General features: G+C 44.0%; 3 protein-coding genes across 3 annotated transcripts; 2 read left to right on the forward strand and 1 right to left on the reverse strand.

Annotated features, from left to right (window-relative positions):
• Positions 1-91388: 91388 nt before the first annotated feature.
• Positions 91389-392039, forward strand: IGF1R (insulin like growth factor 1 receptor; the record flags this gene model as incomplete). The annotated part of the gene is made up of 21 exons (XM_082837019.1): positions 91389-91482; positions 150237-150782; positions 332660-332972; positions 336725-336873; positions 339592-339736; positions 348801-349015; positions 350907-351033; positions 352508-352746; positions 355112-355279; positions 355467-355671; positions 359075-359358; positions 360660-360796; positions 361279-361438; positions 365080-365182; positions 365719-365789; positions 369436-369665; positions 369931-370041; positions 373998-374157; positions 377009-377138; positions 383395-383529; positions 391658-392039. The coding sequence occupies 21 exons, from the start codon at positions 91389-91391 to the stop codon at positions 392037-392039; spliced, it is 4104 nt and encodes a 1367-aa protein (XP_082693145.1).
• Positions 392040-402423: 10384 nt separating this feature from the next.
• Positions 402424-450113, reverse strand: PGPEP1L (pyroglutamyl-peptidase I like). Its single transcript, XM_082837896.1, has 5 exons — positions 450077-450113; positions 442873-442925; positions 414944-415066; positions 413717-413943; positions 402424-402736 (listed from the first exon to the last, which is right to left on the reverse strand). Exons 1-5 carry the CDS (start codon positions 450108-450110, stop codon positions 402496-402498), a joined length of 678 nt encoding a protein of 225 aa, XP_082694022.1. The 5' UTR covers positions 450111-450113; the 3' UTR covers positions 402424-402495.
• Positions 450114-464946: 14833 nt separating this feature from the next.
• On the forward strand, positions 464947-549962 carry LOC309969081 (protein FAM169B-like; the record flags this gene model as incomplete). The annotated part of the gene is made up of 9 exons (XM_082850635.1): positions 464947-464977; positions 485438-485571; positions 488846-488945; positions 509116-509201; positions 514083-514260; positions 539329-539511; positions 543300-543431; positions 547779-547873; positions 549115-549962. 9 exons carry the CDS (start codon positions 464947-464949, stop codon positions 549292-549294), a joined length of 1119 nt encoding a protein of 372 aa, XP_082706761.1. The 3' UTR covers positions 549295-549962.
• Positions 549963-576716: the final 26754 nt, after the last annotated feature.

Below are 576716 nucleotides of genomic sequence, written 5' to 3' on the forward strand. Positions count from 1 at the left end.
TGCATTCTCTCCAAATTCGTATGTTGAGGTCCTGACCCCAGTACCTGTGAATATGACTTTATTTGGAATTAGGGTCATTGCAGATGTAATTAGCTAAAAGGAGATCATAGTGAGTAGGATGGGCTCCTAAAGACTGGTACCCTTATGAAAAGGAGAAATTTGGACACAGACATGCACACAGGGAAAACACCATGTGAACATGAAGGCAGAAATGGGGGTATGTCTACAAGCTGAGGTATGCCAAAGACTGTCAGCAAACTCCCAGGAGCTGGGGGAGAGGCCTAGACAGATTCTCCCTGTTAGCCCTCAGAAGGAACCAACCCTGTTGACATTTTGATCTTGGTCTTCTAGCTTCCAGAACCATGAGACAATAATTGTCTGCTGCTTAAACCCGCCAGTCTTCGGGTACTTGCTATGGTAGCCTGAGGAAACGAATACACCTGCTCTGGCTCCAGCTCACCATCAGGTCTTGAGCCAAGCCTTGTTCCAACCTTCTAGGCGAGGGCTCCTTAGCTGGTCCCAGCCCTCAGCCTTACCCATTCCAGCCCCACCCCACCAACCCCCGATCTGCCCATCTGCTCTCCCGCTGCTGCTCCAGGTCTCTGTCCCTGAAACCCTTCAGGCATTGCTGCCAACACAGCTGGTGTTGATCTCAGTATTCAAGGACCACACATGCACGTTAAGAATCTTCCTCTCACGAAAACTTCTACAGCCAGAGAGTAAACTCTCACCTCCCCTTAGGCTTTATTTGTGCAACAAAATGAAACAGTGTTGAGTATCTTCCAGATAATCTGATTAATACTGACGTCACATTGAATAATTAGGCAGACCATTTTCTTTGTGGGGGCAGGGTGTTTGCCAGAAACAGAGCAAGGAGTGGTTTCTCAGTCTTCCTCTTTAGGATGTGTGGATGTAGCTTTTTGTGCCACCCAGTTAAGCCAGAACTTCCAAGATATCTGGGCCATCAATGTGAGAAGTCTCAATTGCTATTTACAAAGTTATTTCATTTTTTTTTCTATCAAACATTTATTTATTTATTTACTTTTTACATCTTTATTGGAGTATAATTGCTTTAAAATGGTGTGTTAGTTTCTGCTTTATAACAAAGTTAATCAGTTATACATATACATATGTTCCCATATCTCTTCCCTCTTGAGTCTCCCTCCCTCCCACCCTCCCCATCCCACCCCTCTAGTTGGTCACAAAGCATCGAGCTGATCTCCCTGTGCTATGCGGCTGCTTCCCACTAGCTATCTACCTTACGTTTGGTAGTGTATATATGTCCATGCCACTCTCTCGCTTTGTCACAGCTTACCCTTCCCCCTCCCCAATCCTCAAGTCCATTCTCTAGTAGGTCTGTGTCTTTATTCCTGTCTTACCCCTAAGTTCTTCATGACATATTTTTTTCTTAGATTCCATGTATATGTGTTAACATATGGTATTTGTCTTTCTCTTTCTGACTTACTTCACTCTGTATGACAGGCTCTAGGTCTATCCACCTCATTACAAATAGCTCAATTTCGTTTCTTTTTATGGCTGAGTAATATTCCATTGTATGTATATATGTGCCACATCTTCTTTATCCATTCATCTGATGATGGACACTTAGGTTGTTTCCGTCTCCGGGCTATTGTAAGTAGAGCTGCAATGAACATTTTGGTACATGACTCTTTTTGAATTATGGTTTTCTCAGGGTATATGCCCAGTAGTGGGATTGCTGGGTCATATGGTAGTTCTATTTGTAGTTTTTTAAGGAACCTCCATACTGTTCTCCACAGTGGCTGTACCAATTCACATTCCCACCAGCAGTACAAGAGTGTCCCCTTTTCTCCACACCCTCTCCAGCATTTATTGTTTCTAGATTTTTTTATGATGACCATTCTGACTGGTGTAAGATGATATCTCATTGTAGTTTTGATTTGCATTTCTCTAATGATTAATGATGTTCAGCATTCTTTCATGTGTTTGTTGGCAGTCTGTATATGTTCTTTGGAGAAATGTCTATTTAGGTCTTCTGCCCATTTCGGGATTGGGTTGTTTGTTTTTTTGTTATTGAGCTGCATGAGCTGCTTATAAATTTTGGAGATTAATCCTTTGTCAGTTGCTTCATTTGCAAATATTTTCTCCCATTCTGAGGGTTGTCTTTTGGTCTTGTTTATGGTTTCCTTTGTTGAGCAAAAGCTTTGAAGTTTCATTAGGTCCCATTTGGTTAGTTTTGTTTTTATTTCCATTTCTCTAGGAGGTGGGTCAAAAAGGATCTTGCTGTGATTTATGTCATAGAGTGTTCTGCCTATGTTTTCCTCTAAGAGTTTGATAGGTTCTGGCCTTACATTTAGGTCTTTAATCCATTTTGAGCTTATTTTTGTGTATGGTGTTAGGGAGTGATCTAATCTCATACTTTTACATGTGCCTGTCCAGTTTTCCCAGCACCACTTATTGAAGAGGCTGTCCTTTCTCCACTGTACATTCCTGCCTCCTTTATCAAAGATAAGGTGACCATATGTGTGTGGGTAAAGCAGCAGGATACAAAATTAATGCATAGAAACCTCTGGCATTCTTATACACTAATGATGAAAAATCTGAAAGTGAAATCAAGAAAACACTCCCATTTACCATTGCAACAAAAAGAATAAAATATCTAGGAATAAACCTACCTAAGGACACAAAAGACCTGTATGCAGAAAATTATAAGACACTGATGAAAGAAATTAAAGATGATACAAATAGATGGAGAGATATACCATGTTCTTGGATTGGAAGAATCAACATTGTGAAAATGACTCTACTACCCAAAGCAATCTACAGATTCAATGCAATCTCTATCAAACTACCACTGGCATTTTTCACAGAACTAGAACAAAAAATTTCACAATTTGTATGGAAACACAAAAGATCCCGAATAGCCAAAGCAATCTTGAGAACAAAAAACGGAGCTGGAGGAATCAGGCTCCCTGACTTCAGACTATACTACAAAGCTACAGTAATCAAGACTGTATGGTACTGGCACAAAAACAGAAAGATAGATCAATGGAACAGGATAGAAAGCACAAAGTAATTTCTGACAACAGAAATCGGTGAATTTCATGAGGGAGACACTTAGGAAACAAGTGGAATGAAAAGGCACACAATAAGCCTGACCATCTCCAAAAAGGAAGTCCCATCACCGGGAAGCTCCCAGGCCATCCAAGCAGAGGGGCAACTGCCACGTGCCCCAGCGTCCCAGGGCAGCCCTGATTTCAATGATTCACTTCCCTGAACAACCTAAGAATTCTCATACCTATGTGTTTTGATTTGGAGTTCCAAAAATATGGCTGCCATAGAGCCAAGGCTTACCAGAGGGCACAGTGGAAGGTGGGGTCTGAAGGGTGCTGCCAACGTTCTGAGGAAGGGTCACAACCTGACGGCACAGCCAGGCCTGGAGTGGGCGGCCATTCCAAAGGCCCACCCGGGCAAATGCAGTCAAGGGTCTCCTCCCCCAAGCTGTGAGGCAAGTGCCATCTGGTTAAAATGAGCATCTAAGGCAACCTTGAAATGGAAGAGAAGTCCCAAATGGATAACCCAAGAGAGGGCATCCAGAGGACAGCCATCAGTCCCAACTGCCCACTTCCTACACTGCTGAGTGTGGGCGTGGGAGAGAGCATCCCAGGTCTCTATCACTCTCTCAGCATCAAACTCCAGGGAGAGTGGGGGGCACAGGCCGCACAGGAGGACGGTCCAGGAGTTGTAAGCTCACAGTGGAACTCTGGGCACGTCCAGGGCCTTCTTTCTGGCCTCACCCCTGCTTTGGGGAGCCATGAGAGGCTTTCTCCTCTGGCTAATGCCTGCACCTCCCTGGCATGCCCCAGCCTGGGATCTCCATGCCCCCATCCCCTAAGTTCTGCAGGTCCAGGGTTCACGGCAAGATGTGGTCCTGGGTACCTGGGAGGCACGTTTGGCATTCAGGCACTGCCCCCATGAGAGGATAAGAGAGGATATGCTCCCCTTGGCACTGGCCACAGTGAAGAACCAGGACCCCTGCCTCATTTTAAAGGAAGGGTGACAAGGAACAAAGGGCAGGGGGGGATCCAGTCTGTGTTGGATCAAAGTTTTGGTTTTTGTTTTTAATTTTTAGATGAATAATTCAGTGGCTATGCCAAGGTTGAAATATTTTTCTGTTTTCAGTAAAATGTGAGAAAAGGAAATGAATTTTAATGAAATGTTTTGGTTTACTTTATCAGAGGCTTCCAGTATCGTGGGATTCCCACACCCTAAACAGATGTCAACTGTTTTATCCTCTCGCCTGCAAAAGGCAAAAGAGAGCCGTGTGGCTGCCCTGCTCAGCCCTCTTACATCCCCATTTCCTGGACAGGAAGAGCTACCTGCGAACACCAAGCTGGTAGAACTTTGAAACCATGTGAACTTCAGAAAACTAACATTACAAGTGATGATTATGATGTGTTCACTGAAATAGACCAACAGGTCTCCATAGGTGGGAGCCAGGCACCTGTCCCATGTTCCTGGGTCCTGTGCACCGCTGTCCTGTTAGGTGGGGCAGGCTTTGGCAGACGGCCCAAGCCCTCTGAGCCGACTGCTCCCAGGAAGGACTTAAGCATCAGACAATTCTGAAAACAGGATTTAAGGGGAGGAGGAGAGATGGGGCAAGATCTCTATGGAGACGGCAAAGCCATCAGGTGGAGGTGACGTCACAGACGGTGGAGAATATGCCAGAGCATGAGCTAATTTATAGCTGCAGGCTCAGGACATGTCTGTAGCAGAAGTTTCTGAACTAAGTCAGCAACTAACAGACCACATGGACTCTCTTAAATGGGATTACTGATGAGATTCCTCCTAATTCAAGAAAATGCCTGCCTAAAATGAGTTGTCATCTATAGATCAATCAAAGGAAGGACTTGCTAAGCCCTGAGCACTGTGCTAGTTGGGGGGATGGAGAGGTAAGCTAACCAGATCTTGCCTGCAAGGGCTTATGAAAATGTGCTTGTCCAGGCAGTGACTATGCACTGACAAACCAAAGAAAACCCAAAGACAGTCTGTGATCAAGCTCTATCCCTGGGGTGTCACCTTGTCTAGAGACCCAAGTGGGTATCTAAAAAGAGAAAAAGAAGAGTAGCTGTTGAAAGAACACAGCCATAAAAGATTTCTGTCATCAAAAGGATCTCATAATAATTCTCTTTTCACAGACTTCTCCATTTAAGGTTTTCTAATCATGTTCAGTTTGTGTATCAACTTCACTCTGGTAAGGAAAGAGGAAATGTCTTTGTCGTGGTTTTCCTGGTGATTTAGAGGGGGCACTGGAATTCACAATGCCAGCTTCTCAGGAGCATCTGTGCTCTGTTCTCCTGATTCATGGGGCTGGGGGGTGGGGTGCGTCTAGCAGGCAGAAAATGTGAAGCACATGACTTCTAGTGAAAGCCGAGCAGGAGACTCCCTCTTTTTTATTTTCTTTCCCTGGGTCTGATTCCCTAACAGAGGGAAGTTCCCAAGCCTTCCTAGTGGAAGGCTACTGTGTTAACTACTTTCCCCAAAGTGACTGATGGAGGGACAGATGCTGTTGATCAACTTGCTATTTCCTCTCTGCCTTGGGCCTCAAATCCAACATCCTTTGGATGCTGTCTCTATGCTGGGTTGGTCCTTAAAACACACTGCCCAGGCCATTCGCCATCTTCTGTGCTCAGTGTAATCAACCCACACTACAGAGTGGCAAAGCAGAGGCCATCATCCTCTCTCAAAGCTGAGAGGGTGACAAAGGGGATGCTGGGAGCACAGCAAGAACAGTGTCTATGTCCCCAGGCTTTGCAGATACCCGATATCCCTGAATATGGTAAACTGGTGAAGGAAGAAGATGAGGGGGGACCTCGTGTAGACCTGGCTTAAGAAATGGATTTGGTCAGGAAAAAAGGCTCACCAGAGCAGATGGAGAGCCCCAGTGTGCAGAGAGCTGCAACTAAGGGGTGAATGAATCAAGAAAAAACAGTAGAATTTAATAGAAGCCTGAAAAGATAGCTACTTCTTCATCCTGCTATTAGACAAGCTGGTTCTAACATTTATGCGGGAAAAATAACTAGCAAGAATGGATAGGAAAACTGTCAAAAAGAAGTGCAGTGAGAGAACTAGTCCTCCAGATAAAACATATTGCAAAGCCTCAATAATTAATATAGTATGGAAATGGCCAAATAGTCAGACATACCAGCAGAATAATACAAATAGATCCAGAGGGGCTTCCCTGGTGGCGCAGTGGTTGAGAGTCCACCTGCCGATGCAGGGGACACGGGTTCGTGCCCCAGTCCGGGAAGATCCCACGTGCCGCAGAGCGGCTGGGCCCGTGAGCCATGGCCGCTGTGCCTGCGCGTCCGGAGCCTGTGCTCCGCAACGGGAGAGGCCACAACAGTGAGAGGCCCGCGTACGGCAAAAAGAAAAAAAGAAAGAAAGAAATAGATTCAGAGACATACAGGCAGTTCATTTCTGATAATAGGGGTATCTCATTGCAGTGGAGGTAAATGGTACCATTTTAATAAATGGTCTTAGGACAAATGGATAAACATCCAAAAGAGATAGAGCTGGATCCATACTTCAAATTGTACATGAGAATATGCTCCAAATGCATCAAAATTTAAATGTGAAAATGAGATCACAAAAGCATAAGAAGAAAACATGAACAAATTTCTATGGAACCTTGGAGTAGAAAAGGCTTGCTTATGATTTAAAGAACCAAAATCATTAAAAAAATTATTATATAAAACAAAAACTTTTTAGAAAGGAAAAGTAGCATAGCAAAGACAAAAGACAAATGGGAAAAAATATTTGCAACTCATACCTCCCTAATATACAGAGCTCTTAGAAATTGAGAATTATGAAAAAATGAATAATCTAATAGAAAATGGGCAAAGGATTTGAAGAGAGTTCACCAAAACAAACAAAAATGGCTCTTAAATTTATGAAAAATGTTTTATGAAGGAAAGGCAAATTAAAATTACACTGATACCGCTTTTCACCCATTAGCTGGGAAAACCCAAAAGTTTGAGAACACACTTTACTGGTGAGGCTGTGGGCAAACATTGCTGTGGAAATGCAAAATGGTCCAAATCTCCTGGAGGGCAATCTGGTGCTCAAAATCTATCAAAATGACTAATGCACTAATTTTACCCAGCAATCCCACCTCTGGAAATTTCACCACATGTGCAAAATTATGCATGAACAAGATTCATCATGGTAACATCATTTGTAAGGGGGAAAAATTAGAAATATCTCAGGCGTTCATCAATAGGAAAGTGGTTAAATAAACCAGGGACAATCATGCAGCTGTTTAAAAAAAATCAAGGGGCTCTTTATATTCTAAAATGGAAAATTCTCCATAACATAGTAAGTGGAGAAAGCGAGTTTTAGAACAGTATGCTACCTTTCCTGAAAGAACGGGGAGGGGGGATGGGGGGGTAAATAAGATTGCCTATCCGTATTGACATGTATTTGCATAAACAACATTGGAAGATTACCCGGGAAACTAGTAGAAGTGCTTATGGGGGACATGGAGTAGAATAGAGCAGTCAGAGGTGGGAGGACTGAGCCTTTTAGTCTGGGTGTGGCCCCTCAAATGACATGTGTTCAAAACCTTCCCAGGGAAACCAAGTAGATGTATTAAATTTCAAATAAAATCAATTTTTTTTTTTAGGTAATAGGAAGAAATTCTAATGAGAAAGAACTTGCTCTGATCTCCAGCTAGCCCAAATCTTTAGTCTGAGTTCCATCCTCCATTCTGTCAAACGTCAATAAGAAATTCCACCAAGTCTGGAGTTACTGTTTCCTGAGAAGATAAGTTACAGCTGATTTCCAAGTTTAGTTCAGCTATTTGCTTAGTATAAAAGCCCAAACCAGATTTCTACAAACAGTAAGATTACACCATGACTGTGGGAATACACATATATATGTCTCTTGTATGTCTGGCTTTATGTTATAAATACTTAAAATAAAGCAATCCTTTATGATGTTTTAAAAGGGTATGAGAGCCAAATTTACTTGTTTGCTCACTCAACATTTTGGGGGCATGTATTGGATGGAAGGTTCTGTGTCAGACCTGCGGGTCCCTCGGCACTAGGGGAGAAGCCAAGGTCTTCGAGTGGGCTGCATGACCAGCCTGGCACACTCTGGCTCCAGCCACTCACCCTTGTATTCTGTACTCTGACAACACAGGTCCCTCATTAATTCCTTGACTGTGCATTGTCCCTCTGCTGGATGCTGTCCATACTGTTGTCGTCCAGAAATCCTCTTCCCCTAACTGCTCAACAAGTTGGCTTCTACTTATCCATCAGGTCTCAGCTCAAGAGCGGATCACACAAAGCAGATCTGTGACTGCCAGGGGCTGGGGGAGTGGGGGACAGAGGGTGACTGCTTATGGCCACAGGGTTTCTTTTAGGCTTGATGAAATTGTTCTGAAATTAGAGGTGATGGTAACAAAACTCTGTGAAAATACTAAACCACTGAAATGTACACTTTAAAGGGTGAATTTTATGGTATGTGAATTATATTCAATAATTTTTTAAAAAAAAGATCCTTCTTCAAGGAAGTCTTCCTGGTTACATCAGACACCTACTGCCTCAGAGGACCCTCCGATACCTGTTGACAGGTATCACAATTAAAAAGAGTAATTGTGTCACTTGTTATTAAATGCAGTGGTTTACTGAGGGCAAGGTGCTGGGAGGGGTACATCTATAGAGAATTTAAAAGCGATAATAACACCAACTAAAAATTAATCTCTTTACTATGCCATACCCTGGCAGTTCTAAATAATGTCAATGATAAAATACATCCCCCACTCCAAAAAAACAATTTTTTTTGGTCTAAGTGCTAAACAATCAGGGATGACTATTGAGTTTAAGTGATATATGTGTAAGCTTCAAATGAACACATTCTTACTACTTATCCTTTAGTAAACATTGTATTCTATGTGGAAGTTAATTCAGAGAATTGCCAATTACAGCCAGTCCCCCACAGGTGAACCCAGCTGCAGGGCTTCGTTTTGAGATAAATTTTTCACTGTAACAGCTCCAAATGGCTCAGTTGGTGTTTCCAGCCCTGTGCTACTACAAATACCTACCTTTAAACCATAGATTCAAAATAAACACAGATAGCACACTGATTATAAAGACAGGAACAGAACTTGCAGTACTTCAATTCTATTGAAGTTTTTGTGTTTTAAAATTTAAAACAATGAAAGTGAGAAGCAAGGTGTAATATTTTCGTTTGGTGAGTGCAAATTTTAGTTCAGACGTGAAATATTTTACTGAATTTGACACTGAAATGTATTCTTCATTTCTAATTTTTGTTTGTTTTAAACGAAAGAACAAATCAAGAAAATTAAATGGTTACAACAGTGTTACCATATGGTAGTTGCCTAAGTTGTACCTTTTACAGACATTATGGTTTTATTAAAATTCACTTATTAGTTACAGAACAATTATTTACATAAAATAATATTATATGAGACTGTAACCAAAGGATCAAAGTTTAATCTCAAATAGATATAAAAACTAATGGACAATCAGATTCTTCCTTTTTGCAAAATATCTACTTTATTTTTATTCTTTTTTACTGGCAAGATTATGTAAACAAATATTGAATACAAGGAAATTTTCAGTGTCTGCATTTCTTTGCTGGCCATTTTGCTATTCATTTGATTTTGTGATTATTGCTGAAAGTAATTTAGTCATATAGAGGAGGGGATTATTTTCTAATACTCTCCACTCTATTTGATTAAATTAGTAATATTCATGAAGGATATATTAATGGGCTACATATGTTTTTGACTATATTCCTAAATATTTTGAATGTATGTTGAACATATAATAAGGTTATATATTTTTGAAGAATATTCATTTTTATTTAAAATATCCAGGAGAAATATTTTTCAGTGCTGGGCTGTGGTAAATTGCTAAATTTTTGAATCAATTCTTTGGTGAGTTAGCCACTCAGGGAGTTGTCTTCACCCCTATGAGATGGACAGTGTCATCTCCATTTATCTCCTTGGGAAAACTGAGATGTACAGAATGTGAAATAATTTGCCTACAGTCAGAGCACCAGTAAGAGGAGCTGGGATCTGACCCCGAAGCTTCTAATGGGACAGCCCACTCTCTCAGCCGTGATATTATATTCCTTCTTTGCACACTTACTACTAAAACTAAAGTTGTCCAGGAAATGCCATCCAATTGTAATTTCACCAGAAATGCTGCCCCATTGAAGATGAATGGCCAATGGGGATACAGAACCCTGATCTACACGCCTGTGAGTCAAACTCACACTTCACCTCATCACCAAGGATTTGGATCATAAGCAGGCAACACTGCAAATGCCAAGGACCTGCTTCCAGGGCAGTTCATTGGGTTCATCCTCCTCCAGACTTGGTCCTGGACCATGCCATGTTATTCATGCTTCAGGGTCTTTCCCCCCCATCCCCTGCTCTTGATATAACTAACTCTCATGCTATCTCCTCAAAGAAACCCTCTTTAAATATGTAAAGTTACACTTTCCAACCACTAAACAATCACTAACCATTGCCCTGTTTCATTTATTTTACAGCATTGATTTTGCTCATTGTCTGTGTCTGTCTATCTACTTATCTTCTTCCTTCCTTCCCTCCCTTTTCAGATCACTGCCAGGCATATAATAGGTTCCTAAAAACTATTATTAAGTTATGTAAATAATGATAATATGAAAGGATTAGTAATGTTGTGCTAAGAAAGATTCTGAGGTCACATCCAGGCTCCATGGGACTGTACTGTGAGAGATGAGCCATGCCTGCCTGCACAGGATGTGGGGAGGGGCAGCACACCTCTATGTGTGGGCCCTAGACTGCCATGTTATCCGAAACAGGTATGGGCTAGGGCTCTCCCCTCACCAGCACCCGTCAACACACGAGCATAGGCTCATTCTCTGGTGGGGTTCCTCAGCTCTCTCTCTGGAGATGGAGAGCTAGGCCCTCAGAGGTGTACATCAGAGCTATCCCTTGAGGAGGGATGGTGACTGCTGCTCTAGTAGGGTGCTGCTCAGATTCAAGAGGGTGAAGACTTCAGTTTCACTACTATTCTCACCTTCATGTGGGGACAGGGGGTTCAAAGTTCACAAACCAAGACTCTCCCAGCTTCCCACAGCCTGAGTCTGAAAGGAAGGAGTTCATGAAAAGGAGGCAGGAGAGAAAAAAAAAAAACAGTCCCAGCTGTATCTGATTCTCTCCTTCCCCTCCCAAGTCATTAACAAAGGCTGACACTGTAGTCTTTATCAAAAAATCTTGTTCCCTAAGTGGTGATACAGAATAATTATCTCAGCATGCAATCAGCACAGGATCTTCTTCAAAGCGATTTGTGGCAAGGATATGCATTTTTAAAATAGATTAAATTTTCAAGAGCTTGCCTCTTAAAGCTGGTCAGAATGTATTTACAATTCACCTGGTGAGATGATGCATATCTCTAAGCTGGAATTCTCTTTCATTAGACCTTGCTTAATTGAATGAAGCAAAGTTATTTTGGGATTGTCCCAAAAGAAAACCTTTTATCTCAAGGCAAATGTGTCTTAACAACGCCCTACAGGTAAATAAAGCCAGGTTCCCACTCATCCGAACCCTCTGCTCCTCCTTTCCAAAGCCTACCACCCAACTTCGTTTGTTTTTAAGTGAGGAAATTGCTTATGGAGTTAACTGTTGTCAGTGAAAGCAACAAGTTTTTTTTTTTTTTCCTTCTAACTGTTAAAACACCTTGTCTCCTTTCTTCTTTCCTTCCTTCCTTTCTCACAAATAAGTTGTGCATAAGCTGGAGTGTGCTTGCAATCAAGGGCAAGGTCACAGTATAACCAGGAATGCCAGATTCAGTCCTGTTTTCACACTGGGTCGGCTCTAGATTTTAGGTTAGTTTAGTTTTGTTTTGTTTTCCTTTATCAACAGAAGCTGATGGTTTCACAGTCCTGGATAGAATGTAGGCTTTTGATATGTCTCCATTGCATCAACTAAAGGTCAAAGACCGTGACTCTGCATCCCCCGACCCCCAACGCTAAGCGTGTAGGACGCTGCAGTGTTTACCATGCTCTTCACTCAGAGCCAGGACACCTGTGTTCTCCGTATTCACGTGCTCCTCGGGCGCCTACGCTGGATTTTCTTTCAAATGCAGATTCGGGTTCTGGAGGCCTAGGTGAGGGCGAGGCTGGTCCCAGAGCCACACGCTAGACTGCAGAAGCTGCGAGGGATAATCCACGTGATAGTTGTATCCTTTAAACCGGGAGGGGTCCCTCAACCTCTAAAACAAACCCACAAACCTGAAGCGGAGCTTGCGTGGTCTGCTGCCTGCCAGCCACCCTATAAACAGTTTCTCCCGGACTCTCTGCTCCTAGTGCAGAAGAATCTAAGAATCTGTCTAGAAGAGTGACTTGTCTCCCCTGGCATTTTCGCAGTAGGTTTCCTTGACTCAGCATAAACTCCTCCGGTTGCAGCAAAAATCAGAGGCGACCGGAGCAGCATTTACTCCAGTCCATCGCCATCCACGCGGTCATGTCCTAGTATTGAGCTGTTGCTCATATCAAATGTCACTCGGGGATGACTAACGTTGGATGCTGATTAGAAGCCTTCAGCCTTATTACGGTAAATGAGCCCGTGCCGACTCAGAACAAGTCATCTGATGGGTCACGTGGACGGGAGAGGCCGGCCCGCCCCCTCTCCCGTCCTCCGTGACTCAGTGTATCACACGGTCCTCCGCGAAGGGCAGCAGTTACATAAACGCCAGCGAGTTCGCGCCGCGGGGACGCCGCGTGAACCCTGCCACCCAGACACCTCCTCTTTTAGCTCAGGCCCGAGGTGGGGGCAGGCCCCGACCCGGACTCCCCGGCCTCCCCGGATTCACAGGAAGGTCTGCGGGGCATCTGAGGTGTTCCGAACACAAAAGCTGGACCCAGGAAGTTTCTCACGCAGGGAATAGGCCCGAGTTGCCAACCCAGAAAAGACACCCTCCATCCTAGATCAATCCTGTATTTCAGAGCGATTCCTCCCCCATCCCAACGCCGACTGGGGCGGGGAGGGCGGGGCGGAGCCGGGGAGGCGGGAGAGACTTGGTCTCTTATATAAACTCGTGATTGGCTCTGGCTCCTGCGGCTCGGGGCACTGCACTACGTTTCCAACCAGATGGATTGTGAGGCCCGGCAGCTTCCTCCTCCTCTCACCGTCCCCTCGCTGCGCAAGCCCCACCCTCCGCCTTCCCTAGTCTACTCAAATTTCCCTTTCTTTCCAGTCCTCCTCTGCTTAACGGATGGAACCCAGAAAAGCACTATTATTTGAAAATGGTATTTGACTATTAAACTAATGTATGTCCCGCCTGCCTGCCCTGCCTCCAAACCAACATCAAGGAACAGCTCACTAACTCAAGTGGAAATCAGTGATCCAAGACCAGTGGTCCTCAAACTTTTTTGAGTGCGCCTCAGAAGGCCCTCGAGGGGGCGGTGTGTGTGTGTGTGTGTGTGTGTGTGTGTGTGTGTGTGTGTGTTAAACTCAGAGTGCTGAGCCCCACCCCCAGAGTTATACTCAGTAGGTGTGTAGGGGCCCCGGGAATGTGCATTACTACACATTACCAAGTTTTGCCCATGCTGTCAAACCACTGTTATAGACGGGGGTGGGGCTGCAAGTTACATTTTTTCCTCCATTAAAAAACGTTTACCAAACAAATTAATAGTGTGAACAAGATGTCAGGAAGACCAACCTCCTCTCAAGAATGCTCTGGGATTGTAGAAGCACGCATTTACAAACATTCCTGTTCATTAGAAATCATAACATCCATCCTTGTGCATGATGAAACACATGAGCGCCTCAAATTAGTAACCAAAGGTGGCTCACTCCAGGAATTTGGAAATCAAGCATTTTACAGCAGGAGGTGACCACGGAGACAGGCCAAAACCTCACCTAACAGGTGAGAAACGAAGGTCAGCAAGGCAGATAGATTTGTGTGGAGAGCTGGGAAGGCCAGCATTCCTGTAAGCAGGTGTTACTATCTGGATACATCCAAACCCCAGCTCCACCACTGGTTAGCAGTGGAATCTTAAATTTCTCTCAGTTTCCTAATCTGTGAAATGGTACCAATGTCTATTTTGCTGCAGTATCATGAAAACTATACATAATGTATGAAAGCCACATGATTCACATCAGGCTTGCGTATGTGTCATGTTATTGCCATTATTATTAATGGTCAAGGCCACTGTGCTATTTAGCAGGTGAGCTAGTCCTCAAACCCAATACCTCTGACATCTAATGCAAAATAACTTTTTCACCACCCTAGTGTGTAGGAAATGTTGTCGTTGTTTGTTATTTTTTAATATAGGCACTTAAACCTCACGCTTTTCTCTGATTCCGAAGCATTTTCTCCTAATTACTCCAAATAGGTAAAGTGCATTGGACTTCATGGTTGTTTATGAGCCTAATAGTCACAGCCCAAGAACCAGGAGGATTTGAGATGCCGCTTTAGAGCTTTTGTGAAATACATATCCTGAATTGGCTCCCTCAGTCTCTCTCCTGCTTTTTAAAACCGACATTTTCAATTGTTGGGGACAGGGCCAGTGTTAGGTAAGTTACTCCTACCGGGGCTCCCGCCCCCTCTCCATCCAGGGCAGATATCCATAGAACGAATGGATCTTTGAAACTTCAATCTGAGGCTTAACATTGCCCCCTTTGGGCCCCTAAATGGGTGATATTCATGCCTAAAGAGCTTCCCCTGTATTTTCAGCAAACAGGGCTGCAAGTCACACCTTTGCACCTGCTTTTACCAAGCCCTCCTAGAGACTCCCTGCTGCTTGGAGAGCCATAGAAGGGAAAAGGGCCAGGAGTGGGGGGGTGGGAGGAAGCAGTCAAATAATCAGGGTGGATAATTAGAAATATGGAATCCACTGTGGCCCCGAACACCACTGTTGGTACATGAGCACATGGCATTCACATTCCCATATGAAATGAGATGCTAAATTGCTAATAGCCTCCCTGGGGTGCAGTTCCCTGCCGCGATGACTTCCGGGATGTTCAATGGAGTTTAGGTGCATTAAAATATCACAGCGTCAGCTCACACGTGAGGCATGCACTCAGGCTTTTGACATGGATGCTGAAATTCTGTAAGGAAGAAAAACTTCTTTCCCACGAAATCCAACTGCAAGTCAGTATCAAAACAGTCACTTCCAAATGAGATCACTGCTGCTGTGAGCAGCACTGTGACGTCCAAGGCTTCTTAACTGCTGGAGTATACACAGAATGAGTTTTGAGCTGGTGATTTTATTTCTCAGAATTTGTCTTTTTCACAATTTCTTTTTTTCCCGCTCTCCAACCTGACTCTGATTCAGCCTTCAGTTTTATTTCATAGTTGCCCTTATTTTTTAATTCTTTTCCCACCTCCATCTTAGATTCACTTGGCCTTTAAGATCTTTAATTTCCACTTTGGTCCCCAAAGCTAGTTGGATTATGAAACCACAAGTCTGGTTTTAAAATCCAATCAGGAATACTGAGATTTGTGTGCCTAATGTGTCTTCAGGTAGGTGGAATCTTTAACTAGATAGGAATCTATTTTAAATCAATATGGTGTCTGAACATGTATTCTCTGTTTTCTCAAGTTATTGTCAGAGAGCAGTCACATATTTTTTCTTTTCATCTCGGTATTTTCCTTCTGGGTCAGTAACTTTTTTTTAGCATGTCCTTAGGTACTCTGATAGAAAGATTTTGATTTATCTAACCTTTTACAAATTCAAAGGCACAGCTCACGTTTCTTAATATTGGAGGTGAAGTTTTGATTGTTTTTGTGACAATTATTGATGTACATAGTATATCCAGACCTGTCATTTACAGATATGTCCAGAGAGGTGGTGTTGATATAAAACTGAAATAACTGCTCACTTGGCTCCCTTTCAAAGTTGCAGCATGATTGTTCCTTGTGGGTTAATCACTTGGGTGTTAAATATTTTCTCATCCAGCAAGCACACTGAGAACCTACTGTGCCAGACCTAGTGCTCCTTCAGGAATCTGGTGATGAGGGCAAAATGTGAACAGATTTGATCTATAACAGTGCCATGATGGGAAGCAGTGCCAGGGGCTATGGAAGCCTGAGCAGGGGCATCTGACCTGCCTTTGGAAGGTCAGGATGGCTTCCTAGAGTAGGCGGCACCTCTGCTGAGTGTTAGAGGAAAAACAAGAGGTCAATGGACAGAAAAGTGGGTCAGTCAGTTAAGATGGCGCTTGAAAGCATTTTTTATATAAGATCTTATTTGTCTACAAATAACCAAGATCAAAAAAAAATTAGTGGCTGAAACAGGTAGAAGTTAGTTTCTCTCACACATAAACAAAGTCCAAAGGTGATATGGAGGCTCAATGGTGTTCTTAACCCAGGGTCCTTATATTTTGTTGATCTCTTGGCCCAAGATGGCTGCAGGAGCTCCAGCTGTGACAGCTTCATTCCAGGCAGCATAAAGGTAGAAAGAAGGAAGGCCTTCTCATTTTAAGGAGGCCTCTTGATATGCCATACTTTCCTCACTGATCAAAATTTATCACATTGTTCCACATAGCTGCAAGGGAGGCTAGGGAATGAGGTCTTTAACTGTATCTGGCAATATGCCCTGGTAAAGTCAGGTTGTCAGTAAGGAAGAAAAGGAGCTATTGGGAAGCAACCAGCTGTCTCTGCCAGAGCAGTAATTGTGGGTGGAGAGAAGGCTTTGTGACCAAAGGAGGGAAGGAAAGCTTATATTGTTTCAAGGGAATAGATAAAGATAAGTAGGTCAATTTGGTTTAGAGTTTGGTTTGCCAAGAGATCAGGCTGGAGAAATAAACCAATGTAGGTTGTGGGAGGTCTTGTAAACTGTGCCCTGCTGAGGAGCTGGAGTGTTATCCTGAGGACCATGGGGAGCCAATGAAGGAATTTCATCCTTGAGGTAGAGGGGGAAGGAAATGCACTGGGAGGTGAGGGCAGGGCGTCATTAAGAGGTGATGACAGCCTTTCAGGAGAAACTACGACAGGCAGTGGCATCAGGGATGGGGAGAAGTGAACAGATTCAAAAGATTAGAGGGGTAGAACTGGTCAGGTGGAGACGGTAAAAGAGAAGTGGCTAAAGATGGCAAACACCCAGGAACGTGGACGGATGTGACACTATTCCCTGAGATGACAGGAAGTGCTAGAGAAGCTGGGTGACGAAGGCAAGCTTGGTTTGGATGCATTGTCCCAAACATTGTATCTGCACACACAGTCTGGCTTGATCCATTTCTTTAGCAGTGCTGTTCCAGTGTAATTCATATACAATAAAATTCATCCATTTTAAGTGTACAGTTGGATGAGTTTTAGTAAATTTACATAGCTGTGCAACCATTATTTAGTTTGGGAAGACTTCCACTGTACCAGGAAGTTCCCCCATGCCCATTTATAGTCAATTCCCTTCCACCCCTAGCTCTAGGGAATCACGGATTTGCTTTCTGTCAGATCCCCTTTTAAAAATATAAGTTCAATAAAATGATACATGAAGTGATTCCCTGGTGGGGAGTCAAAGGGCAAAGGCGGGGGAGGCCATGATCCCCCCGGAGAGGATACAAGAATTATGAGGCTTTGCAGTCTACACCCCCTCAAGGATTATGCTCCCTTCCTCCTCCAACCCTCCCCCATAAGGGCCACTGTTAGAGTCAGGGATAAGGGCTATTCTTCAAGTATTCTAGGGCAGAAAATGGTAGGAAACCTCTGAGCTTGCTGGGGTTTAATAATCAGCTTAATAGATATTGTATTTTACTATTTTCAACTGGATGTTTTGGCAGTTATCTAGACAGAACTCAGATTTTTGGTTATGTTCCAAATACCAGATAAGATGGTATTGAGAGCATACTTTATAGAACATACCACCTCAGGCCCATCCCCTGGTTTTCTCACAAAGAGTGTCTCAACAGTACTGAGACACTAAACCCAGACACTGCTCCCTGGATAAAGTTTTTCAAGTGCAGTTCAGCAATTTACAAACCCAAGGGGTGCCCTGGCCTCCCTTGATACTATGACCATATTTTTGGCTGTGAATAATTCCACACTTAAAAGCAGACAGATGATTGTTATTTTTAGTGGCAGTGCAACCCTACTGAAATGGTTTGAGGACACATCAGTTTGAATGTCCCCTGGTTTTCCTTGGGAAGACTGTTAATCAGGAACGTTTTTTCTTAGTCCTTGACTTTCAGCTTGATATAGATATCTAAAGTCTCTCAGATACCATTTCACTTTTATCTATCTTGAGTAATGTCAAGATTTCTTAATTAGTTGTTAACACCATCAATGCTTTGAAGCCTAAGACTGCTGATTTAGAAATGAGAATTATGTAGGCACTTTTTGCTCCCTTGATTGTCTCGAAGCATTAAGGATTCAAAGTGGCTTTTGGATGGGACTGTGGCTCTAACATGTTTCCATCCTTTAAAGAGGCTTCTCCACTGTTTTAACCTCCTCCAATCTTTCTGTCACTTGCAAAGATAGGAAAAGTGATATTAAGCACTGCAGAAACCATAAGCTTTAAAAACCATCATATCAAATATTCTTCAAATTCAACGTTCCTTCTAGCAAGCATCACTGGGATTGCAGCTCATTGAAATCAGTGCACAACCTCTCCAGAAATGTGGCCCAAACATGTTACCATGGATTCCTTTATCCCACAAATATTTTTTGAGCACCTACTATGTGCCAGGCCCTGCACTAGGCACAGGAGATTCAGCACTGAACAGGACAGGGAAAGTCTCTACTTTCTGGGGCTGACCTTCTGGATAATTTCAAAGTAGTAAGTGAAGTAAATAAAACAGGGTGATGTGCTGGTGAGTGCCTGGGGAGGGTCTTCTTAGAATGGCATCAGGGAGGCCTTTTAGAGGAGGTGAATTTACACCGAGCTCCAGATGAAGAGAAGGGAGCAGCTGAGGTCAGGAGAATTCCAGAGAGAGGGTGTAAGAGAGGACATAGCTTGTCATGCTGAAGGCACTTCGAGAAGGCTGGGGGTCTGCAGGAGTGTGATCTCGGTGAAGAGTGGTATGTGATGGGGTGACCGCTGGTCAGGATCTGGATTAGCTCACCTGTAGCCCATGGCAAAACATTTGGATTCTATTGTAAGAGCCACAGAAAGTCACTGGGGGGAGGGAGGGCATGAAGCAGGCTAGTAGCAAGATGCCCTTTGCTGTGCAGGAAAGTCACTCTAGCAGGTGAGTGAAGGTGGGACTGGGAGCAGGGCAGACAGGAAGCAGGGAGACAGGTTAGGGAGGTATTGCATAATGAGGCTAGAGACTGTGGTGGCTCTGAATTGGACGGTGGTGAGGCAGGTGGCAGGAAGAAGCGTGACTGGGGACATACTATGGAGTGAGAGCCCCAGAATGCAATGGTGGGTGCAATGTGGAGAGGGTGATGAAAGAGGGGAATCAAACCTGACCCCAAAGTTCTTTACTTGGACAACTGGATAGATGGCTGTGCTGTTTACCAGGGTGGGGAGGAGGGTAGAAGGAGCAGGTGTGGGGAATCAAGAGTTCTATTTTGGGGCTTCCCTGGTGGCTCAGTAGTTAAGAATCCACCTGCCAATGCAGGGGACACGGGTTTGAGCCCTGGTCCACGAAGATCCCACATGTCGTGGAGCAACTAAGCCTGTGTGCCACACCTACAGAGCCTGTGCTCTAGAGCCCGTGTGCCACAACTACTGAGCCCACGTGCTGCAACTACTGAAGTCCGTGCTCCTAGAGCCCATGCTCCGAAACAAGAGAAGCCACCGCAATGAGAAGCCCGCACACCACAACGAAGAGAAGCCCCCGCTCGCTGCAACTAGAGAAAGCCCATGCACAGCAACGAAGACCCAACGCAGCCAAAAATAAATAAACTTATTTTAAAAAAAAAAAGAATTCTATTTTGGACACGTTAAATCTGAGATATCTATTCAGTCCATCAGTCAGTCACTCATTCATTCATTCACTCACTCATCCATTCGACTCTCCTAGAAATTTGTGCCCTCTGTTCTAGACACCAAACATTTTCACTCGGGTCATCAAGATAAATGAGCCAGAGTCCCTGCTTTCTAGGCATTCCTAGTCTAGTAGAGGAGGCAGACATATAGGAAAAGGGTCATGACATGGGTGATCAGTGACATAATAGAGGTGTGTTGATGGACCAGCCATGCCCAACCGAAGGGACAACCACCTCTCTTGAGAGGGGAGGAGTGGTGATGCTTAGGAGAGGGGAGCTCTTTGAGCTGGGTCTCGGGGGGTGACAGCAGCCAATGAGTTTACCAATAAGGGGGATTTTCCTGGGGCACTGGAGACAGTAGCCATGGTGGGTCAGTAATCCAGCCCCGGGAGGGAGAACTGGGAAAGTGTGCGACCCTCAAGAGGAGACATATAACCCCAGTGCCTGGCATCTGTTTTGAACCTGCACCAAACTGAGATAGTGACATGTACTGGATATCACAGAGTTTTAAAAATTATTATATGAACAAATATACCATATTATATTGGCTCCAAATAATAACCTTGTAAAGGAAAATGTATTTTCAGTAGTATTTCTGGTGGTGTCTCTCCATTTGTAGCAGGGACACAGGGAAGTTAAGGAACTTGCCCAGAGGCACTCAAGGGGAAGTGCTCAGCCAGGATTTCATCCCAGGGGGCCTGTTTCCAGAGCCAGGCTGGCCCCCGCCCCAAATGTGCCCTCCTGGAAAGATTAGTGAGTGAAGATGAAGATATTGCAGAACAGTGGGCTCAGCGTGATCATGACTCCACTTATGTTCACAGCGGGGAAAGGCACTTAACCACAAACATATTCACATATACATTCTGTGCATTCAATTTTTCTAGAAGGATTAAAAAAAAACCCAAAACTTCAAGATTACCTTTGGGGAGTTGGAATGAAGTAGGGGAAAAGGAAATTTTCACTTTGAATTTCACAGCCTTCTACTGCTTAGATTTTTAAAAAGTGAGAAGGTATTACTTTACAATTAAAATATTAAAGATAGGTAGTGCAGGCAGGGCTGTGCTAGCATCCATGGTCCACCTCACCACTGCTCATTCCACCTTTGTGGAATTTTTAGGATGCTGGGTCATTTTCCCTCTGGTACCCCAGGGCACATGTGGGTAGCAAGGACCTCAGTTTTGGAAGCTCATTTTTGAAAATTTAGTTCCTGAATCTTCTTGCTTATACCTCACACCAATCTCTGTCACCTCTAGCTTGGGACATGAAGTCCAGAAAGAGGTCATCGAATTCTTTCATTATTGCCCCAGGAGGAACATTCCTGATTGTCCTTGCTCTGAGGGATTGCAGTACAAGCCAGAAGTGTTTTAGGGGTAGAAACCCCAGATACCAGACAATCTTGGATGACTAAGGATGGATAGAGAGTACAGGTAACCCAAGTGGGGCATCTCCATGCAACAATAAAGAGGAAAGGAGTGACTGAAGTTCAAACATTTCTTTTCTATATTATTTGCCTGACACCATCTCAGTGTGATAAATACCCTAACCACAGATGTGGCAAATAGGTTTCACCACGAGTGCCAAATCCATTCAACTGCTATTGCACTAAATTGAGAAAAATTCCAAGACAAAATCTGTTCTCTGCAGAAAGAAAAAAAAGAATTAGTGATTGATTAGTGATGTCTGCCATGAGCAAGGCATAGGTAACTAAGGTATGGATGCCAGCTAGCTCTCATCCCTGCTTGAGTTAAATCCTGCCTTTGGCTTTTTCTTCAAATGAGATGAGTAATTCAGATTCTTTCCGCTGATATTTATCTCATTCTTTCCCCTATACTCATAGCACTTGGTTCATACTTCTGGAACCATACTTGCCACAGCCTGCCCTATGCCTGAACCAGTTCCATGTGCGCCTATCTCTCCTTCTAGCTCACCATTCCCAAGGGCAGTGGCCATATCGTAACCCGGTTTCCATCCCCAGTGCACTCTTGTGGCATGCTGCCCATAATTGGCACACAGAGAATGTTTATGGAATTGAAATACATGGAACTGAATTTTGGTGGGGCCCCTGAGAGAGACGTGAGCAACCTGGCCAGTCCTGAGGAATCATAGCAAGGGAGGGGAGAACCTGCAAGAGGGGGCCAAGTCAGAGCGCCAGCGTGTAATAAATATCAATTCCGCTTATTATCTTTTGTATTAGTTTTCTATGGCTGCTGTAACAAGTCACTATAAACTTAGTGACTTAAAACAATAGCTTCATTCTCCTACAACTCTCTAGGTTAGAAATCCAACTGGATGTCACTGGGCAAAGATTGAAGTGTTGGCAGGGCTGCATTCCTTCTGGAGACTCTAGGAGAGAATACTATCTTTGCCTTCTCCAGCTCCTAGAGGCCACCTGCATTCCTTGGCTTGTGGTTCCCTTCCTTCTTCAGAGCCAGCAATACATAACATCTTCAGATCTTTTTAGGATTCTCTTTTTCTGAAGGCATCTTCCATTTTTAAGGACACTTACGATTACACTGAGCCCGCTGAGATCCTCCAGAATAGACTCCCTATCTCGAGGTCAGATGATCAGCAATTTTAGTTCCATCTGCAACCTTAATTATCTTTTGCCAAGTAAAACAGAATATTCACAGGTTCCAAGGATTAGAATGGGGACATCTTTGGAGGAGTTGTAATTCTGCCAACATCTTTTAATAAACTTAAATACAGTTCTGACCCCCCAGCTGGTGGAATTGAGGGGACATTTCACCCAACTCAGAATTGAAGCTCCCTCCTGTTGCCTCACAAAGATCAGAGAGGCCCACAGGGCCCCAGGGGCATGACGGGAGGCCCACTACACTCCTGTCCATCATAATGATGGCATCACTCAAGCTGTGACATCTCTGCAGGGGGCCTTTCAGTTTCAGTAGCATTGTCCAGTCTGGAAACCTTAGTGGAGGAGATCCAGCTGAGACCCCAAGAGCCTTGCCCTTTCTCCTGCTCCTGCGTAAAGACCTCCAGCAAAACCCGTCCAGTGAGCTGGGAGGGTTTCATGACCAGATCCTCCTACCCCAGACACACATGCTTTGAGCTTTCAGTGGAGCAAAAATCCCTGAGGTAAAGACTTACAAAAGGCCTGACTACTTGCTTGGAAATGAGGTGGAGGAGGGAAAAACACAGAGAAGGAAACATACATTAATACCTCAGAAATGTCTCGGGCCACACCTTTTGCCCAGTTTTGCCTGGGGCCGGCTCCACACCATAAATGCCTCATTACAAGCCTGCCTGGGGCACTCTTCCCATTTGGAGCTGCTCGTCTCTAAGCCCTGGGCAGGAGGCAGCACCCCCCCCAGCCCCCCACCCCCGTCGCTGGCTGCCATGATCTGATCGTAAATGCCCAGGCCGGGCTGGGCACGTCAGAGCGTCCCCCGGGAGCTGGGGAGTGTTTACACGGCTGGCAAGGAGGCTGGCCTCAGCGTGAGAAGAGGCCTGTTTAGAGTAGAACGCCCGGAAGGATTTATGGAGGGCCGGCTGCTGAAATAGAGCAGTCATTAAGGAGAGGTGAGCAGCCGTTGGAAGCGGGAATATTTAGTAATGACATGGGCGCAAACGTTGGTCAGGGAGGGCCTTCCTAGAATGTGCTGTTTTCTATTTGCTTTGTGGGGGAGGAGAGTCTGCTGCCTTTTTTGGAAAATGGGGATGAAAAGATGTGAATTTAATGCTTGTGAGAGGCAGAGGAAAGCTCTGGAAGCAGAAGTCCTTAACTCGGCCCCAGAGGCACAGGTGGGCTTGGCTGTGACCCTGTGGGCCTGCGGTGGGGCCGAGGCACCGGGCAGAAGCCTGTAGGGTGGACCGGCCCTGGAGACTCACCCTCACGCCACCCCCAGAGCCAGTGAGAGACTTCTGATTTTTCCATCTAGTCTGTACCTCATTTCACCTGCAAAGACCAGCAAGACAAGCTTTTACTCTTTCCCTTTTAGGATTTGTTTTAAAATTCCTAACACTCTTGAAATGTCTTTACCTTAGAGTCTAAGTCTTAGACAAATTTTCATATGTGCTCCTTGAGAGTATTTACAAACTCTTCTTGAAGTTTTTGTTACTTTTCTGCATTGACTTTCCCCCAGACACCGGTAGCTGCGTCAGTAATAACTTCCTTAATAAATTCTTGCAATTGGAAGCCCTAAGTGTCGTGGTCATGTTGTGCCGGCCCAGCTCCCCTTTCTTTAGGGAACATCCCTCCCTCATCTATACGGTCCTGCTGTATGTCAATCAAGGGACTCTCATCTCCCTCCAAAATGATGGGCATATGACCCAGAGCAGATATGGTGATTGGTCAGGAGTAGCACGTGACCCAGTCTTGGCCAATCATAGACCACTTCCTCTGGACACAGTGATTGGTCTAGGATCAATACATGACCCAAACAAGGGCAAAGTGAGTGCCATTTGGGAAATGGATGAACATTAATTTGAAAAGAGATGTGCTTTCTCCTGGAGCAATTAAGCTGGGCCATCTTACCTGTCCTTAGAAGGGGGCCTGTCTAGAGTAGGAGAGAATGGACCATGGCATAGGGAAGGAGAATGGGGATGGGGAGGCAGAGGGATCTGAAGTTATCATCTGTGCCCTGGGATGAAGCTAAGAGTCAGTAACACTCTGGGGCTTTGTAGTTGGGTGAAATCCCCTTTTGATGTTTAACCTATTTTGAGTTGGATCTCTGTCACTTACAACCCAACGTTCCTAATACATTTAGCAAATATACTTTGTAAAATGGAAAGACATTTCATATCTCCAAATGAGCATTTAAAATATTGTTTTTCCAGTTTTTTTCCTTTACTCCTAATGGCTCAGTCCTTCATTTGCCATGTGTGTACCTAACTTAGGTGCTACCAAGTCCTCTTCCTCCTCTGTCCTGAAGCTTGGTGAGACCAGACTGTTGACCTGCCTGTACCTGCAGGCCCTTGCCCTGGCTGTCTTGGCCAGCAAAGGCAGCTGCAGCAGCTTGAGGTAACCACCCTGTTGCTGATGATGAAGTGCCGGTTAGAGAAGGGAAGTCTGTGCCACAATGCTGATGGCACAGCATTGGCACAATGCCCTGATGCTCCCAAAGCTGGCCCCAAATGGTACAGAAGAAGGGAAGTCAGTCACCTGGAGGTAGTATGGTGTAGCGGTTGAGGGTATGTTTTGTGGGGCCAGGGTAATTGTGGTCCAATCCCAGATTTAACACTTAGCAACCGTGCAAGGTTGGCCCTGTTCCCTAAGTCCCCTGTGCCTCAACAACCTTATCTATTCAATGGGGCTGATAAGGATATGGAATCCACAGGGCTGGCTGAGGATTCAATGAGTTGTTACTGTTACTAATTGAACCCCAGAGCCCAGAAGCAGGACTGCTTAGGCCAGAGTCTCACAAAATCTTTCATGAAATTCCCTTTCTTATCTGTGTTACTTTGGCGAGTCACTTAATGTCTCTCAGCCCAGTTATCCTACCTAACAACACATTCCTCATAGGAATGTGTGAAGTCTGGATGAAATCGTGCTTGTAAAATGTACATATTAAGCACTCAGGACACATCAGCTATCAGGGTGAGATATAGTTCTTTCCCAACAAATTAAAATTGACCTACCTCAGCTGTCTTGGCAAAGCACAAACCTCTCCCAAGTGCAAGGAGCGGCGAAGGGAGCTTCGCCTGAGATGGGAGTCAGAAGTTCTGCTCTGGGAGAGGGGCACCAACCCTTAGGCGCATGCGCACAGGGATGGGGGTCGGGGCTCCGCCTTGGAGGCGGTTGCTGTGGCAACTGGTTCCAAAATTTTGTGTTTGCTAATTACTTATTTTAATTCAAATGGAATATCCCAATGCTTTGCTGAAAGGGTTTCTTCCTTGTCCTGTATCACACAATACTCTACTTTTCCAGGTCAGGATATACATTTCCTTGAAACTTTACTGTTCTTAAAAAGTTATGTATTTTGAAGGGTTCACTTAACTTATTGTGTAGAAATGAATCAATATAATTTATTCATGAAACTATCTTAAAAGTCATCACGTTTTAACTTTAACCAACTGTGTTTTTGACTGGATAGTTATTTGATAATTTAGACATTGTATAATTTAAAATGTACTATCATTATTCTACGATGACTTGGCTCACGCAGTATATTTTATTCTGTCCCTCAGAGAAATGCCGAAGCTCTGGAAACAAATGATTGCTAAACTTGTATTTTTAAAAGAAAACCAGTAGGCTTTTTGGTAGTTTTAAAATCAAATAAATATTGAGATATTTAAACTTGCTTGTTAACCATTTTTTTCAATGATGAAGTGTGAACAATTGGTAGAAGCAATAGTATTTCTAAACAATCTTAGTTGAGAGGATAGGAATCGCAGACTAAACACAGCCCTGCAGAAGGAGGAATAGAGGCATAGGTGGAATGCACAGAACTGGCTATGGCTTCTCTGGGCACAGAGGGAACCTTTGCAGATCTGCCCTCAGACTTGATGGGCTGGCGAACCCAGGAGTGCATGAAAGTTCCCTTCAAATGGCTCTTTTCATCCTGGAATCAAAAAGGACTGCTCAGAGCCCAGGTCAATGAGCCGTCGTGTAATCACAGTCAGGCAGCCACCTCTGAGATGAAACACAAACCAAAGTTCTTGCCAGAATATTCCACCAAGGGGATGGGCAGCCACTGCACACATTTCCAAGTAGCCATGTGCCATATTCTAATGTTTCCATATCTGTGCCGAATGTTTGGGACCTTTAGTGCTCTGTTTAGCACTTTATTCTATTCTGCCTTGTGTTTGTCTCTGTTTCCCATCTCTCTTGTTTTCTCCCCGAGCCTTGTTGGGAGCCAGGATGGGGCAGTGTAACCAGCCCAGGCTTTAAAACCAAACAGACAGGGCTCGGAATCTCAGCTGAGTGCCTTAATCACCAAGAAGAATTCGATACATCTTTACTATCTATGTGTTTGAAAGTTTTAACTTTAATATCCTTTCCAGCCCTCAGTTTCCTCATCCGTAAAGTAATACTAGCACCTGCCTTACAAGTTTGTTGTGAGGATTAAATGAGATAACCCAGAGAAGGCACCCAGAACACAGGTTGGCACATAGTAAGTTCTTGATATATATTAGCTATCATTGTTTGCATTTTTATCATCATCACTGGAATAAATGAGTAGCCTTCCAAGGTTTTAAATGCCCTCCTTTGAAGAATAGTCACTCAATAACAGTTTGTTGCATGATGTTAAAAAAATAAGCCTCCTTAAAAAAAAAATCCCACATCATTACAATCCCACACCAACTTGCAGAGATGACACTTTCCTTAAGTTTGAACACAATAAGGGTAAGGCAATTAAAAATGTAGCAATAAAATAAACATCAGCCTAGTACTCCTACCCAGCAAAATGAAAAACTGGGGGAAGGGGACATATCAATTAGAGGTTCTATTTAAAATAAATTATAGTCATTCTGATCCCATGTTCTCTCCTGTGTCATATGGGTGGTGGTCAGTTTCAGAAATCCCTCCTGAAGAAAGTTCCTTTTGATTGCTCATTGGAATTGCATCACAGGTGGGTAAGTTTGCCCTGCGTGGTTTTTTTCTCAGGAACGCTTCTTATGCCCAGTGGCTGGCCCCATACCTTCCTGCTCACTCTTAAGCAAGGTTTAAGTTATAGATCAAAAGCATCCATGCCCAGACATAGTCAACATTTTGATTGTCATTCAAAGCTCAGACTTCTCCCCTTCAGGCAGCTGAAGACAGAGTGGTCACATGTCAAGGATTGCCTAGAACAGTCCCAGCTTATGTCTGTTGTCCTGACATCTTGTCCTTGTTAGTATCTCTCCCGGATTTCCCATTTTTAATAAAGAATTATTATTAATATTTGCATGAAAGTAAGTGGCATTGGTAGATCTCTATTGGTCCTTTTTAGTTCTTTTAACATCTCTACAAGAAGCATGCAAGACTCTTGCACAATGAGTAGAGCTCTCACTTCAACATAATGTGAAAACTAAAAGTTTAATGAAACTCTCTTTTCCCAACCCTTCCAGATTCAACATAACTAACACCTCCCTTTCAGGGACAGCATGAAGGGTGGTAGCTAATAGAACAGTGTGCTCACACACAAGCATTTGGGAACAGCCAGCTCCTTCCATTAACTGTTTGAAATGGGAAAATAATCAATGCAGCTGGGCCGACCAGCCACTTGGCCTATCAGCCAGCTCTACCATGGTCTGGGGTAAGTCACAAAGCTGCCAGGCTTCCCTGGCAGAGTCAGCATAATGTGGGAAATCATAGGTTAGGTGTGAGAGAAGAAATATGTGCAGAAAATAGAAGTTGTGATCCTGCTAGAGAGCATTTAAAGAGTAATTTGAAAGTTTTTGCTGTGGTGGTTTTGTTACTTATTATATGGTATAAATCAACAACTATGATTAATTGGTAATGCTTTTTATTTGCAATAAACCATTTTAGCATCAGTGACCCCCAAAACAATGTAAATGTGTGTTTAATGACATGTTAAGTATTGAATTTTCATTCCTTAAGGAATTAGATGAATATATAACTTGCGAAAATATTTGTTGACATTTGCCAATCCACCAGGGGAGCTGCAGCAATATTATCGACCACATGAAAACCAAGAGACACCAATCTGCCAGAAGAGCACGAACATCTATTATGTTTAATGCATGCAGCTGCAGAAAGGGTTTTATAGATCACTCTGTGAAGCATGATTTTTATTTAGATCAAATGTCTTTCTTATAGATTAATTTTGCTTATTTTTGATCCCACATTTTCTTGTGCACATGTGAAAAGTAAAACCATGGCCGTTAATGCATTGGCTCCTTTGGCAGCAGAAGAATTTTTGCAGTCAAGTGATGCCTGATTTATATCAGTGACATCAGATGCTTCAAACAGAAAACCAGTTAACTCTAATTTAATATTTTCATCCAATGCATGGAATCAAAGTCCAGTTTTTTTTTTTATTGGTAAAGATTTTATTGGTAAAATCAAAAAGATTGCTAACACACTGTGGTGGTAATCATGTGAGGAAGAGGCACACTTGAACATTGCTATTTGGCTATGATAGATGTACAATCTCTATTTAAACAATAAATATCACTTAAAATGTAATGTATACATTTTTGGTACAGAAATTACATTGATAAATATTTCCCTTATAGATAGGCTCTATAGGAAATAATACTTTATTAAGTGTTATTCATTGCAAAATTTTTCTATGATTACAAAATTCTAGGACAAAGTTAAATACCCATTAAAATAAACTGGTTTAATAAATTTTGGTACATCCATTTAGCGCGATACTTGCAACCACTTACAAAAAATGAGACAACTCTTTATGTACTGATATGCAACAATCTGCAAGATACTTTTTAAACTAAAATATAAAGAAACAGAACTATTGTTTATAGTTATGCAACATTTGGTTAGCATATCAAAGTCCAGTTTTTGGAGGTTCACTCTGTCAACAATGAAACACTTTTATAGATCTAAATCAGAAGTTCAACATTGAAGATGAAATTATTTCTTTTTTACAGTGATAATAGGATTACGAATTTTGGTGGAGCATAGAACTGTGGTTAAAACACTGTTATCTCTAAATTAGGAATTTTCTGGAGCAGAAATGTATTTGGAATTGATTGTAATGCACAGGTAATTTGTCATCACATCTAAACAAGCTGACACATTTTATTTTCAAAATGGAAGTGTTGGTTATCTATTTATCTAGCTAGCTAGCTATTAGAAGTTGACTACAAAATTTTTGCAACTGAGATGATGTTGAATACAAACACATACGTCAACATGGCAGTACTTATTTAGGCTTTTGCTTTCTTTTGGCAGTTAGTCATGAATAAAATTTCAGACATGCTAAAGCCTTTAAAAATATTTTATAAATCAACAAAAATATTCTGTAATGGAATTAAACTTTCCCAAAGATGAGTCATCTAAATGTTGGTTGCATTTTTGGTTACACTTTTTTCCAAACAAATGATTCTAACAAGTCAGTTGGAAATATTCAACCAAGTATTCCAGGAATGAAGCAACAACAACAACAAAAAAATCAGTTTTTGAAGCTTTTTAGTGAATTGCAATGATTGAAAACAATGCTTAAAGCAGGAAGATATTACACTTTTTCTTCACAAAAGCAAGGGAGGCACAATGAGACGCCACTTCATACCTACTAGGATGGCTATCATAGTAACAAATAATGAGCGTTGGTGAAGATGTGGAGAAATCAGAACCTTTGTACATTGGTGGTAGCAATGTAAAATAGTGCAGCCGCAGTGGAAAACAGTTCGGCAGTTCCTTAAAAAATTAAATATAGAATTACCAGATGACCCCGAAATTCTACTCCTTGGTAAATACACAAAAGAATTGAAAACAGGTGTTCAAACAAACACTTGCACAGAAATGTTCATAGCAACACTATTCACAATAGCTAAAAGGTGTAAATAACCCAAATGTCTATCAACAGCTGAATGGATAAACAAAATGCAGTATACCCATACAATGGAATATTATTCAGCCGTGAGAAGGGAATGAAGTACTGATACATGCTATAAGGTGGATGAACCTTGACGACATTATGCTAAGTGAAAGAACCTAGAAACAACGGTCACATATTGTATGAAATATCCAGAACAGGTAAATCCATAGAGATAGAACGTAGTTAAATGGCTGTGGGGAGCTGGGGAGAGTGGGGTATGGGGAATGACTGCTTAATTGGCAAAAGGTCTCTTTTTGAGGTGATGGAAATGTTTTAGAACTGGATAGAGATGGTGGTTGCACAACATTGTAAATGTAGTAAATATCACTGAATTGTACACTTTAAAACAGTGAATTTTATTTCAATTTTTAAAAAACGAAGAAGAACTGAACATATTAAACTAAATGGTTTATGATTCGGGGAAGGGCTTCTATTTTTAAGTAGATGTTTAATATTATGTTTGATAACAGAAAGGAATATAATTGAAAAGATCTAAAATTTTGCAGCACTTAAGCTTGGTGAGACAGTAAAAGAGAATCATAGAGATAATTTATTTGATTATTTTTGTCTTGTACAAATGGTTATCAAAGAAAGATTCTCTGAATGAATGCAAAATTATAATACCTGTGAAAATATTTTGGCTAAAATATTTGCACATTTCAAATCCTGAAAAACTAGAATACTCCATTTAACACTGTTTGCTCTGTGGTTGCCAGGTACCTTGGCTCCTGTAAAGAGGGTATTTTATCAATAAAATTAATACGATCTATAGAGAAAGCTCAATTGAAGATGTTGCCAATTTCAAATTTATTGTTATAATAAATGCATAATAAAATGCGTCTTTGAGGATGGTTTCAGTCAGTTTTACGGGGAAAAAAGGACCATATTGAAAAAATATGCTATTAGAACAAAGCTGAGAAACTGATAAGATGTTAATATGCACCAAGAGTAGTTATTCTGCTTATTTCTTAAAATTTCAAATAATCAACATAAATGAGTTTTTATATTTTTCTTTAATATATATATGTACATGTATAATTTTGTTTTAGAGTAATAATCATATTTCAAAAATAGTTTTTGAATAGAACTATTTTTATAATATGATACCAATTAAGTATCCCAGTTTGGATGGTCAGTCACAGGGTCACCCAGGGAAGGCCTGGAAGACACATAAAGGAGACGTGGTCCAATTCTGCTCCATCTCTTCCCGTCTTCCCTCCCACATTGTCTAAAGAAGGTGGAGAGAGAAGTAAGGGGACAAGAAAGTCTTTACTTGGCTGGATGTTTTGAGCTAACTTTTTCATGGGCACTTCCCAGGGCTCTTTGAAGATTCCCTACGTTGGGAACCTCCACTGAAGATCCCAATAGGTAGGCAACACATATTCTTTGGCAACCACTGCCCACCTGGCCCCCCCCACCACCATTTTGTCCCTCTCGTTCTAGCTATTGGCATCCTGCTATTCTACCATGTTGTCCTGTCGGATTTAGAGCAGGACTTAAAATGGCTCCAGAAACAACATAAATGTCCACTGATGGGAACTAGTTGAATAACCTGTGGTACACAGGGGATTCTAAGTACTATGCAGTAGTAAAGAAGAATGAGGGAGACCACAATATAGGCATATAGGGTAAACGTTAGGATTTACTGTTAAGTGAAAAAAGCAAGGTGGAGAACAGTGTTTAAGGGTTTAGGGGATATATATATATATACACACACACACACACATATATATAATTGCGTTCGATTTCAAGAAGAAACAATAGGAGGATAAAGTAAAAGCAATTAAAACGGTTTCCTGTGGAAAAAGGGAATGAAGAGGGTCGAAGCATGATTATGAATGTACCTTGGCATATGGTTATGATTTTGGATCATATGTTTACTTTACATAATTCAAAACAAAGTTAAATCAAAATGGTGAAAATCAGCCTCACAAAATTGAAAAACAAGTGGAAATGACTTGTATAACTGTATGTTGTGTGGTGGCATAAGCATCTAAAGACAAAAATTCCATAAGGAGACTTTAAAACACATAGTTTTGACTGTATGGTGGTGATGGTTGCATCACCACTTAATGCCACTGAACTTAAAATAAAATGTTAAAATGGTAAGTTTTATGTTGTATATATTTTACCACCATAAAATACATTTTTTTTTTTAGAATTTTAGAAAGAACAGAAAACTGAAAAAGGAGAAAATAAAGTATCCTTATTCCTACTAGTTAGAGAAAAAAATGTGTTTCTAACTCTGTCCACTGAAAAGGTCTGGAAGCAATGGCAAGCCAGTAGGAAGAGCACCCTTAGTTCTCAAACTGTGGTCTCTAAATAACATTTCTCACTAAAAGGAACCTGGGTTCCTAAGAGAAATAGCTGATTCTAGATCTCTTGCAATACTCAAAGACTAATGCAGTCATGTCAAAAGGACACAAGAGAAGTTTGAATGAGTTCCTGCTGGCCAAATTTAGGACAATTTTGCATGAGAATAATAATGACCATGGTTGATTGTAACATATTGAGTGAACACATACGAGTGAATAATAGAAGTCAATGAGTATGAGAAAAAGGAAGCAGCTCTTCCTTAAACAAAAGTGTCAGCTAGTAAACATAGAGGTGTAAAATTTTTAAATCGCCATTGTGCAAACTCTGGTGTAGCAATTGATTCAGGCAAGGTCTTCAGTGGTGGTAAAACCATTAGAGGAAAAAATTTTAGGGAACTGGATATTTGCATGATGTCAAAGCAACACTCTGCAGGTTACTTACTTATTTCAAAGGAAAAAAGATATCTTCATAGTGAGAGTTCTGGAGGTGACCATCTTAAATGAATGATCAAGCTTAACACTTAGAGGAGAACAAACTGACAATTTTCCCTGCCCTCTGGTATGATGCAGTTTGAAAAAAGGAAATGCTCAAGACATTCTTGCCAAAAAATAACAAAAATAAACAACAAAAAGCTAAGCTGAATATGATCAAACATCTAGACTTAACTTCCAGGTCATAGAAAACACAAGTTCAATGACATTACAAGGAAACAGATAAATTTACAATCTGGAATGTTCTAAAAAAAAAAAAAAGCCTGAATGCTTGAAAAAAAAATCAGTGTTAGTGTCACCCAGCACTCATATATATTTTGGTCTCTAAATACCATTGCCAACTAAAAGGAAACAGAAATCTTTGGAGAATTGGCCAGTCCCAGGTTGGGAGCAGGAAAGACACAGGAAGAACCATACTTGTACCAGGGAGCAGGGAAGCTATCACAGTCCATGAGGGGCACATGAAAAGAACTCAGGAACCATCTTGAAAAGGCTCTCACTGGCCAAAGTTGGGAAATTTTGAGCAATTAGAAGAATAAAGCTGCAATGAAAGGAAACACGCCAAATAAGCTCAAAATCAATGAGTCCATGATAATATTTTTAAAAATAGTTAATCACTATTGGATTTTGCTAGACACCAACTCATGACTCTAAAATATGCTAAATAAAGGCAAAGGATCATGTATTTATACTGTCTTTCTTTTAACTTTTTCTGTCTTTTATAAAATTTATTTCAAAGCTACTAAATAGTCTGTAATGCTAACTTTTTCACAAGTGTATTCTAGCTAATAAATACAGAAGGAACAATGGAACTATCACCACTTTGTATTCCCTAGTGAATTAATGGACCTAGGCAATGAACGGCTACTATATCCACTAGGAGAAATGCTGATGGGGAACTTTGTAATCATGGATTAGCACCTGGCCACACTGATCAATCCTAGTATCAAAAAGAGATAACAGGTTGTAAGGAGCCCCTTGAAGTGATGTGACAGGAAGTACACAGCACAACCTCTTCAATGTTGTTCTTGCCAAAATATTGAGCCCAAATCTAATTAAGCCTTTAGATCTAACCACTAGTTTATGGAAAATACAGGGGACAGGAGAACATACTAAAACAACCTGGATGCAATCAGCAAAATCCAGAATGTGAGAAACTCTACAGACAAATCCCAGTTTCTTCAACAAAAAAGTAGCAATTAAAAACAACAGAGAGAAATGGGACTTACAGATTAAAAGAGTCTAGGAGACATATGCTCCTAACGCAGTGTGTGGACACTGTTTGGATCCTGATTTAAACAAGGGGAAAAAAGAGATAATTGGGCAATGTTAAGGAAGGAGGGAGGGAGGAAGAGAGGGAGGGAGCAGGAGGTTTCGAACACGTTCCTCAAGCATATTCTTCTGTAGAGATGCGCTATACCGAACAGCGCTCCCTGAGCTATTCAAGACACAGTTTGAAACCCTGAGGGGTCTCTGGGAAGGATGTGGCTGGGTGGGCTTGAGGAACACCAGGACCCACCTTAAGCACACGAGCTCCTGCCTCCCCATGCCCCACCCCAACCCAGGCAACAGGAATCATTCCAGTGCCAAACCTCAGCCCCCAAATCATTTCCCTCACAGAATCCAAAGGAGCTACCCCAAAGCCTTAGTTTCAGGAGCTGTCACTTACAGGAGCTCCTTCCAAGACCCTGAGGAAAGGGGGGACCTACAGTGTGGTCCTGTGGTCATGTAGTTTTGTAAAATTTACAAACCAAGAGTTAAACCACACACGGATCAGACCCCCGTCTCTCTCCATTCCAAATCTACCTCCCTCACACTTTCCCTCCTGCTGGCGCTGGAATGAACATGGGGAATCTGAGTGGGGAAAGACTTTTAGTTTGGGTTTAGTGGGACATACATGTATAGTTGGTTATCAGTCATTTCGCCAGGTGTTCTCGTAGAGGAAGGGCTTCCAGGGATATGTCCACCTCCCACTCTGTTGATTTACCTGGCAGGCAGAGACCGGAAGGAGCGTGTCCTACAGCACCTGGCACCAAAAGTCTGTGGGTAGTGCAAGAGCAGCAAGGTCTCAAATGCACAGAAGGTCTGAAATGCACTAGAACCAGTCTGTGGAAAATTCTCCCAGATCTTACAAATTATACATAAAACTTGATGGAGCTTATGGCGCTTTCCCCAAATTTACCTCAATCTTTACAAGGCACGTGACACTACCAAAAATGAGTTGTAAGGCTGAAGGAAACATTTCACAACAATCAAGAATAAAAAATACATTTTCGGGCTTCCCTGGTGGCACAGTGGTTGGGAGTCCGCCTGCCGATGCAGGGGACGCGGGTCCGTGCCCCGGTCTGGGAAGATCCCACATGCCGCGGAGCGGCTGGGCCCGTGAGCCATGGCCGCTGAGCCTGCGCGTCCAGAGCCTGTGCTCCGCAACGGGAGAGGCCGCCGCAGTGAGAGGCCCGCGTACGGGGGGGGGGGGGGGGGGGGACATTTTCATCATCCAACAATTAGAGTAATGACTAAGTAAATTTCTATAGTGTATATAGAAAATATATCACAAAACTGTTACCATATGAAACTGTGATTAAAAAGTATGCAGACAAAAGACGTTACAGAGCTATGTCAGGAAGTTAATAAAAAATATTATGGGTTTTGGGGGGGAAGGGAGATCTTATGTTGTGGTATTTGCAGCTTTAAAAATGTTCACCATTTCTTTTCTCATTCAAAATTAATATTCTCTATTAAACTTAATTTTATATTTATAATTTTGTGCTTTTTTTCATAAAGACAACCCTTTCTTCTACAGTATCAGGACTACAAAATCTGGATCCCTCCTGAACCCCCTAACCAGGTGGGGTTACCCTACTAATGCTCTAAAGACACCTCATACTTTTGTTTAACAGTTCAGACTGTGGTTTGCCATTATACATTCCTTATGGTGAAAATTCGATTGATATATATACCTTCCCCCAGACCTTGAGCTTAAGTTCCACAAGGACAGGGACCACTTCTGGTATTGTTCTCAATTATAGTCCCTGTTTCCCTGTGCTCAGCACAGTGCTTGGCACATAGTAAATCCTCAATAAATATTTGTAGAATGACTTAATGAATGAATATGTAAATATGTCTTCTCTCTTTATCAATATTAAGTAGTGTGTTGGTCCATCAGTCAGAGTCTCTGATGCTTTGTATACCAGTTTCCCAGTTTCAGTGGGTGGCCTAAATTGTGAAGCTGGTAAAGTATTGTCTTGACATGTTTCTAGGTATCAGCTCTTCCCATTTTTCAAAGGACAGTTCATCACAAAATTTAATTTCATATCTGTAATGTGTTACACTGCAAGAAACTTTCCTTATTTTGTTACTTTAAAAGAAACAATACTTCTTTTGGGTCTTCTCAAAAAAATAAGTATTTTCTCCCTCACATACTAAATCTATGATTTTATAACTTTGGTTCTAAATCTTCCTGAAATACCCTAATGTATGAAAATTAGATACATCAGAGGGACTTATTCAGAAACCTAAAGGGCTCTCAGGAGCCTGGGGTGGTCCCAGTAGTGTGTTAATGATGGGACCACTCACTAAAATGGGATGAGGAACACTTCCCCGGGTGGTTGTGAGGATTGATGGGGGGAAGGGAGACATGTCGGTCTGAAAGTGCTTTTAAACCTCTAACATTTTTTTGCAAATAATAGGCATCCATCATCACCACCACCACCACCATCATCACAGTGTTTTGCCAGGGTTTTGCTATTTTAAAATATGTAACTTACACCAACTCAAGATATTGACAGAAAATCTTGGAAAAAAACATAATTCTGTATATTTATACCTTATAACATTTTAATGAAAATCATATTTTTGTTTAAATTAAATTTTTCTTCTCTAGAACAAGGATATGGTAATTTTGCCTGTACTATTGCTCAATTTTTTAAGTTAAAATTGAGAGTTCTTAGGAATAATTTCCCAGAAACAATAATCCTCTTATTTCAATTCATAGAATCCACTGCTAGTTTATTCTTTAGTAATTTTACATGAAGAGAAGGCTTGATTTCTTCCAATACTGTTCCATCTTTTGATGTTTATTAGCAACTTGTGAGCTAGAACATAGAATTATTTTCGGGATGAAAAAGCATCCTTTTGTTGAAAATGCTAACAATGGAATATATATTTCAGTCTTGTCCCGGTGTAAAGCATAGTATGGGTACAATGTATGCATGAATGCGTGAAAACAAGGAAGCCCCTATTAACCTCCTCACCCAATGTCAACCAGAAAGGGTTTTAAAAGCATTCCTTCTGCAAATTAAAAATAAATACAGGGCTTCCCTGGTGGCGCAATGGTTGAGAGTCCGCCTACCGATGCAGGGGACACGGGTTCGTGCCCCGGTCCGGGAAGATCCCACATGCCACGGAGCGGCTGGGCCCGTGAGCCATGGCACTGAGCCTGCGCGTCCAGAGCCTGTGCTCCGCAACGGGAGAGGCCACAACAGTGAGAGGCCCGCGTACCACAAAAAAATAAAAAATAAATAAATAAATAAATACAATAACACAAATTTGACCTGACACTTCTGTTCAGCTCTGAGTTTGCTTACCCATCATTACTCGTAAACTCCAGCCAGGATTGGGGTCATTGACAGACACATCCAACCACACCTAAGCTTCCCATCTCCCTCATTAAAAACTATTGCAGAAACACAAATATTTCACAGTTATTGTATTTTTACCTGACATGAGACAAGTAAATATAAGCTGATGGTTCTTCCTATTTACCACTGATTTCTGTAATATGCCTGCAGGTTTATCACAGTCAGATTGACATCCACAAAGGTAAGTTATATCACTGAAGGAAATTTAGAAAAAACAGAAAAGTACAAATCTTAAAATAAAAAGTACTATAACCCCACCTCTCAGAAATAGCATACTGTGAGTATCTGTGTGGTGGTCCATTCAGTCTATTTCCTAAGCATATATGATGATTATCATGTTCATGACTGTCATCAGTCTGATTTGTAAAATGCTTTTCTCATGTGCATCATAAATGGTATTTAATAACATTAAATATACTCTAAACAAAATTTTAAATATCTACATGGTAGACAATAATAACTGTGCCATAACTTAATTCAGTATTTGCTGACATTTGTATACAACTTTGAGAAATCTTTTCATATACTCAGGATACATCCTAAAAGTGGAATTTCTGGAACAGAAGGTATTCATGTTTTTAAAAGCTTTTAATAAATAGTTTAAAAATGTTTTCTAGAAGGCTTCAAATAATTCAAACCCCTGATAGCCTTACCAGTGTTTGATATGATCACTAAAGCAATACACTTAAAGACAAAACAATTTTTCTGCATTATTTTAACTTGTCTGTTTGATAACTAATGTGTTTGAATTTTTAAATATATGTTCACATCGACAATCTGTGTGTGTGTGTGTGTGTGTGTGTGTGTGTGCACGCACACAGTTTTGGGGAGAGGGGATCACCTCTCCATCTCTACCAGGGCAAAGAGTTGTATTTTCCTTATTGATTTGTATGAATAAGTTTAGTTTTTATAAACAGCAGCAGAAGACAAATTCCCAGAACAAGCTGATTGGATTGGTGATAGATTATTTGTTATACTATATGAATACCATACTAGTCTTTTGGATAAAACACTCACTGAGCACACGCGTGCGTACACACACACACACACACACACACACACAAACACACACACTGTGCAATGGCAGTCTGTAGCCAACATATTATAACCCCACCCTTGACATTTCAATATGGGGGAGGCGGTCCAAGGAGTAGGGGCCAGCCTTCATCTCCACCTGGACAGACCCCTGTCTCATGATGCATCCTGAAAGAGTACTTCCAAGGGCATAGCTCCAGCCCATAACCATATTTCCGTCAGAAACATTTCCTCCTTGTGACCATCTCCTTAAGAGCACAAGGCATCAGGCAGACCCCACCATGTACTAGCTGGATGACTCTGGACAATTTCCCTCTCAGGGCAGCCTCAATGTTCTCGTTTAAGAAATGGGAATGATAGTAGGATCACTTGCATGAATTATCATGACAATAAATGATCATAGAAAGCTAAAAGACTTTGTGTCACACAGAACGCATCTTACATGTTTAACCAGCGTTCCAACTGTATGGAGGCGATTGACGTTTTCTTATCAATTTAGAAGGAAAACTTTATATTTTAGAACCAGCAACCAAAACTAATTTTCCAGGATGACTTAACTAGCTGGTTGGTTGTTGATGATCCAGTTATGGATTCAAATGCAAATAATACCATAATTCTTGGATAAAACACTCACTGAGCACCAAAAGTAGTATTATTTCTATTATTTTTCTATAGGACTGGCAGGTGGGGGAGCCCAAGAGAGAAGAGGAAAGAGGGAAGCGGGCTAAGAGCCGGGCACCACTGAGCACCATTTTGGTACTGTGAGGGTTGGGTAACAGTCCCACCCATCCACCCGCAAACAACCCCAGGCACCTTCTCAGGACAGGAAGATCACCGTCAGTCTGGTCACGAAGCACACACAGATCTCTCTTCCTGAAAAGGTACAATAGATGCATATTCCTTACGCGTGCAAAGCTCTCTGTGCTTCCGGTCCTATCTGATGTTGACCCAACGTGGCAAAGCAGAAGCCACATGGAAAGCATAAATGGAGCCCACATCCCCCGCCAAAATGCTCGCTGCAGACAGACAGCTGGCCAGGATGCTGTTGTTAGTGGAGGATATGCGTGTCACTGAGGATTCCAAGGAATTTGGCTTGTTCTGGGCTCTGCCTCTCCAGCAAAATGATTTCCACTTGTTCCCTGCATTACAGGCTTTCTCGATTATGTGAAGTGGTGGTATCCCTTCCCAGCACAATTGACAACACTAATAAAAATAGATAATGTATTTTTAAAACCTACAGCAGATTGTCATGGCAATAAATAATTGTATCATGTTGCTGTCATAGCAACGAAGTCTGTATAACAGAGACAAATCAAGCCTGTATGGAATTTTTCTAAATTTAGGTGTTTGAAAAGAGTTAAAATAGCCTATAGTCATGGAGAGGTGCATTAAAAAATCCTTTAACCTTCACTGGAAAAAATATTTTTAGCCTTTTAAAAAAAACTGAATTGCTTATTGTTATATTTCTTCATTCTCTTTAAATTATAAATTGACTTCCCTTTTTGTTCATTTTATATATATATATATATATATATATGTATTCTTAAGAGCTTTCATGAGCAGTAGAGGACTAGAGAGAATTCCCTCTCTCTTCTTCAGAAGGAACTTACAGGGTAGCATTTCATAATTCTTGTACTTTTGCCTGGCAGCTAATGACAAAATATTAATGGAATAACAAGTCACATTAGCTAAACCATGCCATACCAAATTAATAGCTAGTTTCCATACTCTTGGCTCCATTTTTCAAAAAAGGCATTTATTACTGCATGATATCTAGTGTGTCATTAAGAACTACAGACACCCAGAGCTAACTATGATTATTCTCTGACACAGTAAACTTTCCCTCCTGACTTCGACTAATTGCTTATTTGTCACTTATGACAAATAAGTGACATTGCCCAAAAAGGGGAGAATGATTTTTTTCACGGATATGTAATTATTGTGCCATTAAGAGAAATCTCCATATCTAAAATAATTACATGAAAAAATCCTGCGGTTTCCCACGTGACAAAACAAGACTTTTGTCATTTTTTGAAATTTTCTTTTATTTCGTTTTAATGAAATAAAAATATTTCCTTTTTTCTTCTGTAAAGATTTCTTCTACCCAAGTCCCCACCAGTGAGGGGCTGTCAAACTATAGAAACAGAGCTCAGTTCCAAGTTCAGCTACCTACACGCTTTGTGAACTTGCAACATCACTAGACAGTACTATTTAACTCTTTATTTAGAAAAAACTAAAAATGAGATCAGAAATTTTTAAGGATAAAATAATTAAATGAGATAGTACAGGCAAAGTATCTAATACATAGTAAATGCTCAGAAATATGTTAGCTGCTATTTTATTTCATATCAAAGATTGAATTACATATTCAACTTTGATAAGAGACAAAAATGATGAGATCCTTAAACATCTATGATGTAGGAAAGAAACTAATATAAGAATCGTAAGTAAAGTATTATAAATCAATGACTCTAATGATACTATTTTTTTTCTTTACCATCTTGCTTTATGATAATTTCCATGATTTATTTCTCTCAAACGAACTTTATTAAAAGGTAAGTGTTGAAGAATGAGCAGACTCTGACTTTACTGGGGGAAAAGGGAGATGGTGTCACGGAAGGACAGCATTCACCCCATTGACAGCCACTGGTTTTGCTGCCTGGCTCCCTGGAGCAAGTGGGACTTCCTGGAAGGCAGGAGACAAACCTTTAGTCTCCGCAGCCCCAGTTCTTCCCCCAAAACCTGATGGCTGACAATAAATGTCTGTGGGAGAAACCTGTGAAGTAACTTGAGAGATTATAACTTGCCCAAGAAACCAGAAGTGAATATATTCGTAAGGATAAAGCGGGCAGCCCAGCATGCCCAGGAAGAAGGTCCTGCCTCCTTCAGAATTCCTCACCAAGAGCTGAGCCCTGCCCATCTCGGCAGAACTGTCCTGTTCTCAGCAGTCGTGTGTCACACACAAGTGCCAGCTCCAAGTGTGTGCAGAGAGAAACCTTATTTGGGGGTGTGGTGGCTTCTACTTTTCTGCTTCTTAGAAGATTTCTTTTTGCCTTAACTCTCTTGGGTTTCGTTTTATTTATTTCATTTTGTTTTGCTTTTAAGAGTACTTAAATGCCACCAAAGGACAGCCCAAATTTTCGATAATATTTTACAAGCAAGTCATGCCTTTTAATGTTACACACCTATGGAAAGTTACTACAAGTGGGAATTATCCTCCACCAAACACATAAAGATGCATAGTTTTGTCATTTTCCTTACTGCAAAACCAAATTTCATAGATTTACCACCCCATGTATTTAGGAAATAAACTTCAATATATACTCTAAAGAAGGGAAAAAAAAGGAAAAAAATTAACAGATGTTATTTCTAAGTGATGGAACTATGGGTCTTTTTTATTTTTCTCTTTTACTTTTTACCTCATTCCTAAAACTAATATTTTTATCTGAAAAAAGAACATTCTGAGGGGAAATCAAATTCATCTGCATGTGTATCAATTGTCCTGGCTGTAATTGAAATTAAATCATAGCTATGGCATTGGGCCAAATGGAGTGTGTGACCCCCTTCAGATCCTGTGGGTTCAATTTCCACAAGTATGCACAACAACTAGGAAGAGGTGGCAAAAATAAAGTGATCCTCTTTTTTACCTTAATTACCTTAATTGTTATATTTATTGTTTGGTACTATCATTATTGTTATCATTGCATTACATATGACATCTTTTAACATTTTCAAATTGTTTTCCCATTTGTTATTTTCTCCTAAGACTACAATATGACTTTATCATTTCACAGAAAAGAAGACTGAATCACCCCATATTCGGTCTTCAGAACCACTTCTTATACTGTGTCTCTCTAGGAAATCCAAAAGCCATTTGGAGTTGACATCGATTTATAAGTGGCATATGATTTTTGTGTGTATGTTAGAGGTGGCAGCAAATTTATCTTCCTAATTACGTTTTGCTTAGCCTAACATAAAAATCAGCTTGCATTTTCTGAGCATTCACCAGCTGGAAAGTAGAGAGTGTTTTACGATGGAGGGAAGCTGCCTTGAGATACAAACTTGGGCATGTTTCAAAATAAACAAATAAAAGGGGGGAAACATTTGTGGCATGTGACCAAGCATGTGTTAATATCTTTATTATATAATGAGCTTAGGCAAATTGATAACAGCAACACCAAAAACCCCCAACAGATAAAATGGGCAATATTTTCTATTTCTATATTTTCTATGACTAGGAAAAGAAATATTTCTAGTTGGAAATATAGAAATGTTTGTTCAAACATTGTATTCTTGCTTGACTCTCTAATAACCAAAGAACTTCAGTTTAAAACAATTGGGGTGAGGTTCGTTTCCAAAACGAGCGTGTAAAAATATGAAATCAGTATATGTAATCTTGAAAATTATCCTTCTTGAAAATCAATCTGTCAATATCTATATGTATTAAGAGCCATCAAAATGTCCTGTCATTCTACAGTTTTAAGGCAAAAATTACCTGTATGAAAAATGCAAGAAGACATTTGTGATATGTAAAAGGACTGTCCAACAATGTGGAAAATACTCCTGATAAAAGGTACACTCGGAAAAGGAATACAAAATTGCATGTACTCTATGATTATAATGATTAAAAATGAAAATGAGAAAACAATGGAAAAGAGACACTCAGATTCCAGTGATTGGAGTGTTTTATACTTTTTATTCTCTTTTTTTCCCAAATAATGATCATGGGGATTTTTTTTTCTCTTTTAATTTTTATCATTTCCATCCCTTTCTCTTCTCCATACTTTAATGAAAAAAAAAACATACAGCTATGCCCCATGCATACCTGGGACAAGGGGCTGCTATGCTAGAAATCTGATGGAAAGCAGACGGCATTTCCCTCTAGGTTTAAAATGTGTAAATGCTACCGTATCAAACAATAGTAACTTGCACTTTTTAAAATATAGAGTAATATCTTTTTGTGTGTGTGTTCTTATCATCAGGATTAGAGTCTCAGAAATGCCTTTATTCAATTACCATTTAGAGGTTTTCCTAGAGGGTGATTCTGAGAATGATCTATTTGAACAGAATATCTCTCTCGTCAAATGATACTTGAAAATGTTGTTCTCTGGGCCATTCACCCTTTCACAAGGATCTATGTGATCAATTCCTGCTTGAGTTTAGTGCTAGGAAAATTTTTTACAGAAGTGGATTAATTTGTAAGCTCTCTTAAAAAAAAAAAACACCACTTTTTAGCCCCACAGCATGGACAAGAACTCTTTTTTTTTTTCTGTTATCCTGGAGTCTCCAGGGAGCTTTGAGCCAAAGTCATTGCCTATTTGACTATAATCAGCACTGAACACTACTTTCTGTTTCCTTCAGGTTATCTGTGTCCTGTAGTTTTAATGCTTTGATGTTTTTTTCTTGAAGTTTTCTCAGAAGTAGATAGGTACAGAAACTGAAAATAAACACGTGAAGAAAAGGATTTTGTTACACAACAGAACATATTAATTTTTTTTTATAAAGATGCAAACGATCTAAATGAGCAGAAAATGAGAAAAATCAAAGTGTTCCTCCACCCAGATCTGTTTCCTAGAAGTAACCTGGTTTGGGCTATAGTTTTTTATATCTATGAATAGACAAACATTTTTTTTTCTTGAAAAGGAAAGACATTTGAAACATTTGTTTTTAACACTGAATTTAATGTAGTCTTCAAATTTTAAACTTTTTAAAAAACTTTATTGTTTTTAAAACAGAGTGTGACACCCTGGCGTGTGTGATTGCTCACAACTCCACACAAGTGGACACAGGAAGGTTCAGGTGTGTTTTCCAAAAGTCAAAGAATTATGTTCTGTGTGGCAGATGAACTGATATTTCACATCTAGATCAAGAAAGTACCCATATTCAAACACTTAATCAAACTCTCTCAAAGACTCTGAGCTGCTTAGATTGGCAAATTCAAATGAAACCCTTGGGGAAACATAAAGGAGAAGCCCTCAATTGTTGTTTCTGTGTTTGATTGCGGTGTGTTTATGTTTTGCTTTGATTTTGTTTTTTCCTCTGGTAGGATGGACCTTGCTTGTATCCTGATAGCTCAGACATGTGACAAAAAGCAGTGCTTTCCAAAGGCTGCTTTGGATAAGTGTTTCTGTTGCCTCTTTTCTCAACAGGAAGCTCTAATTGACTCCTGGAAAAGAGTGGACACAGCCTCTAAAACTTAACTCCCCACACTTTCTGCTTAAAAAAATAAAAAGAGAGGGTTTCCCTGGTGGCACAGTGGTTGAGAGTCCGCCTGCCGATGTGGGGGACACCGGTTCGTGCTCCGGTCCGGGAAGATCCCACATGCCGATGAGCGGCTGGGCCCGTGGGCCATGGCCGCTGAGCCTGCGCGTCCAGAGCCTGCGCATCCGGAGCCTGTGCTCCACAGCGGGAGAGGCCACAACAGTGAGAGGTCCGCGTACCGCAAATAAATAAATAAATAAATAAATAAATAATAAAAAGAGAGAAATCAACGCTTTTTTACTAATGAAGAAGTGGTAGAATTGTTAGTGATTTTAGTTTTAGAAGACATAAAGACAACTTGGATGTATATCACGCTTCACATTATGAAAATTCTTGGAGTCAAGTTTGAAAGCTTAAAAAAAATTAAAATTAACCTCATAAGCATAATAAAGTTACCAAAGTGTTATATAAATATTCGTATATAAAATGACCTGAATTTTAAAAAATTCTTTCCAGAAATAGTAAGGGGAATTTAACATCAGAATTATTTGTTATATTCATGGCTTTCGTTTAGATCTAGTACTTATAGGCAAAGAATATGTTTGCAATTTGCCAAAAATGCATAACAATATTATTTCAAAATAATACAAAAACTCGAGGCTTGAGGTAGGATAATATTATTTAAATGACTATTGATGATTTAAAGTTATTTTCAATGAAAAGAGAGGGTGTTTCCCCTGTTAAAACAAGAAATTATTTGATAGTTCATTTATCCTATCTGCAGTCAATCTGAAAAAGTCTAATTGCTTATAAAAGAGGCGTTCATTTATTTTAAAGTCTACATTCTTTTTAGGATACTTCTTTAACAAAAGAATTTTAAAAAGCCGTTGGAAGCCGGATGGACACACTGCACAGGATGACTAAAAATGGGGTTAGGATATCCTATGTACTAACAGGAAATAAACACCCCAAATCAAGAGTTTTTATAAAATATAAGAAAAGGTAAAAAAAAAATTCATTTTAAGTACTCATGTGAATACTGCACAATTCTCATTTGTCACAATCTCTTTTTCATATGATGTTTGATATTAGTTTCAGGTTATGATCAGGAATAGTACTACTCTGCCATGATTAAGAAAAACTTCCTCCAAACATAAATCTGAGAAAACACACACACACACACACACACACACACACACACACACATACACACACACACACACCTTAAAAGCAATGTTTTCTTTTACATTCAAGTTTTAAAGTTTTGTATAAGAGGAATTTCAAAAATACATTTGACTTTTAAAATTTAGCATATTTCACTCTGAAAAATTGTATCCTTTTAGAGTGAATGGTTAAATCAACTGCAGTGTATCTACAGCATGGACTATCACTCAGAAGTAAAAAGGGAGGAGCTATTGATGCAGGCAATGACTTGGATAGATCTCAAGGGAATTATGCTGCGTGGAAAAGCCAATCCCTAAAGTTTGTATTCTATATGATTCCATTTCTATAATATTTTTGAAATGACAAAATTACAGATATGGAAATTATAGAAACGGAGGACAGATGGGCAGTTGTCAGGGGTTAAGGAGGAGGGAGAGGGAGGGAGAGAAGTGGGTGTGCCTATAACAGGGCAATGGAGGGATCTTTTCAGTGATGGAAAATTCCTGTATCTTGACGGAAGTGGTGGATATTTGAACCTACAAAAGTGATACAATTGTATAAAACAAAAAACACACACAAAAAAAGGAGTTCAAGTAAAACTGGGGAAATCTGAACAAACCTGTGGATTGTATCGAGATCAATATCTTGGTTGTGATGTTGTACTATAATTTTGCAAGATACTACCATGGGGGAAACTGAGAAAAGAGTACATGGAATTTCTCTGTCTTACTTCTTACAACTGCATATGAATCTATAATTATTTCAAAATAGAAGATGTAATTTCTTAAAAAGTTTTGTTGTTTTAGGATTGTGCCTTCTAACCTGAATTAAAACAATGTATTGCCTCTCAGAATAAAAATATTAGTAAGACATATGTGCTGGGAAAATACATAATATTCCCGCATGCCCTGCAACTTTCACTCATCCTAAGGACACAATTGATGGGGTTCCATAGGCCTTTAACTTTTGGAACAAAACAAGTCTGACAGACCTGAACTCCAAAAAGCTTCTAAACACTCAGAAGCCGCAGGTGATGCCACGCTTCTCCTGGTCCCATTAGATGCGCAGACAAACCCTTTCAGATACCCCAGAACAAAGTTCTCATCTTGTTACCGCATATAAAACTATCAAGCTTCAGAAAGCACACATTATCTAAAACATTTTTTCCTTCTATGGACTTTCCTCTCTCCACAGCAGGCATTTTTGTTTATAGATGGGACTGAAAGAAAAGCTCCCCCTCGCACAGCCTGTGTTCTCTGTTCTTGGCGTGTTGCATGTGTAGGAAGCTTGCCTACCAGCTTTGTGCCCTTGTCCATCATGGTCCACAAATAGCTGTACACCTCTATGCCCAACTTAAGTAGCCCTTTTTGTCCCACACTGTGAAAAGTTCCAAGAAAACAATTGTTTGGAAGAGCTCTGAGCTCCCTTAGTTGTAAAGCCCTTAGTTCCTCCTTGCTACGCTTTATAACTATGTTGGGATTCTCCAAACCAGATGGTCTCACAGGGGAAGCTGTTAACAACTTCTCTAGAAAGAAATAACTCTTGCTGTTTCTAAAGTCAAATACTTTGGCCATTAACACACTGAATAGTTCTCCTAATACAACTCTTTCTATGCCAGAACCTGTCCAACTCTTGGCTCTGGATTGGTTTTCACTGTCATTTACTCATGTTCTTTCCTCCTTTCCCCTGCTTTTATCTCCCAGAAGGCATGCCTGCTTCCCTTTATCTTTTCCCCTTCAAGCCTGTTTAGCCCACGCATCTCCATAGCCACTAATTCAACAGGTCTCTCCAGGGAGGATGCCACCTCCTCTTCCTTGTCAGAGATGAAGCCTAGGAAACATGACTGCTTTTTGCTGTTGTCGGAGATGAGCTACTGAAGGAGAGAGTTGCCAAGAGTTGCCAAGATCCTGTGGACAAGTTGATGCAAGAAATGTTAAAGCTCTTATCTGTTTAGAGAAGGCACAGTTCACTCCTTGATAGGGATACTTAGCCCTTTGTCTCCCAATAAAGCCGGGTTGAATTAGGATCCTCAAGCAACTTCATAATTCCAAGGGGACTTTCGAATTATGAAAAATAATTTTGAAGCTTTCCTTTCTTTGTTTTGCCTGCAATAATAGTTTTTTGGAGAAAAACTGTTAAAAAAAAAAAAAACCCTTCTTGACGTCATTTAAAATGAGGTGTGGGGGGGGGCTCATGCTCTACTCTGTTGGTGATTCAGACTCAGCACTCCCTGCAGGTGAGGTTTGAAGATGTTCACTGGTCTCCAGGCTCTGTCACCTCTCTACATATTTGTGGGTCCTGTGGCTCCATCAGAAATTTGGAGGTCAACATACGCACATCCGATTGGGGGGCAGTGTTGGTCACTCATTTTCCCCATTGGTTAAAAAGACTCTCTTCAAGAGCTTCCCTGGTGGCGCGGTGGTTGGGAGTCCGCCTGCCGATGCAGGGGACGCGGGTTCGTGCCCCGGTCCGGGAAGATCCCGCGGAGCGGCTGGGTCCGTGAGCCATGGCCGCTGAGCCTGCGCGTCCGGAGCCTGTGCTCCGCAACGGGAGAGGCCACAGCAGTGAGAGGCCCGCGTACCGCAAAAAAAAAAAAAAAAAAAAGACTCTCTTCTCTCTCCCTTGCTTCCCCATCCACACCTATGGGTGGCAGGTGTGGAGACACCCGGGTCAGACGAAGAGCAGAGGAGCTCACCGTGGGAGCCAGCTGGATGTGGCATGGACCTTCAGTCCAGCACTAGATCCAGGCTGGAAGGCCAGCCCCTGCTCACAGACTGCCTGCTCCAGACTTGGAGTCCTTCTGGCCCCCCTCGTCATCAGCACCCTCCTTAAAAGTGTTCTGACTTGGAGACCCTATTCCTGCCCCTCCCCCACTCTCCCTGCCAGCCTCCCTGGGCTTCATGAGAAAACGCCTGGACAATTGAAATTTGTATTTTATTTCCTAGCTCTGCTTTCCACTCTTAATATCCACAAAATTGTAAAAGAAAAGAAGCGGGGGCGGGGAGGAATTATTTCCAGTAAGATTTTGTGCATTTTAGGGCTAGGCATTTTGGTGACATGGGAAACACAAACATCCATCATCCTGGGCTTCAGACACCTAATTAAAACAGTCAGTCTGTGTGAAACAAAACACTGGCTTCTGCTCATGTCAATTCAGTGGTCTCAGAAAGTCAACCCCCTCATCCCCAAGTCTCAGTTTCTCCTTTTGGAAAATAAGGAAATTGAAACACATGATTTCCAAGGTTACTTTCAGAGCTAACATTCTTAGAAAATATAAATGAATTCTTCCAAAGAAGAGGGTTAAGATGAAGTTCCTGAGAAATGCAATGTCATTTTAAAGGAATTAGCAAATTTGTGTATTAAAAAAAAAACAGATTCAGATACTAAGGGTCCTTCGATCTGAAAATTTCTATCCAAGGACTAACAACTACAAGGTTGCATAGAGAAGTAAAAGTGATCACAGTATGGAAGACTGACTACTGAATATTACAATATTTTTCTTCAATTGAACATCCTTCCAGTTATAAGAGTAAGACCAACTCACATCTATCACATTAATATTGTTTAGGTCAGTCTCTCTCTGATGGTGACAATGCTGAGAATATCTAACAATACAAGGACAAACAAATTGTCTACAAAGTAAGTATGAATTGTCAAAGAAAAAAAGGAAAGGAAGAAAAAGGTCAGCCCTGATTTTTTAAAAAATCACATTAACCTATCATTCTAGAACAATTTTGGCAGAGCTCCTACCACTAAAAATGACAGCTGAGTTATGCTTTGTTCTGAAAATCTGCATGTGATTATTACCTAAACGATTAAGTTTGGTTAAATTGTAGTTTATGTCTTTAGTATTAAGTTCCAATTAAACTTGCTTCTCCCATTATTTGGTAAAATAATTTGGTTTCTGTTTTAAGTGGATTTATTTTAAGCGGTGTTTCCCGGGCCCCCCTCCTCCCGCATCAATCGCAGGGCAATGAGAATTCATTGAACTTACTAAGGAAGAACAATAGAATGTGCCGACTTAGAGTGGCTGATAAGCTCAAAGAAATCTCCAGGCAAAGTGGGTCACCTAAAACTTGCTCTGCAGCATCAATAAGAAAGGGGTTTAGGCCAGCACTCTGGTGGGAAGAGAGCTCCAGGGGACTTGTCTTAAATCCTGTTTCAATAACAACAGGCATTGTTTACTGAGGACTTGTGCTTCAGAGCTTACAAACACCATCTCTTTCAATCCTCAGGATAATCTTATGAGATAGCTACAATTATGGCCCCAGTTTCACAAAGAAGCCAGCATAGAGCTGTCCCGAATTCACACATCCACTAAGAGGCTAAGGGAGATATAACTCAGGCTCCAGAGCCCCTTCTTGTCTGAATCAATGTTTCCTAAACTACACAGAGCTGCTAGAGGGGGGCCAGAGGCTTGGGTCCTTTTGAAAAGCTCCCAGATGATGCTGCCATGCAGCCACAGGAGAGAACCACTGACTCAGAGCATACAAATTTCTGGGGATCTTGTTAAAATGATATTTCTGGTCCAGAGTTCTGTGATTCTGTAGATCTAATAAACTCCCAGGAGAAACTGATGCTACTGGTCCTGGACCTCGCTCTGAGGAGCAATTAGAAGGTCTCTCAATTTGGGGATGGTTTTGAAGGAGCTAATAAAAGTTCTGGGAGGGTAAATCCCGCACCTTATCTTCAAGCCACCCCTTGGTGGCATACCTACAAGGGATCCTTGAAAACCCACCCTCAGCCAATTTTCCACAAGTAGGTGCCTCTCTCCCTTCCTGTGATAGGGGAAATAAAGGAAAAGTTAATCTTTCATATCTTGAGCCATGGAGATGCCAACTTGATATAGGAGGAATGAAAAGGAAAGTCACCTCAAGATGTCCTCCCTCTTCTTTTCCCACGCAGGTGGGGTTCTTATCATCAACCTGAGGGGCTGCCAACCAGGACTCAGCACTAAGGAAGCACTGTCTTTACTGGCACTTCAAGGACAAATCTCTACTTTCCAAAGGGACCCTGAGGGCATTTTATTTTCTTCCTGAACTCCAGGATCAGTACCCCTGGGGAAGAAATAGATAACTGGTGCCTGGAAGAAACCCAAAGCTCGTGGAGGAATATTGCAACCCTCCTCCCTCCAGCTCACCTGCCCTTAAATTAGTCCGGTTTCCCTGAGAAGCACACGTTGCTGTTATTAAATAACTATTATTGTTTAACAGTAACTGAATGCATTGTGTACAGAAAAGATACAGTCAGTACCAGATGGACCTAAAATCAAAATGATACAAACAGGCACCAAACAGACACACTGAGAAAGCCCGTGTGCCAGTGGATTACATAAGGCTAAGGTAGTGGCGGATGGTGAGGACCGCAAGATGTTTATCATCAGGACGATATCTGGGTAAAGAAGGAGTTATGCAGTTGAAGTGGATGTGAAGAGTCATGTATATATTTGAGGGCTGGAGAGACAAAGCTCAAATCCTGGAGAACTCAAAGCATTTGGCTTCTGCCACTTTCAGAGAGATGCGTGTAAGACCGCGCCTGCGCGTGAGAGTCTGTGTGCAGATTTAAAAGGGAGTGTTGAAGAGGGAGCTATTTAAAGGTAATAGGGATAATACCATATTTCCTTTCGTTATGTCGAATTCTATGTGGAACTGGATTACACACCTTCAGCATCTTTGCCATGACGCTTGGGACTGTTTCACTTACCAAGAGCAAGCCCCGAAGTCCCCGTAGAATGCGTCGCAGAGGGACCCAGGGAAAGAATGGCACTGCACATCGCTCTCACTCTGCAAACTCCTCTAGGTCCTAAAAAAAGTACAGTCCTGGGCAGGAAGCTGTCTTCTCTCTCCAGAGGTTAAACTGTAAGTGGTTTATTCTTTGTTTCTTCTGCATTGTTCTGTGTTAGTTGGAAGGTTGCTGAAGCCTTAGCTGCTGGCAAGACATTAGAGGTGGCCCTGCAGTTTGAAGCCTCTGGCACTGCAATCACACAGCTAGTGGCCTCCTGTCCCACATCTTCCCTCTCACCAAACCTACACCCGTCTTCCACACGTGGGACCCTGCCACGGGGATGTCAGACCTGTCCTGAGCCACCTTGCTTTGAGGAAGGGTCCCTCTGCCATACCCAGTTTGATCAGTTCCACCTTCTTAGCATCCCTCACCCCCAAAGAGCATGCTGGAGCAGAATCTATGACTCACATGGACCGAAAGCCACTGTCCTGAGCCCTCTAAGGGCAGATCATGAAGGACAGGTGGAGCACACACGTCCAGAGAAATGCTCCAGGATGCCTTCTAGGAATTTAATGGCATCCAAAGGAAAAGTTAGGCCCTCTGGACTCTGTAATAGCCCTGTAAAAACCAAACCAACATTTTAAAGAATCCTAACATCTTCCACCCACCGCTACATTCTAAACTCTCATTAAGTTGACATCTTGCTCCAGAAAAGATTCCAGTTGGCATTGTGAGATATTTCTTTTTAAAAACTACTTAAATATCTGATGTGTGAAAAACATTGAATTAAATTTGCCATTTGTAATCGGAACTAACATTAAGCAGGGTTTGTCAACAAGGTTGACAATTTCTTGGGTAAAAGAAAAAAGTATGCTTCCAGGTAAATTTTAGATTTTAAAAAACCTGAGACAAAAAAAAAAAAAAAAAAACCTGAGACAAGAGTTGACTTTGTGAAGAAGCAGTTGCCTCTGTTGTGTTGTCCAGAGGAGCCTGCTCTTACTCACCATGGGTCTGATTGTATAATTGGTGTCTTTTCCACCAGACTGTGAGCTCTGCAGTATGAAGAATGGGGGAGTGTGTCTGTTTTGTTCACTGTATTATCCCTGGCACCCAGCTCAGAACTTGGCACCGCAGTAGGGTTCTAATAGCATTTGTTGAACAAACTAATTCTATACCGGACTCCTGGGAAAGTCCACCCATTGCATTAAAGGTGGGGGGCAGGGAGCTCTAATGCTTTCAAATTGATTTATTTAATTCTACTCAGAGAAAAGCATTCCTTTCACTCAGCATTCCAACTCTGGTTGAATATACAGATCTTAGTCATAGCGGCTAATATTAACTGAGGGTTTACCATTGCATAGGTTATATTCTTGGATCCTGATGACACCTTTTTAGGTAGATAGGTGTTTTACAGATGACAACAGTGAGGTCAAATTGTTGCCTGAGATCACAGCACCAGCAAGAAGTAGAGCCAGGATTCAAGCCCAGGCCATATGGCCCCACTTCACTGTCGATGTGATTCTGCAAACCCATTCCTGGGAAAGAATACTTTGGGTTTGGATGATGAAGACAAACCATCTGCTTCCCCTAAATTGTATATTTTTAATTTAAAATCCAAAGCCACCGGGCTCCCAAATCAGGATCTACTGGATTCAAATCCTAGATCAGAACATGTGACTTCAGGCAAATTACTTAACCACTTTGAGGGCTGAAAAAACGCCGATCTTCTAGAGACGATGTGTGGAAAACATGGTAGGCATACAACTAATGCTTACGAAGTACATTTTGTATCACTGTTGTAGTGAAGAGAACACAGGGCAACCTAGTAGGCTTTTCCCTTCTTCCCTTTTCATACACACTGGGAAAAGTACAGAGATTATGTCCATGTCATGGAGATGAAAGATATTTATGGGCAAATAAAGGCATTTACCAACAGGAAACAAAGAGAAGGGCATGGGTCCGTGATCTGCATAAATACAGACAGCGTACATGCTGGCAGATATTTTGTGCCTAGAAGCCGGACTACTGCAAAACGAGCCCTTCTTATTTATAGCCGAGGATGGACATGCTGCAGGCTTTGCAACCGTGTTTTCCTCTTGCTGCTCAGAGGAGTGGGGTTTCAGACCAAGTCCCAAGTTTTTAATGATAATCCACACCAAGTTTTGGATTTAACATTTCAAGGGCCCCTATGTCATGAACTAAATATGTGAAGTTCAAAAAACTGGAATGGAATTTAATTTCCAGAGGGATCAGGACGTTTTGTGAGTAACTGAGTACCTTGGGTGCATACAATGTGCACACATGTGCAGGAGAGAGCTTTAAGTAGGAGGGCAGAGCAGAGGCCTCCTTAAAAAGAAAATGCTAAGTACAATTCTGAGAACAAGCGGTCCCCTATATTCCTTGAGCTGGAAAGAATTGGGCATACAGGTATGTTTACAAAGACGGGGCTCATTGAAGAGATTTTAAAGATTAAAAAAATTTTGAATGGGAAATAATGCCTTCCCCTCCCCCTCCTTCCCCTCCTCTCCCTCCTCTCTCTCTCTCTCTCTGTCTCTATCTTTCTCTGCTCATGCACACATACATGTGTACACACACACACACACACACACACACACACACACGCGCGCGTGCAAATACTGTACCATCAAGGATACCATCCTCAAGGCTGCTGGCTGGCTTCTATGGGTGGTCACTTCCCAAAGAATGTGGTCTTTTGGGTTCCCCTGTAGGAGGCCTCTGGTGCTCTCTCCTGGCCTCTGGTCTGCTTTCTGCTGGTCGCTTTTACTCTCACATTCTCTCCATTGAAGCCCTTTCCTGACTTATACTGACAGCCTGAAATCCTACAAATTCGAAGCTTCCACACTGTTTCTATAGTAAACACATAATGCATTATTTAATTTCTTCTTAAACTACAAAAATATTTCCTTAAAAACAATTGTAACAGGAACTTGGCTACATTTTGCAATGGGAAATAAAGTGGCCAAGGAAAACCTCAATAAAAACTCTGGGAAAGCACACAAATTAGTCCTTTCATTTACATTTTTGTTTCCTTACAAAAACCTTCGCCTTCATAACTTTTGAATTAGAACAGAAAGCCAACAGACAGAAATCATTTTGAAACAGCAAGTGAGTCATACAGAAATTACAGACAGGTCTAGATAATTTCAATTGTTTCTGTCTTACTTTTCCCTTTATTTAAAATACTATGTTGTTAAGAAAGTTAAAAGACAACTAATAGAAGGGGAGAAAATGTTTGGAAATCCTGTTTGATAAGGGACTGGTATCCAGAATACATAAAGAGTTCTTATAACTCAATAACAAAGCGACAATTCCATTTGAAAATGGGCAAAGGATTTGAATAGACATTTCTCCAATGAAGACACACAATGGTCAATAAGTGCATGAAAATATGACCAACATAATTAGCCATCAGGAAAATACAAATGAGATACCACTTCATAGCCTCCTGGATGGCTATAATAAAAAAGACAGACAGTAGTAAGTGTCAGTCAGGCTGTGGAGAAATTGGGATCCTGATACAGTGCTGCTGGGAATGTAAAATTGTGCAGCCACTTTGCAAAATAGTTTGGCAGTTCCTCAAAATGTTAAACATAAAATTACCTTATGACCTAGCAATTCCACTCCTAGGTATCTACCCAAGAGAAATGACATATACACCCACACAAAAGCTTATGCGTGAATGTTCATAGTGGCATTATTCATAAGAGCCAAAAAGTGGAAACAACCCAGGTGTGCATCAACTCTTGAATGGATAAATAAAATGTGGTGTAAATAAAATGTGATTATTATTCGTCCATGAAAAGGAAAGATATATGCTACAACATGGGTAAACCTTGAAAGCATTAGTGAAAGAAATTGTTCACAAAAGAACTCATATATGATATGATTCCATTTATATAAAGTGTTGAGAATAAGCAAATCTATAAAGACAGAAAATAGATTTGCGTTTGCCTAGGGCTGGGGTGGCGAGAGTGCGGAGTGACTGCTAATGGGGTTGATGAAAATGTTCTAAAATTAGATCGTGGGAGATGGTTGCACAACTCTATGAATACGCTAACACCATCAAATCATATACTTCAAATGGGTGAATTTTGCAGTATGTAAATTATATTTCAATAAATGCATTTAAAGTATAATAGTAATACCATGTTAACATTTCATAACTCTGTGCTAAACACCTTAATTTAGCATTTTGTTCATAACATACCTCAGTATACCTGTTAAACTGTTTCTATCCCTAATGGCAGAAACAATTGTATATTTTGACATTAACATTTGAAAGTAATGACAATGGTTAGGAGTTAAACTTTTCCACTTTTCTCAATGTAAATACTAGGAAATGCCATCAGACAAAGAACAGAACTCATTTTCTTTGGACAGCAGCAAAGGATATACTTTCCAAAGTCTTTCCCTCTGAAGAACGTTAAACATTTTTTTAAAAAAGCAATTCTTTTGAAAATTAGAAACACCCCTTAAGTGTTTTCCAAAGTTTTCAAATAAACGCACCCTAACAATTCTTTTACTTTCTCAGGCATCAGCTAAATATTTAAAATGGGGGTTTACTTGTGTTATTTCCCCACCCTACCTCCCAGGGCCTTGCATGCAGGTGGTGCCTTATAAGTGTTTGTTAAGAAAGCCTATGACAAAGTTAAGTGTCACCTGCCATACAGGGTAGTAGAACTGCTGGTTACACTATCTCCACCGGATTCACAGAGAAAATATTGAATGTATTTCATGCATTTGCTCCAAGTGTGAGAGAGACCATGTCTTGTCCTGTTCTTTCTCCAGATTCCAGTTCAATATGTGCTGATCTATGGCACATCTGGAACATGCAAGGGCATGTGGCAGGTGATCTTCAGGGAAAAAATATGAGGAAAGTGGTGCCCATCCTCATGGCACCTTCAGCCTACGTGGGGAAGATGAGCTGGTGCACAGATACAACTGAGAGCAGGACCTGAGTCCACATAGGGTGGGCGTCCTGAGTAGTGTGGAACTGGGAGAAGGCAGCAGAGGGAACGAGGGGTGAAGAGTGTCCTTCCAGACAAGAGGGACATCATGGCTAAAACCTGGAGCTGAAAAGGGAAAGACAAACCTGGGAGAAGAGTCTGGGAAATGATGGAGATATCTCAGGGAAGCAACAATCCCCATTTTCAGTGCAACTGTGTGAGCAGCCTTCTGGAAAGGGGTGCAGAGGGAGTCAAGAGCATCTGTGAAATACAGACTCGGGGTGTATATAGTCACTTTGGCTGCTGATTCCAAGGGATGCCTCTCTTCACACGTGAGCTTAGAGGGGGGATGTGAAAGCACCCGTGTTAGAGGAGAGCCTGATGTCCAGCGGCAGGTGGTTCTGCGTGGCCGGGACTGGAGAGGACCAGTAGCTTAGGTCTAAAGTGCTGTACACATGCTTGCTGCTGTTATACAGGGTCACAATTTATGGAAACATCGCATCATGGTCCAAACAGAAACAGAAAGTTTCTACAGTATTTGGAAGTTTGGGAGAGGCTTGAGAACACAGAAATGGCAATTTATACATGACGTGTAAGGAGCAGCAAAGACTCAGAGGCTGCAGGCAGCAATAATTCCATCTTCTAGGGACCCCAGGCAGGGCAAGAAAGTTAGTGGGCATCCCAGCCTCTGTTTCTCTCACCAGGGCACCTCCCATGTGAGTTTTCAGTAGGTACTTCAACTATTGAGTAGGTGAGTGAGCTTCTTGGGGGTGGGAAAGGACCCCCTTTGAGGTGCAAAGTGTCTCAGGAGGAGAGTCCTTCTTCCTCATTCATTTGTCACTAGAAGAAAGCATTGCCTCCTCCTGCAATTGAGGGAACTGTCTAGAGCTTCTCACACAGTAATGGATGAAGGATTTTCTCATCACCACTGAGAGAAAGTCAAGTGAGGTGGTGGAGATAGTTTGGGAACCATGGGGGGCATATCTCTGATCCCCCACTACAAGGCCCTGTGTAAACCTCTCCTCCTCTAGAGCCTCCCCCACCCCCATCCCTACTACCCCCACCAGGAAGATGACCCATCCTTCTCTCGCTGCCCTCACCAGATTCGCTCCTAATTGCTAGTCTTTCCTTTGACCAGAAGACAGAGGTTGCCCAGCCATCATCTTTGTGTTTCTAGCTTTTAGAACTATGCCAGCAAATGGCAGCCTCCCAATAAATGTTTGCTGAGTGGAAAACCAACTATCTCTTTGATACCTAATGGTAATTCCGCATGGAAAAGTCACCACTGAAATCTTTTGTCCTTGCATTTTATTTTATTTTTGAACATTGTCTTATTTTCTTCTTTGCCTTCACTGGGGTCTACCTGGGCAGAAGAGCCTGGTGCCTAGCTAGGGACCTGCCCCCTTGGCTGTGGCCTTTGAGAGAGTAAAAAATATGTCACGGGACTTCCCTGGCACTCCAGTGGTTAAGACTCTACGCTTCCACTGTAAGGGCCGCGGGTTCGATCACTGGTGGGGGAACTAGATCGCACGGCGCGGCCAAAAAGAAAAAAAAAAGTGTCAGGACATAGGGGGACCCAAAGATCATCTGGTCTAATCTCTTAATTTTGTGGATGAGGAAACACAACTCTCCCAAGTAACCTTGATTTAACCCTCCTCCTGATTCCTGCCCAGGTCTCTTAGTGAGATCTTTTTATATATAGGAGTAGATAAGATATTGGATAGGAATGGATTTCTCCAACTGCCTGGGTGACATAAGCATGATCACCTCTAGAAGCAGGAGGCCTTGGTTTGAGTCCCAGCCCCTCTGCAGCTTTGAACAACTCAGGTAAATTTCCAACTGCAGTCTGTTCATTTAGAAAATGGACAAGAATGATCATTATTATTATAATTATTATAATGTCTTCGTCACAGAACTATTGTGAGACATTTTATCTGAAGTCTCTTTGAAATATGTAAACGTCTTATAAATGTTAGTTATTGTTATTTTTCTTCTTATTCTCAGTTAAGTCCAAGGCTGTCTGAGAAGGGAGAATACATCTTACAGCTTGGCAGTGACTTTTATAAATGTGGGATGGGAACTCAGAGGATGCCTAGGATCATTTGATCTGCAAAGACTTCCTGAGAGTGTGGCTGGATTCACACCCACTTGGAAGTTGCCAGGTGGTGGCTGATCTGGTTGCACAGAAGCCCAAAGCAAGGGGTTCTGGAACTCTGGGGCCACCCGAGTGATACCAAGCATGTCCTTCTGGCCCAGGTCCAGACCTTTTCCTCATCCAGAAGGGAGAGACGTAACCGTTGCCTCAATGCCCACCTGCAAGGATGGACTTGGGTATGTTTATATCCTTAGGGAGCATAGGACACCATCTCCCTAGGTTCTTGAATATTAGCAGAAGCTTTTCAAGGATGAATTCTGCAAATCAGGACTGCATATGTGAATAGAATGAAGAAAGTCAGGTGAATTTAGAGTACCTTGGAAGGCTGCAAAAATGATTCCTTCCAGTAACGCGGGCCCTTGCAGTTCATCTGAAATCCATCTTAGCTCATCCCTCCAGGACAAGAACACTCTGGGTCAAGTGTCTGGGGCCGAGGTCAACTGTGTCTCCCATTCACATTCCCATGGCCAACTTTTTCTACTCTGCTGGACAGCAAGGTCCCCCTCTGTCACTACTGTGGGTGACAACCAGGAGAGAAAACAAGAGTGGTTATGAATGAGGTCATGGCCCCGGGAGGCCAACGAGCCACTCTTACTCCCACCTTCCCCACACTGGGAGAATATACGAACTCATAGGACCCAGGCCCTGCTTCTTGGCACCTGAGTTTTTCTTTTCCGTCGTGAATAATCTGCCCATTTTTCTCAAGCTTGCATCGTTTATAAATTAACAGATTCAGTGGTTGAGATGTACGTTGAGTTTTCTGGGTTTATATCCTATCCTTCAAGTGTTCTTACAGTTTCCTTTCTTTGACTCATATGCTCTTTAATTTTACATCATGGAAAAAATTAGACATGACCCCAGAGAACGAAGACTGCCATCTCATCCCTGGCTTAGCACCTGCTGGCAGAACAAAAAAGGACACTGTTCTCCTTGCATCTATTTTTTATATAACCATTTATAACTGTTTCCCCCCAAATCCAAAAGCCACGCGCGCTCAGTTCACACACTTACTCCTTCACCAACAGATTCAGCTGTTGTCCATTGTGTGCCAAGCCCTGTTCTAGGCACTGGAGGAGAGGCAGTGAGCTTAAAGGGACAAAAATCCCTGCCCTCACTAAGCTTTTATTCTTCAAACGCTACACGGGACAACTAAAATTCAGGGGACGTGAAATTAATGGAAACGTCACCCTTAATTTCAACTGCTAATGGTTTAGAAATATCCTTCAAGTGCCTTTTTTTTAATGTCTTCATTTTAAAACCTTAATTATTAAAAAGGTAATATATTCCATTCTCTCTACTTTTCTGTATATTTGAAACTTTTTAATAATAAAAAAATTTTAAGTAGGTAATACAGGTAGCTGGGTCCTCTCCACCTGTGCCTATTCCCCAGAGGAAGGCAGTTTCCCCTCCCTGCCTCCTTCCTTTCCTTCCAGAGTGAGTCTGCAGATGTGCAAGCATACTTCTGTGCCTGCTTGGTTTCCTACCTGTGAATCCTAAGATGTTGGCCCCCTGGACATGACCTGCCAGCTGAGCCCCACCCCACTGCCCCACTGCAGATGATTTGGGTGAAGGGGACAGGGGGAGCCCTTCCTCAGGGCTGTGCCCCCTCTGCTCCATGAGAACTTGGCCAGTGCCCATGACCTAGCCCAAGGCTGAGAAGACCAGCATGAGCACCTCCCACCACCATCGTGCAGTCTGGGCACAGACCACCACCTCTTTGAGCCCCAGTTTTCTTTTTGGTGATGAGTGCATGGCACTCTGCCTGGTCTCATGAAGATCATTGTGGGGTCAGGTGGGTTGGGACAGAGTTCTACTTGCAGTGCATTTGTGTGGCAGAAAATGGTCCTATACCAGAGGTCGCCCCCCTTGGTGGCATATTACGATCACCTGGGGAGATTATATATTTCATGTACACATACACACACACACACACACACACACCTTGATTCCTCACCTGGACCAATTAAATCGACCTTGCTGGAGCAGGAGCCCAGCATCAGCAGTTATAAAGCTGTCCAGGTGGTTCCAGCAGGCAGCCGGGCTGTGGGCCAGGACTCAGGAGCACGCTGGCCCTTGGCAGTTTGTAGAGGAGTTCGTACAGACAGGGGTGGTGATTAAATAGTAGTGTGTGGGCTATTTTAGCAATTCCAGTTTAGGAAGACATGGTTGTCACAAGGTTTGTGTCTAGGATCATGGGTGTTTAATAAAAGTTTGAACCCAAAGTGTTGAAACTGGCTGGAAGGGGCACCAACTGGGTGCTGGTGACAGCGGGACATTAAACTTGCTGTAAACTGATGATTTGAGCATTTTACCCCAAGTGGGTTGTACTCTGATAGAAGCACTAGAAATTACACAGACACACACACACACACACACACACACACTCACACAGATTGCCACAAAAAGGTTAACAGTAGTCATCTCTTAGGTGGTTAGATTTTGAGCTCTTCGGGTTTTTTCCTTTGTACTTTACATCGTTCGAATATTTTACTGTGAGTAGGTATCCCTTTACAAAAATAATAAATTGTTAAAAAGAAAGTCAATGGAGAAGAAAGATAGGGCACAGAAAGAGAGAGGCAGAGAGGAGAGACATTTTATCATTCGTCAGGATAGCTCTGCTGGTGTCTCACATTCATTACAAAGCAAAAGGATTATTTGCTTCTTATGGAACGGCAGTTCCCTAGCAAGTCTTCCAGCCTGGTCCCTGGTAATAGCCTTCAATCCTCAGCTTGAATGTCCTTCCCAAGTCCTGGGACCCTGACCTCTGCTCCCAGCCTTCCTGAAACAGTGGCTACCAAGACCTTTCCTGAACTTGGCCGAGGCGAAGGCTTCATTCTACGTTAAGCTGGAGCATAGGTGGCTCGCATGGAGCACCAGGCATCTGTCCTGGGCGTTGGGAGAGGGACGGGGGAAGTCCAGGCACACACTCCTGTCTGTTGGAGGGAGGTCTCCACTGGGTGCATGCTTGAATTCCCTAATGCCCCCTTAAAATTGCCCCTGCTAGCCAGAGGCCGGGAAGGAGCAGGTGCTATCAACCCACCATGTAATCTGATAACGTGAAAAAGTAGCAATGATCACCCCACTGTAGAGAAAGTGCCCTGAAATAATTTTATTTGATTATTATTGGTGACTCTTTTGTGATTGATTTGTTGATGGAGGTGAAAGTGCAGTAGCTTTGTTATTATCTGTCAGTATATCCTATAAACTCAAAAAAAAATTTTTTTAAATACACTATTGACCATTGCCCTGTAAACAATGACCAAGGGCTCCATTTCAAGGAGGATTGTCTACAGCTGTGTCAACAGAGGTTGTATGTTCCCTACCCACTAGTGTGACTGCCCAAGACAGCTTGAGAAATATATGTAAAAATCCCTACCCTCCAGTCCGAGAGTGGCTATGGGTTTCTCCTGCCTCCTTCAGAGTCAGAATCAATTCAGGTGGCGATGGTCCGAGCTCCTATTTTACCCACACCTACTCTGAAGTTTGTACAAGGTGGACAGAGCGCAGAGTCTGCAAGATGTGATCCCCGTCTCCTGCCCCAGCAAAGTGAGCATCGAGGAAAGGAATTCTGTGCAGAAGTAGCTTTTTTTTTATGCTGGCATTTGGTTCCTGTGGCTGAGCTTTTTAACCCCACTGGGATCGTACCGGCTCTTTCATTCTGGGTGAGTGCAGTGGGGCAGCACCAAATTAAGAGAGTACAGACTCTGCGTAACCTTGAGCAAGCTTGGGTCTCGAGCCTTTATCTCTGCAATGGGGATAACACATGGGAGGACAGTTTTCTCTTGGGGTCGGTGGGAGGATTCCATGAGCTGGGCCAAGTGGAAGTGCCTTGCAGCTGGCAAATCGCCGCGCAGTCAAAGATGGTTTTGATATAACGACATGCTTACTCCCTGTTCTACCCCGTCTTCTGTTCTCCACACAACCCTGGCTGCCAGTTTTGTGGTACTCCTCCTGACTTAGGGGTGCCCAGGGTAAGGATTTACTGGACTGGAAGAGGAGAGAGAAAGTGCCAGATTATTTGTTTATATGCTTATTATTGGTCTCATCACATTAACATGTCAGGTTCATGAAGGCAGGAGACCACGTGTCCATTGCTGTAACTCAGCAGCTAGGATGGTGCCTAGACCCCCTTACCAACATTACAAATTATCAACATTATATCAATATTATCAGTGACATTTATAATCAATATATTATCAATTATATATCATAGAAAATAATTTCAATGATATAATGATACCAATTACATAATATTATCAATTTTATAAATTATAAGCCCCCCCCCCCCATCAAGGAGGAGTTCCTGGGCCCAGAACTTTACATCAGCTATGCTTGAAGGGTCGCTGCCCTTTGCTACTTGTCACTGGAACGCTCGGATTTCAGATTTTCTTGCTTTACAGCGTCCTAGTGGTGCACAGCCCTGTCAATCACTGGTCTTGCCCTCCCCTCACCATCTGACTGAGCTAGGATGCCACACTTTACTTCTCATGGAAGTCTCCTCGAAGCTTCCATAGCGTCCCCAGGAGCCTTTCCTTCTCTCTTAATAATTTTTTGATGAACACTAGAGAAACTTTCTACTCTACAAGGATTGTCCAAAACCTTATTTTTTAAACCTGTACTGATCTTGATCCCATTTACATCATCAGATGAGCTCTCCTGCTGGCGACACTTGGAGGGGATAGGTGTTCCATAAACTCTTCCTTTAGTTCAAGCTCTGCCCTCAGACCTATCTCAGTGTTTCTTTCTTTCTGTACGAAGGTCTGGGAGCCAGATCCAAGGGACCTGGCATGAAACTGGGAGACACTGTGCCTGCCTGGCATACAGTAAGTGCCTATCACGTTTTAGTTGGATGACTGAACACATAGTAAATGAGATTTGTTCTTTCCAGAGCCTGGAACTCAATAGGAAGGTGATAGAGAGTGTCAGAAACTTGAAATAGGAAAAATGAAGTTGAGGTTTGGCTTGTAGTAAGAGGAGCAAGGAGGCTACCTGCTGGAAATCACAGGAGACAGCAAGGAGCTGCGGCAGAGGCAGGTGTCGACCAACCAAGAGCCAGGGCTGGTGAGCTAGCTCTTTTTGTGTCCCTTGTCTGCGTCCCTTTTGTTTTCTTGTAATTTTTAAGAAAGTTCCTTGTGAAAATGCCTCCATCCTGTGGTCTTTTCTAAGAGAATAGGGGGAAAGGTCTGGGAGCTGTGATGAGCCAGAGGCAAAGGAAAGGTGGGAACCCTGCCCGGGAAGGGCTGTGACCACCCAGCCTTCCGTGTCCAGGGAGTCCTGTCCTCTGTCTTTTCTTCTTATAACAAACCTGCTATGTAGTCAGGGTCAGCTACGGAGAGTTTATTGAACCCAACAGGGAGGAAAACGCTCAAAGGGAACCCACCAGGACAGCTCTCCCCTCCTATGAAAGCAGACAGCCCGTGGACCAACATATTCCACAGTGGGAAAAGACAGCCAGGATTCTCTGGGTGAGGCAGGCATTTCTCAAATAGAGGGTCCAAGATGAAAGCAGAAAAGCAGTTGCTACCACAGGACATCCTAGAGCCATTTCTCCATGTAATAGGCTGAATAATCGTCCCCAAAGATGTACAGTCTTAATCGCTGGAAACTCACACAGTAAAAGAGTTTTGCAGATGTGATTAAATTAAGGATTTTGAGGCAATAGATCATCCAGGTTGGCCCTAAATGCAATCACAAGAGCCCTTAGAAGTGGGAGCTGAAGGAGATTTGACACGGATGGAAGGCACTGTGAGTAGAGAGGCAGAGAGTGGGAGATACAGGCAGGAGACAACGAATGCCAGCAGCAGCAGCAGGAAGAGATAGGAACAGATTCTCCTTTAGAGCCTCCAGAGGGAACATGGCCTCTGGACACCTTGATCGTGACCCAGAGGTACTGATCTCAGGCTTTTGACCTCCAGAACTGCAAGAGAGTACATTTCTGTTGTTTTAGCCACCAAGCTTGTGGTCACAGCAACTATGGGAAAACAGTATGATGTGTTCATTTAAGACCAAATTACAAGTTTCCTGAAGGTTTGGGACTCCGTCTGATTTGTTCCCTGTTTAATGTCTAGTCCCTGAATAATCCTGGGCCTTGGTACACGCTCAATGAATATTTGCGGAATAAATGTTGGATGTTCATGAACCTCCAAGAGGAGGGCAATAATTTGTGGTGCTTCCCAAACTTATTTATTAAAAAAACCCTTTTTCAAAAAACATCTTTTGGTAAAAGCGTTGTTCACTTTGGGAAATACTGATTTCTTTTTTGCTGAGTCTTCAGGAAGGTGTGGAGGGAGGTGTTGAAATGGTACCTTGTACATGCCTGGCTCCTCAGCTGGTAACCATGTTTTCCCCCTGGGAATGGTCAACATTTTACAAAGTGTCCCATAGTCTGTGGGTGATGGGAGCGGCTTGTGGCTGTTTTGAGCTCAGATTGTGAGGAAAAATATTTATGGGCATGAATGGCTCCGATCACACATTTGTATGAACAAAAACGTGATGCTTCGAAATGTTTAAATGCTACACAGGCACTATTTATAGATTCTCCGTTGAAAAGGAGAGGCAGTCAGAAATGTCATGCTTGCTCAGCTTTACAGTAATAACACTATTTACTGCAGGGATACAAATAGGAATGCTAGCAATATTTAGCCGTGGCATCCAGCTTCCTGTTTCCAGTGCAAGCTAAAGCGGTGTTTTGTGTGTCAACTGCAAATTTTCAATTACAGCTCTCCTGAAGGGGCCGGCTTCCTTTCTGTGCACAAGAATGAGAGAAGCCCTTACTCTCTTTGCCATCCCTGGCATGTTTATCCCAGGCTTTTTAAAGAAAAACGCACAAAGATAGTACTCAGATTTGTGGGCACTTTTGTTGTATGGGTGGCGGTGGATGCCGCTCTTTTTCACAATGACACACAGTGGTGGGAACCACTCCTCCCTGGGCATGTGTTGTTTTGATTTACTCACAAGATGAACTCCTGGGAAGGAGATTAAGAAACACAGGGATGAACAAGTGAAAGATCTGGGCAACAGACAGGTGGTAGTGGTGGTGAAAGCACTCCCCGTCTCTGTTTAAGAAAGATTTTGTTGTTGTTGTTATTCAGAGGGCTTGTTTTTCTCGCAAGAAAATATAACTGTATTGACAAATTCTAAGAAGCTCTGTAAGAGAGGGAATTACATACCCAGATGGAAGGAGGTTGCTGAGAAGCAGAATTATATTTAAATGATTAGTAATGAAAGGTCAAACTTCAAGAAATCAAAAGATGTCTAAGAGAGCTTTTTAACTCTGAGCTCACAGGATTCAAAGAATGAAATGTGTTCTCGTTTGTCTCCCTTTCCAACAGTTGAGAACATTTAGTTATGTTCTGTGATCAAGGTCACTTACAGTAATGGACAAGGTAGTTTGCATTTTCCCTGGGTTCCACTGGTGAAGTCAGTCATATGGGAAGAACAATGTTCTGAGTGGATGATGGAGTAGATGATAAAGTGTTCTGTCAGGTAACTCCTTTCTGTTAAGACCATTGAGACACCAATTAAAACATCAGGAATCTAGAAACTCTTAAGTGAGTGTATAAAAGCTTGAGAGAGAAAGAGACGAACCTTCTTAGGAGCTATGTAAAAAGGAAGAGAGTAAACACTTTAAAAGTATGTGAAAACCTTATTCAATAGCAGGAAAACCATTAAAGCCTCTGTCTCTCCAGTAAAGAACGATGACGAGAATCACAGTCAGGATATAGCCAACCTTCATTCTCAGATGAAGAAGGATGGGAGAGAATGACTACTGAATCTGGCTGGGGTTTTAAAAACAGAAAAGTTGTGATTGCTTTCAACAGAATAATCTAGAACAGACTAGGAGCTGAGCAGTGGGGGTGGAGTGGACAGACAGCATTACAGAATATTGAATCGTTAAAACAAAGGATAAGCTGGAAAATAATAAAGATTAAACCCTCCAGGAATATTATGAGTGAAAAAAATGCATGGGACTCGGAGTTGAAGGTATGGTTTTCCAACACTGACAGTGAGGCTGCTCGTGGCAAAAGGTTAGTAAATGTGAGCCATTGCTGATGCTATTACTCCTAAGGAAACAATTTGTGCCCCAGACCATCATTTCAACTGTGAGCGAACAGAATTTCCAGAACTGATTAAACAGCTGAGACTGGAAGCTGAAACAGTGTTGAGTGTACACTTGATTTCATAGGTATTTAAAGTATTCCACATCTCATTCCAAAAAAGAATCTCCGCTGTATGGGGCAGTTACATAATAGACAAGCTATATATAAAGAAAGAATTAGTTCAATCGATGTATAAATAAATGAACGGAGCTCTGGGATAATGGAACCATCACCAGAGGTTGGCCCTTTGACTACCCTCAGCAACTCTTCCAGAGTCTCAGTTTTTAGAAGAGTCTGCAGTCAGTGGCAGAGATGTAGTTTGAATTCTAAAGTCCACGCTTCTCCTAGCAGGAAAGGGCCCACGGAGTCTGACAAGCACAGAAAGGCTACTAACTCTAAACTTCCCAGGACAGAGAATGCAACCATGTTGTCTCAGTGTTAAGTGTGAGATGAACACAAGCCACTATTCTATTCATGTTCTTATTTAAAATGTAATTAAGAGTGGTGATTTTCTGCTTTGAAAAAGTGCTTTAGATTAGGATGAGATCAAATGTAGCAGTTGTAGAGACGGTAACCTTCCCAAAGGCAGTGGAAAACTATCTAGAATGTTCCTAAAAAGAAAAGAAAAAAAAAAAAGGAAATTCTCACAGATTATCTACTAGATTTGATAGCAGAAAACCGTTCATAAACTCCCTAACCATACACCTCATCTTCAAATAGCACTTCCAGCGTCATGGCAATAAACAATCAGTGTCAATGAGAGAAAAGTACAAAAAAATTTAAAAAATGATTTCTGTCAGATATAAGCTATGAGGAATGGAAAAAGGAAAAGAGGAGAGTGAAAAAATTCTAAGTGTCAGATTTTTCTCAACAGTTACTACCATATAAAAATATTTGTTTTCTTTTTAGAATTGAGTGACATAAAAGAAGCTTAAATATGACTGTTTCCGAAGTGAAGAGACAAAAAAAGAAATATAGCCAAATAATAGATAGTAAGAAAAATAAAATATGGTCACAATGGTTTTAAGTATAATGATTATAAGAGGATATGCCAGTGGTTTACATTTCCCTATTTAAAAAAACCTTTAGGGTGTATTTAAGGAAAAAAAAATCCAAGAATATTCTACATAAAAGATAAAGACAAGTAGATGCGGAAAGAGTAAAAATAATTGGTTGAGTCAGAAAATAACAAACATATTATATCAGAGCAGAATACAAAGCAAACAGAATGAAGCAATAAAAGTGAGTTTATTATATTATAAGGCAAAATAATCAATGAGAACAAAAGGTATTAAACTTTATATGAACTAAAACACATTGCAACAAACAACATGAAAGAAACAGAATTACAAGATGAAGTTGAAATAAAAATTGTAGCAGAAATCTTTATCTCGTCATAACAATAGACAAAGTAGGGGGAAAAGGAAATAAGAATTTGCAAAACTACAATTAATAACTGAATAATTGAATGAGCAATTTTATGGTGTGAATTTAAAGGGCAAACACAGAATATGGAAAACTTCCACAGCAAAAAAATTAACAGGAAATTTCAATAAAGGAAAAATACCTAAAATGTTAATATTTTATTTTAAATTTTAAAAAATGACAATACCAATGAAAGAAAGATTTTAACTATCACCTAGTCAGGGAATAAATTTGAAATACAATAACAAATCATTGTAAAATATGGAAAACAAAGGTAGTACCCATCAGATCCTTGAACTGAAAGATAAGATATGTTTAGAGAAAATTCACTTCTTTAAAGGTCTTTATTAATAAGAAAAGCAAAATTTCAAAAACTAGAAATATACTTCTAGAAGAAGAACCAAGCAAATACCTCTAGGGGAAAAATACATGCAGAAGTAAGCAAATGTGATAAGAAATATTCTCTGAAATACTACAGCAGAGATTTCTCACTTTGAAGAGAAAAAAAATTGTTTTAATTCACTAGTAAATTCAACAAGGAAAAAAAGTTAAACCAGAAACATTTAAAAAACAATTAAAAGAGACTAAAAATCATTTGGGAATATGTTGCCCATTTATAATGGTGATGCATTTGGACACTAAAGTAAAATAGATGATTTTACCAAAGTTACAGAATTTTAAATGATACAATAAGAGGCTGAGAATGTGAACAGACCAATTGCTAGCGAAGAAATGAAGACCATTAGCCAAGAAACTGCTTTCCTTGCTACAATGACACAATGAGTTAACTGGAAATTTTTTCAAATTTTCAAATAAAACTAAGAACAACTCATAAAAAAAAAATTAGGTTCAATATTTTTTTAGCTTATTCTAGCAGAAAAAAAAAAAGATCCTGTTCTTAAACCTGGTTAACACTACAAGGGAAATCTCTCTTTAGACGAAGTTCTTACAAATGTGAAAATATCTATAAATAGAATATGACCCTATTTTTAAAGTATTTTTAGCATGAACAGGTAAGGTTTATCATAATAATATGTCCAGTTTTGTACAAATAAAGTTATGAATAAAATACACAATTTAAGTAACTTCAGGAACAAAATTCATATGGCCTTAATAAAAGATTAAAATATTTGATAAAATTCAATGCTCTTTTTGGTAAAATCTTAAGAATAGAAATCAGAAAATACTTCTTTAATAAACCATATTTCTAAAACCTACCAATCTGTAGAAGAGAAATTTTTGAAGCATTCTATTTAAAAACAGGCAAAAACAAAGATGTTTTTTATTAAAATTATTTAGCATATCTTTGGAGATTCTTGTTATCCTAACAATGCTTCAAAAATGCACTAAAGAATCAATATTATAAAATGAAAAACAGAATTTTAAGTTGAACCTGAAGAAACGAAGAATTCCAACTAAAAGTATTAGAATTAAAAAGAGTTCATGAAAGTGTCCCGATAAAGACGAACTCCACAAATCTCCAAAGCATTTCTAGTAAAAACCAGCAACTAACTGGTAATTGGTTTGAGGCAGTCCCATTCACAATACTAGCAAAAATATATAATATTCCAGAATCACCGTCACTCAAGGTGTACAAACAAAACTAGAAAATGCTAATTTTTAAAAGATGTGAAGGAAAAAACCTGCTCTGTTGGTGACTGAATATAAAAAAGAATATATTTTCCTACATGTTAATTTTTAGATCCGATTTACTTTCAATGAAACCTATAAAAATACTTACCAAAATATGACAAAAACTATTCCAATGCTTTGTCTCAAAAATAAATATGCACGATTGATAAATACAATTTTAAAAGATTTGTCCTCATTATAAAATACCAAAAACAAATAAAATAAAATGCATGCTTATTGAAAAATTTTAGAAAGCCCACAATAGTATAAATTAGAAAATAAAAATCATTATGGTTTTGGTTTAAAAACAGAAACAAATTTAAACACAAGAGAGAATGCAGGAGCAGGCTTATATATAAGAACTTGGTAAATTATAAATATTAACAAAACAAATGGAGAGGTAATGATTATTTAATGGTTGCTTTGGGGATAATTAGAAATCAAAATGAAGAAAAAATTAACTTAGACCTAGCCTTCATAATAAATAGTGAATGGAGTAAATGGTAAATTAATAATGATAATAACAACAAGAAAACTAGGAGGAAACAGAATAGAACTATGTATGAAAATAATTGTGATGATTCAAGCAACAGAGAAAGTAGATTGATAGAATTCAATTTCTAAAAATATTCTATAGACAATAAAATATTTGAAATAAATGGTTGGCAAATGCTTATTATCTAAAATAGTTGAAAAATTTATTAGGATAGAACCAAGCACCAGTGCTCAAGAGACAAATGTTAGAAGAAAATGGATGGTTTAAATGAAATAAAATACCAATAGGAAATCAACATCTGATGAACCAACCACTTTTTCTAAAATTTAAAGAAATTCAAATTGAATCAATGTGTCATCATTTCACACCCACTAAATTAAATTAAGTAAAGTGAATGACAAAACTCATTGCTAGCCAGGCTTTGGGGAAACAGAGAACTCTTGTTTGTGGATGACAGTAAAATTTGGTTTGCTCCTTCTGGAAAGAAATCTGACAATGCATATCACAAACAAACAAACAAATGTTCCACTCAGAAAAATTTGCCTCTCAGAATTTATCCAAGTAAAATTATTTTTTTAAAAAGTCATGTACAAAGAAACTTATAATAGCATAGTTTAAATTTTCAAATACTGAAAACAATTTAATTGTATAGGGAAGGGAAATTGTAAATGTTGAAATGAACTATCATGGTGGTTAGTTCTGGACTAAGTGGGTATCCCACTAAAACATACAGGATTTTGTTTGATAAAATAATTATTCTGCTAAAGAAAGTTTGAAAATTACTCCTTTCCAAGAAACAGAAAAATGTTAAGGTGATTGCAGGTACATTGAAAAATGAGTAAAAAACAAAAGCGAAAAAAACAGAGCATAAAAGTGTATAAAAATGTATAAAACTATGGATAAAGGCAGTGTAAAATACATAAACATATGGAAAAAATCAGAAAAAGGCATAAAATAATATAAATAATTGAAGATTTAATCAAATGATGTGGATATTGTTTAAAAATTGTGTTATTAATAAAATTAAAATCTTAAGCTGAAAAATAGAAAAGGTTGTATTCTTAAACCCCGACTCATACAGAAATCATGTGCTTTTTGTTATGCATTTCTCAGATCACACCTTAGCAAGACCACTACTGAAATCAGAAGTGCATTTACCCCATTTGGGGGAACAAAGCAAAAGAAAATTATTTCGGATCAGGGATCTTTTCCACTTCTCTCATTCATTTCCTGGGGAGCTTTTTCCTTTACCAAAAATTGCTCAAAGAAGAATTATGGGTTATTCAAGCAATCTGAAACCAAATCTCTTTTGACTTATCGATGTTTATAATGAGCCAGTGTCTATATTGTTATTTCTGGTATCAATTAGCATGATATTTAGTTAAATACCTTTGTGATATTTTGTTTAAAAAGTAAAGCAAAAATATTTCAATCAAAAACATCACCATTCTTCCACTCTCTTATTAATGTTGTGTTCGTGTTATAAAAATACATTTTAAATATTTTTATATTTTTAATAACAAATTGTTTAGGATAAATGGTATTTTTAATAACAAATACCATTCACACCTTTCATTCTTAGAGCACCTACAACATTGCCATACAGCATCTCTGTGCATTTTAACCCCTTACTTGCAGAAAGGGAAAATGAAGTCCTTTCTTATGTTCTTTTCAGAAGGGTCGTTTGAATGGAAACCCTCTCCGCAGTTAGTTCTTTCTCCACTTTGCCCTTTGCCACGACACTTTCAAATCAGAAAAGTCACAGGTCTGACACAGCAGCCACATTTTTGGAAGAGCAGCTTGGGCTGTCTTGGAGAATGCTCAGGACCTGGGGCCAGAAATCCTTGGTGTGAACTGGTATTTTGTCCAGCTTTCCTGGAACCTCAGAGTCTGCACATATAAAACGGAGTGAAAAGGATGACAATGCATGCACTACCAATTTCACACGTTAGTTCTGAGGCTCAAAACAAACTTTTTTTTTTTTTTTTTTTGCGGTACGCGGGCCTCTCGCTGTTGTGGCCTCTCCCGTTGCGGAGCACAGGCTCCGGACGCGCAGGCTCAGCGGCCATGGCTCACGGACCCAGCCGCTCCGCGGGATCTTCCCGGACCGGGGCACGAACCCGCGTCCCCTGCATCGGCAGGCGGACTCTCAACCACTGCGCCACCAAGGAAGCCCCAAAACAACCTTTTTAAAACTAGATAACATATGTAAAGACTAAGGTGCTACACAAACCCAAGTTACTGCTTTATTAATACCTGAAGACAATATTTCTTGTATTTTAAAATCTGAGTATAGTTCAAGAATTGAGCACTCAGTCTAAAGTTACCATGTTCCAGGCAATAGGGCTGTCTGCCCATCCTGTCCTGCCTCGCAGCCCGCACTCCTAAGAGAGAAGGCACACTCACTGAGAGAAGGCACAAAATGCTAACCAGCAGCCCACTCCCCCTTTACTGCCAGCTCGCCTCCTACCCAGATCCCAGAATCCTCACCACCCCACTCCACCACCGCTTGTTTCAGATGGAATTCTGTGACGTGGGCAATCCTACTTTAGAAGGACCTCACCTCTTCCCGTCCATTTGTGAGTTGCATTTGCACCGTTGGCGTTTCTTCTTCCTCGTGTTCCAGACTGCTCCACCTCTGGCCCTCAGAGGTTGGGTAGAGATGGAGCTCAAAGAATGAATGGGTCTGTACTTGAGGAAATGGGTGAGGAAGAACATTTCACGGCCAAAGGAAAGGCAGGAGCATAGGTAAAGGAGCTGGAAACTGAGTTCCTAGGTGTGGCTGGAGGGGTCTTGGACGGTGGGTAGGCAACACCAGATGTAACTTCCCAGGGAGAGCCCTAAGGGTGTCTCCATCCAGATAAGAGTGGCAGAGAATGGCTAATCATTCTAATGTACCAGATCTCTATTGATTTCTTCCATCCCTTTTTTTAACCTATAAAAGTTACCGTTTTTCTTTTCTGTACCAGTACTATCACTAGCCCAATATTTTTGGAATTCCATCATTTCTATGGAATTTATTCTTATTAATTTTGAAGAGACTTTTATAAAATGAGACACTCACTGTTGGTGAAGATGCAATAAAATCTCACACTCAGCTATGAAAATGTAAATCACAAAACTTCCTGCAAGGCAAATTAATAGTACATGTACATTAGGAGATTTAAAAAAAAAATTCATTCTTTGACCCAGTAATTTTGCTTTGAAGAATTTATCCTAAGGAAATAATGAAATGTTCATAAAAGGTATGACAAGGATGTCCACTACAAAATTATTTAAAATTGAGAAAGTATTGAAAACACTTTACATATCCAACAATAGTTGATTGGTTTAAGTAAGTTAAGGTTCACGGATAGGAATGGATTCTATTGATTGTTACAACATTCAGTGGGAAAAACCTGCTCCTGTACTGGGTGATCCTGGGTATGTATCTGCATACATATACCTATGACCAGAAAAAAACGTGCACAGCCTATTTTCACGTTCATTATCACTGCATGCTGAGATAACAGGTGGTTTTAATTTTATTTTACTTTATAGGTTTTCCAACCTTTCTTTAATAAGTAATTGTTGCTTTATTGGGGGAGGGTCTTGAAGAAATTGCCTTTTAAAACTTTCTTTTATTATGGTAAAATATACATAACATAACTTTTGCCATTTTAACTATTTTTAAATGTACAGTTTAGTGACATTAATTACATCCACATGTTAGTTAATTATCACCACTATTTCCGAAAATTTTTCATCTTCTCCAAACAGAAACTCCTCCTTCTCCTTTCTTCCCAGCCTCTGATAACCTGTAATCTATTTTCTGTCTCTGTGAATTTCCTTTTGTATCTGGTTTATTTCACTTAGCGTAATGTTTTCAAGGTTCATTCATGTTGTATCATGTGTCAGAATTTCCTTCCTTTTGAAGGCTAAATAATATTCTGTTGCAAGGATATACCACATTTTGTTTATCCATTCATCTGTTGATGGACACTTGGATTGTTTCCACTTTCTGGCTATTGTGAATAATGCTGGCGTACAAATATTTGTTCAATCCCCTGCTTTAACAGTGGAGTTGCTGGCTCATATGGTAATTCTGTGATTAATTTTTGAGGAATCTGCTGCTTTTTTATCAGGAAAAAACAACATATTTTAAATCTCAATGTGATTCAGATTTTAGGAATATAGTGCAGGAAGGGACAGTTTGATGTTGATATCTATTGGTTGTAAAATTGAATGCCTCAAAATGTTCTGGGTTTGACATGTGCCCACACCAGCTAGAAACCTATGCCAACTTTAGAAAATGTCAATATAAATTTAATTTATCCAAATATCCCTAAGAGCTCTATGTATGCCAAGTATTTCAAGGCTAGAAGCTAAAAGAAACTTTGTGATCACTAACTCTTTTTGGAATGTTTCAAGTTGCAAAATCACCCCTGAGAAAACCACATCATTTACTTTATTGCAATCTTTTGCCAACACTTAGGTCTTTTCCTCACATTTCCACACACTAAATTTTCAGTTCCAGGCAAACTCCAAGTTTTTTTTTTTTTTTTTTTGGAGTTAGGTACCTAATTTAAAAAAAAGTCAGAATGTCACTTTTTAAATTTAGTCAGAAATGCAATTCTGTTTAAGGAAATTTTTCTTAGGTAACTTGTCAGAAAAGCATGATTGATTGCTTATGGCTTGAATAGTTTAACAATGAGAATCGAGGAATTTAATAAAGTATATTGTTTTCTCACGGGCTTAAGACATCTAGAAAGGATCCAATTCAAATATGACGTTTAACCTTCCTGAATTTTTTCCACAAAAATCTTTTCTAATTAACCTGGCAAATGAAATAAATCTGGTCCACAGTTTTCAGGACAGGGGTTACCTCTTTTTGTCTGCTTTGAAAACTCTTATGTACATAGAGAAGGTTCTAGAAATAGGAGAATGGATAACATATGGAAAGGAGAACAAGAATCTTTACAAACATCTGAGTTTCAAATTTTTCTAGTTGTACAACCTAACTGCATAATCTAAAACCACAGTTACCTAGGATGTACTTCAGAAAAAAAAAATCCAGTGTTTTTATGGTGGAGCAGACATGTAAAAAATAGACTTATACAGAGAGTGGGGACGTTGGGAGGGGAACATGAAAGTAGCAATTTAATAGGCAAAGGATTCATATCTAGAATGCATAAAGAATTCCTATAAGCTAATAAGAAGAAGACAAACAATTCAGCTTAAAAATTGACAAAGTGTTGAGCTGGTAATACCCAGGAGAGGAAAATGGAATGGCCAATAAGCATATAAAAATATGCTTGGCTTCACTAGCAACTGGGGAAATGCAAATTAAAACAACCATAAGAAAGCATTTTATACCCATGATATTGCTAAAAGTAAAGTTTAACAACATCAGGTAACAGCATGGAAGCAGGGAAATCAGGACTCTCCTCTCCTGATAGGAGTGTAAATTGGTGAAGCCACTCTAAAGAGTAATTTGGGAAAAATCTAGAATAGTTGAAAATGTACATCTCCTGTGACCCAGCAATTCCACTGCTAGGTATATACATGTGCTTAAGGAAATAAGTACAAATTCCTCCACTAAAAATAGCAAGTTTTATGAGGAAAACAGGGTTGGGGAAGACAACTCAAAACCTGTGGAATTTGTCATGCAAGAACTAACAAAAACAAAATTTTTAAAAATCATGACAAAAATACAGTACAGTTAATCCACTGCTGACATTCACCCCTGGAGTCCTAGATGTCTGTCCTTCCAGGCTCCTTCCTTTCTGGACAGGTAAGTGTAGATGGCCTGCGCAGAGGACATTTTCATAAAAATTTAAAATATGGCTCTGGGGATAGCCTTCTATTTTTTTTAATACAGGGGGCAATGCTTCTGATTTCTTCATCTGCACTCCTGTCACTGTCTGCTCTGAAGGAAGATATTTCTGTAGATTTTCAGCTCAGGTCTGTATTCATTGTTAAGACTTTCTCTTTTAAGTGCTTTGAAACAGTAACATGTTGGGAAAAATCACATATAAGCCAGCATGACCTCCATGTTCTACCAATACCCTTCCCCTATTTGCCAATGGTGTATTAAGTAATTTGTACAAAATGTAACCTGAGTTGTAATACGGATGTTCATTACAGCATTGTTTGTTAGTGAAGAGCTGGGCAGGGGACCCCTAAATGCCTCTCACTTGGGAATGAATACGGAAAACATGGTGTATACAAATCATGGGATGTCACATAATAACTAAGGCAAATAAACTAGATCTACATGCGCCAACATGAATAGATCTTGAAAACATATATTAAGTTTAAAAAGCAAGTGAAGAATAAGTAAAATGTTTTAAATCATGTAAAATAATACTAAGGATTACATGTAGTAAAAGTGTAAAAGTATAGATCGGAAAGATACATACCAAAGTAATGATCATCGCTTTCTCTGAAGTAGGCAGGAAGAGACTGAAACCAGAAAAAAATATTTGTAAGTTTTATTTATTTTAAGCAAACAAAGATCTCAAACAAAAGTGAGAAAATGTTATCATTTGCTGCAAATCCTGGCTCATGGGTAATGCGTCTCTTCAAAACTCTTCTCCTTATTTTTCTGCATTAAAAATTTCCCCAATTTAAAAAGTAGGAATTTAACACAGTTTAGCAGATAATTTACTGAATTCTTCATATGCGCACATACATCCCTGAGTAACACTGATGAAAGGAGTGACACAAACTCTGCCTGCAAATCCTTTGCAATGTGCGATGGTAAGAAGGGTGTGAGGGTATGGAGGTGAACAGCTGATTTCACCTCTGGGACCCAGGGTGGCTTGTTCCTGAGAGATGTGAGGCTCTGGACTGAGTAGTGCTCAGGGGGAAGTTCTCTCTTTAAGGTATGACCTATTGTAGAAATACAAGTTTTGGGGGGGTTGCTTTGTTTTTGTTTTTTAGCTCCTTTCCAAATGAAAACCCAATCACATGAGACAAAGGAACCCAGTGGTGTAATCAGAAATGGCACAGGAAACCCTAATTCTACTAATTTAAAATGTTATTGTAATGAGGCAGAATTCAAGTCCATCCATGGAAAAATGTTAATTCTCCTTTGCTAAATAAATTCATTTTGTAAGTAGTATATAAAAAAGTGTTCTCTGTGGCTGTTTAAGACAGAACTTCTAACGCTATAATATTACCACTTTGGGAACACCTCTTACCCTCTCCTCGCACTTCAGTTTCCCCATCTGTGAAAGTGGCCATGGTAATGACCACCTCTGTGGGTTAAGGAAAGGGAGATGGTACATCAGGTGCAATGCTGGCCCCGAGTAAGCACTCAACAAAGGTAAGTCCTCTTCCTCCTCTTTTAGAAGAATCTACTTCTATACAAGAAATGTGTATGTTACACTAATTACAAATGGTCATTATCTGTTCATTAATGTAAAATTTATTTCATTGCAATTTCTTACCCAATAAAACTTATTTTTATAATTTTGAAAAGAATAAAAGATACAGTCCATTTAAAGGTGCCTGCATTTCAAATACTTTCCTAATTCTCACAATTTTCTTATATCACAGAGGTAAATGAACTTGCAGTTCAGAGAATGCCCACAGAGGGCCTTAGGGATCCTTGAAGCCCAGAAATTGCAAAATTGTATGCTCAAATAAAGGTAGATTATTGCAGGGAGAATGTCCACAGCTTTTATCACATGACCCCCCTGCCCCAGACACCGCTGTAATTTTATATTGTGTGCCTTCCACTATAACCCAGCTTTTCAATTATATACAAAATGTAAAATTTCCTGCCTACCTTTAAGATAATAAAAATGGCTAAGGACGGGGATAGGAGTGGGTATGGTGATAAAAGAGAATAAATCAGTAAATCAAGAGAAGAGTCTGGTGCAGAACAACAAAAGTGGGATGAACAGCCCCACTGCCTCATCTGTGGCCCATTGAAAAGCAAGAAGCAAGCAGAAGCAGCAGCCCAGTGGCAGTGGATCCATGATCAGCAAGTGAAAGGGATGATATTTATAAGAATATTCAACATATCATTTTTTTTGCTGTTGTTGTTGTATACATTTTTCTGTTGTCATAGTCATGAACCAAGAGGAAATGTCTAATGAAAATTTAATGTCTCTATTGCAAACGTCAAATTTTGGAGAGCAAGGAAACGTCTCTGCACTCCAAGTGCTGCAGATCCAGGAGGGAGAGGAGGGAGTTCTGGTTCCCATGGAAAATGTCCAGACCCCTCTATGTTTCTTCACTCTCACTCCCATAGGCTGGTATACTCAGACCGAAAGAAAGCTCCCTGTGCCCTTCTCCCTTGGTCCCTCAGTGATGACTTTGGTGCCTTTTCTTGGCTGTGGTCTTTGGAGATTCTTCAGAAGTTCTCACCTATTCCCTCCTCCTGAGGTCAGGAGGCTTCTGACTGACAAGGTCATCCAGTCACATCCACACCCCCTTTTCTTCTTGGACATGGTCAATTTTCCCATGGGCAGGGTAGGGCGGCCTTTGAGGGGCCTCAAAAGTTTCCTACTCTGGTAATGGGATTTTACGTAGCAGCAGTATTTACTTCTGAAACGAGGGCCTTGGCTGCTTCGCCTCTAGGGAGCCCTACAGACCCCAGGCTCGGCCTCCGCCTTCATCAACCTGAGGCTCCTCCCTCCCCCGCCCTCACTCTCCGCCTCATTGCCATCCACACGGCACAGTCTCTTCGGGGGTATCTGGTAACAGGCAGTGATTTTCAAACTTTTTCTTTTAAGTAGTGGAATTATTCTTTCCAAATGAACTATTGAGCCAAAATCCAACCTATAAAACAGCTTGAAGCAGAAAACAGAGTTTGGATGAGGAACTGGTCATATATTTACTGACTGAACTCAGCCAGAGAGGGGCTCTACAGCACCCCACAAATCCCAGGAACATCACTGAGAAATACTTGATAGAAGGGAACAGAGCAGTCACTGGTCACTCACCCTGTCATGTTTCTTGATCGCAAACAGCAAAATCCAGTTCTAGGCCCCCTGATCAGTGAAGGAATTCATTGGAAGGCTGCTGCATAGCTGAGAATTATAAGGAAGGCTGGGAGAACCAGGCTCAAAAAAAGAACCAGAAGGGTCTAGATCAGCTGAGATTCTGAGAAGGTCATGCATGAACATACAGTTTATATACCACACAAATCCAGGGTGCCAATCGCTAGACTTGTGCAGTGTACAACCTGCACAGCCATCCATGACAATCCTAAGCAGGGCCCTTAGGATCCATTGGGAGGTGATGTTCATATGGTAGGCAGTCCAGAGCAACAATGTCTTTCCTGCTCCTGTGTGCCAAGTACTTTACCTATTTCAGCTTATTTCATCCTCTCCACAGCCTGCAGACATCATAGAAATCATTGGGGGGCCGTTGTTAAAATGCAGAATTCTAGGCTTTGCCTCCTGGGATTCTATCTGATAATAAAAGTTCTGGGTGGCAGCCTGGAAAGTTCCATTTTACAAGAACTTTAGCTGATCCTGATGGGAGGTGGCACAGAAAACATACTTGGAGAAACACTGGTGGATGTGCCAAATTTTATTCTTGCCATTTTACAGATGGGGAAAGTCTCACCTACCTGAGATCACACCCCTGGCACCTGGCAAAGAGGGGATTTGAACCCAAACCCTTATGGCTTCAAAGCATGTACACTTTTCATTATACTCAAGATATTGTCTCTCTGTACCTGTTTCCAAAACTCTAGTTCCCTATTGTCCCAAATGTCACTTCATATGTTTCTTTAAAATGATTTTATTAAAAATAAAATTTAGGGGCTTCCCTGGTGGCGCAGTGGGTGAGAGTCCGCCTGCCGATGCAGGGGACACGGGTTCGTGCCCCGGTCCGGGAAGATCCCACATGCCGCGGAGCGGCTGGGCCCGTGAGCCATGGCCGCTGAGCCTGCGCGTCCAGAGCCTGTGCTCCGCAACGGGAGAGGCCACAACGGTGAGAGGCCCGCATATCGCAAAAAAAAAATAAATAAAAAATAAAATTTAGATTTATTTTAAAAGAAAAAATGTTTATTTCCATAAATAGAAATCCAATGTCATTTGCTACTTGCTATAAATGGGAGTTTACTATAAAAGTCACAGATCCTGGGCCCACACCTGGAAGGCAGGAGTTTTGCCCATTCTGAAAACAGCCGGGCTAAAACAATGCAGCATCCACACTGAGCCCACCTGCTCACCCCTCCCTACTGACAAACAGGCAAATAAACTTGACATTCATATCATATACATAAGGTTTTCTTAACTTGAGGTGCAAGTATGGGCTCAGAGGTGAGATTTCCCCACCATGGGACAATGTTTTCACGCTGCTTGAGCTATGTAAATGTTTTCCTGGGTTGAGGGTCCTTGGCCCTCACAGGTCTCAAAGGAATCCGTTATTCAAAAGAAGGTAAGAACTGCTTTTGGGAATGAATGTTTCCAATCTTGTTTTTCTCTTTAGCTCCCATCCCATGACTCTCCCTCTTGCCCAATCGTCAAGAATCCCTCCAGGTGTGCTTTGGTGGTCTTCATCCTTTTTGTGTGGGACTCGTTTTGAAAGGACATTTTGTCCGTGTTTCCAAGACTGCCCCCGGAAGGGTACAAGGCACCAAAAGGGAGATCTGTGCTCTGAATGGATATATCTTCTCCTTCAGATGTCTGCTCTGTAATTAATCTGTACCTTTGCTCTGGATGCTGTAATAAGTTGAAGCATTTCCCTACAGCCTTTCTTCTTTAAAAAATTATAAATGGAGCAATAAATAAATGGATGGCAGATGGTGAGAGCCAGGTTTCTCACTATTGGAGTGGCAGCAAGGGGAGGAGGTCAGAATGACCCATGTGCTAATGGATTAGAGTTGGAGACTCAGTATGAGACTCTAATATTATTTCATGTTTAGTTTAATCTAGACACAGATATGTGTAAATACACAAGTCAGTATACACACAACATATTTCCTTATTCTGTCAGCTGAGGGGGCCTGGAAGCAACGACACCTCAGTAGCAGCAAGCACACCCAGTACCCAGATTTTGGTTTCTAATAGAATTCTCCAGAAGGAACCAGATCTCTTGGAGAAACGATTGCTTCCAGGACTAGGGAGGAGATACAGAAGATGACACTGGAGTGTCTTGAAATGCCAGAAAATAAAAAGGAGCTGAAGAAAACCCTCCAAGAACCAACAAAATGCAATGATGGTATGTCAAAGGGACCCGGGAGCCAACCGAAAGAACTCCCAATAGCCAAAGCTGGAAAAAAACTGAGCAAAACAAAATAAAGTTGTATTGGATTATAACCCAAAATATGAAATAAATATACATGCATTCATACTGATACAAATAATGACTAAAGAAAGAAAGAAATGAGGAGAATAGAAGAATCTCCCATGCAGAAGAACTCCAAATAATTTATGAAGAAACTCCACCATGAAGGAGGCGGAGCATAACTTCCCACTCCTTAAGCATAGTGACTTGTTTTCAAAAAGGAGAGTATGGAAAGGGGGGGGGAAGAGTAACAGTGGAGAAAATTGATAAATTCTCCCTCAACCAAGTGATCAAGGTCAACAACAACAGTGATGTTAGGATGACTGTATGCATCCTTGATATGATGTGACAAGAATGTCACTTCATCTTTGTGATCTTCCTCCCCAAAATGCATTATCCCAGTCTGATCATGAGAAAAACACCAAATTCCAGTTGAGGGACAGTCTACGAAATACCTGACCAGTACTTTTCAAAGCTGTCAAGGTCATCAGAAACAAGGAAGGTCTGAGAAGCTCTCACAGCCAAGAGAAGTCCAAGGAGACATAACATCCCTTGTGATGTGGGATCCTAGCTGGGATCCCGGAACAGGAAATAGACATTAGGGGAAAACTGGGGAAACCTAAATAAAGTATGAACTTTAGTTAAAAATGATATATCAGTATTTGTTCATTACTTGTGACAAATGTACAATAATGATACAAGATGTTAATAATAGAAGAAATTGGGTTTGGGGTACACAGGAGACCTCTGTACTCTTTGCAAAAATTCTGTAAATTTAAACTGTTCTAAAATTAAAAGTGTATTTAAGAAAAGGCAAATGAAAATTATAAAATAGTTCAAGTGTAAAGAAAAGTTCAGAAAATAATTGAATAGACACACATGATGTACCTATTATCTTGGCTTAACGGATACTAACATTTTGCCCCGTTTGCCTCAGATCTCTTTTGTCTTTTCAAGAAATATAATTACCAACGTAGTTAAAATTACTCTCTATCCCTTTCCTCTCTCCTCATTCCCAGAGATAATGTCTGAAGTTGTTGTTTATCATTTCCATGCATATTTTATACTTAGGCTACATATGTACATTTCCATTAACGAGATATGCTATTGTTTTTGTGTTAATAGTTACATAAGCAGTAGCATGTGGTTATTTAACTTTTGCAAATTGCTCCTTCACACGATATTGGTTGTTAAATTCATCTATGTTGATCACTTATATCTAGTTCATTTATTTTGACCTCTGTATAGTATCCTATTGTAAGTCTAATGCACCATTTTTCATCCTTCCCCTGAGGGACAATTAGGGAAAGTTTTTTTACTGTTGAAAATAATGTTCCAATGAACACTCTTGTATGTGTCTTCTGGTGCGTATGTCAACAGTTTTTAGGGTATACTCTCTCTGAGTGGCATCGTTGGGTTTTGCGGTAGGTGCCTTATGGATATTGTCAAGTGCTCTCCAAAGTGGATGTACTAGTTCGTCTTCCCAGTAGCAGTGACTAAGAATTCAATTCCGCCATTCATCCCTGTGAACAGCTGGTACAGTCTAATTCTTAATTTTGCCAACCAGGTTGCTGAGTATATTTTCATGCTTATTGGCTGTTCTGGTTTCTTCTGTGAATTGCCTATTTATAGTTATTGCCTTTTTTGTACTGAGTTGCTCATAAATTTCCTACTGAATACATATTTAATTTGTTACAAAGGTAATACAAGGTTCTCAGATAACTTAACCCAATGATGTCCTGAAGCGGGCTCATAGGGTCTCGCAAAAGCCAGTTGTATATCTCTTCAGAACTCTGTGCTTAGTGACCTCACATTGGTTGCTTAAATTAGCCATGGTGAAATATTTACACAAGGAAAATTGGCAAGCTCTACAAGTCAGGGATCCCAGTACCCACCCCATGTAGCCTATTGTTGGACACACAAGCACACCAGTTATCTTAACCTCCACCTGACTCCCACTTGCTTCAACCATCTCCCACAATATGGTTGGTTTGAAAGCAATCCCTGACCTTCTAACTTGACTTTTCAGCCTATTGGAACTGGGCCTTGGACTTCTTTCAGGAGCTATTTCATCAGAGTTTCTATAATATGATACATGCAATATCCTATTAAACTAATACATCTTCAACTTTGAAGCTGTTCACTATTCGTTTAAAGCAAAGGCAGGCTCCTTCAGTGGCCATCACACACAGCTATCCAAGCCCAGAAGTAGACTCCAAATATCCAGTTATCATGGAATTGGAAGGGACCTCAGATGTTACCCTGCCGGCCTCTCAGTCAATCCAGTGCTTCTTTGGATGATTTCCCCAGCAGGTGTGGATCCAGTCTCTGCATGCCTACGATGATGAGCTCTTTCCCACACAAGGCAGTGCTGCAAGCAGAGCCTGAAAGATAATGCTACTTATTTGTTTCTACTGGAAAAGAAGAAACATTCTTAAAAGTAACTGATATCTGCTTTCCTTCCCATTGGGCTAGCTCTGCCCATTGGAATTACCTGGGTCAAGTCTTATAGTCATTTTCCAGGCATATGAAAACAGAAGTTACATAAGACTTCATGTCTGTATGTCTTAATCATTCCCCAAGGGATACAGGAAGCATCCCTTTCCCATTCTTGCCCCTGTGTCAGTATGGAGTTCTCTTGTTGATCAATGGTCCTCCACGGACAAATGTATAAACAACCTGATTCTCCACGTGTGGTCTCCACACTGCAGAGCAGCAGACATCTACATAACTTTAAGATCTCACTTATTTGTAGTGTGTCCATGAGGCCAGCAACAGAGTTTGGCACTCTTAAGGAGCCTGACACATGGATTTTTTTTTTGCTGAAGAAATGTACCAATATATTCTATAGAATAAGGCTCCACTAGAACTTAGTATCCAGAAGAGAACACTTTGCGGGAACATTCTCAGTGATCAATGAGGAGATTATCCCTTTTGTGGGTTACCCGTGGCCACTTGGTGTAGCCCCTGCTGTGGTGATATTTTTGCTTGTCTTTCCATACTTACATTCTTGGAATACATATGGGAATTAAGAACTGCTGGGAAAAAAGTGTTCTGCTCTAAGAAACCCTAATGTGTGAAAAATCTGCATTAATAAAACAAGTTAGGAAACAATTATTCCTTGAGTCTGGCTTCTGTTGCCTGTGCATTGATTTACAGGCTATTAATTACTTGAAAAATAAATTAAAGGTAGGAGCTGTAGTATGGGATACCAAGGTACCACTCTCAATTAAAAACCAAAGAAAGAAATCATGGTATTTTAAGAAGCAGAAAGGTCTACTCCAATATGATCATTTCACAGAGGAGAAAACAGGTAAAGCTACCTTCACAGAGTCACACAGCTTTGCAGAGTGGGGCAGAGCCGCTTGTCACCTTTTGGCATGTTGCTGATAAAACATCTCAGAGCTGGTGGCATTAATCAGAGTGAAGAGAAATTTTGATTTAACCCCACTTTTCAGGTACTTCTAAGATGCATTTCAAAGATGAAGAAGCATCTTTTGTGCTTTCTACCAGCCAAGGATCCTTAAGATTGAAAGTTAACTATGTGGAAGAGTAAAGATGGCACAGCCATCTCAGAGACCCAAGTGAAACAGACAAGTGAAAAAGATGGAGCTAGTACAGCGCTCCTGGTATTGCTTACTTTCCCACAAATTACTGCGAGGAGAGTTGAATATGCCTCACCCTCAGGCTAGTGACAGTTTGTGGAAGGCTGTGCAGCAACAGAAGACTTCCAGCTTCCACCTTGGATCCATGGCGAGCACGAGGGTGCCTGTCACTCCTGGCCCAGGCCTGGGTTTTCCAGGAACTTCCCTTACTGATGTTACACCGGAACATGGTTCTGGAAGTAGTCACAAAAAGATGTCCCACTGTCCCTGTCCAATGTGGAGGTTTCTGAAAACTCCACTTTGCTTTTAAAGTATTAGGGAGGAATGTAGCACTTGCAGCCCCGTGAGCTGGCTATCTGTGCACATCTAAAATAGAAAACTCTTTTCAAGCTGAGTGTAAACAGATCTCAAGGAGACTGGGACTCACCTCGCTGTGGCTGTGCAGAGACTGGAACCATCTAGAGATCCCTTGTCTCTTTCCTGCCCCCGGATTGCTTTGTGGAGACCCCCTTGGTGGCTTCTCCAGCTAAAGCCCTTCGCAGGAGAACTTAGGCAGATGTATCTCTGAAAGTGTATTGATTTGTAGAGACAGCTGTGGGCATGGAGGTTGGAGATGAGCTCTACTAACTCACATAATAGCAAAAATGGAAAGCATTTTGCTAAGCTTTTTTAGAACAGCTGCAAAATTTCTAAATTACATAATGCACTCTTTAAAACTTAAAATTCAGATATGATTACACACAATGAAGTGCATCCATCTTAAATGTACAGTTCAATGTGTTTTTGATGAATACACACACTACCATGCTTTTGAGGCTTATCTATGTTTTTGTATGTATTAATAGTTTGTTCCTTTTTATTGGTAAGCAGTAGTGTGTTCAATGGCTATATCACGATTTGTTTGTCCTTTTCCCTTTTGAGGTACATTTCGGTTGTTTCCAGTTTTTTACTATTATGAATAAAGCAACTATCAACATTCCCATACAGGTCTCTTTGTGGATATATTTTCATTTCTTTTGGTTAAATAGCTAGGGGTAGAATTGCTGGATCATGAGTTAGGCGTATGTTTACTTAACCTTATAGGAAACTGCCAGACAATTTACAGAATGCACTCTTAATGAACCTGATTACCTATGGAGTGAATTCTTTGACATTGTTTGTTTCATGATTTGTTTTTGTCTTGAATTGCATTGATAGGATATGGGTACATATTCCTTGAAATATATCCTTAAGGGTAAGACCTTGATTAACTATACAATTTTAGTGGTTCTTTAATGCTTCTGATTTGTTTATACAAACAGCTTGGAATCTAGAAGAATCATATTGGAAAGCTGGGATGATCTCTTTCATGAATTTCTCCCATATTTTTCTTTCTTATCTACTTTAATATTTTATACATGCAAAAATATGTGTAACATATGTGTTAGTTATAAAGCATAATTATAAAATGGAAATCTGTAAATCTACCACCCCATCTGAGGATGAACATATTTCCAAGAACATTGCATGTGCCTTTGGGGTTCTCCCCACTTCCTCCCTGAAGTAACCAAGATCTGGATTTTGTGCTCTTTATGAATCCTCTTGCTAAGACAAAAACAAAAGCAAAACAAAACAAAACAAAAATATTTTATCATGTATTTGATGGTCTTGCTTTAAAATTTGCCTCATAGTTTTTGTTTTCCCTGCTTTTAAGAGCTTTATCAGAATGGTATTATGTGTATAGTTTTTCGGAACTTACATTTCTTTACTTAACATATTGTTTCAAAGATCTGCTCATGTTGTATGTGGCTGTAGTTTATTCACTCGCTGTTGAATGACATTCCTTTCTGGGAATATATCACAATATATTGTATTACTTGTCAACTGTCATTTGTGCTGTTTCTCATATTTTTCACTTGGTATATATTACATTTGGCGGGGGGGATCTGGTACATTTAGCACAGTAATTTGAGATATAACTCTTTTCAAGTAAACAGTTTTTATAAAGTGAAAATGACCAACCAGTTTCAGTTCCAAAGTAAGGGAAATTTATAAGATACCTGGGGAAAATTGCATAAAACAAAATGTGTGATGCATTGGCAGTGCAGTTGTAAAGCAAATACTCCAATTAATGTTTTACTACCTGATTTTATTTCTAAGGTTGAAAAAATAAGCTTGACTTTGGTATGTAGAATGTAATAATTGAAGAAAATGCAAATCACCTTCTTTGTCTGCGTAATCAAGGTAGAGCTGAAAGGCAACCTAAATTTTGATTTTTTTCTAAATATTAAGCTATATGATAAAAAACATTTAACTTCACTGTCTAAAATAATTTAACCTTATTGACGTCCTAGCACTTTAGGAAAAAAAAACATTTTAAAAAATCACAAATGAAAGCTCATTTTGGTTAAAAAAAACCCCTACAATTTAAATAACCGTATGCATTTCTCTTTATTCCATATACCCCCTTATGTTCTCAGGGACAACTGAATGAATTTACTAATACTAAAATATATATTGTGTAGTATTTAAAGATCTTATATTAGCATCATTCTTTTAAAAAATCAGCTCTAAACTTTTGTCTTAATTTACAAGTATGTATTACAAAATTCTGAATATTAAATATAATGAAAATATAATATTGATATTCTTTTACATTTAATTGCAGAATGGATCTGTAGGCATTGAAACCAACCTCATATAGGGAATTGTCTGAAGAAATATTTAAAAATTAGTAGACCAAATTTTAATTATTCATATGGTAGTGCCTACTTTTAAAATGATACATGCTAAATTTAAATTTCTTTTTAAAGATTCAAATATATTTCTTTCTTTGCTAATGTCCAGGAATATCTAAAACTGGAACATTTTATTTAAAAATTCAGCTGAATTTCAGTTAAACAAAACAATCCCATATGAATGACTTTCTTAAGTAAAAAAAGATTTATTTCCCTTCTATCCAACTGACTTACTGAATTGAGCTAAAAATTTCCAAGGGGAAAAATGATCTAGGGAATAAATATAGGGGGAAAAGGGCTAGGTTTCCATTATAATAGCTTTTGACTTGTTTTCAGCTCTTAATTTAAAAAATTATTTACGAACGATGGGATGCATAATGTAACGCGGAAACCTTTTACAATTAGAGTAAAAAAAAGAAAACTACTTTCCTTTGGAACAGATCCCCTCTTACCAGACAGCCTGATTGTTTATGAGACTAACACTTCTACTCAATCTCGACATTCACAACTCTTTGTTAGCCATCTTCTTTTTACTTATTATTGACAGCAATTAGCCTGAGTCATGAAACCGGACCACATTAAAGGCGACACGTGGTCCAATCACTATTTTTAAAAGTCCACGTATTTCAAACTCCTCTCTCTAGCCATTGCGGGGCTGTTTCCCGCTTTGAGGACCTGGTCTCCGCAGCGTTATTCATTAGATGTCAGTCCTAGGGCAAGTCTCTCTTTGGGGAAACCTCTCCTTGGGCACATTCAAGAAAACCACAGAGGAGACTGGACTGGAAGTTTCTAGTCACTTACAGAGCGAAGGAAGCAAGAGAGACGTGCCCGGGAGGACCCGAGGCAGGTGCGGGTGGGTTTCCGCAGTGACCACTCATTGTGCTTGTGTGAGGCGTGTTCGCCTGTCGCGAACTCAACCGGGAGACCCGTATCGGCCCCGGTCCCCCCACCCCTTCCTCGGGGAACCCCTCGGACACGCCCCCTAGCCTCGGGGCCCCCGGAGCCCCGCACCGTGCACGCGCCCTGGCCGCTCCCCTCAGCCGTCCACGTGGTGGAGCCAGGAGAAGCGCGAATCCGCGAGGATCTCTCTGGACCCGCCGCGGGTCTCGGAGGCCGGGCCAGCGCTACCCAACCCGGCCGGCCCCCAGTCCGGGCCCCCATATTTCCTCTCCCGGAGGGAGGGAGGTGACACTCCGCGGGCCAGCCCTCCCCGGCTCCTGCCGCGCCCCCTGGCGGCCGCCGCGGGGACGCGCGCTGGGCACGCGGGGCAGCCTGTCTGGGCTCCCCTTCCCCGGCTCCGGGCCCCAGCGGGCCGTCTCCCCTTGCTCCCGGGGCCGAGCCACGCGAGCCGCGCCCTTCGCCCTAGCTGCCCGCGAGCCCTGGAACTGTGGGCTCCCCGATGGCGACGCCGTGGCTGCCCCAACCTTGCGCGAATGTGCCCACTTAGTAACCTGGGGGTCTCCTTTCTCCCAGGTATGCCCCTCCCGCCACGTTCGAGCTTTCCAGCAGGCTGCGAAAAAATGCCGCATGCACGCACTTATTTATTTCTTTTGCAACAGCTGCAAGAAACAATGAAGCTTTTCAAGAACTGGGGAAACGCGTTTTCCAGCCTTGCTGTTGTTGTTTTCAATGAACCTCTGGGGCCCCGCACTCCCCGCCCGCCCCCACCCCCCACCCCCGCCCCTCCTCCCCTCCCCTGATAGCTCCTCCGCTGTGCCCGGACAGGCGCCGGGGGCATTGTTTTTGGAGTCTTGCGGGAGGGGAGGGCGCGTGCAGGGTGGCCGGCGCAGTGCGGGTGGGGGCGAGAGCGTGTGGGCGCGCGCGCGTGTGCCCGCGCGGGCAGGGGGCGGGGGCGGTGCTTCGCAGCTTCGCATCCCACGCTCGGGCTCCGCTCCGCACTGCCCTGAGATCCCAGGCTCCGGCTCTTGGCGCGCGCCGGCCTGGGCCGGGCCCTCCGCGCGCCGCGGCTGCGGCTGTGGCCGCTCCAGTGTGCGCGCGGGCGGGTGTGCGCGCGGGCGAGTGTGCGCGGCCCCGAGAGCGCGCGCGCGCGAGCCCCCAGTGTGTGGCAGCGGCGGCGGCAGCGGCGCGGCGAGGCTGAGGCTCTTGTTTACCAGCATTAACTCTGCTGAGCGGAAAAAAAAAAAAAAAAAAAAGGAAAAAAACCCGAGGAGGAGCGAGCGCACCAGGCGAACTCGAGAGGCGAGCGAGAGAGAGGGACGCCGCCAGCGAGCCTGCCCCCGGCGCGCCCGTGCCTGGAGGTTGCAGACCCTCGGCCCCGCTCCCCGGGCCCTCCACGCCCCTCCCGCGCGAGGGGAGCTCCACGGCGCGCCGCGCGCCTCGGCTTTGACCTTCAGCGAGCCGGGGCCCCCGCGCGGAGCCGGCGGCGGCGGCGGGCGGGGGCCGGCGCGGGCCGGGCGGCGGCGGCGCGGAGCCCGGGCGGCGCGGCGGGAGTGCTGAGCGCGGCGCGGTCGGCCCGCCGCTTTGTGTGTGTCCTGGATTTGGGAAGGAGCTCGCGGCGGCGGCGGCGGCGGAGCTGAGGGAGGAGGCGGCGGCGAGCGGAGCCCGGAGGAGGAGGAGGAGGGGGAGCCGCTCATTCATTTTTACTCCGTATTTCTGCCCCCGGTCGGCCTCGCCCGCGACCCGGACTTCGGGGCAATCTTGCGAACTGCGTCGCGCCCTCCCGCCGCGGAGGCTCGGGCGTCGGACAGCCTCCTCCTCTGTCTGGGGCCGGTTTTGTCCTTCCTCGCCGAGACGGATTTGGGCTTTGCCCCCTTTCTTTGCAGTTTTTCCTCCCTCCTGTCTCTTTGGGTTTGAAAATGGAGGCCGACGACGCCGACAGCCCGCCCCGGCGCGCATCGGGTTCCCGACTCCGCCGAGTCCTCGGCCGCGGCTGCCGGCGCTGAGGGGCCGCCCAGCGCCGCCGCCCGCCCCGTCCGCGCAGCCCCGCGGACCCCCGGCCGGCGCCGCCTTTGGAATATTGTTGCCTTCGCCCTTGTTTTTGGAGGGGGGGGCGAAGACTGAGTTTGAGACTTTTTCTTTTCCTTCCCACCCCCCTTTTTTTTTGAGAAAGGGGAATTTCGTCCCAAATAAAAGGAATGAAGTCTGGCTCCGGAGGAGGGTCCCCGACCTCGCTGTGGGGGCTCCTATTTTTCTCCGCCGCGCTCTCGCTCTGGCCGACGAGTGGAGAAAGTGAGTATGTGCCCGCCGCCCGCGGCCACTGCGGGAACTTTTCCTCTGAGGGGCTGCGCCCTGTTTGCGAAACACGAGTTGCCACCGTCGCAGCTGTTGGGCTCCCGGTCTCGGGAGCCGCGGGGCGGGGCGCCGAGGGGCTCGGCCGGAAGGCCGGAGGGGCCCCGGGGCCCAGGCTCGTTAGTTTGGAGCCCCGCGGGCCCCAGCTCAGCGCATCCCCACGTGGGAAGGGCCTCGGTGGCTTTCTCTTTCGCTGTCCCTAGAGCCCTGCCCCGGGGGTCGGCTGTCTCCGCAGCGCTCACTCCCGGGCGGCCCGCGGGCTCCAGCAGGGAAGTTCGCGCCCGGCTTCCCGCACCACGCGCCCCTCCCGGTGCACCGCGCAGGCGGCGGTGACAGCTCGCGCGGCCACCTCGCGGCTGGGGCAAACTCGGTGACCGGTGGCGGGAGCGGGCAGCCTGCTGGCCTTTGGGGGTGCAAGGTGCCCTGGAGGAGGTGCCTGGCGGAGAGGCTTCGCAGCCCCAGGATGGGTTTCCAAACATTCCAGCGCGGCCTTCTGTGGCCCAACGCGCTTTGTCCCTTGGGCTCTTTGGGTTCCTGGCCTTCCATGTCGCTTTCGCCGGACCCGCGGTGGGTCGCTAGTCCCCGGCTTCCCGGGGCTGCTCAGTGCTGCTTGGGGGTGCGTTCCCGCCTAGGCCCCCCACCCCTCCACGAAGCCCCTGGAAAAGTGCGAGGTCGGGGGCCCTGCGTCAGTTGGGCTGTTTCGGGGAGCGCGTCCGGCCCCCCAGTTCAGAGGGTGCTGGGAGCTTCTCCCAGTTTCTACCGGCGGGTGGACGCTCTCCTTCTCCTGGCAGGGCTAGGGGTGGTAGGGCAGCATCCGAGTGTGCGGGAGTGGGTGTGTGGTCGGAGCCGACTTGCATTTCCATACACGTGCTCGCAACGCGGGGCTGTAGCTGCAGCCACACGGCCGCTCCGGGACACCGAGACGCCGGGCCCTGGCGAGAGGTGTCGTGCGTCGTCGTTTAAGGGGCGCCAGGATCTGCGGCGGCGGGGGTGCGGAGGAGGGTGTTTTGTTTTGCTAGCGCGCAACCTTGGGCTGGGTTTCGTGGCCAGAGTTTTGTTGCATTCCCTCCCCCGCTGCCCCGCACTTCCTTTGTACATAGTTAATAAGCAATATCGCTCCACACGCTGTCGCCTGCAATCTGATAGCTTTTGTTTTGGTAGTGTCGGGTAGGGGTAGGGAAGTGCGGGGAGGGAGGGAGTGAGAACTTAGGGCCCCGCGGTGTGTGGAGGGAGGAAAGGAGGGAGTCCTGTTCTTCTCAAAACATTAAAGTGAGGCTTACTGATACATTCGCGATGGCAGGGTAACTTGAACACGATTAAAGTTTAAATGCAGCCACAGAACTGGGGCTAGGAACGACGAGGGCGTGTTGGTGAGTAATGCTTGCCGAGGGTATGCAGGTGGTGCCAATTAACTTTGAAAAATCACGACGGAGCCTCGAAGAGTGAGGGGGGGAATCGGGAGGCAGCGGGGGCTGTCTGTCCCCATCATAGGGGCAGTTCGGAAAGGCTGTTCCTGTAAACAAACCCTTCTTAAACGTTTTGTAAGAAATGAGTCCATGATGGAGTAAGAGCAGATTTTTATAGAATTAGCGTGTTTACTTCATGGAGTAAGGCTCTGATTGAGTCCGGACCTTCTACAAGTCTGAACTCTCCTGTTCTTTGTTTTCTAAACTTTCCTCTGGCTGGATTGGGCGAAGGGCTTTCGGCTCCCTTCTAAGGCTCGCAGATGGTGTTTGGGGGGACAGAGGAGGGTTTCTAGCCTTTAAAAGCTAAATATAGCTTAGGAGACACAGGAGAGTTAATCCATTTTACTACAGCATGTGGTTGAACTGTGTCGTGTTTCTAGTTTTATTGTTTAATGTTAGTAAGTTCTGAAGTTCACAACAGCAGGAATGGCCTTGCTTCTCCCATGCAGGACTCCGGCATTTTAAAATAGGATATCAAAAAAAAAATGTAAAAAAATAGGATATCATGTTTGGAGTTCTTCGCGAAAAATATCTTGGCGAAAGGTGGTTTTTTTCCCTGAGAAAACAGGAGGGGTAGGGGCATTTTAACATACTTTTATAGTTCTAGATGCCAAAGCTTTGCTCAAGGGTCCCTTGAAAATGGTTGGTTTCTGAAAACTTGATGGATGGCCAGAAAGCACCCCAATCCTCATTATGGTTTGTTGAAGTTCAAACTCACTACCTGCCCCTCCCTACCTACAGCTTGGAAGTTTTCAGGAGTAAATGATATGCTCAGTGTCAGCGTGTGTTCAGTCCTTAGTCCAAAAGGTGCTGGAATGCTTACTTCTGATAGAAATAAACGACTGAGTCCTATCAGAGACCAACATTCTTTTGGCTGTCTAGTATAATATAATAAAGACTGGGGTGCTGTTGATTAATATTGTGTTGGCCTGTTTAGGGATTAGTGTTTTCTCTCAGAGTGTGATAGCAGTAGGGATGATTTTTTAAATCTTTAACTTAGAAAATCAAGAAGTTTCGAAGCAGATGAAGTCATACAGAATTTTTTATCAATGTACTGTGAACAGTGCATCTGAAGAAGGGAGGTTTGGGAGTTAGGAGTGATAGCCAAATAATATGATGCTTTTTTATATTAAAAAAGTCAATGTGCACTTTAAATGTATTGTGGCCATCTCATTAAAAAGATGTGTCATCTTTCTGCCCTAGGCACAGTCATATCTTATTGTCAGGGAAATGTAGGTATGTGAAAGGTTGGTGTTAAAAGAAGTTGCTGTTTTATTACCAGGAGAAGAATCCAGAATAAGAAGTTTGGAAAGAACCTAAATAGCAAATTATAGTTTAGCCTCTCTAGAGGGAAATAGCAAGTAAACGGTACTTTTGCGGAGGGGTGGGGCGTGGGTTGGAAGTTTAAAAGGGTATATATTTGATTTGTCAGAAGGATTAGAAAAGTCCAACGTTAAGAAATATGCTAAGGTTGACTGGAAGAACATTAAAAACATGCTAAGTGAAAGAAGTCAGTCACAAAAGACCATGTATTGTATGATTCCATTTATATGAAGTCCAGAATTAACAAATCCATGGAGACAGAAAGTAGATTAGTGGTTGCATAGGGCTGGGGGAGGAGGGGGTGGGGAGTGGCTGCTAATGGATGCAGGGTTTCTTTTTGGGGTGATGAAAATATTCTAAAATTAGTTTGTGGCGATGGTTGCACAACCTTCTGAAAATACTAAAAACCATTGAATTGTACACTTTAAATGAGTGATTTTTATGCTATGTGAATTATATCCCAAATGTAATATGGGATTTTTTTTTAAAGAAATATGCTAAGGTTGAAAAGAATGCGTTGTGTTACTCTGAACATAGAATCTAGATTAAAATTATTAAGTAAATTTGTCCAGCAGGTTGATGTCTCTCTTTTTTTAATTTATGGAGTTTTTCAGATCCATGAACTACAAACTGATCGCTGAAGCTCTAACAGCAGAGATTCAGTGCCATAGGAGAAAAAGACAGACAGGAAAAAAGAATCTTGGTTAGACATAGCTCACATTAAGGATTAAGGGGTTGGGGTAAAAAAACGCAAGTGCTAGTAGTGAAAGTCCGATTTGTGACAGTAAAAAATCCTTAACTGAATCTGAAATGATGTTGGTCTTTCCAAGATGAGAGTTTAGGAGCTGAGTCTGGATGGCATTTTCTATTCCAGTTTTCTTACATATGTTTTCGAACAAGAAAGAATGTAATGTTTAAGGTGATAAAGAATTTCCACTGTCTTTTTTTGATATCCCATATTAACCAACCTGGTAGTAAAAACTGAGGAAGAACTGTTCATTTTAATGCAGTGGGCTTTCTTTTTCTTCTTTGTTGCTTGTTTTATTTCTTAAATAGCTCCAGAATCTGAGCAGGAAAGAGAATCTTTGTAGGATACAGCAGCTTTTTCAGGTATACAGTGATTATTTTATTTTTTAATTAAAATTTCTTATTGAACAAAAGATTAAAAAACATAGCAAAGGCATTTTTGTTTTCAAACTGTTCTGTCTTTATCCAGATTTACCTTGGCCTTTTAATAGGAAAAGACCGTAAATTCAATTGTTGTTTATATTTGTTTTTGGTCTTCATCTGAGGCTCAGTTTACTAATAAAAATGTTTCCTGTTCTTCTTATTGTTGCAAGATCAGGGCAGTAATGAATATCAACTGTATCGTTTTCACTTGTTGCCTTAGAGTTTTGCCAAGGAGAGCCCTCCAGGGACAGTAGCTTCCTTTTAAATCTGGTTTCATTTGTTTTGTAAGAATGAGCTGTAAGAAGCAACTGAATCCAGCCAGCACTTATTGAGCACCTGCTGTATGGAAGCTGGATCCTTTGTTAAGTGATGCCTGAGCCTGCACAGAAAGAGAACTTCACTTTTGTCCTTGGGGCATTTTTGTATAATCGTGCATGAAACAAAGTTTCTGGAAAATTCAGATCTTTTTCAGACTCAGCATAGGGTACACAGTTCTCAAATAACATTTTAAAGGCCCTTTAAAAACATTTCTGTAGACTTAAGACAGGAAGCAAATCACTGTTGTTGATATTCTGAAGGCCTGTGCAGCACCGCTTGCCTTATTAATACGTTCCCTCCTATTGCATTGTTGCTGGCAGGCTGTGGCATCCATGAGACAGTCACCCATCTCGATCAGCTGCACTGCCTTGTTTATAACATTGGTTATGACAATTGTGATTAAAAATGGACAGTGTCGTAGTTACCATTTGCCAAAACTTTAGTAGGAGTTACAGGTGTGTACATGAATGTTTCACAGCACGTTTTGAGTTGTAAGGAAGATGGGACTTACTTGGTTTACATTTTTTGGATTTACACATTGCTTAGTTAGCTTTCTGGAAATCTTTAGAGAACTTTCATAATTGTAAGGCCTTATTTAATTTAAAATACTTGACTGCTTTTAAAAGTGTGAGGGGCTAAGAGATTGAGGAGGCAATTAAATCTTGAAATGTTTTTTAATTGTAAAATGTCCAAGCCATGTTTCTCTCTGGGTTGTGATTTTTTTCGATTTGTTTTCAAAACTCACTTAAAAATCAACCCTAGTTCATAGAAGAGGTATTTGTGCCCACAGGCCAACTTGCTTTGAACTGCTGTTCTTAGCCAACTTATGACAGGTGCTATCTGAGTCCAAGAGATGCATGCCTCTCAATTGTACTAAATATATAATAGTTGCACACGTGCTTGGGATATAGTTTCTTGATTTCTCTGTCTGAGATGTTCCAAAGGAAAATTCTGAACACTTTAAAGACAAGTTGAATTATGAATGAAGCACTCTGACTTCTCCTTGAAAATGGTGTTTGGCATCCGATTATCAAGAGGAACTTTTCCAGTTATCTGTAAAGAAATGATTTGGCTTAAACTAAGGTGGCAGGGGGGTGGGGTGGGTGGGTGGAGTGGGGAACAACAGTCCCAATGTTTTTGCACATTGAGACTTGTTGACATTTGGGGAGGATTTTCAGTATTTGGAAAGATTAAAACTTTGAAATAAGTACCACCCTGATACCAACCCCCAAGGATCTGGAAAGAACTGATTTCTTCTGAGGAAGGGGCATACATTTTGTGTAAAACGGTTGGTAAACAGAAGATCTTTAAAAACAAGTTAGGTTGTTATCTCGATAGATGCACATTCCCTGGGCATGGTGAAGTTCGTTTCTTTTGATAAATTGTTTTGGTTATGTTCGACTCAAAATATTAACAGTGTCTTTGATTTTGAGACTTTTGAAGATTGAAGACTAAATTGTTTTCTATTTTTTTTCCCATTTTTAAATCATCAGTTTTACTCATGTTGTAAAATCCCAAATAATATGTTTAGAAGACTTCTCTCCTTTTTCCACTTATGCCAGCTTCACTTAGGGCTTATGAAATTGATTAATTTCAAAATCTGAAGGGAATATTGATATTTCTTTACTTGAATTAAATGGTTTTTTCTCTTTCCTCTTTTCCTCAATAAATACATGTTGAGTACTTATTGGACTCAATTCTTTAAGTTTAAAAATTTGTTCTGATATCATAAACTATTCTACATATGATTTTAAATATATGAGTCAAAACACAGAAGTTACTTGCTATGTTTGTTTAAAACACTAAAACAAACTAGTAAATGAGGCTTTCATTTTTCTTTCTTTTTTCTGCCCTGGACTAGAAGAATTTTTAAACTTATAGGTTGCTATTCAGATTTTACTGGAACACAGCAGAAAGTTTCTTTTATGATGAGGGATGAATGCCTATGATTGCAATAACTTTTACCGTGTATTGTTGCTACTATTTGTGATGGGGAAAGGTAGGTAGGGATGCAGGGACTGCCTTTATTCTCATATTGGTCCTCTCCTTGGTTAGTACTGGTGATGGCTACTTGGCCAGTTGCTGGGGATGCGTCCATGGAGCTGAGTGTCCCATGTATGATTGCTGATGGTTTCTTATTTGAAATAGATTGGAGGCTAGCCACATAGGGAAAATGCATGCATAAGACAGGTACCACCAAATGCTGCAGAGATAGCTATACCTGCTTTAAATTGTTCACATTGTGATAGTCTGGAAGCCTTAAAAATTTGTTTTTTAATTTAAGCATTTATATTTTAAAGAGGAAGTATTCTATTCTTGAGGAAGTATTCTATTCCTAGTCCAGAAAGTTCTTGGGGGAGGGAGGTTTGAAAGTTTATTTTTTATATCACTCTTTAGCCTCTTAGTTCCCTTAACAAGACAAGCATCTACTTTAGTAATAGTTATATAATAAAAAATGCCACTTGTTCAGAATTGTGTGTGTGTATTTCCATCCATTCATCCGAGTTCTGACAGTTTCAAGTACATTATTGTTGCTGTTTTGTATACTTTTGTATGGCTACTTTTTTTTTTTTTTTTAAACCTATCACGAGCTTTCTTTAAACTGGCTTCGGAATTATTTGTCAGGTTGGTAATTCAGGTGTATGCATACTGCTTTCTAAATTACTCTTGACGTGAGAGAACAAGTATATGTTGACAGTCTTAAAGCATAAATGTTTTATAGAGCAGAACTTTAAAACATCCTTAGATGTTTTGGATGCCTACTTTCAGCTTATCCTCTCATATAAAATACAGTCAGTGGTTTGTCTCTATAAAATTGATTATTGGAAATACATGTTAGACTAAGTACGTGAGACAGTACCAATTTGAGTTAGGCAAATTTTAGTTAATAACACTTTAAGGGAGAAAAGTCTGATGATGATTAGGGAGAGATGAGTTTATAACAATTTTTCTGAAATTGGAAGCATACTAGTGACCTTTAATAACCTCCTGGAGAAAAGTAGTAAGCATAGAAAGAAAGCCCAGGTGAGAGGTCCATGATCTACCTTCCTCTATCAGCTGGCAATAGTTTTAAGTCATCAGCTATTAATTATATTTAGGTTGCAAAACCCTCAGCAGTTGTGCTCAGATTATCAGTGTCATCCTGTGTTTATTCTCCCCACCTAATTTTCTGGGGTCTCACAGTAGTGGGGTAATACCTACCAATAGCTCACAGACTCCGAATTTGAAAGAGGAACACATTGTCATGAAAACAAATGAACAAAGAGACCAGCGACAGAGGAAGATCTGCTGTTCAGCTTCTGTAGTTCTGTTGTCTGATTTCTGTGGATAATGAGTTCATGGCACATGTGAGGTCACAGCATGGTATAGTTTAATCACAGGAAATTCTTTTGTATTGCTGCTTTACTTTGTCGAGCGATATATTTGGGATTTTCTGTCTAACATTACCTCAGTAAGAATTTCAACAACAAATGTTGGATCAGGATGGAATTCCTAGTTAAATTTCAGTTCATCAGCCCTTTTCTGGGGAGACTCATTCATTGAATGTTTCCTTTCTACCTCACTGAGTCACTTGAAATTGTTCAGATTTGTGCATTTCTGGCTCCACCCTGGTCCAGTCCAGACCTGCATGGACTCTTAGAGGAGATGCTTGGTTGGCCTCTGGGCCGGTCACTCTGACTCCTGCGCCCTCCCTCTGCTTTGATGGACTTGCCAGCCCCAGATACTCAGCATGTGCTGCATCATGGTCCAGGAATCAGGTCCAAGGGCCCCCATCTTGGGCTGTAATCCGTCCTACTGAGACTTTGCTGTAGGGATCCCGTGTGAATTCCCAGCACTCTCCAGCAATGGGCTCTAGCTGTGCGGTAAGTAAGCCCATTCCTGTCTCCATGGTTTTGCTCCTGCTGTGTTCATGGCTTGGCATGTTTTTCCTCTTTACTGCTCCCTGTCCCCTCCCCCCTCCAAACTGAATAGTGGAAAGTGCTACTCTAGAGCACAGCAAGGTCACCTGGTTCTAGTTTCTCCTTCGCTGCCAATTAGTTCCCAGGCCCTGAACAAGTTAACTTTTCTGAGTCTCAACAGAAATGTAGAGACTTGAAATAATTGGGGGAGAGTTTTCTCCTTTTCTCATTAAACAACAAAATAAAACCATCTTCTAATATATTTAAAAAATTAAGGTCAGAAAAATTGGGGGAAGAGGAATATTTTTTCATTTAAAAAAACTCTAGGTTTCAGATCTGTGAAATAGGGACAATACTGTAACTGTCTAAAGATGGGACACTAAGTCAGTTAATTCCTGTCCCTCAAATACCTTCCTGTGGTTATAGTACATCTGAGATCCCATCCTTTAATTTCTAACTCAGATTCCTTCTCCTTCCTGAAGCTTTTCTTGATTACCCTCATTTCTATAGACCTGACTTCCCCCTTATTCCTTTTGATGTCATACCCCCTGCTGTGCCGGTAAACAGTGATTTGTTTTGTCTGGTACCTGAGCTGTTGTCATTTTATGAGGCTGTAGAGAGCAGGGCAGCCAAAGGGCTTGGGTTTGAATCTCAGCTGCTCAATAGCTAAGGTCTCAAGCAAATTGTTTAATCTTCCTATGCCTCAGTTCCCTCATCTGCAATACTATAGTTTATTTTTAAATTAATTAATTAATTTATTTTTGGCTGCGTTGGGTCTTGTTGCTGCGTGCGGGCTTCTCACTGTGGTGGCTTCTCTTGTGGCGGAGCACGGGCTCTAGACACATGGGCTTCAGTAGTTGTGGCTCGCACGCTCTAGAGCACAGGCTCAGTAGTTGTGGCACACAAGCCCAGTTGCTCCACGGTATGTAGGATCCTCCCGGACCAGGGATCAAACCCGTGTCCCCTGCACTGGCAGGCAGATTCTCAACCACTGCGCCACCAGGGAAGCTCTGTAATATTATAATTTTAATAGAACCTATTCCAGACATTTATTCATAAAAACGAAGTGAACTGATACATATGTCAAGTGCTTAGAACAGAGGCTGGCATATACTGAGCCCTCAGACTTTAGCTTGCTACTGCTCATGACATGACATCCTTGAACAGAGATGTTATTTGGGTAGTGCTAGAAATATAGGACGCACTTGACATTTGACTGCCATTGTCAGAGCCTGGCACATAGTAGGTGCTCAATAAATGTTCTGTAATAAAGCTTTATTTTGCTAAGGTGCTTATTAACAGGATTGCAATTTGCTTGTTAAACACAGTTGTGTGATTTTACCTTTTTTCAGTAAACAGTGGCCAGTGCCTGCCGTGCAGCATCCATTTCAGAGATCTGTTTATTATGCTTTCTCTCTTAATTCTTTCATTTGTCAATTTTTGCTGGTGCCCAAGAAGTGTCCAGTGTGCACTTTGCCCACCTCACTAATGCATAGGCGCCATCTAGTGGCCAGAAAGGAAATTTAGCCTCTTGGGTCCTGAATTAACAGTGCCCTATGGATGAAGATAGCAATTACCCCACTGCCCTTCTTAGATTTTGCTGTTTGGCTTGGTTCCTGGGAATCCGGTTTGCAGGAAAATGTGGAGACTGCAGGCTTCTGTAGGAACCGTTGGGATATGGTTTTGAATTAAGATTGTTCTACTGCAACAGTGAGCTAGCATGAGAGAATTAGGGTCTTCCTAAGTGATGTAAGCAACTTTGGCAAAGTTGTTATATCTAGTGTGCCTTTTACAATTTGGGATTTAAGATGTTTTTACAGGACTTTAGAAAATGACAACTTCTAAAATACTTCTTTTGAGGTTAGAGATTTAAAAAACCTATTGATTCATTTTTAAAAATAAGGAAGATTTACTTCCCATTGTTCTACTTAAAATATGTGGTAAAACTTTAATTATTATTCTTAAATGTGTGCCCTTGGGCAGTTTTTATGTAGTTCAGGTGTTTACCAGCCAGAAATCCTAATAGAGAATAGTAACAAACACTGTTATTGCTGGCGTTGGGTCTCACATTGGTTGTATTTTGTTAGATATTTTTCTATATTTGGCTTCATACTTCTTGGGTATTTTCAGAATCCACTTTCTCACTTCCTTAGTTGAGGCTACACTAAGTTAGTGTATAGGTAGTTCTTCAGTTTTATATTTTGAAAGTTTTAGACTGGTTTCTCCGTGATTGCTTTTTATTATTCTTAATTTGGAAGTCATTGGTTTGGCTGTCTGATAGAGGACTGCAACCTGCCATCATCTAAGACATTTTGAACAGCAGCTCCGGCTGTTTCTGAAACAGGCTGTACCCATTCAAGTCTCTCTGCCTTGGCAGGTGGGAGCCTCTCTGCTTGGAACAACTATATTACCAATTTGCCCTCTGGCAAACTCTTTTCAGAATTAGCTACAGTTCCCCCTCTCTGGTGGCCTTGATCCTGCATGCTGGTTGGCCTCACAGCTCTCTCCTTATACCCCTATTAGTGCATCACCCCCAAATTGTTTTATCCCACTGGTCGGGGAAGGGAATGGTACCTTGGTCATCCTTGAATTCCCGGGACGCGGCCCAGTGCCTGGCACATAGGAAGACCTCAAGAAACAGAAGACTTCTTAAAAGGACAAACTCCGTCCCTCTCCCCACTCCCCCATTCACTTTGAAGCACTCTTTACAACACTATTTACAACAAATTTATTTTCATTTTGTCATGATCACTCTGCCAGGTGAAACATTTTATCAGGCCAGTCACTACTACATAGAACTTGAAAGCAATCTTTAAAATCATTGTTTCATCAGGCTTTTTGTACACTGAGGTGAATAAAAATCTTAGAACCCCTGGAAAGGTCACTTGTGATTCTAGCCCTGTGTCAAGGCTGCCTCATCCCTCTGGAGGGAAGCCTTGTTCCAGAAGTTCCCTATAGGTAGGGTTTAATGAATCACTCATCAGCACCAATTTTGTCCGTGGCAGGCTTCAAACTATGTGGAGCTGGGCTCCTGATTGGAGGCAAGCAGTCGGGCTGGGCTCTGCTGTGTGGTGTGCCTGGCTTGGCCTGATGCAGGGGAGCAGGGGGGAGCCTCAGGGGGTCCGGTGGGCACTGCCTCCTCCGCAGCTGCTGACCACTCACACTCTTCCCTCTGAATGACAGGGACCCTCTAGGCTGTTTCTTATGGCTTTTCTAGTCCTCAGATCCTGAGACAATGTAGAGAGAGATGGAGTTCTTAGGAAGGTCTAGTTGGAAGCAGCAGCATCACTGTGAGCAGACATTTGCTTCTGTTTCTTGCATTGTTTTCTTGCTGAGGCCAGTAGACTTTTGCAGTGGATCCTGGCAGGACAGTAGCTAATCTTAAAGACCTCTGTCACTTAAGTGCTCCCTCTTCTTTAGGGCTCTGGATAAGGCCTTTGACGGCCTCATCGTAGGGCCATTGGAGGTGAAGCCTGCTCCCTGCACACCACCCCTCCCCCGGAAGTTTACTTGTCTAGGATGGTGTGACAAGGACTCCTGAACATAATTAACACCTAAGAGATTATCGTTAAAAGCGTCATACCCCTGAGGAGACTCGTAAGACGGGATATTTCTTATAGAAAATGTAAACATAATCATTTGAACCTGGCACATTAATTTCAAGCATAGATTGTAAGAGAGTTTTGTAAAACCTCCGTGCGAATGTTGAACAGAGTGGATGTGAACTCACCAGGGCAAGCCAGCACAGTGCCTGCCTTTCATCTGTCCGTGTCATGGGGCTGCCTATGCGCAGCGCTGCCTGCCTTTGAAGCCCCCGTCCCCGCACGTACCCCTCTACCTCCCTTTCTCAGGTGTAGGCAGGTATTGGAGCAGGAGTTCCAGGCCTCAGTGTCCCCATCTGTAGTTTGGGATGATGCGAGGATTAGCAATACTGTATCTCAGGTGCTCAGCAGAACCAGCTTGTAGAAAGCATCCAACAGATGCATGTTTTTGTCTGTCTTTTCTCCACATGCTGTGGTGGCCCTGCCGACCTTTCCCCAGGGCTCCAGGCTCCGGCCTTCCCCACATGCTAACCACTGGAGGATTGACCTCCTTTCCTATATCTACAGTGAAGTTTTGAACTCATGAAGTGTGTGGGCTGCAGGGGTGGGGACGTCGAGCTGCTGAAGAGCACGAGAGGCTGTAGGGGGACGTCTGACTTCAGTGCTCCTTGAATGTATTGGCTCTCAGGGTCCCAGGGGCAAGGCTCCTGGTGGGGCAGGGCCCGTGGAGGTGGGGAGGGCAGGACAGCCAAGCGCTCTGGGAGGGGACTCAGCCTTTTGAGCGTCAGCGTGTTCCCTGGGAGACAGTGTGCAAGGGAGGCCTCTCTGGCCTCTTGATGGGGTCCCTGGCATGAACCGGCGAAGGTGTAGGTGAGGGAGGCCCAGGAGGAGGCGGCTCACACAGCAGAGCCCTTCAGAAACAGCTGCCCCGGACTTTAGAAGTGCACACATACATACACCTCATCTTTGTTGGGGGCATCAGGGGTACCTGGTAAGGGTGAGGACCAAGCTGAAACTGGGGGAGCCAACATGGCCTCCAGACTTACTCCTCTCCTCTAAAAATAAAAGTGAAACCTCTTCAGGTGAGCTTGTGCGTTCATTGCCGTATGCTGCTTTCCAGCTTTCCAAGGGAACGCAGTCGAGTGATGACCCTGGTTCCCCTCCGAGCTAGGTCGTGGGCCCGGCTGGCCGTGGCCTTGGCCTGCTGCGATTGGGGTAGGCAGGGCCTGGCCCCCTGCAGTGCTGGCAGACCTCGCAGGGCCGTTTCCAGGCCTCACCGCACCACCCGGAGCAGTGAGGAATGATTTGTTTGAAAGGGGATGCCAGCTCTGTGTCCAGGTCTGGGCTTTGCTACTGGTGCTTTTTAACGCGTATTGATCTATGCTTTTAACTCGACCAGGCACGTTGTAGTTCTCCTGAGAAGCAGTTGCTGGTCCTTAGCTGGGGGTTGGTGCTGGAAGATTCCTGCTGCCTGTTCTGCAGCTGTTTTCACTGGACAAATAACCTTAAAAACACGCCAGTTTCAGAGGCTTCCTGAAGGGCCTGGGGACTCTGGTGCTACTTTCCTGCTATCAGCATAGTGAATTCTGAATTTTAAATCTCTTTTCACCTGTTGGAGCAAGCAGAGCCTAAGCATCTCAGAGTGTCTGTTTTCCTCAGTTGGAAAGCAGGCCTTCTGCTGTGCCACAGACTGCTTTTCTCCCCGGTCATGTTTGATGGTCCAGATTCCCTTTAGAGATTTGAGTTAGAGCCTGGAGTCTCTCAAAATGAGAAGTCTACTGATGGGCTGTTCCTGGGACACCTTGTTTTCCTTCTCTGCCCCGGTTTTCTCATCTGTAAAATGGGAGTTGATAATGGCACCCATTTCAGAGGACAAGACTAAGTATTTCATGAGCAAATACGCATGCATTCCTTTGAATGTATGACATTCCTGTCATCTGCACTAGGGGTTAGCTCTTCTTATTTTTGCTAAGGATGGAGGAAATACACATGAAAAGTTGTCTATTTCCTTAAAGAATAATTGGTACCCTCCTGGTGTGTATGGATGCTGATGTACTGCTTTTAGCATCATTTGCCTTCTCTGACCTTTACATTAAGACTTGAGCTTCATTTTGCTTAGAGGAGTTTCACGAGTGCTTGGTCCAGCCTTCGTCTTTGGGGATGGAAGACACTTCCCTCCCTTCTGTTCCTCTCTCTTCCTGTTATCCCTTCTGCCTCCGGGGAAGGGTGTGAAACATTCTCCTCCAGGAGAGGCAGTTATTTGAATCCCAAGAAAGCCCAGGTGTCAGCACTACAGGACAGAAATGAGTCATTCCCACAATAGTGTGAAGCGTGTACAGCCCTGCACTCTCTTCCTTCCTCAGGAATAGCTCAGGTAATTAGGGGGTCAGGCAGCCTTCTGGGGAAGAAGCAGATCTGCATGAGAAATGAGGGTGGGAGTCATAGCCCCTGCCCAAATTTAGGACACAGGATCTGAAACACATGAATCTACTTATCCAGAAAAACTAATTAAAATATTTAAAATTGAGAGTGTGGAAAAATTGAGAACCTGTGGCCCTTGTAGGTCAAGGGCTGTTTGCAGGAATGGGAGTCCCAGAGCCTGGGTCCCCGGCTGCCAGAGAAGGTCTCAGCGAGGGGGTGGGAAGCCAGCCACAGAAATGGTGCCTGGTTAGTAAATGCTTTACTGGAGAGCTTCCCCTAGGACAGAGAGAAGGAATTGCCCTCTTACTCTGCTCTCTTGGGTTGAACGGGGTCTCTGCTTATCAGAATGGGGATCCAGGTTTAGTCCTGCTTCAAGAGCTTGTTAGGTGGGGTTGGGTGGTCTCACTAGGGGGCCATAACCTTTGGTGGTGTTTCTAAGAGACATGTGTCTTGAATCCAAACCACTTACTCAACGAACTTGATGAAACAACTCACAGTAAGAGATGGTGCTTTTCTTAGGGGGAGGAGTTAATTCCTTTGGTTTAAAACTTATTTCTTGAGGCCAATAAGCACATGAAAAGATGCTCCACATCACTAGTCATTAGGGAAATGCAGATCAAAATGACGAAGAGATACCAGTTCACACCCATGAGGATGGCAATTATCAAAAAATTGAAAACAACAACTGTTGGCAAGGATGTGAAGAAATTGTAGCCCTTGTGCATCGCTGGTGGGAAAGTAAATTGTGCAGTCACTGTGGAAAAGTGTGGTGGTCCCTTGAAAAATTAAACATAGAATTGCAGTCTGATCCAGCAGTCCTATGTTAGTATATACCCAAAAGAATTGACAGCAGGGAGTCAGAGATATTTTGCACACCTATGTTCATAGCAGCAAATAATTGTTTGCAATAGCCAAAAGGTGGAAGCAACCCAAGTGTCCATCAATGGATGAATGGTTAAACAAAATGTGACCCATACAAGCAATGAAATATTATGCAGCCTTAAAAAGGAAAGAGGTTCTGACACATGCTGCAACAGGGATGAACCTTGAGGACATCATGTTAAGTGAAATAAGCCAGACACAAATAAACAAATACCATATGATTCCACTTATATGAGGTACCTAGAGCTGTCACATTTACAGTGACAGAAAGTAGAATGGTGGGTACCAGGGGCTGGGGGAGGGGGGAGGATGGGGAGTTAGTGTCTGATGGGTTTGGAGGTTCAGTTTCTCAAGATGGAAAGTGTTCTGTGGATGGATGGTGGCGATGGTTGTGCAACAGCGTGAATGTGTTTAATGACACTGAACTGTGCACTTAAATATGGATAAAGTGGTACTTTTTTTTAATTTTATTTTTTATTTTTTGCGGTACATGGGCCTCTCACTGCTGTGGCCTCTCCTGTTGCGGAGCACAGGCTCTGGACTTGCAGGCTCATCGGCCATGGCTCACGGGCCCAGCCGCTCCGCAGCATGTGGGATCCTCCCGGACTGGGGCACGAACCCGTGTCCCCTGCATTGGCAGGCAGACTCTCAACCACTGCGCCATTTTATGTTGTGTTTATTTTACCAAAATTTCAAAAAATCTTATTTCTTGATTGGTTCGACTATGAGTATATGCCATGTGGGAGAGTGGGGGAGACAGACTGAAGAAGGCCAACCCCTGCCCGTGGTGGCCACGGTGGAGAAGGCAAGCCAAGGGTGTCACAGGTGCCATGGGAGCACAGCGGAGGGTGTGTGAGGTCAAGGGAGGCCTCACCAGCAAATGTAGATTTGAGCTGAGTCACCAGGGATGGGTTCGTTTTCCATAATGAGAGAGTGTCACAGATCATGTTTTCCTTTCAGGGAAAGCAAGTCAGGAGTCAGACTCTCATGCCATCGACTCACAAATGAAATTTATTACTAATCAGCCATGTGACGTGTAATTGCTTTTTCATTTTCTTATTTTTCCAGACGAGAGATTTGTTTAGATATTTGGTTTCCTCACTGATTAGACTGGAAGTTTTTCATTTGCTTTGACAACTCAATTTCTTCCTGCACACTGTCTCCCCCACGGCATAGGGAGCCCTGAAGGAAAGGGCTTGACCTCTGCGAGCAAGAATGGGAGCATCTCCGAAGTAGAAAAGAGCCAGTGCCTTCCTGTACAGAAGAGAAAATGGAGGCCCCAAGGGGTGTGTTGCTTGAGGGCACAGGGCATGTGCTGCATGTCCAAGGCCAGGCCCGCCTGCCCACCATTCCAGCAGATGCTCTCTGGGCCTGGTTCTTTGTCCTAAGTTGTCACCCTCTAGTTTAACCAGGAGTCAGGGCTCAGGCCTGGACCTGCTGGATTCCAACAAGACCGGGAGGTAGGCAAGCCTGTTTGGCGGTGAAAGGACTTTTCTCCACCCTGCTCAGTTGAGCAGTCTCTAGGTGTGGGCCCTGTGGGAGGAATCTCACTGCTGGCAGCTTAGCCGGGTTTGGAAGTTGGACTGGTATTTTCCCTGCATCTTGGAAGCAAGCCCGAGGGACCACTCTTGTCTTCCCCTGGGCGGGAGGTATTGTCACGTGACAAGAGGGTGGTGCACCCCTTTCCCAAGTTGGTGATGTGGTCTTATGGAGCTGGAGGGATGTCTGCATTGGCTCAGGCTTTTATGACAAATTACCATAGACTGGGGCGTTAAACAACAGACATTTTATTTCCCACGGTTTTGGAGGCTGGAAGTCCAACATCAAGGTGCTGGCAGATCGAGTGTCTGATGAGGGCCTACTTACTGGTTTGCAGATGGCCGTCTTCACGTGGTATCTTCATGTGGTGGAGAGAGAGGGAGGGAGAGAGCGCATGCTCTGGTTTCTTCTTTTAAGGACACTCATCCCACCAAGGGGCCCCACCCTCATGACCTCGTTAAACCTAATGACCCTCAAGGCCCCACATCCTAATACCATCCCACTGGGGGTTAGGGCTTCAGCATATGAATTTTCAGGGGACACAAACATGCATCCCATAATGATGGAATAATACATATATTACATTATATTATTATAATATAATACATAAATATATTTGTTCTTGGCCAGTTTTGAGAGTTGGTTACAGGTTAGGTTTGAAAAACTAAGTGAAATTCAGTACCTAAAAGTATATACTTTCAAGATGGCACTAAGCACATTTGCCCTCTGATGCTCCGGCCAAATGCTTAAAATGTATAGTTTGTCTTCTGGGCACCTGATTGCTTCTCTTAAAGTGAATGCTTCTTGAGAGGAATACGGTTATTGGGAAATCTCACATGACCCCATTTCTGCCATTTTTGGACAAAGAAGTTGCTGCCTTTAAACTCTGCAGTAGCTCCTGGGGGGAATTGTACTCCAGGACAGCTTAACTTTGAGTTTTTGAAAGCTGGGTTCCTTGGTGAGCACTCATCTTTCAAATGCATGGAATGCAGTTCAGAGGCACTCATCTTAACTTCCTCAGGGTCTATTTTGTAAACCTGACTCCAGCATGGTGGGGAGGGGTTGATGCGGGCTGTGCTGAGGACAGTCCTGCCTCTGGCCCACTTGGGAGTCTGAGCGGTACTTCCTCTCAGCACATCCAGAAGGCTGGATGACTGGGGAGGTGACTGTTAATTGTTTATAAGCATGAACTGTTTACAAGTCATACTTGCTATTTTCAATCTGACATTGCTATTATGTTGTTTTGTTTCTGTTCACAGCTGAGTTTTAAGCTGGGTAGGATTTAAGGATGAGTCACTCCCATGACGGTGAAATCAGTATCGATCAAGCCTTCCCATTACCTTCCCATTAATCCTGTGAGCAGTTTAGAGACGGATGAGACCGTCTTAAGACTTCTGCTAGGAGGATCTCCTGCGTGCAGGTTGCTGCCTGCGGGTTGGGCTTCCTTAGGACTCGGTTAACCCCTTTAATTTGCTGATCTGAAACCTGCAGGAGACGTTTACCATGCTTCTTGGATCCTCCGCTGCCTGAAAATGGGGCGTGCTTAAGTGAAGGGGATAGAAGCCCATGTGAGGTTTTCTCCCCCGTCCCGAACTCCACCCTGACCACCCGTTTGAATGTTCAGTGAGCGTGTGCCAGTTACTTGTGGGGAATTTATGATCCTTTTCTTGCCGCCCTGGGCTCCTACTTGAAGGCCGATTTGCCACCTTTTTCTTGTCTCGATCAGAAAGTTGCCCTGAGGGTCATGTGTGCGTGGCAGCTGTGGATTCTTATGGATGAAAGGACAGAGAAAGGTCCAGGGTTAGATGTATGGGCAGAGGGGTGGGAGCAGGACAGCAGCAGGACCACAGAGATCAGCCTTTTCTCGGCCCTGGGAATTCAGGCCCCGACTCCCACGAGGGCAGTGGCCGAAGAGCTCACACCCACCTTCCCTCCGTCCTCTCAGCAGCCCTGCCAGGTAGGTGTGGAAGCCGAAGGCTGCCTGCGCTGGGCCGTGCAGCTGGCTTGGTGTCCCACCTTCGAGGCCTGAGCCTGGTCCCAGAGGCTGACCAAGCTGCATGGGGCCTGGAGGGTGATCTGGCTCCTGGAGGGGCAGTGGGTCTTTCTCTCTGATGCCAGGCCCACCCCGGGCGCCTGTGAGAGCAGGGGCTGAGGGCATCACTTGGATGTGGCTACAGTGAGCAGCAGAGTGGAAGGGTTTGGAGATGCTTTTACTGCAGAGCTGAGGAGGCGAACAGGTCGATCAGGGGCCTAAGGGATGTTGAGCTGAGCTCGATAGAGAGAATCTGGTTTTGTAGGAGTTGAAGAGAGACAAATTGGAGTGTCTGGATGTTCAGGGACCTGCCAGTGGTAGGAAGGTGTCACAGATGCAGCTCCAGCCTTAAAAAGAGCTTACTGTGCGGCTGAGAAGATCCGGCGTACACAGCTGCTGGGAGAGGCCTGGGCACTGCAATGAATGAGAACAGGGTGAGCAGAGTGGGAAAGGGTGGTGGAAATTGAGGGGGAGATCCTGAGGCTCCCTGGAAGAGGTGCTTGGAGGACCAGGATTTCACTAGGCATGGGGTGAGCTGAGGTTAGGACCTTAACAGCGTGCGGTGGGGCTTGAAGAAAAGGCTGGAGAGGAGGGTTTGTGGAGGTGGTAGTGGAGGATGAGGCTGGAGGCAGATTGGGAATGGTTTTGGGGGTCCTCAGAGGCCAGCCACGTTGAGGGATGTGGGTGAGTCTCGAGGGCAAAAATAGTTCATTAAAGACTGGTTCTCGGGCTTCCCTGGTGGCGCAGTGGTTGAGAATCTGCCTGCCAATGAAGGGGACATGGGTTCGAGCCCTGGTCTGGGAGGATCCCACAAGCCGCGGACCAGCTAGTTCCGTGAGCCACAGCTACTGAGCCTGTGCGTCTGGAGCTTGTGCTCCGCAATGAGAGGCCGCGATAGTGAGAGGCCCGCGCACTGCGATGAAGAGTGGCCCCCGCTTGCCCCAACTAGAGAAAGCCCTTGCACAGAAACGAAGACCCAACACAGCAAAAATAAATAAATTAATTAATGAACTCCTACCCCCAACATCTTCTTTTAAAAAAAATTAAAAAGGGCCTCCCTGGTGGCACAGCGGTTGAGAGTCCGTCTGCTGATGCAGGGGACGTGGGTTTGTGCCCTGGTCCGGGAGGATCCCACATGCTGCGGAGCGGCTGGGCCCGTGAGCCATGGCCACTGAGCCTGTGCGTCCGGAGCCCGTGCTCCGCAACGGGAGAGGCCACAACAGTGAGAGGCCCGCGTACCGCAAAAAAAAAAAAAAAAGACTGGTTCTCTTATTCATGTAAGTTAAAGAAACACACTGGAGGCCACTGGTCTTTGTGAAATAACCCAGACCTTTTTTGGGGAGATGGAGGAGGCCAGTCCCTCCTGTATGCGAGCATGCCATCGCATTGTACATTCCGGTGTATTTGCCTGTATTTGATTATGGCAGATTTATTGTGATGCCAGACAAAGGCCTCCCAAATTATCACATCTGATAGGAATAAGTAGAAATGACTTCATTTCCATTCTTTTTTCCTTTGCTTTCCACCCCAGATCAACATTTTTTTATACATGTCATCGCATACAACCTGCTAGTGGAGGTGGTATGTCTGATACCTATAGAAAATAATTGGGAATATTTTCCAGGCCGTGGTAGCTTTCTGGTGTTTGGACTGTGAGGGCTTTGGAATGGAAAGGCATTTCTGATTGAGCTGTCATTACTTTTGGAAGGAGGATGATGGTGCGCTCTTTGCCCTCGATCAGCATGATAAACTCCTATGCAGACGTCTGTTGGGTGTCTTTGCAGAGGAGCGAGCCCTGCACTGTTGCTCGAGCTCCATTTGAAACAGGTGAGGGAGCGATGTCCCCCTCAAATCGGCGTGGCTGAAAGCGTTCATGCAGTTTTGTTGTGTGGGCCTTTGAATTTTACTTAGATTTAGTAGAATCTATCAGGTAGAGTCTTTCCCGAAAACAAAAGTGAGCATCAATATCCATCAATTGTAGTGTGTTTTGAGATGTGAAATATTTAGGGTCCTGAGTCTATTGCAGGTTCCACACTGGGAGGGAACAAGGAGGCTGAAGCATGGGGCCGGCTCTGTCTATGCCCCCCAGGACCTTTCACCCCCTTCTCTTGAGCAACATCTTAAACAAAACCCCATTTGTAGACAGTAAGTCCCCACTGAACCTTTAATTATGGGGGCAAGGTATGTGTGGTGGTAGGGGCATGAAGCCAGAGGTTAGGGGCTTACTCACTGGTTAATTTTCCCTGGCCTTTCTCTCTCAAGTCTCGACTCTTTTAAGATTCAGAAAATAATGCAAAATGCCTGAGATTTCTGAAATTCCTGACCCTGGAGACTTAAGGACATGAAAGAGCCAGGGTTTTCAGGCTGGCCATTTCAGCATCAACCATTTCCCACTTCCTGATTCATAGCTTCCAGGATTTGTAATGTCTGTAGACATTTTTTTCTCTCTCTCTCGTTTAAAAGCAGCCATTGAAAGAAAAAATAAATAGCAAAATCTCCATCCCAGAAGTTCTACTTCCTGTTGTTGTACTATTGAGCTCTGAAAAATAGCTTCACAAGTTTAGGCTCTTGTTTGGGCTATTTCAAAGGAATTCTTGAGATCTTTTTGTTTGGACAGGCAGTATGAAGGTGATAAGTTAAAAGAACTTCAGTTTAATCAGCACAGAAGTGCACAGGCGAAATTTTAGGTTCTTTCTTAGCTTTATGGTGTATGTGTGAATATAACCCAAGCAATAGTGAGTTCTCTAGGGCACACAGACATTTGCAACAATGCCACTTGTTTCCCTTATAATGTTAATGTTTATTTTTGAAAGACTTGTTCAGGTACAAATTACACTTTGTGAATATAAAAGAAGTGGGAATATTTATAATTCCTGCAACAAGGGAGAAAGATCCAAAGTAATCAACAAAATGATGGAATGTCAGGCTTCACATTTTTTTTCCCACCAACACTTTTCATTAAATAAAAGTGCGGATCAGCAAAAGTGTCTCAAGTTCAAATGCTTCCGTGCTACAAATTTTATTCCTTCTATTTGAACGTTCTGATGTAATTTGTGATAAAAGTCAACATTTTGAGAAACAGAAGAACCTTTTCGGCTTTAAGGGAAGATATCTTAGCCACTGAAGTGGTTCTCATTGTGTTAACTAATTCTGGCCCAGAATCATTTCATCTGTGGTGAATGGTTTCCCCCGGCCACCCCCAAATCCAGGGGCCTAAAAAGTTGAAGCAGATATCTACTGATACTTGATCTGGGCTTTCATGAAGATTAATGAAAATGTTTCTGGGTAGAATTCCTAATGTCCAGCTCCCATTGTGTAGCTCAGTACCTGTTCTGTGCAGATGCTGGGCTGTGTTTTCATCTAGGAGCATGTTAAAGTGCTGTTGCCTGCCTTCTCTGGGGTTATGGTAGCATCTGTTTGGAGGGCAGGTGGTTTTACACAATCTGGTTAATTGATATATTGGTGGAACAGCCCATCTTCTGGGGGACTCTTCCTAGAGGTCATAAACAGGAGAGGTGTCTTTCTGTTTTGTCTTTCTTCAACTGCCCATCCAGTGGGGGAATAACAGCTCTCATCTCTAGTTTTTGGGGGCTCTCTTAACAATAAAAATTGGGGAAAAAAGTACTCAATCCCTGGGTATAACTTTTAGTTTTTAGTGATTTTGTTTTTTTAAAGCACAAAGACCTTTGACTCTCTGTAGCCTTACACATCATCTTTGGAAACACCGCGTTTATAACAAAATAGGTGGTAACTGCTGGATTCTCCCACATGAGGTTACGGTTAGACACACCTGCCTCACCTCTGGCTGATGAATAAATCTTTCCAGGGCTTCCCTGGTGGCGCAGTGATTGAGAGTCCGCCTGCCGATGCAGGGGACGCGGGTTCGTGCCCCGGTCCGGGAAGATCCCACATGCCGCGGAGCGGCTGGTCCCGTGAGCCATGGCCGCTGAGCTTGCACGTCCGGAGCCTGTGCTCCGCAACGGGAGAGGCCACAACAGTGAGAGGCCCGTGTACCGCAAAAAAAAAAAAAAAAAAAAAAAAAAATGGTGGTAGAGAGAGCTCTTGGGAGCAGGGTGCTCTGAATTAGCAGATGAAGCAACTGCTTTTTAAAATTGCTGTTCATTCTGTGAAACAGTTGATGTGCAAATACCTAATAAGCAACCCCTCTGTGTCGGGCTCTGCTAATTAGTTTTGAATTTTGCGTGTTTGAGGCCAGCATGTTCTTCTCTCTGGAAATCTAGAGAGCTCCCTTTTCTCCTCATCCAGTGAACTTCCCATTGTCATTGCAGTTTCTCTAAAAAATATTTGTACAACTGTGGAACCATGTTTCTCTTGTCTAGTGAATGCTGTCTTGGGGGCCATAGACAAGTTTAATTGGCAGAATGAGTTGGTGGTGGTCTCTTAATGGTCAAAACGTTAATGCTATCTATAGCAAACCTGTATATTTAAAAGTAATGATAAATTTTCAGCTTTTGGGGGAGAGTGGATTTTAGTCGTGCTTTAAAATAATTACTACAGAATCTAATTCTTGTATTGAGACAGAATTTGTTATCAAATCATAATTACACATGCCAAAAGGACAAAACAGTGATCATGATTGCTTTAACCTAAAATTTTGGAAAGAGAAACTGAAGGCTCCATGAATGCAAGAATTGTGTTCACTGTTGGGTCCATGGTACTTGGCACGTGGTGGGTTTTATGAAATGCAAAGAAACGGAGACCAGAGAGTTCTAAGATCACAACCAAAGCAAAGCTTCCTGCCCTCTTCCACTTACTGCACTCCCGATAGAGCCCATTGCCTCTTGTAGATGAGTCCTGCAGTCGAGAGGGTTCATAATAGCTGTGAGAATTGATTCAACAATCACATGTGCATATGGCAGTACAACCATTTCACATATTTGACCTGTTTAAAGATAATGTGCCACTGTGATGAACAATGAACCTTTAATTAGGGGCAAATATGCCTGCTACCTATGCTACAATTATTACATTTATTGCTTTTTTCCAATTATAATAGTAATAAATGGTTATTAGGGGAAAATCAGAAACTATCATTGGGAAAAAAGGAAAATAAAAATCATCTGTAGTCAATCAGTGTAGAGGTAAACATTGTTAATAGTTTGTTGTTATTTCCTAAGGTCTTTTATTCCCCCTCAACTTATGTGTGTACCTGTATATTTTAAAAACAAAATGGGTGTTCAGTCTACACAGATTTTTATCCTCATTTTCCCCGCTTATCATCACATTGTGAATTTTTGTCTCTTGCATTATATTTTTATCATCTGGAATATGGTCTTTAGTTAAATAATTAAAATTATAATTGTATAATTGATAAATTTAAGCATTTTACAATTTTTGCCATTAAAAATACTGTGATAAAATCATGTGTACTATTGTTCATGTGCTACTCTTATTAGTTCTTTGGGTTAGACTCCTAAAAGTTGAAAGTATGGAATATTAGGACTTCTTTAAGTGTGCATACTTTCGATCCTAGATAAATACTGCCAGATTGCTTTCCAGAAAACTCCTAATTTAAGCTCCCAGCAACAGTACCTGTCACCCATGTTCTTCACCAGTATTGAATGCTAAATTGAGCCTTGCAGTTTTAGCATTTAAAAAATTTAATCTCACTGTTTTAGTTTGTTTCATCCTTTTCTTTTAGTTCTTTAATGCTTCGAGGATTTATTTTGTATTTCAGTAAATTGAGATACCTCCCCCGTTGATTATTCAGTTTTCTGAACATGGTGATGTTTTCTTTTTACCTTCCCTGGATTATCTAATATATTTTGTATTATAGGATCTATTTAAAAACTATCTTTTCCCTCTGATCTGTGTGCTGTTTGTGGTAAAATCGTACTGTCTCACACATGGTAGCTTCATTATATATATTAATATCTTCTAGGAAGAATCTCTACTCAGTGAAATATTTTTGGAGAAGCATTCTTCCACCTGAAGTTTTGCGTGTGTGTGTGTGTGTGTGTGTGTGTGTGTGTGTGTGTGTGTGTGTGGTTTTGTTTTGCAGGTCATCTTCTCCATCACCCTCCTGTAAAAGAAAAAATCCATTGGATTTTGGTTGTGATTGTTAATAAATCAATTAAGGAGAAGATAACATTACCAGATATTTGGACTTCTCAGTCAAGGACATTTCATGGCTCTCTTTATTCAACTTTTATTTATCTATTAAGAAATCATAGAAAGTCATAGAGGTTTATACTTTTCCCTTTGGGTTATTCCTAGGTAATTAACACTCTTTTGTTGCTATTGTGGAAGGAATCTTTATTCCCCTTTATATCTTTTAACTGATTATTGCTTTTGTGTGAGGAAAGCTATGGAATTTTGTATATTTATCTTGTATTTACCCAATTCATTGATTGCTCTTGTTAGTTATAGTTTCTTTCAGTTGATTCTCCTGATTTTTCTATACAGAGAGTCGCTGATGACCAATAAGGATAACTTTGTCTCCAGTTTTTTCAGTACTTTGTTTCAGGTATGTATCATTTAGGAAGATAAATGGCTGCAAATAACAGGAAATCTGCCTGATAAAGGCTTAAGCAGTCAGGACTGCTTTTTTTCCAGTTTAAGAAGTCTAGAGGGAAGCAGTCTGTGGCCACTGCAGTGTGCTCAAAGAGGGCATGGAGGACCACAGTCCAGGCTTCTGTTTCTCCATCCATCACTGTGTCTTTGGTCCTCACGTCACAAGATGGCCCCTGTGCCTCCAAGCATCACATCTGTGTTTCAGGCAGGCAGGAAGAGGAAGGTATAAAGGCAAAGGGCAAAAGGGCAGAATGACTTGCCAGCAAGTCCTGCGTAGCCAACTGTCGCTTCCTCAATGGCCACCCCTGGCTAGAAGGTGGGAGGTGGTTAGTGGGCCTGCTGTGGGGGTGGGGTGGGGGGTGGGTCAATCAAGCAGCATTCACTGGCTGCAGGGTCTTATTGCATTGGCTGGTTCATCTAAATAGTATTAAATGCTGTTTATGGGGATGTTGGCCCTTTTTGGCTTATATTAATGCTAATGTTCCTGGTATTCCTCAATATGTATGATATCTTTTGGTTTAAGAGAGGTTTTCATCATGTTGAAGAATTACCTGTCTAGTTTTCGTGGGTGACTAATTAGGGATGGGTGTTGACTGTCATCAGATGTTGTTTTGGTATCCATTTAGATAGAGATATTGTTGTTGTTATACCCATTAAGGTGATGTGGGAATAGATTACCTGGTAGTCATTCCTCAAATTCCTGGGATAGACTGTTTTTGGTTGTGGTGGGTGACTGTTTAGATTCATAATTTGGTTTGCTTACATTGCATTAAAATTTTTTCATCTCTATATTTAAGTGAGATAACTCTATGGTTCTCTTTGTATGCTGTCTTTTCCTGGTTTTGCTATCAGGATTATGCTAGCTTTGTAAAGTGAATTACCAATGATTACCTTTTTACCTTCTCTGCAACAGTTGATATAGTGGCAATACAGTGTCCTTTGAAGGCTTGAAAGGGCTCACTTGTTAAACAGTTTGGAGGCTGATGCTTTAAAAAATGGATTGTTCTGTGACAACTTAAAAAAATTCTTCCATGGCTATTGGTTTGTTCCAGATTTCTGGTTTTTTTAAAAATCAATTTTGGTAGGTTAAAGATTTCCAACAAATCAGTCTAATCACATTCAAAAATTACAGCTTAGTTGTCTGTAGAATATTCTTTCTGGTGTTATTTCTTCAGTATGTGTTTTCTCATTTCTATTTTTAGTTACTTTTCTCCTTTATTCTTGGTTAGACCTGCCAGTGCTTTCTTTGTTTTGGGGCTCCTTCCCTCCCCCAAAGAACCAGAATTAATTACTTCCTTTAAGCTTTCTTAGTATTTTGCTTATGTTAGGATTTTGTCTCTTTACACATCTACCTTGCTTATCAGGAGCAAAGATCAGGAGCTGCTTGAGGCCAAGCACTCTGTCTCCTTTCTCTGCACTCTATTTCTTACACACGTCTGTCCACCTGGTACATGACACACATCTGCTTGTTTAATTCTTGCTTTGCATCCACCATCGGCTGTTGCTGTTGTTAGAAGGGAGGTTTTCATTGATTGTAATCTGTGCAGTGGAGTTGCATTGACCTTGCAGGCTTTATGGAGAGGAAGATGCTTGCATATTTGGGTTCATCCCACGGGGTAGCTAGCCCCTGGATAAACCTCCAGGTTGATGTAGCATTGTAATTTGCTGGGTAGTTGGGGAACTCCAGAGGGTGGCTTGGATAACCTCCTGTGGTTTCTGGCTGCAGAGATGGGAGCAGAGTTGGGACACCATCAACCTAGGTGATGTTCTATGTGAGGGATGGCCTGGATCCTCTTGGGCTCATGCTCCAGCCTCGGAGCTATTCTTACAGGTGCTGTGACATGCCCTTCACCTCAGTGGAGAATCTTGTCCTATGTAAGTCTGGCTCAGTTTAATTTGAAAATTCGGCTCGTGTCTCTGATTTAGACCTGTATCAAGCCAAGATCCTTGAATTTAGGATTTCTCTGGTGGCATCTTGATTATTATCTGGTACACGTGACCACAAGGAGATTGTCATTATTCAGCATGGGTGAGGTGAGGGAGGATAAATGCTATGATTTCTGTTGGGTCATGTAAAATCGATCTGGAATTTTGATGGAGCCTTTATACTGTTTCTTTTGAGCTGGGTGATTCTCCATGTAGGGTGGAGAGTGATTAGGAAGGAGTTGGCTGCCCTTGAGGATGCTCTCAGTCACAGGATCATCTGGTGGGGGCAGGATTGATGAATGAACGACAGGGTGGATATGTGAGCAACCTGCACCCTGGAAACATGCAAGCGGCCTGCCATTGCCATCTGGTCACACAGAGTATTCAGTGGTGATCTGGTTTGACATGATTTTGAGTAACTTCCGTCTCCAGTTGATACCAGGGATCTTGCATTTACAAAGGTGATCTGAGTTGTTCTCCAGGAAGGGCTGGGAATATTCTAGGAGAAATGTTTGCTGAAGGTATTCTGCTGGGCGAGCTGGTGTTCCATTTAGGGCCCAAGTGGACCAACCTTAACATTGAAAAAGCATGTCTGTGCTCTTGGATTATTTTTTTGTGGGGAAAAGTGTCAAATATAAGAGGAGTCTTTTTCTTTAAATAGTTGATTCAGAAATGTTAGAGGTTTAATTGAAGAACTTGTCTACATTTTTACATTTTCCTTAGGGACATAGAAACTAATATCTTTCTCTGGGTTGCTTTTAAAATTTATATTTAATGGCTTGTTTTGGGGTCTCAGATGCAGTGGACGGTAATACTGAACTTTTCTTGCTGTGCATTTTGCTCCAAGTGGGCTCTTGGGCAGCCCTTCCCTCCCTAGAGTTGATTAACCTCTTGTGTCAGTGACCTCTTTCCCTGCCAGTGCATCTTGTATGCACTACACGGTACTGGGGTGATTGGTTTATTTTTCTCTCCTGTCATTGTTACAGGGGTTCTTTAAAGCAGGGAAAACGTTCTTTATTTCCATAGGGCCTGACAAAGTGCCTGGCACATAGTAGGTGTTCATTAAGACAGGTGGAATTGGATTGGCATTACTAGGTTTTAGAGGATCTGACTAGTTTGACTTCAAAGGGAGATAAAGTGCCTTTTCAAAGGTACAGCTCAGCGATTCCTCAAGTGATCTGGATGTTTACTTTAGGATTCAAAAAGTAAAGTGTTCCGTTTAGTAGTCTAAGTCTTTCACAATCTGATGTTATCCAGTTCTGTTGAATCTCCTCTGTTGTCCCAGATTTGGGGGCCGTTCCTGCTTACAAGGCAGGGAGGTGGCTGGCAAGTCCCCTGGATTCTGCAAAGGGATGTGTCTTCCCTGGGCACTGACCAGCTGGGTTGCAGCTTGTTTATTGCCGTCGGTTTTTAAAGGATGAGGTAGTCTTAGCTCAGCTTAGTTCCATATACAGTAGTTTTGTTTGTTGAGGAAATTGCTGTCTATTGAAGTTTTTAAGATGTCAGGGATATTATGAATTGCAATCAAGTGGGTGTCCTCTTATGTAAGTGCATGTGACAAGCCAATTTCACAAGCACATCTCATCAGTCACAGTTGGATGGTAAGGTTTATTGTTCAAAGTTTTTTGTTGTGTGTGTGTGTGTTTTAAGTAGGGGAGGGAAGCCTCTATGTAGAAACCAAATGGTTTTAGAGGCCAAGAAATGGCACGAAGACATGGGTGTTTAGAAATCTGGACATAATTCCTCATTCCTCTTACTCTCTTCCTTCTTGATCTCTGGGACACTGAGACACCTGTTACTTCAACTCCTTGTTCAAAATATCAAGATGTAATGAAAGGCAAGTGTTGTGACCACCTGGTGGGTATGGATCCCTAGAAGAGCCCTGGAGGCTGATGAAGCCACTCCGAGCAGCATCTTTACCAACTCAGCCTCTGAGCTGAGCCAAGTGCTTTGTTCGTTTGCAAACGGTGCTGCCCATTCCTTAGCCAGTTGTTAAATCACTTTGGATGTGTTGACAGCCTCAAAAAAGTCACAACTTAAGGGCTTCCCTGGTGGCGCAGTGGTTGAGAGTCCGCCTGCCGATGCAGGGGACATGGGTTTGTGCCCCAGTCCGGGAAGATCCCACATGCCGCGGAGCGGCTGGGCCCGTGAGCCATGGCCGCTGAGCCTGTGTGACCAGAGCCTGTGCTCCGCAACGGGAGAGGTCACAACAGTGAGAGGCCCGTGTACGGCAAAAAAAAAAAAAAAAAGGTCACAACTTAAAAGAAAACAAAAAAAGTTCAGGACTTCCCTGGTGGTGCATTGGTTAAGAATCTGCCTGCCAATGCAGGGGACACGGGTTTGAGCCCTGGTCCGGGAAGATCCCACATGCTGCGGAGCAACAAAGCCTGTGTGCCGCAACTACTGGGCTTATGCTTTAGAGCCTGCGAGCCACAACTACTGAGCCTGTGTGCCACAACTACTGAAGCCCACGCACCTAGAGCCTGCGCTCTGTGACAAGAGAAGCCACCGCAATGAGAAGCCCACCCACCACAGCTAGAGAAAGGCCATGCGCAGCAATGCAGACCCAACACAGCCAAAAATAAATAAATTTATATATTAAAAAAACAAAGAACCAAAGTTTTAAAAAAAAAAGTTCAAATTTGAAAAAAATGTAAGGGAATGATCTCCTAGGGAGACAGCCTCTGCCTAAAAAATGAAAGCTTTAAAGACATAAATTCTATGTTATAAACAACTTGTAATTTTGATCGTTTTCAGTTGTGGCTCCAACAACCTCTGTGATAGATCTTAAATATGTTTATCACAGCTGGAAAAATGTTTTATTGTCATCTTTGTTTATCATAATATGCCACCTATCTGGTTGTGTCTTACTGTAGCTCTGCTCCTTTGTTTTATGTTTTTTAATAGAAGGGGTGCAGATGAATGTAAACGATACCTAAGAATTGAAACAGGAAAAAAAAGAAACACAATGTATTCATCCAAAGCTCTTTCCAGGTTATAGCTAGACGTCAGCTGGCAGCCTCCAAGCTGTGGTTTATTGAATAATACTTAATACTTAGCACAGTCCTCAGTGAAGATCTTTTTATGACCTTTTCTGAATGTTTTTACAAACATAACTAAAGCTTATTCAGATGAGGGCAGGGAGCTTTCTTTATTTTCCTTTTTAATAGGAGCAAGTTTGGCCATTGGGATGCTACCGTTTAGTAAATAGAAGGAGAATTGCAGTTGGAGGAGCCCCTCCGTGTGCTGAGAGCGTGCGTGGGCTTTGGTAAATCTGGGCTTTCATTCCACCATTTAGTGACTTATTTGGGGCAAATTATGTAGTGCCCCCCACCCCCACCCCCCCCCCGAGCTTCTAGATGTTTGGGAAACCCTGTGAAGAGTTAGGTCCCACAGTATGCATTCCACATATACATTTTTTCTTCCTCTTCTTTCCTGCATGATTTTTCACAGCCTTGATTTTAGCCCTGCCACTCTGCAGATAACTGGGTGCCATTTGTTAACATAATTTGAAAATTGCAAATTCATTTTAATAATATCTTAGGTCAAGCGTAAAGAGGAAAGTCAGTTTTATGGCCCCAAATCGTACTAGAAAGCTAAATAGAAACCAGTTTTAGATTATTTTAGTTTATCTGTTTCTTTGCCATTCCACCTGATGTATACTGGAGGATCGAATTTCTCTAGATTGAAAATCTGAAGATTGATTGGCTCCTAGCATTTCAGGATTCCATTTAACTTTTAAGCAGGAACTCTTGGCTTTTAAGAATGATGCTGTGTTTGAATTCATGGTTAACCTCACCATGATTTCCGGGAAGTGAATGGAAACTTGGCTGGCAGGCACGTGAGCCCAGCAATGGTGCATGGTGGTCTTTAGACCACCGGGAATTGGCCCTGTGGGTCCTTGCTGAGGCTGCAACTTAAAAGGTCACAGACCCCCAACTTCCTCCTTGAGCTGATTAGTGCAGGGGGTTAAAGAGAACCCAGACCCTTGCTCCTCTGGGGTTTTCCATGCTTGGCTTCCTGCTGGACTCTCCTTCCAGATACCCTCCTGGGCCTCTCCTCCTCTGACCTGCTCTGTGCCTGCCCTTCGGCATCTTCCCAGTGGCCAGGCACAACCTCTTTCCTGGGCCTCCAGGAGCAGCCTTGTCTGGCTCGAACAGTGTCTGTATTTGCAGACTGTCTGCCCGGAGTCTCTCTAAAAATGCCTTTTGAGAGCTGGGCCCCCAGGTGGTGCCTCCAGAAGACTGGAAGATGGGAGAAGACTGTGCAAGAGACCAGCGTGCTCCTGGTGTGCAAATCTGTTCAGGGCTGGCAGTGGGTCCCAGTGGTCAGCAGCTACCCTCTCTTGCACCCCTTGCAGCCTGATCACCAAACCTTGGGGTTGCAGCCTTTTTGCATGGTGGGGCAGCTAGCTACCAGTGTCTAAAACTATTGGGTTGGCCAAAAAGTGCCTTCGGTTTTTAAGTAAAAATAGAAGACACATTTCTCATTTTCACCAAGAACTTTATTGAACAACGTATTCACCCTTTTGTTCCATTACCTTCTGCCATTTTTCAGGCAATTTCATAATTCCATCTTCCCAAAACTTTTTATCTTTTTGAGCAAAAAACTGTTCTGGGTGCCTTTTACAGTCTTCTAGGGAATTGAAATTTTTTCCATTAAGAGAATTTTAGACCTAAATAAATGGAAATCTGAAGGTGCAATGTCTGGTGAGTATGACGGATGAATCAGAACTTCCTAGCCAAACTGTAGCAGTTTTTGCCTGGTCATCAAAGAAACATGCAGTCTTGCATTATTCTTATGGAAGTTTTTGCATTTTCTGTTGACTAATTCTGGACGCCTTTCATCGAGTGCTGCTTTCAGTTGGCCTAATTGGGGGCAGTACTTGTTGGAATTAATCATTTGGTTTTCCAGAAGGAGCTCACAATGGAGGACTCCCTTCCAATCCCACCATATCCACAACATCTCTTTCTTTGGATGAAGACCGGCCTTTGATGTGGTTGTTGGTGGTTCATTTCGCTTGCTTCGTGATCTCTTCCGTTCCACATTGTTGTACAGTATCCACTTTTCGTCACCTGTCACAATTTGTTTTAAAAACGGAACAATTTCAATTACATTTAAGTAGAGAATCCCATGCGGAAATACGGTTAAGAAGGTTTTTTTTCGCTTATGTGGAACCCAAACATCAAAGCGATTAACATAACCAGGCTGGTGCAAATGATTTTCAATGCTTGATTTGGATATTTTGAATATATTGGCTATCTCCTGCGTGGTGTAATGTTGATGGTTCTCAATTAATGTCTTGATTTGATCGCTATCCACTTCAACTGGTCTACCTGACTGTGGAGCAGTGTCCAGCGAGAAATCTCTGGCATGAAACTTCGCAAACCACTTTTGACACGTTCGATCAGTCACAGCACCTTCTCCATACACTGCACAAGTCTTTTCTTGCATTTTGGTTGAGATTTTACCTTTCTTGAAATAATAAAGCATAATATGCCGAAAATGTTGCTTTTTTCCTTCCATCTTCATTATTAAAACGGCTACACAAAAATTCACCGATTTTGATGTCTTTTTTCAAAATGCACGCTAATATGACAGCTGTCACATACAATCTAACAAAATTGTTTTGAATGAAGTTAAAGACAGCTAAGTGCTACTAGAGCCGTCTTACGAAAAAAACCAAACGAACCTTTTGGCCAACACAATAGTTTGAACTTTACTTAGAGCAGTGTCAGGAGCAATTGACGGCACTTTTTTTTCTAATTTTAATTGTATACAAAACACAAAATTACCTACACATAACATAAAATTTATGATCTTAACCATTTTAAAGCATACATTTCATTGACATTAAATATATTCACATTGTTCTGGAACCATCACCACCATCCATCTCCAGAGCTTTTCATCTTCCCACACTGAAACTCTGTACTCATTGAACACTAACTCCCCATTTCTGCCTCCCCTCAGCCCCTGGTAAATACCATTCTACTTTCTGTCTCTAAGAACATGACTGCTCTCAGGAACCTCATATAAGTAGGATCAAACACTGTCCTTTTGTGGCTGGCTTATTCACTTAGCATAAATGTTTTCAAGGTTGATTCACGTTGTAGCGTGTATCAGAATTTCTAAAGTCAGAAAAATATTCCATTATATGTATATGACATATTTTGTTTATCATCTCAATGGATACTGGGGTTGCTTCTACCTTTGGGCTATTGTGAATAATGCTGCTATGAACATGGGTTTATAAATATCTCTTGGAGACCCTGCTTTCAATTCTTTTGGGTGTACACCCAGAGCTGGAATTGCTGGATCATATGGTAATTCCGTGATTAATTTTTGAGGAACCACAGTACTGCTTCTATAAAGGCTGCATCATTTTATATTCCCACCAGCAGTGCACAAGGGTTCCAGTTTCTCAGCATCCTTGTCAACATTTTTTTTTTTTTTTGCGGTATGCGGGCCTCTCACTGCTGTGGCCTCTCCCGTTGCGGAGCACAGGCTCCGGACGTACAGGCTCAGCGGCCATGGCTCATGGGCCCAGCCGCTCTGCGGCATGTGGGATCTTCCCGGACCAGGGCACGAACCCGTGTCCCCTGCATTGGCAGGCGGATTCTCAACCACTGCGCCACCAGGGAAGCCCAACGTTTGTTATTTTGTTTGCTTACTTGTTTATTGGTTGGTAGTAGCCGTCCTAATGGGTATGAGGTGCTATCTTATTGTGGATTTGATTGAGGACACTTTAAAGTTTTAGCAAAGTTTGGTGAAGTATTTGGACTTTTTATGGACACACACGGACTTAAACATGACGGTTTGGGTAGGAGGAGAGGGGAGAGAGTGTGTGAACCACAGTTAGCAGCTGATTTTGTACTTGTTATTCATTTGCCCCGTGTTTACTGAGACCTGCTCTTCCTTAGACTTGGGCTGGGTGGGCCCTTGTGAAAGACAGAGAATAAATACAGTCTCTGCCGCCCAGGAGCTCATAGTCCAGTAGCAAGTGAGCACCTGAACCCACAGGTTTAGGGAGATGAGTGCTGCCAGTGTCCCACGGCTGAGCAGAGAGGGAAGGGTCAAGTTGGCACCAAGGTGAGTGTCGAAGGCTGGTGTCGAGAAGATGAGTGTTTTGTTAGAAGGAGCTTCTGGGAAACCTGTGTACCTGATGTGCTGGAGTTTGGGAACCCAGGGTGGCTCCATGTATTGTCCTTGGAGGGGGAGTCCAGGAGCTGAGGCTGGAGGTATTGGCATGGTCAGATCACAGCCCTCACAGGCTATTCTAAGGAGGTTGGGTTTTATCTGGAAGGCACAGGGAGCCTTTGAAGGACTTGAAATAGAAGAATGGGCACCATCAGATTTGCGTTTTAGGAAGACCGCTGTGGTAGCAGGATAGGGAGTGCGTTGTAGATGGTTAGGCCGGGGACCCAGCCCCCAGACAGGTGCTGTGTTGTCATCAGGGAAGAGGTGGCAGCAGCAGCAGCCAGGACTTGGCATCGATGCCATTGGGCTCCAAAGCTGTCATTGTGTAATGGTTAAATTCGGACAAAGAAATAAAGCTCTTAACAGTTATAGCTGCAGAACTCTGTCTCATTTTGCCTTCACATTTTGGCTTTGCTCTCTCTGGCTTCATGGGGAAGATGGAAGCTACTCATCTCTCAGCTGGAGTTAAAGTTCCTCATGATCCCTGGCCCTGGTTTGGTGATGCGACTTGAGCGTATGTGGATGTGGACGGCACAATGGGCTCACCTGGAGATGTTTGCTTGTGGAGCCGCAGCAGGTACCATGTGCTCTGTGGTTCCAGCATGAAACAGGGGCTGCTGGACAGGGCGTAGAGTCCCACTGGTTGAGGGCTCTGCGTGCCTGCTTGGTATTTAGAGGAGGACGAGGAGGCTGCCGGCTGGGCTGCCAGTGTGTTCTCTGGTGATCTAAACGTGGATTCTTGTTTCGTGAGCAGAGTGCAGGGTTTGGATTGTGACTCCAGCCCTGGGCTGAGTTCATAGTGAGCAGCTGTGCAGAGCTCTCACTCTGGCTTACTACGCAGATTGTTACCTGGGGGTGTTATGACGCTACTATTTCACGTATGTACCATTGTGTGGAATTGGCACATATGGGGATGACTTTATAATCCTTTTTTTGGGTGGGGGGGCAAGGCTTACCTCTGCTGGGTGTGCTGCATGTTCTCTAGAAACATCTCTGCTTGGCAGCATGCGATGAGGGCTTCATTCTACCCTGCCACCAGCTAGTGGGGGAATTTTGAGAAAGTCATCTAATCTCTCTAGACCTTGGTTTATTCATCTGTGAAGTCGTTTATAGATGCTTAAGGCTCAAGAGTACTTGGTTAGTTATCTGTGACTCAGGAGGCCCGAAGATGAGGTTCAGAGCTCTTTTTGAAATTGCATGCAAGCTCTGTAGTTTTTTGGAGAAAAGGCTCCGGTTTATATCAGACTTTCTGAGACCCAGGTACTAAAAAAGAAACCATGATTAATCTCAGAGGCCCTCGTGCTTCCATGCATCAGCATCTGCATTTGGACGGTTCCTCCATGGCCTGGCCTTTCCTTCCTCCTCCCCTCCTCTGTGTGGTGGGTGTGACTTTGCCTTGCCCAGTTGTCAGTGTCAAGTAAGCAGAACCTCAGCCAGTGTTAGCAAAATTAAATCACTCCAAAAAAAAAATCAATGTTAGTGAAATTAAGCCACTTGATCTTAAAAGCAACTTGGAATAACAATTTTTCATCTTTATTGCATTATTCCCCCCGTCTAGATATCTTACAGTTCTTTCTGTTCGTTTGCTTTTGAGTCCTTTCAAGGAGCAGCAGCTTTGGATAGTTGCAGTAGGTATTTGGATACTCCAGTTGGGGACCCAGTGTTCTGTCCTAGGTTGATTAATCAGAAGGTATTAATCCAAAATATTAGAAATTATTTACTCAGGAGGAGACCTTACATAGTTTAAAGGTGATTCAGAAGGCAGGTTAAGGTCTTGCCATACTTTCCTGCTGTTAACGGGTATCAGTTACCATGTTCTCCTAGCTCTGCCAGGATGCTCCAGGGAGAGCAGTGTCCTTCCTCATGGACCCTGTTGGACAGAGAGATTCTGTTACCAGCGGTCCAGCTTACGGGTGAGTGAGGGCTGAGGGCCACGGCCAGGGTGCTCCTTGATTATGCTCTCCCCCAACACCTCCCACAACCTCTAGGCTGTGGGCAGAGGAGTGGGCGTGTCTGGCCCTAGATCTGAATCACAAAATGTTTGTCGGTTCCTTTGGGTGTGGTTTGGGGCCAAGGAGATGGAGCAAGTACGGAATGAACTGCGAGGATTTATCGTCATTTTGATGATGATGATTATTAAAAAATATGTGCTTCTGGTAAAACACTTAAACAGAAGGTAAGGAGCAAAAACGCCGAGCTCTCCTGTCTCCACTCTTCTCAGGCTCTTCCTTCTTCCACCCTACTTCCCAAAGGTAAGCTTCACAGATACTCACTACATGCAGCGAACACGTCGTGTCCTGGGCGTTTTTAAAACATAAATGTGCAATTTGTGGTTTTTCAAGGTAATGTATCTTGGATAGCTTCCTGTAGCAGAGAGATCTATCTACTTTGTTTTTAAAATGGTTTTGCATGTACATGTAATATATGAATGTGTGCTCCTTGTAAAAATTAAAACAGCCCAGAGTCACAGAGTAGAGGTGATAGCTTTCTCTCTCCTCTCCCTGGTATCTCTGAATCCACTCCCCCTGCCCCTAGAAGTAACCACTGCTAACAACTCCGTATGTCTCTTCCAGGCATTCTCTCCTGTGTGTTTATACACCTGTCGGCAGGTGAGGAGGGAAGCAGCCACAGAGCAATACCGATAGTTTAACAACAACAACAAAAAACGTAAATACGATCCCTATTGTCATGAGTGTCATCCTCCCTCTCTCTGTCACTGTCTGTCTCTTTTTTAAGTGAGCCTGTTCTGTTAGAATAGTTTTAGGTTACACAGAAGTTGCTGTGACAGTACGGAGTCCATATATACCCCTTAACAGCTTCCCCTGTTAACATCCTACGTTGCCATGGTGTGTGTGCCACAACTGGGGAACCAGCATTAGCACATCACTATTCATTAATGAAACTCAACACTTTTTAAAGATTTCACCAGTTTTTGCCCCGTGTGCCTTTTCTGTCCCAGGATCCCAGGCAGGATCCCACGTTCATTCATTTAGTTGTTGTGTGTCTGTCACCTCCTCTGGTCTGTGACAGTTTCTCAGACGTTCCTTGTTCTTGGTGGCTGTGACAGTTTTGAGGAACACTGGTCAGGTTTTATGCAGAGTGTCCCTCAATTTGGGTTCATCTGATGGTTCTCCTGTGGTTAGACTGGGATCCTGGGTTTGGGCGGTGGGGGAGACCCCAGAGGTGAATTGCCCTCTGTCAGTGTATCCAGGGAACACACTATCAACATGACCTACCCCCCAGTGATGTTAATCTTGACTGCTTGGTTGAGGTGGTGTTTCTTGGACTTCTCTACTGTAAAGGGGTTTAAAAAATCAGCAACATATTGATACTCTCTGTTCTTTTTAATTGCTCTGTATTGATCATTCTAAGGAGACCTTGCAGTTTCTTTAAAAGATGGACATTTAGGTTGTTTCCTGGTTTTTGACTCTATAAATAAGATTCCAGGGAATGCTTTCACATTTCTCTCTCTGCCCCACCTTATGTGAGGGGTGGGTCCCCGGAAAAGGAGTTACTGGGTCAACGAGTTGCGGGCATTTGAATGTTTGGCTGGATGTTGCCCTCCAAGATGGCTACATGCTTGCATTCCTACCAAAAGTAGGAGAGCCTCTGTGCCCCTGTTCTCACTCATGCTTGGTGTTAGGAGATTTATACTTTTTGCTATTCTGATAAGATAAAATGTTTTAGTTCTCATTTGTCTAATCATGATGCCCTGGAAGTCTTGCTGTAGATGGATGACCACGAATCCTGGACTGTCGAGGAGCATTTGAGAAACCAAGCTCTGCTAGAAATATAAACAAAATAGAGATCTCTTCTGCAGGAATCAGAGCCTTTATCTGAAATCTTTCCCACAGGCCCCAGCATTTAAAAGTGGAAAGCACTCAAGATGTGTTACACCAAGTTTGTTGTTTTCCATCTGATACATCTGCGAGAGCTGCTGCCTGATGGTGTGTGCGTGTTTTGATGGGAAGAAGTACATCTTGTCTCGAGCACCAGGGGACCCGGGGTGAGGGAGGCCTGGTGGATGCAGGAGTGCTCAAGCAGTGGAAGGACCCTGGATCCTCGGTCTTCAGGGTCATTACATTTTGCCCAGGCTTTGGCCCAGGTTCCTTTGACCTGTGTCTCCTCTCTCAGGGCATTGACCCTGGAGGACGTAGGCGCAGTGGTGTTCCCTAACCCTGGGGCCCGGTGGACCAGCAGGCCTGGTCCCATGCGAACACCCTGTTCTTACTGCCCCCCCTAATTGCTGCCCACCAGCTCCAGCCACAGTGCTGTGACTGGGAGGCATGTTAAGCCTCAGAGGCTGGGTCTGGGCTGAGCAGAATGCAGCGGGCACGGGGGTGGGGATGGCCACGGGCAGATGCTGACCCTGCCTGTGAGTGGTGCCACCCGCACGTGGGGAGACAGGATTTGCCGACTGTGGGGACTTGAGACGTTGGCCTAGCCTTTTTTCTCCCTTGCAGATCAACTTCACTTCAATCCCATACTCGTAGCTTGGTTCTGTGCAGCCCCTGAGCGTGGCTGCTGTCCAGCTGGCTCTCCCTCCAGCCGTGTGACGCGGGGAACACGGCTGCAGAGGACTCCCCCTCCCAGGGGTTTGTTTGTCCCCTGAGAGAGGGTCATCTGTTTTCCATGTTTCCCTGCTGTCCAGGGTAGAATTCTTAAAGGCGGCATAGTACATTATCCTAAAGAGGAGACATGGGAGAAAGTTTGGACTCTCTCAGAGCGCCTAAGGTGGGACCACCCAGCAGCACCTGTCTCGTTTCTGGTTTCCATTTGGAAACATGTCCATTATCCAGTACCAAGGAGCACTCGAAGGAATCCCATTGCACTTAATTGCCATACTTTTATGTCTCCAGGTTTTGTTTTTGTTTTAAAGCGTAATTATTCTTGTCTATACCATGCTGCTGACTTGTAAACAAACTAACAGTACAGGCTGGGTAAGGATGCAGGGAGACTGAATTGGAGGGTTGTTCGAGGGGTTACCCACTGCATCGTCTGTTCACGTCCACCCATTCCATGGTAGGCTCTTTAATCCTCTGTGACAGCCTAGCAAGTGGGCATGCCTGTCACCCCTAAACCAATGAGAAGGAGCCTTGGGAGGCTCCAGGCTCCCAGCTGTGCTGCTGGGTGGCTTTGTGAATATCTGCCACTTTCCTGGAGTGAGGGGTGGTGGCAGCGTGGCGTTCCCCCCTTCCCCTGGGACCTCAGTGTGCAGTGCTCCCCTGTCCCCAGCACCCCTGAGCCCACTCACCTGAAGGGCATGGGTGAGAGGGATGCAGATGCTGTGGCTGCATTTGGCCCCTTGCACCTCACTAAGTAGTTTGCTTTAAAGGCAAGTGTCGCTCAGTTTCTCAGAGTTCTCCAGGAACTTGAGAATTATATTGTTATAAACCTGAACTTGTAAAGAAAAAAAAAAGAGCTTCTCAACTGCTGTGAAAGAGCATATAGATTTTTTGATTGGGTAGTAACTCTCTTAACATTAGGGTTTCTTGGTGTGATCTGAATTTCAGCACCAAATAAAGACTGTGTGCGCTAAGGTTGAGGGGGCCGACTTCTCTGTGACTTGCAGAGGAAAGGTTGACCCGTTTCTGAGTAGAATTGTTTTAAAGAACAACGGATACGTGGAGGGAAATTTGTTTGAGAACTGAGATAAAAGTGGGTATGTGATTTCATGGGAACACAGGGGGTGATGAGTGGCAGTTGTCTGATGGAGTTGAAATCCTGCGTTCCGAATCTGTGAGCTCCGCCTATGTCCTCCAAGGAAAACTTTGCCTGTGCAGGAAGAGTTCTCGGAGTTCGACGAAAGTGTATTTTCTCTCTTTATTTTTTCGCCATGGTTTGTGAACAAAAACGAATTTGACGTTCTGCAGTGGAATTAACTTGTGGCAGCAGTATATGCTTTTCCGTGGGATAAGAGGTCAGAAACGATAGCAGTTTCCCCCCAAGGCAGGGTTTTCATCCCTTTACACGTGGGTTGAGGTATCTGTAAGGCTCTTATGTGAGGGGTCGGGGCTTTGGGGTTGACAGAGGTGTCCACCCTCTGAGCTTGGTCAGATGGCTCTCGAGGTGCACAGGCTGTAGAAGGGCCTCTCTTCTGGTCTCAGGTTCCGGGCAGTAGCATCCTTGCCAGCCTTGCAGTATCACTAAAAAGGAATTTTCTGCTCAGAATCATGTGAGGGAATCCATATGTAAGCCCCAGCTCTGGCCCCTATAGTGACGAACCGATCCCAGGTGGGTCATTTGTTGGTCAGTGTCCTCGGCTGTAAACAGGGCAGATATCACCCCCACAGAGTTACTAGCAGTCGGTGAAATCAAGCTTATAAAATCTCTGAAATGTGCAGGTCCACAGAAATCTTTATCACCTCTTTAGGCAGCCCATTCTGACTTCAGATAAATCGTATTGTGTGTTCTTATATGGAACCCAAAGCCTTTGCCCTGTGTTGATTCTACATTCTGTGTTCCCGTTCCCCATCAGCTTCACATAGAACCCAGCCAGCCCTCCTTCCTGTGGACCTGCGAATGCTCGTTTTCTGCAGCTGTTACCTATGAGATGGATTTCAGGTCCCTCTTCCTCCTGGCTGTCACTTGGATTCTCTCCCATTTTCTCTCTTCTCTTCTAAAGTGTGGAGACAGAAACCTAGTTTTGGGGACCTCTCCTCTCCTCTTACTTTACAAAGCCTCCCCGAGTATAGTCTAAGGCTGGCTGACTTTTTTTTTGGCAGCCAAAACGCCCCATCGTCACATACAGAAATTGTATCCAGTTAAATCTCCTAAGTCTTTTTCACACCTCCTACATTTGTGCATTTCTTTTTTTGCATCCAAGTGTCCAAATAACATTATTTCCTCTATTGCAATTCCAATCTGTTGATCTTTTTATCTCATGACTCTGTCATCCAATGTATTTGCCATCTCTCCAAGAAACTTGTCATCCTTGAATTTGATAAACATTTTATCTGTGCCATCGTTCAAGTAATTGATAAAGATGTGGAAACATACAGAAAGAGCCTCGTGGCCTTCCACTAGAGACCTTCTTTGTGCCATTCATGAGTCAGCACATCGGAGGGTGAATTGTGCATTAACGAAGCTATTCAAATGTAGTTCGTATTGTTTCACCTTGTTGACGAGGGTATGATGAAATTTTAACACGGCACTGTAGATGAAGTCTTGTGCCCCCGAAGTCTACCAATTTAAAAAGTCCTCAGGCCAAGAAGGAAAAATAAATCCAAATTTCCAAGTCATTGTGGTTTATGATGGTTTATGGTTTATGATCCATGGCTTCACTTTGCAGCAGTGTTTTTCTTCTGTTTCTGCCTTTGGTTGATAATACGAGAGTACAGGGAGGGAATGTTACTATGGTGGCTTGGGTGTTGGGCTGTTATCTGGAGCAGAGTGGGGTTGAACTGCTTGGGAGAAAGGCATTTAACTGATCTTTTGGGGAGCCAAGGTCTGGGAGGGCACTGGTTTAGGATGTCCACTCCTGGCAGGATGCAGGGAGTGTCTTCCTGGAGGCTGCTGGCTAGGCAGCCATGGCATGGATAGAGATATTTTGAATGCAGAGCGTACCAGGCCTCGGTAAAGTTGCAGCATCGCTCAGTGAAGGAGTCAAGGATGCGATTGGCCTCCAGTTGCTTGGATAAGCACACAGTGGAAGAAATACCTGTCCCTTGGAGAGGAGGTGAATCTGGAGGTGTTAGAGCAGCATAATAAATGCCGAAGCTGTAGAAAATACAAAGGCCTTGGCAAAAGTGGGAGTGAGGACTTAAGGGCAGGAGCTGCGGCAAGGGGACAGGCTGGAGCGTGACGGAATTTTCTCGTGCTCACCTCACCACATTTTACAAGGCAAGAGCTGCGTGGAGGTACGGCTGTATCTGGCTATAGGAAATGACCTGGGAACAGCAAAAGTTAGAAAATTGATAAACTAGTGTGAGAATTCTGCCCTTGAATCACATCTGACGGAGAGGTCAGCCACAGTCTAGTTGGCAGGGGTGGGGCCTTGCAAGTGGGTTTTTTAGCTTCTTTCCACTTGTATAGAGGTGTCTGCAGGTGCCCACCTGTCTGACCACTTAATACCTGCCTTGTGTGCTCAGAGCCCATTTTCATGGAGAGTCTGTGCAGGACTCTTATGAGGCCCCTGATTTGTGCCCTGAGGTCTCTGGTTGTACTGGGTGCAGCCCCCCCCTGTTATGCCTGGCCTGGCAGCTTATTTCTAAATGCCCCACCCATCTGTGGCAGAGCTGCTTTTCTTCCCACTGGGTTCTCTTTGGTCATGGGTGGTGGATGGGCTGTGTGGCCTGCCTTTAGCTGTTCATTTACACTTGTGTGACCCATGAGGGGCAGAATAAAAACAGTGAAAATTCTCCCCTATGCTTTTAAAAAATTGTGCTTTTAAAAAATTTAATATGTGTACACATATTAAAAAATATGTGTACAAATACACATAGCATAGAATTTACCATCTTAACTGTTTTTAAGTGTACAGTCATGTTAGGGTTGTACAACCAATCTCCAGAACTTTCTTCATCTTGAAAAGCTGAAACTGTACTCATTAAACAATTCTCCGTTCCCCCCTACCCCCACCATTCTATTTTCTGCCTCTTTGAACTTGACTAGTGTATGTGGTAGGATCATACAGTATTTGTTCTTTTGTGATTGGCTAATTTCCACTCGGCATCATGCCCTTAGGGTTCATCCATGTTGTAGCAGGTGTCAGAATTTTCTTTCTTTTTAAGACTGAATGCTGTTTCATTGTATGGACAGACCACATTTTATTTATCCATCCATCTGTTAATGGACACTTGGGTTGCTTCCACCTTTTGGCTGTTGGGAACAGTGCTGCTATGGACATGGGCATATAATCCTCTATACTTTGGTTTGGTTACTGACCACTGCCAGAATGACCATTCCCAAACTCCATATTTTTATGATATGCCCAGACCCCTCAGTGGTTGCACTTTTCCATTGCCTTATGAGTGCTGGGACGCTGGCTCCCGCTGGGGTTTCCCTTGGCTGCTTTAGTGCCTTCTGTTCCAGGCTTCCCTTTGCCCCCCTGCTCTCCCTCAGACCTCTCCCTCCCCTTTCTCCTCTGTTTAGATCTCTGCTGCCCCTGCCCCCCCCCGCCCCCTCCCCGGCCCTGGGCCCAGCTCCATGTGGTCCCTGCTGAAGTCAACAGGTGGACCACACTTCTTTCTTGGAGCCCCTGCTGTGTGTAGCTTGCGGTGAGCGCTTGCTTGCTTTTAATGGGATAACTCCCTCTCTGGGCATCTGAGCTGGGCGTCCTGTTATGTTTTGTGTGATGGTTCTCTGTAGCAGGTATGCGTTGGCTCCTCGGGCATCCACGGGGTGTTAACGTTTGTCTGAGTGTGCATCCAGCCCGCGGTGCTGGCTGTGTGAGGGTCACTGCAGGCGAGCCCTGGGCTCTGCCCTGGGGGGCACGGAGTGTGTGGTTTTAGAGCCCATCAGGACTGGCTGCTCCGTGAAGGCAGGAGTGTGTTGGTTTTGTTCACTGCCGACTTCCCAGAACCTGGAAAGTACACGTTAGCACTTGGGAGGTGTTTTATAAGTATTTGTTGGAAGAATGAATACATCTAGTCCCGTACCCTCATCTGAATCAGGAGGAAACCGAGGCACGGCAGTGAAGGACCAATCTCAGGCCAAGTGGTGGTTGGTTGGAGATGGAACCAAGAGTTATCTGGTCCCTGAAGATCGACCTGGTGCCCCTCCCCTCCATCAAAGGCCCCCAATCATATTCAAAGCCTCAGCCATTCAAGGGCCTGACCTTTAACACCACATCCATGAAGAATCGCCTCAAAGTACAGGGGGGAACAGATACATGGGGTTTCTGCACTGATTATCAGCTTGTTTAGATAATTGGCTAATTGAAAGAGTACAGGTCACTCAAGGGAACTGGAGCATCGTAGAGCCAAGTAAAATACTTTTTAAATGAGTATGTGAATTCTAAGTGCAATGATACGTGTTCTACAAAAGCCAGTGAGATAGAATGGGGGCCACAGGGGTGACTTTTATTTTAGAAGACTTGCCTGTTTCTGAGTAGAAAATCCAAAATCATAAGGAAGAGGGAAGAGAAGGCAGACGAAACACATTTTCCAGGTCAGGCTGCAGCAGGTCTGCTTGCCTCTCTTTGATCCTACTGTATACCTCCCGCAGGGCCTGAGCCCCATAGCGCCATCCACTGGCTGCACGGATTCAGGGTTCGGAGGCTGACGCGCTCTCACACCTGCACTGTGGTGTGCCTGGTTAGCGGTGAGGCTCCCACAGGGCCCGTGGGGGCCTGAGCAGGTGGCTATAACCAAGGGAGTCTAGTCCCCGTGTGCTGCTTCATCAAAAAGGCAAGCAGCCGTCAGAACTGGAAATAAGTAGAAAGGATGGGAGGCTTTCATAAAGGCACTTTTGAAATACAGAGACTTAGAAAGAATATTGGGCTTTCGATATTTTAAGATCAGAAAGGGATTTGGAGTAACCATCAGAGCAGGCAAAGTTGTTTTTAATGAAGACCCAGGAAAACAGTTGGTGTGCCTCCGTTGAAACAAATACAGCTTCCTTCTTTACCAATCTGTCTGGCCCCAGATGCTGTATGTGATGGGGACGCTGGGGCTTGTGTTCCCTACAGCCTTTGAATTAATTCCCGGTAAGTTTCCATTTCTTCATTGGCAGGCAGGATGTAAACATCTCACTTGTCTTTGTAAGTTCTGTGCCACATTGTAGCACTCTGTTTTCAAGTTCAGAGCCTTTAGGACTACATATTATATGTGCATGGGTTTTTAGGTTGTGTATAGTAGACATGGCTCTTATTTGGGGCAGTGAACTTGTTCACTACACATTGAAAATTACACTTGATTTTTAATTTCTGTCCCCACAGTCACCTGTGTAATGCAATCCCTTACATTCTTAAGATGGCCTTTAGTTACTGAATGTGTCAGGTGGCCGGACTGCAGTCTGTGTAAAATATAAATGTACATACACAACGTAAATACATCCTCATTGATACAGAAAGATAAAAAGGCTTAACATGAATTGTGTCTGTTTACATTTACACAGAAAATTCTACTTTAACAAACTTGGGAGTATCAGTAGTGTTTGTTATCACAACATTGTCTTTTTTTCCCCATCTCTGATTTTTTTTTTTTTTTTTTGCGGTACGCGGGCCTCTCACTGTTGTGGCCTCTCCCGTTGCGGAGCACAGGCTCCAGATGTGCAGGCTCAGCGGCCATGGCTCATGGGCCTAGCCGCTCTGCGGCATGTGGGATCTTCCCGGACCGGGGCATGAACCTGTGTCCCCTGCATCGGCAGGCAGACTCTCAACCACTGCGCCACCAGGGAAGCCCCATCTCTGACTTTTTGGTTAGTTGTAGTCTACAGAGGAGAAGCTGGTAGAAAGAAACCCATGCCCTGCCTTCCCTGAGCACAATAGAGGGTGTGCTGAGACCTTTACTCAGGGAAGGGGCCTCAGACTGAACAGCCACGGGTGGACTGGGGGGCACTAGGGACACTCCAACTCCACCACCTTTTCCTTCTGCTTTGCTGTGCTTCCTACATTGTGTCTGTGGGATGCTTGTGGATTTTCTGGTGAAGATCACATTAAGAACTACAGGTGCACAGGCTTTTCCTGCATCACATAGCAAATGCAGTGGGCAGGGAGGGTAGTGACAGGTAAGGGGGGGGTTAAAGTATTATTTTCTGGGGCAGTGGTTCTCAAAGGATGGTACCCAGGCCAGCAGGATCAGCATCACCCAGGCACTTACTAGAAATGCAAGTCCTCAGGCCCCTGCGTTCTGTGTTTTACCAAGCCCTCCAGGTGGTTCTGATGCATGCTCACGATTTTGAAGACTGTCCTTCAACCTGCAAAATGAAATTGACCTACTGAGCACTTGTCTCAGTCTGCTTTCTAGCATCTGCCCTGCTGTTACCCTTGTTCTTTCCCTGTCACACAGGCTGTATCCCTGGGGTTCCCCTGATCTGCCACCAGCCACCTCCAGGTATGTGCCCCCCTTCCCCGTTCCCTGCCTACCTTTCCTGGCAAGACCCTGCTCACCTTTCAGGTCATCCTCAGGGATCCCTTCCTCTGAGAAGGCTTCCTGATCTCCCCAGAGGTGGGGTGTCATGGGCCCCCTTCTTTGCGGTTCCTGAGCCCTGTTCATTGACTATTAAAACTTTTGTTTTACTTTCCACTGGCTTGAGAGGTGGTTGCTATGTCTCCTTGCACAAAACTCAGCTATACATGAATCCTCTCCTAATCTCTTGAATCTGTTTGGCTTTCATAGAGTGATAGCATCTAGAGGGAGTTGTGCAGTACTAAGTGATTGGTTCCAAAGAGTTAATTTTAAGGGAAATAAGGAACGCTTATCCTGGGCCGATGGCCAAGACATCGGTTTTGTTATGTTGGGTTTTACCACCAGAACCAGAGATGACAACTTGTTCACGAATATGTTTTTCTTTCATCATTTGCCTGTAGACCTGCAGGAAAGTGATGCTAATTATGCTTCCCGATGTCTTTTATTTCCAAGTACAGCGAAGACTGTCCCATGTCCCATATTTTTAAAGAAGAGTTGATCAAAGTGGAGAACATTTTAATTAGATAACTACCTCTGCTATTCTTTAATGGAATTGGTGTCAGAAGGCTAACCCACAGTTTTGCTCATTTCGCCCCTTTTTTATATATTAGTAATATTTAGAGGGGGACAACACAATGGATGAATGTTTTTATTAATGTTTAATTTATGTAGTAATATTGCCTCAAGCTTATTACCGTCGATAGGAACACAAAAGCCCTTATCTGATTCTGTGACAGCCTCTGTGTGGTAGGTATGAACAGCCCATTTTGCAGGTGTGGAAAATGAGGCTTAGAGACGGGAGGGATGTGACCCGTTGAGGTCAGGAGCCAGGCAATAGCACTCCAGCGCTTGGACCTGAGTCACCCCATTTTTCTTTTTCTAGGATCCAAGATTGTGTTTAATATTGAGCATATGATAGAGTTGTAATTGAATTTCTTGTATAGCTCTTCCAAATACTTAGATACACAGCTTTTGGGGGGCTTCTCAATAAATGCTTTTCATTAGCCCTTCTTATATTAGCAGTTCTTAGGGATTTATTTTCCAAAGATGTGTAGTTTGTTTATACCATTCACTCAAGTCCCTAGAGCAGAAATTCTGCCTTTTTGATTTTTTAAAAATACCTAGGAATTTGGGGGGAATAGTATTTCTTTCAATGGAAAGACTATTTAAAATGGTCTTTGGGGGGAAGGGCCTTCTACCCCACCCCCTTGCCGGCCCAGGCCCCCATCCTTACCTTCCAGCTGTGCTCTTTCCCTCTGCTTCCTGCTTGCCTTCAATTCCATGAGCTTCGATGATTATTTCTTTACAGGCCAGCCTGCGATCTCACATGCCAGTGCCTTTTCTAAGGTTTGCGAGTTCTTTGGCTCTCTGTTGCTTTGAAAAGGGAGAAGCGGTGTTTTACAATTTCCTTTTAATCACCAATGAGTAGTAGCAAGGGTATGCCTTTCCTTCCTACACTGTGTGGAATACTCACTCCCTCAAAGCTTGTATTATTTCGCGGCATAAATGAAGCATCCTGTATTCTCTTTCCTGTTTGTGGCTTGTGCCTTCCAAGCACTGTGCTATCATTAATAGTCCAACTGGGTTTTCCCTCTTCAGTTCCTATCACAAAACACCCCGAAGACTGACAGTGTCACTGATGGAATCCAAAATGGCTGGCGGTCGGGTCCTGCCTTGCACTTTGTGGCTTGGACTTGTCTTTTCTTCAGGAATAAGTGGGTAGTTTCTTCCTACTTTGCTTCTATAAATGGGGAAAAAGTGTCCAGTGTGGAGGCACCTCTATTGTTTGAAGAAGCTGTTGGTTCTGGCCCTGTAGTGTGGCCTCTGTGAATGGAATGGTCTATACTGGCTATGGAGGGGAGCCAGGAGGCAGAGTAAAAGGGATTCTTCCCTAGTGTCTGTTTTGGTGGCCATAGAAAACTTCAGCAAACTTTAGTTTTGTGTCTTTATGCTCTTTCCCTGGGTACTGAATTTTCTGGTCTATTGGAGAGGATAGCAAACATTTATTGATGCTAACACTTGCTAGTATCATCAATATATGAATATCAATATGAATACAACAATAATAGATTGCATCCAGGTACTCCTCTATAAAAACTTCTGTTTACTATTTAGGAGGAAACTAATATACTTAATTTACAATAGCATGGAAGGAATATGAATGTTTAGACTGGGCATAGGAAGGAATAAATAGTACAAAAGAAAAAAAAAGACTTTCTCATTGAGTCATTGGCCTGAAGCTGGGTCGTATGTCTTGATTTGGAGAGTCCTCTGGGGGCAGATACCTGATGGAGACCTTGTTCTCTCCATTTCACCTCAGGAAAGGGGAGCAGGAGTGGGAAGCAGGATACAAGGCTTCCTTGGCCTCACTCGGGCAGCACATCTTTCCTGCAGCTGCCGTGTGCCCGACGTTAGGCCTGGGAGAAAAAGCAGTAAACAAACAGGGCAGAGCCTGTGCTTTCAGTGGGGGTAATAGACACTGATCGCTCAGCTAAACACATCCGTTCAGGTATTGACATTTTTCAGACATGAAAAGTGCTCTGAAATCGATGAAATGGAGAAATGAGGGAGGGAGAGGCAGTAGGGGAGTGCTGGTGAAGCTAGGGTGTTTGGGCAAAGCTCTGAGGAGGTGACATTTGAATGCAGAGCCTCATGATGGGAATGAGGCAGACATGTGACAGGAGGTGGACCCCAGACAGCAGGGCATGAAGGAAGGCGCTTGGGGGCCTAAGTGCACTGAGTGAGAACATACTAGAGAAGAGGTAGAAGGAGGCCTGGGTGGTGCGGGCTGGATTCTGGGGAGGCTGTCGCTGTTGTCCAGGCTGGAGATGACGGTGGCTCAGGTCAGAGTGAGAGCGGTGGACGGAGACAGGTGGATGTGGAGAAAGGCACTCGCTGTGCGTGTGTGTTAATGATGTGTGGACTGTGCACAGCTGCTGTTTCAGGCACCGGAGATAGAATTGTGAGCTAAATAGAAAATCACTTCCTGTCCCCCTGGAGCTGATGTCGCAGTGGGAGTGGTCAGCGTGAGAAGAAAGGCCAGGGCTTGGTCCTGAGGAGGGTGGACACGCCCTGGGGGGGGAGTGGATGGCGTGGTCGAAGAGCTGTGGTGGGAAGAACATCTGAGATTCCCACAGGCTTGGGAGCTGGGGCCAGGAGGACCGTTTTTCTCAGCTTTACTGAGATGATATTGACATTAAAATATGACATAAACATAAGTTTAAGGTGTATGGTGTGGTGATTAGTTACATGGCAAAATGATCACCAACATAAGGTCAGTTAACACCTCCATCCCCTCACAAAAATACGATTTCTGCACATCTGTGGTTTTAACGCTTAAGATCTACTCTCTTAACAGCTTTCAAGTATATAATTCAGTATTGTTCATTATGGTCACCAAGCTGTGTATTCGCTCCTCCAGTCCTATTGGGGAGTTTATACCCTTGGACCAACATCTCCCCTGGCCCCTGGCAACCACCATTCTAGTCTATTTCTATGGGTTTGGCTTTTTTAGATTCCACATATAAGTGAGAACATAGTGTTTGCCTTTCTCTGTTTGACATTTCAATAAGCATGAGGCCCAGGAGGATGTGTGGCTGCACTGGATACCATGTGGTATGGGGGGGAGAGGAGAATCAGGAATGACTCCTTGGTTTTTGATATGAGCAGTTCAGGGAATGGGAGTGTCAGTGACCAAATATGGAAGCTTGGGAGGCGGACTGGGGTGGGGGTGGGGGACATGAGTTATTAGATTCCTAAGTGGAGCCATGGAGTAGGCAGGTAGATTTTCAACTGCAGAGCTCAGAGCTCCGGAACCATGACACGCCACTGAGAATGAACCAGTGTAGGGGCGGCACACGAAGCCTGTTGCCCACGTGAAATGACAGAGGCCGACATTTAGAGGTCAGGTTGAAGAGGAAGGGTGGACAGTGGGTATGTGGGATCAGAGGGGCCTAGAGAAGGAGGCGAGGCCAGAAGACTCTGAAGAGGTCAAGTAAGATGAGGACTGGAACTGTCCTTGTTTTTCTTTTTTTTTTTTTTAACATCATTATTGGAGTATAATTGCTTTACAATGGTGTGCTAGTTTCTGCTGTACCACAAAGTGAATCAGCTATACATAAACATATATCCCCATATCTCCTCCCTCTTGCGTCTTCCTTCCACCCTCGCTATCCCACCCCTCTAGATGGACACAAAGCACCGAGCAGATCTCCCTGTGCTATGTGGCTGCTTCCTACTAGCTATCTATTTTACATTTGGTAGTGTACATATGTCCATGCCACTATCTCACTTCGTCCCACCTTACCCTTCCCCCTCTCGTGTCCTCAAGTCCATTCTCTACGCCTGCCTCTTTATTCCTGTCCTGCCCATAGGTTCTTCAGAACCATTTTTTTTTTTTTTTTAGATTCCATATATATGTGTTAGCATACGGTATTTGTTTTTCTCTTTCTGACTACTTCACTCTGTATGACAGTCTCTAGGTCCATCCACTTGACTACAAATAATTCAGTTTCGTTTCTTTTTATGGCTGAGTAATATTCCATTGTATATATGTGCCCCATCTTCTTTATCCATTCATCTGTTGATGGACCCTTAGGTTGCTTCCATGTCCTGACTATTGTAAATAGAGCTGCAATGAACATTGTGATACATGATTCTTTTTGAATTACGGTTTTCTCAGGGTATATGCCCAGTAGTGGGATCGCTGGGTCATATGGTAGTTCTATTTTTAGTTTTTAAAGGAACCTCCATACTGTTCTCCATAGTGGCTGTATCAATTTACATTCCCACCAACAGTGCAAGAGGGTTCCTTTTTCTCTGCACCCTTTTAGCATTTATTGTTTGTAGACTTTTTTTTTTTTTTTTTTTTTTTGCAGAATGCGGGCCTCTCACTGTTGTGGCCTCTCCTGCTGCGGAGCACAGGCTCTGGACGCGCAGGCTCAGCGGCCATGGCTCACGGGCCTAGCTGCTCCGCGGCACGTGGGATCTTCCCAGACCAGGGCACGAACCCATGTCCCCTGCATCAGCAGGTGGACTCTCAACCACTGTGCCACCAGGGAAGCCCTGTTTGTAGACTTTTTGATGATGGCCATTCTGACTGGTGTGAGGTGATACCTCATTGTAGATTTGATTTGCATTTCTCTAATGATTAGTGATATTGAGCATCCTTTCATGTGTTTGTTGGCAGTCTGTATACCTTCTTTGGAGAAATGTCTAGATCTTCTGCCCATTTTTGGATTGGGTTGTTTGTTGTTTTGGTATTGTGCTGCATGAGCTGCCTATATATTTTGGAGATTAATCCTTTGTCAGTTGCTTCGTTTGCAAATATTTTCTCCCATTTTAAAGATTGTCTTTTCGTCTTGTTTATGGTTTCCTTTGCTGTGCAAAAACTTTGAAGTTTCATTAAGTCCCATTTGTTTATTTTTGTTTTTATTTCCATTTTTCTAGGAGGTGGGTTAAAAAGGATCTTGCTGTGATGTGTGGCATAGTGTTCTGCCTATGTTTTCCTCTAAGAGTTTTATAGTGTCTGGCCTTACATTTAGGTCTTTAATCCATTTTGAGTTTATTTTTGTGTATGGTGTTAGGAAGTGTTCTAATTTCATTCTTTTACATGTAGCTGTCCAGTTTTCCCAACACCACTTATTGAAGAGGCTGTCTTTTCTCCATTGTATACTCTTGCCTCCTTTATCAAATATAAGGTGACCATATGTGCATAAGTTTATCTCTGGGCTTTCTATCCTGTTCCATTGATCTCTGTTTCTGTTTTTGTGCCAGTACCATACTGTCTTGATTACTGTAGCTTTGTAGTATAGTCTGAAGTCAGGGAGCCTGATTCATCCAGTTCCGTTTTTCGTTCTCAGGATTGCTTTGGCTATTGGGGTCTTCTGTGTTTCCATACAAATTGTGAAATTTTTTGTTCTAGTTCTGTGAAAAATGCCATTGGTAGTTTGATAGGGATTGCATTGAATCTATAGATTGCTTTGGTTAGTATAGTCATTTTCACAGTGTTGATTCTTCCAATCCAAGAACATGGTATATCTCTCCATCTGTTTGTATCATCTTTAATTTCTTTCATCAGTGTCATAATTTTCTGCATACAGGTCTTTTCTCTCCTTAGGTAGGTTAATCCTAGGTATTTTATTCTTTTTGTTGCAATGGTAAATGGGAGTGTTTCCTTAATTTCTCTTTCAGATTTTTCATCATTAGTGTTTAGGAATGCAAGAGATTTCTGTGCATTAATTTTATATCCTGCTACTTTACCAAATTCATTGATTAGCTCTAATTGTTTTCTGGTAGCATCTTTGGGATTCTCTATGTATAGTATCATGCAATCTGCAAACAGTGAGTTTTACTTCTTCTTTTCCATTTGGTTTCCTTTTATTTCTTTTTCTTCTCTGTTTGCTGTAGCTAAAACTTCCAAAACTGTGTTGAATAATAGTGGTGAGAGTGGGCAACCTTGTCTTGTTCCTGATCTTAATGGAAATGGTTTCAGTTTTTCATTGTTGAGAACCATGCTGGCTGTGGGTTTGTCACTTATGGCCTTTATTATGTTGAGGTATGGCCTTTATTATGTTGAGGTAGGTTCCCTCTATGCCTACTTTTCTGGAGAGTTTTTATCATAAATGGGTGTTGAATTTTGTCGAAAGCTTTTTCCGCATCTCTTGAGATGATCATATAGTTTTTCTCCTTCAATTTGTTAATATGGTTTATCACATTGATTGATTTGCATATATTGAAGAATCTTTGCATTCCTGGGATTAACCCCACTTGATCGTGGTGTATGATCCTTTTAATGTGCTGCTGGTTTCTGTTTGCTAGTATTTTGTTTAGGGTTTTTGCATCTGTGCTCATCAGTGATATTGGCCTGTAGTTTTCTTTTTTTGTGACATCTTTGTCTGGTTTTGGTATCAGGGTGATGGTGGCCTCATAGAATGAGTTTGGAGTGTTCCTCCCTCTGCTATATTTTGGAAGAGTTTGAGAAGGATAGGTGGTTAGCTCTTCTCTAAATGTTTCATAGAATTCTCCTGTGAAGCCATCTGGTCCTGGGTTTTGTTTGTTGGAAGATTTTAAATCACAGTTTCAATTTCAGTGCTTGTGATTGGTCTGTGTATATTTTCTATTTTTTCCTGCTTCAGTCTCGGAAGGTTGAGCTTTTGTACGTATTTGTCCATTTCTTCCAGGTTGTCCATTTTATTGGCATAGAGTTGCTTGTAGTAGTCTCTCATGATCCTTTGTATTTGTGCAGTATCAGTTGTTACTTCTCCTTTTTCATTTCTAATTCTATTGATGTGAGTCTTCTCCCTTTTTTTCTTGATGAGTCTGGCTAGTGGTTTATCAATTTTGTTTTATCTTCTCAAAGAACCAGCTTTTAGTTTTGTTGATCTTAGCTACTCTTTCCTTCATTTCTTTTTCAGTTGTTTCTGATCTGATCTTTATGATTTCTTTCCTTCTGCTAACTTTGGGTTTTTTTTTGTTCTTCTTTCTCTAATTGCTTTAGGTATAAGGTTAGGTTGTTTATTTGAGATGTTTCTTGTTTCTTGAGGTAGGATTGTATTGCTATAAACTTCCCTCTTAGAACTACTTTTGCTGCATCCCATAGGTTTTGAGTCATTGTGTTTTCATTGTCATTTGTCGAGGTATTTTTTATTTCCTCTTTGATTTCTTCAGTGATGTCTTGGTTATTTAGTAGTGTATTGTTTAGCCTCCATGTGTTTGTATTTTTTACAGATTTTTTCCTGTTACTGATATGTAGTCTCATAGCATTGTGGTCAGAAAAGATACTTCATACGATTTCAATTTTCTTAAATTTACCAAGGCTTGATTTGTGACCCAAGATATGATCTATTCTGATGAATGTTCCATGAGCACTTGAGAAGACAGTGTATTCTGTTGTTTTTGGATGGAATGTCCTATAAATGTCAGTTAAATCCATCTTGTTTAATGTACCATTTAAAGCTTGTATTTCCTTATTTATTTTCATTTTGGATGATCTGTCCATTGGTGAAAGTGGGGTGTTAAAGTCCCCTACTATGATTGTGTTACTGTCGATTTCCCCTTTTATGGCTGTTAGCATTTGCGTTAAGTATTAAGGTGCTCCTATGTTGGGTGCATAAATATTTACAATTGTTATATCTTCTTCTTGGATTGATCCCATGATCATTATGTAGTGTCCTTCTTTGTCTCTTGTAATAGTCTTTATTTTAAAGTCTATTTTGTCTGATATGAGAATTGCTACTCCAGCTTTCTTTTGATTTCCATTTACATGGAATATCTTTTTCCATCCCCTCACTTTCAGTTTGTATGTGTCCTTAGGTCTGAAGTGGGTGTCTTGTAGACAGCATATATACAGGTCTTGTTTTTGTATCCATTCAGCCAGTCTGTGTCTTTTGGTTGGAGCATTTAATCCATTTACATTTAAGGTAGGTATCGATATGTATGTTCCTGTTACCATATTCTTAATTGTTTTGGATTTGTTATTGTAGGTCTTTTCCTTCTCTTGTGTTTCCTGCCTAGAGAACTCCTTTAGGATGTTCTGTAAAGCTGGTTTGGTGGTGCTGAATTCTCTTAGCTTTTGCTTCTCTGTAAAGGTTTTAATTTCTCTGTCGAATCTGAATGAGATCCTTGCTGGGTAGAGTAATGTTGGTTGTAGGTTTTACCCTTTCATCACTTTAAATATGTCCTGCCACTCCCTTCTGGCTTGCAGAGTTTCTGCTGAAAGTTCAGCTGTTAACCTTATGGTGATTCCCTTGTATGTTATTTGTTGTTTTTCCCTTGCTGCTTTAAATATTTTTTCTTTGTATTTAATTTTTGATAGTTTGATTAATATGTGTCTTGGCGTGTTTCTCCTGGATTTATTCTGTATGGGACTCTCTGTGCTTCCTGGACTTGATTGACTATTTCCTTTCCCATATTAGGGAAGTTTTCAACTATAATCTCTTCAAGTGTTTTCTCAGTCCCTTTCTTTTTCTCTTCTTCTTTGGGACCCCTGTAATTCGAATGTTGGTGCATTTAATGTTGTCCTAGAGGTCTCTGAGACTGTCCTCAGTTCTTTTCATTCTTTTTTCTTTATTCTGTTCTGCAGTAGTTATTTCCACTATTTTAACTTCCAGGTCACGGATCTGTTTTTCTGCATCAGTTATTCTGCTATTGATTCCTTGTAGAGAATTTTTAATTTCATTTATTGTATTGTTCATCATTGTTTGCTCTTTAGTTGTTCTAATCCTTGTTAAACGTTTCTTGTATTTTCTCCATTCTATTTCCAAGATTTTGGATCACCTTTACTATCATTATTCTGAATTCTTTTTCAGGTAGACTGCCGATTTCCTCTTCATTTGTTAGGTCTGGTCGGTTTTTATCTTGCTCCCTCATCTGCTGTGTGTTTTTCTGTCTTCTCATTGTGCTTAACTTACTGTGTTTGGGGTCTCTTTTCTGCAGGCTGCAGGTTCATAGTTCTCGTTGTTTTTGGTGTCTGCTCCCAGTGGGTAAGGTTGGTTCAGTGGGCTGTGTAGGCTTCCTGGTGGAGGAGACTGGTGCCTGTGTTCTGGTGGATGAGGCTGGATCTTGTCTTTCTGGTGGGCAGGACCATGTCCGGTGGTGTGTTTTGGGGTGTCTGTTACCTTATTATGGTTTTAAGCAGCCTCTCTGCTAATGTGTGGGGTTGTGTTCCTGTCTTGCTAGTTGTTTGGCATAGGGTGTCCAGCACTGTAGCTTGCTGGTCATTGAGTGGAGCTGCGTCTTCGCTTCAAGATGGAGATCTGTGAGAGAGCTTTCACCGTTTGTTATTACGTGGGGCTGGGAGGTCTCTGGTGAACTCGGCTCTACCACCTCAGAGGCTCAGGCCTGACAGCCGGCTGGAGCACCAAGACTGTGATTGTGGAGGCTTGGTGAATCCAAAATCTGATGTAGTAGGCCAGCAGGTCGGAGACTCTGGGAAGAGTTGCCGCCCAAACGAAGGCTGCCGGCAGAATCCCTGTCCTTGGTTTTGATAATGTCATTGGAGGCTTTGCTAAGCTATTTGATATCATGACCAGGGCAGAAGGGTAGTTGGAGTGGGTTGGAGGTAACCGGTTGGTGAAGATGCTAAGAGATGGGAGTGTCCAAGAACTATGTGAAGTTTGGCTGTGAAGGGGCTGGTGTGTTGTGTATGTGACCTTATGTGAAGTACTTGACTCCTCAAATCGAATTCCTCACCTTCCAGCTGGTGATGGGATTACATAATGTGAGGTACTGTTGAGAGCATCGCAGGAAATGAAGCACACTGATGCATCCAGAGCTTCCAGCACAACCTCTTGCCTGACTGTGGATGTTCTCAGAGTGCTTGTTTCTCCCGTGCTCTTCTCTGTCTGAGAGGCGTCATTTTCCCATCAGTAAAAGGAGGAAATTAGGCCAAATGAAGTTTCCAGTTCTAGGTTCTCACACGTTGCCTGCTTCTCAGCCCAGGGGCTCCCCACTTCCCCCTCTCCCACTGCCTCTGTCCAGTTTCTGCCTGTGGCTGTAACCCCCACTGGACTCTCTTCCCTTTTCCCACATCTACTCTGCTTTGATTCTGTCTTGCACTCGATCACCAGATTACTTCTCCAAAAAAAACCCACAACACCTTGCTTAGCCTTCTCTCTCACCCAAGAGTCTTGAGAGGGGCCTCATTCCTGAGATGAATGTACCCGTCCCCACCTGTGATCCTTTATGACTTGAGCTCTGCTAGACTCACTTCTGCTCTCCTCTGCACCCCTGGCCATCAGATTGGCTGCCGCTTGAATGTATCTTGTTCTGCCTTTTCTCTGGCCTCTGGAATGTTATACCCAGTTTTAAATCCCACCTGTCCCTCAGGAGCTGGTGCGTGTGCAGTGCCCCTTGGTGCTGTGATACAGAGGACCATCTCTCTGCGGGAAGCTCCAAGGCTACTCCTGTCTGCCTTGCTTAGTTCCACTCACATCTAGAGTGGGCCTGCAATGTGCACACACCAACCACCTCCTGCTTCACCTGACAGTTGTTTATCACAGGTCTCAGCTCCCGCCTCCACCACGAGCCTCCTCTGAGGTTTCTTTGCATCTCCTGCAGTGCCATGCATGTTGGGTGCTTCACAAATTAACAAATTACATCAATCAGAAAACGTCACTTTGAGAAGCTGTAATGGAAGGTTTGGGGATTATTAAGTTTTAAGAGAGGATAGTAGCCAAGGGTTTTTCTTTGTGTGTATGTTTAGAATTAAAAAAAAAGTTTCCAGTATTGCGGCTGTTTTATCAAAAGCCTTTAAAATCTGCAGATGCCTTGGCCCAGCAATTCTACTTCCAGGGATTTATCCTAAGAAAACAGTTTTGAATATCTGCAGAGAATGTCCACTGCAGTGTTGTTTATGATGTGAAAATGTGGAGATAACCTAAATATCCAACAATAGGGGATTGGTTTAAAAAGAAAAGAACTCACGGTGCATATTCATATCCTAGAATTACTGTCTCCTTCTTAAAATAATGATGTAGTAAGGCAATGACTTGGTAAAATGTTCATATGAAATGAAGGAAGTATGTTTGAAAACATAGTATTGTCCGATTTCCTTTACCTTAAATTATAAAGAAAGGATAATTGGCATAGGTAGTGATATGTTTGGATGTTGGGATTACTGATGATTTTTACTATCTTTTTGCTATCTGTTACCTAACCTTTCTGCAGGAAGCATACTTTCTTGATTAAGAAAACACTTTATTAAAGTTGGAATTGGATACCTCTTTTATTCATATAAATCACATATTCTTATCTTGCTGCTAAGTTAGCCTTTCTGTCTACACTCATGCAGTGTTGGGGAGAGCCCAAGCCCACCTGCCCATGTCAAATGGTGGTAGGAAACATGGGAGCGTGCCTCTTGGGGTCCCTACCTTCTAGGTCACAGTGACTGTTCTCCAGTGTATACTGCATGGTGTCCTTGAGGCTGGCTGCAGGAGTGAGTCGTTGTCCCTTGGCTCCTGAGCTCTGTGTTCAGGTGCAGGGCACTGGCGCTCTGCAGCAGGGGTGGGGAATGTGCGGCCTGGCAGCTGTGCAGTCAGGACTGGGTTGCAACCTTGACCCTCCCCTGTGCTCCTGTGCGGCCCTGGGCTTTAAGCTGTGGTTTGCACATCGGTGGGATGGGGATGGCACCTCCCACGACAGTGAGTGTGTTGCACAGCATCTGGCCCAGACTGGGCACTTCCCAAAGGACAGCTGGCTGCTGAGCTCCCCAGATAGCCCACCTGCAGCCACTCCTAAATGGGGTCTTATTTCTTTAATAATAATATAGGTTTCCTGGAAACTGGTCATGTTATGGGTTGGGAAATAGTTTTTAAAAAGTGGTTTCCTTGTAACTGAGACCTGTCCCGCCCTCCCCTCTTGTCTCCCTGCAGTCTGTGGGCCAGGCATCGACATCCGCAACGACTACCAGCAGCTGAAGCGGCTGGAGAACTGCACGGTGATCGAGGGCTACCTCCACATCCTGCTCATTTCCAAGGCTGAGGACTACCGCAGCTACCGCTTCCCCAAGCTCACGGTCATCACTGAGTACCTGCTGCTGTTCCGCGTGGCCGGCCTCGAGAGCCTCGGTGACCTCTTCCCCAACCTCACAGTCATCCGTGGCTGGAAGCTCTTCTACAACTACGCCCTGGTCATCTTCGAGATGACCAACCTCAAGGATATTGGGCTCTACAACCTGCGAAACATTACCCGTGGGGCCATCCGGATCGAGAAGAATGCTGACCTCTGCTACCTCTCCACGGTGGACTGGTCCCTAATCCTGGATGCCGTTTCCAATAACTACATCGTGGGGAATAAGCCTCCAAAGGAGTGTGGGGACCTGTGCCCGGGGACGATGGAGGAGAAGCCGCTGTGCGAGAAGACGACCATCAACAACGAGTACAACTACCGCTGCTGGACCACAAACCGCTGTCAGAAAAGTAAGATGAGGATATGACCGTGGCTCCCCTCCTGCTTCTCTCTACCCCCCTCCCCGCCCTCCCTCCTCTTCTGAATGCATGGTTCCGACGGGTGGGTACGGCTTTATTGCAATTAGGATGTGGGGTCTTGAGGGGCTTCCTTTTGCATCTGGGAACTGGTAGGTGCAGGACTGTGGCCTGGCTGCAGGCCATCCCGGCTTCTGTCAGACCATTCTAGTCACACACTAGAAACCGTCACCACACTCCTGGGCTAGAGGCTTGAGGAACTGCTGCTTTGAATTTCTGATGAGAAGGATGACCTGGTGTGCTTGAAAGTGCCTAAGCCCTGGCAGTCAGAGGCTGCATACGTATCAGCTCTTCCATCCTTTGCGTGAAAGGATGTTTTTTGGTAACGCAGGGCTTCCTTAGCGTGAGTACACCTGGAATATTGTGGAATAAAGGAAAGGTAAAGGCTAATTCACATCCTGTGAAAGTGGTGACCCGCACCCAGTCCTTGGTCCTTAATGATGACGTTACAGTGCTTGGGCATCCTGGTTTATGATGGAGCATCCTTGGAGCACCACCCCAAGGTGGTGGGGGCAGGGGAACCCTGGACCAGTTTCTAGGAGTCCCAGGTTCAGGTCGACCTTGCAGGCTTTGTACACCCCAGGCTTCTGCTTCCTTTCTTTTCTACCTCTTTCTTGAAGAATTGTGCAAATCTTGTGAATCACTTATTGAAAGAACTTTGCAATGTGTTTACTGGTCTTGGGGGTCAGGTGGTGGTATTTGGAAGATTCTCGTTTATTCATCTGCTGTGTGTGCTTATTTTCCTTTGAGTATAACTGAACTCTTGCCTGATTGTGATCGATACCTTGAGCGCCGGGTTGTTGGGTATTGAAATGTGACTCTGGGCCTTTGTCTTCTTGCTTTCAGCAATGTTTAGGTCTGTTGGCCAGGAGGGTTCCCCTCACTGGTTGGAAGGCAGTGTGGTAGCTATAAATAGCTGTTTAATGGTTGGCCCAGTTAGAGACCCAAGGAGCCCATGTACTGTAGCTAGTCACGGAGAGCCAAGAAATCCCAAATTGGTAGGCTTGCCTAAACCGTGATGTGTGTAAAATAAACAGACCAAAGGCCAGAGCCCACAGGTAACATTGTTTCAGTTCCCTGCCAGCCAGGGTGGAAGCAGAGAAAGGATGCTTGCTTTGAAGAGCACACGCTTTCCTGCCCTCTGTCATTGGATCAGCGGGTAGGTGAACGCTGGTTTGGTAAGGGAGGGATCCCACTGGCTGAAACCAGGACCTTGGAGAGCTGAGAACACCATTGGGCCACTTGGAGAATCCCTTTTGGCTAAGGTTGGGGGAAATACTGTGCTAAAGTCATATTTGTGATTGATTAAAATAGTATCCTATCATTAGGTTACCTGCTAGTTCTGAGAAAACAACAAAAAATATTTTCAAGTAGTCTTGACATTTAAAACTTTTATTTTAAAAGAAAAAGCCATCATCAAAGGAGGTGTCATGTGTCGTGGAAAGATGTTGGATGTGGTATAAGAGGCCTGGGTGACCGTGGGCCAGCCAGCCATTCTGGGCTGTAGTTGGACATGTTTAGAATGTTCCATTGGGCAGCCCCATATTATTCCTTAGTGGTGATCACGTGTGTGTGCAAAACTGATTTGAAAACTCGTAAGGTCTGTACAAAAGGGAGGTGTTACATAAAAAGTCATTAGGTGGGCACTTGTTCAGTGATTCAGTCGGTATATTTAGGTCTCACTATGGACTTTGGGCTGTTTCTGGCCAGCTGCTTGTTGAAGAAGCCTGGAGCAGGGGCGAGGCATGAGTTCTGGGCCCAAGTCTAGTAGCCGTGAGCAAGTAATTTAAACTTGGCTTGGCCCTCAGTTTCTTCATCTGCAAAATGGGATAGCCCCTTGCCTTCCCCATAGGGCTGTTGGAAGATTAGAAAGAGAAAGAGGAAGAGCTCCATGAGAAAGGACCAGGAGATGGAAATGGGGCCTTGGTGCTTCTACAACTGATGCTGATGGGCCTGCTGGCCAGACACCCTCTCCTCCAAGGCCACACCCTGCAGCCTTCTCCCAGGCCAGTGTCTCAGGCCTCCTGATGTTTTTCTGTGATTTCACAATGGAGTATTTATTTAAAATTAATAACAGCATTCAGGGAAATTGTCTCCCCTTCAGCTTGTCCTGAAAACTCGAGCGTTGGCAGGTTTCTTGGAGATTTTCTAGTTGAATCAGAACTCTTTCCCTTTGCATAGATTCCCTTCTGACCTGCTCTGTCCTGTGGAGTAGCCACTAGTCCCACGTCTTGTCGAGTACTTGAACTGTGGCCTATCCGAATTGAGATATTTTTAAGTGTAAAATACACACTGGATTTCAAAGTGTGGTATGGGGGAAAGAAAGTAAGATATTTCCTTAATATTTTGTATATTGATTACATATTAAAAATGATGCTTGAGATGAAGTAAAATATATTCCTATAATTTCACCTGTTTCTTTTTACTTTTTAATATGGCTCCTAGAAAATTTGAAATTGCAGATGTAGTTTGCATTCTAATTCTTTTGGAGAATGCTGCTTTAGATCATGCCGTCAAAGGCCCTGGGTTCTTGCCCGCATCATCTCTCTGGCTGAGCACTGCAGTGCTGTGGTGCTCCACAGCTCTCCAGCCAGAGTGCTTAGGGACGATTCAAGGAGCCAGGTGGAGGGCATTGAGTCCAAACAGAATGTCTGCCTTGGGGTCCACATTAGTCTTAAGATGGCCAATTTAAAAGATTTAAGCATAGAAGAATCCCATTCTATTTTTCTTCCCAGGGCTGGCTACAGACGGAGGGGGAGCATCTGGAGAGATATGTCCAGTCAAGGATATGTGTGACATTTTTGACATAACGGAGAAACACTCAGTTATGCAGTGCTGATAGGCAGTTTTCACCTGACGCTCTCCTTTAAACTCCCTCTGTAGATCCTGACTCTGCGGTGGCAGGCAACTTCGTCGACAGCCCCGCTAAGGAAATTACTACTCTGTGGGTTCTCTGCCTGCTTCTGTATTTCTCTGTTGTCTTACAATTTTGAGGGGTGGTTTTATGCAGGCTTGAGTTACTCATTCCTAGAAAGTGATTGACCCTTAGAAAAATGGAGTATGGCTTTTTCCTTTCCATGACAGTGTAACTGGTGCCCCCTGAGATGCGACACCGTTGACTCCTTCATCCCTGCCTGCCAGCGTCACTGATTCTCCTCCTACCTGTGCAGCTGTCTCTTTTCTGGCTCCTCGTCCAGTCTTTAATAGCTGTTTTCCAGAGTAACATCCTGGGCCCTCTCTCCACTGTCCTGTTCCCCCAGAATATCTCACCCACCGCTTCAGCATCCTCCCATCTGCATCTGGCTTCCAAATACCATCTCCAGCTCTGACCTCTGTGTGAGCTCTCGACCCTGTCTGCTGTCATGACTGGACCCCCATGGGTGTTTCAGCATCTGGTGGTCTTCTCTGGCTCCTCATTTATAGCCCAGGGTTTTCCTTGTTTCCACTCCTGTGGGTAGTGTTCTTGTTCTCCAAGCTCCCATGTCAGACACTTGGGTACCATTTGGATGCTTCCTTCTCCAACCAGACACCAAGCCCTTTCCATCTGAAATGTTTCCCTAGTCTGCCTTCCTCTGCTCTCCCCATGTTCGGTGACACGGCCTCTCCCCAGCCTTCTTGGCTCTCTGTCTCGGCCCAGTGACCTTCCCCACACGCATGCTGACCAAGAGGCTCCTGTCCCTAAAATCCTGTAGAGGAGCCTGTGAAACCCCATGAAGCGGGCTGTGCACCTGGCCTTGTGCCTTCAGGTCCTTGACCGCGGTGGTGTTCTCCCCCACTGACCAGCTGGCCGCCCACTGCTGGAGGACTGCAGGGCTTTGTGGACTCCGGTGAGCCCTTCCTGAAGAGGAGAAGCCTGTCTGTGGTGCTGAGTAAATTCTGGGCATATCTTCCAACGCTCGGTCAGCGTGGCTGTCCCCCCAGGGGTGAGCACGCACCTGCTTTGTGAAAGATTGATTGTCAGGAAAATACATTTTCCCCCTTGCGCAGAGAAGGGTGTGGAGTAACAGTCCTCAGCGAGCCAAAAGCCTCGAGGATTATGAAATGCGGATGTTTCCTGTGTAATTTTCATGGTCGTTGCTCCCAGGGAGTCACCCAGACCGTCCCCAGCTCATAACTGGCTGGGAGGGTCAACCATGGGCGGGAGCTCTTCTCTCCCCTGCCCCGGTCAGAATGATTCAAAGCCAAAGATGATGGAGAAGGGTGGGAACCATCTTGAAAGTTGAAGCTTGGCCTGGGGTGCTGTTCATTTATTCGCTGGAGGTCGGCCACGTCCACGGAGGGAATGGGGTGAACCTTCTCTGGGCACCTGTGCTTCTTTCCCCACCCAGTGCGTTGCCTAACTGTGTGTGGTGTTTGCTTGCGTTGGGGCTTTCTGGTACCTGACTTCAGGTATTACACCCCCCTCACCAAAAAAAAAAAAAATCCAAAAACTTACTGCTGAAGTTAGTCTCCAAGTACTTTTTAACCCGTCAGGGTGAACAGCTTGTGGTCCACTCGGATCACTGTGTTGCCTGTGAGCAGGCCTGGTCTTTGCCAGGCAATCCACCAAGCCTGCAAGCCTGGCCGTGTTGGAAGTTGGCTTCGCTGGTGGTGCAGCCTTACTGCAATTAAAAAGGCATTGACTGGGAACAGCTGTCCTGGAGCTTGTTGCATTTCCTACTGCCTTCGAGATGAGAAACCAGAAAAATAGCAGAGCGGAGCCTTCAAGTGACAAGGCAGGAAATGGCTCCCTTTATTGACAAAAGGAACACATTATACTGCCGTCTCACTGATGGGGTCAGGGACTTCAAATGAAGGCAGGTGGTGTAAAAAAGATAATTCTACGTGTTTTCCCCCCAAACATGTTCTTCTGTTTTTGTTTATCGGACACTCCTCGCAAGGGTGGTATTGGTGTGTGGGGCGGAATTGCACCCCTTCCTCACTTGCTTACAGATTGATATGTCAGGCCTGCCAGGTAAAAGTGGGGGGCTTGTTTAAGTTTTTGTAAATCACCTGCTGCATTGAGATGAGGTGGGGAGACAGTTTCTCTGCCCTGAGACCCCATGCATTATTTCATCCTAACACTTCTGGCTAATTCTTCTTCTTTTCTTCTTTTTCTTTTTTTAAGCTTCTTGTGAGGGAGATTTCCCTCTGTGAAATACCGTGTAGTCTCTTGCCACTGTGGACCAGGGTAGGGGCCTGCGTGTCCGCGTGGGGCAGAGGGAGGCCTGAGCATCCGGGAGGAAGGGGCAGACCGTCCAGAGGGCTCCGGCCTGTGTGTAGCTCGGAGCTGGTCTCTCTCCCCCTGGAAGGCCCCTGCTCTGGTTGGCTGCTCCCAGTGTGGGGGTTTCTTTATTTAGAAGGGGGTCACATGCCCCTGGGCCTCACTTCTCTGCCTTCTATAGTCACGCATAAAGGTGGCATTCTCTTCTCCCTGACTGGCGACCCTGTTACCAAGATGGAGAGGCACTTTGTGCCCCTCTGTCCCCTGGACCCTCTTAGCTGACCCCGCCTCTTAGTTCCCGTGCCTTGTCATTGAAAGGCTTCATTCTCGGCTAAGTGTCACCTAATTAAGGTGTCACTCTCCTGCGCTCCCTTCAGAAGTTTGTTTTTTAATAGGGATCTCATCTTAGAGACGAAAAAGCTTTCAGAATAAGTCTCCTAGGGTGATTTTTGCAATTCTAGGTGTTTGGAAAATATTCTGGACTCCCTTCCCATCTCATCAGTTAAGCCTACTTGTAAGACCATTCTGGTTTCTTCCTACTCCTAAAAAGCCTCTTTCTTTTGTTGCGTTAATATTTCTATCTTGCTTTCCTTGTGTTTGTGCCAGCGTGACATTCTCTGCTAGAGTGGGGATGACGTGGAATGTGTGGGCCCGTGGCTAATCCTGTCCTGGACTGCGTTGCTCAACTTGAGTGCATAGGGTGGCTTGGGACTTAGGTTTGGCTCGCAGTGGAGCTGGGAGCCATGACTTGGAAACACGCCTCCTTCTAGCACATGGTGTGACTCCGGGAGTCAGGCAGCATGCGGTGGGGTCTCTGACACCATCCTGGGATGGAGTGCCCCCCTGACTTGGAGGAAGCAAGAGACAGCCAAGGTGTTCCAGGAACGCTGGGGGCAGGAGATGGAATCTCTGTCTGCAACACACAGGATACAGAATAGGCATCTGTTTATCACTGTGCCTAACTTCGGAATCTGGACTTAAGACATGTACAGATCTTTTATGTGGAAGAAGGAACCCCATAAACCCCCTAGCTTTATGGAAATCCAAAAGCTAGACCATTCTGGGTTCTGCCACTGGCTAACACATGTGAGCTGGACGTTGTCATGAGAGCTGGGGTTTTGTCTAGTTCCTGACAGGCCTGTCTTCTCAGTCTCTGGAGGAATAGCTCCCTGCAGAGCCCTCGTATCTGTGTGAGCTGCCCTGCAGGAGGAGGCGAGGGCTGAGCGCTTCTTAGAGCTCGGGGGAGACAGCTGCCATCTCAGGTCAGGGAGTGATGGGGGCTTCTGGGGCCTGTGTAGGCAGGGAAGAGTGTCCAGGGAAGATTGTGCTCCTTCAGGGTCAGCATGGCCACTCTTCTGCAGTGTTCAGGGTGTCTTGTTGCTGGCCAGGACCTCACTCCTGGTTTTCCCAGCGTATGCATCCCTGACAACTCTGTGGAGGCAGCAGCTACCATCACGTGCCTGCCACCTTCTACTTGACTGGTCTTCAGGCATGTTTAGGTGGCCTCACACCTGGAAGGTGTGGGTTTCCCCTGTGGACCATTATGGTATTTAAGATTGAGATTTGCAAGAATATATAATTTTGTACAAAATAGGATTAAAAAAAAAAACCCTACATTCCAGTATGGACAAATGACATCATATGGCAAAGGTTTAAGAACAGTCTGTGAGGCTTCCCTGGTGGCACAGTGGTTGAGAATCTGCCTGCCAACGCAGGGGACACGGGTTTGAGCCCTGGTCTGGGAAGATCCCACATGCCGTGGAGCAACTGGACCCGTGAGCCACAACTACTGAGCCTGCGCGTCTGGAGCTTGTGCTCCACAACGGGAGAGGCCGCGATAGTAAGAGGCCCGCGCACCGCGATGAAGGGTGGCCCCCGCTCGCCGCAACTAGAGAAAGCCCTCGCACAGAAACGAAGACCCAACACAGCCAAAAATAAAATAAATAAATAAAAATTTAAAAAAAAGGAACAGTCTGTGAATTGAGAGGATTCCATACATTAGCCTTCTGTGTTCCCAGGTGCTGGGGTGAGGCTTCCAGGACCCATCTTCCATCTCTGAAACAGGAATGAGCAGGTTTGGAATTTGTAAAGCACTGGACAGAGGGTACAGCACATAGTAGGTTTTTGGAAAATGGTAGCAGCTGCTATTATTTTTAAAAATAAAACTTAATACCTAAGAGCTGCATTCTGAGGTTATTTAAAATTCTGAGCATTAAACTGGATTGACTGTGTATGTTTACTGCCATGTCTTACATGGTCTTTCTCTATTGCTTTTTCTAAATTGCAAAAATTCAATTATCATAAATAGCATGGCATAGTGTAGGAGTGGTTCTTGCTAGGTTAATCCAAATTGTTCAAATTGCTGTGTCTGTCCAGATAAGCCATATCTTTAAAGGACATTCGGTGAGGTACATATGTCTATATGGGGATGCCAGTGGGGCCTCTATAGTTACGTGTAAACTCTATTTATTTGGTTATCAAACCATATGAATTTATTCCGCTTGCAGGCTTGGTGTTGGGAAGAATTAAGAATATCAACAACAAGATTCTTGTTTGATTCTAACATTAAATATTGTCTTTTTAAAATGTGTTTTTCGCAGAGAGCAGCAGAGTGGGCACAATTTGGGGTAAAGATAACAAGGACGTACATTTTTATTTGTGACAACTGCAGGTCTCACAGAGTAAAGGTAGCTAACTGCCTGCTCCCTGCTGAAGCATGTGCCTGTTTATTCTCTTCTTTGGGTAATACTAACTTGGTGTGTGTGCATGCACGTGTGCGCGTGCATACCACTTTATTCTCCCACCCAGCCTCTTCTCCTGCTTTGGCTGTTTTGTTTTATTTCCATCCTCTCACCCCCAGTGCAGGAAACAAACACTGGGTCTCTCTGTCCTCCCTTAGATCTTCCTTCCGTTCAAGGGGATCAGGTGGGTGGGAAAATGCTGTGCAGGAATGTCAGGCCCTCTCCCGGAAGCCCAACTTCTATTTCAGCTCATTATCTGACAGAAATCGCTTTTTGTTTCTCTGCCGTGGTCACAAGCAACCACCGGGTCCTCTTTCCTTTCTTTGTGCCATTTTTCACGGCATCCACGTGGGATGGGAACAGAGGCAGTGTGTTTGGGGACTCTGCATTAAGACGGTGCAGACAGACCCGACCCATGTGTAGCTGCCTCCCATTTGTTTTTGCAAGTCCTAATGAAGGGACTCGGGTGAAGGCTGTGAGGTTACTGGAGCTGGTGCAGGCAGGCAGGCCGCTGAGTGCAGGGACTGAGGCTGGGCAGCCCCTGGGCCCTGATCCGTCTGTGCCCGGGGCCCCTGGGAAGCAGGGCCCAGCTGTGACGTGCCTCCATCTGCCCTTAGCAGCAGATCTATGAACCGAGGCTGCCGTTCTGGGTTTCTGGATAGATGCAAAGTGCTTGGATGGTTTTTAGCAGCTGCCAAGACCGGGGAGTAGGGCTTAGTAGTAAAAAGGGTGAAAAAATAAAAGAAAATTAGGAAGCATAGAGCCTGCAATACAAAAAAAGGCAAGGTGAAGGTTGATATTAGAAACACTTCCTGGGCAGCCGAAGTGTTCGAATTAGGATTTATTTATTTATTTATTTATTTTAACCCCAGAAGGTATTAGTGGTAATATGGAGACAAATGGAAACTAGTCAGATTTCCTAGGTCCAGAAAATGCAAGGTTTATTCCTGTGGTTCCCAGTGTGATGTTTCTGTCCTGATTTCTTGACCTCCGAATGGCCCCTTATGCTTTGCTAAATCGACGATGTTATTAGGGTCTTATTAGACTGTTCCTCAGATAGGTTATAGGATGTATTTTTGTTCCCTTCCTCAGGGACTTGAAATGATTGGATTATTTTGTAATACGTTGATACTTCTTTTAGAAGCATTTGCATAACTGTGTCAAAGAAGCTTTGGAACAGGTTTTTAAGCAGTGTTGCAGGAAATGTCCCTCGTGCTCTCCTCCACTCATGAGGGAAGACAGAGCAGCCCAGATGCAGGATGGGGCATTTCATGCTCCCTCTTTGTAACTTCACTCATGGGCTGGGTGCACCGTCCAGGTGGTACAGTCTAGGTGACATGGTATCATCTTCTGAGACCAGTGGGTTTCCTGCCCCTCTGACCCCAGCCGCCCCCTCTTTGTGGCCATCATTTCACATTCACTGTGGGAGTCAAGGCTCGAAGGATCTTGACACCATCGTTGCTTATGAATAGAATTCTGAGAATGTATCATTTTCTCAGAAGAATGCTTCTTTAGCTCAACAAATATTTCTTGTTTGCTAAGAAAAAAATCCTTGGAAAAGTCATTGGATGCCCAAGATGGGCGACTAGGAGGGGGGGTGAACTTCTGGGTCTGCTTAAATAAAGCAGTATTTTATTGAGAGGCAATTGATAAAACAGCCAAAGCCAACTTAACAGACTGTCATTTTAAGATGAATTTGTTTTGCAGGATTAATTTGATTTTACATTTTAGATACAACAGCTCTCTGGGCCCCACTGTTGCTTCTGCCTGTTACCAGGCAGAGGAAATGGTTAGGCTGCAGTCACAGATCCACTGAATTTCATGCTAACGCTGTGGGGTCGGGGGACTTAAGACCCTCAACTTGACTTGGTCCCATGGGAAGGTTTATACTGTTTTTTTGGGTAACTGCAACTCTGTCTTGTTGGGCACTGTTGTTCTAACATGGAAAGCCTCAGAGCTTAGAGAGGAGCCTCTGAAGATGTGTGAGGAGGGATTAAGTAGTTGTGAGAGGGAAATGGTGATCGGGATGGTGTTCAGACCCCCTTTCCACTAGTAAATAAAAGGTGAGTGGTTTTGGTGACTGGTTTAGCCTGAGCCAGTGTAGATTCTCTTTTCGTAAACAAGCCTGGTGTACATCGTGCAGTTTTAAAAGTGTAAAGTGTGGACTTTCATATGCCAGCTCTTCAACCACCAGTCTCAAACTCTTCCACCATTATCAAAATAAATGCAGACCTCTCGTCAGCATCTTCTCATCTCTGAAGCTAGGATGGAGAGACAGGTGGTGGGTAATCAAAAGGTAAGGAGGAGTAGGGGGCTGCCCTGCCTCACGATCAGATAGAATTTGCATGGAAATTGTGAACACACAAGCATCATTGTTTATTGCATAAAGCACTGACGAGACTCCTCTGCTGCCGGGTAGCTGAGCGGCCCAATGCCAGCCCTTCCCCTCCCTGCTCCTCGGTTTCCTCATCTTTCCCTGTTGCAGAGTAAGGTGTTGGGGACCTGGGATGGAGCCGCTGGCCCTGGCCTTCAGGAAACAGTGCTGGAGAATGAAAACAGGTGTTCTAGACTCGCCGTGGTGTGAAGCAGTTGACCTCTTTTGGGATGGGCCCTACCCTTAGGGACAGGCTCCGAGAGCAGTCCTGGGAGAGTGGGCTGCGAGTAGTGGTCTCTGACAAGCTCACCGAGGGGTAGCAGATAGAGCATAGGCTGGCGAAGCATCTCAGTGAAAGGGTAGAAGGAGAGAAAAGCAGTTAGGGCGTTGAGACTAGGAAGTTCAGTACAATTTATGTTGTCTTGTGTCTTTGAAGTGACTTTTTCTGGTCTGGCTTTTGCTGTTACCAAAGTGAATTATTCACAAGTACTTTGAGAAACACCGATGTAATGCCGTTATGCTGAATGAATTTAAATTCATTTAAATCATTCTTTTCAACTAAAGTAAGCTTTCCCTCATCCAGAACCAGAGCAAGGTGGTAGCCCAGTGAGCGTTTCCTGCTCTCATGGCCAGTGGCTGATGTCTGCCATGCTACTGCCGAGGTGCCTTGTGCTCAGAAGCACTTTTGGAGTGATCAGAGTGGAATTGCAATACTTGCCGAGTAGTTAGGGAGCTGGGTGTGTTTTGCTGTGCACTCTGGTCCTCAGCAGTCTGGCCGTGGTGCGTGTGCATGGCGAGTTTCAGCTGGGCGAACATTGTCTGCTGAGGCCACCCTCTTCATGGTCGCTCCTTAACCATCATCCACTTGTTCTTCATGGCTTGGCTCTGCTCTTCCATGAAACCTCCCTGGATCTCCCTTTTGGAGGGCTCACAAGCCTGCAAGGCTCACGTGCTGGCGATGAGGCTTTGCCCTGTTCTTGGTCAGTGACGATTCCTCTCTGAGCTCTATCGGTGGTTCCAGAAGGCCTTGTTTACTCATCATTTGTCTCCTCCTCCAAATAGATGATGAACCACCGTGGGTTTGGACTTGTGCTCTGTTTATAAATCTTGGTTCTCCAACCTCACAGCCAGAGGGAGAGAGGGTAATGGAGGACATATTCTGTAGAAATCCGTCTCGCCCGTGGGCCTGACCCATGCAGAGCATCTGCATCTGAGTGGGTTGGTTCTTATGAAGACTCTGAAGCTGGGCATGAGGAATGGAGGTGCCTGTGACCGGAAGACTAAGGGGTCCTCACTCTCGGGGTTGTGCAAGGGTCAGAGTGAGCCCCTGTTGGAATTTTGGGTCCTGGGCACCAATCTTGGCTCACTCTAGGCTCGGCCCTGATAGGTACAGGAATTTTATAAAGGGATTTATAAAATGTTTTTGGATGACAAACGTGGTTCTAGTTGGAATGAATAAGCCAACTAAATAGCAATAGAGTTTAAGAGCAACTGAGTGAGTGTCGGGGTGTGAGAGGATGTGGACACACAAGGTTTGGGGGGTTCTTAACCTCTGCTGTTGTAAGTTATTTGGGGTCTCTTTCTCCTCCCTACCATTCTTGTTAACACAAATCCAATCTCATTAACGAGGTGAAAGAGAATATATTATGTGCATCTCATTCCTGTGGTAAGGGAGAATGACAAAGAGGTATGAATTGTAAGTAACATCTAATTTAGGTCTTGATGTGTCTGTGTGGGTTTTGACACTTGTTACCTGGCCAAAATTCCCATTGTTTCCTTTGGTCAGCCTGTTGTGTGCAAGTCCCATGACAGGCAATGAGATGATAGAAACTTAGTATTTTGTTAAGAGAGAAGATAAAAACGTGGCATTGCAGAGAGAGAGACACACACAGCGTATGCCGTGTGATGAGGCACTCCACATTTTTTGCCTAAAGAGAAGGAGAGGCAGCAAGTGCTAAGAGCTCCAAGGGGGGGAGAGTTCTGTATTTGGAGCTTTGCATGGAAAGAGCATTTGCCTCAAGTGAAATGGAAGGCTTTCATGCAGAACGTTCCCACTTGTTCAGTACTGTTTGCCTAGCACTGTATACACGGCCCTCAACTCATGAATGGGTTGCACTTTGCAAGCCGTATGGAATGTGGAGGGTATTATTTCACAAAAACAGAAGTCTGAGTGGTGGTTGAGGTCCCAGCCGGCAGCCCTGCCCCAAGCCTGTTCAGCTGAGATATCATTTGTGTGTAACTCCTGCCGACAGCTTGTAGAAGAGACTTGTTGAGCTTTATCCCAGAAGGTGGTGCCTTTGCTGACTGATGGGTGAGGCAGGGGTGGTGATGGGAAGCTGGTGGTTTCCACTTTATATCTGATTAAAAGAAAAAGAATCCCTCCCTGAGGGCTCAGCCTTTCCCAGATGGTCAGACAGGCCTGGGGGACAAGGCTGGAGTGTGCAGTGGGAACAGGAGCTGGGACTCAGCATTCTGGTGTCCCACTTGGCTGGGTGGGAGGATTCTAAGTTGAATCCAGAACACGTCCACCAGAAGGTGCAGTTTCTGCCCTTGAAGAACTCAAGTTGGTTTCTGTGGTGGTGGACTTTTGGTTCATTACTCATGTCATGATGTTTATGAAGTGTGGATTTGTGACCTATGTCTGGGTTAGATTCCCTGCTCCACCACCAGGGCCACCAAGCAAGTTTTATTACATAAGGTCAGTAAAGTGTCTGACAGTCTCTGGAACCAGAACAGTCTCAGGACATTTTAGTTCCTCCTCTTTTTCCCACTTTGGATCTGATGTGTTTGGGGGGCTGATTTAAGCTTTTTATCACTTTTCTTATTGTGAACTGTTCTTTGTAAATTGTGACAACAAAGGGATCGCAGACAGCCTCCTCCCTCTCTCCTGTCTCTGTCCTCTAGTCAGAGAAAAACTCAGCCTATGATCTTTGGCCTAGAGAAATATTAAATCTATGTTAAGTATGCAGACATGAATGGGCAAAGGAAGGATTTGTGGCAATGAGGATCTGCTGAAACAAATAAGTCATGTAAATAGGCAGAAAGAAATGTGAAATTGATTGCATCTTTCAGCTCCTGGTACTTAATGCAAAGATAAAGTAGTGGGAAAAGGTTGTCACTTGAAGTAATAGAAAGATGAGGGAATTTTGAAGCTGGCTGGGATTTTCCTGCCTGCTAATAGAGTGACTTGGATTACAGACTATAAAAGTGAAGATGTTTGAGGAGGGCAGTTCCATTTAGTACGGATCATGACACTCCCTGCTTTCTGAGCATCCTCTGTTCCAGAGGCGAAGAAGCAGAAATCCCCAGGCCTGGAAGATATTGGATAACAGCTCATTAAACTCTTGTCATAAGCCTTCATTTAGCGTCGTGGGAAGACTCACAATATCTACATTATGAAACCACTTAGATTTTTAAAAAATGCATGTTGTTAACATTTTTTGTTTATTAAGTGGAGCAGTAGATTGGAACTGAATGGATTTGATTCTCTCATCCTGTGTCGTATGCTCAGAAGCCCAAGGTTTCCCAGAATTTTTATTGTGGTAGTGAGAGCACATTTAATTAGTAGGTTTGAAAAGCTTTGGAACAGTTTAGGCCTGTCCACAGTTAATTGACTCAGTGATTAATATTTTGAGAAAATGTGAAGAATTAAACAAATTTACATTTCTTCTAGGATTTTATTTTGTCATTTAAGGTTATACTAAGTGAGTTAATTTTTGAACTAATAGACTAAAGCAAACTATATAGCAGGTAACCACTAACTGTTCACGTTATGCATCACCCTCCAGCACACCCCAGATTATTCCATGCGCATCACCTGTGAACCAAGAACCTATGCGCTTACAAGATTAATTTTTAAGGAGGCTCAACTTTCTGGATTTCCATGGTAAGGAAGTTTTTGGTGTGGGCCCCAGAAATGAGAGCTTCCTGGGAGGTAGAGACCATCTCTCCAGATGGGTCAGTGAAGGACTGTTGTGTGTTGTCTTCTGGGCACTGGCAGTTCTGAAGCAGGGGCTACTAGTGCAGGATGAAAAAGCCGGTTCAGGGAGCTGCTGTATGTCTGTGTGGATCTCACAGTGGAAAGAAAGCTTTAGAGATCATCTAGTCTGACCCCTGACTTGGTTCAGAAATCCCGTCTCCAAGGACCTCAGCATGTGCTCTCACGTGTCTGGCCATTTTCACTCTAAGTTACAGCTGTCATGGTGAACCTCTCCTGGGCCCACAGCTTCATTTTTCCATTAAGCTAAGACCTCTGTAGTAGACGCACCCTTGACATTTTTCCTTGTATCTAAACGTATGCTTGACTGGGGGTGGGCTTTCTAGCTGAGAAGGGGCCTGGGTTAGAGTGAACAGGCTGTGATGGCTCCAGAGCGCTTTGCCCTTCTAGAACATGTTCTGGTTTAGGAAGTGAGAAGAGAGCTTTTCCTTCAGTGGAGAAAGGAGGCAACAGGAGGCTGAGACCCCTGGTCTCACCCCTTGTCCTCACAGCAGGATCCTTCAGCCCTGCCCAGGTATCTATGGATTTGGTTATTCAAGGGTGTGGTGCCATTAGAGCAAAAGAAAAGTCATGGGCCCTGGAATATATAGAAGTTCAATTAGAACTTTGTGTTCCATGTGACTTTGTAGGAACTAGCTTCACATGCCCTGCTTAATCCCCCTGAAAAGTCATGGTGAATTAGAGGGAAACTTCGACTTGAAAAAGGTCTGGAAGATTGAGCCAAGGCCACCCCCACGGCTCTTGAGGGTCAAGCTGTTTTAGAACCTGGAACACTCCCCTGTCCACCGTCTCCAGCTGGGCACACTCCCTCCTTCCCCTGCCATCATCCGCCCTGCTCCCTTTCCCACTCTCAAGGGCTCTGGGCCTGATGAGAGGGTGGGTGAGTGCCCTAGGCCATACCGATAACATTGTGAACAGTGCCAAGAGAAAGGTATTCACCTGATGGTAGAAACATAGCTGCAGTATCTTATTAGGTCTGGATCATTGTCTCCTTGTTCAGTATCTTTACGTGATTCAGTGTTTTCTGTGGGATAGGAAAAAAATCCACATCTAAATCCCAGGCATCTAACAATATTGACAAAAGGGCATTTTTGCTAATCTCTGGTTAAAGCTCTTCAAAACCTGTTAGAAGATCCCCCTACATTTGGAGGTTTTGCAGATTAGAACCCCACCATGCTTCTGCAAATCCCGAAATGAGCTGGCCCTCCAAGGAGTCTGTTGATCTAACCGTGGTGGACCCTGGGGTGTGGACCCTGGGGTCTAGCGGGATCAGCTCAGAGGGGAGTTCTTCTGCGTGAGATCTCTGTACAGGTGAACTGACCCCTGCGCCCCCCGGATCCCTGTGGCAATTAGAAAGGACTGTGTTTATGATCGCAGCCAGCCTTCATGGAGCAATTACTACGTGCCAGGCACCTCTCGAGTGGTCTCCTTCAATCTTTGTCAAAGCCTGTAGGGTGTATGTGGCCATTCCCGTCCCCCCCATTTTTATGGATGAGGAAACTGAGGCACAGAGAATGACATAACAGGTGTAAGTTTTCATGCAGCTAAGCTTCCAACCTGGAATCAGACCTGCTTTTCTTTGATTCCATAGCCTGTGATTCTCCCCATCACACCATGCCACTTTCCAGGGAGCCACCATGTGCTGTCCAGTGAACATACACCCAACAGTGACCGGCTGGCCTGTCTTGCGCTGGAGAAGGCTAGGCCCCACGGTTGACCGATTCTTGATATCCTGCTCTAGCCAAGGGGCTTCGGTGCACAGCCACCTAGTAAAGGTGGTTGAGGGTTCTGTTAGCGCGGCCTCCCCACCTCCTCCCTCTTATTCCTCCCTCTCCCCCCAACCCGCCTTCTTTACATGGTCAGAAAATGTATGACTCTAAAGATAAAGGAAAGATGAAAATGAAAGAGTAACATACGCATAGTCAAATTACAGATGCTTAATTATGAAATGACTTGTTTCTGAATTTTAAATACTTGTGTCTCAGACTTTACTCCCCCCCTCCCCCCGCCTCCACTTAGGGTGGATTTATTTTTACATTGATGGATTATTTTCACATAGGGAGCAAAACTTTGAGCTGATCAGTGATCAGGTACCTTTGTTTGGCTGATTTGTAACTGGGAGACTTTTTTTTTCTTTTTAAAACCCTTCTTTAATCTTGTAAAAATATCTTTAAATGAATGGATGCTTTAGCTCTGGTCAAGGGCAGGTTGTGATAAAGGACTAAAGGGATGTGATTTACAGGAAACTTTTTATTCTTTTATTTAAAAAAAGAAGTAACAGTCATGCAGGGAGTAATATGAAGTGTCAGGAAATGATTTCTTGAAATCAAATCTTGGATTGCCGATTTCACCATGAATTAGACTCCTGAATGATGAGTTGGCCACGTAGCCCTTTTTTTTTTTTTTTTTTTCAGTTTTCTTTTATTTACTGGGTAAACCAAACTTGTTGCCTGTCCGGTGTTTAGTTCTGCTTCCCTCAGGCAACCATCATTTACTCAGAGTTTTACTCAAAGAGATAAAGGTGCACCATGAAACTCTGCTCTACGATCCGTTAGCAAAGTTAGGCCTGAGTCCAGAGCCCAGATGCTCTGCGAGCCCCGTGTATGTGTGTGTGTGTGGGGGGTGGGCAGAGGGCTGTCACCGGAGCTCAGGTGGCCCCACCCTCTGCAGAAGTGACTGTCCTGCCCGTCCTGCGCTGCACCCCGGCTAGAGGGCAGAGCTCAGGTTTTCTCTCTGGGGAAGGGGCCCTGGGCTGCTTCCTCCACCCGCCTGTCCTCCTGTCCTCTGGGTGGGCTGGGCACCGGCGAATTCCTGTGCACTTAGTCACCAGGCGTGCAGCCGCGGGACGATGGTGAGACTGAGACCGCTGCGGCTGCTGTCACCCCAAAGGAATGCCCGCTGCCCAACTGCTGGGCTGGACAAGGTCTCCTGCAGGCAGCCCCGCTGAGGCCAAGGGAAGCCCCCTCCTCTGCTTTCCCATCAAAGGAAAAAGGAGCCAGAGCTAGCACTGTGCTCCCTGGATATGACCCTTCAACTCACTTTTTAAATACGTATTTTTGTTTTGCACATTCCTGGGTCTGTAAACACACCCATGGCTATTCAAGCTAGGCATGTTAGTGAAAAGCAATGTTTCCGGCAAGAATTTCTCCCCATTGGATCACCTGTCCTTTTGTCACTCTGGGAAAGGCTGGCCAGCTTTGGTGGGGGTGGGAATGGTCAGGTTGGCTTCTTCAGCCTGGGTAGTCTCCTCATCCAGGGCTTCCCTCGAGACCCCTGTTCATGGGACAGCAGAACAAGGATGAGGGTTGGCCCCCAGTCTTACCTGTGCCAGCTTGTTGAGCCCATCCTGCCTGTTCCCCCAAAGTCAGCTGCTGGGTGAAACCCCAGGGTATGGCTGGTAGTTCTTTCTCGGAACAGATTTTTAAGTGGCTTCCTTTACTCTAGTGGGGAAGCCAACACCTTTACCCTGTGTCCAGAAAGCTCCTTCTAGAAGGAGATAGTAGAATCAGACAGATCCAGCTGAGAGTCTTGGCTGTGTTAGCTCCTGGCTCCGACACCTTGGTCCAGAGCTTCCCTTTCTGTGGCTCTTCTGTGAGCCGGGTGCTGGCTTCCTTCCCAGGCTGTAGGGGGTAAAGGACAGGGCTCAGCACAGGGCCTGGCACGGGACCCTTCCTCAGTGTAATACCAGCAGACGCCGTCGTGATGCCTTTACTCCCATGGGTGGAAGTGTTACAGAATGAGAGGATTACAAAGTAGGCACAAAAATATTGCATATTGAATGCTTTGGGTTCATACATTTCCAAAGAGTGAGATTCTCACCACACCGCTGTTTTTTTAGAAGTTAGATCTTCATATGCCGATAGAAATTAAGTGTAAAAAGGTGCAGACCATTGTAGGTAGTGTAAGCCTTCAGGTCTGCCTTTAGAAAGAGCATATATGGTGGTAAATGCTTGTACAACCATGAAATAGTTTTCCAAAAGGACTCCCAGACAGTGATAAGCACTTATACTCTGTGGGAAGAGGCTGGAGATGCTGGGTGACCCCCACTGTTCACCTTGTGCTCTTTTAGCACCGTGTGGATTTTCTGACCATGTGCATTTAGTGCTTTTATTCTTTTCGAAGGTCAGCGGGTATTATCTGGACAATAGGATTATGGTCCGTTTTTTAATTTTCTTTGTTATACTTCTTTGCCTTAAAAAAACTGTAATGTGGTTTTTTTTAAGGTAGTTTTTTGTTTTGTTTTATTTCTTTCTTTTTTTCTTTTTTTTTTTTTGCGGTACTCGGGCCTCTCACTGTTGTGGCCTCTCCCACTGCAGAGCACAGGCTCCGGACGCGCAGGCTCAGCGGCCATGGCTCACGGGCCCAGCCGCTTCGCGGCATGTGGGATCTTCCTGGACCGGGGCATGAACCCATGTCCCCTGCATCGGCAGGTGGACTCTCAACCACTGCGCCACCAGGGAAGCCCCCCCCCCTTTTTTTTTTTTGCTGTTTTGTTTTATTTTTCTTCACATCTGATTGTCCTTCTGTGAGAGCAGGCTCTGTGTGAGGACTTAGTGAAATCCTCAGCTCTCTGGAGACAGTAGCTGGGAAGCTCCTTGCTGTTCCTATTGAGAATCGGGCTTTCTCAGGAATAGAAGCCTGGGATTCACCTTCATCCTCTATAAGAGCCCAAACAGTAGGCGCTGGCAGGGACCTTGGTCCGGAATGCCCTTGGGACTGTGTGTGTGTGTGTGTTTCTTTGGTAAATGGCCTTGACAATGCCGTGTGCTTTTGGCAGGCTTGGATAAGGTATTCCCTGCGTAACCCTTGAAAAGAACAATTCTCACTTGTAACACCCTGTTTCTGCAGTTCTATGATTTTGTAATTAAAAATTTATGGGATCCCAGGGGCCCATTTAAAGGGCATCTGGTCTTAACAGACTAGGTAAAAACAGAATTTGTGTCATTGGTTCCTTTAATTTCTCAAATATGGTTATTTGTAAGTGCCTCCTACTGGATGCTTGTGCTCAGTGTTTTATTGATGAAAGAGGCAAGATTACCTAAGGAAACCAGGTGGCCTCACATTCTAATGTCTGAGTGCATCACTGCTTCTCGGGCATTACCTTGGGCAGGTCACCTTGCCTCTCTTGGAAACATGAAAAGGCATTGTACCCCATCAGTGGTTTGCAGGTTTTTTGACCAGACCCACAGTAAGATGTAGATTTACATCCCAGCCCCAGGACAAAATGAGGATATAACTAAGATAAGTGTTTCCAAAACACTTCTTATCTGATACAGTGCTCACTCTTCCTACCCAAGAAATACCATAATATTTTCTTATTCGATTCTAACGCTGGTAAGAGATGTATTCAACTGATTTTGAGAACTGTCACTGGGTGGCAACTTGGGGTTTGAAAAACACATGATTAAGGTCTTTTCTAGCTCTGATTTTGAGATTAAGGTGTTTTCTAGCTCTGATTTTGAGTGTGTTGGCTCCGAGTTGAGAATCCTGAACTTAGTACACATGGAATTGGCCTTTGAGGTCAGCTTTCTGTTTTCTTATGAAAATGAGGAGGGAAGAGCATTACTTGTTTCTTAATGGCTACCCCCAAGGATGGGAGGGTTATAAGAATTTGAGTGTATGTTCCTAGTGGAAGGGTGTATTTTGTTGTCCATCCACAAGCATTTTTGAATATTGTGATCAATTGTATCTTATATACTTTATATCACTTCCTACTTTGTAAAATAACTTAAGTTTGCCATTATTTTTGTTACTTCAATAACTGACTTTTATACCTTCCTGTTTTTCCTCATACTACTTTAATACATACCAAAAAACTAAAGAATTTATCACGTCATTGTAACCACCAGTGTATTATTTTATACTGGAGGCTTTTTATTAGAAGGGAGCTTGATTCAGAGTGGCAGCAGATAATGTACGAGCGCTTATTATGTACTGGGTGCTCCTTCTGTTAACTCACACTTGCAAATAACCCCATTAGCTAAGTTCTAGCCAAGCTTTGTTGGGCATGTGAAATCATTAGACGAATTTTGAAAATAACTTGGTCTGTTCTGAAAGGCTCTATGTGATCCAAACCCTGTGGACCAGTCCCTGGTAACTTTGACGGCCATTTTGAAATGTTACCATAGTGATAATTCTTCTGGAATCTCAAGCCATTAAAAGTGATATGGCTAACTCTGGGCTGTGTGCTATAAAAATAAGTGTCATGGAATGTGTGAATCCTTTTCTCAAGATTATAGTCTATACCAACTGAAGGAATATTTTAGTTGATCCTAGAATACTTATTAGGGGCTCGTTGCTCTGCTACCTCTTTTCTTCGTGATGCAGGTCATCGATCCGCATAATCATTAACCTGTTGGAATGAATGGCGTTTAAAAAACTGTTCAATTTTTCCCTCATCTGATGACTTCAGTTATTTTGTCCCTTGCTTCCTTCTCCCAGTGAATTTTTCAAAAGTTGGGTTATGACAAAAGATTAATGACTATTGATATAGCTTCCATAGATTGGTTTGTTTAACTGTGTCTGGTGCTCCTTGGTCCTGTGGCTGGGACTTTGGCCTCTTACCCCGCCAGTCGTGGCGCCTCTTCGAGGAGGCTTGGGAGTTGGCACCAATTATGTCCTGTTTCCTGGAATGTGCTGTGGGCACCTCAGTGGACAGAGCACCCTTTCAGCTTTGTGCTGCCCCTTTCACTTCTGAACCCCAGGGTAATAATTAAAAGAGTCTATATTAGTCCCTTCTCTCGTTAGAGGAATACAGGTTGGCGACTCGTAAATAGCGATTAACCCAATGGTCTGGGACGTGAGGCAAACCGCTGGAGAATGTGGTCGGCAGGGACAGTTGACAGCATGTTTACACACAGTTGTGCTGTTGGTTCTTTGTGTTGACTGGAGTTACTGTCACTGGGGGCAGGGGTTGGGGGGGGAGACCAGCTTCACGCCGCCAAGTGGGTAGCGTTAGACCGACTGTGTGTATTTCACAGGCATGGTCCTCACCTCCAAGCTCTCAGTACCATGCGTGCAGCACTGAGGTTCAGCACGCATTGGCTGGTTGCTGCCTCTGCCGGGCACTGAGCTCAGCTCTGGGGACGTGAAGATGAGGGCGCATAGCTGCTCTCCTGGAGGAGACTCACCTAGTGGCACAGACTGAGGTGTTAATAAACTACACAGCAGTGTGGCGTGGATTTTATCAGGGCTGTGTGTGAAGTGTCATGGGAGCCTGGGAGGGGGCTGGTTGGCGTGGAGGGGTCAGGGATGGGTCACACATGAGCAGGGCCTCAGCAGATGCAGAGGAGTTTATTAGGTACCAGAGACTGAGGGATGAAGTGAATAAAGGCAGTACAGGAATAAATTGGATAGGCAGATTGCCTCAAAGAATGGGGCGGGGAGGCTGGCAGAAACCAGGTTGTGCTGGGCCAGTTTGTCTGCCTGACTGAGGAGATTGGACCTGACTTTACAGGCAGGTGGTGGCTGAGAAGCAGGAGAATGCTAAGAGCAGGTTTGTGTTCTGTAAAGGTTCTCTGACAGTCATTGGGGGAGGGAGGAAGAGAAGCTGGTAGACTCGGTGGGTGGAGAGCGAGCATAGAAAAGGGTGCCAGAGACCTTTGGAGAAAGATTTAGCAGGACCTGGTGAAGGATGAGGGTGATGGGGACAGCAGAAGAAAAGCAAAGAGCCTAAGCATGACCAGTTGAAGAAACTGAGTGATCGCTGGTGCCATTGACCAGGATAGAGGAAGACAGGACAGAAATTTGGTGGGGAGGGAGGGAGAGTGTTTACAGTTTCAATGTGTTAAGTTTGGGGTGCTTGGTGTGAGCAGGTGGACCAGTCTAGGAGGTTTCTGGAAACACCAACATGGCTGGAGAGAGAGAAAGCAGTGGATGCTGTTCTGGAAATCATCCCAGGACTTTGGAGGGGTGTGTGGAGTGGGAAGAAGAGAGTCCCTGGGCCCACTTTTCAGGATAAATCTTCATCTTTTAAATATTCTATATAAGAAAGAGCAGCTGATACACAGAAGGATATCTGTGCATCATCAAGCACCTGGCATATTCCCTGGAGGAGAGCTCAGTGAGCCCCTGTAGCAGCAGGAACCCCCAGCCCCCAGTGACCTGGGGACTGGGTCCAATGGCAGCTCTGAGTCTCCAAGGGAGGAGGCTGTTTTGAAGGGCCCAGGTTCTTCCTGTCAGGTTTCAAACAAAGATAGAGGAACCACAGAGAAAGTTTAGGTTAAGCCCCATGTGGTCCAGAGGAGGCCACAGTATCTCAGGAAGGGAAATTCATCCAAGGCCTTTGGAGGAGCCAGGCCTCCCCTACTGTTGCCTTTCCCCCAGCACTATCACTTGAGAGAATAACCCTCCAGAAGCCTTAAGCTTATTCTCAGTATAAGTAGTGTGAGCAAAACTACCTGATAAAGGTGAGAAGGGATGGAACCCCCTCCACCCTACCCAGTAAGATCTTAACAAGATGTGGATGTAACGCAGGACTGCTTGTGAGCTACTTCTGCTTCCAAAATCACCATGCTAGGGACCCCTAAACAATGACCAGAAAAGGGTCTTCGGGAGGCAAAGCCTAGGGGTTTATCTGGTTTACCTCTGATCACCTCTTCCTTTCTTACAAGTCTTATGTCCAGATAATTTAGTACATTTGATCTGCTAGCGGGTGGGACCGTAATGGGGCTGATATTACACACCCTGAAAGTCCTTTACAAACATACCATGGTGGTGATACAATAGTTTCCCGAGCAGCAGGTAACATTAGCCTGCCTCATGGGACCCTCGGATGCTGGCCATGCATGTTGCCATTCTTAGATGGAAGCGTGTGCATTCAATTCATGTAAACTATACTGCTGTTTCCATTTGAGGTTTTTGCTGTACTGTAATTTCTTTAGATTTTGTATTTTCCATAATGGTATCACTTAATGTAAAGATCACTCAGGCTTCGTGGCTGGGCATAATAACAGGTATTCATTCTCCTTTAGCAATTTTCCTGTCCTGTTAACCTACAGTCACAGGACATGACGTTTTCATTCAACCTTTTTTTTTTAATGTTTAAAATACTTGGCTATAAATGCATCCTTTTTTATTTCAAAGTAGGTTAGCCTTAATCAAGTCTCAATATTTCTCATCATGCTTTTTTCCTTCAAGTGGAAACACATGGAGAGAAAGTCACGTGTTTCTATCCTCTGGCTCACCTGGTACTGCCCAGAATGGCATACAGAGTTCGCATCCACGGAGGCTTTGTAAAGGTGGCATTAACTTTGCAGTAAAGTAAGTGACCCCAGACCTGTGTCACTTCAGACTTGGTCAAGCGCTAACCAAGCACCTTAAAACTTAAACAGAGGTGTGAGCTTGATAAATCAGTGTGTGTTTTGGACTAATTGGTGACCACCATTCTGAACATTAACTGCCCTTGGATTCCAGGAGGCTGATTGTGTGTAACCATTGAATACCTCCCTGAGTTTGGACAAGAACTAAATTCATATGGTGCCTTTGTATTTTAAAGGACTCTGGGGGGCCACGAATCACTTTCTTCTAAGGGCAATTTTTGCATTGTTTACTTTTTATGGTTGTTGTTCTGAATTTGGCATTTCCCATCTATGCCAAGACAAATTTATAGGTTAGACTTAAAAAAAATCTGTACAACTTAAATGTGAAAACCAGCCTGGGGGAAGGTCTCTATAACTCTACACCCGATTTCCTGCATTTAAAAAAATGCATTGGTAGCAGTATCTTTTCTTCTTGTCTCTGCTTTCTGGTGACATGTGAGACGCTGGCATGTCCTTGTGGCAGTGCTGATTGGACTGTGGCTCTGTTCACTGTGGTTTCCAAGGTTGGGGGAGATGGGGGTGCTGTTTACTGAAGTGCTCTCATGCCAGGGGCTCCTGCAGCGGCCACTTCCCACTTCTTCCAATTCAGGGAGGGCTTCTTGACCTCATGGGAAATGTGTTGTATGGAAATGAAAATGTAGTTTCATTTCCAAGGGGGGATAAACCCATTTCAACTGGTTAATGCAAAAAAAAAAAAAAAAAAGCCATTTTCATCTCAATGGGAAAGTTTGGGAATGGATCAAGCTTCAGGAGAGCCCCTGGGCACTGCCTTCCCCCCCCTGCCGCTCCCCCGACTCGCCTGCTTGCACGTTGTCTCCATTCTTAAGATACATATGGTGGTGAGAGGGTTGTTAGCAGCGTCAACCCTGCATCCGCCCAGCTTTGGGTTTGGTGCTCAAGAGCCAGTGGTCTGTTCTAATGGCACAGACTCATTTCCTTACATCTCTGTTGGCTGAGCTCGGCCCTGGTCCCTGCACTCTACCAGTGTGTTCCAGGGAAATGATGCTTTGATGGGCAAGCCCAGGCCACGTGGTCCCTGAGCCTCAGGGAGGAAGAGGGCAAGGTGATCTCCCTGAGGAAAATGTGGATGTTCTGATCAGAAGAAAGAAAGTCGAGAAACAACACCCACCCACTGTATATAGGCAGCACAAGGTTTACAGGAATACATTTCAGCGTGTGAACAGGTTGGAGGTACTTCCAAGGGCAAACAGGACTTTGGTTTCTTTCTCTTAGTGAGTTTAGAGGGAGATACTCTTTCTTCATGAGATGCTTCTTATTGTGGGGCACAGACGGCCTCTAGCTTCTCCCTCCTAACTCTCCTGCCCACTCTACCCAGAGCTGTCTGCCCTGGAGGAGGAGGGCCTGGTGCCATTGCTCTGTTGTCAAAATTGCATTGAACAGGCACATCAAATTAAAAACTTTTGGGCTCACTCACCAAAATGGTTTCCTGTACAATATTCCCCTGAGGGGGGATTGCAAGTAGTTATTTATCCATTTCATTGATCTATTGTTTTTATTAAAAAGAAAAAAAATCCAACCAACAGAGGAAGTGTAGCCAGCTGCCTAAAGAGTAGAGATGATGGGAGATGATATTTTGATTACATTAATCCATATCCTGTTAGTTCCCTTTGCTTCTGTCGCTGCTACTGGTGAAGTTACTAATGTGAACTAATTACATTTGCTCTGAAAAGCCAGAATTTTTAATGTGTCTCAGCAAGAAAGGTTAATATTATCAATTTAACAGCATGAATGAAACATTGTGTGTATTGAACTTGAACTGTCCTAAAAGCTTGGATAATAAAAACCCAGTGGCTTCTTTTGTAACTCACTGAATAAACAGCTATTGGTGAGAGATGGTTCATACTTTCTTCTTCTCTTTGAGTCTGACTGGGTGCTAGGCAGGCAGTGCTAGATGCTGTCTGTTTACGGGGCAATCTGGCGTGTAACATAGCAGACCACGTGACTAAAGGTGCTCCCTCCTTTTAAAAGTGTGGCGAGGGGGCTGCATGTGTCTTCCTGATCAGTGGGCGTATTTTATTTTATTTTTTAACATCTTTATTGGAGTATAATTGCTTTACAATGTTGTGTTAGTTTCTGCTGTACAACAAAGTGAATCAGCAATATGTATACATATATCCCTGTTAGACCTGCGCGGTCTCCTAGGAGTTTCGACTCGCCCAGGAAACAACAAGAGTCGGAAGTCGATGCAAAACGCAAGAGGTTTATTGAAGGCCGGTGCACCGGGGTTCCTCGGTCCTCACGCAGGAGGTCGAAGAAGGAACCCCTTTTGGGCGCGAATATGTCAGTTTTATAGGTTCCCACTTCCCCGTATGTAAATTATAGATTTGGTTGTGTTTTCCTGCTGATTGGTCCCGGCTTAGGCTCGGACCAGAGAGGGAACTTGTCCCCAGCTTCCTGATTGGTCTTTGACAGATACCTTTTTTACATTTTGTTTATCTCCCTCCTTCTCGGAAGGGGGCCGGACATCCTGGAAATTCACCCATTGTCTAAGAAGCCCCTATTGTCTGGAGAGTTCTTAATCATTAGCTGGAACAATGTCCCTCGAGTCCCACATCCCCATATCCCCTCCCTCTTGTGTCTCCCACCCTCCCTATCCCACCCCTCTAGGTGGTCACAAAGCACCAAGCTTATCTCCCTTTGCTATGTGGCTGCTTCCCACTAGCTAGCTATTTTACATTTGGTAGTGTATATATATCAATGCTACTCTCTCACTTCGTAGTGGGGGTATTTTAAAAGAGAAAAACAAATCACTTCACCCCCCCAGTGCTAACAGACTTCCTGTTTTAAAAGCATCTATGAATTACCAGGACTTAACAGCACAATATATCAATACTTAAAATGTCAGTCGTTTCTCTGGAACCAGCCAGCCCCTAAAAGACAGCATTTTGGAGAGCAAGGTGTTCTGGGAGGGGCACCTCACCTTCAGGGACTTACATGGCCCAGTCTCTTGCCCACACACATGGTCCCTGCAGTGCTCCCTTATGTGTAACTGTTTCCTGCTTTCCTGTGACTGACTCAGTGGTGAACAATGAGAATTGGCAGAGCCCTCGGCTGTTCTACGCTATCTGTGTCTTGGGAACCGTCAGGTGGCTTTCTCTCTGGGGCAGTGTGTTGAAGTTTTTGGCTGGTGACACTTTGGTGACCAGTTGGTTCCTCGGTGTCATTCAGTGTTGAGATTAGGAGCCCAGAGTGGATCTGTTCTGCTGAGAACATGACTGTCTCTCTCTGGCCTGAGAGGGATGGTAAGAGTAAGTTGATGGCTGGAAATCTGGTAAGATCTGAGGATGAGGTCGTTCAGATAAATTCCAAATGGTCCTCGGCTAAGTTTTTCAACTGGAATTTTCCCCAAAAAGTCATTTTTAGAAGAATTTAAAAAATGATCTTGCCTCCTTCCTTCCTCTCCCCTCCTCACCAGTATCCTAAGATGAAGAGGAGCAGGTTTTAGAAATACTTTTTTTCATCATGTATTTTTCAGCATTCTGAGCCTGTTGAGATCCATGTTGATCACCGTTGACCTGAGATCCACTGTGGAGCAGAGGGATGGAGTTAGAAGAGGAGGGGAGGTCTCGGGGGTGTGTGGGTGGGGAGGGGCGGCAGGTTCTGTAACCTCCTCTCTGGCTCTCAAAGAGTCTCAGGCCAGCCCTTCAGGATTTGTGCCATTGGTATGGCGCTGACAGGGAAGGGCCCGCCCAGGCCCTTGATGTCTGTTGTGGGCGCAGAAGTGTTTCCGGGTCCTGATCTGAGCTCCTCCAGTCTTGTTTGTTTGTTTTGTTTTTTGCGGTACGCGGGCCTCTCACTGTTGGGGCCTCTCCCGTTGCGGAGCACAGGCTCCGGACGTGCAGGCTCAGCGGCCATGGCTCACGGGCCCAGCCGCTCTGCAGCATGTGGGATCTTTCCGGACCGGGGCACGAAGCCGTGTCCCCTGAATCGACAGGCGGACTCTCAACCACTGCGCCACCAGGGAAGCCCCTCCAGTCTTGTTGATGAGGGCTGTCATTCCAATTCCTCTGGCTGCCCTTGTCATTCAGGTGTTTCTGTGTGCTGGGTCACGCTCGTGTGTCTGGACTGAAATCCTATGACAGTCCATCCGGTTCATGCCTAAATTTGGTCAGGGAGCCTGACGATAGAAAATGATGACGGAGGCAGCAGTTACCCTCCATCTGAGTAAACCATGGTGTATTCCTCAGTTTGGTACTGTTGTAAGGCCAGGGGAGGGGCCGGCTGTTGAAGAGCTTTAAAATGACCGGTGGGATGGGATATCCTATTCAGACTTAGGCTTGTCCAAGTTGCCGGTGCCCGTGCCCAAGGCCCTTGTCTCAGATGCTGTCTGTCCGTGGTGATGTCCTGCTGGACGTGGCCGAGTGCCCACCCTGGCTGCTGGAGACCATGCCTGGCACATGGCTCAGGCCTGATAAATATCAGAGAGGCTATTTATGAACATGTGTGGTCATTTTCTTTATGTTCCAGGTATTGTATGTGAGCTAGAAAATTGCCCCACAGAACTTTAGTCCTGACTTGTTCATTATTAGGCAGTTGTGCCTTTTTGAGGGCAAGTCACAATCCATCCCCTCTTCCTACCCCCATCCCCCACCTCCCTATTCATAAACCTCAGTTTTATTTTCAGGTGAATTTCTCTATTAAGGTTATAAAAGACCAAAATGACTGGAAATTCGGACTTGTACTTGAATACCTCATGATGTCCAACATTCTCTTGAATCCTGTTTTACAGTTTGCCCAGCATACTCACTTGATCCTCCCAACGGCCATTTAGGTGGGTGTAATTAACTGCAGTTTACATTCTAGATGATTGAATGTTGTGCAGTGTCGTTGCCCAAGCTTCTTAAGTGAACCCTCACACCCTTCCAGTGCCAGGATGTATACTCATATCCTGAAACACAAACAGAACAAAACTAAATAAGAACCAGATCTAGATGACCTTTTGTCCTACTTAAAAATTCAGAGCTTATACTGCTTTAAAAAAATGAGTTATAACTTTGAGTGTGGAAACGACATGCTTGCTGCTTTTATGCTGTAGCTGTACCATCTGGGGGCTGTACTCTGCATTTTAGACAGAACTGACCTTGATTAATGCTTGACTCAGGAACTATGCAGAACATCCAGGAAATGGTGGTGGCTGATCTTGGCCATTCCTGGTTTTGTGAAATAAAGGCTCACGTGCTGTGTTATCTGGGTGACCTGGTGAAGGTCTAGTGTGAGAGAATCTGCTGCTCTTGTGTTTGTCAACAGCCCTGTCAGCAAATCTTATGCACACATATTATTTTTCCATCATTTTCCTCAAAATGGCACTTTGGGACTTTTCCAGAGTCGAAGTGTAACTGGGGGTATTCATCAAAACAAAATTATAAATTGATAAGACATTATGTCTTTTGATACCAAATGGCATTTGCTTGGTGCTTCATCAGACCCTCTGTTAAAAATTTGTCTCTTGAACCTATACTACCGGCATGAGATTATTATGAAAATAGTCTGAAAAAGGGTATCTTTGCTAAAAGAAAATATTAACCTCGTGACTGGAAACTTGATCTGAAGGAGAGGACGGGAGGCTTGTGACTGTATCTGACATTCATCCTGTCCCCTCTGCTATGTACGTTTATGGGGGACGAGGTTTAACAGTTCTGTGAAGAACTCAAGCCTAGAGAACAAACCTGAGAGCATGCTTACATAGTGTCACGTTCTACTTGAAATATTTTGTCTTCATTATGTATTTCAGAGAGTAAAAGCATTATGGCTCAATGTTCTATTAAGCTTTGGGTTAGTTCTCTTGATGTTTGAAAATGTCTTAGCATTCCTGTGTTTGTTGGGCTTGCGATGTAGTTTTGCCCTAATTTACATACCTTGTGCAGGTGATGAATTCACCGTGGGATGTGTGTGGTTTTATGAACTCTTCTTTCCAGTTTTTCCTTTAGAGAATGTCAGGGCGGCAGTTAGGAAGATGATAAATGAGGCCAAGAGTAAATGAAGGCTAAAAAAAGCATTTAACAGGTCAAGAATCTGAAGCTTTTGAGAAGAAAAAAACAATAAACAAGAAACCCAAACAAAGCCAAAACACAGTCCTGAAGCACAACCCATCAAAACCAGGGTTTCAGCATTAACCATAGCCTTGCTGCCAACTCACACTAAGAGCTGAAAAGGCTTTTGTGGTTGGTTATGTGTGACATTAAGAAATCGATGTGTCTGAGAGAAGGAGGGGTTCTCTTTTTGAGGAGAAAAGGACAACAGAGGGAAATGTTTTATTTACAGTAAATACGCGGCTTGCGTCTCTGTAGGGCAGAGCTTGGTTGCTCGAGTTTGGGAGGCAGGAGAGGGGAGGATATTAAAATGTCTGTGCTGCGGAGCTCCCATTAGGGCTGCATGTGTGAAAACATTCTAGAATTCACACAGCTTAGACAAAGTGTTTGATTTAGGAATTACTCCTTCCTGCTCCTTGGCCCCCCCAAGTGCCTCTCCCCCACTTCCCTGTTAGGAATCTGAATTGGCTCTTTAAAGAGATTGAGTAAAATTTAATTATCTAGGGAAACCTCCACTTTGTATTCCACAGGAATAGTCTTTCTGGTGGGCACATCTCAGAATATCTATAGTCCAAAAAAATCCTTCCTGAGTAGAAATATTCAAAGGATGGTATTTAATATTGCTTCAACTTTTGTTTTTAAAAAAGTTTTATATGCTCTGTAGTTCCCAGTCTGACTTCACATTTCTAGACCCCATATTTTAGAATAACCCTGAACTGTTGTGTTGACCTGTCCATTTTGCTTTCCATTAAGCTGCCTCCATTGTAGGACTTTTGGTAGAGCTTCACTGTGGTTTTCCTGAGCATTGGGGGTACCCAGGAATCTGTGCACTCTGAAAAAACTTTTGGCTTCTCTGTTCATATCACTTCCTAAAACTTTTAGACACTACATAGAGAAGTGACTTTCTTCTAGGGTTAGGTAAAAGAAAGAAAGACAAATACAGTATGATATCACTTATATGTGGAATCTAAAAAATGCAACAAACTAGTAAATATAACAAAAAGAAGCAGACTCACAGATACACACAACAAACTAGTGGTTACCAGTGGGAGGGGAAGGACAATATAGGGGCTGGGGAGTGGGAGGTATGAACTATTAGGTGTAATATAGGCTACAAGGTTGTATTGTACAACACAGGGAATATAGCTAATATTTTGTAGTAACTATAAATGGAAAGTAACCTTTAAAAATTGTATAAAATTTTAAAATTAAATTAATAATTTTAAAAAGAATTAGAGTTAAGCTTTTGGAAATAAATCAGTGTGATTGCACAGGTGTAAATAAATAAACAAACAAACAAACAAATAAATAAATCTGTTTTGAGAGCAGGAAAAAAAGACTTCCTTCCTGGATGAGGTTTGCTGTCCAGTCTTTCTGCCTGGTTTGCTCATTTCCTTCTTCAGCAACAGGAGGCTCTATATTGGCCTTTTATCAGGTACCCAGAGTGTCATGCCAGAAAATAGTAGACTCTTAGCAAAAGCATCCCCTCATGGAGAAGAAACTGCCAAGTCCTTTCCAGGCCGCCGAAGGGTTCTTCAGGTGTCACATCACCCTGTGTTGGAAAACAGACACACTTGTGTACCTGCTGGCTGACACCAGTCCATCACTGCATCCTAGTCCTGTATTTCCTCAGTTTCTGTAGAGTAGTTCTTCTTGGACTAGAGGGACTCTCGGAGTTGTTGGATTTTTCCAGGAGATACTGTGAAGGATCGTCCTAAAGAAGCAAAATCAGGTCTTGGTCTAAAGCTTTCAGTAAGTAGGTTTAAAGGCGTAGTCCTGTCATTCTCTTCCTACATGTGGATTTTTATGTGGTTAGTAATACAGTTGTATACATTTATTTATCTAAATTTCTGTTATTTGTTCATGTTCGTGTGGATACATATTAATATATATACACTTGTGTTCAGACAGACTTCCAGCGTGTTTGAAAGGGTTGAGATGCCTAGTTTACAGAAGCCTCTGAGAAGTCAGGTGTGGGGGGCAGAAGGTGAGCCGGTGTGAGGTGGGGAACTTGGTGCTTTAAGAACCGGTCTGTCCTTGGAAAGCTATGGTTGTAAGCATTCTCTCCCAGAGCTGGGTCCTGAAATGGTTCACCCTACTCTCGTCTGGGTGGGAAACATTCTCTTCAAAGATCAGATCTTCTCCCTGAGGAGTGTGTCCAGCTGTCCCGCTTGTGTATCCTGTGAAATATCCATTTAAAATTAGCCCACACCTGGAGTGTGGACAACACGGAGTTAGGTCTAAAACACATCATTTTGTGGATAAATGAGGAATTGAGTAACATTTGAAAATAAACCCGCCAGAACTAGTGCTGGTCATTGTTAAAGCAGGCAGGAGCGGAGGGTAGCTTGGTCTGCCTGAGAGGTGAGATGCTTGAGGGGACGAGTGGGCCCGCGCATGGGGCATCTGTGCGCTCTGATACTGTGGAGGTGTTGTAAACATTTCTGAAGGGATTAAGATAATTTTGTAGCATTACCTCTAGGCTAATGTGGCTTGATCTGAACCAGTCCCAGCCACAACTCCTGTGATATATGATTAGCGTAAGATTTTCTGAAGTTCAAAATTTCAATGTAATTTTATTATTTTTTAAAAAAAGACGTAGTGATCATTGGGATTGTTTCAAATAATATTATTTTCACTTGTTACAAAAATTAAGTTCACCTGTATAATAATTGCCCTCATAATGAATCCCTTAAGGAAACACGTGTTAATTATGATTCATGGTAAATAGGTTATTTTTAGATTTTTTTTTTATTGCCCCTTCTTCCAGGAACTAGCACTTCTGTGTCTGCCTTTTGAAAATAAAAGTACAAATTAGAAGGTTGTAAACCTAAGGGAGGTAAGATGGAAATGCATTTCTGTTTTTATAATTTGCTGCTGATAGGATTTAGAAACAAACAAAACAGTGTTTCCACAACACAGATGTATCATCAAGGTCTTACAGTGTACCTTGAGGTAATTGGGATTTTCATGTCATTTGGAGGAGGGCAGGCCAGTGAGTCATTCATCTCTTCTTTCATTGGTTCATTCATTATGTAAACACGTATTAGATGCTCATTGGGCACGAAGAGTCATTTGCATACATTGGTGCCTGCCCATGTGGACTGACTATTGGGAAGTGCATTAATCACACCAGCCACAAACAAATACACTAGTTCCCCCTTATTTGAGGGGGATACATACGTCCCAAGACCCCCAGTGGATGCCTGAAACTGTGGGTGGTACTGAACCCTATATGTACTATGTTTTTTCCTATACATATATACCTGTGATAAAATTTAATTATAAATTAGGCACAGTAAGAGATCAACAACAAAAATTCATGATAAAGTAGAATAATTATAGCAATATACTGTAATAAAATTTATGTAAATGTGGTCTTTCTCTCTCTCTCAAAATATCTTATGGTACAAATTTAGTGCCTTTTCCATCTTAACTAAGCACTTACCATACACCGTGGCCATAACTTGTGCAGTTTGAGGTGTGACAGCAAAACTAGCACAAATTTCTTTTTTCCTTCTTCACAATTTTATAAAGGGAAGATTCATTCTTACCATAGATCTTAGCAACCTCAGCATATGATTTTTTTTTCCCTTTCTTTTTTAAGTCTAGAGCTTTCAATTTTCACTTAAAGGAAGCACTTTACAGCTTCTCTCTGGCACATCCAAGTTGCCAGCATCACTACTCTTGGGCTTTGGGGCTGTTATTAAGTAAAATAAGGGTCACTTGAACACAAGTCCTGTGATACCATTGATCTGATAACTGAGACGGCTACTAGGTGACTAATGGGCAGATACGCTGGACAAAGGGGGGTACTCACGTCCCGGGCTGGATGGGGCAGAAGGGCCTGCTTTTTCATTGGGCTGCACAGAACAGCATGCAATTTAATACTTATGAATTGTTAATTTCTGGAGTTTTCCATTTAATATTTTCGGACTGTGGTTGACTGAGGGTGACCAAAACTGTGGGCAGTGAAACCGCAGATAAGAGAGGGCTACTGTAGAACATGGCATCTGTGACGAGGGCCACCAAGGCCAGCTGTGGTGCTGTGAAGCTGAGAGGGAGAGGAAAGCCTGTGTCCAGGGCCCATGGTGGGAATGGAGGGGGGCAGGGACGGGGCAGGCCACGGCAGGGTCCCAGAGGCCAGGTCGAGGGCTTTGTGTTCACCATGTCACGAAGGGAAATCAGATGTGGGGTGCGCATGTGTGAGAGAGAGAGGATATAGTATTGAGAATGTCATATAAAGAATCACCCTGGTCCCCGTGTGCAGAGTAGATTAGAGAGCAGGTCTATTAGGAAGCTATTGGAGGAGCCGAGGCAAAGCGTGCAGTGAACTTGGACTAGTGGCAGTGATAAGAAGAGGTGAGCTGTGGAGAGGTTAGGAGGGCAAGTGGCCCAGACTCTGCTGAGCGGGTGGGTGAACAGGACTCAAGGATAGTGTGCAAGGTTCTGGCCTGGACGGCGGCTGTGGCAGTGCCTGTCCCTGAGCCAGGCGATGCCGGAGCAATCAGGCGGCAAGGATCACGAGTGTGAGTTTGACTTTGGAGGCAGTGAGTCTGAGGCACCTCCGAGTCAGACAGGCCTTTGGAATGTGGACTGGTGCTCAGAGCGGGGTCTGGGATGGCAGCTTAGTTGGGAAGTTCCTAGTCCAGCATCCGGGGAGGGGGTTTGGGGTGAAGAGGCTGTGCCAGGGATGGAGCCTGGAGGCACGTCGATGGTCAAGGGCCGGATTGGGGAACAGGAACCTGTCAAGGAGACCGAGTGGTCCAAGCACAGGGAGGAAGGCAAGGGAGTGTGGTGTCAAGGATCCAGGCGAGAGGTTTCTAGGAGGGAGTGGTTGGTCAAAAGTGCCCAAAGCCACCACGGAGGAAGAGAAAGGAAGAGGGCCACTGGGTCTTGCCACAGGGAGGCTTTGAGTATGTCACCTGAGAGCTGATGCAGGGGCGTGGTTGGAGGGGAAGTGGATGGTGGGAGGCGAGGACATAGAGACGAGTGGCCGTGCCTGAGGCAGAAGGGATGGCAGCTGGAGACTTTGAGGATGGAGTTTGTTTTCTTTACTTTTTTTTTTTGGCCATGCCACGTGGCTTGTGGGATCTTAGTTCCTTGACCGGGGGCGGGGGGTCGAACCCGGGCCCCCTGCAGTGGAAGTGTGGAGTCCTAACCACTGGACCGCCAGGGAATTCCCCATGGACTTTGTTTTCTTTAACAGAGCCTGGAGTCCATGGGAGGGACCCTGCTGACAGGGAGGGGGGCGGTCAATGAGAGAAGAGGGGAAAGCCCAGCAAGGATCTGGAGGCTGAGGATGGCTCCAAAGTGCAGATGCAGGGATTCGTTTCAGATAAGAGAGGGGGCAGATGGTCCCTTAGAGGTGACAGTAATGCTGACTTTCCCTGTTTCATGCCATATTATGACATTTACTGTGGACTTTGTGTATGTTTTCTCATTTCATCCTGGCAGAACCCTATGAGTAGAAGCTGCCATTACCGGCTCATAGAGGAGGACGCTGAGTCCTGGAGAGGCTTCAGAACCGTGCCCGTAGTCCCCCAGGAGGGACACAACCTAGTGCAGGACACGACCCCGGCACTTCCTTTCCATGAGCCCGTAGCCTTGGCGAGGAGCTGGGCTGGAGTGGTGGCCTTGTGCTCTGACCCAAAGGCCTGGGGGTAATGGCAACCGTGTCGTGACATTCTTACCCAGTAAAAGTTAGCATGAACTTAATGCTTTCGGGGATGGTTGCATTTATTTTCATGGTTAGTTCTTTTCCTGGTAATATTAACTAGTGTAGGGAGAGGAAAGCTAAGTACTCTTGGAGTAAAACAGCAGTATCTGTGTATTGATTTACTCAACTGAGCTTTCACCTCAATTACTGGCGTTAATTTACACTTTTTTATATTCTTGGTGTTATGAAATGATGGCCATGCATTTATTATAAAATGGTACCAGTTACTCGTTTTTGGAATACATGCATTGGGCCACTGGCTGCATTACGCATTTGCCTACATGACCCCCATTTGATGCTCCTGGCACCCCCATTTGGTTTGTGTGTTGCCACTGACACCTGTTGCAGGTGAGGAAGCTGGGAGGCACAGAGACCTAGAGGCAGTGACCCGTCAGGAGCTCCTCAGTGGCAGAGCTGTCTCTCCCTCCCGGGTTCTTCTCTCTTCTCTCTCCTCTCTCGTTTCCCTTGAAATGAGAGGGGACTTGGAAACTGGCCTGTGTGGGGGCCCTGGTGGGGCAAGAGGGCTGTGCTTCTCTTTGGTCCTGTTATGGTGTCCTGAGGATAAAGGAGAAAAAAAAAAAAGTCTTTGAGGAATTGCAGATGCTGTGTGAGAGATGTCAGGCTGAAAATCCTGGAAGCTGTTCAAATTCCTCTTCGGAGAAACTTCTCTTTTCTCTTCCTTTCCTGTTTGAAGGTTAAAGCTGCTCTAAAATCTAAAAGTCCAACAATCTCTATTGTCAAGACTTTGGAAAAACAACAACACTTAACACATTGCGGTTGTGACAGTTTGGTGGTGGTATCTGTGAAAGTTATGTAAACGCAGGTAACCTTTGAGCCGGAAGTCCTACTTCTGGGAATTTGTCGTATGATACACCTGCACACATAAAAATTGCAGCATTGTTTGTGATTGTAGTAGACTGGGAACAATCCACGTGTCCTTCAACAGGGACTGGTTAATAAACTAAGATATAGGCACAGAATGGAATACTCTGTAGCTTAAAGAAGCACAAAGACACTCTATTCTCTGTGTGAATAGATCTCCAGGATATTAACTGAAAAAAGGCAAGGTTTACTTCTTTTTTGTAAAATTAAGGAGTGGAAAATAAAACTATATCTTTGCATTTGCTGGTGTTTATATAGACTGACACCAGAAGGAAAACCAAGAAAGTGAGTAATGTGAGGACACCTGGGGGCAGGCGGGGAACAAACCAGGTAGGGACAGGGTGGAAGTGACACACCTCAGTGTACATTTTTATATTATTTTCAGTTTTGTCTTGTGCTTATATTATGTATTAAAAGTTAAAAAAAAAATACTGCTGTGCTTTCTCCTGCTCAGGTAGCAGTGTGCTCTGGAACTCCCTCTATGTTGATCTTGGATGGCATTCCCCTCTTGCAGGAAGACCGAGTGAAAGAGGCCAGTCCATGTCCCTTGGATAGATTTCCTTATTCTGTAACTTACACATCATTTGGGTGGTTGCCTCTCGCCACTTCTAAGAAATCACCTTGGCACTCCTTGTTGCATGGGTGTTTCTCCCACAGTCCACACCCTTCTAACATCACCTACACCAGTAGAGGGGAAACTTGTGCATTTTCTTAGTTTGTAGAAAGGGGTATTTCTAGACATGTTTGTCATCTTCTTTTGGCTTCCTTATCCTTCTCATCATTCAGATCACAAGGTCTGCTGATCAAATATACTCCCATTTTTAAAAAGAACTTACTTTCTGATTGTTCTGCTTTTAATAGAGGGTTGAGGCCACTACGTGCATGTGGTAAGGAATTCAAAGGGCCACATGGATGTGTCTCGTTACTTGTTTCTTTTACCCTCTTTGGGCACTTGAATGGTGTTGATTTCTTTACTAATAAGCATTGGTGAAGAAACGCTTTGAACGCTGGTTTGGAGCAGTGTTATTCTACATCTCTTGAGTTGATCCTAAGCTTTCTCTTGCTCTCTCTTCCCCATCCCCCCACCCCCTGCGCACCTCTCGGCCTGTAGGATTTTAGTTCCCCAACTAGGGACTGAACCCTGGGCCCCAGCAGTGACAGTGCTGAGTCCTAACCACCGGACCGCAAGGGAATTCCCTGATCCTAAGTTCTCTTGATGGATGAATATGTAATTCACCAGGTTCATGGATCACTATGATTACTTTTTCAAGCTATCAGCTATTGAGCTGTCTAATGCCAAATGTTCAGGAGATAATATAAATTCGGTGTAATGTAAATTCAAGCTGTTGACTCCAGCAACTTACCCTTTGAATTATAGCTCTATTGGTTCCCATTTATAGCCACCCTTTAACCACTCAGTTTGTAATCAGAGTATGTCACTTTGGGTGCTAAGTTGAATATGGCTTAGTTTGCATCTTAGATTCCCTCTGACAACTCAGTCTCATAAGAAGAGGTGTGTGAGCATGAGAACCGTGTTGTGTGGTCCTGGAGGGCATGTGGGGGCTTGGTAGTGATTAGAAGGGGATTTTGAGATTTAAAAAAAAGCTACTCCAAACTGCGGCCCTTGGACAATGAATCGACTGGTGGGTCGCCACTCTGTGGTTGGGACTTTCAGAGGAGTCCATAAGTTCTGCTGCATCTCTCCAGAGCAAGAGAGAAATGATGCTATGATAAATTTGGGTCAGCTGTGTTGCAGCCCATGGTAGTGGGTATCACTAGTTTGTTGGGAAAATGGCTCCTTACCGACTCTGAAAAATATCACCTATAATACTTGCTTTAGCAGCAGAATGTTTCACTCGTGGTGTGTATGTGTGTGTGGGTGTGTGTGGGTGTTGTAGGGAGGGGATGAGTTAGGCCAAAGATGTTTGGAATATATTTGTAGGAGATAAATGTTTGCCTATTGAATAATTCTAAAACTAAAAATACCCCCCTGCTTAATTTTGATTTGATTTGATTTGCTTATTGCTACCAGGGAATGATTCTTACATGATCAAAGTATGCTTTCACATATATATTTCTGCATGTCCTTTCTTTATCCATTTAGGTGCATTCCTCAGCGATTATATGTAAAATACAAATGTGTATGCAAATCGTCTTTTTCTATTGACTTTCATTGTAAAATCTGAAAACTGTAGGATCTAAAACAAATCCTGTTTATGACTCCTAATATTCACTTACAAGTGATTGCCTTTTTCAGCATTCTGAGTGTTTTGAAACCTTTTGCTATCGCTACAAACATTTACTTAATTGCTTTTATTCTTGAGCCATCCTTGCTGTACTCTAGGACCTGATTTTCGGCAGCTACAGTGGCTACTCCAGGAGTTATTAGAATTAAGAGCCAGAGGGAGATGCTGTTTAAGTTCCATTTAGGCTGGGTGGGTATGCTCACGTCTTCCGTGTGGGGTGTCTAAGGGGCTCTGTGCTGCAGGGTCAGGCTGGGAAGAAGGCCCTTTGGATGCATCTCTTTTCTTTCAATGAGGCCCCAAACGTGCATTAGTGAAGTGCTTCCTGTTGACCCATTATTCAACAAGTATTTGTTGTTCCTGGAGGATAACATTGCCTCTTTTTTTTTTCCAGTTGGTTTAAAAAATTGAGTTTAGGTAGAATTCATGTTGAAGCAGTATAATTTAATAGGTTATTGACCACCTCTCTGAAACTTTTCTTCATCTGTAAGATGGGACTGATACCACCTACCCAACTGGCTCACATCCTATAGGTCAACACCTATAGGTCAACATAAGCAACATTGGGAGCTAACGACCTAGAGGTTGATTTCAGAGATGCTTTAGTTTCAATTTGAGGTTGCTTTGCAACCGGCAAGAGATATTAACACTTCAGTTTGTGATGCTCTCTCCTCCTTGTGACACCCTCCGTGTTATTAATGCTTTAGACACTTACACTAGTACTCACCAGGAACCACAGAATAAGTCCTTTTATTAAATGAATAGCTTCTAATTTACCTATTTTTAAAACTTGGGTTTTTTGTACTCGCCTTATATGTAACCAAGGGGGAATGCTATCTCTTCAAGTGCAGAGGTAACGGTTTAAACTGTCTTAAATATTTATTTGTATTTCTGTTTGTTCTTGGTGACATAAAGTGATTTGAGTCACTCTGACATTTAATCAAGTTAAACAGTGTGGCTTGTAGAAAAAATGTCTAGCAGGTAATCTGAGAGCTTGATAACTAGTAAACAGCTGAGAAATTTTATCAGGATTAATTTATTAATTTCTTAAGCACCTCTTGTCCAGTTTGCCTTTAATTTTCATTTTTTCTAAGTTTCCATTAGCAACTGTGGCCTCACTCATTATTTAATAATGAATGGTTACAAATTGTTTGTGTGTTTTTGTAATTAGAATGTGATAGCAATCATCTATCAGATGAGCTGACACTGTAATGACATAAAGTCAGTAACAATTATGCCTAACAGGAAAATTAATTATGTAATCCTATCATACCCTATTTCACCTAGGAGATTAGATTTGGCTGTGACTAGGCTGGGCTAGGCAGGTGACAGTGTGGTGTAACACTTCTCATTTTTCTGGATAGGCTAGTCCACTGTCATGTTCACCGTATGACCCTGGAAAATCACTTGATTTAGATTTTTAAAAGAAATATTTTCAGGCTTTTGATTTTCTGCTTAAAGGGAGAGAGGGAGAGGGAGAGAGGACCGCTTTTACTTGGGTGGTTTATTCTTCCTGTTTTTTAGTGCATAAGGATATTTGCTGGATTTTCATCCAAGAGGGGCCATCCTTTCTTCTCCTCTTTCCTTACCTATTAGGGACAAGAGCTGTGAGAGTGAATTGTCTGCATACAGGAATACCACTTTGACTCCAGAGAAAGTTCTTACTTTACCTCCGATCTAAGGCACCCCTTCCTCCAGCACATGGAGCAGTTGCAAGTCCAAGGTGCAGGCAGGGACTGGACAGGCCGAGGGGTTCTCAGGTGACTCTGGAGCACCTGACCATGCCTGTACTGGGGTCCCGGGCTGGCCTGTTGTGCAGCCCTCACTGTCCCCTGAGGCTTTGTGGGTCTCAGGCAAGGTGGATGGTCTCTCAGGTCAGGTGCACTTTGCCTGAGAGGAACCCTGATATTATCTAGTCCGGCTTCTCATCTTCCAGGTATAAAAACTGCCGTACTCGGGTATTTAATGATTTGTCTAAGGGTGGAGCTGGGAACACAACCTAAGTCTTCTGAGCCTAGGATGGTATTCTTTCTATCACATCTTGTTCCTACTTTGTTCTGTTTTTTTAAATTGCTTAAAACTACTCAGTATCTAGGGATAAAAGTTTGTCTCTCAGCTGAAGAATTTGGAAAAACTCCAGAAAAGTCAAGCCCCATAAGTTCATCACTGAGAGCAGTTGAGTACATTTTCTTCTAGGTTTTTAAAGCATATTTTACCATAGTCAAGCCTCTTCTAGTAACACGTTTATTTCCTGGAAGTTTAAAGTCTTTCAGTGCCATGAAGTCATTCTAAGCCTTATTTTTTAATGATGATGTAACATTGCATGGGATGAAGGTGTCACAATGTATTTAATCATTCCCCAGTGTTGGCCATTTGTACTGGTTCCAGTTTTTCATAATTTTTCATGATTATAAATAAAACTGCAGTGAACACTGCCATACCTTAATCTTTGTCCTTTACTTCAAATGAACTCCTTAGGATACATCCTCTGAAATAGGGTTTCTGAGGAAAGGTATGAACTTAAGGCTCTTGCCCTGTTGCTTCCCAGACAAGCTATTGCCAGTTTAAACTCTGATTCCTGCTCCTAAATCCCGTGTGTGAGATGGTGACGTTCACTTTGTGAGAAGTACCCCACAAATAAGAAAACCACGAGAAGACAGACTAGCACCACTGTTTGGGTATATGCTGTGGTTCACGTGGGTTCCTCCTACCTCTTTCCCCCTCCAGCCTAAGTCAATCTCATTCTAGAAATCAACATACACAATGTAAACTCTTTACTGTTTATATTATACATTTATTTTTTAAACCCCCCCCCCCCCCACCGTCAGTGTTTGTTTGCATGGGAATCAGAGCATCGGGCTGTGTCCTTCAGGAGGTTTTCCATGCCCAGGTGTGTACAGTCTTAGTTCTTTGGGGACTGAGTTGGGGTGGCCCCAAACCCATTTACACATCTCCCCACACACCTGGCCTCATCGTTGGCTCTTCCACATCTCCCTGCCCCAAATATTAGTCAACGATAAGTCGGAGCTTTGAATTAAACATTCACTAGTGGACTTTTTTGTTTGTTTTTCTTTTTTTATCGAAGTATAGTTGTTGTTTTTTTTTCTTTCGGCATTTGTGGACTTTTGACATTTATGACTATTTTCTGAACCCCAAACCAGGTCATTTTGTATAAATCAGGGCACACAACTGTGAAAACTCAGGGCATGGGGCAGTTTCAGCCAATGGGTCCTGTGGAATTGTCTTGCTTTAAATCCATTTTTAAGGAATGGAGTGTTTATGAATGAAACCATACTTAAATTTTATCCCCTAAATATATTTACATGTGAATAATATAGCTCAACCTAGTGATTTTATATATATAAAATTTACTTTGAGTTATAAATGATACATAACTATATTTTAAGTAAAATGTATTATTTCAATCAATATCAAACCTCCAAAAAGAAAAACCTATGATCATAATAAAGAAAAGTTACTCAGATGAGTTGAGGAATATGTTTGGGACTGGAAAATTAGATAAACTTTGATATAAATTCTTAGAGGAAAGCAGAGTTTCTTTTTCTGAGTATATTTATAAAGTTGATAGGATTTTACATTAACGTAGTTTTTGAATTACTTCATTTAGTTTTTAACTTATCATCTGGAAGGGGACTGTGAGTAATTCCCTGTTAGTGAAACCATGGTTTCTTACAGATGGTTTTATTTCCTTTTTGTGATATTGCTTGGATCATGAAACAAGTATCTTGGAAAATGTGAGATACAAAGATGTGAGTTGAGTGATCTCTCTTGCATGTAAGCTCTTTCTGTAATAGAGAAAGGCTACTTTTAGTTTAAGCTGAGATGTTTCTCGTTTTCACTCTTGGCTGTGACTTTGTTGAGAGGAGCTTCTGTGCCTTTCTCCTTGAGGACAGTGTCTGCTTCTTGACATTATAGTGTTCCCCCTACCCTCTTGGCCAGCTCGTTTCCCAGGGAAGCCCAGTTTTTCTTTTTTGGAAAAATTTAAACGTATTTTAACACCCAATTAAACTCTCTTCCCTGTTGTTACTTTTTCCTTCTCCATATTTTGTTCTTAATGAATACTGTCTTACAGAATGGGACCAGTATCAAGACAGGGAGGGGACCAGGTCTCAACATTGCCCTTTTTCTTTTCTGCTTTTTTTTTTTTTTTTTTTTTTTTTTTGCGGTACGCGGGCCTCTCACTGTTGTGGCCTCTCCCGTTGCGGAGCACAGGCTCCGGACGCGCAGGCTTAGCGGCCATGGCTCACGGGCCCAGCCGCTCCGCGGCATGTGGGATCTTCCCGGACTGGGGCACGAAGCTGTGTCCCCTGCATCGGCAGGCGGACTCTCAACCACTGCGCCACCAGGGAAGCCCTCTTTTCTGCTTTTAATGATCCCTAATTAATCCAGGCAGCTTGGAAGCAGTAGCAGTGACTCTTCCTGATGTTTTCTTTCTACATTTCCATCTGGGATTTGTATATAGAGGGTTCTACCAGTGCTTCCTTTGTCCTTTTCTTATTGTCCAGAGAGTCTTAAGAGATCTCCAGGAAATCCCTAGCTGCTGCCAGCAGTCTGCCTGTGAATATTTGAGAGAAGTGTCTGCTTTTTAAATAGCAGTGAAGAAGTTCAAGGCTGGTGTTGTGGTTGTGACCAACTCCCAATGTGACTGAGGACTGCAAACGTTTTCAGGTCACCTTTGACTCAAACTGGCAGCAGTGGTAACATTGAAAAGAAATCCGAACAGAACCTTGGCTATAGTTGGAAGCAGCAAAGGCTGTGTATTTAGGTACTGCCAGGCAGCCCTTGGAGACCCACAGGGGGAAGTTTAGTTCCTTGTTTCTGTTCGTTTTTGAGAGGAATGAGCTAATAAAAAGACACTAGTAATGACGAGCTTCGTAGGTGAGGTTAGACAGTTAACCCTCTTAACAAGCCAAAGACGGGTGGGAGGAGCTATCCCCATTTTACAGATGAGGAAACAGAGGCTCTGGGAGGCTAAGGAACTTGCTACTATGTGAAGTCAGGATTCAAACAGTTGATCTGAGGCCAGCTGCTGCAAGGTATTCCCTTCCTACCTTCCTTTCTAAATTGTCTGTGCCTGGAAGGTGCTTTGTGCCATCAAAACAGATTTTGGGGGGGGGGAGTGGGGGTCCCTTTAAAATTTTCTTTAACAGAATAAAGATAATTAAAAAATGATGCACATGAAAGATAATATCTATATATATAAAACACATCTCAATGTGTTCTTTCTCTAGGAATATGAAAATATGCACATTTGTACAGTATAATTTTGGGTTTTCATAAAAATAGGATCATCTATTAATATAAAGAGTATTCTATAAATAGTATTCTGTAGCATTTTTGTTGATTTTTCTTAAAATATGGATGTCACTTTAGGTCAATTGCATGTATTAAAATGGTGGCAATTTCCAATATGCATGTACTGTAATTTAATCAGCCATATTATACTGATGGACAACATGTTGCTTCTTGTTTGTTTTTTTTCTGTGTTTTGTTGTGCTACTAAAACAGGATTACAGTAAATTCACTTATATATACATATATATCCTTGTTTGCTGCTACTTTTGTTTCTGTGGGAAAGGGCATTATTACCTTGCTCCTGATTTTAATAAAAATATTTCAGGGCTTCCCTGGTGGCGCAGTGGTTGAGAGTTCGCCTGCCGATGCAGGGGACACAGGTTCGTGCCCCGGTTGGGGAAGATCCCACATGCCATGGAGCGGCTAGGCCCATAAGCCATGGCCGCTGAGCCTGCGCGTCCGGAGCCTGTGCTCCGCACTGGGAGAGGCCACAACAGTGAGAGGCCCGCGTACCACAAAAAAAAAATTCAGTGTTTTAAGCATTGAATATGCCTTCGTTAAGTTTTGGTAAATATAACTGATCATATTTAAGTAGCGTATATCCGTTCATGTTTTAGTTTTTATTGAAAGAAGTTGATGAATTTTATTAAATGCCTTTTTGGCATGATATATCGATAATTGTAAGCTTTTGCCTCTATTTTGTGGTGTAATAAATTACGTTGATTAGATTAACCAATACTGAATCATCTTTGGATTCCTAGAATAACCCTGATTTGTTATGGTGTGGTATTCCTTTCATATGTTGCTAAATTTGATTTGCTAATACTTTATTTAATTTTTATGACTGCAGTCTTGAGATGGGTCTGGAGTTTCTTCCTTATTTGCACTCTGTCAGGTATTGATATTAGGATTATGGGATTTTTTGTTTGTTTGTTTGTTTGTTTGTTTTGTGGTACGCGGGCCTCACCGCTGTGGCCTCTCCCGTTGCGGAGCACAGGCTCTGGACATGCAGGCCCAGCGGCCATGGCTCACGGGCCCAGCTGCTCCGCGGCATGTGGGATCTTCGCGGACCAGGGCATGAACCCGTGTCCCCTGCATCGGCAGGTGGACTCTCAACCACTGCGCCACCAGGGAAGCCCCTAGGATTATGTTTTTAAAATGATTTAAGAAGAATTCATCCTTTTCTAAAGTCTGAAAGCATTTGCATAATACAGGAAATACCTAGTTTTTAAATATTAAGGGGAAATCAGCTGGAAAACCACCTGGGCTTGGTATCTCCCCCAACCCTACCCCAAAATCTTTTAAAACACATTCTTTAATTTTTTAGAATATATTACAGTTGTTCTATTCATCTCTTTACATTTTCTCTGGATCTTGATATTTCCTACTTGCTAGCAAATTAGTTTGCCTAAATTTAAGTTTATTGCACAGAATTGTACATAATATTGTTAAAATTTTTTTGATATTCATGGTAATAACCCCTTCCTTATTACTAATGCATATTTTTGCTTTTGTCCTTTTCCCCCCTTTATCAGGCTTGTTAGAGGTTTATATATTTTATTCTCTTCAAAGAACTAGGTATATTAATTTTATATTCAATATTACTTTTTAATTTAATTTCAGTATGTAATCTTTATTAATTCACTTTTACTATTCCTTTTGACTTAAGTTTAATGCCTGTCTCATTTTACTTTTACTCTTTTAAAATAATGGCATTTAAGGCTATAAATTTTCTTTAACAACAGCTTTAGTTATGTACCTTTGGTTTTAAGATCCGTCTCCTTTTTGTTATTTTCTAGATGGTTTATAATTAAAATATTTACTTGCACTTTGATTCTGAGATTATTTAGGAGCATGTCACTAAATTTTCTTTGGGGTATCTTTTGATGTCTTATTACCATCTATGAATGTGGCTCTGAAATATCTATCTAGGGGATTTATTAAAGTTTACTCGTGTCCAAGTACATGATCAATTTTTAATTGTTCCAGGGACGTAAAAAAAATTATATCCTTGATAAAATACAAAGCTTTCATTTTCTATATTTAGTAAATCAAACTTATTGATTGCATTATATTCAGAGCATCCAAATCTGTGTTTGTTTTTACTGTCAAATTGAGAGGTATGTTAAAGTGTCTTTTATAATTTTTAAGCTGTCTTTTATAATTTTAAGCTTTTTAAGAGCTTTTGCTTAATGTATTCACCTCCCATTTTGTTTGATGCATAAAGATGTATAATTCTTATTTTTGCCTCAGATTACATATTTATCATTATGTAATATCCCATTTTGTTCAGTTTAGTACTTACGGCCTTGAATTCTTCTTTATTTGATTTTAATATTGCCACCCTTGTTTTCTTTGTATTGCTTTGTATACCTTTGTTCAACTCTTCATTTTTAAACTCTTTATCACTTTGTTTTGGGCAGGTTCCATGTTTTGTTTTTGTTTTAAATAGAGCTGGACTTTTAAAATCCAAGGTGACAGTCTTGTCCTTTAACAGGGAAATTCTGCCTTGTCTCTATTGTGATAACTGATAAATTTTGCTTTATTACTTTCATCTTATTCAGTGGTTGTCCCTTATTTTACTTTGTTTTGTTCTTCTCAATTCTTATGGAATTGTTAATTTAAAAGTTGCATTATTTTTTGTTTTGTTTTGTTATTTGTTGTTTTTTTTTGTGGTACGCGGGCCTCTCACTGTTGTGGCCTCTCCCGTTGTGGAGCACAGGCTCCAGACACGCAGGCTTAGCGGCCATGGCTCACGGGCCCAGCCGCTCCGCGGCATGTGGGATCCTCCCGGACCGGGGCATGAGCCCGTGTCCCCTGTATCGGCAGGCGGACTCTCAACCACTGTGCCACCAGGGAAGCCCAAAAGTTGCATTATTTTTAATCCTGCGGGTGCCTAACAGTTGAAAGTAAAACTCTCGTAACATACCAGCATTAAATCTTTTGTCCACCTGGATGTACATTTGCTGAACGCGTGTTGTCCCCATAACTCTGGATCTCATGGGTCGGTCCTCCAAATCTCTTATCCTTTCACTCATGAATTCCAATTCTGTGTTCTTATCCTTTGCTTCTTAATGCCTACATTTCTTCTCCTTAATCCTCCAGAACATTAATTTGATACTCTAGAGCAATAGGTATTTTCTCTTCATTTAATTTAATTTTTTATTTTTAAAATTTTATTTTATTATGGTAAGAACACTTGACATGAGATTTATCCTCTTACATTTTGAAGTGTATCGTACGGTATTGTGACTATAGGTACAATGTTGTACAGCAGGTCTTTAGAATTTAGTCATTTTGTTTAACTGAGACTTTATGCTTTCCTGTTAAGTTTTTCATTGCTTTTTTTTTAATTCAGAAAGTTTTTTTTTTTTTTTTTTTTTTTACTATTTATTTATTTTTGGCTGTGTTGGGTCTTCGTTTCTGTGCGAGGGCTTTCTCCAGATGCGGCAAGTGGGGGCCACCCTTCATCACTGTGCGCAGGCCTCTCACTATCGTGACCTCTCTTGTTGCGGAGCACATGCTCCAGACACACAGGCTCAGTAGTTGTGGCTCATGGGCCTAGTTGCTCCGCGGCATGCGGGATCCTCCCAGACCAGGGCTCGAACCCGTGTCCCCTGCGTTGGCAGGCAGATTCTCAACCACTGCGCCACCAGGGAAGCCCCAATTCAGAAAGTTTTTAAGCTACGATCGCGTCTCCGTATGTGTTCTCATTACTTTTTTGTTAAAATTTTCCTCTGCTTCATTAGTTTTACTTCCGTGAGTGGCACTTGCAGTTCAGCTCGTTCACCCTCCCTCAGCCCCTTGTCCCTTTGCCTGCTTCCAGCTGCCCTCAGCAGCCATGCAGGTCTCAGGTTGTGTTACGCAACTGGTGGCAAAGTAGCAAGTGGTAGATGCTGGAACTGAGGGAACAGATAGCCTACTGCTGCGTTCTCTGTCCCCAGCGTCTCCTGGCCACAAGGCTTGGGAACTGTGCCACCTCCCATTGAAGCCACCTTCCCTGGGGTTTCAGCGGGGTCCAAAGCCTTCTTCCCTTCACGTGGACCCTCAGCTACACTGACTGTGGAGAATCACACCTGCTCTCTCTTCTGGAGCTATTCCCTGCCCTACCCACCCCTTAGAAGTCCCTCAACCCCAGGCAATGCCAGCAAGCTTTATAGATGTCCTTGTTACTTCAGGAAGACCTGGCAGGGAGGCAGGATCAAGTCTGTTTGCTCAGGCCACCATCTTCCCCATAGAGAATGTGTCAGAGTAGAAATTTATTTGCTCTGTGTATTGTGAGATGGAAATAGAAAAAAAATGCATACCTGCATTGGGAAGCAGCTGTTAAGAGTGATGATACATCAGTGGGGCAGGATTGGCTTTAATTTAACTGTTTGAAATTAGGATACTTCTGTGAAGGAGACATGCACAGTATGTTTGTCTTATGGAAAGGACTGTGTTTCTTACCCTCATCCCCAGCACCTTTGCCCCCATATCACTCAGTACAGAGAGTAAGACATCCTACCAATGGAGTAATCAACATCAATTATACACCTATAAGTGTACACACACACATACATCCCCCCCACCCCCCCGAGAGAAAGGTGGAATTTCCTCTCTTCACAGGTGGAAAACTTGAAGCAAGATACCTAACCTGCTCGGCCCAAATTGGGGAGTGTTAGCATCTGCATCTTAGGATAGGTGTTTGTGGCTTATATTAGCAGGCTGGTTATATGAAGTAGCACTGGGGTGTCCCAGAAAGGACTGCAGCATTAGGTTAAGGCCATGTATGCTTCATTTTAATGAGTCTTATCTTTGGAATTAGTGTGTTTTCCTCCTTTCCAGTATCTTAGAATGGAAGTGCCCAAGTACATCCAGGATTCGGTCCAACGTGGGAAAGACCTTCCCTTGCATCACAGAAGGGCCCCTTGTGTGGTCCATTTGATGAACACACGGATTATTGCAGCGAGGTGCTATAGAAATAGCTTCATGTCCTTGCAAAATTGCCAACACAAGTAAGAACCTGGAAATTGTTGCTATGCATGTATATCAGGTTTCTTAACCACTTCCATACTGAATTTTCTAAAAGATTTTTTTAAATTTTCAAGTTTTGTAGGCATCTGGGGCAGTATGTCAGACAAAGTTGACTATTTTCAAGGCATTTTTAGACGCTTAGGTACATATTCTGTTTAAAATATCTCTGTGTATCAGGTCTCAAAGTTAAAGTGCCTGTAACCTGCTAATAAAATAGGTGTCTGCTCTGACCAGCTGAGGTTAAACCACAGTACAAATTGCAGGGTTACTGAATGTTGCTAGCTTTTTATTCCTCAAACGATTTATCTGCCTTCCTGTCCCAAAGCACTTTGAGACTTATTTCTTATCTAAGTTGACCAGTATTTGCAGACAGGGCCAGTGCCTTTGCTGCCACTTTTACTTGTTTTATGCAAGAGAGCACCATCATCTTTCTCTTTTTTAATGAAGCATTAAGGTCCGTTTACATAGTGATAAATAAAGTAATTACTGCAGCGATGGCATTCCGCCTAAGTTACCTTGAAAACTGAATGCAAAATCTTTTTAATAGCTCCGTAAGGGTCTCTTGAAGTGTCACAGATTTTTATAACGATAGCTGTAATACAAGTGCCATTATTTACTGGGAGGCTTGAACACTCTGACCATTTCCATGGGTCCTCGTGCATCTCCAGCTGAGCTGAGGGAACATCACCGCAGACGCGTGTGTGCTGGCTCCTGTGATGGGTGTTTGCCAGGGTAGCCCTCCGCCAGCGGAAGGAGGCTGGCCTACCACCATCTTGTGATGCCTGGGCTGTGGCTAGTCCAGCTCCCTGTTGCCATGGAGGAGGTTTTAGGATATCTTCTTTTCTGGAAGAAGAGAGCTTCTGTTTTGGGAACTCTAAGGCACTGCCTGGTTTGGAGAGTGTTATGTAAGGAGTTATTCTGTTTTCTGATTGCCCATCATTTGATACAGACCAAACAAAGAACACTTCAGTGATGAAAGGGGAAGGGAACTGTTGCTCAGCTCTTTTCTTGCGGGTATCATTTGCTTCTTGATGTCTAAGTTATTTTGACATTTTAAAGGGACATATATTCTGAACAGTCTCTTTGTGCCAAATGCAGAGTGAACTAGAGATGAGTTTAGCACAGAGCTGTATGGACGGTCACCCTCTTGGGAGAGTCTGGGCCTAGGTGCCATGTGGCCACCCTACAGTGGGGATTCTGCAGCTCTGTGTGGAAGGTGCCCCTGGCTCTGAGTTCCAGAGTGTTCTCCTGTGGGAAAGGCTGCAAGGGCGAGGCCTAGCGCTTGGGTTGTTTGTACATCTGTTATTGGCTGTCAGTGGCTTTGATGGCTTGGGGTCTCAGGGAGACATGCCATTGTCACTCCCTGCAGTCTGCCAGCGCACAGCTTTCCAGGTCTTGCTGGGTCCCAAGTGAATTTCACAGAGGCAGAGAGGGAGAAGGAACACAATCCAGAGCCAAACTGGGGACGAGAAAAGGGTCTACAGTCATGGGAGGATGGGGTGGAAGGGGTAGCATTCAGAGCAGGTAGGGAAGTGATGTCATCCCACAGTTCACAGAGAGGGGCCCAGCCAAGGGTGATGCCCTCGTGATTTGACTTCATAGCTGGTCCAGGGCTGGCTACCTGGGTGAGGGGCCAGAGCCAGGGGTACAGGCTAGATGTGCTCCCCGTCCTAGGCTAGGAGAGCCCGCGTGAGCCTCTAGCTCTGCAGGACCCTGCCCTTTCCTGCTGAGGTTTGAGGTGGACCCTCTAATTGCATTCCCACCTGGTAGCCTAGTGGTCTCACCCCTAAGCTTGAGCTCTTGCCCCTGCCAGACAAGCCTTTACTCCTGGGGGTATTCTGTAGGTCCTATTCAGTCCTAACTCCTCTATGATGACTATCATGGATGCATCTTTTCAACAAACATGTATTTGCCACCTGTAACTGCCAGGCACTGTGCTAGGCATGGGGTGGTGGGGTGATGATAGTGATGAACTCGCCTTTGGTCCTGCTTTCAGGGTGCTCATGGTCTAGTGGGAGATACAGAGAAAACTTACATCTTAACTACACAGCCTTTTATTCCTCACCTGTTTTATCAGCCAGTCTTGCCTTCCTATCATTTATTCCCTGTTTAGAGTGTGTCTGAGGCATGTGGCACTTCCATACAGAGACTGCACTGTGGGTTTCCCCACCTTTTGTAATGATCCCACTTACCTGTCTGACGATGACAATAATTCTTGCATGTGTACAGTGACCGTTACATTTGCATAAAGAAATGTTGAAGAATATCCAAGAAACTCAGGAACATTGTTACCTCCTAAATATGTACCTTTTCGTATTATTTTGATATTTGAACCATGTGATTATATCACCTATTACAAAAATGTTTTGAATTTAAAAAATGCACACATTCCAAAAGTTAATTTTTCTGCTATGGAGATCATATTCATTCAAATATGTAAATTAAATTTAAAAGAAAAAGTAGACATTTGAGAGAAAATGAAAACCAACATAATGTGTAGAAATGCAGCTTTGACCATCTCTTGTTATTTAATATTAACATTTTCTGCTGTTCATCTGATATAGTTTAGCTAGGGAAAATCTTTTCATTTTTTTTCTTTCCAACTTTGTTTTTCTCACTGTATTTAAACCTTTCTCCATCCTGTTGTGTTAATTTTCAGTGTTGTGTTTTCGGATGTGAATTAGGGGTCACAAATGATCTTTGAAAGCAAGCAGACATCCTGAGGGCCATAGTTTGTTTGCTTGTTTGTTTTTAGCAACAGTTGACATGGTACAACTGACACGGCTGGGACTTCTGTTTTGTGTTTTTACAACAAAGCACTGTGTCATTGTCATCCTCATGTGGAGCAGGTGCCCCCCCCTCCCACCTTTCCCTTGTCTGTGAGGCCTTGTGACTGTGTTAATGCACAGCGTCCTCCCACCCTGGGAAAGATGCAGGTTCTCTTTGGAAATCCCTGGGTCTTAGTCTCATCCAAGTTATAACCTTAAATTCTGGTGCACACTTGCTTGTTAAAACTGGTCTAAGTGGATTTAACCTCTTTTGTGCCTTCATTTTGAATGCTTGGGCTGGAGAGTCCCTTGGAGACCACCTGCCTGGTCATCCACATGTGCTTGCAAATGGCATACAAGTTTTGGGGATTCTTTTTCTGGTAACAGCTTTACTGAGATACTATTCACATACCATACAGTTCACCCATTTAAAGTGTACAATTCAGTGGCTTTTAGTACCTTCAGAGTTACACAGCCATCACCACAATTAGTTTTTTTTAAGAGTATACAATGTTATGATTTAATATATGTATACATTGTGAAATGATTACTACAACCAATGTAATTAGCACATCTACCACCTCACATAGTTATGTGAGGGTTTTTGTTTGTTTGTTTGTTTTTGGTGGTAAGAACACTTCAGTTCTACTCTCCTAGCAAATTTCAGGTGTTGATAGTATACAATACAGTGTTATTAAGGATAGTCACCGTGCTGTGCATCAGAACCTCAGAACTTATTCATCTTATAATGGAAGGTTTGTACATTTTGACCAGCATCTCCTCATTTGCCCCACCCTACGACCCTTGGCAGATGTGTCTGGTTCTATGGGTTTGAATTTCTAGATTCTACATACAAGTGAGATTGTGCAGTATTTGTGTTTCTCTGTCTGGCTCATTTCACGCAGCGTAATGTCTACCAGGTTCATCCATGTTATCACAAATGACAGGATTTCCTTTATTTTTATGACAATAATATTATATATACGTGTATATATATATATATATATACACGTATATATATATATACACGTATATATATATATACACGTATATATATATATGTATGTACATGCACACACACATGCACACACACGTATATGTATATGTGATATAGAGATATCTCACATTTTCTTTTCCATTCATCTGTCAACGGATATTTAGGTTAGATGTGGATATCTTGACTATTGTGAATAATGCTGCAACGAACATGGGTGCACTTTCAATAATGGCCGTACACTTGTAGCAGTGCTCCCCAGCAGTGATACTGTCCTGCCCAGTGTGACCCTGTTAACATGAGTGGCCTTTAGTGAGAGAGTGTCCTGTTTTTAAAGCATTTTTTCCCCTCGTGGGTCCCTTAGGGAGTGGTCCTTGCTGTGTGCATGTGCCAGGTATGGGTACGTGTTTCAGCTTTTTTATTCTTCTGGAGAACATAATTGTTGCTAATGAGAACGCTTGGCATTGCATCTGATTTGTTTTTGCTGCTGCTGTATTAGTAATAAATAGGTACTCAGTTTGCATATTTAACACCACGTCTTCCTTCAGCCCACACCTCCTCACTACAGGATCAGCTTTTCATTGCTTGGTAGAGCTTTTAATTACATGGGGCTTTTCTGTCTTAACTGAGATATAACTTTTCTCCTTATTAATCAGAAAAAGTCACCAAGAATGTTACAGTGTATAATGGGGAGGAATATTCACAAATAAGCTTTTTTTTTTCTTTTCCTTCCCTTTTTTTTGGTTACACTACTTTTATCACAAGAAAAAAGAGGACTTTTGAAAGTAAAAATAAATTATTCATTTGCTAAAATCATCGACCTTCATGAGTAATACAGTTGGTTTAGTGTTTACAACAAAGGAATTACATACAGGAGAATGCTGGGGACTTACTGAATAAGAGAAATTAGATTTCATTACAAATACAGGCTTTCAACACAGAGAAAGGGTACACTTTATAAATATTGTGAAGAGTTTTTAGAGGTAATAGAATAATAGAGAGTACTAAACCAGTTCAACCAATTTCTAGTGTATTTTTTAACAACACTGTTTCAATGATAATGCTTTACATTGTCTTCGAATCCACAGCTCCACTAAGGTGCCTTGTGTTTTCAGAGCCATTGAGAGTCTGTTTTAAGACTTCCTTTCTGATGTATGTGGTGGGACATTTGCTTTTTTTAAAAAAAGTTTATTATTTTTTTTTATTGAGGTAAAATTCACATTACATAAAATTAGCCTTTGAAAAGTGAACAATTCAGTGACATTTAGTTCATCACAATGTTTTGCAACCCCCGTCTCTAACTATCTAGTCCAGAACATTTTCATCAGTTCAACAGGAAACTCTGTACCCATTGAGCAGTTCTCTCTGTTCCCCCTTCCCACCGGCCCCTCACAACCCCTGATCTGTCGCTATGTATTTACCTACTCTGAACATTTCATATGAGTGGAATCATACACTATGTGACCTTTTGTTTCTGGCTTCTTTCACTTATCATATTTTTAAGGTTCATCCATGTTGTAGCATGTATCAGTCCTTTATTACTTTTTTTTTTTAATTATTTTTGCCTGTGTTGGGTCTTCGTTGCTGCACATGGGCTTTCCCTAGTTGTGGCAAGTGGGGAAGCCCTTAGTTCATTTTTTATTAAGGTATAATCGACATGTAACATTATATTAGTTTCAGTTGTACAGCATACTAATTTGATTATTTGTATATATTTACAAAGTGATCACGCAATAAGTCTGGTTAACACCCATCACCTCACCTAGTTACAGAATTTTTTTCTCATGGTGAGAACTTTGAAGATTTACTCTCTTAGAAACTTTCAAATACGCAGAACAGTGTTGTTAACTGTGGTCGTCGCCATGCTGTGCATTACTTTTTAATGGGTTTTTAATGGGTTTTTGTGGTAGTTGTGGAGGTGATGGTGTGGTTTTCTCTCTCTCATTTTTTTTGGGGGGGGGGTGGTTATTCTTAATATATCTTCATATATCTGAGTAGTTGAGTTGGTGATTGAATAACTCATTTCTTGATTATTTTACTCTCTGTGGGTCTACAGGGACCTGTCTTTATATCCCTGTTTAAGTCCTCTTTTTAAAAATTTCACAATGTTAACCTCTGCCAAAGTGGGTACAGTTACTGTGGGTGGTAGGAAGCAAACCTATTGATTTATTCTTGCAGGCATCAGAAGCAGCACCACTTTAAAATGTTTTGTCATGATCATCTTGTACCCATAGTTCTGTACTAAGTCAGTTACTTTGTTAATTCAAGTTACTCAACAGGAGGTTACTTAAGCAAGTGAGAAATTTATCATTTTATTTGTAGAAAGACTCCATTTCAGCTAGCCAGCCACTTTATTCCAGGGCTGCATGTTGTAAGAGTGGGCTTCCTCCAGGTGTGCCCTTGACCCCTACCCTCCCAGGATGCCTTTTGAGCTATTGGAAAACCCAGATAGGTGTTTTGCATTGGTCAATGGGAATCATTAATTTTCCCATCTATATTTGTTCTGCGTTCTCTGGATTATTAGTTGTAAATAGTTCATTTTTACATGCTTGTATTAGATTCTTTATGTGATCTCTTAATATAAGTGCACTAGGGGAAGAACCATCTCAGTAGTATTATTTTTAGTAGTTCAGAGGAAATATCTTTTCTGAGCATGGATTTTTCTGTTCCATCTTTCTTTTCCAGGTAGGCTGTAATTCTGTGCTGTGGTTTTGTTTGGAAGTGGTGTTTTTTCAAGGTTGCTACCACTGTGAAGTAAGAAAGGGTATGTCAGTGTACAAGGCATAACCGTAATTACCTGGTTGGGCGTGGCTTGTATTTTTTCCTGACTCTTCATGAAATTTTGAAAAATTGAGACCAAAAGCGAGGTTCCTTTTTCCCCTCTAAAAGCTGTTTTAAAATAAAAAATGTAATGAATGTTACATTTGTTAATGTTATGACTGCTTCGAATAACCCAGAAAATATTTTTTATTGTCGGTATTCAATAATTTGCAAGTATAATGATCTCATAGGTAGGTTTTACCTTGATATGTTTTTAGAAATGGTGGTACTTAATATATTAAAATGTGTGGCTCTTAGTTAAAATAGGTTGTCACGGGATGTTGCGCATGAACAGAACTTCATACTTGCACCCAGCTTGTTTCATTCCAGGCAGCCAGCATCCTGGCTGGTGAGGGCCACACTTCCTGCTGGTACTGCTAGGATAGGGAGAGGTGGGGATCACTGTGCCTGTCTTATCTCCCAGCTCAGATCCTTAGCATTGCTTGAATATTTGTGTGTTTGTGTGGGGGTGATGTTTTCCTGAGAATGCTGCTAAATAACAGGAATTCCAAGAGTTCCTCAGCCTGCAGCCCAGTGGTGTGTGTTTCTTCTAGCAATGAGGTAAAATTCATATTTCTGGGGAGACAGCCAGACTTAGAGTTAGAAAACCATCCTCCTGGAGGAGGGGGTGGACTCTTTGGAAATCCACAGGTCCTTTTCCCACACAGGCCACCCTTCAGGACCTTGGATGAGCTCATTTTCCCAGGAAATTGGACTGAGGTCTCCTGATATCTTCAGCTGCACTGAGATTTTTTTTTCCCCCGTAACTTTGATTTCAGTTGATATGTAGTCTCTCCAAAGAAAATATTGATCAGATGCCCTTTCTACACCGTGGCATTGTGCAAGAGGTATCAGGTTTTAAAGTAAAAGTGCACCATTCTGGCCGCTCAGAGCTTACATATTAATACATTTAGCCAATGTGAAATATAAGCCCATTTGATGTTTGTTGCAAAAAAAAAATAGTTTATCTCATCTCTTATTTTAACTCTTTTTGGCACAGAATGTATCAAAAGAGTCAGCAAGAGTTTTAAGTGTGTGAATAAATGTTTTGCTCTGTTTTGTGAAAACTTTTAAACAGAAAGACTTAATATTTTCTTTGTAAGCAAACAGCATCAAAAAATAACATTTCTCTGCCTTTCTAGGCTGCATCTTGTGGCTAATTTGTCCATGAAGGGATATGTTTTGTGTGACATGGTTTAAATCACTTAAACCCTTGAAAACGTTGCCAAACTCACTCATCTTTGCTTTGACAAGTATAAGGCGTCAGAAAATGAATGGAAGTTAACTCATATTCTCCCTTTTCTGCTGGCTCCCTTCTGTTCTTTTTCTGTAAAAACTCCTAGAGCTCCACTCCTAGGCCTACTCCCAGGAGCCTCCTAAGCCCTCAATCTAGCAGCAGAGCTGCCTGCGTGCAGGGAAAGTAGGAAGATGCTCTCCCGTCATCCCTTTCTTTTAAACTTGGTAAGAAATGTGTCCCAGCATATCAGATGCTCTCAGAATCTCAGCGTGTTACACTACTAGTAATTAAAACTGGAGCCCAAATTGAAGGAGAAATTTTTTTTTTTTTTTTGTCGGTACGCGGGCCTCTCACTGCTGTGGCCTCTCCCGGGGGCGGAGCACAGGCTCTGGACGCGCAGGCTCAGCGGCCATGGCTCACGGGCCAAGCCGCTCCGCGGCATGTGGGATCTTCCCGGACCGGGGCACGAACCCGTGTCCCCTGCATCGGCAGGCGTTCTCTCAACCACTGCGCCACCAGGGAAGCCCCGAGAAATAATTTTTTATTGATTGCTGGCGTTTGTAGAAAAGGTTCAATTAGACCAGGATACTAAGGGGGCTTAATGGTGCTTTTATCTGCCAGCACTGACATGGGTATTTTCTGTATCTCGTTTTGCTTGGGAACTTATGAGTCTCTACCACCTTCTGATGAGTGTACCAGCAGCACAGCTTTTACACTTATTAACCATGGCCGTTTTGTTTTGTTTTGTTTTTAAACTTACACATCATGGCACATGCTCAAAGGTTTTCCCAGGCACAGTTCCTCTGAAGCGGGATTTGAAGTACTTGCCCCTTCTGTCCTAGGGCACATTGTCTTAGCCCTTCTGTGGTCTTTCCTGTCCTCTGTGGCTCTCTGGGTGCCAGTGGGCCATTAGCTGTCTCTCAAGTCCCTTCCCCTCCCAGCTGTACCCCAGCTCTGTGTAACTCCTCTCGGATATGGAATTTGGGGTCTCCACCACGTCGGCGGACTTCCTAGTTTGGAGGTGATGGTGAGTCACCATAGACTGACTAAATGTCCTTCTGCTGGAATTAGAAGTTAGGGGAAGAGAGGTTTGGGCAGATTTTTATCCTGAGGACCTTTGAACCAGGGAATGGAGGGGTAGGTTCAGGGTGTGGGAGTCCATGAAACTGTGAAATATTGTGTCAGCAGTTTGTCTATGTGCCTTGTTCTGGGCTGGAGGGACGCCTACAGTCATCAGATTCTCAACTATATTTCTGACCCCTAAACCTTTAGAAACCACCAGTCAATAAGAAGTTTCCAGTTGTGTCTTATTAGTCCCCATGGCAGTCTCTTGGAGAGAGAATGGAGCAAAGTTGGAGAATGGCTCCGTCTGGCTTCATCCCATTGATGAAGCTTTGAGTGGGGGTTGTTGATGAGAGTTGGGCCCCTGTTGTGTAAGGAAGCACAACTCTCCATCTAATGGGGCCCTCAGCGTGCAGCGGGTGGGGGGCGTGGAACGGGACGATGGTGGCCCTGCTGTTTCTGTCGGCTCCATCCATCCGTTGTGTATCCTTCTGTCCAAGTCCCTGACGTGGAGATCAGGAAGGGGCTGATCTATAGACCCTGCTGCTGCTCTGCTTTCCTAACGTGTGGCGGGACAGTTGATATTTAGTCTGGAGAACAAGGCTAAGTAGGATTCGTGAGTATTTTCCCTGCATGCTACCCTCCTATTCTCCACCCCTCTATTCGCCCATGCTTCCCTCTCTTTCTCTGTCCTCACCGCTGTTGCCTGGGGCTCCCAGATTCCCCCAAATGGAGCAGACCCACCTGCAGATGTGTGTGCTTACATGTGCATGTGTATTTGATGAGAAAAAGGGACAAGAAAACGGTGCAGTGGAAGGTGAGGCAGTTGGTCTGGGCCAGAATGTGCCCCCAGAGTGAACTCTGGTGGGGCCCAAATGCATCCTGGAGAGAATAGCTCTCAGGCCAGGGCTTGGGCTGCTCACTGAAGTTCATCTACAAACAAGCAATGACTTATGCAAGAGACGTGTTCAATGATAAAGGGAGAGGAAAAAATTTAAGGGCACAGTTAGGTTTGGATTGTTTGCTTGTTTGTTTGGTTTTTGGCAATTATTGTAAAGCCCAGGGTGTTCTTTGTTTACCAGCAGCGTGCTGATCAGGTTACGGACCGTTCAGGCTGACTTTCCCTCCTGCCCTTCCTCCTTCCTTCTCCTGCTCTGCCTACAATTTTTTTAAGTAGGCAGGAAGTCTTTTAATTTTTTAACAGCATGGGAATCGCTTAAACGTCCTCCCTTCTAGTGGTGTATTCATAGCAGCTTAGGTGTGGAAAGACCAGTTTGCACAGCTGAGTTCTCAAATGAACACGCTGCTCATGTTCTTTACATGCATGCATCGAGTGCTTCTCCACGGAGACCCCCAGACTGTGAATAAACACAGAATTTTAGTTGAACTAAAAGCATGAATTTTTTTCTTTAAGATATAACCCCATGGCAATTGTGGAATAATTTGAAAATTTCTGAAAACATGAAACAGGTGTTTGATGATCAGTTTTCTGACTTATAAATTTGTGAAATAAACCGTATCAAAAATTGCTGTTTTACATGTGTAAATATTTTGTTACAGTTGATTTATTAATACTTTCTAGCCTCTGGAAAAAGAGGAACTTTTTGAAAGTGGCTGGTATTTTTGCTATGCTTTTTCTTTCTCTTTTTTTCTTTTTTTGACTCCTCATGGAGTAGTAGTAGGCTCTGTTCCGTGGAATCACTATTGAACAGGCTATTCTGAACACCAAGGCTTGTGAAGAATTAGAATGGAAGAAGACTTCAAAAGGTCCTTTTTTTGGTAGGGAAGGGGAAGGGGAATGTGGACCAGTAGCAGCAGTCGTGACTTGTTGTTATTCTTTCCATGGCAGGTAAGTAAAGATCATACACAGTGCGTGCTGGTCTCAGGATTGTGAGCGAGGGGGATGTTGAAGGCCGATAGTTAGAATCATTCTCCTTCCCCTTTGGCTAGAGCCATTGCTACTCCTTGATTCAAAGTGCTCCTTACATTATAAATACATGGATTTATGTTCTAAGCTCAGAATTAAAGAATCTTGCCTCACATTTGCGTGCCTCTCTTTCTGAATAAATACTGGTTAGGATCAGGTCAAGTATAGATAAAGTCAGAAAATTGTTTCCAGTAGGGGAACTTTTATCATCATCTCCCCTGGCTACAGTACTCAGATACTTTTGTGTCATTGTTTTTGCCATGCTAGGTAAGTAGCTGGTGTTTCAGAAGATCTCAACCCAACCCCCAATCACACGTTCCCATCCAGAATGTTGGGGGTTGTGCAAAACTTGAGGCTTGAAGTGACTGTCATTTTCTAAAAGATACATGTGGCTGCTCTTGGCCTGGAAGTTCAGCTTTATAAACATACATATAATTAGGGAGGATCAAGGTACCTGTGAACTCTTAACTTGCTCATAAGGGTTGAATCAATTCCCTGAGTGGGGAGAGCGGGAAGCTGTAATGCTAGATAGCTTAATATTCTAATGAAAAAGTTCTTAAGAAGTATGTGAAATATTGACACAAGGGTTCCCATGGAGTGTTGCTTAAGCTGTGAGGTGCCTTGGGGGACATGGACCAGCAACCATTTCCTTTTGCTCACAGCACCCAGGTTTTCCTTTGAGGACCCTATCTGCACTGTGTAGTAGTCACACATTTTGGATGACGTTAATCTCAAACTTGGCATAAGGGGATCAGAGCATCCTCCCATCCCCAAAGGATGGGCTGTCACACAGGCCCACATTATAATCAGGGGGAGGCATTTCCTGGCCACCATTAACAGTACAATTTGGGTTGATTCATTAGAACACTACTCAGGACTTTGGATTGGTGGTTCTGGGAAGCAGTGTGAATAAGCTTGCGCATTGCAGTTGTGCTGGAGCCATCTTGTAACCACAAGGGACGCCAACTTGAAGACGAAGCCAGTGGGGAGATGGGGGCAGGACAGGGAGAATCACTGAAACATGGAGCAGTAGCCCAGAGCAAACTGGGTGGAGTAGAAATCCACCCTGTTTCTGTATGTTTCAGTTTTGAGCAAATCTTCTTTATTGTATAATCCATTTAAATCAATTATTTTTATTCCTTTGGAGTTGATTGTTGGTCAATGGCCAATTTGGAAATAGCTGAAGAATTAGGCTATGGGTTAGATAATAACACTATGACAAAACAGAGAGGATCTTAAAAGAGGAGGGCCATTCACTGAGGTTTTATGAGCCCTCCCTCAGTCCCTTCAAATCAGATTTTAGTTCTTTCCCCTCCAAGTCTTCTGTGCTTAGGAATGTTGTGTCTTAAGTCACGTTGGCCACAGTGCCATCCTGGATCCCTCTTGATTCAGGTTGGATTCATTGGTCCAAATGTGGGGCCAAGATACAAGGCAGAGATTGAAAATTGGAGAATGTCATACACATTTTCCCACAAAGGATTGAAGGATTTGTTTACCACAGATCGCATGAGAACTGTCTGTTGCATGAGAGCAATGTCTGGGTTTTCAGGCATGGAAAATACAGAGCTTGACTATAGAGTATAGTTTTTTTTGACTGATAATTGTTTCTTTAAGAAGAAATGTAGAATATTATTCAGCCTTCAAAAGGAAAATTCCACTACGTGCTACAATATGGATGAACCTTGAGGACATTGTGCTGAGTGAAGTAAGCCAGTCGCAAAAAGAAAAATAGTGTTTGACTCCACTTGTATGAGGTCCCTAGAGTAGTCAAATTCATAGAGACAGAAAGTAGAAGGGTGACTGCCAGGGTCTGTGGGAAGGGGGGAATGGGGAGTTAGTGTTTAATGGGTACAGAGTTTCAGGTTTTTGAGAGGAATAGAGTTCTGCAAATGGATGATGTTGATGATGGTTGCTCAACAATATGAATGTACTTAACAGTACTGAACTGTGCATTTAGAACTGGTTTAAATGGTAACTTTTATATTATATATATTTTACCACAATTAAAATAACTTAATTTTTTTTTTAAAAAGAAGAAATTAATTGAGCAGGTCATTGGATATTAGATCAGAAAGCAGGAGGTGGGGTCTCACTTGCTCATTTTGTAGCTCAGGGAATCCTGGAGCTGAGCTCACATGCCTGCCGGATGGTCCTGGGTGTGAGTTCTGACTTGGGTTGGGGGCCGTGTGATTACTAACATGCCTTAGCCCCAGATCCCTTATAAGGAAAACAGGTAGATAATATCTGAGGCATTTTCATCAAGTCTTTGGCGGTGCCAGGTCCCTGGGAGCCCTCAGCATAGGTGACACCTGACTTGTCCTAGGCTAGACTTCAGGTTTACTGTCCCCCTCATGCCACGGCCCCTCTACAGCCCTGTGTCAGGTATCATGTGCTGCCATGTCTCTATTTTATCAGTCATGGATCAGCAGGAAGCCCTAACTTGTTTGTTCATTGTAATCACTGGGGAGCTTTTTAAATCTAGAGCCAGGCTGCCCTCCCCCGAGACCAGTCGAATTACCACTTGCCGTGGGACAGGGCATCGGTATTTCCCCCCAGTTTTATTGAGGTATAGTTGGCAAATAAAATTATAGATCTTTAAAGTGTACAAGGTGATGATTTGATGTTCCTATACATTGTGAAAGGATTCCCAACATCAAGTTAATTAACATCCATCATCTGACATAGTTACTTTTTTTTTGATAAGAATGCTTATGATCTGCTCGCTTAACACATTTCATTTATACAATATAGTCACCATGTTATGCATTAAATCCTCAGACTTTATTCATCTTAAAACTGAAAGTTTGAAACCCTGTTACCAGCCACTCCCCATTTCCGCCATGCCCTCAGCCCTTGACAACCCTCATTCTACTATCTTGAGAGTGAAAGTTTTTCTTAATTCAACATTATCTTTCAGTTTCCACATGTTAGTGATTCCCTGCAGTATTTGCCTTTCTCTAAGCTTTGTCTAGATTGTTTTACTTGGTGTAATGACCTCTAGGTTTATCCATGTTGTCATAAATGCAGGATTTCCTTCCTTTTTGCTGCTGAAAAATATTCCATTGTGTATATAGACATACCATATTTTCTTTATCCATTCATCTGTAGATAGACATTAGGCTGTTTCTATATCTTGTCTATTGTGAATAATGCTTCCGTGAACACGGGAGTGCAGACACTTCTTTGAGATAATGATTTTGTTTCCTTTGGGTCTATACCCAGAAGTGAGATTCTTGGATCATATGGTAGTTCCACTGTTAATGTTTTCAGGAAGCTCCATACTATTTTCCATGGTGGCTGCACCAATTTACATTCCCACCAATAGTACATAAAGGCTCTCTTTTTTCCACATCCTCGCCAACACTTGTTGTCTCTTGTCTTTTTGATGATAGCCATCCCCGCAGGTGTGAGGTGATATCTCACTGTGGTTCTGCTTTGCATTTCCCTGATGGTCAGCTGTGGTGAGGACATCCCAGGTGAGTACTGTGTGCGAACAAGCTGAGGGATGCTGCCCTGGACAGTGTTCTTCTTATGTCTCAGCCTGGTGTCCCGTCACTGCTACCACCACAGTTATGCCACCTATGGACTGTCCCAAGGTCCCGCTTGTGGGAAAACCCTGGGGAAGGTCCTCTGCCCCCTCTGAGATGTGAGAGTGACGCCCGTAAGCCCCAGCTGAAGCTGGGCAGGGGTGGCCAGGGAAGGACCATCTCCCTGTGTGGTGATTCTGGGAGCAGGACCCCTGGGGGGCTTGTGAAGTTTCACCTGGCTGGGCCCCCCCCGCCCCCACAGGGCTTCGTGACCCAGCACTTCTCTTACAAGTTCTGCGGTGACCCTGCTGCTGCTAGACCTAGAGTGCACTTGGAGAACCACTGGCCTGTTGAACAAATCTTTGCAAATTAGGGAGGTGTGTCATGGGAGGAAGTGTATCTAGAGTTGAAAGAGTATTTGCTTGAATACATTGCTGAGCATTTGCCAAGAACACAGCCTTCTTTCTGGCTTTAATCATACATAGAGTCTCTAAATCACACGTAATTACACATCCTTTAAGCAGCTTTTGACTGACTTTGGGTTTCTCTTTATGGTGATTTTCCTTAAACTCCTGAAGGGAGGGCAGGTAGGGCAAGAGAGATTGTATTTCTTTAAAAACAAAACAAAAGGCATATTAGTTACTAGTAGAGTTGCCTTCTAAGTACTTGACTTTAGAAGCGTTACTTTCAGGAGCCCCTTCAGGCCCCCCGGGTTGAGTTAGGGGCTCTGTGTAGCTGAGGCACATGTGGGGGCCACCCGGCAAGGCACCTAGTCAGGATGCTGATCTGCCCTTGCCTCTCGACTCACCTGAGGCCACGTCAGTGAGCAAGGATGGGGGTCTGTCTTGTCGCAAGAGTGTTTTCAAACTGATTGTTTGGTCTGTGCCTGGCTGTTAGTCCACAGAAAAGCCCGAAAGAACTCACGTCTTAAATGCCCATGACCTTGAATGTCTTTCCCAAGAGGTGGCTGGATATGTGCTCCTGTCACCTCAGGTATGCGTCCAGACTGCTGTTGTTTCGACGCTGGACAAAGGTGCTTAGGAAAATTCCTCACCAAAGGGCTTTCGGGCTTGACAAGCTCTTGCTGTTTCTGTGACCTTGTGCGGTGTCTGGTTTCACAGAAGGCTTTGTTTCTGGGTTCTCGTGGCTGCACTCAGCCTGGCCCTGTAATCACTGGGCGCCTGGAAGGGCTGCGGTCTGCTTCCTGGGGTGCGCTCACATACCGTGTCAGCCCACGTGTGTCGCCGTGGCGGCAGGGGGCCTGGGGGGCAGGGTCGCGAAGCGCACTCAATTCCTGATCATGGCCTTTGTTTGAATTTTGCACTTGCCACAGATGGAGACATTCCTTTGAGCTGCTCAGTGTGGTTTGTTTGAAATGGGCCATCTCTTAATTCACGTGACCCTGGAGCTGGGTAGGGTAGGTCCACATGCTTTTCCACGTTTAAAGTTTAGAAGCTGTTAGCTGTAACCTTTCAAAGAGAGAAGAACTTGCCTTGAATTCAATTTCAGCGTTTGGAAGTTTGAGGAAGGTAGTGAAGGGGGCAAGGGAGGCTCTTAGGAGGTCAAGGGGCCAGCCTTGTGGCCTATGTCGGAAGTCTTTAGTGTCCTATGCAAGAAAGGGATCTCAAGGGTTCAGATGGCTGTGGCATCTCAGGCTGCACATGTCAGTGATGAGAAGAGCACCTAAGGAATGATGTACACTGCAGGGGCCACCCAGAGTCGGGGGATGCTGTGGCGGGCGGGAGGGTGACGCAAGCACACCCTGAAAGCTCATGGAGAGAATGGCATTTTAGCTTAAGGAGGACACAGATGCATCATAGAGTCCACAGACACACACCCTAGACTTGGAGAGGAGCAGCTTGGAGCGGCTGCATTGTTTTTCAGAAAAGTAGGGTAAGTTCCCTGTCAGGATCCCACATGGAGATTGTGACAGTAAGACCCACATAAGGACTGACAGTGGGGAAGGAGAGGAGAACCTGACAGTACAAAGACCCATGCATGCTATTGTGGTTTTGGTGAGCGTGGGGGATATTGTCATTTATTGAGCACCTACTGCATGCCGGGTGGAGTATTTTCCATAGGGATACTGCAGAACTCAGTAAAAGCAGCTCTGGACAAGTCTGTGGGGGAAAAGAGAGCAGAAATGGGCAGTTATACCCCCTGTTCTGAGAACACAAGAGGGGCATCATGACCAGCTCTGCCTGTGGGCTGCTGAAGGCTTCACAGAGCAGGGGCATCTGCTCAAGGGCTCCATCACCCCTGTGGTGCATGACATCTGGTTATCTTAACTAGTGGGGAATGGAGAATTTGTAAGGTCTGTTCAATCTGCCTGTATTGACAGTTTTGTTCTTTGAAAAATTAAGAGTGTCTCGCTCCTTTGGCTCCTTTCTCACAATCCTTGGTGCTAAGGTATAGATAGACTTCGTTTATTGGTTCATAATCCCTCATTTTATTATTCATTATTCATGACCTACATCCCTATTGGAAGTCATCCGGTCCCACCCCTCCACTTCACAGGTGAGAAAACAGAGACCTGGACTGGGGCTGTGATTTACAGTTTGTCACATGGTGCAGAAGCCCAGTGGGCACAGGGGCTCAGCCTCTGACTCTCTCTAGTCCGCAGGCTCCTTGACAATAGGAAGGATGCCTTCCAGGGGAACAGAGTAGGGAGTGGAGATGGCCCTGGGCTGGGTGTGCAAAGGCCGGTCTCTGACTGGCCCAGTGACTGAGCAGGTCCCCTCCCTGACCCCTGAGTCTGTTCCCTTTGATGGAGTAGGAGGTGAGGCTGCTCCCTTCTGACTGACAGCATTCCCTTTCACATCTGTCCTGTCTGGAGCCACAGCCTGGTAGTGGCCTTGCAGTGGAAGCCACTGGAGCCATGTGTCGGATCTCAGACGGTGACCTTTGCTGTGTGATTTCCAGTGACTGATCACTGTGGTGTGTCTGGAAGTTAGCATGTGAGTAGTTCTCTGCCTTTTGAAAACAATGGAAAAACCCATTACCAGCTCCCAAACCAGCTGTCTTTCTGCTGATGAACAGAGAGCAAACCATGAAGAACAGAAGAGTGGTTCCTTGTAAGTGCTCTGGGAGTACATAATACCTTTTAAATAAGATTAAAAATTATGTATTATTCTTCCATCCTGGCATCACTGTCAGATAATTGAGCATGAGAGCATTAGGCACTGTGTGCTAGGTACGAACTAGTAACATCAATTCCATGTTCAGTACAGCCACTTTGTTCAAGAACAATGTATTCAAGGTCAGTGTATTTTGGCTGTGCTGCAGGGTTCTGGAAATTCCCAAGAGAATAACTTTTTTGTCTGTTATATAATCCAACACAAGTGAATGCAGTACCTCATGTTTAGTAATGACTTTAAAAATGCAATTGATTCTAAAATTTAGCTTTTAAAAATTTTGACTTGTTTAAAAAAATTCTCTTAAGGTTTAAGGTAGAATTTTTTTTTTTCCATTTGTTCAAGAAGTAGTTACAGAGCACTGCTCTGTGCTAGGTACCATCACAAGTGCTTTACAAATATCAGTTTATTTAATCTTAACCTCATTAGGTAAGTACTGCTGTGCCCACTTTACAGATAAGGGAACTGAACCACAGAGAGGTTAAAGTAAGTTACTCAAGTGACACGGCTAGTTGGAGGTTTTGATTACTTTTTAAGTTTCAGATAACCACTGTGAAATTTTCTTATCTTGAGCTACACATTTCAGAATCGTTTCTGATGCAGACCAACCATTTAAACAATACTGTCTCTTTCTCTGGAGTCAAACATGGTGATAACATAGTAGCACATGGCTTGGGCTTGTCCCTGGAGGAGGATGCATCCACGGGAGCTGAGGCAAGGGCTGCAGCACCTCTGGGACCACAGCCCTCCAGTAGCTCTGCCAGTCTCAGGATATCCCGGTGGAACAGAGATGAAGATGGCCAGAGGGAACCCAAGCAAAGAAGGGTCAGAGATGCTTTCACTAGCAGTGGAGTTTTCCTACCAGGCCTTGGTTGGGCAAGTCTGAGGGCGGAGCTGGAGTTCCCTGTTCTTTTGTGATCATTAAAACACTCACGGAGTTCTCTGGCTTGGGGATGTTTAGCTGTTGTAGCGACCTGTATGCAGCTTTATGGGGCTGTCATCTAGAGAGCCCTGCACCAGAGGGCAGCCTCCAGACAGCTGGTGCAGCGGGGTCTACTCAAAATACATACCTCATACACTTTAATGCCACCTATTCAAAGTTAGTGGCCAAGAATGGAGCCAGGTGGACATTTTTCTCTAATAACAACAGGCATTCATATTTATTAAAAGTATATCTCTGTGTCAGACACTATTCTAAGTGCTTTGCAATATATTATCTGATTTAATAATTAACTTTAGTAATTTAATAATTCTCAGTATTGTAAATTAATACAGTAAATAAGACTGTAAGGTGAATATGTAGCCTACTTGATAGAACTCTTTTAAGTACCTTGAAGAGTTTTACAATTTTTTATTTACAGGTGAAATTAACATGCGAATTACAAATCATCCTTCACTGTTCACTCAAGCAGGCTGGCTCCTGAAGGATCCCCTTAAGGTTTAGATGGACAACTTAATTGAATTGCTTAATATATTTGAAATTAATAACGTTGCATTTCTTTTTAATGATATAATCCAAATGACAAAGAATAACTCTAATAAGAAATTGCAGGACGTATTTATGAAAAATCTACCCAATCTTACTGAACAATATAGAAAAACAATTTAAATATAGTGAAACGTCATTTTTCCTAGGTGGGAAGCTGGAATATTACCAACGTCACTCCTCTCCAGATTGATTTATAATTTAAAAACAATTCCACTGCTTCTGCACTTTGTTTGGAGCTTAATAAAGTGATTCTAAAGTTTATCTGGAATATTCAGTAGGTGCAACAAATTTAAAATTTTTTGGCAAAAAAAGAGGAATAAATTGGGGTTGGAATGTGGAGGGGACTTGTCTGATCACTTTTTCTAGAATTAAGTGTCCTCTCACCTCAGCTCCTATTTAAGTCCATTATAAGATTTTTACTTTTTAAGGGGAACTACCAAATAACTGGGGAAGACACTGCTTATCATTTGTGGAACCCAATTTCTCAGTTATGTTAGATTTATTTAACTGAACTTCTTGTAAAATAGTAGTTGGCTTTATTTTTACTGTTTATCAAATGATTTTTGAATAGAAATAATGAGTTATCACATTTATTCTGTCTTGGTAAATATGATAGTATAAACAAGATTGTAAGGCAAATATGTAAACTACTTGGAGATTTTATAACTACCTTGCAGATTTTATAACTCCTGTTTGCATATGCACATCACATACTCCTTATATATGATGCCCTGTGCTATCATAGTGCCAGGTGCTGAGGTCATACTGAGTCCATTTCCTGTCTTTGTCTACTTGATGGATAATATAGACAACATTGGGATATTGCAAAGGTGAGGGGGTCAAGTTCACTGTTTCTCAAACTTTGAAATCCACTAAGCATCTTTTCATACACTGGCCAAGTAAATGGCTGATTATCTTATCCCCTCCCTGTTTATGTTTTAAACAGCATTTCTGGGATCTGTGTGAACAAATAACCTTCCTATTAATATGTAGAGTTCCTTGAAAGACATGAGTTTGTGAGTCCCTGTTCTAGTCACTTCTTAAGAAGGAACAAGTCGGTGACAGATTTGGATAAATACCTGAATCTGAGATATGAGATGATATGAAAAGAAGTAACTTAATTTTTTACCAAGTTGAATTAAGTGGAAAACACACATTGTTTTAATCACAGTTGATTGATAGAAATCTAAATTTGCATTCCGATTGACTTTTTTTTTTTATTACGGTGAAGATACATTTTTAAAATGTCTGTAGCATAAAGTCATTCCTCCTTCATCCATCCAAGTCATCATCCCTTTCCCCCGAATCATTACAAATAACTTTGAAAATACTATATCTCATTTATTGACATCTTATTATTATTTATAGGCACATATTCTAATATAGTTTTGAAGACTGAAATGGGATCATTCTTTTGCATTGTTCTGTACCTTTTTTCAGCTTAATAATTTACCGTGATTATCATTTACTGGCAGTACATGTGGATCTACCTTGTTATTTTTAACCATTGCATAATGCTAGAATGATGGACACAATTTGTTTAATCACTCCAAATTAGGCATTTAGGTTGTTTCCAGTTTTTTAGTATTACAAATAACCCTGCAATAAACATGTCTTGGATATGCATTCTTTTAGTTTAAAATAGTCATGTTCCTTCAGAAAGTTGCTCAATAATTGGCTTAGGAATTCTTTTGTGCTAATTATTGTGATTGCTTACTTTTGAATTCTTCCCTTAGTTTATTATTTTTGTAGTATATAATCCTAAACTATTATAACTGAAGTGGTCCTTCTGCTAAGAATGCAGTTTAGCTTAAAGATGGGATTTCTAAATAAAGACCTAAAAATTAACCTCTTTGGAGCTGTGACTTCCTGATGAAGTGGTAACACATGGACAGGATATGTTCTACATCTGGACAGCCTATATTGGGAAATTATGTGATTTGCAAGAAGCCATTTGTCTGCTTAGGCTGCCTCAGGATGGCAAGTGAACGTATTGTTGTTGAAAGATTTTTTTCCATTAAATAAAAAAAAATTTTTGAGATAATTGTAGATTCACATGTAGTTATAAGAAATAATACAGAGCAATCCTATACACTAGTTTCCCCCCATAGTAATATTTTGTAAAACTATATTACAATATCACAGTAGGGATATTGACATTAATATTAACATAGTCAATGTACAGAACATTTTCATCAACACAAGGGTATCTCCTGTTGCCCTTTTATAGCCACACCCACTTGCCCCTACCTCTGTAATCTTTTTAACCCCTGGTTACAACTAATCTATCCTCCATCTCTGAAATGTCATTTTAAGAAGGTTAAGTAGAATCATACAATATGTAACATTTTGGGATTAGTTTTTTTCCCACTTAGCATAATTCTCTATAGAGTCATCCAGGTTTCTGTGTGTCCCGTATTATTGCTGAGCAGTATTCCATGTCAGGGATGTACCACTGTTAATTTAACCATTTACCCTTGAAGGACATCTGGATTTGTTTCCAGTTTGGGGCTATTTTTTTTTAAAAAGCTACTATAAACATTCATATATATGTTTTTGAGTGAATGTGTTTTCATTTCTCTGGGTTAAAAGCCCAGGTGCAATTGTTAGGTTTTGTACGAGAGGCATGTTTAGTTTTTTAAGAAACTGCCAGACTGTTTTCCAGAATGGTTGTGCCATTCTACATAACCACCAGCAAAGTCATATGAATGACCCAGGTCCTTCACATCCTTGCGAGCCTTTGGTGTTGTCATTATTCTTATTTATTTACTTATTTATTTATTTAACATCTTTATTGGAGTATAATTGCTTTACAATGTTGTCTTAGTTACTGCTGTATAACAAAGTGAATCAGCTATATGTACACATATATCCCCATATCCCTTCCCTCTTGCGTCTGCCTCCCACCCTCCCTATCCCACCCCTATAGGTGGTCACAAAGCACCAAGCTGATCTCCCTGTGCTATGCGGCTTCTTACCACTAGCTATCTATTTTACATTTGGTAGTGTATATATGTCACTGCTACTCTCTCACTTCGTCCCAGCTTACCCTTCCCCCTCCCCATGTCCTCAAGTCCATTCTCTATGTCTGCGTCTTTATTCCAGTCCTGCCCCTAGGTTTTTCAGAACCAATTTTTTTTTAGATTGCATATATATGTGTTAGCATGCGGTATTTGTTTTTCTCTTTCTGACTTACTTCACTCTGTATGACAGACTCTAGGTCCATCTACTTCACTACAGATAACTCAATTTTGTTTCTTTTTATGGCTGAGTAATATTCCATTATATATATGTACCACATCTTCTTTATCCATTCATCTGTCGATGGACACTTAGGTTGCTTCCATGTCCTGGCTATTGTAAATAGAGCTGCAATGAACATTGTGGTACATGACTCTTTTTGAATTATGGTTTTCTTAGGGTATATGCCAAGTAGTGGGATCACTGGGTCGTATGGTAGTTCTAGTTTTAGTTTTTTAAGGAACCTCCATACTGTCTCCATAGTGGCTGTATCAATTTACATTCCCACCAACAGTGCATGAGGGTTCCCTTTTCTCCACACCCTCTCCACCATTTATTGTGTGTAGAATTTTTTTTTTTTTTTTTTGCGGTACACGGGCCTCCCACTGTTGTGGCCTCTCCCGTTGTGGAGCACAAGCTCCGAACACACAGGCTCAGCGGCCATGGCTCACGGGCCCAGCTGCTGCGCAGCATGTGGGATCTTCCTGGACCGAGGCACGAACCCATGTCCCCTGCATCGGCAGGCGGACTCTCAACCACTGCACCACCGGGGAAGCCTGTGTGTGTAGACTTTTTGACGGTAGCCATTCAGACTGATGTGAGGTGATACCTCATTGTAGTTTTGATTTGCATTTCTCTAATGATTAGTGATGTCGAGCATCCTTTCATGTGTTTGCTGGCAATCTGTGTATCTTCTTTGGAGAAATGTATGTTTAGGTATTCTGCCCATTTTTGGATTGGGTTGTTTGTTTTTTTGATATTGAGCTGCATGAGCTGCTTGTATACTTTGGAGATTAATCCTTTGTCAGTTGCTTCCTTGGCAAATATTTTCTCCCATTCTGAGGGTTGTCTTTTCCTCTTGTCTATGGTTTTCTTTGCTGTGCAAAAGCTTTTAAGTTTCATTAGGTCCCATTTCTTTATTTTTGTTTTTATTTCCATTTCTCTAGGATGTGGGTCAAAAAGGATCTTGCTGTGACGTATGTCATAGAGTGTTCTGCCTATGTTTTCCTCTAAGAGTTTTATAGTGTCTGGCCTTGCATTTAGGTCTTTGATCCATTTTGAGTTTATTTTTGTGTATGGTGTTGGGAAGGGTTCTAATTTCATTCTTTTACATGTAGCTGCCCGGTTTTCCCAGCACCACTTATTGAAGAGGCTGTCTTTTCTCCATTGTATATTCTTGCCTCCTTTATCAAATATAAGGTGACCATATGTGCATGGTTTTATCTCTGGGCTTTCTGTCCTGTTCCATTGATCTATGTTTCTGTTTTTATGCCAGTACCATACTGTCTTGATTACTGTAGCTTTGTAGTATAGTCTGAAGTCAGGGAGCCTGATTCCCCCAGCTCCGTTTTTCTTTCACAAGATTGCTTTGGGTATTCGGGGTCTCTTGTGTTTCCATACAAATTGTGTGATATTTTGTTCTCGTTCTGTGAAAAATGCCATTGGTAGTTTGATAGGGATTGCATTGAATCTGTAGATTGCTTTGGTTAGTATAGTCATTTTCACAGTGTTGATTCTTCCAATCCAAGAACATGGTATATGTCGTCTGTTTGTATCATCTTTAATTTCTTTCGTCAGTGCCTTACAGTTTTCTGCATACAGGTCTCATTTCTCCTTAGATAGGTTTATTCCTAGATATTTTATTTTTTTTGTTACAGCGGTAAATGGGAGGGTTTCCTTAGTTTCTCTTTCAGATTTTTCATCATTAGTATATAGGAATGCAAGAGATTTCTGTGAATTAATTTTGTATCCTGTTACTTTACCAGATTCACTAATTAGCTCTAGTAGTTTTCTGATAACATCTTTAGGATTCTCTATGTATAGTATCATGTCATCTGCAAACAGTGACAGTTTTACTTCTTCTTTTCCGAGTTGGATTCCTTTTATTTCTTTTTCTTCTCTGATTGCTGTGGCTAAAACTTCCAAAACTCTGTTGAATAACAGTGCTGAGAGTGGGCAGCCTTGTCTCCTTCCTGATCTTAGTGGATATGGTTTCAGTTTTTCACCATTGAGAACCATGTTGGCTGTGGGTTTGTCATATATGGCCTTTATTATGTTGAGGTAGGTTCCCTCTATGCCTACTTTCTGGAAGGTTTTTTATCATAAATGGATGTTGAATTTTGTCAAAAGCTTTTTCTGCATCTGTTGAGATTATTATGTGGTTTTTATCCTTCAGTTTGTTAATATGGTGTTTCACATTGATTGGTTTGTGTATATTGAAGAATCCTTGCATTCCTGGGATAAACCCCACTTGATCATGATGTATGATCCTTTTAATGTGCTGTTGGATTCTGTTTGCTCGTATTTTGTTGAGGATTTTTGCATCTATGTTTATCAGTGATATTGGCCTGTAGTTTTCTTTCTTTGTGACATCTTTGTCTGGTTTTGGTATCAGGGTGATGGTGGACTCGTAGAATAAGTTTGGGAGTGTTGCTCCCTCTGCTATATTTTGGAAGAGTTTGAGAAGGATAAGTGTTATCTCTTCTCTAAATGTTTGATGGAATTCGCCTGTGAAGCCATCTGGTCCTGGGCTTTTGTTTGTTGGAAGATTTTTAATCAGAGTTTCAATTTCAGTGCTTGTGATTGGTCTGTTTATATTTTCTATTTCTTCCTGGTTCAGTCTCAGAGGTTGAGCTTTTCTAAGAATTTGTCCATTTCTTCCAGGTTGTCCATTTTACTGGCATAGAGTTGCTTGTAGTAATCTCTCATGATCCTTTGTATTTCTGCAGTATCATTTGTTTCTTCTTTTTCATTTCTAATTCTGTTGATTTGAGTCTTCTCCCTTTTTTTCTTGATGAGTCTGGCTAATGGTTTATCAATTTTGTTTATTATCTCAAAGGACCAGCTTTTAGTTTTATTGATCTTTGCTATCGTTTCCTTCATTTCTTTTTCATTTATTTCTGATCTAATCTTTATGATTTCTTTCCTTCTGCTAACTTTGAGGGTTTTTTGTTCTTCTTTCTCTAATTGCTTTAGGTGTAAGGTTAGGTTGTTTATTGGAGATTTTTCTTGTACCTTGAGGTAGGATTCTGTTGCTATAAACTTCCCTCCTAGAACTGCTTTGCCTGCCTCCCATAGGTTTTGGGTCGTCATATCTCCATTGTCATTTGTTTCTAGGTATTTTTTGATTTCCTCTTTGATTTCTTCAGTGCTCTCTTGGTTATTTAGTAGTGTATTGTTTAGCCTCCATGTGTTTTTATGTTTTACAGATTTTCTTCCTGTAATTGATATCTAATCTCATAGCATTGTGGTCAGGAAAGATACCTGAGACGATTTCAGTTTTCTTAAATTTACTAAGGCTTGATTTGTGACCCAAGATATGATCTATTCTGGAGAATGTTCCATGAGCACTTGAGAAGAAAGTGTATTCTGTTGTTTTTGGATGGAATGTCCTATAAATGTCAATTAAATCCATCTTGTCTAATGTGTCATTTAAAGCTTGTGTTTCCTTATTTATTTTCATTTTGGATGATCTGTCCATTGGTGAAAGTGGGGTGTTAAAGTCCCCTACTGTGATTCTCTAACTGTCAGTTTCCCGTTTTATGGCTGTTAGCCTTTGCCTTATGTATTGAGGTGCTCCTGTGTTGGGTGCATGAATATTTACAATTGTTATATCTTCTGCTTGGGTTGATCCCTTCATCTTTATGTAGTGTCCTTCTTTGTCTCTTGTAATAGTCTTTATTTTAAAGTCTATTTTGTCTGATACGAGAATTGTTACTCCAGCTTTCCTTTGGTTTCCATTTGCATGGAGTATCTTTTTCCATCCCCTCACTTTCAGTCTGTACGTGTCCTTAGGTCTGAAGTGGGTCTCTTGTAGACAGCATATATACGAGTCTTGTTTTTGTATCCATTCAGCCAGTCTGTGTCTTTTGGTTGGAGCATTTAATCCATTTACATTTAAGGTAATTATCGATACGCATGTCCCTATTACCATTTTCTTAATTGTTTTGTGGGGTTTTTTGTACGTCTTTTCTTTCTCTTTAGTTTCCTGCGTAGAGAAGTTCCTTTAGCATTTGTTGTAAAGCTGGTTTGGTGGTGCTGAATTCTCTTAGCTTTTGCTTCTCTGTAAAGGTTTTAATTTCCCTGTCAAATCTGAATGAGTTCCTTGCTTGGTAGAGTAATCTTGGTTGTAGGTTTTTCCCTTTCATCACTTTAAATATGTCCTGCCACTCCCTTCTGGCTTGCAGAGTTTCTGCTGAAAGATCAGCTGTTAACCTTATGGGGATTCCCTTGTATGTTATTTGTTGCTTTTCCCTTGCTGCTCTTAATATTTTTTCTTTGTATTTAATTTTTGATAGTTTGATTAATATGTGTCTTGGCATGTTTCTTTTTGGATTTATCCTGGGACTCTCTACGCTTCCTGGACTTGATTGACTTTTTCTTTTCCCATGTTAGGGAAGTTTTCAACTATAATGTCTTCAAATATTTTCTCAGGCCCTTTCTTTTTCTCTTCTTCTTCTAGGACCCCTATAATTCTAATTTCGGTGCATTTAATGTTGTCCCAGACGTCTTTGAGACTGTCCTCAATTCTTTTCATTCTTTTCTTTGTTCTGCTCTGCAGTAGTTACTTCCACTAGTTTATCATCCAGGTCACTTATCCGTTCTTCTGCCTCAGTTATTCTGCTATTGATTCCTTTTAGAGAATTTTTGATTTCATTTATTGTGTTGTTTATCACAGTTTGCTTTTTTGTTCCTCTGGGTCCTTGTTTAACGTTTCTTGTATTTTCTCCATTCTGTTTCCAAGATTTTGGATCATCTTTTCTATCATTACTCTTTTTCTAGTAGACTGCCTATTTCCTCTTCATTTGTTTGGTCTGGTGGGTTTTTACCTTGCTCCTTCATCTGCTGCATATTTCTCTGTCTTCTCATTTTGTTTAACTTACTGTGTTTGGGGTCTCCTTTTCACAGGCTTCAGGTTCGTAGTTCACGTTATTTTTGGTGCCTGCCCCCAGTGGGTGAGGTTGGTTCAGTGGCTTGTGTAGGCTTCCTGGTGGAGGAGACTGGTGTCTGTGTTCTGGGGGGTGGAGCTAGATCTTGTGTTTCTGGTAGGGAGGGCCACGTCTGTTGGTGTGTTTTGGGGTGTCTGTGAACTTAGTTTGATTTTAGGCAGCCTTTCTTCTCTTGGGTGTGGTTGTGTTCCTGTCTTACTAGATGTTTGGCATGGGGCATCCAGCACTGGAGCTTGCTGACCATTGGGTGGAGCTCGGTCTTAGCGTTGAGATAGAGATCTCTTGAAGAGCTCTCACTGATTGATATTATGTGGGGCAGGGAGGTCTTTGGTGGTCCAATGTCCTGAACCTGGCTCTCCCACCTCAGAGGCTCAGGCCTGGCACCAGGCCGGAGCACCAAGACCCTGTCAGTCACACAGCCAGGTACTTGGGTATTTTCTTGCCTTTTGGGAAGTCTGAGGTCTTCTGCCAGCGTTTAGTAGGTGTTGTGTAGGAGTTGTTCCACTTGTAGAAGTATTTTTGATCTATTTCTCAGGAGGAAGGTGATCTCCATGTCTTACTCATCTGCCATTTTGAAGGTCCCCCTGTCATTGTGGTTTTAATTTGCATTTTCCTGATGGCTAATGATGTCGAACCACCTTTTCATGCCTTTATTTGCAATCCATATATCCTTTTCGGTTAAACATCTCTTCATGTGTGTTGCAGATTATCTAACTGGATTGTTTTTTAATGTTGAGTTTTCAGGGTTCTTTCTGTACTCCAGAGACTAGTCCTTTGCCGGATTATGGTTTGTAAATATTTTCTTCAAGTCTGTAGCATATCTTTTTATCTACTTGATGGGGTCTTTGCTAAGCAGAAGTTTTAAATTTTGCTGATGTCTAATTTATCAATTTTTTCTTTCATGGTTTGTGATTTTGGTGTCTAAGAACTCTGGCTAGTGCTAGACCCCAAAAGATTCTCTTCTATTTTTTTTCTAAAAGATTTATAGTTTTATATTTTAAATGGTTCATGGCCCATTTTGAGTTAATTTTTGCATAAGGTATGAGACTTAGGTTCAGTTTTTTTTCACCCCAAAAGATATCTAGTTCATCCTCATTTGTAGAAAAAGCTGTCATTCCTCCACTGACTTGCTTTTGCTCCTTTGTCATAAGTCAGTCATGCATATTTGTGTGGGTTTATTTCTGGGTTCCCTGTTCTGTTCCATTGATCTGTGTCTCTTCCTCTGCCAGTATCACACAATTTTGATTGGTGTAGCTCTATAGTAAATTTTGAATCAGGTAAACTGATTCCTTCCACTTCATTGTTCTTTTCCAAAATTGTTTTAGCTATTCTAGTCCTTTGCCTTTGATATAAATTTTGGAATAAGCATGTCTACATTTTAAAATATCTTGCTGGCATTTTGCCAGGAATTGCACTAAACCTGTATATCAATTTGGGGGAGAACTGACATGTGTATGATGTTGAGTCTTTCATTCCTTGAGCACAGTGTGTCTCCCCATGTATTTTAGTTTCTATTTGATTTCCTTCATTAGCAGTTTATAGTTTTCAACATACGATTCCTGTGTATGTTTTTTTAGAGTTGTACCTAAGTATTTTTTTTTTCCATTCCTAGTATATTGAAATACAATTTGCTGAGCTCACATAACAGTTTTAGGAGGTGGTTGGGGTTTTGTTTTGTTTTGTTTGTTTTGCTTCGTTTTAAAATTTCTTGGGATTTTCTACATAGACAGTCATGTCATCTGCTAATAGGAACAGTTTTCTTTCTTTCGTTCCAGTCTGTATGCTTTTTATTTCTTTTTCTTGTCTTATTGCAGTATCTGAATAAGGATGATGAGAGGAGAATTCCTTGCCTTATTTATGATCTTAGAAGGATTTCCATATTTTTTCTTTTAAACCTTCAGCTAAAATAAAATCTTACTTTTCTTAAAGATAGAGTAGAATATTTTTCTATTTCAAAACATGTTCTTGTACTAGATAGTACTAACATCTGCCTTATCACCATACCATGGCTTTTAACTTTAATTTAATCTAGAGGAGTTAGTTTATGCTCAATATATTATTTTTATTAGGAACCACCTCATAAATTTTGTGTAGCATAGTGATGCTATTTCCCAGAAAAAGCACTTTTGTCATAAAGTGAGTTTATATATGTTTAAAACAACTTGTTTTGTAAAATTCCTTCCTTCTTCCTGGAAAAGATTAGAAGTTATTTCGGTACTATGTGCATGCACAGTTTCTGATTGGTCTGTCACATGTGAAATGGCATTTAAGTCCAGTTTTTAAGTATAAGTTTTTGTCCACCTTGGGATTAGTTGATATATGGTGCAGAGAGCTGGCATTCTCCTCCCCATGGCAGTAAACAGAGGAGGCCTAGGGGAATCTTTTCCCATTTGTAAATACAAAATATCTGAGAATCCTTTTTTTTTTTTTCCTTTGCTTTTACTGCTAGAGAGAATAGTGTATGAACCTATTCGTACAGGATGAGGCATGAACCTCGGTGGTTGGGGCTGGCCAAAGCACAGATTATCCTGCTGAGCCCTTTAGGCCAGGCTAACTCATACCTGACAACATGTCCTAGTTTATGGTAATCCTTTACCTGAGTTATTATAATTCTAATCACTTGTCATTTAAAACTGCATGTTTATAACATGCCTAGTTTTTGGACAACTTATTAAACTAGAAAGAATATGAACACGCATACATTGTGTATGTGTGTGTGTACATTTAAAAGGGTGCGAGCAGTTAAACATGGGAACAGTTCCTAGTAGTTCATAATTTTATGGTTACAATTCAGTTTGCAACTGCAATTTGTCTTGATTGGTTAGTGTCTTGTAGTAATTAACCTCCAACTCATCAGCATGACATCTTGTTACAAGGAATTGAATCTAATTTTCTTATATAAAGGATGTTTTCAGAAACAATACAGTGTATATCTTGTTTGTACCAAGAATTGAATGTACCCAGTCAGGTACTTGCAGATTCCTTTTGACATGTGAGTTTCTTCATCCTTCTTTCTCTCAGATGCTACAATTCCCTATTTCACTATAACACGTGAAAGTAGGGTGTGTGTGCTGAATTTGGGAACATCAAGTAATAGCATCCATAGAAAATACTCACTGATTTCTGTGCTAGGTAATCCAGAGTTTAAAACAATGTCCTTATTGGGGAGGAGTAGCAAAATTTACGTTTAAATACTAATTATAAGAGATGGTGTTGATCAGTCCTAGGGGCATGGGCTTTGAGATCCAACAGAATTTGTGGCTTCTAGGGTTTTGTTTTTCTTCCAGTTGTATTGAGATATAATTGATATACAAGCACTGTATAAGTTTAAGGTATACAACATAGTGATCTGACTTACATACATCATGAAATGATTACCACAAGTTAGTGAACATCCATCATCTCATGTAGGTATAATATGAAAGGAAAAAGAAAAAAAATATTTTTCCTGGTCATGAGAACTCTTACGATTTACTCTCAACAATTTTCATATATAACATACAGCAGTGTTAGTTATATTAACCATGTTGTACATTACATCCTTAGTGCTTATTTATCCTCTAACGGGAAGTTGGTACCTTGTGACCACCATCATCCAGTTGCCCCTCTCCCCACCCCCGCCTGTGGGAACCACAAATCTGATCTCTTCTTCTATGAGTTTGTTTGTTTTTCATGTATAATTGACCTACAATACTACGTTAGTTTCTGCCGCACAACACAGTAATTCGATATTTCTATACATTTCAAAATAATCACCACGATAAGTCTAGTTACCATCTGTCACCATACAAAGATATTACATTATTATTGACTATATTCCCCACATTGTACATTTTGTCCTCGTGACTCATTTATTTTGTAACTGAAAGTTTGTACCTCTTAATCTCCCTCACCTATTTCATTCATCCTCCCACCCCCTCCCCTCTGACAGCCACCTGTTTCTTCTCTGACTCTTTCTGTTTTATGTTTGTACGTTTGTTTCATTTTTTTTAAGAGTCCACATATAAGTGAAATCACATGGTATTTGTCTTTCTTTGACTTGTTTCACTTAGCATAATACCCTCTAGGTCTATCCATGTTGTTGCAAATGGCAAGATTTCATTCTTTTCTATGGCTGAGTAATACTGCGTTGTATATATATACACCACATCTTCTTTATCCATCTCTCTATGGGCACTTAGGTTGCTTCCTTGTCTTGGCTATTGTGAATAATGCTGCAGTGAACATAGAGGTGCATGTATCTTTTCAAATTAGTGTTTTTGTTTTCTTTGGAAAAATACCCAGGGATGGAATTGCTGGATTGTGTCATATTTTCTATTTTTAATTTTTTGAGGAAATTTCATACTGTTTTTCATAGTGGCTGTACCAATTTACACTCCCACCAACGGCACCCAAGGGTTCCCTTTTCTTTACATCCTCAGCAACAGTTTTTATTGCTTGTCTTTTTGATAATAGCCATTCTGACAGTCGTGAGCAGGTATCTCCCAGGGGTTTTATGGAGCATGTCTGGAGACCTCATCAGTACATTGGGAATAGACACACCTTTAGAGGTATTTTGAGGATTGAAATAGATAAGTGCATAAAGCAGTGTAGCTTGCTGTTTTTATACTATTAATGTTAATACTCAGTAGCCTGTGTCATTTTCCCCTTGGGGCTCCTTCTGGCACGATTCCCTCCCCAGGCAATAAGGGAAAGAGAGGCAGGAGGTCGGACCATGTGGGATGCCCAATACGGTATCCATATTGTAAATCTGGAATGTGGATATCTTTTGGGTTTCCTTAAGCAAAGCACACCTGCATGGCCACTAGCTGAGGCACAGCACACTAACTGGGCTGATGTGATGAAAGCATGGGTTGCTGGCGGCTGTCTAATCCAATTATGGATGGTTTCTCCATGCCCAGCCTTCTAGTTGTGCCCAGCCCATCTCCCCTGCAGGCCCTGCCCTCTCTCACCCTTCCCTTTCCATGCGTGGTCCGTGGCTGCCCCAGACTGTACTTGTAAGCTTCGCCAAGTACAGTCTCCTTAATCACAGGTGTCGAAAGCAAGTTGCTGAGGTCTATGGTTGAGCGTTAGATTTCCCAGCAAATGACCTCAGTACAGGTCTTGTTCATTCCAGCCATTCAGGGCTGGCACCCTTGTGAGGCCAGGAGACTCAGAACAAGGGGAGGGAAACGTGAAGGTGTAACATGGTTTCCTTGGCTCATCTAATGGAGACTCAGAATAATTATCATTGTTGCAAATGGTCCTTACTTTGTGGTCTAATTGTTAAGCAGGGAGTTAAAACAACAACAATGACGACCAGGAGGAAGACTAACATCTTGACCTTTTTGAACAGATCTCCCACTTGAAAGAAAGCTGCTAGCTGCAGGAGAGGGCCCAGGTCTCACAGTGTGGGGACCTCCAAGCTGCCTCTTTATAGGTTGCATGTTACAGTGAAATCACCCATCCCCTTTTGCCCATGTTGGGAAAAAAAGTCCAGGTTCGTGTATGTATTTTTCACTCATAGGGCTTATTTGGCATGGTTTGGGTACAGCTGGTACAAGATGGTACAAGATGACCCAGCAGGCAGACTGTGAGCTGGGCCGTTCAGAGCTGCCTCTGAAATGTGAACACCCTCCCAGCTTGTTGCCATCCTAACCTTTTCCTCAGTCGTGGAGAACTGATCCTGACGTGGGCATTCCTTACTTCTCTCACCCACTTGAGGATTGTGCAGGACCTGTGTTCGGGATGAAAATGGCACTATTTCTGGTTGTTGATGACATACACGAAGCCTGCAGTGCAGTTTAAATATCCTCAGGAGTGCCCTGGACCCATATGTGCCAGTGAGTCCTTGGTCATGAGACCTGGTGGGAGGGAGTCAGGTAGAGCCTCCTGTCCTGGTTCCTGGGAAGGAGTCACTGCATGGCAGGAGACTCCAGTGTGGTACCCGTTTTCTGTCCTTGCCTGAATCTGTCTGGCCTGTAGAGCAGAAGAAAGTCACCATCTGGGCCACCCCTGGCCAACCAGAGTTTTCTGCATTTGGGGATTGAGTGGAAGGCGCCCCTGTAGCCATCCAAATAAATGCCTTCAGACAAATCCAAACACTGTTACAACACCCACCTCAAAATTGTGACACTGTCAGGTTGACTGAATCCAGGAGACGGTGTAGAGCCTTGAGCACGTAGAAATGGTTAAGGAGACATTGCCTTTCATCATCCAAGTTAAACGTTACCCAGCCCTCTCCCCCACCTTTACTAGAACGCTGAACCTGTAGAAGATGGGCATCGACTGTCCTATTTTTATTGAGCCTGAAAAAGGCAACCTCGCACCCTCAACCCAGCTGTATTTCTAACTAAAATCAGTTCTACGTTGGAAACGCTCTGCAGAAACTTTTAGAATCCTCAACTCAGAAGGAAAAAATTGGCGTTATCAGGTGATAGTTTCTGGAAAGGGTATGTGTCTGCTTCTTGAATGGGTTACAAGTATTTTGCACATGTGCCTGGAGGCCATTTGTGGCATGAGAACCTTTTCTTTGAAGAGGGCAAAGGAGGCAGAAGGGCAACAGGAATGATTCTTGAGGCTGCCTCTTTGTGAGGGACAGTGGGGTCCTCAGTTTGTGTATTTAACCTCTGGAGCCTTGGCTCATGTTCCAGTGATGGCTAGGGATTTTCTTTTCCTTTTGCAGTTTTCTTAGTTTTGGTAGCTGGTTTAGTGACTGCTGTAGGTTGGTGAAGAACTCTGGGGTGACCTGCATGTGCTGATGCTGGACTGAGGGGCTTTGTGCAGGAGCAGATGTTTTATACGCCCTCTGAATGGGTAGATTTTAATCTGAAAGCATCAGATTCTGTGCCACTTCCAAAGTTAGAAAGCAACCTGCATGGAGGCGGCGGTTGCCCTCATCCCAGGGTTCAGGTGAGCCTCTTGGACACGGACAACGTTGGAGGAGGAGATGCAGGCACCTCCCCTGGTGGGCAGGGCAGCCACCATCTCTGAGTCATGAGCTAGGACTAGTGAAAGGTCAAAGGGAAGAGTTGTCCTGCTGTCTTCTACATTACAAACTCTCTTCCTGTGCTCTGAGCCCAGTCACTTATCCAGGGTGCTTTTTAGTCAGAGGTGCCAGTGTCTTTACATAGTATGTGCATCTCTTCTATTAAAGGATTTTAAAGGCATTTATCTAATGCAAGTCTCCCTCTGTCAGGGGATCTTTTTCCTGATTGCATGTAAATAATGATGTCAACTTTGCACTTTGTGTAATTTCTCAAACTGTTTACTGCTTGGCCTTGATCGGGACTCCCTGAGGATGCTTTGCCCATGCAGAGCCCCGACAGCCCCGGGAGGGTGGTGAGGGGTGGTGTTGTCCCCTGGGCACCATCAGGTGATTCCACTCAGTGTGGAGGCTGTGCAGAAGCAACTCTGTTCATCCTTGTGCAAAACACATTTTCTCTGTCCTTTTCCTTTTTCCTCTTTGCCTGACATCTCCCTGGTTTTCAGCAAAGCAGTGGGCTTCATGTTTATTCCTTGTGGTTTCTCAGCAGTTACTTCTAGCATCAATTTCAATCGATTAAAGTGGTTAAAGAATTTTTGTGCTCAGGAGTCAGTTAAATATTATTTTCTCTTTTAACTTAGAAACTAGTTTTACAGTGGCTTTTTTCTTTTTCTTTTCTAACCGCCTCCCCCCCTTTTTTTAAAGTTTCTGAAGGCAGATCCTGCTCATAACAGAAGAGAACACGTGAGCTCATGGCTTACTTTTCCCAGTTGACTTTTCTGGTCATTTACCTTTCTGTAAAATGGAAAGACAAACAAGCAAACCCTTAAATCCAACTCAGATCATGATTGCCAACTTCTTTCTTTGTGTGTAATATTTTCTTTGTGTAGTTATATTATTTCTAGGTTATGCCTTCTTTATCTTTGAAAGAAAAAAGAAAAACCTTTACACTGTTTATAAGAACTCGTTGTTCTAGGCCGTACAATTGCATCTGTGATGCTTTTTCCATTTGGAACCACGGGGGCGATAAAGTTGATATCAGCTGGCTAGCCATTTTTTTTTAAGGCAAAAATCCATAGTCTTAATTTATACTGTAATCATTTTCATTACGTTTGTAGTATGTTTCTCAGAAAAGCAAACGTCGCGGTTTCAGTCTCTGTGGTCGAAGCCTCTGGTTCGTCCTTCCTCTGCCTACCACCTCCCTGCTCCTCGTCTAGTCCTTCTCCTTGGAGGATGGATTGTCTTTCATTTGAAAAGTGAAAATTCCATACCTTACAAAGAAGGCGACATGCCATGTCTTCAATGTAATTAAATGCAACCGTGACTTGAAGTGGACCTTTAAATTTATGCCATTGAACTTTTTCTTTGGGGAAGGGGCTTTTTCATTGAATGGTCTTACAGTTTAATAATGGGGGGGAAAACAACAGACTGTACAGGGATACATTCTTAAATCCTGTGACCAAGACCCATAATGTAACCCAGGGGCTCTTTTGTGGCCTTGGGAGGGTCTTACCACTTTGATGAGGAGGGGAGTCCCGGGGGAAGCACCATTGGAGGGAGAATGGTACGTGGGGGTTTGCTCCTGGAGCTCAGAGAAAAAGGAAAGTCCAGGGCTTCCCTGTTGGCACAGTGGTTGAGAGTCTGCCTGCCTGCCAATGCAGGGGACACGGGTTCGTGCCCCGGTCCGGGAAGATCCCACATGCCACGGAGAAGTTGGGCCCGTGAGCCACAGCTACTGAGCCTGCGCGTCTTGTGCGCCGCAACAAGAGAGGCCACGATAGTGAGAGTCCCGCGCATCGCGATGAAGAGTGGTCCCCGCTTGCCACAACTGGAGAAAGCCCTCGCTCAGAAACGGAGACCCAGCACAGCCAAAAATAAAAAATTAATTAAAATAAAATAAAATAAAAGGAAAGCCCATACTCTGAAAATAGCCCTGAGTTGCTCTGGGTATACTTCATCTGCCAACATTTAGTATCTGTGACTTAGCCAGAGGAAATGCATATTAGCCGCTGAGTTTCCATGGCTTGTGTTCTGGGACTTTGCCCCATGAGGGTACTCTGTGAAGGAACAGGAGGCTCTGTGCCGCTGGGGTTTGAGAAGGGCTGGGCAGGTGACTGGAGGAGGAGTCTTGGCAACACCAGAGGCATCCTGCTCGGTCATCTCAGTGTGCATGTTGGGGTGCGGCGTGTGCTGTGACGCTGCAGGTCAGAGTGCACAGGGGAAGTGGGGTGCAAAGTGAAGGGGGCACCTGAGTGACCCGTATCCTTGCCTAGAAAGATCATCACTTCTTTCGTTTAAACAAAGCATGTGACGGAACCGTCAGGGATCATTTCCCCCCCTTGTTTTTCCAGGTGGCCTGTCCCTCGATAGGGCTGTGACAGACCTGCACAGAAAACCTTAACTTCCACATGGAAGCACATCTGGGGAAGCTTATTTCAAATGCAGTTTGCCCCGTGCACAGGTGCTGTGGTGCAGCGGGTGGAACAGGGAGCCATTGTCCAGGGGCCTGGCAAGAACGCTGGCCTGGGAGCCTGGAGCCCTGGGCCTTGCAGTTTTGATTGGCTCAGCAAAGCCCCTGGCCTCCCTGGTCTCTTCCCTCTGTAGGACCTCTCTTTATGCCCTGAGGGAAAAACAGAGAAGGGGCTGATCAGAGTCTTCCCCTCACAGAGGTAAGAGGAAACAGTATTTAACAACATGAAAACAAAGTATAAAACTTCTGCCATCTTATAAAACCTATTTTTCTTTCACTTCATGTTGAATCATATAGTCAAGCTAATCAAATTATAGAGTTTTTACCACCCTAAGTATGTGTGTTCATTTACCTTGTAATGCTTAAAACAAAAGCAGAAAATAATATGGGTAAACATAAAGAAAAGATCATTTCCTTTTTTATATTCTTGATGCCTCCTAGCCAGGTAATTATAGTCACATACAAAACCATGTGCAAGCCTTCATGAGACTGAAGCTTGTACCAAAATTTCCTTTAAAGTTTTCATAGCTGTTGGTGCCTGCTCAGATGGCTCCATGATGATAGGTTCTTGATTAGAAATTACTTAACAATGCCTAATGAACTACTGACTAATAAATGTTAACATATATTCTTTTAGTGCCTAAATCACATCTTTGTGGTGCCAGGAAAGCCTTATGTGTGTGGTTGCCCTTATTATAGGCCGCTATGCCTTTGGCAAATGCAACACATATTACTCTGGTATCTCAAAAGACTTAAAAAAGCAACAACCAACTTACTTTGTATCTTTTCCTCTAATAATTGACTTTTAACTTATTTGTAACTTATTATTAAACCTAGTAAGCAGTTTTCTTTTTATTAAATTTTACTTGTATAAGAATGAAGCCAAAAAGAGTGGTGATCTGTTCAAACATTAAAGTCCTTATCTATGACCACCTACCATGTAACGTGTGACTTGTGGGCTGTGAAAGAGGACAGTTTTCCCACATAAAGCATTGATATCATAGATTGACAAACTATTTTGCCACCTGATAAAAAGTAAAATGGATGGATGGATCTTGGAGACAATGTCCAAGTGAAAGAAGCCAGTCACAAAAGACCGCCTATTGTCTGATCCCATTTTTAAGCTGTAAGTTGATGAAAGGCTGTGTGACCAATAAATGCTGAGTGTATTTTAGTAAACAGAGTTGTGGTGCTAGAATGAGTTAAAAATGCACAGGCATGCGTGACGTAGTTAATGATGTGCACAGTCAGTATTTTGTTGATGCACAGCAATGATGCACAAATGGAAGGTAGCACATTTAAGGTGCCTGTTATTTTACACAAACACAAATGAAGGGCCTCAGTGGTGTGGTTTGCTGGGGAAGCAGAAGGTGGAAGGAGAGACGTTGGCAAAGTGGAAATCTGCTCGGATAACTTCTGTACATACTCTAGTCATAGCTCCTCACCTGGCAAGGGGTTCGGTGGAAGAGGCTGGGTAGGGTTTATATAATTCTCCCCCTTGGAAGAGAGGCTGGGTAGGGTTTATATAATTCTCCCCCTTGGAACCAGGCAGTTCAGAGAAAAATTTTTTTGTCCTCTCTATTACCTTAAAAATCCCCAAATTCACTTCCTGTAGAATTCTTGAGTCAGATTGTCTTCCTGACTTTCAGGTTTAAGGTATGAAGGGCTGACAGTAAACCCCCCCCCCCACCAATGTTTCTTTGCTGATCCAAATGAGTGTTAATTGGTAGAATATTGTAAATGTAGGGGGGGTGGAATTGGAGACTTCAAATGGTAGCTGCTTAGTCTCAGGAGAAGGGAAAGTGACTGACACCCACACACATACCCACCATTATATGAACTAAGCATTTCTGAGGCATTTTCATGTATCTTGAGAGATAAGAGCACCCAGATTTCTGAGTGAGATTCATCTTTGGAAATATAGAAGACAAATTAGCAAAATCTTTCTAATTTTAAAATGTGCTTTTTGATTTGATGTCTGTTTGTTTGGAAAGAGGCTTTTAAAGTAAAAGCTATCGATGTGTGACCATTACCATCAAACGCTAAATCCTGGCGGGAAGTTATTACCCGGGTTACCATATTAAGATGATTATGGCTGGCACACGTTATAAGATCTTTTCATATATATTTTTTACATTATAACTTCAATGTTTTTTATTTACATCCCTAGATGGGGACAGGTGGGAGGCCAAATTCCCAAACCCCAAATTTTAAACAGTTATTATTCCTCTTAATTATTGGATGTTTCCTTGAATTTACTGGGTTTTACTTTTGGAAAAGTTCACTTTCATTTTTGGATATTTTGTACCAATATTCTGTGCCTAAACACAGAATTTTTTGTGTGTTCAATAAGTTGATGTTTTGAGAGGTGGTGGTGGGTTGCTTGTGACAGACCAAATACAGATTTGAGTTCAACAAGCTTTTGAACCGGATGTTTCTATGTGCTAAAACTCTGTAAACACTTGTAGCTTTGTCTGCCATTGTATATTGCTGTATTGATTTTTTTTTTTTTCCTCCTGAAAAGCTCCAGGCCTGTCTGTTCTATACCAATACAAAGGCTGGCCTGTTCCCCAGGGCCACTGCACGAGAACCTCTGGGGTCTGTGCACTGTTAGATGTTACCATCTGTGAAGTTGCTCCAGATTCTCTTGCACTTGATCATAAAATTCCATTCCAATTTTATATGAAGTTTCTTTGTCAAAAAGAATAAATGGTTGCTCAACAGATCCAGTTGTCAGTTGCTGACAGATGTGAAAATTAACAAACAGCAAAATGTCTCCCTTTTAGGAAAGGAACGCAAGTACTTTAAAAAAGAAAACCCTTATATTGTCAATAAATGAATCCGTTTTAAAAGCATTTTCAAACATTTGTAATGAAAATGGAGGCCTTCTAATGTTTCAGGGCTTAGGGAGAACCGTACGTAATCAAATGCTCCTGTTACTGTTATCACTGTAGTAATAGGGCTTAGTTCTGCCCTTTAAGTCACGGACTCAGGTTACTCCCAGTTTTAGCTGCAATCACAGTATGTTTCTCTTTAAAAAGAGATTGTATCCCAACACTTCTCTATACTAAAACATGAGGAGACGGTAGCTTGTTAAAGTGACAGTTCAGATGTTGTTATTTTGACAGAAATATTAGTAAATGCGTCATATTATCCCTTGCTAAATATTTATAGCTTAGAATGTATACTCTGATGCATAATATTTTATGAAAGAAACATCCTTTTCCTCAAATTTCTTCTACTTCATTGACATCAATCTGTAATTTACACCCAGAGATCTGTAGGAAAAAGACTATATTAAGACCCTTTTATTTCAATGAAGATAAAACTGTTCTAAGAGGGAACACCCTTGAATCTTTGGGACCCTTAAAGGTAGAATGTTATGAAATATTTGTATTTATTCTTTTGCTCAGATTTTAATAGCTTCACTTTTGCAGAAAGGCACAAAATGAGGGTGACTTTAGTGCACAGTTTTAGGTTTTGAGATGAAGCAAGGTGCACGATGGTAAGTTACCTGATCTCAGTGCTTACGTAATGGCCATGACAAGTGCCCTATGCATTCCCATCCAGAAAAGAAATGCTGTTGTGAAAATGGCTGTCTTCTCTGCGTTCAGCTCTGTGACTGAAAGACGTTGTTCAACAGCTGTGGGTTTACAAGATGTTGCACATGGAGTACTTTCCTTGTCTCATTTAGAAAAACCAGTCTCGACTTCCACGGTTTGGTATTCATGGCCATGGTTTTGGACTTTATTAGATGGCTCTCAGAGGTACTTTTCAGGTGGACATTGATTTCGTGCCAGCTGTCTGAGATGTTTTTCCCTAAATATGGGTGGGTGTGTAGGCTACGGTCTGCAGTGGAGAGCAGATGCCCGCGGTGGGCCTCAGGTGGATTGTGTGGAAGAAGGAAAGGAGCAGAGGTAGAGGAAGAAGCCTGTATGTCCCGCACAGCTCTGTTAACAGCTGAGTAGTTCTCCAGGATAGGCCAACTACTGTTTTTATTCACAAAATGGACTTGAAAATCAGTTAGTAAACAAACCGTCTCCTTTAGATAAGTGACATTCTGATTTGTCTGTAAAAAGTTCCGTTTCCTAGCTAACGTCCTCTGAAGCACTTTTATGTGCAACCGCTGTGCCAATGTTTGCTGTCATTTGGTTGTAACGAAATCAGTCGTGAACTTCAAAGTGGAATCATTTCAGAGCCTTTCCTCTACAGTAGTTCGGGAAACACAATACCAAGTGACCTTGATTCACTGCGAACTCAACTGGAAAATGTGCCTAGTGTCTCCCTGAAGCAAGAATCCCTCACCTCTTGACCCTCATCATTTTGGGCTTGAGTCTTCAACCTTGTTGTGCAGACGTCAGCACCATGTAATCTGTGACCTTCTCTGCTCTCTTCTAAGCTATGGCCTGATTGTTTATACCTTAGTGTTGCTATCAGTTTGGACCAGAAGTCATGAATCTTTCCCTGACCTTAACCTCACTGTGGATTGGCTTAAAGAAGAATCTGGATCTGCTGATGTATAAGCACTAAATTATGTGAAAATTAATAACATTTAACCCTCAACTCCTTAAGTAATAAAGTAGTGGGAAAAGAATTGAATGTTTTATAGCAGTTGTAAGTTATCTAGGAAATAGCTAACAGGTAAGTTTTTATTTAACTGAAGTTTCTGAAAGTGGGATGAAAGAGGGTGGGAAAGGAAAGAGCCATTAAGAAAGCTCACTTTAATCTGTATGCTGTGTTATTTTAACTTTGCCCTCCAGGCTTGGTTAAATAGTCATGTACTTTAGGTCTTAAAAAACATACCCACATGTATTAGTAAGTTAAAAATTTAACAGAACACAAATTATGTTAGAATTATGTTTCTTGAAGAAATGATCTAACTTTAATAAGCATATTTTACAAATGCTATTTACTGAGAACCGCTGCTTTTAGATGGAACATGCCTTTGTGTTGGTCATGCTTTCTTCCTAGTAATTTGAAACACCTATTTAAATTATCTTTTGCAAACAAGCTAACTAGATCACCACTGAGGTTTATAATGTGCTTTTTGGATATCTGAAATACTGGAGGTATTGAAGGATAGTGCTTGCACGCTCATCCATCTCTGCCTCGTGGATATATTGTGCTCCACCGTGTAGCCCTGCAGGCGGCCCAGGGCTCAGCTTGGACAGGGTCCATGAGCACCCCAGCCCAGGAAGAGGTGGCCAGCAGGGGACGTGGACTGCGGGGCCCAGGTCTTGTGTTGGGCACTGTGCTGGCAGGTTGTAGTGGACCTTCCTGTGCCCCCCTGGGAGGATGGGGGTGGAGGAGAGGTAAAGGCGCCTCTGTGTATGGTTTTGTGTTTGGTTTTGTTTGGGATCTGTTGTAAAAGCCCAGGCCCTCCCTCACCTTTGGGAGGTTCTGTCACAGAAGTGAGAACTTGGTGGTGAGCATTTCGTTTCTTCAGCAAATGCTGCTGAGCCTCTGACCTGTGCCTGGTGTTCTTCTTGAGCTGAGAATCCTGCAGGGAACAAGCGCAACATGGATAGCTTGGTCCTGCAGTTTACATTACAATGGGAACACATTTGTCTGGCAAATAGCATAACTTCTCAGATGTCTCTGAACCCCACATCCACAGTCTGAGCTGCTGAGGTCTCGTGACTGGTAATTGGTGATCTTAATCTGGATTTCTCCATTTATTATTTTCTAACATATGATTTTAACTTACTTAATAATTAAGTCTTTGGTATATTTTCTCTGTCTGTGTCTCCCTTAGACCCACACAAGCTTTACAAGGGCAAGGATCTTATCTTTTTGTTTTTCTTCCCCATGTCTCCCAAGCACCTAGACAGAGCCTCTGTTCCCAAAGCTCCAGTCAATGTTTGCTGAGTGTGTGTTCACACTGGGTTTGTTTGAACACTCTCGCTAATGAATCCTATTGGAATTCTGACGGTGCATCTAACTCTCAAGGCCGGGGGCCCAGGGTCTCTTGGGGTGGGTGAGCTTGCTTCTACCTCGTCTGCGGGGTGCTCGTGTTGGAGTGGGTCCCCCACATCTTCCACAGCTCTCCCCCCGCCCTATGTGTGTAGTGCCCACAGTCACGTTTTGTGGTCCTGGTTTCCCCGAGGTCATGACAGCAGCACCATTAAAGTCCCACCTGCGGCCTTGCGGGCAATTTTTCTTGTTCAGGGAAGTCACCTGATGTCTCTGCTGCGCAGGCAGTGAGTGCATCAGAGGCCAGGAGGCTGGGCACTGGGGTCGGGGTGCTGGTTTTTTTTTTTTTTTTTTTTTTTTTTGGCAGTACGCGGGTCTCTCACTGTTGTGGCCTCTCCCGTTGCGGAGCACAGGCTCCGGACGCACAGGCTCAGCGGCCATGGCTCACGGGCCCAGCCGCTCCGCGGCATGTGGGATCTTCCCGGACCGGGGCACGAACCCGTGTCCCCTGCATCGGCAGGCGGACTCTCAACCACTGCGCCACCAGGGAAGCCCAGGGGTGCTGGTTTTGAGTGGTGTCCCCAGGCAGCTGTGATGACCGCGCTCAAGCCCGCTCAGGGAGAAGCGGAGCTGACACCTGGTGTTTGGACAGGTCATGCCGTGCAGGATCATTGGCTGTGCGTAGAGTTGCTCATCTGTGGTGACAGATGTTGAGCTGTTATTTAGTAACTTAGGTTTGTTTTCCTTTGCACACAAATAACCTCTTAGCTGCTGAGTGTTTCTGCGGGCGACCACAGAGCCCATCAGCCGGCAGGCGTTTGCAGGCTCCAGAGGTGTTGCATTGAAAGAGAACTTTCGGAGTGTGTGGCATGGGGAAGAACTGGCCCTCCTGCCCCGCTCCCAGATTTCCTTTGTAAAGAACATCAATATAAGCACCACCATTCTTCAGAAACACAGGCCAGGTGCTCGGGTGCACTGTTGTAGCCACTGAGGGCCCAGTGATGGTAACGTTCTAGTGGCAGAAACAGACCATAATCAAGTCACAGTGTCAGACAGTGATGAGTGCTGTGAGCAAGAATAGATGAATAACTGGTGGGGGGTGGGGGTGGGGGTGGGGTCTCAGAGAAGGGCTTTCGGAGGAGGGGACATTTGCCCTGAGAGTATGAGTCAGCCAGGAGGAGACATGGGGACGTGGTGGCAGGGGACCATAGGTGGAAAGTCCTCAAGGTGGGGATGATCTTGGGGTGTGTGCATGTGGAGAGCAGGGCTGTTTATTCACCCCACACTCTGCCCTGTGCCAGATGCTGTTCTCGGTACATGGATGAGTCTCTGCCTTCATGGAGCTTTTGTTAAATCAGGGCGGCCTGGGGACTGTGCTGGGTGGGGTGCTCTTTTCTGTAGGGTACTCAGAGGGGTCTCTAGTGAGATGGCATTTGGGCAGAGACCTAAAGGAAGGGTTGCAGGAAAGCCAGGAGGCTGGAGGGCAGGGGGCCATGGTGAGGACCTTGGCTTTGACGGGGACAGGAGATGGCGGGATTCTGAGCAGGGGGGTGACACTGGCTTCTGTGTTGCCAGTAGACTCTAGGGCCAGGACAGAAGCAGAGAGACCAGTAGGAGGTGGCAGTTGCCATGATCCAGGGCAGAGAATGTGCATCTTCGACCAGGATAATGGTGAAGGTTGTTGGGAGATGCAGTTGGAATCCCACAGTGCCAACAGGACTGGCAGATGCATATGGGATGCATATGGGACGGCAGAGAAAGAGGAAGAGACAGTCGTGGGGCTGGAGCCCATGAGGGAGGGGCAGAGGGTGCGCACAGCCAGATCATCATGTGGGACAGAAAAAAAAAAGGGGTTTATTCTCTGTGTTGGAAAGTCAGCAGAGAGTTTAGATGGGGGGTGAGGTGACATAGTGACAACTTAGCAAAGCAACTAATATTTATTGAGCACTTATTCTGTATCAGCCCTTATGACAGCCCTGCAAGAGTCAGCTTCATTGTTATATCCATTCTATAGATGAGGACGCTGATGGACAGAGAGCTTATAAGGTATCTTGCCCTATATACCACACATTTAGTTAGGGCCAAACTTGATTAATTGATGTGCGTCCTAGGGTGTATTTTATTTTTCCTTTAGGGAAGTTACCATGTCTTTGGGTAACCATGCCCACACCCAAGGGGTTAAGAAACATTTTGATGTTCACCAGTTGTTTGCAGATGGGGCCAGAGACAATTTAGGTATTAAAATCTCACTAAATCTGTATCCATTATATGACTCATCTATCTCCTTCTTCCATGGGCCCCCCTCAAAAAATGATCATGGGTACATTCCCCTTACCTGTAAAGCATGTTCATGGTCACAGAAAATACATAGAGAACCACAGGTCTGCAGGTTTCTACATGGGAACTCTCACACTATGGTCAGAAGGTCTGAGACTAGTTAAAAAAAAAATGGTTGTGGAATCCGGGCAGCAGCCACTAGGTAATCTCTTTATAAAGGTTGGTGTAATTTCTGTAAGACTTGTTTATTTTGCTCTCAGTTGGTTATCTTGACATTGTTGTCTTTGAAGAGGTTATTGTGATTTAATTACAGACCAGGTATCTTACAAGATTAATTTGCTATCTCCACATCATTTTCTCATTTCTTTGGCTGTCAATCCCTGGGTGAAGGTGGGAGGGGGAGGCCTTCGTGAGGGGAGAGAATGTGGTAGCAATGAATGTTTACTGCACAAGAGCGCTCAGGGCTTCTATTATAGTCTGGGGATGGGGGAGGGAGTGGCGGGGAGCACGCAGGAATGTGACCTCCTGGGCCCCAGCCCTGATGAGCAGGGCGGGATTACAGAGGGACTGTAGTGTTAAAGTTAGGATTTTCTGGAAATGTAGCAGACTCCCCCGCACCCCTTGCCATTTGAGATTTTGAAACCCTACTTCTGTTTTGCAAGAGCCGAGAAGGGACCAGTTAATAGCTCTGATCATCTTGTCTCTGGAGAGAATTTATATCTCAATTTACCAGAAGACAGCTCTGGTATTAGGGCAACAAGAATGGTTTTATTCCTGTTTCCTCTTCCTGCACTCTGTTCCTATTTAATTCTTGCATTAAAACCATTCCTGGTGTGCTTGCTTCGGCAGCACGTATACTAAAATTGGAACGATACAGAGAAGATTAGCATGGCCCCTGAACAAGGATGATGCGCAAATTCGTGAAGCGTTCGTATTTTTGAAAAACAAATACTGTATGCTAACACATATATATGGAATCTAAAAAAAAAATGGTTCTGAAGAACCTAGGGGCAGGGGCAGGACAGGAATAAAGACGCAGACGTAGAGAATGGACTTGAGGACACGGGGAGGGGGAAGGGTAAACTGGGACGAAGTAAGAGAGTGGCATGGACATATATATACACTACCAAATGTAAAACAGATAGCTAGTGGGAAGCAGCCACACAGCACAGGGAGATCAGCTTGGTGCTTTGTGACCACCTAGAGGGATGGGATAGGGAGGGTGGGAGGAAGACGCAAGAGGGAGGAGATATGGGGATATATGTATATGTATAGCTGATTCACTTTGTTATAAAGCAGAAACTAACACACCATTGTAAAGCAATTATATTCCAATAAAGATGTTTTTTTAAAAAAAACATTCCTGGTAAATTAGAACATGCTCTGTGTTCAGGCCTTGTTTTGAAGAAGGGTTTTGAGTCTAAAAAATTTGATAGCCTCCCATCTATCATGGTGATTTCTGACTTTCCTAAGGGACTGTGTACTTGAGCGAGGCTTGTTCTTTTGTAAGAACCAGCCTCCCTGGGCCTGGGAAGTGGTGAAAGATGCTCTGCTGGGAGGGGAGCCATGGCAAAGGGTTGGACTTGGGGGACTTCAGGATGCAGCATATCAATTGTTGGTGTGTTTGGAAATATGAAAAGTAATATTAAGAATTAAAGTTGTACAAAACCTCCTAAGATTTCTACCATGGCTGTATAAAGTTTGAGCATGGTGCTATCAATTTAAAAGTGGACAACTTAAAAATTCCACCTCTTTTGGAAATTTGTTGCCACCTCTATCCCAATTCGGCAGTCTTTAGATAAACTGACAGCCCCCATTTACCAACAAGGAAGAACCTTTGATTTTTGTTTTTTATTATTATCTTTTAAATAGCAGGGTGGTGAAAGATACGGCGTGTGACTCAGCAGATGGGAATTTCTTTAATAACACACTGGGTGTGTAAGCATTAGCCCTGCTCCCCACAAGCAGCTCTGCAGAATGCCCTCCGCCTGTTTGGGGAACAGACCTGGCGACTGAGAGAGGCAGCCCAAACTTCCCTAGAGGAGGCAGACTCGGTGGTGGAATCTGAGGGATTCTCTTTGTTTCATTTGTTTTCCCTCTGTCTTGGAAAACACGGACGCAAATCCAGTCCGGCTCCTGCAGCTGCTGAGGCAAAGCAGGCTTTTTATGAATGAGGCCCAGGAGGGGGAGGAGAGGGCTTGTGTTACAGCAGCAGTTGGTTGGGTAATGCATTTCATTCACTCCCAGCCATCTAGCCCCGGCTGTATTTTAAAGGATATTGTTCATTTTTTGCCGATTCAAATTAGACTTTTCTGCCCCTTGTGCAACTGTGTGTAACTTAGAACACTAAGCATGTTGTGTGCGTTAATTTTTTTTTCGTTTGTTTTGTTTTTTCTGAGTGTTTGCTCATTTAGTTGGAGGAAATGGTAAGAGAAGTGAACTGGGAAAAGGGAAAAAAGGCTTTGTCATCCCTGGGGGCGTTGGTTACATCTCTGTCCCCAAGCCACCCAAGAGGAGGCAGGTGGGGTCCCTGTGCCCAGCCCTGAGAGTGGAGCGCTGATTATGGGCCACGTACTACCTGGTGCCCCAGGTCTGCACGTGCTGGCTCCCTTGCCCTGTCCCGCTCTCCTGTTCCCAGTGGGCAGCTCATTATTTGTGGCACTTGAAGCCTCATTGTTGTGGTCACAGGGTTGTGTGAATTGGAAGCTGTGTGACAATGCTGGCCCCCCTCCCTGCCACCGCTTCCTGCTGGGAGCAGAGAGAAGAGGGCAGGCATTGTCTTGGGCATAAATGAACCTCTATCAAAACAAACACCAGAGAGAGGGGCGGCTGGGTTACAGCTGCCCCTGTGAGCCCCGGCAGAGGGCCGCCATCCTCGCAAAGAGCGCTTTAAGCCTGGATGAGGAGTGTCCTCGCTGACTGTCCTGTGCGCAAAGAGCGAACCCCAAACCGACTGGCCATCCACACCACCCTCAAAATGATTCCCCATATCAGAAATGCCGGATTTGTGTCCTTGAGCATGGTTGGGGGAAGAGAATTACCCCGAGGCATCATGGCTGTATATGAAGGATAACGCTATTGTAAAGTTGTTCTGCCAGAGAGGTTAAGCACACCCTTCTCCAACGTGGACACTGAGAACAGAGATAGAGACGATTAGGCTGTTTTTTTGCTCCAGCTTTTAAATAGGACCCTTCCCTCCCCATTGCTAGTGGTGCTTTAAGGCACCTAATGCCTGATGTCACAAACTCTCCAGATGTGCCAAGCATCTTTCTTTAGCTCTCCATGTTTTGATGTTGTATAAACACAACTGGCAATACCCCTAATGCCCATTGCCCAGCGCCAGTGTGGAAGCTCACCATTGCATGCCTGACTCGCTTTCCTGGTTGCCCTGGTTTCTCTCCTGTGTGGGTGTCGTGTGTCCCATTAACACCACATGCCCCTCCCCAGCCTTGAATACCACATCTGGGCTGTTTTAGGCATGGGTGATATGAGTTCAGTTTCTTTTTTTTTTTTTTTAACTGTAAAAGGAAAGTCTTTCATTGCAATTATACCAAAGGAAGGGATGAGAAGGAATGCATTAAGGACTTGATATAAACAGCTAGTCTTGGGTCCTAATTGTCCCGTTTCTCTTTTTGGCCAGCAGCCAACATGAGGTCACTGTGTCCACGTCCTGAGGGTCTGAATTAAAGGCACACTGCATGGGCCAGCTCTGGGTACAGCGATGGCTTTGGCTTTGAAGTTCAGTTGGGGTCCTGATTAGAAAAAATTTGGGGTAAGCTGACCCAGGGCATGGCTGGCTGGTTCTAAGATATGATTCTGGCCTGAGCCTTAGTACTAACAGTGGTAGGTCACTTAAGTCCACAGGCTAGGCCCTTGGAGGACTTCAGGACTTAAGGAAGGAGAAGGGATAGAGAAGGATTGCAATAAGAAATAAAACAAGGAACAAGAGAGAACTGCCATAGAAGGAGAGGGAGCAGAACACTTCCAAAGGGGGTATTTCCTTATTTAGGAGATTGAGTCATTATAGTGGATGACTGTGCCACTGGCGGCAAAACCATTTTAGTTGAAGGAGCACACCCTGGGTGGCCCAGTGGTTAAGTTGTCAGCAGAGGCAGGGACTGTAGCCTCCTCCTGCCGAAAGATGGGTAGAAAATGGAAGAGGGGAGATAACGCAGGACTGAGGAATGTTTGGGGTTTTGTTTTGTTTGGCTTGAGGGTGGAGGATTGCACCCATGAGGTCAAGGAAGCCAGAATTGTCAAATTCAAGAAGCGTCTCAGATGTTTTGACCAACAGCAACTTTGGAGAGCAAAGCGTATACAGGCTTTGAACTTACCTCCTTGAAAGACTAGACAAATTCACATTGAAAGAATGGATCCCCTCATAGCCATGGTCTTGTCTACATGCAGACATCTTCTGTATGCATTGTATTTGTCTGGCATCATTGGAACAGAAGTTTTTTGCTTGAGTTGATTTCCCAAGTAATCAAAGCTCCCTTCTCAGAGTGCAAGATGTTTACATTTTTCTCTTAATTTTTGTTCATTAACAGCACTTTGCTGTCTTTAATGTGGATCATTTTCTTGGCATTCCAGGGCACTATTGTGAAACCTGGTGCCTCCGAATCTGTTGCTATGTGGGGCTCCAATTTTTCCTTAACTTAAATGGCCTTGGACATCTATGCATGTTTACATTTTATGCATTTGGTGTATTCTCCTTGTATGCAGGGATTGCGAATTCTGACTTAGTCTGTCTGTCTCTCGGTAAAGTAGATAACTGTGAATATTTATAAATGATTTTCCCTGAAGCTCAGAGGACTTTTGCTTTGCTTTTATGTCAGCATCAGGTTCCAAGTGTTTCGTGGTTGAGGTACTAGAATCCTGTTCATCAGGTCCATGGAGCATTAAACATATACTCATATAAACACATACTCGGCTATGAACTCCAAATGGGAAAGATTTTTATTTAATGATTTTAGATTTTTGGGCCACTTCTGTTTATATCGCTATATTTTTGTCTCTCATATTCATGGTCTTCAGCAAGTCAGATCCCCTAAGAATTTTTGGTTCGTTTATCTTATATTTTTTTTACACATAGCTCTTTATGTTTTCCCAGACAGGAATTGTGCTACTTGAATTGAAAAGTAAATGTAAATGTTCTGTTGGTAATTGTTTGTTTCTACTTTAGGCTGACACTGAACTAATGATTTTTTAATTGTACCTGGCTTGAAACACAATGAAAAAGTGATTTCCTCCTGCTTTTTTCCCTTAAGCTGGTTCAGTAACTTGAAGGTAATTAAAAATGTACAGACCTCAGGAATGTATTTATATTCCGTAGTCATGGGTTGACCAAGTAGTGCTCATGTATAATAGCTGGATGGGATGTACGAACACTGAGGTAATGAGTAGCCTGTTTTATATATTTATTATGTTATTATTTATTTAGAGGAATAAAAAAATCCTTTCTCTGTAGTTCTAGAATGCCGTGAAATGTCTGTTTGAGGCGTTATCCTGCCATTTTTACAGGGTGATCTTCCTCTTCTGAATGGTGTTACATGTTGCCAGTATCCCAAGGGCTGGTTTGGGACTAAGGCAAACGATTTAGGAGGCACAAGTGAAAGGGAAGAAATAAACACATGCCTTTTCTTCTTAAAAGGAGGGTAGTAGTTGGCTTGTTGACTTAGCTTCGAGACTGTGGAGGATGAAGCCTGCACTGCAGGGTAAGTAATGTAGGGGGAGACCCTGAAGGGGAGGTTACGGGGTGGTAGACTGTGCACACACAGTATTGTGACTGTGAGTTGGGAAGGAGAGTGCTAAGAGTATTTTCTGAGTCACAGCCACTCAGACAATACTTGCTAATCCATTTGTTTGAAGATACAGTGAACTGGAGAGGATAAACAAAAATGGGAGATTCTTGCAGATAAGAAATCCAGGATAATTATTCACCAGAGTTTGAAATCATCACCATATTCAAGGACATTTTCTTTTGGGGTGGTTTTATATCTAAGGTTTGCATTTAGATGATGCATGATTCAAAATCCTGGGGTATTAGTGGAGTATCTAAGGTACAGGGAAATTGCATTTGAGGATACTCCTGTTTAAACTTTCTGCTGCCAGAGTTGGCAGGCAAGTGAAAAGTGAAAAGAAATTTGGATAGGTCTTGTTCCCCACCCCCTTCCAAAGCTGATACTCACTTTGGGTGGAATGTTTCTCATTTTTTACAGGGCTAATATTCCTCGAGGATTGTTTTCCCCAAAGCGGGCACTCATAGACCCTAAAATCGGGCAGAGCAACAAGACCAGTCTTCCAAATGGCAGTCTGCATGTTAATGTGCTTTTGTGCTCATCCTTTCCAGAAGGTGTCGGTGTGTTTATATGGTATCTTTGTGTGTGGGGGTGATTCAAGGCACTTTGCATCTGCCCACCCTCACCTCCAGCACCCCTGAAATGCAGCCCCTCTTGTCTCTCTTAGTTGCCCTGTAAGTGGTGACCTGTGATAACTCCAGGAGGGTCAGGAAGAAGGATTTGTTTTTCTTGTCTTGCTTAACGAATAAAACCTTTAACTGTGGCCCTTAAAAGAACCTCGAAAATCCTAAAGTAGCTCTGATAAGTTATGATCATAAATTAGTTTTTGTTAGCTAACATGAAGGACTCAAATACCCTTTTCTTTCTGGTTGGTGGGCTTTACGACCAAAACCATTTCTAATAGTTTTGTCGGCTTGTTAGGGAAGACAAAGTGCACTTTTGGTCCTTTGAACTAGGAAAGCACTAGCCATGCACTTCCCACGGCCCTTCTGCAGGGTGAGTATTGGACAGAATTTGTTAGGGGACCGGGCAGGAGGCAGGTGCAGATGTGTGTCTGCAAAGGGCCAGAATCAACGTGGACCCACACACGTTCCCATCCAGTCTCTGGTTCCTTACCTGTTTCAGGTTTCTGTTAGAGTCTGTCTTTGTCTTAACCTTTTCGGTGCTTTTGGTGAGCTACTTAGGAATGTTGTGGGGAGGGCTGGGATGGGTCGGCACAGTGATTTTGGTGAGGCCCAAGAGTAGGCCAACAGTCCAGGACTGTCTTATGTATCAGAGGAAATACAGAAAGAGTCGTCACATGTCCTCTTGTCAGCCCTTCCTGCCCCCTCCCACCAGCCCCGCTCCTCAGTTCTGGGCTCCAGGGAAGAAGGCCTCCCTGCTGCCCCTGACCAGCTGTTTCTTGAGTGCAGCAGCGGCTCTGGGAACTCTCCAAGGAGGCCTCCTTCCTGTGGTTGTCACTCCACTCGTACAGCTAGTCCACAAGTACCTCAGGACAAAATGCAGTCTCTCTCTCTCCCCATCCCCTCTCCTCTTCCTTCCTATATTTGGAAAGTCTGGGGCTAGCCTGGCAAGAAAGTGGGAGACGGGGTGCAGGAGGAAGAACTGGGAGCAAATGAATGATGCTTCTGTCAGAGGCGTGCAGGTCTCTAAGAAAGTAAGAATGTAACCGCAATGCCCTGTCCATCCGCTAAGCCCCCTTGAAGTGGGCTCAGCTCCGTGTGCCACGCTGACACTGTGAGGCCAGCGTGGGCCCAGCCCATCTTGCAGCGCCTGTGCTATATCTCCCAGCTGAAAGTTCTGCCCCTCCCTTCCCTTCATTTTTTCTTGATAAGAGCTAAAAAAAATTTTTTTCTTTAAATTCTGGTTGAATAATAGGAGCCTCCCTCTATAATTGGCATGTGTGGGAATATATATTAAATAAACACCTTCTAATAGGTGTTACCAGAACTCCTATGGGAATTCTTTCACAGTGTTTTTTCAGCATTGAGAGGAGAAAGGCTAAGGATGTCTCTTGCCCTATAGTCCTTCTTGTGGACATGTGCTGAAAGCCAGGAGTGGTCCTGTGCCTGGAAAAGTCCATTCTCTGGTGTTAGTAAGTGATAGACAAGGGTGTGTATTTACCAACATCAGGCATCCACAAAATATTGACGTAAGTGTTTTAGGGTACAACTGGCCCTAAACCTGACACGACAGTTAATATCATGCAAGTTGAAAGTTTCGTAAGTTCTGATGTGATGCGTTCTGTGGGCATTGAAGTCAGAGCTGCCTTGCTCATCCCCAGCGCTCGCAGATCATACCCCTGTGCCTGGCTCACAGCTCCTCAATACGATGCTTTGTTCATTGTAGCATGGTGGGATTTTTATAGATTCAAGTAAGTTGGAGGTAGTTTCACATTTTTAACAGCTAAAAACATACTAATCATAAAGCTTAGATTCTCCCAAGTAGGGCGTTGAACACAGGCTGCATCCTGGATGTATTGACAGAGGAACCACATAGTGTGATGGATTCTTTGTCCCTTGGAGCTTCCCTTTGCCTCCCCGAATGCTATACGGTCTAGGCAGCTTTCTAGAGACTTTCCTTATGCAACATGTACCTGTACAAGAAATGTACTCTTTTGTGCCGTCTGAGGCATTTTGGTTGTATGGAGCTTGTTAAATTTCGATTCCTGGCATAGTTTCAGATGTAGATGTATGCTTAGAGAAAGGGTAGGGGCTAAAGCCATCCACTGCTGCCAGATGGGGTTCCATCCTGGCTCTGTTGCTTACTGGGTGTGACACCTGTGCCTCTGTTTCCCCCTCTGTAAGATGGCATGAACAGTGGTGCCCCCTCGAGGGTTTGTGAGTTTAAAGTGAACCAGTGACCGTGAGGACTTTACAGTGGTGCCTGGACCACAGTAGAACACTGTCCGTGGAAGTGTAAGCCATCGTCACTTTTGTCAACATCACCAGTCATTAATGCATGCACTGTCCCCTGGCTTTTTTTTCTTTCATCCAGCAGTTAGGATTTTCTGTCAAACAAAAGAAAGCCTCTATGTTTCACACAGTGTACGTTCAGAGGAAACAACAGCAGCTGTATGAAAATAGTAATGTTCCTTGCAGAGTCATTATTTGTAGATTTAGTCAGAATGTTTGATCTACAAGTTTTCGTTATAGATATTGTCTTGTAATTGGAAAATTCTCTAAGAGCAGCTCCAATGAACATTCCTTTTTGATGGTTGAGGTGTCACTTTTGTGTGGTAAATAAGCTGTGATGCAAAGACACCAAATACATGTTGTTCAGGACAGGCCTTTGTGACAGCATGGCATGGGACAGAGTGATGTTGGGTATCCCCACGAGGAGCTTAGATCAACCCAAGGGAAAGTCACATTCGTTGGTGTAAGAGCTATTAATATTAGAAAGAATTTAAAAATAATAATAAGGTATTGGGATATCAGTTAGCACCAAATTAGATAACTGCAACTAAATAGCCTTTCATTAATTCTGAAACCTGAAGTTGAAAGATTTCCATTTTCCTCATCAATATGTTTATCTCCCTCACAAATGTTTCCAGCTGTGGGATAGATTGTGAAGAATTATTTCACTTTGATTTTTAATATTACCAATGGAGCAATTTTGCAATGAAAGAACAGTGGCTATAGGAATGACTCTTTAGCCCTCCAGGACTACTGTGTATACCTGTGTTGCCAACAACACATGGGAACTTAAAAGGCTGGTGAGTTTAATATCCATCCACTGAGAACGCTATAGGCCCTTATGGGTTTTTGTACTGGAGTCATGATGATGAATGTGACATGGACTTCACTTATGGTCTGTGCAGGTATAGGGGAAGTATGTTCTTGAAAGATTCCTATCAGACAGTTAAGATTAGAGGCTTTTTAGATGCAGACCTATTCTGAATGTTCCAGGCCCTCCAGGTGCTAGGTGAGGTGACTGCAGGGTTGATCTGGTGTGGATAATGAAACTCTGAGCAGGGCACATGTCCCAAGGTTCTGGCTGAGCCCCTTTGACATTCCACAGGCCCCTGACCCTGACTCTGCCCGGGCACGTACTGGAGGCAGCCTCAGGGTGGCACAGGGATTCGGGGCACGGCTAGTGGCACTTCAGGGTGCTGGGAGGCTTACCGACCTCCTGTTGTAAACTTGGATTAGTGTTTTTCCAGAGCAGCTGAGATTGGACTCTACCACCTCAGGGTCGGGAGCTGGAAGTGCTGGCTTATGCTCAGGTAGATCCCGGAGAAGAGCTGTCAGCGTGAGCTCCATGCCTCCCAGGTCCTGCCGGCTCGAGAGGCTTGCCCAGCACCAAGGCTCTGGGCGTTGGGAGTGCTGCCTGCCTGCCAGCCAAGAGATGCGAACCACCGCAGTGAACTGGCAGTGAATTAGCAGGCTCTTAAACTGCCATTTTTTCTCCATTCTGTGTTTTTATAACTCTGCTGCGTAGACACCAGATTATAAATCCTGTGCACATAGTCTTAGAGTTTCTGGATTCAACCCCAGAGAAGACTCATTTGGTTTTGAGGAATACTTAAAGAAAACGTTGGGTCAGTTCCATTTTCCCACTTACAGTGCTGCATAAGGGCTCTGCTGTGACAGCCAGACGTGTCCACACAGCCCTCGGGGAGCATCTGCAGTGGACTCAACTGCTTTGGAGGGAAATGGTTCCAATGGGTTTCCCATCCTCCATCTTTGTTGCTAAAATTGTGTTCCCTGTGTTGTGTTTTGTTAATGTAATGAGAACCCACTACCCCTACTGTGGGGTCTAGGTGGGAGAAGACTGGGCCATCCAGGACTAATACAGGGCTTGGCATGGGCTCTGTAGGTGTGCTCCATCCTGAGGGGGATCCAAACTGGTCCTCACTTTGGGGATTTTGGGTGCACTAAGCAAAAAAGAGGTCAGGAGAGGTCATGAAAGTCAGTTTTATGGTTTGAATGAAGGCCAGCCTTAGAAAATGGGGCCCAGGGTGTTGAACTTTATGGTGGAAGGCATAGGGGGCGGGGGGGGGGGCAGTTTTTTCCTTGCCTCTCTGCGTAACCTGACCAGCGCCCTGCTCTCTGCTTTCTAGTGGTCAGTGGCCATGCTGTTTGCTTAGTATCTGCATTATATCAATATGGTGTGCTAGAACCTAATTATTGCCAAATTACAGTGTGACATATTTTAGATAAGATTTCCCACCTCATCCCCAAACCAGCACTCTGCCATTTAAAAATGAAAAGTTAAAATGTTTTATTTTAGTCTTCTGGGATAAATTAATCTTGAGAAGAGCAATATTTATCGAACATTTATGTATGTATATGGCCATCCCTTTATATCTTATTCATAAGTGAGCAATTCTCTTGTAAAACAAAGAGTCCAAATAATTTTCTTAAGTTTGACTCAAGGTTTGAAAAACAATAGCCCATGCCACCAAAGCAAGCCCATCATACCTGTTTTTGTAAATAAAGTTTTATTGGAACACATTCATACTCCTTTGCTTACCTCTGTGGCTGCTTTCTTGCTATATGACACAAACAGCACAGTTTTCAAATCTCTTTACAGAAAAAGTTTACTGAACACCAGTGTATTTGGTAGAGGAATAACTAGTCTCTCCTTGAACACCTCCATGTCCAAGAACCTCTTCATCTTATGAGGCAACTTGTTTCATTTTCAGACAACTTAAGAATGCTAGAAGATTCTTCCTTTTTAGAAACAAACAAAACCCTACTTCCTTATAACCTGGTTCCTTTGTGTTGGTTCTATTTGTGTCTTATGAACCATAAAAAATAAGTCAAATATCCCTTCAAGATAGTTGCCCTTTTGAATATGTGAGGACAGCTATTCTGTACCCTCTGAATATTTCCTTCTCCAGATTCAACATTTCCTGTTCCTTTACCTGTTCTTTACTCCATTTGATAAATTCTAGTTTAACAACCCTCTAAACCATGTCCCGGAGAATTAAAATGCCATCTTTGAGGGTTGTAGCCAATAGAAATCAGACCCAGACTGTTGACTAGCCTTATTTTGGATGCCGTGGCCCCTGGGATGCAGCTGAAGACTGTGTCATCTTTTTGGAACTCATTGACATGGGCCAGCAAAGCACCTTGGACTCTCTGACCCTTTCAGCTGTTAGCCACGTCACCAGTGTATTATGCTTACATTGTTGTTATTTTTCATTAGAACTTTTTAAAACTTTGTTGTATGAGATTTGGACCCTCTTTCCAACCTGATCTTTTTATATCCTGTTTTATCTGTTTGCCCTTGCTCTCAACTTTATCTTTGAATTTCATATGTATGTTGTCCAGGTCCCTCTTTGAGGCCTTGTCCTTGGGCTTAGCCCTGGATCATCCCCGTGGACTTGACTCCAGATGAGCTGCCTTCACAAGTGTCATGAAATGTACTACTGTTGGCAAGCGACCATCAGCCCAATCTTAAGTCCATAGACCCACTTCCTTTCTCTTATGCTGTTCTAATCTTCAGCTGAAAAGCAGTGGTTTAAGTGGCTTTGCTGGCAGTGCTGATGAATTGGGAGGTCTTCTTCAGATGTTCTCATCATCCTCTTGACTTGAACGAAGGGTACTACCTGGGGCCATGAAAGTTTTGACTTAATTGACTTGTGCTACCTTTCTCTATTAATCATGCCTTTTTGTGTACTGTGATTCTGGTGCTTTGATATCTTGAGGCCTTTCTCACTCTGGAGAGACTGTCCTTCCCAGAACTAGTTAATATCTAGAGACAGTAAGTGAGTACACCTTTCATGTGTAAACTAAGCAATCCAGAGGCCATGCCCTCCTCCGTCCTTCCAGCTCCCGTATAGGGCTCTCACGCTCAGGTCCATTATCCACCTGCCCTCCTCACCCCAGGGCCAGGTACCAGCCAACTAGGGACAGCCCCTACACCCCAGAGCCCACTGCAGTATTCAACTCCAGCCAATCCTAAGCCTGCTTACCCTGCCTCACCCATTCCTTCCTGCAGAAGCCACAATTAAAGCTCTTGTTCATGTTTCCCTCTGCCTCCTGACTGACCTGGTGCTTCCCTGTGTGGCTCTGTGCGGCCTGGTGCAGCACTCCTCTTAGGAACTGCAGGTAACAAACTGTCTTTTCAGTGGCAGTCGTCTCCCAATCTGCTGGTCTCACCATACATGAGTAACAATAAACCCACCCTTATAAAACATGTTGAGATTGTCATATGCTGAGAAATGGATGAAGATTAGGGTAATTTACTGGATGCAGAGTGGACCCATCAATTCCTTATGTCTGAGCTCTGAGACTGGAGAAAAGGTGTAACGGAGCCTGAGTACTGAGAATTTCCTCTTCTGGTGAAGTAGGTTGGAGATACCCAACCCAGCTCCATCATTATGACTCCATATGTTGAAAATCACAATGAGTTTTGACAACCTAGCTCCATCCAATGGGAAAAGGTTCGTAATAGACTCTGGTCTGGCATAGTCGAGGTTTTTTACTTTCAGTGCTGAAGCCCAGGCAAATGCGAAAGCATCCCTCAAGTGTTGTGTCAGTCGTGAGAGAAGCAAAGTCGGTGCAATGCTGAATAAACCGGAATCTCCTACTTGAGCCTTATAACAAATGAAGCACATGATTGTGGACTGCTCGCCTCACTAGGTCCTATCGAGAAACCAAGAGTAAACTTTAAAATACATTTTAGTTTAAGTTACTGGCATGAGTGATAAATCCCTTCAGAAGAACACTTTACCATGCAGCTAAAGGTCCTTTTTCTGCCCCGATGTCGCATTGATTGCTGTAGCCTTATATGGTTTGTTGACATGGTTTGAAAAACAAAAATGTATAAGCTCTCCAGATGGCTTTCAGAGGGTTTATTAGTATCTTGGCCATTTGAAACTCCATTTCATCTAAATTGGGAGAGTGAAAGAGGTGAGTAGGAGAAAGACCATTAAAATAGGCGGAGAAGAAACCTCTTTGTGTCAAATGTCAGTGGCTCAGACTGGGAGAGTGGCCATTCTGAATTACTGGAAATAGAAAGATGATTTTTAAGCTTTCTTAGTGGAAATATTCTAACTGGTAAATAAGGGCATTCTGGCTGAGGCACTTTCTTGTACCTGTGGGGAAAATCAAACTTAAATTCTGAAAGGGAATCATAATGCTTTATATTTTTAAACACAAATGATGTCTTTTTCAAGCAGCACCTATAAAGTAATGAGCTTTATTCTTTAGTTCATGCTTTTTTTTAAACCAGGAATAGGAATTAGTACAAAAATATAGTCACTCACTTAAATTCTATTTAATTCCGAAAGAGTATGAAGATATAAGATATAAAAACAGGAACATTTTGAAAGTTTCAGCTTATTACAATTTAAAATCATGGATGACATTTCATAGAAAGTTTAAAAGAAATCACCAGCATAAAATTGTGTGATTGGAATTTTAGAGCAAACAGCTCTCTTCTGGTGAAAGGAGAGCTTCCTGGATAAAGCCAAAGGCAAGGGAAAACCTGGGGAACAATGGCCATTGTCTTTAATGGGTGCTGTTCCTTTTCCTCCTGGTAACAGTCTCTTCCTTTCGTAAAGGAATCACTGCAGTGAAGTTACTGAATAAATGAGGAGGGGGAATCACACCCATCCTTCTGCAGCGGAGAGAGGCCCAGGCCGTGAAAGCAGGCCTTTGTGTGCTCTGGGCTGGGCCCATGGCAAACAGGGCACAATCCAGCTATTGTTTGTTTGGGAAAAGCTACAGTATCCTATTGCAATTATTTACGGAAGAAAAGATTTGATGTTTTTGGAAGAGGTTGGGTGTGTGGGGATGTGGGAGGGAGGGAGACTCACCTCTTGTGCCATCCATTCCCCAACTCTCAATGTGTAGGAGAGAGTGTTACATGATCCCAGGTGTTGGGGCAGTGAAATTCAAAGCATCCCCAGCTTTGGTCACAGGAATGAGAGAGGGGTTCACCTTCCCCTACGTAAGGCTGATGGGAGGCAGCTCTGTTCCCTTTGAGCCTTCCAGTCCCTCTGACTTTTTGATGCTTTCTTGTACTATTGCCCACACTCCCTCCACGCTGGCTGAAGTCTGGACCTGTTGTGTTGATTGTTAACTAAACGTTAGTGAAAATGAGAACATGTTTGCAGCATCACCACTGACCCTCAGTGTGCATCCTGAAGCTGGCTGCTCTCCCCTCCTCCAAAGGGGTGTCCCACACTCCTGAACAACGGGCATTGCTTGAGACGCTGTTTCTGACCCCCCAGCCCACATTCCCAGTCCTCTCCGATTGGAATTCATGTTCTAACAATGACAGCCCTCCTGCCTGTGCCCACTTCATCTCCCCTCTCAAACATCTGCCTTTCTCTCCTGTGGCGTTCATCATGCCCTTCTCCCTCTGAAGCTTCCCTGACCCTAATCAGGGGTCTTTCACTGATTTCCCTGACCATCTGTGATTTGAGTGCCCAGCCCTCCTCAGGACTCTCCCAGAAATTCCGATCAGTAACTCCAAGAGCTGATTGGTACCTTGCCCATAGCAGGCCATCAGGAATTTGTGTGTTTACTGTTCCATTATACATTTTCCTTTACAGAATCATCATTCTTCATACTGCATTTGTGTGCAGACCGCCCTTTTCAAAGATCCAGTAATTCAGAAGCACCTGTGTATATGGAGTATGGTAGAAAGAAAAGACATCGATCCTGGTTGGCGGGTCTCTCCCCATCTGTCCTCCCCTTCTTTGGCCTCCACGAGTTGCCTTAGGTTTCTGGAGCAGCTCAAGCCTGGGCCCTTGAGAAGTTGCGTGCACACTGGGGACTAACTTTGCCTCTCCTTGGGCCTGCGTGCTTTTGTTCCCCAGGCCTGTGCTTTAACATAACACTGAGACTTGATGCTCCCCGGAGTGAACAAATATGAATAACTACTCACTGTAGGTATTACCATTAATTATTCTCTCCTGTCCCACTTGGTCCCCAGAGGACTCTGAGATTGGCACAAACACGATGACTTTCTTTGGGAGGTGGGAGTGGGCCGGGCTCAGAGAGTGGCTGGAAATGCCCAGTTTAAGTTTGAAACCTGCAAAGGCAGGTTCATCCACTTACTTATCGATTTAACTGATACTTAGCATCTACTCGATGTCCTGTCCCGATATAGCAGTGAATGAGATGGAATCGGTTTCTACTGGGTTGGGGGTGGGGTGGTACTGTGTTAGGCTGAGGAGTCAGGGAAGCCTCTCTGAGAAGGTGGTTGCTAGGGTCAGCCATGGGACGTTAAGGGAGAAGAGCAAGAAGAAAAAGCCGTGAAGTGGATGCAGACTGGTGCCCAGGAGGCTGGAACTTGTCAGAGGAGGGAAACGGTGTGTTAAACAGCTTGGGATGTGATACAAAATACCAGCACCTAGGTGGCTTAAACTAGAGCCATTTATTTCTCACACTTCTGGAGGCTGGAAGTCTGAGATCAGGGTGCCGGCATGGTTGGGTCCTGGGGAAGGATCTCTTCTGGCTTGTAGATGGCTGCCTACTCGCTGTGTTCACACATGGCAGAGGGAGATCTGGTGTTTCTTATAAGGACACTAATCCTGTTGTATCAGGCCCTTACCCTGATGACCTCGTTTAACCCTGATTACCTTCTCAAAGGCCACTCCAATACAGTCAGGCAGGGGTTAGGGCATCAACATAGTAATGGGGGTGGGGGACACGCATGCAACTCAGTCCATAGCACTGAGTTATGAGATGAACCAGAGTGGTAGGCAAGAGCCAGAGCAAGTGGGGCCCGTAGGCTGTGGCAAGAGTGACAACTTACTTGACCTGCAGCAGGGAGCCAGTGATAGGTTAGAAACAGACACGCTCTGATTTATATCTTATAACAATCACTCTGGCTGTTGTGTGGAGAATGGACCAGAGCCTGGGGAGGGGCAGTAAGACCAGTGAGGAAGCTGTTGGGATAACCCAGTGGAGAGATACAGGTGGCTTGGACTAAGCTGGGTGTCAGCCTTGGGATTAGTGACATTTGGGGTCAGATACGTCTTGGCGGGGGGGGGGGGCTGTCCTGTGCATTGTGGCGAGTTCAGCAGCATCCCTAGTCTATACCTACTAGATACCAGCACTCCCTCCCTATGACAATCAGTTGCCAGATGTGCTTGGGAAGGGGATGGGGGTCAGTGGGGTGGGGCAAAATCGTCCCCTGATCACCTCGGGATCAGAGTGATAGCAACTGATAGTGAACTGATCTAGGAATATCTGGGGATTCGTGAAATGTATAGAATATGAAGAATGGAGGGAGAAAAATAAAGATAACAGAGACTTCTTGGCTTGGATAGAACAGGGGATGGAGGTGTTGGTTCCTGAGCTGGAAGGGGAGTGGGGGAGGAACAGGTCTTTTCGGGAAGCGTGTAGAAGAAGCAGGATCTCTGTTTTGCATTTGCTGAGTCTGCAATGCCTCTTAGACACCCAGGGGAAGAGCTAAGAGGGAGCTGAATATCGGAGTGTGGGGTTCAGCAGTCAGGGATGAAGGAAGCATTTGGGATCATCTACTGTTGCTGCCCTTGGAGGCAGGATGAAATGACCTAAGGGTTTTCAAACTCTTTAGTCTTGGGACTCCTTTACCTGGTTAAATATTGAGAGAACCCCAAAGAGCTTTTGTTTATGTGAGTTATATCTATTGATGTTTACCATATGAAAAAGTAATATTGAATAGGTAAAAAATATTTATTACTTCATCTAAAAAATAATAAACCCATTACATGTAAACATTTTTGTGGGGGAGGGACCTTATCCCCCTCCATCAAAGTAGTGAGGCGAGAGGTGATGTGTTTGAAAATCTCTTTAATGTCTGGCATAATAGAATTCATTTGGGTTCTGTTATCTGTTTCCGCATTCAATCTGCTATCAATATCACACGCTGAAAAAGTCCACTGTACACTCGTGAGACGGTGCAAGTGAAAAAGGCAAGTAATATCTTCGCAGTGTTATGAAAATTGGTTAATCTCATACCCCCTGCTCCCCACCTCCCCAGACCTGGGCAAAAGGGCTGCAGAACCCCCAGGGGTCCACAGACCACACTGAGAGAATTTTTTTTTTTTTTTTGTATAAGAATGTTCATAGCAGCTTTATTCATAGCAGCAAAAAAAAAGAAAAGAAAAGAAAAGTGGAAACAGCCCAGGTGTCCACCAAAAGGAAAATGGAAAAAACAAACTGACATATTCATACAAGAGAATACTCAGCAATAAAAAGGAATGAACCACTGATACAGGCAACATGAATTAATCTCAAAAACATGCTGAGTGAAAGAGGCATTATGCTTTGTATGATTTCATTTATATGAAGTTTTAGAATAGAAAAATTTAATCTGTGAGGCAAAATAATCAGAACAGTAGTTACATCTGAGAGTTGGGGTAGGGAATGACTGGGAAGGGGCATGAGGAAACTTTCTGGCATGATTGCAATGTTCTAAATTTTGAAAAGGGTTTGGGTTACACAGGTGTATGGATTTGGGAAAAATCAGCAAATTTATACTTAACACTTGTGCATTACACTGCATGTGAATGTACCTTAAAATTAAAAAAATGAAACCATACTAAACCCTACTTAATGATATGCCTTTTGAAGTATTAGGGGGATATATACTGATGTCTGCAATTTATTTTGAAAAGCATCATAAAAATAACATGGATGGATAAGTATTAAAACATGTAGAATCCATGTGGTTGGTATTTGGGTATTTACTGTAAAATTCTCTCAATGCCATCGATCCAGAGATTCAATTCCCTGATCTTTATGCTGTTCAGAGTGTGGCTGAGGCTCATCAACACTCCCTTACAGACAATGAGTTCCATGCCCCAAGCTGATATTTCAGTTCGGCCCTGTTTAACTAGGGACTTGCTGAAGCCATTTCCATATATGTATAAATTTAGCTTTACCCTCTGCTCATCAAAAGACATGTACATGGGTACCTTCATATCACAGAAATATGTCCTAAACAGCAGAGCGTTCCAAGAATATGAAGAAAAGTTTTAATTATATAATTAATAACTGAGTTACCTGGGTAGTGAGTCATCCTTTTTAAGCAACATATAAAATAATTATTTTTAAAGGAAATATTTCTAAAGGACATTTTTAATTGCTTGCATTGAAGAGAATATAATGAACGTAAACTCACTTTTCTCAGTAGGCAAGGTCATCACTGTGAAAGTAGCTTCATTCTCTGATGAGATAATAAAGTGAAGTTCCCAGGGGGGCAGAGTAGAGTTTTTCATCTGTGGCAATTGAGACCCCCTTTAAAGGTAAAAGATATTCACTGCCCCTCAGTGTCATTTATAAATTGCTCTGCTATAAAGATACCTAAATACTACAATCATTAAACTAGGCATAAATGTCTTATGATTCTGGATTTTTTTATAGCTATAAAGTAAATAAATGTACACATTAAATGCAGATAAGACCCCAAAATTCAAACCTAAACATCAGTTTCATGACATGGTGATACTTTCCTGAAACCAGATCAGCACTTAGAATGTGAATAAATAACTGACCTCAGAGGCATGAGTACCTTTCAGTTGTGGGATGCCTCTCTTTGGCATTTCAGGTAGCTTTTCTTTTTAAGTATCGAAGAGCCTCAGTTCACACACAGCACCATGACATAATTTGGTCTTCACATGAGTATGTAAACACGTGTTCGTATATTAAATGCACCTTTTCTCTTCCTCTTGGTGTACAAGAACTAGAATAACACAGTCTGCTTCCAGTGTGTTTTTGATGTAAATGCTGATGCTAAAATTGCAGCACTAAATTCTAAGAAGGTTAAATAGAGGAACTAGAAGTTAGAAAAATAGATCATACTCAAAATGAAAACAAACAAAATGAAAATTATTAAGGGGAACTCTCAAGCCCCCAAGAGTGTGCTTGACAACTTTTGGTGTGAGAAGCACCGCACTATGTAAATGGCCTGTGAGTGCCTGGTTTTTGAGATCCTGTGTTGGCTTTTTGTATAGTTGCCTTTTTTTGCATTCTTCGTGTTGCTTTTGTTCTAACTGATTTTATCACTGCCTCCAGCCTTACTCCCTAAAATTGGCTGCTTCTGATCTACTATAGGCTTAGAACTTAAATATTTAATTTTGCTAAAAGTATATGCAAGTTAATGTTCAGTAGACCATGAATTTAGATGAATAAAACAGAATCGTGAATACATAGTCATCATGGCCCCTTCCTTGCTGGATTTTGGATATGTAACCATTTTGGAAGGGAGTGGAAGGGGAAAGGGTGGCTTGCTAGCTAATTGAGTTATGGGTAAGGTAGGTGTTAGACGTGCATAGTACTCTAACATGCCTCAAATATTTTGACACCTAGTATGACTTCTTTGCCACAGATGATGAAGCCAAGGCAGAGAAATGAGATGTAGCTCTCTGACCTTTGTTAGTGATGGGAGTGCTACTGATTTATTCATGAAACTCAGTCTCAAACTACTAAATTTGCTTGCTTTGATACCTGCAAGGAGCTTTAGGAATAGGATGCCTGGGACCAATAGGCCAAGATTTGAAGTGTCATAGGGTGGAAGGGAATTAGTTACTGGCCTAGTACATGGAGAGATGTGCTCACGTGCGCGCGCGCACACACACACACAGGTTTACATTCACAGTGGCTTCTGAATTCCAACTCCAGACCAGCTCAGTTCCCTTCCCCACCACAGGTAGTCATGAACCTACAAAGGGTGTGTGAAGTGCTAAAAATATTTGCAGAGTATGTTGCAAATATTGAACTACTCTATAAATGATAAGTAATAATTGATGGGAAAGTCTGGGTAGAGCAGATCAGTGCAATCACAAAAAAGAGAGGGCTTCCCTGGAAGCCACCTGCCAATGCAGGGGACACAGGTTCGAGCCCTGGTCCAGGAAGATCCCATATTCTGCAGAGCAACTAAGCCCGTGTGCCACAAGTACTGAAGCCCGCGCTCTAGAGCCCATGAGCCACAAGTACTGAAGCCCGCGCACCTAGAGCCCATGCTCCACAACAAGAGAAGTCACTGCAATGAGAAGGCTGCGCACCGCAGCGAAGAGTAGCTCCCGCTTGCGGCAATTAGAGAAAGCCCGGGTGCAACAACGAAGACCCAACGCAGCCAAAAATAAATCAATAAAACAGATTAAAAAAAAAAAAAAGTCAGGCCTTCAGAAAGGTGGAAAATTCCCTTCATCTCTGCAAGAACTGTTGTAAAGCGGTTGAGCCATCCTCAAATAGTTTTCTATAGTGAGTGTTCCACAACAAAGACGGCCCTGAGAGAGAAACCCTTCCTGAGGCCCTGCCTTCCTGAGATTTGCACCCAGGGCAGTGATGGAGTATGGGGCTTGGTCCTACCCCTGGCCTGCAGGCCAGGGCCAAGTTCTCCTGAGTGTGTTCACGCATCTTTTGGTGATGTTTCTGGCAGGGAGCAAGTAAGTACAAGATTGGGGTCATAGGCATGTTTTAATCTTGAGGCCTTTGTATGTTTGGTTAATGTGGCTACATTTCCCACAGTATGATCAAGTTCTAGAGTGATAGGAGTTCCTGTCTTACAAGAGCCCAGTGAGCCTAACTTAAAATTTAAAATGCATTTTGACCTGTGGGTATTGGAAGCTGGTGAGTCATTGGGCTTCTCATTGGTTTGGGTTTGTAAAGCCTGTTAATTTTTTTAAAACACATTATCCTAAAAGGAAGCGTTTTGCTTTGAGTTGAACATAAAAAGTTAATAATGTTGCACCAGATCCTTGAACTCTTTGTACTGTTTTGGGACTTGTGTGATCACTCACTGTATAGAAGATGGAAAAAAAACAGAACAAACTGCTTTATTTTCCAAATCAGAAAGGAGTTGTTCCAACTTCTGGTGGTCACATTGTTAACACAAAAACAGTAGAGTTAGGTGAAATAAATTAAGATGACTTATTGTGGAGAAAGAGAGGTAGTGTTTGACTAAATTAGAAACATTCTCTGAGTTTTCGACGTGTGAATGATTTAAATGCGGCTCCAGCACAGGATTGCATGTGGTTTCCATTTTACAGTTTTCCTGCTTGAAAACAAACTGTCAGGATTTTTATTTAAGTTGATCTGATTTAACTCATTCAGGGCTCAGCGGCAAGCTTTGCTCCTCTTCCCATCCCCCTCCTTGTGCCAGGAGGAAGGTCTTAACACGGTGGTTGTGCTGGTTGAAACATTCATCTCGCCAGTTGTTATAAACTGGGTGAAGTTAAACAGAGGATGTTTGACACTTCATGACTCCATAAGACATGCTTCTTCCTCTCTCTTTCTCTTCTAAATGACTTGGCCTGGTGAGGTCCTGAAGTCCCCGACAAGGGGGAAGCTGAAATACAAAGTTGAATAACAAAGTGATGTCACCAGGAGCCAATTGGAACAGTTGACATCACGTGCCTGGCAGCGACTTCAAATGCCCATCACACAAGAGTAAGGGCTTCAGACCCCCTCCCCGCCCCAATGCCTCCGGTCAGCAGTAGACTCTTCCAAAGAACAGAGGCAGAGCAGTACTAAGCCAGGCTGAGCAGTTCATGGAGCTTCCATCTTTTTTTTTTTTTTAACATTTTTATTGGCGTATAATTGCTTTACAATGGTGTGTTAGTTTCTGTGAATCTAACTATACATGAATCAGCTATACGTGTACATATATCCCCATATCTCCTCCCTCTTGCATCTCCCTCCCTCCCACCCTCCCTATCCCACCCCTCTAGGTGGTCACAAAGCACGGAGCTGATCTCCCTGTGCTATGCGGCTGCTTCCCGCTAGCTATCTGTTTTACATTTGGTAGTGTATATATGTCTATGCCACTGTCTCACTTCGTCCCAGCTTACCCTTCCCCCTCCCATGGAGCTTCCGTCTTAGCAAGATAGTAGGATCTCACAAAGCATCAAGACTAATTCAAAGCTTATTTTCTGTTTTTGCCCTACCGATATGGCCAAAATCATTTCTTATTGAGTGAGAACTGGGATAGGGTCAGCTTTGATTCCAGTTGACCTTTGGGAGCTGAACAGGGCTGGTCTGTGAGCCCTGTGGCACCTTTCCAGGTGACAGACCCCTGAGGCTTTAAGCTAACATTACTTTTCCTGAGCTTAGAGCAATACCCTCTTGGTTTCATTAGCATGGGAGATTGTGCACAGCCTCCACAATTTTCTGTTTGTGACCTAATAGTTAAAACTCTCCAAGGACATGCTTCTCACTTGGACCACCCTGGTTTAAAAAAACATAATAACCATGACAAAAAAACAAAAGCAGCTTGGTTGAACTACTACTTTCAGGCATATTCTCAGAGACTAGACATCTTAAAATCAAGCAAGAAGACTGTACTCATCTTTTTTTTTTTTTTTTTGCGGTACGCGGGCCTCTCACTGTTGTGGCCTCCCCCGTTGCGGAGCACAGGCTCCGGACGCGCAGGCTCAGCGGCCATGGCTCACGGACTTAGTTGCTCCGCGGCATGTGGGATCTTCCCGGACCGGGGCACGAACCCGTATCTCCTGCATCGGCAGGTGGACTCTCAACCACTGCGCCACCAGGGAAGCCCCTCATCTTTTATCATTCAGTCGTTTGTGAATGATGTGGTTCAAACAAAACTGAAATGAGAATAGTCTTTCTCACCGAAAATATGTTTGTTGTGTTCGGATGGAACTAACTAGCGGAGGTAACAGGAGAGCACAGTAGTCTGTGCCACCCAGGTGGCGCTGCTTCTCCCCAGGTAGGAAAGAGCAAGTTCACCGCCTGTGTGCACACCCACCTGTCTCTTCTTACTTTCCCATGTGTATCAAGTGGCTCATCATAATTAGGCAGGACTTGGAAGGAATTTTCCTCTCTGTTCCTCTCCTTCATTCTTTTAGGCAGATGCCCCCCATTTCCCTCCCTCTTTTGGTCCCCCTGCCTCTCCCCTAATGTGGTCTCCTGGTTAGAGTCCTCACCATCAGCCTTTCCTCCCCTCTGATCCATCCTGTAAAGTACCCAAACTGTTTTAGCTAAAGCACTGCTTTGGTTAAGACACTCGCCCACTCAAAATTATTCATAAAGGCTCCCTATTGTCTCTGATGTGAAGTCCTAACTGCTAGACTTAGCTCTCCCTGCTCCATGCCTAGGCTTATTTTTTGCAGCTTTCCGGAAATTCCTGCTAAGATGTCTCCCACCCTCAATCCTCCATTCATGCTTTCTCCCACGTGACTGGACTTCCTTCCCACATTCTTTCCTTGACCATCACTCCCTAACTAAGGTCTCTTTTTTCCCTAAGTTGTAATTTTCAGTCCCTCCCCTAAGACTTGATCATGCACTGAGCTGTTTTTTTCTTTAACTTCACAAACTTGGTATAACCTGGAGGACATCATAACGGTCAACTCCCTGGATTTGGGAGCCCAGTGGATCCCCTGGTGTTATCAGCTGTGTGACCTTTGTGGCCCTCACCGTCACTTTCCATATCTTTCAAGGAGAATGATCATCTCTACCTCTCAGGGATGTTGTGGGGATGAAATGGTGTGGCCTGTGTGTGTAGAGTGCTTCTGGCAGTGCCCGGTGTGTTAAGTGCCCATAAAGCACTGGTCGTTGTGATAGTGATGGACTCCTGGAAACATGGAGATCCCCAATCCTTCTCCCACGTCCGGACACCTGCATGTTGCAGAAGTTCAGTAAATATTTTTTTCGTCCGTTACTTGTGTACATACACTGAAATTAGCTGAGTCTTTTAAAACCAGCCCAACTGTACATTTCCTTCAGGGATTTAACTTGCTAAATGTAGAAGAATGATAGAATAGGTAAGCAGTATTTTTCTTGTGATTCTACGTACTATCCATGTTGCAACTTAAAGATTTTTGGAAAGCAATGTAAAAATGATTTACTCTTCTATAATTGGTTTCCTGAAAGCAAAATGATATTTATGTGAGCTGCAATGAAAGATGCAGCTACTGTAATTTATCACCGAGGAGTATTTTCAAAGTGTACGGAATGACTAACGCTTAAGTGTATGTATTAAACATTCTAGAGGAAGACATTTAGACTATAAATCTATAGACTTTTTGGGGAATTTGTTTTCCTTCTTCTCTGCCAGGTATATGAAGATCTTAAGTTCTTAGGCCTCGGTGGGAGGAAGATTTAAGTTTCCGGGAGTACAGTTGTATCTCTTTTAAATTTTCTATTGTTTATCAGTGACACATATAACCATTTTAGGGAAGTGTTTACTGTAACATTCCCCACCTTAGCTCTGTGTAGTTGTCTGGCAACCTGTGTGATAAAGATAGAAGGAAGTGCTCTATTTTGTTGCTGACAAGGGTATCTTGAAAGTGCTGGAGCACCTGAATAGGCAATAAAACATTGAGAACCACGCCCGGAGCTTGCTCACTGTGATGTGTCTATGGGGTTTATAATGGGAGACCATACAGCTGCCTATGATTACCCTCTCTTTATATCACACTAAACACTCTCCTTAGAAGAAAGAACAAGGAGATAGTTTATTTTAAAATGCAATTGCTATGTTACTAAGATTTGAATTTAGTACTGAGAATAAACCATTATCTGTTATAGAAGCTGATTGGCTAAAAATGTTCAGTCTGCAAGCACCGCCCCCCCCCCCACCCAAGAAAAAAGAAGAAATAACAAATGAACATGACAGTGGAGTCTCACATTGGCATTTTCATACCTGTGTTCAGGAGTTTGAGAGCGAACAGCTCTTGGAAAACATGCAGAATATATGGCAGTGGGTGTCTGAATATATACCTCAGTACACAACTCCGTTCAGACCCCTAGTCTAGATTGCTTTGTTGCATTTAAGTGCTATTAACATCCTTAATGAACTGAAGAGGAAGCAGTTATGGGAAAACTGCTGGACTAGGTGTCATTCTAATGCTTATGAGGAGAGTTGGAGGAAACCCTCTGACTTGGTGAACTGGGCACTTGAAGGTAGTGTGAATTGGTTTAAAAGGCCATTTACTCCTCCTTTTGTAAATGGCCTTTTAAACCAACTCTCGCTTAGCTGATTAAATGTGGTCATTTAAACTACTAGCAACAATCAGAAGGAAAAAGAGGTTCTCATTGTGGCATTCCGCAGTGGAGAGGGAGGCTTGAAAAGAAATTTTTCCTCCCATCCCCATCTCTCCTGCTGAAAGCTGATGCATCAGCCAGGTATCAAGTTTTCCCTACTGGTGGTAAAGTGGCCTCCAAAATTTGGTGGCAGAGGTTGCGGGTGTGGAGCGGGGGACGATCTGAGAAAGAAAGGCAGTCAGGAGACACGTCACCCAGAGTATTCCACACTGCACAAGTGTGCCCTTTAGAATGGTCCCTCTCGCATGAACAAGACTGCCCAGTTGGACTCTTTATTGACTTAGAAAGGAGTGAGTTCTCATGTTCCTCCCAGCGCTCTAGATGCTTGGCCTAAAATTTTCACAGTCCTTCCTTCAGCCTCAAGAGCGGCTGTTGGGAACTTTCCTTTGACTCCTAGGGAGTCAGACTTCAACCAGAATCCCAAAAGGAGCTCTCTCACCCAGTCATGTTAGACACGGCACCTTGGTTGGGTCCCTGCCACGGGGTGGGCTGGGAGACAGAACGGGCAAAATGACTCACCTGTACCTGACATCTTGTACTTCTGACTCGTTGGATTCTAACAGGGAGACAGAACGGCCTCTGGAAACGTTTGGGGAGAACAAGGGTAGTTGATCCGTTTTGGAAAGAGCACACACACTTTCCGAAACCCATCTAATCACATTGATGTTCAGTTCCTGTGCCCCTGCTGGCCGGGTGGTCTCTGTACCCCACCTCCTCTGCGAAGTAATTTATAATTTGCAAAGAAACACTTACAGGCATGAATAGGACCTACTATTCAAAGGAATCCTGAATGAGTATTTCTTAATTCATATTTGTCCTAATGTATTTACTGAGAATTTTTTTTTCTATTTTGAAGTTCTCTTTTTTTAACCTAGGGAAGGCCTACTATGTGCTATTTAGTACATTTGCTCATCTTAATATCACAGTGCATGACACAGTTGACCAGTTCAGTTAAATGCCATACAGTCCTTTATATGAACTTGATGATATTTGAACTACTTGAGAACAACTACTTTCAAGCCCTCAGAAACACTTAGTTACAATTGTTGGCCTGATTGCACATTATTCTTATTCAGTGAAACAAGTTCCTGAGGGCTTCTTAGGATACTGCGCCTTGTTATTTTAAGTCCTTCTTAAAGTCCTTACCAGTAGAAAAACTTCATTAATTTGAAAATAATCTACAATTCAGGCTTATATTCAAACAAGGCATTTTACCAGCAAGTCCAGCTCAAAGAAATTGTTTTTAACCACATTTGATGTGTTTAGTAAGAGAAGACTATTTTTGCTAGATTCCCTGTTGTTCCTGAGATCAGTTCTCTCCACATCTCTAGCATTATCCATGTCTGAGATTATGTGATGCTAAGTAACCGTAGCACTGATTTGATGGAATTGCTCCATGACTTTTCCACAGCAGTAGCTGCTATTACCTTAAAAAATAACTTGAGTTCTTTTGCCCCTGTATCAAGGTGTTACACAAATATATATTTAGGCTGTTTGGGGGTTACAGATGGCAAACAGCAAGTCCGCGTTTAAGAACGCATTTGCAAGCCAAAATTAAGTGGTGAACCGCACCGGGGTGTGGGTCTACCGGGGGGTAATGTCTACTTTGCTTCATTTTGTGGGATAATTTTTCACATTTCTATTTAGCATTCATGATGCTCTAAATAGAAGCAGGAGAACACTGTAGTTCTTGGATCCCGGGAGAGGCAGGCCACGAGAGCTCCTGCTGTTTGGGGACAGTCTGTGATTCTACGTCTTTTTATATGCAGCAATTATGACCTGGAAAGTGGGTGACTCTAATGTTGGTATTCGTCGACTTGAAAATTTTTTAATGCACCAGTGCCAGAGACCAGATCGTCTCGGATGGACCAGAATTGACCACTGCTGTGTTTGGACCACAGTGGTTTGGTGAAATCCGATGCCCTCGCTTTTCTCTGTGTACCTTGTATTTTATTGGAAAAAAATTTATTTATGAAAATGACTGAATATGAAAAGCAAAGTATAATTGAAATTAAGGGGCAGTTCCATAGAGTTGTAACTAATTGACTAATCAGATGTCTATCATAAAATATGTTAAAGGTGGTTTTTCAATACTGAGACAACAGGGGCAGGTAGCCCGTCCTTTGAAGTCTTGTTTGTTCACTTGTCCCCACTGTATCCTGGCCTGGAATGTCCTTTCCCCTCCCTTCAGCAAAGCTGACCCACCCTTTGGGCTCAGCTCCAGCCTCACTCCTATATGGAATCACTACTGACTCCTGGACCCTCCTCCGAGCTTTTGGAGCAATGTTCCTATCTTCCTCCTTTCTGCCTGGGTGGGAGTCCCCGGGAGCTCATCACCGTCATGGCTTTATCTAACATGGCTGCAAGGTGCGTTCTGCCTGGACCTGCCTTTCCCCTGAGTTGTTTTTTTTTTTTTTTTGCCCCGTGTCTCCCATATCCACCAGACTCATGCATTGGGAAAGCCTCCCATCACCTCACACTCAGCCTGTGAAACACCACATGCCTTTCGCTTCTTCAAAGCCAGCCTGGCTTCTGGACTCTACCAGTGATGTACTGGCCTCAGCTCAAAACCTTGAAATCTGTCATCAGGCACCAAATCCTGCCACTTCCTTTCTACTTAAAAGTTCACCTTTCCATTTGTTCCACCCTCATCCGACCCCAGGATTTCTAGCATCCTGAGTGAATTTCCTGCACCCACTTTCTGCACATCTGAATCCATCTTGCCTTCCCACCTGCCAGCTTAACACTTTTTTGCATGGATCCTGCTCAGGCCAGAAGGTCGCTCACTGTTACCGGATCTAGAACCCACACCCCGCTCACATGACCTCTTCCCCCCACTTACACTGGTGTGTGCTGTCCATACCTCTACCGTGTCTTGACGACATCGCGTCCTCTTCTATTTGCCTGTGTGTCTGGGTCCTTTTCTTTGTATTGCAGGAAATTTTTCCTCTCAACTCGCAGACCTCACATTGCTTTTACCCTCTGGCGGTTTACATCTGTTTAATTTTATCACTGTGTACAGCTTCTGTGTGCCCAAGGAGATTGTAAACTCCTGGAGGGCAGGGATTAGGTTTTACAGCACTGGAGGGTAGACAGACATCTTAATACACTCTTACAGCCCCTGTTGCACTCAGAGGTGTAGGAATCACACATGTCTTATACCCTAATGGGTCCCTGGCACCTGGCGCAGACACAGGCACATTCTGGGAGCTCATTACATATTTAAATGAATGACTGAATGAGGGAGAGAGGCCAGGAAGGAAATTTTTTATATTTTACATTATTAGGTTATCACTGAGATGTTTAACCTCCTCACAAACTAGATGTTTTGAGCCACAGTCTAGGCATTTTATTCCTACTCAAGCAGCAGAAAGATTAAGGATAATCCTTTTACAGATATATGTTGACATGTCTCTGTGAATATGAATTAGCTATGTAAATCTTGATTGCCTTTCGTGGGTGCACAGTTTTCTCTCGAAAAGCAAACTTAAGTTAGGTGGGATGCCTCATGAAGATTTAGGCGTCTTTCTCTTCTCTCTTTTAAGACACAATTAATTACGTTATGCTAACTGGAAATTGGCTTCCTAAACTCTGTTTACTTGCTATATGTCTGCAAAAAAAAATTGATGTAATGTGAGCCAGGGCTTACAGAATTTCTGGCACATTCATCTGGTCCCTATTACTCACAGATTTGTAAAACCAGTTTCTTATTGCAAATAGTACTGTTATCTGTTTAATTGCTTCAGATCCTAAACAGTCTGTATCTGTGATAGTGATTGCATTCAGTTGTGGCCTTGACTGGGATCTGAATTTTGACCTAGTGTGATGGGCTTGGGTTGGCTAAATGATGCTATCCATTACTAGGAGGAGATGGTGGGGACTACATTATGGACCCTCCCTCCAAATCATAACTGTCAAAGACAAGTCACTTTGGGTTGAAGTGTCTACTGGTACCCTCTCCTGAAACTCAGTAGAATGACATGTTGTGTTGGACCATACCAGAAAAGCAAATGAACAAACTTAGGTTCTTGTATTAACTCATTTGATCGCCATCAACGTCAATTTCCTCATCTGTCAAACAGAGTTTTGAATAGTCAACCTCAGTGCTCCCCATGTGGAAATTTAAGAACCACTGTTTATGGAGTTGCCAATGGAGAGTACCATACTCTCCGTTCTAGACCTTTGCCTGTAGTATCAATGAGTCCTATAAAGTGATATAAATCATAGTTTTTAGTGTTATACGGACTTGGACTTGACTGACTGATTCAATCTTAGTTGTTGACCTGGTCAACCTGGTTTGGTCCAACCTCAGAATGGATTTACAAGTAGACAGCTTTCTAATGTTTGTTGCAAGTAAGCAGCTGGAGTACAGTATTTGCATCAACTGTTTTGTAGAAGTGAGTGATCCTTTATTGATGGTAATACCTTCAGAACTTCATATGAATGACTTGACAATGGTTCCCATTATTGAATGGCCCATTGATAGTTGTCGTCTAAAATTTTCCAGAAATTACAAAGGATTTTTTAAAATGGGCTGGGAGTGAGGAGGGGGCATATCAGTTCCACAAGAGTCTTTAGGGCAATTTTACGCTGTTAGGAAGTACATGTAATAGAAACACAGATACGCAAGCTTATATCACACAAATCATTAATCATGCATGCTCCTGACAGGGAGATTATTTTCCAGTTTTTTTAAAAAAGAAATCTTAAAAGCTTAAGCTTTTTTTTTGCTTTTTTTATTAAAAAGTAATTTGGAGCCAGTAACTTAACCTGTTTTTCATAAACGTGCTAGCTGGAGGCAGCCAAAAAAATATTCATGCTCGCATAGTCGGGGTCCTCAAGTGAACTTATGTCTTGGATCATGATATCTGGTAATTGCTTGAATTATCCTTGTTGAGTAATAGTATGGACCCTGAATACAGGGTTTGATTTATCATGGCCAGATGTCTACTCTGCTGGGTTTATGAGGACTTGCTAAATGGTATCTCCTAATTAAAACCCCCTTTGCCCTGCCACCCTTCTCCCCTACCCCCAGGAAATGAATCCATTCTATCTTCATAGCATGTAACAGTTTGTGTTGTTATATGTTTACAGCTTGATCTTTGGCTAGACTGTGGCTTTTTTAAGGGTTTTTAAGACTTTTAAGCTAATTCTGATTTATCTTTGTATCTCCAACATCACCATATGCCTGGCACACAGTAGGATTTACACTTACGGCAGAAACACAAAATGTTCATGATAGAAATATCAGGAAGAGTCACTTCCTCTGGCCATGGTAGTCACCATCTATCTGTTTGGCAGGGGGGAAATACCCTTAAGAAAATGGAGGCCATTAAAACCCTCTAGCTTCAACAATATAATCTATGTGCTTCTTTGTTTATTTCACTAAAGGATCAGATTCTGATGAAAACTCTTGGCTTCATGCTTGTTTCTGCTTTTTTCTGCCTTATTCACCATTTAGCCACCAGAATTGATGCATGGGTCAATAAGGCCCCAGCCCTATTGGCAAAAATAGAGCTGGAAAAGACACTGAACTCTGGGGGTTACCAGAAATATCAGAAAACAGAGCAATTACTGTTAGGTGGGGATCTCCGAGCATTCTTAACTTTGCAAACCCTTATAACAGCTCTGAAAGACAGCATTGCTAGATGAGCCAGGCAAAGCAGTCCTGGATGGTTCAGCTGGCTCAGGCATTGGGGATCAAGGGGACCTTTTGCCCATGGACTTGGAAGGGTATTAATTGGGAAAGGACATTTAGGGTGTACTCATAAACTAGCAGACATAAACACAGAATACTAGGGTACGTACTATTACTTGCACTTAGACTGTTGTCACTGTTACAACAGTTTTGGTTGGGGGTTTTCGGGGGGGCGCCAGTGGGACACACCTAAATGCTTGCCTGTGTTTGTAAGTAGGAAAGTATTGAGCTGTCTCATAGGCTATGTTGAGCCAAGACAATATGATTTTTGTCAAGAGTAACTCAGGCTTTTTAGGTGGCCAGGGCAAGAGAAAACACAACACACACAGGATTTGAGGACTCTGCTGAGAGGATACAACTAATACAACTGTTGTTCTTTTGTGTAGGTAACTGGTGAGAAGGAATACAATAGGACTACCTACCATTAACTCTGACCAACTCTTACCAACAAGGTGGAAGCACTCATCTTTTTTCCATTCTTACCCTTTCAGTGAAAGTTGCAGAGGAGGGATGCAATTTTAATTGTGGCTTTAAAGTGGAGATTTCCTCCAAGAATAATTGTTCCTCTCAGTTAGGAGGTAGGCTTCCATAGTTGTTTAAGACTGTGTTCACCCCACAGGTTGACATAGGCAAGCAGGGTAGACCCTCTTCAGTTAAGTTAATTTTAGTTAAATTTTAGGCACAACCAGTCAAAGTGGGTGAAGTGGGGAGGGGGGAGTTACACGTCCTAGAAACATGTGAAGTTGACTTAGTCTGTAAGGGAGTGGAAAGGAGTGGAAAGCCAGAGCCATCCCCGCAGCAACTCCACGCAGTTGCAGTCTGGGAAGAACACTGGTCTCCAAATCCTCTAACTTCTGTATAACGAAGCCGCTGCATCCTTAAGTAACTTACTAAAAGTTTGTCAGGACTGCATTTTTTACACAGCCAAGTTCTGAATAAGGAGTGTTTGCTTTGGAATTTAGTCCAATTACTGCAGTATTGTTGAGGGAGATGTGCCCATGAAGGGGTGGGGGTTAAATGAATTGTGAGGATGGTATGAAGTACTTTCTCAATAATTACACTTTCCTCAATGTCAGTGTGACTTCTTTATTCACCTTCTTCCTTCAGTCTATTGAATTTGAATTTCAACTATGTAATATCAGTGGTACTGAAGATTATAAAATCCGTTAAGGGAGAAGAATCTGGAGAGCTAGAACCAAAGCCAGCACCTTTGTAGTGAGGATGACCCCACTCACCAGGGCTAAACTGAACAGTCTCTCTCTTTCTTTTCTTTTTTTTTTTTTTAATAACTTTGTAATAATCTTAGACCTAACCAAAAAGTTGAAAAAACAGCACAGAGAGTTCCTGAAATGTCACCCAGTTTTCCCTAACGTTAACATCTTACATAACCATAATCCAATTATCAAAACCAAGAAATGAACATTGGCACAATACTATTAATTACAGGCTTTATTTGGATTTCACCAGTTTTTCCATGAATGTCCTTTTTTTCAGGCCCAGGATCCTTCATTGCGTTAGTTTACTATATCTACGTGGTCTCCTCCAATTGTGACAGTTCCTCTGTCTTTCCTTGTTTTTCATGACCTTGATACTTTTGGAGATTATTGATCAGTTATGTTAGAGAATGCTCCTCCACTTGAGTTTCTCTCATGTTTTCTCCTAATTAGACTCAGTTTCTGCATGTGGGGGAAGAAGACCACAGGAGTGAGGTTGTGTTCCTCTCAGTGCATCATGTCAGGGTCATGTCAGTATGTTTACTACTGTGACATGGTCAAGGGCAAGTTTCTCCACTGTAGAGTTTCCTCTTTGTAACCTAATATCTTGGGGGTGGAAGGATGATACTTGGAGACTGTACAAATGTCCTGTTTCTCATCACTCACTGATGTTGGCATCCCTTGGTGGAGCTTACCTGCAACAATGATTACTATGATGTTCTAACGGCAAGTTTCTGTTTCCTTCTATATGTATTCATTGGGATTTTTCTGTAAGGTTGAGCTGTCCCTTTTCCCCTGAACAGGCTCTCTAACCATATTTTTCTCCAGGTAACTTTCTGGGTGGCTGAAAGTGATTTACAAAGAATGGAAATGTCTCTTAAATGTTGAAAGGACAGCAGTGTACTGGGTCCCAAGAATGTCTTCTTCACCTGCCGTTGCGAATCTACAAACTGCCTTGACCGCCATTCTGATTTGGATCCATTGGATTGCCAAACCCGTTAGAGCATTTGCAAAATAGTTTCCATGGCTTGAGAGTCCTTCTGATACTGTTTTTTGTTTTTTTAGTGTTTCTTTACAAACAGCATTCATTTAGTAGGATTTTACAGAGCATGTTTTGGGCCTATTGGAAAGAATTTAGATTTTTCTTATTAAGCCTTTTCTTTTTCTACAAGCATTTAAAGATATTATCCAGACCCTTTAGTTTATCGTCTGTCTGCATTTGATCATCTCAGTGCTTCTTAGTGTCCTCACCAAATATTGAAAGGTCGGTGAATAAAATGAAATATATCTCTTTGGAGCTGTATCAGAAATACAAGCTATAGGTTAGAATAAAAGAAGTTGACATTACTGACTAAAAGGAATTTCTAAGATTACCTAGATTTCAATTAACCATGCTCTTTGGCCTTGCTTACCGCAGATTATCAAAAGCTGGCCATCCGGCAAGGAGATAAGAGAGATAGGTTGTCATAAATTCTACCAAATGATGATAATATGTTATTGATGTACAGCAACTTGAATTGTGGGATCAAGATAGAGTCCTCAGCAGAGATGGTATCCAAACTAACTATACTTACAAGAAGATTAAAATGCCCTCTACATCTTGTATGTAAAGTAATGAAAACTGACACATGACCCTGAAAATTCTCTGCCCCTCATTCTAGATTTTGCAGTTAAAAACGATGTCTGGAATGTTAAGAACTAAGACAATTCTACGACTTCTTGGAGTATGACTATTTAGGAGATGGGAATGGTAGGGATGCCTACTTTGCTTTCTTGAATTCCAAACTTATTGTTCAGAAGATAGATGGCAGCCTGTCTACAGCTGGGCAAGGCTCCAGAATGGCCACTGGGAGCCTGTGCTCCTGCAGAACACGACCTTCTCATGTTCTTGCCCATCAAGACCTTCCCAGCACTCCCAAGGTCAAAGGGCTGGGCAGTGTGCTGATCTGAGCATAGTGATACCCTTGACTGACTCATCTCTATTTATCGGTAGGTCCCAGTGCCCAGAGCATCCCTTTAGAATGGGACTTAGAACAACTTAAATCAGCTTCCAGCCAGAGGCGGCTGGCTGCAGTCCTGGGGGAGCTGCTCAGGCTCCTTTGTCATTGCCTGAAGCTCTGCCCTCCTGTCCCTCGGCTTTCTTCTCCTGACCACTCAGCGGACCTTGGAAAAATACAAGAATTTGTTTCTTAATGTCTGTTGGAGAGATGGGCTCCTGCTTGTGCTGGGAGAGTTTCTGTTGTCTCAATGCTCACTCAACCCCAAACTCCTACCAAGGCCACCAAGGTCAGGGGGAGAACCAGAGGGCATTTAAAGGGTGAAGAGGCCACTGGGTTTCACAGCAGCACTGCCAACCAAGCTGTAGCTTGTTAGCCCTTCAGGACTCTCGTTCCTCCTGCAAGGTGAGCTTACACTTAGATTACAACAACAGCTGACACTGATTCAACATTTAACATATGCTAGGTACTACTCTAAGCACTTTGCACAAACTGACTCAGTTTTCACATAGAATTACTATCCCTACTTTAGAGGTGAGAAAACTGAGGCCACAGAAGGGGTAAGTGAATTGACCAAGGAAGCACAGCTAGTAAATGGCAGACCTGGGCTTTGAACCCAGTCGATCTGGCCCTAGAGACATATCTTAGACGCTACTCTCTGCTGCCTTTTATTACAAGTCCCACCACCTACCCACCCACCCCCAGCCCACTGCCAAACACACACACTGACTCTAGCTGGATGGTTCAGATGTTCAGATGGCTGGAAGTGGTATCTCAGCTCTATATGCGTGAGATATGAAAATGTTAGATTCAAATGCCACTGAGACTTCAGATATTCTGGTGGCTTTGTGTAGAGGAAGGAGGGCCTTTCTGTGTTTGTGTTCCCCTTCTTCCTAGACTTAGTGGCAAGATCATTCTCCTGGATGGTGGAGATGCTAGTGGTAGATGAGATATAACAGCCCCCTGATTCTGCTTTGCCCCCATGAATGACAGGTCCAGGGACCCCCATCTTGCATGGATGTCTCTGCTCAAATGGTCCCTGGGTCTTCATTTCATTTTGGAAAGAAAATCATTTGTCTGCTGTCATTTTATCTGTAATTAAAAAAAAAAATACAATCCAGACTTTTTACCATATTATTTATTTGTCAGTTACTCTTTTCAAGTCCCTTCCAAAAGCTTAGTTGTTCCACCAAACTTTGACGTGGCCCTTGTGCTTAATTTTATACTTAAATCACTCTCCTTTGTAGTTTTAACTACACGTTCCAGTCTTTGCTGTCTTCCTGGACATTATTGCTAGCTCAGTTGGGGCCGGCAGGCTGTCAGGGATTCCCCACCCCCACCCCTGAATGGGGGCATTCCGGGGGGAGGGGTGTTAAATGAGCCCAAAGCACATGATGTGAGAGCTGGTGTTGATGAAAGATATTGCAAAAACAGTGTGTGCTGTTATCAAACCTGACTGCCCTTAAAACATTGCTTTCTGTGGTAGCAAAATAAGCTTTTTATAGTGTCCTGTTTCTTCTGGTATTATCTAAACTAGTGGGGGAAAAGTAAGTAAGTAGTAACCTTTAGAAAAAAAAGAAGGTAGAGGGAGAAAATGTACTGAAGGTCTTGTTTTACCAATAAGTTGTTTTAAAAAGTGTGTGTGTGTGTTGGAAATTAGCCTTACTGCCATCATAATGAAGTTATCTAGTGCATTCTACAGGCTACCAAGAAAGCTATTTCCTCAGTCTTACCGTATCCCCATTGGGATACTTGACTGGTCACCCTACCTGTGTGTGGCTGATCCTCTGCGGATCGAGTGCCTTCACAGTACAGACCCAGATAAAGCGTGGAAGCCTTGGCGAAGAGTATTTGAGAGACAAGCTGCCTGGCCTTGGGGGCAGGGGGGAAGTCCGTTTCCTCCAATGTCATTCTGGTCATCTGCTGCAGGGTGCTTCTCCTCAGCCCGTGGGGGTTCCCCTCTGCTGTGCTTGTACATCTAACAAGAAGTTCAGCCTTGGAAGGTTCTGGAATAGGGGTTTCTCCACCGACACTGCAGCATGTTTGCTTCTACATGGGTGGCTTCCTGAGCAGAACTGTTACCCTTCCTGTCTTCCTGGAAGGGGGTGACTCCTGGTATCTTCTTTCCAGATAAACTCCTTCCTAGGACGCCTTCAATAAGCGATTTTCTGGGTGCTTTGTTTTGCTTTTGTTATGTTTTTCCCATAGATAGGAGTAACATCCTGCTTAGAAAGTTCCCAGTTATGATACCTAAAATGGCCTCCTTGGAAACTTCCAGAACAGACCCCTTAATCTCTGCCCCTAGACAGGAGCAGAAGCAGGTGATGTGCTTTCCTGGCAAGCCGAGTACCCACCACCGCTGCACAGGCTAAGCTGAGAAATCTACATTACGTATATTCATTTTTTGGTTTTCACTCCTTAACTTCCTTTGCAAAGGAAGAGACTTCCTTATTAAAACGGATTTTGCTCTGAGGGGGCTAAGCGAAAAACAACCTATTGTCCTGTAGAGGTCAAGGCCATGCTCAACAACAGGACCATTGTGCTGCTGCCCTGTGGGTTGGGGGACAGGGGGAATGTTTATAAAAACAAACTTTTGAAGCAAGGACAGTGCAAGGCTTTGTTTACCTGGCACTCTAAACTTAAGGGACTCATTTTGCCTGAAGAATAATGAAGTGCAGAGTTGTAATTAGAAAAGGTTGATGTAATTGATATGTTAACAATCTCTGAGGTTTTTCTCTCTCCCACTTAGGACAGTCATGCACTTATTTTTCTGAAGCCAACATCAGAACTGTCCATCAAAGGCAAAAACAGGCCTCAAGAAACACTGTCTTTTGGCAAAGAAAGACAAAGGTCCTTGTTCTCCAGGCCAGTGCGTGTATGTGTGGAACGTTTTAAAGAACAATTTTGAAATGAACTCTTAGGACAAAACCCTGTTCCAGAGGTGCAACAGGATTTGTGCAAGCAAAGTGGAAATACAGTCATAACAGGACTTGTTCACTTTGACAGTATCTCTCTTAGTCTGGGAGTGAACATTTATAGAAACTTCTGTAGAAACTCAATAGTGCTCTTTTGTCTTTATTAACAAATGACAGTATATATGGAACATGGTGGGTGAGATTTAAAGTTTCCTTTTTGTTATGCGGTCTGAGATCTAACTTAGAAAGTTACATGTCTTCTTGTAGTTGTTAAGGTGTGTCTTTTGTTCACTCACTAGCATGTGTTCCATTTCCACTAACTGGCTGGGGGGTTTTGTTCAGTTTTCTCAGATTTCTTTTTCTTTATCTCATCTTTTCTTCCCCCCTGAAAATTAGAATATTGTCAACTCATTGGTATTAGTGAGATTCCCACCTATGTGGCTGTGCGTTCTCTTGTCTCTGTAAAGAAGTCAGGTAAATTCACTCTCAGTGGATTAGAGCTGTCCGTCATCCCCCACCCGGGTGTGATGTACTGTGTGCCAGACACTGAGGGAGCCCTGGAGACGACAGAAATAAACAGGATGGAGCCTTTTCTTGTTTACTTTCTTGTTGGTTTAGAGTCTTGCCGCTTCTGGGTGGCATCTAAAAGGAAATTTCATATGCGCCCAATAGATGGCCAGTATAAAATATTGTTAGTCTTCCTCTTTGGCACTCACTCACTTGCCCTGTGCAGGTGGATACCTAGCTTTTCTTCATTCTTTTCTTTTTAAATATTTTTTCTACCTTTATAAAGAACACAACTTCTCCTGACACAGACATAAACACAGACATTCCAAGGAGGAGCCCATTCACAACAATGACAACAGAACTGGGGATAGTGGACCTTATTTAACACCAGTCTGTGTGCCCAACTTGGGATCACTGGGAATGTTTCCTCAGATGTGACATCTCACCTCAAAGAAAGGAGACCCATGCTACCCTGGGTCTGGAGGGTCCACTCACCCACCTGCCAGGCAAAAGCTGCACCCTCAGTCTTCTGCACCCTCAAACCGTCCCGTTTCAAAGGAGATCTTGGAATAATGGGATATGAGTGGAGGTGGATGGAGCTGGGTTATAGGTCATGTCTCCTTGTGGGGCACAGCACACCCAAGGTCTGACCTCTGGAGAAAGGCAACCCTGAATGTCAGCATCCTATGGATTCCCTTAACCTGCCTTCAACTCCAGGTCCCAATCTTCATTAAAAAGATCAGCAGCCTGTTCCTCGGGTGGACAGCCGGACACCTCTTCTGACAGCTCGCAGGTATTCGGTTCCCCATCAGAATCCTCGTCATCCACAGCAAAGCCTTCCTCTTCAGAATGGGTGCCATCACCACGGGTAGGACTATCACGAGGGATGCTCTGTGCTCCACTAGCGAGTTGATCCCTGGCCTTCTTAGTCTCTCTCTCCTGACCGGAGTGATCAGCTGGGACAAAGCCAGGGGTCCATGCCTGGTGGTCCCCTGCTCAGCACCCAGGATGCTACTGTGCCATGTGACACCTCTTCATTCTTAATCCAACCAGAGAGCATCCCTTAAAGAAGAAAAACGAGTCCATGGAAGATTCCCTTTGCTGTCACTGAGCAATCCAGAAAACATTTGCTGCTGGTTACAGGTCTTCTTGGCTTTTTTCAGAGTGGGATTGTTTTTTTTTCTTTTACCATAAGTAAGTCTATCAAATTAACAGTTGCTAGAAGAGAAACTACATCTAGATACAGAATTACATTCTTGTCAGCAGTACATTTTCATAATAGCAATGGAAAAAACAAATTTTTACCAGCAGCTGAAACATACTAATACTGAAGAAATTCCTGTGAACTATGTGCGCTGCTTTTGTTTGTTTGTTTTCAGAGCAGATGGGCTTGTTTGCTTTTTGCTTAAACATTAATCAAAAATCAATTTATGGCTATGTAAGTGGCATTAGATAATTCTCATTCTGACTCCAGTAAATAATATCTATTTGTTCATGTTAGATAAGTCTGGGGGGCAGTGAAATGTAAAATAGAATTACATGAGATATGACATATGGCTATGTGTTTTATAAATTAATGCTTTTATGCATGTGGGAGGAGAAGTAATTTAGCTTACTGACAAAAGAAAAAGCAAAGGAAATTCCAGAGAAAGAACAGGGTAGCAAGTCTAAATAAATTTGGAAGATGAAGAGAATATGATAATTTAGTTATGTCTATTTAACAAATCATCCCCATTTCTATGTTGGGATAAGAACCATGAGAAAAAGAATATTCTAAGTGCTGAACATTTTAATATACTCCAAAGATGCTTTTATAACTCTTGTGCTGACCAAAAAAAAAAATGTATCTGGGGACTGGAGTGGTATCATACAGACAAATACATTTATATATTTTTTTTCCTAATCTTCTAGCAGGCATGTCTGCATTTGTAAATAAGTTGCTTGGGCTAGTCATGTTTGTGCAAAGGTAACTGACATTTCCCTGATATTAGAAAATTAAGTTTAGCTGAGTAACTACATATAGAACACCCATATTTTATATGTAGAGAGATGTACCTTCGTTGAAATATCCAGAGAAAGTGAGAGATTATTCAAATTACGATTAATGCTCCCTTTTTCATAGATGTAGATCTGTTAATTGTAAGAAGTCTGTTTTTAAATTAATCAACGGGAACTTTTTATTTCTTCCCTAAGATTCATTTAGCCTTGAAAAGGCCAAAAGTTTAATGAAGCTTCTAAATGCCAATCTTTCCTTCCTTCTGTGAGAGAATATGCTTCAACTATAATTACATTTGCATTGTTTAAAATATTAGTAATTCTACAGCCAGACCTCTGAGATAGCTGAGAAGTGTAAAAGTAAAAGCTTGAAGACATCATCAGGCACCCTGGAGACCCTTTCCTCACACCACATGCTGATCCACCAAAGGATTTCTTATGAGGCTTTTTTTTTTTTTTTTTTTTTGCGGTACGCAGGCCTCTCACTTTTGTGGCCTCTCCCGTTGCGGAGCACAGGCTCCGGACGCGCAGGCTCAGTGGCCATGGCTCACGGGCCCAGCCGCTCCGCAGCATGTGGGATCTTCCCGGACCGGGGCACGAACCCGTGTCCCCTGCGTCAGCAGGCGGACTCTCAACCACTGCGCCACCAGGGAAGCCCGATGCTTTTTTTACCCCAGCTTTATTGAGGTATAACTGACAAATGAAAATTGACCACCTTGACTGAGGCATACAACTTGAGTTTCTGATATGCATATACACTGTGAAATGCTCACCACAATTAAACTCGTGACCATATCCATCACCTCACTTAAAGTGAAGTTCCCACGAATATTTTTGCCTAATTAAACCTGGAAGGATCTGGGAAGTGCCCAAAACTTTGCAAACTCTTCTTGTATCTCATATCAGTAGATACTCAGTGACTCTGAGAGTAGGGAAAAGAATAACAAATACTCTTCTAATACTTTATTCAGGGTGTGCTGTTAACAGACTAGACATTCTGACTTTCCCTGTGAATTGTGCCTTAGAATTTATTTTTCTTTTACCCTGATTCAGGATCAAAGCTGGCATGAAAACCTCAGAGGAGCTTTGTGTGTGTGCAGTATGGAAATTGAGTTAGTCCCTCTGGCTTCCTCTCCCCCATTCACATATATTCCCTCTTCTTTTCTCTTCCCACCCCCGCTCCCTATCAAGTATATCCTACCCCGGACCCCCTGATTTGCAGCCTTTGCTGTCAGTTGAGGTGAGTCTGTGAAGTTCCCTATTTGTAATTGATTGGCAATGTTCTGTTTCCCTTCTGCTGCTGCAGCTGAATCATCACTTGCCTCTGTCAATTTTCTGAATGCCTCACCTAGTGATCAAGGTGGGGAAATTACAGTGATTAGTGTTCCAACTCTTGTTTGCCCATAAGTGTTCCAAAGTAGTACTTCTAAAAACTCTCCTAAGATATTTTCTTCTTTCATAGTAGATATAGTGAATATTAAATGTCCCCTAATTGACTGACACTCCTGTACTATAAAATTGAATTGGCAGCTTTACAGAGTAAAAGGTTAGAGGTATGGGGTTGGTGAAGGCTCAGTTCCTGACAGCATCCTTAGGTTGCCTTGACTATCTTATTGTCGTATGACTACTGTAAGTGGCTGTTTTCATTCAGTCTTTGTTTTTCTAAAAGATATATTCATTTTCCTATAACTTCTTTGATATCAACCAAAGAAACTTTTTTTGATTATATATACTTTTCTCTCCTCCATTCATTGACCTTAAAATCGATGTTTGCTCTTTCAAATGGCTTATAAAAATTTAAAATTACAGCAGTTGCATAAGCCATGCATAAAAAGCAGGTTTGTACGGTTGCCGAGGATCCATTCATATCTTGTGTTGGTTTGTCCTTTAGCACTACTGCAAGGTGCTGGTACCAGAGGCACTGTCCAGTCTCTGGTTAGGGCATCCAGGGCTCCCCAGAGGTCTCTGTGTGGGAAACACACAGTGGAGAAGAGGCTGGTACTGATGGACTCAGTGACCCAATGCACCAAGGATCTGCCTTAAAAAATGTTTGAAAGCCACTGGATAAAGCCCTTTGCCCCTCCACCCAAGGTTAACAATTCAGTGAATTAGTATGATTAAGGGAAACTACAGAAACACTTTCTCAGGATGTGTTTAAACAAATGTGTGAATGCTCAGTTTTTGGCTTGGCATATGTGAAGTATAGCCTTGACTCAGGAATATGTTACATGGCTACCAATTATTATATCAGCTTGTGAGACAAAGGCGCAACACACCGTTGTTTACCGGGAAATGTCTCAGTATAGGCGCAGAAGCACTTGGGGATGCCTTGCCAGCCCCAAATCACACCAGCTCCTTGACTGTGCTAATAAACTAAGAGTGCTGGATAGTATACTATCAGGAAAGAAAAGCCTTTGGAATGGAGCAGACCTGCCTGCATCTGAATCCAGGTTCCACCACTTATTTGCGTCAGCTGTTCCCTGTCTGTAAAATGGAAATGATCAGACCTGCTGCCCAGATGGAAGTGAGGATAAATTTAGATGGACAAACAGTATAACTGCCCAGCCTGTAGTAAATGCTCACTGATAGCCATGGAGGTTGGAGGATGTCTAAAATCTAATGACAGTAACCTTTGAAATATGTTCATTTGACTCATGTGATTTGAGGCTTTTCTACTTCTGGTCTCAGAATTGTCTCACCCTACATTATGTGGGGATTTTTATCCCTTTCTTTACCCCCCAAATATTTTCTAAGCACCTTTGTTGCAGGTTGGGTTCTCCACAGACTCCAAGGTGTTGTTAGGAATGCAAAAGGTTTACTGAGGAGGAACACTGTGAAAGGGAGAGAGGAGGAAGATGATGGTGGGGGAGGGGCAGGACATGTGTGCATCTGACAGGGATTCTGATCTGACAAAGGCTGTGCCAGCCCTTGGGGAGCTCAGAGCAAAGAGTGCCCGTTTGAGGAGTCCTTGTTGGATGGAGGACCACTGCCATGCTCAGTTTCTGGCCAGGGGCTGCCCTAAAAGAATGTGACCCTAGAAGACGTAGCAGCTGGAGGCCGTGGGTGAGTGACACTCTGCAGCTAGACATCACTGTCTAGTCCCTTCTGGAAGAGGACCCACACTGTGCAACTCTTTTCCCACACAGCCCTAATGTTTAAAGTTGGGGTCTCTAGATTTGAAAAATACATGTTTTCAGTGAGAGTTTGGTTATTCTTAAGGGGACATATCTTTAAAACATATGGCTATGGGAGAGAAAACGATTTCTTGACTTATACCAGCAGAGCCTTGCAGTAATCACCTCATGGGAAGTACAGGCCATCACCCACAAGTTCACACTTAAGTGCCAGTCTCCTTGGATGTTAGCTGGTTTAGACATATGCATTGCTAATATAGTCAACCTAGCCAAGACAGTACCATCTTCCTCAAGCCCCCAGGAAGGTATGAAGTCAGCTGTTCATAATTGTTAGAATCAGTCCTTAATTTTTTTTCCTGTGTATTTCCCCTAACCTCTGAATTGGTTGGGTCCAAAGCTTAAGGATACCATCTTCTCTCTGCCAGCATCCTGCCTTAGCCTCTCCAGCAATATGCCCCACACCATTTGACTTACTTGTTTTATGGATGCCAACTCAAAACGTGTAACTTTGATGCTTGATTAGGATCTTAATCCTTATTTATTGTTAAAGAGTATTCAGCCTGTGAAATTTTCCATCCCACTGTATTCTTCTAAGGGCAGAGAATAGAATGTCCTCTGCTGGAACCAGCATAAACAGATTTGTCATAATTCAACCCTACAATATGCAGCTAACTTGTTAGAAGAAATTATAGAAGAATAGAGTCTATTGTCAATGAAAGTAAGAGAAAACACCTAAGAATTAACAACAAAACTTAACACTATTAAAAAATACAAAGACAACTCAAATAAATGGAAAGACATATCATCAAACAGGAATGATCAATGTTATCAAGACATCAGTTCTTTTCAAGTTAACTTGTAAATTTAATGTGATCCAAATACCAGTTAGACTAATTCTAAAGCTATCATGAAAACAAACAAACAAGATAGCCAAGAAGACTGTATAAGAGCAATGAGGAGCCTTAGTGTTATCAGATATTAAAATAGTCCATAGAGTCTAAATAATTAAAACTGTGAAGTACTGGTGCATGAACAGGCCAATAAAACAGAATAGACAGTCCAAATATAGATACAAGTACATAAGGAAATTTAGTATTTGATAAAGGCAGCCTCTGAAATCAGTGGGATAAAGATGAATTCTTCACTTACTGGCATTGGGGCATGGGTAACCACCTGGAAAAGAAATAAAGTTGGGTCCATACATCATACCCTACACTGCGTTGAATTCCAAATGGATCCAAGGTAAAAATGTAAACAGCAAAACTATAAAAGTCCTAAAAGAACACATGAGGGAAACTCCTTTATAACCCTGGAGTGGGTAAGGCCTTTGTAGTTTCAACACAAAATCCAGAAGCCAGAAAAGAAAGCATTCATAAGAATTGAATAAATTATTTTAAAAAAAAAAGTCTGCATAGCCAGAAACCATAAACAAAGACTAATGCCAAACTAGGAAAAATATATGCAACTTCTGTCATAGACAAAGAGCTAATCTTCCTAGTGAAAAAAACAGCTCCTGGAAATTGTTAAGGAAAAGACTACCAATTCCAAAGGATTTGGGGTGAAATATTGAACAGATAATTCACAGAAAAGGAAATACACATAACTATTAAGCATATGAAAAAAATGTTTTACTCTCACTCATAAAAGAAATGGAAATTAAAACTACACAGAGATACCATATTTTCACCTCTCATATTGGAGAAAATTCAAAATGTTTGATAACACGCTCTGTTGGCAAACCTGCAGGGAAACAGCCCCAAGCTGCTGGAAGCTCTGCAAAATGGTACCACATCTGTGGAGGGGAATTTGGCAATATCTCTCAAGTTATAAATCCATATACCCTTGACTCAGCAACTTTGAGGAGGGCATTTACCCCACAGATATACTTGTACCCATGCAAAGTAACAGTTGTGCAAAGTTATTCATTATACCATTGTTTGAAATAGCAATAGATGGGAAATAACTCAAATATCCATCAGTAATGGAATAGATAATTAGGTTAAGGGCAATGGCTCCCAAACTTGTTGGCTGATTAGAATTACCTGGAGATTTTTCTTTTTTTTTTTAATTTCAAAGTTCAGGTCATACCCCACACCAATTAAATCAATCTCTGGAAGGTGGGACACAGATTTCATGTTCTTTTGAAGTCCCCCCAAGTGATTCCAATGTACAAACAAGTTTGGGAACCATTGAATTAGGGTTTATCAATACAGTGGAATATTATTTAGCTGTTGAAGTAGGTATCTTCAACATATATTAAGTGAACAAAATAAGCAGAACCGTGTGTACAAAAGGTTATTACTGGTGTGAAAAGGGAGAAATAAAAATATTTGTATTTGCCACATACTGAAAGCAAAGTATGGGAAGGAAGATTCTGTGTTGTATCTCCTATATATATATATTTTTTTCATTTCTGAGCTACATAGTTATTACCTATACCAAAAATTTCAGTTTTTATTATTGAAAGTACGAAGTTTGTCAATAATAATTTATCCTTTCCTACCATTAATCTGTGTCTGTTTGGGAAAAGCATATAAAGGATGATACATATAATGTGTATCATGTGCATCATGGGGTGCAAACCAGGGACCCCAGGTTCTAGCTGTGGAACCTGGGATTCTCAGGATGACTGGGACTCCTTGGGTCAAGTGCGGCCACAGAGCTTAGCCCTGTCCCCCCCACCCCCTTGTATGTTTCTGTGAGTGTCAGATTGAGGGTTCTGAAGCAAACCCTCCCAGAAAACTAGTCTTCCCTTTGCCTGGATGTGTGTTGCTGAGTGATTTGTTCTGTGCTATCCCTTACGGTGCCCAAAGTTCATTTGGACTAGGCATCCTCTAGGTATACTGGAGATGTGGTGGTGAGTACAACAGATGAAAAGGAAGACAGACTGTAAAGCCTGCAAGTGGATAATCAGATAAGAAGGATGATAGTTAAATCTCATGACGAAAACCAAACAGATCTGCATGATAGTGGCCGGCTGGTGGGCGTGGTGGGGGTGGCGGTGACATTTGAGCCAGAGCTGAAAGGTGAGAAGGAGCCTGCCATAGTCCGAGAGGAGGCCTTCAGGAAGAGGGAGGGGGAAGGACCCCGTGGCAGAGCCCAGCTTGAAAGTGGGTGCACTGTCAGGTCTGGAGACCAGAATATACTGGTCTATAGACACCTGGGGGCGGGGCACCACTTTGTGGATTTGCCTTTCAGCTCTTGGTTCTTCCAGCAAACCATGCCAGCTGTGGGACTGTCATTATGCCCTGTCCTGGCCAGGCGGAGCGAGGAGCAGATATCCGGAGGCCTCTTTCTCTGAGATGCTCTGGGGGATGGGGTGGCGGGAGCTTGTGAAAGGTCTGCTGCCCAAGGTAGGAAGTAATTTTTTAGGCAAAGAGGAATTTGCCAAGTAGGGTGGGCAGCAAAGGGCCTAACTGGCAGAGGAAACAGCATAAGCAGGAGCAGCTGTGTGTGTGCAGGGAACCACTTAGAGGGGCAGGGGCAGAGCTGTCAGGGCCTCTGCCTGGGGGTGGGGGTGGGGGCTGGGGGTACGTATCTGCAAGGAGCCAGTTCAGAGAACATGAGGAGTCAGCTCTGGGCGGGGAGAGGATGAGGACTGCGTTCAGAGGTTTGGCAAGTCCGGAGCATGCTTATTGTGGGCCTGCATCTCAGTAGATACATACATCAGAAGGTGACACCACTTTTGCCCTCAGGAAGTTCAGGGTCTAATGAGGTGGCCAGAGCTGCAAGCAGAGCCCAGATGCGGTGTTGGACGTGCTGTCAGGGACACTGACAGGAGCGGTCTGCAGGGGCAGGGGAAGTTGTGGAGAACAGTGGCCTCTCCCGGGCTGGCAGGGGATAGCACAGAAAGCAGAAGGGGCAGTGAGTGAAGGGTGTGTGTGGCCAGCACAGGGGCTAGTGACAGGAACAGAGTGGCTGGAGGGAGGGACGGTGCTTGGAAGGAAGGAGGCTGTCGACCCGGGGGCTGGGGCCAGGCTGGAAGGGCCAAGGGGCACTAACTCCATGCCGCAGGCAGTGGAGGCTTTTTACAGAAGGGGGCGACTCAAGGGGTGAATGATGGGGCTCCCCGGAACAGCTGGAGGCGAGGCGCTATTGGAGCGGGCAGACAACAGAGGCTGGCGGACAGTGGGGCCTGGGGGTGATGAAGAGGACCCCCAGGGGGTCAGTTCGCCCTAAGTCGCGTCCTGCAAGGAGTCCTTTGTATCTTTCTTTATGTTTAAAGCTTGCACAGTCTGGCTGTCTGGCCACGGGTGGCAGCATGGCTTACCATCAGAGTGTAGAGTCAACAGACAAACAACTGTAGTGGAGACCCCTCCTGAGCCCAGCCTCCTGTTTCCCTTCTCCATCAGTACAGGGAGGGGCCTCTCTGGAACCTCTCTCGGAGCTGGTGTGTGGGGACCTCTGGTGATTATGCCACTCCTGGAGGCAGCCCCAGGAGCTGTCTAGCTTGAGGGAGCAGCGCCTCCATGCAGGAAGCTGCAGGTCCCACGAGGATGGTGAGGTCAGAACGAGGAGTGGATTGTGATTCAAGTCAAACCAGATGGGGAGTTACCATGGGATGCCGTGTCCTGGGTGAACTACTCCCTTTATGGAAAATGCAAGTTAACTGCTTATTTCTTGTCAACTGAGCTTAATACCATCATCTCAGTTTCTTTTTATATATGTGCTTCCAAACACAGGCAGCTCTGAGTGAGATAACAGGTCCCTAAACTTGCGATGAGAAGGTCTAAAAAGGTATCTGATTCACCTTTGTGCCATGAGGGCGCGTTGTGTTAAGAAAACAATTTTTAGTACAAGGGTTTAAATCCACTTATGAAAAGACAGAACTGTAAAACTTAGAGAAAGGGGGCAGGAGGGAGGAGCAACTAAATTGGCTTTCGCTCCTTTTAGAGAGTTTTTAAACCCTAAGAAGGAGAGTAAGAATTGTATTTAGAAACAAAACCTTTTTGGTTTTCCACAGAACAAAAATGATGTGAAACTGCAAGTCAGCAGTTCTCGCCCAGGGGCTCTAAAGGACGCTCACTCGTGTTTGCTTTTCTGGGGGACCCTTAGTCGTCTTCCCGCTGTGGGTTTCTTTTGTCTCGGTGCTGCCCCAGCTCAGGGCGAGGACCTGCGGCGGGCATCCCGCGCCCTCCCCGCCTCGGTGGACCAAGGTTGTTTACTACTTTCTACTCCGAGTAGCACGCCAATCACGAGGACCCGCCCTCCCCCCTGTCCAATCGGCTCGTTGGGAAAGTCCACCTTTCCGCGGTGCCCGGGCGGCGACTGGCTGGGGCAGCTGTCAGTCAAGCGGGCATCCCGCAAGGATGCAGCAAGAGTATTGGGGACGCGATCACCAGAGCGGAGGAGGAGTAACCTTCTCTATAAACAAGATGTGGGCCCCCCCCCCCGAGTAAAGCGGGGGGGGGGGGGTGGGGGCGCAAAGCACTACCCAGCCCTCGGGCCCCACCGGAGCCGAGCGGGCTGAGCGCAGAGTCGGGGAATCCCTCCCTCCCTCCTCTGTCAGCCTCCCGCCCACCGCTGCAGTTGTAAACACGTTTCCCTCCATGTCTGTTTTCCTTCTCTCTAACAGTGGCCATTACAGGCTGCTGTTTACCAAAATCTCGTAGGGCACAAACGTCCTCCTGGCCCCGTCCTCCATTGCCCGCGCCTCGCTGCCCTCATTCTGGCTTTTTTCTTTTCGTCCCAATGGTCTGCAGACTAAAGGAGGCTGCGTTGCGATCAGGATTGTTTTCCTTTTATTCCTGTCCATGTGGGACAAGTCACGCTTTGTCAACATGCACCATTTTCTACGGAGATCGTGCTTCCTTTTTAAATTGCGTGCTTGGGTTAGACTGATTTTGGTTAAGAACACTGCAGCCGAAACGGGCGCAGCTCTGGAAGAACTCGGTGGTTTTTTGTTGTTGTTGCTGCTTGGGGACGCTTGGAATGCTGTTTCAATTCTGCGTTTCCTTCCAAGATGGGTCTTGAATCTTTCACCCACTCGTAGGTTTGAGATATGTGCCCCCCACCCCCCCAAAAAAGACAGCATTGTGTTGAACTAAATGTTTTTGTACCTTCTTCTGTGATCTGAATCAGGTTTCCCATTTCAAGCTGCACAATGTGGTTGTATTCAGTGTGATAGGGGCGTTGTGGACAGGAATTATTTGCGACAGGGCTGCCTGGAAAATGCGGAGTGGAGTTTGCGTGGCCCGGAGCAGCTCCAATGTCTGAGGCTTCTCTGTTACGCTACAGAAGCTCCCAGCAGGAAACGCAGGCAAAATGGCAAAATACAGCATGTGGCATTCGGTTCAAAAATGCCCCCCTTTTTAGGAGCTGCGGCTGCAGAGGACATCCAGTCTTGTTTAGCTCTTCTTTTCAAAAGAAAGGAAAAGTTCTCTATAAAGATAGCTTGTTTGGGATATTTTGTGAGAAGCTCCATCAACAGAAAAATGATGATTTTGAGGTTCTGGTTTGCTGAATGGAGGTTAGGCCTCCTTCGTGTTCTGAATCACAGTCACAGAGAGAGAAGGCCTCCGCTTCTTGATTTATAGGAATTGCAGGAACATATGCAGAGCTGCAGCCGTGGGGGCTGGATGGAGCCTTCCGCCCATCTCAGCCCTGCAGCCTGCAGCCTGTGTACTTTTTCAGTAGTGGGACATTTGAGGTGCTTATACGTAATGAAAAGGGGGAAAGATACCCTGCAAATGTAAATGTACATTCCTAAATGTAAGGAATGGCACATGTTGGTCATGATTTGCAAGAGCAGCTTTCAGACCGCTTAAACCCCAGGAAACATGTCCTATTTCAACTTAGCCACCACATCTGATTTGGATTTCTCTCTCTCTCAATCTCTCTCTCCCTCTCTCTCTCCCTCTCTCTCTCTCTCTCTCTCTCTCCCTCCTCTAGTTGTCCCTTTGTACTCTACCCAACTAGGATAATTTTCCTAGGTGATCTAATTAATGTGTATCATGGTATTATTGTTAGGATAGGTTCAACTTTCACTTCATGATTTGACAGAAGCGGTTCTAGGCCACCATGAGATGAGGGAGGGGACAGGGCAGAGTTCTGCCTCCGAGCCCTGAAGTTCTTGGTGGCATCATCACACCACCTTGTGAAGTTACAAACAGGGTGATTGCTTGAAGACAGAAAGACAGTGCAGTATAAGGAAGTGTGCTGTCATGGTCCGTCCTCCAGCTCCTGGCCCTTCTGAGCTCATCAGGGGCAACTCATTTCACCTCTGTGAGCCTCACATCCCCCTGCGTGAGAAGGAAAGAGTGATGTCCTATACAGTGTCGTGAGGACTAAAGGAAACACCTTAGGAAGTGTGTCTGGCTCTCTGAGGGGCCCACGGAGGTACCCCACTTGCCCTCTCTGCTAAATCTTCCTTCTTCTGGGGCCCTTCCCGTGGGCCTCCTACTGATTCAGGGTGGCATGCTGAGCTCATCTTTCGCTGGGTTTCTGCGTCACCTGCTCTTCCTTGGCCAGGTCAGCCTGTTCATTTTTCCATGCCAACAGCCTCTGTGTGCCAGTAAGTCACGTCTGAATAACCAAAGCATGTTTCCCTGCTGGAGGATGCCAGGGCAGGCCGGTCTGGGAGCCAAGCGGCTTTCTCCTGTTCAAATAAGTGGGGGAAGCAGGAGAGCCCTGGCTGCTCTGCTCCTTAGTGGCTTGAGGCCAGTTTTCAATCACCTTTAATCCTCACCCCAGTGTCGGGTTCCCCTGTTCTTTCCCACATGACTAGGCCGTGAGCTTTTGGTGATCTGACTTTAGCTTGCCTTGGCCTTGTCCTTGACATTTGCCCTCCCCCCACCCGCCTGAGAGTCTGTCAGCCTCCAGACTACTCAGTGTTCCTGGGTATGTGGGGCTCCTGTCTCCGCTCCTGACTGCCCTTCCCAGTTCTGGATGCCCCCTGTAGGCCCACCCACTCCATCTTCCAGAACCAACTTCAGACTGCCCCTCCACGAAGCCCTCCCCAGTCCTCACCACTTGTGGGACTCCAGCGCTGTCCCGTGCTGTGTCCTCCATGGGCTCGGGTTCATCTTTTACTTTCTGTGCGTATCCCAGCCTGGGTGAAAGGCAGTGTCATATAATTGCACCCTGGGCTATAGAGCCAGACACACCAGCACCTTGGATATATGACTGACCCTCTGAGCCCTTCTTTCCTCATCTGTAAAAAGAGGTGGTAATACCTGTCCCTTGGGCGAGCCGTGAGGATTAACTGTACTTGGCACTGAGTTTGCTCCTAGTAGGCGTTCAGGAGGTGTACATTATTGTAAGTGTTTTTTATCAGCCGTAGAAGGAGATGTTACCAACTTTAAAGGACCTCCAAGAGAATAACTAAGAATTATGCAAAATCACTTACTAGAGAACCTGTTAATGTTTGCTACCTTTCCTCCATGAGGACAGATGCCCTTTACTATACTTATGCCCTTTTGTGTTCTACTTGGCCAGCCCTTGATAAATATTTATTAAACAAAAAATTAGCTTTTCATATGTAGAAATTTAAAATCTGTTGCTCTGTCAATAGTGATTTTTTATGAAAATGAATACTTACAGGTCAGAATAGAACCCCTAATCTGAAGAAATTGGGCCAAACAGGAAAGTCTGAGCCCCTTGAAGACAGAGTTGTCTGATAAACACCTGGGGCCCCGTGGGTCCTTACTAAACCATTGTCAAGTATGTTTTTAAAATAAATGGGGAGTTCTGAGTAGTGAAAAAATGATAACACTTGAGGAGCTACCAGCTCCTCCCAGTGTTAGGCAGCTGGTTAGACTGCAGTGGTAGGCTGGCCCCTGATATGGGATGGCCATGGGTGGCCAAAGCATGAATCCGCTGTATAATGGGCAGGGGACAGGGTCACTGTGATTCCCCGCCAGCCCCTTTGGAGGGAGGTGGGGTGTGCTGAGCTCTGCCAACTGCTGTGACCCTAGTAGGCACCTTCCCCGATGCTGGGTAGCCCTGAGCCTTTAGGACTATTGAGTTTTGTTCAGCAAACATTTGTGAGATGCCAGAGGGCAAGCGCTCAGCTAAACTTGGGGTACAAAGATGCAGAGCCATGCCCAGCTCTTTCCTTGAAAGAGTGCCCAGGACCATTGTAGCCTTCCTGACCCAAGCAAGAATAGTATAACCTGGCATTATGATGGGCCTGGTCCATAATCATCACCAGGGGAGCTTTTCCAACTGTATGACTACAGCTCTGTGACCTTGGGCAAGTCACTTTATTTCCCTAAGCCTTGATTTCCCCCTCCTCCTGGCAGAGAAAATATCAGAGCGAGGGGCAGATGAGATAGCACGTATAAAATGCTTAGTGCTATGCCTTTTGGAAGGAGCCATTGCTGAGTATGGAAGATACTGAAGTGTAGCCTGCATACTTGCATGAATCAGTCTGCTGAGTTATTTTCAGTTTGCATCTGAAAATAAAGGGTGGATTGCTCTCCAAATATAAAAGAATTGGATCCAGTCTCTAAAAGGATGTTTGCTGTTCTTCAGCAAAATACCATTCTTCTTAAGTTTCATTCAATCATTCCACAAAAATCTGAGCATCTGTTTTGTCCCAGGCACTGTGCTTGTAATGGGTTTACAACAGCAAACAGAACACTTGCTTTCTGCTCATATCAAGCTGACAGTTGGACAGGGAGTGTAGACATTAAATAAAGAGAAGTATCATGATGGCCATATAGGGGGAAGCCTGGTATGTGTTCTAATATGTAACACCTGCTATGTGTTTTAATATTTAAATAAATCTTGGGAAAGTCTTTCCATCTGAAAATAATGATTTACCCTTTTGCCTGCAAATGCCTCCATTCTCTGTAGGCAACAGGAATCCTTATTCAAGTTTTGGGTGAGAGGTTCTGTTGATAGGGAATAAGGGGTTTTACAATTGAAAGTAAACTAGAGATGATGTGGAGGAGAGATTATATATTGGGTTTTCCTTGGCTCATGCTTTGGCGTTGCTTAGGGAAAGCAGTTGGTGTGCAAGTGGAAAAGTGTTGCTTTAAAGGAGCTACCCCAAAGTGACCCCCAAGTTCAGGTAAACCATTTTGTGTACACTTTTGAAAATAAATGTAAATACCCAAAGCTCACAGATCTGTTCTTTGATCTAGACCAGAGCTGTCCTATGGAATTTTATGTGGTGATGGAAATGTTCTACATTTGCCCTGTCCGATAAGGGAGCCGCTAGCCACATGTGACAGTGGAGCACCTGAAATGTGGCTACTGGGACTGAGAGATGAACTTCAGATTTTATTTAATTTTTAATTAATTTAAATTTAAATAGCTACATGTGGCTGAGGTTTGTGGCCATAAGGCCGTACAGTTCTAGACACAAGATTAACTGACAAAATTCTTTCCCCTTAAAAAGTATGTGTTAATTCTCACAAGGGTAACTAAGACCTGTGTATTTCATTTTTCCTGTCATATTTCAGGTTAATAAAGGGGGTGTACAAAATTTTTTAAATGCACCACAGTCAATTAGACCAGCTGTCTAATTGCACACATTTTCTGGAGCCATTGATGGTGATTATTGGCAAGTGCTAAATACTCCTAGTGACCTGAGAACTATAAAACAAGCAAGTCATCTTCTGTAATGGAATACCAGTGGGTTTCTTGGTTGAGAGACAACAACCGAGAATATCTTCAAGGTTCTATGAAGTGGCTGTTGATTCCTAGACATTCCAACACTTTTGTGGCTATGAAAATAAGCTGGATTTTAGAAATTTTGAAACAAAATTGAAACTCTCATTTAAGTTTAAATTTTTAGTGGAGTTGATTTTTATTTCTTCTTCTGGCTCATCTGTGTTTTTTTCCCTCCTGCTTTGTTGTTTCATCAGGTTGTGAGAATAAAGCCTGGCTGGTCAGTTTCAATTTTATTTAAATTCATTTTGTCTTCATTCCTTCTAATAGAGCACAGTTCTGTGATATATTGAGATCAGAGTGCTCCCAGGAAACACTGAAATATAAAAACATTTTCATGAAAACATTTCCACTTATATTTAATTTTTCTTCTCAATAGAAAAATATTTCCAACTTAATCCTCCCTCTCCCCTCTTGAAATGAATTGCATGCTTTAGAAATAACATCAATCCACCCAAGTACACAAGGACAATCTCAGCCATTTAATGGAGATATAAAGAGCAGAGAATGGTGGGGTATAGAGGCACAGACTGCCTTTCAGGATGCTAATAAACATGGGCGAGGCCCCCACCTAGACCCTTGGTTCTCCCCCCAGTAGCACAGCAGACCAACACAGCACTGAGCTCTGGGCCTGCCACCGAGAAATCTCACTCCATCTTAAACCATCATCATTGTTTTATTTTGAACAATTTCTAAGTGTTTGCCAAGGCCAGTTGATGTTGAAACTTCCTGTTTCCAAACCCCATCTGACATCTGGGACCAGCTTTTCTAGAAAGTGTTCGAACAGGCCACAGAGTGGCTCACCCCTTTCTTAAGGAATGGAGGCAAGCAAGCCCCTCTCAAGGGGGGACTTGTTCCTTCACTCTACCTCTTTATTTTGTTTTTGTTCCTTAGTGACTTCAGCTTACTAGGAAGCCCAGCCTCGGGAAGGTGAGCCTCTCTTCCAAGGAAAAAGTAAAAACTCAAAGAAAAAAATTGTCCAACACACAGACACATCCAATTTGAGCTCCAGTGTGCAAAGCCCATGAATATTGGGGTCTGTGTAAAAATTCAGCACACACCTGCATAACGAAGAGAGCTTACAGCACAGTGGTCAGGCACGTTTCATTTAGTTTTTTGCAACCGCCTATGAGGTAGATTCTACCAACATTGTTTTACCGATGAGCAAAGGAAGGCCCAGAATAAATAAATTGTCCATGTTCACACATCTGGTAGGTGGGAGAGATGGGATTGGAACCAAGATCAACCCAGTTTTTAAATGTATGCTTTCACATGCTCTACTGCATCTACAGTCTTTGCCCTCAGACATTAGAGGAAATTTTCTGTTTCATGTTTTCCCCCAAGTAAGAGCCCATTAAACAAAAATTGCCAGTTTGTAAGCTTTTCTCTCAAGAGGGGGAAGAAAGAAACCCCTTGGGTTTCTAAAGCAATAAGATGAAAAGTAATTTTATTGTATCTGGGTTTTTTGATTAAGTTATATTTTGATGATCATGGAAATTTTTCAAACAATATCAGGAGATCTAGGATTTTTCCTTTAAAAATTGAGTCACTACTTAAAACATACGTCACATTCTTTTTTTTAAATAAATTTATTTATTTTACTTTATTTTTTTGTTTGTGTCTGCGTTGGGTCTTCATTGCTGTGCGTGGACTTTTCTCTGGTTGCGGCGAATGGGGGCTACTCTTTGTTGTGGTGCACAGGCTTCTCATTGTGGTGGCTTCTCTTGTTGTGGAGCACGGGCTCTAGGTGTGCAAGCTTCAATATTTGTGGCACACGGGCTCAGGAGTTGTGGCTCGTGGGTTCTAGAACACAGGCTCAGTAGTTGTGGCGCACGGGCTTAGTTGCTCCGCAGCATGTGGGATCTTCCTGGACCAGGGCTCAAACCTGTGTCCCCTGCATTGGCAGGCGGATTCTTAACTGCTGCGCCACCAGGAAAGCCCCATGTCACATTCTTAAATGCACTGATTACAGGCACAGTGGTTCAGTTACGGGGTATTACAGCTGAAATATAAGAATGCATAGGTGTTAGGATTTTTTTCCTCAACAAGGAGAAACAGCTGGCAAATTCAGGAATTGTAGTTCCATGGGCCTTTCACATTGTTATGTTTTTGTGCAGGCGTAGCTGTATAACTTGGTTGTGGGTACTGGTCCTTGACGTATTGACTGTTTGATTCCTGTCTGATCATAGTCTTAGACCAATTTTGGTTGCTCGTATCTGAAAATAAGTCAAAGCTTCTTTTGGTCTCAGTACTGAGTACAAGAGTCCAGACACTTGTGCTGGCTCTCCTGGTAGAAGTTGGGGTCTTGGGTATCTCAGATCCTTACCAGATGGTGAACTGCATGTGAGCAGGGGCCTTGCCTCTCTCACAGCTGTCTCTTCGGTGTGCTCAGTAAATATCCATCCAGTGAACAAAGCTGAGACTACGGCACCAGTTTTTGTACACTCTCAATCTGAAAATCTTTCCAACGTAGATGATGTCCTTCTTTGCTTCTCACGCTTATGAATATGATTTAATTATTTCTGGCTGATTCAGGGACATCAGTGAGCAGAAGTTGCTGTAATATTATGCATAATACAGTGATAGCCTCAAGGCCTAGTAGGAGGCAGCTTGCGCTATACTGACGATTTCTCGTGCTTGTTGTGTTCTTATGGTCTGGTTTTATCATTTTTATGTCTCCATTTCTGTTTTAATAGACTTTCTGCAGTAAGGCAAGAAAGCTTTGTCTATCAGCCCCTCTGCCGGTGATTTGTGGCAGCTTCCTCTTTGCTGCAAGTACTTCAAACATAGATTTGCAAACTCGTCAGAATTGTGTGTAAGAGTAAACAGGCAGTAAGTGCAATGTAGCTTCTTTCTGGTCCTTGGCTATATATCCCGCAAATGTGGATTTGCTGGATAGCTGAGTTCCGGAAAGGTGAGGTGTTAGTCTGTGAGCAGTTTTTTCCTTCACGTGATAATTTTCTTCTTTTACTTCCCTTCTTCCTTCCATCTCTGTCTCTGTCTCTCTCACAATGTGACAATTGCTGGAATAATTAAGATGACTGGGACACATTAATCCACGTTGAAGCCTAACACAGTGATCAAAAACCATCTTCGAAAGGCATGCTGTCCCCACTGTTGGATCCTAGACCAGCCCTCGTACCATGTTTAATGACACAGTGTTTTAGGAGGGTCCCCGTGTCCCTCACTGTCAGATAAATATGCCTGCAGGAGTGCACCTCACTCCTGCCTTTCAATTACCTTGCATAGATGTGGCTCGTGTACTTAAAAGGGTCGTGCATTTCTTGACAACAGAATTCTCACCTTTTCTTGCACACTCCATAAATGCTGGGATCGCCAAAGTAAAAAATGATAGCTTTTGCACATTCATTTTTGGCCTCAATCTTCTATTATTCCCCAATGAAGATCATTTCATTTGAGGCCAGTACCTGGGGAAAAAAAAGTAGATCAAGCTTTTCCAGTGAGATTTTAGTGCAACCCTAACAAACTCTTTTTATTGCCTTCGCTACCACATAGTGGTGGATCAGGAAACTGTAGGACTACCATGCTAGGAAATTGCTGCTAATGCAGTGGAGATTTTTGCTGTTGAAAGAATTTGGTCTCTTTTCTGCATAACACGAAAAGAGCAGAAGCCTATATCATCTGTAGCAGATGACAGAACAGAGTATATGTTCAAATCAGAAAAATTCTCACTACATTTAAAACAAAAAGACAAAGAGTTGTTAAAAGGATCCAGGAGAGTCACACAGTTTTCTCCCATCCGTTTTTTGATTGTTTTTCTTTGCATCCCTCAACCATTTACTTCCTACTTGGAGGAATTAAATGTTCTGCAATATGGCAGGATGGAAAGGGCCTGCAACATGCATGCCCAGTTCTCCACCAGCCTTGTCGGCCTCTAGCAACAGTATTTCTCTGGGAGTCGAGATTTGCCTTATCTCCAAATTAGGTGTTTACTTTACTTAAGAAACTCTGTCTTGGAGGGTGGGGTTGTTAGTAACCGGTTCAAGTGGAAAGCACACACTGTGAAATTTTGGAGTTTACCAATGATCAATTGGCATGTATCCTGACAGCTCAAGAGTCCCTCAGTTTAGCTGATGATAACATTATAAGTTGCTTTCTTTTCCTTTATGAACTTTTTAATAAGATCATTTTGTAACTTTTAAATTTAAAATAATTTCAGACTTGCAAAAGAGTTACAAAAAGTACCAAGAGTTCCCAAACACCCTTCACCCAACTTCTCCATATACTAACATCTTATATGACTGTAATATTGTCAGTTATCAAAACCAGGACTTTAACACTGATGCAGTACCACGAACCTCTAGATTGGATTCAGATTTATACAGTTTTCCACTGATGTCCTTTTTCTGGTCCTAGATCTAGTAGAGGATCCCACCTCACATGTGTCATATCTCTTCAGTTTCATTGAATCTGGGACATTTTCATCAGTCTTCCTTAGACACTCACTCTCTTCACACATTTGAAGAGCATGGACCAGTTTTTGTTTTTCAATTTTTATTGGAGTATAGTTGCTTTACAATGTTGTGTTAGTTTCTGCTGTATAGCAAAGTGAATCATCTATACGTATACATACAGGGACCAGTTATTTTGTAGAATCTCCTTCAATCTGAATGTGTTTCCTCCTGATTAAACTCAGGTTATACATTTTTAGGAGACACATCATGCACACATGTATCATTTCTGACGATGATAACTTTGATCACTTGGTTAAAGTGGTCTCTGCAGGTTCCTCCGTTATCATTACTATTTCTCCCTTTGTAATTAAGAGGCATCTTTTAGGGGTAGATAATTGAGACTATCCTGTTCATACTATTCCTCATTATTTCACCCACTAATTTTAACATCCATTACTGTGGTGTTTGTCAAATGGTGATTTTTCTATTTCTGTTTTCTATTCCTGTTTTCTATTTTTCTATTTCTATTTCACTTAGTAATTGGAATTTTACTCTGAGGACGTTATGTATTTTTAAAATGAGGGACATAAAACTTTTTAAATAGCAGTAGCAGCTCCCCTTTTTCTGGAAGGGTAATTATGAATGACACGAAGCAGAAAAATATGCAGAAGGCTAAGCAATCTTAAATATGAATGTTATTTGAAACATCGTTGCCATCTTTCCCTTCAGAGGAGGTGAAGGAGAAGGGAGGAGATCTCAACTGCCAAAAAAAAAGGTCCCATTAATTTTGGTCCTGGCTGCAAGTGTCTGTTGCTTTTGAGGACTCAAAGAGAGGACACAATTAGAGGGCTGACTCTGAAGCACAGCCCTGAATGTTTTGGATGGGTTAGGAAGGCTTACGCCACCCTAAGAAATTTAATTAATAGTATGAATTTTTATCTCTGAGCTTTTTAAGCTGTAATTGAAAGGGGTGCTCCAGATACTGTTTTCTTCTTTTAAAATATACACTATGACTGACATGGCGAACAATTTGGAGGAGCCCCCGCATTTAATTAAATTTCAGCGGCCCAACATCAAATTCGTATGAGGAAATCATTATTTTGAGTTCTCCATCACTAAGAGATTAAAATTACTCTTTAATCTCAAAGAGAGGGTCTAAAAAATATATTGGGCTATTTTATTCTTTGATTTTAATCCTACCTATATGATCTTTTATATTCTTTTTACTTATGCCTTAAAATAATAAAAAAGTATCCATACTCAACTGTAATATTTTATTAAAGCTCATGCATCTACTTGAAAGAACTGTGAATGGCTACGTTTTTTAATATCCTGCAATCCACACCAGTTTGTAATTTTATTATCACACTCAGACAAGATCATACTAGGTACATGGAGCTTCCTGTGGCCCTCATTTTTCCTCACTGATGTTTGTAACTTCTCGCAAATTAAATTTTAGGAGTTTGAAATGTAACGGTTATAGTAGGAAAAGAAAGAAGAACCTTACCCACCCTAAGCCTTAGATGCTCAATGGGATAGGCTCACATTTGCAGCACCAAGTAGGAATTTTGACAGTAGAACTGATGATTCTGAATTAGTTTGGATGCTAAAGGCATGTCTTTTAAAGGTGTGGCTGCACAGAATTCAGAATACCTGGTACTAAGATTCTTCTATGTTTGCAATTTCTTGTTGAATGTTTTAAACTTGGCCTCAGAGCAGAAGGAGATAGCTTAACATTTGTTATTTCTAGACCCCAATCCGGATGTTGGAGTAAATCCCAATGAATCAGTTAAATTATTGCAGACGTGCAGACTGCTGCCGTGCATGCCAGTTGCGCCAGCCTCTGCCGGGGCTGGCCGGAGGCAGGACTCAGCGAGTGCATGCCAGGCCCAGAGGGTGGGCTGGACCAGGTGACTATGCTCCCGCCACGCCCACCACCACCTCACGTGGTTTCCGGACACCGCGTGCAGAGAGTGCATGGAAAAGCGAGTGGTCCGGTGTGGCGTTGGGATTTTAGAAGACTTCATCAGCTCCCTGTTGATGTTTTCTAATTTTTAAATCCCAATAGCTGAAAACACATAAAGGGGTTCTCATTTATCTCTGATCACGTCATCTAAACCCCTTGCTGGTTCAAGTTTCTCCACGAAAACATGGTTTGAGTCGTGGGGGTCTCTGGCTCAAGCGGAGCCACATTGCCTCCCCGCGGACGTGTACGAAGGGGGATGGCTGGGGTTTGCCCAGTGTTGGTGATCCATGTTACGGTGGAAAAGTAAATCGTTCTGAAGAATTTAACTACAAACCCTAGTTTCTTCTTAAGGATAATTGAGTTTTCATAGAAAACCAGCTGTCCTAAAGTTTTAAGAAGATGGTGCTCTGATCTGCAGCTCTGTAAGCAGTGAAGCCGCTTTCCTGCGGGACAAGCCTCGCAGGGTAGATAACTTGCCGAGGTCGCCCAGGTTCGTTGCCACAGTACTTCCAAGCAGGGGAAAATTTTAAATGAAAATAAAAGATGTAAATGTGATTGCAGAAGAGAAAAATTAATACGGAAGAAGAGTATTCGTTCTCAAATTAAACTGAAGTCTTACTGTTCTGCGTTAGCGCCCACTTAATTACTCATGCGCTCCGGCCAGGTACGGAACCACATACGAAGGGCGTGAGATGCTCATTCCTTCCACAGGAAGACGCTGGTGCCTCCATCCCCCGCCGCCACCACAGACACACACGTACCCTCTTAATTTCCTGGCATCCAGTAAATGCAGATCCTAATTTAAATATTCTCGGCACACTCATTTCTTCCCATTTCGCGTGGGAATTTAAGGTTTTCTTCAGTTTGCTTTCTATTAACCTTCATTAAAATGCAATAAAGCAAAAGAGTTTATTAATGGAGATCCAGTGTATAGAGACAATTTAGTGAGAGAAGGAACGGCTCGAAAGAGTAAACCTCATCTTAAAAATCGGAAACAGACTCGTAATTAATAACTTTGAAAATGGAAATACAACTTTTGATGAATTATTTCATAGTAGTAGTTCTGGGGACCAAACATTTGGTAGGTAACTCTATGTCTGATCATCAATTACCGTGATTTCCTTGCATCAGCTCCAGAAAATCAGAATATTCATGAGCTTTCTGGTCTGTCTCAGACCTTCAGGAGCCGTGAAATTCTCCTGTTGGGATGACAGGAAGTGCTGTCGATGGTTTTGGCAGCTGAATGAAACCAGAAACAGATAAGGAGAGAAGAGGGGTGATGTCTGTTGGTTTGGTCCCATCATCCTGCTTTTAATTTGTGAAATTTGAAGTTTTAAAAGTCATGTTAAATGTTTGATCCTTTTTAGAATTCACTGGGTATATTGAGGAAGTGGTTTTGTTTTTGTGAGTTTGTTTAAACAAATGACTGAGGTTTTTGTTTTTCTGCTCTGTCTGGCCAGGCAGCATTGCTACACTTTTTTAAATTCATGAAATACTGACCAATGAGCCTGTTCTTTAGCCCTCCTCTCCTTTTGTGATGGGAAGACAAGGAGGCAGACACCAATGGTGCCTCTCACAATGGAGGTTTGTTTGTTTATTTTTTAATTTAATGGAGGGATTGTAGATAGCTTAAAATTTCCTTGTGCCAGGACAGAGAAAGAGGAGGGGGTGATAAAAGGAATAATTAGTCTATTCTAAACAACTTCAGCAATAGATGATCCATAGGCATTAACTTGGGAAAGCAACGGAAGCTTCTTTCGGGGCCTCATCCTGTGATGTGTTAAACAAATTTGATTTGTTAATTGAAATTTTTCTTAAAGGCAAAAATGCACCGAAGAACTTTAAGTTATATATTAGTAAAGATGGCAATTTGTAATTTTCTGTTGAAAATTACAACAGATATGAGAAACCCTGCCCCTGCCCCTACCCCCAGTCCCTGAAACCCCAAGGCTCCCTTGCCTACTTTAAGAGTTCCTGCTCAGGTGCTTCTGCCTTCCATTCCATGGTCCTCACACCTGGAAGTATGCTTGTCCTTCTGATGTGTATTTTTATGACATGAATGTTTACCTTGAAATTATTATCTGTGTGTACATCTCATCTTTAGAGCCTGGCTACAGAAGGCTTTGTGCATTTCTATCAGCCCTCACAGCTCCTAGTGTGTCTTCCAGACAGGTGCACTCAGGTGTTAAATAAACAAATATTTAATCCATAAGAACTTACAGAAGAAGAGCTCTGTGTATCTTTTTTAAAAAGCCACTGTTACTAAACACTGTGTTTGGAGTGGTACTAATTCTGTGCTCTATCAATTTGTGTGAATTACAGCATGTAAAGTAGAAATAACTGAGAAAAATTTTGAAGTTAAGTTAACCAGGGCAGTAAAGTTGTCAGTTTTTTAGATAGCCAAATTCATTGCTTTTTGGTCCTTTGGGATGGCCCAAAATGGCTCTGACAAATCTTTAAGGCAGTAGGCATAGAGGGAACTTTCCTCAACATAATAAAGGCCATATATGACAAACCCACAGCCAACATTGTCCTCAATGGTGAAAAACTGAAACCATTTCCACTAAGATCAGAAAGGAGATAAGGTTGCCCACTCTCACCACTCTTATTCAACATAGTTTTGGAAGTTTTAGCCACAGCAATCAGAGAAGAAAAGGAAATAAAAGGAATCCAAATCGGAAAAGAAGAAGTAAAGCGTCAGTGTTTGCAGATGACATAATACTATACATAGAGAATCGTAAAGATGCTACCAGAAAACTACTAGAGCTAATCAGTGAATTTGGTAAAGTAGCAGGATACAAAATTAATGCACAGAAATCTCTGGCATTCCTATACACTAATGATGAAAAATCTGAAAGTGAAATTAAGAAAACACTCCCATTTACCATTGCAACAAAAAGAATAAAATATCCAGGAATAAACCTACCTAAGGAGACAAAAGACCTGTATGCAGAAAATTATAAGACACTGATGAAAGAAATTAAAGATGAGGGCTTCCCTGGTGGTGCAGTGGTTGAGAGTCCGCCTGCCGATGCAGGGAACACGGGTTCGTGCCCCGGTCCGGGAAGATCCCCCATGCTGCGGAGCGGCTAGGCCTGTGAGCCATGGCCGCTGAGCCTGCGCGTCCGGAGCCTGTGCTCCACAACGGGAGAGGCCACAACAGTGAGAGGCCCGCGTTCTGCAAAAAAACAAAAAGAAATTAAAGATGATACAAATAGATGGAGAGATATACCATGTTCTTGGATTGGAAGAATCAACGTTGTGGAAATGACTCTACTACCCAAAGCAATCTATAGATTCAATGCAATCCCTATCAAACTACCACTGGCATTTTTCACAGAGCTAGAACAAAAAATTTCACAATTTGTATGGAAACACCCTCAGAATGGGAGAAAATATATGCAAATGAAGCAACTGACAAAGGATTAATCTCCAAAATTTACAAGTAGCTCATGCAGCTCAATAACAAAAAAACAAACAACCCAATCCAAAAATAGGCAGAAGACCTAAACAGACATTTCTCCAAAGAAGATATACAGATTGCCAACAAACACATGAAAGAATGCTCAACATCATTAATCATTAGAGAAATGCAAATCAAAACTACAATGAGATATCATCTCACACCAGTCAGAATGGCCATCATCAAAAAATCTAGAAACAATAAATGCTGGAGAGGGTGTGGAGAAAAGGGAACACTCTTGCACTGCTGGTGGGAATATGAACTGGTACAGCCACTATGGAGAACAGTATGGAGGTTCCTTAAAAAACTACAAATAGAACTACCATATGACCCAGCAATCCCACTACTGGGCATATACCCTGAGAAAACCATAATTCAAGAAGAGTCATGTACCAAAATGTTTGTTGCAGCTCTATTTACAATAGCCAGGACATGGAAGCAACCTAAGTGTCCATCATCGGATGAATGGATAGAGAAGATGTGGCACATATATACAATGGAATATTACTCAGCCATAAAAAGAAACAAAATTGAGTTATTTGTAGTGAGTTGGATGGACCTAGAGTCTGTCATACAGAGTGAAGTAAGTCAGAAAGAGAAAGACAAATACCGTATGCTAACAGATATATATGGAATCTAAGAAAAAAAATGTCATGAAGAACCTAGGGGTAAGACAAGAATAAAGACACAGACCTACTAGAGAATGGACTTGAGGATATGGGGAGGGGGAATGGTAAGCTGTGACAAAGTGCGAGAGAGGCATGGACATATATACCAAACGTAAGGTAGCTAGTGGGAAGCAGCCGCATAGCACAGGGAGATCAGCTCAGTGTTTGTGACCGCCTGGAGGGGTGGGATAGGGAGGGTGGGAGGGAGGGAGACGCAAGAGGGAAGAGATATGGGAACATATGTATATGTATAACTGATTCACTTTGTTATAAAGCAGAAAGTAACACACCATTGTAAAGCAATTATACTCCAATAAAGATGTAAAAAAAATAAAAATAAATTAAAAAATAAATCTTTAAGGCACAAAACTGAGCTTCGTGTGGTCTTTGCGCTGAGCTGCTGGCATTGAGTACTTTTCTGCTTATCAGCATTGGCTCCCTGTCAAGTCACAGCCTCTTTGGTCCTCAGTCTCCTCATCAGTGAAATAATGCTGCTTCCTTTCTATGAGTTACGAGAGTGGGTTATGAGAATTATACTGGAAGGTGTGCTGTAGATACTGGTAGAAAGCAGGGACCGTGCAGTCAGGTCGCCTGGGTTGGAATTTCTACCTCTGCCTCTTTCAGGCTGTGTGACTCTAGGCAAGCTGCTCTCTACGTGCCTCAGGCTCTGTTTAGGAGGATAGGGAAGTAGCAGGCTGTCCCTTTCGAAGTTGTGGAGATTAAATAAGCAGTGTATGCCAGGCTCTTAGCACATTGAGCAGTGAGTGCCCCATAAATGGAAGTTGCCTCACTGTAATGATAAGAAACATTCATTTCTTCCCTCCCCACCTGGTACCTTCAGCTTTTACTTACATCAAGCCTTTGAGAGAGAGAGAGAGAATTGTTTTCATTAAAAATTTTTTAATCTGCCCAGAAGCAAGTGTGACCTGAAAGAAGGCTTGGTGTTACGGCAGATGATTTCTTTGGTCATTCTCAGGGGAAAACCAGCCGAGAAATAAACCAGGGGACTATGGTTCATTTTATTCCTCATTACCAAAAAGTGGCTTCTCTGATGTTTGTCATTTTTTTTCCCTTTTTAGGTGGGTGCAAGGAGAGTAGTTTTTCATACTACTCTTGTCATTATTGTTATTTATTTAATAACAATTCACTATCAAAACTTAGAAAAGTACTTACCCTGCAGGAAACTCTCTTCTGTTACTTATTTGCTTTCAATTTGTATTTTGTCTAATGCCCAAGAGAATTAGAATTTGAGGCAGATTTCAATTAAAGAAAAAAAAAACCTGGGGAGACCTGAATGGCTCAGCAAGCTACCCATAACACACCAGAAGGACAGTTCGTCTTCCTGGAATCTGGTTCCTCTGGGATTCTTGGCAACCAAGGCAAGAGAGGAAATACAATAAAATCTGTGTATGTATACACATATACCCCACCCAGTACACATATTGTGTATAAAATCCAAGGGCTTTGCTTTTGGAAAGTTTGCATAAGTAACAGTCCAGGTTTAAATTAGCACCTGACTCTACCTGTGTGTGAGGCCCTCTGGAAAGAGCTGTGAGGCAAATAAAGTTAAGGAATGGCGTCCCTGCCCTCAGGGAGCTTATAGTTGAGTAGGAAATGTATGAGTATGTCATGAGTCATCCAACTAGTGTACCCTGAGCATCTGCTGTGAGCCAGGTTCTAGGCGTGGCCCTGGGAACACAGTGATGCAAAAACAGAATTCCCACCCTGGGGGTGGGGGTGGCTGGGAGGGATAAATTGGGAGTTTGAGATTAACATATACACACTACTATATATAAAATAGATAATCAACAAGGACCTACTGTATAGCACAGGGAACTCAGTATTCGGTAATAAACTATATGGGAAAAGAATCTGAAAAAGAATGGATATATGTATAACTGAATCACTTTGCTGTACCCCTGAAACTAACACAACATTTTAAATCAACTATATTCCAATACAAAATAAAAATTAAATTAAAAAAAAAAGGATTCCCACCCTGGTGCAGTGTATACTGGTGGAAGAAAGAGAGAGTGGCATTAAACAAAAACTTAAGCCTGTTTTTTGAACTGTGGTAAAATACATATAACAAAATTTACCACCTTAACCATTTTTAAGTGTACAGTTCAGCAGCATGAAGTACATTCACATTGTTGTGCACCCATGGCCAGTACCTACCTGCAGAACTCTTTTCATCTTGCACAACTAAAGCTCTGTATCCATTAAACAATAAGTCCCCATTTCTGCTTCCCTGTAGCCCCTAACCAAAAAAAAAGTCTTTGATTATAAATGTGGTCAGTGCTTTGAAGGAGATGAATAGGGTGCTGTGACATAACATGATGGGGCAGCAGGAATGGTACCCACCCACAAGACGCTTTTTGGGGTGAAGACAGCCAGGCCCAGCACTGCAGGCTGGGGAGGCAGGTTGAGAGTAGGAAGAAGCAGAAGCAGGGAGAAGGAACAGCCTGTATGAAGGCCCAGAGTCACCAAAGGGTCTGCCTTTTCCAAGAAAGAGAAAGGAGGCAGCGTGTTTAGAGCAGGGTCCAGGAGGGTGAAAGATTTCAGTTTAGTGTGTCTGTGTGTTTTGGTGTATCTCTGTCATGATTTAGTAAAATCACCCCTACCTTGGCACGAAACTAAAATGAGCCGTGTGCAGCTTTTCAGTAACCTGGAGCCCAAACTCCCAGCTGCATCCCAGAACTCCAGTCAGCACCTGCACCAGGAAATCACAGAAATCCTTACTGAATATACGAATGAGTGCACCTTCCTTGATACAGGCCAGAACAGGGAGATCTGAGAGGAGCAGGTGGTTGTCGTACTCCTGGCTTCCCCCTTTCCAGCACAGTGGCCTGGAGTGATGGGGTCAGGATGCAGGAATATCCCTGTGGCACTGGCACCCTGGATTATTTGTGTGGAGTAGGAACAGTGGGTTCTAGATAGGGAGGTGCAGGTGGCGTGAGAACTGGACAGTCTGACTGGTGCTCTGGCCAGCTGGCTGTCCTTCCCACCTCTACATGGATGAGCCAGCCTGGGATGCCTGTGCATAAAGCCAGTGATTTTTTTTTTCAAACAGCCCGCACATGTTCTCAGTTGCAACTCAGAGGTCTAGCCTGAAGATCCTGGAAGAGATTCCTTTGACCTGGAAAATCGCAGCGGCAGATATTTTTACTGAGCTTTCAAGCATGCCTCCAAGTGGTTCCTGTAGAACCCATAAGTTTGAGGAACCTCAATAACTGACAGCAGAAACTAGTTGCAGAGCCCTTTTGAATAGTATTATTTAGCACTGCCCGTTTATTTGATCATTGATGATGCTTGGTGGTGCCGTATCTCAAGTTATTTCTCTCTTCCTCTCCCTCCTCCACCTTAGCCCAGCAATTAACAAGGGAGATGCTTCCTCACCTCTTTCTTTAGTGCTTGATCGGAGTTTTTTCCTTCCCACAGAGGAAGGAGCTTGTATTGATATATCTCTTTGCTACTCCCCGAAGAGTCTTCATCTAACCTGGAGTAAAGTCAAATTAAGTTATTTTAGGAGCAGTTTGTGTTGGGAGTTTTTTTCTTTTTGAAGAGTCAAATGAAGTCTTTTGGAACATAGAAAATTTCTTTTTCTTGTCTAAACAGAGCTTACTGCTTGATAAAAGTTTTTTGGTGTTTTTTTTTTTTTTTGCGGTATGCGGGCGTCTCACTGTTGTGGCCTCTCCCGTTGCGGAGCACAGGCTCCAGACGCGCAGGCTCAGCGGCCATAGCTCACGGGCCCAGCCACTCCGCGGCATGTGGGATCCTCCCGGACTGGGGCACAAACCCGTGTCCCCTGCATCGGCAGGCGGACTCCCAACCACTGCACTACCAGGGAAGCCCCTTTTTTTATAAATTTATTTATTTTGGGCTGTGTTGGGTGTTTGTTGCAGCGCGCGGGCTTTCTCTAGTTGCGGAGAGCGGGACTACCCTCCGTTGCAGTGCGTGGGCTTCTCATTGCAGTGGCTTCTCTCGTTGTGGAACATGGGCTGTAGGCGCGTGGGCTTCCGTAGTTGCGGCACATGGGCTCAGTAGTTGTGGCGCACAGGCTCTAGAGCACAGGCTCAGTAGGTGTGGCGCACGGGCTTAGTTGCTCCGTGGCATGTGGGATCTTCCCAGACCAGGGCTCGAACCTGTGTCCCCTGCATTGGCAGGCGGATTCTCAACCACTGCACCACCAGGGAAGCCCCTGCTTGATAAAAGTTGAAGGTTTAACTTCCATGCTTGTGAAAGCCTTCTTGGCAGATTTAAGAAATTTTTATCTGCCCATGGCTCTCAGCAAACCTCCTCACCCTACCCACCCCTTGCCAACTTGCATCTTGAGGACCCTTTAAAATAGTAACTGAAGCTACAGTGAACCCTCAAACAATGTTGTCTTGGGTAAGTCACTATCTGCTTTGTGCTGGATGAAGATTATTTTGGAGCAAACGGATTTAAGAACAGCACTAAATTGGAATGCTAATAAGATAATCTGAAATTTATAATATTTTAATTTGAGCAGAGATGAAATTTGAAGTATTTTAGAATCCTGTCTCTTGGTTTTCTTTTCTTTTTCTTTCTTAGCCACATAACTCTCCCTCTGAAACAAAATCTTGTGTTATCCCTAATATCTGAAACTGATCAGAGACATGGCTCTTGGTCTCTCTCTCTGCCCTTGCCGGTGTATCACGGTCCATAAGTCACCTCCAGGAGATTAGATAGAGACCAGTGGGTCAGTCACAGCGTGAGACCATTTATCTCCCGTACCCCATGCACACATGAGCTGAGCGGGCAGATGGTTGGCAGAGCCAGAGCTAGAACCCTAGGACCTTAAAATCTAGTCTAGGGATCAAATAGTCGTGGCTAATATTTACAGAGGACCTATGACGTACTAAGAAAAATACTCAATACAGTTGTGTGGTTTACCACATTTAATCTTGCACCCATCGCACAAGGTGGTATTATTTGTCTTAGATGTATACTGAGGAAACTCCCTTTGTCATGCAGCAGCCAATAAATGACAAAGCTGGGATATAAACTGACTTCTAACCCCATCGTCCACTTTCTTCTCTAATCTGAACACCACTTGCTCTCCGTGCCATGTCTCCAAAACAGGGTGAACATCTCACAATCTGCATCTCACAGTTTTAAACACTGGCTCTCCCTAAAACCAGTTTGTTGAAAAAGGAGGTAGACAGACAGACATGCCTTCGGCCCTTAAAAATGTGGCCAACCTGGCAATGAATGGGCATAGGCTGTTGCTAAATTTTTGCTTTAAATTTTGTCAGCATAGCTTCTTGGCTGGTAGTTTTGTTTGCTTTGTAATATATTTTTGACACGATTTATGTACAGAGAAATGCTACCACATGCCATCGTGTTGCTCCACCTTGAGGGCAAACCGAGGGTGTCCTGGGGCCACATCAGGGGATATGCGCCCAGACCTGGAAACTGCCCACTGGGAGGGATTGGGGTAAATGACAATGTTCAAGAGCTGGTGGACTTTATACACAGAATCTCTCACAAACATGTAGTGACATGTGTTAGTCTATAAACTGAGACACATTGAAGTTTTCTCACTTTTTCCTGTTCTTTCTGTTTCTTCATTTTCATTGATACTTCTTTCAAGTATCAAAATATCTCCAATAAGTTTAGGACCAAGTTAAAGATTTATCTTAGGCAGATTTATATTCTTGATGTCTATCATTGTCCAGTATAAAGATATAGGAAAGAAGCCCCAGATAAAGGAAATAGGATCACTGGCTGCTTTCTCCTGGCTGCTTTAGATGTATGCTAATTTGCAGATTGTTTGTATTAATCAAAAAGCAAAACATGCCCCTTAAGAAGGGGCAGAGCCACGTGGCCGCTGCACCTCTGCTCCCATATGTACCGTGAGACTTGAAAGCCAGTCAGGATTTGAAAGTATTGGATTGGGATAATGTTATTTTTAAAAAAACACCTGGCTAATTTAATATGAAGTGTTTACACTTCACTTTTCTGGCAGTGGGTTTTCTATGTAGGTGGTGGAAGATTTCCTGTTAAGTTTTGTAAGTTCCAGGGGAGGAGAGTTGCATGTGTGCCCTCTGTGGTCACAGTGACATGAAGGGGATTTCTTAATCCACTGTCATTACCGCAGGCGTAGGTGGATATGGGCTATTGCAGAAGGCGTCCTTTCAACCCCTGGACTGTTGCAAGTTCACAGGTATGTTAATGAAAATTTTTGGAATGGCCTTTTTAGGAATTCCAAATACTGAGTCTTGAAGAAAGATAGTCTTTCCCCCCTGAATGTGTGCTCCGGTTGGAATTGCTGTCTACAGTACCTCCTGGGTGAAGCGGATATTTCGAGCATGACTGAGCTTATTAAGAGCCTGAGGCACTTCCTTTACCAGGGGTTTAGAAATTTCAAAGGATGGGGGTTGGGGAGAGAGGAGTTATGAGCATGTGATGTAGAGCTGGCAGGAGGATGGAAGCAACAGGTTCAAAATTTATCTTCTGTGCTCCTGCAGGGCTCTGGCGTGGGCTGAGGTTGGGAATTCAGGAAGATAAGGTCTTACCATCTGTGGAGCAAGAGAAAGTGGATTTGGGGGAAAGTTTAGATGTTTTTGTTTAGGTGGGGGTGAGGGGAGTGCAGGGTGGAGTGAAAATACATTTAATAGGCTTTACTTAGACTGGGAGAGGTATGTGCAGTGGGAGACATGTGCAATTAGGAGGAAAGTACCTGAATAGGCAGTTTCAGAACTGGAAAATGAGGAACAAATCCACTTCAACATTTCTGGTAGTATCGAAGGGGATTCGTGGGTAGATTATGGCAAGGGATCCTGTGCTTTTAAGGTTGAGAGATGCTTCTCTTTTCTGCGGAGTGTGTGTGTTCGGTTGTGGGGCGGGGGGAGGGGAATATCACATCACAGGGAGACTGGAGCCCTGGGTTTGGAGTTCTGGGACCCAGGTACTGGCATCAGTTCTTTGGGCTGAAGCCAACTGAAGCCTGAGACATTGATCTGTGCTCCAAATTCTTGGGCTGCTTTCAGCTCCAGCAAACGATGATGACTCCTTCCTTTGGGCGTTCGTCTCTTTTCAAAGATGCTCCCAGCTCAGTTGGGAAGCAAAACAAAGTCCTGAGGCACAGACTGGGAGTGGGGTGTGAGCCTTAAGTGAGGGGTCCTCCTGGGTGAATGGGAAACTGAGAGGTCTTTGCCTTCCTCCAAGCCATCCACTTAATAAGCAGTGCACAGAGCCTGGCTCAGGCCTCGATGAACAAACGCTGACTTCAGTCTTTACCCTGGGTTTCAGGTCACTCCGATTGTTTGCAAAACATGTTCTTTTTTTGTCACTTGCCAGCACTTGTTCTCTCTGTGAGTAAAACACAAACGTCCTGAGGGATGTCGTGCGCCAGTTTGCAGCCAGGGCCGCGCGGCTTCTGCACCCTGGCGTGCCAGGCCCTCTGTTTGGGGATGAGGATGCACCGGGAACTCGGGAGCCAACGGTTGTTTTGACATGAAGTTCGAAGAAGTTGCTACAGAGCTTATTCCTCTGACGGAAATAACAGATAACTCTTTAACATTTTCAGATGTGTTTTCAGTTTTTTCAAGTCCAGGATTTTGGGTAAGATTTTGGAAGAAGAGATTTATGCTTGAGATCCTTCCTTTTTTTTTTAAAGTGACCTGGCCAGTTTGGGGTTTTACAGTATTTAGGGAAAGGGTTAAGAAGTTTACTTGGGGAAGCAGAGTCTTGCTGCCTGCTGACCCCTCCGACAGCAGGCAAACCTTGCACACTCTGGTGGTGTGCCAAGCATGTGCGTCACAGGAACACTCATTGGAGCTTGGTGCAGTTGGACCCCTTTATGTTTATGGACGTTTTGTGCAAATTGCTTCAGTCTTCAAGCCAAGGGCAGAATGAAAGAATGATCCTCAGACGTAGTTTCCAAGTTTTGGGCCTCATTTATGTTTTGCATTGTAGAGCTGCCCTGCTTGTTTTTTTAAAATAAAGTTAGCCCTGAGTGTTAAGTTCTTTTATCTTTCAAAGCAGATTCCTTTGAACCCTGAAAATCAGCCTATAGGATACAACAGATAATGTTCAGGAGGCAATTAAAAGATGAAGATGTGGGATGGGGGAAAGGTTGCTCAAGCAGGAAGGGGAGACAGAGCCACCCACCTCCCAGCACAAGCCGGGCTTGCTGTGCATCATCTCCTTCAGCCCGGCCCTTGGTGGTCAGGTCGCTTGCCATGACTTCAGGGCGAATGAGTGGCAGTGTCTGAAGGGAAAGCCCTGAAATTTCCACACAGTGTTTCAGAGCTCACAGTAAGCTCTGTCATATTTTGCTTCACGTTTCAGCTTTCTTAGAGCCCTGAGTGATGTTGGCTGGGCCTACAGCAATACAATTCACTTTATAATCTGGTTAATGCTCTGGAAAAAAACAAATACCTAAGATCAGAAATGATACTAGATATATATTTTTTAACATCTTTATTGGAGTATAATTGCTTTACAATGTTGTGTTAGTTTCTGCTGTACAACAAAGTGAATCAGCAATATGTATACATATATCCCCATATCCCCTCCCTCCTACGTCTCCCTCCCACCCCCCCATCCCACCCCTCTAGATGGTCACAAAGCACCAAGCTGATCCCCCTGTGCTATGCGGCTGCTTCCCACTAGCTATCTGTTTTACATTTGGTAGTATATATAAGTCCATGCCACTCTCTCACTTCGTCCCAGCTTACCCTTCCCCCTCCCTGTGTCCTCAAGTCCATTCTCTACGTCTGCATCTTTATTCCTGTCCCGCCCCTAGGTTCTTCAGAACTTTTTTTTTTTAGATTCCATACATATGTGTTAGCATGCGGTATTTGTTTTTCTCTTTCTGACTTACTTCACTCTGTATGACAGACTCTAGGTCCATCCACCTCACTACAAATAGCTCAATTTTGTTTCTTTTTATGGCTGAGTAATATTCCATTGTAAATATGTGCCACATCTTCTTTATCCATTCATCTGTCAGTGGACACTTAGGTTGCTTCCGTGTCCTGGCTATTGTAAATAGAGCTGCAATGAACATTTTGGTACATGACTCTTCTTGAATTATGGTTTTCTCAGGGTGTATGCCCAGTAGTGGGATTTCTGGGTCATATGGTGGTTCTATTTGTAGTTTTTTAAGGAACCTCCATACTGTTCTCCATAGTGGCTATATCAATTTACATTCTCACCAGCAGTGTGAGAGGGTTCCCTTTTCTCCACACCCTCTCCCACATTTATTGTTTGTAGATTTTTTGATGATGACCATTCTGACTGCTGTGAACTGATACCTAATTGTAGTTTTGATTTGCATTTCTCTAATGATTAGTGATGTTGAGCATCCTTTCATGTGTTTGTTGGCAATCTGTGTGTCTTCTTTGGAGAAATATCTATTTAGGTCTTCTGCCCATTTTTGGATTGGGCTGTTTGTTTTTTTGATATTGAGCTGCATGAGCTGCTTGTATATTTTGGAGATTAATCCTTTGTCAGTTGCTTCATTTGCAAATATTTTCTCTCATTCTGAGGGTTGTCTTTGATACTAGATATTTAATGGTTCAGAGAGCAAATAAAAATTCACTCTCAGATGTTTTTTCGTTAATTGGAACAGGCAGAAGGTACCTACCTGTGAGCCCAACTCTAGTGGGCTGAAATACTGAAATACTCTTTCAACTAGCATTTTACGCAGGAGATACCTGTGTTGGCACTTAAGTTGAACTCAGTTTTACCGGTTATTTACAAAAAAGACCAAAAACCAAAAAATTCAACTCTTAGGATTTAAAAACTGGGGAGGAGTCTTAAACTTTGGACTCCTTCAGTCACCCTTTCTGAAGTATTGAATCCAGGTTTTTCTTGGTTGAAATGGAGGAAATGATAGATTCCAACATGATTGATTGTCAAGATGGAATTTTAGCACTTCGCATGCACTCTGGCAAGGTTCATAACATATTTATCAAATGTGCTGCCCCACCACTGCCTCCACCACCCACAAAATAAAAACTAAACAAAATATAAATACAAACCAACAGAATTCTGTGAGAACAGCAAGTTTTGTTTTGTTCTATTTAATAGTAATCTTTGCAAGGACATTCCAACATTTTACATTTGTGTGCTTTTCCGAGGCACTTTGGAATCCTGAAATAGATTAAATGTAAGTTCCGTGAATTTGGGGGTGTAGGTGTTCTGTGGTCCAGTTATCCAAAAACTGATTCTCATAAGGTTCGTGTGGTAATTCTGTAAACCAGAATGTACGATTATCTGGGATACCCTGTTCCCCCTTCTCTCCCTATGACAGAGTCTACTATACTTTGAAAGTCTAGTGGATCTTTTGTGGTTTCTCCACAGTAGTAAAAATAATTTAACTTCAGGAAATGGGGCCAGCAATCAGATTAGATAACAGAAAAGAATAATGTGGCATTCTAGCATAGCATATACTCTGAAATATATGTTTACAAGTCCAAAAGTGTGCCATCAGGAAGTAACAAGATCAAAGGAAAAACGACCAGAGAGGCTGGAGGGTAATAAATCACTCAAAGGTTGTGATCTGTAGTGGTTGCTATTCATGCTCCTTGGGTAGATTTAATTACAGAAGGAGGTGGGGGAGGGCTGGGCAGGCATTTTTCTCTCTAGTCACCTAAAAAAATTTTGCAAGGCACAATGCTATGTTTAAAAAGCATAGACATCTTTAAGGGCTCAAACAAATTTAAATATATGGTCAAAACTTAAGCTCCCAAGAAGAAAATGGACCAAAGACATTAAGAGACAGTTCATTCAAGAGGTACTGCAATGGCAGGGAAATGGCAGCCGGGGGGCGGGAGTCCAGGTGACCCAAGGGACCCAACTTTACTAGCAGCCACAGAACTGAGATGAGATACCTATTTCCCCTTCTGACATTAAGAAAGAAAGAAAGAAATGCGATCAGGGGCCATTTTCTCCTCTTTTTACGAAGGTGTACCCCCATAGAGGCTGTAGCAAAGAAAGTACTATGGTCTCCAGAAGCTTTTTTTTTTTTTTTTTTTCAAAAGAGGTTTCTGAAGGGGCTTTGCAAAATTGTGAGGTCATTGGCCAGGTGTGTATCCTCTCAAGGAGGCAGCTTTGGAGGAGTTTGTTCAGCACTTATGAAGAGGCTGCACCACAGTTCATCTCCGTGTACAGGTGTGCATGTACAAATCTAGATTCTGCACATACTGTAAAAATCCGCCACTGTAGAGAGCTCATTCTTTTATCACTGTCTCCTGGTAAATGGTTCTGTTGTTTTCGACAAAATTTTATCCATAACATTGCTGGTTTCTAAATAGTAGTTTCCCTGCGAGTGGCTGCCTTCATTTGATTCATTTAAATTATGTTGACATAAATATTTATGTATGTGGAAAGGGGCTTTTGCATGTGTTGTTGAAGCATTGTACCTTTTGGACTAACAATATCTACCAAAATAAATAGGCAGAAGGGAAGTGTGTAGCCACAGCCATATAGCATGCAGCTCCTCACGGCCGTGTGTGGTAGGCAGACTATCAGTAGCAATGATACTGGTCAACACCAGCAAGGCGTGTAATTGCCCAGAAATGGGCCCTAACACCGGTTTTAAGAGATGCAGCCAAAACCACAAAGCTGGAGGCCTCTCCCTCTGAGCTTGGTCTCCACTTGGACGAAACAGCCCCCAATTTGTCCCTACGGGACACAGGCCTGCCTTGTTTGGAAATCAGCAAAGTTTAGGAGCCCACAATACCTCTCATAACTCTGTGTACAGTAACAGAGAGTGGAAATAGGGCTGTGAGCATGAACAAGCAGACAAGTTATAAATATAGAATACTCTCTCAATTCCTCTTCAGTTAGTCATGAAGGGACAGTGTGAGTTTTATAAACTTATAAGGAATATACAAACAGTTCCAAATTTAAAATAACTTGGAGTAATTTTTAAGTGTGTGAAAAGAATATTTTTTCCACCCTGTCCATTTAAGCATCTTTGACAGCCAGTAGTAAGTGATTGCTGTCCTTATGTGCTCATGCCCAGTGGTCACAGAACTGGGGAAGAGTTTCAGAAGAATCATCCATTGTGCGGTGATGTCTCTCTTCTTCTTTTTTGAGAAAGACTCAAAAAAAGGTGAAGGAGGGGATGTGAGTTGTGTGTGAGAGACACTCTGTGTGCTCCTACGTGGAGAAGCGAGCACAGCTCCCAGAGCAGGGGTAGGTCCTGCCTGGACACCTAGAGTGCCCCCCCACCCTCTTTCTTTGATTTTCCTCCCATTAGAAGTCTGTATTTCTAAAAATTTTATATAGGCTTTGAATATGAGATTAGAAGAAAGAAACTTGTTGATTTTAAAGTACATTAGGGTGGTTTGATTTTCTAAAAAGAATATTCTGTTTTATAAACATAAAAGGAGTGGGAAGTCAAGTCCTCCCTCCCCTCTTAATATCTGACCTTATTCTTTTCCTTTTCCCTCACCCCCATCTACGGAGGCCCTTCTGTGATGCAGCATCAACTTCATTTGCCAGGCCCTTCTATAGAGCTTAAGATCATTAGAATATTTCATACTCCATCAGGCATAGCAGGTAGGAGGGTCACCGACTTGGGGAACCTTCCTCCACAGACTAGGTGGCTTTTCCTCTTTTTGCCTAGTACCAGAGGATGACACAATTTAGTCAGTTTGACAGGTTCAAGGCTTTCTTCCTTTAAAATAAATCCAGAGGGCTTCCCTGGTGGCGCAGTGGTTGAGAGTCCGCCTGCCGATGCAGGGGACACAGCTTCGTGCCCCAGTCCGGGAAGATCCCACATGCCGCGGAGCGGCTGGGCCCGTGAGCCATGGCCGCTGAGCCTGCGCGTCTGGAGCCTGTGCTCCGCAACGGGAGAGGCCACAACAGTGAGAGGCCCGCGTACCGCAAATAAATAAATAAATAAATAAATAAATAAATAAATAAATAAATAAATAAATCCAGACCGTGAATAGATTTGGGAGTCCAAATGGGCCTTTGCATCAACTTCTGACCGATGTGCCTGTGATTTTGTCACTACACGTGAATAGAAGGACTTCAGGGCTAATGTGGCCACTTGTGGAACATGAAAGTCTAAATTTATGGAAGAAAATACAGGGGAATGAAGTACTGACACACGCCACAACATGGATGAACCTTGAAAACGTTATGCCAAGTGAAAGAAGCCAGGTATAAAGGGGCACGTTGTGTATGATTCCATTTGTATGAAGTGTCCAGAAGAGGCAAATCTGTAGAGACAGAAAGTAGATTACTGATTGCCTGGGGCTGAGAGGGGAGGGGGCGTGAGGGAAGTGGCTAATGGGTAAACAGTTTCTCTTTGGGGTGATGTTCGCACAACTTGGTGAATATGTTAAAAGCCTTCAATTTGTACACTTTAAATGGGTGAAATTGTGTATGAGTTATATCTCAGTAAAGCTGCTATAAAAATTGTGAAGGAAGAAAAAAATCACAATACCCACAGTAACCAAAACCAGCAGCTTAGCCAAAGGAAGGTTCCCGGACTGCCCTCTGCTTTTCACTTAGTTTTTGGTGTTAATTGTAATCCTGCATTGAGTCTTTGCATTGATGGCTGCTCTTTCTTTACTCTTACTAATTAGCTATTGACATTTTAATTTAATAATGGTGTCCCGTATAACTTTCCTCCTGGTTTCCTAGGTGCCTTTTCTCTTTTTCTTCTGTTTTCTCAATAGTCTGCCCAGCACTGCTTATTAGATCCTGGAGACTTCAGTGACCCAATGGGTACTTTCTGTAGGTGATCATTTCTTTTGCTCATTAATGAAATCTTCACAGATGCCTTTAGTAGCCAGTATGAAACGTTTTCCCAAACGTCGTAGCTTATCTTGTGCACCTTGTATACAAGTCAGTAGGGATCTACTTGGAACTTGGCTATTTCTGTGAGCCTAGATTATATCTGTTTATGTGCCGAACCAAGGGGAAGGCACAGAACTGTTTTTTCTTCTCCTTCATGACCAAGGTTGCAGTCTTGCTGAGACATAGGAATTGGTGAAGAGAATGAACTCTGGTTTATCTAATCTCATGAGTAAGACTTGTTTGGGTGAAAAGGGTTCTGTGGGTCATTGAGTCTCCCTGGGTCTGGCTGGTCTGGCTCCTGATAGCACAGTCACTTATATATAGTTGCCTTTGCCCCACAGAATGCACCCTAAGTGTCTTTCACGACACGAGCTGCTGCTTCACTATTGCAACTAAGCAGTGACCGTTGCTGATAAACTCGACAGGGCCCAGCGTTGCTGGAAGAATGTCCTTGAGGGTTCTGTTTGCTGTAACTCAATAAATAAAGAAAGTTTAGTGGGCACATGCGATCTCCTTAATATCACCTTGACGCTTTACCCTTTTCAAGAGCATGTTTTGTGAGTTTTGTCCTTCCTCCAGACTAAGTGGTTCACCTCAGAGAGAAGAAAAGGATGTTATTTTTTCCTGATGGATGCAGGCTTACAGAGAAAAGTGGCATGAGAAGAACTCCCTAGCCCTTTGCTTTTGGTCAGCAGAGCCTGGCTAAAACATCATGCCACCATGGAGCAGAGCAGGGGAAGAGCCTGTGACTCAGTCAGGTAGAGCTTTGAAGCCCAGGTTTATAGCTTAACAGTTATTCACTTGAACAATTAATAGCCCTGGACAGTTATTAAATCTCTGTGCCCCATGTAGGCATCTACAAATGAGGATAATGATACTGACCCCATATAATTGTTAACATTAAGTTAAACAATAGGTATAAGATTGAGTCTTGTATTTAGACTCAAATTGCATTCAAGAAGGAGAGACTCTAGCAGTTATTGTGAAAGGAGGACAGGAATGTTAGGTGATTAGAAGGTCTGAATGAGCTAGAGCAGTGTGACAGTGGGAGTTATCTCGAAGGTCATACAGAGAGCCCCTGAGTGTGCTGCCTTGGTCATGGAAGACCGCCGCTGGTCTCAGTGTCCTCGTATTCCACACCGAGGAGACTGCTTCTGCAGCGTTAGGGTAGATTGGGGACAGGTAAGGAGCAGTGATGTTCATATACGTTGCATGAGCTGTGGCTTGAGTATTGCCTTCAGAAGGAGGCAGGGATCACCGTCTTGGAATTTTGAGTCTGAGCAGTTGGAAGTCTGACATGTGCAAGAAACCATCCACCTCCCCTGAGTATCAGACACCTGAACGAGGCCTGGGGAGAGCACCATTCTGGGTGGGGGTAAGGAGGAACTTGGTCAAGATGGGTGCCATGCGGCAGTAGCACTTTCTCTAAGAGAAAGAGCTCCCTTCAGCATTGCTTTAAGGCTTACCTAGGTTTTTGAAGAGCAGCACCTCAGACAGGCATGGGATGATGACCTCTTAACTTCCTTTCAACTCTGAGGATCCAGGGTTCGATGAAAGGCAGAACATGGCTGCAGAAGTCCTGGTTGCATTTGAACCGGGGCAGATCTAAGGGCCCTGGGAGCTTCTTGCAAGAGCGTCTCTGCTCCTGCAAGTTCTGAAGTGTCCCTGCCACCCCACAGCCCCTAGAAAGAATGTGAAGGTTGGAGAAGACAGGTGATGGGAGGCGAGTGATGCGGAGGGAAAGTATGTCACTCCTGCCTCCTCTCCGTACCCAGTATTGCAGAAAGTCCATCTGCTGACACATTCTTGTGTCAGGACCCTTCCTCTTAGGAAGGAAGCTGACTCAAAACTGAGTCTTGGAAACACCTTCAAAGATCGCAAGGAGGAAATCGTCCGTACACTCTAGTCTTGGGAGAAAATGAGTGCTTTCAGGCTCACTACATTAATATGTTCAGGAACCGTGGCCCCCCCTTTTGCTAACCAGCCTCTCCAGGCTCACCGAGAGCTCTGTTCTGGGACCTTTCTGTGTGCCCCAGGTGCCTTCCCCAAACCCTGTTGCTGGCGCTAACCCTTTCTGCTTCAAACAGAGAAACTGAAGTATCTTCAGGTTCTAACCATTACTAACCATTGTCTATGTAACAATGGTTAGTAACATTGGTTAGTAACAATGTTTCTAACCATTGTCTCTTAGTCTGGCCACTACTGTGGTATTAATAGAATGTTTTCTCCTACACAGGAGGTGGTTTCTTTTGGCTTTGAAAAGAGAAATGTTGTTGCAGATGCAACTTTCCTTTCTGAATGTTTAAGACACCAGGGTTACCACTAAATTCGACTTAATGGCTATAGTTTTCCAGGCAGAAGCCAGTTGAAGTTGTTGGAAACTCCACCTGGGATTTCTAGGCAGTGGTCCTCTGGAGTTTTACAGTAGCAGTTTCTCAAGATGTCAAGAAACTTGAAAGATTCTTCTTGTCTCCTTTTTGAGAAAATTGTGCTTTACTCATTATATATATGTACGTTTTATAAATATATATACACATTCATACATATGTGTGTGAGTGGAGCTCACACACAGTTGTGCCAGGTTTATTTTCGATTTATTTCATGGGTCTAAGCATTTTCGTGTAAGCTTGCTTTTCCATCCTAGCTGACGTATTTAGAGAACTACAGAATAATACACTGGGGTGAAATGTAGCTTCTCCCTGAGCCTGAGAAGCCTCGCTGCTCCTCACCTGTCTGCCCCTTTGATGGGTGTCTCCGCTTGGAGTGATGGGTCGGGAGGAATGTGTGTGCATGAGGTCAAAAGGCAGGAGAGATCGAAGATTATTTCACAGGATGAAAGGCCATGGGCTCCCTGGCCTGAGGTGGGTTTTCCCTGACCTCTCTGCAGTCCGTCATGGCTCCTGGAGATGGGATACCCTTTCTGTCCAACTGGAACATCCAACCAAGGTGGTTCACCCACCTTCTTTGCAGAAAGGACCAGCGTGGAGCTCCAAAAGGAGCAGGGCCTGCAGGCTTCAGAAGCAGCCCTGAAGGCGAGGGTCTTTTTCAGCACTGGTTGATTTGATGATCAAAGAGAAAACAGTGGGGCCCAACCTCCTCTTTAGGTCCTTGCTCTGATGTTTGTGTGGCTTATAAGAAGAATTCCATAAATATATTATTATCATTACTTAAACCTGAACTTTGTCTGTCAAGGAGGGCGGCAGAGAGGGGTAGCAACATGGGACCCAGAATTCATAGGTGAATATATGGAAATCCACTTGAGTGGGTTATTTTAAAAGAGTGGAGGTATATGAAAGGAGCAGGGACTCTAGTGGGTGCTGCGGGGCCCCCATGGGTGGTGGTAGCCTGGGGATTTTGTCCTGGGTCCTGTTGGCGCTCCTCAGATGTCCCTCCCTCCCGGACTCCTCTGCATCTGTCTGCTGACCACGCCCCATGATGTTACATCCATGCAGCCGCATGCCAGGCATTTCCATCTGGACCTGTGCAGAAAACAACACATCCCGAACAGAACCAATCTCTCTCTACCCCTGCTGGGGGAAAAAAAAAAGTAATTCACCACATTAATCTGCCTGCTTTTCCCCATCTGTGCTGCTGCCCCCTTAGTCTGGGCCGCTGTCGGAGCTCGCAGAGATGGCGACCGTGGCCCTGCGGGTCATCCTTCCATTCTCTTTTCCACTTAGCAGCCAGAGTGAGCCTTCTAAAATGCATATCTACTCATGTGACTCCCTGTTTAAAATCCTCAGACAGCATCTCTTTTCTCTTAAGAATGTGCCAAACTCCTATCTTGTGGCTCTCTGCCTCCGTCTACCCATCTTTCCTCCCAATCTCCCCTACCCACCCAGGTCCCAAAGCCTGGGTCCTGCAGTCATGCCGAGTCTGGTTCTCTGACCCTCGCTGCCCATCAGCCCTGCCGTCACCCCCATGCACCTGCTAGCTCCTACTGGCCTTTCAAGCCGGGTTCTGGTGGTCCCTTCCCCTGGGAAGCCCTCCTTACTGGCCCTTTGCTTGCCCCTCATATTCCCACTGCTCGTCCTCAGGGGCTGGGCTGTCTCACCTGCTGAGCCTGCAGAACTGGGCCTAGGGCCTGGCTGATGTATTTAATAGTCAAAGGAGCCTTTCTCATCCTTAGCTGTGGCTCAGTGCTCTCTGGAGGAGAATGCCGACAGCTTTGGGTAGATTTCTGGCTGTGCTTGGGGGGTGGGGGGCTGCTGTGAGTTCAGTTGACCCAGCTGGGGTTTCCCTCCCCTCTCCTCCCCCACACCCCACAGTGTCTGATGGAATCAGTTTCTCTCCTGGCTGGGCAAGAAAACCACAAAATCTCTCTGGACCACATGTCTCTCTGATGTACTTGGGAAGTCAAAGTGTGCTTTCCTGGAGTTAGCAGCAGTTCACCTTAATGCATAGTGATGCCTGTCTCTTAGGAAAGGCACCCTCTTTTTATATGGAACAGTGATGTGTCCCTTAGGGTACCCGGAAATACCTGAGAGGACCCTATACCAGTCTGTATTTTGATTCAGAAACTTGACCTTATTTCAACATCCATGAACTGGTTCTATCCTTTAGAAATTATTTGGGATGTGTAAAATACATAGCTAGTGGGAAGCAGCCGCATAGCATAGGGAGATCAGCTTGGTGCTTTGTGACCACCTAGAGGGGTGGGGTAGGGAGGGGGGGGAGGGAGACACAAGAGGGAGGAGATATGGGGATATATGTATACATATAGCTGATTCACTTTGTTATACAGCAGAAACTAACACAACAATGTAAAGCAATTGTACTCCGATAAAGATGTTTAAAAATAAAAAAGAAATTATTTGGTATAGAATGTTTGTGTTTTTTGAAGTTGTATGGCTAAGTGGCCCCTTTTCCATTTTTGTTCCCTGTGAAGAGGATGAGTTCTCCATCTTCTCTTCCAAAATATGCTTTTAAAAATAGTTTCTCTGAGGTAAAGATTGTTAAAGGGCTTATTGGCAAGTACAGAAAGAAAGGTTTTTAAAACCCCTAGAAAGAATTTAATAAATATAAGGAATCAGGGAAGGAGGAAGAGAGTTAAAGGTTGATGTATGTGACTTTTTTTGCTGTCCCCCAAAATGAAGAAAATGAGCTTTTAAATGCAGTGCCTCATTTTTATGGGATTGTGACCCTGAACGAATCCTTTTAGTGTAGATGTGGGACCTGTGTTAGCTTTTCCAACAGTTTACATAGGCGTTTGTTGTTATTGTTGGTGATTGTAAAAATTCCAATGAATAGAAAGATCTCATGGGCAAAATCAATTTGCTTTCCCCGCTGTGTATTTGTTAATTTATAGCACCTTCCATTTTCCTTTTATTTTTAAAAAGTAGAAATGCCTTTCATCATGCTAGGTGTGCTCCTTATTCACGGAAGCCAGGGAAGAAGTTCCCTTCCTTTCTCCCTTAGCTCTGTAATTGGAAATTTGGTAACTGTACTAAATTTTAAGTTTTGGCACTCGTGTGAAGCAGCCATCCGTCTGCTGGCGAGACACACTGCCCGGGGCTTTTCAAGAAATCCCTTAATAGTCCTGAACACTAATAATATTTATATACATTGAGATGAGGCAAAATTTACAGCGGGCTTCTGGGGCTGGCTCCAGGACTCTCTAATCCTGAACTTCCGCCGGCTCCCCTGCCTCCCTCCCAGAGTCCTCTCAGGTGGTGCTGCAGCCAGGGGAACACTGGCTTCCATCCCTGGGGTTTGTCCTCCAGCAAATAGTCACCTTTCTCTCCCTCTCCCCATCACACCCCTTTTTTAATTCCCCAAAAGCATTTGATACATGTTTGTGTACAGTTGCATCATGTGATGTAGAAGATTTGTGATCTTGATTTGTGATCCCTTTAAGAGGAATTGTTCCATCTTTAAAGAATAGGATTTTACCTAATTTAAGCTTAACTGAAATTCCTTCTGAAGTAGCTCCCATTGCTGAAACAAAACCCTAATTCCCTAGCCTGTGTGCTGCTTGTTGCAAGAACTGACTGACGGTGCAATTCTAGTAATGCACCTCAGGAGGGGGCGGTGCGGGGGGGGGGGGGCGGTTTGCAATGGACCACTGCCCAGAGATGCTGTTTCAGTGGAATGGGGAATGGAATGCAAAACATATCTACAGATACTTTGTCAGGTTTTTTTTTTTTCTTTCTACTGGAAATGCCCAACATTTATGTTTGAATCTAAGCAAGTGCACAGGGGCATTTTTCTATTCTTTTAAATGCTCTTAGTTTTTAATACTACATTAATAGCTTTTTAATATTGATGTCTGCTACTCGTCATTTTATATAGCATTTTATTTAAATTGTAAGCAGGGAAAGAAGGGTTTTACAAGTAAATATTGTTCCCAGTTAGTCTCTGATGATGATCGTAAGATTCTTAATCAATTTTCCTTCCTCCAAACACAAAGCCTGGTGGTGGCTGATGGCTGATGAGCAGCTCCGGGGACTTCAGTGCTCTGAATAGGGTGTGTGCTCAATCGGCAGGTTTGTGCTGTGACACCGTGAGCACGGTTTCTACAGCTAGTTTCACTTTAACTATGTGAACCTCACAGATGTATTATATAACATGAACTTTGTAGGGACAGCATAACATTTCTCCTCTGGCTTCATCCCTCTTCTTTTAGCTCTGCCCCCTCTGGTCATCATAACCCTCTGTGTTGCTGCCAGATGACCTTTCAAATATGAAAATTAGACCACATCGCTCTCCTGCCCAAAAGCTTTGTGATGCCCATTATCCACCAAAGAGCCTAAACCCCTCAGACAGGCCTACAATGCTTCTTTGAGCTGCCCCCTCCTCTCTCCCAGCATCACCTGTTACGGGACCCCTGCCATCTTCACGAGCACCGAGTTCTCCCACCACAGCAACCCAGTTGCTTTTACACACATTTACATGTGATTTCATCTGTGTTATTCTTATCCTCCTCAGCTTTCAGCTTTCAGTTCCAGCCTCCACACCTCTGTGAAGCCTTCCCGGAAACCCAGGTGCCCTGGGCAGGCTGTACACCACTACACACTCCTGTTCTTACCTGGTGTATTGTCCATCCCTTAAGAACAGGGCCTGGCACACAGGTGCAGTGCACATTCAATAAATAGTTGCTAAGTGGATGATTAAATGAAGGATAGGCGGACTTAAGTTCTCTTGTTTTTAGTTTAAAAACTTGAACTTAAGTGTTTGCAATTTTATTGTTTCTTTAGATCTTGGACATTGAAGTTACTTCTGTAATGGATATATTTGAACTTAAATAGTCATTTAATCTATGTGATTATTAGATTAAGTGTGAGATTTGAGAGTAAAGTGTGTGTGGTGTGTGTGTGCATTTACTGCAAATACACTGAGCTTGTACATTCAAATTGGTGTTATCAACTTCAGGATGATCCCCTTGGTAGACTGTATATGTATCCCAACATTTTAGGAGCTCCTACAACAATGTACCTTTTTGGCGTGACTAGAGATCTTTACTCCTTGTAATCTGTTGGGTAGATTAGTTTGTGGAAACAGGCAGAAGTCATTGAGAGGCAGTTCTGGTAAACAAAAATGACATAGACCAACAGGAACAGTCTTCTTCTTTGCTTATATTATACATTGGCTCTGAAGACACTTAGTTGGGATTCGTTCAGTTGCATCTAACAAATAGCAGGTGCTTAAACAAGACACACATTTATTTCTTATTCATGTAAAGAAATCTAGAGGTAAGCAGTCCAGGGTTAGCCTACTGGCTACACAGTCATGAAGGACCAAGTTCCTTTTATCATGCTCCACTGTTCTTTTTTTTTTTTTAATAGATTTTAATGAGTTGTTTTATTTATTTATTTATGGCTGCTTTGGGTCTTCATTGCTGCATGCAGGCTTTCTCTAGTTGCGGCAAGTGGGGGCTACTCTTTGTTGTGGTGCGTGGACTTCTCATTGTGGTGGCTTCTCTTGTTGCAGAGCATGGGCTCTAGGCGCATGGGCTTCAGTAGTTGTGGTACGTGGGCTCAGTCGTTGTGGCTCGCGGGCTCAGTAGTTGTGGTGCACGGGCTTAGTTGCTCCACGGCATGTGGGATCTTCCCAGACCAGGGCTCGAACCCGCATCCCCTGCATTGGCAGGCAGATTCTTAACCACTGCACCACCAGGGAAGACCCTCCACTGTTCTTTATGTGTCACCTCATGGCCCAAGATGGCTGCTTGAGCTTCAGGCATTACACCTGCATTCCAGCCAGCAATGAGGAGGAAAGATGTACCCCCTCTGCTTTAAGGACTCTTCTGGGAAGTTCCACCCCAAAAGTTTTCTAGCGTCTCACTGCCTAGAACTTAGGTCACTTCTAGCTACAAGAGAGGCTGGGAGATATAATATGTAACTGGGTGGCAAAATGCCCAATTAAAAATCAAGGTTTTATTACCAAAATAGGTAAGAATAAATAATGGAAGGCCACCTATTTGTCTCAGCCAAAAATGATGATCAGATAAGAAACTTGCAAAATTATTTTAAGCCTGACAGTATCATGAGAATTTGTCTGTTTCTTCTGAGGTGATAGTATTCGTTTGAATGTCCAGGTTCTGATACCTGTTTTTAAATGCACCTCTTGGCAGTAAAATAGGGTACTCCTCCATGCAGCTAGTGGATGTGTAAATTGGTACCAACTTCCCAGAGGACAGTTTGACCCAGCAAGGCTAACTCTGGAAATTTATTCTACTGAAATAATTAAGAATTCTCATGAAGATTGAGTGCTCATTGTACTAATAAAATGTTGGCAATAAATGAAATGTCTAATAGTAGGAGACTGATTATAACTTACGATACACTGTGTTGTGGCATGCAACGCAGCTGTTAAATTATTGTCGAATTCACAGTATGTTATGCCAAAAAATGCTTTCAGAATGACTTGATCCTTTTTTATAGATATTTATATGTGCATGCACATGCGTAGGAAATGATCTGGGAGGGTCTCCATGGAGGTACTGATAAGATGACATTGTGATCAAGCGGACTAGATATTCTGTGTATTTTCTTATCTATGATCTCTGATTTTTTCATCTTTTTTTATTATAAAGAAAATAATAGAATCTTCACTAAATAATGCATGTCAGAGTCAATAATATACATATTTAAATAATTTTCTGTTGTTTTCCAACTCAAGGAAAAAGTAGGAAGCATATAATGCAAACCAGATTTCACATTTTGTTGACTTACACTTTACTGGCTAGTAAGGCGAACAGCCCCTAGAGTGTGATCCTTACAGCATTGTTATGGAAATAAATGCCAGCTCATCTATTTGGGACAAAAACTGTGGATCTCTTGTTTTTAGACACTGCTTTCACTTAACTTTAGCATAGAGGGAGTCAGAGTAGATAGTTTATAATATCCTATGGTCCTCTGGGATCGAGACACTGCCCACCCACCCACTTTCTTATATTTGAGAATTACCATGAGACATGGGGACTTCTCTGTGATATATTAGGTTGAGATATCATTGCTTATTTGGGGTAAGACCTTTGATATGATACAGGCATGCACAAACTTTTATAAAGCTATTTTGTCAGCCTGAATGGTATCATCTTTAGCATATCCTAGTTTAACCATTTCAAAAATAAATGAGCATTTCTGCACACTAAGGCTTTTCAAGATATTTCAATAAGGAACATATGCAAAATGCAGATTAAGTAGCACATATAATGCCTTCTAAGGTAATAATAAACTGTATTGTCCACATAGGGCTTCCACGGTGTCACGCATGCCACAGGTAACCTTTCAAGATGGGTATTATTACCCCATTCTGTAGATGAGAAGAGAGGATCAAGGTCAAAGATGGTAAGGACTCCTCCAAGACCAAACATAGTCAAGTAGGAGAGGCTAGATATTAAACCCTGCTCACCTGACTCCAAACTCAGAGTATTTGCTCCCTGCCTTAATGAAATTCTCAATATGTAATACTGTTGATTCAAGTCCAATGCCCAGTGACGTTCCATTTGGGGATCGCGTTGTGGTTGATGGGTTGGATTGTGCCAGGTGGAGCGATCTGGCTCTCAGCCAGCCTCACACCCTGCCTGTCACCCACAGTGTGCCCGAGCACGTGCGGGAAGCGGGCGTGCACGGAGAACCACGAGTGCTGCCACCCCGAGTGCCTGGGCAGCTGCAGCGCGCCCGACAACGACACGGCCTGCGTGGCCTGCCGCCACTACTACTATGCCGGTGTCTGTGTGCCCAGCTGCCCGCCCAACACCTACCGCTTCGAGGGCTGGCGTTGTGTGGACCGTGACTTCTGCGCCAACATCCCCAACGCTGAGAGCAGCGATTCTGAGGGCTTCGTGATCCACGACGGCGAGTGCATGCAGGAGTGCCCGTCGGGCTTCATCCGCAACGGCAGCCAGAGGTCAGTGTTGGGGCCCGGGGGGCAGAAAGGTTGATGCTGCCAGTGGCTCCATCCGGGTGGGACCCTGGGGAGGTTAAGGGAGGGGGGCCACCGCAGAGGGCTGGTATAACTTCAGTTTATGATGACTGTAAGAGCAATGGGGAGTTTTTTTGGTTTGAAGGCCTACTGCCTGGCCGTTTGGAATTAAGTACCTGATTTGCGGGCTCAGGTCCCCGGAGGTCACTGACCCCCTGTGCACATGCAGGGCTGCCACCCCCAGCAGCAGGCCGGTGGGGGAGACTGTAGGCTGAGGTTTTCTCACCCTCAATGCTACTCAACACTAGACCAGTGAAGGCTTTGGGAGTGCGGGAAGGAAGACACGGCCAGCCCACCAGCATCCTTAAGGCAGTGAGCAGGCCTCCAAAGTCTCTTAGCACTGGCTCCCGTCCTGCCTGAACTAGCTGCCGCTCAGAGCAAGCAGTTTGTTCCATCAGCACCTCCTACACACACACGTACCCTTCACCCTCCCTCAGTTTTCTCTGTCTCTCTCATTTTGCTTCCTGAACATTGAGACTTCTCTTGGGAAGCAAAGAAGTTCCTTACGGCAAACAGCATCCCTCTCGTGCATGCCAACTGGACTTCTGTGAATTGGTTTTAAGTTTTTGAAAAAGCAATGCCAGAATTGTTGCAAAATACAGAACCATAACCCTGGAAGCAAGAGAAGACTAGAGATTTGGGGATGCTGTTTCCTCCTCTGGAGCAGAGCAGAGAACTCTTAGGAGAGAGTAATTCTGTTGTAATGGACTAAATGCCTACTTCGTGATTAGCACCAGAGGATCCTTACGTTTCGAGGTTCTTCAAAATAAAACTATTCTACAAATATAAAATACCATTGGAAAAGGAAACATTCATTTTGAGTATAACGTGTAACTTCCCTTCTGTTTGCTGCCTTCTGTTTCTGCAAACCTCATCAAGCAAGTCTTGGTAAAGGGGAATCTGTTTCTGGTGTAATATTTGGAGATGTTGCTCCTTCCATAGGCTTAACTTCAAATCAAAGGTAAAGCTCACATTATTTCATAAAATTAAATGTAGAGCTTTCTACCTGTCATCATTTCTGTAACGGTTATTATAGTAAAAGTTACTTGAAATACTTTAAAATGGTAAATGTGCCAGGGATGCCAGTGAACTGGAGAGTATACATATTCCACCCAAAATAAGTATGCCACATTTTACTCACATTTTATTGGCAGCCCTAGAACTTAAAAAGGCTTTGCCAGTACCCTGGGCGGTGCCTGGAACCCAGTTAAGGCTCAGCCACAGTTCCTCCCCAGGGGTGGGGGCCAAGTTGAGGCAGCTGGTGCATGGCCTTGGGTCATAACTTCTTTGCCTTTCGGGTGTGTTTCCTGTGGTGTCTGGAGGCATTCAGTCATCTGCAGCTGCCAGAGTAGCAGGCAAAGTGGGATGTGCTGTGCACTGTGACAGTTTCTTCTACTGTAATTCATTTTTCAAAGAATTGAGCTGTTATTTTTCCTACCAATGCTTACAGTCTGTTCAAAGCTACAGATCTCCCTTTTACACTTTAAAATAAAATGCCGTCAAGAACTAATAAATCCCCCTCTCAGCCTTTAAGGGCTATTTGACCCTTACTTTAAAATATTTATTTTTTAATACTGTGTATACCAGAATGGATTTGAGGACGCTTAAACTATCAACATGTAATCAGAGCACTTTCTTAGAAAAACATTTTTTTTTAAGTGCTGGATGATTCCTAGACATTTTAAGAAAGGTGTTTGTTTCAGAAATTGCTATTTGAATAAAATGTCAGGGGGGACTAAACATACACTTAACCTACCATCCAGAAGTTACACTCCTGAACATTTATCACAGAGAAATGAAAACTTAGGTTCCCACAAAAACAGGTACACAGTTATTTGTAGCAGCTTCATTTGTAACAGCCGAAAACTGGAAACAGCACAGATGCTCCACAATAGGTAAACAGCTAAGCAAACCGTGATCCATCACACCATGGAATATCAATCAACAATATAAAGAAACAAACCATTCAGACACACACAGCATGGATGGATCTCAAGGACATTATGCTGTGTGAAAAAAGCCAGTCTCACAAGGTCACACACCATATGATTGCATTTATATAACATTCTCAAAATAACAACATAATAGAGATGGAGAATAGATCAGTGGTTGCCATGGGTTAGAGATGTGGGGGCAGGGTGACTGTACGGGTAGCACAAGGGAGATGTTTGTGGTGATGGGCTAGCTGGTTATGGTGATTACACAGGTGATAAGATGACATGTAAGTATATGCAGGCATTGTACCTGTGTTAGTTTCCTGGTGTTGATATTGCTTTATCATTATGTAAGATGCAACCATTGGGGGAACCAGGTGAAGGGTACGCAGAACCTTTCTGTACTATTTTTGCAACTTTCTGTGTGTCTGTAATTATTTCAAAATAAAAAGTGTTTAAAAAGGGAGGTGGGGCATTATCTGGTTTGTAGGTAAATTAGAAGCAATAAAAGACCAACAAAGAGTACTGAAGAAAAGCTACTACCTACTCTAGAAGTGAGCATGTTGAGTGTGATGTTAGAGAAGGGAGAAACCTCCGTTGCTATGGTTGGCCCAGTTCCTTTGGAAACCTTGCCTCCTCTTCTCCCAATATGAAATAAGAAAACAGTAGGAAAATTTTATTTATCTATAAGCTTTTAAACAAAACCCTTCATCTTTGCCTTAAATATGCAGTAAGGTTCGGGGTAGGGGTACTTAATGCTAAGAGCTATAACTTACACTGTTTCCTTGACTGTTTTTCACTTCATGAAGTTTGAACGATCATTCAAGAACCATCATGTAAATATAGTGGCTCTCCAATTCACCGTCCTATTACACACACATCCCATAATGTTGTATCATTTATTTGTTTGGAAATTGACCCAACTTTCTGTGGTTCAGCAGCTGGATTAGTGTTTTGTCCACTGTTTCCTAAATAAGGGTAGGTAAGCAGGAAAAGTGCCAGCGTCACTCACTGGTCCCTGACTGTTGGTGGTTTGTGGCATGTTCAAGATTGCATGTGAAATAGGAGCTTATTACAAAGTAATGGAAGTTCCTTGTTTTTATTGTGTATGCAGCGAAAACAGCACTTGGATCAATTTACAAGTTTCTGCCAAACACTGTCAAGAAATTATTTCAGTTGTGCTTTAGCAAGAAAATAATGGATCTGTGCTATAGCACATGCCTTTTGGAATCCCTCATTGGACTTTGCTGGACCACTGGCTGCAGGAGTTAGATTCCCGTTAGTGGCAGAGACTCTGCCGTCCCTTTGCTGTCCCTGTCCACTCTCCCCGTGGCTCCTCCAGGGTGTGCCAGCAGGGGCCACAACATCAGAGAACAGTTCTGTTCTTGGGAACCCCAGGTGCTTTCTTTCTGCAAAGCTGTTTCTCCCACATGGGACCAGCTGGCTCACCAGTCCCAGCCTATGATACACACATGCCTCAAGGGTGTATCATGTGTTTTGTCTGGAAACAGGCAGCATGCTTTTCCTTTGTAGGCAGTTTCTCCTTTTGGTTGCAATTTGAGTGGCTTATCCTGGGTAGGCTTGGGGATAAGAAACAGTGTGACCACTTGAATGCTTCCACCAGTTGCTTTTTGTAATGTGGACTGTAAAGACACCTAGAATAAAAGCATATCTTTATGGGTTTTTTTAATGCGAGAAGACAGACTCAGCTCTCTGTGTTTTGGGTTGGTTTATTTTCAACAGCATGTACTGCATCCCTTGCGAAGGCCCTTGTCCCAAAGTGTGTGAGGAAGAGAAAAAGACAAAGACCATTGATTCTGTCACTTCTGCTCAGATGCTCCAAGGATGCACCATCTTCAAGGGCAATCTACTCATTAATATCCGACGCGGCAGTAAGTATTCCATCTCCCTGGCAGAGAGGGCCAGATCTCTTGGTTTTCTTTTGTTGATGCTTTTCCTACTCATCCATGACTCACAACTAAAATATGGGCCTAGAAAAACAACATGGTGCGTAAGCCTCATGCTCAATGCCCCTCCTTTGAGTTTCCCTTAAAGATAAAAAACAGATTGAAAGGCCGTCTGATTTTCAGCCATTGGCACAGCATTTGTTTCTTCAGAGGGTCATCCCTCATCTTTCTTAAGTCACATCTTACGCAGGATACACACATCCCAACACATACAAACCCCAGAAGAGACCTATGGATCAAAGGTGTGACTCAGCAGTCTCCAGCTGGAGCCAAGTCCACAGAGCTTTAAGTCCAGAGTCTTGGTTACTTGGATATATTGAAGATACTAAGCAAGGGAAGAGTTTAATGATATCATTTTAAAATTTTATTCAGTCCAAAAGTGGCCAATCTCCACATTTATTTCTGAGAACCAAAAGAGATAAAAGTATATGTATGCCATCATGCATTTAAAGCTTCGATCTCACCCTCTACAGGATCCCCATTATTTGCAGTAGATGGCGTTCCTGGTAATTGCATTTGTGTGAAGCATTTCCTGTTGACTTATTTGGTGATACTTTCAGTTCTGATCTGTAATTGACAAGGGCTTCTAGTAACGGTGCCTTAAGTTCTCCACCACTGGAACCACTTGGTGGCGGTACTGATAATTTTGTAAGCTAGGAGAAATATAATAAGAAGGAGTTGAGGCTGAAAGGAATTTTTTTCTAAATCCTTTTGTGAAGAAGTTTTTTTCTTTTTTTTTATAGTCTGAGGGGCAAAAATGTCCTATTTATTCTGCGCATTTACTTTTCCTTAATACTATTTGTACAATAAGTGAGCTCTATTCTTATGGTTTAGAGATGGCAGCAACAAGTTTTCTGCTTAGTTCTTTTGAATTTTTGGATAGCCCTTGATTTTCACAACACCTTTCACTCCTCTACAACAGAGATAACTTTGTTTCCACACAGTTAGAATTTTCTTACTTTCAGGGTATTCTGCACTTACTAGATTTCTTACTTTTTAAAAAAGATTTCCTCATTCCCTAGAACATATCCTTTAAATGGCTAACCCTTCTTTTTTTCTTATATTCCTATCCTCAAGATAAAAATTTAATCCATGAATTAAATCCATGGAGAAGTATAATTTGAGAAGGAATTGGTACATATTTGTGCATGATGATGAAATGTGTCTTCCAGTTTATAGCCATCACAGGAAATTGGTCAGACATCTCATTGGAAAGGTCCTTCCTCAGCCTTACTAGAAGGCATGAGTCCTGCCCCACATTTATTTATTTATTTATTTTTAAAATAAATCTTTCAGATTTTGACCGTGAGGACTTTTTTAAATTTTATTTTAATTTTATTTATTTATTGGCTGCGTTGGATCTTTGTTGTGGTGCGCAGGCTTTTCTCATTGCAGTGGCTTCTCTTGTTGTGGAGCATGGGCTCTAGGCACATGGGCTTCAGTAGTCATGGCACACAGCCTCAGTAGTTGTGGTTCACGGGCTCTAGAGTGCAGGCTCAGTAGTTGTGGTGCACGGGCTTAGTTGCTCTGTGGCACGTGGGATCTTCCCGGACCAGGGCTTGAATCCATGTCCCCTGCATTGGCAGGTGGATTCTTAACCACTGCACCACCAGGGAAGTTCCCCACCCCACATTTAAAATTCATGATCTTTTCCTTGAAACATCAACTGCAGGCAACCGCTAGTCTTTACAACTTGAATTTCTCCTTCATTTCTCTTGGAAAACCATCAAGCTGTCCATAAATGTAGGGTGTTACCCTGGAGGGCAGTACACTTATTCTTTGATGTTTATCAATTGAAAGCAAAAGAGAACCTTTTATTAAGTAAGCCTTCACAAATCATACACAGTAAAATTCTGTTAGTTGAACCACACCCAATTCATTATAGTATGTGTTATAATTTTGGCATAAGTTGAAGTTTATGTTTTTTATTTACTATGAGAAAAAAATAGGCTACAAAATTAAAGGAAATACACTGTTTATACATCTTGTCATTTTTACACATCTATTAGCAACGATGTTCCCAACTATTTTATATGTGTGGGAGTTATGAATGTGCATTGTAGAAAACTTAGAAGCATAGAAATGAATTTTTTAAAATTACCTGCCGATAACCATTGTTAACGTTTTGGTGCATTTTCTTCCAGTCTTAGTAAGATGGAAGCTTTAAATATAGATCCCTGTATCTTAGGAACTAGAAATGTGGCAAAGGCAGTTCCTAATGAGACCGAGGAAATGTTGTTTATTTAGTCATGCCCTTGTACTTTGGAGGCAGCACTGTCTGTTGACAGAGCATATTAAAGAAGTTCCCTAGATGTGCCCGCATTTGCTAATTGGCAGTCTGGTTTTTATGATATTACATTCTGTTAATAAGCCTGGGAGCTGCAGTACCCAGCCTTCTAGAAACTCCCCTTCCCTGGCCTTGGGGGCCCCATCCCACCCCCCAGGCGAGGGTGTTGAAAGCCAAGCTTAGGGAAACGCACTTTTGATAAGGGACAAGGGTCCTGTGAAGCCCGAGCACCTCAGTGGCACCATGAAAACAAGACCCGCACTGAATTGCTCTCCACACGTGTTTGCGAGAAACCAAGTGTGTCCGCCCCGCTCACGCTTAGTGAATGCTCAGTAACATGGCCCCCCTTACTGCAGACAACATCGCTTCGGAACTGGAGAACTTCATGGGACTCATCGAGGTCGTGACGGGCTACGTGAAGATCCGCCACTCCCATGCCTTGGTCTCCTTGTCCTTCCTGAAGAACCTTCGCCAGATCCTAGGAGAGGAGCAACTAGAGGGGTAAGTGCTCCAAATTTCACAAACTGACATTCTCCCACCACAGAGTAAGCAGCCTGCATTTTAAAGTTCTGCGTTTCTAAGGGAAGAGCCCTTTCTCATTAAAAAGAAGAAGTGAAAATGACAGCAGTGCGGGCGCCCTGAGTGAGGACCCACCTCCTCACATGGGGTCTCGTGTAGTCACAATTCTCCGTCCTCAGGACTGGGTTGTGACCCATCCAGGGTTACGTGTCTGACGGTGGCCAGCAAAGCAGCAGATGGGGCTGCAGTAGGGGCTGTTTCTGCCAAAAGCACTGGGAGTGGGTCTGAAGTGCTTACCTCGCCATGAAATCATCATTTATGGGTCCCTTATCTGCCTCAGGGTGCTGTAGTCCACTACGTAAAAGCCATTCCATCTTTTCAGATGTATTAGAACATCAGAGATTTGGAGGCATATGAACAGTTCATTTTGTTACAAAGAAATCTTGATTCACAGAATTGTTTCTATTGATCAGCTTGTAGGATTTGTGCTACTCATAGAATTTTTGCCTTCTGCAGAGACGTGCTTTGTGATAAGGGTTTTAAACTAGCCGGAGGCCTTTCACCAGAGGAGGAATAAAAGCGGGTGCTTCCTGCACGCGCAATTTCTCTCCAGCACTTAGCCCAGGTGTTCCTTTGCATACGTGCTTCTCTTCACCGACCCCCCCCACCTTTAAATACAGCTCTTGCCTGGCTTTAAGCTAATGCTTTGAAATAAAAGGAGACATCCATTAATGAGTTAATTCCTTCTAAAGAGAATTTGGGGAAATAATTTAGGAAAGCAAGAGGTGGGAAGGTCATGAGAAAGGTTGTCCTTGCTGATTTATGTGCCCCGACTGGATAAAGTTACCGCATAAGGGTTTCCTTACAGCCTTCCTGCTTTTTCTCAGACTCACTCTTGGTCAGTCTTAAATTCTTAAAATTCCATCATCTGATATAGCTAAAGAAAGAGGGCAGCTCTTCATTCCATCCTTGAAAAGCACACTGTCCTCCCTGCTGGGAACACTGATTCTTTAGAAAAATGTCTTTCTTTTGGCAAATCCAAGGAGGCTTCCACTGTGCCCAGCCCAAGTGTCTCAGGTCACCGACATGGCAAACCGAGGCTCTGCCAATTTGAGGTGATGGTGTTACTGTTGGTTGTATTAAATTTTAAAGTGAATTTTAGCACAGTTCTTTTATTTTTTTTCCTACAAGTAGGTTTGTGTTTCTGGAAACCCTGGTGTTGGTAAGCACTTTTGCTTTGGCGTATTGATACCTGCAAGTTTTCCTGCTGCTTGAGGATACACATTCTTTTTTTTTTTTCCAGGCTGAGCAAGTGATATACATAGAGGGGAAAGCTAACAGGAGAGTTTAATTCATTTTTATTAGGAATTATTACATGATGTGATTACCTTTCAGTTGTGTGTTAACTAAAAGTATTAGGACTTGAGTGTAGCTGAAAATTAAAGTGTGATTTTTCTTTTTATTTTTTTATTTACTTTTTTTTTTTTGCGTTATGGCCTCTCCCATTGCGGAGCACAGGCTCCGGACGCGCAGGCCCAGCGGCCACAGCTCACAGGCCCAGCCGCTCCGCGGCATGTGGGATCTTCCCAAACCAGGGCACGAACCCACGTCCCCTGCATCGGCAGGCGGACTCCCAACCACTGCGCCACCAGGGAAGCCCAAAGTGTGATTTTTATTTGCAAGAATATTTATGATGTAGTTCTCATTACCTGAATCATGTGTAAAACCCAAAGTCCCAGTGGGGTCTTCTTACAGATGTATGTCATTGCTTAGGTGTTTGGGCCACTTCCAAGCTCAGCTAAGCTTCAGGCCCCTGCCCTGCTGATAGTACTTTAGATGTCAGGGAAGGGCAATGGTGAACCTGCTGCTGGTTAGTAGCCCTTGTAGCTCTGAGGATGCTGGGCTTCTAGCCTTGGATTCCTGCCTGCCATTGTTTGGAGGCTCTCTCTTTAGATAGAGCTTGAGAACCTTGCCTCTCCTGATGGGAGCTGTGTTCTCTGAGCTGCCTTCCTCACCCATGACCAAAAATGTATGGGTCATCCTTGCTTGTGATGAAGACCCTTACTGGCTTTGTATCAGGTGTGACCAGTAGCAACAACTCAATTCTGTATTTCTCAGATTTAGGAAGAGGGTTAGGTCCAGCCCCTTTGCCTACTCCCCTCACTCCTGTAAGAAGGGAAGAGTCACACAGATACAGAGAACAAACTAGTGATTACCAGTGGGGAGAGGGAAGGAGGGAAGGGCAATTTAGGAGTAGGGGATTAAGAGGTACAAACTATTACATATAAAATAAATAAGCTACAAGGATATATTGTACAACACCGGGAACATAGCTGATATTTTATAACTATAAATGGAATATAACCTTTAAAAATTGTGAATCATTATGTGTACACATGAAACTTATATAATATTGTACGTCAACTATACTTAAATAAAAATAAATAAATTTTTTAAAAGATTGCAAAATGAGCTATAAAAAGAGACAGTCTTCTGCTCAAACCTGAAAAAAAAAAAGAAAAAAAAGGGAAGAGTCAGAGGGAGGAAGAGAAGAAAGGTAGATGATAAATAGGTAAATGCCAGCAGTGCCGAGCAGAACTTGCAGAGTGCTACAGGGAAAGAAAAGACACATGCCATGGGCATGAAAAAGAGTCAGGTATCTGATTAAGAAGATCAGACAGGGGACTTCCCTGGCAGTCCAGTGGTTAAGACTTTGCCTTCCAACACAGGGGGCGCGGCTTCGATCCCTTGTCGGGGAGCCAAGATCCCACATGCCTCCTGGCCAAGAAACCAAAACATAAAACAGAAGCAATATTGTAACAGATTCAATAAAGACTTTAAAAATGGTCCACATCAAAAAAACATTAAAAAAGAAAAAAACAAAAACAAAAGAAGAAGAAGATCAGACAGGCTTCTGAGAAGAGGTGGCTTTGAGATGGGCCTTGGAGGGTTTCCAGAAACAGCAAAAAGCAGAGGGTAAAGAAAGGCATTTCAGGACAGGCGGCAGCAGCAAAGGCAACGAGTTGGGGCATCCTGGGACCTGTTTGGCAAATAATACTGGAGAGGTAGGTGGTATGAGAATTATGTAAGCTGTTATGTACCCAGGTATGGAGGTTATAATTTGGATAGGCAGTGGAACCTTTTCAGGGCTTTTGAGTTACCAGAGTGTCAATAGGACATTTCACTTGAGTCTGCTTTTGGTGTAAGCCAAGAAGACTTTTACCCCACGGGTTCCCACACTTTGCTATACATTAGAATCATCTGGGGGCTTTTAAGAAATCCTGATGCCCAAGTTGCACTCTGTCCCAATTCAATCAAAATGTTTGGGGGTGGGATCCAAGCATCATTGCTTTTCAAAAGATTCCCAGGTAATTTCAATGTGCAGCAAAGATTGGAAACCACTATTTTACCCCTTTATTCCTTCTCAGAAGCATATCCCCAAAGCCCTTTGATTTTTTTTGCCTAAATATGTTCTTGTCACACTGTTCCTTAAAGTATGATTTTTCTTGTACCTCTCATAACCAATGAGAATATAAGTAAGTGCTTCCATTTGGTTCAGTGGGAAGAAAGTTTTGTAGCCTTTTGTTTTGATGGAGAACAGACAAATTTGTAGTACAGAGATCCTTTGTATGTGTTACCCTTAACTTTCCAAACTGGAACTGAGACCCATCTCCAAATGTCTCCTGAGTAGCCCAGACCACGCAGTCAAGTTCAGAGTATGAAATTCAAGAACGTTACCTGGAGTAGACCTCTTAGTCCTCACTCACAGTGAGCTGATTCTGGAATTTGATGTCCAGGCTGGTGACAGACATAGGCAAAATCACATCGGAACAGACAGCAGGGCTGCTGGTCTCTGGAGAAAGGGGCCGGACAACATAGGCAGTCTTCAGTTTGTCCAGAAGAATTCGGATGGCCAAGGCTTCTTTGAGGACATTACTCTGTGTAAGGTGATGTGTTTCTGGAGTAATAACCTTAGACATTAGAAGATCAAGGTTGGGCTTCCCTGGTGGTACAGTGGTTGAGAGTCCACCTGCCGATGCACGGGACACGGGTTCGTGTCCCGGTCTGGGAAGATCCCACATGCTGCGGAGCGGCTAGGCCCGTGAGCCATGGCTGCTGAGCCTGTGCATCTGGAGCCTGTGCTCTGCAACGGGAGAGGCCACAACAGTGAGAGGCCCGCGTACCGCAAAAAAAAAAAAAAAAAAAAAAAAAAAAAGATCAAGGTTGTGCTATTTTGGAATACACATGTACAAGATTCCTATGAAAGGGCTAATTTTTAAGCCCTTGAATAAGAAAGAGAATATTTCTGTTCTCTGAAAAAATTCCCTTATTTGAACAACCATATTTTGTGATACATCAGATAAATGAATTAAAATTTCACATTTGTTGGTGCCACCAAGGATTGTTGCCCTGAAAAGAATAAGAGTAGATGGAGGTGGTGGGTTATAAGAATTGGAATTCTTGGATGCAGTTAGGCATCTCTGCTCATGTTCCCACCACTTGACTTTGCAACACTTTGTGCTTTATTCTGCCTTCTTGCAACTCTAAGATTAGGTTGCAACATGGCTATACTTTAACACTTCTTCCAGACTTCCAAAAAATATACACTCAGACATGTGACTCAGCAGTTCCAGGCTCTACCCCGGTATCTACCCAAGAGAAATGAAAACATGTCCACACGAGACTTGTATGTGATTGCTCATAGCAGTGTTATTCATGATACCAACCCCCACCACCACCAAAATACCCCACTGGAAACAATCCAAATGTCCATCAGCAGATAAATGGATAAATAAAATGTGGCACAATTACTGCCCAACAATAATGTAACAACATGAGTGAACCTCAAAAACATTAGGCTAAGTGAAAAAAAGCCAGACACAAAAGGCTACACATTTTGTGATTCCATTAATATGTGCTTTGTAGAAAAGGCAAAACTATGGAGGCAGAAAGCAGATCAGTGAAGAGCTGGGGATGGAATTGGAGCTTGACCACCATCGGGAATGAAGAACTTTGGCGTGACGGAAATGTTCTGAAAATGCATCGTGGTGATGGTTAGACACCTGTGTGAATTTACTGAAGCTTCTGGAACTGTACACTTATAATGAGTGAATTTTTTTGGTAGATAAATTATACCTCAGTAAAGCTGTTTTTAAAACCCTCAAAGGGGAAACGTTTTCAGAGTATCTGTTTGGTGCCTAGTGCCACTTGAATATAAATTCCCACCCTTGCTGAACCTCCGAGGCTGGTGTAAATATTGAACTTTGGGGGAGACTGGATGTGGTATAAAGCAATCCGTTGCAGACAGGTTGGAGGCAGCATATGTGAAAAGACCAAATCCTGCATCAGTTGCAGATGGCTCGACTGCTAGAGACAAGCCCCCATGTGCTGGGTTCTGATGCCACCGAGGGACCGCCCAAAAGAGGCCATAGTTTTTTCTCTGAGAAATGAAAGGAACTAATGATTTTTTTTTTCCAATTTGTCAGCAAAGTTTGGAAAGGGGGGAATGTCCCTTCCTGCCCCCATGTTCTGGAGACCCCACCCTCAGCCCCATCTGTCCCAGGTGGGGAGAAGCCAAAGAAATACCTTGCCTAGAGTTATTGCTTAGTGAGAGTGGAGATGACGCTCCACCCCGATCTTTGGATTCCCACGTGCAGTGGTCCGAGCCCTGGACCCGGGGCTGTCTTCTAAGTACCACTCGAATCCTCAGCACTTTGCCTTCCTTTGCTTCCCCATCCTTCCTGCCCTTCATTCGAGCAGGCGGGGAGCTGGTGGTGTTGACAACTCAGAAGTAGGACAACCCTGAGATTGGAGCCATAAATAAAACAGTTAGGTGTATAGTATGTGCTGGGCGTTTAGAATATTGATGCAGATAATATATAGATGTCCTCAAGGAGATAACCTCCCACATTGGTCTACATTTTGGCAGATGGGGCCCACCCAAGCATAGAAACAAACATTTTTTGCAACCTTGAAGAGAGCTGGGGCCAGGATACCAATATAGATAAAACCCAGGCACCACGGAGCCTGTGTAAGGGACAGAAGAATAAACAGATAATTTTTTTAAATATGTTTTGAATGTAAAGGCAGTCAGCTTAGAAACAATTAGGAAATCACATTTACAGAATAATTGACTTAAACAGGCATTTCCTTTAGGGAACAATAAAATCTAAGTGTGTATATGTGTGTGTTGAAGATATGCAGACAAGTTTCTGCCTTTTACCGTCTTTTAATCCTTACCTGATCGTGGAAGGAATGTGTGGGCAGCCGGGCCTCCAGCTGGGGTTGGGAAAACAAGAGCAGTATTGACAGGCAGCTCGTGAATGGCTTGATTATCATTGTGTTGAGGGTTTCACTTTTATTTTTCTGTCGCTTACACAAGCTCCATAACACCCCGGTTTTATTGATATTGGTATCCTGGCTCCAGGCCTTCTCAGTGTTGTAAAAAAATGTTTATGTTTACTGTAAAAAGATAATCTTGCTTTTCAAAGTGATTAGTCACATACACAGAATTTCAGTGTGCCTGCCATTCATTTGTCAAATTCCTGATTTATAATTCATGCTCCCTCCCCTGGGGAGAAGCATGTTTTGTTCAGGAGGTATTTTCGGTGCGGTTATGTTCTCTGCTAGTGAAATTAGTTTACTAAAATAAAAGCTTCGTCCTAGGTTGAGTCAGCAATTTGACCTGGGTAATTGGCCTTTACTCCCGGCCCAGAGCTTTCTGCACCAACAAGGAGATTTTGTCCCATGCGGCCTACTTGGGAACCTGGGAGCAGCCAGACCCACAGGGTTCGTGTTGATGCCGCAGAGTGTCCTTCAGAGCTGGGAGTATTCTGAGGGCAAGAATGGCCTATGATAGGAGACATCTGCCTCCACCTGTGAACCCCTCCTCCGGTTGTATAACTCTGCGGACACCCCTTCTCCCAGCAGCATCACCTGCAGCCTGGCAGTGAGGGAGCAGATGGTGGGGGGGGCACTGTGGACCCCACCTTCCACCTGCCACACCACCCTCCTGCACACATGGCCTTGTGGTACGTAGCCCAAGTCTAGATTCCTCTGGACAATGTCTTACATTCCTTTTCCAGCAGATGTTGGGGAGTGAGCTCTTGCTGAAAGGAAAGGATTTGTTGACTTGCCAGTTTTTGTCACCTGGTTTGGTGACCGTGAATGTGTCGAGGCCTCAGGTGGGTTTGTGAGGAGCCTGGCTTAGTTTCTGAGGTGCTGCCTCTGGACTTATTGGCTCATTGCACCCCTGTGTGGGCAGGATCCCCACCCCCAGCACCTGCACCGACGTGACCTGATGCTCGTGGAGGGGTTGGGCTTCAGGCTGGGGGAGCAGATCCCACCTCAGCTCAGTAACTCCTCCTGGGCCCTTAAAACCAACAGGGAGCTCATATGACACCGTTTGTGCCCCTTGTTGTCCAATAAGTGAGTAAACGGAGCTACAGAAAGCACTGAGTGACCTGCCTGTGGCTGTGCAGCTCATAAATGGCATTGATAGTCCTGGACCCCTGTCTCTGAATGCCTCATGAATTCCCGGGGAAATGTACAGGTGGGCTTCACAGCACTGGAACCATGGCTTTTGCTTTGCTCTCAATGAGTGAGACTCAGGCTGTGGACTGACCAGCGGGTAGAGTCCTGGTAGAGGTCCTGGTCCGGGTGTAAGTGAACCTCACCGGATGCACAGAGGTGCCCAGTGGACACCACCCGGGGCAGAGGAGGTCTCTGGGCTTCTGTCTGAGCTGTCCCGGCTCGGGAAAGAAGGTTGGGATCCTTTCCTTCTCTACTGTTTATGTGTTGGATCCCTGAGTGGGTCTTAGACATAACTCAAAATGTGGCACCAGTACTTAAACTCAGTTTTGTAGAAGGTGCTTGAGTGAGCCCCAGAAGGAAACAGGCTGGGGGATAGGAGGGGGAGAAGGGTCTGAGTTCTGTGGGGAGCAGACCTGTCAGCACAGAGGACTCAGATGGCATCTGTGACCCTGCCTGCCTGGTTTACCAACGGACCCAGACAGAAAGGACCTGCAAGGCTCTTTCTCCAGACCCCAAGCCGGAGCTGTCTGCTCTCTTGCCTCCCCGGGTATGGGTTTGTCTCTGGGTGGCCAGTGTTAGTGGTTGCCGATGTTGGCTGTCCCCCCACCTCTCCTGCAGAAGCAGCTGGGTCTACTGCTTCTGCGTCCACCCACTGGGAGCAGGACCGATGTCTGACTTGGTCGGCTTTGGACCCCCAGCCCCTCGGTGGTGCCCAGGGTCTGTTAGACCAGTGGTTCTCCAAGTGTGGTCCCAGCATCACCTGGGCGCTAGTTAAAAATGCAGATTCTCAGCCCACCCAGACTTCCTAATGAGAAACTCCCGGGGTGGGGCCCAGCCCTCTGAAAATAAGCTTTGTGCACCCTAAACTTGTTGGACATTGAGTTGCTATTGCCTGGATGGGTGGCCTGGGGGAATGCCCATTGGGGGCCATTTATCTTCCCCCACCTTCCCCGAGGACTTCGGCTGAGGCTTTTCAGGGTGGGGTGAATCTGGAGGAGGGAGCTGACCCAGGGTTGGTTCACCCCCGAGTCTGTCTCCCTGTCCCATTCTCTCTCCTACACCGTCATATACTGCTGACAGCACGGATGGGATGGGATTTACCCCCAAGGATAATGGCAGACTTTCTACAGCAAATTTGTAAGCTGTTCCGGTTGAGTAGCAGAGCATATCTGTTCTCCCATGGACTGATTTCAAGCTCATTGTACATACTCTGCTTCAGAGAAATAACCAGAGGCATTTCTAGGGAATGATTTCAGTAGCATCCTCCAGTGTGAGAAGCATTATTGCTGGTAATAGGGGTCATCAAATTAATTAGTGTTTTATCTATTTGATATTGTCCTTGAATCATATTGTTGTTATTGTTAACAGTGACTATTCTTTCTTAGATACCATTAATAACTACATCTCTTACCCGCAAAGGCAGTGTTTTCTGGAGCCTTCTGGCGAAGAGGCACAGCATGGGGTGTCTGGTGGCAAAGGGCAAGGGTGCTGATGCTGATTTCTGTGCTTCTAGGAATTACTCCTTCTATGTCCTCGACAACCAGAACTTGCAGCAGCTGTGGGACTGGGACCACCGCAACCTGACCATCAAAGCCGGGAAAATGTACTTTGCTTTCAATCCCAAATTGTGTGTCTCCGAGATTTACCGCATGGAGGAAGTGACGGGGACTAAAGGGCGCCAGAGCAAAGGGGACATAAACACCAGGAACAACGGAGAGAGAGCCTCCTGTGAGTGGACCCTCCTCCTATCTACACAGCAGCTTCCGTTCGTGGCCCCCTCCTTGTTTCATATGGGGCCTCCTTAATGAGCACTTTGCTCACACGTGGATATCTTCAAAGGCAGTAGTGGGGCAGATTCATATTTGTAAATTTTCCGTAGCATCTATTTGTGTGTGCTAAACATTTGTAAATGTGTTCTCACTCAGATTTTAAAGAGGTGCTTACAGAATACACAGAGTTAAGTGTCTTTTATGCTCAGGCACACGGTTGGATTATTTTCTAGGGGAGAGCTGGTCCCGTCCAGCCCCGGGAGGGAGCAAACCCGGCCCTCCGTCTCTGGAGTGGAGGGGGGGCCAGGGGCCCCCGTCCCTGACCTGGCCTCCACCTGGTTCCTACCACAACATGAAAGGTGGAGGGAACCTGCCTCCCTGGATTGATACAGCTTTTTAAATTTAGAACAATATAATTACAATCTTACACTGGTTATGCGACTTCTGCTTTAAGGTTTTGCCTCTGAGCGGTGAGTTTCTCACCTAGCCCTGTATGTAAAACTGCTTTTAAAAATGGTGTGGTTCTGTGTGGCTGGATCAAGTTATAAAAATAGTCTCTCCACCATCGGCTTTTGATAAGGGACAGGTATTAGAAAAGAATAATCTACGTGATCCAGGGTGATTTGCACGTGCGCTCACGGCGCAAGAGAATCTGCGAAACCGGCAGCATTGGACTTCGTTTTGCTGGCTCTGGATTTACCTGGTAGACACTCGAGTTGCTCAGGAAGAGTTTTTAGAGTCGAGAAACCAGACGCAGAGCTGAAGGGCCTTCTCCCTCACATGCCGCGCCACAGCCCTCACCACATTCCCCGTTCAGACCATAGCAGAAGCGGATGCAGCAGAGTGCATCCTTAGAGTGGGCCAGTCTGACCTGTCAGGTCATGAATGCAGTAGCCATTTATTTTCCCTTGAAAATGAAATCATGTTTCCTCTCTAAATAACACTTTAGCAGGAACTGCAACGTTTTTCCCATCTCAATCCATCACATTTTGCCCCAGAGACTTCTCAGTTTTTAACTGCCTTTAGCCTCTGTTTCACCTGCTGAGGGTGCAGTGGGAGTCGGGCAGACACGGGGGGAAGGACAATTCGTAGGAGAGCTTCTTGTCTCCACGAGGGAGGCAATCATCAGTTCTTCCCGGGTTCTCATCACAGTTTGAATCAGGTCCGGGAGCATGAGGGGGCTCGGGGCAGCATCCCCATCATGCCTCACCAGCAGAGGCTTCCTTCCCACAGAGCGCAGAAGGCTGTTCCAAGTGAAATGGGTCCGATCAGTGCTCAATCCATTCCCTGCTGCGCGTCAGCGCCAGCTGGAGCCGCCAAGGCGTTGTCTTGTCCTTGCACAGGAAGGTGTTGATACCGCATGCGGACTAAGAAAAGTTCCCCTCTGTGGCACAGCTGTGCTGTTACCTGTCTTTGGTAATTTGACACAAGCGAGCAGATATCCACAACTGCAAGACAGGTGTCGTCATGTCTAAGAAGAGTCCACCCAGCATCAAGGTCCACTCTCACCTTCCCCAGCCCCTTGGGTGGCCCGCATCTTAGGGAAGAGCAGAGACAAGGCCACCTTGCTCCATCCAGAGGTCCTTCTCTTCAGGTTAGGAATCACTCACAGGTTCACGTCCAGAGCCACCAAGTGTACTAAAACAAAGGACCAAGCCCCTTGGAGGCCACGTAGCGCAATGTTTGGGTCCTTAGTAGAAACAAGAAAGCCACTGAGAAGTCCAAAAAGGGGCTTTGCAAGTACAGACAGCTTTGGGGGAGAGGGCCACAGTACAGGGCAGGTGACCTCTCAGACACGTGGAGGGAAAGGACATAGATGGGTGTCACTCATGGATGTGCCTCTGCCCCAGGTGAAAGTGACGTCCTGCACTTCACCTCCACCACCACATGGAAGAACCGCATCATCATCACCTGGCACCGGTACCGGCCCCCTGACTACAGGGACCTCATCAGCTTCACCGTCTACTACAAGGAAGCGTGAGTGTCTGTGCTTGGTGACGTGTTGGCAGGGCTTCATCCTCGCCACCCTCCTGTCTGTCACATGACATCCATCACTGCCAGTGACAGCTACAAACAAAAAAGTGTTAGCTTGAGGCCTTTCATTCTTCAGTGGGTGATTAGAGGTGCTTGAATAAAATAAGTCCAAAGGGGAAAACTTGTTTTGTGGAGAATTAGGCCAGTCCAGACATTCATGAACGGGGTTGGAGGGTCTGGTTGCAATATCATTGCAGCCTTGGTCCCCCTAATCCATAGTCTGGGAGCACCCCTCAGGATGCTCGGCTCCCCTTGAGGCGACCTCCCGGTGGGTCCATCATCTATTCTGGTCACTCTATCTGTGGCCCCTCCCAAGGTGTGGCCTTCTGCTCTAGGTCATAAGCCCTCCAAACAAGGGACGGAGAATGGAGAGAGACTGACCTTCATGTCTCAAACCTTTCAGAATTTCTCCCAAAATCTACTGGGGGCTTTTCTTATGCCTTCAGAGGACATTTGCCTGCCTGGGCAGCCAGGACGTCCCTCCAGATGGCAGCTCTTCTTGGTCTTCCCCTTCCTTCCTGTGCCTCCTGTATCCAGGTGGTTCCCCCAGGCCTCTTAGTCACCCTCCTCACCCAGGTCCCACCTTGATGCCATAGGTCCCTTTCCCAGGTGCTGGAACCAGAGCCACCAGTGGCAGCATCTGGTACCCTTTGCCCCTGCTGGAGCCCTGGGAGTGCCCTTGCCATGAGAAAAGCAGGATGCGGGATTATCAGGCATTCACTGTCCCTGCACGTGGGAGTCACTCATCTTCCATCACAGCGACAGGGAGGGGTGTGTGAATGTCTGTTTCAGAAGCCAGTGTCTGTCTGGCCCTTTCATCTGAGAGGCGTGGAATCCCTGCCCAACTCCGCATCTGTGCAGAATCATCATCCTCTTTAATGGTGTACCAGTGCCCTGACAGTGACGTTAGTGTCTGAGATAATCTGGAAACTAAATATTTGAATGTTATCAGATACTTAAGCAATCAGAATTGTTTGTGAGCATATTAGATTTTAGAAGCTGTATTTGAGAAGTTGTTTTTCTGTAGCAAAGGCATTTTTCTCCAGAAGTTATTCTTTATCAATAATGATGTTTGCATTAAATGACTACGCTTGTTTTTTCTTAATGGTGAAAAAATGGGGAAGAGAAGGAAAGAGCATTTGCGTATATTCTTAAGGAGCAGCATTTCCAATCCCAGTAATTATGGAACTTCCTCTTCCTGAGGCAGAGGGTTCGATTCTGTCGTGTGTACAGAACTGTGAAACCTGGAGTCCGGTGGCTTAATTTTATTCTTCTACAAAGATCTAATTGATGATTCGTTTTTATCTAGAATTCCCATTATAGAAAGTATGATGTGGGAGGCCCTGGGGGGAGGTTTCTGAGAGCTTTGATGTCAGCGGCCTAAAACATTCTCTGAGCTCCATCGATTGTGTTTCAGACCCTTTAAAAACGTCACAGAGTATGACGGGCAGGATGCCTGTGGCTCCAACAGCTGGAACATGGTAGATGTGGACCTCCCACCCAACAAGGACGCGGAGCCCGGCATTTTACTGCATGGACTGAAGCCCTGGACACAGTATGCCGTTTACGTCAAGGCTGTGACCCTCACCATGGTGGAGAATGACCACATCCGTGGAGCCAAGAGCGAGATCTTGTACATTCGCACCAACGCTTCAGGTAGTCACGCACCATCCCTGCCGTCCCACGCCTCGTCAGCTCAGGGTCCTCACTCATGACAAGATGTAGTCAGAGGGCTGACACTGAGCTGTGCCTGTTGTCTCTCCCTGTCCTGGGCCAGTCTGTCTTTTATTTGTCTGTCTTGTCAGTATATAATACTGTATCATATTTCTTTCCCACTCCCAATACCCTAGCCTCTTCCAGGCCATCTTCTGGACTTGGTACCATCTTCCATTATCATTCTGACTGTCCTGGACCAGTGAGCTCAGGTCCTCCAGGGTGCTGGGTTGGTTTCATTGGGAGGCCCAGACTGGATACGGTCCTCTAAGGCTGCCCTTCTTGTTTATTTGGACAGTTGGACCTCTGGGAACTGAAACCCTGGTTGTTGTTCCAGTTACCTCAGCTGGCTCCCTGGTTTCTCACCTTCGTCCTGTAGTGGCTAGGGTTCCAAGAAAGCAGACAAAAGTTGAAAAACATGAGATGAACCATGTTGTGGACATTCCAAGTGTTCACTGATGAAAATGTGCCTCCTTCTCCCCGATCTCCGTTTTTTAAACCAACTCATTTCTCAGCTCCAGTATCTGGAACTAAGGAGAGCAAACATTTTTGTATATTTTCCTAGTATATAAAAACCAGGTTAGAAGTAGGGAAATGCACATCATTTTAAAATGCACTGATAAACATTCTTTGATGATGGCCATTGTTACAATACATAGGCTGCTTTAAAATACGCATAAACTGGCACGAAATGAATTTAAATGGCAAAGAGGGTGAGGAAAAAATGTTGGTGGGGAAATCCTTTTGCTCATGTTCTCCTGCCCCCTCCTCCTTTCCCCTCCCCTCCCCTGTTCCATCTCTATGATCCTCTAAGTGGCTACTATCATGTCACTGATGGCACAATGTTTATATCAATAAATGTGACACAGGCTTCTGATTCTAGGCCTGGGATGTTGTAGCAGAGGCTCAAAGGCAACACAACAAGTTGTTCAGCCTAAAAATTTGCAAGTAATTCATTGTAGCTAATTTGGGGAAAATAAAAGTCTTTCTTTGTTAAGACCAATTCTTAAGAAACTTGTTTCCTTTCACCAAAAATGGAAAACAAAGCACTGTACAAATTGAGTCAGTTTGCTCTATTTTGGCGTCTGTCCTCACAAGTGGTAGGGACAGAGACTGACTTGGTCCATGGCCTAGGCTTTTTTGTGACAACTGTTATTGAAACATCTAGGGGTGAGCTGTGTGTTTCTGAAGTACTCATTCTAGGAAGCACTAAAGTGGCCTAGCATTCAGTAAAATGTTTTCCGAGAAAAAGTTAGTATTAGTCATAACTTTTTCCTAAAGTGTCCTTCCTTACAAGTGTTCAGACCCTTGTGTATAAGATTTTGTACCTTAAGCTTTAAAATTTTAAAAGCAGCTTACATGGCCATTATGCTTAAGTGACATACAACGAAGGTGTCTTTTGCACTTTGGAAAATCTACCAAAATTGATGCTTTTTTCTGAACCCAAAGAGAATAAGATTTCAGTGGTCCCTGGATGCATTTGCCCTTTATACACAGTTCAGCTCCAGGTTTGGGTTTAGGGGCAATAGTAAGTAAATATTGACCAGATTCTTATGCTTTGCCTGTAAATCAATGTTCTTTTGCTGGTAACAGAGTCCGTTACTTGAAATCGGGGCTTTATGTGTGTTCGAGGTGTTTTTAGACTGCTTCTCATAGTTATGACTCCATAGTTCCACTGAATCATGATTATACAATCAGTAGATTTACTGGCCCTTTGCACTACTTTTTCCTCCAAGCCCCCCATACACTCACTCTCTCCCTCTCCCTCTCCCTCTCCCTCTCCCTCTCCCTCTCCCTCTCCCTCTCCCTCTCCCTCTCCCTCTCCCTCCCCACACACACACACTCTCTCTCCCCAGCACCCTTTTTACTTCCCCCTTTCATTTTGGGTTTTTGCCATTTTTATCAGAAATTCAAAATCTCAGATGAAATGCAAGTCAGTCAGTTTTACCATTTGCTGAAACTGCTGGCATTAAATGTTTTGGAGGATGGCAGCTGTAGTAAATGAGGAAAGTCCAGTGTTTGCATTAACTGTGGGTTTTAAGTCATCCATTCCAACCCTGGCTGTGCTCCCACCACCCTTTTCTACCTGCAGCTCAGTAATGTTTGTTATCACAGAGAACAGATATTATAAAGGGAAAGTAATAGAATTTCAAAACAAGGTTCGGTTTTCATTTTGTGTTTCAGTATTCACCGCCATTTTCCTGTGGAGATCAGACTTTTGGCTTCTTGTGGGTTTGCTCTGGGTATCTGACAGCCAGGATCTTGGGTTCGTTCCATTTTCTGAAATGTCCTTTGTCCCCCTTTCCAGTTCCTTCCATCCCCCTGGATGTACTCTCAGCATCAAACTCCTCTTCTCAGCTGATCGTGAAGTGGAACCCTCCTTCCCTGCCCAACGGCAACCTGAGCTACTACATCGTAAGGTGGCAGCGCCAGCCCCAGGACAGCTACCTTTACCGGCACAATTACTGCTCCAAAGGTGAGGGTGGGAGGGGCAGGAGACACCTGTGGCTGTGACTCCCAAACCCCGAGGCCACATACACCGGGGCCAGCATCAGCTGTCTGTCGGGAAGCAGCTGTGGTCGTGAGCCCAGGTGCTGATGGCTCTTCCTTTCCTCACCAGCCTGTGTAACTTGGCTCTCGTTGGGCTATCCTTTTCCAAGCAGACAAAATCCCCATCAGGAAGTACGCCGATGGCACCATCGACGTTGAGGAGGTGACGGAGAATCCCAAGACCGAAGTGTGTGGTGGGGAGAAAGGGCCGTGCTGCGCTTGCCCCAAAACTGAAGCCGAGAAGCAGGCCGAGAAGGAGGAGGCCGAGTACCGCAAGGTCTTCGAGAATTTCCTGCACAACGCCATCTTCGTGCCCAGGTACCGTGTCCTCTGAGAGGATCCTTGGGCAGGTCCTGGTGCTTTCTCTCCACCCTGTGGTGTGTAGGTCAGCAGCCTCAAAGGTGAGACCCAGCGGCCGTCGAAGAGGGACAACAGTGTAGGCAGCCAGCTTGGCGAGTGGGGTTACTACCCAAGCCACTCAGCGCTCATGGAACGGGCCGAGCTCACGGCCTGAGCTGTGGGGGGCTGTCAGCGTGACAGGTGACAGGTGCAGCTGCCCTGTGGCCGCCCAGCCCCTGTGGGGGGCACGTGGGCGCAGAGAGCAGCAATCACCTGGCCAAGCACACACCAGCAAGCAGAGGAACCGGGTTTGGGCCCTCGGTTGCCCTTCCCACGCCTCCCTGCGGCCTCCCAGCCTGGCCAAGGTGGAGCGAAGGGAGAGGGAGAGACTCAGAGTCAGTTTTGAAAGGCGCCCAACTTCAAAGCATAACCGAGAGCCACTGGCACCCTTGACAAGCAGTTTGTGAAGCTGCGCAAAAGACAGCCTTTCCATGCCAAGCAGCCCGACCGACGCCAGGGCATCTGTCTGCTCCGCTGCTCCAGCCTCTGCTTCTGCCTAGTGGGGACAAAAGCGGAGGAAGATAAATGTTTAGAGCAGAATTATTCAAATAGCCAAAAGCTGAGAACATCCCATGTGTCCACCAGGAGATGAATGGATGAACCAATGTGGTCTTGCCCTCCAATGGAATATTATTCAACCCTGTAAAGGAATGAGATTCTGAAGCATGGGCTACCACATGCATGAACCTTGAAAACATTATGCTGAGTGAAGGCACCCAGATGCAGAAGGAGATATTGTATGATTCTATATGTGTATGAAATATCTTGAACAGATAAATTCATGGCAAAAGAAAGTAGATTAGAGGTTACCAGGGACTGTGGGGAGGGGAAATAGGGTGTTATTCCTTAATGCGTGTAGAACTTCTGTTTGGGGTAATGAAAGATTTTGGAAATAGTGGTGATGGTTACACAGAATTATGAATGTAATTAATGACACTGAAATGTGCACCTAAAAGTGGTTAAAATGACAAAATTTTGTTAGTTTTTTTTTTTTAACTTTAAAAATTTGTTTTACCACAAGAAAAAAAAAAGAAAGAAAGAAAAGAAAAGTGGAGGGACATTTAGCAGGGCAGCCTTGTGATGTCTGGGGAAGGAGATGGAAACAGAGTGGTGACTGATGGCTCCTTTGTCTTCCTGAAAAATTGTAGCACAGAGTTTAGAAACAACCTCATGCCTGAAATCTGGGCAAAGGAGCAAGATTCAGGCCAGCATTATACCTACGAGAGCCCGTTTCCTGACCCCCATGGCGCCCCAGCTGCCAGCCCACTGCCAGTACGTTGTCCTGGGGATCACTCTTCTTCCAGCTCCCGACCCAGAGGGGCACCAGCAGTCCCGAGCTTCTGTTTATCCTGCAGTTGCTTTGCCCTTAAAAGCTCTCTTAGGTTGTAGCAACAAATGGTTTTGAAAGAGACTTTTATTTTCTGTCACGTGACCTTACTGATATTTGTATACTAGTCAAAGATAGATATCTTACTTTGAAAAATCATTAAAACAGGAAATCAAGACCTTTTGGAAGTGGAGGCACTATTTCCTTTTCAGAATGAAGCTATCGGTCACTTAGCAGCTTTCTGCCCCCTCCTCTCCTGCCGTTAAAACCATGGAACCTCCCGACCTGCCCCGCCGGTGACATCTCCTGTTCACGGGTGATTGATATGGCTGCAGTTCATGTGTTGGTCCAGATATCCTGTATATCACGCGTGGTCTCGAGAATCAGAAAGTTTGAGGATGGAAAAGAGCTCAAAGATGTTTTAAAACTAGAACCTGGGTTCAGTGGCTTCTCCACCACCCTGATTCACTAACTATAGATTTGGGGCTTGGCCCTTCTTCCCCACACACCGGGGCTCTTTCCCTTCATGGCATTGCTTCTCAACACAGTCCATCGCCCCCTGTGCCAGCAGGGGCTTGGCCGGTGTTACTTCCTTTGGACACAGAAGAGGATGGATTTAGAGCATCCCAGACAGGCCAGCAGGAGCCATCTGTTTATTCTCCAGCAGAGGCTGCCGGCTACGTTGCCGTCTTTTCCCAAAGACCTGTCCGAGGTTCAGGCTGTGAGTCCAGGCTTTGGAAAGGTTTCACTGAAGAGCCCCTAGCTTTCTGTTGATAGTTACAAGACAGTGCCTGTTTTCCTCATCAGTCCAAGAACACAGGATCAGGTGATAGGAAGGCAGAGCTGTGGGTGACACAGATTTCACGAATGCCTTGTGTTTGCATTGTTGAGTTCAAAATAAGTTTCCTCTACACCGCATTCCCCTGATGAATGCGTGTGTCCACCCTGCGGTCTTGATGGCCGCTGTCTGAAGTCTAGTCGCACTTGCTGTCCTTTCTTTTCACAGGACAGACATAATATCCTAGTTTGCCCATGGTGAGGGGCCACAGTTGATAAGAACCTCACGTTTGGGATTTTTCATGCCTCCTACTGAGGCGTACATCTGATGTCCACACAATTTCCCACAGAATTTGGGTAAAAGGAGTGTCTGGGTAACAGAACGCCTGAATAAATCATAAAGGAAGCTTTTCTGTTTTACAACTAAATTTTCCAAAGACAATTTTTATTTCTTTCAATTCATTCTAAGAACAGTTTATTTAGAGCTTAAAACCCGTCAAGTCAGGTTGAGTATGACGCTATTCGCCATCCACGTCCACGTGTCTTGAAATAGGATGGCAGCCTGAGGTCATGAGTTCCTTTCTGGAGTCAGTATCTGGTGCCAAGTGCCTTTCATTGATCCCTGCCTTTATAGTTTAAGTCACAAAGTTTGGTTCAAGTGACTGAAATATCAACAGATGTTGAAGAGTAAACAAGGTTTCCTGACAGGAGTAATTTGTCCCATCGGTGGGTGTGGGAAAAGCTGGCCATGACATTAGCTGCTGGTCACACAGTGTGGACGTGCGGCTGTTTACAGAGAATCGGGACGTGCCATTCTGCTGGCCCCCTGCCTCCCCGACAGCGTCCCGGGTGGCCTCCCTTCCCCAGGCCCTGTCCACTGTAACAGCTCTGAGGAAACAGCCCAGGTGCTACTGAGCCTCCCCACTGGAGGGGCTGAGGTGTTAGTTTGCCTCTAGGTACCATTGAGTAACCACTCAGGGAGCCAGGGGGCAGGTTGCACGTTGAGGCTGAGGTTTGCAGCATAGAGAAAGCAAAATAAATAATGAGGAGGGAAATCCCTGTATTATTACTTGTTGGTTCTTATGCAAGGGGGTTGAGTAGCTCCTTTTATTCCAAGGTGAAGATTTTTCTTTTCTTTCTCTGACTCGAGTCACAGAAAAGACAAAAGAGGTGGAAGCCCTCACTCACAAGCCACATTTCTCTCTCTCTTCCTTGCAGACCTGAACGGAAGCGGAGGGAGGTTATGCAGGTCGCCAACACCACCATGTCCAGCCGGAACAGGAACACCACGGTGGTGGACACCTACAACATCACAGACCCGGAAGAGCTCGAGACCGAGTACCCTTTCTTCGAGAGCAGAGTGGATAACAAGGAGAGAACTGTCATCTCCAACCTCCGGCCTTTTACTCTGTACCGAATCGATATCCACAGCTGTAACCACGAAGCTGAGAAGCTTGGCTGCAGCGCCTCCAACTTTGTCTTTGCAAGAACCATGCCTGCAGGTACGGTGTCATCCAGCTCACCCCACGCCCGACTCACAGCCTAGTGGAGACTGTGATTTGTAGACACGGAGGCTGACACCCAGGGCGATGACCCTTAGTCTCAGTCCTGCTTATTAAGGAATGGGTGGTCATTTGCAGGCAGCTTGGTAGCCCAGCAGCCCAGGGAATGCAGTTCACACATCGTGACCCCACTCCCACCCCAGTCTCTCCATACAAAGTACTCGAGAGCAGGGAGCTCGATGCAGGGTCGGCTCTTTTCCTTCTCCTTGGTTTGCATTGTGCATTCCCATGGCCCTTTCTTGCCAGGTCCCTCCTGAGTTCTTAAGTTTCAGTGAAATCCCCATTTAGCTGCCTTGATTCAGACTGAGTTTTGCTCCTCAAGGTCTGCTCCCAAGCAGCCTTTTGTCCTGCTTGTTTGGTCTTCACCTTCTCCTTGTAAGTTAGAAGCTGCCTGTGGCTTAGACAGCCATACATCCATCTTTCAGGATGGGTGAACTGCCTGGTTCACCTCCTTGCAGAGCTGGCAGGTAGCACAGAGCACAATGTCTGCAGTCTGGGGGCGGGGCCTCCTGGGCGCAGTTCTGGCACCGACGTGCTGCTGCCAGCCTACCCGGCCTTAGTCTCCTCACCCTCCCAGGAGAGAAAGCCCAGCTGATTTCTCAGTGTTTCCCAGCTGGAACTTGCAGTGACATTGCTCACCACTTGGCTTACTGCTTTAAGAAGCAAAAGCAGGAGAGCAGGCACCCCAGCCTCACCCGGCAGCTTCAGGAATCGCTGATGAGGGCAGCAAGCTTGCGCTCAGCACCAGCTTCCTGGCGGCTCCCTCCCAGGCGGGCTCGGGGACCATCCTTTACACCTGCGCAGAAATTGCATCTGCCACATGCAGATGCAGAGCATGAAGGATCTGGGTCCCGGCTTGGAGGCTGGATGCCGCTGCTTCTGCTCACTCAGCACCTTTTCGATGATGCTTGTGTTTGATGGCATCGCCTAGAAGCCGAGTAGCAGACCTAAGCGACTCAATTTGCCAAGATTTTCCTCCTGCACTTGAGAGTAGGCTTTTTTGTTGGGAGACTGAGGGGAAGGGAGGGTATGGTGGCATCTTGAGACTTACAGGTCATTAGGTTGCTCCAGTTCCAAAACCCCTGCTGTGTGTGCAAGGCCAGGTCAGGAGGAGTTGCTGCGGCCGCTGTCCGCAGTCCTGCACGAGGGGTTGGGGAGGGTGTTCTTAGGCTAGTCCAGTGTTTTTCTCCCTCCCTGAGGACTCGAATCTAACTTTATCACTTATTTCAATTGTTGTGCAGAAGGAGCAGATGACATTCCTGGGCCAGTGACCTGGGAGCCAAGGCCTGAGAACTCCATCTTTTTAAAATGGCCAGAACCTGAGAATCCCAATGGATTGATTTTAATGTATGAAATAAAATATGGATCACAAGTCGAGGTAAGACTGGGGCACCGGCCGTGTGTGGGTGCGTTTCTGTTGCAGGTGTAGCGTGTGTTACACTTCAACACAGGGCACCTTCTGGTTAGCTGAAGACTTTGAACAGTAAAATAAGGAGGTAAGTCAGTGAGGATTCAGGTCTTTTTACCAACTCTTAATGTCACTGCTCTTTGGGGAATTCTCACAGTGTGCGAGGAGCTGGCTTATCCTCACCCTCAAGAAACTGTTTCTTTGCAGAAAACGATCTTTCAGCCTAGAGATTGGGCTTAATAACTTAATCTTTCTGGAACTCTTTTTGGTTAAAGAAAGAAGGTTTGGTTAAAGGTCGGGCGTGCTTAGAGTTACTGGAGGACTGCCATAATGTAAGCCTGGGTGTTTTCCCTTTTATTGCAAATTGGGGTCAGTGTTAGGTGGGAGGCGGGAGGCGAGAGACGAGGCAGTGTGTTTGTGGGAAATTGACACATATGTTTTATTTCCTCCAGGATCAGCGGGAATGTGTGTCCAGACAGGAGTACAGGAAGTATGGAGGGGCCAAACTAAACCGGCTCAACCCGGGGAACTACACGGCCCGGATCCAGGCCACCTCTCTCTCTGGGAACGGGTCGTGGACTGATCCTGTGTTCTTCTATGTCCAGGCCAAAAGTAAGGCTTGTGGAGGGAGTCGCTGGGAAAACAGAAAGCAGGTGGTGCTGGGACTGGGGAAACCTGGGTCGTCATGCTGGCTCTCCGGTTTTCTGATTTCTGTCGGCCACCTTTCAGAAGAGTCACACTTTTGCCAGCACTTAATCTAGGAGCTCAGGCTGGGGAGCTGCCACACCTGGAGTCCCTACCTCATCTGATGGGCAGGGAGATGGTCTGAGGCCCTCTTTTGAGGGAGACAGCAAGGGGCCCGTGCTCTCAACTTGGTTTATGTCCAAAGCATTTTACAAAGCATTGAATTGACCATTCTGCCTCCTGCCTCGTCAGGGATGCTGATTGGGGCTCCGACTCAGGGCTTAGAATCCTAAGGGGTGACAGAAACCTGGGGGCCTTCTGCTCCAGCCTGCTCCAGGGCAGGAGTCGCCGTGACAGCATCCCAGGCTGAGGCATCACCCCTGTCTTTCCTCAGCGGTAAAATAACAGATGCACTTTTAAAGCAGCAACACACTTTGAAAGCACACAGTGGTCCCTGTTTGGCACAGAGACTGGGCCATGTGGTGAGTTTATGCTCAAACCATCGACAAGACAGAATTCTTAGAAGGCCATTCTAGGCGAGGATTTTAGATTTTAAAAGTGAGTTTTGTAAAATGTATGAGCACAAGGGCACTGTACTTGCTTGGCCAAGAAAATTCAGTATTTTCATTTGGTGACATAAATATCCCTTATTTACATTTTGAGTTTCTGTTATTTTGTATTAGAAACCAAATTTTTAAGATTATTTCATGTTCAGATAATGGGATCAAATCTGGCATAGCACTATTCCTGACTGCTTCCACGAGAAAAAGCAGTCCCGCCTTGCTCAGTGGTGCTACTTTTGGGTCAGGTGGGCAATTCCCACTGCCCTGGTTTCTCCTGGTGTCCACATCTGTGCTACTCTGGTCTGGAGTCTGAGTTTTTAAATTCAGGATTCAGTCAATCCAGCAGTCCACCTGGTTAGCGCCTAGTCAAAGACATGCATGGTATTTGGAAGTCTACACAGTGACAGATACCAAAAGAAGGATGTGCGGGGATAGAATTGCAGACCTTGAGGTAGCATTTGATGAGCCTGGCACTGTGAGGGGTAAACAGATGCTTGAGAAGATAATTCCATCATCTAAAATAGTCTGAATTCTCCATGTGGTCCATTTTACCTACTCTTCCAGTTGGCTAGTGCCACACACTCCAGCGCTGGAACTTTCACAATATTCCCAGAGCCCTCCCCGAAGAAGTGGCTTGTTTTCTCTCTTCTCCTCTCCTCCCCTCTCCACATCCATCCCTTAGGAACAGAGCCTAGGTTTCGAGGTCTAGCGTGATGCTGTGTTCTTTGAAACAGCAGCATTGGCTTCTGGGGTTCAGTGACCTTGGCTTATCTGCAGAGATGACAGGTTCCTCTCTGCCATTGCTCCCGCGTTTTTAACCCTGTGAGTGCCGGGAGCCAGTGGGAAACCCAAGAGCCTCTCTGATGGCGTCTTTCCAGCAGGAGTTGGCATACACCATGGGGAAATTAAATCTGCGTCTGCTTTACCGTTGGGCAGTTTTTCCTTGTGTCAGACAAGATTCTCTCCTGCTGTGGTTGAGTCTCCCTTCCTCCTGTTCAATCCTCAGAGGAGATGGAAGCTTTGGAAGCTTTCTGGCAACTTCTCTCCTTTTAGGAACCCTTCATGTGCTTGAATACTATTAAATTACTCCTTAGGCTTTTCTTCTCCAGACTAAATAATCTCAGGTTTGGGGCCTTTTCTTGTAGCCCAGTCTCACAGAACAATTTTCTAGCCATTCGGTCATTTTGTTCTTCTCTGGATGTGTTCCACTTTTTCCAAGTCCCCGTTGAAATGTGAAACTCAAAAAGAATAGGATACAACCTGACCAGTATAGTATAAGTGATAGAGATAGAAGAAATAATCCTCGGGGGCAAAAAAGAAACTCCACTAGCTTCCCAAAGTCCCTGTTAATTTGCAAGTATTTTTAAGAATTAGGAAATGCAGGAGCCGGTATCCATTTTTAGAGCTATTTGATAAAAATATCTTTAATTTAAAAAATTAAAATAGCTTTAATAGTCCTCACAGAGTAATAATAATAGTAATGTTTAGTGGCAGAATAATCATTGATGGGTGATCTACAATAGATGTAACTTGGTCCCCAGTGAGTTCCAACTTCATTTCCACATACGTGGGTGTCCCACAGGCAATTCAGACGCCTCGTGCACAAAACCAGAATCACAGTTGCTACCTTCAAAATCTCTCTCCATCCTTTGTTCCTCAGCTCAGTCCGTGACCCCGTAATCCACCCACCACCCAAGCCAGGAACCTCACAGCCACCCCTCCCCTTTCCTTCACTCCTGCCACCCACTTCTCATTCAAACCCACATCTCATTGATTCTGCCTCTGAAATACCTCTGGAATCCAGCCTCTGTAGCCACCACCACCGCCTCAGCTCAGAGCCTCCAGGGCGCTTGCTTCGTAGGGAAAATATGAGCCAGAGGCGCCGGAAGCCTGGGTTCCAATCCCTAGGTCATGGCCAGCCAGCTGCATGTGTGACCCTGGGGAGGGCAGTTTATCTCTGTGAGGCTTTCTCATTCATAGACAAGGAGCAGTGATTCCTTGGTGAGGTCTGAGCTGGGTGATGCAGAACATGCCCAGGGCACCCCCCCACCCGCTGCCCCAGACAGGGCAGGGTCTCCTCCCCGCTGCCAGCCCTTCCAGGCTATCCTCAGGCACAGCCATCTCTCCCACACAAATCCCACCAGTTCACCGTGGGGCTGGAGAGCTCTCACTGGTTCCGCTTAATCTGCAGAATGAAGTTCAGAGTGCTTAGCTTGGACAAGGCCCCTTAGGAGCTGGCCCTGGTTTCTCTCCAGTATCATTTCCAACCATCCTCTGTGCTTGGCGAGCTTCCCCCGACTCCCTTCCCCTCTCCCTTCCTCCCTGCATCCTTGCAGCATGTGTGGTCCACTTGTCTGGTCGTTATGCTACCTATGGACATGCTGATCACCAGCATCTGACAGAATTTTCAAGTGTGTAGATCAGCATCCAGCCTGCCATCTGTCATGTAAGGGCTGTGGATGGTGATGAGCAGGCAGGAGCTCTGTGATCTCAGGCTTGGAACTATAGACTCTGATGTTTGGGGCGTATTCAGAGCAGCTTTGGCAAGGGGTGCCATCCAGTTACTTTTTGGTTTTTTTAATTGTCTGTGGAACTGTCCTAAGACAGATAAAAGTCAGTACAGCTTGAGCACTATAATACATAAGAATCTATTCTCTTTTTTAGCAAATGTATGCAATTCCACCAATAGTTATCAAACTGTATACAAAGATTATTTGACTTGATCCATCATTTGAACTATTATTTCAGAATACACTGTACTTCGAAAATAAAAATGACTTTACTCCTCCATCGGCACTTATTTAATCTTTTTACAAATAACTCAGGGTTTGTTTTTTTTTCTCTTTTATGTACAATACTGTTTACCTTCAGAACTCCTAGTTCATGATAGGCAATAAAGGAATTCTCAAGGATTTTTCTCCCCATACTTCCAGCTAAATATAAACAAAGGACACGAGCAGTTTGTTCACCTCATGACATTTTCTTGTTTCCCATTTGTTTCTGCAGCAACGTATGAAAACTTCATCCATCTGATCATTGCTCTGCCCATTGCCGTTCTGCTGATAGTGGGAGGGTTGGTTATAATGCTGTACGTCTTCCATAGAAAAAGGTGAGTGACTTGGTGAAAAGTTCAGATACTTTCTGTGTCTGACTGGTTTGATGATTTGAACCCAAGTTAAGATGAACTTTTTGAGAAGTTTGAGGAATTATCTTATGGATCAGAAAACCTGATTTTCCAATCAAATGTACAGAAAAAAGAGAATATTTTCTAATGATTCAACAACAGAAAAAGACTTTTTCTTTGGAGTCTGGATCATCCCCCACACTGGTTGTCCCATCACAGATAACGCTGCTTGTGCAAAGCTTTTTCAAACATGATATTTTAACCCTGTACATCAAATAAGCCTTTCAATTTCCAACAAAGTAAAGAAACAAATGTTTCTTAAAAAGCTCTAATTTGAGGCCGATGAAGAAGCCAAAAGAGGCGTTAGCAAGTGTGGTGGAGCTGTCCTGACAGTACCTCCACTACCCCTTCCCGGTCCTTAATGAATCAGAACAAATAAAACTGAGGTAACAAAGATGAAAATATATATAAAAGTATGTGGGGATTTTTTTTTCTAACCTGAATTTCATCCTTTTTGACAGAAATAACAGCAGGCTGGGGAACGGAGTGCTGTATGCCTCTGTGAACCCGGAGTACTTCAGTGCAGCCGATGGTAAGCTTCTAAACTACAGTCACTGTCTGGGGTCCCAGCTCAGGAGCTTTGGGGAGTGTTACGAATTCAGGGGAAGAGGCTTGCATTATTTTGAGGGACCTTTGGCCTCAGATCCATCTTCATTAACACTTTTTTTTAAACCAGTGTTTTGAGCAGTTCACTGAATATGTCAAAAATTCTGGGACTGTCTGGGTTGCCCCAAGGAAAAATGGGCTTCAGAGATGAATGTGGCCAGCACAGTAATCCATTCATTTAATTGCTTGAAATTTTATGCTAGAATGAAAAAATCTGTATAATTGTCAACATCTAGTTGGAAGATATGCTGCAGCTGACAAAACAGTCCTTTTAAACTAGTTTCAGCTTGAGTTTCATGTCATTATAATTGTCTTTGATCACTACGGCTTCTCTGATTTTTGTATCTTGGAGATTTTCTGTTCATTCCCTCCTGACTGGGGTCTTAACGATTCTTACCCTCATGGCCTGTTCACATTCCCTCTGGTAGTAACTCATGAGAGCCATTTAGTTAAACGTCTGAGATGGTCTAACTTGGAAGGTTTTTTTCCTTATTTGCTGTCTTGTCTTCCAAGTTTGCCAAAATCCTAACTTTTCAAAGTAAGTCAGGGTGAGACATTGGTCACTGGGTACCACTAACTGGCAGTTTGCTAGAGACGTTCACAAATGCCATCCCATTTGATCCCTGCATCCCTATAGGATGGGTTGTCTGATGCTCATCTGTCTGTCAGTGGGGTAACGAGGCTCAGAGGGGAAACTCACCCTGGTCACAGAACTAGGCAGTTGAGAAATCAGGATGAGGCAGCCCCTGGCATCTTGCTGACATGTGATGCAGTCGCTGGGGGGAAGGACTGTGAGGTCCTGGGGGCTGGGGAGACCGGCAAGCTGGCCCACAGGAGCAGCTGGCCAGGGTTTGTCAAGTGAATAAATAAGTGCATGGAATCGGCTGGATGTATTTAGAAAACACGTTTGCCTCGCTCATGCTTCAGAAGTGGAAGTGTGTGTGCAGGAGACGTGAAATAAAGAGTCATGATTATTCTAATTGCTCATCCTCAAATGAGAAAACAATTTAAAAGCACTATATAAGTGTGTAAAGTTTTATTACTGTGATTTCTTTAATAATTTCTAATTCAAATTGTGTTTACAATAAAGCCAATCAAAAGCAGACTCCTCTGAATGTGAATCAAGTGTAGAATAATGAGGACATTCTTCTTCTTTATATAAAGGTCTCACAAAATTGTATTTTTAAAAGACATATATATGTACACACACAGCTACATGTCTGTATGTATGTCTGTGTGTGTACATATAAGGTGCAGAGAATGTTCTGGAAGGATACACACCAAACTTAAAAGGGTAGTTACTTGTGGAGAGGTTCTTTTTCTTTAAAAAAAAAAAGGCAAGACGATTTTTATGCATTGTTTGAATAAATAATAGTTTTTTTTTTTAATCAAGTAAGGTGAGGAGTCATTACACACTTAATGGAATTTATAAGGAAAATGCAAGTCCACTTCCCGCTCTATCAGTGTGGAGTAAGGCTACTGCAAAAATCTGCTCGGTTTTGAAATAAAGCCAGAAGATTGACATTTGTAGCTTTGACTGTAAAGGATCCAGGAAGTTTAGAGAGAGCACAAATACAATCATATCAGACTCTAACGGGCGATTTGAATTCAAATTTTGTGTCTTTCCAGAGTGCCTTCATAATATTTCTTGATTCTTTAAAAACAAAACAAACAAACAAAACTTATTGTCACCCAGGCCAACAGGTAGGAAGACTGTCACCTTATTTGAACTTAATTTATTCAGCCTTTTGACAAGCATCTTATAGCTAGTTTCCTCAAGGGGCAACAAAATGACATTGCAGTTCAAAAATGCTTTAAAAACTTCTCTCTCCAAAAGCTAATCTGCATGTCACCATTCTCCAGAGTACACTGAAAATCCCCTCCAGGGAAACGCTGATAACATTGTGCACGTAAACCTCTCCTGCCTGGCAGGGCTTAGGACTGCTGGCTAAAGTCAGAGCTATTGGGTTGAATCAGCTACCTCCCAGGGAATGAATGTGATTGGTTTTAACTCCATGTTTCATGGTGTGTTACATCGTTAATTCTGATTAAAAGCAAGCCTGGATTTTCAGAGATAAATGGATGTATACAGTGTCTCTTTATACTTTCTGAGGGGTATCAGGAAGAGTCTTATCTACTGGGTTGTCTTGCATACTGACTCTCCTAAGTGAGCATCAGCCCCTTCTTCAGGGCTATAAACTGTCTAAGCCATATGGAGGTTGTAATTCCATTTGTGAAATTCCTGAACACATACATACGTACTATGAAATGCAAAAATGTATGTGAAAGAAAATTCTAGATTGATTAACATAGTCCATATTGGAAATTCCTTAGAGGTGTAAATTGGTGGTATCTCCTGGGCCTAATTTATAGGCATCTTTGCTTTAAGATATCACTTAAAGGTAGATACCTGGGACTTGGGGGTGTCGGAATATAGCTGTCAATCCACGGCTTCTCTTACATCCAGCTACAGGCCCACGGTTAACATCTGAAAGCCTAAAGGCAAACAGATGCCATCCCAGGTTCTCAGTCCTGCATTTCTAAGCCAGGACCACCTCTTTCCTACCAGTGGAGCATGCCAAGGGTTCCCCTCTCAGGCAAGGACGTAAGCACACAGCATTAGAAGAATATGATAATAATTGAAATTTCTTATGGAGCTGTAGAACAGGTTGATTTTATTTTAGTTCTCGCCTACCCATCAGAGTGGTAGGATGAATCCTCTGTTTTGTTTTCTTTCTTTCCTCCCTTCTTCCTTTCCCTCTTTCTTTCTCCTTCCTCCTGCCTAGAATTATTTATTTATTTACTTAAACCAAATTGAATCTGACCAGAAGCATAGGCTGGACAGGAAATCATATTCAGGCTTAGTCATTACCAAGGCCCACCCCCCCAGCCCCTCACCCCAGTGGTGGGAGGTCCCTGAGTTCACAGGCCCCAGGCCTAAGCCCTGGGGAGGTCCTTCTCATCAGCTGTCCCTCCATGCTGGTCACCACTGAATGCCCCTCGGTGCCAGAGCTCAGTTGCTTCCGTACCTCGTTCATCCCTCCAGGGTCTCTGGCAAGGCCAGAGAAACTGTCCAGACTAGAGCAGAGCTACCAATGGAAATATAGGGCCAGTCCCATAAGAAACCTGAAATTTTTCTAGTAGCCACAATAAAATAGGAAAAAGAAACAGGTGAAATACATGTTGATAAGGTTTTCTTTAACTCAGTGTATCCAAAATATTATCAGTTTTAATATGCAGTCAGTAAAAAAGTTACTGAAATATTTACATTATTTTTTGAAATCCAGCATGAATTTTATACTTATAGCAACATCTCAAATTGGACGACTTTCTGGTTTTTATATGCTGTTGGTATCTTTGAACTATCTAGAACTCCTTGAGGACTTGAAATTTTAGTGTTTGACTGTACAGTGGCCTTGCTGAAATCCACAGCCTGTGGGAGATTCCAGAACAAGCCATATCCTTGTCTCCTGATGTTCTCCTCCGTGGGTTCTAGGAAGTGGCATCTTGCCCTCTTTGGCCTGGAGTTTGCCCAAAGCACGTTGTTTCAGTTCTGGCCTCTTCTTCCCCAGTGTACGTGCCTGACGAGTGGGAGGTCGCCCGGGAGAAGATCACCATGAGCCGGGAGCTGGGACAGGGCTCGTTCGGGATGGTTTACGAAGGTGTCGCCAAGGGCGTGGTCAAGGATGAGCCTGAGACCAGGGTGGCCATTAAGACGGTGAACGAGGCCGCCAGCATGCGCGAGAGGATTGAGTTTCTCAACGAGGCCTCGGTGATGAAGGAGTTCAACTGTCACCACGTGGTAAGAGAAGGGCCCCCATGTGTTGGGGAGCACACTTGTGGGTTTGCTGTCTCGCCCTGTCTTCTGTAGGGATCCCCCCCATCACCCCACTGTTCCTTTAGACACTGTGCACACGAAGGTTCTGGATGTGATGCAGGGCTGGCCCGTGAGCCCCAGTGGCCCATCGTATGGGCTCTGCTCTGGGCCAGATGGTCCCAGCGGTGGGAGAGCCGCAGTCGTGGGCAGCCCTCACCCTCTGAGCCCTTCTCTCTGTCCTTCCTCACAGGTGCGCTTGCTGGGCGTGGTATCCCAGGGCCAGCCGACGCTGGTCATCATGGAACTGATGACCCGGGGGGACCTCAAAAGTTATCTCCGGTCTCTGAGGCCAGAAATGGAGGTCAGTTTTGATTTTCACTGACATCCCATGTTAACTGTTCCCTTTCCTTTAGAACCTTCCCCCAGAAGATACTGCGTCCTTAAATCCTTTCACTTTCCTTGCCCCGTGCTTGGTTCTTGGTCCTGTATATGAAGGAGTTCCCTGACTAGAGAGAGACCTGGATCTTTTGTGAGAGGCACTTGCCAGTCCGCAGGTACCCTATTACTCAAACCCCTGTGTGCTTTTGCTGCTACATTATTCCCTCCACCCCCAGTCACCTCCTCTACCACCGTCTCTCTCTGACTCCCACCCACAGACCATGTCTGCGCTGCTCCCTCCCTGGAGCCTTTCCTGCCCCCCACCCCAGCCAGGAGTGCCTGTCTCCTCCACTGCCTTCTCTCCTGGACCGGCTTTCTCTTGTTTGGTTCTTAGTGGATCCCCATCTAGCCCATTATGTTTCCTGTCCATCCCAGACCCAGTGTAGCTCAGTGTCGTGCTTGTCAGAGTTCACTGTCAGGTTGACTTGATTCTTGTGCCGGGTGGTTTCCCTCCCAGCTCTGTGCGCAGACACCCACTCACTCACAGGCCCCCCCCACCTGACATGTACCCCTTCCCCTCCTGTGGGCAATCTGAGCCTTTGAGCCGAGGGAGCCCCATTTCTCAAGCCCTGCATCCACATTTCAGGCTTTATCCGGAATCAGTGTCTTGCTTGAGCTCCTGAATGATCATCACCTCAGCTGCACAGTGATTTCTACTTAGTATCAAAAAAATATCAATTTGTGTTACCATGGTGTCTCCCCATGAACCCAGCTTTGTAACATTTGGAGGCGTGACTTTTTTTTTTTTTTTTTTTTTGTGGTACGCAGGGCTCTCACTGTTGTGGCCTCTCCCGTTGCGGAGCACAGGCTCCGGACGCGCAGGCTCAGGGGCCATGGCTCACGGGCCCAGCTGCTCCACGGCATGTGGGATCTTCCCGGACCGGGGCACGAACCCATGTCCCCTGCACTGGCAGGCGGACCCTCAACCACTGCGTCACCAGGGAAGCCCTGGAGGAACGACTTTTAAGAGTAAACTGGGAGATAAACACTTAGAAGTGATACCAGCAACATCTGCCTTTCACTTGGCTGCCTTGGTGGGTCTCAAGTCCTCACTTGGACCCTGACTTTGCTGCCTGTTGAGGAAGCTTTGGGTCTGCTTTTGTGCCTGGGATCCTCCCCTTTCTCTACCCCTCTTGAATGTCTGTAGCCTTTCTCTGTTTGAGCTTAATCTTTTGTTTTCTTCTTTTAATTGGCAACTTAATCATCTCCCAAGTAGTAGTTCCTTAATTTTTGTTCCAAGCACTTGTTTATTACACGTTGCTTCCTTTACTCACAGCAGATGATGCATGTGGTTCTGCAAGGTCCGTGAGGCCCAGTGTGGACTGAGGCCCTGAGCAGGGCGGTTTGCAACACACCCACCCTCTGCTCTACCCAGCGTGGGTCCCCAGCTCCCCTGGATCTTTTCCCAGCTCACTTTGTAATACACAAGCCAGCACAAAGGAGAAAAGCTTCATCAGCTGGGTAACTGGAGATGTGGCAGTACGTTTCTTATCAGATTCATTTAAGGCACCTCTGAAAAGTCTGAAGCACTTACTTCCTTCGTACCCAGTTTCAGGCACAGAATAAAAATTTGCAACACATAGCCCTAGTCCTGGCTCTGCCACTACCTGTCTACGTCCTCAGGTGGCTGCTTCAGGCTCTGGGCCTTGGTTTCCTTATGTGTAAAATAAGAGGGTTGGGCAAGATGACTACTAAAGTCCTTTTCAGATGAAAAATTAACTTTAAAAAAAAATTTATTTATTTTTGGCTGCATTGGGTCTTCGTTGCTGCGCACAGGCTTTCTCTAGTTGCGGTGAGCAGGGGCTACTCTTCGTTGCGGTGCGTGGGCTTCTCATTGCGGTGGCTTCTCTTGTTGCAGAGCACAGGCTCTAGGCGCCCGGGCTTCAGGAGTTGTGGTACACAGGGTCTAGAGCACACGCTCAGTAGTTGTGGCGCACGGGCTTAGTTGCTCCGCGGCATGTGGGATCCTCCCGGACCAGGGCTCGAACCCGTGTGCCCTGCATTGGCAGGCGGATTCTTAACCACTGCGCCACCAGGAAAGCCCCCCCAAAAAGTCACTTTTAGATTTGTCAGATTTAAAGTTGTTCTTTCTAACCCATGTCAAGTATAAAAATACGTATGCTTATCCTGTGGTTTCATTATATTCTACTTGGCATCTTCCCCCAGTGAAGATTCATTCATTTCCCTCACTAAATGCGGATGCTTGTGTATACGCGTCTTAAGTAGTTTTAAGCAAGTTAAATATTTCTGTTTTCTAAGACGTCTGAAAGAATGGCAGTATTAGCACCATGAACTGACAGAATGTCAGCCCTCTCCTTCAATACTTAAAATCAGGTTCCTTTTTTTGATTCTGTTTTTCATATTAATATTATGAAGCGCCACTTCTAATAAGCGCCTAACTTAATATTCCACGACTTAAGTATTATGAACATAAAGTTAACATTTTACCTGCCAATTTCCTGGTGTACCGTGCATATCTAAAGCCCTGAAAAGGTTAAAGGGAATGTTAGGTCCTGAGGGAAAAAGGCTCCTCTAAGCAAGGCCCCTTTGTAAAGGAAGGGGGTAGTTTTGGCTTACCCTTTGGGTCATCACATCACTTCCCCAGGCAACTCAGTAATGAGGATTTTAAATCACAGACACAGACAGTCCTGATAGTAGCTTCAGAATTCAAGTGTAGGGAACCAACCCCCAAGTACTTGGAGAGTTGTTATACTGCTCCTAGAAGCCAGCTTTGGGGCAGAAACTAGCACCTCACTGGGCGAAATCAGCATTCCCTGGGTGTGGACCTTGGCCAGGCACTGGCGGACACTTGCCATGCATGGTCCCAGGTCATCCTCCCGGCAGTGACCCCGCCTCGACCCCATGTGAAAGAGCCCAGGCAGGAGGCCAGACTCTCTGATCCTAAAGCCCAGACATGTTCTTCCTGTGGCGCAGGGTTTGAGCTGGGAAGGGGACGTGTGGGACCTGTCAGAGCAGGATGGCTTTGCTGTGTTGTGACAGATGCTCTGTAGTCAGGGAAACTGAGGTAAAGTCTGTTGACCTCACACAAACAAGAGGTGGTCAGCATCTAAACTGGGGGTGCTGATGGGTTTCTACACTTTCTTTTAGGATAAAGAGGCTTGGACACACATTTTATGTAAAACTTTTCTAAATGGATTTATTATTTGGGGGTATTTCTTCTCAATTCTGAAGTCAGTATGTTGCCCTTCTCTGCAAAGAGGAAACGTTTATCCGTGTTACCTGTCACTGTTGGACATTGGTCCCCTCCAGAATAAGCTTCTGCTGGACTTAAATGAACTGTCAAGGGCTTGCTTTCCTCAGCACCCGCAGAAGATAATAATCCAAGGAATGCCACTCTGTAAGGTGAACAAATTCATCTTGATGGTTTTGTACTTTAGAAGAAAGTTGAAGGGAAAGAAAAGGATTAAATAATTTAATGTAGGAAATAACACATCCAGTGTCCATTCAAGAAACCCGTTTGCTTATTTCCACATGGCCTTTGTAATGTCCTCTCCCTCCTTTTCCCTGTATGGAGTTGGATTGTAGAAATAAAAGGAACACATACACTAATTGGAATTTGAGTATCCAGAATTTTTAATATCAAAAATTGCTGGTTTCACTTTAAATGATGTTGGCCCCACCCAAAATCGAAGATGCTGGTCCTCCCAAGTTGTGCTAATAGGTGCTTCTCTCTGCAGCTTTGTGATGTGGTCAGAGGGCAAGTGCCATGGCCTCCTTCTGAGCCACTCCTGGTTTCTTAGCAGAATGACCTGTGGTGCTCAGATTGAACAAAGGTGGATTTGCAAACCGTGAAAGAACACGGGGAGGGAAAAATTCCTAAATTCTCACGTGGATTTTTTTTTTTTTAATCTCCAACAGAATAATCCAGTCCTAGCACCTCCCAGCCTAAGCAAAATGATCCAGATGGCTGGAGAGATTGCAGATGGCATGGCATACCTCAACGCCAATAAGTTTGTCCACAGAGACCTCGCTGCCCGGAACTGCATGGTGGCCGAAGATTTCACAGTCAAAATCGGAGGTGTGTCCTTAGCTTTCCAGATCTGAGCAAGAACTAAACTCGCACATGTTTTAGGGACCAAGTGGGCATTAGCCTGCCTGTGGAGAGGTTTTCCAATGCGTCCCGTGACTGCAGAGTCTTACTCTCTTGAATAATGTGATTGTGTCCAGTCAATAGTCACAAACCCAGCCAGCCTGGCTCTAATCCTGATAGTGCATGGGCGCAGTGGTCCAGGCAGTGGCCAAGGGTGAGCTGAGGCCATGGTCCGTGAGGTTGCCTCTACTGGCACTTGAGGCGTTTCTTGGCAGAACAGTTCTAAGCTTTGTTTCCAAAAATGGTTGAGACAGTGTCCTCAGGTGATTTTGACTTGTGCCTAAAAGTTGCCCTCCATACTACCAGTATGTCTTCCAGTTTTCCAGCTTACAAGGAACATTGTCTGCCTCACAACAACTGGGGGTCCATGGCGTTTTCTAAGAGGTGAGGTCCCCGATGGTGAAGCCCGTGCACAGAGCAGAAGTGGTTACAGGATGAGGGAAGACCGCTGCTTTCTGGGGTTCACACCCGAGCTGGTCAACCTCGGAGCTCTTGATCTTTGTTGCAAGCCTTACTTATTAGCTAACTAAACTCCTCCTTAGACCCCTTGTTGCCACCACCCACTGTAACACCAAAAAAGGGGGGTGGTCACTTGTTAGGAATTTACTTCGGATTTTAGGTTTGGTTTTTACTTTGATCCTTGAATCTGCCTGATAAAACACATAAAACATCAGGGCTGCATGGGAACCACCTGCTCTTCCCACTGTGAGATGATGATGTTTCAGGAAAATGCTGAATATTTATCCTGAGAAGCTACAGGAAGACTTTACATCCAAAAACTATTTAAACCTCTTTGTCTAGCTCTTGAACTGTCTGTTCTGGAAGTGCTCGCCTTCCTTTAGCAGTGTTTTGGGGGTTTTTTTAACAATGAATTTGAATGAATATTTTGGCCCTTTGGTGAGCAATGAGTATCCCCTCTAGCATGGTTTCCCAAGTGGGGATAGGCATCTTTATCTTTCATTTGTAAGAGGTAGAGGTAATGGATGGAGCCATATCGTATAGCAAATATCCTTGGCCATCAGTTATTCCATGTGTCCTTGGATTGGCCCTTTGAGGCATCCACACATTTGACACCCCTGAAAGTCTGAGGCTGTCTTGCCCTGGGGCTCTCAGGGAAGAGCCCCTATGGCTGCTGCCTGGGCTTCCTCTGTGTACCCTGCTCCCTCCCCTTCCCTTCTCAGCGAGGACCCAGATTGCTCCCACAGAGATGCCAACCAGCTCCCCTTCCCCAGCTGCAGAGCCAGGCAGGCACTAACTAAACTAAATCCCGGTTCTGCCACTAACAGACGTGAGGCTTGCGGCAAGTGTCTTTAAGTTCTGTGAGCCCCAATTTCTTGACCTCTGAAATGGGGATGATGCTGTAAGAGAGCCATGAGATGCTGGGAAAGACTCGGTGCAGGAAGGCACCAGGCACGTACGTCCTGGGTGTGGGGGCAGGTCCTCGGAAATGGAGACGTTAGTGTCTGTGGCCTAACTCAGTTCCTTCTGCTTTACTTCCCTGCTCGCCCTCACTGCGGGAGAGCTGTTTTTGTGCCACTTGCCATTGGAAGTCCAAATCAGCAAGGACTCTATTTGCTGTTTAACCATGTGGCATATTTATAGTGATGTTTTCTTTGTACTGTGTTTTTTCTTCCTGAAATTTGAAATTTTTCTTTTGGGTTAAGGAGGAAATAATCTGTGCTTTTTTTCTGGGATTTCTGTCTTTCCTTTTTGTGCAAGGAAAAGCAGATCCTCTATTTGCACGTCACTGGATAATTCAGAGATAAGACTTTAGCACTTCGTTTTTATTCTTCGCTAGGATTCAAAAATGTTTTTCTAATGCCCAGTGTCCCATGGATTACAAATATGACAAGCAGTTTTATCAGAGGCAATTCGATGGCCGTTAGCATAGTACAAGGAAATTATGTTGATTAACGTCCAAGGAACTTTGTTCTCTGTGTTTGCTTTGTAGCCTTACCTCTTTGTGGCAGAGTTAGAGACATAAATGAACATTTTAAAAAGGAGAGCAGCCCTTTCTCCTGGGAAGGAGAACGGAAGAGTCCCTGTAAGAAAAGTTTACATGATTGAGTGGAAAATCAAAATCTGACAAAGAAGCAATAATTTAGGATTATAAAGCAAGCCTGCCATCAAACATAATTATGTGACATCTTCTAGAGACATGGAAAATGGAAGACATTTTCAAAAATGAGTGGGAGTATTATGTTGAAAAACATTATTGAGTAATAGCTTCAGGGGCCTAGTAAATACCTTCTCTTAGGCATCTTACTGTGTACTTTTTTCATCGTGAATTGGTCCTCTCAATATTTTCCCCCTTATTAGATGGTGAAACTGCTTTCTTTCCTCTGATAATGAGGCAGTGTTACTAAGTAAATAAAAGTCAACATGCTCCTGGCTATTTGATCATGTTTTTAAACCACATACAAATGACCTTTGCTCTACTCAGTACATATTTTCCTGATAAACTATGGGTCCTGATAATTTGTAAGATGCCTCTCATTTTAAATGCAATGAGGGAGCTACCTTCTTAAAAGAATCACATTGTAAATATATTTAAAGGCAGAGATTTCTGGGCATTTGCTTGTCATGTGACTCACCGGTCCTCCCCTACGGTTTCTGCCTCATCAGGTGGCAGCATGGATATCGGCCTACCTAAAGCCAGTTTCCCCTTGGACTTGGCTGTGGGCACAGGACCCTCCTCTGAGACGTCACTGTGCCTCTTTGCTTCTCCCCCGACATTACTCACATGGGGTAACTCTCGTGCCTTCTCTCCTCCTCACAGATTTTGGGATGACGAGAGACATCTATGAGACCGACTATTACCGGAAGGGAGGGAAGGGGCTGCTGCCCGTGCGCTGGATGTCCCCCGAGTCCCTCAAGGATGGAGTCTTCACCACGCACTCTGACGTCTGGTACGAGAGACCTTTCCTGTAATGCCAGCCCCCGGCCCCCACGAGTCCTTTCCTTTCCTCCTGTTTTCTGTTCATTGTTACCCGTTTCCGGCTTTGACTAAGTGTGATGGGGGCCACCCCCTCATCACTGACGTGTTCCTGTTGTCAGTGGGCACTTGTGGGGTCTAAAGAATTTGTGGGACCAACATTTCTTTCAATGCTTAGCTGCTCACCGAGTGGTTGGGAGTCCTGGAGACACACCACCAGGGGCTAGGGTATGGGGACAAGCCAGAAAGTTTTACCTCTTTCTGCTTCTTCCCCACCTGCCTTCTCTCATTTTCTTTCACAATAAATAGATGCGACGTGTGTGTGCGCACATGTGTGCATATGTGTGTGTTTGGGGAGGTGGTTGCTTCACCTAATTAAACCTTCAGATTGCAGATGCTGCTTATTTTAGACCCAAAGCTTATGAGTCTTGATGTGTTTTCCTATTGGTTCCATCTGCTGTCTGTCCTCTTCCAATGGGCACCTATCATTGTTGACCCAGGGATGGTGTGGAAAGCAAAATGTCTGCCTTAGTCATGGACGTATCTTGGGGTAGAAGGTGCATCAGCTGCGGATGCAGAGGCCTTTTGATAGTATTGTTTATTGCGGCTCCTCAGCAACATTGTGGAGAGGTGGTCAGTTTCTGAAATACGATTGAGGTTCTTGGCAGGCGAAGGCCCTGGCACGTCTACCTTCTAGAACGTCAGCTAGTTTCTTGGCTGTCCTCTCAGGAGATCCCGTTGCTGGTGGGTTACAGAAATGGTAGTTGTTTACTCCAGCTGTAGGGATGAGCACATAGAGGAGCTATTTAAATAGTGACCGACATCATTTTTTTTTTTAACCTCGTGAACCTTGGGATCAAGGGCCTTGGATCCTATTTTGAAGACAGGTGCGAATTGGAAATAGCATTTGAATATGACCCAGCAAAGCATGATTTCTTCTTGAGCTCAAGTGTGAGATCTGTTTTGCAATCAGCCTGTTCAAGATGGTTCCCTCTTCACAGTCAAATCAAAGTGTTCGACACCATTTTTAGATATCGAGATGATGGGGAGAGGACAGGCCTGGGCCCACACCCGCATCTGTTTATTCTAGGATCCATGCTTCCAACAACTTTGAGGTCAGCTTACAGTGCAGTAAAATAGAAAACCACGAGAGCCAGGGAAAACAGAGGCAGGGCAGGAAGATAAAACTAGAGTTGTTAATATCTCACAGGCTAAGTTTACCAAATTCTGGTTAGCAGCAATTGCAACAAGCAGCAGTAAAGGGTGTTCATTGCCATTTTTCTCCCATTTGATGACATAGACATTATGAACCAGTAAGAAAAAATATATATAAACAAGAGTAGGGATTTCATATTCATTCCATTCATGTTCAGGCTTTGACAGTGCTTTAGTTTTGTTTTTTTTTTAACATAGCCTTTGAGGATAACACTGGTAAGGTGGGTAGGCTAGGACAATGGAGAATATGGAAGGCTTCTTAGCTCCCCAGGATCTAAAGTGCTCCCTCTTGAAGGAATGAAAATCATTTTTGAGTATATTCAATGGTACAAAACAGGCATCCCTAAATAGTTAAAGTCTAGAAAGAAATACAAAGAATTGTATTTGACTTTGCAGAAGATACCCTAGAATTTTAGGATCAGAAGATACTCTGAGGTCGGGACCCGTCCCCACACCCCATCTACAGCATCTTTGACAGCTGGTTTTTGAGCTTCTGCTCACATATTTCCAGGGAGTGCTAATTCCTCTCTCATAAAGACAGACAGCCCTAATCCTTAAGACATCCTTGGGTTTTGCAGGTCTTTCTCATGCTATGCTTAAGTCGGCCTCTTGCTGACACCCCGTTGGCCCTTCTCTGTAGCACGGTTGCACAACCTGCTGTTTTTGATAAGACAGGCCTTGGAGTCACAAGGAAATGGTCTCTTTTCTCTAGGTGGAACATCTTTAGGTTTTCCTGCTATCCTTGGAGACGTTATTCCCAGGCCCTTGGGCACTGTCCTGGTACCTCCTATAGCTCTCTTGTAGCACTGTGTCCCTGCAAATGGTTCCTTTGGGTTAGAAGACACAGGTGTGCCCTCCAGGCATGGAGGGAACCAGGCACAGGACTGGGGAGGGGGAAATCCATGGCTTGAAGGTGTGTTTCCTTCCTGGGCAACTGAATCACCCTACAACAGTCTTCATTTCTTGACTTACAGAGAAGCTTTCCAAATGGCCACAAATATCCAGGGCTGGTTGCTCCCTCCTAGAGTTATTTGGTTCTTCAGTGGCGAATTCACATCAGCTGGTAATGTGGATATCTCTGTAGGTTTCGATTTGCTGGTGGGTGGGACATTGACAGATCTCGTCCTTGTATGAGGAGGTATAATTATTGAATGCTGACTTTAACCAGCACTGGAATTGAAGTGAGTCTCACACCAAGTTGTCCCTTACTTGGGAAAACAGCCCCAATGCTCGAAATTAGAAAAGACTTCACACAGAGGCATTTATCTAATGTTTAAAGATTAAATCCATAAAATTCAAAGCTTGGTTTTGCATGAGGCATTAAATGCCAGTGCCACATTGTAAATGACCTGCTCGGAAAAGCATGCAGGTGTTGCATCTTTCTCAGCGTCTCTGGCTGTGTGGCCTTGGTCAAACCATGGGGTATCTGTGGACTTCAGCTGCTCCATCTGTGAGGTAAGGTCTGTTTGGGGATGTCTGCAGAACCTCAGTAGATGTTTTTGTTTTGTTTTGTTTTGTTTTTTTGTGGTACGCGGGCCTCTCACTGTTGTGGCCTCTCCCGTTGCGGAGCACAGGCTCCGGATGTGCAGGCTCAGCGGCCATGGCTCACGGGCCCAGCCGCTCCGCGGCATGTGTGGGATCTTCCCGGACCGGGGCACGAACCCGTGTCCCCTGCATCGGCAGGCAGACTCTCAACCACTGTGCCACCAGGGAAGCCCCTCAGTAGATGTTTAAATGGCCCCTGTGACAACTTCTGATGACAGGGAGGCACGTTGGTGTTGGGTAGAGATGCTTTAGCCTCCATACCTTGGGGCAGAAAAATGGTTGAACTCAGCTAGTCATGTCCTGGGAAGGACGCCCGGATGCCAGGCCCTCACAGACAGGTGACACTGACATCAAACCAGAGTCACTCCAGGGAAAGCCTTTGTGGAGAGCCGGCTCTGTCACCTTCTGTGTTCTTTCATGTGTGTGATCGTGAGGACCTGGCGTGGCCCAGGCACAGTGCTCAGCGTGTGCAAGAACCAGGGTGCCTAGAGACATGGTCCTTGTCCCTGAGGGATGAAGTCTTATAGAGAACAGGAAGCGACCCTGACAGGCTGGGATCACAGACCCCTTCCCCGAAGATCGGGAGTCGTGGGGCACCTTGAAGTATGGACTTTCACCTTCCGAACAGTGAGGAAGTGGGCTCTTGGCGGTGGGAACACTGGGGGAAACCATGGTGGTGGAAAGCGCTTAGTTCGTGTAGAGGATGGTGGGACTTCCTCAAGGGAGTTAGGCTGAAGAGAGCTCAAGTGAGGCCTTGGCTGTTTTGTTAGGGGTTTGGGACTAATTCTGCAGTCTCCGTGAGGAGAGGCTTCTGAGCCGGAGAGTGACTTAGAGCCGTGTTTTAAGAAGTTCACGTTAGCTAGAGTGTGAAGCTCCTCTGAGTAAGATGTTGGTGCCAAAAAGGAGGCGTCCTGCAGGCCAGGCAAGGGGGACCATCTGCACTGAGGATGTGCTGGGGGGACGAAAGGAGGGGAGCAGACCTTTGGGCAGGTCTGAGCCTGCACGGGCAAGCTGTGGGGGTTATCTGAGGAGGTGTGGGAAGGATGACCTCAGGGTGCTATTGAATATAGTTCCCCGTGCTATACTGTAGGAGTTTGTTGTTGGCATGTGGACTCTTCTAAGCTGAAGGAGTCGAGAAGTGGAATTTGCAGGAAGGACTCTGACCTTCCCCTGAAGCAGGCTTATGACCCTTATATGCCCTGGAGGAAAGAAGCATCCTTATTTCCTAAGACACCAAGAGGAATCTGAACTAACAAGTCTTGCTGGTTTCCCCAGTTCACTGTACCCTTTGCTCATCTCCTTCTGTCCTGTCCCCCTTTCTCCATGACTTTGTGCTCTTCATCAAAACTAATATAAAAAATGTTTAGGTTTTACTACTTTGTTGGGTCTTCATTTCCTTATGAAGGCTCCTGTGTCATGTAAAACTTATATTAAAAAAATCTGTACCCTTTCTCTTGTTAATCTGTCTTTTGATACAGAGCCCCAGCTGAGAACTGAGCAGGACAGAAGAAAAGGATTTTTTTTCCCCTTCTTTACAAAGGAAAGTGGCATTCTCTAAGAAAGTTAATATCTTTTTCCTCGACTGCCCCAAACCTGTTGGGAAACACTTTTTAATTTCTGAAGAATTTCTTTGATTCACTTAGGAGAGAAGCTAAATGCATGAGCTTCTGACTTTATACTAGAATTGTGGTTCTCGTTTCAGTGATGTTACACTAGCAGTGGTTCTCCACAGGGTTGATGGCATCTCCTAGGAGACATTTGGCAATATCAGCGTGGCGAGACAGAGTTGAGACACATTAAGGTCAAGGGTCCACAGTAACCCAGAGCTTGGAGTGGGGCGGTAGGTGCTGAGAGGTCAGCATGGGCGCCGTTCGGTGGGCACTGGCAACCTGACAGTAGCTGGCACAGCCGAGGAACGTGGGGGACAGGAGGGGGACGTGGGGCTGGGAGAAACCGCATTTTCAGGTGATTTCTCAGGCCAGGCCTGCCGTCAGTTGGGTACCACATTTCAGAGGTGGAGTTGGGAGCCGTGGCCTCTGAGCCAGAGACCTAGGTGACCGGGCCCATTCAGTCTGCGGAGATCCCCCAGCCCAGGTCGACGGAGGGAGCCCACTGCCCTCGGCTGGGCCTGCGAACACTGCATTTGGGCCTCCAGGCTTTCAACTTTCCTAGGTCTCTCGTGCAATACCAAGACTATTTCTTGGTCACTGAGTTTCAAAAGGATCTTGGGTGGGTCTGTCCTCTGAGGGCTAAGATTCTAAATATTTATGTCTGACATCTGCTCTCAGCATCAATTTGTACAAAACCCTTTTGTTCATGGAAAGGAGCTGAAGCATCGAGTAAAACATTCTGATACAAAGTCCGCGGCCCTCCTGGCTCGGCTTGGCCAGGATCCGCAGAGCTCTGGGCGGGAAGCGCCGCCCCAGAATTTTCAGTGCGGCTTTGCCCACACCCCTGGCCTTTGGAAGGTCCAGGAAGCCCCTCGGGTTGGCCAAGCGGCAGGCTTTAATCTGCGGAAATGAACCAAATGGAAAGGCAAATAGACCATGGAGAATTTGTGAAAGACGCTGATGTATGCTGGGAAGGCACCTTTATTTTGCAGATTACAGCACTGCCTTTTTTAACATCCTCAGTCTGAAATTTCTGTGTATGTGTATACCTATTTCAGTTTGTTTTCCAGTAGTAGGATCTTCTAACCTACAGGCAGAAGCGCATGCGAGGCGGAATCACTCCCTGCTCCCCTTGCTGACTTGGTTCCTCAGCCACCCCCTTCCCCCCACCTTGGCTAAACTCTGGGCCTAAGGATTCTTCCTAGTGCGCGAGCCCCACCCCAGCCAGTGCTGCCCTTCTCTGTCCCCCACCTGTGAGGCTGAGCCCCTCGTCTCCCCAGGCCCTCCTGGACCTGTAAGATCCCCACTGAGCCTTTCAATACCCCAAGGCCCAGGCCCCCACCCCAGACCAGAGAAATCAGTCGGGGGCCCAGGCATCCTTAAGAGTTAAAAACTCAACCAGGGATTCCTGCGTAGAGAACCACTTAGGTAGAAGTTTCTAAAACGGGGAGCTTGTTGAACAGCTCGCTTGTCCCAGGCTGCATTTAGTCCCAGGGATTTGCACTAAATCACTGTCCCAGCCGGGCCTGGGGACCAGCATTCAATTATTGGTGGTATAAAAGCACATTAGGGAGACGCTGCCCTGCAGGGTCCTGTCTGGGGCTGGGCCCTGAACCCAGCTTGCCTGGGGCTCCCATTGGAGATCACGTGCTCGCTGGCTGTTCAAGGGCCCTGAACACTCTTTCCCCTCAGCTGGCAGAGCTGAGAGCTGCATTGACTCAACGACACGAGGATGGATGTTCCACACTTAGCCCGGGGCCTGGCTCGCTGCCCGACATGCGCCCAGTCGCCCAAAGGGAGAGGACTGTGTGGCTCTGTCCACCCCTTTCCGAGCACCTCACGTTTCTTTTCTCCCTGTAGGTCCTTCGGGGTCGTCCTCTGGGAGATCGCCACGCTGGCCGAGCAGCCATACCAGGGCCTGTCCAATGAGCAAGTCCTGCGCTTCGTCATGGAGGGCGGCCTTCTGGACAAGCCGGACAACTGTCCTGACATGCTGTATGTATATGCTGGGTCCCTCTGGCTCCGGCGGGTGCTGGGATGACCAGAGCAGTTAAGAAGAGGGTTTATCCTAATGGAAAGAACCTGTCCCTTTGGGCAAGTGCCTTAATCCTTCCCCATCTTCCTTAATCCTGGGGTTCGGATTTGCAGTTTACATTGTGGTTTCTCAGGCCAAACGTCTTTGTGAAATACTTGACCAAAGCAATCCCTGCTGGTCTGCTCCAGGCAGAGTTTTTTTTTTAAAAATGCAGCAACATGACACTGATTACTCTTAAGCCACAGTCCCAGGCTGCTCCCTAGCCATCAGCAGGGCTCCTCCAGGCCTGTGGGGGTGACCTCAGACCTCCTTTTGCAGGCGGTTCCAGGATGCTGCCACCACCTGTGGTCCCCCCATGTTTCTTTCCTGTTAAGTGTTTACAAAAGTCATAAAAGGCCTGTGAGTGGCAGGCTCTCAGCAGCCTCCTCCAGCGGCTGTGCTGACCTAGAGGCGGTCAGGGGGCCTCCCGGCAGGCACAGCCCTGGCTTGTAGCTTTCTGTTCCTAAGATCTGTCAGATAATGGGAAACAGTCCGTGATGCCTCGTGGTCCTCCCTGCTCAGTGTTCTTAGGAGAAGCCCCTCTGTCAGTGGAGGTCAGAGCTGCTGAAAGTGTGAGGGTGTGCAGGTGTGAGGATGTGCAGGTGTGCTGTGGTTGGGTCGTCAGGTGCAGACAGGTACAGAAAGCAGTGGACTTGCTTTCGACATGCACATTAAGGCAGGGCTCAAGATTCTTCTGGATCCCAATAGGTAGAAGGTAGGCTACCACTAATACTTCAAGAACAATGCAGGAATTTTCCAGAAGTGCTTTTCAGGACAGATTTGGCCTCACATTGGAAAGGGCCCCAGAGGAGCTGTTGGGCTGTCTCCATGTCTGTGTGGAAGGCTCTACCCAGATCTGCCACCTACCCGTGCACCAGCCTTGAGTGAGCACTGACTTGGGCAGGGCCCCGTCATGGTGGGGTGATTTACAGATGTGAGTCAGATGCCACGTCGAGTGGGTACCAGGGAAATCGGCCCCAACAGCCAAGAAAGCTCTGTTCATTTGGTCTCCCAAGGTTTCCATGGATCAGGAAATGGGAGTGCTGGCTCCTCTGCTCAGTCTGATGAGGTTGAGATCAAGATGTCAGCCCGAGCTGCGAACATCTGAGGCTCAGGAGGCTCCCTCTCCCAGGCCCCTGCAGGTTGTTGGCAGGAGTCAGCCCCTTGTGGCCGTAGGACTGCGGTCCCAGGGTCTTGCTAGCTCTCAGCTCCCAGTCCTTGCCACACTTCCCCTCCATTGGCCTTCTCACAGCAAAGCAGCTTTCTTTTTTTTTTTTTTTTTGCGGTACGCGGGCCTCTCACTGCTGTGGCCTCTCCCGTCGTGGAGCGCAGGCCCAGCGGCCATGGCTCACGGGCCCAGCCGCTCCACGGCATGTGGGATCTTTCCGGACCGGGGCATGAACCCGTGTCCCCTGCATCGGCAGGCGGACTCTCAACCGCTGCACTTTTTTTTTTTTTTTTACCTGATTAAGTCACATCCACCCAGGATAATCTCCCTTCTGATTAACTTAGAGTCAATTATTAGAAACCTAAATGGAGGAGTGAAATCTCATCACATTCACAAGTCCCTCCCACTCAAGTGAGGGGATCATACAAGGCGTTTACACCAGGGGTGGGAATCTTGGGGACTGTCTTAGAACCTGACTGCCTTAGCCTGGGAAGCAGAAACCATTGTCCTGTCAGTAAACCAAGGTTTTTGGGGTTTTTTTAAAGCATTTTTAGTGTAGCTTCCAAGACTGAATCCCTAAGCTCCAGGTAGAGGGCGGGGTGGGGAGTGGGGGTGGAACTTGTTCTCCTGACTCTGACTGCGCTGCTTTTTCAGGGGTACGGCAGCTGGGTATCCTGCTCTTTAACTGCTGCCTCTGAGCATTTGCGCAGCCAAAGCCTGTTCTATCCCAGGGACAGCTTGCGTGGAATTAGGAAAGAGGCCAGAGAATGCTGCAGGAAAGGGAACATCTTTGCCTCAGAGTGTGTGTGTATGTGTGAGTGTGAGAGTGTGTGTGAGAGTGTGTGAGTGTATAAGAGTGTGAGTCTGTGTGTGTGTGAGAGCGTCTGTGAGAGTGTGTGTGTGAGTGTGTGAGAATGTGTGAGTGTGTGTGTGAGTGCATGAGAGTGTGTGAGTGTATGAGTGTGAGTCTGTGTGAGAATGTATGTGTCTGAGTGTGAGAGTGTGTCTGTGTGAGTGTATGTGTGTGTATGAGGGTGTGTGTGTGTGTATGTGTGCGAGTGTGTGTCTGTGTGTGGCTGTATGAGTGTGAGTCTGTGTGAGAGTGTATGTGTGTGTGTGTGTGTGTGTGTATGAGAGTGTGAGTTTGTGTGTGAGTATGAGTGTGTGTGTGTGTGTGTGTGTGTGTGTTGGGGGGGTACCCACTGATCATCTGAGCATGGACCCAGACTAGGAAACGTACATGTGTCCTGGACGTGGGACACAGGATACACCCACGCATGACAGGAAGCTCCACTCCTCAGAGGGCTGTGCATAAGGGGGCAGTGGGCATCCTGGATCCCTCACCAACAGACTCCCTAGTACAGCCTCTTCAAACTTCAGGACCCAAAAATGGAAGAGATGCACATGGCCACTTAGTGCATTTTCTTGCCCCTGGTGGAAACTCTTCTTCTCTCCACCTGTGTCAGCTTTTTTTTATTGCAGTATAACATTACCCGAAACCTAACAGTTTAAGACAACAATAAGCATTTATTATCTCACAGAGTTTCTGGAGGTCAGGGATCCAGGAGCAGCTTAGCTGGCTGGCTCTGGCCGGGGGTCTCCTGAGGTCACAGTCTGGCTGGCAGCCAGGGCTGCAGTCATCTGAAGGCTTGACCAGGGCTGGGATCCACTTCCAAGATGCAGAACTCATGCCACCAGTTGCCACGTGAGGCCTTAGTTCCTCTGTGATGCTGCTTGAGTGTCATTGTGACATGCAGCTGGCTTCTTCTAGAGCAGGGCTCAGAAAACCTTTTCTCCAAAAGGACAGATAGTAAATATTTTCAGCTCTGTGGGCCCCTACGATCTCAACTCAGCTACTCAACTCTGCTGTTGTACAAGAGCAGCCAGAGACATCACAGGAACAAGTGTGGCCGTGCTCCAAGAAAACTTTATTTCTGGATACTGAAATTTGAATTTCACATAGCTTTCATTTTGTCACAAAATATTATTCTTCTTTGATTTTTTTTAAACGATTTACAAATATAAAAGCCATCCTTAGCTCATAGGCCTTACAAAATTAGACAGCTGGCCAGATTTGGCCCGCGGGCCTAGAGCTTGCCTTCCCTACCCCAGAGCAATTGCTCCCACATCAGAGCAGAAGCCACAGTCTTTGTGGCCTGGAAGTCACGCTCCACGGTGTCCACAACCTCATATGGGCTACACGGGCAGCCTTATTTGATGTGAAAGGAGATTATATGAGGCGTGGACACCAGGAAGTGAGGGCCACTGGGGTGTCAGAGGCCAGCCACCACACCCTACTGATGACTGCCCCCCTCACAGGTGACTGCCCTCCACTTTGAACAGTGCAGCCACTGTATTCATTGTTGGCCCATTAGAAGAACAGCCTTCCTTCTGAGCAAAAACATAAGTAACAGAGTTTGAGGAGTGATGCCCACTGAATTGGCCTGAGCGTGTCCGGTGCCAGAAGAGAGTCTAACACTAGAAGTGGTGGTGTTTTAGCAAGCGTAGAAACAGTCCAAGAAAGCAGGTGTGAGCTTTGTTCATGTGGTTTGGGGGTGGTGGGAGGAGAGGTACTGTTTTTGAGCTTTCTCGTTGACTTGAATAAACATTGTCTCTGAGAAATTTGTGGGACTCTTGAACTTGATCTGCACCCAGGTGACTGGAGTTTTAATATTAATTTAATATGCCTGGGAAGCAACCCCCCTGCCATGGGAAAGGCAGCATACTTCCTGTTCCCAGCCTAGAGTGACAAGGAAATTTACATGGAGAGGTTACTCTGGCATATTAAGTGTATAATTCAGGAGGCATTTCTGCCTCGCCATCTAGAACCCCCTTAGCAAATTTTTTTCCTTCTAAGCAAAGAACAAAGTGAAAGGAGGCAAGTCAGTTTTATAAGGAGTGTCTGTATTGTCCTTGTGAATTTCTTGATGAGCTTAGGTAAGGAAGACGTGTTCTGGGAGAGGGGTTCTTTTATTACAAAAAATGAAAGAATGGACTGTTGTTTCTCTCAGAGGAGAGGAGAGTCACTGAGCCCTCGGGAGTTGCCGAAAAGCCATCGTGGGCCGCCATGTGGGAGAGAGGTCGTGTGCTTCAGTTCCAGAGGTGTGAATGGCACCCATAGGGTAACAGGGGGCGGATATGCAGTGGCTGCTGGTGGACCTCAGCTCAGCATCATTTCCCGGCGATGCCCGGGAGCAGATGAAACTGGCTCTTCCCAAGTAGCCAACAGTCCTGATCCCCTCAGTGGAACAGGGTGCACAGCTTTAGAGGAAAGGTACCATGGTCCAGGCTGCAGAGTTTCTAGGCCCATGGGTCTCAACCCTGAGATTTCAGTGTGAATCGATCAGCAAGTGGCATGAGACAGATTCGGCTTGTGGTTCAATGGTGGATCCGTATTTTAAATTGACAACAAAGCTTGTCCTTAACCTTCTCTTGCACACAGGTCTCCATACTCATACCACCAATGTCCTTGAGCCCCTCTGAGTGAGTGCTGACTGCTCCAGCCCAGAGCTGGGACTGTGGGGAGTGGTCTGCACCCTCAGCAAGTCCGGTGACTGGAAGGACTGGACTCTGATGCTGGGACACGGGCTGGAGCAGAGGTGCGCGCTGAGCATGGACCATGTTCTCTGCGGGTGGGACTTTGACAGTGTGACACATCAAGAGCCTCTGCCAGGGAGGCCTTCAGTGTGCAGTGTTCAGAAAGGAATTTGAACTTTTTAGCCCAGAGAGTCATCAGCTCACGGATGAGTCTGAAAAAACTCAGTAGACTTTGGTGGTTTTGCAGTTTTCAAACATGGTTTTCCCCGTTGCTGATTAAAGCCCCCACATTGTCGGGAATTCTGGGCCAGTTTTGTGGGAATCCAGTGCTTGCATGGGATCCAAACAGTCAGGAATGGCACTCATGCCCAGTTAGCCTGCAGTGGGCTCTTCCCTGGTGCACGGGCCCTGCCTTAGGTCTCTGCCCCAAAACAGAGTAGCCTGGGGTGAGCGGTCAGGCAGGCCCCTGTCCCACTGCCCCTCCTGGCTGAGAAGTGGTCATAAGACAGTCCTGGCTGTTCAGGGCTGCCAGGAGGGGAGGAACGGGCGCAAATGAGCCCTGCAGGTCCTCTCTGGAATGCGGGCTCTTTGTCGTGAGTCCTCACCTGGACTGAGGCTGTGCCAGCGCTTAGGTGCTGGGCTGCCCTAGGCCGCTTGGCCCGTGCTTGCAGCCTGCCCGCACACAGCAGGGCCAGGGATGGGGAGGGGACAGTGAGCCGGATGAGACCATCACCCGGCCTCCGGGGTCACACCAGGGCAGCAGCTCTGTCTGGTCCTGCCCCTGCCCCAGGTGAAGGCTGCGTGCACGCACGCCTCCGATGCAGGCATTCAGTAAAGCACGACTCCAGCTCCCTGGAGCTGACCAGTTGTAAAAAACATGCTTTTTTAAAGAGGAGTTTTATCAGCTCATAAATCCTTCTAAAGTCTACTGGAAAGTTTTCTTGTGGAGATAGTGTAAACAAGGTCTTGAATCCCACAGAGTAAAAAGACTTCCTTTTATGGGCAGCAGTGGAAGGGCCGTGACTCTGGAATGGTTTAAAAGTGGTGTCACGTGGTTTGTTTGTGCTGATGTCACTCACATGCCTCCCCTGCTGGTGGCACCTTCTCAGCCCCAGGCCAAGGGGCACGGAGCCAGGGCACATCACGTGTCCTTGGCCCTGGCTGTGCTTCTATTCAGGGATAAGTCAGTCGGCCAGAGAGGAAATTGCAGCCGAGCCGTGGAGAGGGATTTCATGTATTTATGGCCCTTTTTTCTTTGCGGGGGGCAGGGGGGCGGTTATGGAAGGAGGCTTGTTTGCCATGTGACCCAAGGACAAGCTGCCAGTTTATCTGCAAAGCCCGCACGACACCTGTGACTGTCGGTGGATGGCCAGGAGAGGGAGAGCCTCCAGGCAGGACTGTGGTTTCTCTTGTTTAGGTTGAGAGAAAATTCCTCTTTCTGAGGTCGGTGGCGTTCAAAGTGTAAAAACACCATTCGCGAGAACTCCATCCCTGCACCACCCTCACTCGTTTGGGAACCTTGGACAAATTATTTAATCTCTTGGTACTTCCACTTCCTCATCTATAACATGGGGCTGTATTATGATACACACCTTCCCAGGCTCGTGAAGAGCAAAGCCATTTACACCCATAACACTACCGAGAGCATTAATTAACTACCGTGTGGTTAGTGCTGTGACCTAGTGTAGGTGATTCAGTTGGGAGCGGAAAGAACTAGTCAGTCTTCATGTTTTGTCTAATTCTTTTTCCGCTAGAGCAGGGGTGACAAGCTTTTTCTGTAAAGGCCCACACGGTAAATATTTCGGGCTTGTAGGCCAAACCATCTCAACTGTTCAACTCGTAGTTGTGGTTTGAAAGCAGCCATAGATCATATGTAAACAAACGGGTGTTTCTGTTCCAATAAAAAGCAGGCCTCTCTCCCATTCCCACCCTCCCTCGAGGTCACATCCTCTTCCCTCTGACTTGACCTGACACCGTTTTCCCATATCTTTCAAGGTAGCTGGCGGATCGACATGGGAGTTTTCCTGTCCCCACAGGCTTTCTCTCCTTGGAACTTTCCCTGGGGCCAGACTTAGGCAGTTGCTCTGTCTGTCAAGTGTCAGCCTGACAGAGGCCAGAAGCCAGTTTGGGGTGCTTTGAGCTTCCTAGATGTGGGTAGTTCCATTGGCCATTTTTATTGAAAACTATCTCATTAGCCAGAAGTTTTAAAACAAAACATAGAATAGAATTTTCTAGCGAGAACAGAAGTGGAAGGGAAGGCACTTTGGTCTTCTTGAGAAAGGACTGCCGGCCAGTCCCTTCTCGGAACCTTCTCCACACTCTGGCCAGCCTGGACCTTTGTTCAGCCACCTCCTTTGTGCGCCAGCGGTCTACTTGTCTGGACCACTCTGCATTCCAGGTTAATAAGAAGCACCTCTCCTCCTGCGGCCATTCTGAGCCTCGTCAGAGCCTGGGCCTTTCCTGGCTGTCCCGGCAGCACCCTGCTTTTCCGGTGCAGCCTCCTGCCCTGGGGGCTCAGGCCCAATGCCGGGTTGCTCCCTGTGGCCACGTGACTCTGAGGGCTTCCCAGGGGCTGCAGCCCAGGTGCCCTCTCTGCCTGCCCCAGGCCTGTGCAGGGACTCTGCCACCAGGCTCTCCCTGCTGGCTTGTTGGCATCTGGCTCAGGGCCCCCCTGGGCCTCTCATTGGGTTCAGGGCAGCCGGGCTCCCAGGCCGGCTCTGCCACCCCAGGGCATGCAGCAAGCAGCCTGAGCCCTGGCGCCAGACATGGGTCGTGCGCCCCTTCTGTCTTGCAGCCATGCTGCCTGGCACTGCCTGTCCTCAGTTCTCTGCCAGCGGTCCCCTGCCACCAGGAGGAAGAGTAGAAATAGCATGGGTGGAACTGAAGGCGAGATCACCGTGGGGAAAGCTGTGATCACTGCTCAGCCTTATTAGTGAGAAACCAGAGGTTTCTTGCATTCTAATTCTGGAAGTAATGTTTCATCAGTGGCTGCAAGAGATGCTTCAAATAGAAAGCTGGTTTGTTTTTTATGTAAATAATACCTGTAATAGCAGACTTGTGTGGAACCTGTATTTGTCCTTCTCAGGAAGTGAGAGTTTGGGTTTTGTATTGTGGAGGGTCCTGGGTCTGGATGAAGTGACTGCACTGGTGGACGTTAAGTCAGGAGAAGCTGGAGGCTACTTGCGCCATCAAGATAGAAAGCCAGAGGCCCAGACAGGCCGCAGAACTGCTTTGGCACACTTGCCATACACATGTAGGTGGGGAAGCCACAGCAAGTAGCCACAGGGCTGCTTGGCCGCGGCCCCCTTCCAGGCTGGGCCCATCTCTGTCTGTCTTCCCCTCAGGTTTGAACTGATGCGCATGTGCTGGCAGTACAACCCCAAGATGAGGCCTTCCTTCCTGGAAATCATCAGCAGCATCAAGGACGAGATGGAGCCCGGCTTCCGGGAGGTCTCCTTCTACTACAGCGAGGAGAACAAGCCACCTGAGCCAGAGGAGCTGGACCTAGAGCCGGAGAACATGGAGAGTGTCCCCTTGGACCCCTCGGCATCCTCGTCCTCCCTGCCACTGCCCGACAGACACTCAGGACACAAGGCCGAGAACGGTCCGGGCCCTGGCGTGCTGGTCCTTCGAGCCAGCTTCGACGAGAGACAGCCTTATGCGCACATGAACGGGGGCCGCAAGAAGGAGCGGGCCTTGCCTCTGCCCCAGTCCTCGACCTGCTGATCCTGGATCCCGATCCGTGCAAACAGTAACGTGCGCACACGGCGGCGGGTGGGGGGGAGAGTTTTAACAATCTATTCACAGCCTCCTGTACCTCAGTGGATCTTCAGAACTGCCATTGCTGCCCACGGGAGACGGCTTCTCTGCAGTAAACACATTTGGGATGTTCCTTTTTTCAATATGCAAGCAGCTTTTTATTTCCCTACCCAAACCCTTAACTGACATGGGCCTTCAAGAACCTTAATGACAACACTTAATAGCAACAGAACACTTGAGAATCAAGTCTCCTCTCTCTCCCTGTCTCTCTCTCCCTCTCTCTCACCTTTCTCTTTCTTTCTGCTTCATGATGGAAACACATTTGCTGCAAGCCCGACGCCCTTTGTATTGGATTGAGGCAACGTCTGTCCCTCCATGGCCCCCCTGAACACACCTGCCGGTCACCATAGGTCTTTATAAAACACGTTGGGACAGGATTTTTTAACCATATCTTTAACATTTTTAGGGACATACGAAATTTACAAAGGGCCATCATTCATCCAAGGTTGTTACCATGTTAACGCTGCCAAATTCTGCCAAAACCCCGAACTTTCTCCCTCACCGTCCCCGCACTGTTCTTTTGTTTCCAGAGGCCTGAGCGAGCATGGTAGCTAGTCACTCGTTAAGAGCCACGCTGGTGATGCTCTCCATCCGATCATCCCCTGGTGTTCTTTTCAAGTCTCACATTCACACAGGTCTGATTGCTTTTGACGAGGTTATTATTTGGGGGAACTGGACAGAATGAGACTTCCTCTCAGTGAAGATGGCTTCCCCGCTCCCCCTTCTGCACCCACACCTTCTAGCCCCCAGGAATTCTGGAGGAAACAGGTCCTGTCAGGAGCCTGGAAGACAGGCTTTGAGTAAAGGTCGTCCACGTGCCAGTCTCCTGTCCCCGCCCCAGCTCCCCACCTGGCCCCCAAGAACACAGATGGGAAGGGGTATCCAGGGACTCAGCCCAACTGTTTATGCAAGTTTGCAAGGAAAGAAATTCAAATACCACAACAACAGTACGAAGAAAAGCAGTAAATGGATTCAAGCATTCTAAGCTTTGTTGACATTTTCTCTGTTACTAGGACTTCTTCATGGGTCTTACAGTTCTATGTTAGACCATGAAACATTTGCATACACATCGTCTTTAATGTCACTTTTATAACTTTTTTACGGTTCAGATATTCATCTATACGTCTGTACAGAAAAAAAAAAAAGCTGCTATTTTTTTTGTTCTTTATCTTTGTGGATTTAATCTATGAAAACCTTCAGGTCTACCCTCTTCCCTCTCTGCTCACTCCAAGAAACTTCTTATGCTTTGTACTAGAGTGCGTGACTTTCTTCCTCTTTTCCCAGTAATTGATACTTATATAACATAATTTGCCATGAACTGTTTGATGCCTTTTTATAAATACATACCCCTCCCCACTCCCCCTGCCCCGTTAGTTCTATTCTACCCCATAGGCTCTGTGGGCACGAGGCTGGTGAAGGGAGCAGGTGGAGAGAAGGCGGGCGCCTGCCCTGGACCCTCTCTCCCCAGCCTGCTCTCACAGAGCATTTGAGTCTGTTACAGTGCAAGACATGATACAAACTCAGGTCAGAAAAAAAAGGTTAAATATTTCGCACATCCTTGTTCAGTGTTTATATTCATCATTGTTGAAAAGTCTCACCTTCTTTTTCCCTTGCCTTTGTTTTGGTTGTGACACACATATATCTATTTTTTTAATTCTTGGGTACAACAGCAGTTTTAACTGCAGACACTAGGCATTTGGATTACTATTTTGTTTTTAATGGATATTTAACCCTTCCATCCCATGGAAAACAGCTGCTGAGTCCAGGGGTGCAGCCGAGCGCGCTCCAGTGGGCCCATCTGCGGCTTCCCGCCACCACCCTCCAGACCGACCTCCCTGCCCTTAGAACTAGGGTCTCCCCAGAGACCCCCTGGCACCAGCGGGGAGTAGGGCGCAGGGGCAGTATCCTCGGGGTGCCGGCCAGCCCGCTGCCAGCACGGGAAAGCGCAGGCGCCGCGGGGCCAAAGCCCGCGCTCCCCTCCAGGGGACAGGAGCCCTGGCGCAGGCGCGCTGGCCGGGGGGTCTTGTTTAGTTTTTAGCACTTCTCACCAGAGTGATGACAGCACAAGAGTTGCTTCTGGGATGGAAATGTTTAAATTATGAGTAAGAACAAAGCTACAACATAATGATTGCTAGTTGTGACTGGAGATTAAACACAAAAAAGAAAGTTTGTAGTGCTTTTTTGCTTGTCAGTAGTTTCAGTCCCACTATTTTCTCTAGTCTCTGTCCCATAGTTTTTCCCTTAAAAAAAATGAAAAAAAAGAAAAAATTAATTAAGAAGGTATTATATGTAGTTTTCTTTTAATTTATTTTGTGATACCAGTTTCAATCACTGTAGAGAAGCCCCCTTATGAATTTAAATACTGAGAAAAGGGTTTTTGTGTGTGTGTGTGTGTATGTGTGTGTGTGTGTGTGTGTGTGTGTGTAAGACGGGACAGTTTTTGGGTTTTTGTTGGTTTTTTTTCCAAACATTTATCTACCTCACTCTTATTTTTTATATGTGTATATATAAAAAGAATACATCTCACATTTCTCAGCACCTGACAATATGCCGTTGATACTGGTAACCTCATCCACACCACAGGCCGTACACACCAGGTGACGCAGGGAGAGGCCAGGCTGTATTCCGGGGTCAAAGCAACACTAGCTCACCTCTCCACTCATTTCGAACAGCTCTCCTTTTTCTGCGACGTCTCATTTTGCGTCGCTTCTGTTGTTCTCCTGACTCGGTATCCCAAGAGGTGGAGAGGGGCCCGGCCCAGTTGTCTTGGAAACCAGCTACTTGGTGCAGATTGGGTGGCGGACAGGGAACAGCAGTGGTTTCCAGGTCTTGAGGACAGGCAGTGCTGGGGCCGGGGTCAGGTGGTGTCTCCTTAGGGCCCCCGTTGTCCCTGTGGCCGTAGGGTGGGTGCTGGGCTTCTGGCTAGGCCGGCTCAGCCCCTCGTGCAGCCGTTTGGGCGCCAAAAGCCCGCTCCGGGTTCCTGACCTGACGGCCAGTCTCACGTGGAATGTACGGAGAAGAGCCCCCTTCTCCCTCTCCGGGCAGTTCTCTCAACCTCACCCTCACCTCCTCCCCAGGGGCAAACAAAGACGTACCAAACCTTCGGGCTGGAAGGGGCCAGTGGTGGGCGCCGTGCCCCCGCTGGGGCTGTGCCTCACCCCCTCATTCCGCAGTTCACGGGGTGGACGGCGCACCCCCTCCAGCAGCTGCTCTCACAGGCACTAGCGTTTTTTCTGGGAAACGCAGTGGGCGTCTCCCAAAGTGTGGCGGCTCCTTTACGGTCCCAGGACTGCAGTTACACTCAGGAGCTCTTCCCTCCTGCTAGAGCACCCCTCCTCTTTCCCAAGCCCCCTGGGATCTTAAGGTCATTGAGAAATAATGTTTGATCAGGGTTTCCCGCTTCCACACTGTAGGTGACCCCTTGGAATAGTGGCCTCTCCTCTCTTTTGCACATACCTACCGGTTTCCACAACTGGATTTCTACAGATCATTCAGCTGGTTATAAGGGTTTTGTTTAAACTGTCCGAGTTGTTGGTGTCACTTTTTGTTTTATGTAAGTGGTTTTCCTTTTAAGTAGAAAGAAAACACTAACAGTATAGTGCCCATCATAACAAATGCTTCAGAAACACTTAAATAAAAGAAAATTTTGCTTGTGTGATGGTGCAGTCATTTTACTGGACCAAACCACCCACCTTAACTATACCAAGGCATCATCTATCCACAGTTCTAGCCTAATTTTATGCTGATTTTCCCACCTCTTCTTGGTTTCCTCCTTTGTATGCTCCAAATAACTTAAGCTGAGTTTTGGCATTCTCCATGCAGCCTCCTGACAGCAGCTCACACTGCTTGAAGTGACGTGAACCACTGAGGCACATCATTGAACTGATGTGAGCATTAAAACATGATCACACACAGCCCTTCCCTGAGGCAGCAGGAGCTGGTGTATTCTGGAGACGTTGTTGAACTTCAGCTGGGTGAGACCCAGACCACCCCAGGACTCCCTTAGAGGATGTCCTGACTTTTGACACAGTTGGAATGTGCTTCCCCCTTGGAAGATAGAAGACCGTGTTCATGGCCGACACTGGCCTTTCCTTCCAGCCTGTTTCTTATGACTTGGAACAACATTTCAATGATAGAAAAAATGGTTATTGTGGAACTAAATGGCAAAATGCTTGGCACGAAGTGGTGTGTTTCAGTTGGGATAACAGATGTAAGAGCCAAGTATGACGCCAAATTCTAGGCCAGTTTGTTCCACCAAAACCTCTTTCTCAGCAGCCCACCTCTGCTGGCAGGTGGCTGCACGGGATGCAGGCCGCTGTTATGGCAAGGTCACACTTAGATCAGTGAGAAGGCTAGGATGCTTGGTCCAAGGTCCTCAGCTGTCACTGTTGGGTCCTCCAGCCAGACAGTGTCAAAGGCAACTCCTTTTCAAAACACAGGCGCCCTCCAGTTGACAGTAAAGCTCCATGGTATGCCTTGGCCCATTCCAGCAGTCCCAGTAATGCATTTAAGGTTTGGGGTTTGTTCTTTTGTTAATGGTACTTTTGTGTTTGTTGGCTGTCTTTTCATTTCCTGGGCTAAGCAGCATTGGGAGATATGGACCAGAGATCCACTCTTTAAGAACCAGTGATGAAAATCAAACTTTCTTACTCCACTCTGACATAGTTGGTGGTACCAGTGAGAACTTCAAGAGAGGATGTTGTTTAGATTGAACCTCTGTTGCCAGAGATGCTGAAGATACAGACCTTGGACAGGCCAGAGGGTTTCGTTTTTGGCCTCCAGCTTAGATGACTAGTTGGTCATTTAGAGAAAAAGCAGATGAACACTCCTTGATGGTGGAATGATAAGGCAGCAGGAAACCATTCTAACAGGGATCATGAATGACGTGGAGAGAGGAAGCAAGAGCAGAAGGTACAGGGCTTGGAAGAAGTGTGGGCTGTGCTTGGAACTTGATGGTTTCTGAAGGTATCAGACCACATCAAGGCTCAACAGTCATCCATGGGCATTTGGTTTCAACAGATAAACCTAACATCCTACTTTGGAAACTGTTACTGCGGAGTTCAGTCAAATTGTTCCAAGAACGCAAACTGCATCTCACCCGTCAGGTGTCAGTTCTGGGGCATGACTTTAGGGTTTTGTTTTATTTTGTTTCTGCAAGAACATAATGATCACTCATCTGTATGTCCATGTTTGTGTGTGTCCACATCTTTCTGGTAAACATCGTTGTAATTAGTCACTCATTAGCGTTTTCAATAGGGCTCTTAAGTCCAGTAGATTACGGGTAGTCAGTTGACGAAGATCTGGTTTACAAGAACTAATTAAATGTTTCATTGCATTTTTGTAAGAACATAGAATAATTTTATAAAATGTTTGTAGTTTATAATTGCTGAGAATAATTTAAAGACACTTTTTTTCTCTGTGTGTGCAAATGTGTGTTTGTGATCCATTTTTTTAGGACACCTGTTTACTAGCTAGCTTTACAATATGCCAAAAAAGGATTTTTCCCTGACCCAAGCCGTAGTTCACCCTCTTTCCCCCCATGTTTTGTGCCCTAGTTTATAACAAAGGAATGATGATGATTTAAGAAGTAGTTCTGTATCTTCAGTATCTTGGTCTTCCAGAACCCTCTGGTTGGGCAGGGGATCATCTTTTACTGGTCATTTCCCTTTGGAGTGTAGCTACTTTAACAGACTGAAAGAACCTCACTGGCCAAGGAAAGAGCAGAGGTGTTGCAGCCCAGTGGTGCCATGGCACCTTCGGCACCTGGTTGGGTCGGTTTGGTAGTTGTACTGTTATACAATGCCTTGAGATGGAAGGACTCCGTTGCGTAGCTAATGGTTTTCACAGTGAGCACAGCATACAGACTTATCACACAAAAGATGGTAATTCTGGTGCACGCAGGCCATTTGCTTACATGCCTCATATCATGATTAATGCTTTGCTATAACAAGGAAGAGACCCTATTTATTTTTATTTAAGGCAGAACACCGAACATAGATTTTTTTTCAGTACAAAACAAATTCTTTTTAATAAAAACTATACACACACCAGATTTTTTTAAGTTTGACTCCATTTCCTCTAGCTCCCAATGGGTTATTGGCCATGTCAACACAACCCCACAAAATCCCCATCATTGGCAACATTTGGGTGTTTTGCTCTACATGGGAGAAAGATCCAGAAACAATTTGGGTTTTGTTTGCAACTTTTCATTTGGATGTTTGGCGTTGCACAGACACATCCACAGGTGGAGTAGATGCTTGGCAAAAACACCTGTCTGCTTTCTAAGCCAGTGAGGTTGAGGTGAGAGGTTTGCCAGAGTTTGTCTACCTCTGGGACAAAAAAAAAAAAAAAAAAAAATCAAACCAGAAGGCGCGATGGAATGGATGCATCGCAAATAATGCATTTTCTGAGTTTTCTTGTTTAAATTAAAAAAAAAAGTTTTTAAAAAAAAGTAAAAAAAAAAAAAGGTAATAACATGGCCAATTTGTTACATAAAATGACTTCTGTGTATAAATTATTCCTAAAAAAATTCCTCTGTTTATATAAAAAATCAGTAGATGAAAAAAATTTCAAAAGGTTTTTTTGTATATTCTGTTGTAAGAATTTATTCCTGTTACTGCGATATACTCTGGATTCTTTATGGAAAAAAAAGAAACTGTCTATTTTGAATGGCTGAAGCTAAGGCAACTTTAGTTTCTCTTACTCTGCTTTTTTCTAGTAGTTAAAGTACTACATGGTTTAAGTTAAATAAAAGAATTCCGTATGCATTTTTGGTCTCTGATTTTGCCCCACCCTCCACCCCTTCTGGAAGAATCACCACGCTTCTGAGCAGGGAAGCTGAGCTACGTGTGGCATGTGTGTTCACACATATCGCTGGGAGGTGTTCTGCATGAAGGCTTCGCTCTATTTCTGACAGCTGAACCTTCTCGGCATGCAAATTGCTGGTGAACAGGGAAGCTATTCTGTTTCTCACTCCATTAAATCAGCCAGAAGAACATTTGAATACATAAAATATAGAAATCTGTACTTGATTTTTGAATGATGTGTAGACTTTTCTGCTGACATAAGCCAGGGCAGGTTTGATCTGGGTGACTCTGGGGCAAAGGACTTTCTGCACATTTTCATGTCCTTGTCGGTCACCTCCTCAGAGGGCGCAGGTGAGGCCATAGACACGCACACAGGGTGCAGCTCCCTGGCGCTGCTCAGAAATGTTAGTTACTTTCCAGCCAGCGAGCTTGGCCTGCCCCAGGGACTCTACAATCTGGGCATCGTTATCTTTGCCAGGGGAAATGGTTATGGTAGGAAGTGTGAATACATGTTCTAAGGAAACAAGCTGTACATGTTCTAGAATCAAACCTGAGACACATCAGGAAGACAAGCTCATCATTCATTAAACTTTGATCATGGGAAATTATACTCCAGTAATAAAATCAGGCTACTGGACAAAGCGCTAATTAGCAAGGTGTAGGCAACAGAAGTAAATGAAAGGCCATGCTTACTAAAGACCTGGTGAGTCTCAAATACTTGGACCTAAAAACAAAAAAGAGGGGGCTCTCAAGCTTGGCATTGCCCCGGGGTTTTGCTTACCATTGTCACGGAGTGCCTGGCACTCGGGGGACCCTTACTAGATGACCAATGACTAACAGGCTCATTTCTGAGGCTTGGGTGGGTGTCTGGGCTCTAGTGGGGAGGACACAGGAGCCCAGCAGGATTCCCACCTTCCCCGGTGGGTGATGCCATGCTTCCAGGCTGTGGAGGCACAGTCTGCACCTGTCCTCAGCCAGAGGAGCAGCAGTTTCTTCTGAGGATGAAGGTGCTGGGTCTTTAGAAGTGTTAGACCCTCTCCCCACCGTGCCACTGCTTAAGGCCACAATCCAGCAGGGCTATTTCCATATTTACCCTCACAGGTCCAGCAACAAGCCCACATTCAGTAAAGTTTCCTCTCATCACTGATGGACTTTCACATCCATTCTCTCACCAGATCTTCACAACAACTCTGCAAAGGAAGGATTTTTATTACTCTGTTTTACAGATGAGCAAACACGCAGATATGTCCAAGACCCCCAGCTATTAAATGACCAACCCAGGGCTCAGCCTTTTGAAGCTGTGTCAGCTTTCAAACTGTCTCAGAACTGCTGCGTATCAGCCATAACTAAACAGACCCCAGTGTGTATCAACGGGGGATGGCAGGCCACTTAGCCCAGGATGTGAACTGGGCCTCTGGGGTTCTCCCTAAAAAACCTTGGAGGCCACAGAGGGGAGATGACAGGGACGTTCATCAAGAGGGAGCTCTGGGCCTCCAACTGGATGACATCTAAGAGTTTGCTTGGCGCCAAGCCATACGCATTTTACAATCTGAAATAACACTGGAGCCGGGTCCCAGAGGACGCCTGCCTGCCACCGTCCTGAGACAGAAGCTAAAATAAGGGGGTGTCCAGGGCTTTGGGTAGCAGGTGTTTGCCTGCAACTACAGAAGGCTCTCCACATTAACAGCCGTGCAGCAGGACCTATGCTTGCTGGCCAGACCATCCCACCCCACTTGCTGCCTTTGATCTGATACAGTAGGACTTTGATTTTTATGGCAAGTGAGCCAGTTTCATTTGCAAAGGGGTCCTATAAAGACTATCACAAATGCACAAGTGTGCTGGAGGGCTAATGGTAAAGTGAGTTCCTTTGCCCAGTTCCTTTGTTATTAAGGTGCAGCTGCTTTTTCTTACAGTGAATAAACCTGGGTACTAAGTGACGATTTTTTTTTAATGGAATTAAGTGGAAAATGATAGCTGTGAGCATACCAACATAAGAAGAAATTTCCCAGAGCTTAGCCACCTTCAAGCTCTTTCTCCAAAATACAGTGTTGCTAATGGGGTTCCCAATGGAAATTTGCCCCCAGAAAACACTGGACAAGTAAAACCTTGTTGTGAACAGCTTAGAACCGTGTCATAAAGGCAAAATGAAAGATGAAAAGGGGAGGTTCTGTTTCTTAAAATGTAGAGATAACACTGACCATGGCAGAGAAGCTAAACCCAGCTATTAACCTTTGCTTTAGGACCAAACACTACTGGGGGAATGTAAAGTGATACAGCTGCCATGGAAAGCAGTATAGCAGCTCCTCCAAAAAGGTAAACATAGAATTACCTTATGATCCAGCAGTACACACACATATACACACACACCAGGATTCTAACAGATATTTGCACACCAGTGTTCATAGTAGTAGTATTCAAAATAACCAAAAGGTAAAAGCAACCCAGTCCCCATCAAAAGATGAATGGGGCTTCCCTGGTGGCGCAGTGGTTGAGAGTCCGCCTGCCGATGCAGGGGACGCGGGTCCGTGCCCCGGTCTGGGAAGATCCCACATGCCGCGGAGCGGCTGGGCCCGTGAGCCATGGCCGCTGAGCCTGCGCATCCGGAGCCTGTGCTCCGCAATGGGAGAGGCCACAGCAGTGATAGGCCCCCGTACCACAAAAACAAAACAAAACAAAAAGATGAATGGATAAACAAAATGTGGTCTCTACATACAATGGAATATTATTCAGCCTCAAAGGAAGGAAATTCTGATGCATGCCACAACATGGAAGAACCCTGAAGACATTATGCTAAGTGAAATAAGCCAGTCACAAAAGGACAAGGATTCCATTTATATGAGGTCCCTAGAGTAGTTAAATTCAGAGATGGAGGGTAGAATAATAGATGCCGAGGGCCGGGGTTGGGGAGAAGGGTGGAGACACTGTTTAATGGGTACAGAGTTTCCGTCTGGGATGATGAGAAAATTCTGGAGATGGAATGGTGGTGATGGTTGCACAAGTGAATGTACATAATGCCACTGAACACTTAAAAATGGTTAAAATGGCAAATTTTATGTGTATTTTACAATAATTTTTCAATTAAGTTAAAAAAGAAAAAACCAAACACTAAAGACTCAGTGGCTCAGAAGTTGCCCACAGCACCTGGATGCACAAGCTTGGAGGCCCAGAGTGGGGCGCCCGAGTAGCAGCTGCACCTGCGTTTCCCATGGTCGGCCAGTCGCAGGTCATCCCACCACATGGGGCTCGCAGAACAGGTCTGGGGTCCCAGAAATCTGGGCAGGATCACACAGGCCTGCTGCATAGACTTTTAAGAGGAAAAAAAATTACTAGCATTTCATTTTATTGTCCGGAAAACCATAACTGAAGCTAGTTAAGCCCTTGTGAAATGTCTGCCTTTCAGAGTGTTCTTTCTTCTGACAATAAAATAACCCTTTGTGATTTCATTGGGCTAATTCAGAACTTTTTTCCTCTGTGTAAACTGTTTTACAAGCAAATTTTTAAAAGCCTCTCAAAGCACAGTTGAACGCTGCATACAGGACTGAAACATTTAATTTTCTCTAAAGGAGCAGTCTCCCAGTTGGTTCCCCCTGTCTGGAATCGCAAAGGCTGAGTTTCCTGTGAACCAGGCGTTGAGACCTGGCTTTCTCAGTCTCCTCCAGCATTTCCTGGATGATAACTTGCAGGGCTTTTCCCAGCAGGCTAGCCGGAAGCGAAGGAGATAATGGAGGGACATGGACGAGCGCCGCGCATCCATTTCCATGATGCAAAGACAGGTAGTAGGTGTAATCGCAGATGTACCTACAACCACACAAAATGCCAAGTTACTCCTTGGACCAGCCTCTAACCTCAGTGAAATGTAAGCAGAAGCGGCAATGCAGCATCCGCAAAGCATGAGGGAAGACTGCCACCAGGGAGACCCAGGTTTTGTTCTTCTGCCAAAGAACATGCTGCTGGGAATGAGCCATGGAGAGACCGGCTCTTGGCCTCATGTCCAGCAAGTGACTGAACCCTGGAAGGGACCAGATTTTCAACCAACTAATCCAAAACGTTCTCCCCCCAACCCCGTGAACCTTTCTCATTCATGTCTGCATTGAGTCATTTTGTTGTCACAGCTGCTCCAGGTCTTTGCTCACAACCCTGCAACCTCCACCTTTAGTAGGAGTTAACATAAATCTTTATGTTAACGGATCCAGAGATAAGACAGGAAGAAACAAAAAAAAGAAGATAAGAAACAAAAAAAAACTAGATGGAACTAGCTGGGAAGAGATGGCCACAAACCTGACCTCCAACAGACCCTGGGTCTCATTATATGTTGATTTTTCTAAATTAGCATATTAAATGACACATCTACCGGCTGCCATAGCTGGACATTAAGGACCAAAAAAGCATTAAAAAGGGGGTGGCACTCCACTCCCCCGAAAAAGCCCTGCCCCTTCCCAGGTCGACTAATGCCTACACCTCCCCACCATTAGCCTCACTCCTATCTTTAAAATTAAATCCCTCTCACCAAGTGGGTGATAAGTTGATCTGTAAACTTAGTCCCTGCTTCTCCAATCTCTGACTGCTGAATAAGGCTTAACCCAAGCAGGAAAAAGAACCCTCTCCCGCTGAGGCAGGGCGCATCGGCTCGGCTAGGGCCTGAGCAGGGTCCATACAACTCAATTTGGTAACAAATTCTGGCATCCAACAAGGGGCACATTCTGTCTGTTAACTCAGGGTTACTCACTGACCCAGGGCCAACAAAGCTGGCTAAATAATTGAGCTGTCTGCCCCAGTTCTCAACCGCTGGGCCAGTAAGGGCTACTAAATTAAGCCTGAGATTGAAAAGCAGCCAAGGATCAAGTGGAGCGCTCCTCAGGTAAAGAACATCTCTTTGGGGTTCCCTGGTGGTGCAGTGGTTGAGAGTCCGCCTGCCGATGCAGGGGACGCGGGTTCGTGCCCCGGTCCGGGAGGATCCCACATGCTGCAGAGCGTCTGGGCCCGTGAGCCATGGCCGCTGAGCCTGCGCGTCCAGAGCCTGTGCTCCGCAACGGGAGAGGCCACAACAGTGAGTGGCCCGCGTACCGCAAAAAAAAAAAAAAGAACATCTCTTTGTTTCATGTGTGTGACGTGAGCCCTAGTCTCTGTTCTTGATATGAGTGAAGCTTCAATCTCTGTTCTATGTGGTTTTGTTTGTCCTAATGCTCTTGGAAATACATGCCACAACTGTGGGCACGGGTTGAGCACTTGAAGGCCACTATGGCGTTTGCCACCAAAAAGGATAAGTTGGTCATGCACCAGCGTAGATGAGCACTGGGTACCCTGCCAACCAGAAGCAAATGTCCGTGTAAGCAGGCACACTGTAAAACGTTCACAGCCCCAACGTCTACCGCGTTCCCACCTCTAGGGTGTAGTCAAAAATGCAAGAGCACACCTTTTGTGTTGGTTCCTCTTGCCCTAACTTGCCATCCCGGGGCAAGGTATACGTCTCTGTTGGGTAGGTCCCTCCCTACTACCCTCTACCACAGATCCCTAGGGATCCCTCCTCTGAGACACGAACCCTTTAAAAATCTTGTTTTCATCAGATTTCAGGAAAATCACTTTGTCTAGTTGGGGAAGGAAGAAGAGGACCCCAAACTGTCCAAAGTCCTTGGGTCCTCGTAGCTGAGAGTATAGAAAACTGGACACGTACCAAATGGGCATTCGGCCTCCCTGTCTGATTACCTGTAACGGAGCAGGGACACACCTTTTGTGAACAAGCCTCCCTGACTACCGGAGAGGCTCTTTATCTGAGCAATTTATCTGATTAGAGAACCCTTATTTCCCACTCCCCCTTCACCCTATCTCTGGGGACTGTTTGCTGAAAGATACCTCCTACAGCCCCACAGCGGGTCTGGGAACATGTAGTCACTGACTTAAGAGGTGCTTTATGGGGACTTCCCTGGTGGCACAGTGGTTAAGACTCCGTACTCCCAACGTTGGGGGCCCGGGTTTGATCCCTACTCAGGGAACTAGATCCCACATGCATGCCGCAACTAAGAGTTTGCAAGCCACAACTAAGCAGGCCACATGCCAAAACTAAGAAGCCGGCGAGCCGCAACTAAGGAGACTGCCTGCCGCAACTAAGACCCTACACAACCAAATAAATAAAATAAATAAACGTTAAAATAAAAGGGGGGAACTTTATAACTAAGGCCCTCTTGGACAGTGTCTCCCCTACCAGCCCCTGCGAAGATTGGTTCAGGTTTCAGTTAGAGCACCTAAACCGCTTGGTGTGGGTCAATCTTGTGGGATCTGCATAGCCACCAACCCTAAGAAGAAGCCACTGGGAAGTTGGAAACAGACTAAATAAGGACTCCCCAGTATGGGTAATCAAGCCTCTATCCCAGTGTACGCTGTCAAGGTGCATTCTCCATAACTGGAAATTCTTTGAGTAGCGCCCACTAACAGGGAGACAGCTTATTTTCTGCTGTAACACCGCATGGCCCCAATATAAACTGGCGGATGGAGAAAGTCGGCCAACTAACGACTCTCTAAATTCTAATACTATTTTTTAATTTGACCTCTATTGCCAGCGTTAAAAAAAAAAAAATGGGATGAGATCTCCTATGTCCAATTTTTCATGGCCCTTAGCCAAATAAAGGGCTTCTGGAAAAAATGTGAGGCTAGTTCTGTTAGACCTGCGCGGTCTCCTAGGAGTTTCGACTCGCCCAGGAAACAACAAGAGTCGGAAGCCGATGCAAAACGCAAGAGGTTTATTGAAGGCCGGTGCACCGGGGTTCCTTGGTCCTCACGTAGGAGGTCGAAGAAGGAACCCTTTTGGGCGCGAATATGTCAGTTTTATAGGTTCCCACTTCCCCGTATGTAAATTATAGATTTGGTTGTGTTCTCCTGCTGATTGGTCCCGGCTTAGGCTCGGACCAGAGAGGGAACTTGTCCCCAGCTGCCTGATTGGTCTTTGACAGACACCTTTTTTACATTTTGTTATCTCCCTCCTTCTCCCCAGCTGCCTGATTGGTCTTTGACAGACACCTTTTTTACATTTTGTTATCTCCCTCCTTCTCCCCAGCTGCCTGATTGGTCTTTGACAGACACCTTTTTTACATTTTGTTATCTCCCTCCTTCTCGGAAGGGGGCCGGACATCCTGGAAATTCACCCATTGTCTAAGAAGCCCCTATTGTCTGGAGAGTTCTTAATCATTAGCTGGAACAATGTCCCTCGAGTCCCACAGTTCAAATTTCTCTTTCCTGGAATTGGAATCTCAGCCTGAGGATCCTCTTGACTTCCCCCCTCTGCTAAGGGTAGCTGCCCCCGCTTCCAACAGTTCACCTGAGACTCCTGAGTCATTGACATCTACCCCTACCTCTCCTGAATCCCTGACGCTCTCTACTCCCTCAAATTCACCACCTCCCTATCTGGTGCCCCCTCTTCCGCCCAATGGGTGGCCCCCCTCCCTGACTCTTTCACCTCCATCTCTCAGTACACCTTCCTTGGGGACTAGTCCAATGCACACCTGTAGCAGCATTCAGTACCAGCCCTCTGGAATCAATAAGCTATTCCCCCTTCAGGCGGTTCCCAATGCAAAGGGCAAACTGACCACTGCGTTAGGTACCCTTCTCTTCCTTGGATCTCTATAACTGGAAGGATCGATCCAAGGGTTTAAGGGAAGACCCCGAGGAAGTCCTTAATTTAGTCTGGGGAATACTGCACACTCATTTGAGTGGATACCCAAACCCTCCTAAACATCTTATTGTCTGGGGAAGAAAAGGTACTGATTATAATTAATGCAAGGGAGGAAGCTGCTAAGACCAATCAAAATAACACGGGGCATGCTGTATACCAGCCTGGAGTCCAGGCTGTTCCCAACACAGACCCTGGGTGGGGCCATCTAGAGGAAAATGGTCAGCAGCACCTCACACATTTCAGGAATTTGATTCTGAAGCGCATTCAATTAGCGGGGAAGAAACTCATAAATTGGAGTATGTTCAAGGAGTCATCCAAGGACTGAAGGAAAATCCCTCAGCCTTCCTTGAGCACCTAAGGGAGTGCCTCTGAGTATATACAAACATAAACCTGGTGTCATTGGAAGGGCAGGTCATTATTAAGTACCATTTTATTTCCCAGAGTGCCCCAGACATTAGGAGAAAATTACAAAAGTTGGAGACAGGGCCCACCACACCTACTTCCGGGCTGGTGGAATCAGCATTTCAGGTGTTTAACAACCGGGATCTGGAGGCCGATACAAAGGAAGATGAACGAGCAGAACAAACTGTCAGTTCTCTGGCTTTAGCAATTCAGGGTTAATCGACCTCCAAGGGATGACACCCCGCCACAAACACACACACACAAGGGACCCTGTAACATCAATGAGTCACCTGGGATTTCGAAGACCATGCCCACAGTGGAGAGAAGGGCTTAAAGCCAATCAGTGTGCTAACTGCATAGAGGAGGGCCACTGGAAGGGGGACTGCCCCAAATGTCTCAGAAGGAGACTAAGTGGACCACCATGTCCTGGCCCACCCTCATTGGTCACACACATAAAAGAAGAGGACTGAAGGGGCCCAGGGGCTCCTAGGAGTGCCCCGGAAATTACCCCCAAGAAGCCTTGGCTGACCCTGACTATAGGTGGTAAAAAGGCTGACTTTTTAGTCAACACAGGAGCCACCTACTGGGTCTTGAACACCCAACAAGGCAAAATGACCAAAGATAAATGTAAGATAATGGGAGTGAAAGGGAAGCCGCAGGAACGCAATATTATAGAGCACCTTGAGTGCAATTTGGAAGGAAAAAAGTTATTTCACTCTTTCCTGTATGTCCCAGAATGCCTAATTCCTCTAATAGGAAGAGATTTACTATATAAATTGGGAGCAACAATTTATCTCAGAGATACAAAACTTAACATCAAAATACCTAAGACTCCCTTCCATTCCATAGCACTCATGCTACCACCCTCTGCGGATTAATCCCTCAGTATGGGCCCACGACACCGTGGGCAGAGCCAGGAGGGCACCAGTCACGGTCAAGCTGCGACCCGCCTACAATCACCCAAATAAAAAACAATACCCATTAAGCAAAGAAGCCCTAGCAGGCATTAAGTAGAAAGTCTACTCAAACAAGGGCTTCTTAGACCCTGCCATTTTCCTTGCAACACTCCTAATCTGCCAGTAAAAAAAAAAAGCCCAAGAGATACTGGCTAGTTCAGTACCTCCAAGCTGTAAAGGAAGCTATGGAGGAAATTCACCCAGGGGTGCCAAATCCCTACACCTTACTCTCTACCCTAAACTGCGAAAGGATTTGGTATTCAGTGCTAGATTTAAAAGACACCTTCTTTTGTGTGCCCTTAGCCCTGTAATCTCAGTACATTTTTGCATTTGAATGGCAGGTGGCAGCATGAGAAAACAACATTTTTGCTGGATGGTTCTGCTCCAGGGATTTAAAGACTCTCCCACCCTTTTCCGAAAGGTTTTAGTTGAGGCTCTTAGTGACCTTGAGTTAGAACAAGGGACTAGGACTTCCCTGGTGGCACAGTGGTTTAGAATCTGCCTGCCAATGCAGGGGACACCAGTTCGAGCCCTGGTCCGGGAAGATCCCACATGCCGCAGAGCGAGTGAGCCCGCATGCCACAAGTACTGAGCCCATGCTCCACAACAAGAGAAGCCACCGCAATGAGCAGCCCGCGCACAGCAATGAAGAGTAGACCTTGCTCGCCGCAACTAGAGAAAGTCCACACGCAGTAACGAAGACCCACCACAGCCAAAAATAAAATATAAATAAATTAATTAATTTTTTAAAAAAAGAACAGGGTACTATACTTCAATATGTGGATGACATTCTAACCACCACTCCACCAAAGAGCTTTTCGACCATAACACAGTTAATGCCTTAAATCATCTGGCCGAGAGAGGATATAAAGTTTCAAAGGAAAAAGCCCAAATATCCCTCCAGCAGGTAGAACACTTAGGGTTTAATAATAGAAAAGGGGCACAGAGCACTATCTAAGGAGAGGAAAGAACATATTTGCAAGATGGCACTCCTAGTACGAGAAAACAGCTCCAGGGTTTCCTGGGAATGCCTGAGTTCTGCCATATATGGATCCCCAATTCTGCCTTAATTGCTAAGCTCTAGTATGAACAATTAAAAAGGAAGGAACTTGACCGTTTTGAGCAGACCCCCAATTGTGACTGGGCATTCCTAGAACTCAAAAACCATCTCATGAGAATCCCCGTGTTACCTGAGTCTACCCTTCCATCTACATGTACATGAGAGAGGAGAAACTGTCCTGGGCTTGCTTAAACAAAAACTTGGACCTCTGACTCAGGTTGTAGCCTGTTTTTCTAAACAATTGGACCAAACTGCTAAAGGATAGCCCCCATGTTTACAGGCTGTAGCTGCTACTTCTCAAAGAAGCTAACAAATTAACTTTTGGACAGCCCCTGACCATCTGGAGCCCACACCACCTCATAAAGGTAAGGGGGGCAGACTGGTTATCCCCTGGTCAAACCCTCCAAGTCCAAGCCATGCTTCTAACAACCTGTCTGTGACTCTGAGGCACTGTAATGTCCTTAACCCTGCCTCCTTGCTACATCAGACAGGTCCAAAATTAACTCATGATTGTGAGGAAGTTATGGAACAGGTTTATTCCAGCAGGGCTGACTTAAAGAGCTTCCCTAGAGAGAAGGCAGGATTGGAATGGTCCACTGGTGGGAGTTGCTTTATGAAAGATGGAAAACAAAAGGCAGGCTACACAGTGGTTTCTGTCACTGAAGTGGTGGAAGCTAAAGCCTTGCCCCCTGGCTGCTCTGCTCAGAGGGCTGAGTTAATTACCCTGATCAGAGCACTAGAACTGGGGAAAGGGAAAGTTGTCAATATCTACACTGACTCTAAATATGCCTGTTCAATCCTGCACACCCATGGGGCCATCTGGAAGGAGAGGGGAATGCTGACCTCAGGGAATAAACAGATTATAAACTGGGGGGGAGGTGAATTATGAGGCTGCTGGAGGCTATACTCCTGCCAAAGAGTATAGCCTGTATTCACTGTAGAGGCCATCAAAAGGGAGAAGCAGAAATAATAAGAGGAAGTAACAGAGCAGATATGGCAGCTAAACAAGCAGCAGAGGGTGGGGACAGACTTCAAACGTCACTCCTACTGGTACCCCCAGATCCTAACTCTTACACTCCCATATACACCCCAGAAGAAAGAGAAAAGCCTTTGAGATGGGGCTATTTTAAAAGCCCAGAATATCAGGAATGGAGGGTTAACAATCATGGGCAGCTGTTCTTCCCATCAGCTACTGCACTCCAAGCCATCCGGGAAGCTCACCAGAGCACACGTTATGGGCAGGAGGCCCTGTGTCAATGGCTTACCAAATCCATGACTAATCCCAACTTCTGAAGTCTCCTTAAACAGGTGGTTGAAGCTTGCCCTGTCTCCAGAATAACCCCACCAAGGTCAAGGGAGTGACCCCCACCCAGTACAGAGGCACACATCCAGGTCACGACTGGTAAACTGATTTTACAGTAATGCCCCAGGCACAAGGAAATTTTTAGATATTTGCTGGTTTTGACTGACACCTCTGGCTGGATGGAGACATTCCCGACCCAAACCAAGACTACCTTGGAGATCTCTAAGGCCCTGCTCAAAAAAATAATCCATCAGTTTGGGCTCCCTAAATCCATTCAAAGCGACAGTGGGCCCGCCTTTGTTTCTCAAATTACTAAGGAAGTCTCTAGAGCCCTAGGAATTAAATGGAGCTTACACTCTTCTTGGAGACCACAATCTTTAGAAAAAGTAAAAAGAACAAATGAAACTCTCAAAAGAAATTTAGCCAAACTATGTCAAGAGACTCATCAACCTTGTATCTCCCTTCACCCCACAGCACTTTGGAGAATGCAATTAGCCCCTAAAGGAAAGCTCAGGTTAAGTCCATAAGAGATCATGTACAGGAGGCCCATTCCTGAAGGACCTGGCTACAAAGCCAGCCTTAGGGATATGGACCAAATGAAATATGCCTTACAGAGAGGGGAAATCATCAAAGCTTTACACGCCTAAGGGAATCAGGAATTGCCTTCCCCTTCTGACATGGTTTTACATTCTTTGTACCCTGGGGATTGGGTTTATTTGAAAACCTGGAAGGCTGGAAATCCACAAGACCAGTTAGACCCCAAGTGGACAGGACCTTATCTTCTCATCTTGACCACTCATTCAGCCTGACAATTGCAGGGCATAACTCCATGGGCCCACCATACCAGAGTGAAGACGGCACCTACACCTGAGGAAGAAGTTACTGAGCCATGCACCCAATACACCTGTGAACCTGTCACACACCTTAAGTTACTTTTGAAAAGGACTAACTTACCAATAGATAAGTAATGTGGTGGACAGGCTTATTAGTTGGCCTCATCATTACTATTGCCTTGCTTGGCTTCTGCTGTTCTGCCAAACCCCCTCCCTCTGGCAAACACCTCCTCTGAACATGCTGGACATATGGGATACTAACATTGGAAGAAGGATGAGTGGCCATTATTGTCTATTGTTTCTTCTCTGCTCTATCTATCTCTTACAACCGTCCACACAGAATGGGAGTTCAATGCAATAGTAAATTTCTCGAGAATTATAGCCTGTGGAGAAAATCTATCCCAGTGCTGGATCTGTCACCCCCACTCTCCAAGTGACACCTATGGATTAAAGGTATTACATTTTACCTCTAAGAATGATAACCTCACTCTCACCTTGGCTAAACCTACCCCTCTTGAAGTTCATATCCCATCCCTAACGCAGCTTCCCTGCTTGGATTCCCTCTAACGAATACAAAGCACTCACTCCAAAGTGCCATTGCTCTGATCGTCTTGCTGCCACTGCCCCTATTAAACGCCCCTACCAAAGGGAGGAACTTGCAATAACACCTTAGGGCTGCTCTGGACTCTGATCAATGCTTCTTCCATTATCCCACAATTTAAGTACCCCGGGATTGACTCCTGTGGAAATCTCACCTGTTGGTGCCCTCTGAACCAACCTGATGAATACACACAGGGACCGGAAGGGAGATGTACTTATTGGAGAGGGAAAATGCCAGTTGTCTGGCATTTAGTATATGGCCCTCCTAAGGCCTATGGAAAAGCCACTAGTGAAGAATCCCTTAGTAACCCCTGCTATGCAGGTGGGCCTTTCTCCCCACACTGCAAGGGCACCCCCTCTTGGGCTAGTCACTTATGGAGGTGGTTCAACTCCCCAGAACATAAGCTCCCCCTGGCCCAAGAATAAACCAACTGCCCATCAGACCAACCCCAACTCCTCCTTCCCTTCTCTGGGGTGGGCTCTAGCCCTTCCGTGTTTAGATAATGCCCAGTTGGGGGAACATTGCATGCTAGACCAGCTAAATTCTCAGAACCTACGCATAACCATTCATAATATCACCCTGCCCTGAGATAAAAGAGCAATAGGACTCATTCTGGCAGGAATAGGGACTGCTCCAGACTAGCAGCTCCCTGGGGAGGCTTCGCATACCATGAAATCACTCTACAAAATCTCACCCAGGCCTAATTGCTATTATCCTCCTGCTTATCTCTGGGCCTTGCCTCCTTAACTGCCTTGTCAACTTCCTTAGTAAACAGCTTGAAGCCATCAAACTTTAGATGATACTAACACAGGGGTACAAGCAACTGGGACTGCAGCTTGGCGAAAATCAGACTTATTTTAGCCTAGTCAGGAACAGTTCTGCTCCTCTAATCCAGGCAAAAATTATGCTCATGTTCAGCAGGAAGCAGTTCAGAAGTCAGACCTTTGCCCTTCAACGCCCCTCAAGAATGAGGAGCAATAACAAGGAAAGGGGGATTTTATTGCCAGAGCTGCTCCAGGTCTTTGCTCAAAACCTGCCAACCCCCACCTTTAGCAGGAGTTAACATAAATCTTTAAGTTAAAGGATCCAGAGATAAGAAAGCAAGCTACAAACAAACAAACAAAAACAGGTGGTACTAGCTGGGACCAAGATGGCCAGGAACCTGACCTCCAACAGACCCTGAGTCTCATTATATGTTGATTTTACTAAACTAGCTTAATATGCTTAATAAGACACACCTACTGGTGTCCAGGACCAGCGATTAAGGACCATAAAAAGGATAAAAAGGGGGTGGCACCTCACTCCCTCAAAAAAGCCCTGCCCCTTCCCAGGCAGACTAACGCATATGCCTACCCATCATTAGCCTCACTCTGCCTCCCTTTGTCTTTATCTTTAAAATTAAATCTCTCTCACCAGGTGGGTGAGAAGTTGATCTGTGAACTTAGTTCCCACTTCACCATTCTTTGGCCACTGAATAAAGCTCGAACCCAAAGGGAAAAAGAACACTCAGAGGCCAGGCTAGGACCTGAGCAGGGTTCATAGGACTTAATTTGGTACCAATTTGTTCATTCATTCTTTGCAGGGAGGAGTAACTATCTCCTAGGGGGTCAGAGTCTGGAGAAAAAAAGGTAAATTAATCTTCATCTGGGCTAAACCAGAAGTTAATTCACAACTTTGCCAGCAATAAATAAAAATAAAACATCCATAAAATGTTAGTGGCGCTCAACATCTCCATCCTACCACTTCTCCTCTGCCAGCCACCAGGCCGGTGAGTGGGAGGGGGACTCGGAACCAGGCCTGGGCGTGAGTGAGCAATGGGCCAGTGTGCAGGGTGACTGGGCTGTTCCCCGCCACCAAGCACCCAGCTGGATGGCACAGGATGGTACATCCCGGGAGAAAGGCTGGTCAGAGGCCACTTCAGCCCTTCCTCCTCCCCTACGTGCCCAGGAACAAAACGCACCTGCCTGCGTCTCGGGAAAAGGCCACCTCCACGCCCTCGACCACCGCGCGCCTGCTGACGGCCCTCATGCTGACTCCCGAAGCGATCACTTCCGGGCCATCTGGAAGGCACATGCCACGCTCAGGGTGGAAGCCTCGGATGTCGGCATCCCCGTAGCCCCAGTTCTTGCCGCACTGTTCCAGAAAGATGGCCTTGGCGGTGGGGTCCACGCCCACATGCACAACGAGCTGTGTGAACACACGTGGCGGCAGGAGATTAGGGAAACTGAGGTCTGCTCTGCCCCCCAGACCACACAGAGGGAGAGCTCTGGGGTGCAAGACACCTCAACATCCCAAATGTGCCAGCATCACCCCCATCCCCTGCCTGCTTCCCCTGATGAATGTGCTGGAATGAAAAACAGCTGGATAGAAACCCATGTGGCATCTTTTATATTTTAAAATATTTTTACAGGGTAGTGTATTCCTTTTTCCCTGGGGGATCCAGCTGGTATCTAAGCGTGTCCCAGGAGAAGCCTTTCTGTGGAGGCGTCCATCTCTTTTATGAAACTCTTTAATAAAGGAAGTTAGTAACAGTCTAATAAAATATTGTTAGAATTTTTTGAGCTGATTATTTTTCCTCTTTGAAAAAATAGCTGATTGTTTTATCAAAATATTTGGGGTGTTGTCTTAATGGTTTGGTGGTCTGTGTTTTATTAATATTATCTGGTCGTCGTATTTGGGGGATATTTGTACCAGCTTCCTATATAGTAACTCTGTTGTGGTAAGATAGGCTGGGAGTGATGAAGATAGGCCTCCCCAGGTGGGCCACTCTCCCGTCTCCCAGTGGGGGCTGCCCTCAAACTGCTCTCCTAGGTCCAAGAGGTCCTTGCCTCTCAGCCCACCTCACAACCCACCTGCCCTGCAAGGGCCTGGCTGGGACCTAACCCGAGGGCCTCTCTGTTAGGTGGAAACTACCTTTGGGTCCGGGCTGGGAATAAAGCTTCCATTTCTTTTCCTCCTTCTCTCTCTCCAGAGTCTTATTCCAAGATCTACTCTGTCTTTCATCTTAAACTTTTACAAATAGACCCTTATGAAATCATCTGGGCCCTTACTGGTGGGATGAGGGGGCAGGGTACACTTCAGCCATCAACCTCTAGAAACAGCGTCCTGGGGTTCACAGGTTCTGGGTCTCCACCACATAATCAGCCCTCTGTCCCCCAGCCCAGCTGCCTCCCCAGCTGTCATTTACTTGCGGTTGAAGATCCTCCCAGATTCTGGTGACCCTCTGCTTCACCTCTCTGTAATCCACTGGCAGTTGAAGAATCTGCAGCTCCACCTCCATGTCACGCCCCAGACCCAGCTTGGAGAGTTCCTGCAGAAAGAAACAGGTGGACTCACCTTTCCTTATGGAGGGCCAAGGGGAGTTCCTGAAAAGCCAACATCGGGGTCATCCAGTCCATTCTCAGGGCCTTCTGTGGGCCTGGACCCTGCCCTCAAGGAGTGGCAAGGGACCAACAGGGGGGCCATGGTTCCTGCCCTATGCACAAGACCCCACAGAGCTGCTTCTGTCAAGGTGCACGTACCCTAGAGGCATGCCTGACCCAGTCTGCAGGTTAGGAAGTAGTTCACAGAGGGGATGCAGAGGAGTTCTAGGGGACAGATGGGGGTGAGCCGGATGAAGAAGATGGAGAAGAGTGTGCCGGGCAGAGGGAGCTGCAGAGGCACAGGGAGCTTAGAACAGGAATTTATCATCTCAGAGTCTTGCAGGACAGAAGTCCAAAATCAAGGTGTCAGCAGGGTCATCCTCCCTCTGTACCTGGTAGGAGAAGGATCCTACCTTGCCTCTTCCAGCTTCTGGTAGCCCCCAATAGTCCTTGGCTTGTGGCAGCATAACTGCAGTCTTCACATCACCTCCCGTTTGTGCATGCTTGTTTTTGTGTCCAGATTCCCCGCTTTATAAGAACACTTCACCCATTACACTCTATAAGGCGGTGCTTTCCAGAAGGTTGATGGCATTACTCTTGCCAAAGTAGAAAGTGCAGGGAAGCCAAACTGTAGTTCTCTGTGGCCTTTATAGAGCTATAGGCATGGAATGGAGTGCATTTGACATTGGACTTGACACCTCTGTGTATTTTACTTATCTGAAAGACAATGCCCAGGAGACTGAAAGGCCCTGCTTCGGCTTATCAGCTGTTTCCTTTCAAGCCTCTAATCTGATGCTCAAACAGCCTTGACTAGAAGCTGACATTAGAATCCCTCCACTGTTGGGTTCTAGTGGAACTCCTGGTCTAGGGCTGCACTCCACAACCAGCCACCTTGACATTTCAGTGCAGGAAATAGGAATAGGCACTCTAGGTGGAATAAATACAGATGTCACACATTGCCTCACATCAGCTCAGGTCACGTTTTGCCATCAAATAGATTAAGGAAAACTTTTAATATTTAGAAATCTTTGGATGTCAGAATTGCAGATAAGGGATTGTGGACCAGTATAAACTTGAACTTGTTCAAGTATTACCATGGAATTATTCTCCAGTATCTTCCTGGCATATTTTCTCTCCCTAACTAGAATGTTTCCCTCTTCCTCTTTCCCTCCCAGTTGTCCCTACAGGGAGAGCTGGCAGCTAGGGAGATCTGCCCTGTCACCAGCTCTAGGGACTCTGCTAAGGGACAGTCAGCCTCCCCTGGAAAGAGGTGACCACTGTCGCCCACACTGTGGGGCTGGAAGTCCTGGGGCCTGCTGATTCCCCTGGAGTACTTTGAGCAAGGGGAGGAACAATTGGAGCCAATAGACATCTGCCACTGAGGACAGAGGGCAGACAGGAGGGTAACTGCACCTCCACTGGCTACAGGTCTCCCAGGGCATTGGCCAAGCTGCCTGGATGGCTACGGGAAGTCTGCAGCCATCCTGAGGTCACCAGTATGTGTGGTAAGCTGTACTGGTGTTGGGAGAGGGAGCTATGGACTGAAAATATGCCTTCTCCCCTCCAAATGCATATGTTGAAACCCTAACCCCCAATGTGATGGTGTTTGGAGATGAAGTCTTTGGGAGGTAATTAGGTTTAGATGAGGTCATGAGGGTGAGGCTCCCATGATGAGATTAGGGCCCTTATAAGAAGAGGAAGAGAGACCAGAGCCTTTCTATCTCTGCAATGTGAGGGAGGACATAACCAGAAGGCAGTCATCTGCAAGCCAGAAAGAAAGTTCTCACCAGGAACCAAATCTGCGGGCACCTTGATCTTGGACTTCCCAGCCTCCAGAACTGTGAGAAATACATGTGTGTTGTTTAAGCCACTCAGCCTATGGTATTTTGTTATAGCAGCCCAACCTGACTAATACAGGTGAGCTTCCAGTTGGTAATGAGATTTGGCCTGGTTGAGTTTCAGATACATGCCAGTTCATCCATCCAACTCATTATAACTCTTGAAAGTGACACAGCCAACGTGGGACTGAAGTCAGAATCTGATTTGGGATATTGAGGAACTCCTTCCAACCTGCAATCATGGAAAGAGTCTCCAGGCACTGACTTATGTGGACATTCTGCTCCCTCAAGCCTGTGTTCTCCCGCTCTCTCTCTCTCTCTCTCTGTCTGTCTCACAGACACACACTTGGTGTCCTGGGCCATCTACACTGTGACCCATGGCAGACAATAGCATTTTACAAAAAATAGGCCAAGCTGGTGGTCATCAGCAGCCTAAGCCTGGAATGAGGAGGGAACAGGGCAGAAGGGTGCACATGCAAAGTGAGACCCCAACTATAGTGATGCAGGGAAAGGCATGGGCTTTGGAGTCAGAAAGACAAAGGTTTGAGATCTGGCTCTGCTACCTTTTGCTGGGCAAACTTGGGCATGTTATTTAGGCTTGGTGCATCTCAGTTTTCTCGTCTGTGAAATGGGCATAATGAAAAGCCAGAGGGATTTTCACAAATGTTAAATGATTCACAAAAAGTGCCCAGCACAGCATCTGGCACAATCGGGACTTTATATGAGGGATTGATGCTTATAATTAATCCATATTAATTTGAGGAAGTCGTTTAAGAGGGATTTATTGAAAGTGATATTTATTAGAATTTGATGAGCTTGGGCCTGTCAGAAGCAGTGAGTAGAACATTCTGCAAAAGCAGTCGGCAGGCCACTGGCTGCCACCACCCTTTCTGCCAAGGAGGGTTGGTTGTTTTAGCAAAGAGAGTATCCGTTCTGTGCAGACCAGAGAGAGCCAGGGATTTGTGCTTTCCAGACTGGCACACTTTCTCAGCTAGAACTGCAGAGTGTTTTGTGCTCAAGGGGGCAGGGACAAAGCCTGGTATAACTGTTACCAAAGTGGAATCCAGGGTACTGTTCTAGCCACAGGAACCACCAGGCTCTGCAGGGAGCTGAGTGCCCATGCCAGGCCCATAATCCTGCAAAAAGCCTGAACCCCACCAGTCACAAAGGTCCTCAGGAATCAGAGAGTCCTGCCTGCTGCCTTTCTCCCACTTCTTCTTGCCTCCATGTCATCCGAGATCTGGTCACCAGGAACACATGGCAGTTTAACAAAGGGAACCGAAAGAAGGAGAAAAGACACCAGTTGCTCTCGGAATTTTTTTAAAATCCACCGAGACTGTGGCACCAACTGGTGTTCCAAAGCGGTTGCTGTTTTTCCAAAATCTGATTCTTCCCTTATCAAATGAGAGTCTGGGGCTAATACCAGGAAACAGGAAAGCATTTCTTCACTCAGGCATTCAAGAAAAACTCCCCAAGTGCTTGCAATGCAGTCCTCTGCTAGGGGTTGGTGTGTCCTGGAGGGTCACGTTCTCAGAGGAGACGCAGACCAGGAACGGGACGTGATCACAAGAGTCCTGGTTCCGGTTCCAAGGGCTGTGTTTGGCCGCCCCCAGCTGCGGAAGCCTGAGGGTGAGGACCCCTGACTAGGGCATTAGGAAGGAGCCCAGACCCCGCTTTTTCCTCTCCCTACTGCGTGGGTTTGGGCAAATTATTAAAACTTGCTGAGCCTCAGTTTCTTGATCTGCAAAACATAGTAATAACAGGACCTCCCTCTCAAGGGTTGCTGTGAAGGTCAAGCAAGGCTGTGCACATGGAGTTGCAGCCTAAGAGGGCTGCACAGAGGGGGCTCTGACTGGCACTTGGAGGATTAAAAGAGTGTTCCAGGGAAAGGAATAGTGGGAGCTTGGAGGTATGTGCAAACACCCTCCCTCCCTCCCTTCCTTCCTTCCTTCTGCCCTTCCTCCCTCCCTCTCTCCCTCCTTCCCTCTTCCTTCCATTCTTCTCTCGTTCACTTATCCATCAGTCATCGGACTAGGCACTCCTGCGTGCAGCCTCTGTAATAGGCTCTGGCTAAGGGTCTAGGAGTGCCTGTGTGTGCATGTCCGGGGGCTGACCATGGAAGAGGAAATGACAGCTACTTCTTCTTGACCTGCAGGGCTGGAAGGGACCTGGGAACCACTGGGTGCTGAGACCCAGGCCTGGGCTCCCTCCGACCCCATCAGGCTGGAGGCGCTACGGGGAGAGAGAAACTAAGGCCAGAGCTGGGGAGGGGCTCACCAGGCACAGGAAGAAGCCTATAGAGGTGACAGGAGGCCTAGCATACTAAGTATAGGACAGCCACTGGTGGAGCATAATGTAGCCATTCGAAATGATTTTACAAAGAATTTATTGACATAGGAAAACCCATGCAAAGAAGTAAGTTTAAAAATCAGGATCTCAGACTGTTTCCTGCAGCCATTTATGGAAATGGAAACATACTGAAAATGGTCATCCCGTAAGGGGAGAATTAGGGGAGATTCCTATTTCTTTCCATACTCGTCATAACATTTTCACAATGGAATATTTTTGTATGTAATATTTTTCTGGCTCTGAAAGCTTAACAAAGAGTCCAGTAATCAGACTAGCTGCCCCTGGAGCATCCTCGCTGTGTGCAGGCACTATGCCCAGCACCTCACCCCAGCCCCCCGATGATGTCACCATTTTACAGATGACAAAACCGAGGATAAGTTTAAAAGAAGGGAGGAGTTCCAGGGAGTAGTCACAAAGGAGATGTTACCACAACATTGGGGTCAACTGTTTAAGGCTTGGGAGAGTTCCCAGGTCACTCTCCTTTCCTTAACAAAGCCAAGTTCTGTTCTCTATATGTGATGACTGTCCCAGCCTGCGCCCAATATCTTTTGGTTATTCCTCCAAACTAGTGGGTCTCTTGCCTGAAAAATCCAGTATGAAAAACAGTGACCCCGTAATTCCTAATCCTCTAACTAGAGCAGTTGTCTCCAAATATTTTTGATTGTATGCCCCTATTGATAAAGGATTTTAGTGTGCACACATGCATGTGGGCATGCACGTGCACACACACACACACACACACACACACACACACACACACACTATCATTAGCTGATGTCTTCATGTCTTAAGGCATGATACACACTGCATGTGGGCTTCACTGTTAATAGGTGGATGTATATATTTTCGGTGGTTTTCTTAATTCTTCCCCTTTTTTGGCCAATTTCTTATTAGATTGTTCTTGTTTTTACATCAAAATGTGTCTGGGAGAGAACTCAGATGAGGTTAGGAAGAGGGTCACTTGGCTGTTTTCACATGTTTGTTCAGGTTTGCATCAGGTTATATCTGTGGGGTTTTTGAAGATCATTTTTGTAAGGATTGCTTGATCATAATTTGAGGTTTAGTTTAATTAAAACTGGATAATATAATTCTGAAACCCATTAACTGGGCTGAAATACTCTGTAATAAAATAAAAATTATTCAAAGATGGAGGGCCTATCACCATGGTGTCCCTTGCTCCAAGGGTGACACGTTCCCTCTTCTCTCAGGAAACCAAGCCTGTCCAAGGACCTGCAGATGTACAAAGCTAGGTCAGCTTTGGTCCAGCTATGAAATTTAGTTTTATAGACTAAAAACATAGAGATTCACACCCATTAGGATGGTCACTATGAAAAAAAAAAAAAGATAGCAAGTGTTGGAAAAGATATGGAGAAACTGCAACCCTTGTGCACTGTTGGTGGGAATGTAAAATGGTGCAGCTGCTATGGAAAACAGTATGGACACTCCTCAAAATATTAAAAATAGAATCATCATGTGATCTAGCAATCCTATGTCTGGGTACATATCCAAAAGAATTGAAAGCAAGAGCTCAAAGAGATATTTGCACATTCATGTTCATTGCAACATTATTCACAATAGCCAAGAGATGGAAGCAACCCAAATGTCCACTGATGGATGAATAAACAAAATGTGATCTATACAATCAATGAAATATTATTCAGCCTTAAAAGGAAGAAAATTCTGGCACATGCTACAATATAGATGAGCCTGGAAGACATTCTATGCTAAGTGAAATAAGCCAGTCACAAAAAGACAAATACTGTATGATTCCACCTATATGACGGATCTAAAGTGGTCAAATTCATAGAGACAGAAAGTAGAATAATAGTCATCAGGGGTTTGGGGGAGGGGGAAATGGGGAGTTGTTGTTCAACAGATACAGAGTTTTAGTTTTGCAAGATGAAAAGTTCTGAATATCTGCTGCACAACAACGTGAATATACTTAACACTACAGAAATGTACACCTAAAAATGGTTGAGATGGTAAATTTTATGTGATTTTAATCACAATTTTCTTTTAAAAACCATAGAAATGGAAATCCTGATATTTTCATCCTGTCTTCCAATGGATCAACTTGCAAACCCCATTTTGGAAATGATTTTGGATCCTCAAGAAGGTGCTGATGTAGGAAGTATTGGAGGACAAGGGGTGGGTGGGCCTGCACACCTCTCACTTCTGCTTAGGAGGTTGGGCAGGAAAGGGTTAACCCAGGAGTCTGTGGCTGCTCAAACTCTGCACATTTCCAAGAAACACCTGTCTTCAGGACTGGCCCTTGGCTGGCTCCTGGGAGAAAGAGCTCTGAGCCCTTGGGATGTTCTGCTTGATTAGAACAGTTTTGTATGCCTGTGGCCTTGGGTCACATTGTGCTAGTTTGATTAGAGTTTATGCCAACAGTGTGATTTATGGTGGATGCCTGTTTTTGCTCTGGAGTCTGAGTAGCCGAGGTCAGGCAGGCAGGCACTGCATACCTAAGTGACTGACCCCAATAAAAACCCTGGACACCAAAGCTCAGATGAGCTTCCCAGGTTGACAACACTTCACACCTGCTGTCACATGGCATTGCTGGGAGAGTTACATGTATCCATGCAACTCCCCTGGAAGAGGACACTTGGAAGCTTGTACCTGGTCTCTCCTGGTCTTTGCTCCATGCACCTTTCCCTTTGGTGATTTCAATATGGATCCTTTTGCTGCAGTACACTGCAACCGTGAGTATAACAGCTTTTCTGAGTCCTGATTCAGGTGAATCTTGAAGCCTGAGGGGGGTCTTGGAAATCCCCTGACACAGAGGTATCTCAATGGCTCTTGAACCCTGGCCTCTCCTTAAGAATCATTTCTTCTTTATTTTCTCCTACTAGCTTTTTTTCCAAGCAGAAAAGAAGGCAATTTTCTCTGTTTTCATTAATTAATTAATTCATTCATTTTTTTCCAACATTTTTCAAGTCCTTCCTTTGTCCAAGCACTGTGCTGCCCTGTTCCTACCATGGGTGGGAAATGCCTGTGGAAAGTAAACGTCCTCAGAGCAGGCAGAGGGCAGGCAGGAGAGATGGTACTACTAGGGTCAACTTGGAGGTCACAACTCATTGTAGGAGTCGGGAGAGCAGGCTTGGAGTCTAGTGGGTGCAGTTCAATTCCAGATTTGCCCCTTGGGCACCACCTCAGGCATTTGACTTTGGGAAAATGACTTAGACTTTTAAGAGCCTTGATGTCTCATCTGTAAAACTGAGAGCCCTTGCAGTGGCTCTCCATGGTGATACTGTCCCCACAGAGGGTGTCTGAACATATGTGGAGTGCTCTTAGTGTTTAAGGGAAAGCTACTGACAGTGCCTCAGAGGCTGAGATGCTAAATATTCTTCAATGCACATTTCACTTTATCCCACACTCAACACACAATAGTCTCAGAATAACAATACTAACTCCACTTTTAACAATATGATGACTGAAAAGTTTGAGATATTTTTGTTTTCTATTTGGTTTTCTGTCCTTAGTAAATTGCTGGGTTTCAAAACTACTCATCATAGTTCCTCTCTGTGTGGTTGTGTCACTAGCTGGACACACTGTTAGGCTCATTAACTCAATTTACACGTAATTTCTATGGATTCCTTTTTAAAAATTTTAACGTTGCTTTATTAGTATGTAAAATATGCTACATGGTTCCACAGTTAAATCTACAGAACAAGCTTTATTCAAAGAAGTCTAGTTCCTTTGTTTTTCCCCTCCATAAGAAACTATTTTTTAGTTGTATGATTTATCCTTCATTTTTAATTTCCATAAACAAATATGTGACATATATTTAGGCACCCCTCCCTTCTTCTATACACTTTCCCCATCTTTGTGCAGCTGTCTTTCCTTATTATTGCCAGTGTATCTTTGGGAGAGCTTCTAGAAATTTTCTGGATTGCTGGAGCAACACATATATTATCTTGCTGGGATTGCCAAATTCCTCTCCATTGGGGCTGTACCACATTGCACTCCCTCCAGCAAAGTATGACAGTGCCCATCAGCCTCACAGCCTTGCACACTAGTTGTCAAACTTTTGGACTATTGCCAATCTGATCTTAGCATGGCTTTAATTTGCTTTCCTCTTATGAGCAAGTTTGGGCATATTTTCACATGGGTAAGAGTCATTTGCATTCCTTTCTCTATAAAGTGACTCTCCGTATCTTAGGCATACTTTTCTTTAGGGTCAGTCACCTTTTTTTTTTTTCATTTATAGAAGCTCTTTATATATCAGGGATACTGCCCTTCAGCTTAGAAGTTTATCAGCTGTATTTTCCCTGAGAGGACTGGACAGGACTGAGTGGGGAAGAGAAAGGACAGAAAGGAATCACCCGCCTAGCTATGGAATAGCAATAGGGAGTCTGCCATGTCCAGAGACATGGTTAGAAAGGACGGTAGGTAGAGATTGCCACTGGAGTTTGCTTTTCAGAGGGACACGGTTGGATGTTATTCATCTCTGAATTGATCTCCAGTGGTTTTTGTCCCAAGAATAACACTACACTTTCATTGTCTGTCAACGGTGCTCTCAGCTCCAGTGGGTCCCCGTCTGGGAGCCTGGGCAGATTCAGGCTTCTGCTTGTGGCTCCCAGACCTATGGAGGCCCCAGGTCTTCTATGCAGCCAGGAGCAGAAGCTTAACCAGAACAGCTACCTGATCCATAACAAGCAAAATCAAGGGTGTTGGAGGGGAGGTACTGTTTAGGCTATAAGATCAGCAGTTCATGCTCTTGATAGGGGCTGGGTACCTGAGGACTGCAGTCATTAGTCACATGATCTTTCTTGCAAGGGAGACGTTTTACAAAATAAAGTGTTCTCTGAGTGTCAATCCCCCCAGACTTTACGAGCCATAGAGGACCTCAACCTCAGGTCTGTTCAGCTTACCCTGTCTCTGCAGCTGGGTGGAAATGTACCCTCAACCATTTAGCACATCTGACTTTTTCCCAGTGAACTACAGATGGAACTATTAACCAAAATTATCTCAGCCCAAAAGAACATTCCTCCTGCTGGTCTGGTTTCTAATTACCCAGAGGCATGTAGTCAAAGGAACTTGGGTCTGGAAAGTCAAGGTACAAGCCTGTCACCTCCAATTTCCTCTCTGCCTCTTCCAGCTCTGATACCCGCGGTCCTGTGATGCTACCCATGGCCTTTACAGTGGCTACTCCCTCCGCCTGAACCACTTCCCAGGGAGGCTGGTCCTGGTCACTCAGGTCCCAGTCAAAATGTCACGTCCTCAGAGGCCTTCCTGGCCCACATCTGCTAGAGGAGTTCCCAAGTCACCATCCAACACATCACTGTGCCCTATGATCTTCGTGGCCCATAGGACTTGCTGACATTCTCTTGCTTAGTTTTTCGTTTCTTGTCAGTTTTGCCACCACGGAGCACCAGCACCACTGGAGTGGTGTGCTCCAGATGTTGTGGAATGACATGGAATGATCTGTCCCACAAATCCTGCATGATTGCATTCTTCACTGGGATTCCAGGATTATCCCAAACAAAACATAATAATAACTCTGTCTACTTAGACTTCTGGAATTTTATCAAACAAATTTTCCAATCACCTAGATTTGAATATTTGACTGACAAAAAAAGTGCCCTGTGGGGCATGTACTAAATAGAGAAGCAGGAGTCTTTGTTGTCCAAATGAGGGAGTGGTGTGTTTAATTTCATTTTCAGTTTATCTTTCAAAATCAAATGTGGGAGATATTTTTGCCTGTGTGTTATATTGGTCATTAATTCTAGTCAAGCCAGAGCACTTGATTGACATCTGTAAAAATCTTGGGAAAAAAAGTTCAAATATACAGATGCAATATATTATTATGAAGGTTATTTTCAGTTCCTAAAAAAAAATGACCAGTCAGGAAATTCAAAGGAATTGAGTTAATGATACCTCTCCACTCCTTTCAATGACCTTTGTCTTGATTTAAGGGTGCTGGTTTAATGGGATTTATATTAACACTGTGGTACTAATCAAACGGGCAAGGATTTTAGAAACCATAACACCCTAGTGTTGGGGTGTGTAATGAAGCAACATGTACTCTCATTCACTGCTACTGCAAAGGGGAATTGGTATAACCCTTCAGAAGGGTTATGTGGATATGTGGTAACATATCTCCAAGATGGTGTTACCAAACCGAACTTGGCAGTTTGGTACTGACATGAGGTTGTAGTGATGAGAAGTACAGCATTTACTGCAGGGCCAAGCAAGAAGAATGGGCAGCTCATGCTCAAAAGATCCAAACTTGGACTTCCCTTGTGGTGCAATGGTTAAGAATCAGCCTGCCAATGCAGGGCACACAGGTTTCAGCCCAGGAATATCCCACATGCCACGGAGCAACTAGGTCTGCGCACCACAACTACTGAGCCTGTGCACTCTAGAGCCCATGAGCCACAACTACTGAAGCCCGTGTGCCCAGAGCCCATGCTCCACAACAAGAGAAGCCACCACAACTAGAGAAAGCCCATGTGCAGCAACGAAGACCCAATGCAGCCAACAATAATAAAATAAATGTAAAAAAACAGAGAAGCCACCACAATGAGACGCCCGCACACTGCAACAAACAGTAGCCCCCACTTGCCACAAATAGAGAAAGCCCATGCATAGCAACAGAGACTCAACATAGCCAAAAATAAATAAATAAATTTATTTAAAAAAAATAAACAAGATCTTTATATGATTCCTTCAAAAAAAGAAAAAAAAGACCCAAACTCCCTGATGGCTTTCAGGGAAGGATTTTTAAAGGCAACATTTGGGGTGAGGGGTGCAGGGGGCATGAATTTCTTCTGATTGCTTGGTGGTGAGGTAACAGGGTGGTGTTTCAGGAATCTTAATTATTAACTTTCTGGTTCCAGCCAATCTGGGTCTACGGGCTTGTGGTCAGTGTGTAGTCACCATCCTCCACCTGGGTAGGGAGTCTCAGTTTCTGCAGAACAGCACAAAGATTTGCATCAGATTGTTACGTATACCCTTTGAGGAGGAACTAGGACTCTGTGTTATGGCTGAACTATTGTTTAAGCTATTATTAATTTTTGTTCTTGACTGCTTTTCCTATGTTTCTGCATTCCCTCACTTTCCTAATTAGTAACTGCTTGAATCTGCTCTTTGGAACTCTGGGAAGGCCTAGGAGATGAAAGCCTTTTTCTACAAACCAGAAACATGGAACATAGAGGGGCTTTTGTACTGGAGAGGGCCCAGCAGGGTCCTACTCGATTTCAGTGGCTTCAGTTACGGAATGAATGTTTGTGTCCCCCGAAAATTCATGTTGAAGCCCTTATTCCCAGCGTGATAGTATTTAGAGATAGGGCCTTTGGGAGATAATTAGGTCTAGATAAGGTCATGAAGGTGGGGCCACCACGATGGGATTAGCATCCTTATAAGGGCATGAAGAGACGAGAACTCTGTCTGGATGCTGCATACATGCACCAAGGAAAGACTCTGTGAGGTCATAACCAGGAAGTGGGCCCTCATGAAGAACCCAGCCATGTTGGCACCCTGATCTCAGACTTTCAGCCTCCAGAACTGTGAAAAATAGATATTTATTGTTTAAGCCACCACTCTATGGTATTCTGTTATAGCAGCTGGAGCTAAGACAGTCCCCAGTGGAGCATGCCTCTGGTATTCACAGCCTGGTGTCATCTCCTCCCACAGTGTGCCCGAGCTGGCCTGAACTCATTTTACCACCATAATTCAGCCAGTTCAGGGCCTAAGCCATAAGAGGGCTTAGCAGCTTCTCCCCTAGGCTACCCCGTGGGGAGACCTCCTGTGGCAAGGTCTGCTGTCCTAGCACCCAAGCCAAGCTCCGTGATCCTGTCCCAGCCTCCTTCCTACTACAACCACAAGAGAGACCCAAATAAGACCAGCAGAAGAGCTGCCCAGCTGAGCCTAGCTGACCCACACAGCCAGGAAGGATAATACATGGTGGTTGTTTGACGCCATTAAGTTCTGGGCTGGCTTGATTGCAGCAACAGATACCCAACCCAGAACATGACAGTGAAGACTGAGAGGACATGCACTACACTTGGGGTTCTTTTTAGATGGGGAATTACAATCTATTTTTCTGTGTTTCTTTGTGATCTTTGGAGGTCTTATGTAATTGCTCCTTAGTAACTGGAAAACAGAACAAAGCACATTGTTAAAAGTGAGATGTATGTTTTTTTGCTTCCTCGGGAATGTAGTTTCATTAACAGTGATATTCCTTCATGAATGTTAATTGCCCCTGCCAAGTTCTAGGCCTGTGCTGGGTGCTGGAGACAAACTGGAGACCAGGACAGAAAAGAGAGAAGCAACAGATACAGAGAAGAATGTAATGGGGGAGGGAAGGTGGCCAGGTTCAGTGGCAAATGTGGGCAGAAATAAAGATTTATGGTGAAATAAGCAAGACACGATGGACAAATATTGTATGATTCCACTTACATGAGGTTGCTAGAATAGTCAAATCCATAGAGAAAGGAAGTATAATGGTGATTACCAGGGAGGAGGGAATGGGGAGTTAGAGTTTAATGGGTACAGAGTTTCTGTGTGGGATGGTGGAAAGTTCTGGAGATGAATGGTGGTGATGGTTGCACAAGAACGTGAATGTGTTACTACTAAGCCTGCGCGTCTGGAGCCTGTGCTCTGCAACAAGAGAGGCTTGCGACAGTGAGAGGCCCGCGCACCGCAATGAAGAGTGGCCCCCACTTGCCGCAACTAGAGAAAGCCCTCACACAGAAATGAAGACCCAACACAGCCAAAAATAAATAAATAAATAAAAGCTGAGCTGATGTCCTTTAAAAAAAAAAAAAAGAATGTGAATGTGTTAAATGCCACTGAATTGTATGTTTAAAATGGTTAAATCATATGTTATGTATATTTTACCACAGTTAAAAAATATGTGTTGATTCCCCATCACTCTTTTCCACGAATATTTTTTAACCTGACTAAAAAGTACAGTCTGAAGAAAGACTAAATTCACAGTAAATCACTTAGGTCAGGCTGACATCTCCATCTTTCAGACAGGGTTAATAACTAGGTAGGGATATTAACAGTCTCCCATGTTCTTTTTTTTTTAAATTTTATTTATTTTTGGCTGCATTGGGTCTTTGTTGCTGTGCGCGGGCTTTCTCTAGTTGTGGTGAACGGGGGCTACTCTTCGTTGCAGTGTGTGGGCTTCCAACTGCAGTGGCTTCTCTTGCTGTGGAGCACGGGCTCTAGGCGCATGGGCTTCAGTAGTTGCAGCACGTGTGTTCAGTAGCTGTGGTACACGGGCTCTAGAGCGCAGGCTCAGTAGTTGTGGTGCACGGGCTTAGTTGCTCCTCGGCATGTGGGATCTTCCCAGACAAGGGATTGAACCTGTGTCCCCTGCACTGGCAGGCGGATTCTTAACCACTGCGCCACCAGGGAAGTCCCTCCCATTTTCCATATCCAAAAGCCTTCTGGAGTTCTGTGGCATCAAGATCTAGAAGTTGTCTTTGAGATGACAGCAAGGGAATCTGAAAGGTGACAGTGTCTGAGCTTCTGGCCTACTGAAGGAGTCTCAGGATTTGAGAAGTTCTTTTCTTCTAAAGAGAAGAATTTTGGATGGCAATTATTCCCACAAAAATTCTGTATTGCAAATCCAGAACAACCTAAATGTGGTTATTGTACCAGGAACTAGGGAAGAGGCAGGGACAGTGGTGAGTACAGACTTTTCCGGTGGCCAGGGTCTGAGGATATCAGCTGTTTGGAAGAGGGTACGGTCTTGGAAAGGGAAGCTTGTGATTAAATGGTGTTTATTTGATGTATCTTTGAGGAACTAGTAAGGATACGAGCTGAGCTAAAACTTTACAGGTTATTATTTTATTTGATTAAATCCTAACAGCAACCTTTCGAACCAAGAAGGGGAGAAGAAAGGAGGATCTGGTCAGCTTGGGCCTCAGTCTCCTTACCTGTATGATGGGAACAATAACAATACTGTGTCTACCATAAAGATTATTAGGACCCCAGGGAGGTCAAGTAAAATGGCAAAGAAAAAGAGGTCTTTAGTGACTTTGATGGGAGTAGCTGGAGTGTGGAACCAGGGCTAGAAGCCAGGCAGTGGTAAATGAATTTAAAAATTAACAGTAATTATGTTCTCTCTCTCTCTCTCTCTCTCTCTCTCTCTCTTCTTGATCCTCTGGCTAGAGGTTTATCAATTTTATTGATTTTCTCAAAGAACCAGCTCTTGGTTTCTTTGATTCTCATTATTACCTTTCTGTTCTCTAGCTCATTGATTTCTGCTTTGATCTTTATTATTTCATTTTTTCTCCTTGGTTTGGATTTACTTTGCTCTTTTTCCAGTTTCTTAAGGTGGAAACTGAGTTCACTGACTTGGGACCTTTCTTCTTTTCTAATACTGTCATTCAGTGCTACAAATGTCCCCCTAAGTTCTGCATTAGCAATATGCCACAAATTTTAATATGCTGTGTTTTCACTTTCACTTATTTCAAAAGACTTTATAATATTGCTTCTGATTTTTTCTTTGATCCACTGCTTATTTAGAAGGGTATTATTTAATTTCCAAATATATGCAGATTTTTCAGATATCTTTCTGTATTTGATTTCTAATTTAAATCCACTGCAGTCAGAGAACATACTTTGTGTATCTTGAATTCTTTTGAATTTATTCAGACTTGTCGTATGACTCAGGATATGGTTGATCTTGGTAAATGTTCTACATACACTTAAGAGTTGTATTCTGCTTGGGGTGGAGAGTTCTGTAATGTCAATTAGGTCAAGTTGGTTGATAGTTTGTTTAAGTCTTCTGTATCTTTGCTGATTTTTCTATCTATGTGTTCTATCCATTATTGAAAGGGGAATATTAAAATCTCTATAACTGTGGAATAATAGGACTTACAGTTCTATTAGTTTTTGCTTTGGGTATTTTGGAGGCACTGTTATTAGTGGCATAAACGTTTAGGGTTGGGCTTCCCTGGTGGCGCAGTGGTTGAGAATCTGCCTGCCAATGGAGGGGACACAGGTTCGAGCCCTGGTCTGGGAAGATCCCACATGCCGCAGAGCAACTAGGCCCGTGAGCCACAACTACTGAGCCTGCGCGTCTGGAGCCTGTGCTCCGCAACAAGAGAGGCCGCGATAGTGAGAGGCCTGCGCACCGCGATGAAGACTGGACCCCGTTTGCCACAACTGGAGAAAGCCCTCGCACAGAAATGAAGACCCAACACAGCCATAAATAAATAAATAATTAAAAAAAAAAAAAAGAATCCACCTGCCAATGCAGGGGACACGGGTTCGAGCTCTGGTCCAGGAAGATCCCACATGCCGCGGAGTGGCTGGGCCTGTGAGCCATGGCCGCTGAGCCTGTGCATCCGGAGCCTGTGCTCCACAACGGGAGAGGCCACAACAGTGAGAGGCCTGCGTACCACAAAAAAAAAAAAAAAAAAAAAAAAATGGAAATGGCTCTTTCCATCAATGAAATATGATAAGTGATGTGATAAGGACAGGAGTACAAGCAGTTTTTTTTTTGACTACACCGGGTCTTCGTTGCTGTGCACGGGCTTTCTCTAGTTGTGGCGAATGGGGACTACTCTTCGTTGCGGTGCATGGGCTTCTCATTGCAGTGGCTTCTCTTGTTATGGAGCATAGGCTCTAGGTACGTGGGCTTCAGGAGTTGCAGCACGCGGGCTCAGTAGCTGTGGCACGGGGGCTCTAGAGTGCAGGTTCAGTCGTTGTAGTGCACAGGCTTAGTTGCTCCGCGGTATGTGGGATCTTCCCGGACCAGGGATTGAAGCCATCTCCCCTGCATTGGCAGGCAGATTCTTAACCACTGCGCCACCAGGGAAGTCCCAAGAAGATTTATATATAAAAGGAATGCAGTTAATTTAAAAAAGTGCCCACCTTAGTCTAACTTTCAATGGTGGAAAATGAAATGTGGGATCTTGTGTTTCCCTTGGAAGAGGTGTGTTAGTAAGCAGGGATAGTATAGGAGGTGGGAAAGGTTTCAGGAGAAGATGTACTTTGATAAGGAAGCAAGCCATAACCCAAAGTATAAAATAATTATCCATGAGTCCATACTGACATAAAGAAATGATTACATAAATACATCAACAGATGAGGCAGGAAGAGCCAAATCTTCCACGCAGACGCATCCCAAACAATTTATGGAGACACTCTGTCCTCAAGGGGGCATAATTCCTCCCTCCTTGAGTGTGAGCGGCACCGACCGAGTGATCTCCTTCCAAAGAGTGAAGTATAAAGAGGGGGAGAAAGCAACTTTACAGTGAGAAACTGGGAAGGACTCCCTCAGCCAGGTGATCAAGGTCAGTGTCAACAGTGATCAGTCATGTCAACAGTATGTGCCCCTGATATTAGGGGATAAGAATGGTACTTGACCTCTGTTCCTCCTCCCCAAGCCTACTTGTCTAATCATGAGAAAAGCATCAGACAGATCCCAATTGAAGGACAGTCTATAAAATACCAGACCAGTACTCCTCAAAACTGTCAAAGCCACCAAAAACAAGGAAACTCTAAGAAACTGTCAAAGACCAGAGGAGCCTAAGGACACATGAGGACTAAGTGTAATGTGCCACCCTGGAGGGGACCCTGGCACAGGAAAAGGATGCTGGGTGAAAACTAAGGAAATCGGAATAAACTATGGACTTCAGTTAATAATAATATATTAATACTGGTTCATTCATTGTGACAAATGTACCATACTAATGTATGATGTGTAAGATGTTAATGATAGGGGAAACTGGTGGTGGGGGAGTGTGTATATGGGAACTCTCTGTACTATCTTCACAACTTTTCTGTACATCTCAATGTATTTTTAAATAAAAACATAATTTAAAACAAACACAGGGCTTCCCTGGTGGCGCAGTGGTTGAGAGTCTGCCTGCCGATGCAGGGGACACGGGTTCGTGCCCCGGTCTGGGGAGATCCCACATGCCGCGGAGCGGCTGGGCCCGTGAGCCATGGCCGCTGAGCCTGCTCGTCCAGAGCCTGTGCTCCGCAACGGGAGAGGCCACAACAGTGAGAGGCCCGCGTACCGCAAAAAACAAACAAACAAACAAACACACAGAACACGAGAGTCTGCTCTACTTTGGCACCAGGAGGGAGTTGAGGACTCCACGTTAGCTGGGGGCAGGGGTGGGGGTAGGGGGACCGCCAGTAAGACACTGGAAAGGTGCTGGTGTCATTTTAAAAGATCTTACTCTGCTTTTTCTGATTTGTCGTCCTGTCAATGTGGGGATGGATTTAGGGTATAATGAGAAGTAAACATTTGACTCACTTGTCTGTAAATGTCAGGTTTTCCTCCAGATAAGCAGACTAAATGCATTTGCCTGAGTGCTTAATAAAAGCACGGTTTACAGGGAGGGCTGTGAAGCTACAGCAGACATTCCTCATGAGCACGGACTGGGAGGGGCTTCCTCCACCGAGGTGTGGGTTTCCTCTTCATCCTCGGGGGGGGGGGGGGGGGGGGCCCTGCGGCCAGGCTGCTTGTGTGGGCTCCCACTGCTATGGAAGCAAGCCTTCTGCCCAGGGCCAGGCTCTTCATCATGGGCTCACATATTCTCCATATCCTTGTGCCATTTCAAAATGAGGATACAAGGACAGTCTTACTTCAGGCTGTACAGGGGCCAGCATGAACTGGGGACAGTAATATGGCTACTTCTCTTCCAACTCATAAGATGGGTTCACACTACACAGTCACCGGATTAAAGAAATAAGGTGTAAGAAATCATGAAAAAGGGTTCAAGTGAGTTGGGGTTATCCAGCCTTCGAGGTCAAATTCCACACAACCCATCCAAGTGGTTGCCCTGGAAATGATTGGCACTGAGCTGGTTGCTATCACAGGCGAGGTCCCTGCACATTACAGGGAGATGTTGGGGTCTCCTTGTATCCTCATGCTGGTGACTTTTATCCCAGATCTTCCTGTATTAATCAAGAAAACAAAACAAACCCCACTGCGGGCCAGATTGGAAAAATGTCCAAAACTGTCTGTCATACATATGGTCCGTTTTCCCCTAGGTTGGAAAAAGTTTTATCATGGGATTTTAGGAAAGAAAATAAAGCAGAATCAAAAGAAACAATTTACTTCTACTTGGAAAGGCAAGCAGTTACCTGCCTGTCCCTGAGTGTGGTCTGCACAACTCATCCTTCATTCTAAAGCATTCTTCAGCTTGGTGCTTCTTTTTCTCTTCTGATTCACTGCCTTTTGTTCTTTATTATTATGCTTTTTTAAAGTAACATGTAAGAAAGGCACAAAGCCACCTCATCTCTGGAGTATAGAGAAGCTATTCTGCATATCAAGTTGATCAAATCTGGCAAGAGCTCTGATCTCTTGGCCCCCCAGGCTGGGTTTATTTTAAGTGCAGTTATATAATATCCTAGCCCAACTGACCCAGGGTGTGTTTTACAAAACCCTTGTTTTATTTGCTGCCTTTCCAGGCTCAGGCGCTTCTAAAAGAGTTCAGGACATAATTTCTTTTGAAAGAATATGAGGTGGTACTGGCTCCAAAATGAAAGTGTTCAGAAACCAGGAGATAATGCTCAGCTATTGCATCAGTCAGGGGATGAGGCTTACGACTGGGGAGGGCAGGGTGCCCAGCACAGGCCAGCCTAGTGTTAAAGTCTTTGGTACATGCTGTTGGTAAACAGCATTAAGTCACCCTTCTGGGAGTTTATAGGAGATGCCTTTGTTCATTGGGAACTTTCAGCATTTATATTATTTTTCTGTATTTTCCTTCTTTTAAAACAATCTTCCATTTAAGAGCAACCACAACAAAAACGCATTCAAGTTATTATTTAGAGGTGAAATAATCTCAGAGGTGAAATGCTGTTGAGTGTAGAACTGCACTCTTTTCCCTCTCTATCATTTCATACATCCCCACTTACAATGCCTGGCATGGAGTAGGTACTCATGAGACGTTGGTATTCACAAGGTTGACTTCCAGTGGGAGGATGCAGGAGGATAGAAAAGAATGACAATCATTCACATATCCAGTCAACACATAGCCACTGGAAGGCTTGCTTCAGGCCAGGCCCTCTGTGGGGATGGGGGTATGTTGATGCTGGTCCCCACAGACAGTGTGCTGCTTATACTGACTCTGGGAGCTGTGTGCCCTCTTGTGCATTATTTACTCCATCTAAGCCTGTTTCTATATCTGTATAATGGGTCCAATGTATATATCTGGACTAGCTTGGACCTTTGTCTTAATACCCCACTTAGATGATTAGCCTTACAACGGATGCTCTGTTGGCCATATGCTGGCACTTTCAGTGGATACTCCCAGGGAGGTCCCAAACCAGGATCAGAAGGTCTAACACTGAGCGGAGTCTACACACACATTAGTGGAGGTCACTGAATAACCATAGATGGTGCAGGAAGAGAGCCTGGTCTGAGGACTGAGAGTGAAGTAGCCTTTAAAGAGACTGCCAGTGCCTCTGCCCTGGAGCACAACACCAGAAAGAAGGAGAAAAAAGAAGCTAGAGATGGATAGCAGGGACCCGTGGAGAAGGCAAATGGGTGGCAGAGGGCACTGAAGCTGGGCTTGGGTTTGCTTCCTCATCAGCTGGTAAGAAGGTTTCTGTTCTGGTCACATTGTGAGCAAGAAGACCAAGCAGCAGATCATCTTGTCTGTGTCTCAGGCACTGGCGGGAGAGCTTCAAAGACGGTAAAGATGAACTCATGACAGAAAGCCAGCCATGATGACGTGGATGTAGGGCTGAGGCATTTGGGTGAATAGCCTCACTTTGCTCACCCCTGGGTCACTGGGTAGTGGGTCTTGATATTTCTTGAGTTCTAAGAAGTTTAAAAGCCATTCCTTTTTTTCTTTTTTGGCCATGCCACACGGCTTGCAGGATCTGTTTCCCAACCAGGGATTGAACCTGGGCCCCGGCAGTGAAAGCACCAAGTCCTAACCACTGGACAGCCAGGGAATTCCCTAAAAGCCATTCTTGTGCTGGAAGAGGTCCTCTTCTTCTGAACCACGTGTTAATTTCCCCCAGGGGAAGAGCGAGGCAAGTGGGCTGAACCTGGACTTCACTCAGCAGGACCACCTGAGACTGGAATCTAGGCATGGCCATTTCATGGCACATGTCCCCAGGCCAGATAGCCAACCTCTGAGCACCCATTTCCTCACCTGCAAAATGGGTATCAACCTCTTTGGACTGTAGGAAGAATTCAGCAAGCCACTCTGCATGAAGTGTCTGGAGCACCCAGCGCATGGTGGTTTAGAGAATTTATTCCCTCTTGCCTTTACCCTGTCCTTCACTGCTGCTTCCAGATGGCCTTCCCAGTGACCTCCCAGGGGTGCAGCTTTTTCTCACTTTGCTTTAGGTTCCTTTCTCTCATACGTTCTCCAGAATGAAATTAATCTTTTCCTCTTCAGAGTCTCATAATGTAGCACTTCTCAGAATCTGCTCTGGGTTATAATTATCTTATTCATGACCCATTTCCTCTCCCTACACAGGAACCCCTCTAGGGAACTGTGATATGAGAAAGAGTATATCTGGTCTTTGTCTCCAGTTCCAGGCAGAGAGCTTCAAAATTCTTGGAATTTCCAGAGCAACAGGAGTATCTTTGTTATGCTGCTGGGGTGCCTCATGGTGGTCCCTTGAAAGCTGCAGGATGGGATCTGGTCACCAGAAAAGCCAGCCACATGACTAGAGGGTGGGGACTTTCAGCTGCCTGACCTTCAGGGAGGGAAGTAGACTGGAGACTGAGTTCAATCACATGGCCAGTGATTTAACCAACCTTGCCTACACAATGAAGCTCCAATAAAAACTCTGCATGTGGAGGTTCCATGGCGCTTCCTGGTTGATGAATGCATTGATGTGCCAGAAGGGTGATGCGCCCTGACTCCATGGGGAGAGGGCATGAAACTTCTGCATTTGGGACCCATCCAGCATTCAACCCATATGTATCCTTTATTTTAAAAAATTGTAAGTTTAGTGCTTTTCTGAGCTCTGTGTGTCATTCTAGCAAATTATCAAAACTGTGGGGGTCATGAAAATTCCTGAATTTTCCCAAAGCACAGGTGACCTGAGGACCCCTGAAATGCAGCTGGTGTCTGAAGCGGGGGCAGTCTTGTGGAGAACTTTGCCCTTAATCTGTGAAATTTGTGTGTACTCCAGGGGGTTAGTGTCAGAATTGTACTGCAGTATACCTGGCTGGGGTGGAATAGGAACAGGAAGAGATTCATGTGTTAGTAGACTGTCTTCCAAATCAGGAACTGAATAAATATAGGTTGAACTAAGAAGAGTTGACTTAATATTTTATATCCATATCAACATTGTTATTTCTTTGGCCTTCCTCTGATTTGGGGCAACCCCTAATATTGGGGTCTTGGTGGCAGATAGAGCCTGGCTCCCCCCACAAATGCTGAAAAGGTCAGTCTCACTGTGGCCAGGTCAGGATCAACCAATCAGGCACACTCATCTTTGACTCTGAATCAGGAGCAAATCTCTCTGATAGAAGAAACATCCATCTTCCCAGGGTAACAGTAATGCCACTGGGAGTATGCAGCAGCCAGTGCCATTGGGACAAGCTACAATAACTAGTATTCAGCTGGACAGCAACAGTGTATTCATCTACCTTGTTTCCTATGGGGTGATTTTTTGGTCCCTTTGATTAAAGTTTTGTTCATTTTTTCTTTATTCTGTTTTGTTTCCCTGCTCTCTTGGAAACCATATACTCTATTTCTACTCTTTCATAGTTACTCTTGAAATTTTGCCACACATATATAATTGGGATTTATCCCAGGGATGGAAGGATTTTTTCAATATCTGCAAATCAATCAATGTGATACAACACATTAACAAACTGAAGAATAAAAACCATATGATCATCTCAATAGATGCAGAAAAAGCTTTTGATAAAATTCAACATCCATTTATGATAAAACTCTCCAGAATGTGGGCGTAGAGGGAACATACCTCAGCATAATAAAGGCCATACATGACAAACCCACAGCAAACATCATACTCAATGGTGCAAATCTAAAAGCATTCCCTCTAAGATCAGGAACAAGATAAGGATGCCCCTCTTTCCCACTTTTATTCAATATTGTTTTGGAATTCCCAGCCACAGCAATCAGAGAAGCAAAACAAATAAAAGGAATCCAAACTGGAAAGGAAGAAGTGAAACTTCACTGTTTGCAATGACTATACATTGAAAATCCTAAAGATACCACCAGAAAACTACTAGAGCTCATCAATGAATTCAGTAAAGTTGCAGGATACAAAATTAATATACAGAAATCTGTTGCATTTCTATACACTAACAAGGAAACATCAGAAAGAGAAATTAAGGAAACAATTCCATTTACCATTTCATCAAAAAGAATAAAATATCTAGGAATAAACCTACCTAAGGAAACAAAACCTGTACTCAGAAAACTATAAGACACTGATGAAAGAAATGGAAGATGACACAAACAGATGGACAGATATAACATGTTCTTGAATTGGAAGAAACAATATTGTTAAAATGACCATACTACCCAAGGCAATCTAGATTCAATGCAATCCCTATCAAATTACCCATGGTATTTTTCACAGAACTAGAACCAAAAAATTTTTTAAAATTTGTATGGAAACACAAAAGACCCTGAATAGCCAAGACAATCTTGAGAAAGAAGAATGGAGCTGGAAGAATCATATTCTCTGACTTCACACTATACTATAAAGCTACATTAATCAAAACTGTATGGTACTGGCACAAAAACAGACATATAGATCAATGGAACAGGATAGAAAGCCCAGAAATAAACCCCTGCACTTATGGTCAATTAATCTACAACAAAGGAGGCAAAAATATACAATGGAGAAAAGACAGTCTCTTCAATAAGTGGTGCTGGGGAAACCTGACAGCTCCATGTAAAATAATGAAATTAAAACATTCTCCTGGGACTTCCCTGGTGGTCCAGGGGTTAAGACTCCATGCTTCCACTGTAGGGGGCATGGGTTTGATCTCTGGCTGGGGAAGTTCCACATGCCGCCTGTGTGGTGTGGCTGAAAAAACAAAGAAAAGAAGAAAAGAACATTCTCTAATACCATATAAAAAAATAAACTGAAAATGCATTAAAGACCATAAAAGACCAGACACTATAAAATTGTAAGACCAGATACGATAAAACTCCTAGAGGAAAACATAGGCAGATTGCTCTCTGACATAAATTGCAGCAATATATTTTTTGAATCCATCTCCTAATGTTAATAAAAGCAAAAAGAAACAAATGGCTAATTAAACTTAAAAGCTTTTGCACAGAAAAGGAAACCATAAACAAAATGAAAAGACAACCTACAGACTAGAGGAAAATATTTGCAAATGACGCAACCCACAGGGATTAATTTCCGAAATATACAAATAGCTCATACAGCTCAATATCAAAAAAACAAACAACCCAATCAAAAAATGGGCAGAAGACCTAAATAGACATTTCTCCAAAGAAGACATACAAATGCCCAACAGGAACATGAAAAGATGCTCAACATCACTAATTATTAGAGAAATGCAGATCAAAACTAAAATGAGGTACCACCTCACACCAGTCAGAATGGCCATCATCAGAAAGTCTACAAATAATAAATGCTGGGGAGGGTGTAGAGAAAGGGAAGCTTCTTACACTGTTGGTGGGAATAAATTGGTGCAGTCACTATGGAGAACAGTACAGAGGTTTCTTAAAAAACTAAAAATAGAGTTACCATATAAGCCAGCAATCCCACTCCTGGGCCTATATCCAGAAGAGACGAAAACTCTAATTCAAAAAGATACATGCACCCTAACGTTCATAGCAGCACTATTCACAATTGCCAAGACATGGAGACAACATAAGTGTCCACCAACAGATGAATGGTTAAAGAAGATATGGTACATATACACAATGGAATATTACTCAGCCATAAAAAAGAATAAAATAATGCCATTTGCAGCAACACGGATGGACCTAGAGATTATCATACTAAGTGAAGTAAGTCAGACAGAGAAAGACAAATATTATATGATATCACTTATATGTGGAATCTAAAAAAATGATACAAATGAACTTATTTATAAAATAGAAATGGACTCATAGACATAGAAAAAAAATTTACAGTTACTAAAGGGGAAAGGTGGGGAGGGATAAATTAGGAGTTTGGGATTAAGATACACATCACTATATATATAAAATACATAAACAACAATGGCCTACTGTATATAGCAAAGGGAACTATATTCAATACCTTGTAATAACCTATAATGGAAAAGAATCTGAAAAAGAATATATATATATATTCAGCTATATATATACATATACACAATTGAATCACTTTGCTGTACACCTGAAACTAATACAACATTGTAAATCAACTATACTTCAATTAATATATATTATATATAAATATAAATATATATAATTTAACAAAGTCTGAATTTGATATCAGGATGCCTGTCTATATAAGGGCCTTAGAAGACTTAAACTTCAATCACTCCTCTTAACTTCTATGCCTTCATTGTCCTATATTTTAGTTCAATCCTTTATTTTTAAACTTACAATTAGCCATTTATTATTATTATCATTATTAACAAATAATGCTAGTTTAGATTTTACCTTTGGGCTCACAATTCCTCTTTGCATCTCACACCATCTTCCTGGGATAATTTTCCTTCCTTCTGAATGATATCCTTTACATGTTCCTTTAGGGTTGTGCCTGCTGGTAGTAAACTCTTGATGCTTGCTTTAATGAAAATGTCTTCATTTCATCCTTGTTTTGAAAAATAATTTGGCTGGGTATGCAATTTCAGGTTGACAATATTTTTCCAGCATTTTGATGACGTTACTCCACTGTTTTCTAGCTTTTATTGTTGTTTTTGAAAAATTTACTCTCAGTCTAATTGTATTGTCTTTTGTAGGTGACCTGTCTTTTTCCCCAACTACTTTCAAATCTCCTTGTCTTTGGTTTTCTGCAGTTTTACTATGATGTGTATATGTATTGATTTTATTTGTTTTTGCTTAGTATATTTTATACTTCTTATCTCTGTGGATTTATGTCTTTCATCCAATTCTGCAATAGTCTCAACAATTACCTCTTCGGCTGGTGCTTTATTTCATTCATTCTCTCCTTATGGAACTCCAGATAAACATATGTTCAAATATCTCATTTTATTATCCATATTTCTTAATTTCTTTTTTCATTTCCTTGTCTATCTCTTTATGCTACCCTTTAAACAATATCATCAGAGCTACCTTCTAGTTCATTAATTTTTCTTATCTGTTTCTAAACTGCCATTTACATGTATTTCACATACCATACAATTTACCCATTTAAAGTCTATAATTCATTGCCTTCTAGTATATTCACAGAGTTGTGCAACCAGCACCACAGTCAATTTTAGAACCTTTTCATCAACCCTAAAAAAACCCCATACCCGTTAACAGTCACTCCCTATTTCCCCCAATCCCCCACTCACCTGCCCTAGGCAACCACTAATCTACTTTATGTCTCAATAGATTTGCTTCATCTGGACATTCATCTAAATGTAATCATATAATATGTGGTCTTTGGTGAGTGGCATCTTTCACTTAGCATAATTCTAAACTGTCTTTTAAGTCATCTGTTAAATTCTTCACTTCAACAATTGTGTTTTAAATTTCTATAAGCTCTATTACTCCCTTTTTCAATTTGCCTAATCTTTTGATAGTTTTTGTGATTCTATCATTACTTCTTCAAGCATTCCATATATAATTATGTTATTTTCTGATAATATCTAGCAGAATGATTTAGAACCTCAAGTTTTTGAGGTTCTAAATCTGCTTCTACTCATTCTTACTGAGGGTAGTTTGTTTCTTTGAATATTTGGTGATCTTTGATTGGAAATAAATGTTTAGTTTATCTTAGTTTGTGGAAAATCTAAGGTTTTAAATCCTCAAGAGAAATTGCATATGCTTTGCTGGGAGTCAGGGGTGCTAGAGACCACAGGATCTCCTTTCAAGGGTCTGGCTTACAGTAAGAGCCTTGGTTTCATTCTATCCCCTTTGCTAAAAACAATGTTGATAATGGCACGTGTCCCCCTGCCTTTTGTGTGTTAGGGTGGGGGTGCTGACCCTCACCCCTTCAGGCTGCAGCCCTGGGTATGTGTGATGTATTTCTGTGCATGGCATGACGTATATGGGCTTTCCTTTACTACTACGTGGCCAGCAATGCACAGAAGTTCTATCTTATCTAGTTTATCTACAGGGGAAGGGCCGCTCAGAGTACCTAGTTTGCCATTCTACTACCTCTTCCTGGAAACCCCCAGCCTGCTTCTGTTTCTGCCCTTCTGCCCTGATTCTCCAGCTTTATTGGTGAATCTTGAGTCTACAAAATAATCCCCTCCCTCATTCCATTTCCTGTGTGGACCTCCAAAGTCCAATTCTATTTGCCCGCAACTGAGAAAACTGACTGGTAGAATAGCTTCTTAGTAATAAGAATGAAATTTGTGAGAACCAGCAGTTGCCCTGTCATGCTCTGAGGGCTTTATGTGTGTTAATTCCTGTAGTCATCACAACCTTCCCATTTTACAGATAAGAAAACTGAGGCACAAAAAGAAGGACTCAGGGCCCATTTGGGATTCAGCAGAAAAAGTCCTGTTTTTCGAGGAACTGGCTGAAAACACCCAGGAACTCATAAAGCCCTGACCTGGCCTTTCTGGCATGTTGTGTGCAGCAGTGAGTCTTGGCAGTGAGTCTGGAGTTCTCTGAGTTTTTTTCCTGGTTGAAAAAAACCCAAGTTCTAACTCAAGAGTGGAGAGTTTCCTTGACCGCGTCTGTGTGGACAGGCTAAAAAATGAATGCTACAGTGGCTGCAAACGCATGATTCAAGTGGTTTTGCTGCATTTTCAGCTTGACTGGGTAACTCTGAGAACAGACTCAAGATCCTACCTTTGGCTTGATCCAACAGAAGCATGAAATTGATGGTCAAGTGTGAATAAGTAGCCAGCTGTGCTCTGAGCCTCTAAATGACACCGTGTGGGGACTGGTAGGAGTGGGGCAATTGCTTCAGGGAGGAGAGCTCTGTTCTACGGATGAGACCCCTCTTCACGCCCTGTCTGAGGACATGCTCTCTCCTGGCTGCTTTCTTAAAAATGAAGCCATGTTGTTTATAATTATAACCATGTATTAAGCTCTTACCCTGTGCCAGGCACTATGCTTTAAAAAAGCTGCTTTTACAGACTTACTTGCTTCACACACATACCTCTTTTACTCCTCAGAACGACCCTGTAACATCAGCACTATTATCCTCCCATGTCATGAATGAGAACACCACGGCTGGGGGCAGTGACTTTCCTGACACTCCACAGCCAGAAGGGGTTCCCAGCTCTCAGGGCAGCAGAGCCTTCCTGGGCCACTCCCCATCCTTCCCAGGGGTGTCCCTTCAGCCTGTTTTCTTTACCACTGAGCCAGATGGGCCCCCTATGGGCAGGTGAGTCACAACCCAAGGACAAAAAGCTAGCTCGTGTCCCAGGGCACCCAGTGTGTGTTTTCTCCCCTCCCGTGTGGATCTGGTCACCAAGGAGCCTACGTGCTGGATTTTCTCAGAACCACAGAAGGAACCAGCTGGGTCGTGTGCTCCTGGGTCTGGGCTTAGAGGGTTTTTACCTTTACTGCTTCCCAGCTAGAATTCACCAGGTGCTGCCGGAAGGGCCCGAAACCTGAAACCAAAGAAAGCCTGGTTTCCTCAGTCCGTGCCTTGGGCCGAGGTGTCTCTGCTTCTGTGCTGCTCCCCGCACCTCCTTGGGGACCTCTTGTGATTCCCTGGGCCATCAAGGACTACACACACCCCCTTTCTTGTGGAGGCTTGCAACCTTGCCCGTCTGGAAGCATTTTCCAAGTCCTCTTGTGTGAGGCATTGTAGGGGAGCCCTAAAGGAATGTGGGGCTGATCCACCACCAAGTAGGAGGGCTCGAGAAGGTGTGAGCACACATGTCCAGTTAAAATGCATGCTGTGTAGAGGGACCAGAAACACACCCATGTGAATATGCCCAGTTGTCTGTTAACAAAGGTGCAAAAGCAATTCAATGGAGAGGGACAGCCTTTTAACAAATGGGGCTGGATAAATCAGACACCTATAGGCAAAAAAAATGGATCCCTCAGCCTGCACTGTATACAAAAATTAATTCAAAATTGATCATGGACTTAAATGTAAAAACTAAACTTATAAAACTTTCTCGGGAAAAAAAAGGGAGAAAATCTTGGGACCTAGTGTTAGGCAAAGAGTCCATAGACTTGACACCAAGTGCGTGATCCATAAAAGTAAAAACTGATAAAGTGGACCTCATCAAAATGAAAACCTTTTGTTCTGCAAAAGACCCTGCTGAGAGGATGAAAAGATACTCTGCAGACAGTTGTAAATCACATATCTGACAAAGGCATTGTATGTAAATCGTATAAGAAAACTCTCAAAACTCAACTTTAAAAGACAGTCTAGGGACTTTTCTGGTGGCGCAGTGGTTAAGAATCCACCTGCCAATGCAGGAGACACGGGTTCGAGCCCTGGTCCGAGAAGATCCCACATGTCACAGAGCAATTAAGCCCATGCGCCACAACTACTGAGCCTGCACTCTAGAGCCCATGAGCCACAACTACTGAGCCCACATGCCACAACTACTGAAGCCCACGCGCCTAGAGCCTGTGTTCCACAACAAGAGAAGCCACTGCAGTGAGAAGCCTGTGCACCACAACGAAGAGTAGCCCCCGCTTGCCACAACTAGAGAAAGCCCACATGCAGCAATGAAGACCCAACGCAGCCAAAAATAAAAAATTAATTAATTAAAAAGAAAAAAAAAAGACAGTCCAGTTAGAAAACGGGCAAAAGACATGAAGAAACATTTCACTGAAGAGGATATACAGGTGGCAAATAAGCACATGAAAAACTTTTCAACATCATTAGCCATCAGAGAAATGCAAATTAAAATCACAATGAGGGCTTCCCTGGTGGTGCAGTGGTTGAGAGTCTGCCTGCCAATGCAGGGGACATGGGTTCGAGCCCTGGTCTGGGAGGATCCCACATGCCACAGAGCAACTGGGCCCGTGAGCCACAACTACTGAGCCTGCGCGTCTGGAGCCTGTGCTCCGCAACGAGAGGCCGCGATAGTGAGAGGTCCGCGCACAGTGATGAAGGGTGGCCCCCACTCACCGCAACTCGAGAAAGCTCTTGCCAGAAATGAAGACCCAACACAGCCCAAAATAAATTAATTAATTAAAAAAAAGCCATAAAATCACAATGAGATGTCACTACACTTCTCTCAGGATGGCTAAAATAGAAATACTGGTAACACCCAAAGCTGACAAGGATGAAGAGGAACTAGGTCACACATACATTGTTGGTGGGAATGTAATGGTACTGCCACTCTGGGAAATGGTTTGACAGTTTCTTTTAAAATTGAAAGTGGACTTCCAAGCACTTGCACTGCTGGACATTTACCCCAGAGAAATGAAAACTTATTTTCACACAGAAACTTGTACACAAATGTTCACTGCAGCTTTATTTGTAATGGCTCATAGCTAGAAACTAACTCAATGTCCTTCAATGAGTGAAAGGTTAAATAAACTGTGGTTCATCTAGATCACAGAATACTACTCAGCAGTGAAAAGAAAAAAGTAGAAAAAACCCAAGTATCCATCAACTGATGAATAAACAAAATATGGTATTACCCATACAATGGCATATTATTTGGCAATAAAAAGAAGTATTATGTTACAACATGGATGAACCTTGAAAACATGCTCAGTGAACGAGGCCAGTCACAAAACTGTATGATTCCATTTATGTGAAATGTCCAGAAGTGGCAACCTATAAAGACAGAAAGTAGATTAGTGGTTGCCTAGAGCTTGACTCTGTGTGTGTGTGTGTGTGTGTGTGTGTGTGTGTGTGTGTGTGTGTGTGTAGTGGGGGAGTGGGGATGAGGATTAGGGAGTCGAGTTTCTTTTTGGGGTAATGAAAATATTCTCAGTTGACTGTGTTGAGAAACGCATAACTCTGTGACTACTAAAAGCCATTGAACTGTATGCTTTAAATGAGTGAATTGTATAGCATGAGAATTATATCTCAATAAAGCTGTTAAAAAATTGCTTTAAAAGTGAAGGAGAGCTTCCCTGGTGGCGCAGTGGTTGAGAGTCCGCCTGCCGATGCAGGGGACACGGGTTCGTGCCCCCCGTCCGGGAAGATCCCACATGCCGCGGAGTGGCTGGGCCCATGAGCCATGGCCGCTGAGCCAGTGCATCCGGAGCCTGTGCTCCGCAACAGGAGAGGCCACAACAGTGAGAGACCCGTGTACCACAAAAAAAAAAAAAAAAAAAAAAAAAGTGAAGGAATTATTGGTATAAACAACTTTTAAGAAGCTCAAGGGAATTATGCTGAGTGAAAAAAAGCCAATCTCAAAAGGATACATACTGCATGATTCCATTTACATGGGGCTGGCCAAAAAGTTCATTCGGGTTTTTCCATAAGCTCTTATAGGAAAACCTGAACGGATTTTTTGGCCAACCCAATACAATATTTGTAAATCATAATTTACATCTATAAACATAATTATAGAGATGAAGAACAGATTAATGGTTACCAGGAGTTAGAGATGGGGGAAAAGGGTAGGTGTGGCTATAAAGGGGTAGTTCGAAGGAGACTTGTGATGTTGGTACAGTTACTTGACGGTGGTGGTTACACAAAGCTACACACGTGATAATACCACATAGAGTTATGCATGCATGTGCACACACACACACACACACACACATACACACTGAGTTATACCAATATCAGTATCTTAGCTTTGATACTGAAGATGTTAACATTGGAGGAGGCTGGGTGAAAGATGCAGAGGACCAGTCTATACATTTTCTTTGCAAATTCTTGTGAATCTATAATTATTTCAAAATTAAAAGTTTAAAAAAGTGTGAGATTTGGTCCAACGCTTCTCAAATGCTAATGCACATGTGTATCTTATTAAAATGTAGAATCTGATTGGGCAGGTCTGGGGTGATGCTGGAGATTCTGAATTCCTAACAAGCTCCCCAGTGGTACTGATGCTACTGGCCCTTGGACCACACTTGGAATAACAAGGCTTTGAACAACAACTAGGATCAGAATACAGAGGGGGGAGAGAAGATGGGTGGAGGTGGTTAGGGAAGTCTCCTGGAGGAGGTGGCGGTGACCCAGGACTTCATGGAGGAAGAGGAGGCAGAGAGGTTGGAGGGGCTGAGCCTGGGCAAGGTGAGACCCAGGAGAGGCCTCACTCTGGGAAGGAGCTTCTGGATGAGGTGTGTGGATGGAAGGCCTTGTTCCTAGAACTGGGAACACTTATTTACACTGTGTACTATTATGTAATTTAATTGCAATGAAGATTTCTAATAAAACGCAGTTAAACAGAATTTTGCTTTGGGGAGGACAGCAAACCTCCTCTGAGACTAGCTTAGGAAATGTTTCCTGCTGCCTGGGGAGAAGGACACCATCACCCTCTCAGTGTTGCAGCTGCTTATTTTTACGGCACCCACACCATGCAGTGACCCCGCCAAAGCTCAGGCCGTGGCGCAACAGCAGCCAAGCGTGGTCAGAGACCTCAGTGTCTGGGTTCAGGCTTCTGTTGTTGCATCTCAGCCCCACCACTTAGCAGCTGGGTGATGTTGAGCAAGTTACTTAGCTTCAGTGCCTTGATTTTCTCATCTGTAAAATGCACACTAATTATAATAACCTAAAAGGGTTGTTGTGCAGATTAAATGAATAAAACGGAGCATTTGCAATACTGCCTCAAACACAGGAAGCAGTGTCAGCGTTCTCCTTCATAGTTGTTATAGTTACATACCTCCTGGGACCTCTGGACAGATTAAACAATGCCATGTACAGCACGTATTGTTTCCAGAAGCTGGTAGATGCTAAACAAATGCTAAATCCTTTTATACTGTCTCTCTGGGCAGCGTGGGATGGGCTCCAGCTAGACCCTCACTCTGCCCTGATTCTCTCTGATCATTTGATGCCACCATTTCTCAGCCCCAACCCCCCTGCCTGGGCACCGTGCCTATCAGTCAGGGGCCCTGTCCTTACTTTTCCATGTTGAGATTTCATGTGTACTTTAGGCCTCTATTTCTCTCTCCAGAAATTGAGAGGTCTGTACTGGTATGTATGTGTGTGTGTATATATATATATATATATATATATATATATATATATATATATGCATATATATAGAAAGAGATTTATTATAAGGTATTGGCTCATGTGATTATGAGCCACAGGCTGGAGACCCAGGAAAGCCAGTGGAGTAAATTCCAGTCCAAGGCTGAAGGCCCGAGACCCAGGAGCACCAGTTTGAGGGCAGTTAGAAGACTAATGTGCCGGATCATGCCTTCAGACAGAGAATTCAACCCTCCTCTGCTTTTTTATTCTATTCAGACCCTATTCAGACCCTTAACGGATTAGATGAGGCCCAGTCACACTGGAGAGGGCACTGCTTTACTGAGCCCACCGATTCAAATGCTAAGCTCTTCCAAAAACACCATCACAGACACATCCATATAACGTTTAACCAGATATCTGGGCACTCCGTGGCCCAGTCAAGTTGACACATGAAATTAACCATCACAAGCCTTTTAGGATGGTGTGGCTAGGAGGAGGGACCAGGACCCTGGGGGCCTCTTGCTTCATCTCTCCTTCAGTGTGGCCCACGCGCAGAGCTCAACAGTTCCTGCCTGGCCCCTGTACGGGAGGTCAGCCGCTGTCAAGTGGGCCTGTGACTGGTGGGCTCACTTCAGGGTGGGCACTGGGCTGCAGCTAGAGGTGACTTTCTCCAGCTCAGCTTTACCAGGAACCCAGCTGACGTTTGGAGTTCCATCTATCTGATTCCCGTGATGTATTTCTCAAATCATCAGATTCTGAGATGGGGAGGAGCTACGATTAAATACCTACCTCTGAAACCTCACCTCCACCCCAAACCCCGGACCTCAGGTCTTTAGAGCAGAAGTCAGTTCCGGAGAGGGCTGTGCCTCTGAAATTCTGGAACCTCTGGGTATAGAGCACTAGCAAGTTTGACTCACAAAGGGTGAAACTTTCTCAGGGAATAGAAAAGTTTGGGACACGATGTCCCAGGAAGCTAGTGGTGTTTTCTGACTTTGACTGAATCTTACAGAATAAATAAGACTGGAGTTGCCGAGCAAAAAAGAAAAAGAAAAAAAAGGAAAATACTGAGATTAAGGAAAAATCACTGAGAAATCAGGTACCTCCTGGGATGACTGTAGGAATACTAAAAATGCAGTGACACCAGAAAAAATCACATGCTGCTTTAGAATCATATTCTAAAGCAGTGTATGCAGATCATTTCTTATCTGTTTTCAATTAGGCAAAACAACTCAGCAAATGAAGGTTTGAAGCTCTTGTTTTGCAGGGTCAAACCTTACACTTTAAACTTGGCAGGCCCTCGAGTGGAACTTGTGAAAAGGGGCTGGAGAAATCTCTTGGAATCAAGAGAGGCCCTCTGGAGGGAGGCAGGTTTTCTCACTCTCCCATCGTCATCGTTTGGTGCCAGTCCGAATGTCTTGATCTTAAGGCAGTTTGTCAGAGCCCTTGTTCCCCCACCATCTGTCTACGTGCCAATTGTCTTAGTGAGATTTACACGTGAAGCAAAACCAATTAAACAAAAATACTGCCCTTAGCAGCTCAGAGCATTTTTAATAAAGGAAGGCCACACTCTGGAAGCCAGTGAGTATTCCCAAATCGCAGCTGATTATCAGGTACTTCATCAAACAATCCAGAGTTTGCCAGCAAACCACAAGTTGACAGGACAGAGGCAGGGGTTGATGTGAGTCTAAGGCTTGCCCTGGTGCTTCAATATTCATATTTCATTTGTGACAAGTGTCACATTTATCAGGGGTACAGTTTCCTTAGGAATTCAAGGGTAATCTGAACCAATCTCTAATACCCAAAATAACACAAATGAGAACAAGGGAGATAAAAGGTTTTCGAAAGAACTTTCTTTTTCTCAGAAGGTTAACAGGAGTTTGATTATAGTCTGAAAATATTAAGATAGGTAACTTTCAATTTTCCACACACACAGGAACCCTTCTCTCTTCAATGTTTCCTTCATCCAACACAATTCAAAAAACTTAAAATATGCCAAATGTGTCTAAAAATAAAGAGCTTTGTGAAGAAATCAAGCCCTCCAGGGACCAGCTGTGACAACGACTGGGGGTGTCTGGAGTTGATTTTGAATGTGCTGGTGAAAGGCAGGAGTGGGTGGCTACCATTCCTTCTGAGTTGACCTTCTGGGGTTCAAAGTCTCTAACTGGCGGCTCTCAGAGGGTGCTTAGAGTTCCCTGGGTGGCTAAAAGCCCTCTAGTTTTGTAGGGGAGCTATGTGCCCCTGTCGGGGTGGGCACTGTAGATGGACTGTCTCAGCCTTATTAGGCTCTGTTCTTTCTGAGTCCCCTGCTCCCCCTTCCTTGCTATGCAGCTGTACCCCAGTGGATGCCACATGGGCCCCAGACTCGGACAGACGGCGCCAGCCTCTGCCTCCCCCCTGATGGGCTGAAGGACAAGGTCTGAGCCTAAGCCACATGTGGGCACCTACTGTGTATGCCACTCAAGGGTTATTTGAAGTGAATGACAGGACAGAAACAGAAAAGCCTCTCTGTCCCCTGTTTTGTTTTGTTTTTTAATAGGGCATAGCAGGAAGTTAGCTCCATCTGGAATTATTGGAACCACCAGTTGCCACTCTTTTTTCCCCATGAGGGAACTTTATGACCAGGATCAGGCAAGTGCGCATTCCATGGTCAGGCTAAAAGCAGCAGCAAGTGTAAAAGCAGAAAAGTCGTCTTACCGGTCACCACCACGCAGCTGGACTGGGAATCCATGAAACCGGAGTTGGGAGGGCGCTTCTGCGCCTGCGCGGGTCAGAGGCCCGGCCCTGGGCGCTCCGAGCGCCGCGCGCCCCTCCCGGCTGGTCGCGGGCCTCCCGCTGGGGTGGGGACCAACCACCCCGCCCCGCAGCGTTTTGGGGGCCCTGAAAGACTGAAAACTCTGGGGTGTGGGGGTAGGGTGTAAGACAACCCCCCTCCGAAAGCAGAAATAGCCAGCTCAGGACGCACAGGCTGCGGCAACAGAAAAGTAGAAGGTCGGAGCGCCATCAGGGTCTTTCTGGCCACTTGGGGGCGGGGTCATTTTGTTGGTCGGTGTGTTCGAACGTGAGCCACGAGTCTGGCGACCAACTGTCTCAGTTTGCCTGGGACTGGGATAGGAAGGGGGCTAAAAGGTGCTGAAACCCGTACAGCCCCAGTGAGTCAGGATGGTGGGGACCTTACAAGTTGTTTTGTTTAGACCTTGGCTTGATGAAATTTGGTAGCTCTTGAAACCGATTTTGCAAAATATGTTTAAAAAAAAAAAGGAAAAAGAAACCAAAACCACAGATGAAGCTTATAGTTAAAAGTGATGGTTGAAAGCACCTGCTGCCTGTAAGCTGTGGCTCCGTAGGCAAGTTAACCTGTGCCCCACCCGCTTCTCCTTGCAGCGAAATGGGGATGATCGCAGCACCGCTTCCTGGGTGGAGTCTTACCCCTGCCCACTGTCCCCGTACCTCCCACAGCCCTGAGGGCAGAGGCTCACTCGGCCAGCGGTGTCTGCTTGGGCTTCCCTGGCTGTGCTCTCACCGTCCCCAATTCTGCCTGCATCAGTGCTGAATAGGGCGCTTGACTAGCTACACGCACCACTAAATGCTTTCGCATGTCACCTGGCTCTGTAGCCCATTCCTCCTCCTTTTTGTGTCACAGTAACCAAAAGAGCTAACATTTGGGGCTAGTTATGCGACATCTTGACCTTTCAGACTATACTACTTAAAACAAACAAACACCTTTTTTAAAATTAAAAATACTTTTTACAAAAGCTGTCTAATAAGAGGTACAAAAACCATCATTCTCTTTCCCCATCTGGGCATGGCCATGAGAGGCTACATCCAGGGGCGGCCAGGGGAACCCCACTAACCCCGGCATCATACTGCTTCCCCAGGTTCAGACTACTCCTTAATAGAGGGCGTGACCTGTTCTTAATTCCATCTTCTTAATTGGCCCCCTGATAAACAATACACCTTAATTGGGATTGCTGCCAAGGAACTAGAGTCCACCTGATGCCTTCCTGGGCCACTGAACAAACAGCCATTCCTTTTTTTTTTTGCGGTACGCGGGCCTCTCACTGTTGTGGCCTATCCCATTGCGGAGAACAGGCTCCGGACGCGCAGGCTCAGCGGCCATGGCTCACGGGCCCAGCCGCTCCGCGGCATGTGGGATCTTCCCGGACCGGGGCATGAACCCGTATCCCCTGCATCGGCAGGCGGACTCTCAACCACTGCGCCACCAGGGAAGCCCCAGCCATTCCTTTTAATTGGCCCCTGGTGTGGGCTGCAGGCTTATTTACAGCAGAGAACAGGTGGGAAGAGGCATTTGCCCCCAGTGGCCTTCCCGTGCCTGCTCTGGGAAGATGGGGCCAGCTTGTTTTGCAGAGGATATAGAGAGCTTTGCATGTCACCCTATTTTGAGATTAGACAATACAAAATTACAAGTTTGAGAGCAATTAACCGGTTTCTCATATTCTCACGGTTGATGTTCCCCACCACCACCTCTGGTAAATGGCTCCCCTAGTTCATGTCACTCACCTAGTCCTTCTATCAAGAGGGCTTTGCTTGTTCATCACAGTTATAAACGAGGCGATTAGATCATTAGAAATGCCCACATTTGTTAAGTTGGTTGCTGCTAAGGTCAAATTCTGATATCAACATAACTAACGCGGTCTGAGTATCTAACTTGTTTACTAATGTTACTTACTAGTTTACTAATGTTAACTTATCAGACCTCAAAACAGACTCCTCAACTGCTAAGACTGTCCGTTTTTAACAGTGCTACTTTTCTGATAATGAAGCTTCAATTTTTACTTTTCTATGTTTTTCAGGATTTGACATGAGCCATTCCTATTTTAACTGCAACTGGGATGTGTCCTAGAATTTTCACTTTCCCATAATTCACTTATTATGTCCTAAAATTTCCTCTAATTTTGCAGTTAATGAAAAAGAAAATGAGAGACATAAACTATTTCGACTTAGCCACAGTGACATTTTCCCCACTTGAGGGAAAGACACACACACATTCTCATTCTCGAAAATGAGAACAATTCAGAGAAGTATGGATTTTGAGGTCTGACATTTGCACTTTTATTTCTTTTTCCACTGTAAAAACAAATGGTCTCTAACAATTGCCGATGTCAAACATAATCTTTAGGCCGATGAAATATAGTAAGCCTGAGAATGAATAGGGCAACTAAAGAGAGATGTCTTGTTTAACAAAAAGCACAGTGATCTTCCTTACAAGTTAGATTCCTGGGAGGAAAAATTTGTAATCATATTTGACTCTGGGATTAAGAGGGCAAGGTGTGACCCTCTCTCACTGAACCGGAAAGCAAGCAGCGGTATGCACGTGTTCTCACCAGGGAGGACAAATGGGGTTGCCAAGATGACAGTATCCCAAGGCCTAAAATATTTCTTGTTTTGAACCAAACATATAACGTTGTGGGGTTTGTTTTAAATTGCTTATTGGCAAGTTGTGACTTCCTGCTTAAGGAAGAAGGATTAAAAAGTTTGTTTATTGTCTTTGACACAAACAATTCTTGCAACATATTTTGTACACTTCACATAAATGAGATGTAATCAAACTGGTCAAATTCCTCTTAGGAGGTGGAGAATATAAATCAGCAAGAAGTACTGGTGGTTAAAATGATAATAATAACAACAACAGCAACACTCCTCTGTCAAACATCACTGCTTCCAAATCAGCTACTTACTCTACCATAAAACATAGAACTCCTAGCCAAACTGCCTCTTGTCAAAGCACTAACCAGTTCTCCAAAAATGTCAGTCTTCTAAGGTAGACTTTGGGAATCGCCCTCTCCTATTACTTTGCCTTTTCAGCTTAATTGTCCAAGAGGGGTGGATACACAGTTTCTGTAAAGAAGTAGATGGTAAATATTTTAAGCTTTGTGGGCCATATGGATTTTCCAGCAGCCATAGATAATATGCAAATAAGCAGGCGTGCCAGTGTACCAATAATTATCTATGGACGCTGAAATTTGAATGTCCATGTGTCATGAACTATTATTCTTCTAATTTTTTTCAACTATCTACAAATGTGAAAATTATTCTAGTCCACAGGCTGCACAAAAATAGGCAGTGGGCTGGGTTGGGGCTGTGGGTTGTAGTTTGACAAACCCTGCCCTAGAATATAATTTTTCTCTGGTATGGAACATGATAGAGCTGGTGATAAAGTGACCTTGTGGTATACATGAACAAATTTTCAATTAAATGAGTAGATTTTAATTAAAATAAAACCAAGGATTAAGTAATTCAGAATGTTCCATCAAAAACCTCATTGCTTTCCTTTTTTTGTTAGGTTCACCCGATGTTAAATTAGAAGAGCAATCTGAATAAATGTGGTAGACAGTTTTGTGTTCAAAATGATAGTATTTATGATTTTTACCACTGTGGAATTAGCTCATTGAAGCAGTTATCAATTAATATTTTTTCTCACCCATCTATGTGTAATTGCTAGTTGTCCTAGGCGAGATTAGGCGTCAACACCCAGGTAAGGAAGGATCCTGAAGCTGTACTTCATTTTTTTGGAGGATTCAGGTGCCATATATTCATGCCTTATTCATGCCATATATTCATCTTCCTACTAAAGCCTCGCTCTCAAACGCTTATGACATTTACTTATTTAAATATAAAAAATTTGAGACTTTTATAACATTCTGAAACAACCATTTAAAACTGGTTTAAAACAATGAGGGAATTGCTATGTGAGAGATCATATAATAATGCTGGGATTATCTTTAGCATTCCATGGGAAACTGGTATAGAAGATACAAGTTTTTATAACTTCACCTACGCAATATGAATTAATAGCTTGAAAAATTAGTGTTTTAAAATTTCTGACAGTCTGCTGTGATACATCATAGGTAATAGTTTCCTTACATTTTATAGGAGAAAGTTTTGCCTATATTTTTCTTCTGTCTTGTATTTTTCCCTTTGACTTTTGCTGTCTTGATTTTTTTTTTTTTCCTAAGGACTACATTTCCTTGACTGAAAAGTAACAACTGCAGCTACAGGAATTGGTTTATTTATTGAAATCCAGTAGCTTGCTAGCCCTATTGTTTAAATACTGTATTTTTCTTTCGAATTTCACAAATATCTTGGGAATGGCTAGAACAGTTGTGTTCTTAACACTGAGGAAATTCCTGTGTAGATAAATGAGGCCAGATGGAGGACGCATCAGAGCACTTAGCCTCCTGGAATGAAGGGAGGACCATACTGAAAACATGCTCCAAGCCCCTATTTTCCGGTTTATATATATAAACAATATTTTTCATTTTTTCTTTGTTAGAGTTAAGGGCAATTTTGGTGTCAAAAATGAGTGCCATGTGCCTGAGTAAGTTTGAGCAAGATTTAGAAATCCAACAACTGATTTACAGACCATCTGAGAGTCTACCTAGAAATTCTGTGATAATTGACTTTAGAAATTACTGGACCTCATAAAAGTGGCTGAATGTAAGACTGGCATTGACCCAAGCTAACGGTTTTCTTATATACCAGCAATAACCGATTGGTAAATGTAATTGAAGAAAAGAAAGAGCCATTCAAAATAGCTGGCAAATACCAGAAATATATAGGAATAAACCTAGCAAGGAATATATGAGATCCATTTGTAAGAACTGTAGAACTTTGGCCAAAAAAAAAGAGATAAAAGATAAAAGTAACTCACATATCTGCTGACCTGAGGTGCCAGGTGCAGCCATTTTGCACTAGGAACTCTGGTCTGAAGCGCCAGGTAAGAAGCCTCTATGTTACACCCTATGAAACTAGATGAAGCAGGAAGGAAAGGTGAAAAAAAAGCTGCACTGATGAGACCGCAAGGGAAGACTACCTACTATCAAAGAAAGACTCCAATTCATCTCTACTTAAAAGGGGTTCTTGCTGCTCTGGCTGGCTGTCAGGCCTGAGCCTCTGAGGTGGGAGAGCTGAGTCCAGGACATTGGACACCAGAGACCTCCCATTCCCACGTAATATCAATCAGCGGGAGCTCTCCCAGAAATCTCCATCTCAACACTAAGACCCAGCTCCACCCAACGGCCAGCAAGAACCAGCGCTGGACAGCCCCTGCCAAACAACAAGCAAGACAAGAACACAGCCACACCCATTAGCAGAGAAGCTGCCTAAAGTCATATTAAGTTCACAGACACCCTAAAACACACCACCAGACATGGACTTGCCCACCAGAAGAACAAGATCCAGCCCCACCCACCAGAACATAGGCACCAGTCCCCACTACCAGGAAGCCTACACAAGCCACTGAACAAATCTCACCCACTGGGGTCAGACACCAAAAATAACAAGAACTACGAACTTGAAGCCTGCGAAAAGGAGACCCCAAACACACTAAGTAAGTTAAAATGAGAAGATAGAGAAATATGCAGCCGATGAAGCAGCAAGGTAAAAATCCATCAGACCAAACAAATGAAGAGGAAATAGGCAGTCTACCTGAAAAAGAATTCAGAGTAATTATAGTAAAGATGATCCAAAATCTTGGAAATAGAATGGAGAAAATAAAAGAAATGTTTAACAAGGATCTAGAGGAACAAAAGAGCAAACAAACAATGATGAACAACACAATAAATGAAATTAAAAATTCTCTAGAAGGAATCAATAGCAGAATAACAGAGGCAGAAGAACAGATAAGTGACCCGGAAGATAAAATAGTGGAAATAATTAGTGCAGAACAGAATAAAGGAAAAAGAATGAAAAGAATTGAGGACAATCTCAGAGACCTCTGGGACAACATTAAACGTACCAATATTCGAATTATAGTGGTCCCAGAATAAAAAGACAAAAAGAAAGGGTCCGAGAAAACATTTGAAGAGATTATAGTCAAAAACTTCCCTAACATGGGAAAGGAAATAGTCAATCGAGTCCAGGAAGCACAGAGAGTCCCATACAGGATAAATCCAAGGAGAAACACGCCACGACACACATTAATCAAACTATAAAAAATTAAATACGAAGAAAGAGGTATGAAAAGCAGCAAGGGAAAAGAAACAAATAACATACAAGGAAATCCCCATAAGGTTAACAGCTGATCTTTCATCAGAAACTCTACAAGCCAGAGGGAGTGGCAGGGCATATTTAAAGTGATGAAAGGATAGCTGATTCACTTTGTTATAAAGCAGAAACTAACACACCATTGTAAAGCAATTATACTCCAATAAAGATGTTAAAAAAAATAAATAAATAAATAAAGTGATGAAAGGGAAAAACCTACAACCAAGATTACTCTACCCAGCAAGGATCTCATTCAGATTCAACAGAGAAATTAAAACCTTTACAGACAAGCAAACATTAAGAGAATTCAGCACCAACAAACCAGCTTTACAACAAATGCTAAAGGAACTTCTCTAGGCAAGAAACACAAAAGATGAAAAAACATACAAAACCAAACCCACAACAATTAAGAAAATGGTAATAGGAACATAAATATCGATAATTACCTTAAATGTAAATGGATTAAATGCTCCAACCAGAAGACACAGACTGGGTAAATGGGAACAAAAACAAGACCTGTATATATGCTGTCTACAAGAGACCCACTTCAGACCTAGGGACACATACAGACTGAAAGTGAGGGGATGGAGAAAGATATTCCATGCAAATGGAAATCAAAAGAAACCTGGAGTAGGAATACTCATATCAGACTAGACTTTATAATAAAGACTGTTACAAGAGACAAAGAGGGACACTACATAATGATCAAAGGATCAATCCAAGAAGAAGATATAACAATTATAAATATTTATGCACGCCACATAGGAGCACCTTAATACGTTAGGCAAATGCTAACAACCATAAAAGGGGAAATTGACAGTAACACAAAAGTAGTAGGGGACTTTAACACCCCACTTTCACCAATGGACAGATCATCCAAATGAAAATAAATAAGGAAACACAAGCTTTAAATGATACATTAAGCAAGATGGACTTAATTGATATTTATAGGACATTCCATCCAAAAACAACAGAATACACTTTCTTCTCAAGTGCTCAGGGAACATTCTCCAGGATAGATCATATCTTGGGTCAAGCCTCGGTAAATTTAAGAAAATTTAAATTGTATCAAGTATCTTTTCTGACCACAACGCTATGCAACTAGATATCAATTACAAAAAAAAAAAAAACCTGTAAAAAACACAAATACATGGAGGCTAAACAATACACTACTAAATAACCAGGAGAGAACTGAAGAAATCAAAGATGAAATAAAAAAATACCTAGAAACAAATGACAATGAAAACACAATGACCCAAAACCTATTGGATGCAGCAAAAGCAGTTCTAAGAAGGAAGTTTATAGCAATACAACCCTACCTCAAGAAATAAGAAAACTCACAAACAAACAACTTAACCTTACATGTAAAGCAATTAAAGAAAGAAGAATAAAAAAACACCCAAAGTTAGCAGAAAGAAGGAAATCGTAAAGATCAGATCAGAAATAAATGAAAAAAAATGAAGGAAACAATAGCAAAGATCAATAAAACTAAGAGCTGGTTCTTTGAGAAGATAAACAAATTGCTAAACCATTAGCCAGCCTCATCAAGAAAAAAAGGAAGAAGACTCAAATCAACAGAATTAGAAATGAAAAAGGAGAAGTAACAGCTGACACTAGAGAAACACAGAGGATCATGAGAGACTACTACAGGCAACTATATGCCAATAAAATGGACAACCTGGAAGAAATGGACAAATTCTTAGAAAAGTACAACCTTCCAAGACTGAACCGGGGAGAAATGGAAAATATAAACAGAACAATCACAAGCACTGAAATTGAGACTGTGATTAAAAATCTTCCAACAAACAAAAACCCAGGACCAGATGGCTTCACAGGCGAATTCTATCAAATATTTAGAGAAGAGCTAACACGTATGCTTCTCAAACTCTTCCAAAATATAGAGAGGGAGGAATACTCCCAAACTCATTCTACGAGGCCACCATCACCCTGATACCAAAACCAGATAAAGATATCACAAAAAAAGAAAACTACAGGCCAATATCACTGTTGAACATAGATGCAAAAGTCCTCAACAAAATACTAGCAAACAGAATCCAACAGCACATTATAAGGATCATACACCATGATCAAGTGGGGTTTATCCCAGGAATGCGAGGATTCTTCAATATATGCAAATCAATCAATGTGATACACCATATTCATAAATTGAAGGTTAAAAACCATATGATCATCTCAATAGATGCAGAAAAGCTTTCAACAAAATTCAACACCCATTTATGATAAAAACTCTCCAGAAAGTGGGCTTAGAGGGGACCTACCTCAACATAATAAAGACCATATGTGACAAACCCACAGCCAACATCTCTCTCAATGGTGAAAAACTGAAACCATTTCCATTAAGATCAGGAACAAGACAAGGTTGCCCACTCTCACTACTATTATTCAACATAGTTTTGAAAGTTTTAAGCCATGGCAATCAGAGAAGAAAAAGAAATAAAAGGAATCCAAATCAGAAAAGAAGAAGTAAAATTGTCACTGTTTGCAGGTGACATGATACTATACATAGAGAATCCTAAAGATACTACCAGAAAACTACTAGAGCTAATCAATGAATTTGGTAAAGTTTCAGGTTACAAAATTAATGCACAGAAATCTCTTGCATTCCTATACAGTAATGACGAATACTCTGAAAGATAAATTAAGGGAACGCTCCCATTTACCTTTGCAAGAAAAAGAATAAAATACCTAGGAATAAACCTACCTAAGGAGACAAAAGACCTGAATGCAGAAAACTATAAGACCCCAATGAAAGAAATTAAAGATGACACAAACAGATGGAGAGATATACCATGTTCTTGGATTGGAAGAATCAACATTGTGAAAATGACTATACTACCCAAAGCAATCTACAGATTCAATACAATCCTTATCAAATTACCAATAGCATTTTTCACAGAACTAGAACAAAAAATTGCACAATTTGTATGGAAACACAAAAGACCCTGAAGAGCCAAAGCAATCTTGAGAAGAAAAACGGAGCAGGAGGAATCAGACTCCCAGACTTCAGACTATATTACAAAACTACAGTAATCAAGGCAGTATGGTACTGGCACAAAAACAGAAATATAGATCAATGGAACAGGATAGAAAGCCCAGAGATAAACCCACGCACATATGGTCACCTTATCTTTGATGAAGGAGGCAAGAATATACAATGGAGAAAAGATAGCCTCTTCAATAAGTGGTTTTGGGAAAACTGGACAGGTACATGTAAAAGTATGAAATTAGGACACTCCCTAACACCATACACAAAAATAAACTCAAAATGGATTAAAGATCTAAATGTAAGGCCAGACACTATAAAGCTCTTAGAGGAAAACATAGGCAGAACACTCTGTGACATAAATCACAGCAAGAGCCTTTTTGACCCACCTCCTAGAGAAATGGAAATAAAAACAAAAGTAAAGAAATGGGACCTAATGAAACTTAAAAGCTTTTGCACAGCAAAGGAAACCATAAACAAGATGAAAAGACAACCCTCAGAGTGGGAGAAAATATTTGCAAATGAAACAATGGACAAAGGATTAATCTCTAAAATATACAAGCAGCTCATGGAGCTCAAAATCAGAAAAACAAGCAACCCAATCCAAAAATGGGTGGAAGACCTAAATAGACATTTCTCCAAAGAATATATAGAGATTGCCAACAAACAGATGAAAGGATGCTCAACATCACTAATCATTAGAGAAATGCAAATCAAAACCACAATGAGGTATCACCTCACACTGGTCAGAGTGGCCATCATAGAAAATCTGTAAAGTGTCCATCAACAGATGAATTGATAAAGAAGATGTGGCACAATGGTTAAGAATCCATCTGCCAATGCAGGGGACACAGGTTCGAGCCCTGGTCCAGGAAGATACCACATGCTGCAGAGCAACTAAGCCCATGCACCACAACTCCTGAGCCTGCACTCTAGAGCCCATGAGCCACAACTACTGAAGCCCACACACCTAGCGCCCGTGCTCCACAACAAGAAAAGCCACTGCAATGAGAAGCCCATGCACCACAACAAAGAGTAGCCCCCAGTTCCTGCAATTAGAGAAAGCCCGCAAGCAGCAGCAAAGACCCAGTGCAGCCATTAAAAAAAAAAAAGAAAGAAAAGATGTGGCACATATATACAGTGGAATATTACTCAGCCATAAAAAGAAACGAAATTGAGTTATTTGTAGTGAGGTGGATGGACCTAGATTCTGTCATACAGCGTGAAGTAAGTCAGAAATAGAAAAACAAATACTGTATGCTAACACATATATATGGAATCTAAAAAAAAATTGTTCTGAAGAAACTAGGGGCAGACAGGAATAAATATGCAGATGTAGAGAATGGACTTGAGGACATGGGGAGTGGGAAGGGTAAGCTGGGACGAAGTGAGAGAGTGGCATGGACATACATACACTACCAAATGTAAAATAGATAGCTAGTAGGAAGCAGCCGCATAGCACAGGGAGATCGTCTCAGTGCTTTGCGACCACCTAGATGGGTGGGATAGGGAGGGTGGGAGAGAGATGCAAGAGGGAGGAGATATGGGGATATATGTATATGTATAGCTGATTCACTATGCTATAAAGCAGCAACTAACACACCATGGTAAAGCAATTATACTCCAATAAATATGTTAAAAAAATAAAATAAAATAAAAGGTGGACACCTGAAAAAAAAAACTACAAACAATAATTGCTGAAGAGGGTGTGGAGAAAAGGGAACACTCTTGCACTGTGGTGGGAATGTAAACTGATACAGCCACGATGGAGAACAGTATGGAGGTTCCTTAAAAAACTAAAAATAGAACTACCATATGACCTAGCAACCCTACTGCTGTGCATATACCCTGACAAAACCATAATTCAAAAAGAGACATGTACCACAATGTTCATTGCAGCTCTATTTACAATAGCCAGGACATGGAAGCAACCTAAATGTCCATCGACAGATGAATGGATAAAGAAGATGTGGTACATATATACAATGGAATATTCCTCAGCCATAAAAAGAAATGAAATTGAGTTATTTGTAGTGAGGTGAATGGACCTAGAATCTGTCATACAGAGTGAAGTAATTCAGAAAGAGGAAAACAAATACCGTATGCTAACACATATATATGGAATCTGAAAAAAATGGTTCTGATGAACCTAGGGTTAGAACAGGAATAAAGATGCAGATGTACAAAATGGAATTGAGGACATGGTGGCAGGGGGAAGGGTAAGCTGGGACGAAGTGAGAGAGTAGCATTGACAAATATACACTACCAAATGTAAAATAGCTAGTGGGAGGCAGCTGCATAGCACAAGGAGATCAGCTCGGTGCTTTGTGACCACTAGAGGAGTGGGATAGGGAGGGTGGGAGGGTGATGCAAGAGGGAGGTGATATGGGGATATATGTATACGTATAGCTGATTCACTTTGTTATACAGCAGAAACTAACACAACATTGTAAAGCAATTATACTCCAATAAAGATGTTTAAAAAAAAAGAAAAAAGAAAAGACCTGACTAAACCAAGGTGTGCTATGTTCTTTGATGGGAGGACTCAAAACTTTAAAGATGTTAATATTCTGCAAATTAATGTTTAAAACTAGAAACAATCTCAGTGAAACCTCAATATCCTTAATTTGTTTGTTCCAGTATTTGATGAGGGTGGTTTGTCCTCCTATATTTCCAAATATATTATGAAGCTGTCATAATTCAAATAGTGTGGTATTGTAGGAACAGGGCAATAAAACAAGAGCCATAATGTATATAAGGATTTAAAATATGGTTAAGGAAGTAACTCAAATTAGTGGAGGAAAGAATGGACCATTTGATGGTGTGGGGATAATTGGCTATAGTGAGATCTATTTCTTATGCAGTATACATAAATAAATTCTATTTGGATTTATTTTATTTGTTGGCCATGCCGTGTGGCATGTGGGATTTTTGTTCCCCAGCCAGGGATCAAGCCCGCACCCCCTGCAATGGAAACGCAGAGTCTTAATCACTGGACCCCCAGGGAAGTCCATCTAGTTGGATTTAAATCCAAATCTAAAGACCAAAACAGTACAAACACTGAAAGCAAAAGTAGAAGGGTTTATTTCTAATTTGGGGGTGGTTTCAGCCTACCCAAGCAAGACAGAAAACCCAGAAACTATAAAGGAAAAGAGGAAGTATTTGACTAAGTTCTGACTTTGAGACAGGAGTTGAATAAGCAGCTGAGAAGCAAGGAACTTTTCAGTCTATTGCTGTTTCTTTCTGTTTTTAAAAGGAACATGTATTCAGGTACCATGTGAGTAATTTAAAAATAAATATATAAAGGCCTTTGAACAATTATGTTTTGCACCAGAGATTAATAAATCTTTAGCCCTATGTGCCAACAGCTTAAGTAGTACCCTCGATTATCAGGGGCTCAAAAAAGGCACAGGGGCCAAAAAAGAGATTTCCTTCCACCTCAGGACATTTGTACTTGCTGTAGCCTTGGCCATTTTCCCTTCCCACATGTTTAGCCTCTTCATTTTCTTCATGTTTTTCCTCAAATGTCGTCCTTTCAACAAGGTTTACAATTAACACTTTATTTAAAATTATAAAAGCCTCCTCCCATCCCATTTCTCTGTTTTATTTTTTTCCTTAGCTGTTATTTAACATACTATTATGTTCTCTTTATCTCCTGCCCACTTCTGCCCAGAAAGTAACCTCCATGAAGGCAAGGTTTTGTCCATTTTGTTCACTGCGGAATCCCTAGAATCTAGACCATATAGGGCACATAGTAGGAAGCTAACAAATATGTGTTGAATGAAAATAAGGTGTTTGGAGGAGTTAAGTGTCTGGAATGCTATCACCCAAGGAGCTCTGTGTTTTTATCACTGTAGAAAATGAAATCTCACACTTCCAAGAGATGACTCAGGGTGGCTCTGAAAACATGCACCTCAGATTGGAACTTGAACCCACGTGGCCGGGACTCAAACCCGGCCAAAACCCACGGTCTTCCAACTGAGATCACACCCCTGGCTTCAGGACGTAATGAAGCTCAGGTTCTTAATGTCTCATCGTGGAAAGAATTCAGTGAGAGACAAAGTGATAGGTAAGAAGTGGACTTATTTAGAGAGAAACACACTCCATAGGCAGAGTGTTGGCCATCTCAGAAGGTGAGAAAGGCACCAGGGTATTGGATTGTCAATTTTTATAGGAGTGGGTAATTTCATAGGCTGAGTGGGAGGAGTATTCCAGCTATCTCAGGAAGGGGTGGGGATATCCAGAAATTGAGCCATCGCCCACTTTTTGATCCTTATGGTAGGCCTTGGAACTGTCATGGCACCTGTGGATGCGTCATTTAGCTTGCAGATGTGTTACAGTGAGCGTATACTGAGCCTCAGGTTCTAGTGGAAGTGGACCTGTCTGCCATCTTGGGCCCATTTGGTTTTAATCAGTTTATGTCATGTCCTCGGGCTATGTCATTCTTTCAAACGCTGTGCCCTGCCCCCTTCCCTCCTGTTTCAGCTCTAAGGGGAGCCTCCAGCTCCGGACACAGTAAATACTGCAGCAATGTGCCATGGAAGTGAAACTGGGACCATTTTTCTTCCTCTGCTTGCGGGTGCCCTGGTCTTCCTCAGGTGGGTTGCTTCAACGGTGAGGTTGCATGGTGGGGAGTAGCTGAGAGGCTCCCCTAAGCCACAGTTTGCTGGGGTACAGGGAGAAAGCAGGCAAATGAATTCTACACCCATCCTGGGGGCAGAGGATCAGAAGGGCTGAGGATGCAGCTCTGAGGGAGCCGGTCCAGAAGGGCAAACTTCAGAGCTGCCAACCAAAGAGGGTAGGTGCCAGCTGACAGGCCTTTGGGTTCCAAGGCCATTGGCATTTTAAAACTACCCCTGCTCCCCCTCTCCCCTGTAAAAAACACCTTCAAACAGGCCCAAAAGAAATGGTAGAGAAACAATTGCTTCTCATTGAATTTTGCTACTTCAAGTGAGTAAAAGCTTGAACATTTAATTAAAAAAAGGTATTAGTTATCAGAAAAAGCACTTTACAGTTGTTAGGAAAAAAACTGAAAAGACTGAAAAAATGGGCAGAAAAGATTACTGGGGGCCCTGCGTTATGGGGGCCATTCGTTGTCTTTGAGCTAGTTTTCAACTGTATACGTTTTCGAAAAGGGATAATACAAGCGATTCTTGCCCATAGAAACAGAAATAACAGGAAGTGGGAAGTGGCGTAGAGAGTGGGGTGCCAGGCCAAGGGGCGCTGGCGAGGGCGTGGGGCTGCGAATGGCTTCTCTTCCAACAGGAGTAGTAAGAGAAATACTAACTACTCAGTAACTACTCATCGGAAGTGATGAGCTCGCTTTGGAAACTGTCTGCAGGGAGCAGGGGTCGCTAGCTACGACCGCAGGGCGGTGGCCCCGGCGCTGGGGGCGGGGGAGGGGGGGCAGGGGCAGGGAAAACATCGGGGCGCAGGCCAGGCAGCCGCGGTGCTGGAGCGGGGGCATTCCTGGAGGAGGGGGCCGGGGTGGGGCGGGGCAGCGGGCGGGGCAGAGGGGGCGGGGCGGGGCTGGGCTGGGCGCCCAGAAAGCGGGAGCATGGAGGCGGAGGCCGCGAGCAGGACTGCAGGTAAGGGGAGCTGGGGCCAGGCCGGCCCGGAGCCTGCCCGCTTCCCTCGCGGTCTGCCGCGCGGGCCCCACCCCACGTGTCGGGTTTCAATGGCTGGGCTGGCCTGAACGCTCCGGGCCCCCGCGCTGCAAAACGAGACTGTAAACAGCGCGCAGCGGCCAGGGAAACTTTCCCCGGAATTGGCGCCAGGGCGCCGCGAGCCGCGCACCTGTTGCCGCCAGGGAACGAGATAGTGGGCGGCCCTGGATGTCAGGGGCGAGACCACCCCCGGGAGGGGCAACCCCCGAGGGGTCTCCGTCACTGCCCTCCCGGCCGTCCCTAGGACCCCCAGCAGCCGGGACCCGATGGCCTGGCCTGGCGAACTCCTTGCCTTCCCTTAGCCTTGGTGGTCTTGTCTGTGAAATGGGAAGCGCACGGTGGGGAGGGTTCGGTAAAGCAGCTCGGGGGACGGCGGGTGCCCCTGTTGCCCCTGTTCGGGGACTGCCAGTTCTGGCCCCCGGCCTGGTGCGCGGCGGGCGTGCCGCCCCGGGCCCTGCAGGCCAGCAGGGGAGCCTGGATTTGCGGGCGCGCCCGGGAGCCCGCCTCCTCCCTCGCGTCCCATGCCTGCCCCTCTCCGGAGAACCGGGCGAAACCGTGAGACTTCTGAATTTGAAAGCACGTGGGACAGATCCCCGAAAGAGTTTCCAGCAGTCCTGCAAAGGAAGGAGTATTTGGATGGGAGCAAGCATAGGGGCGTTTGATGCCGAGAAGTGCCTCTTCCCCTCCTGCATCTTTCCTTTGTTCCCCCGGGGACCCACGGCACGTAGGGCCCCTTGGCTGGGTGCTCATGTCCAGTCCGACCCTCGCTAGAGCCCTGCGCCCACGTGCAGTCAAACCGCAGATTGGCCACTTTCTCCCACCACTCATCTCTAAGGAAAAACTCAATCTTACAGAGGCTCCTCTGCCTTTTATTAGAAGCCAACGGCGGTGGATTACTTGTTATTGTGACCTGCATTCAAAAACTGTGACTTTTAGTTGTTTTTCCCGATTTCAAGTGAGGGAGTTAAGGAGAGAAGGTGGCCACTGTCACTTGTATGAATTACTTACATTCCTTGTCAAAGTTTTCATTGGTCTAGAGATTGAGAAAGGGTTTTGTCTCTAGTTTTAGAGGGAGAAGTACTATTTCGTTTTCTATTTTTCTGTGGTCCTTTCTGGAAAGTTGGTTAATAGTGAGTGCTGTTGCCAGTTTATTGTTTGAGAACTTGGGCAAGAAGAAAAAGTGACTTGCTCTTTTGCTATCACCTTCCTCACCTGCAAAACGGAGAAGACTGCCCACTTCGGGACTTACTGTACAGAAATATCTCATATATTTTAAACACTTAGCTGGTCTGCACACAAAGCTGCTCAGTTTAGCTTTCTCCCTTCCCCTCCCCCTCTGAGTGGTACCATGAGTCAGAAAGTTCCTCCCAACTAGTGCCTTAGAGCTGTGCTTATTCTACCCAGCTTTACTGTTTTAATGGGAAAAGTAATGGTTATTTCATCTTCTGGAAAAGTGTAGTTGGCCTAAACGGTTTCAGGATTTTCCTGTATTTATGTCGGCGTTTGCTGTGGCTTTCATGGTTGCTGATGGCCCAGATGACACACAGCAGTTGCACATTAATCATTTCCACATGTGCTAGATCCTAATGGATGGGAGTTTTACATAGCTGAATCGATGCCTGAGCTTTGATAGCCCATTTCCAAAAAGGGCTTCAGCCAACCATGCATACGTGGGAATCCTTTTTCTTTGAGCAGGGAAGCATGAAACTGAGAATTGTGCTTTCAGGTAAGGCTGTGTCCCGGTCCCCACTTAGTTCTAGCACTAAAAGGTAGGGAAAGGGCACATGACATTCCCGTGGGAGTTGCCTCTGTATCTAGATGAGGTTCCTCAATATTGGTGTGTCTGGGCAGGGGTACTCTCAATAATTCAAAACATACCCCAGGGCCACACACACATTCTCTCTCCTTCTCTCTCTCTCTCTCTCTCTCTCTGAGTCTGTATGTATTTTTAATTTCCCTGATACTGAAGACCGTCTTAGGTTCCACCACACCATCAGTTGCTGTCATTTCAGCTTGGAGTATAGTAGAAAGGAAGAAGAAAGTCAGACATGACCCAGTTCTGTTACTCCTCTCATCCTTTACCTTGAAGTTCCGTCATCTATAAAATAAGGTCTTGACCTGCCTCATAAGGATTAGATGAGACCTTGTGTTCATCAGAGCGGACTACTGGGCCCCTTGTGAAATTTTGAGTAGACTCAGAGGAGGCCCTTTATTTTGCACCCCCCCCTTCTGTTTACACAGCAAATGAAAGCGTCTGTGAGAATTACCTGTTTTATGATCTCCATTTAGGCAGTCAGTTTAGTGTTCCAGTTTTGAAAAGTTAGGTGCCAGACAGTTTGTAGTGGTAATACAAGCAGAGCTTTATAGACAGGAAAGCTAGCAAGCAAGGAGGAAAATCCGGATGACTCCAAAGCTTGGGTTGGGACAGTGGTGATGCCACTAAAGAAACTGATTCTGGGAGGGGGAATACATGATGCAGTCTAAACACGGTGACTTCAGAATGTTTCAGTAGCTTCCCGTTGGAGACACTGAAGAGTTAGTCAGAAACACTGACGCTGGAGCAGAGGAGGAATCTAGAAAGGCCAGTGCTGGCCCTTTTGGGGGCCTGTTGGGGACCCCTGTTGCCAAGTGGGAGGAGCACAGCAGTTGGAGGCGTGGCGTGGGCATCTCCTGGGAGATGGGAGGTGGGGAGGAGCTGAGGGCACAGCCCGAAGGCTCAGGGAGGAAGAAGCTCTGAGAACCTGATGTTGAGACCCAAGGAGGAGAGACTGAAAAGAAAAAAGCCCATGGGGGCAGGGCCTGGGGCTGAGGGAGGCCTAGGCAGGTGCTGACTGCATGGGCTCAGAAGGAGGGTCAGGGAGAGGGAGAGGCCAGCGGGGAAGGGGGTTGGCATGTCACATGACCCTGAAGGGGGTCAAGCATAGCTGATGTTTCAGGGACAAGAAGAGGGAGAAGGCTGAGCTTGAGGTGGTGATATGAGTGTGGGGAGGTGGCTTTTCCCTTGCATTTTTGGTGGAGGAGACTTGAAGACACTTTTAGTAAACTAACCCTTAGGAGCACTTTTCTGCCTGCGGAGTATTGCTCTAAACCCTTTCTAAGCGTTACCTTAATTGATCCTCGTAGTAAATAGTAAATATAGATACTATTATTATCCCATTTTACTGGTGAGGAAGCTGAGGCACAGAGATGTAGTCACTTGCCTAAGGTCACCTGGCTAGTAAGTGGTAGTGCTGGGATTTCAATTGGGGGGTGATTGGTGGTGGTGGTCTGACTCCCCAGAGAAAGGGACTTAAAATGAGGGTGATGTCTGCCCCCCTTCCCCCTGCCCCACACCGAAATGGAGGCTCAGGAAGGTGATAATCCATGAGCTAGCTCCTCAGAGATGAGCTCATGTTAACATAACACTTCAAAAAAAAAATCAAATATTCATCAGCCATTTTGCCTCTTCTCTAGTTCAAGATGTAGAAGTGTCCTTTTAGAGGAACAGGGACCTGGCAACTTGGAGGAATCTCAGTTCCTGAGGGGCAGGGCCTCACTGGGGTTATGAGGGACTCATAGGCTGGGCTGGGCACTGGGACTTCTGTCACTAAGTGCTTTTGTGCCCTAGGTGAGTCTCCATTCCTTCATCAGGAGGGAGGGGAAAGGATAAGATGGTCTCTAAAACTCCACTCGGCCATGAAGTTTGTCAGTTACTTCCTGTCACTATAACCAGACTGTAATCCTACTGAGGGCAGGACCCTTACTGATGTTTCTGTCCTAGTGCCCTGCTTGCCGCTGGCACATGGTCAGAGCCCTGTGAGCTTTGGATGGAGGAATAATTTCCTTTCAGGTGCTGGTGAAGACCTTTGTTGGTTCCCTGGCCACAGGAAGGGTTGCTGGGAGAATTTTACAGATTGTGTGTTTTAGGATGTGGGGTGATTCAAGCTGGCCTGCCACCCCTGGGGTTGAGTGCCACTGGTCAGCCCATCCCCTGGGAAATGTCTTTCTAGGGGTCCCACTCTTCTTGGGAAGGCCTGGTCCGCAGTGGGTCCTCCTAATGGCCTGGACATTTTGTATGTCCCCTGTCTGTTGGTTCTGATTCTTTGCCGTATAATGGAATCCATCCTATAGATGGTCGTTGTTCACCCCCATCTCTAGACATCAAGGGGTGTATTATGTCTGTATTAAACAGGGATCTCTGCTATACTAGGCCAGGCCAGAGATGGCTGCTGTCCTGACCTCTGGCTTCTGCCGTGGCCTGGCAGGATGGAGTGAATGACCAGGCGTCCAGGACTCGGGCTGGGCAGTGGGAAGGCAGTGGGCACTGAAGTGTTGTCTTTCTGACCTTTGAAACCCTAGTCTGGTGACCGGCTGACTGGCCTTAGCTGGGTTCCTGACAGCAGCTGGCTCCTGGCTCCTCTGATGACATTCTTATTTGTAGCTCAGCTCTGGGAAATTCCAAACAGAGGATTATAGAAAAGAGCTGTGTTTTCTTTTGTGTTGTGTGGTATAGAAAGCAATTTTAGGACACAATTCAAGCACACTTGTTGGTCAGATGCCCCTGGTGTCCCGTGACTTTTAAAGTCAGGGTTATTGTGGGGGTTAAGTGACTGTCAGTAGCAACTGAAGGTCCAGGGCCTTTGAATAACGTTTGTTAGGATGTAACAGCTGTGGTTTACAAATTCCATGCCTTTTAGTGCACCCATCCTCTGTTGTGGGTGTTTCCTTTTCCAAGGCCAACGATCAGCAACCTTCAGTGGGGGTGGGACACACAGCATGTGTATATAAAGGCCACTGTCTGCCGAAATCCAGGCATGTCTCTCTCCCTGATTCTTTGGACCACTCGGAACCCTTTCGCAGCAGACCCTTTGCATTCCCTGTGCCCAGGCAGTGGCTTCGCTTCCTGCTTAAACCAGTGCCTATTATCTGTTGAGGCACAGAATCATTTCGATGCTTCTTTGCTCCTCCGAATCTGGGCAGCCACGGGGGCCACTGGGAATGGCCTGAGGCTGAGGGCTGGGGGCTCCTGGGGAGGGCAGAGGGGAAGTTTCTGTCCATGTGTGTGTTGGGGGCTCCCAAGGCCCAAACCCTCCTAGACTGCTTGGTTTCCTTGTCTTGCAGAAATTAAGACAAATGTGTTTTTCTTGGAAACCGAGTCTCTAACCACTACTCGCAAGTTCCACTGACAGAGAAAGCTGTATTCATTTACTCAGTGCATTTTGCTGAAATAACCCCTAATTGGAGTCCCTGAGTGTTTCATTCAGTGATAAGTGCTTGAGAAGTCAAAGTTGTGGGGATGCCATCATTGCAGAGACTTCTGCTCACAGTGCTGTCTCACCGCCCACTATGCTCTGTGAAATGCTGCTTAGTGGACCAGGCTTGGTGAGTGTATGTATGTGGGGCGAGGCATATAGGCTCAAACAGTGAATTATACTCAGTTGTTCATTTTGACCTATGTTTTCCAGCAAGTGATTTCTTTAATGCATGTGTGTTGCCCATATTTGGTCTATTAGAACATCCTGGAAAAACATTTTTGTAAGCTATGCAGAAGGAAAAGAATTGCTCTGTGTTTCTTCAGAATACATGATAACTGAGTAAAAATATTATTAAGATATTCAAAAATGCTTGGTCAATACACTAATAAAAATCTGTCCTTGTGCAAAAGCATAGTCTAGTTACTTGTTGGCGAATATATATATTTTTTAACATATATATATATTTATATATATATATATATATATAACATAATATATATTTTTAATATATTTTTTACTGGAGTATAATTGCTTTACAATGGTGTGTTAGTTTCTGCTGTATAACAAAGTGAATCAGCTATATATATATACATATATCTCCATATCTCCTCCCTCTTGCTATCTTCCTCCCACGCTCCCTATCCCACCCCTCTAGGTAGACACAAAGCACCGAGCTGATCTCCCTGTGCTATGCGGCTGCTTCCCACTAGCTATCTATTTTACATTTGGTGGTGTATATATGTCCATGCCTCTCTCTCACTTCGTCCCAGTTTACCCTTCCGCCTCCCCCTGTCCTCAAGCCCATTCTCTATGTCTGCATTTTTATTCCTGTCCTGCCTCTAGGTTCTTCAGAGCCATGTTTTTTTTTTTAAATTTTAGATTCCATATATATGTGTTAGCATACGGCATTTGTTTTTCTCTTTCTGACTTACTTCACTCTGTATGACAGACTCTAGGTCCATCCACCTCATTACAAATAACTCAATTTCATTTCTTTTTATGGCGGAGTAATATTCCATTGTATATATGTGCCATATCTTTATCCATTCATCTGTCGATGTACACTTAGGTTGCTTCCATGTCCTGGCTGTTGTAAATAGAGCTGCAATGAACATTGTGGTTCATGACTCTTTTTGAATTATGGTTTTCTCAGGGTATATGCCCAGTAGTGGAATTGCTGGCTCGTATGGTAGTTCTACTTTTAGTTTTTTAAGGAATCTCCATACTGTTCTCTATAGCGGCTGTATCAATTTACATTCCCACCAACAGTGCAAGAGGGTTCCCTCTTCTCCACACCCTCTCCAGCATTTATTGTTTGTAGATTTTTTTTTTTTTTTTCGGTACGCAGGCCTCTCACTGTTGTGACCTCTCCTGTTGCGGAGCACAGGCTCCGGACGCACAGGCTCAGCGGCCATGGCTCACGGACCCAGCCGCTCCGTGGCATGTGGGATCCTCCCAGACTGGGGCACGGACCCGTGTCCCCTGCATCGTCAGGCAGACTCTCAACCACTGTGCCACCAGGGAAGCCCTGTTTGTAGATTTTTTGATGATGGCCATTCTGACTGGTGTGAGGTGATACCTCATTGTAGTTTTGATTTGCATTTCTCTAATGATTACTGATGTTGAGCATCCTTTCATGTGTTTGTTGGCAATCTGTATATCTTCTTTGGAGAAATGTCTATTTAGGTCTTCCACCCAATTTTGGATTGGATTGTTTGCTTTTTTTGATATTGAGCTGCATGAGCTGCTTGTGTATTTTGGAGATTAATCCTTTGTCTGTTGCTTCTTTGGCAAATATTTTCTCCCATTCTGAGGTTTCTCCCATTCTTTTTGTCTTGTTTATGGTTTCCTTTGCTGTGCAAAAGCTTTTAAGTTTCATTAGGTTCCATTTCTTTATTTTTGTTTTTATTTCCATTTGTCTAGGAGGTGGGTCAAAAAGGATCTTACTGTGATTTATGTCATGGAGTGTTCTGCCTATGTTTTCCTCTAAGAATTTTATAGTGTCTGGACTTACATTTAGGTCTTTAATCCATTTTGAGTTTATTTTTGTGTATGGTGTTAGCAGGTGTTCTAATTTCATTCTTTTACATGTAGCTGTCTAGTTTTCCCAGCACCACTTAGTGAAGAAGCTGTCTTTTCTCCATTGTATATTCTTGCCTCCTTCATCAAAGATAAGATGACCATATGTGTGTGGGTTTATCTCTGAGCTTTCTATCCTGTTCCATTGATCTATATTTCTGTTTTTGTGCCAGTACCATACTGTCTCGATTACTGTAGCTTTGTAGTATAGTCTGAAGTCAGGGAGCCTGATTCCTCCTGCTCTGTTTTTCTGTCTCAAGATTGGTTTGGCTCTTCGGGGTCTTTTGTGGTTCCATACAAATTGTGAAATTTGACAAATATGTTTTTAATCATAAGAATTAAATATGAATATTGACAGATCATCTTGTTTTCATTTCTTGCCTTTTTTTAAATTGAGATTTTCCCCACCCTGGCCCTAATTCCATTTTTTTCTCTCTCCTATTTTGAAATTTAATATCTATATTTCTATTCTCTTAGGGGCTTGACATTTTAATGTGCATGTTAATTCTAATTAATTCTGAAATTAATCAGTTTTAAACTTTCTCTGGAATCATATAAGGGCCTTGAAATGCCTTCACTCAGATTACTTCCTTCCCAATTTCTGTGCTATGTGTTATGTAGCACCTTAGTTCTGTTATTATTATTTTTTTAAATCTCCTTAAATTAGAAGTTTTTGTTTTGTATGGTCAGCATTGGCTTGGGTTTTATCCAAATGTTTCTCATTTTCTTTGCTCCCATTCCTTCTTCTTTTTTTTTTAATATAAATTTATTTATTTAATTTTTGGCTGTGTTGGGTCTTCATTGCTGTGTGTGGGCTTTCTTTAGTTGCGGCAAATGGGGGCTACTCTTTGTTGCGGTGTGTGGGCTTCTCATTTACGGTGGCTTCTCTTTGTTGTGGAGCACAGGCTCTAGGTACGCGGGCTCAGTAGTTTGGCTCATGGGCTCTAGAGAGCACGCTCAGTAGTTGTGGCACACGGGCTTAGTTGCTCCGTGGCATGTGGGATCTTCCTGGACCAGGGCTCGAACCCATGTCCCCTGCATTGGCAGGCAGATTCTTAACCACTGAGCCATGAAGGAAGTCCCTCCTATTCCTTCTTGACTGACTTCCTCTTGAGGTCAATTTCCTTTCCCTTGATAATAGGCATCCTTTAGAAATAACTTTAGGGAGGATCTGTTGGTAGTAAACTCAGGTTTTGTTTTTCTAAAATGTTTTTTATTTCACCTGCATTGTTGGAAGTTAGTTCTGCTGGATGGAGGGTGAAAGTTATTTTCCTTTCGCACTTTAAAAATGTTCTTCCATTGTCTCCTGGCTTCCATAGTTGCTGTTGAGAAGGCAGCTGTCAATGAAGCTGTCCTATTGGGAGGATGTGTCTTTCCCTTCTGGCTGCTTTCATGGTCACCTTTTTGTATTGGGTTGGTGAAAAGGTTCATTCAGTTTTTTCCATAAGATGGCTCTAGTAGAGCTTAGTTGGCTTTAACTTCATTTGAAACAATTTTGTTAGATTGTATTGTGACAGCTGTCATATCAGCATGCATTTAAAAAAACTTATCAAAATTGGTGAATTTTTGTATAGCTATTTTAATATTGAAGATAGAAGAAAAAAAGCAACATTTTCAGCATATTATGCTTTATTATTTCAAGAAAGGTAAAAAGGCAACTGAAACACAAAAAAATATTTGTGCAGTGTATGGAGAAGGTGCTGTCACTGATTGAACGTGTCAGAAGTGGTTGGTGAAGTTTTGTGCTGGAAATTTCTCACTGGATGATGCTCCACAGTTGGGTAGATCAATTGAAGTCGATAGTGATCAAATCGAGACATTAATTGAGAACAATCAACATTATACCATGCTGGGAGATAGCTTACATACTCAAAATATCCAAATCAAGCATTGAAAATCATTTGCACCAGCCTGGTTATGTTAATGGCTTTGATGTTTGGGTTCCACATAAGTTAAGTGGAAAAAAACCTTCTTGACAGTATTTCCACATGGGATTCTCTACTTAAATGTAACGAAAGCATTCCGGTTTTTAAAACAAATTGTGACGGGCGATGAAAAGTGGATACTGTACAATAACGTGGAATGGAAGAGACTGTGGGGCAAGCGAAATGAACCACCATCAACCACACCAAAGGTCAGTCTTCATCCAAAGAAGATGATGTTGTGTATATGGTGGGATTGGAAGAGAGTCCTCTATTATGAGCTCCTTCTGGAAAACCAAATGATTGATTCCAACAAGTACTGCTCCCAAGTAGACCAACTGAAATCAGCACTCGATGAAAAGCATCTGGAATTAGTCAAAAGAAAATGCATAATCTTCCATCAGGATAATGCAAGACCACATGTTTCTTTGATGACCAGGCAAAAACTGTTACAGCTTGGCTGGGAAGTTCTGATTCATCTGCTGTATTCACCAGACACTGCACCTTTAGATTTCCATTTATTTCGGTTTTTACAAAATTCTCTTAATGGAAAAAATTTCAATTCCCTGGAAGACTGTAAAAGGCACCTGGAACAGTTCTTTGCTAAAGAAGATAAAAAATTTTGGGAAAATGGAATTATGAAGTTGCCTGAAAAATGGCAGAAGGCAGTGGAACAAAATGGTGTATAGGTTGTTCAATATATTTCTTGGTGAAAATGAAAAATGTGTCTTTTATTTTTACTTAAAAACTGAAGGAACTTTTTGGCCAACCCAATGTTTGTTGTTGCAGCTTGACCACAGTGTGTTTAGGAGGGGAGTTTTCTTTATTTTTCCTCCTTTGGGGTTGGTTGGGATCCCAAAGTCAGAGGACAGGTGTCTTTCATTAATTCTGGAAAAATTTCAAACAAATTTCATCAAATCTTGACTCTTCCTTACTGTTTTTTCTCCTTCTGGAACTTCAATTACATTGTTGGTAGACCATACCATTCTACTCTCCGTCTCTCTTAACCTGCCTTTCATGTTTTACACTTGTTCTGTCTTTCTGTGCTGCATTTCTGGGTAATTTCTTCAGATCTATTTTTCTGTTCATTGGCTATTTCAGACATAAATTTCTAGAAGCTCTACTTTCTTTCCCCCTAGAATGTTATGGGACAATTTAAAAAATCTTGGCCCTTTATATTCCCTATTTAAAGTTCTTTAAACATATTTCATATCTCTATCTTCTGTATTAGATAATTTCAGTATCTGTAGTCTTTATGGGTCTGAGTCTATAGTTTGTGCTCTTTTGTGGCAGTTTATTTCATCATATGTTAGAGATTTTTGAAATCAGGTCTGAATGACACCAAAGCTCTTGCCCTCGTGCCCAAACCTCACTCTCTATGTGGCCTGATGTTGGGGAGGTCTGATGAGGTGGCATCATTTTGTGGGTGCTTCATCTGTGTTTTTATACTGGTTCAGTTTGTAATACCTCAAGGAAAATAGTATTTTTGAATAATGTACATCTTATTCTTCTGTTGGCAGGTTCATCAGTTTCCCCCTTTGGAAAGAGCTAGGATCTTAACAGAAATTATACTGTTTCCAATGTTAGTTTATAAATGTCACAATATGAAAGCTACTAGTTGAATTTCATTGACTTATATGAAGTGGAGGGGTTAAAGCAGAAAGTCAGCTTGGCCCCTCACCTCACACATCCATCTAGCAGCAGGTTCTGCCATGTCCACTGCTAACATCTAGCTCAAGCCTGCCATCTCCTTCTCATCATCTAAACTGCCATCATTAGTCTAAGCCATCATCATCACTTGACTCAACTTGCACTGCCCCTGGTTCGGATTCCTGCTGCAGTGTGATCTGGAGGAGGCAGCAAACACACACTCCAGTTATCATGCCCCACTGGGGACCCTTCAGCATCCTCCTACTGCATTCTTCTTGAAACCTGAAGTCGGAACTTGGCCAGCGTCCTATTACTCTAGCCCCTGTCTGCCTGCTTCCTGTGACCTTGCTCTTCTCCCCTTGGCCAGCCATGCTGCAGGCACACTGGCCACCCTTGAGCGCTTGGACTCCCTCCACTCCTTTCTTCCTCCTGCAGGGGCTGTTCCTTCAGTCTGGTTGGCTCTTGATCTTGCTCTGCATGAGGCGAACATTTTATTCTTCAGTCCTTCTGCTTAAAGGTTACCTCCTTAGAGAGACCTTTGCTGGTCATCCTGTCCTGTCTCCCACCTCCCTTGTCACTCGCCTCCCTCCATGCCATGGGGGTATTAACTGTTTTTATGTCTCCCACCCAGGCGGTAAGTTCTATAAGAGCAGAGGCCACTTCTGCTTTTTCACCACTGTATCGACTAGCACTTAGCACAGTGTCTGGCAATAGTAGGAAAGTTCCTAAATGATGACCATGATTGTTTTATATTATACATTATAAAATAGCTTTATAGCAGAAAGTTTTTTCAAACCTTTGCTGTGGTGTTGGTATTGAATGTGATCAGGGTCTGATTAGACCTCTTTCCAGGACCGTAGGGTATCAGGAAGACCTTTGTCTAAGCTAAGGTCACCCTTGGGCAGGGACCCTGGGAGCAGATATCATAGAAACCTCAGGGTATTACTACTACTACTACTACTACCACCATCACCACTACTACAGTACTATTACTACTATTATTATATTTTACTATTACTACTATTATTATATTAAAAAAATATATATATATTATATTTTTTAAAAAGTAGTTTTTTTCCCCCAAGCCTTAAAGTACAAATGACAATGCACACTCAGTCTGTCCTCTTTTCACTGCTGCCACCTCCCAGCTTCTGCCTCTTTCTTGGGAGTGTGGCTCAGATGGACAGTGGGCAGAGGTGGCATCATTGCCCTGTGATGCAGGTGCTGTGATGAATCCTGTGTAGGTAGCCCATTTAGACCACATCAGCCTTGCCACTTATCTCTTTGTGAATTCATGTCATTCTAATTCTTACAAGCTTTTAAAGTAGTTGTTAAAAGTTATTAATATGTGGGCAAGAGAGTTAATAGACATTTCTCCAAAGACACACAAATGGCCAGTCAGCACGTGAAAAGATGCTCAACATCACTAACCATTAGGGGAATACAAATCAAAACCACAGTGAGATACCACTTCACATCCATTTGGATGGCTGTTATCAGAAAAAGCAGAAAATGACAAATGTTGGGTGAGAATGTGGAGAAATTGGAATCTTTGTGCATTGCTGGTATAAAATGGTACAGCCACTGTGGGGTATGGCAATTCTTCAAAAAATTAAGCACAGAACTACTGTATGATCCAGCAATTCCACTTCTGGGTATATCCCCAAAAGACGTGAAAGCAGGGACTAGAAGAGATATTTCTAGATCTATATTCATGGCAGCATTATTCACAATAGCCAAAAGGTGGAAGCAATCCAAGTGAACATCAGCAGATGAATGGATAAGCAAAATGGGGTGTGTGTATGTATATAATGGAGTATTATTCAGCCTTAAAAAGGCAGGTATTTTAAACAGTACTATACTGAGCACTAGCTGCCTTTTGGTGTTAGTACACAATGTGTGGTCCTTGACACAATATAAATTACTAAGTACACAAATTGGTGAAAGTACTTCTGGAAATCTCAAGATCTGGGTTTGAATCTCAGCCCCATTACTAACTTTCCATTTTGAGAATGTTTCCACTTCTGAAAAATGGGGTCAGTTCTTTGTTCTTTCTTGACTTCAAAGGGTTGATGTAAGTTTCAAACAAACGAGGAAGTGTGACAGCCCTTTTGTTATCTGGAAAATACTGTACAAATGTAAGGTATAAAAGGGTACATTTTAATGTGAAAACATATCGCTATTTTTCTAATGCTTTCTCTCCCAACTAGTACTTGAGAAACTTTGTTTATCCACAGAAGGCAGAATGTTAATTTTCTTTTATATGTCTTCAATTTAAAACTGGGCTGGTACTAACGTGGATGCAAATATTTCTATTTGGCAGGTACCTCTTCATCTACTTTTCAGTTTTACACAGAAGAGTCCAGTGCCCTTATAAAATGTAGCTTTCTCAACACATTTCCAGACATTGGGAGGTAACTACACTTTCCCTGAGCGACTCATTGTCTAGGTTTAAGGTAATCCCATTCTTCTCCATTCATTCTCCATGTGGGGTAGTCCGGGTGATGAGGCTGAGTGCTTAAACAGGGGGCACCAGCTTAATCTAGAATTGGGTCATGGAGACTGAGGACTAGTCTACTTTCAGCTCTCCTTGTTGCTTTGCACAGGGCTGAGCATACCAGATAGAGACCTAACTTTGTCCTCTTCAGAAATATTATTGTTAGCAGTGTAATAGATGGACATATAGGGATGTGATTTCTGGATGAAAGTTTATAAAGTCCATTAACAACCACAGTTTTTGGGTAAGTTCTGAGAAATGTTATTCTGTGACTAATGGGTAAAACATCATGGTGATGAGTTATTTGTCTTCCTCTCGTGTGCTGTGTGGTTTAGGGCTCTGCTTCCTGCGGGCCAACTGCCCCCCACCCCCACCCCCACCCTGCCCAGCCTTTCCCCACCAGCTTCAGGACCACCACATCTTGTGGTGATGTTACTGACACTGGGATTTGATATTTTTACAAGTTCCTGGTCAGTTAAATTCAGGATACAAAGAGTCAGGCTCTCCATGTTCTCCTGAGTATGTGCCAAAGCTCTCTTCCTTCTGGTAAAGGTTAGACAAATAGGGCACCATAATGATGACCACATGGGATGGAGGAGTTCAAGTTCAGGGGCAAAAGGTGGGCCTGGGCTTCCTGCAGCTGTATCAGATGAGGACCCCTCTTCTGTTACCATTCATGAGGAAGCAGACATTTGAGATGCTGTTTCCTCCTGTCTGCCCCAAATAGGGCTCCACATTTGTCCCCAAATGTGACACCTCTTTGAATGCAAAAGGAACAGTATGTTTCAGACCCACTTCATATCCTTTTGAATGATTCAGGGGGAAAAATAGTTTAATCTTTGTATCATTTGCCTAAGGGTAAGATGCACCAGTGCTCAGATTATGAGACCTTCATATTAAAAGCAATTAGGATTACATAAATCTTTGTGTGGGTGGCACACAAAGTCATCTGCATATTTTACCATCTTAGATTTGGGACAAGTGATTTATTCTCAGCCAAGGCAATGACAAGTTGCAAGTTGGCCAGTACTAAATCTGTGATAACAGAGCAACAGGCTCCCTGTCAGTTACCAGTAATGAAACCTACCCTGCCACCACCTGCAGACCTCTCCCAGAGCTTCCTCCGTTCCCTGACAACTTTGCTCATCTGCTCAGAAATTCTAACATTTTCTACATTCTGTCTTCCAACATTTTTTTTCAATTCTTTGCTAAGAATATTTTGGCAATCAGATGCTCTTCAAAAACCAACAAAAATATCCAAGTGTGTATTTACTTCACCTTCTGTTCTCTTCTCCTCTATGTGGAGGATTGTTCTGCTGACACCACGGCCCCCTTGCCTGTGGTCCTTGAGCTCCAGGTATTTGCATATTTGCTATCTGTCTGATAGTGATGGGTCCTCTTGCCCTGACATTATGTCAAAGCACTCTTCTCTAAGATATTGTTTGTCATCTGTCCATCAGTGTTCTGGGACGGGGGTCCCTAGTTAAATAAGTTTGGGAAATAAATGCTGGATTAATCAAATCTCATTGCTGCAGGGTTTCTAAATGTCCAGATTGGTGATAGGCACAAAGAACCCCCAGCAGTGAGCTCTGAGCATCACAGCAGTTCCCCTTTTCCAAACTCGCTGGCCTCAGAAACCTCCTTCCACAGCATATCTTGTGAAGCTAGTGTTCCACAGAATATATGTGTGAAAATGCATGCTACAAGGGAAGTCAGGAACGTAGGATTCTTTGGCCCTCTTAAAAAAGAAAAATTAAATGTAATCATACTTTAAGAGTAGTTCTCAGCTTTAAGGCATCCTGTGGTGAATGCTTTGGAGGGTCAGGATGAAGTTTGCATTTGTGAATACTGAATTTTCTTAAAGCAGGCAGCTTTGAAGTGCATGCCTCACTGGACATCAGGGACCCTGGTGAATTCCTGGTGCTGAATTCTGAGCCATTGAGGTGGCATTTGGAAATCTTCTCCCTTTAGGCACTACCCTACCACCGTGGGTGTGCAAAACACCTGGGTTCAGACACTTCTTGTCTGATGCCCTCTCTCCGGTTAGAAACTAGGCTCCAAACTCTCTGCTAAGCTCAGAATTAGGCGCTTAGCCCCACTCAGCGTATTTCTTCTATAATAAGGATTCCTTCTAATAATTTCCTTTTAGAAGCAAATTATTTGGTGAAGAAAACCACCAGATAGCTTATGTGAAAAAGAAAAGCAAAAATAAAAAAATTCTGTACCCTGGAAACTCAAGATTTGGTACAAAGATCCTGAATGATTTCAGCATTTTCCCTGGAAGAATGCTTTAAGATAGACCTCTGCTTTTGTTTTTCGGGTGACCACAACCAACTTATGCTTAAAGTGAATTCTTAAAATCGGGGTTCGTTGGGGGATTTCTATTTCTTTGCTGTCTGCAATGAATTATCATTTCAACTGTGTGCCGTTTTTCATAAAAGCATTTTGCATTGTACTGAAAAGATTACATTCTTTTGGCTTTGGAAAAATATTTCCTGTTGGGTTCAAACCATTAAAGCCTGTTAGCATTTCACATCTGGAAGCTCCTGCCCGAGTCTGCCTTCCATCAGCAGCTCGGAGGCCAGGCTGGTCTCCGGCGCGTGCAGAAGACGCCCCAGACTTGTTTACTTCCCGAGGGCCCCTCTGCAAGGCCCAAATGTGCCCTTGTGGTTGGCGGGTGGGCGGGGGCGGGGCTTCCTTCCTCCCTGCAATGGAGGCGGGGTCGTGTGTGTGTGTGTGTGTGTGTGTGTGTGTGTGTGTGTGTGTGTGTGTGTGTGTGTGTGTGTGTGTGTGTGTGTGTGTGTGTGTGTGTGTGTGTGTGTGTCCGTCCTGGGTTGGGGAAGGGGTCTCCCTTGCCAGCCAGCATTGGATGCCCCTTCCCCTCTCCTGCCCTAAGCATTTCCCTTTTATTTTTTTCACTCCCACCCAGTTTTCCAGAAAGCTAACCCAAACATTTTCCGTGTAAGGAGGAGTCTGCCCGAACTTTTCTGATGGGGCAGTTTCCCCAGAGAGATGAGAAGGAATTAAAACCCCAAAGGCTGGAGCAGCCTCCTCCTGTCCCCGGCCAGCTTGGGGGGCCCTTTCCCTGGGGTGCAGGGGTCTGGCCCAGCTTAAAGGTTTTAAAAGGGAACCTTTAAGAGATCTTTGGAAATTCCTTTTCGTGGAGGGTTAATTTATCCCCAGAGACAGGCCCGATGCAGCCCCCATGCTCACGCTATCGGGCTGATAGGGGGTCTTCTCAGACCCCCAGGGACCCGCGCCTGGGCTGCAAGGCAGGAGAGCCCTGAGGGGCCAGGGTGCCCTGGGAATACTGTCGGTCAGGTTCTTTGAGGGGCTCTCACAGCTCCAGCAGCATACCCGGCCAGGGAAGTGATTTCATGGTGTACAAGGAGCAAAATACATTCACTGCATTTCTCCTGACCACACTCGGCCAGAGCCAATGCCAGGCAAGCTGTGGCAGCCTCTGGGGGAGCCAGGCAGAGGCCCCTAGGCCCAGTGGTCTTGGGTGAGGTACCCCACCCTGTGCCCTCCGCAAAACGTGGACGATTACGCTGTCCTCCCAGTCCCCTGTCAGCAGAGGTCTCAGCTTGTGTGTGTGTGTGTGTATTGGTGGTGGTGGGGTGTCATTGATAAGGCTTGTCAGTCAAACCTCAACCTCACTGGAGTGGACTGAAGGCTTGCCTCTGACAAACATCTCTCCCAAGACACAGGGCCAGCGCCAGAGAGTAAAAGTCCAGGTGGGATTTTTACTTGCTCCGTAAGACTGCATTCCTGGGGGCGTCTGGAGAAAGGTAGCTATTGAAGTTGCTTTCATGGGAGAATCATGCAGCATGAGTCAGGTGCCCTAGGGCTGAAGCAGCCCACTTCCCAGTATGTTTTTCTTAATTTATTTGAACGTGCACTGAATCTTTTTTCATACCTGTGGGAAGCCACTAGACCAACTGGATGAATAGCAGTTTGAACAGAGAGCTCAGCTAAACAACCACCCACATTTCCGAAGTGCTCAGGATGAGAAAGGCATAGGGAGAGGCCTTTGTTGGCGAGGGGTGTTGGGGCCAAGAGAGGAGAGAACAAGCACTCAGTGTGCCTGGAGGGAGTCTTCACGTTCCTGGTGGGGTGAGGCTGCCTCACCTGCTGACCCATGTGAAAGGCCGAGTTCAGGTGTGTAAGGCCCTGCAGCACAGGGGAAGTGGCCAAGGTATATCAATTCCCATCCGAAGCCAAGCTGGATTCTAACACGGGACTCAGTAACCCACAGAGCCCTTGCCTTTTGGGGCTCCAGGAAGGCCCCTGGGTGTGCTAGAGTTTGAGATGGGCCTTGAAGATGGCAAGGCAGAAGGAGCTGGGGAGTAGGGGTGCTGCAGAGGAAGGGGGCATGTGATTGTAAAGGGCCTTCGAGGCTTGGTAGAGGAGACTGTCTGGATGGGGTCACTAACATCATCTGAGTGTTTTACACATTCTGAAATCAGACAGACCTTCATGCCCTGGTGTTGCCACTGACTAGCCAAATGGTTTCCTCTTTAGGCCTCAGTTTTCTCATCTGTAAATTGGAGTTAGGCTGGACTCAGTGAAATAAGAGGTGTGTAGCACTCAGCAACCTGCTGGCACCTGGGGCCAGGGTATAGCTACAGTATTTTTATTGGTGGCAGATAGAGGAAGGATGGGTGGAAAGGGGTGAGGCCAGAGGTTATTGTGAGATGCTGAGGCCTTGAACTGAGAGCATCAGGACGATTGGAGATAGGTGATGCAGGCTGAGGGTTTGGTGGCAGGTTTGAAGTGGTTCCTGAGCAAGGAACCATCTGGCTTGGCTGGGATCCATCAGCTTTGAGCTGTATTCCTGGAGGGCCCAGTAAGGAGTAGGGAGGGCGTAGAGGTTCAGCTTGAGGGCTGTGTCTGATCAGTTGCTGGGGGTTTCCTGGCCCATCACAGTGAGAAGGAGCCTGGGCTTCCTTGAATGTGTGTGTATAGAGAGAAAACACATATGCGCACACACACCACAAGTGTGTGCCTTGAACAGCAGAATATCCCTGCTACCTAGAGGCACAACCTTGTTTAGAAAGAGACCCCCAAGTTCATCATTGACTGTTCATTGTCACTGAATGGACTGTTAATTTTTCATGTCTTTATTTGAAACATTTTAATCAGTGCATTTATAGTTGTAATTTTTTGGTGTGCACTTCACACTCAAATAAATACTTAAAAAAATTGAATAGTGGGAGAGTATTTACTCATCTCTTTGCCACTGTGTGTGTGCTGGTGATGTTTTCACCATGAAAAGTCAGGGGCAGTGGGAGGGGCTTATGCAGGACTGAGGCCTAGTCCACCCCTGCTCTTGACATCCTCTGTTTTCTATGAGCACTGCCCCCAATCAACAGCAGTAAAATTCATCATAGGCAAGCTTGGTGAACTGGAGACGTGAAACTTTTTGCTGCTAAGAGCAGTCTCTCTTCCCTGAAAAGTGTCTGCAGAAGGAATGGAGATTCTGAGAGAAAGTAGGAAGCTGATATTTCAGTGGGTGTTTATGCACAGGCTTATCTTCCTTGAGGAGGCAGAGGAGGAGGAGGAGGAGGAGGAGGAGGGGGAGGGTGATGGGGAGGAGGAGGGGGATGGGGAGGAGGAGGAGGAGGGGAAGAGGAAGAGGAGGAGGAGGAGGAGGGGAGTAGGGGGGATGGGATGGGGAGGAGGAGGGGGGAGGAGGGGGAGGAGGAAGGGGGAGGAGGAGGAGCGGGAGGAGGGGAGGAGGGGGAGGGGGAGGAGGGGGGAGGAGGGGGAGGGGAGGAGGGGAGGAGGGGGAGGGGGAGAAGGGGGGAGGAGGGGGAGGGGAGGAGGGGAGGAGGGGGAGGGGGAGAAGGGGGAGGGGGAGGAGGGGGAGGGGGAGGAGGGGGAGGGGGAGGGGGGAGGAGGGGGAGGAGGAGGAGAGGAAGAAGAAGAAGACAGCTGCTTTGGCACCCTTCCCACCATAGGAGGCCCAGAAATGCATCAGATGAGGGGACCATGAAAGGGCAGAAGCTACAGAGCCCCCTCCCACTCAGGGATGTGCCAGCCAGAGATGAGCCAGCATCTCAAGGGAAAACCAACTGCCATTTCCAAGCTGAATTGTATGCTCTCAATTTGTATGATTATTCGAGGATATAATTTTCCTCTAAAAGTACTGTGATAAGAAAGAGATGCTGAGTAGAGCTGGGAGATAACTTGCAAATTAATCTGTGCAATAGTCTATCTGTGAATGGCCATGTCGGTTTACACATGTAGTTTTATAGTTCATACTAACTAGTACGTTTAAACTCTCTTACAATAAAGCAGTCCAATTAAAGGAGAAGAATTGACAAATCTTAACTTTGTGGCAAATGTAAGCTGGCAAACTAAAAACTCAGGCTGGATTTTGTCAAAGTTAGCAAGGTTCTAAGCAGCTGGGGTCAGCTCTCAGGGTACCTGTTTGTACATGTGGCTGTGGTGGAGGACACTACTAGAAAATACTTGGGAAACCATTTGATAGGGGGTATGAAAGGAAGTTTCTGCAGTGGTCTAAGAGGGTTCGCACTGAACCTCATGTCTCCTTGGGGTTGGTGCCAACCCCACCATCAGGAATGTCTTCTGTTTTCTTTTGGTTCCTGCTGCTACACTGCTCTTTTCTTTTTCACTTAAAAAAAAATAGGTGAACAGAATATATATATATTTTTAGCGGTACGCGGGCCTCTCACTGCTGTGGCCTCTCCCACTGTGGAGCACAGGCTCCGGACGCGCAGGCTCAGCGGCCATGGCTCACGGGCCCAGCCGCTCCGCGGCATGTGGGATCTTCCCGGGCCGAGGCACGAACCCGTGTCCCCTGCATCGCCAGGGGGACTCTCAACCACTGCACCACCAGGGAAGCCCGGTGAACAGAATTTTTAAAGCAAGTTTCAATTGGCTGCTTTTTTCTTTTCATATTCAAGAAATAAGTGACTTTTATTTCAGTGAGAGAGGAAAGCTCATGTCATTTCTTGCCTTCTTTTTCCCCTAGCAGGCATTTACCCAGTGGATATTTTGGAAGATGACCCTGCTGGGCATCGGGAAGCGGCTCTGGCTTACCAAGCCACTCTTGGGGAAGGAGCATGGCCCTCACCAGAGGTTTTCTCTCTTCCCACTGGGGAGCAGGTATGTGTGATCTTCCTCATTGGTGGAGAGTTCTGTAAAATCTAAATTATTAAAAAGGAGAATGTTAGTGAAAGAGCATTACAGGTTAAAAAAAAATCCTTCTGGGGTAAATACTAGAATAATTCCACTTTGAGAAGCAAAAGGAATCCTGGATTGGGATTCTGAGGTCTTGAGGATACGTCCAGTTCTATAAAGCAGTCAGCCAAATAGCCTGCTGTGAATCCCATGCCTACCATTTAATAGCTGTGGGACCTTGAGCAAGTGTCTTTACCTCTCTGCTCTTGCTATTCTCATCTCAGAAGTTGGGACAATAACAGTGCTTACTTCATACTGTTGTTATGAGGATTAATTGAGATGCTGTGTGTATTGCCTGACTGGCCTCAGTTTTCCCATTTGTAAATGAGGGGATTGACTGACCTTTAGTCTCTAAGGTTTGACTTAGTCCTAAAAGTTTCTGACTTGGAATGAAGTTATATCAATTACGATTTTTAGCAATGGTAAGATTGTATTTTGAATATGGGCTGGAAGAAGACAGAAATGAAAACTATTTGTTAGGACAGTGGAATTGTGGGTGAAATTTAATAATTGTGTTATTTTTAAGGCCTTCCCCCCTCCCCTGAAGTAAATAAAAAGAATATGTGAATCTTGGGCTGTACCTAAATTGGTTACCTGTTTTTCAGATTTGAGACTGATCTGTTGAAAGAGGCAAGATTTTCTTGTTTTATATGAATAAGATTTCACTCATAACAGAAATCATTGCTCTCTGGCAGGCAAAGTTGGTTGAGGAAGACAGGGTTTTATTTTGCTGTATTGAAGTTGTTCCAGAGTTAATTAAAACAATGGCTTGTACAGTTTATATAGTGTGGCTTCCTTGAGATTTTGGAGATGCTAGTTTGTAATTAACTCCTGGAAGAATCCAGCTCCCATGGGTGATTCCTTATTGTTGATCTGCCGAGGGAGGTGGCTGTACTCACACGCTTTCAGCGCCCCCTAGTGACAGCTAAACCAGCAAGCAAGCAAGCTCTCAGTCAAGACTAGGGGCTTACTCTTGAGGAACTGCGGGGCTGGTGGGCTGCAGGGTTGTTGGATGGAGTCGGGGAGGGGTGGAATGCTAGGTAATCTGAGAAGTGTGGCGAAATACAAGAGTTAGCGCTGAAGTACTTTAGGGTGCAGTTTCAGTCATCTATCTGATTTTATTTCACATTTATTTATAGATTACATCGCTTAACAACAACAAAACCCCCCAATATGTAGTATGCTCACAGAGTGAATAATTTTAGTGTTATTAGCAAAAACATAATAAGATAAGACAGTTACTAAAATTAAGTTGTTTTAATGTGATAGAAATGCTGAAATGTCTTTCTACCTATTTGCTTCTCCCCTTTCTAAAAAAAGAGTCCTGAAAATAATCATTTGGTTTCCTACCATTTTAGCAATTAATTAAGAAATGGTAGCAGTTTCCTACCATTTAGCAGGTTTTGAAATAGTCTGATTTGCGATGATGATAGACCTCCTCATTGCTTTTAGCAAATTTAACTTTTCTTTTTGAAACCAGAGACATTTTTTTAAACAAACAAACAAAAAAGACAAGGATGTACCACACCACATCACTCTGGTCCTCCTCAAAGTCTTTCCTTTTCATAATTAACTCTGTTTTCAGTCTTGAAATTGTCTTATCATATTTAAAATATAATAATACTTACTGATTTTTCTTGGTTATAGAACAGTATATGCTCAGTGTATACTATTTGGGAACTATAGCCAAGGACAGAGAAAATAAAATCACCCATGTTCATTGCTGTGAACATTTTGATGTGTTTCCATTGGATTTTATTTCTGGGCATGCTTTTTTAACATTCAGATCACACTCAGAGTACAATATTGTCTATAATAAGCATCTTTCTATGTCAATCCAATGCTTTGTACATATTGTTTTTAATGGCCTTGTAACGGCTATCTGATGGGTGAATTGTGCTTCATATAGCCACCACGGGGAGCCAGCTGGGGGACTCTTCGTTCAGGTGACTTGAAGACTGGGAGCCACCAAGATGTTTATGGGTCTCAGGATTTGTTAAGAAACAATTCTCTGAAACCAAGGAGGCCTGCTGTAAACTTTTACAAGCAGCCTGCCTGCCTCACTCAGCCGACATGTCCTTTTCTCATTTTCTTACACTCTCCTCGGTTTTCAAAACAGACTTTGGAGTGGAGCGTGTTGTCCTTTTGCTTTGGGAGCTGATGCCAGTGGGTTCGATGACCAGGAACAGAACTTGGCAAGTGGGTGCTTGAGAGAAGGCTCTGGGGCAGCCCAGCATCAGGGACCCTGCATGTGCTGCTTGGTATTCCTTGTGGTCATGAGCAAATGGGTGCTGGGCACTGAGGATCTTCCCCCCAGGGCTGCCTCAGAGCCAGAGCTGAGACTGCAGGGCCCAGAGAGGGTGTGGGTTTCTTGAGGCTGCTTGCAGGGATCCGAGCCAGGGCAGCAGGCAGCCTGAGTGGCATTGCGGGTGGACGCAGGCTTGTCTAGGCTGTTTGCATAGAGTGGCTGCAGGGGGACAGTTGAGGTCGGCTTGGCAGGTGCAGCCTGAGGTTGGGATGTGGCCTTCTGCTTTGGCAGGTGGAGGCCCGACAGGGATTCGGGTGGGGAAGGCTGCTGGGGCAGGAAGTGAATGGAAGGAGAGACCCCAAGGGGGTCAGCTGAGGAAATGTTCAGTCATTACTTGGATAGACAGACAGGTGAGCAAGGGGAAGAGCAGGTTTGCTGGGTGGGAGATAGAGGAAGGGCCGTTGTCAGATTGCCCTCGTGTTTAGCTCAGAGTGGGTAAGGTTTCCATTTTCATGTTGCCTCCATCCTGTCAATTTTTTAAAAAAATTATTTATTTTTATTTACTTTATTTTTGGCTGTGTTGGGTCTCCATTGTGGTGCTCAGGCTTCTCATCGTGGTGGGTTCTCTTGTTGCGGAGCACGGGCTCTAGGCACGTGGGCTTTAGTAGTTGTGGCTCAAGGGCTCTAGAGCGCAGACTCAGTAGTTGTGGCGCACGGGCTTAGTTGCTCTGCGGTACGTGAGATCTTCCTGGACCAGGGCTTGAACCCGTGTTCCCTGCATTGGCAGGCAGATTCTTAACCACTGTGCCACCAGGGAAGCCCCGTCCTGTCAAATTAACTTCTGTGCAACAGTGTTCTTTCAGTGAATATTGTGCTAATTTAACTGTTAAGCAATTTCTTGTGCCCTTACTGTGGTGACAGCACAAAATGGTGATTTTACTATTTTTTCAGGTTAAACTTGAAGCTTCGTCTGTTTGCTTTTGCACCGTGCACTGTGATGAACCTCAACATAAAATCTTGGTCTTGGTTAATCCCCAGGACACAAAGACAGGTTGGTAGTTATTAATTAATTTAATAAACAAGGATTCTGATTTGTTTACAACAAATGGAATCAAACACCTCAGAAATGATGGTTGTACTCTTCGGCTGGACTTAGAAGGACATCAAGGCAGAACTGGTTTATTTTCAGCTTTTAGAGATCTGGTAAGGCATTATGATTTCTGTTTATTGACACACATTGATTTTTGTATTGAAGACACCAGACACCTTCTTGCCCATAGTGGCAGTATTCAAAGCTGCTTTTAAGGGTAGCATTTACTGTTCTTATTAATAACATTGTGTGCACAGGGTGGAGCCCTTTTGTTGGAGTGTCACCGCAGCCCTGCAAAGCACAGGGACCGTTCTTATCCCTGCCAGACAGATGAGGAAATGAGGCCTCTGATGGTCAGCTGGTGTAGGGTAGGGGATTTTTGCAAGGTGATTATCCGGTGGGGTTTTGTTTCTGGTGGTGAAACTTATGTAATCTGTAACTCATTTATTCTCCCTCTGCATTATCAAGAGCCTGTTTTTGACCAATTTCAGCTTCTTGGAGTGAGTGCTCTGAGCACAGGTGGATGGCTGTGCTCAGTTGCATATAGGGCAGGGGTCTGGGGCTGTTGGCAGTGAGCAGTGTGAGGTTGGAGAGGGTTCCAGGCTATCAGTCCACCTGGAGCCCAGGCCACCAGTGAGCTGGAAGCAAACTCCTCGTCTCTGACCTCAAGGGAGTCCCAATTCAAATTCAATCCTATTTAGAAATTTACTCCTTTATTATACTTTAATGTGTTTTAAAGATTTCCTACAATTCCCATATATTGCTTTCCTAATACGAAATTAAAAAAACAAACCCTTAGTGAGTTAGCCCTCTTTCAGTGTTGTGGTGTCTGGTGAAAGTTTGGGGTTATGGGTCTTTACAATTTGCAAAGGGGCCTCTTTCAGCTCTCCAGCTCCCCTGGAGATGGACTTTTGCCTTAAACACCGCATGTCCATCTGGGGTTTGTAGTCAGAGGATGCCCTGTTCGATGGGTGTCACAAAGCCCAAGGTGACCTCCTTGACTGGGGAACGTTATTCACCACGTAGACTGTTGTTAACGCTTCTCTTGTTACTAATCCTGAGAAACGAGTGTGCTTAGCTAGCTGTCTGGGAGTTTTGGGCATGTTGGCGAAGCCTCCTCCTTGCTCCAGGGCTGCGGGTGGCTGAGCTGTGTGTGAGAGCTTTCTGGTCAAGGTTCAGGACATCTCCTATTCCTGTCAGGTCAAGCCCTGGTTGAACAAAGGGATTATGATAACCCCAGGCCTTTGACATTGCCTTGAATTTGTGACTCCAGCTGGCACCAGGTTAGTGAAAGTAACAGGATGTGCACTCCTTGGGAAACAGATTGTCAAAAAACTCTGAAAATATCATTTGCCAGTTTTAAGAAAATGTCCAAATATCAGCAGCCCTCCCTCTGCCTTTTTTTGGCATTTAACAATATTCTGGTTATAGGTCTTTAACTGCAATTTGCAAAATGCAAATATATGACTGACTCATAAAAATCTGTTTTCTATTTCTATTGTACTTAATTTTTTGATCGTTTTCAAGAATGTATTATAATAAATATTCATAAGCTCCAAGAAATCTCACTCTGGACCTTTCTTTATATTTCATAGAACTTTAAATAAAGTTTCCAAACGTTTTCCTGCTGCTGGGGCTCTATGATGGTTGCTGCAATTTTGCGTGATTTCCAAAAAGCACTCAGGTGTTATCCACACCTCATGCTCTTTATTCTGGTATTTTGAAGCAGGCACGATATGTAAATACACCTCTTGTGGCTTGAAACATGTGGACTCCGAAGCAGCCGATGGTACCATAGAGCCTCTTCACAGCTTTGACACATGTGCCACTTCGGTTATGTGCTTAGCTGTGACCATTGAGAAGGCTGTCCCTGGTTACTTTATAATTTTCCAATTATATTTGTGAAGGCCTTGTGTTTGTGTGGTTAGATGGAAGCTAAAGGGATCAGAGCTGTTTGATAAGCCCGTGTATGAGTTAATTATTGGTAAGCTGATTGAATCCATCATAGTAACTTCCAATAACCCTGCGAGCAAATGAAAAACATCCTGGAGTTGTGAATTCCCTGGTGGCAAGTAGTTAATATTCCTGGCGGGCTACCCTGAGGATGTGAGTTAAGGCAGACCTCAGAGACGTTGCGCAGGTTCCGGACCACTGCAGTAAAACGAATATGGCAGTAAAGAGAGTCACACGAATTCTTTGGTTTCTCAAATATAGAAAAGTTATATTTACCCTATACTGTAGTCTGTTAAGTGTGCAGTAGCATTATGTCTAAGAAAACAATGTACACACCTTAATTGAAAACACTTTATTGCTAAAAAAGCTGACCATCATCTGAGCCTTCAGCAAGTCACAGTAATCTTTTTGTAATAGTAACATCAAAAATCACTGATCACAGATCATCATAACACATGTAGTAATAACGAAAGAGTTTGAAATATTGCGAGAATGACCAAAATGTGACACAAAGATGTGAAGTGAGCAATTGCTGTTGGGAAAATGACGCCGACATAGGGTTGACACAAACCTTCGATTTGTAAAAAAAATGCAATAAAGTGAAGCAGAGTAAAGTGAAGCACAGTAAAATGAGGTCTGCCTGCAATGCAGCTGTCCAGCTTTCCCCTTTAAGAAACTGGGGATGTGCCTTCCGTGAAGGTGGTTTGTGAAGTACGTGCCCTCGTTCTGTCTGGCTGTTCCCTGCGGGGCTCATGCTTGACTGTTTCTCTAATCAGTGGCTGGTTTCTGTCACCGAGGGGACACAGCCGAAGGCACACAGCCGAAGGCTGCCAAGAACCCTCCCTTCCTTAGTTGTTTTGTACCTCCCCACGGCCCTAGCTTTCATTTATTTCCCCTTGTTTTACTATTCCTCTTATTTTTAAATTATTAACTGAACTCAAGTGTTTACAAAGATTAAAAATATAACTCTCCTCATCAAAAAAGTAGTCTTTTCTTACCTCCTATATTAAATCAAAATTGCTTATCCTGGCATTCCAGATTCCCATCAACTGATGGCCTTTTGCTTCTCTCATTTCTTCCTGGGACCTGCAGAATAGAATTGATGAACCTGGACTTTGGCATCAGATTCAACAGACTTGGCGTACTGGCTCTGACAACTGACTGAGTGACCCGGATAAGTGATTTGGCCTCTCCAAGTCTCAGTTTGGTCATTTGCAAAATGGGGGCATCTTAGCTACTTCACAAGGTAGTTGTGAGGATGAAATGATTTGTGGCAGGAAATCTGATGCTTTGGACCATCTAGGGCAGAGAGTAGGCGTGAAATTAGAAGTATTCTTCCATCATGGTGCACTTTTGCATGTTCTTCTTTGTCTTTGAGTGCTGTGTTACAGAAGCACAGGGTTTTAGAATGGGAGGCCTTCTTGTCAACTGCTGGCCAAACTTTGGCAACTGAATTACCTCCCTGATGGATTCTGCTTGCAAACATCATGGAGAAGAAGGTAACACCACACTAGGGCAATCTAATCTGTTTTTGAACTACTCTAATGGTAAGACTATTGTTCTTTCTACTAATCCAAAACTGCCTCGTTGGATAATGTCATGGAGTCCATCCAAAAGCAGCCAGAGATCAAGGATGGGCTGGGGAGGATGTACCTCTACACCACCTGGATAAAAAGAAACAGGTGGCAGTTGTCATCCTTGGAAGCGCAGTGAGCCTGGACATTGCAGTGGGCTGCTGGAAAGCAGATGGAACCTGGGGCTGCCTTAATGGAAGCATAATGTTCCAGCTCAATTACAGCCCCATTCTCTTTGGTTGCTGCTCAGGATGCAGCTGAAACAAACTGGTGCTTATCCGTGGAGAGCAACCGGGGGGGTTGAGAGGGCTTGAAACCATTTGAACAAGGCTCGAGGAAACTAGGGCTATTTAGCTTTAGAGAAGGGAGACAAGGTTCCAGAAGCTCACAGTTGAAAGGGTGTTTAGATCATTAGGTCCAGTGCTTTCCAAGATGATTTTAGGTGGTACAGCCGAATTTCAGAAGGAGAAAAAGGATGATCTTTTGAATTTTATTTCAATTTTAAATATATCAAGGAAAGAGATTCTGTTTCCTACTAATATGGCTTTAATGCTTAGCTAACACTTGTTAATCTCCTTTAAAAAAAAAAAAGAAAATAGGTCTCCCAGCTGAGCGCCCTTAGCTAGACTTTAAAGATTTATCATAGTAAGATTTATTTTTATAATCATAGCAAATGATGCCTCTTTTATGGTAGGGCTAAGAAGGTAGTATAGAGATATATCAGAATCATGAAGGTGTTGTCTGGGGCACCGGCTTGTAGTCTGGGAGAGCCTGGCCTGTTCCGGGACAGCTCTATTAGAACGTTCTTCTTAAGGAGCCCAAACTGATATGCTCGTGTGTCTCCTCATTGGCCTAGTGCCCCTACGGGGGCCATCCAGGTAGGTGAGCATGGCTGCTCCACAGGGCAGATCTTCCTAGGCTTGAGGCCAGCTGCCATGTTTCCTGAGTCTTCTTTTAAGATCACTCACATGTTTCTCATTCTTTAGCTGTTCCTCCTTTGTTGTGGGCTCCAGAGCCCATCACATCCTGGATCCTTCTTTCAGATCTGGCTTCTCTTGGAACATGGCGTGCAGATACCACGTCATGGATGGTCTGGTGGAAAGAAGCTGGGTTTTGGAGTCAAGTAGACCTGAGTTCAAATCTTCTGCCCTTTATGAGTGGGTGGCCTGGGTTAAGTTATTTAGCACCTCTGAGCTTCAGTTTCCTGTCTTCCTACTCAGGTGTGGCCCGTGGCCTAGCAGCGAGATGGCACCGCACAGGGAAGCTTGTTAGAAATGCAGGCACTTGTGCCCCACCCAGACCCGCTGAGTCAGAATCTGTCCTTTAACAAGATCTCCAGAAGCCATCTGAGAAATGCGCTCTAGAGAACTGTGAGAGGAGAGTGGTGACTGGTGAGAGCATTCCTCACTTTTCTTGGACATTCAGTTTCCACAAAGTTAGCCTCAGTTTACCTTGGCATTTCCTTAGAACCAGCCCAAGGCTGACTCACCTCTAGCTGACAGCTCATTACCATGCATGCCCGGCCCCTGGGCTTTTATCACAAACTTGTTATCAAGACATTGCTCTGTCCTCCAATGTTTTGAACCCACAGGAAGGACTACTATTATTCCCATTATATATATATATATATATATATATATATATATGTAAACAAACAGTTTTATGGAGCTGTAATTCACATATCATACAATTACCCATTTAAAGCATACAATTCAGTGATTTTTAGTATATTCACAGAGTTGTACGTCTGTCACCACACTTAATTTTCATTACCCCTAAAAGAAACCAATCCCACTTCCCTATCCTCCTTAGCCTTAGGCAATCTCTTCCATTTCTATAGATTTGCCTGTTCTGGACATTTCCTATGAATGGAATCATGGAGTATGTGGACTTGTGTGTCTGGCTTCCTTCATTGCATAATGCCTTCAGGAATCATCCGTTCTGAAGCATGTTTCAGTACTTCATTTATTTTTATGGCTGAATACTATTCCATTGTATGGATTTGCCACATTTTGTTTATCGATTTACCAATTGATGGACGTTTGGGTCGTTTCCACCTTTTGGCTATTACGAGTAATGCTGCTGTGAAAATTCTTGTACAGGTTTTTGTGTAGATATATATGCATGTATCTTTTTAAGTCAGTGTTTTTGTTTTCTTCAGATAAATACACAGAAGTGGGATTGCTGAATCATGGGGTAGTTCTATTTAAAAAAATTTAAGGGACCTCCATACTGTTTTTCATAATGGTTGCACCAACTTACATTTCCACCAATAGTGCATAAAGGTTCCCTTTTCTCTACATCCTCACCAACACTTGCTATCTCTTGTCTTTTTGATAATAACCATTCTAACAGATGTGAAGTGATATTTCTTTGTGGTTTTGGTTTCCATTTCCCTGATGATTAGTGATGTTGAACACTTTTTTATGTAGCTGTTGGCCATCCGTATGTCTTTGGAAAATGTCTATTCAGATTAAATGTATTCTGAGATTCAATTTCCAATGTGTGGAAGTGGGTGGTTTCCCATAGCACCAAGTAGTTCTCTAGACACCAGCTGGTTGTCCTTCCATTTACCTCAATTCTGACACTACCTGGAGATACCAGCAGATTCTATAGGTTAGGGGTTTAGTCCTTCCAGACTCCCTTGCCCCCCACTTCAGACACCAGTCTCAAGCCCACGCTTTACCTGTACTTCTGACCAACTGGCTATAAATCAGAGGTTCCCATGACTCTGTGCCCCCTTCAGGCTCACCACTCTCTCAGTACCTCCACATGTTCACTAGCCCAGAAGTTCTCTGAACCCAGTCCTTTTGGATTTTTATGGAGGCTTCATTACAAAGGCATGATTGATGAAATCACTGACCATTGGCAGCTGATGCAACCTCCAGGCTCTCGCCCCTCCCCGGAGGCCAGGCAGATGGGACTGAAAATTCCAACCCTCTAATCACGTGGTTGGTTCTTCTGGCAACCAGCCCCCATCCTTAGGTGGGTCCAAACATCACCTCAGTAACATAACAAGAGACACCGTCCCTGCTCTCATCACTTAAGAAATTCCAAGGGTTTTAGGAGTACTACGCCAGAAATGGGAAGAAGACCAAATATATATATTTCTTAATGTAAATCACAGCATCACACAGATCCTCTGCCTATTTTTTAACCACATTGTTTTTTTTGCTGTTGAGTTGTATGAGTTTTTATATGTTTTGGACCTTTTATCAAATATATGATTTGCAAACATTTTCTCCTATTCAGTAGGTTACCTTTACATTTTGTTGACAGTTTCCTTTGCTGTATAGAAGTTTTTTAGTTTGATGTAGTTCCACTTGTTTATTTTTGCTTTTGTTGCCTTTGCTTTTGGTGTCAAGTCCAAAAAATCATCGCCAAGACCAATGTCAGGGGGTCCTTGTGGTTTTGATTTGCATATCCCTGGTGACTAATGATGTTGAACATCCTTTCAAGTGTCTGTTGGTCATTTTAATATCTTCTTTGGAGAACTATCTATTGAGATCCTTTACCCATTTTTGCATTGGGTTATTTATCTTCTTGAGTTGTAAGAATTCTTTATATATTCTAGATACTATCCTTTATCAGATTTATAAAAATTTTCTCCTATTCTGTGAGTTATCTTTTTACTTTCTTGATGGTGTCCTTAGAAACACAAAAGTTTAAAATTTTTATCATGTCCTGTTTATCTGTTTTTTGTTGTTGTTTTGTTGCTTGTGCTTTTGTTGTTAAATCTAAGAAAACTTTGCCAGTTTTGAAGAGTAAGTCCTTTCATCCAGTTATATTAACTCTTTCTACTGGCTGTGTAGTTAATATCATTTGAAGTCCTGAAGGTGTGCATTCTTTATTTTTAATACAAGTATTTAAAAATGCTTATTAAAAAATTCATGCAATTATTATACCACAAAACACACACCTAACCCATTATTTAGCATACATTTCTGGAGATTTCAAGAGACTTTCATAAAATGCAAGTCAAGAGACTTTATGAAATACATGCCTGCAGTTAAGAATGGAGGGAGGGCTTCCCTGGTGGCGCAGTGGTTGAGAGTCCACCTGCCGATGCAGGGGACACAGGTTCGTGCCCCGGTCCGGGAAGATCCCACATGCCACGGAGCAGCTGAGCCCGTGAGCCATGGCCGCTGAGGCTGCGCGTCCGGAGCCTGTGCTGCACAACGGGAGAGGCCACAGCAGTGAGAGGCCCGCGTACCGCAAAAAAAAAAAAAAAAAAAAAAAAAGAATGGAGGGAAATCTGGCTGCTGAAATTAAGATGACTTATGTTTAATTATTCTCCTAACACTTGCCTAGAACACTCGTCAGAAAAAGGAGTGAGGCCAATTTGTCTCTTCTGGTCTTGGTGAATTCATGCTGATTTTAAGTCCAGTCTTTCTTTTCTAGGGTACTTACAGATCATCTTTCATAATTCACTCTAGACCACCATTAGGAAGGGATGTTCAGGGAACCAGGCATTAGTTCCAAGACCAGCACCTTCCCCACACACACCAGGATGGCACTGGCTCATGTGTCTTTCTGGCCCCTTCCAGCATCTCATGCTCTCAGCGACTAAAGGTTACAACTTCAGGATCACATTTGCAGGACTTCTGGCCCCTGGGATGTACATTCACTGAGGCTTATGCCTCTCTAAAAGGAGCTAATGCACTCCTTTGCTTTTCCACTGTTTCCAGCTTCTTGCTCCTAATTTGGAGGCCCTTTGCCTTCTCTGTGGCCAGTAGAGCCTCTGGCTAAGTTGTATTTCTTCCTCGGGCTCTCCCCTCCGAGTCCCGCCAGCCTACCCAGGCAGCTGTCCTGTTTCCTTGAACGTCTTCCCAGCCTGCCTGGACTTCCTCAGTGCCCGGCTTTTCCTACTTTGGTCTTACAGGATGGTGCTGGGCCTGGGGACGTTGGCCGTGGGGAGGCCTCTTCCACCCTTTGCACTCGTCCTTTTAACATCTGACCCTTTCTGATGGAAGCCCTCTTAGCAAGCTCCTAGGCCACGTGGATGCTTTTCCTAGATGATCTCTTCCTGCTTTCCTCGTCAGGAAACGTCAGGTTTTTTTCAGCTCTCCTTATGACAATATCTGTTTGATTTTTTTTTTTCCTCCATAAAACGTAGTGGTTGATGATCAGAGGACAGAGCAACGAGTGTCCAGAGGCTGATTAAAAAATGTCTATTTAGCGCTTCCCTGGTGGCGCAGTGGTTGAGAGTCCACCTGCCGATGCAGGGGATGCGGGTTCGTGCCCCGGTCCGGGAAGATCCCACATGCCGCGGAGCGGCTGGGCCCGTGAGCCATGGCCGCTGAGCCTGCGCGTCCGGAGCCTGTGCTCCGCAACGGGAGAGGCCACAACAGTGAGAGGCCCGCGTACCGCAAAAAAAAAAAAAAGTCTATTTATAATTGAGTCAAATGAAAGAGACCTAATGCCACAGTGCTATGGAAGCTTCCAGAATAAGGGGACTCTTGGGTATTGCTGGGTGTAGGAGGAGCACGAGTTCTTGGCAGGGAAGTGTCTGTCTGGCTAGCATATGGGGTAGGAGGCCTGAGAAGTTCTCCACTGCCCGCTCACCGGGACCTCTGTTCTCCTCTCCCACTGTCCAGGCCGACTGGTGGTCACACAGTGGTCACACAGCTGCTCCTCTGCCCTGCAGGGCTGGGTACTCTGGACGTGAAGCAGTACCCGTGGAGGAGCATGGAACCTGGAAAGTAGGCCCCCACATCCCAGGCAGTGCCCCACCTTACAGACTCTGGCCCTGAGTCTTACTGACCCCTTCTCTGAACGTTTTGCAGCTTCCTTTCATAAAGCCTTCTCTACACTCCTGGCCCCTGCCTGGTGGGGAGGCCATGCTGAGGGGAGCTGGCCAGATGCCTGGTGACGTTATGGAGGATGGGTGGGGACTGGGGCTGGAGAGGGGTCCGCCTTTGGATCTCAGCCCTTCGAAGAATGCCTTAGTCATGATCGGAAGGAAGGATGGAGAGAAGGGAGGACAAGTGTTGAGTGTCCAGGAGTCTGGGAGCGCCCACAGGAGAGATGCTGAGGCCTCACTCGGTGGGGAGAACTCGGGTTGGTGAAATAGTGGAAACGACAGGATTTGGGATGAATTGGAGGGGCCAAGGAGGGAGGCCTGGAAATGACTGGGGTTCCGGCTGGGGCAACAGTGCTGGGTGATCTGGAAGGAAAAGCTCGGGGCGAGGGCAACCTGAGCTCCTCTGCAGGGTCTGTGGGCTGTCAAATTGAAGGAGGGGTCCGGGCAGGGACCTGGATCCCAGGTGTGCATCACTTTGCAGCCGTTCTTGGCTCTTTCTTCCTGGAGGGTGTGTTGTGAATTCCCTGTGCAGGGGAAGTGTCGAGGCTGAGAAACAGAAAGCGGGGTCCTTGCAGAGAGAGAGGACAGAGGGACGGCTGTTTGTGTTTGTTACCACACGCTGGCTTCCCTGATTGGAACATCTATCCCCCCAGCCTGCTTCCAGGACGTTTTGTGACCAAGCATAACACTCATCCTTCAAATTGCTGCTAATTTATTTATGGCTTTTGGTGATTGCGTGTCATGTGCACCCTGAGAAAAACAAGCAGGGAATCAAAAAATGATGATTTTTTCCTGGAAAAGCATGCCCATTCTAGGCCTGCAGTGACAGCGAGAGCCAAGGCAAACATTCAGTTGAAACCAGAGCCGCTGTGTAGCCGCCTTCCTGGTGGCTGTCGTGGGCTGAGAGGTGATTGTGACACAGCGGGCCCGGGGCCAGGCCTTCTCTGGGCTGCGTTTGGGGCAGGTGGGTGGTGGTTCAGGAGGGGTGGGTGGGTGGAAACTGAGATGCCCTGAGATGCCCAGAGAACTTCTGCAGAACTGGAAGGCCCTTTCTGGGACGTTCCTCACCCCTGAGAAGGCTGCCCAGATTTGGGGGAGGGGTTGGGGGAAAGGCCAGAAGATGGGGTAGGGGGAGGCGCTGTGAATTTCTGACCTTCAGGAAGGGGGCACCCAGCTAGAGCAGCTCCTGGTCCCCTGTTGGCCTTGAAGGGAGAGGTCAGGCCTCCCGGTGAGTGGGATGGATGGGGCTAAACCCAGCTCTGTTAGCAGGATGAACCTGTGGACCTGAGTCAGTGAAGTGGTTTTTAATATCTCTGGTAAAAACCAAGCTAATATGGCAGGAGTGGAGGAGAGGCTCGTTGCCCTGGTGAAGTCTGAGTTTCAGCATGTGGAGAACTAATTACAGTTTTCCTGGCTTTGAAGTGTGATGACCCCCGTGGACTCACGAACCCCAAGGGTTCAGGGACCGCCTGATTAGCAGCCTCGTTGGTGCAGCCTCCCGTGATCCCATGGACGTTGAATCTTTACGTTTAAGTCCGTGCTTGCATTTTGAATAAAGGAGAGGTAGACATTAGCCTGAAATGGATCCCATCCTCCCAACCTTCTACATGGGGGAGTCCCTCTTAAGTGGGTTTGACAGTTTGGGGGAAAAGAGTTCTGGCCAGAAATTCAGGCTCGATTTAAATACCTGCTTCTCGTGGTGGCTAAGGCGCCCGTGGGGCTGTGCCAGCTCAGCCGGTGTCAGGTGGCCCCCAGGTTGAGTGGGACCTGACTTCACATAAGCTAAGAGAGCTCCGTGCTAGAAACCAAGAGAGTTCTGTTTTCCGTGGGCCGTGACGGATGCGGATGGAAGAGCTATTTGCAGTGACAGCGCTGTGTGTTTGGGAGCACATGTTGGCTATTGTTTGGGATTTCCTTCTTTATTCCCTATTAATTTATGACACTTACTGTGAGTTGGATGTCAATGTAGGGGAAAACAGCATCCCACAAACAAAAAACATGTCATTCTTACCAAGGGACTAATGGTATTTGGAAAACAGAGAGGCTCCAAGGAAAACATTCCGAGAGTCACGGATGTGCGGGGTTGGGGGTGCTTCTCTGAAGCATCCTAGGGCTTTACCACTGCAGCTTGGGCTGTCTGCACCTCTCTGTGCTTCCCCCAACCCTGAGAAACTTGCTGTACTTGCCTTGGTATGGCCTGTGATTTTAAGATGCCTTTCCTAGATAGACTAGCTCTGGTGTGGGCTTCTTTCGGCCTCCAACACCTTGCTGTCCAGCTGTGCCTCAGGATCCAGGCACCTCATCTTACCTGGTCTTCCTGGAGTTAAAATCTCCACTCACGGAAACAAAGTCGCCAAAGGCAAGAAGGGCCTAAGAACCACAGGGAAGCTGATGCAGATATACTACAAACCAGATGTTTCCTTCTCCCTGGCAAAGAGGTGCCCAAGTTCACAGGGCATCTGGGGAAGCGTTTTCCTCTAAGGAAGACATCTGTATGGAAATGGTAGCCCGAGTAATGCGATATGACAGTTGCTATGTCAACTTGCGTATTTTTCCCCTCCCCTTAAATTATTGACCGGCTCAGTCAATGTTGCATAAAAGTCATGCAATGCCTTGGAATGTGTTTATGTGCTGTCCTCTGCCAGAACTTTTCAGCATTTTTTTCCTACGTGTATTTTGCTTTTGGGAAGATGGCCTGTCACTTTGGTTTAACTGTGCTCTTTTTTGGGGGAAGTACATATTTCTTAGATTTGTAACAGGGCAGTGGCAGCTTAGACTCCAGGGGAGCAATTGGGGGAGGCTGGTGGGGGGTAACAGGCAGACCTGAAGCTCCTTCGGTTGTGACTGAAGAAGTGTAAACCATGGGCCAGTATGTAAACAGCTTGCAGTTATTGTGGGGAGGTAGGGTGTGTGTGTGTGGGGTGTGTGTGTGCGCGTGTGCAAGCGTGCGCATGAGAGCTCCTCCCTCCTTGGTTGCTATGATGGTGCGGGGAATGGGCCTTCTCTGTCTCTGCTCACCTCTGGCTGTGTATCCAGCCACCTGCTGGCCACCCTGACCTTGCTATCTCTAACAGGCATTTCAAAACTGAAACCCTCACACCTCGTCCTCGTCCTCACTTCCTCCTGGTGAAGACACCTGCGTGCTTCTTCTCAAGCTTGGGAGCTGGCTGCTGTCCTGCCTTCCCTCTCTCTTCTGCCTTAGGACCAGTTTGATTCCCAGGTGGTCTTTTCTGCCACCCGAGCATCTCCCTCCCTGCCAGCATGACTGCTGCACTCATCCCCTCCTTACTTCTTGGCTGGATGACCACAGGCTCCCATTGCCCTCCTCGTCTCCAGCCTTACCTACACCCGAATCCAGTGTGATCCTTCTCAAATATCCTTTTTCTTTTTTTCTTCTTAATTTCCAAAGGACTAATTCTTCCCACCTGGGCATAACCCAACTGTTCTCTCTCTAAACCACCACTCTGATCATGTCTCGCATTGATTGGACTCCTCCAGAGACTGACAAAGCCAGTACCTCAACCTGGTCCCCAGAGACCCCAGCACCGGAGCCCCGTCTGGTTCAGGCCTATTCTTGGAACTCTGCCTAGCCCTTCCAGACAGCTTGCTATGGTCTGAATATTTGTGTCACCCAGCAAATTTATATGTTGAAATCCTAAGCCCATGTAATGGGGTTGGGATGTGGGGCCTTTGGGAGGTGCTTAGGTCATGAGGGTGGAGTCCCCTCGAATAAGGACACCGTGGGAAGTCAGCTGTCTGCAACCCAGAAGGGCTCTCATCAGAACCTGGCCATGCTGGCACCCTGATCTCAGACTTCCAGTGTCCAGAAATGTGAGAAGTAAATTTGTGTTGTTATAAGCCACCCAGACTGTGGTATTTTGTCACAGCAGCACGAATGGATGAAGACGTAGCCCTTGAGTAGGTGCCTGATGCTGCTTCCGTCTTGGGCGCTGGTCATGGTCTGTGTGGTCCTGGCCTGGTGGCCTGTCTCACTCCTGCTGGGCAGTGTCTTCTGCCCTAGATCCCTGGTGCCAAGGACAGTGCCTGAACTTGTCAGTGTTTGCTGAATAAATGGCAGCCCTCCTCCCCGTCTTGACGTGCAAAACGAGGTCCGCTCTGTTCAGGTCTTTCCGTGCCGGCCTCTCCTTTCTCATCGCTGTCTTGGCTTGTCGCCTCCTTGTCTCTCCTCTCATCTTTGTCTTCCCTACTCTGTCGGCCGTCATGGAGTCTGGACTCAGCTCTGTCCCCTTGTCTCTTTGTCCATTCTTCACCTGGAGTATAGAGGTTAGAGCGGGGACTCTGGAGTCAGTGAGAGCCAGTTCTCATCCAGTCCCAACACTGCTGTTTACAGGCACTTGATCTTGAGTTCTTAACCCTCTGAGCCTCACCTGAAAAAAAGTCAGCCAGACGCTTGGCGGATGCTTGGACATGTGGTTCTGGTGAATATTATTACTTTAAAACAGTAATCAGGTCATGTCCCTCTCCTCTGAAGCATGGCGGCCACTGGTGTTCTGCAGGATACGGCCCCCAACCCCTCCCTGGCCAGAGGTGCTTTGCATCCCAGGCACTGTCTCCTCCTCCAAGCTGTAAGTGTCTTAAGCCAGAGTCTAAATTTAATTCCTCCAGTGGATTTATTATGTGCTCTGTACATAATAGCTGCTCAACATGTGGGTTGGATGAGCACCATGTGCTTCAGAATTGTGACCTCTGCAGGGTCCTGAGCCACTTTGCTGCCTCCCACATCCTTGGTGCTGGGCAGAGGAGGAGGGACAGCAAGCACGGCCACATGAGCCCAGTGCTCCCCGCTGGGTGTTGATCTCTACAGTGCTTCTCCTTGCTGAGCTGGACAGTGGCCTCAACGTCCTTGTCAGGACAGCTCCCCACTGCCACAGCCCACCCATCCAAGGTGATGGGTGACAATCAGCTCTCCCTGACCTGTACTGTGGAAAAGTCACACTAACTTTTAAAAAATGTTTGTTGTATTGATTGATTTAAAAATATTTAAATAAAAAAGGAATTAGCTCCATTAAAAAATCTTAGGCAAGATGAAAGGTTTAAAAATCTTGTTGGGGGCTTCCCTGGTGGCGCAGTTGTTGAGAATCTGCCTGCTAATGCAGGGGACTCGGATTCGAGCCCTGGTCTGGGAAGATCCCACATGCCGCGGAGCAACTGGGCCCGTGAGCCACAACTACTGAGCCTGCGCGTCTGGAGCCTGTGCTCCGCAACGAGAGGCCGCGATAGTGAGAGGCCTGCGCACCACGATGAAGAGTGGCCCCCGCTTGCCACAACTAGAGAAAGCCCTCGCACAGAAACGAAGACCCAACACAGCCAAAAATAAATAAATAAATAAATAAATAAATAAATAAAAAGCCAAGCATTTGAAGCCCTTTAAAAAAAAAAAAATCTTGTTGGGAGGTTCTGGGCAGGTGAAAGTGTGTGCCTTGATCAGGCATGATGTGTCCCCACAGCCCTGGAAGGAGGAAGTGAGGGACATGATGGTTGGCTTAATGCACCCTGATGGAAAAGGACCAGTCGTGAGCAAACGTGGTGAGTAGGAATGTGTCCCCACTCACGTTGGGAGGCAGCAGATAGGATGGCAGCAATCAAGCTGGGGAAGAAAGACAGACATTTCCCTGCAAACCAGAGCAGAAAGTTGGAGAGGGAGATCCCAGGAAGAAACCCAGTGTTAGCAAGCAGCTTCCATTGTGTCACTGACAAAAGCCAGCAAATAACAAAGGGCTTTTCATACTTCTTTGGAATCCCAGAGCAACACTTGAAGCAGGTGGAGGAAGCTTTTGGACACCACTGAAAAGCTTCCCTTTGGACAAAGCAGTTTGGTGAAGTGAGCTCTTTCACCAAATCTGCATAACGGCCAGGTGAGAGGATGTCGTGGGCTCCATGTGACAGGTGGGGGACTCGAGGTGGGGGAAGGGTGAAGGTCACACCTTGAAGAAGCTGGAATCTGAACCCCACCTGGCTCTGAAGTCTGTGTTCTCCCTACACCAGGTCCATAGGGATGTATCCAAAATGTCTTATGTTGTCTTGCTCTCCGTCAGCACTGGTTTATGTTTGTTGAGATGGCTGTGAAGAGTAGAGGGAAAGGTCTGTGTTGCGATTTATTTTTATGTCTGTGGATGTCCGGTTGTTCCAGCACCATTTGTTGGAAGGACTATCTTTGTTCCATTGTGTTGCCTTTGCTTCTCTGTCAAAGTTGACCAAAGAGAAGTTGACTACATTTACGTGGGTCTATTTCTGGGCTCTACATTCTGTTCCATTGATCTGTCTTCCACTGATACCACACTGTCTGGGTTACTGTAGCTTTATAGTAAGTCTTGAAGTTGAGTAGTGTCAGTCCTCCAAGTTTGTTCTCCTTCAGTGTTGTCTTTGGCCTCTCTATGTAAACTTTAGAATCATTTTGGTGAAATCCACAAAATAACTTCTTGGGATTTTGATTGGAATTGCATTGAACCTATAGGTCAAGTTGGGAAGAACTGACATCTTGATAATATCGAGGTTTCCTATTCGAGAACATAGAATATCTCTTTAGTTTTTATTTGATTTTGTTAATCAGAGTTTTGTAATTTTCCTTGTATAGCTCTTACACATATTTTTGTTAGATTGCATAAATCTAAGTATTTCATTTTGTATAAGCCTAAGTATCTCATTTTTGAGGAGTGCTAATGTAAATGGTATTGTTTTTAATTTCAAATTCTACTTGTTCATTGCTGGCATACAGGGAAGTGGTGGGCTTTTGCATATTAGCTGTGTATCCTCCAACCTTGCTATAATCGATGTTTGCAGCTCTGCCTCTCCCTTGTTTAAGCCTTGTCCAGCTACCCCCAATGTTTGGGGTGCACTGAGTGTGGCCTTGGACTTGTAGGGCTCTGTGCTTCTGCTCATGGGTTACTCTGCCCTCTCATGTCATCTCTGCCTGTTTTGAAGCGTTACACAGTGATCCAGAGCCCGAGCTGGCAAATTCCCCAGGGATGCTTTCCCAAACCCCTCAGCAGAACTGACCCCCTCCTCTGGGTCCTCTGGACTCTGTGGCTCCCAGCTCGATTCTAGCACCTATCATGTCCTGCCCTATATCACATCAGCTTGTCTAGCTCTCTCTTCTCTGCAGGCTACCAACTCCCAGGGGCAAGGATGGAGACTTACTCATCAGCCTCTGGAGACCTGGGACAGGGCCATTTGTGCATTCGGGAACTCAGCCCCAGGTAGTTGAATTCAGTTCATCCTGCTGAGCCTTGATGAAACCAGGCCACTGGGAGTCAGCCTTAGGGACCTCACTGTCTTAACATGTTTGGAAGACCTTGGGGTGTTATAGAATAAAATCCATTACTGGCATCTTCTTTGTGGTTACATGTCACTCAAGGGGAGAGGGGAATTAAATCAGTGAAGCAAGGCTGGCCTGTGACCCACAATGCCCCATCGACTGCTGTCACCACTGCTCAGCCTTTTGCAGGGGTCCAGTCTCCCAGGTCCTAGATGGTGGAGAGCCAGAGGGTACTGATCAGGATTGTATTTTTCTTTTAAAAGTATGGATGTGTGGTTTCCAGTTTCATTTTATTTTATCTTATTTTTTTATTTATTTAGGCTGTCTTAGTTGCAGCACATGGGATCTTCATTGCAGCATGTGGGATCTTTCGTTGTGGAGCACGCGCTTCTCTCTAGTTGTGGTGTGTGGGATTTTCTTTCTCTCGTTGTGGCACGTGGGCTCCGAGGTGCATGGGCTCTGTAGTTTGCGGCACGCAGGCTCTCTAGTTGAGGCATGCGAGCACCGTAGTTGTGGTGCGTGGGCTTAGTTGCCCTGCTGCATGTGGGAATCTTAGTTCCCCGACCATGGATCGAACCTGCGTCCCCTGCATTGGAAGGCAGATTCTTTACCACTGGACCACCGGGGAAGGCCCCAGTTTCCACTTTCTAACTCTTGGAACCTGCTGGCTCCAGGGTCTCAAAAGTGATGCCCCAAGGCTGGCTCTGCAATGCCTGCCAGTCCCCCAGGTCCATCTTTTGTCCTTGCTGAGCTGGAAACAGCCTCTCTCCGAGGACTCTGGCCCCTTTCCTCTTGACTAGGTAGCAGGCTTTTCTGATCAAAAGCTGCTATTCTTTGGAAGGCTGACTCTTTTTCAAGAGTTGTGTTTGAGGACAATTCATTTTAAGCCTATTACATTTGATCAGACTTCACCTTCATTGTTATGTACACTTAACAGCTTAATATTAGTTTTGAAAAAAATTCAGTCTATTTTGTGACAACTTGTGTGGCTAATTAATGCTCTGCAGTGCACTGTGTAACTTGCAAGGCACCACACAAACACCAAATCATAACACATTTCCTGTTTGAAACTATCTTAGTAAATTGAACATCTGTATTAGTCAATTGAACATCTTTTATTGATTCACCTTGTTAAGCAGGGAAATAATCCTTATGGTTTTATAAGCCTCTTGCAAGTTCTAGTAGATGCCATTTGGAACATGAATTTAGTTGAATAAGTGAAGGCAGATGTCAGGCATTTAATTGGCACTTCTCTCTCAGTCGGCTGTATCAATTTTGGAACTATTGTTGGAGAAGATAAAATTCGCCAATGGTATGAAACTGACAGTGGATTAGATGCTGTTGGTCTTTGGAGAGGAGGGAGGGACTGTACAGAGTTAGTGCCTGACGATAGCTAATGTCATCACCTGGTCTTCACAGGGTTTTCTACGAAAGTTCCTCAAAGAGCAGAGAGGAATAGGGAAGAAGGTGGTGGCAGCTTAACTTGATTGCCCCACAAAATTTGTTTTAAAGTCTTGAGCCTTATAGTAGATGTTCAAGGGACTTTTGTTTTCTACTCTGTGTTATTTTCCTTCAACTCTTCAGCCAAAAAGATTTGACTGGGAAGATGTATCTTTTTATCTGTGGCTTTTGGACCCCTTGGGCTCAGATACCTGGCTTGAGAAACAGGTATAAAAATGGCAATTAAAGGGGTATAAAAAGATAGTGGAGGAGAACTAAACTATGGTACCTTCAGACAATGGAATATTTTAGCACCAGATACGGTGCTGAGAAGAATTTTGAGCTATCAAGCCATGAAAAGACATAGAGTAGCCTTCAATGCATTTCACTAGGGGAAAGAAACTAATCTGATGACTCCAATTATATGACATTCTGGAAAAGGCAAAACTATGGAGACAGAAAAAAGATCAGTGGTTGCCAGGGGTAAGGGGTGGTGAGGAGGGATGAACAGGCAGAGCACAGAGAGTTTTTAGGGCAATGAAAATACTCTGTATGATATCATAGTGATGGATACATGTGATGATACGTTTGTTCAAACCCATAGAGTGAACCCTAATGTAAACTAGAACTTTGGGCGATATGATATATCAGTGTAGGTCCATCAGTTGTAACAAATGTACCACTCTGGTGGGGGATGATGATAGTGGGGGATGTGTGTGTGGGGGAGGGGGAATATGGGAAATCTCTGTACCTTCCTTTCAATTTTGCCATGAACCTAAAACTTCTCTTGAAAACAATCTTAAAAAAAAAAAAAGATACCAGAAAATAACCAAAGTGACTTTAGTGTTTTAAAATGTAATTTTTAAGCAAGGAAAGGAGAGACAAGAGGCAGAGGCCATGATTGCATTTGCATTTGGAGTGGCCCCTCAGGAGGGATAGATTGGCAGGGGAGACTGGGGGGACAGGGGACCAGGTGGAGTGCTCTCAGTTACCTGGAGAGATGGACCAGTAGCGTTCAGGGTTGGGGAGGGAGTGGATCCTGTCCTGGGGCAGCAGGTGGAATGATGGGACCTGGCAACTGCAGCATGAGTAGGGGAGAACTGATGCATTCATTAGCAGGTGCTGAGGGCATCCTACCTGCCTGGCCCTGCATTGGGTGTTTCACACCTGATCCTCATTGGAATTTGTTAGCCACCTTGGGTGATCAGTTTGGGCAGCTCTGATGAGGAATCTGGGGCTTAGTGAGGTTGAGAGTGTTCCAGGATCACCTCTACTAAGCAGCAGGACCCATGTCTAAACTCAGAGTGGGTGGAATCAACAGGCCTCAGTGACTGTCTAGACAAGGGCGGGGCATGAGTGGGGTAGGAGAGATGTCTCTACCCTTCCTCTCTTGCAGGTCCCAGCCCCAGAGTCTTCTTATCCAAAGCCCCCCCACAACCCCTGCATGATTATTCCTCATCAACAGCTGACCCATCTCTGGCCTCTTGGAAAGAGCACTGAACTTGGAGTCCAGTGACTGAGGGTTGGACCTGACCTCAGCCCTCCTAGCTGTTTGCCTTCCCCTCTCAGAATGTTAGCGTCCTCAGAAAAAGGCAGATGACAATTTCATCATGAGAATGAAAGAAAAGCACGTAAAAGAAGCCAGCGTCAAACCCAGCACCGAGGGTGATAAGAAGATGGTTTGTTCCATGCCCTTAGATAATGTTGGGTTTGACTAAATTTGCGGAGCTCCAAGTTTGACTAAATTTGTCACATAGTTGGACTTTGAAAAAAAATATAATTCTCACCCATTGAATTTGTCAATATTGGTGTGTAGCCTCTTGCGCCCAGTAGCATTGGGGTCCATCCTGTGTTGGGGTCAACAACAGGCCATCTCTGCAGACACCTGTGAAGTCCTTTGAGGTGACAGTGGTCACTCTGTCCTGGTCAGTGCTCTCAGACAACTCAGCTCTAGAAACATCGCCTGCTTTTGCCACACATAACTTTCCTTTGCACCTTCACAGTGGCTGCATGTTGCTAAAACTGCCCCTTTGGTGGCCAGTTGGCCATGTGTATATCATTGTTTTCTCTTGGCTTCCTCTTTAGTTGTGGCTGTTTACATGAAGGAGTCCTGGTGGACCACTGAAGATGTACTAAGAACCTCTGATCCTGCAAGAGAAGGTCTGATGAAGGTGAGGTATTGCAAATTTAAGTGGACATTGCAAAACAGGTTTTAAAGGTCAGTGTACTTATTATCATGTTAATAATTTAAGCAGTCTACCCCTGTGGATTCATTTTCTAGGACTGCTGTAACAAAGTGCCAACAAACTGGGTGGTTTAAACAACAGAAGTGTATCATTTCCCAGTCCCAGAGGCTAGAAGTCCAAAATCAAGGTGTTGGCAGGGTTGGTTTCTTCCGAGAGCTGTGAGGGAGAATCTGTTCCAGGCCTCTCTCATAACTTATGGTGGCCTCAGCTTTCCTTGGCTTATCAATGGCATTCTCCCTGTGTCTTCTCATCCTTTTCCCTCTTTGTCTGTCTATCTTTGTCCAAATTCCCCTTTTCCATGTGGACAGCAGTCATGTTGGATTAGGGCCCACCCGAATGACCTCATCTTGACGCGATCATCTGCAAAGACTCTATTTCCAAATAAATCACATTCATAGGTACTGGGGGTTAGGACTTTAACATCTTTTTGGGGGACACAGTTCAATCTGGAACACCCTGCCAGCAAGGAAAATAGTAGTAAATGGCTATATGCAACAGATACCTGGCTATTGGTAAATCTCTCTTACCTTCCTGAGTGGCCTCTCACATCTTAATTTTGAAACTTTAATCCACATCATCTCCCTAGAGTGTAGGGAGGTTCTCTTTATTGCATTCCAGTAGTGTTTATTGGTACTTACTATGAGGTAGATATTACGTTAGATGCTAGCCTGTGTATTACCCAGACTTTTCACAGGGATTATCTGACTTCAGAATCTTTAAGGTATTTGTTTTGCAGACAAAGAAATTGAAGCTGAGCCACACAGCTTGTAAGTGATTTAACTGGACACAAATGCTAGTCTCTCTGACAGCAGGCCTGGTGGTCTTTGAAGCACTGTGGCTTTATAGAGACCTAGGATGGCAAGGGTGAGGGTTCCTTGTGGCTAAGGATGTTCAATATCTTTTCATGTCCTTATTGGCCATTCGTGTGTCCTTTTGGGGAAAATATCTATTAAAATCCTTGGCCCACTTTTTAAAAAATTTATTTATTTTATTTATTTTTGGCTGTGTTGGATCTTTGTTGCTGCACACAGGCTTTCTCTAGTTGCAGCGAGTTTACTCTTTGTTGCAGGGCACGGGCTCTAGGCACGTGGGCTTCAGTAGTTGTGGCACATGGGCTCTAGAGCACAGGCTCAGTGGTTGTGGCACACAGGCTTAGTTGCTCCATGGCATGTGGGATCTTCCCGGACCGGGGCTTGAACCCGTGTCTCCTGCATTGGCAGATGGATTCTTAACCACTGTGCCACCAGGGAAGCCCCCTTGGCCCACTTTGTAATTGGATTGACTTTTTCCTGTTGAGTTGTAAGAGTTTTTCTATATTCTAGATGCAAATTCTTATGGCATATATGATTAACAAATATTTCTCCCCAGTCTATGGGTTGTCTTTTTCAAGTCTGTTTTCCCCCCAGCTTTGTTGAGATATAATTGACATATAACACTGTGTAAGTTTAAGGTGCACAATGCGTTGATTTGATACACTGCAAAATGATTACCACCAGTGTTAGTTAACACCTGCATCACATCACATAATTGCCATTTCTTTTTTGTGGTGAGAACATTTAAGACCTCCTCTCTTAGCAACTTTCAAGTATGTAATATAGTATCATTAGCTACAATCACTATGCTGTATATTAGATCCCCAGAACTTGTTCATCTTATAACTGGAAGTTTGAACCTTCTGACCATCTTTCCCTCTCCCCCACCGCCAGCTCCTGACAACAACCACTCTAGTCTCTGTTGCTATGAGTTTGGCTCTTTCATGTTACATGTATGAGATCATGCAGTGTTTGTCTTTCCCCTTATTTCACTCAGTATAATACCCTCAACTTCCATCCATGTTGTCACAAATTGCAGGATGTTTTCAGATCTGGTTTTAATTGACTTGATAGACATTATTATTTATTTTATTTTATTTTACGCTGCGTTGGGTCTTCGTTGCTGCACGTGGGCTTTCTCTAGCTGCGGCGAGCAGGGGCTACTTTTCATTGTGGTGCGAGGGCTTCTCATTGTGGTGGCTTCTCCTGTTGCGGAGCATGGGCTCTAGGCACGCAGGCTGCAGTAGCTGTAGCACGTGGTCTCAGTAGTTGTGGCTCGCAGGCTCTAGAGCACAGGCTCAGTAGTTGTTGCGCATAGGCTTAGTTGCTCCATGGCATGTGGGATCTTCCCAGACCAGGGCTCGAACCTGTGTCCCCTGCATTGGCAGGCGGATTCTTAACCACTGCACCACCAGGGAAGCCCGATAGATATTATTTTGAAAAGGGTTTTCTTCCAGTAAGTTAACGATGGCTGGAGATTCAGCAAATGGGTGCTGCCTGGCATACACACACACACATCTGCCTGTGTGTGTCATTATCTGTGCATGAAGCAGGTGGTATGAGCGGTTGGGTGTTCTGAATCCCGGGAAGAGTTTGATTTGCTTTTTAAATATATATATATATTTTTCAGGACAAGAGTGGCCACTTCCCTTGTGTATCAATTCTTCTAAATTTAGATGAGGAAAACCCTCACATTTTCTGAAAATGTGGCTTATGTTGTGAACAGAGAGATTCCACTTAATGAAGCAGGTTGTAAAGATCTGTCTGCCCCAGCTGTATGTAGGGATAGTTTCCCTCTCCATTTACAGAACTTGGTGTCTTGACTTTTTTTTTCTTTTAATTACATTCTGTTTCTTAGCCAGCTCTTCTTTACAAATTACCAAACCAAACCAAACCAAACAAAACACCAACTTTCTTAGTGTTCTTTCTGTGAACATAATTAGTGGTCCTAATTGAGGGATTAGAACTGGTTCTTAGTTTTGTGTTTTGAGAAACATTTCTAAGTCAGAATCACATGTCACACACTTTTTTCCCCCTGTAATGAAATTGGACAAATTAAGTGCATTTTCTTTTTCTCCTTTTTTCTCCTGCCAGTTTTTGATTGGATATTTCCCTTCTGCCAGATGCAATCTGTTTTTCTCTTCTGGCTTTCCTCTGAACTTTTTGGTTTTATAAGTTGAAAAATATAGCCTCCCACATTACACCCCTTGGGTTTTGTGATGAACTAGTTATTCTTAAAGTCTGAACTTGATTTGGCTGCTACTGTCTGAGATACAAAATTGAGGTGGCTTCTCAGAGTTAAGCTGGTGTGGCTTTTGCAAATCTTTTTCTCATCTAAGATTTGGCTCCAGATGAAGGTGAAACATTTTGCATTCTGGGCCAGTTAATAAGTTTATTGGCACTAAACACTTTGTGCCATTTGCTAGAGGGCTGCAAGCTAACTTATTTTTATTATTGGAGCATTTGAAAAACATACAAATGTCTGAGAGACCACTTAGGCAGTCTTCTCCCTTGATTAGTGGAGGAAACTGAAACTGAAAGGCGTTGTGAGTTGCTGAAGATCTCCCAGCAAATCTAGGCCAAGAAGCCATGACCACAATGATGATGGTGATGATAATAAACATTTAAGGGTCCAGTATTAAATACAAAACCAAACATTTCATATTTATATCAAACTTCCCTTTCCCAAAGCTCTAATGGATGAAAGTGCAGAAGGGAGCCACTGGCTGGGCTGTAGCAGGTACCCTGGCCTGGGACTCAGAAGTCCTGGTCTGGTGCTGTAAACCTGCCTGCCTTTGACAGAGCCCTTGTCCAGCTGTCTTAAGGCCTCTTCGGAATAAGGCAGGGAAATCAGTACACGTAATTGCTTAGCCTCTTTGAGCTTCAATTTCCTCACCTAGAAACCAGGACCTCTCTGGCGGGTGGTGAGAATCGAACGGTAGCAGGTGGGGGGCAATCTCAGCCCAGGTAATACTCTTGCTGATTTCACGGTGCTGCATAGGAAGGGGCGACAAACACCCACACCCTTAGGCTGTCACACAGCAATGTTGTTGAAATAAAAGCTAATAAAACAATACCATCACTTTGTCACTAGCTGATTGGTTTCATCTCAAGTGCCACATTTTAGCGGTTGCTTGTAGTTGTCTGGGAGACTGCATTTAGGAGGATTCTGAGACCATATCCAGGCTCAGCCACGTAGAGTGGGGATTGATTAGTTATGTCTGCTGTGGGTGCAGGAGTGGGAGGCCTTCATTCATGCCACACCTGTGCCATCCGTGGGCTATACAAATGCAGAGAATATGAGCAGGCAGGAGCAGGAAATCATTTTGACTTGTTAATGGTCAAGCTCTTTTGTGGGCCTGACCTTGACCACAATACAGTTTCCTCAATTGTCATGACATTGCAATGGGTGAGAGACAGTTCCATTTTGTAGCCTTAGGATGGGCTAGGCCTTGAGTCCCAGTAACTCTCTGGGGTTGGGACTCTAGTATGTGCTCAAAATCAGTCACAAGCCATTGAAAATCAGTTGCTCTTGGTGTAGCAACTGGACACCAATAATTATCCCCAATTATTTACCCTCCTTCTGAGGGTCAGAATTCTGGGGCTGTTGTTAAAAATGGCAGACTGGGTTTATCTCTGGACACATCCAGGGTTTCTGCTGAAACTGCTTGCCTCTATGTAACCTCCTGTTTCACTGGCATGTGACTGATTGTTCTCTGTCTCTTCACATTCCATGTCTGTGGTCCTGGAGACCCAGGAGGCCCCTCTGGCCATGCTCCTTGCTCCTGGAGGCCAGTGCATGTGAAAGGTCAGGGGTGGGAAAACCTCCGTGAGAAACTATGATACGCATTTTGGATCTTGAGCATGAGAAGAACTGTATGGTGGGGGAGCCCACACCTGGCCCCGGGGTGTGGGTTGATTCCAAGCATAGAATTTATTGTGTCTCATTTTCCCCTTGTCTCACTTAGATGTTCTTTTTGTTTTTCCTTCAAAGGTTCAGTCATTTGGGGAAAGGATTGTGCTTTTTATTCTAAACGTCGTTATTTTTGGAAGACTGGAGAGGAATTTGGATGATGATGACATGTTTTTTTTACCTCACTCTGTGAAGGAGGAGGCTAAAATTCTGTGGAGAGACGGAGCAGCTGTTGGATTTTACACAACCAAAAGGAAAGGTAAGGGCCACGCGGCCGTGTGGGGTCACTGCCACTTCAGGCTCCGGGGGGGAGGCTTCTGGGTGTCTGCCTGCCTTGGAGGACTCCTTGAGCCCAAACGTTACTTGGAGAGAATCTTCTGGCACGAGAAGTATCACTAATTCAGCTGCCATGTAAATAAGCCGAAGGTATGGATTTCATTTTCACCACAGTTCTCGTTTTACTGGCAGAGTGAATATTCATCATGGTCCTTGGATTCCCAGGCAGTGCCATGGCCCCCGTAAAATACTTGTTGCTGTTAATGGTTGTAAAATGACTTTGCAAGCTCAATGCTTTTCATTTCTTTTCTTTAATGTTACCAATTAGCTGTCAGGAAAAATGCCATTGGTAATAGCTGACATGTGGTGCAAATGCACACTGGATGCCAAGATTTATAGACATTACCTCAGAAGAGAGGGAGGTCGGCGTGATAACGAGGTTAGGGTAAAATCCTGGGGCTTATTTTTAGGGGCTGTGATGAGCAGGGAGTGTGGAACTTGTACTATTTTGTCTAAGAGATCAGTCTCTTCTTTAATGATGCTTTCTTTAATAGTTTCTTTGATTTTGAAAGGCAGTCAACATCTCTGACCCAACTGGTCCAAGCCCCATCATTTAATTCTTACAAAGTTCTGAATTTTAGCAAAAATAAAATTGCCAGGTATACCACCATAGATATGCTGTTGTCTGAGTTGAGTGTTTTTCTCTGGGGATAAAAAGGCTATGATTATGAGCTGTGTTCACATTGTGTATGTGTTCCACCTGTCCAGGATGGAGTAAGTCTGCGTTTCAATTTTTTCCCTCGATGTGGTGTGAGATGACCAGTTTCCCATGCAAGCAAGTCATGTAATTACTTATTTGTCAAGGTCAGTCATAGAGGCTGAAGCACCTGTGTCTTTCAGCTCCTTGGGTCACGAAAGCCCTTTGTCCTTTGTTTTGATGTACTGTTTCACTTTTTGGGGTGGCTGTTTTCTTTAGTCATTATTTAGATAGACCAAGGATCTGGAGAATACTTGAAATGGAAGTATTTTTTTAATTCCTCTTTCTTAGGAGACCCATTTGTTGTCATTTTCTACCAAATGGCTTGTCTTAAATCTGTAGCTAAATCATTTGTGCTGTAGATGTCCTACTAATAGAAACAAAAACTGTTAACAGATTCCAACCTGATGTGTGAGAACCACAGCTAAGGGGCATAAGGAGCTTCACCTTGGTCTTGCCCACTGCTGCTGTTGCTCCTGGTTGCAGTGATACCCCAGACTTTGTTCTGTGAGAATTAAGCAGAGGCTGGATGTGGCTGCCTCATTCTTCCCAAGGCAGACCCAGAACCTTGGAGTGGAAGGAGGATATTATGGTGTTGAGTTGAGGCAGATCAGTCTAGGTGCTTGGATTTCTGCCTCCTCTTCATTTCTGACGAATTCCACGAATTTGATGGGAAGTTCTCTGAAGCTGCTTACTAGGTATTGTTGTTTTCATCCACGCACTGATTTTTTTAAGTGGCAATTGACTGTTAGTTACTCAACAACTGAGTTAGTTTAAAAAGTATCAAATGAGGGACTTCCCTGGTGGTGCAATGGTTAAGAATCCGCCTGCCAACGAAGGGACATGGGTTCAATCCCTGGTCTGGGAAGATCCCACATGCCGTGGAGGAGCTAAGCCTATGCGCCACAACTACTGAGCCCGTGTGCCACAACTTCTGAAGCCCTCATGCCTAGAGCCCACACTCCGCAACAAAGCCGCTGCAATGAGGAGCCCTTGTACCACAACGAAGAGTAGCCCCTTGCTCGCCGCAACTAGAGAAAGCCTGCACGCAGCAATGAGGATCCAACACAGCCAAAAACACATAAATAAATAAATAAATAAATTTATATATTAAAAAGTATCAAATGAGTAGAAAGTTAAGTAAATAAAATATATTTTTCAGGTATACATTGCCAATTAAAAACATTTTTTACTGCCTATTTCTGGATTAGCTTATTTTTGGAGAGACAGAATAAAAGCATTTCCATGGAATAATTATATAGACCTTGCCACCAGCAATGTTTGAGAGTTCCAATCACTCTACATCCTTGCTGGTACTTGGTGTTGTATTTTTAATTTTAGTCATTCTGCAAGATGGGAAGTGGTATCTAATTTCGGTTTTAATTTGCATTTTACTAATGTTATTGATCATGTTTTCACGTGCTTTTGTTATGGTCATATATCTTTTTTGGTAAGTGTCTGCTCAAATATTTTTGCCTACTTTTATTGCGTTATTTGTTTTCTTATTATTGAGCTTTGAGCATTCTTTATGTGTTTTAGGTATTGGTTCTTTTTTTTTTTTTTAACATCTTTATTGGGGTATAATTGCTTTACAATGGTGTGTTAGTTTCTGCTTTATAACAAAGTGAATCAGTTATACATATACATATGTTCCCATATCTCTTCCCTCTTGCGTCTCCCTCCCTCCCATAGGTATTGGTTCTTAATCAGATACATTTTGAAAACATTTTCATTTTGGTTTAATAATTTTTTCAAAGAGCAGAAGTGTTAAATTTTAGTGGTCTAATTTATCATTTACCAGTTTTCATTATAATTCAGTTCAAAATATTTTCCAATTTACTTTGTGATTTCTGTGGTTCTTTTAAAAGTGAGTTTTAAATTTCCAGATATTTGTGAGCTGTTCCAGATGTTTTATTTTTTGTTGATTTCTAATTTAATTCTGTTGTAATAAGATAATATAATCTGTAACTATATTATCTTATTAAATTTTAATATTTTGAAAACTGTTGAGAGTTGTTTTACGACCCTGTATATTATTTTGGTAGACACTCCATATGGACTTGAAAGAGTGTGTGTATTTTGTAGGTATTAGGTTTCATGTTTGGTTAGGAAATGTTGGTTAGGTTAAAGTGATTGATGGTGTCCTTCAGATATTCTATATTCTTAACTAATATTTTTGTCTAAGTCTATGAATTTATGAGGGAAGTATGTTAAAATCTTTATGATTGTGGATTCATCTCTTCTTTTAGTTGTCAGTTTTTACTTTGTGTATTTTGGAGCTTTGTTATTAGTCACATCTAATTTATAATTGCTATATTTGCTTGATGTATTGACCATTTTGTTATTATGAAGTGTCCTTCCACTTGTCACTAGTAATATCTCTTGTTAAGAAGTCTATTTTGTCTGTTTTTAATACAGCCACTTCATCTTCTTATGCTCACTGTTTGCACAGAATATATTCTTTCTAGCTTTTTACTTTTAGTCTATGTCTTTATATTTAAAGCATGTGTATTGTTGACAGCATACAACTGGGTCTTGGATTTTAAATCTAGTTTTAATAATCTCTGCCTTTTGACTGGAACATTAGTCTATTTACATTTAATTTTTTAAGATTTATTTGTTTTTGGTAGTGTTGGGTCTATGTTGCTCCTCGTGGGCTTCTCTAGTTGTGGCGAGCGGGGGCTACTCTTCATTGCGGTGCGTGGGCTTCTCATTGCGGTGGCTTCTCTTGTTGTGGAGTACGGGCTCTAGGCATGCGGCTTCAGTAGTTGTGACACATGGGCTCAGTAGTTGTGGCTCATGGGCTCTAGAGTGCAGGCTCAGTAGTTGTGGTGTGTGGGCTTAGTTGCTCCGCAGCATGTGGGATCTTCCCAGACCAGGGATCGAACCCATGTCCCCTGCATTGGCAGGTGGATTCTTAATGACTGCGTCACCAGGGAAGTCCCCTACATTTAATTATTGATATGATTGTACTCAGATCTTCTCTGCTGCAATTTGTTTTGTGTCTTCTGTTCTTCCTTTCCTGTCTCCTTTTGTTTTAATCAGATTTTTTTTTTTTTGCGGTATGCGGGCCTCGCACTGCTGTGGCCTCCACTGTTGCAGAGCACAGGCTTTGGACGCGCGGGCTCAGCGGCCATGGCTCACGGGCCCAGCCACTCCGCAGCACGTGGGATCCTCCCGGACAGGGGCACGAACCCGCGTACCATGCATCGGCAGGTGGACTCTCAACCACTGCGCCATCAGGGAAGCCCTTAATCAGATATTTTTTACTATTCCATTTTAATTTCTCTCTTGGCTTTCTAGCTTTATATTTTTGTACTTTTTAAAGTTGTTACTCTAGAGATTACATATGCATCTTAAACTTAAATTAACTTAGAGTGAATATTGAATTACTTAAGGTAAAATATAGAACCTTTGCAATAGTGTATTTTTATGTACCCATCATTTTATTTACATAACTGCTATTGTTATATGTTAGATCTGTTTGTTATAAATCTGTTGCTACTGACTTATAAGTTTTAATTTAAGTAGTTATATCTTTTAAAGATGTTAAGAAAAAATACATAGTTTAAAAATAGTTACCCACATATTTACCATTACAATTTTTTTGTATAGGTCCCAGTTGCCCTTTAGGCTAAAGTACGTCCTTTAGCATTTCTTGTAGTGCAGTTGCTGGCAGTAAATTCTCTCAGGTTTTGTTTACTGAAAATGCCTTTATTTCGCCTTCATATTTGAAGGGTTGTTTAGCTGGATGTAGAATAATTAGTGTTAGCTTTTTTTGTGTGTGTGGCACGCGGGCCTCTCACTGCTGTGGCCCGTCCCGTTGTGGAGCACAGGCCCTGGACGCGCAGGCCCAGCGGCCATGGCCCACGGGCCCAGCCGCTCTGCGGCATGTGGGATCCCCCGGACCGGGGCACGAACCCGTGTCCCCTGCATCGGCAGGCGGACTCCCAACCACTGCGCCACCAGGGAAGCCCTTAGCGTTAGCTTTTTTCCCTCAGAATTTTGAATATGTTGTTCCAGTATCCTCTGGCTTTCATAGTCTTGGGTGAGAAGTCAGCAGTTAATCTATTGTTGTTCGTCTTACATGACATGGCATTTTTCTCTGAATGCTTTTAAGACTTTCTCTTTAGCTTCTTTTGCAGTTTAACTGATTTGTCTAGGGGTGATTTTATTTTTGTTTATCTTTTTGGGAGTTTGTTGAGCTTTCTGAATCTTTAAAGTTTTCTACCAAATTCAGGAAGTTCTTGGCCATTATTGCTTCAAATTTTTGTGCTATTTTCTCTTTTCTTTTTCTGGGATTCCAGTTATATGTACCTTGGGGTGCTTCACATTGTCTTGCAGCTCTCTGAAATTTTGTTCATTTTTCTTCAAACATTTTTCTCTTCTTTGGCTGGAAAATTTCTCTTGAACCATATTCCCAACTTTATCTGCCATCTCCAAACTCTTGTTGAACCTATTTAAAATTTTCAGTTACTGTACTTTTGAGCTGTATAATTTCTGTTATGTATAGTTTCTGTTTCTTTGCTGAGATTCTCTATTTATTCATTGAGCATATATTTCCCTTTAATTTGAAAAATTAATTCTTTGAACATATTTGTAAAGCTATTTTAAGTTCTTTGTCTACCAAATCCAACGTCTGGGCCTATTTAAAATCAGTTATATTAGAGTGACATCAGCAACATGACAGAGTGAAAAGCTCCCTTTCAGTCAACAGGCAGTAAAGCATCCACAGCTCAACAAAGGTGCCTCTGCTGAACCCACTGGGATGCCAGAGATTTCCACATATCTGCACATTTAAAGGTGGGTGGACTGGAACACATAGGGGAGGCAGAACTGAGGGAACAGCAGCCCAGCTCTCTGGCCATGGAAGCTGAGCCCATAGCCCCAGAGAACACATAACAGCAGGGGAGGCAGTGAGCACAACTCTGGCCTCGCAGCCACAGTGGTGCCTGCAGCCACAGGTAACTGGGCAGCAGCAGCAGTGGGGCCTGAGACCCCATTCCTCCAGCCACTGACGTGCTCACAACTCAGGCCCCCTACTCCTCCACACACAGTGATGGAGTCTGTGAACCTTACAACACTGGGCATAGCACAGGTGCCTGGGCAACCCCTGCTCTGCCCACCCTCATCCTCCCCCTGTGGCAGCAGAGTCTACAACTCAGGGGATCCTGGATGCCAGGGAAGAGCCCATCATCCCAGTGACATTAGCAGCAGGAAGGCATCATTGACCCCTGGAGACACAAGAAGCAATAATGAGGACACGGGCCACACCTCTGACAGAGGTGGTGGAGGGTAGAATGTGCCAACTCTCAAACATAACTGGAGGCAGCTCAGGTAAGGAAAACCATAAACTTGTGCTATAGCGCCACCTACTGGAAAACAGAAGAAAGACCTCTAATTTCTAACCTGTTGAATCATTAGAATCAAGCAGAAAGATATTTGCTACTTCAAATGCGTGGGCAGAGGAACAACTCGTCATGTGCCATGAAGAGCCAAAGTAACGCCATGCCACAAAAAGAAAATGACAGTTCTCCAGAAGCCAAATTTAAAGTCACAGAATATTGCAATTTAACTGGCAAAGAATTCAAAATAGGTGTCATGAAGAAATTCATTGAGCTATGAGAAGACTCAGAAAGACAGTTCAGTGAGCTCAGGAGTAAAATTAATGATCAGAAGGAATACTTTCCTGAAGATATTGAAACTCTAAGAAAGAACCAAGAAGAAATTCTGGAGCTGAAGAACTCAATAAACAACATAAAGAATGCATTAGAAAGCACTGGAAATACATCAGACCACATGGAAGAGAGTAGTGAGCTTGAGGACAGAAATCTAGAAATGATGCAAGTAGAAGAGGGAAGAGAATTAAAATATAAAAAATGAAGAAATTCTACGAGAGCTATCCAGCTCTTTAAGAAGGGTGCATATTAGGGTATGGGTATCCCAGAAGGAGAAGAGTGGGAAAAAGGAGCAGAGAGATTATTTAAAGAAATCATAGCTGAGAAATTCTCAAACCTGCAGAAGAAACTTGATATACACGTCCATGAAGCTAAGAGAACACCTAATTGCCTCAATGCAAAAAGACCTTCTTAAAGACACATCATATTAAAATTGTCAAAAGTCAATGACAAAGAAAGAATTTTTAAAGGCAGCCAGGGAAAAAAAAGGATGGTAACCTACAAGGGAACCCACAGAGGCTATCAGAAGATTTCTCAGCAGAAAGTTGACAGGCCAGGAGGGAGTAGAATGACATCCTTAAGATACTGAAAGATAAAAACTGTCACCCAAGAATACTTTATCCAGCAATATTATCACTCAGATATAAAGGAGGAATAAAGACTTCCCCAGGTAACTAAAAACTGAGGGAGTTCATCAACACTAGATGTGCCTTACAAGAAATGTTGAAAGGAGCTCTTCTCCCAGAAACAAGAAGGTAAAAGGACACAAAACTTTGAGTAAGGTGATACATAGAATCAGAAAATTGTAACTCTCTATCAGAATAGGTATTAAACATTTTATTATAGCATAAAGGTTAAAGGGGGAAAATCAGAAAAAATAATTATAGCTACTTCAATTTGGCAACAAACTCACAACATGAAAAGGGATAATATGAGACAACAAAAATGCAGAAGGGGAAGGGGAAAAGGTCAGAAACCCTATAGGGAAATGAAGATAAGATGTGATCAGCAGAAAAAGGACTATTTTATCTATGAGGAGTTTTATACAAACCTCATGGTAACCACAAAACATAAATCTAGAGCAGAGACAATAAACATAAAAAACGAGGAAACTGAAAAAAATCATAGAAAGCTACCAAACCAAGATGGCAGGCTGAAACACAAGAACAAAGCAACAACAGTGATATAGAGAAACCAGAAAACAAAAGATAAAATGGCAGTAGTAAATTCTCATTTACCAATAATTACCCTAAATGTAAATGGAGTGAATTCACCAATGAAAAGACACAGAGTGGCTGGATGGATTAAAAAACAAGAAACAACCATACATTACAGGAGGCTCACCTCAGCTCTAAAGACAAGCATATGTTAAAAGTGAAGGGATGGAAGATAACACTCCAAGCAAATGCCAGTCAAAAGAGAGTGGGTGAAAAAAAGAAAAAAAAAGAAAAAAAAAAAAAAGGGCTTCCCTGGTGGCGCAATGGTTGAGAGTCCGCCTGCCGATGCGGGGGACGCGGGTTCGTGCCCCGGTCCGGGAGGATCCCACATGCCGTGGAGCGGCTGGGCCCGTGAGCCATGGCCGCTGAGCCTGCGCGTCTGGAGCCTGTGCTCCACAACGGGAGATGCCACAACAGTGAGAAGCCCACGTACCGCAAAAAAAAAAAAAAAAAAAAGAGAGTGGGTGTAGCCATACTCGACAGACAAAATGGACTTAAAGCCCAAAAAGGTAACAAGAGACAAAAATGGACAGTATATAATAATAAAGGGGACAATTTATCAAGGAAACTAAGTGATTAATATATATATATGTATATATAATGCATATATATATGCATTTAACATAGGAGCACCAAAATATATAAAACAATTATTAACAGACCTAAAGGGAGAAATTGACAGCAACATAATAATAGTAGGGGACTTTAACACCCCACTTACATTAATGGATAGATCGTCCAGACAAAATAATCAACAAGGAAACTGAGGTGGTAAATGAAACATTAGACCAGATGTATTGGATAGATTTGTACAGAACATTCCATCCAAATGCAGTGGAATACACAGTCTTCTCAAGTGCACATGGAACTTTCTCAAGGGTAGGCCATATGTTGAGACACAAAACAAGTCTCAGTAAATTTAAGAAGATTGAAATCACATCAAGCATCTTTTCTGATCACAATGGTATGAAACTAGAAACCAACTACAAGAAGAAATATGGAAAAAATCACAGATATATGAAGACTGAACAAAGTGCTACTGAACAGCTATTGGGTTGATGAAGAAATCAAAGGAGAAATAAAAAATTACCTGAAGATAAATTAAGATGAAAAGATGACATACCAAAATTTATAGGATGCAGCAAAAGTGGTACGAAGAGGGAAGTTTATAGCAAAACAGGCCTACCTCAAGATATAAGAAAAATCCCGAACAATTTAAACTTACACTGAAAGGAACTAGAAAAAGAAGAACAAACAAAGCCCAAAGTCAGTAGGAGGAAAGAAATAATAAAATCAGAAGAGGAGAAATAACAACGGATACCACAGAAATACCAAGGATTACAAGAGAATATTATGAAAAGCTATATTCAACAAATTGGACAACTTAGAAGAAATGGACACATTCTTAGAATCATACAACTGTCCAAGACTGAATCATGAAGAAACAGAAAATCTGACTAGACTGATCACTAGTACAGAGATTGAAACAGTAGTCAAGAAGCTCCCCACAAAACAGAGGTTCAGAACCAGACAGCTTCACAGGTGAATACTACCAAATATTCAAAGCTTTAATGCCTGTCCTTCCCAAACTCTTCCAAAAAATGTAATAGAAGGGAGTGCTTCCTAACTTGTTTTGCGAGGACAGCATCATCCTGATACAAAAATCAGACAAAGACAGCACACACACACACACACACACACACACACACAGTGATGAAAATAGTTATATGTCTATGATGAACATAGTTCAATATCTCTGATAAACATAGTTGTAAAAATTCTCAACAAAATATCAGCAGACAAAATCCAACAATACATTAAAAGGTTCATACACCATGATGAAGTGGGATTTATTCCAGAGATGCAAGGATGGTTCAACATATACAAGTCAGTCAGCATGATACAGCACATAAACAAAATGAAGGATAAAAAACATATGATTATCTCAGTAGATCTAGAAAAAGCAGTTGACAAAATTAAATGCCCACTTATGATAAAAATTCTTAATGAAGTGGTAGAAGGGACATACTTCAACATAATAAAGGCCATATGTAATAAACCCACAGCTAACATCATACTCAGTCATGAAAAACTGAAAGCTCTCCCTCTAAAATCAGGAACAAGATAAGGGTACTGACTCTTGCCACTCTTATTTAATATAATATTGGAAGTCCTAGCCAGGGCAGTTAGGCAAGAAATAAAAGGCATCCAAATTAGAAAGGAAGAAGTAAAACTATTTGCAGATGATATGATTTTATATATAGGAAAGCTTAAAGACTCTACCAAAGAACTATTAGCAATAACAAGCAAATACAGTGAAGTTGCAAGGTATAAAATCAACATACAAAAATGTGTTATGTGTCTATATGCTAACGATGAGCTAGCAGAAAGAGAAATTAAGAAAACAATACCATTTACAATTGCAACAAAAGAAATCAAATACCTAGGAATAAATTTAACAAGGAGGTGGAAGACCTGAAATGGAAGAAGACAAAAATAAATGGAAAGATATTCTGTGCTCATGGATTGGAAGAATTAAAATTGTTAAAACATCCATATTACCTAAAGCAATTTACAGATTTAATGCAATCCCTATCAAAATACCAAGGATATTTTTCATAGAAATTAAGCAAAGAAATTCTAGAATTTATGTGGAACCATAAAAGACTTCAAATAGCCAAAGCAATGCTGAGAAAAAGGGCAAAGCTGGAGGTATCACACTCTCTAATTTCACACTCTTTTACAAAGCTATAGCAATTAAAACAGCATGGTATTTGCAGAAAAGCATACATAGATCAATGGAATGGAATTGAGAACCCAGACATAAACTCACACATATACGAACTATTAACTTACAACAAAGGAGCAAAGAACATACAATAGGGAAAGGATAGTCTCTCCAGTAAATGGTGTTGAGGAATCTGGACAGCCACATGCAAACAAATAAAACTAGACACTATCTCACAGCATACACAAAAATCAAGTCAAAATGGATTAAAGACTTGAATGAAAGATCTGAAACCATAAAACTCCTAGAAGGAAACATAGGCAGTATACTCTTTGACATTGGTCTTAGCAATCTTTCTGGATCTGTCTCCTCAGGCAAAGGAAACAAAAGCAAAAATAAACTACATCAAACTTAAAAGCTTCCATGCAACAAAGGAGACCATCAACAAAATGAAAAGATAAAGTACCAAATGGGAGAAGATATTTGTAAATGTACATCTTATAAAATGTTAATATATAAAATATTTAAAGAACTCATACAAATCAACAACAGAAAAATAAACAACTTGATTAAAAAAAATGAGCAGAGGATCTGAATAGACGTTTTCCCAAAGAAGACATACAGATGGCCAACAGGCATATGAAAAGATGTTTGACATCACTAATTATTGGGGAAATGCAAATCAGAACCACAGTGAGATATCACCTCATGCCTGTTGGAATAGCTGTTATCAAAAAAGCAAGAAATAACAAGTGTTGGTGAGGATGTGGAGAAAAGGGAACCTTTGTATGGTCCCATACTATTGGTAGGAATGTAAACTGGTGCAGCCACTATGGAAAACAGTATGGAGAGTCCTCAAAAAATTAAGAATAGAACTATTATATGATCCAGCTATCCTACATCTGAGTTTCTAAAGAATATGAAAACACTAATTCAAAAAGATATATGTTCATCACAGCATTATTTACAACAGCCAAGACATGGAAACAACTTAAATACCCATCAGCAGATGAATGGATGAAGAAGATGTGGCATACATACACCATGGAATACTATGCAGCCATAAAAAGATGAAAACTTGCTGTTTCTGACAACATGGATAGGATAGAACTTGAGGGCATTATGCTAAATGAAATAAGTCAGATGGAGAAAGACAAATACTGCATGATTTCTCATATGTGAAATATAAAAACAAACAAAACCCCAAAATAAATGAACAAACCAAACCTAATAAAACAAGCACCTAGATATGGAGAACAGAGTAGTGGTTACCACAGGGGAGGGAGTGGAAGGGGGAGGGTGAAATGGGTAAAGGGGATCAACTGTATGGTGACAAATGAAAACTAAATTTTTGGTGATGAGCACAGTGTAGGGGATTCAAAAGTATAAATATATTGTCCATGTGAAATGTATATAATGTTATAAACCAATGTTACCTCAATAAAAAATAAATCTAAAGAAAAAAGAAAAAGATAAAATCAGTTATATTGACTATATCTGTTTTTTTTTTTTTTTTTTTTCCTGAGTGTGGGTCACAGTTTCCTGTTTCTTTTCATGTGTTGGTTGAAGGCTAGATGTTGCAGATATATTGCAGCAACTCTGACTTTTTATGTGTGTTTTTGAGGATTTTTGATCTGGGAGGTATTTAGCTTGCCTGGATTCAAATCACAAACTCTGTCTCCTTTGATATGTAACTGCTGACACGTGTTAGTACGACGTCTCATGGCTGCTTCTGTAGCCTGGCTCTGTAGAGGTCTTCCCTGTGCCTGCAAAGTTGATGGCCAGACAAAGATTTGGGTATGGACGTTGCTGATCCCTGTGGTTTCCTTGCGTCTGCTGGTTTTGGGCTCTTACCCTTACCCGTCAAACCCATTTGGTTTCAGCTTTCTGCCAGTTGAGCTGCCCAAGTTGAGGAATGTACTTGGTTAAGAAAAGCAACAGAGTCACAGATCTGATCATGAGTAGTTCCATCTTTCAAGGGTGGATCTCTCTCTGGTTTCTGACTTCTTTTGGTTGAGTCCTCTGGATTCTCCTTCACTCATGTGTAGATTATTTATGAGCCAGAGATTTGGGCAGTTGCTCTGAATTAAGGTTTCATTCATTCTGTGGTTTCCATGTTGCCACTGAACCTTTAAATTTCCAACTACTTTCCTAGTCCTAAAATTTGATCTTTGATGCCTTTAGCTGGTAAGGCTGCAGCGTTTCCCACCAATATTTTCTGTAGCCTTGGGGGTTGAGTTATACCCTGTGGCCAGTAAGCTGCAAACTCACAGGTTTTAACCTATTTCATTTGCAATTTTCTGAAATTAAAATTTCTTCTGGTTTCTATGTGCTTTTGAATGCCTTATGGTATCTGTGAGTAATTTTTAAAAATTTATTTCTAAAATAGTTATTATATATGAGACTCTGCATGACCACTTAATTTACCATCATCATCTGATGGGGACTCTGTCCAGGGATGAATCATAGAATTTTATTCCTTGCTTTCCCATCCCTTTCTATAAGTAGAGAGAGGGATTTGCTCTGATGAATTAAAAAATGGTTGATATTAGCAACATGCTGATAAATTAAGCAAAAAATAATTTAGATAGTGAATAGATATTATTTACAATGTTTTATTATTTTAAACATATGATTTGTGAAAAAAATCACTGGCGAATACTTGTGGTTTAATTGACTATAGGAGGAGTTAATAGTTCAAAAGTTCAGAACAGTTAATGGTGTTTCTTCAGTCGTGGCCCTGTCCTTGGTGCTTGTCACAGCTTCATGTAGTGTTGTGTTGATACCTAGGTTATGGGCGTAGCACATGGCATGCTTTCCAACTTTGCAGCAGTACAATTTCTCTTCATTAGCTTAGATCCACATGATTCAGAATATCTGTTAATTTAGTTTCAGCTAGGCTGCAGCTTATAATTTCATTCTGTGACGAAAAGAAAATATGCAGATTCATTGCATAAACTGGATCACGGGGGGCAGGTTGCACCTTTTTAAGAGTATACATTGTTTCTAAGCACATTCATTTTTATATGTGTGTGTCTTTAAGTATTATTAAAATAATTGTCGGACAGTAAAATTGATCTCTTTTTTGGCTTTTCAGTTCTGTGAATTTTATAATCACAACCATAATTAAAATACAGGATAGTTCTCCACCCCCCTCTAAAACTCTTTCTTGTTCTAATCTTTTCCACCCCTTAGCCCCCCACCCATAACCCCTGGCAACCACTGATCTGTTCTCTATCACTGTAGTGTTATCTTTTCTGGAATGTCACGTAGTGGAATCAGACCGTATGTAGCCTTGTGAGACTGACTTGTTTCACTTTTTCATGATGCTTTTGTGACTCACCCAAATCATTGTGTCTGTCAGTAGTTTGTGCCTCTTTAGTGTGAGGAGAACATTCAGTTTTGAAACAAGTGGGTGCCTTGGTATAGAATGAATGAGATCTTTTCAGGTAGACCTCTCTTTGGGAACATTTGTTAATGGGCCAGTTTGAGTTTCTCCCTTCATTTGATAGTTCCATAATTGCCTTTCTTACAAAATATTGACACTTTAGTCATTTCATTATTTTGTGCTGAAATTCTCCCTAGATAACCAAAATTAGTGGGATTTTACTTTACTTTTGCCCTCAAACCATTAGTCCACAAGACAGCATTCAAGGAAAAAAACACTGGACTGGTAAGTGGAGAGTTGGCCAATTTAAGGCAGGGCTAGTAAGTATTTTGCTTTTGTATAAAAATAGATGACGAACAGCTTTGTGTTTCAGATTCTTGAAAGCCCAACACTCATGCAAATCGTAAAAACAGGAATGGCACTTAAAAGTCTTCAATTAAGTGATTTGCCATCTAGACAAGCGTGTGACCTGTGAGGTGGCTGTGATGCCTTGAAGTGGCCTCAGCTGCCCTGCTGGTCACCAGGGCCTTCTGCTCTCCCCTCCCCCTGATACTCCATGTCACAGGCCACTCCTACCCTGTTGTCCCCTCAAGCAGGGGGCCTTCATGCCATGTTCTGGACTTTAGTGGAGACATAAGCAGCAAAAGTGGAGTAATGGGAGTGTGGTGTAGGTTCAGGTACCAGCTCTGCTGTCCGATGAGAAAGGGGTTGCTGTTGTGTGGAAGCGAAGGGCTTGCAAGATGGGTTATTGGAAGGGTGCAGGGGAAGTTCATGGGATGCAGACCGGCTTCCTGTGCTGGGATGGGTACCCAGCTGCTGCTCCATTCTCATCTTTGCAAGTCATCTTCCTTTGCTCACTTATGTTTCCTGCTTCCTCATAACCTTGACTGTAGTTTGCCATGATGCCCACCCAGCTCTACGTGTACTGCTCTGAAGGGCTGAGACCTATTATAGTCCCAGTTTCACTTCATTCAAAACCTCTTGAAAGAATCAGGTTGGTCCAGCTGGCCTGCAGATTGAGTTCTTGTGGATCATGGGTCCACCGTGGTGGGCAGGCTTTCGTGCTTCTGATATGGCCACCTAGCCTCAGCTCTTTAACTGGGGCTGTGGTAGGGGCAGTTTTAAAGAAAAACCGTGGCTGAGCAGACACCCCATAATCATCCGTGGGAGGATCCAGTTGATGAAGTCTCAGCCTGGGCTGGAATACCTCCAGGCAGGACCATCAGGCAGCCCTTCGTTGCTGCATAATGCCTAATGGATAGAATGTTCCAGCAGCACACTCTGTGCTGCTTCTCTGTCCTGGGCTACAGGAGTTCTTGGGCTGTGCCCCAGACCCCCGGCACCAGACACCGGCACTGGAATGGGGCCCAACAATTTATGTTTTAACAAGCCCTCCAGGTGATTCTCATGTTTCATTCTAGAGTTTGAGACCCACTCACCTAAGGCATGCATTTTCAGTGGTAGTTCCTTTTGCTTTAAAAATTTTTTTCTATGTTCTGTGTCATATGAACTGGATAATGTGCAGAGTCCAGTGTTATATTAAACTGAAGCAGTTCTTTCTCCTGTAATTGACAAATGAGATGAATTACTGGTACAAATTTTCTTATGTTAAACCACCCGGGATAAATCCAACTTGGCCAAGGTTATTTCCTTTAAGCAAATAAGTTTTTCTTCAATATTTTAAAAATGAATCTAATTTTATGGCACCTTATAAATAAATTCCTGTTATAATAATCAAACATATAGAAAGAAATGATACTTTTCAAAGAGGAAACAATATAACTAAAGCTTATCTCCAAGTATATCTTGTTTTGGGGTGGTTCATGTTAAGGCATTATTTTCAGTTGTTTTTGAGAAAAGATGATTATTATACAAATAGGATTCTGAACACTTAGTCTTGCTTGTTAAAAGTGATTTTTTTTTTTTTTTTTTTTTTTTTTTGCGGTACACGGGCCTCTCACTGTCGCGGTGTCTCCCGTTGCGGAGCACAGGCTCCGGACGCGCAGGCTCAGCGGCCATGGCTCACGGGCCCAGCTGCTCCGCGGCATGTGGGATCTTCCTAGACTGGGGCACGAACCCATGTCCTCTGCATCGGCAGGCGGACTCTCAACCACTGCGCCACCAGGGAAACCCCCAAAAGTGATGTTTTTTCTGGAGCAGGTGTTGGCAGCTATGGCCCGTAGACCAAATTCTGCCTGTCGTCTGTTTTTGTAAATAAAATTTTATTGAAACACAGCTTCGCGCATTCGTACTGTGCATGGCTGATTTTGCTCTACAACTGCAGGGGTGAGTGGTTGTCCCCAAAGCCTAAAGTATTTTCTACCTGACCCAAACAGAAATAGTTTGCCAGCCTCTGTTCTAGAGAATACAATTTAAATGTCTCATATTTAAAAAAAAAGATTTTATCCAAATTGATGTTAGTAATGCTCCTCGGTGGGGAGAATTTGGGAACATCCAGACCATTTAGTGGTATTGTCAATAGATGCTCAGCTGCCCCAGGTGCCCAGGGAGTGTGGCTCTAACCTTGTGAAGCGGGCTCATGAGAGACGTGCAGTATGATTGTCATGAAAAGATAGTGTCAATGGTTAGCAAAAGTTAACACTTTTAGCTACTACTGTTTTGAGTTTTCCAGGTTTAAGAGTATCCCAAATATCTTTATAGTTTGCACTTAATCTCTTGGACTAGCAACTGTGACTATTTGGCCTGCATTTGGATTTTTAGAGCAATTATACTTAAAATGCTCCACAGAGCCAAGTGTCTGCAGCAGCTACTGTCAGCATATTGCCTTTGGGCATTAGCAGTACAAACCCGGACAGGTGCTCACAGCCAACACAAATGCAGCTTTGAAAAAGGAAGTGTGAAGAGAGCTTTGGCCGGGCGCTTGGCTCTTTTGAGTTCTGTGGACTCACACCTTAACTTTCCTGGTGCCCAGGTCTTGAGTGTCAAGACATCCGGGCAGTGGAAATACACTATGGCATTTGTCTTGGCACTTGTCTTTTATGTCGTCTTCCTTCTGACAAATCTTTTTGAAGCAGATACTGTTTATTCCGCTACTTCCTGGCTGTCTGCTGCTATCACTGACCTATGGTACACCGTCTGTCTTAGGTGTCCTAAGAATATATTCCTCTCTTCCTAGAGTAACTGTCTTCCTCTTTGTCTTTGATCTGTTGGGGTACGTATTGTTAGGGGGATAGCCTGCTGGTGCCCCCTCCTTTACTCTGTGGTGGGCTTCATCTTATCCTCACAGATCTTCCTTCTTCAGGTCCTCCCAGGCTGTTGATGGAAAAGCCCTCTGTGTGGTGTTAGCTCATGCCTGGGGGTGGTAGTTTCACCCTGGATACCTTATTGATCGTTCGTATCTCCCCCAGAACAGCCTGGGGCATGAGCAGAGAAACCAGTTACCAGTGGAGTAACTTTGTTGAGTTCGGTTTGCTCCTGTTGGTTTAAGTTTTTTGTCTTATGTTCAGGAACTACTGTTATTTGCTTAATTATCTGATCTTCATTTGCTTTTTATCTTTTTCTCTGAAAAGGTTACACTGTGCTCATAGGCTGAGTCATGGACTGTCTCTTTTTCTGTGCTCTGGAAGGCTTTCCTGGGAAAGTTGGCAGAACTTATCTCTAAAGTCACCTGACCTGGCGTGTTCAGTGTGGGAGGGATTTAAACTACTGCGTTCAGATTTCCATGGTCATAGGATAGTTTAGTTTTTCTGTTTTTCTGTGAGTCAGTTTTGGTGGGTTGCATTATCTTAGGAATTTGGCCTTTTCATCTGTTCAAATCTATTGGCCTACAGTTATTTACAGTATTCTCTTACCTTTTAAATTTCTGCCACATCTATAGTGATATATCTATTTTAATTCCTAATGTGCTTTATGAATTGTCTTCTTTCTGGCTTTAGCAACTCTTGAATTAAAAAAAAATACTTTATGTTGTATCTTTGTTTTTGTTTTAATTCATTTCTATCCTTTTTGTCTCCTTCCCTTTAACTTATTTGCTGTGGTATCAACACTCCCCATGAGCTGATGAAAGCCAGTTGGGCAGCTGTTACTGACAAAAAGGAGCCAAGTCCTATGTTTTTAACCTTTCTTGCCCCTGTCAGCTGCCATGTCTATAAAATGGGTAGAGTGGATGAGATCATGGCTAGGGTTCCTACCAACTGTTCTGTGCTATTGTATGTGGGAAGGTTTCCTAGGATTTTATGTTCTGATTATGAATGGGGAGTCCATTTGTGTGCAACCAGCTTACTCTCTCAGCCCCGTTCACAATCAGGCTGTAATATTCTTATTACAGTTCATTAATATTCTTATTAAGAGGCCAATTTGTTGCTTTGTGAATTGAGATGGGTTTTATTTGACCAACTTGAAAGTATGATGAGCCTTTAGGAAGGGCTGGTGCAGTGTTCCTCTGCCCCACCCCAGACTTTTATTTTGAAATAATTTTAGTTTTACAGAAGAGTTGCAAAGATAGGACAGAGAGTTCCTGTTATACCCTCACTCACCTTGCCCTAATGTTAGCATCTTACATAACCATGGCACAGTGGTCAAAACTGAGAAACTAACATTGGCTGATCTTCCAGCAGTGTCCTTCTCTTGTAGGATCTGATCAGGAGTCTTTGTTGTCTTTAATCTTCAGGTCTTCTTAGCCTCCCCTACCAATTTGGGACCATTTCTTGGTTTTCCTTGTCTTTCATGACCTAGACACTTTTGAGGAGTACTGGTCAGGAGATTTATGGAATGTCCATTAATTTAGATTTATATGATATTATCTCATGATTTGACCAGGGTTATGGGTTTGGGGCACAGTGAAGCATGCTTCTCCTCACGTGGTCATATCAGGTGTGGGGTACAAGATGCCAACGTTACTACTGGTGATATTCACCCTGATCACTCAAGGGGGTGTCTACCCCCTTTCTATACTGTAAAGTTATTATTTTTCCCTTTCCTTATTTAATTGTATCTTTCTAATACAATTTAATACAATTCATTGTATCTTTTCAAATCAGTTTTTTTGAAGTATAATTTTACATCCCATAAAAGTTGCCAATTTTAAGTGTACCATTCAGTGACTTGTTTTTCAGCAAATTTAGAGAGTTGTATGACCAGCACCACAAACCAGATTTTAGATCTTTCCATCACCCCAAAAAGTTGCCCTTTTTTGGTGTCAGTCTCTTTCCATCTCAGCTCTAGAGAACGACTGCTCTGCTCTCTGTCTCCATCAATTTGCCTTTCCTGGATGTTTCATATAAATGGAAAGACACAGTATGTGGTCTTCTGTGTCTGGCTTCTTTCACTCAGCTTGGTGTTTCTGAGGTTCATCCAAATTACAGCATATATTAGTATTTTATTCCTTTTTATTGCTGAGTAATGTTCCATGGTATGACTGTACCACATTTTGTTTATGCATTTACCAGTATGGTTTCCAGTTTTTGGCTGTTATGAATAGTGCTGGTATAAATGCTTGCATACATGTCTTTGTATGGACATGTTTTTGTTTCTCTTAAGTGGGTTCCTAGGAGCAGAACTGGTGGGTCTTTGGTTAGCATATGTTTTAACTTTTCAAGAAACTGCCAAATTATTTGACAAAGTTTCTGTACCATTATGTATTCCCAGCAGCAATATATGAGGGTTCCAATTTCTCCACATCTTGTCAGCGCTTGTCTTTTTGATTATAGCCATTTAGTAGGTCAAAAGTGGCATTTCATTGTGGTTTTAATTTGCATTTTTAAATGACTAATGGTGTTGAGTATCTTTTCACTGATTATTAACCATTTGTATGTCTTCTTTGAAGAAATGTCTGTTCAGATCATCTGTCCGTTTTTAATTGGTTGTTGGTTTTCTTTTTGTTGAATTATAAAAGTTCTTTATATAGTCTGGATATGTCTTTTATCAGGAATGTGATTTGCAGCATTTTCTTACAGTCTGTGGCTTGTCTTTTTATTTTTTTTGTGGTGTCTTTTGAAGTACCAAGTTAATTTTGATGAAGTCAGATTTACCAGTTGGTTGTGTCCATTGATGTCAAAGCTAAGAACTCTTTGCCTAACCCAAGGTTGTGAAGGTTTCCTTCTGTGTTTTCTTCTAAAAGCTTTACAGTTTTAACTCTTATATTTATGTCTAAATACATCTTGAATTAATTTTCTAAATGATGTGAAGTAAGGGTCCAGCTTCATTTTTAAAAATACCTTATACATTAAAAAATTAGCAGATTTTACTTTTTAAAGCAGTTTAAGGTTTATAGAAAAATTGAGCAGAAAGTGCAGAGAGTTCTCATCCCCATCCACACACACAGAGTTTCCTCTATTATTAATATATTGCATTAGTGTGGTACATTTATTATAATTCATAAACCAATATTGATGCATGTATTAGTCGACTAGGGCTCCCGTAACAGAGCACCACATATTGGGTGGCTTAAACAACAGAAATTAATTTTCACACGGTTCTGGAGGCTGGAATTCCAAGGTCAAGGTGTAGGCAAGTTTGGCCGTCTGCTCAGTGTGTCCTCTCACGGTTTTCCTGTGTGTTGTGTGCATTCTTGGTGTCCCTCTGTGTGTCCAAATTTCCTCTTCTTATAAGGACACCAACTGGATTGGATTAGAGCCCATCTAAAGACCTCATTTTGAGTTCATCACCTCTTAAAGGCCCTGTCTCCAAATACAGACACATTCTGATGTACTGAGGGTTTGGGGAGACACAATTCAGTCCATAAGAATACATTATTATTAACTAAAGTCCATAGTTTACATTAGGGTTCATTCTTTGTGTTGTATGTTTTGTGGGTTTCGACAAATGTATAAAGACATGTTCTATCATTGTACCATCATACAAAGTAGCTTCACTGCCCTAAAAATCCTGTGTTCCACCTATTCATCCCTTGCTCTCCCCTACCCCTTGGCAACCACTAATATTTTTACTGCCTTCGTAGTTTTGCCTTTTCCAGAAGATAGAATTGTAATTGTATGCTATGTAGCCTTTGTGGATTGGCTTCTTTTACTTAGTAATGTGCTGTAAGGTTTCTCTGTATCTTTTTATGGCACGATAGCTCATTTCCTTTTAACACTGACTAGTATTCCATTATCTGGATGTACCATAATTTATTTATCCACTCTCCCATTGAAGCATATATTGGTTGCTTCCAAGTTTTGGTAATTATGAATATAAGCATTACAAACATTTCTGTGCCGGTTTTTGAGTAGACATAAGTTTTCAACTCCTTCAGGTAAATATAAATGAGCACAATTGCCAGATCCTATGGTAAGAGTAGGTTTAGTTCTGTAAGAAACCACCAAGCTGGGACTTCCCTGGTGGCGCAGTGGTTAAGAATGCCAATTCAGGGGACACAAATTCGATCCCTGGTTGGGGAAGATACCACGTGCTGCGGAGCAGCTAAGCCCATGCACCACAACTACTGAGCCTGCTCTCTAGAGCCTGTGAGCCACAACTTCTTAGCCTGTGTGCCACAACTGCTGAAGCCCGTGCGCCTAGAGCCCATGCTCCACAACAAGAGAAGCCACTGCAATGAGAAGCCCCGTGCACCACAACAAAGAGTAGCCCCCGCTCGCCACAACTAGAGAAAGCCTGCCTGCAGCAACGAAGACTCAATGCAGCCAAAAATTAAAAAAAAAAAAAAAGAAAAGAAAAGAAACCACTAAGCTGTCATCCAGAGTGGCTGTACCATTTTGCATTCCCACCAACAATGAAAGAGTTCCTTTTGCTCCACATCTTCAACAGCACTTTGATGTTTTCAGTGTTCTGGATTTTGGCCATTCTAATAGGTGTATGGTAGTATCTCACTTTTTAAAAATTTTTATTTCCCTGATGATATATGATGTGGCACATCTTCTTATGTTACTTGTCATCTGTACAGCTTCTTTGGTGAGGTGTCTATTAAGGTCTTTGGCCCACTTTTTAATCAAGTTGTTTTTTTTTTATTGTTGAGTTTTATGAGCTCTTTGTATATTTTGGATAATAGTTCTTTATCAGATATGTCTTTTGAATATATTTTTCCCCCAGTTTGTGGCTTCTCATTCTCTTGACAGTGTTCTTCACAGAGCAGAAAAATTTGATTTTAATGAAATTCAACTCTCAATTTTTTCTTTCATGGATCATGCCTTTGATGCTGTATGTACAAGTTTATTGCCAAACCCAAGGTCATCTAGATTTTCTCCTATGTTATCTTCTAGTTCTGTAGTTTTGCACTGTACTTTTGTGTCTGTGATCCATTTTGAGCTACGTTTTGTGAAGGGTTTAAGGTCTGTGTCTAGATACATGGTTTTGCATGTGGATGTCCAACTGTCCCAGCATCACTTGTTGAAAAGACTGTCCTTCCTCTATTCACTTTGCTTTGCTCCTTTGTCAGAGATAAGTTGACTGTGTTTGTGTGGGTCTCATTCTGGGCTCTGTTCTGTTGCAGCTTCATTCATTAATTTGTTCATTTTTAATTAATTAATTAATTTTTGGCTTATGGATGTCCAATCATTCCACCACAGTTTGTTGAAAAGTCTATCTTTTCCCCTACTGAGTTACCATGGCATTTTGTAGAAATTTGGAGTGTAAGAGTTTACTTCTGGACTCTCGCTTCTGCTCCATTGATCTATATGCCCACTGTTGCACCATTATCACACTGTCTGATTACCTTGATTTTATAAGAAGCTTTGAAATTGGTTAATATAAAACCTCCAACTTTGTTCTTCTTCTTTTTTTTTTTTCTGTTTTGTTTATCCTAGAGACTGCATTTCACATGAATTTTACTCTCAGCTTGTCAATTTCCACAAAAGAGCCTGCTGGGATTTTGATAGGACTGTTGTTAAACTTACAGGTCAGTTTGGGAAGAATTGGCAACTTAACAGTATTGAGTCATCCAATCCAGCAGTCCCCAACCTTTTTGGCACCAGGGACTGGTTTCGTGGAAGACAGTTTTTCCGTGGTGGGGTATGGTTTTGGGATGATTCAAGCGCATTACATTTGTTGTGCACTTTATTTCTATTAATATTACATTTTAATATATAATGAAATAATTATACAACTCACCATAATGCAGAATCAGTGGGAGCCCTGAGCTTGTTTTCCTGCAACTAGATGGTCCCATCTGGGGGTGATGGGAGACAGTGACACCTGAAGTGTGTTGCTTATGTCCAGTCTATTATGTAAGATGCAGCTTAGTTGTCACTTGCCACTCACTGATAGGGTTTTGATATGATTCTGCGAGCAATTGATTTATTATGATCTCTGTGCAGTCAAACCTCTCTGCTAATGATAATCTGTATTTGCAGCCGCTCCCCAGTGCTAGCATCACTGCCTCAGCTCCACCTCAGATCATCAGGCATTAGATTTTCATAAGGAGTGCACAACCTAGATCGCTCGCATGCACAGTTCACAGGAGGGTCGTGCTCCTATGAGAATCTAATTGCCGCCACTGATCTGACAGGAGGTGGAACTCCGGCGGTAATACGAGTGATGGGGAGCGGCTGTAAATACAGATGAAGCTTCGCTCGCTCGCCCGCTGCTCAACTCCTGCTGTGTGGCCTGGTTCCTAACAGGCCATGGACCGGTACTGGTCTGTGGCTTGGAGGTTGGGGACCCTGATCCAATCCATGAACATGGAATTTCTCTTCATTTATTTAGATCTTCTTTAATTTCCCTCAACTATGTTTTGTGCTTTTCAGTATTTAAGGCTTATGCTTCTTTCGTTAAATATATTCCTGAGTATTTACTTTTTAATGCTGTTGTGAGTGGAATTGTATCTTTATTTAATTTTAAACATTCTTAGCTTTGAAGGACTTCACTGTTTGGGGACCATTGTTCTTGTTGTCTATAAAATTGGAAGTTATATAATTGCAACCCAGTTGGTGCTGTTATTTCAGGCACATTTAGGGTAAATTCCAAATTCTTTACAATTACCATCTCAAGTGAATTGGGGTTGCTCGTTGGTCACAGATTATTTATTTATTCATTCATATTGGGCACAAAACCAACTATTTATTTAGCTCACCATTCTTTTGGTTGGCGATTTTGCTGAGGCTCAGCTGGGTGGTTTTCTGTCCTAGGCTGGGCTGGCCTATGTGTCAGTGGTCACCTGCCCACCTGTTTCTTAAGACCAGCTAGATGTTGGCTGGGACCACGAGGGTGCCTGGGCCATGTTTCTCTCCTGGTGGCAGGCTAGCCTGGGTTTGTTCTTGTGGTGAGTGATAGGGCTCTGTGAAAGAATGGAGGGGCCCTGGACCCCGAGAGGCCTAGGCTCGGAACTGGTGTGCTCTTGCCAGCTTTATTCTGTTGCTCAAAGTGAGTCACCAGGCCAGCAACATTGAAGGGGAGAGGAAGTAGACCCCATATCTTGATGGGAGGACCTTCAAAATCACATGCAAAGGTGTGTGGATATAGGAAAGGGAATAACTGTGGCCATTTTTCAAACAGTTCACTACAGTAGCATGTAGCTCTGCAATTCAGCCTGGCTAATTAGACTCAGAATCATTTTTTTGTTTGTTTGGGAAATTACTCACCTTTGAATCTTTGCAGACACAAATACCACCTCTTCCAATAGGAGCTGACTATGCGACATATTTCTTTTCCTGGATTCCAGTGCATCTAGAGCACAGGCAACTGTGCAGCTGGGAAGTGAGGAAGGTGATATAGTTGGGTGTGTGTGGCATTTCTAGCTAGGGTGACAACAGAGGTGACTGACTGCAAGGGTAGGTTCCTGTTGCAGAAACAGCAACTTTGCTGCTGTTAGTGCTGGTTGCAGTAAAGTTAAATTCAGGGTAGAAAAGTGGGAGAGGTGCCAGCTGTAGCCTCTCTTGCTCTGCAATAGCAGGGTCATTGATGTTCTATGGGAAACAGGACTTAGTCTGTTTGGGTCAGGTGAACTCTGAACAAGTCCATGCCATGGAGATGCGTTGGCTGGGTCTCCAAGCCCACATCACGGAGAACTTTGATGTTGCCCAGATGTTCCTCCTTCGTTTTGGGGGTCTCTGAACTGTGCACAGTGAGGGAGGGGTGTGAGGAGTATGGGTGCGCGACGGCCTCGCTCTGCTCAGTCACCTGGGTTTGCATTTCATTTCAGGGCAATAGCCTAGTGGCCTTGCTCACAGTAATTGACAATGTGTGGGCTGCCCAGTAAGCTGGAGAGCTGGTGGTTTAGGGTGATCTGCTGTTTGGTCTTTAGTGGTTTAGTTTGTGAGAGGCTGCACTGCTTCCGGATGGTACCAGTGACCTGGCAAGTGGGAGTCCCGCCAGGTCCTGGCAGGCTAGTCCAGCCCAGGGGACAGCACGTGTCTCTTGCTTTCCCCTCAGGCAGCCTGTGTGGTGATGGCACGGGTGTGTGCTACCTGCTGCCTGTCTTAGACACCGTGTTTGTCCGGAGGAGCCATCGCCGCCAGGGCCTGGGCCTGGCCATGCTGAGGGACTTCTGCCAGACGTTCCGAGAGGATGAGGCCCTGGGCATCAGCTGGCCCATCTCCCCTGCCATGTACCAAGGTAATCACTGCATCGGGAGGAGCGCTTGGGTAACGGGGATGGGTAACTCATATGTGTTCCAGATGATTCTGGGGTGGGAGGTCCCTCAGAGCCGCTGGCACCATGACACACCTGTGAGTTGTCTCTTTCCTCTGAGAAATCTCCTGTTGCTTCAGCACTGAGACTTTAAGCTTGATCACAAGGGGCAAACCTTTCCCAGTCCCTGAGAAGAATTGGATTTAGAAATAATAAGAACCAAATCAACACAGCGTCAGAGAGAAGCAGAATCCAGGGAACCCACTGTGCTGCTGGTTGTTGCTGGGCCTCAGAGGGCCTTTGCTTTTGCACGGGAAGATGCTAGTCATCACTTTGCCTTTCCAACTTGGAGCCCCAGGGGGACCAGGAGCTGAGGGAAGGCAAGCTCCAAATGCACTGAGCCCTGGGCACCTGTGTAGCTCTTACTACAGAAGATGGCTCCCCACATCTGCTCTTGTCCTACCGAGTCCATGTATTAGTCAGGCTTCTCCAGAGAAACAGAACCGGTAGGATATATATATATATATAGAGAGAGAGAGAGAGAGAGAGAGGGAGAGAGAGAGAGAGAGAGAGAGAGGGAGGGAGGGAGGGAGGGAGGGAGGGAGAGAGAGAGAGAGGGAAAGAGAGGGAAAGAGAGAGAAGAGATTTATTATAAGAAATTGGCTCAGACAACGTGGAGATTGAGATATCCTAAGATTACAGTCAGCATGCTGGAAGCTCAGGAGGACTGATGGTGTGGTTCCAGTCCAAATGCCAATAGGCTTGAGACCCAAGAAAAGCCAGTGTTTCAGTTCAAGTCCAAAGATAGGAAAAGACCAATGTCCCAGCTCAGTCAGTCAGGCAGGAGGAGTTCCTCTCACTTGTGGGAGGGTTAGACTTTTTGTTTTGTAGTCAGGCCCTCAACTGATTGGCTGAGGTCCACCCACAATGGGGAGGGCAATCTGCTTTACTCCGTCTAAGATTCAAATGTGAATACCGGGACTTCCCTGGTGGCGCAGTGGTTAAGAATCTGCCTGCCAATGCAGGGGACATGGGTTTAACCCCTGGTCTGGGAAGATTCCACATGCTGCAGAGCAGTTAAGCCCGTGTGCCACAACTACTGAGCCTATGCTCTAGAGCCCATGAGCCACAACTACTAAGCCCACGTGCCACAACTACTGAGCCCATGTGCCACAACTGCTGAAGCCTGCACACCTAGGGCCCATGCTCTGCAAAAAAGAGAAGCCACCACAATGAGAAGCCCGCTCACCGCAATGAAGAGTAGCCCCTGCTCGCCACAACTACAGAAAGCCCTCACACAGCAACGAAGACCCAATGCAGCCATAAATAAATAAATAATTAATTAAAAATGTGAATCTCATCCAAAAACACCCTCACAGACACACCCAGAATAATGTATGATGAAATGTCTGGATACCCCTGGCCCACTCAAGTTGACGTATAACATGAACTACCACAATCCTTCTCCAGGTTCTGGAAAAGAAATCTTAATATGTATTTGCCAGAGGAAATTCAGAAAGCCCTTGTCTTTAGGTCACTGATTTGTTTCACTCCAAATCAGCAAGGGTGGGAGATACTGGGGAGCATCTCCCAGGATCCACGGTCCCCCATGAAGCACATCCACCCCACACTGGGCCCTGCCTCACTTCTTGTCATACAGATACTTTTGGACCCTTACTATTGAGTTTCCAGTGTCCTTATGGTGTGAGAACAACAGATAGGAGAGAAAAGCTGCGAAAGGCAAGGAAACTTCTGTTGCTCGGAAGTCATAAGAAAACCAGGCGAAAACATATTTTCCTCAAGTGGGTTTGGTCATTTCTTTGTATTTTCAAACTCTCCATCTCTCACGAAACTCTGAAGATCCTGAATTTGTGCAAAGAATACTGGAGGCTTGCTGCACTGGTTTGCTCACTTGGAGGTCTTGGAAAGTTCTGGAACTCCGGCACTGGTTCTCTGTCCATGCCCACCTGCTGTCTATCCCTCCCCTCATTTCAGCTCTGAGACTTTGTTTGAGTGTGTTGGCCCCCAGGGCAGCCACCTAGGTCTCCCCTGGGGAGGAGCAGGCTCCAAAGGGCGGGGGCCACCCCCAGGCCAGCACTGCAGAGACCCTCGCAGGGGCCTGTATCTCCACCTGGTAGAGAAAGAAGATCTGAAGGTACTGATTCTGAATCACACTTGGGGTCTCAGTGGCCCAGCCAAGGGTGCTGGGGCCTTGAGCTTCTACGTCACCCTGATTGTGCCTGGGCTCATGCGTGAGCAGGCAGAGTGTGGACAAAGCAGGACAAAGCAGCAGCTGGAGGCTCAAGGCCGGGCCAGGTGTGGCTGCTCCAGGCGTCACTGACTGCCTTTTATCCAGTACAGTCCTGCCCTTGGAATGGCCCGGAGGGCCTCCCGCCCAGGGCCCCACGCTTTAGCACCCTGTTGAAGCTGCACCTCTCTCCATGGGATGAGGAATCTGCGGGTCCAAGAGGATGTTCTCGCCTGGGTGCAGGCCACTCCTAAAGCAGGTCAGGCTACCAGAACCCCAGGGTTCCTGTCAGGGGCTGCCAAGGGCCCAAGTGGACTCTGTCCTGGATCTGTGCCCCCAAGAGCAGAGGATGCCACCAATTTGCACATCCTTAGGCCCTGGGACAGCTGCTGGTGGGGTGTAGGTGGAGTGTGGGCGTGGTGTCCATATTTGCATGCACAGGCCCCTTGCCATGGGCTGGGAGCTGGGATGGGAGGAGGGGGTGGGCTGCCAGCTGGGGGCCAGCTCTCTCGGCATTGCCACATTCAGGTGCAAAACTCCAAGGAGTCTAAAAATTCTAAATTTGAAACTGGCTGTTCCTGCTGTTAAGAAGTTATATTTGTCAAGACAGGAGAGCAGAACATTCTCTCTAGCACTCGGCTAGCTTGGCTTACGCCTTTTGAGTACTTAGCATCATGCTCTGTGGGTCTCCATCTGTGCTCTTGCCCTGGGCCTGATGGAGCCCCCAGCACCTGCACTACCAGGAGCAGCTTCCCATTCGGCTGGATTCAGGGCCCTGCCACGTGGAAATGCTGTGAACATAAAAGTCTACAACCTTGAGGGGGTTCTGGAGTCAAGGTGTCTGTGGATGAGCTGGAAGGCTCCCTGGGAGAAGAGGGCTGTGGAGGCTCAGAAAGAGGAAGGACAGTGCCTGTGGAGAGGACCGAGTGGGGTGCCGTTATGGGCTGAATTGGATCCCCCCCAAATTCTAACCCCCAAGGGGACTGTATGTGGAGATGGGGTCTATAAGGAGGTAACTGAGTGTGAGGTTAGATGAGGTCATAAGGGTGGGCCCTGATCCCATAGGACTGGTAAGAGGAGGTCCCAGTAAGAGGAGGAGACTCGGACACAGATGGGTACGGAAGGAAGTCGGTGTGAGGACACAGTAAGAAGATACCATCTCCAAGCTGAGGAGAGAGGTCTCAGGAGAAGGCAAGCCTGCCAACACCTCGATCTCAGACTTCCAGCCTCCAGAGCTGCGAGGCAATAAACGTCTGTTGTTTAAGGCCTTGGGTGTGTGGTGTTTTGTTGTGGCCGCCTGAGCAGGCTTAATGGGATGGATGAAAGTGGGAGGCAGGTGAGGAGGATGGCGGGCGGGGTGGTGGGGGTTGGCGTGGGGCAGCGGCAGAGCAGAGAGCTGGGGGTGGGCCGGGCCAGGCTGCAGGAAGGACGGAAGTGGCCGTGCCTGGGGACGCAGACGAGGGACGGCGTGTGTGCACCAGGGCTGCGTGGGCCTCCCTGACTCCTGTGTGCAACTTCCCCTCAGTCTGTAGGAAGTTCCTGGCGGCTCATCCAGAGGAGCGGGGGCGCCTGTGGGAGGCGGAGCCCCCAGGAGCCTGGGGCCAGCGAGTCAACATCTGGCTGAAGGTTCAGCTTCAACAGGCAAGGCGTCCAGATTGTGAGTCGGGGTGAAAGCATGCCCTTTGGTCTGGTTTTTTCCAGTGTCGGTAACGGAAGCACAGATTCACTGGTGCGGATCGAGTCAGGCTGCGCAGACGTTCTGTTTGTTGCTGGTGCAGGAATAGAGGAGGGGGTGAAACCCGGGCGGTGGCATCCTGGCCTTCCTCCACCTCCCATCCTGAACGAACCACACCTTCCAGACCCTCTTGCTCAAATAGATCTCCCCCACTTTAGCCAAATCAGAGACTCCCTGGGACTAAGGGTTCCCCGTTTCCAGTCGGAAAGGGTCATTGAAACATGCAAGAGGATTAATTGCCTCTGTCTAGCAGAAGGTCCCTGGAAAGCATTGTTTCCCGTAGGCAATGTGTGCATCTGGTAAAAATTCTAAGACACTCGAGGGTTTGCTGGAAGAGCGAGCTCTGTCCCTTCTCCTCCGGGGAGGGTTCACGTGGGTGTGAGGCAGCCCTGTTACAGACACACAGGCCGTCTTCAGCGAGTTTGTGGCGGGTTTTTTTTTCTTTTTTTTTTTCGGTAGGCGGGCCTCTCACTGTTGTGGCCTCTCCCGTTGCGGAGCACAGGCTCCGGACGCGCAGGCTCAGCGGCCATGGCTCACGGGCCTAGCTGCTCCGCGGCACGTGGGATCTTCCCAGACCGGGGCACGAACCCATGTCCCCTGCATCGGCAGGCGGACTCTCAACCACTGCGCCACCAGGGAAGCCCTGTGGCGGGTTTTTGATGGATGGTGTCTGTGCCCAGGTGGTGGGTCTGAGGGCCGGAGGGGCAAACAGGGTGGCAGACACACATTGTCTTTAGGTCTCCAGGCTGCTTTGTGTCCGCGTTCCCTCCACCTCTCCCAGGTAGGGGAGGAAGGCCTCAGCTGCAGCTGGAGGTGCAGCTGGGGGCAGGGCTGCAGGGGAGATGGGGGCGAGGGAGCGTCTCTTTAAATTCACCGGCCACGATGAAAGCATGGCTGAGGTCCCTTCAGGGTCGAGTGCCACTTCCGAGGCTGCAGGCAGCTCATTAGGGGATGCATGGGCAGGCTGAGGTGCCAGGCTTTCTCTTCCCATGGTGACTGATTCCCCTGAGGTGGCGACAGGGGAGAGTGCCTGGGAGTTTATTGATGATGATGGTGATAGGTTTTGCTCCTCTGGTGCCTTTCTGCTAGGAGGCTTAATGGGTCTTTACAGATATTAATGGGGTGACCGGGCACCTGGGAAGGAGGCTGTGGCAGGGCTGTGACTGTGATCCTAATGAGGCAGTTAAGTGACTTGCCCTGTGGCGTAGAAAGTTGGAAATGATGGGAAGCCAGCCAGAGTCCCAGGCCCTTGGCCGACCAGCTGTGTGGGTTTCTCACTGGGCTTCACAAAGGAGCCTGCAGCCCCCATGCCTCCTGGCCTTTGTGGCTTGGATGTTGCACTTCCTTGGCTGGAAATGAAAAAAAAAATGGTTTGCCCATCAGAATGTGGAAATCATGTGGAAATTGCATGGGCTGGAGGGGGTTTGCAGGGGAGGACGTTTTTGCATAATTGGGGAGATGGCTTCCTCTGAGGAGAATTCCACTGGGGGTTATTTCAAGAGCTGAGAGAGTTGGTGTGGTCTGGTCAGAGGAAATGAGCTAGAATTCAGATGCCAGCCCTGTCACTTTAACTCACTCTGAGATGCACCAACTCTCTCCTTAAAACGGCAAATGAGGGGACTTTCACAGAGAAGGTTCCAGAAGCATGCTTGAGTCCCTTGAAGGAAGAAGGGTCATCATTATAATTAGGGATATAATTAGATTACCGAGACTATAATTTTTTGAAAAATTCTAAGTTGTGGTCTTTTCACTCCCTGTGTAAATCATGGCTAGTTCCCAGTTTCACCCACACCTCCTGTATCCCCCCAGGGCCAGCAGTCAGGATTTTAATTCACTCGTGAAGGTTTTCCACCAACCAGCTTCATTTTGTAACAATTTTGTCAGTCGACGCTGACATTCAGGTTTTTTCCAGGCCGGCCGGCTAGTGGGGGCCACAGATGCGATCACAGATTAGCCCAGATGCTCAGCAGTTTCTCTGTTTTTGGTCTGATTCTCTCCTCACGGAAATCAGCAAATGTTAGCCCACTGGGTTTTCCCACCCATCACCAAACAATGCAGATTCTGGAATCTTCTCTTCCTTGGAAATGTCACGAGGCCACTTATTTTAATTTTAGTTTTAATCAGTTATTCTTAGAGTTGCTTTCTTGAATTGTTCTGTTTTTCAAATTCTATCTTTTGTCCCTTTATTTCTGACTATTATTTAGGAGGTTTCCTACAATTTCATGGGCCACAGAAATAGAACTATAAGCCAGAAGCCCGGTGGGGCCCGTTGCTTTTCACATTCTAACTAAGGTGTGGACATATTACAACATTCCACAACATTTCAGCGGGAAATTAACTTCTCCTTTCAAATGTTTTAAAATCTGTTTTTGAAGCAGTGTCATTTGTGGACTGGGGATTTTAGAGTTTGCACGGTCCTGAGTGTTGATAACATCTGTGGCTTATAAAGGCCCTGAAAATATTTACAGGGTTATTCAGACCTTTTGAGAGAAGGAGTTTGTGGGAAACTTTTTTCTTCCTATACTCAGTTACATATGAAGCCTTTGAAACTTGACCAATAGGATCAGAATTCTGTCCGATGTGACTTCCCCATTAGCTTGCACATGCCTAAGTTTCTTTACTGGGGTGGGGGGGATGAAATTGAATACGTCAACAGTCGATTTTTTTGTTGTTGTTGTTAACGGAAAAAGTTGCTGGAGGCAGGAAATAATTGCACACAGATTAAAAAAGATTTTTTTTTTCATTTTTAGGTTATATTTTTGCTTTCTTTCCAGGTGAAGTTTTAATAGATTCAGCTGTCATCCATAGGGAAAATACTTTTCTTCTGTTTGTATTTAATTTTTAAAGCTGGAGGGAATGTACATAAAGAGATGTGAAGTATTTGAGCTGAGGAAGTGGGGTCATTTTTCTAAAAGCCTGATGCTTAGCAGACTGCAGCTCTAACTTGTTTCAGCTTGTTCTGGAGAGTCAGGCATTACACAGAGCAGTAGCAAGAGCAAGCATATGGGGATGAGCCAGGCTGGGAAGGGCAGAGAACAGAACCACCACGCTGGATGGGCTTTTTGGTCTAATGCTGCTCTTTGAAAGGTTGTGTGGCTCCCTCTAGTGGCCACTGTTATCTGCTGCAGCATCGGATGGTAAATCATAGGCATCTGCCTTTGACCTACCTGTGTGGCTGCTTCTCAGATTCTCATCCTTGGGAGTCCAAATTATCATTAATTTCAAAAAAAGTATTGCACCTTCATTGCTTAGGAATAAAGTACAAGGGAAAGTTTGATAGCTATTAACATACTTCCATCCATAACACATGAAACCAAAGTTTCACACATCAGGGAAGGAAGAAAGTTCATAATGGATTATCTACTTCATTCTCTCATTCATTCATTCACTCACTCATTCAGTTGATTACTGTTAATAGAGCATTTCTCAGCACTGGGAAGTGTCCAGGTGATCCGGATACAGTAGTCAATGAGGCTGGCTGAGAAGTGTCTGAGCTCATTTATGAGCTTATGGTTTTTGTGAAGGAAAGTACATGGGCAGCTACTACTGTGTTATATAAAATCTTACATATCAGAGAAGGCTAAAGAGGGCTGGTATTTTTAGATGCTTATGATTCAATTTTGCCAAACCAAATTTTCCTCAATTATAGAGTCTGGAAATAAACTTTAAACATTTACTTATATAGGTAACAAGTAATATTCTTTATTCGAAAAATGTGTTTCATTTGTATTTTCATGTGTTTCATTTGTATTTTCAGCTCAAATGGAAAACTGCATATTTTTTTCTTAAAGGATCTGAACCCCTCACCACACCTCCACGTACGGATTTTGGGGTGTGGGGAGGTGCACAGTAGGATAAGAAAGTCACCCCCTTCCAAGTTGGTACTGATTTGGTAGGAGCGGGGAGAGAGGTTGAATTAACATGTGTGATTATGGTCTCTCTTGTGAGTAAGAATTCCAGTGAGCAAAGAGGGGGGCCAAGGAATAGAATGGGAGATCTGACTGCATTTAATGCCTGAATAGTTGGGAGAATAGATCAAAATTCCAGCTCAGAAATGCTTGAAGAGAACCACTCTCCCAGTACCTGGAAGGTTTTCCTGTCCTTGGAGGGCATGTAGCAGGTGTCAGGGTGAAGGTCAAAAGGATAGAACTGGGTCGTGGGGTTCCTTGCTTTTGGAAGTGTCCCCATTATATTGTTAATCTTTTGACTGTCCAGTCCCTTGGGAGTCACCCCATTTGCTCACCCCACTCTCTTGCTTGGGGAGGGCAGCTCACCCAGGAAATTCCAAGGAGGAAGTGACTGCTCTTGGGTGCACTTCTCAAGACGGTGGACCCGGAATATCCCATAATGGAGAAGACAACAAGGTACAGTGACAAATGTGTGTCATTCTAGGACTAGTCATTGTGTCATGCTCATGAAGTTTCCTAAACACCTCTGCTCTGGGCTCCTCTGGGGCAGTAGGCCCTTGATTTACGCTCAGAATCTCCGAGCTGCAGTGGGAGGAGAGGCCATTGCAATTAGACTTTTCACGGTCCTCTTCTCTAAGCTAGACAAGCTCTGACAAAGCCAAAACTAAACAGAGAACACATGGGAATGAGCCGTAATTTTGCATTGTTAAGGAAATACTGAAAAATCTGAATTTCAGATTCTGTGATGGACCAGTATCTTTCAAGCAGAACTAATGTGTGGACAAATTTATCTTTCTTTCCTTCCCCGCCCCTCAAGCCCAGATGCTAGAAAATGGAATAGGGCATTAGGTTATGAGATGGTTCAGAGCAGTGGTAGACAGAGCTGCGGGTAAGGATGGTTCCTGAATATTCCTTGCTGGCCTGTTGTCGTCAGTAGTTTATAAGATTTTGGAGTGATACGATTCCATGAGTATTTTCCTGAGGCCAGGCCAGACACTTGTCCACACAAGGTGATTGTGCTGACATCCATTTGCTGGCATGGAAGGGCCTTTGCTCTGGAATCCCTAAAGAAACGATAATGACATTAAACTCCAAAACTTACAAATGCATTTTGTGGGGAATGCTGCTTATATTGGAAAACAGATGGTTCTGGGATAGAAGACTCAACATCAAAGGCATAAAACATCTCAGAAAGTGCTGGATTATCTTAGAAAAGCTGACTAGTGTCTGACATCAGTTCTAGCCATCTGGCAGAGGAGGGCCTTCCTGTTCCTTGGGTCACAGTGGAAAGATGGGCCGTCAGGCTACTGAACCGAGCGTGTGCTTTGCCTCTGTGCTAATCTCTGACTCTCCTTTTAAACGTTGAAGGCCGTTAGAGGAAGCAGGAGGTGTCCAGTGTGACCTGACGCCTGCGGGCGTGTGTCTGGGGAAGTCTGCGCTTCCCCACTTTTATAGTAGTGCCTCCTTGCCTTGTTCTCTCTTGGATCTCCCCGGGCCAGGACTTCATGTCCCACCACTAAATATATGTTCCCATCAGTAAATCTGTGCTCAGAGCATCTTATGTACAGAACACGGTGTCCCCGCGGCCGGCCTGGTGTGTGAACCTGGCTCACCTGCTCTGACTCTGAGCTCGCGGTGCGGGGCGCAGCCAGGCCTGTGTTAATTGGGATGCTCTGTTGATTCTTTTCTGGTTTCAGGAGAGGATCAGTGGAGAAGAACTGGAGAAGAATGATCAAGATTGCGCAGTGACAGAAGCAGCTGGGTGGCTTGCGAGAGCATGCTGGGCTGAGCAGGAGGGGAAGGAAGCCAAGAGGACGGCGGTGGATGCCGGGCTGCCCCCAGGGTCGTGGCGGAAGCACATGCGTCCCAGCTCCTAACCCCTAACTTGCAGAGGCTGAGCTGAGTCCACCGAGAGGCTTGCCTAGGCTCCAGGGGACGTGGGTTTGAGAGCTACCTGCCACTCCATGCTCCTGTCGCTGGGAGCTGGCCTCTGTCCTTGCTGTGCTGTCATTTGAGGAGCAAATGACCACACAGACCTTCCTACCTCAGGCTTGATGTGTGGGCTCAGGTGATGGGAAGCCTGAGAAGCCCCTCATTTGATCCGAAGGTGCTGTACAGGGGCAAGTAATCATTTTCCCACGCTCAGATTTCAGAAGCCCATTCATTAAACCTAACATGGTTTCTCTTGCTCAGGATGAATTTGTGAAGACTGCACTGGAACCACATGACTACGCCTCTTTCTTCAGCACAAGGAAGCCCAGGGCTGCCCCGTCCACACTGCAGAAATCCCTCTGGGGTTTGCCCATGACAGCTCTGCTGTAACTGCGAGACCCCAGACACCAGAGGGGTTTCCAAGGAGACATGTTTCTTTCTGGAGAAGCTTCAGCCACGTCGGAAGCTCCCTGAGGTCAGGGCCAGGCTGCCTGGTGCACACCCAGGCCTCTGGCTCATGTCTGGCTGGTGCAGGAGGCACTCAGAGTGGGCTCCAGGCGGGCACCAGGATCGTAGCAGCACCTACTTCCCAAGGGAACCGCCGGAGGGGACTTCGGGCTGATGGCCCTTCTATAGTATTGGTGCCTTCAGCGGACAGGCTTGTACTAATAAAGGTGACTGTAAAGGTGACATCCTGGCCTGCATGTGACAGCAGCCCCCCTTTCTACATACCTACACAGCCCTGCTCCGGCACGTGCCCAGCCGCCGTCAGGGTTCCTGCCCCCCCAGACCTCAGTGAGGACAGGCGAGGCTGGCCGTGGCCAGTGCTGAAGCCTGTTCACAGGGCAAGGCACGGTCCAGGCAGCTTCACGAGGTCTCAGAGCCTGTCTCCTGAGATCGGGATGGGCTCTCTCCGCAGTCAGCATGGGCTCTCCCAGGGTCAGTAGGATTCTTTCCAGGGAAGCCTGGTCAGGTCGTCTTGGGGCGGGCAACCCAAGTGCCGCCTTGACTTATGGGGAGTGCAAACCTGATTGTATCACCAAGGACACCCCCCCCCCTCTGTGGCTCGACACTGTCTTTGCAGCACCCAGGGCCTGTCACAGAGGGCCCTGCTGACGCCGCACCTGCCTCTGGGCTCGCCCGCCCCGTCTTCTGTTGCCTGGCTGCCTGGGCCTCTCCATCCTCAGACACACCAGGGTCTCACTCAGGGTCTGCTGGGGGTCTTTGCCTTCCCCTCCCTCACCACTCCCTCCTGCACGCATGCATGCGCGCGCGCGCGCACACATGCACACACGTTAGTCAGGCTCATTCCTGCTAACACATCTGGTTTCAGCTCAGGTGTCCCCTCTTTCCCACATGGCCTCTAAGCACTGGTCACTCGCTGGGCCTCCCTGAGCCTCCACCAGGGTCAGCCTGGGGTGGCTGAGTGTCAGCTCCGACCTGGCCCTTGGTAACTGGTGGGGGGTGGATGGTAACATGTCACCTCAGGAGTGAGGGGTGACACCTTCCTTCTGTTCCTCTGCTGCTAGACCCTGGAGAGGTGGGTGGAAGGACAGTTTCAACCTTTTAGGGATTTAGTGAAGTCCATCCTGGAGGCTGGGGGTGGGAAGAAGACGACCGGTGCCGAGTGCTGGCAAGATACTTACTTGCTGCTTCCCTGAGTGGTTAAAGGGTACATGGGGTGGGACCTCTGTTACTTATTTACTCACCCATGTGTCCATCCATCCATCCATCCACCCACCCATCCATTTCCCTGTCCCTCTCTTGCTCTCTCCCTCCATCTCTCCACTCATCTTCCTACCCACGCATTTACCCATTTGTTCACATCCATCCATCCATCCATCCATCCATCCATCCATCCATCCATCCATCCATCCATCCATCCATCCATCCATCCATCCTGCTGTACAACAGACATTCAGTATGCTTGCTCAGGGCCAAGCCCTGTGCTGGGCACAGGGGACATACAGATAAGTGAAGCATGGTCCCTGGACTCAAGGAAACTTTTCTGGAAGGGTCCCTCCTGGAATCTTCCAATATGCTTGTCTCTCTTACATTCGTTAGAAGGAGGGATGAGTCCAACTGAATAGAAAGTTTAGAGCTCCGTACAGAGATGTAAAGTCCCCCAGTGCATGTAGGCTCTCTGGGAAGGAGGCACAGTGGTCTCAAGTCTGTAGTGGAGGGGCTGTTGTGTGTGACCTCAGACGTAACCTTTCACATGTGGTGTAGATGTGAGCTGTGAACATTTCACTGTTTGAGACAAATCACTGGTACTTTCTGTTTATGAGGAAATGAACTGATCAAAGTGGCTCAGGGGTTTGATGAAGTTACTATCAATAAGAGAATCCTCCCAAGGAAGAAAAACTGATGTGTTGATGTAATTCATTTAAAGATGTACGAACAGGGCTTCCCTGGTGGCGCAGTGGTTGAGAGTCCACCTGCCAATGCAGGGGACACGGGTTCGTGCCCCAGTCCGGGACGATCCCACATGCCATGGAGCGGCTGGGTCCGTGAGCCATGGCCGCTGAGCCTGCGCGTCCGGAGCCTGTGCTCCACAACGGGAGAGGCCACAACAGTGAGAGGCCCGCGTACCGCAAAAAAAAAAAAAAAGATGTATGAACAAACCACGTGGCGTTAGAAACGTGGAGCTCAGAGCAGCCGCTCCCTGGCAGCACACAGCCCTGTCGGTGTGGGGCTCTGTGCAGGGTTCCTTCCAAGTGGCAGGGGTGCGTGAGGACTGTCAGAGAGGCTGTGTGCGTGGTGTGTTTTATTTTTATTTTTTAAAAATTTATATTTATTTTTTATTGGAGTATAATTGCTTTACAATGTTGTTTTAGTTTCTGCTATACAATGAAGTGAATCAGCTATATGTATACCTATATCCTCTCCTTCTTGGACCTTGGATCTCCCCTCCCTCCCCCATCCCACCCGTCTAGATTGTCACAGAGCACCAAGCTGAGCTTCCTGTGCTTTATAGCATGTTCTCGCTAGCTATCAGTTTTACACATGGTAGTGTATATATGTCAATCCTAATCTCCCAATTTGTCCCACTCTCCCCTTCCCACCCTGTGTCCACACGTCCGTTCTCTACGTCTGTGTCTCTATTTCTACCCTGCAAATAGGTTCATCTGTACCGTATTTCTAGATTCCACATATATGCGTTAATATACAATATTTGTTTTTCTCTTTCTGGCTTACTTTGTATGACAGACTCTAGTTCCATCACATCTCTACAAATGACCCAATTTCGTTCTTTTTTATGGCTAAGTAATATTCCATTGCATGTATGTACCACATCTTCTTTATCCATTCATATGTTGATGGACACTTAGGTTGTTTCCATGTCCTGACTATTGTAAATAGTGCTACAATGAACATTGGGGTACATATGTCCTTTTGAATTTTGAATTATGGTTTTCTCAGGGTATATGCCCAGTAGTGGGTTGCTGGGTCATATGATAGTTCTATTTTTAGTTTTTTAAGGAACCTCCATACTGTTCTCCATAGTGGCTGTATCAATTTACATTTCCACCAACAATGCAAGAGGGTTCCCTTTTCTCCACACCCTCTCTAGCATTTACTGTTTGTAGAGTTTTTTTTTTTTTTTGTCGGTATGCAGGCCTCTCACTGTTGTGGCCTTTCCCGTTGTGGAGCACAGGCTCCGGATGCCCAGGCTCAGCGGTGATGGCTCATGGGCCCAGCCGCTCCATGGCATGTGGGATCTTCCTGGACCAGGGCATGAACCTGTGTCCCCTGCATTGGCAGGCAGACTCTCAACCACTGCGCCACCAGGGAAGCCCTGTAGATTTTTTGATGATGGCCATTCTGACTGGTGTGAGGTGATACCTCATTGTAGTTTTGATTTGCATTTCTCTAATAATTAGTGATGTTGAGCATCTTTTCATGTGCCTCTTGGCCATCTGTATGTCTTCTTTGGTGACATGTCTATTTAGGTCTTCTGCCCATCTTTTAATTGGGTTGTTTGATTTTTGATATTGAGCTCCATGAACTGTTTGTATATTTTGGATATTAATCCTTTGTCAGTTGCTTCATTTGCAAATATTTTCTCCTATTCTGAGGATTGTCTTTTTGTCTTGTTTATGGTTTCCTTTGCTGTGCAAAAGCTTTTAAGTTTAATTAGGTCCCATTTGTTTATTTTTGTCTTTATTTCCATTACTCTAGGATGTGGGTCAAAAAGATCTTGCTGTGGTTTATGTCAAAGAGTGTTTTTCCTATGTTTTCCTCTAAGAGTTTTATAGTGTCCAGTCTTACATTTAGGTCTTTAATCCATTTTGAGTTTATTTTTGTGTACAGTGTTAGGTAGTGCTCTAATTTTATTCTTTTATATGTAGCTGTCCAGTTTTCCCAGCACCACTTATTGAAGAGGCTGTCTTTTCTCCATTGTATATGTTCTTGCCTCCTTTGTCATAAATTAGATGACCATATGTGCGTGGGTTTATCTCTGGGCTTTCTATCCTGTACCATTGATCTATATTTCTGTTTTTGTGCCAGTACCATACAGTCTTGATTACTGTAGCTTTGTAGTATAGTTTGAAGTCAGGGAGTCTGATTCCTCCAGCTCTGTGTTTCTTTCTCAAGATTGCTTTGGCTATTCGGGGTCTTTTGTGTTTCCATACAAATTGTAAAATTTTTTTTGTTCTAATTCTATGAAGAATTCTATTGGTAATTTCCTAGGGATTGCATTGAATCTGTAGATTGCTTTGGGTAGTATTTTCATTTTCACAATATTGATACTTTCAATCCAAGAACATGGTATATTTCTCCATCTGTTTATGTCATCTTTGATTTCTTTCATCAGTGTTTTATAGTTTTCTGAGTATAGATTTTTGCCTCCTTAGGTAGGTTTATTCCTAAGTATTTTATTCTTTTTGTTGTGATGGTAAAGGGGATTATTTCCTTAATTTCTCTTTCTGATTTTTCATTGTTAATGTATAAGAATGCAAGAGATTTCTGTGCATTAATTTTGTATCCTGCAACCTTACCAAATTCATTGATTAGCTCTAGTAGTTTTCTGGTGGCATCCTTAGGATTTTCTATGTACAGTATCATGTCATCTGCAAACAGTGACAGTTTTACTGTTTCTTTTCCAATTTGGATTCCTTTTATTTCTTTTTCTTCTCTGATTGCTGTGGCTAAAACTTCCAAAACTATGTTGAATAATAGTGGTGAGAGTGGACATCCTTGTCTTCTTCCTGATCATAGTGGAAATGCTTTCAGTTTTTCAGCATTGAGAATGATGTTTGCTGTGGGTTTGTCATATAAGACCTTTATTATGTTGAGGTAGGTTCCCTCTATGCCCATTTTCTGGAGAGTTTTTATCATGAATTGGTGTTGAATTTTGTCAAAAGCTTTTTCTGCATCTATTGAGATGATCATATGTTTTTTATTCCTTAATTTGTTTATATGGTGTGTCACATTGGTTGATTTGCATATATGGAAGAATCCTTGCGTTCCTGGGATAAATCCCACTTGATCATGGTGTATGATCCTTTTAATGTGTTGTTGGATTCTGTTTGCTAGTATTTTATTGAGGATTTTTGCGTCTATGTTCATCAGTGATATTTGTCTGGAATATTCTTTTTTTGTGATATCATTATCTGGTTTTGGTATCAGGGTGATGGTGGCCTTGTAGAACGAATTTGGGAGTGTTCCTCCCTCTGCAATTTTTTGGAGAAGTTTCAGAAGGACAGGTGTTAGCTCTCCTCTAAATGTTGGATAGAATTCGCCTGTGAAGCCATCTGGTCCTGGACTTTTGTTTGTTGGAAGATTTTTTAATTACAGTTTCAATTTCATTACTTGTGATAGGTCTGTTTATATTTTCTAATTCTTCCTGGTTCAGTCTTGAGAGATTGTACCTTTTCAAGAGTTTGTCCATTTCTTCCAGGTTGTCCATTTTATTGGCATACAGTTGTCTGTAATAATCACTTATAATCCTTTGTATTTCTGCGGTGTCAGTTGTGATTTCTCCTTTTTCATTTCTAATTTTATTGATTTGTGTCCTCTCCCTTTTGTTCTTGATGAGTCTGGCTAAATGTTTATCAATTTTGTTCATCTTCTCAAGGAACCAACTTTTAGTTTTGTTGATCTTTGCTATTGTTTTCTTGTTTTCTATTTCATTTATTTCTGATATGATCTTTATGATTTCTTTCCTTCTACTGACTTTGGGTTTTCTTTGTTCTTCTTTCTCTAGTTGCTTTAGGTGTAAGATTTGATTGTTTATTTCAGATTTTTCTTGTTCTTGAGGTGAGATTGAATTGCTATAAAATTCCCTCTTAGAACTGCTTTTGTTGCATCCTATAGGTTTTGGGTTGTCATTTGTTTCTATGTGTTTTTTATTTTCCTCTTTGATTTCTTCAGTGATCTCTTGATTATTTAGTAGCGCACTGTTTAGCTTCCATGTATTTGTGTTTTTTACAGTTTTTTTTTCCTGTAATTGATTTCTAATCTTATAGTGTTGTGGTCAGAAAAGATGCTTGATACAATTTCAATTTTCTTAAATTTTCTGAGGCTTGATTTGTGACCCAAGATGTGATCCATCCTGGAGAATGTTCTGTGTGCACTTGAGAAGAAAGTGTATTCTGCCACTTTTGGGTGGAATGTCCTATAAATATTAATTAAATCTATCTGATCTGTTGTGTCATTTAAAGCTTGTGTTTATTTATTTATTTTCTGTTTGGATGATCTGTCCATTGGTGTAATTGGGGTGTTAAAGTCCCTTACTATTGTGTTACTGTTGATCTCCCCTTTTATGGTTGTTAGCATTTGCCTTATGTATTAAGCTGCTCCTATGCTGGGGACATAAATATTTATAATTGTTATATCTTCTTCTTGGATTGATCCCTGATTATTATGTAGTGTCCTTCCTTATCTCTTGTAACAGTCTTTATTTTAAATAAAGTCTGTTTTATCTGATATGAGTATTGCTACTCCAGCTTTCTTTTCATTTCCATTTGCATGGAATATCTTTTTCCATCCCCTCACTTTCAGTCTGTATGTGTCCCTAGGTCTGAAGTGGGTCTCTTGTAGACAGCATATGTGTGGGTCTTGTTTTTGTATCCATTCAGCCTGTCTGTGTCTTTTTGTTGGAGCATTTAATCCATTTACATTCAAGGTGATTATCGATATGTTCCTATTACCATTTTCTCAATTGTTTTGGGTTTGTTTTTATGGGTCTTTTCCTTCTCTTGTGTTTCCCACTTAGAGAAGTTCCTTTAGCATTTGTTGTAAAGCTGGTTTGGTGGTGCTGAATTCTCTTAGCTTTTGCTTGTCTGTAAAGCTTTTGATTTTTATGTCAAATATGAATGAGATCCTTGCTGGGTAGAGTAATCTTGGTTGTAGGTTTTTCTTCTTCATCACTTTAAGTATATCCTGCCGCTCCCTTCTGGCCTGCAGAGTTTCTGCTGAAAAATCAGCTGATAACCTTATGGGGATTCCCTTGTATGTTATTTTTTGCTTTTCCTTTGCTGCTTTTAATGTTTTTTCTTTGAATATAATGTTAGTTTGATTAATATGTGTCTTGGTGTGTTTATCCTAGGGCTTATCCTGCCTGGGACTCTGTGCTTCCTGGGCTTTGGTGGCTGTTTCCTTTCCCACGTTAGGGAAGTTTTCTACTATAATCTCTTCGAATATTTTCTCAGACACTTTTTTTTTTTCTATTCTTCTTCTGGAACCCTATAATTTGAATGTTGGTGCATTTAGTGTTGTCCCAGAGGTCTCTGAGATTGTCTTCAATTCTTTTCACTCTTTTTTCTTTATTCTGCTCCTTGGCAGTTATTTCCACCATTCTGTCTTCCAGCTCACTTATTCGTTCTTTTGACTCAGTTATTCTGTTATTGATTCCTTCTAGTGTATTTTTCATTTCAGTTATTGTGTTGTTCATCTCTGTTTGTTCTTTAGTTCTTCTAGATCTTTGTTAAACATTTCTTGTATTTGCTCAAACTGTGCCTCCATTCTATTTCTGAGATTCTGGATCATCTTTACTATCATTACTCTGAATTCTTTTTCAGGTAGGTTGCCTATTTCCTCTTCTTTTATTTGGTCTTGTAGGTTTTTACCTTGCTTCTTCATCTGTAACATATTTTTTTGTCATCTCATTTTTGTTGTTGTTGTTGGGTGGGATTGTGTTTCTGTCTTACTGGTTGTTTGGCCTGAGGCTTCCAGCACTGGAGTTTGTAGGCTGTTGGGTAGAGCTGGGTCTTGGTGCCGAGATGAGGACCTCCAGGAGACCTCACTGTGATGAATATTCCATGGGGTCTGTGGTTCTCTTTTAGTCCAGTGGTTTGGTTCGGACTCAGAGCTCCCACTGCCAGAGCTCAGGCCTGACCCCCGTCTTGTGAACCAAGATCCTGCAAGCCGCATAGGGTGGCCAAAAAAAAAAAAAAAAAAAAAAGCAGAACAATAACAGAGTAAAAAATAAGATAAGATTAGAAGACTAACAGTTATGTTAGAAAAAATAAATATAGATGAAACAACAACCAGAAGGTAAAACAGAACCACAATAGCAAAGAAGAGGAAAACAAAAAAAAATCTGGAAAAGGCCTTGGCTGTGGGGGGCAGGGCTTTGGCGGTGGGTGAGGTCTAAGCTTAGGACCCACATGCAGGAAAAGGCCCTGGGGGTGGGGGTGAGGGGCGGGGCTTAGGTTCAGCAAAGCTGGTGGGGCCCGCAAGTGCCTCTGGCCTCAGAGGGCTGAGGATCAGGTCCGGGACCCCAGCTGGCTCCCTAGGCCTGAGTGGCCAGGGGAAATGCTAGGCGCATTCCCCCCTGATCCTCCAATCCCAGAGGGCTCCTCTCCATCTGCCTCTCCTCTTCTTCCTCCCCACCCCCCACGCCCCTAGGACCAATGGGGCTGGAGGGGGCCCTGGAAGGCGGAGGACCCGGCCTGGGACCCCAGCAAGCTTCCCGGGGCCTGAGTGGGCAGGGGAAACTAGTTGCATCTCCCTTGATCCTCCAATCCTGGAGGGTCCCTCCCCGGTTGCCGCTTCTCTTCTCCCTGCACACCTCCACAACCCTAGGACCCACACGGCTGTAGGGTACCTTGGAGGGCGGAGGACCTGGCCTGGGAGCCCAGCAGGCTTCCCAGGGCCTGAGTGGGCGGGGGAAACACCAGCTGCACTTTCCCTGATCCTCTGGTCCTGGTGGGTACCCCCACCTCATCTGCCTCTCCTCCTCTTCCCCCTCCTCTGTCCCTCCTATGCCCCTAGGACCCATGCTGCCAGAGGGGGTCTCGGAGGGTGGAGGACCAGGCCCGGGGCCCCTGCAGGCTTCTCGGGGCCCGAGTGGGCAGGAGAAATGCTAGCCACACTCCCCCCTGATCCTCTGAGCCTCTGAGGGTCCCCCCAGGTGTGGTAACCCCTCCCTTCTCCCAGCCACCCCTCAGGGGTGCCGGTCCTGTCTGATCTCCACTTCTCCTCCCCCCTCACTCCCCCCCGCATCCTACCTGGTCACTCGGGGGTTCCTCCTTTTTCCTTGGGCATCGGAGTCCCCACCTGGTAAATGCGTTAGTTGTGGGGAGACGTGAACTCTGCGTCCTCCCACTCCGCCATCTTGACTCTGCTTCTCTGGTGTGTTGTTTTATTAAATCACCATTTTAAAATTTATTATTCCGTTCCTCCATGTTCTTGCCTGTTATTATATAACAGCTCTGTTGGATATAATTTACAATCCATCAAGTTTATTTTAAAGTATATACTGTTGTGGTTTCTAGTATGTTTACAGAGTTGTGCAACCACTACCACAGTCAGTACCTCAAAAAGAAACCCTGTACCCGTTAGTAGCCTCTCCCTTTCCACCTACCACCCAGCCCTAGGCAACCACAAATTCTAGTTTCTCTCTCCAGAATTGCCTGTTGTGGACATGTCATACAAGTGGGATCATACAACGTGTGGTCATTTGCATCTTTTTCTTTTTTTCATTTAGTATAATGTTTTTAAGGTTCATCCATGTCATAGCATGTATCAGAATAACCGAAGAATATTCCACTGTATGGATATACCACTTTTTAAAAATCCATTTCTTGATTGATGGACTTTTGGGTTGATGTCAGTTTTTTGCAACCATCAATAATGGTGCTATGAACATTGTGTTTTTATGTGGACATCTGCCTTCAATTCTCTTGGGTCTATACCCAAGTGTGGAATTTCAGGTCATATGGTAACTCTATTTTTAACATTTTGAGGAACTGCCAAATTATTTTTCAAAGTGATACACCATTTTACATTTCCTCCAGCAATAGGGGAGTGTTCCAGTTTCTCCCCATCCCAGCCAGCACTCTTTGCTTTTGATCTTTGTGATTATGGCCCCACCCTAATGCTTGAGAACTAGTATCTTGTATTGGTTTTCACGTGCATTTCCTTGATGACTAGTGACGTGGAGCAACTTTCTATGTGCTTGTCAGCCCTTTTTATGTCTTCTTTGGAGGAACGTTTATTCAGTTCCTTTGCCCATTTCTTAATTGGATTGTCTTTTTATTTTTGAGTTGTAATAGTTCTTTATATATTCTGGATACAAGTCTCTTATCACATACATCATTTGCAAATATTGATATTTTCTCCCATTCCATGGGTTGTCTTTTCACTTTCTTGGTGATGTAATTTGAAGTGCAACATTTTGATGAAGTCCAGTTTATCTGCTTTTCCTTTGGTGGCTTTCTGTGTTGCAGTAGTAATAGTTGTGTTTTATAAATGCATGTCCTTTTATTCCCATCTAAAGGGAGTTAACGGGGAGGAAGTTATTTGACTCTACAATGAATATATATAGAAAAATTCACAGGGAAGTCATTACTTGGAAGAAAGCTATGCCCAGATCCTGGGCCCGTGCCCTGTGGGCTGCTCTACCCCAAACTTAGCATAAGATCCAGAAATCCCACTCTTGGGTATATATGCAAGAGAACTGAAGGCATATGTCCACATAAAAACTTGTACACGTATGTTCATAGCAGCATTGTTGATAATAACCAAAAACTGAAATCAACTAAAAAATCCATCAATTGGCAGTGGGGATAGACAAAATGTGGTATAGCCATACAATGGAATATTCTTCAGCTATGAAAAGGAATGAAGTGCTAATACATGCTACAACATGGATGAACCTTAAAACCTTGCTCAGTAAAGAAAACCAGATGCAAGGTGGGCAGAGGACGTTGGGGACCCAGGGTCATGCAGAAGCTTGCCTTAGGGGTTCAGTGTCTGGCAGCGGTGGTGACACTCATTGCTATGCACTGGACCTCAGACAGATTTTCCCTCAGAGTTTTAGGCTGCCTCAGCATCGGGTATTTTTGAGAAGATTCAGACCTGGATGGGAACCTTAGAACTTGATTTTCCTCGTAATCGATATCTTGAGCCCTCCTTCTGGCTGGTGGCAGAAAACGGTGATCTTAGATTTGCAGAGAGCGTGGGCAGTTTTCCCAGGGAGATACCCACGGCGGCCACACGATGGCAGCCTTGCACAAACCAAAGCCCGCTCAGCCCAGGCGGCAGGCAGCCCTTGGTGTGTGTCCCCAGGCAGTGGACCCAGCCTGCCTCCTGTAGAATCCGCGGACGCCCAGCCTGCGTGGGCATCTTTAATCGCAGCTGGAAACTCGGTGCTTTACAAGGGAAAGAAACAGCCGTGCAGACTGCTCATGCCTGCCTCTGTTGATCGGTTTCAGTATGGAACTAGTTCCCCCCTCCCCCCACCCCGCTCCGCCTCTCTGGCATTTCAGTGTGCAACAAGACGGATAATAAGTTAGACTTATTCTCGAGAGAGCTCAAATCTCTATTCCTTTCTTTCTTTTAAGAAAAAAATGTTTATCTTTCATTGTGAGTCCAGGAGTGCAGACAGATTTCAAAGTTTCCTAATTTCTTCACTCACCCGGTAGGCTTGCCAGCAAAAAAATAGGACCTGGAGCTGCCAACCCACTAAAATTCACCCTACCTCCCTCCGCCACAGGTTGAAAGAGGAGGCTGTGAGGCTCGCCTGCTCCCCGGGTAACTCACAGGGTGAGCGTTTGGGCGATGCTGCGGTTAAAGGGAGAGAATGAAAAATGTTGGGTGGGGCTTCCCTGGTAGCGCAATGGTTGAGAGTCCGCCTGCCTATGCAGGGGACATGGGTTCGTGCCGCAGTCCAGGAAGATCCCACATGCCACGGAGCGGCTGGGCCCGTGAGCCATGGCCGTTGAGCGTGCACGTCCGGAGCCTGTGCTGCGCAACGGGAGAGGCCACAACAGTGAGAGGCCCACATACCGCAAAAAAAGAAAAAAAAAAAATGTTGGGTGAACACTGAACCATCTGTGGAGGTCTGGTGTGCTCCCAGCAAAGGGAATTGTTCCCTCTCGGTTTCCATGCACCCGCATGTGGGATTCATACTGTTCCCATCAGCACTGGGGTGCAGAGAAACAGGGAGATCATTCCATTAAGCTCTCTTTAAAAAAAAAAAACAGCTTACTGAGATATAATTGATATACAGTAAACTGCACATACTTACTGTATATAATTTGGTGAGTTTGGACATATGCACACACCCGTGAAGCCGTCACCACCATATCAAGGTAATGGACATGTCCATCACCTCCAAACATTTCCTGTGTCCCTTTTTTTGGGGGGGGGTAAGAAGATTTAACAGGAGATATGCCCTCTTCATCAATTTTTAAGTGCATAATACGCTAGTCATGACTGCAGGCGCTGCTGCATGTTAGCTCTCTGGAATGTGTTCATCTTATGTAACTGAAACTTTATATCAACTGAACAACAGCTCCTGCATCCCCCACTCCCCTGGCCCCTGGTAACCACCATTCAATTTTCTACTTCTATGAGTTTGACTATTTTAGGTACCTCATGTAAGTGGAATCATGCAGTATTTTTCATTCTGTGTCCAGCTTATTTCACTCAGCGTAATGTTCTCCAGTTTCATCCGTGTTGTCACCAATGGCAGGATTTCCTTCTTTTTCAAGGCTGAAGAATATTCCATTGCATGGAGAGACCTGCAAGATGGCGGAAGAGTAAGACGTGGAGATCCCCTTCCTCCCCACAAATACCTCAGAAAATCATCGATATGTGGAACAACTCCTACAGAACACCTACTGAACGCTGGCAGAAGACCTCCGACGTCCCAAAAGGCAAGAAACTCCCCACGTACCTGGGTAGGGCAAAAGAAAAAAGAAAAGACAGAGATAAAAGGATAAGAATGGGACCTGCACCAGCGGGAGGGAGTTGTGAAGGAGGAAAGGTTTCCACACACTAGGAAGCCCCTTCGCCGTCGGAGATGGTCGGGGGGATGGTGGGGTGGAGGGAAGCTTCGGAGCCATGGAGGAGAGCACAGCAACAGGGGTGTGGAGGGCAAAGCAGAGATTCCTGCACAGAGGATCGGTGCTGACCGGCACTCACCAGCCTGAGAGGCTTGTCGGCTCACCTGCGGGGACGGGTTGGGGCTGGAGCTGAGGCTCGGGCTTCGGAGGTCAGATCCCAGGGAGAGGACTGGGGATGGCTGCGTGAACACAGCCTGAAGCAGGCTAGTGTGCCACAGCTAGCTGGGAGGGAGTCCAGGAAAAAGTCTGGAGCTGCCTAACAGGCAAGAGACCAATGTTTCAGGGTGAGCCAGGAGAGGGGATTCAGAGCACGGCCTAAATGAGCTCCAGAGATGGGCGCGAGCTGCGGCTATCAGTGTGGACAACAGACATGGGAATGAAATGCTAAGGCTGCTGCTGCAGCCACCAAGAAGCCTGTGTGCAAGCACAGGTCACTGTCCACACCTCCCTTCCCAGGAGCCTGTGCAGCCCGCCACTGCAAGGGTCCCGTGATCCAGGGACAACTTCCCCAGGAGAACACATGTCACACCTCAGGCTGTTGCAATGTCACGCCAACCTCTGCCACCGCAGGCTCATCCTGCACACCGTACCCCTCCCTACCCCCAGCATGAGTGAGCCAGAGCCCCCGAATCAGCTGCTCCTTTAACCCCCGTCCTGTCTGGGTGGGAACAGATGCCCTTAGGCAACCTACACACAGAGGTGGGGCCAATCCAAAGCTGAACCCTGGGAGCTGTGCAAACAAAGAAGAGAAAGGGAAATTTCTCCCAGCAGCCTCAGGAGCAGCGGATTAAATCTCCACAATCAACTTGACGTACCCTGCATCTGTGGAATACCTGAATAGACAATGAATCATCCCAAAATTGAGGCGGTGGACTTTGGGAGCAATGATATATATATATTTTTTCCTTTTTCTCTTTTTATGAGTGTGTATATGTATGTTTCTTTGTGTGATTTTGTCTGTATAGCTTTGCTTTTACCATTTGTCCTAGGGTTCTGTCTGTCTTTTTTTTTTTAGTATAGTTTTTAGCGTTTGTTATCATTGGTGGATTTGTTTTTGGTTTGGCTGCTCTCTTCTTCCTGTCTTTCTTTTTTTATTACTTTTTAATTTTTTTATTTTTAATAATTTTTTATTTTAATAAATTTATTTCCTTTTTTTTTTATTTCTTTCTTTTTTTTCTCCCTTATCTTCTGAGCCATGTGGCTGACAGGGTCTTGGTCCTCCGGCCGGATGTCAGGCCTGTGTTTCTGAGGTGGGAGAGCTGAGTTCAGGACATTGGTCCACCAGAGACCTCCTGGCTCCACATAATATCAAACGGCGAAAGCTCTCCCATAGATCTCCATCTCAACGCTAAGACCCAGCTCCACTCAACAACCAGCAAGCTACAGCTCTGGACACCCTATGCCAAACAATTAGCAAGACAGGAACACAACTCCACCCATTAGCAGAGAGGCTACCTAAAATCATAATAAGGTCACAGACACCCCAAAACATACCACTGGCCACGGTCCTGCCCACCAGAAAGACAATATCCAGCCTAATCCACCAGAACACAGGCACCAGTCCCCTCCACCAGGAAGCCTAAACAACCCACTGAACCAACCTTAGCCACTGGGGGCAGACACCGAAAACAACAGGAACTATGAACCTGCAGCCTGCGAAAAGGAGACCCCAAACACAGCAAGTTAAGTAAAATGAGAAGACAGAGAAACACACAGCAGATGAAGGAGCAAGGTAAAAACCCACCAGACCAAACAAATGAAGAGGAATTAGGCAGTCTACCTGAAAAAGAATTCAGAATAATGATAGTAAAGATGATGCCAAATTTTGGAACTAGAATGGAGAAAATACAAGAAACGTTTAAAATGGACCTAGAAGAACTAAAGAGCAAACAAATAAAGATGAACAACACAATAAATGAAATTAAAAATTCTCTAGAAGGAATCAATAGCAGAATAACTGAGGCAGAAGGACGGAGAAGTGACCTGGAAGATAAAATAGTGGAAATAACTAACACAGGGCAGATTAAGAAAAAGCAATGAAAATAATTGAGGACAGTCTCAGAGACCTCTGGGACAACATTAAACATACCAACATTCAAATGATAGGGGTCCCAGAAGAAGAAGAGAAAAAGAAAGTGACTGAGGAAATATTTTAGGACATTATAATTGAAAACTTCCCTAATAGGGGAAAGGAAATAGTCAAGTCCAGGAAGCACAGAGAGTCCCATACAGGATAAATCCAAAGAGAAACATGACAAGACACATATTAATCAAACTATCAAAAATTAAATACAAAGTGGGCTTCCCTGGTGGCGCAGTGGTTGAGAGTCTGCCTGCCGATGCAGGGGACATGGGTTCGTGCCCCGGTCCGGGAAGATCCCACATGCCGTGGAGCGGCTGGGCCCGTGAGCCATGGCTGCTGAGCCTGCGCGTCCAGAGCCTGTGCTCCGCAATGGGAGAGGCCACAACAGTGAGAGGCCCGCGTACCACAAAAAAAAAAAAAAATTAAATACAAAGAAAAAATATTAAAAGCAGCAAGGGAAAAACAACAGATAACATACAAGGGAATCCCCATAAGTTTAACAGCTGATCTTTCAGCAGAAACTCTGCAAGCCAGAAGGGAGTGGCAAGACATATTTAAAGTGATGAAAGGGAAAAACCTACAACAAAAATTACTCCACCCAGGAAGGATCTCATTCAGATTTGACAGAGAAATCAAAAGCTTTACAGACAAGCAAAAGCTAAGAGAATTCAGCGCCACCAAACCAGCTCTACAACAAATGCAAAAGGAACTTCTCTAGGCAGGAAACACAAGAGAAGGAAAAGACCTACAATACCAAACAATTGAGAAAATGGTAATAGGAACATACATATCGATAATTACCTTAAATGTAAATGGATTAAATGCTCCAACCAAAAGACATAGACTGGCTGAATGGATACAGAAACAAGACCCATATATTTGCTGTCTACAAGAGACCCACTTCAGACCTAGGGACACATACAGACTGAAAGTGAGGGGATGGAAAAAGATATTCCATGTAAATGGAAATCAAAAGAAAGCTGGAGTAGCAATTCTCATATCAGACAAAATAGACTTTAAAATAACGACTATACAAGAGACAAAGAAGGACACTACCTAATGATCAAGGGATCAATCCAAGAAGAAGATATAATGATTGTAATATATATGCACCCAACATAGGAGCACCTCAATACATAAGGCTAATGCTAACAGCCATAAAAGGGGAAATCGACAGTAACACAATAATAGTAGGGGACTTTAACACCCCACTTTCACCAATGGACAGATCATCCAAAATGAAAATAAATAAGGAAACACACGCTTTAAATTACACAATAGACCAGATATATTTAATTGATATTTATAGGACTTTCCATCCAAAAACAACAGAAAACAATTTCTTCTCAAGTGCTCATGGAACATTCTCCAGGATAGATCACATCTTGGGTCACAAATCAAGTCTTGGTAAATTTAAGAAAACTGAAATCGTATCAAGTGCCTTTTCTGACTACAACGCTATGAGACTAGATATCAATTACAGGAAAAAAACTGTAAAAAATAAAAACACATGGAGGCTAAACAATACACTACATAATAACCATGAGATGACTGAAGAAATCAAAGATGAAATAAAAAAAATACCTAGAAACAAATGACAATGAAAACACGACGACCCAAAACATATGGGATGCAGCAAAAGCAGTTCTAAGAGGGAAGTTTATAGCAATACAATCCTACCTCAAGAAACAGAAAACATCTCAAATAAACAACCTAACCTTACACTTAAAGCCATTAGAGAAAGAAGAACAAAAAACCCCCAAAGTTAGCAGAAGGAAAGAAATCATAAAGATCATATCAGAAATAAATGAAAAAGAAATGAAAGAAACAATAGCAAAGATCAATAAAACTAAAAGCTGGTTATTTGAGAAGATAAACAAAATTGAAAAACCATTAGCCAGACTCATCAAGAAAAAAAGGGAGAAGACTCAAATCAATAGAATTAGAAATGGAAAAGGAAAGGTAACAACTGACACTGGAGAAATACAAAGGATCATGAGAGATTACTACAAGCAACTGTATGCCAATAAAATGGACAACCTGGAAGTAATGGACAAATTCTTAGAAAAGCAAAACCTTCTGACACAGAACCAGGAAGAAATAGACAATATAAACAGACCAATCACAAGCACTGAAATTGAGACTGTGATTAAAAATCTTCCAACAAACAAAAACCCAGGACCAGATGGCTTCACAGGTGAATTCTATCAAATATTTAGAGAAGAGCTAACACCTATCCTTCTCAAACTCTTCCAAAATATAGCAGAGGGAGGAACACTTCCAAACTCATTCTATGAGACCACCATCACCCTGATACCAAAAGCAGACAAGGATGTCACAAAGAGAGAAAACTACAGGCAATATCACTGAAAACAGATGCAAGAATCCTCAACAGAATACTAGCAAACAGAATCTAGCAGCACATTAAAAGGATCATACACCATGATCACGTGGGGTTTATCCCAGGAATGCACGGATTGTTCAATATACACAAATCAATCAATGTGATACACCATATTAACAAATTGAAGGATAAAAACCATATGATTATCTCAATAGATGTGGAAAAAGCTTTTGACAAAATTCAACACCCATTTATGGTAAAAACCCTCCACAAAGTAGGCAGAGAGGGAAATTACCTCAACATAATAAAGGCCATATATGACAAACCCACAGCCAACATCGTTCTCAATGGTGAAAAACTGAAACCATATCCACTAAGATCAGGAAGGAGACAAGGTTGCCCACTCTCAGCACTGTTATTCAACATAGTTTTGGAAGTTTTAGCCACAGCAATCAGAGAAGAAAAAGAAATAAAAGGAATCCAAATCAGAAAAGAAGAAATAAAGCTGTCACTGTTTGCAGATGACATGATACTATACACAGAGAATCCTAAAGATGCTACCAGAAAACTACTAGAGCTAATCAATGAATTTGGTAAAGTAGCAGGATACAAAATTAATGCACAGAAATCTCTTGCATTCCTAGACACTAATGATGAAAAATGTGAAAGTGAAATTAAGAAAACACTCCCATTTGCCATTGCAAAAAAAAGAATAAAATACCTAGGAATAAACCTACCTGAGGAGACAAAAGACCTGTACTCAGAAAACTATACGACACTGATGAAAGAAATTAAAGATGATACAAACAGATGGAGAGATATACCATGTTCTTGGATTGGAGGAATCAACATTGTGAACATGACTGTACTAGCCAAAGCAATCTACAGATTCAATGCAATCCCTATCAAATTACCAATGGCATTTTTCACAGAGCTAGAACAAAAAATTTCACAATTTGTATGGAAACACAAAGAACCCCGAATAGCCAAAACAATCTTAAGAAAGATAAATGGAGCTGGAGGAGTCATGCTCCCTGACTTCAGACTATATTACAAAGCTACAGTAATGAAGACAGTATGGTACTGGCACAAAAACAGAAATATAGATCAATGGAACAGGATAGAAAGCCCAGAGATAAACCCACGCACATATGCTCACCTTATTTTTGATAAAGGAGGCAAGAATATACAATGGAGAAAAGAGAGCCTCTTCAAAAAGTGGTGCTGGAAGAACAGCTACATGTAGAAGAATGAAATTAGAACACCTGCTAACACCATACACAAAAATAAACTCAAAATGGATTGAAGACCTAAATGTAAGGCCAGACTCTAAAACTCTTAGAGGAAAACATAGGCAGAACACTTCATGACATAAATCACACCAAGATGCTTTTTGACCCACCTCTTAGAGAAATGGAAATAAGAATAAACAAATGGGACCTAATGAAACTTAAAAGCTTTTTCACAGCAAAAGAAACCATAAACAAGATGAAAAGACCACCCTCAGAATGGGAGAAAATATTTGCAAATGAAGCAACTGATAGATGATTAATCTCCAAAATTTAAAAGCAGCTTATGTAGCTCAATGTCAACAAAACAAACAACCCAATCCAAAAATGGGCAGAAGACCTAATCAGACATTTCTCCAATGAAGATATACAGATTGCCAACAAACACATGAAAGGATGCTCAACATCACTGATAATTAGAGAAATGCAAATCAAAACTACAATGAGGTATCACCCCACACCAGTCAGGATGGCCATCATCAAGAAATCTAGAAACAATAAATGCTGGAGAGGGTGTGGAGAAAAGGGAACCCTCTTGCAGTGTTGGTGGGAATGTGAATTGATACAGCCACTATGGAGAACAGTATGGAGGTTCCTTAAAAAACTAAAAATAGAGCTACCATATAACCCAGCAATCCCACTACTGGGCATATACCCTGAGAAAACCATAATTCAAAAAGAGTCATGTGCCACAATGTTCATTGCAGCTCTATTTACAATTGCTAGGGTATGGAAGCAACTTAAGTGCCCATCGACAGATGAAAGGATAAAGAAGATGTGGTACATATATACAATGGAATATTACTCAGCCATAAAAAGAAATGAAACTGAGTTATTTGTAGTGAGGTGGATGGACCTTGAGTCTGTCATACAGAGTGAAGTAAGTCAGAATGAGAAAAATAAATACCGTATGCTAACACATATATATGCAATCTAAAAAAAGAAAAAAAAGGTTTTGAAGAACTTAGGGGCAGGACAGGAATAAAGACGCAGACGTAGAGAATGGATTTGAGGACATGGGGAGGGGGAAGGTTAAGCTGGGATGAAGTGAGAGAGTGGCATGGACTTATATATACTACCAAATGTAAAATAGATAGCTAGTGGGAAGCAGCCGCAAAGCACAGCGAGATCAGCGCGGTGCTTTGTGACCACCTAGAGGGGTGGGATAGGGAGGCGGGGAGGGAGACACAGGAGGGAGGAGATGCGGGGATATATATATATGTATAGCTGATTCACTTTGTTATAAAGCAGAAACTAACAGACCACTGTAAAGCAATTATACTCTAATAAAGATGTTAAAAAGAATTCCATTGCATATATATATCACTTTTTAAAAATCTGCTCATCTGTCATTGGACATTTAGGTTGTTTCCATGTCTTGGCTATTGTGAGAAATGCTGTAGTGAACATGGGGTGCAGAGATCTACAACATTGTAAATCAACTATACTTCAATCAAATAAATTTTGAAAAAATCCTGATTTCGATTCTTTCTCTTTAATGGTACCTCCCAGAGCAGGACTCTTTCAGTCAGACTCATTTTTTGCATTTGATGGCATTTTATTTTTCTTTTCTTTCTTTTTTTTTTTTAAATGACTATTTATTTTGAATTTTATTTATTTTTGGCTGCGTTGGGTCTTCGTTGCTGTGCTCAGGCTTTCTCTAGTTGCTCCGAGCGGGGGCTACTCTTCGTTGTGGTGCGCGGGCTTCTCATTGTGGTCGCTTCTCTTGTTGCCGAGCACGGGCTCCAGAGCGGAGGCTCAGTAGTTGTGGCGCTTGGGCTCGGTTGCTCTGCGGCATGTGGGATCTTCCTGGACCAGGGATCGAACCTGTGTCCCCTGCGTTGGCAGGAGGACTCCTAATTACTGCACCACCAGGGAAGTCCCCATTTTATTTTTCTTATGCAACCTGTTCCCTTCCTTTTGTGCACCACTGTGTTGCAGGGAGGTGGGGGTGGGGTTGTGCGATGCCTACCTCTGGGTAAATGTGCATTGACCCCCCCACACCCAGAGCAGGGTTCTGGGGAGGGACACATGTGGGGTCCTTTGTGCTCCTGTGCAGCCCCTGCCCGTCCCTGCTTTCAGCTCCCTGGTCCTTCAGCATCCTCCCTGGAGGAGGGGTTCAGGAAGCCCTGGGGCCCGTGCTCCTAGAGGCAGGTCACCATCCAGCTGTGATCTGGACTCCCTTCTGTTCTGTGTCATCAGTGTGGCCCCATTTTCACCTTTAGTTTTCTGATATGCTACTCGGCCTTTTCTCAGCAGCAGCATCTAAAACATTTTGGGGCCAGTTTTGCTCATTTATAAAATGGGAATAATGTCTCCCTTGCAGGATTCACTGAGAGGCTTAAGGTTAAATGCCCTATACACAGGGATGCCCAGGTCCTGGTGGCTGTGGCTGTAATGCTGAGAAAAATGGACTTGGGGGTGAGAAGAGGGGAGGGCAGAATAGCAAGCAGAGCTGCTGCCTGGCCGTCTACCCCATGGAGGGCGAGCTGTGTGGGGGTGAGATGGGGAGCAAGTCTGGCCCTCAGGTCGGGTGGGACGGGTGGGGACACCCTTCTGGCTGACACCCACCCCCAAGTTAAGCCAAGCTGGGCCAGCTCCCAGAGGAGCCGAGCCCGCCCAGCGCCAGCGTTCCACACGGGGACAGCATGCTTTCTGCCTCTTGGGGTCCTTGTTCCTGGGATGGAACAGTGCGTGTGCGTTCATCCCCTCCGTGGGCCAGGCGCTGAGCTGAGGCCGGGACAGCCTCATGCACGTGGAGCCGTGGCCGCTCCCCTCCTGGAACGTTCTGGCCAGTGTGAGTAGCAGCTGCTATTATTGCAAAAAGCAATGATGGTAATGGGGACAGGGGTTCTGGTTTCCTCCTGGCCTGAATAATCAGCATGTGACACATGACATTAAAAAGTGCTGGTAAAAGAGCTCCTTTGGGAGAATAAGCACAGAGCCTGTCGCAGATGAAGACAGAAGGGGGAGGGGGGAATCGTCCTCCCACTGCTCTGGGCTTCAAGGGCCAGATACAAGTACAGCCAGTGAGGTGAATGCAGAGAGGTGGGTGGGGGGATTTCTGAAGAGGGTGCTGCTGGTGGGGTGGGGGTGGGGAGAAGGGAAGGAGGGAGAGAAAGAGAGAAAGAGAGAGAGGGAGGGAGAGGGGGAGGAGGGAGGGGCAGGGACAGAGAAAGGGAAGGGGGGAGGGAGGGGAGAAGGGGAGGGGAAGGGGGAGGAGGGAGGGGCAGAGAAAGGGAGGGAAGGAGGGAGGGGGAGGCAGGAAGGAGGGGGGAGGAAGCAGAGGAGGATTTGGGGCGTGGTGGATAAGGTCTGTGGCAGTGGCTGGTGGCATTGTTTGGCCACCCTGGACTTTCTGTTATGATGCTAAAGGAGCAGCCTGGAAGCGAAAGTCCACTTGGATGTTCACCTTGATTGCCAGCTCCCTGAATTCAGGGTGGAGGCTCCTGACCCTACAGCATTGAGGCAGTCGGCTCTGGTCTGTGACTATCAATTGACAGCCAGAATAGATGGAACGAAAGCCCAGAGAACTTGGATGCTGTCAAATCTGGTGTGTGTCCCCTGTGGAGAAGCCCTTGGGCTGGGTGGGTGGGCACACACCCAGGTTAGGAGGCCTGTGCTCCAGGCGACAGCTCTGTGGGGCCTGCAGGGCAGGGCTGGGTGACCCAGCAGCCCTGAGGCTCTGCGTGGGAACAGGTGCCCTTGCCTTTAAGGGAGTCATATCCTGCTACGTTTCTACCTGGCCCAGAGGTACACTGCAATTTCTTGGTGTTTATACTTCTAGATCCTTTTCTTTAAAAGACCAGAGTAGTGATCATATTGTACATGCAGTTTGCTTCTTGCTTTTTAAATTACCTGAGTTGTTTTACCCCAGTGTTTTAACCATCATACTTAAGACGGCCCAAGATCTCCTGGAATACCATAATTTACACGACCACATTCCTCCTCTTGGATATTTAGGCTGCTTCCTGGTTTTAGCTATTATAAAGAGCTATCTGCCAAATGTAGAGATCTTATCCAAAGGAATAAAAGCAGAGCGTGGAGAGAGGGGAGATGTATTTGGTTGGGGAGGATTTCCGATATCTCTGAGACCCTTTCCTCCCAAGGCCACCCTTCCTGGGGATTCTGTTTCCTTGGCACAAGCTTTGGCTTTAAGAGTCTACCCCCTTCCCCCCGTCAGCCTCTCTCTGCCTGGGACCCCCAGCTCTGAGCTCTCCTCCTGGGTGGATGGGAAGCACAGGGAGAGGAGAGGCACGGACTGGACTGACGCTCAGCTGTGAGGCAGCGCTCAGAACCGTGGAGCAGAGACGTCCAGTTGCAAGAGAAGAGGGCACAGACCATGCCTGCTTCCTGGCAGACATGCCGTTTCTGTATTGTTGCCCAAGAAAGATGAAATTTAGCCCATAAATATGGTTGTAACCATGCAGTCCCGCAAGGGCATCCCCATCCACCGGATAGGGAATCTTGGAGCTTTGGGTTGAGGGTGGCATGGGGACTGTTTGGGCTACATTGATGGCCCAGCCTCTGGTTTCTCTTCCTACAAGGTGACCAGTGCGTGGTCCACGGTACCCTCCTAGGTGAGAAAATGTCCTCGTGGCTACATGGCCGTACCACAGAGACTCTAGATTCTTCCGCTGAGGCACACTGAGGTTCCTTGGAGGTAGGAACCTTAATTGACCCAGTTTAATTTGGGGTGGGAATATTCTTGGTCAAGTAAGAGGGAAAATTGTACCAAGAGCTGGGGGGCTGTGACCTAGCTCATCTCTGCCCTGAGCTGGCGAGTGAGATGGGAAGACATGGCCCCTTGGACTCGCTTTCTTGTCCCAGCAGTGAGGGCCTCCCTCTGGGTGCTCTTAAGGCACTTCCAGTTCTTGGAGTTAGTGGCTCCTGTCTCCCCATGGAGACTGGCCACGAACATACACCTGAGAAACAGCTGGCCAGAGTGAGAGTGGGCAAAGATGCAGGTGGGACTGTGGCCCACCCAGGGCTGCCTGGCTGCCCGGGCCCACGTGCAAGCTTACCTTCCTCTGCCCAGGGCACCAAACCAGCGATAGTCATGGAAGAAGTTAGGGATCTAATGACTAAGTGGCCAGGAAAGAAGATGCTGGAAGCCACCGAGGGCCTAGTGGCTCCTGAATAAGATCTTGTATCAGTGAGGGCAGGAGGCTAAGGGTGCTGTATGAGTCAGGGTTCTCCAGAGAAACAGACCAATGGGATATTTATCTACCTACCCTATATATTGATACTTGCTTACTTACCTTTCTATCTCTAGAAAGATTTACCATAAGGAATTGGCTCCTGCGGTTCTGGAGGCTGAGAAATCCCGAGATCTGCCATCTGCAAGCTGGAGACCCAGGGAAGTCGATGGTGTATATTGCAGTCCGAGTCTGAAGCCCTGAGAACCAGGAGTGAAGATGGTGTAAGTCCCAATGCAAGGGCGAAGAGTGAGGACCCAGCTCATGCAGTTAGGCAGGGGGCTGGGGGTGGGGGTGAGGAGAGAAAGAATATCCTCCCTTCCCCCTCAGTGGATTGGATGATGCCCTACCCCTGGGGAGGGCAATCTGCTCTACTCAGACCACTGATTCCGACGCTAATCTCACCTGGAAACACTCCCACAAACACACCCCAAAATGTTTAGCCAGATATCTGGGCACCCCGTGATCCAGTCAAGTTGACACATAAAATTAGCTCTCCCAGATGCTGTGGCAGAACCAGCAGCCTTGTGAGGAGGGTGAGCTGGCAGCACAATTCGGGGTAGGTTGTCCATGCCTCCTGCTCCAGAGGAGGCTGACTTCCCTCACCTGGATCCCAGGGTCTTTGGGAGATTGCGGGCACACTGGAAAGAGCTGTAGCAGAATATAGCACAGTGGTTGCCTGCGTTCTGGTGTGACCAGCCGGCTCTGATTTCCCCAAGAGAGCCTGTGGACCCTGCTTGGAACGTGAGATGTTTGGATTGGTGTGCTGATGACCATTTTTAAGTTTAACAGTTCCAGGTTGATTTTTATTTGAGGCAAGTGATACTGTTTTGATTTACAATTGTGATATGAAGGTGATGTTTAAAATCTATGTATAAGAGGTGAGTTGACTTAAGAAAAATAAGTAAGCAGTAATACAAGTGGCAAAACTGCAAGGGTGATATGGATATAAATACAGTTGGAAAACATCAGGAAGACTCACCCTGGAAGGAAGTTTCTTAAACTCCTAGCAGTGAACTGACCAGCAAGGGCCACGGTACAACTTTGGTAGGGATTTTCCATCCCTCCTGTTTTTCTCCCTTACATCTCTCTTGGGTCTGTGATAATTTTCTCTCCTCAATTCTTACACTGCAAGGAGATAGCAGTAAAATGGCAGGACACGTACCCGGAGTCTGGAGATTTGGCTTTGTGTTCTGACTGTGCCATTCTGCATGCAGGTGTTCTTGGGCGAGTTTAGCCTCTCTGGGCCTCAGTCTCCTCATCTAGGAAATGGGGATAATGAGATCCTGGTTCCCAGGGTTTGTTGGGCGGTTGGATAAGCTGATGTATGCGGAGGCTTCTCAGCTGTAAGGCGTGTGCTGCTGGGTTGCCACACTGGCTGTGCTGAGTGCAGGACGCCCCATGCAGTTTGAGTGTGGTGGGTGACCCAGACCTAAGCCAGTCAGAGCAGGAGCTGGTTGAGATAGAATCAGTCTAAGCAGACTGAAAAGAGGCTGGTGGGAAATGTGTGGGAAGACTGCTGCCATACTGTGGCTACAGAGGAGGGCCAGAAGATAGAATTGGAGCTAAGAGTGGGAGAGACACCAGATCCCAGTGATTGAGTCCCTGAATCCAGCCAGCTCCATCCCTAGAGTGTTCAGTTGCAAGAGTTAAAAATCCCCCTCTTTTGCCTAATCCAGTTTGAGTTTTCTCCCCCTTCCTTCCTTCCACCTTCCATCCCTCCCTCCCTCCCTTCCTTCTTTCTTTCCTTTCTTTGCTTTCCTTCCTTCCAAGAGTCCAGACTGATACATTCTTTTTCTCCAATTTTCTGTCTTCTGTAATAATAAAAGGAAAAGAAAGGTTACATGGAACTACAGATGGCTAGTTTTCTACAGGCCTTCAGGACCATCTAATTCTGCCCATTTGTCTGACATATGACTTTCATGGGACCTGTCACTTTTGCCTCTGTGGGCCCCTTCTTCCATGAAAAACCAAACCAAAAAGCCCATTTTGCTACTGTGTTAGCATAAAGATGAATCTAAACCAGGACAGATTGTATTCATTTTTTTTTTTCTTAGTTAAAAATAAATCAGAACATTTCCTTGGGCCCTAGGCATGGTGCCTACTGTGCTGATGGATAAGTCACCTCTAAGGGGGTGAGCTTTTCTCCTGCTTGTATACATTTTTGTTGTGGGCATACATTTGTAATGAACAGATAGTTTCTAGTTATAAGCAAGTTGCTTTTTCAATTGATGTATGATGCAATTAAGAGCCATATCAACTGAGATCCAGTTCTTGATTTACAGGTATAAGCAATGTTGTGGATTCTGGTGCGTAGGGGTCAGACCATTGACCACTTCTGATTGGATCAATTCATTTGTGGTCAGATTTACTGCGATGGGGAGGGTGGGTGTTGTGGTGGCGCACAGATCTCTGGCTCACTTCTGATTGGCTGAATGCATTTGTGGTGTGATTGGCTTGTCTGTGATGGGGTGGGGCTTAGGGTAATGCTCACTTTTGATTGGCTGAATACACTTGGTCTGATTTACTAGAATGTGATAGGCTGGTACTAAGAGCACTGCTCACTTCTGATTGGCTGAATGCAAATAGTGGCTCAAGACTGCAGGCTGAAAAAAACCACACTGTCATGGCATCATGCTGGTTGTACCAGCACAGAAGCTCCCCATCTGTGTCAATAAATCTCTAGCTTAAAATGTCCCCAATACAAATCTTTCTGTAAAGGTTATGGAAAACCCAGGAACATTCATTATGCAGAGATGACCTAAATTTGTCCCTGAATGTTGGTTGTAGGTATCCTAACTTCATTGACTGTCTGGATGCTGTGATTAGAACCAAGGGCCTTCACGGCGTGGCAGGTCTGGGGCTGGGACCAACTTTGTCTCCCAGTGGATTCCAGCCTGCAAGGGCATGGGGGTGGGAAAGACAGTCCTGATGTTATGCTCTATCTTATCTCCTCTCCCATGTCCCCACAGCTCCTCCTCGGCTTTTCCTAAAAGAGTTCCCGTACCGAGGCCCTGGAACTCTGTCAGTATAACTGGAGCGAGATAAGTGCAGACCACGGGAGCTTTCCAAATGTTAGGAGGAAGCGGTTCAGCGTAAATAACTATTAAGCTTAAACAGCGGGTCCCAGAGTGGGGCCCTAGACCAGCAAC

This window comes from Leucopleurus acutus, assembly GCF_964270905.1.
Source record: "Leucopleurus acutus genome assembly, chromosome: 1".
NCBI lineage: Eukaryota > Metazoa > Chordata > Mammalia > Artiodactyla > Delphinidae > Leucopleurus > Leucopleurus acutus.

Excerpts from the sequence above, each read along its gene's own strand:
- PGPEP1L (XM_082837896.1), bottom strand. The coding sequence starts at position 450,110 with ATGGATTCCCAGTCCAGCTGCGTGGTGGTGACCG. Across the intron at positions 442,926-450,076 it reads CAGCTGCGTGGTGGTGACCG|GTTTCGGGCCCTTCCGGCAG; the intron begins GTAAGACGACTT and ends CTTTGGTTTCAG. Across the intron at positions 415,067-442,872 it reads CTAGCTGGGAAGCAGTAAAG|GAACTCTCCAAGCTGGGTCT; the intron begins GTAAAAACCCTC and ends TTCTTTCTGCAG.